The 530,379-nt window shown below is 59.6% G+C and overlaps 26 protein-coding genes and 4 long non-coding RNA genes across 54 annotated transcripts; 19 read left to right on the forward strand and 11 right to left on the reverse strand.

The window, feature by feature from the left end:
• Positions 1–3,305: 3,305 nt before the first annotated feature.
• On the forward strand, positions 3,306–5,272 carry LOC118352667 (uncharacterized). Its single transcript, XM_049103212.1, has 3 exons — positions 3,306–3,366; positions 4,133–4,206; positions 4,341–5,272. The coding sequence occupies exons 1-3, from the start codon at positions 3,306–3,308 to the stop codon at positions 5,052–5,054; spliced, it is 849 nt and encodes a 282-aa protein (XP_048959169.1). The 3' UTR covers positions 5,055–5,272.
• Positions 5,273–54,822: 49,550 nt separating this feature from the next.
• On the reverse strand, positions 54,823–64,872 carry LOC112672541 (uncharacterized). Of its 2 annotated transcripts, XR_007406735.1 has the most exons (5): positions 61,657–64,872; positions 59,769–60,853; positions 56,898–57,009; positions 55,275–56,534; positions 54,823–55,174 (listed from the first exon to the last, which is right to left on the reverse strand). It is a non-coding gene; the product is annotated as an uncharacterized LOC112672541 (long non-coding RNA). The 2 variants fall into 2 exon arrangements; XR_007406734.1 differs by having other exon boundaries at positions 55,275–57,009.
• On the forward strand, positions 57,234–78,539 carry ADGRA1 (adhesion G protein-coupled receptor A1). 5 transcript variants are annotated; one of them, XM_049103172.1, is made up of 8 exons: positions 57,234–57,554; positions 58,099–58,290; positions 60,530–64,145; positions 65,635–65,762; positions 67,721–67,844; positions 71,161–71,306; positions 75,726–75,824; positions 76,023–76,956. In XM_049103172.1, the coding sequence occupies exons 3-8, from the start codon at positions 63,251–63,253 to the stop codon at positions 76,818–76,820; spliced, it is 2,190 nt and encodes a 729-aa protein (XP_048959129.1). In that variant the 5' UTR covers positions 57,234–57,554; positions 58,099–58,290; positions 60,530–63,250; the 3' UTR covers positions 76,821–76,956. The 5 variants fall into 5 exon arrangements, with proteins under 5 accessions (XP_048959129.1, XP_025323512.1, XP_048959130.1 ...); XM_025467727.3 differs by lacking the exon at positions 60,530–64,145 and having other exon boundaries at positions 57,246–57,554; positions 76,023–78,539; XM_049103173.1 differs by lacking the exons at positions 57,234–57,554; positions 58,099–58,290 and adding an exon at positions 58,709–60,012.
• Positions 78,540–88,770: 10,231 nt separating this feature from the next.
• KNDC1 (kinase non-catalytic C-lobe domain containing 1) lies at positions 88,771–140,311 on the forward strand. Its single transcript, XM_025467724.3, has 31 exons — positions 88,771–88,938; positions 94,682–94,880; positions 95,295–95,353; positions 105,629–105,775; positions 106,107–106,224; positions 107,429–108,063; positions 109,769–109,883; positions 110,290–110,361; positions 110,450–110,511; positions 116,563–116,721; positions 117,624–117,701; positions 118,255–118,348; positions 118,690–118,852; positions 118,926–119,569; positions 119,847–119,991; positions 120,843–120,943; positions 121,722–122,098; positions 125,485–125,514; positions 128,658–128,751; positions 128,823–128,920; positions 129,011–129,231; positions 132,292–132,405; positions 133,053–133,200; positions 133,299–133,478; positions 133,972–134,175; positions 134,427–134,509; positions 134,675–134,825; positions 136,290–136,412; positions 136,485–136,544; positions 136,909–137,066; positions 138,295–140,311. Exons 1-31 carry the CDS (start codon positions 88,837–88,839, stop codon positions 138,524–138,526), a joined length of 5,166 nt encoding a protein of 1,721 aa, XP_025323509.1. The 5' UTR covers positions 88,771–88,836; the 3' UTR covers positions 138,527–140,311.
• Positions 140,312–143,617: 3,306 nt separating this feature from the next.
• Positions 143,618–146,679, forward strand: UTF1 (undifferentiated embryonic cell transcription factor 1). Its single transcript, XM_025467729.2, has 2 exons — positions 143,618–144,313; positions 144,857–146,679. The coding sequence occupies exons 1-2, from the start codon at positions 143,755–143,757 to the stop codon at positions 145,333–145,335; spliced, it is 1,038 nt and encodes a 345-aa protein (XP_025323514.1). The 5' UTR covers positions 143,618–143,754; the 3' UTR covers positions 145,336–146,679.
• A 4,222-nt stretch (positions 146,680–150,901) lies between these two features.
• On the forward strand, positions 150,902–154,445 carry VENTX (VENT homeobox). Its single transcript, XM_025467762.3, has 3 exons — positions 150,902–151,136; positions 152,907–153,067; positions 154,065–154,445. Exons 1-3 carry the CDS (start codon positions 150,902–150,904, stop codon positions 154,443–154,445), a joined length of 777 nt encoding a protein of 258 aa, XP_025323547.3.
• A 5,316-nt stretch (positions 154,446–159,761) lies between these two features.
• On the forward strand, positions 159,762–162,360 carry LOC125753912 (uncharacterized). The gene is made up of 3 exons (XR_007406738.1): positions 159,762–159,947; positions 161,306–161,366; positions 162,096–162,360. It is a non-coding gene; the product is annotated as an uncharacterized LOC125753912 (long non-coding RNA).
• Positions 162,361–168,128: 5,768 nt separating this feature from the next.
• On the reverse strand, positions 168,129–179,248 carry ADAM8 (ADAM metallopeptidase domain 8). Its single transcript, XM_049103171.1, has 24 exons — positions 177,889–179,248; positions 177,003–177,106; positions 176,232–176,308; positions 175,991–176,069; positions 175,822–175,898; positions 175,329–175,512; positions 174,938–175,000; positions 174,752–174,820; positions 174,486–174,655; positions 174,103–174,184; positions 173,801–173,952; positions 173,543–173,720; positions 173,322–173,411; positions 173,016–173,205; positions 172,845–172,926; positions 172,339–172,501; positions 171,839–171,916; positions 171,142–171,226; positions 170,855–170,963; positions 170,278–170,437; positions 169,804–169,869; positions 169,557–169,607; positions 168,754–168,831; positions 168,129–168,522 (listed from the first exon to the last, which is right to left on the reverse strand). The coding sequence occupies exons 1-24, from the start codon at positions 177,929–177,931 to the stop codon at positions 168,472–168,474; spliced, it is 2,481 nt and encodes an 826-aa protein (XP_048959128.1). The 5' UTR covers positions 177,932–179,248; the 3' UTR covers positions 168,129–168,471.
• Positions 179,249–179,868: 620 nt separating this feature from the next.
• Positions 179,869–195,371, reverse strand: TUBGCP2 (tubulin gamma complex associated protein 2). Of its 4 annotated transcripts, none has more exons than XM_035708141.2 (17): positions 195,094–195,371; positions 193,822–193,950; positions 192,895–193,068; positions 191,685–191,844; positions 189,429–189,636; positions 188,732–188,931; positions 188,219–188,408; positions 187,450–187,595; positions 185,892–186,072; positions 185,087–185,267; positions 184,183–184,355; positions 183,776–183,904; positions 183,216–183,336; positions 182,594–182,737; positions 182,016–182,132; positions 181,220–181,383; positions 179,869–180,249 (listed from the first exon to the last, which is right to left on the reverse strand). In XM_035708141.2, exons 1-17 carry the CDS (start codon positions 195,241–195,243, stop codon positions 180,114–180,116), a joined length of 2,703 nt encoding a protein of 900 aa, XP_035564034.2. In that variant the 5' UTR covers positions 195,244–195,371; the 3' UTR covers positions 179,869–180,113. The 4 variants fall into 4 exon arrangements, with proteins under 4 accessions (XP_035564034.2, XP_025323510.3, XP_048959110.1 ...); XM_025467725.3 differs by having other exon boundaries at positions 182,016–182,144; positions 195,094–195,370; XM_049103153.1 differs by having other exon boundaries at positions 182,016–182,144; positions 195,240–195,342.
• On the forward strand, positions 187,586–191,893 carry LOC125753913 (uncharacterized). Its single transcript, XR_007406739.1, has 2 exons — positions 187,586–187,723; positions 187,883–191,893. It is a non-coding gene; the product is annotated as an uncharacterized LOC125753913 (long non-coding RNA).
• A 129-nt stretch (positions 195,372–195,500) lies between the features above and the next one.
• Positions 195,501–200,028, forward strand: ZNF511 (zinc finger protein 511). The gene is made up of 6 exons (XM_025467730.3): positions 195,501–195,685; positions 195,953–196,026; positions 196,526–196,727; positions 196,910–197,034; positions 198,746–198,895; positions 199,654–200,028. The coding sequence occupies exons 1-6, from the start codon at positions 195,533–195,535 to the stop codon at positions 199,730–199,732; spliced, it is 783 nt and encodes a 260-aa protein (XP_025323515.1). The 5' UTR covers positions 195,501–195,532; the 3' UTR covers positions 199,733–200,028.
• Positions 200,029–200,141: 113 nt separating this feature from the next.
• On the forward strand, positions 200,142–206,438 carry LOC125753909 (uncharacterized). Of its 3 annotated transcripts, none has more exons than XM_049103184.1 (2): positions 200,142–200,280; positions 201,489–206,438. In XM_049103184.1, exon 2 carries the CDS (start codon positions 201,580–201,582, stop codon positions 202,504–202,506), a length of 927 nt encoding a protein of 308 aa, XP_048959141.1. In that variant the 5' UTR covers positions 200,142–200,280; positions 201,489–201,579; the 3' UTR covers positions 202,507–206,438. The 3 variants fall into 3 exon arrangements, 2 of the variants coding, with proteins under 2 accessions (XP_048959141.1, XP_048959140.1); XM_049103183.1 differs by having other exon boundaries at positions 200,143–200,280; positions 201,372–206,438; XR_007406733.1 differs by having other exon boundaries at positions 200,180–205,057; positions 205,219–206,438.
• Positions 206,439–216,627: 10,189 nt separating this feature from the next.
• Positions 216,628–220,251, forward strand: LOC112672569 (uncharacterized). Its single transcript, XM_025467763.3, has 2 exons — positions 216,628–216,769; positions 218,059–220,251. Exon 2 carries the CDS (start codon positions 218,214–218,216, stop codon positions 219,441–219,443), a length of 1,230 nt encoding a protein of 409 aa, XP_025323548.1. The 5' UTR covers positions 216,628–216,769; positions 218,059–218,213; the 3' UTR covers positions 219,444–220,251.
• Positions 220,252–231,886: 11,635 nt separating this feature from the next.
• CALY (calcyon neuron specific vesicular protein) lies at positions 231,887–382,166 on the reverse strand. Of its 3 annotated transcripts, none has more exons than XM_049103185.1 (6): positions 382,163–382,166; positions 234,344–234,498; positions 233,515–233,628; positions 232,885–232,998; positions 232,417–232,760; positions 231,887–232,029 (listed from the first exon to the last, which is right to left on the reverse strand). In XM_049103185.1, the coding sequence occupies exons 2-5, from the start codon at positions 234,476–234,478 to the stop codon at positions 232,440–232,442; spliced, it is 684 nt and encodes a 227-aa protein (XP_048959142.1). In that variant the 5' UTR covers positions 234,479–234,498; positions 382,163–382,166; the 3' UTR covers positions 231,887–232,029; positions 232,417–232,439. The 3 variants fall into 3 exon arrangements, with proteins under 3 accessions (XP_048959142.1, XP_025323517.2, XP_025323518.2); XM_025467732.3 differs by lacking the exon at positions 382,163–382,166 and adding an exon at positions 238,675–238,833; XM_025467733.2 differs by lacking the exon at positions 382,163–382,166 and adding an exon at positions 238,570–238,723.
• LOC125753910 (uncharacterized) lies at positions 238,896–240,771 on the forward strand. Its single transcript, XR_007406736.1, has 3 exons — positions 238,896–239,229; positions 239,621–239,912; positions 240,125–240,771. It is a non-coding gene; the product is annotated as an uncharacterized LOC125753910 (long non-coding RNA).
• On the forward strand, positions 241,292–244,977 carry PRAP1 (proline rich acidic protein 1). Of its 2 annotated transcripts, none has more exons than XM_025467740.3 (5): positions 241,292–241,524; positions 243,228–243,297; positions 243,839–243,891; positions 244,546–244,655; positions 244,734–244,977. In XM_025467740.3, the coding sequence occupies exons 1-5, from the start codon at positions 241,517–241,519 to the stop codon at positions 244,940–244,942; spliced, it is 450 nt and encodes a 149-aa protein (XP_025323525.3). In that variant the 5' UTR covers positions 241,292–241,516; the 3' UTR covers positions 244,943–244,977. The 2 variants fall into 2 exon arrangements, with proteins under 2 accessions (XP_025323525.3, XP_025323526.3); XM_025467741.3 differs by having other exon boundaries at positions 241,306–241,524; positions 244,546–244,649.
• Positions 246,795–250,356, reverse strand: FUOM (fucose mutarotase). Of its 6 annotated transcripts, none has more exons than XM_025467736.3 (6): positions 250,215–250,356; positions 249,759–249,827; positions 248,188–248,258; positions 247,875–247,973; positions 247,241–247,314; positions 246,795–247,023 (listed from the first exon to the last, which is right to left on the reverse strand). In XM_025467736.3, the coding sequence occupies exons 1-6, from the start codon at positions 250,297–250,299 to the stop codon at positions 246,960–246,962; spliced, it is 462 nt and encodes a 153-aa protein (XP_025323521.3). In that variant the 5' UTR covers positions 250,300–250,356; the 3' UTR covers positions 246,795–246,959. The 6 variants fall into 6 exon arrangements, with proteins under 6 accessions (XP_025323521.3, XP_048959146.1, XP_048959143.1 ...); XM_049103189.1 differs by having other exon boundaries at positions 248,118–248,258; XM_049103186.1 differs by lacking the exon at positions 247,241–247,314.
• On the reverse strand, positions 251,957–261,439 carry ECHS1 (enoyl-CoA hydratase, short chain 1). Its single transcript, XM_025467742.3, has 8 exons — positions 261,287–261,439; positions 259,252–259,449; positions 258,738–258,865; positions 257,986–258,085; positions 256,843–256,947; positions 256,280–256,399; positions 254,665–254,732; positions 251,957–253,788 (listed from the first exon to the last, which is right to left on the reverse strand). The coding sequence occupies exons 1-8, from the start codon at positions 261,372–261,374 to the stop codon at positions 253,723–253,725; spliced, it is 873 nt and encodes a 290-aa protein (XP_025323527.1). The 5' UTR covers positions 261,375–261,439; the 3' UTR covers positions 251,957–253,722.
• PAOX (polyamine oxidase) lies at positions 270,562–279,760 on the forward strand. Of its 3 annotated transcripts, XM_025467743.3 has the most exons (8): positions 270,570–270,792; positions 271,143–271,629; positions 272,795–272,994; positions 274,970–275,222; positions 276,594–276,706; positions 277,090–277,247; positions 278,021–278,092; positions 279,358–279,760. In XM_025467743.3, exons 1-8 carry the CDS (start codon positions 270,600–270,602, stop codon positions 279,499–279,501), a joined length of 1,620 nt encoding a protein of 539 aa, XP_025323528.3. In that variant the 5' UTR covers positions 270,570–270,599; the 3' UTR covers positions 279,502–279,760. The 3 variants fall into 3 exon arrangements, with proteins under 3 accessions (XP_048959137.1, XP_025323528.3, XP_025323529.3); XM_049103180.1 differs by lacking the exon at positions 276,594–276,706 and having other exon boundaries at positions 270,562–270,792; positions 279,358–279,499; XM_025467744.3 differs by lacking the exon at positions 278,021–278,092 and having other exon boundaries at positions 270,576–270,792.
• MTG1 (mitochondrial ribosome associated GTPase 1) lies at positions 282,539–297,124 on the forward strand. Of its 2 annotated transcripts, none has more exons than XR_003144354.3 (11): positions 282,539–282,762; positions 283,467–283,531; positions 286,017–286,121; positions 289,287–289,367; positions 289,776–289,832; positions 290,342–290,432; positions 292,030–292,091; positions 292,569–292,665; positions 292,943–293,050; positions 296,289–296,401; positions 296,686–296,722. XR_003144354.3 is itself a non-coding variant. In XM_025467745.3 (11 exons), the coding sequence occupies exons 1-11, from the start codon at positions 282,651–282,653 to the stop codon at positions 296,817–296,819; spliced, it is 999 nt and encodes a 332-aa protein (XP_025323530.1). In that variant the 5' UTR covers positions 282,556–282,650; the 3' UTR covers positions 296,820–297,124. The 2 variants fall into 2 exon arrangements, 1 of the variants encoding a protein (XP_025323530.1); XM_025467745.3 differs by having other exon boundaries at positions 282,556–282,762; positions 292,969–293,050; positions 296,686–297,124.
• On the reverse strand, positions 299,266–301,105 carry SPRN (shadow of prion protein). Its single transcript, XM_025467772.3, has 2 exons — positions 300,959–301,105; positions 299,266–299,752 (listed from the first exon to the last, which is right to left on the reverse strand). The coding sequence occupies exon 2, from the start codon at positions 299,735–299,737 to the stop codon at positions 299,294–299,296; it is 444 nt and encodes a 147-aa protein (XP_025323557.1). The 5' UTR covers positions 299,738–299,752; positions 300,959–301,105; the 3' UTR covers positions 299,266–299,293.
• On the reverse strand, positions 305,169–308,246 carry LOC112672551 (olfactory receptor 226-like). The gene is made up of 2 exons (XM_025467746.3): positions 308,019–308,246; positions 305,169–306,387 (listed from the first exon to the last, which is right to left on the reverse strand). The coding sequence occupies exon 2, from the start codon at positions 306,351–306,353 to the stop codon at positions 305,418–305,420; it is 936 nt and encodes a 311-aa protein (XP_025323531.3). The 5' UTR covers positions 306,354–306,387; positions 308,019–308,246; the 3' UTR covers positions 305,169–305,417.
• LOC112672615 (olfactory receptor 287-like) lies at positions 322,545–323,647 on the forward strand. Its single transcript, XM_025467773.3, has one exon. The coding sequence runs from the start codon at positions 322,545–322,547 to the stop codon at positions 323,478–323,480; it is 936 nt and encodes a 311-aa protein (XP_025323558.1). The 3' UTR covers positions 323,481–323,647.
• LOC112672570 (olfactory receptor 226-like) lies at positions 346,473–347,429 on the reverse strand. The gene has a single exon (XM_025467764.3). The coding sequence runs from the start codon at positions 347,427–347,429 to the stop codon at positions 346,473–346,475; it is 957 nt and encodes a 318-aa protein (XP_025323549.3).
• On the forward strand, positions 363,663–375,433 carry SCART1 (scavenger receptor family member expressed on T cells 1). Its single transcript, XM_049103191.1, is given in 15 exon segments — positions 363,663–363,910; positions 365,554–365,871; positions 366,594–366,890; positions 367,469–367,777; positions 368,101–368,406; positions 368,489–368,811; positions 369,047–369,160; positions 369,162–369,420; positions 372,815–372,952; positions 372,955–373,110; positions 373,281–373,349; positions 373,426–373,740; positions 373,922–373,969; positions 374,392–374,529; positions 374,932–375,433. Coding segments are annotated over 15 exon segments (3,168 nt in total). The 5' UTR covers positions 363,663–363,843; the 3' UTR covers positions 375,243–375,433.
• A 2,074-nt stretch (positions 382,167–384,240) lies between the features above and the next one.
• On the reverse strand, positions 384,241–386,019 carry LOC112672616 (olfactory receptor 13A1-like). Its single transcript, XM_035707927.2, has one exon. It carries the CDS (start codon positions 385,967–385,969, stop codon positions 385,037–385,039), a length of 933 nt encoding a protein of 310 aa, XP_035563820.1. The 5' UTR covers positions 385,970–386,019; the 3' UTR covers positions 384,241–385,036.
• Positions 386,020–429,129: 43,110 nt separating this feature from the next.
• Positions 429,130–439,192, forward strand: LOC112672552 (cytochrome P450 2E1). The gene is made up of 9 exons (XM_025467747.3): positions 429,130–429,349; positions 430,261–430,420; positions 432,877–433,026; positions 433,304–433,464; positions 433,790–433,966; positions 435,452–435,593; positions 437,590–437,777; positions 438,192–438,333; positions 438,772–439,192. The coding sequence occupies exons 1-9, from the start codon at positions 429,173–429,175 to the stop codon at positions 438,957–438,959; spliced, it is 1,485 nt and encodes a 494-aa protein (XP_025323532.1). The 5' UTR covers positions 429,130–429,172; the 3' UTR covers positions 438,960–439,192.
• A 1,405-nt stretch (positions 439,193–440,597) lies between these two features.
• LOC112672554 (cytochrome P450 2C23-like) lies at positions 440,598–474,776 on the forward strand. Of its 2 annotated transcripts, XM_025467748.3 has the most exons (11): positions 440,598–440,646; positions 451,014–451,105; positions 451,795–452,035; positions 453,782–453,944; positions 462,502–462,651; positions 462,824–462,984; positions 463,352–463,528; positions 464,257–464,398; positions 466,563–466,750; positions 471,991–472,132; positions 472,595–474,776. In XM_025467748.3, exons 3-11 carry the CDS (start codon positions 451,856–451,858, stop codon positions 472,780–472,782), a joined length of 1,491 nt encoding a protein of 496 aa, XP_025323533.1. In that variant the 5' UTR covers positions 440,598–440,646; positions 451,014–451,105; positions 451,795–451,855; the 3' UTR covers positions 472,783–474,776. The 2 variants fall into 2 exon arrangements, with proteins under 2 accessions (XP_025323533.1, XP_035563827.1); XM_035707934.2 differs by lacking the exons at positions 440,598–440,646; positions 451,014–451,105 and adding an exon at positions 451,121–451,231.
• A 10,972-nt stretch (positions 474,777–485,748) lies between these two features.
• On the forward strand, positions 485,749–494,980 carry LOC112672555 (zinc finger protein 717-like). The gene is made up of 5 exons (XM_025467749.3): positions 485,749–485,902; positions 488,168–488,333; positions 491,407–491,533; positions 491,766–491,858; positions 493,879–494,980. The coding sequence occupies exons 2-5, from the start codon at positions 488,319–488,321 to the stop codon at positions 494,832–494,834; spliced, it is 1,191 nt and encodes a 396-aa protein (XP_025323534.1). The 5' UTR covers positions 485,749–485,902; positions 488,168–488,318; the 3' UTR covers positions 494,835–494,980.
• Positions 494,981–499,155: 4,175 nt separating this feature from the next.
• SYCE1 (synaptonemal complex central element protein 1) lies at positions 499,156–507,348 on the reverse strand. 3 transcript variants are annotated; one of them, XM_025467751.2, is made up of 14 exons: positions 507,197–507,336; positions 506,187–506,284; positions 504,153–504,215; positions 503,495–503,554; positions 503,111–503,185; positions 502,450–502,497; positions 502,071–502,125; positions 501,319–501,408; positions 501,027–501,090; positions 500,182–500,248; positions 499,979–500,102; positions 499,793–499,903; positions 499,554–499,641; positions 499,156–499,307 (listed from the first exon to the last, which is right to left on the reverse strand). In XM_025467751.2, the coding sequence occupies exons 3-14, from the start codon at positions 504,172–504,174 to the stop codon at positions 499,230–499,232; spliced, it is 882 nt and encodes a 293-aa protein (XP_025323536.1). In that variant the 5' UTR covers positions 504,175–504,215; positions 506,187–506,284; positions 507,197–507,336; the 3' UTR covers positions 499,156–499,229. The 3 variants fall into 3 exon arrangements, with proteins under 3 accessions (XP_025323536.1, XP_025323535.1, XP_025323537.1); XM_025467750.3 differs by lacking the exon at positions 506,187–506,284 and having other exon boundaries at positions 499,490–499,641; positions 507,197–507,348; XM_025467752.3 differs by lacking the exons at positions 506,187–506,284; positions 507,197–507,336 and adding an exon at positions 506,511–506,707.
• Positions 507,349–530,379: the final 23,031 nt, after the last annotated feature.

A 530,379-nucleotide genomic window follows, 5' to 3' on the forward strand; every position in this document is an offset into this window, starting at 1 on the left:
GATACACGAAGGACGCAGAGTGGCCAAGACGACGCTGAGGAGCAGGGCGGCCTTGGAGGACGCACGCTGCTTCCTTTCGGGCCTGACGGTGAGGCCACGGCCGGACGCGACACGGTGTGGACCAGCGGAGCCGAGCGGCCGCAGAGCCAGCACCTGTGTCTGCAGCCCGCCGACCCTACACCCCATGGGGAATGGAGCGGTGTCTCCCCCTGGGCGCCGGGTGCCTCGGCCTCGCCGGGCAACCCCGTCACAGCCCCGTCTCAGGCTTGGGGGCCGATTTAAGGGTGTGGAAGAGGGAAACAACCACACCGTCTTGGAGCAGATGGAAGTTTCTTAGCAAGGGCACAAAAGGGAAACCATCAAGGAAAACATAAAGCCGTCCTCGTCGAAAGTGAGACCTCTGCTCTCCGAAAGGCTGCAAAGAAAATGAACAGACCAGAGGAAAGTATTCGCAGTAAATGTGCCTGACACGGGGATTGGGCCCAGGCTGTATTCCTAAAACCACTAAATCAATACGGAAAGACAAACAGCACACAAAAACTCGGCCACAAGAAACGCTGAAATTAAAGACACTGGCCACAGTGAGTATCGGTGGGAGGTGCCGCGCGACCCTCACACGCGGCCCGTGGGAATGAAAAGTGGTGCAATGTCCGAGACAGACAGGGTAACTTCCACCTACCCCGACCCCCCCATCCTCCTTTTAGGGGTTTACCCAACACACATGATGCCTCCACAGAAGCCCGTGCACAAGCATGTCCACAGCAGCTCTGTCCCCATCTCCCCAAAGTGGAAACCACCCAAGCATCCCGCAGCCACAGTGTGCTGAGCTCCCACGGCCACGTCTCCGCTGGGAGAAGAGGAGCCAGGCCACCGCCCCAACACCTGCGGACCTGCCGACCTGCCGACCTGCCGACCTGCCACCTGCCGAGGAGCAGCGCCCCAGAGTGGGGAGGGGGGGAGCCCTCCTGAGAGCTGCACCTGGAGGATGGACCAAGCCAACGCGGGCATAAACCCACAGAGCTGGGGGGGGACGGGGGAGGGGCTGGCCTGAGAGGGCAGCCAGGTGGGGGCCTGGTGGGTGGGAGGGTTGAGGGGGCCAGGTGGGGGCCAGGAGGGGGTCAGGCAGGGGTCAGGCAGGAGCTAGGAGGGAGGGGGGGCAGAAGAAGGGGGGATGGGAAGGCCAAGGGAGGCACGAGGGGGGCGGAGCCAGGCGGGTGGGGGCCGGGTGGGGGTCAAGCTGGGGACTGGGTGAGGGGGCCAGAAGCGGGGACCAGGAGCTAGGCAGGGGTGGGGGGCCAGGAGGGTGGTGGGGCCAGGCTGGGGGCTGGGCAAGAGGCCAAGCAGGATGGGGGGGACCGGGACTAGGCAGGGACGGGGGACCGGAAGGGGGCCTGGGAGGATGGGGGGGCTGGGTAGGGGCCAGGATGGGGTGGGGCCAGAAGGGGGGCAGGCAGGGGTCAGGCAGGAGCTACAAGGGGCAGGGGACCAGAAGGGGGTCCAAGGGGGATGGGGGGCCAAGCGGGGTCACGACGGGGCAGAGCCAGGAGGGGGGAGCTGGGCGGGGGGTCAAGCTGGGGGCTGGGTGAGGGGACCAATGGGGGGACCAAGAGCTAGGCAGGGGTGGGGGACAGGAGGGTGGTGGGCCAGGCTGGGGGCTGGGCAGGGAGGCCAGGCGGGATGGGGGGACCTGGGGCTAGGCAGGGGCGGGGGCCAGGGGGATGTGGGGGGTCCAAACGGGGGGGCAGGCAGGGGTCCAGCAGGACAGGCAGCAGGACTGGGTGGAGGATCAGCGCATGCCCCGGGAAACCCTGGACTCCGGGGGGCATGGGGGGGGGCTCCTGCTCCTGGGTAGTGCACAGGTGGGTGGTCTGCGGGGTGGGGGTGAGGTGCCCAGGGCTGGGTGTGGAGGAGGACGGTCCAGAGGCCCCAGGGGTGGGCAGAGCAAGGCCCCCCGAGGTTGGAGCCCCTTCCCCGTGACCTCTGCCCACCTGCAGGCCCCCAGGATGAGGGAAGGCCCCCCTGGGGTCCTCCTGGAGGGAGGGCTGGCCAGCCCCGCAGAGTCCCCACGGCTGGTGGGCGGGAGCTGTGGGCCACTCGGGCCTGCGATAGCGGGGTGAGGGGAGTGGGCGGGAGGGGGGAGGAGGGAGGGGGCGCGGAGGGGGCGGGCAGGGAGTCGGGGGCAGCCCCCCACAAGAGCTGCGGAGGAGGCCACCTGGAGCTGTTGGGGTGTCCGCTCCCTTGGGGGCCCCGCCCGCGGTGGGCGAGTCTGCGGGCCTTGTCTACACCGTCCCTCCCCTTCCTGTGTGAGGAAGAGACTCCGATTCCCGCAGGCACGAGGCTCCCTGACGTCGCACCTCCCTATCGCCAGGGTGGCCAGGTGTGCAAGCTCTGGGCACCTTAAAGCAGTTTGGGGGTGTATCGTCACGGGAGCGCAATCCCTTGGTGGGCCCTTCCTCTTGCCTGCCGCGGAGACACAGCCGTGAAGGCTGGAGCTGGAGCAGCCCCTTTGTGCCACGTGGGGGTAAACTGTGGGGCAGCTGCTGTCCCCCACGGCCTGTGGGAAAGAGAAGTAGGCACCTCCCCTGGTAAGCGTAAGCTGCCTCTTCCCTGTGCGCTCCCCGCCGATGTCCTCCCTCCGCCTCCACTTTGCCTTTGGAAGACGAGGATTCGGGAAGATTTCGGGTAAGTATCGTGTCTACGTTCTCTTAGATAAGATTTAAATTCAAAGCATGACAAGATGTACATACCTGCACGTACGTGTGCACACGTGAGAGATGCGGCGCGGTGGGCGAGAGTGAGCGTGTGCTGAAATGGCTTCTGCCCGGACACGATTCTGACCCCATTTCGCCCGGGATCTGCAGTCACGCGGGGACCGGAGGGAGAAGGCTCGGGTCTCGTCGGCCAGCTGTCAGCTCCACAGTGTCCTGAAACGTCTCCGTTTATTCAGGGGGACGCGGGGCACCAGCGCACACGGCGGTTATAAAACATTTATTCCCCCCAAGGAAGCATCTGCCAACGTTACGTAGTAAGAGATTTTCCAAATCCTGGAGCATGAAGTATTAAAACTCCTTTTCCTCGCGCTGCAGCGTCTCAGGTTGGAGAATGGAGCACAGCTTCTTTGTTCGACGGACGGGGGTTCATTTAGTCAAGACGATTCGGGTCAGGCCCAACCCGCTCTTCCCCTTCCTCCGCCTGAGACCCGAGTGTGGACCTTGCAGGGTGCCCCGTGTCCCCCAAGAGCATCTCCTTGTCCTTGCTGTGACCCAGGCCCCACGAGGACAGCACCGAGCACTGCGGCATCGCCCATGAGGGACACGCTGCACCCGCAGGACCGTCCCTCGTGCCCCCTGAGTGGCTTCCTTCCAGGTGCACCAGCGCCCACTGCAGCAGGACCTCCCTGATGTGCCCCCCACGGCACCCCCACAGCGTCTCGGTCCCGTGACGTGGCCACGCCCACGTGTACCTCCCTCAGCCCGGCTGCACCGACTCGGGCTCCTCAGTGGCCGCCCTGGGGCAGCGAGCGGGGCTGCTCCTCCCGGCCCACAGCGTCAGGCCTCCTGGCCCACAGCGTCAGGCCTCCTAACGCTGTGCCTCCGCACGGGGGCGGGAGGTGGCCTGGGTTTCTGTCCGTGAGAATTCAAAGGTTTGTTCCTCCAAGGCCACCAGCTCTTGTGAAACTGGATTGTTCTTTTGTTTGTTTTCAAGCAAGCGACCTTGAGAGTGTGTCTGCATGCGTGTGGGTGTGTGCAGGTGGGTGTGTGCACGGGGGTGGGTGTGTGTGGGTGGGTGGGTGTGTGTGTGACACACCCGCCCTGCACTTTTCTGGAACAGCATCGGCGTCACCCGGGCTTCAGGACGCGCAGCCGTGAACGTGGTTGTGTCTCGTCTCCGCGGTGCCTCGGGCTGTTTCCTTCCCACGGCTCCTTTATCCTGCGTCTCTTTAACGTCCTACTTTACTCTCTTCCTGTTTTTAAAGACTGAGCTTTCAGGCTTCTTCATTGATCGTAGAATTCATTTTCGACTAATTTCTTCTGTACTTGCCCGCTCGCCCCTTTTTGTCACTTAGCGCGACTTCTTGGGTGCTTGGCTCGCTTCCTTCCACCCCTCCTATGAGCCAACCGACCATGAGCAGAGGCACGGGCAGGTGCGCGGCGGGCGCACAGCGTCGGGGCGGAGACCGCGTGGCTCCTCGGCCACCTTCCACAGGTGACCTCTCTGTCCCCGGGTTGGACGGCTGTCGGGAGGCCCGGCGGGGGCCCTGCCCTCTGCGTGGCCAGACGGGCACGGTCACAGAGCCGTTACTTTGCTTTCTCCGAATCTGGCTACGTTTACCTGAACAGCGGGGATCTCCGCGGCGTTGTCTACGGGACGTCCTGGAACGAGAGCTCTCGGGTCTCCTCTGGAGCAACAGGCTCCGAAGAAGGTGCGTGTTCCGGCGGCGGCGGCGCTCCTGCCTCCTGTGCTGTGGGGAGCGCGGCGGCACCCCACTCGGCTCCCGCATCGTCCCGCAGACATGTGCCAGGCCTGCGCTGGGCATCAGCACATTTCCGTCCCACGGTTTGCCTGGCGTTCTCTGGCGTCCGGCTGCTATTCTCACTGAACACGATGCTCTCCACCCTCGTCCACGCTGCTGTGTGTGCGGCGTTTTCCTTCATTTGCTGACGCATAGAGCTGACCCCGAACACGGGGGGAAGGGGCGCCCACCCCGCGCAGCTGAAAATCCGCGTGTAACCAGATTCCCCCAGAACTTAGCTACCGATCGCCTGCCGCGGACCCGCGGACCTTGCCCACCACAGACGCGTGCTGAATCCGTATGTGGTTCGTGCGTGTGCGTGTCCTGCGCTGTGTTCTTACAAGGAAACACGCTGGCGTCACCACGGCGCTCGCAGAAACCACTCTGTGTGGGAACGGGCCCGCCCGAGCGCCCTGTCGCCGTGGGCTGCGCTCTGCTGGGTCACACGCACGTCCCTGTCCTCTGGGGCCTCGGGGAGCAAGGCTACCGTCAAGTCGGCGTGTTTGGGGCGCCGGCCCTGGCTTCCCGGGGTGGGCGGTAAGACGCAGGGTGGCTGAGGCCTTAGCCTCACGACGACTGCAAACTGCTTTCCAAGGGGCTCCTTTTGCCATTTGCGCCAGGACGCGGGACAGTTCCGGCCGCCCCGGATATCCGGCACGGTTTCCTGTCACCTTCATAGTGTCACCGATCCTGTGGACAGGATGCAGCGATCCAGCCTGGCTTCTGCTTGCGCGTCCTTACTGACTGCCCCGTGGGACTGCTGGAACTGCACGGCCGGCTCGGCGGAGGGTCCGGCCTGGCCTTTTGCCTGTTCACGGAGTCAAGCCATTTGTCCCTTGGCGATGGGGTCACGGCTCCTGGCACATCCCGCGGACAGGCCTTCCCCCACGGGCTGTGGGGCGGGAACATGACCTGCCCTCCACCGAGTCCCCTGGGTTTGCAAGCGGGTCAGCGTCACCTGCACAGGTGCAGGCTGCCCACCGGGCCGTGGGGTGGAGGCCTCCGCGTGGCTGGAGGGACGGGCCTTGTTCCGTGGCTGCTTTTGGGCTCCTCTGTGGCTCCTCCACACGGCTGTTTCTGGAACCTGCACTTTTTTGAGGTTTTCAGCCCCGTGGGTCATCTGCCAGTGAGCCCAGAGCTGCAGAGCCGGGGAGCAGCCTCAGCGGGCATGGCCAGAGCCCCCACGCCACCACCTCAGCCCCCCCCAGAACGGGGCCGCGCCCCTGTTTCTGGCGCCAGGACGAGGGAGACGGCAGCCCTGCCCCTGTGTCCTGCGCCCTCCCGCCCCGCAGAACCACTGACACTAGATTCAAGAGGCAGCGTCTTTCGGAACCGCTAAGAATTCATTTGACAAAGTAAATGTCAGGGGTCCGACTGGCTTTGTTCAATGATTCAAGAACCGGGTGCCCCCATCCTGCAGACAGGAGGGCGTCGGGGAGGGGGCCTGGGAATTACCGACAGAAGCGGAGGGTGGTGAGGGCCAGGGGACGGCGCCGTCAGGCCGATGGCCTCCAGGCTGCCCCGGCCGCTCCCACCTCACTGCCCTCAGGATCCGTTTCTGGGGAAGCCGAACCTGTAATTAGGGTTTGGGTGGGTGACCTGAGGCTTGGGGTGGCGAGTCCGCGTCGGGCCTGTTGTCTTGTTTGCACAGGACCCTGCAGGAAGGTGACTGGGGGGGTCCTCCTACCTCACCAGCCCCAGTGTGGACGGGACCCCAGCCCCCCAACGCCCCCTCCCACTGGGACCTGAGGACGTGCCCTCCCAGGACAGTGGTTGGCGGTGGTGCCCTGGCTAAGAAAGAGGCAGGGGTCAGAGAAAGGATTTCCAGGGGGGGTTTCACTGTGCGCAAAGCACAAGGCACGAGAACCTTCTAGAACTGTGCTTTCCTCTCACCCTCCCAAGCAGGATTTGGTGGAGGAAGCAGCCAGTCTGAAAAATGTCCTGCAAACGGGAGATCTGGGGGCACGCTTTGACATTGGGGGTTCAGAAGGCCCCGGGGGCTCAGCATGTCCCCAGCCCCTCAGGGAGAGAGGACTCTCGGGTCACGATCAGCTCTTTGGGCAGAAATGTCCGGCAAGAAGCGAGAGGCTTCCGGAAGGGGCAGGGTGGGAGCCTCGTCCTCGCAGGCGCAGAGTCGGTCCCCGGGGGAAGCCAGAGCCCTGGACCTGAGGGGTTTGGAGCCGACACTCGGGCACCTTCGCGTGGGCTGGGCCTCCCGCGGCAGCTGCACGGGCCCTGGGCACAGCCACAGACGCAGGCTCTGCGTGGGCACAGCGAGTGCAGGTCCTGAGCGCCCAAGGCTGAGCGAGGCCCAGGTGCCGTGACCTCTCCCTGCTGGTGGCCAGATGCTCGCCAGGACCCCCCCGCCCCAGGCTCAGGAGCCCCCAGCCTGGCCTCGAGCCGCACGCTTGGTGTCCTCCTGCCATTGCCTGTTTTAGGAGACGCCACGTCGTTACTCACGTGCTCAGGCCTCCCTGCCCGGGGCTCTGCTCTGCGCTGGCCACTGCCCCGTGCTCCTGGCCTCAGAGTCCAGCCGGGCCGGCAGGTAGCCCGGCACTCTCAGGGAAGGGGCCGCGTGGGACAGGCCGGTCCGGGGGTGGGCACGCGTGGGCTGTGACCCGGGGGTCCGGAGGTCAGTGCAGGGGCAGCCCAGGCCGTCGGGCGGCTCCGCAGCAGAGGGATGCGCAGTGACGCCCGGTGAAGCTGCAGGGGAGGGGGGCTCGTGGAGTAGAGGGGAGTGCGGACCTGCAGCAGGAGTCGGCATCGGTGCCTGTTCCCGCTGCCCGGGTGGTTGCTCGGGAGAACCTGCAGGATGAAGGCCCAGGAAGGAGGGGCCCAGGAGAGGGGATTGTAGATGCTCCGGAAAGTTCCGGGGGGCTGGGGAGCAGCCCCCACCTGTGTGGACTGGGGTAGTAGGGACGACAGGGCTGCTCACAGATGGGTCCCTCCTGCTGGGCAGGGAAGGGCAGGGACGGGCCGTGTGTCCCGGGGCGGGAGGGCCAGCAGCCCCACGGCCACAGTCCCAGGGCCCCGGGTACCCGCGTGCTTCCCCAGCGACTGGCTGGGAGAGTCCTCAGCTCTGGGCCTGCTCGACCGCTCCCCTGGTTCCTGTCAGCAGAACCTCAGAAATCCCACCCCAGAGATTCAAAGAATTTTATGGAAAAAATGCATTAAGAGGAAAAAGGAAAAAAGCCCAGGCAGGGGTAATGAAGCGGAGGCGCCCTGGGATGCCAGCGAGGCCATGGAGAAGCCTCAGCACCAGCCTGCCATGTCCACAGCGAGCCACACAAGCCCAAGCACAGGATTCACAGGTCATTTGGCGAAACAGAAAGATAAAAAAAAAAAAAATGATAAAGACAGAAAGCATCACATACAAATTTTAAAAATAGGAATAAACATGAAATATAAATAAAACAGATAAATGCATAAAATATAATAAGACCAAAGTCATATCCATGAATATCACAGGCTTAGAACACACCCGTGGAATGAAAAAGGCTCGAATTGGAACATAAAACAAACGAGTCACTTGCTGTCAAAAGAGACCCGAGGGCACCCGAGTGGCCCAGAGAGGTCAGACAGGCTGACAGGCCAGACGGAGCGTCCGCCGCCGGACGAGGTTAAAATCAAATTAAGAGAGCATCAGCAAAAATAAACAAAAAAAAAAGCGTCAGCAAACACAGTAGAAAAATATTCATAACAGGAAATTCCAGTTCCGTCTCGTCCACAACGGGGCCGAGGAGACAGACCGAGATCTGTACCGGAGGCTGAACGTAGAGAACAAAGCTTTGTTTCCCACAGAATGTTCCATCGCTCGTCCCAAAAACCCTCAAATGGTCCCCAAAGTAGAAACAGCGCAGAGGACGTTGTCTGATCATGACAACAAAATCAGACGTTACAACACAACAGCAAACAGCCCTAGAAGCACCCGCGTCCTCACGCTGAGATTCAAGGAGAAACGAAAACAAATCTGTGAACCGGAGCATCCCAGGAACGAGGGAGGGCGTACTCGGCGCCGCGGGGCAGGCGTTCCCCCAGGACTCGCGGGCGCTCAGGGGTGTGGGCCGGCAGGTGCCCACCGTCCAGCTCAGGCCCCAGAGGACGAGCATCCACGTACGAGCGCAAGACGGAAGCAAGGCGATCGTAGCAGGGGGACGACGGAGCGGAAGGACCGAGCTCCGCGGCCACGCCCGGCGCCAGGTCAGCTCCTCGCTAGTCCAGAAGATCCGAAAAGGCACAAATACGCAAAAGCATCCGGGGTAAAGGGGAATCGCGGAGATTTAGAATGAACCCCCGGGAGAGAGCCCCGTCGTGTGGAGGTTTTGCAGGAAGAGGTGAAGTAGGAGAGCTCCGGGGACAGAGCCTCTCGGTGGGCCCGTGGCCGCGGAGGACGCGGGGACGGTGGCTCGGCCGCGCACCCCGGGACGCAGACCCGGCCCACGGCGGACAGGCCGCGGGACCTCACGGCAGAGCCGACCCCACGCTGGGCCCTGCAGAGAGGAGCGGGGACTCGGGTGTCCTCGGAGGCGGGGACTCAGCGTGGCCGGGACACAGGTCTCTTTAATTAATAATTAAAAATGATTACTAACAATTAATTAATCATTGATTAATGACAATTAATAATTCATCTTCCGTGAAGAGTCGCGGAGCGCAGAAAAGGAGGCAAGCTCCCAGGTGGGGTCGATGAAGACAGGACGACCTCGGTGTCTCACTCCGACCAAGGCGGCACACGAGTGGATTCTTGTAGTTCGGGCTCCTCGTCGCTGGACCCCGAAGGGGGCGGTGAAGGGGCCGGTGAAGGCGGCAGCCGCGTGCGGGCCCCTCGGAGCTCAGTCCGCAGGAGGTAGGTGGACGCTGCTCCTCAGCAAGCCGTGTCCACGTCCACCTGGAACCTGTGACCGTGACGGCACCTGGAAATAAGGTCTTCGGGTGTGATTAAGGTGTCAGGACGACATCATCCTCGATAGGGGGTGGACCCTCCACGCAAGTCCCAGAGTCCCTCCCTGTGAGGGGACAGAGGAGGGGAGGGGCCCCGGGACGGCGAGGCCACAGGTGGGGGACACCCAGGCCCTGGGGCTGGAAGAGGCGGGAAGGGTCCTCCCCTGGAGCCTCTGGAGGGAGCCCCACGGGCTTCGGGCTCCTGCCGCCAGCACCCCAGCACGTCTCCCCGAGTGTGATTTGTCGCGTCAGCCCTGGGAAACCAATGCCCCGGGACAGCCAGCCCCGACCTCTGCCCTCGCCCAGCATGCAGTGGCTTCGGGGAGGGCGGCGGTGAGCACGCGGGGGTGGTGAGCACAGGGGGGGCTTCGGGGAGGAGGGGTGGGCGCCGGCGGCCACGTCCACCCAGAGCAGTCGAGCTCCCGGGGGGTGACCGCAGCGCCCCCGCCCCCTGACCCGAGGCCGCTGCCCCCGCAGACACCCCTCCTGTGGGCCGCCCGATGCTGCGGGGTGCGGGCGCCCCCTCAACCACAGCCGTGAGGCGCAGCGGGCGGGCCCGGAGTCGGCCGGGGCCTCAGTGGAACGAAGTCGGCCCTCGGGGAGCGGGTACCAGAAGCTCGGCCGCGTCTGGTGCTCAGCCGGGCTGCGCCCATCTGTACTCAGGTCTCGTCTGGCGGCAGGTCCCTTAAGTGTTCAGTTCAATGGTCTAAAAATATGGGCGCTGCCACCTTTGCCCACTTGCCTTCCTTTCTTGGAGGAGGAGGGAGGTCTTGCCCCGAGCGAGCCGCTGGCCTGGCGAGCAGTGAGCACAAGGGCAGCCACTGATGCTTGGGGTCTCGTTGCTCCGTGAATATTTCAGCGGAGAGTAGGAGGCTCCGTATAGGGCAGCAGCAAGGTGGCCGGGGGGCCGGGCGCTGGGGGCCGGGGTGTGGGGGGCCGGGAGCTGGGGGCCAGGGAGCCCGGGGGACTGGGAGCCGGGGGCTGGGGGGCTTGGGTGCGGGGGCCCTGGGTGCTGGGGGCTGGGGTGCTGGGGGCTGGGGTACTGGGAGCTGAGGGCTGGGGGCCAGAGAGCCCAGGGGTGCTGGGGGCCAGGGTGTGGGGGCCCTGGGTGCTGGGGGCTGGGAGCCAGGGAGCCCCGGGGGACTGGGGGCCGGGCACTGGGGCCGGGGTATTGGGGGCCAGAGAGCCCGGGGTGCTGGGGGCCAGGGTGCGGGGGGCCAGGGTGCGGGGGGCCGGGCCTCCTTCCTCCCCTGACTCTCCTGAAGTCATTTGTTTGAAATTCAGGCAGGCGTCAGGCTCCATTTTCCGTCACCGAAGAGGCCGTCTACACTGAGGAGGACGCCGGGCGCCCCCCACCCCCGGGGCCGGGCCTCCTTCCGCGCCCACTAGGTGTGTGGTGAGGCGGGTCCCGCTCCGGCTGCCGTGGGTGGTGCCACGCGGTATCGCAGGTGCCCGGCATCGTGCTGGCAGGTCCGTGACGCCGGCGTCACACGTGGGGCAGGGAGACGGCCGGGATGGACACACCTGCTGGGGACAAGACTCTCACAGATGCACGCGTGTGCTCACACTCACGTTTCACAAACACACACGTACGCACTCATGCCCATGCTCATATCCTCATACACCCCTGAACTCATAAATGTGCATGTACTCACACGCACGCTCACAGCCCCCACTCACACACGCACACTGAGCTCACGCTCACACCCCCACTCACACTCACGTTCACACTCACACACTCACCCCCCCACTCACACACTGTGCTCACGCTCACGCTGACACATGCTCACACCCCCACTCACAGACGCACACGTGTGCTCGCACACACACAGCCCACCATCCTCGGGAGCCAGCTGGCCTTCACCCGGGGGCTCCCAGGGCACAGGCTGGCGGCTGGAGGGTTCACTCTGCACGGAAATGTCACCATGTCCTTCGTGCGACCGCAGCCTCTCGTCCTTGCCCTGCGCCTCAGGAATGTCATTAGAGCCGACCTCGGTCAAACCGTTCCCAAATTTTCCAGGACACCCGCCGACAGCATTAACTAGCAACTCCTTTGCACGTCCCACCGCCTAAACGTGAGAGCCCTCCCTTGGCGTCAGGAGTGGCCTTGACCCTGGCGGGCGCTGGGCTGGGTGCCTGTCGGTCGGGGACACCCGGGAAGTGTCTCCCCGGCCCCATCACCCTCCCATGTACCTGAGGCCTGATATCAGGACAGTTTGGACTCACACCTGTTCTCTCTCCTCAGGGGACAAGCCGCGGCATCCCTGGGAGGGTGGCCAGGCCCCGCAACCTCCGCCCTGACCCACGGAGGGGGCCTCACCCCTGCAGGGGGCCTTTCTCCTCACAGTGTGAGGTGGGAGCAACGTCAGGGCCAGGCTGGGACACGAACCAGGCAGGCAGGTGGTGACCCCTCCTGGCTGTGGGTGTGGGCAGCTGAGTCCCTCTCGGTCCCCATGCACCCACCTGCTCAGGCCACACGGGTGGGATATGTGATCGTCCTGGGGGGTCCGACGTGGACGCTGGGGAGAGGTCGCTGAGCCGGGCCCAGGAGGGCGCTTGGCCGTGCCGTGGGCTGACCTGGCCACAGGCCTGATCTGGGGTCCAAGTGCATGTTTGCTGGGGGGGGCTGAGAAGCGGGTGGGGACGGAGGAGGAGGGAGAGGGAGGAGGGACCCCCTCCCTGGTCCCGACGTGGACTCCTGCTCCGGCCCCGGGGCTCAGTCCTGCTGGGGCCCAGGACACATGGAGGAGCCTGGGCAGGTGGGGGCGTGTCCGGGAGAGGCACGCGGGGAGACCAAGTGCACGTTTACGTGAACTACAAAACGCCACCCTCCCAGGGCGGGCACAGAAACCACCCCTGGGGTGACGGGCCCCGGAAGGTGCCGGCGCCTTTGTACCGGGGAGACAGTCCACCGACCCCCAGGGGCCAGGAAGAGTGGCCAGGGAGGAGGATGGGCCCTGCCTCCAACCTATGGGCTGGGGCCGCAGGAGGAGGGGCCGCGTCCCCCCTGCACGGCGACGCGGTGGGGTGCTGGAGGCCAGCCCTCCGGGAGCCGGGGACGTGGCTCGCACCCCGCCAGGACCCCCCGGGGCCGCCGTGACACGGAGGCTGGGTGGGGCAGGAGGCCTGTAGGGGCCACAGGCAGCGATCCAGGTGGGAGGGCGGCAGAGCGGGGGTCTCCACAGGGGGGCATTAGCCCCGTGTGGCAGCTAGAACCTGGGGGCTCACGGCCCCGCCGCGCCGACCACCCGGAGGGGCTGCATCTCCAGCACCCCCATGGGTCACCGGCTGCAGAGAGTGGGGTCGTCTGCCCTCCGGGGACCTGCAGGTCAGGCTTCCCAGCCGGAGCGGCAGCACCGCACGTCGTGGGTGGGATGCCCTGGAAGGAGGCCGAGGGCGGGCCCTCCGGTCACCCCTGCCGGTTCCCTGCCGTGGGTTGTTTAGCCGAGGGCTCCTGTTGGATGACGGGCCCCATGGGCGGACCGTGCACGCCACGTCCCCCATGCTCGGGGTGCGTCAGGGATGCCAGCCAGATGGCCGCACGGAGTGGGCAGGGCTGCTGGCCACGGGGGTTTGCGGCCACGTGTGGAAGTTCGGGCACAGGGAGCGGCCGCCGGCCTGGCCCACTTGCTTCCCAGAGCGCTGTGGGGTCGGACCGTCCCCATCCCTGTCCTTCCCACACGGATGGATGCAGGGGCTGCCCCGTCCGCGGATGGACACGTCCCTTCTTAGGAGGCGCTGGCCTTAAACGCGGCTGTGCCCCCACCCCGTCCCCGCGCTTTCCTGAGCGTGTGGCCACTTTCGGGCAGATTTGCAGACGTGGGTGCGGAAGCCAGGCCTTCGCCCGTACCACGTGCTGCCGCTGGTCCTCGCTTGTCTGTCTTTTTACCTCCTTACGGCGGGATTTTTATCATTTCGAAGTTCTGGGCTGCCTTTCACAGTCTCCGAGTCCCTGCACGCTCACACCGGACCGAGACTGTGTGACGTCTCCTGCTGCTTCTGGAGTCTCGGTCCCCGTTTCTCTGTGTCGCTTGTGGATTCCCTGGAAGGATCCCGGGGTTAGCGGGAAGTAGGACCGTCCACCCCCGCCCCCCGCTGCCGGGACCCCGGGAGGGCGCGCCCTCGCCCTCTCACAGTGGGGCCGCCCCTCAGCCCCCGCAGGGAGTGTCCACGCCCTTCGCCCCGCGCCCATGCCCGGGGACACGGTCCTCCCGTCCCCACCGCCCGAAGGACCGGCGTACCCTCGATTCCGCCACAGGAGTTTTGAATGTGTGTGGGCTTGTTTCTCAAAATAAAACTTGGCCCAGGGGACCCCTGGGTGGCGCAGCGGTTTAGCGCCTGCCTTTGGCCCAGGGCAGGATCTGGAGACCCGGGATCAAATCCCACGTCGGGCTCCCGGTGCATGGAGCCTGCTTCTCCCTCTGCCTGTGTCTCTGCCTCTCTCTCTCTCTCTCTCTTTCTATCATAAATTTAAAAAATTTTAAAAAAAGAAAAAATAAAACTTGGCCCCAACCTGACCAGTTCTGAGCACATACACGCACCTCCATGGATTTGGTGACATCGACTTTATAGGTTAATTGTGGGAGAATGAGTCTCTGTAATATCGAGCTTTTCTGTCCAAGAACACGGCCGCTCCTCCCAGTTGTTTCCCCGTCTTCAGGAGCATCGCGAATTTTCTTTGTGAACATCTAAGCTATTTCTTGTTAGGTTTACTCCTGGGCACTTGGTGCCGGAGTCGCCGTGGTGGTGGTAGACGGCGTCACCTTCCCGCGGTCCCTTTAACGGGTCACGGTCTTCGCAGGACGTGTGTGGACTATGACGCGTGGTCTTCCGCTGACCTGTTTGCGACGTGCCCACGGCCCTGCCTTCCCGAAATACAAGTCACTTTACTTCCGTTTCCCCCTCTTTATGCCTCTGATTTCTGCATTTTTACCAAATTGCATCAAGGTAACATTGAACATCTTTGTCTGTCTTCTGACTTAAGGAGGGTAATGATAATATTCCCTTAGGATGATGGAAAATGCTCGTTTCTTCCCAATTAATTGAGAGCTTTTAATCAAAAATGGATGTTTAGATTTTATCAAATTCCTTTCAGGCATTTATGGAAATAATCATGTTTTGTTTTTTTCTGTTTAAGATCATTACGTGCTGATTTATAAGAATAAATGCCCACGTGTTACGCTGCCTTTGAATTCCCAGGACGAGCCCACCTGGTCGTCCTTTTCTTTTTCTTTCTTTTTTTTTTCTTTCTTTATTTGTGCTGTTAAATTCTGCTCGCTAATAGTTTACTTATTGCAGGTTTTTACATTGATGTGCACAGCAAGGTTGGTCTGTAGCTTCCACTCGTGTGCCGCCTTGGTCGGAATGAGACACCGAGGTCGTCCTGTCTTCATCGACCCCACCTGGGAGCTTGCCTCCTTTTCTGCGCTCCGTGACTCTTCACGGAAGATGAATTATTAATTGTTATTTATTAACAATTAATTAATTGTTATTATTTTTAAATTATTAATTAAAGAGACCTGTGTCCCGGCCACGCTGAGTCCCCGCCTCCGAGGACACCCGAGTCCCCGCTCCTCTCTGCAGGGCCCAGCGTGGGGTCGGCTCTGCCGTGAGGTCCCGCGGCCTGTCCGCCATGGGCCGGGTCTGCGTCCCGGGGTGCGCGGCCGAGCCACCGTCCCTGCGTCCTCCGCGGCCATGGGCCCACCGAGAGGCTCTGTCCTCGGAGCTCTCCTACTTCACCTCTTCCTGCAAAACCTCCACACAATGGGGCTCTCTCCCTCTGCAGGGGCTGGGTCCTCCTCAGTCGGGCTTGGGCCTCAGGAGGTCACGGGCTGACCCTCCCTAGAGCAACGCTGGACAGGCAGCAGCCGCATGAGAGAGGACACCCCCCGGGGGAGAGGACTGGCTGTGGGCACAGGGGACGGGGTGGGTGCAGGGGGTGGGGGAGGGGGTGCGGGGGGCAGGGGCAGAGGCCCAGGGCAGTGAACTTCCCCGCTGCCTTGGAGGCACGGCCACTTGCGCTCTGAGTGACCTCCAGCCTCCCCAGGGAAGCTTCCAGGATCCTTCTCCATCTTTCCGTTGCCCCGTGACGTCTTTGGCAGCCCCCCCGCTTCCATCCCGCCTCTTGCCCCCCGCGGGGTCCCTACCCTGAGTCCTTGGCTGGCAGCTGGGAGTAGACACAGTGTCACCTGGGGGAAGCCGTGACCCCCTTCCTCGGAGGCCCCCTGACCCTGGGGCCCCAGCTAGAGCTGAGTGGGACTCCCCTACATCCCCCCGCTGCTGGGTCACGGCAAGGATGGAGGGGCTGCGTTCCTGTCCCCTGTCCCGGGACCCAGGGAGCTGGGTGAACACGGGGGGCACCTGACCACACTCCGTGTGAGGGGAGGCTCTGAAGGCAAAGGGAGGGAGGGAGGGGGAAGGGACAGAGAAGGAGAGACACTCAGGGGGCACGGGGAGGGAGGGAGGACCCCCAGGCTGCTTGGCAGGGCCAGCATCCACTAGGTCAGCTGGCTGGCCACCCAGAGGGACCCCAGAGGGACCCCAGGGGGACCCCAGAGGGACTCCAAAGGGACATGCAGAGGGACTCCAGAGGGATACTCAGAGGGACCCCAGAGGGACTCCAGGGGGACACGCAGAGTGACCCCAGGGAGACACCCAGAGGGACCCCCATAGGGCCCCCAGAGGGAACCCAGAGGGACCACAGAGGAACACACAGAGGGACCCCAGAGGGACCCCAGGGGGAGACACGGACCCTAGAGGGACCCCAGAGGGACATGCAGAGGGACACCCAGAGGGACCCCAGGGGTCGCCGGGCTGTGCGGGCCCACATGCCAACCCTCAGGCCACCCAGGATGTCTCTGTCCGTGGAGCTGGTGTCCCCTGGAGGGGGCTCTGTCCCAGCCCCAGGGCACAGCTCTGTGCACAGCCTGGGGGGAGCACAGCAGGGAGGACGGTGACTGGCAAGACAGGCTGTCCGTCCGAGACTGGGGGCCTTCGGGTGCTCATGGCCCTCAGGACACAGGCCCCACGTCTGGTGCTGGGCCCGCGGGTGGGGGACGCCCCTGGGACGCCCTGCAGGGAGGAGGGCCACCCGCCCTGACAGAGGAGCCTGGGGCCTGGGGGCCTGGGCTGACGAGGGGGTGGAGGCACCGCAGCCCGCGGACGCACGCGCCCTGGTCGCCACCCCGTCCATGCGGGAGGGAGCCTCAGGGATGGCACTCGGTGCTTTCGCTGTCCCGACCCCAAGTAGAGGCTGAGAGGGGCCCAAGTCTCACCCACGGATGGGGCCTCGTCACCACCGAGGCGGGGACCCCGGCTGCAGCCCAGCCCCCCAAGGCTCCCACTGGGGGCTCCCATCACAGGTCAGTGGAAATCGCCAACCCGAGGGACGCAGAGGCAAGGACAGAGCGCGGCCCGTCCCCCGGCCCGGGTGCGGCCCTCGCCCAAGTGGAGCAAGACGACGGCGGGAGACTCGCTCAGCTGAGGGCCGACATCCCCCCAAGTCTGCGGAAAAGCCGACGCGTCCAGGTGCCCGCAGCCCAGCGAGTCCAAACCAGAATAAGGCCGCGCAGAGCCGGGGGGACACGCGTGCAAGTGTGGAGTGGAGATGGACGCCCGCGTGGGGGACCCGCCGGCCGACGCAGGCTGCCGGGAGGAAATGAGGCGCAGACGCCGCGGGCCCCGGTGGAGGGCAGGTCCCGGGAGCAGGCGCGGGGTGTGGGGAAGCGGGGGGACAGGAAAGCCGCACCAACCTCAACCCAGCGCATCTGCAAACGAGTTGAATTGTCGTCACAAGAACCTCAAGGTGGAGAAGACAGTGCGGGGCCCACCCACCTGCTGGGGTCACGGAGAGGGGGTGCGGCCGCTGGGCTTCCAGGACGCCGTGCGGGGCACCCCCGAGCCACTGACCCGCGGGCCCGCCCTGGCGCCTCTGTGACACGAGCTCCTTCCGCTCATTCTCTCAGCGGAGCCGAGTCGTCCTTCCTCGGAGGGTCCCCAAGGGCCGGGTCTCCTCGGCGGGGTCGGCGGCCACCGGGCGGCACGAGGGGCCCGGGGTGGGGGGACAGGGCACGGGCGGGACGGCGAAGTCTGCCACCAGGAGGCGGAGCCCAGGCCGCGGTCGACCTGCCCCAGATAGAATAACCGATGGAATCAATCGATCGATTAATTAATTAAACCAATTGATGGAATTATCGTCAGGCCCAGGCTGGACTTTTTCAGGCCAACCTGCGTTTTCCTGCACATACGTGTAGGGCCAGCTGTCATTGTTTCTGAGCTGCTTACGAGGGCCGCTCGTGGGCACCCCGTCCAGCGCGGTGGAGCGACAGTCCCGCCGCCTGTCCCGCCGCGACGCCCCACGGGGCAGGCCCAGTCCAGTCCGGCTGCAGGGCACAGGGTGCCGTGAGCGCAGGCCCCTTCTCCAGACGGGTCCCCGCCAAGGAGGTGCGAGCGGCCGTTTGTCGCCGTCCTTCCCGGGAAGCTGAGTTCCCAGGACCTGACTGTGGGGCCCTCGCGCCTCCACCTGTGGCCGCGTCACGACTTCCCAGGCGGCCCGGACACACCGAGGCTGCGGCGCCGGCGGGCCTTCGTCCAACGCAGGCCTCCGTGTGGCACCAGCTCCGAGGCGGTTGGGGAGGCATTTCTATGGAAACAAAAGAAAAACAGAAGTTAATAGTTACTGTTATAAACTCAATTCCTGGGGATCCCCAGGGGGCATCACCCTGGGGTCCCGGGATCGAGTCCCGCGTCGGGCTCCCTGCATGGAGCCTGCTTCTCCCTCTGCCTGTGTCTCTGCCTCTCTCCGTGTCTCTCAGGAATAAATAAATAAAATCTTTAAAAACAAGCAAAACTCCTTTCCTCAGGTCGGAGAGCATCCAGTTGAGAAACTTTCTGCCTTTGAGCTTGGAGCATCTTTAGATGGTGGAACGAGGATGGTGGTTTATTTAATTTTTTAAAGAAAGATTTTATTTATTTATTTGAGAGAGAGACAGAGAGAGCATGGGGGGGGGGCAGTGGGAGGGAGACGCGGGGAGCCCGACGCAGGGCTTGAACCCAGGACCCCGGGGTCCTGACCTGAGCCGAGGGCGGAGCTCCAGGACCGAGCGCCCCAGCGCCCCGACGACGGGGTTTCAATCAGGTGGGTGCTGCTGGTTTGCGGCCGGAGCGTCCCTGGCGGTGTCACCAGACGTCCTGCTGGGTTCTCTGAGCCGTCCACGCGGTCGGCGGAGGCTTGTCCCCGCGGGCTCGGTCCGGGTGGCTTCTCTGGACTTGGCACCGAGGGGTCCAGCCGTCCATCAAGCTCTCGGGGCTTCAGGAAAACGGTAGCTTCAGTTCTTAGCCAGAACGTTCTTTCTTTAGTCAGGAAGGTGGAGGAGATGCCCAGAGAGCTGGGGGCACTGGGAGGATTTAGGACCGAGGCCAGTTCGCGGGGAGATGCCGAGGCCTCAGGAACCATGAACAGGACTGGAGTGTGGGGCGGGCAGCCTGCGTCCCCCCCGGAACGTGCTGCCCGACGCGTCACGGTCGGAGGGGGCCCGCCTCCCCGAACGCCGCCTGAGTGTCCTGTGGGGCGGCGGGAGCAGTGATTTCATGCATATTCTCCAGTGGGATGTTGAGGCCACGCCTGGGGGATCCCCGAGGGCGTCGTGGGCTCCAAAAGTCGGTCTCGGCTCCTCAAAACCGCGCGGGAATAAGGAACCTCCGATGAGATGTCTGGAGCGTCCCGGGTGGAAGCCAAGCCAAGGGCTCCCCCGCCGTGTCCCGTTCCAAGGACAACAGGCTGTTTTGAGTTTGGGTGAATCCCTACGTGGCCGTGAAAATAAGAACACTCGGCGGGAGGCCCTGCATTCCGGAGGGATCGGGGCGGCAGGGGAATAAATGTTTTCTGTTTATGCAGAAGCGCAGGTCACCGAATTGCTGTAAGTTAAGAGCTGGCACGAGAGGAGATCCTCAGATCTGGACGCGCGACGCGAAGGACGGCGCTGAGGGGAGGCGCAAGCGCTGTAACGGCCCCGTCGGTTCACGCGACCTGATTAGTTCTGGGTCTGCTGGTCGGAGCCGGCGGTTCGAGGGCCCGGGTCCCGGCCGACGGTGTAGGTCCTCCCCGGGCTCGGGGCCGCGCTCTGCCGGTCTGTCGGCGGCCGGCAGCGTCAGGGAGGAGCCCACGGGGACACGGGCGCTGCGAGGGACGCGGCCGCGGGGCAAGGGCAGGCGAGACACCCCGGGAAAGCACGGCCTCGCTGCCCGGGGGGCTCGGTCGCCTCCGTGACGTGCGGCATTTTGAGATCGTAGCAACCAGGAATGTGATCCTGCGCACAGCAGCGACGCGGAGAAATTTCTAGGCATTTTACGTGACTTCCCGGAACACGCAGCCAGGGAAATAAAGGCAAGAGAAGCAAGTTACGAGCGGCAGCCCCGCAGCCCCGCAGCCCCGCAGCCCTGCGCCAGACCTGCTGGGCCAGGGGTGGGGGTCCCGGGGCTCAGGACCACCCCCTGGCGCCCCCCGCGGCCGTGAGCCGGGAACGGCCGGGGCCATCCCTGGGTTTGACAGCTCCGTGCTTTCCTGCGTCCTCCCCTCGTCCCCCCACCCGCCCGCAAACACTTCATCCCCAAGGAGCGGGGGCTCGGAGTGCGGCTGGGCGGGGAGGGCTGACCGCTGACCCTGCGAGTGCTCCGGCCCCGGGGGGGGGGGTGACCCCAGGCCCCAGCGCTGGGGGCCGAAGCCCCGGCAGCTCCCGCCCCCCGCGTCCGTGAGAGCCTGGCCATGGGGCGCGCTGGAGCCTCCTCTCCTGCCAACATCCTTTGTAATAATTCCGGGGCCCCCTCTGTGACGATCGTGATTTACAATAAAAATAGGTACTTGGTCTTCGCCGGCTCCGGGCTCAGAGCTCCTCAAACTCTCGAATTTCCTAAGTGGTGACCGCAGCGGGTGCCATCCGCCCCCCCCAACCAAGGAAGGCGATAGAGCGCGGCCTCTGCAGGTGCCCGGGCCGGCGGGGCTCTGTCCCCGAGGCCGCAGCCTGATGCCCCCCCCGCCCCCGCTCCCCTCTGCTCCGAGGCCCGGACTCCTGCAGAGGCTGGAGGGAGGCCTCCTGCGGCCAATGGGCTCTTGCTGCCGCGCTCCTGCCTCTCCCAGAGTTGCACCTGCCCAGGGACCATCTCTGCGTGTGACGCGGGTCTCGGTGGGCCCCGGCCCCGGGAAGGGAGGGCGCGGACTTGCAGGTGGAGGAGGAGGGCGCGGTCGGGCTCCCGCAGGCGGCTCCTCACGGGGCAGGGGACACTGGGAGACGATGTTCCCCGGGACAAGCTCCGGGCTCCTGGGACGTCGGCTGTCGGGGCCGCAGGGTGGTGGCCGTGGGGAGCGCTCTGTCCTGGGCATTGACCCCGGCCTCGGGCGTGCAGGATGGAGACCCCCCCACAGAGGCCCTGCTGCCCCTCCCTCTGCACCAGGGCACGGGGCCCACCAACGGTCATCTGGGCGGACGGAGGGCCCCCCACCCCGGCCAGCGCTCTGGGGGGATGAGGAGGCTCATGGTGGGTCCATGGAAGCCGCCGGGAGGATGACCTGGGTCTGCGCGTCCTGGGACGGCCGTGGGGGTCTGCTGTGACCTCCAGGGGGCGGGAGCTGCTTCCCTGCAGATTTCAGGGGACCGCGGCGCTGGAACCCGGGGGGAGGGCCTGGGCCCCGTTTCTGGCAGGCACTGCCGGCCGCCCGTCCCCGAGGCTCCCCCAGGCCTGCTGTCCCCGCTTCCTCCTTCCGGAGCAGCCGCCCTCGGGCTGATGTTCGCGGCTCAACCCCGCTGGGCGAGACCTGATGAAGAGCTTCGCACACCTCACTCTGCGTACCCGGGGGTCCTACTCCCGCAGGAGGGAGCGGCTCCCAGGAGGGCGACCCTCGTCCATGGGCGTCGGTCCGGCACTTCCTTCGGGAGTGGGAGCGGCGCTGCCCTCGGAGACCGGACGTCGGGAACTGGAACTGGCCTCGCGGAGCAAACTGGCTCAGCTCTGGGCAGCGAGGGGGCCCCGGAATCACGGCTCCCACCTCTGGGGCGAGGAGCCGGGCAGGTGCCAGGCTGGGGGGCGTCGAGGGGCTCCTGCCGCCGCCTCTGCGGGGCCACCCCTACGTCCTCGTCACTGAACACCAAGGGGCGGGCCACCGGGGAGCAGGGCCGGGCCCCCCAGCTGCCCCATCAACCCCGGAGGGATGTGGAACCCGAGTCCTGGCCGGAAGCCCTCCTCGCCCGCGGGTCAGAAGGGGCCCCAAGGGACAAGCCCCGCTCAGTGGTGTGGGACCCATGGGACAAGCACCCAGAAGGCCAGACCCCGGGGTTTGACCTGACCCTCTCCACTCGGCAGCACGGCCGATGGGGCCAGCAGAGAGGGGCTGGGCTCGAGGGACCTGCCCCGGGGCTGCGAGCGAGCACATCCCGCATGCCCCGTGGCGACTGCTACCTGTGGGCACGTGGCGGGAAGCTCGGCCAGGCCCCTTCCCCGGCGTGTCCTTGCTCAGCCCCTTGGGGGTCCACCTGCCTCCGTCCTCCTGCCCCCGGACCGTGGGCCTGACACCCTCCAAGGAACCTGCCCCTCGTGGGGTTCAGGCTGTGCCAGGGACGCGGCACACACGTCCAGCATCCGTCCCGGCAGCCCCGAGGGCCCGGCCTGCGCCCACCGTCCTCTCCAGATGCTCCCCACCTGCCCACCCAGAGCCCGGGTCGCTCTGGCCCCGCCGCCTGGCCACCCTCCCGCCTGGGATGCGCCTGGGTGGGCCTCTGTCTCCGCTGGCCCCCAGCTCTGTTCTAACCTACGTCCAGTGAGGTCGGGGCCCCTGCCGCCCCCCGTGGGGCCCGGCCCAGGGCGTAGTTCTTCGGGGGCTACTTACTAACTGTCCACCCTGCTCTCGGGGTGGGGCCTTGGCTCGCCCAGTGTCCAAGCTGGGGGGACCCCACTGAGTCTGTGCAGGCCCAAGCGCCCCACAACACTCCTACTTGCTGGGGTGCAGGTGGCGGCCGTCCTTCCCCCCGGCGCCCCCACCTTCCGCACCTCACTGGCCGGTCCAGGCTCGGGGAGCCTCAGCAGCTGCAACCCCAGGCGCCAGGCACCGGCTTGAACTGGCCGAAGGGGAGAAGCCCCGGGAAGGCGTAGGGGGTGGGGTGGGGCTGGGGGAGCCTGTCTGCCCCTCGGGCGCGTCTCCGGGCCGGGAGCTCGCGGCTGCTCTGCCCCCTCGGAGGCCGGAGGGTCCCGGAGGGTCCGGCCTTTCCCCGGATGGCGACCGGTGACGTCGCAGAAAGGCTACTGTGAGAATAATAAACACCCAACCTGTCAGCATCAGAAAAGAACCCCACCTCGGCAAGGTAGGAACGCATCATCTGCCAGAGGTTGATTACCGAGTTTTGTTGAACCTTGTCTTGGATTTTTGAAGACAGATTTTACCATTAGCAGCAGAAACCGTGGAGCAGGGAAAAAATCAGCCTCTCTCTCTTCTATAAAAAGGACAGGTGATTTAGTTAAAAATAGCCGGGCTGCCCCTCCTCGCGACCCGGAAATCTCATCATGCCCTTTGCTCTGTCCACATGCAGGTTGTGAGGGCTCCTGACGGCCTGGCTGCCTGCTCCCCGCACCCCGGGCTGGCGGTCCTGCGGGCTGGTGCTCCCGGAGGGCCCACTGGGCTGTGGGGAGTGGAGGGAGGGGTGGGGGGAGGTGGAGGGAGGAGGGAGGGGTGGGAGGAGGGGAGAGGGGGAGGAGTAGCGGGAGGCAGGGGGTGGGGGGAGGCGGGGGAGAGGAAAGAGGAATGGGAGGAGGGGGAGGAGGGGGGGAGGGGGGAGGCAGGAGGGAGGGGGAGGGGTAGGGGAGGAGGGAAGGGTGGGAGGAGGGGGGAGGAGGCAGGGGTGGGGGGAGGTAGTGGGGAGGAGAGAGGGATGGGGGAGGTGGGGGGAGAGGAGAGGCAGGTGTGCCCTTCTGTATTATAGGGTGGCTTCCCGAAGGCCCCCAGTCTGGTGAGGCCTCCGTCTGTCGTGGGCTTGCACCTGCTTCTCCACCCTGCTTGAGGCCACCCTAGGACCCATCTTCTGATGGGGAATAACACGCTTCCACACTGCAGGGAGTGCTCTGGGCGGGGCCGCTGCAGGGAGTGCTCCCGGGGGACTGTCCCGCTGCAGGGAGTGCTCCGAGTGCTCCCGGGGGCCCGCCTAGAGCTGCCTGAACCCTGGAGGGCACCTTCCCGTTGCTTCCTTAGACATCAAACACTAACACCAACCCCAGAAAGTCGTCTGAAGGTCACCGACGATGATGGGAATCAACAAAATGAATGTCGTGTGAGGGGAGTTCGGGCCAGGAGGGTGAGCCGTGCACCTGTGCTCTCGGGGGACCCCCGCGTCCTCCAGCTGCAGGGTGTCTGCTCCAGGTGGGAGCACCAGGCAGCACCATCAGTGGCCCCTAACGGCGCCGGGCCTGCTCCTGGGGCCACTGCGGACTCCGCTGGACCCTCAGCGGCTGTGAGGCGAGGGCGGGGGACAGGGAGGCCACTGCCTTCCGGTTACGGAGGCGTCTGGTGTGGCCGCAGTCGGGTCTCCACTTCCCGCTCCCGACTGCCGGGTCGTCTCCGTGCGGAGACAGGCGGGCGAACACGCCACACGGCGGAGGCGCCCAAGGAGGAAACGGGGAAGCAGCGCGGGTTTGAAGCCAATTCCTGGAGCCTGCGACACGTGGCTGGCTCCCGCCAGCTGGGTCTCTTCCGAACGGTGTCCTGGCCTTGGCCCCGTGGAAAGGCCCAGAAGCTTCATGCTGGGCATGGAGACGTGAGGGACCGGGTGCGGTCGGGGTGCGGGCCAGGCCACAGCAGCCAACTCTGTAGGCCCTCGGCTTCCGGGGCGTCAGGAAGGATCCCCCACCCCAAGGACGGGGCCGCACTAGAGACGAGCTCGGCGGGCGGGTGGCACGTCTGGGGCCCTGGCGGCCCGGGGTCTGTCCGGGGAACCTCTCCTCCCTGACCTTGAGCCGCACGGGTGCCTCCAGAAAAGAAGCTGATGTTTTTGGTGCTGGACACTCCACGGACATAAAATGAAAAAACATAATTTTTACTGTCAAACCTTGACTTCACTCTGCAAGAGTCTGAGGACCACGGGTGCATGCAAGTGCACATTCACCTCAAAATCCCCGGTTCTTGGGCATCTGTCCCCGTCGGGGGGCCGGTGGCGTCCTTGGATGGGGCAGCCTCTCGTCTGGCAGCTGGGGGCTCCTTCCCGCAGAGCCAAGCCTGGTGTAGACACTGTTGAATTCCACTCGAGACAGTTTCCCTGCCGGCGAAGCTCCCTCTGGCCCCGTGGGTCCGCATTGGCTCTGGTGGGACATCTCCGAGGTGCCCAGAGGCTTGTCCCCTGATGGGCAAGGACCGAGGAGCTCTGGGGCGCAGGAGGGCGGGCTGCGCAGGAGCCTCTGGGCCTCCGGCACCCAGGGCGGCTCTGCTGCAGGTTTGCCTTCTGGATTCCATCTGAGGCTTTGTTCAGGAAAACCAAGGCTCTTCTGCTGAAAAGGAAAAAACAGAAAAAAATGTGGAAACTGTTTAACGTGTGCTTTGCTGTTTAGGCTTTGGGGCGATCCACGTGGGGGGCCCCCATCTATACCTACTGCAGGTCTCCCCTGGAAACACATGGCAGGTGTGCTGGGACAGGTGTGCAGGAGTGACATGAGTCCAAAAGCTGAGTTGAAAGAACGTCTTTTCATTCTCCCTTCACGAATGGATCACTGCGTTCCAACGAATTCCTGACCTCGGCGCTGTCCAGGTCCCAGAAGTATCCGGAGGTGGTGATGGTGGTGATGGTGGTGGAGGTGGTGGTGGTGGTGGTGATGGTGATGACGGTGGTGGTGGTGGTGGTGGTGACGGTGGTGGTGATGGTGGTGATGGTGGTGACGGTGGTGGTGGTGGTGGTGGTGACGGTGGTGACGGTGGTGGTGGTGGTGATGGTGGTGATGGTGGTGGAGGTGGTGGTGGTGGTGACGGTGGTGGTGGTGGTGGTGGTGGTGGTGATGGTGGTGACGGTGGTGGTGGTGGTGGTGATGGTGGTGATGGTGGTGGTGGTGACGGTGGTGGTGGTGACGGTGGTGGTGGTGATGGTGACGGTGGTGGTGGTGATGGTGGTGACGGTGGTGGTGGTGGTGGTGATGGTGGTGACGGTGGTGGTGGTGGTGATGGTGGTGACGGTGGTGGTGGTGGTGGTGATGGTGGTGGAGGTGGTGGTGGTGGTGATGGTGGTGACGGTGGTGGTGGTGGTGGTGATGGTGGTGATGGTGACGGTGGTGGTGGTGGTGATGGTGGTGACGGTGGTGGTGGTGACGGTGGTGGTGGTGACGGTGGTGGTGGTAATGGTGGTGACGGTGGTGGTGGTGGTGGTGATGGTGGTGACGGTGGTGGTGGTGGTGGTGGTGATGGTGGTGGAGGTGGTGGTGGTGGTGATGGTGGTGACGGTGGTGGTGGTGGTGGTGGTGATGGTGGTGATGGTGGTGGTGGTGACGGTGGTGGTGGTGGTGGTGGTGATGGTGATGGTGGTGATGGTGGTGGTGGTGACGGTGGTGGTGGTGGTGGTGATGGTGGTGACGGTGGTGGTGGTGATGGTGGTGGTGGTGACGGTGGTGGTGGTGATGGTGGTGACGGTGGTGGTGGTGGTGGTGGTGATGGTGGTGGAGGTGGTGGTGGTGGTGACGGTGGTGACGGTGGTGGTGGTGACGGTGGTGGTGGTGGTGGTGGTGGTGGTGATGGTGGTGACGGTGGTGGTGGTGGTGGTGGTGATGGTGGTGGAGGTGGTGGTGGTGGTGACGGTGGTGACGGTGGTGGTGGTGGTGGTGGTGACGGTGGTGGTGACGGTGGTGATGGTGGTGACGGTGGTGGTGGTGACGGTGGTGGTGGTGGTGGTGGTGGTGGTGATGGTGGTGACGGTGGTGGTGGTGGTGGTGGTGGTGGTGGTGACGGTGGTGACGGTGGTGATGGTGACGGTGGTGACGGTGGTGGTGGTGGTGGTGGTGGTGGTGCTGGTGGTGGTGGTGGTGGTGGTGGTGGTGGTGGTGATGGTGGTGGTGGTGATGGTGGTGGGGGTGATGGTGGTGGTGGTGGTGGTGGTGATGATGATGGTGATGATGGTGATGATGGTGATGATGGTGATGATGGTGGTGGTGATGGTGGTGGTGATGGTGACAGTGGTGATGGTGGTGGTGGTGGTGGTGATGGTGGTGACAGTGGTGGTGGTGGTGGTGGTGGTGATGGTGGTGATGGTGGTGGTGGTGACGGTGGTGGTGGTGGTGGTGGTGGTGACGATGGTGGAGGTGGTGGTGGTGGTGGTGGTGATGGTGGTGACGGTGGTGGTGGTGGTGATGGTGGTGGTGGTGGTGGTGACGGTGGTGGTGGTGGTGACAGTGGTGACGGTGGAGGTGGTGGTGGTGGTGGTGGTGGTGGTGGTGGTGGTGGTGGTTGTGGTGGTGATGATCATGGTGGTAGAGGTCATGGTGGGGATGATGACAATGCTGGGGGTGATCACGGTGGCGGGGACCATGCTGACAGTGGGACGGTGGCAGCAGGCCCGTCCTGAGGACTCCCACACACCCTGCGGTGTCAGTAAGGCCTGGAGCCCTCCCGGCTGGTTGGCAATGCCGCGTCGTCCCTTTGAAGGCTGACCGGGAGTGGGTCTGAAGTCCTGCTCCGGAGCCAACACAGCACCTCGCGGGTCAGCGCCTGAGCTCCTTTGACTCAGCAGCCGTGAGGCCCTGCTGAGTGACAGACTCTGAGCCTCGTGACAATGACAAGTGGCCCTAACAAGTGTCGGCCATCGAAGGTGCTGTTCCTGTGGACCGTGACTCTCAGGGGCCAGGACGCCTCATCGGAGGGATGAGGAGGACGTGCCGGCTGGAGATGGGGGCGGGCGGGGTGAGCCCGTGTGCAGACCACGGCCTGGAGCCCCGGGCACACAGGGAGCGTCTGGCGGGGCCTGGGCAGCCCCCGGGGATGCGGGGCAGGGCCGAGAGGGGAGGTGACAGCAGCATTCTCTGCGGGGGCCAGGCGGACAAGCTGTGTGCCCAGAGCAGATGGGACCCCGGGTGCGTGTCCGGGGCTCTCTTCCACTGGGCAGCGCCCCCCGCTCCCAGGCACGCGTGGACGGCCCTCGTCTCCACAGAGGGTTGGATTGTGCTGGAGTCGCACGCAGGGGACAGTCACAGGCTCCAGGTGGGGGGACCACCCACTGGTTTGCTGGGACCACTTGCCGTCTCGGCCCTGAAGGTCCCACGGGCACCGCAACACAGCGAGGTCGCAGGGAGACGAGGACGTGCCCCCGGGGCAAGGGGCCCAGGCAGCGGGCTGCGGGGACTGTACCTTGCGCTGAGCCTGGGACCCTGCGCTTGGTGGCGCCGCCTCCCGGAGCGTCTCCCCGCGTAGCTCCCCGGATTCTGCTGCACGAGCGTCGGGGGCCCACTCGCTAGCGGGTCGTGGACGAATCAGCCATATCTCCTCATTCCCAAGAGGCTGCGGTTCCGAGGTGCTTTATGGCCCCCGGTTGCTGGGACACGGGCGCCCCGTTTTCTGAGTTGACGGAGCCCGGAGGTGGGGGCCAGCGGGGCCGGGCGCTGAGCTGTGGACCTGGGAGGGGGCGTCCGTCCGCGGTCCTTTGTCGCCGCCCAGAACGACGCCCGTGAGCCGCCCCAGGTGCCCTCCCAGGGCCGGAGCAGGTGGGTGCGTTCAGGCCGCGGGGGCGGGGACCAGCGAGGGACACGGGCCAGACCTGTGAGGCGCGGGCGGCGCTGACGGCAGAGGCAGCCCGTGGCCCTGCTGTGCCCCCCGTGCCCCCCAAGCCAGGGCTGGCCGCGCTCCACGAGGGCTCCCACGGCCCTGCTTCAGGCTGCTCGGCCCGAGGTCTGCGCGGCCGCCAGGGGCGCCGTGAGGTGGGCGCCAGTCGCCTGCCTGCAGCGGCCTGGGGCTCGGGCTGCCCTGGGGCAGGGTCACTCACCCCGCGGCTCAGCCCAGCCCCCCAAGAGCCGGGACCGGACTCAGCCGACCCCTCGCTGGACTGAGGTCCAGAGCCAGGAGCCCCGGAAAGCAGCCTTCCCGGCCGCGGCCTGTGCCCTCGCCACCGACGCGCTCTACGTGAGGAGCCGTAGTCGGCGGGCCGGGGGGGCGCGTCCAGCCTGGGGGGCAAGGGGGCCGGGGGCCTGGTCCTGCCCTGACCCCCTCGGGCTCCCGTCCTGGCCCCCCCAACCTGAGCTCCGGCCCCACCAGGGCCTCGGGGCATCTCTGCCGTCCCTCCCCGCGCTCAGCCATCGGCGGTGCCCCTGGAGGGCATCGGGCTCCCCTTGGTCGGGGGGGGTGGGGACCCCAGGAGGAGAGGCCCCACCGAGGTCCTGTCTGCCGGGCGGCCTTCTCGGCGGCACAGGGACGAATGCTGCCGCTTGAAAGGACAGGCTGAGGGCAATGGTAGGAAGTGCCGTCTCCTCGGGACCTGGGTTAACTGGTTCTGACAGTCCCTGCGCGTCTGTCCCCGCCTTTCCAGCTGAGCTGCCGGGAGCCGGGTTAAATATTCCAGAAAATATGGTTTGTCAGGGCCGTCCTGACAGCGTCTCTTTAATATTTGAAAACCTCGCTTTCTGCCCGGGCAGCCGTGGGGCAGGCTGTGACCTGGGGTGTGGGGCAAAGGCCCATCAGGCGCCCCCGAAGCCACGGGGGTTCCCTCTGCGGCTCTCCCTGAAAGAGGCTCTGCCATCCGAGATGGTGGCCCAGGGCGGTGGGGCCCCAGGGGCCAGGGCGGTGGGGTCAGGGCAGGACCCAGGGCTGAGGTCTGGGGCAGGGGGCAGGGGGCAGGGGGCAGGGCCGGGGCTACGGCCGGGGGCAGAGGCGGGGCCGGGACTGGGTCCAGGCCTCAGCTAGGATGCACGTCAGGGCTCCGTGTGCCGTCACCGTGGAGAGGGCAGTCGCCGTGGTACGAGGGGACTGGGGCCACCAGGCTGGGGGTCTGTCTGCGGAGCGCCCGTTCCTGCCGAGCCCACAGCCCCTCCTTGGGGCACCCGGCTGCGCACGGATGGTGGGAGCCTGGGCCATGCACGTCCGGGGGTAGCACGCCTGCTGTGAGCTCCCGCCTCACACTCTGTCCCCTTGGGCCCGGTGGAGGCCTGGGGCGGGCGGGTGGGGGGCGCTTCCCTGGGACCCCCTGGAGCCCGGGCCTGTGCAGCCACGAGGGCCCAGCCGCGCGAGACCAGGAGCAGGACCTCCGAGCTGCAGCCTCCGGACCCCGCTGGGTCCTCCCCACAGCCCGGATGGGCTGCACGGCCAGCTGCGAGCCGCGGGCGCTGGGGAGGGGCTCCCAGGGGCCCTGATGGCCGGCGTGTCCTCGGCCTGCTTCCCGTGTCTCTGTCCCCCCACGTCCAGCCAGGGTCCTGGCCATGCTCCGGCCTCACCGCCCGCCTCTGCCCCGGTGACGCCCGGCACGTCCCTGGGCGGGAGCTCTGGTCCAGGACCACCAGCACCTCGGGGCGTCCCCCCACAGGACCTGCAGGTGGCGACTGGTCCACTGAACATCCCTGGGCTCCTGCGGGTGCCCGCCTGGGGTCGGGGGTCCTTGCGACGGGATCACGTGGGTGTGGGAGCCAGACCCTGACCTCAGACTGCCCGTCTCACCCCCGGCTTGCTGACCCGTCCCTATCTTACAAGTTCCAGAACGGTCCCTTCCTGGATCCGGCTCGGTCGGCACCAGGTTTTCCCGTGTACGACACCTCGGGTTTGCTGTTGCCGCGGAACCAGGTGGGACAGGCCCCCAGCCGGGCCCGGGGGCGGGAGAGGCGGCCCAAGGGACAGCTGCCCCACGCTCCATGCACCATGAGCCTCCATGGCCCTGGCCCCCCCCGGGACGCCCTGCCGCCCAAGCCCCGAGCCCCTGGGCGTGCGGCCAGCGTGCCATCAGCGGCAACACGGGGCGGCGGCGCGGTGGGCAGGGCGCCAGGGAGCCCGCCGTCCTCCCCATCCCGCGCTCCTCGCTCCAGAACTCAGGCGCCACTTTCACGTCTACGTAGCGTCATCTGTGCAACAAAACATCTGGGCTTCCCACGGCGCGGCCGACGGGATTGGATGTTCACGCCGGAAGCTCTGAGGAGCCACGGCGGCTCCCGCGAAGCCCTCGGCGCGGCCTCCACGAGCTCGGCCCACGGGGTCTGATGAAGGCCGGAGCCTCCTCCATGCACGTGGGAGATCGGAGGAGCCCGTGCCCAGTGGCACCTCCTCTGGGCGGACAGCGGGATCCTGGACAAGTGCTGTGGGCGACGCCTCAGGGTCAAGGCCCCCTCGCCGCGTGGCCTCACGGGACCCCCCCAGGCCAGGTGGGCGGCCAGCACACGGCAGCGTCCAAGGGGCCCCGGCCACGTCCCGGCCCCGCACTCCTGACCCACGCAGAGCCCAGCTTCTGGAAGCTCGGGAGGCTGCGGCGGGGACCCCGAAGACCCCTCCCTCTACGCCGACTCCGTGCTTTCCTGCTGTTGACCTGCCCCCCCACCCCCCCTCCCCGCCCCACCCCACCCGGCCTCGTCAACCCTGCTGCCCGGCTCCAGGGGCTCCAGCCATCGCCGTCGGTGAAGGTGACCGGACACCCTCGGCCGCCCCTCGTTGGCTGGCCGTCCCGTGGCCCGTGGCCCTGCGCAGCTGTGTCCGCTCGGTCTGCTCGGCCTCCGGGAGACCCCTGCTGACCCTCGGCTCCGCGGCGCCCGTTTCGGTGGCCGTGTCTGCCCCGGGATGCACCGTCTTCGCCGAATCGTCTTCACGGCTCCTTCGAACCCACTTACTTCCGCGAGGCGGCCGGCACCCGGAGTCCTCTCTTTTTAGCTAAAGATTTGTCAATATTGTTGACCTTCCCAGAGAACCTGGGTCTGGTTTGCTGACTGTCCCCGTGGCCCTTCTGCCCCCGCCTCGTTCCCTGCGCTCCCGTCTCCTACCGCCTGCCTCAGCCCGCTGCGTGCCGAGCCTGCCCTTCTTTTCCTAGTTTCTACAGGCGGGAGACTGAACTGCCGACGTGCGGGGTCCCCCTCCTTCAGACTCGCGTTCACAGCGTCTGTTCCCGCCGCACGGCTCGGCGGCCTCTGTGGGTTTCGTTACGACGTCCCTTCCTCCTGAACCCACAGGTTATCGGGAGCATCCTGTTCAACCTCCATAGATTCTGAATTTCTCAGATTTCCCTGTTACCAGTTTCCATTTTCCTTCCAGCCCCCCTGCCGAGGCAGAAACACGCTCCGAGTTCAGTCCTTTCCAACGTCCTGGAACTATTTCTGGCCTAACACACGACGGAATCTGCAGAGTTCTCAACGATGCCCCAGGACCACGTGGGAAGAACGTGGTGCTGCCGCCATCGGGTGGGGTTTCTGGGGCATCAGTTGCCCGGTGGCTCCTGTCTTTCTGCACCCTCCCATGACCCTCTGTCTGGCCACTCTTCAGTGTAGACGGCGGGGGGTCAAGCGCCCAGCTCTCAGACCGAGTGCTGACGCCCCCTTGAAGCTCCTGCATTTAAAGCTGAGTCGTCAGGTGTTTGCAGGTTTATAATGTTCTGTCTTCTTGAAGGATTGAGGCTCTTGTCATCTGAACGTGTCCTTTATCTCTAGTAACAAATTTGTCTCAAGACCTAGGTCATCTCTTGGGGACGCCTGGGCGGCTCAGTGGTTGAGCATCTGCCTTTGGCTCAGGGCCTGATCCTGGGGTCCCGGAATCGAGTCCCGCGTCGGGCTCCCTGCATGGAGCCTGTTTCTCCCTCTGCCCATGTCTCTGCCTCTCTCTCTCTCTGTCTCTGTGTCTCATGAATAAATAAATAAAATCTTTTTTAAAAATTTAAAGATCTCGTCTCACATTAGCGTAGCCACTCCAGGTCACCGTTTGCAGGTGTGTCCATTTCCATGCCTCCTACTCTCAATTTACTCCCGTCTTTGAATCTGAGCTTGTCTTTTGCAGAAAATGTTGGAGCACTTTTAAAAAGCCCATTTCTGGCAGCCCGGGTGGCTCAGCGGTTTAGCACCACCTTCAGCCCAGGGCGTGATCCTGGGGTCCCGGGATTGAGTCCTGCATCAGGCTCCCTGCATAGAGCCTGCTCCTCCCTCTGCCTGTGTCTCTGCCTCTGTCTCTCTCTTTCTCATGAATAAATAAATAAAAACTTTTTTAAAAATCCCATTTCATTGATCTCTGCCTTTTGAGTATGTGTTTAACCCATTTACATTTAATATAATTACTGAGAGGTAGGATTTGTGTGTGTCATTTGTTCTCTAACCATCTTTTTAAAAGAATGTGTATGTTATTTATGGAAAACCCATTTCAAGTGTCTTACTAGGTGTTTGGATTTTCCCCCACTGTTTTATTCTGTGCTATAATAACACACAGCATAAAATTACCATCTTAATGGTTTTTAAGTGTATGACTCAGTGATACTAAACACATGCGTGGTGTTGTGCAACCAGCACAGACCGTTCTTCTCCAAAACACCTTTTATCTTGTAAAAATGAGACTCTGCACCCAGCAAACCCTCAATTCTCCTGTCTCCAGCCCCCGGGCCCCCCCTTTCTCCATCGTGTCTGCATAATTCTAAGTACCTCCTAGAAGTGCAACCACATGATACTCGCCTTCCTGTGCTTGGATTATCTCACTAAGCAGTGTCCTCGAGGTGTGTCGGTGTTTTGCAGAAATAATGTCCTTTTTGAGACTGAATGATGGCGTGTATGATGCACCACATTTTGCTTGTCCGTTAATCTATGAGTGGACGTTTGTTTTGCTTCCATGGTGCAGCTCCTGTAGTCGGTGACGCGCGCCTAGGTACCTCTCCGAATCATGCTGTCGATTATTTCGGGTGCATGCCCAGAGGTGGGATTCCTGGACCACGTGGCAATTCTGCTTCCACGGTGACTGCCCCATGTTAACGTTCCCGCCATCTCTCCACATCCTCCCCACACTTGGTATTTTCTAGCTTTTTTGGAAGTGGCTGTCCCCATGGATGTGAGGTGGCATCTCATTGTGGTTTGGATCTGCATTTCCCTGGTGACTAGTGGTGCCACCTTATGGGACCATCTGTACCTCTTCTTTGGACAGATGTCTGTTCAAGTCCTTTGCTTGTATTTTCATTGTTTTTTTTTTTTAAGATTTTATTTATTTATTCATGAGAGACACACAGAGAGAGGCAGAGACACAGGCAGAGGGAGAAGCAGGCTCCATGCAGGGAGCCCGATGCGGGACTCGATCCCGGGACCCCGGGGTCATGCCCTGGGCCAAAGGCAGGTGCTAAACCACTGAGCCACCCGTGCTGCCCTCATCGGGTTTTTTATTGATGTTAAATTTTAGGGATTTGCTGTACATTCTGGATAGTAACCTCTCACCGGCTACATGGTTTGCAAATACGTCCTCCCATCCCGTGGGTTGCCTATTTACTCTGTGGATATTGTCTTTTGAGGCACAAGCTTAAATTATTTTTCATGATGTCAGATGTATCTATTACTCTCTTTTGCCGCCGGTGCCTTTTACATCATATCCAAGAAATCACTGTCACACCCAGTGTTGTGAAGCTTTTGTCCTGTGTTTTCTTCCAAGAGGTTGAGCTCTTGTATTTAGGGCCCTTGATCCGTTTTGAGTTAATGTTTGTGGCGTAAGAGCGCAGCTTCATTCTTTTGCAGGTGGCCAGCGCAGGCTGGTTTGCAAAGGACAGGGGGCACCTCTGAGGTGCAGGTCTGCGGTGGCGAGGGGCCCCCGTGGGTGTAGCAGCCATGGTCCGGTGGGCCCCCTCCCGTCCCTGCCGCTGGCCTGCCCACTGCGGGCTTCCTGTGCTGTGGGGCCAGGGGCCCGGTGGACTCGGGTGGGGGAGTGTGGACCGCCGTGTGGCCCCCTCCCACTGCCCGCAGGAGCAGGGCTCAGCGCTGAGCGGGCCCAGCCTCCCCCGGTGGCCGTGGGCTGAGCCGTAGCCACAGATTTCCTCTCATTCCTGTGCGCTGCTAACCAGCTCCTCGCTCCGGAGGTGTCTCCACAGCCCTGCAGTAAAGCAGCCTGGCTCCCGAGTTCGAATCCTCTGTCTGGCCAATTGCACTTCCGAGACTCCGCACCACGTTCCCTGCTGAGACCAGTCAAGCTCCCCCGGGGGGGGCTGTCACTTTGCTGGCCACGCTGCGTGAGGGACACCACGCCGGGCCTCCGCAGGGGCCTCACTCCACCCCGGGACCCACCGGCGGGCCTGTGCGCCCTGATGGCACCTGCTGTGTAGGCTCTGCGTCACGCGTGGGCGAGGCAGGAGGCCAGAGCTGGAAACCGGAGTCTTGCCGTGATGTCTCGCCAAGTCTGAGGTCTTCCTTGCTCCATCCCGGCGGATTATAGTTAAGGCGCTTTGTAGTGGGTTAAACGGCGTCTCCCAAAGAGACCCGCCTCGCCCTTAGCGGGTCCCCGTGAAGGTGACCTTGTTTGGCAAAAGTTCTGTGAAGTGTGATTGACTTAAGGAATTAGGTGAGCCCGAGTCCCCGACGAGCATCCCCGGCAGAGGCAGAGGGGGCTGGGGTTCGGGGCGGAGGAGCAGTGCTCAGGGCCCAGGTGGCGGCTGGAAGGGGGTCCTCGGGGCCCCTGGGGGAGCACAGGCCTCCGACACCTCGGCCTCACACCTCCGAGGTGACAAGTGTGCCGCCTAAGCCCCCGGCTTCTGGTGACCTGTTTTGTGGCCCGGCCGCTCCGACACGTGTCCCCGAGGCAGACGGAGCAGATGGCACCCTGCCCAGATTGCGTCGTCGGCCAAATACACACATTTTCAAAAGCATCTTTATCCAATTACACCCAATTCTCCACCACTGGTGTCAGAACTGATGGTGTTTCAACCCCTCGAAGCCCGTAGACGTCACCCAGAGGGCCAGAGGAGGTGGGCTCTCTCCCCCGGGCAGCGAGCACCCCTCTGGGGATGCCACCCTGGGTGCACGCTCTGGCCTTCCTGCCACCAGACCGCCCCCCATGGGAGTCTCCCCGCTGGACTGGGGGCCAGGCCGCCTCCCAGAGCAGGCCCAGCTCCGGGCTCACCGGGCCCCGCGTGCCTCCGCCTGGCTGCTCTCTGGCCTCCGTGGAGTCCTGAGCCGCAAGCAGCTTCTGGACGGGAGGAGGCGGGGGTGGGGGGGCGGCACACAGGCCCGAGGGCCACGCAAACCAGGGCAGCTGCTACCAAACCCAACCCCCCCGCGGGTCGGAGGCCGGCTGCATGCCCACGCAGGGGCCCCGTGGACACCGCCGCTTCCCCCAGGCCGGCCCACCAGCCCCGTCCCTGAGGCCAGCGCCTCCCGGGGCCCCTGCTCCGCTCTGGGAAGGCGTCCGAGCACCTTAGTGTGTGAGGCAAGCGGTGGGGGCGGCCCCCACGGACACCGCCAGCAGAGCCGGGCAGGGGCCGTGGACGCGCCGCGCAGCCCAGCCCAAGCCGCCCTGTGCCCGGACCACGGAGGACCCACTGCTCGAGACCTAAGCAGAGGCCACAGCAGGGGAGTCGCCCATCGGCGCAGACCCGGAGACCGCAGGACGGACGTCAGAGCCCTGACTCCCCGGGGTGCACAGGCTCCTGTTATCGGGGTTCGGGATGAAGATTCAGAGCACAGGCCTCGTTATCACACAGTGGGCAGGGCGAGGTGTGCCCTCGCGGGCACCCGCTGTAGGTGATGCTAATGGAGCTTGTGCCCCCCGCCGCCGGGTGGATTTTCACGTTATGACGATGCTGCAGGCCGGCTGGACCCCTCACGCTTCGTCTGTGCAGATGCTCAAAGCGTTTCCTCTCCTCTTCCAGCAGTTCCGTGGTTAACTTCTAAAAATAAACTCGGTGGTCACGCAGAAGCTCCTGGGGCTTCCTGAGATTGGGGGTCCCACCAGTGACACCCATGCCCGGGCGCTGGGCTACAGCGCTGGGGTGTGTGGGGCGAGGTGGGCCGCTCCTCCGCGCTCTGTGAGGACCCCGGGCAGCCGTCGCCGCCGTCACACGCCCCCAGGTGCACGGCCTCCAGTCCCCAGCCGAGGTTCCGAGAGCCCATCGGTGCCGACGGGGAGCTCGGTCCACAGAGACACCAACACCTACAGTTCTGAAGACGCATGTTGAGTGGCCTGTGTGACCTTTGTCTTCTCAGCGCGCGGGACGGACGTGGAGAGTGCGCAGGATTTTGAGAATTCCTCGCCGCGACCCCTCACAGGCGATCGCCGTGGCCCCGGGGAGGAAACGCGTTCTCGGCGCAGGGGCGAGTCGGCTGCTTCCGAAAGGAGCGACGAGGCCGTCGAGCGGGCGAGCGGCCGCCTTTCCCGGTCTGTGAGCGCCGCCGCCGCGAGTCCTGCTTCCGGCTTGTGCGCCACGGCCGGGGCTCCGGTGAGTCTGCGGGACGGGAGGGCCGGCCTCAGAGCCCCAGCGCCCTCGAGGTGAGGGGTGTTTCCAAGTGAGTGTTTGCCGCGAAGCACCCAGCAAACCCGTGCTGAGCGGCCACCGAGGACCAGTGGGGACACTCCTGGACCCGCCCGGGGGCCGAGGCCGGGTGGCGTCTTGCACTCACTGGCCATTCCTGCATCTCCTTTGGTGACGTCTCCGCTCAAGGGTTTGTCCACTTTATTGGGTTCTGTGCTGCGTCACGGGGCGGTAGGGGCTCTTTCTGTACGCCGCACACAAGTCCCTGACAGACGCGCGGCTGGCAAGGGCGCCTTCCAGGCTGCGGCTTGTCTTTGCCTCTTTAAATGATGCCTTTTTAGGTCCATTTGACTGGTTCTTCATTTGCTTGTCCTTTGCGTGTCCCTCTAAGGAATCCCTGCCTGAGCCGAGCTCAGGAAGTCCTACTCCTCTGCTTTGTTTTAAGTTTTTTTAAATTAATTAATTAATTAATTTATTTATTTATTTATTTATAATAATCACAGAGAGAGAGGCAGAGACACAGGCAGAGGGAGAAGCAGGCTCCATGCACCGGGAGCCCGACGTGGGATTCGATCCCGGGTCTCCAGGATCGCGCCCTCGGCCAAAGGCAGGCGCCAAACCGCTGCGCCACCCAGGGATCCCGTTTTAAGAGTTTTTAAATTTCCATTTGTTCATTTAGGTCTTTGACTCATTTTGATCCAGTTCTCGTTTCCATGCAAGTTCCTCTTCTTGCACGTGGACGTCCAGCAGTCGTGGCCTCAGGTCCTGTCCCCCCTTGGAGTGCTTCTGGGCCTCTGTCCGAGGTCTGAGGGCTGATGTCCGGCCCCTGCTCGCGGCCCCGATCCATGTGTCCGTCCTCACGCCAGAGCCACAGGCCGCGATGGCCAGTGTGTGGGACTAGCTCGAAGCGGCCGTGGGAGCCTCACACTCTTCTTTTTCCAGCCTGGCTGCTCTGGTCCGTTCGCTCCGTAAGGGGGTTCGGCTTTGCCGGTGTCTGAAGAGTCCTTGTTCTTTTACTTCTGGGGTCTGTGCTCTGCCCGGAGCAGACTCTCCACCCCAAACCTTGCTCTCGGGGTCTGCGCGTCCGCAGCTCTGACGCCCGCGGCCTGGCCCCGTGGGGGCGGAGTCGCCACCAGAAACGGGGTTTCCTCTGCTCGTGCCGGGGTCAGGCCTTCCTTGGCCGTCGAGGCCGTGAGGTCCTCTCGCAAAGGCGCTCGGCAGCTGCTGGCAGTGCAGCGTCTAGGTGAGTGCCCGCGCGACAGCGGGACGGCCCAGAGGGCACGGGGGGGTGGCCGAGTGTGCAGCTCACTCAACCAGGCGGGTCTTAATTTTCTTTTTTAAACAGCCTGATAACAAAATACGGGAGCTCGCAGCGCCCCTGCCTTTTGCCGTCCACCCTGGGGCGAGAATGGCCAGCAGCTCTGGTCTGGGGACAGACCCCGTGACCCCCCGGCTCCCCAGCCTCGGGCCAGGCGCAGTTTGTCCCGGGCGCAGAGCCGTCCGCAGTGGATGCTCACCGCCCTGGCCGCGGGCGGGGACCTGGGCCACCAGCCCCAATTCAGAGAAGCCCGTGAGCGAGGCCTCACCAAGCCGCGGAAGGAAGGGCAGCCCCGCGGACAGCGCGGCCGCCAACCCCGGAGCCCCCCGCCCACCCCAGGTCCGGGCTGGCCTCCCCGCGAATCCAGGCTGAGTCAGCAGGAGAATCGTCTCCCCCGAGATGCCCACGGCCCGGAGAGGCCCTCTCCGATCTGCTGGTTCAGAGGGTTCCACGCGGTGGGTGGTTCACCCGGGAGCCTCCCGCCTCGGGCCGCCGCGGAGCAGCTGAGCAGCACGTCGAGCCGGAGGCCGTTCCTCCTTCCAGAACCGACATGTCTGTGAGCATTGGTTCTGTTTCAATCTCCCGAGAAATTGTTTTCCTATTGACGTTTGTCCCCGGGGATGCTGACGTGTCACCAAGCACTCGAGAGCCCGGGGCCGCCTGGGTTTTAGATCCCGTGTTCCCCTTGCGCTCGTGGTTTTCTCCAGATGCTCGTTCCTCCCAAAGTACTTTTAAGGGAGGTTTTTAAAGAATCGTTTTTGCCTTCGAGCAAACACGAAGGAACCTCCCGTTAAAACGCGCCGATGCAACACACGTGTTGGGTCACGCTGACAATTCTCCGTGGCTAATGGAGTTGAACAGCCTAGACGTAGGGACCGTTTTTGACAATTGGGCCTGCGCGACTTGTGCGTGAAAGTAGCCGTGGCAACCGGACATCTTCCAGTGCGGGCGGCAGGGGTGAAGGTGAGGACACGCTCAGCCCTACAGAGGCCGGGCTGACACGCGTGCACCTGCTCCGACACACACGCGCCCGGAGTCCACGTCCCCGGACCTCGCAGCGGAGTCCCGAGGCCCCCACCTGACACACCGGGGCTTCCCCCGTCCCAGGGACGGCCCCATGAGGCCCTGACCACGCGGCGCCAGGACGCCAGCCCCCTCCCTCCCGGCGTTTGGACTGCGAGGGCATCCAGGGCGCGGGGTCACCCGCCCTCCCCGCTGACCCACGCAGGGGCTGCCCCAGGGGAGACAGGACCATGGCCCGGGTGCCTGGCAGGGTGGGAGGCTCCGAGCATCCTCACACCCACTGCGGCCCGCATTCCTCGGACAGTGACAGGGCTGGCAGGGCGGCCGGCCCCCAGGAGGAGCCCCATCGAGGACGCAGGACGCCTCCCGTGTGCCTTCACCGCCTGCCCTTCTGGCCAGAGGACAGGCCCCAAGGCCACATGTAGGGCTGGACACCTGGTTTTCAAGGTCCGGTGCAAGTTGGACACACAGGGTCCTTGTTGAAAAAGTGCCGAGAATTTCGGGACGGCAACAGCAGAGCGTGGGGTCCTTGTGGGCGGGGCAGCGTCAGCCCAGGTCGCAGCCCCACGACCCTGCCCCCCGGGGCCCCCAAGCAGGACAGGGCACCATCAGGCCTGTCTCTGCACAAACCTGTGTTCAGGGCCCCACAGCTGCGCCTCCAGGTGACGACCGCTCCTGTCCTTGGTGTCACAGAGGGGGTCAGACTAGGGTCAGTGGGGGTCACAGCAGGGGTCACAGCAGGGGTCAGAACAGGGTCACAGCAGGGGACAGAGTGGGGAATCAGAGCAGGGGTCACAGTGGGGTCACAGTGGGTCAGAGTGGGGTCACAGTAGGGTCACAGAGGGGGTCAGAGTGGGGTCAGCGGGGTCACAGCAGGTCAGAGTGGGGTCACAGCAGGGTCACAGAGGGGGTCAGAGTGGGGTCAGCAGGGCCACAGCAGGGGACAGAGTGGGGATCAGAGTGGGGTCACAGCGGGGTCACAGCAGATGTCAGAGGGGGGTCACAGCAGGGGTCACAGCAGGGTCACAGCGGGGGTCAGAGTGGGGTCAGACCAAGGTGCCAAGGCCTCAGCCTGGGAGGACGGCATCTGGTTTCGGCTCCTCCACCCCCCGCCCCCCCAAGACTGACGCAGGCAGACTCCACCCTCTGTGCTGCTCTGGCCAGGGGGTGGGGGGAGCCCCTTTCCTCCGTGAACAGAAGTGACCCGTGGCACCTGCCCCCCCTTCCCAGCGGCTGTGTTTTAGCCCAAAAGAGATGATGATTCTGTGAGACGCGACCGTCACGGCTGCCGGGCACTAGGGGCCCCCGCGCATCGAAACGAAGGCGTTGCCTCCACAAACCGTCGTGTTTGCAGGGAAAGCGCCAGGCTGAGCATCCCAGAAGGAAGTTTTAAGGATTATATAGGATACAAATGTTTAAAAGGCTACACACAGTTTTGTTTTGTAGAGAAAACACCATTTTAAGAAAAGCGTTAATGTTTAAAATACATGCGGATGAGGGAGGAGGACCCTTTACCCGAAGTGAGAGCTTCAGAACGCAAGCGTTTCAAATAAAACCTAATACATGTTTAATGAATCTAGTCCCAAGTAAATGCAGTTCTGGAGTATTTTTAGGGAAACCCTTCATGATGAACTTTCCATTTCGGTCAGCACGTAACGTTTAAAATCATAGTGAGTCGGGACACCCGGGGGGCTCAGCGGTTGAGCATCTGCCTTCAGCACGGGGTGTGATCCCGGGGTCTCGGGATCGAGTCCCGCATCAGGATCCCCGCAGGGAGCCTGCTTCTCCCTCTGCCTGTGTCCCTGTCTCTCTCTGTGTGTCTCTCATGAATAAATTTTTTAAAAAAATAAAAATTAAAAAAAATAAAATCATAGTGAGCCTAAACCCTGATGCTCCGTCGTACACTTCAATCTGCGTGGCCCGCTCCCAGGTTGGGACAGTGAGTAGAAAACACTTGGGAGCGTTTTCTTTCTCTCAAGGAAAATAAAATCTCAGGTCCAAAATAAACTCCAAATAAATAGTGAAGTCGTTGAAGGAGACAATTATGGCAGAAATACTGAACCCGAACCTCGGGAGGCAGGAGCGCCCCCAGGCGTCCTCGTGTTTCCGAGCTGAGGGAAGGCCTTCCTGGCTCCCTGGTTGTCGTGAGGACCTAGGACGTGGGTCCCCCCCCCCCCCCCGGGTCTGCACGAATGGGCTCAGCCAAGGCGCCCCTGACAGAGGGACCCCCGGGACTAGGCCTGGCGTGCCTCGGAGAGCCAGCGAGCGCCCTCGTGTGCCCGTGCCCGCGTCACCACCCTTCCCCGTCCACGGGCGGGTCACAGAAGCCCTGTGGGGCGGATGCCAAGGTCGTCTTGCTGTCTTGTCGGACGTCCTTCCTGTCCTCCAGGGTGACGGGCGCCGGAGCCGGGCCGCCTGACGAAGGGCCTCCCGGTGCGTCCCAGCTGATTTGGGCCCCGATTTGAGGCCTCCGTGTGCCGGGCGCTCCGTGACCCCCGCAGGCGGCCTTGGCCGGAGGGAGCGGGGAAAGGCCTTCCCGACACCGGTGCGCAAGGGGGCCCAGGAACCCTGCCCGGGGGCGGTGAGCCGAGCCCCAGCTCCGCGCACCTGCCAGCGGGGAATTGCGCCGGCCTCGGGTGCGAAAGTAAGGCCTGAAAGCCTGGATCTTGGGGTTCGGGCTCCAAGGACTCCGCCGCCCGCTCCAGGCCCCCCGGATCACCCGCTCTCCCGCGGCCCGGAGCCCAAGAGGAGGGTGACAAAGCTCGGTCCCTGCACCCCTGCGCCGCGGCTCAGCTCTCAGAGCCCAGGTAACGGCCCCTCGGCGGCAGGTGACGCTGGCCCCCAGCAGGGGTCCCCGGGGCCCTCGCCTGCCGCCGGCCCGCCTCACCCCTGTGCCCTGGGCTGCGGGTCCCCGGGCCGAAGGGTCTGCCCGCGTCTGAACGCCCGACACCTGTGCGTGTGGCCGCCTCCGGAAGACGGTCTTTCACAGACACAACAAGCTGAAGACCTCGACAGGTGACCGCCCCGCGTGGTCAAGATGGACCCACATACACTGGCAAGGGTCCTGACACGGGACGGGAGGGGAGAGGTGGGGTCACGCAGGGAGGTCGGGGAAAGCCGCTCCGAACCTCCCCAGAGCCTGTGGGGGGCACAGCCCTGCCGACACCTCGATTTCGGGCCGCGGGCCCCGTGTACGGCCATGTGCTAGGACCACCCCAGGGAGCCCACGCAAGAAGCTGTGACCTGTGGCCCCGGAGCCTGGAGACGAGCCAGGCCCGAAGCCCGCCCGCCGAGCCCCTCCGGGGTCAGCTCACCCTCCCGCCCAGGGAGGATGGGGTGCGGGGAGGGGCTGCTCCAGCCCCCCTGCCCTCCTGCCATCCTGCCGGGTCCAAGGAGAAGCTGTTGCCCTGCCCCCGCGCCCGCGCCCCTCTGACCCTAGGGCGGCCACCCCGCCTCCGGCCCATCAGGAGGCCCCAGCTGGCCCGGGAATGAAGCCAGGACGGCGCGGGGACCTGGGGACCCGGACGTGGCTCCTCTCACGGGGACGCGCAGCACCCCACGCTCTGGTCTCTGGGTGCGGCCGCGGACGGGAGCTTCCAAGTGTCCCGGGACGGAGCCCGGGGCAGGTCACAGGGGACTCGGTGCTCCCAGCCGGGATTGCGGGGAGGAGGAGCAGAGGCAGCCAGGGGCCCGGGGGTTGGTCCTGGGGGTGGGCTGGGGGGCAGCGCAGACGCCAGAACCCTGTCTCCTTCCTGGTCCCGCTGACCAGCCCCCCACCCCCCTGCTCAGGCCCTGGGTCCTGGTGATCTGGGGAGACGTGGGGGAGGGAGCCGGGCGGGGGCACAGCAGCGTCCCCCCACCCCGCAGGTCGGTTCGTCTCCACCGACCGCGCTGGGCCTTGGCTCGTGGGGTCATCAGGAATTCTGTGCACACCTCGGCCCTGAATAATGAATCTAACCGTCCCGGGTGATGGATTATTTTAATGAGCTATTTGCATATTGTGATTAATCAGTCGTCCCCGGGGCTGGAGCTGCAAGAGCCGCACGGTCGTGTCCTCGGCCCACCCCTGGGGTCAAGGAAGCAAAGACGACCGTGGCTGCTGGACTGAGGCCTGGGGGACGGGGTGGACACGCGTGGACGCCAGCCGGGCTTCCAGTGGGGCCTCCAGCCCTGCCTCTGGACGTCCCTGCCGTGGGGACCGACGTCCTCTGCAGACGCTGGGTCCTCTGAGGCCCTCACGGCCCCAGGCCTCCACTGGCCTCCAGACCCTCGGGCCGGCTGCCGCCCGGCACCTCCTGAGACGGGGGACCCCGAGACGGTCGGGGCTGCAGGTGCTGCGCTCAGCGGGCGTCCCTCCCTGGCCCACGGCAGCCCGGGGCCTCGTCCACCCTCAAGGCCGTGACACTGGACGGCTGCCCGTGGCCCTAGCCCCTGCCCCTGTCCCTGCCCCTGCCCCCTCCCCCTGCCTGTGCCCCCTGCTCCTGCCCCCAGCCCCCAGCCCCTGCCCGTGGCCCCAGCCCCTGTCCGTGCCCCGTCCCCCGTCCCCCTGCCCCCTACCCCTACCCCCTGTCCCTGCCCCTGCCCCCTGCCCCTGGCCCCAGTCCCTGCCCTCTGTCCGTGCCCCTTGCCCGTGTCCCCTGCCCCTGCCCCCTGCCCGTGCCGGCGGCCGGGCTGCTCCGAGGCTGGGGGCACACCGCCCCCCTGACCCAGCTCAGACGCGTAGGGATGACGGGCCTCGCCGGGACTCCTCAGCCCTTTGTAGTGAGCAACAGATTTTCCTGCCTTGGGATGTTCTCTGATTTATTTACTCACGAGACATTTCTGCCTCCGCGGGCACCTGGGGCGGCGGGTCCTGCCCTCACCCTGACACGGCCCGAGGTTGGGCCCCAGGACTCCTGGAGCGACCCCGCGCAGCCACCGCTCTGCTGGTCCTCGGTGCTGCCGTCGTGAGCACGTCACCCGGACGCCAGGGTGCAGGGCGCCCCCGTCACTGCCCGTCCCCGCCACAGCCGCCTCCCTGCGGCTCCAGGTCGCCTGCCTGTGACCTCGCCCTCCCAGCAGGGCGCCGGGCCCCGAGCAGCAGCCGCCCTCACCGCACGCGGGAGGGGCCACCGGGCGCCCACGACCCGGAGCGTCTGGGCCACTCTGAGGAACGCGTCCCGGGTAAAAACTCAGAGAAAGGGGATCCCCAGGGAGCTCAGCGGTTTGGCGCCTGCCTTTGGCTCAGGGCCTGATCCTGGGGTCCCGGAATCGAGTCCCGCGTCGGGCTCCCTGCATGGAGCCTGCTTCTCCCTCTGCCTGTGTCTCTGCCTCTCTCTCTCTCTCTCTCTCTCTCTCTCTATCATAAATAAATAAATAAATCTTTAAAAAATAAATAAAATAAATAAAAACTCAGAGAAAGAAAACCCCCAGGACAAAGCGGCCGTCAGCCAGCCTCGAGTGGGACGTATTTTCTGAAAAGATGCATCGCGGACCCACGGTCTGCCTGGCTCAGCTCCGGACGCGTCTGCCGTCCCCACCACATGCCGCCCGCAGCCCTGCCCCCCGCGGACCCATCGGAAGTGCTTCCAGGACCACGGCCTCGTCTCGGTGCTGCCCACGGCAGGGCATGGGTTGGGGACTCACCAGGGTGCCTCTGGCACAGCGTCCTCCGTTCGGGTAGGGTTTAGAGTTAGGGTTAGGGTTGGGGTTGGGGTTGGGGTTGGGGTTAGGGTTGGGGTTGGGGTTGGGGTTGGGGTTAGGTTTAGGGTTGGGGTTGGGGTTGGGGTTAGGGTTGGGGTTGGGGTTGGGGTTGGGGTTAGGTTTAGGGTTGGGGTTGGGGTTGGGGTTGGGGTTAGGTTTAGGGTTGGGGTTGGGGTTGGGGTTAGGGTTGGGGTTGGGGTTGGGGTTGGGGTTAGGTTTAGGGTTGGGGTTGGGGTTGGGGTTAGGGTTGGGGTTAGGGTTAGGGTTGGGGTTGGGGTTGGGGTTAGGGTTGGGGTTGGGGTTGGGGTTAGGGTTAGGGTTGGGGTTGGGGTTAGGTTTAGGGTTAGGGTTGGGTTTGGGGTTGGGGTTAGGGTTAGGGTTGGGGTTGGGGTTAGGGTTAGGGTTAGGGTTGGGGTTGGGGTTGGGGTTGGGGTTAGGGTTAGCCCCACCCTCGCTGCAGTGACGCCCTGGCTGAGCCAACCGCGGCCTTGAAGGAACCTCGGGGACAGATGCGCTCCCACACCCCACCCCGGCTGCCGTCTTCTGGGGCAGCTGACTGAGGGGGAGGTGACGCAGGGCTGGCGCTGCAGGCACAGGGCCCGGTCCCCTCCTGGCCCTGCAGAGCTGCCACTGAGCCCGAGCCCCCCTCCTCGTGCCCACTGGCTCCCTGGCTGGCCAGGCCACTTGCTAACGCAGGGGCACGTGGTGGTGGCGCTGGACCGGCACACAGGTGCACCTGGGGCAGCGCAATGGCTGCTGGCCTGGCACCTGGTGAGGCCCCCCGTGCTGCGCAGCCCGGGGCCCTGGCGGAGGAGATGCTGCCTCACCCGATCGCCCCTGCGCCTCGTGCGTGCCCACGGGAGGGGCCCTCAGACCCCTGAAAGCCGTCGGCGGAATCTGCTAGTGACTGTGCTGAGTACCGCAGCCGGGCTGGGCTGTGCGGTCCTGCAGGGCCGCAGCCGCCGTCCCCTCTGGCTGCCCGCCTGCCGCGCGTGCCCGCCCCGCCACAGATGTAGTCCCGTCACAGACACATGTAGCCCTTTCTCTTTTTTTTGGTTTTGTTCTTTTAATGAGAAGAGAGCATCTTCAAATGAAAACTGCTTTAGCAAATCAAGTACAAATCAAGGGAATAAACTTGAAATTAATTTCTTGAAGTCTTCGTATTGCAGCTCAGCACCAGGACTAATGGAATTTGCAGCAACGCAGTCGGATCACGGATGAGTGCGGCGCCCGAGAGCAGGCGGGAAGGAGCCACGGGGAGACACGGCTCGGGGATCAGGTCGGACGTGGCGCCCGAGGACACGGTCGCCCAGAGCCAGACAGTTCGTGTGTTGGCACAGGGCTCCCTCGTCCTTGGGAGGTCAGTCCAGAGGGGTGAGCAGAGCTCAGTGGGCAGCACGGAGCCGTCCTTGGGGAGACGCGGTTCATCCCCTGGGAGACCCCTGCAGGAGCTCCCAGGCTCTGCACCTGACCCCCAGGTATCCTCCTCCAGGTGACCCCCCAGATGACCCACAGGTGACCCCCAGGTATCCCCCTCCAGGTGACCCCCAGGTGACCCCCAGGTGACCCCTATGTATCCCCCCAGGTGACACCCAGGCGTCCCCTTCCAGGAGCACAGTTCTCTGCAGCCCGTCTGACTCCCGTTCTCCCGCCTGGGCTCCTGCGGGCCCCGAGCTTCCCGCCCTGCAGACGCCGCGCCCCCCCACCCCCGCAGCCCAGGCACCAGGCCCGACCCCAGCTGTTCGAGGCCCGCAGGGACCCAGTGTGTCCGGCTCTGCCGCGGCCGCTCGCCCCCCCACCGTCACCGGACGCCCGGGCCCCATGGGTCCTGGGCAGCTTCTCTGGGATTTGCGCCCCGACCTCTCCCACAAGCGTCAGTGTGTTGCTCACCTGTGTGTGTACAAATGCTGTAGAGAGACTGTGACGCGGATGCTGAGATTTGGGGCGCCCAGGGCCTCGGGGGGTGACACGTGTGCCCTCGGCTCAGGTCGCCATCCAGGACCCCGGGTTCGAGTCCCACGTCGGGCTCCCCGCATGGAGCCGGCTTCTCCCTCCGCCTGGGTCTCTGCCTCTCTCTGCGTCTCTCATGAGTAAGTAAATAAAATCTTTAGAAAAAAGAAAAATGAAGAACGTTGACACGTGCTGATGGAGCTGCTCCCCAGCGTGTTGTGACGTCGGGCCATGGGCCTCGAGCCCCCATGCCGGCCGCCGCCCGCTGCCCCGGCTCCCTGACTGGTCCGCGGGGCTCCCAGGTCCCCACACCCCCGGCTCTGTCCTCAGTTTTGTCATTTTGAGGAAATGACGAAGAGGCTGCTGGGTGAGGACAACACACTGCCGGTGGCTCGGAGCCGCGTTTCCTGCCCGACCCCATAGGTGACCCCACAGCCCCGGCCCCGGGCCCCTGCAGTGTCCTGACCCCGTACACCCCAACAGCGGGGCTCCAGGAGTGGAGGGTGGGGAGGCCGTCGGGCAGGCGGGCACCGGGCTGTCACAGCCGTGGGGTCGGCTCCCCCCCACAGACGCTGCCTGCCCCGACCGGCCTGCCCACAGCCGACTCCTTCCTCACCCACGCCTCGGAGGACCCGTGTCGGAGCCGCTGCAGCCCTGCCCTTGGGGCTCGCCGCACAGGACCCGACGGCACAGCCGGCAGCGTCCCCATGGAGAGCCAGCGCCCCGTCCCCGGGCCGGAGGGACCCCCGTCACCTGTGCCCAGGGCAGGGCCACCCTCAGGATCGGGCTCCATGCAGGGGGCCCGCCTCAGGCCGCGCCTCCCAGGGGACCTTCAAGCAACACCCGCTCAGCCTGTTGACCCCCAAGCCGCCAAGTGACCGGCTGCCTAGGAGCCTCCACCGTGACGGAGCCGGAGACCCGCACAAATTGGGTTTGTAAGGTCGGTGTCGGTCCCGAGAACCGGACCTGCTGAACCGGAACTTGTGGCCGAGGGCCCGCGCCACGGCATCCACACCAAGCGGCCACCCGGGTCTGACCCCGGGACTCAGCGCTGCTGGCCACCTGCCCCAGCCTGGCGGAGTCTGTCCCCTTCTCTGTCCCCGACACAGGTGCCCACGTCTGCACCCGCCATCTGTCCGTCCCCGCGGGCTGTCTGTGGGCACCGCTTCCCGCAGAACGAGGCCATCGCGGACACGCAGGGCTGCAGCCGGGATGGCTGTCACCCAAGAAACAGGCAAACGTGCAGGTGACACGGAGGCGAGGGCCACGGGCGCAGCCCCTGGGGGCACAGGGGCGGGGTCTGGGGTCACAGTCCCACGTTGGGGGAGCCGGCGGGGAGCACCCGGCACACCTGCTTCCGGGGTTCAGCGGGCTCAGCTCTGCCGGGCGCCAGGGTCACGGAGGGGAGGCCGGCCCTCCATGCGGGGCCCTCCAGGGCGTGGCGCCTTGAGGTGGGGGGGCCCCGCCCCAGGAAGCATCTCAGAACCGCGTCCAGCAGAGGCCTCAGGAGGACGACTGGGCCAGCTTCCCCAGGAAGCCACACGGGGCCCTTCCGGGGGTCACACCGGGCCCCGACCTCCCGGGACCTGAGGAGGAGACGTAGGCCGAGTCCACACGGGCTCCTCGCCGGCCGTCAGGAGTGGGGTCCCCACCCCACGTGATCCGGGTCACAGCAGAGACGGTCACCGCTGCCCACAGGCTGGGGCTCGCCGGGGCTGGACAGGGGCGGGGGCTGGAGTGACAAGGACGGGCGGGGGCGCAGGGGTGGAGGGACCAGCCCTGACGGAAGGGTATGGGGGGGAGCAGCCCTGACATGGGGGGAGCAGCCACTGGGACCCTCTAGGTCCAGGGTGCGACCTGCACACACGTGCCCACGGCCCCGTCTGGGATCACCTTGGTTCTGCTCACGGACTGTCCGGCGGCATGGGGGGGCACCCACGCCCCAATCATCACACGTGACCCCATGACACATGTGCCCACAGCAGCACCGCGGGCCTGACTCCGCCCCAGGTCGGGGTGACCAGCGCCTGCCCGACCTGCAGGTGAAGCGCTCATGTCTCCGGGTCGTTCCCAGGTCAGCGACCTGGGTCACAGGGCAACACGGCGGGGACTCAGCACAGGGACGCGACCCACGACCGCACCCCACTGCTCTGCCCTGTTTAACTGTGGGGGTGCAGGATGGGGGTGATGGGGGTCAGAGGAGACTGAGCCCAGGCCCCCAGGGTCCACGAGGCCGCTGTGACCCCGGGCAGCCGCCCAGGGGCGGGCGGTCAGCACGAGGGCGGCTTCTCCGACCGGCCTTCCAGCTGCTCCCGGGCGTCTCGGGCTCCAGGCTCTTCCCCCGGGTCAGCAGGTCCAGGGCAGCCTTCCCGCCCGCTACCCACCCCAGGCCTCTGTCGCCCCGTCTCCCTGTCCCTCTGTCCCTCTCTCTGTCTCGTGACCAGTGTGGCCTTTGCCTCTGAGTGTCCGGGGCAGTCGGGTCACCGCAGGAGAGGGGAGAGGATGCAGGCGCCATGGAGGCCCGAGGGGGGAGCGTGGGCGTCGTGCGGGGGAGCCGGGAAGGGGGCAGCGGGCGTGGAGCTGGGAGAGGCAGCCGGCAGGAACGTGGTCTCTGAGGGAATTCAAGTCACCCCCAAGCAGGCTTGTGCGGGTTTGGCCTGGGGGCTCGGGCTCTGACAAGGCCCCGTGGGAGGAGGGGCAGGACCCCAAGTGAGGAGGACGAGTGGAGGACGGCCCGGCCACCGCCCGAGGAGCCATTGTCCTGGAAGCAGGCCTCCCCCTCCCCGTGTCCAGGCCCGGGCCGGTTCCTGCCTGGGCGGCATCTGCCCCCCGCCAGGACGCCTCCCGAGGCGGGACGTCCAGGTGCGGAGGCTCGGGACCCGGCGGGAGGCCCTTCTGGAGAGGCCGCTGACCCGAGCGCTTGTGGGGGAGGGAGGAGCTCGCCGGGGCCCGGGGCTCCGACCCAGAGTCCGGGGGCGCCTGCGATCCTCTCCGGGAGCCGGTTCAGGGACAGCGGAGGCACCACTGGGCCGCCCCCGGCAGGAAGGCCGCAGGCAACGGGGCCCAGGCTGAGCGCCCGAGGCGGGGAGCAGCCGCCAGCACCCCAGACGCGGATGAGCCCCGCAGGAGTCGGGGGCCCTGGAGGCTCCTCGCGGCGTCGCGGCTGGTGTCACATCCACACACGCTCGTTATGCCTCATCAAGAGCTTGAGAGCCGTGGCCTCTCGTTCACAGAATTAGAACATCGAGCTTTCCAAATTCACCTCCCATTTAACATCCTCTTTCCAGACGGCATCTGGGTCGTCCCCGACTTTTCCAGGTGAGGAATAGCCAGGGGCCGGCCACCGGCCTGGGGGTGACTACGGGCACAGGGTGGTCTTGGCCTCTGGACCCTCCTCCCACCAGCACCCCAGCCTGGCTGCACACGGCTGGGGTCAGAGGAGGGGCCCCGCTCGCACCCATGCCCCGCAGGGCACAGCCAGCCACCCCGGGGGTCACCCGGGAGCCCCCGGTCAGGAGACATCGCATCCGGACTGGGGCCGGCCTCTCCCAGGCACCAGGCACCTCGTCCGGCCTTACAGAGGCCACCTGGGCGGTGACCTGGCGCTCCGGGCCGTGGGGAGGTGCCTGTGTGCCCGTCGGTGCCGCGGACCCTTCGGGGTAGACGCGGACGGAGGGCTCTGGAAGTCGTCCTGCAACCCCGGCCTCTGCCTGCTGGGAGCCCCAGGCCCCTCACGCTCCGCCCCTGCGGGAGGCGCCCCCCACCCCCAGCCCAGGGAGCCAGGCCTCCCACCTGGCGGCCGGGCCAACACCTGCCCACGCCGGCCCCACAGCCCATTCCCCAGCCCGCATGCACAGCCGGGCGTCTCACTCCCTGCGCTGGGCCGACCCCCGGAGCAGGGGTGAAGGCTGCGGGCCGCCCCACAGACAGCGTCCCCAGGTCGGCCCGCCCGGGAGCAGGGATGCCCCATGGGCCGCCCTCGGGGTCTCAGCTCTGCGGAGGCCGGGCAGGGGTGAGGTTCTGGCCCTCGGGATGCATGGGGCTGGGTGGGGCAGGTGCAGGGGTGAGGACGAAGAGGCCAGTGCGGCCGTGAGCCCTGCCTGGGGAGGGCAGGGGGGACACCCGGGTCTGCAGACAGAGGTGAGCGCAGGGCAGCGGGGAGCTGGGACCCGTGCTCCCCAGGCCTCCCGCCGGGGCCGCGCTCCCCCCACCTACCACTCCCCTGCGGTCTCCTTGGTCCCTCCGTCGCCTGCGCCTCTGCGGGGAGAAGCTGCGGGACCTGCGGGCCTCCTGGTCAAGTACTTGGAGTCTGTGAACTGTTTTGAAATTAATGAGGATCTTAGCTTGCATAGACGAGCACGCCGACCGGGAGAGAAGGACCCGAACTCGGGAGGGGGGTGCAGGGGGCAGCTCCACCTGCAGCAGGGCCAGCGCCCGCCCGGACAACAGGTGCACTGGGGGTGCGGGCGCGGGGCCGTGAGCGAGGCCTTGGCTCTATGGCCCGGGATCCCGCAACGTGCTTCCCTCCAAGGCCCAGTTCCAGGGGGGTCCGCCCGCGCCCCGTCCTCACGGCTGCCCTGCACACGGCCGTCGTCCCCGTGTCACCAGAGACCCCCGCGGGGCGCCCGCCGCAGCTTCTTTAGGACCCGGTTTGGGTAAACGCACGCTCGTGCTCACGAGTTCCTCCTCGGGATCCACCAGCTTTGCTCCCGACGTTTCTACTTATCACAATGTTTGCCTTTTCCTTTTCTCTTGATTTGGTTTTTTTTTTTTTTTTTTTTTACTTTGTCATAAATTCCAGCTACCTTTTCCTCTCCTGCTTTGTGACCTGGGCAAACAGCGGGACAAACCAAAGCACAAGCAAGGAGTTAACTGAAAAAACCTGGACGTCGCCACATAAAAACGTCATGTTGTTTTTTTATTGTTTAAGCCAATTTTATTGGGGTTTTTCTCTACATGGTCAAGAAAGTAATACTGGAAGTACGGATGCGAAAGAATAAGGTGACAACAGTCCCCATCCTGCGCGGCTGTGGGCACCCGTCCCGAGGCCACGGGGTCCGCGTGGACCACCCCTGGCACATGCACCGGTGCCCACGCCGTCGCCCACCCGGAGGTGACCCCAACCGGCCCCTGCTCTAAGGCGTCCAGAACGTTCCCAACCACTGCTGTTCCAGCAGCTCAAAATGGGACTAAATGGCTGAGAAACAGAAATTAAAGATGCTTTTATGCCCAAGGATATTTTCCAAGGAGAGGGAGAGCTGCTCCAGGACGTCGGGCGCCGTGGGACCATCCTGCGTGTGTGGAATGTGGAGGCCAGCCACTTGGGAATATTAATTTTCAGACAAATCAGGATTCTAAGAGAATCGCCAGGTGGAGACAGACTTGCTCCTGACCACTTCCAATCTGGTAACATTGCCTTGGCTCGCGTGCGGAAGCCTCGGCGGGCAGCTTCGGGGCAGCGGCCACGTTGGCCGGGCAGGTGGGCAGGACAGGCGGGCAGGGGCACCAAGAGCCTGGAGCTGGGCTGAGGGCTCCGGGCGGGTCACCAGGGGGAGATCACGGACTGTCTGGGCTGCAGCCTCACAGGTGCAGGGCAAGGAGGTGCCGCGTGAACCTCGGGGGCAGCAGGGCCGGTGAGCGTGTCCGGGGGGCGTGAGTGCCACCTGCCTCCCCACACGGAGCTCCTGGGAGCAGGACCCCGAGCTGGGGCGCGGGCAGGGAGCGTCCAGCCCCGACCCAGCCCCACGACGGCCGCCCCGTCCAGCAGGCCCAACACCTCCAGGGAACATCAGCTTTCGGTCCACTGTTGGCGCCTGGTCCTGGTGTAAAACCATCGGGCCGGTGGCGGGCGTAGCGGTTCCACCAAGAGACGGTCGCGCGGAGGCCCCGGTCACGAGAGTGGCGTGCTGACCGCGTCCGGGCGACTCACGCGACTTCCGGGTCTGGAGGGAACATGCGCCCCCCCCCCCACAAAGCCCGCGCCGGGGCTGCAGTCCCCCCCACCACCACCGCAGACACAGGCCGGGAGAGGAGCCGCGAGCACCGCGGGGGACGCCCCACCGGAGTCCACGGGCTGCTGCCTGTGACGGGGCCAGGCCTCCTCTCCGCCCGGGGTCGGGGCTCGGAGTCGCCGGGTCTCCAGCTCCGGGGTGCCGCCCGCGGCCTCTGCTGTGTGCTGCACCCTGGGCTCGGACGGCCTGTTGGGCCCGACTCCGTGTGGAGCGCCCGGCCTCCCCCTGCGTGCCCGGGACCGTCGTGTGCACGTCTGCACAGCCCGGGGGCCTGGGGGCCACAGTGGGCGGATGCGGTCACGGCCGCCCAGAACCTGCACCGAGCGGATCGCCGGCCGGTCTGTGCCTCGACAGGGTCGCCGGCCGCCGGCAAGCAGCGTGCTCAGTTCCCGAGGGAGCCCTGGCGTGTCCTCCGACGGGCCGGCCGACGGACGTGCGTTCCCACCGCGCGGTGCCCACTGTGGGGCAGGCTGCAGCGCGGCCGTGGGGCGCACGGGGGTCAGCAGAGCCAGGAGGAGGCCCCCCGAGGACGATGACCGGCCTCGGGCGGCAGCCCTGGCCCAGGAGCCGGAGCCGAGCCCTGGCACACCTACAGTCCGGCGCCGCGGAGGGCTGCTCTCTCCCCGACACCCACCATGACTCCCCAGTGCCTCGGAACCAGCGGCAATTCCTCACACACCCGCCCTCCCCACCTGGTCCCGAATAGCATCCCAGCTGTTCCTCCTCCGTAGGCGAACCTCCTCCGGGCGGAGCAGCGCCCACAGGCCCCCAGCAGTGCCAGAGCAACCCCCCTCGCCCGCTCCGCGAGTCCGGCCCACCTGGAGCCCTGTGGCCCGCAGACCCCTCGTCCCAGCACGTCGGCTCCAGGACGCACCCCTGAAGGACACTCCCAGGGGCCAGAAGACGAGGAAGAAGAAAAAATGTGATTTCAAGGAGAAAGGACTAATCATGCACCAGTGACCAGGGACCTCAGCACCCCGCCCGCCCCCCGTGCCTGCAGGGGGCCATCAGGATGCACCCGAGGAATGGCCAGCGGCCCCCAGGTGCTCAGTCGCCGAGGGCCACCCACCTGTGTCCCGGGGAGCCCGAGGTGGGCCTGCCCCCGACCCCCGACCCCCGACCCCGAGCCCAGACGCATGAGGGCGCAGACCCCGCAGGACACCTCCCACAGCAGAAACCGCCCAGGCCCGATCCGGCAGGGCCCGAACACTCTGCTCCCCGCCAACCACGGACGGTCACCGGGAAGTCGTGCAAAATGCCCGGTGACCTCCCCGTGGCCTCCCCGCCCCGCGGCTTGGACGCCGCCTGGGTGCTCCTGGGGCCCGACACGTGTGTTACTTTTACTGTTTGGTCTCAAACTGGGCTTCACTTCAGGGCAGAATGAATCTGTTGCTGCAAATCTTTGTTAGAAACGCTCGGCACAAACTCAAACTGACGCCTGGGGGTGGGGGCTGGTTGCCACGGCAACGGGAGAGCCGGTTTTAATTCCGCTCCGTGAGGCTTGGATGCTAAGTGCACGGTGAGAAAGGCTGCACGCGCGTCCTGCCCGCCCCCCCCCCGCCCCCCGCCCCCGGGCCCGGAGGCGCGTCCCCAGCGTCCCGGGGCTTCTGTTTCGGGCCCAGGGCCCGGGCCACGCAGGAAAGCGCACACCTGCCAGGGGCTCCAAGGCCATCTGGGCGCGGGTGGGGGCTGGGCACTCGCGGGAGATGGAGGGCAGCGGGCACGCACCCGAGCTCCCTGAGCCCCGTCGTGCCGCTCCGTCCTCATGACATCCCCAGGCCGCGTCACTCAGGCCAACCTCGAGGCCCACCAGCCTCCCCTGAACCGTTTCCTCTTCTCCCCGAACACCTGCGGGTCCCCAAGGCAGCAGGTGCAGAGAAACCCTGACCCCCGAGCACGTGGCCTGGGCATGGGGACCCAGGGCTCTAGGACCCTGGCCGTTCAGCAGGGAGGAGCAGCAGGGCAGGCCCGGCCCCCACCCTCCACCCCCCACCCCCCACCCCACCCCGGCAAGCAGGCCCCACGCAGGCGGAGCAGCCCGTCCAGCCGGCCCGCACGGAAACCACCAGCCGCCCACCTCCGCGTCACAAGCAAGCTCCCCCAGACGGAAAAAACCTCCCTCGGTTGAACGAGCGGCTCGGGCGTGAGATAGGAGGTCAGAGCTGGACGTGCCGAGGTCGGCGTGGCCTCCCCCGAGGACAGCGCGGCCCCACGTCGGCCGTGGGAGCTCTTCACGCGGAGGCCTGAGCCCGGACCGTGCGGGTGGCCGGCCTTCCCGGGAGACGGCGGGTGTGCCGGCCGAGTCCCCGGGGCTGCCCGCGTCCAGGGGTCACTCGCTCGTCGAGGAGATAAGGCTGCCGCCCTGGGAGGGACGACAGGTGCGTGACAACCGTCTCCCGCGCCAGCCCCACGCTCCCAAAACCAGGGCACCCGCAGCCCAGGGTGAAGGGCCCGGGGCTCACCGCCAGGGTCACCCTGAGGCTCTGGGTGCAACGCGGGGGGCCGGCGCCTGTGAAGTCCACAGTCACACCCAGTGGGGCCCCGGCTTCTCCACGCCCGGGACGCTGTTGCCTTGGAGGGAAGGTCTGAGGCTCTCGGCGGCGGACGGTCACACCGAGCACTGGACCCGCCATCCCCGGCCCCCCCGGGCAGCGTGGCAGCGGGAGGACCCACTGCTGGTGCCTCGGTTTCCCCATCTCACAGGCGCGTGACATGCAGACCCACTGGCCCTCGCCCCCACCTGCCGCAGACGCCCTTTGGGGGCAGCCCCCAGGCCGGGGCACCCGGCAGCCTGCAGGTGGGCTGGCAGGGCAGCCGTGGGGGGCAGGGCACCTGCCAGAGGCCTCCGTTGTGCCCCCCCACGCTGATGAGGTCCTGCCCAGCAATTCCAAAGGGACACCCCCACCTTCACCAGGTTAACACTGGGATTCTGGGCGCTCCCCCCACCCGCGTCTAGGCCACAAAGGTCCGGGTGCACGTGCCTCCCGGGGGCCCAAGGCACGCGGGTGGTGCTGCGCCCTGGCCGGGGCGGGGGCTTCTGCGGGGCCTCCAGGGCTGGCTGGCCCCACCCTCTGCCTCCCAATGCATCTTTGTAAGTTCTCCCAGAAGCCACCTCTTTGGGATGCAGGAGGCCCCGGTCCCGGCCCTACAACCCCTGCTCCGAGGCCAGGGCACAGCACAGGCCGTGTGGGGAAGCACATGGGGTTCCGCACGGAGCAGGGGGCCGTGGCCACCCGCAAACCCCCTCCTCTGTGGCCTTCCCACTCCCCCAGGCGTCTGTCCTCCCATCGTCTCTGGGCTGGGAGCCCCCAGAGGTGGTGAGGAGTTGACCTGTGTTCCTGTGGGCAGTCGGCGTGGAGGGGCCTGCGGGCGGTTGGGGGATGGGGGCGATCGGGGGCTACAGGGCAGTCAGGGGTTGGGGTGGTCAGGGGCTGGGGGTCGTCAGGGGCTGCGGGCCTTCCCGCCCTCCGCTTGCCCCCACTCACACAGAAGCACCAACCGGGGCCCTCGACCCCTCGAGCTCTGGGGGTGCAACCCCAGGGCAGCAGGGTGGTCGGGGCCCAAGGGGCGCCCACGCTGACACTCGCTCTCTGGGCGACCGGAAAATCCGTGCAGCCCTCGGGTTTCACGTCCCTGGTCGGGAGCCCGGGATCCTCACAGCGACCCGACCCCCAGGAGCCGAGGACGCAGCCCCTCAGGCAGGGCCCCCTGAAGGCTTCACCCTGAAGGATGTCACCCCCCGGCAGTCGGGGCCCAGGCGTCCTGAACCCAGCGACTCTCCAAGCAGGCCCCAGTGTCACGACCTTCCCGCCCAGAGGGGACAGCGGGGGTCTCCCCGGGGCCCCCACCACAGCTGCCTGGGGCTCGGGGCTGGAACCCCGGGTCCCCCCTCGCCCGTCCGGGTCCCCGTCCCCTGGGCTCACGCCTGCCCTCAGCCCCGTCGCCCTCCCGGCACCCGGCCTGTCTCGGGGCTGGGGGCCGGGACCCCGGGCTGGGGCAGGGGGTCCCCTCTGCGTGGGCACGGCCCACCCCCCGGCAGGGTCACCCCGCCGGCCCTCGGGGGGACAGACCCAAGGTGGGCTCACCTCCTGCGGACAGGGACTGGAGGCTACTCTAACACAAGGCCCGTGAGAATCCCTCTGAAATCAATTTTCTTGCTCACGTGTCCGTTCCTGAGCCTCAACAGACACGGATTTCCTGCAAAACATAAAATAAAATAAAACCACCCGGTCCCCCGCCTCCCTTCGGGGAGATGTCTAACGGAGTCTGGTTCTGTAGGGAGCCAAGGCGACAGCGGCTGGTTGTCCCTTTAAATCGGCTCCGCAGTGTGGCGGGCGGCGCGGGAAGAACCACTGCGGGCGCGGGGAGCGGGGAGCGGGAGCGGCCACCGCCCGGCGCCTCCCCCGTCCCCATGGTTACGGCGCCTGCTTCGCGGCCGGTCCCGTCCCCGGCTGGCGGCTGTCGCCCGCCCTCCAAGCAGGCGCAGAGGCGGCCGCGGTCCCGCCCGAGCCCCGGAGGCCGCCCGCGGAGCATCGCCTCGCATGTCTGCCGCCGCGGGCTCTGACTCATCCCCTGGGCTGCGGAGCCCGCGCCGGGCTGCGGTCCCGCAATCTGTTGATCGGCGGGCTCGCCGGCGGCCGCCCCCCGCCATGGCAGCCCGGCCCCGGGCCCCGAGCCCCCGCCGCAGCCGCTCGCCTCCCCGGGGCGCGCCGCGGCCGCTCCGGCTGCTTCTGCCAAAATAGGTGAGAAGTTGAGCTGCGGCTCGGGCCGCGCGGCGGGTGGGCCTGGGCGGGGGCGGGGGCGCGGGACGAGGGGGCGAGGGGGCCCCGGACCCCAGCACCTGCCCCCTGCGGCTCCCGGCCCTGGGCGCCCCCCTCCCCGGGCTGGGGCAGCTCCCCCACATCGGATCCGCCACGGAGCCCCATGCGGACGCTGACAACTTTCGGGCTCCCGGGGGCGAGTGGCTGGGCCCCGGGGGCGTCTGGGGGGCCACCCCGGCCCCCGCGTGTGCCGGCCCCACGCAGCTGCCCGTCAGGAGGCGGATCCCGGGTCTGCTCTGCTCCTGATGGAACCTGACGGACATGTCGCGGGGCTCTGAGCCCTGCCTTCCCCCGTTGGACAGGCTCCCGGGCGGGCGGCAGCGTCTGCTCTCATGTCCCGCCCCGGGTCCCCGGGCAGCCGCCGCCGCTGCGTGCCCCGAGCCAGGGTGGGACGGCCGCGTGGGGCCAGCGGGGGCTGAGGCCAGGGGACCCTCCGCCCTGCCCTGACCGTGCCCTGTCTTCACAGATGGGGACGGCCTCTTGACCCTCACCCGCCCCACGGTCGCCCCGAGGCACCTGGCCCGGGGCCCGACCCCACGGCCACTGTGTGGGACCTTGACCTTCGGGACGGCCATGGAGGCCGGCGGGGAAGAGGGTGCCACATAAGCGGCTCGGCGGCGACCCCCCTCCGTCCAGCACTCACTTCGCAGGGCTCATGGTGAGTACGTGCCCCACCGGGCAGCGGGGCCCAGCAGCGCCGAGGGCGGCCACCCCATCAGTGGGGCCACCGCACGGTCAGGTAGTGGCGTTGGGTCCCCGGTCCCGGGGGCTGCCTGCGGGCTGCTCTGAGGTCGGCTCGCTCGGCGTCGATCATACTAATTAGTGGCAGGCGTGCCGCAATGTGGAGCCGTGGAGCCAGGGGAGGACACGCGGGCCTGTGTCCCTCCCCCAGGGCTCAGGCCCACGACCCCCGGCTGGGCCCCCGCCCTCCGTCCCAGGCTGTCGTGCGGCCTTCCCACTGTGGCCCGCCGGACCCTTCCCCTCGGAAAGTTGGCCGAATGGCGGGGAGACGTGGGTGAGCTTCAGCAGCGCATACGGCAAACACGGGGAGGGGGGGGGACGCTTCTCTCGCCAGGAAAGGGGGCACGGCCGCTGTCAGCAGCGAGCAGGGCCACGGGGGATCGTCGTGAAGGCTTGTGCAGCCTCCGTGTGGTCGCTGCCAGCTTGGATCCTGGGAGGCTGGGGGCCGAGTAAATAATGCATTGTGTGTGTGTGTGTGTGTGTGTGTGTGTGTGTGTGTGTGTGTGCGCGTGTGAGGGACGGCGACCGCGGAGGGCCCAGAGCGCGTGCAGGGAATGCCAATGGCCACGGGACACGTGGCCGGCAGCGGCCGTGGCGCGGACGCCAGCAATGAGTCAAATGCACACCCGATTGTCTGCTTCCTAAGGGGGGGTCTGTCTGAGTCACTTGTTTCCTTCCTGTTCCGTTCGAGACGCGCAAACAAGGTCGGTGCTGGCTGCCAGGACTCAGCATCGCGCGTCCACACGGCCGCCCCAAGCCTCGCCGGCCAGGAGGACGCCAGACGCCCTAGAGGCTGTGCATCAGGCTCGGCGGCTCCTCGGGAGGCCCCCAGCCTGGCCGGGCTCCCTAAGGGACAGCCTGTTGCCCGCGGTGCCTCACCCGACGCACCTGGGGCCTCTAGGTCGGCCTGTTTCTTGGCTTTTCGTCCTCAGGTTAGAGCCTTATTTGCAAAGTGGAGCCCGTTGTCGGCACACGGAGCGTGAGCCAGGAGGCCTGCAGGGCCGGGGCAGGGGCGGGCCCGGCCGGAGTGGCTGCCCTGGCGCTTCTTCCTCTCTGACCCCGGCCCCCAAGCACGTCCACCCGGCGTCCCATCCCCGGTGACGGCGTCCATGCACAGTGCTGCCCTGGTCCAGCCTCTTGACACCGGCCAGTCCAGGACAGTGGAGACGGGCGGGTTACACTTGCCCAGAGGGTTTGGAGTCTTAGCAATTTGTTCGGTTTTTATTCTCAATAACATTTTCACTGGAGAGTCTCCAAAGACATGGGGAGGCAGCCCCGCGTGGGGCAGCTCCGGTGCAAGCTTCACCCCTGGGGCCCAGGCGACACGGGGAGGACGCCCAGAGGCTGCGGCCAGCAGGGCGGCCCAACCTGCCCGGCCCACGCTGCCACACTCACCTGCGAGGCACCTGCCTCGGGCTGGCGGTCGGCTTCCCTGACGCCTGCGGTTGGCAATCAGCCTTCTGGCTCCTGGGTGACGCCACGTGGTCCCCTGGAGGCACCTGGGGGGCCCCCGCAGACGCTTGTGCCTCCCTCCTGGACGTGCGCCCCAGCTGCCCTCGGTGCTCCGGCAGGACCATGCACGCACACACACCCGACACTCCCCAGCCGGGCCTGCAGGACCAAGGCCTCCATCACAGCTGTGAGCCAACAGAAGCGGACGTGCACTTGTGTGTGTGCCTGCACGTACATGTGTGCATGTGCATTTCTGTGTGCATGCGTGTACACTTGTGTGAGTGCACGTGAGCGTGTATTGCCCGTGTGCACGTGTGTCTATGTGTGTGCGTGTACGTGTGCACTTGTGTGTGTATGTCTGTGTGCACGTGTGCGTGTGTGCTTGTGCACGTGTGTGCATGTGTAGTGCATGTGCACGTGTGTGCGTGTGCACTTGCGGTGTGTGCTTGTGTGAGCGTGTGTGTGCATATGCACGTGTATGTGTGTGCGTGTGTGCACGGGCAGTTGTGTGTGTGCATGTGAGTGTGTGCATTCAGCGGCCCCGCTAGTGTCCAAATTCAAGCAGCGACCAAAATGCATGTTCCTTGGCACCTCGTGATCCTCCATGAGCTTCACACTTCCTCCCCCAAGGGAACACGTGACAGGCGCCAGAAGGGAGTAAGAAGTTGTCCAAAGTTGTGCACTTTCTCCCTGTTTCCTTTCAGCATGTGGGTCTGGTGGCCTGAGGAGCGTGTGGTCACCACGTTCACGCTGCACAAGCTCTGCCTTCCGGCCACATCTCCCGAGGCCACGAGGTGTGCCGGGGACTCCCCTGGTCGCTGGGGCGCCAAGCGGATCTCAGAGGACAAGATCCCCCACTTACCGATGCTGAGCCTCAGGGCCGAGACCTCCCTTGGGTGGCTTCTGTGTGACATGGCCCTGGCCCAGCAGGTGCCGGCAGCAGCCGAGGACCCCGCAGAGCCCCACCTGCCCTGAACTCGGGCTGGCCTCCGTGTCTCCAGACTGTCCTTTGCCACATCCAGCAGGGGCTGGAAGGATAGAAAGCAAGACCTGCCCTGGCTGTGCTCGGAGCACAGGATCCCAAGGACACAGCATGCTCAGGACACCCCTTTTCTGCACAAAAGCACCCCACATTTGAAAAGCCAACAGTGGAATTGAGATCCCTGAAAAGACCAGGGGTAGCTGCAGGGTGGAGACGCAGAAGCCTGCCTGGTGCCCACCACACTGCTGTGCAGGCAGAGCTGGGCAGGACCCAGCCTGGCCTGTGCACACGCCACAGCTCGTCGAGGCTGCACCCTCATAACCTCCAGCCGGCCACACAAGGCGCCTGTGGCACATGCAACCCTCTGCAAGCACCTACAAACACCTGCAGACACCTGCAAACACCTGAAACCACTTATAAGCACCTGCAGGCACCTGCAGGCACCTGCAAACACCTGCAACCACCTGCAAACACCTACAAACACCTGCAAACACCTGCAAACACCTGCAAACACCTGAAACCACCTGCAACCCCCTGCAAGCACCTATAAACACCTGCAATCACCTGAAACCACCTGCAAGCACCCGCAAGCACCTATATACACCTGCAGGCACGTACAAGCACCCACACCCCACCAGCTCTTCGGCCTCATATTTAATGTTCTAAAAACTTTTGAGCTTACCTTCGTCCCAGAAATGTCACCCCTACGCCCACCTGAGCATTAACCTGAGGCCAGCAGGCGAGCCTGTGCTATTTCCCACACTCCCCTCCCAGAGAAAAGTGTAACACACTGTACAAATGTGATGTCCAATTAGGGTAATTTGTGCTCCAAATGAATAAATTACTTACCTTTTGCCTCTGCCTTTCCCCCGGGACGCTGCCGCGGAAGGCTGACAGATCGATGAGCCGCGACGATCGTTAAAAACACAAAGGACGCCGGAGACCAGGAACGGGATCCGTCTCAGTCGGTCCGGAGCGGAGGCAGAGGGGACGCCGGCACCGTCCGCGCCCCCCGGGCCGAGGCAGCCCCTTCCCTGCCCCGCGGCCGGCACAGGCCCCGTCAGGATCGGACGACAGCACCTCCTTCCTCTCTCTTCTTGTCTCTCTCAACCCTCAAGTCGATTGTTTGCAGAACATGCCAAAAAGGATACATCCACTCAAATAATAATAACACGTGCAAGGAAGGCAAAGCCTAAGAGGAGGGAGAGCTCCAGCCAACCCGGCCGGGCTCTGAGCCTCCGGGCTCCGCGGGAGCACGGCCCGTCCGAGGGAACACGGAGCCCGGATTTGGCAGGAGGCGCGGCGTCTTCCCCAGGCCGGGCCGCGGCAGGAGGGGATCTGCGGCCGAGCCCGGCGTCTCCATGCGAGCTCCGTGCGGGCCCGTCCGCACCCCACGAGGACCCCGTCCGTGGGACGCTAGTGAAGCAGGTCCTCCAGGAGGAGCCGGGACACGCGTGACCTTTAACATATAAAATACCTCCCTTTCGCATTACCTACTTGGAGCTTTAAATGTCACCTCAAGAATGTAGAGAAGGCACAGTCGGTCGGGAACTCGGAGGAGAAACCCAGGAGCCCCGATGGTTGAAGCTCCGTTTCTCATAAAGCAGATGTTGCTGCTGCAGAGCTCGAGGCCAGGAAGCCCCCCCCCGCCCCCCGGCACCACCTCACTCAAAACCCGGCCCTGGGCTGAGGAGCCCCCGAGGCGGGTGCGTGGGGCCTGCGTGGGGCCAGGGCCGTTCCCGGGAAGCGCTGCGTCTGGAGCATCGCCCTGAAGCATCATCCGGTGGCACGACCGGGGCCTGGTTTCCTGGGCGGGTGGGACATGCTGAGCGTGACGTCTCCGATGCAGGCCTGGGCGCCGCAGGGGGCATGGGGCGCAGGGCGCGGGGCTGGGCATCGCTGCTCTGGGACGCGTGCTTGCTCCCTCGGCCCCCCACCCCCGCCAGGACTCGGGGCTGCCAACGCGGCAGGAGGGCATAGGCCTTGGACGAACAGTGGCAGCGCCCGGCAAAGCCCCCAGAGGGGCCGTGAGCCCCCGGAGGGCCGCGCCCACCCCTGGCCCCGACCCAAGGCACCGGCTCCGTGCTCAGGGAGCCCGTCCCAGCAGCCAGGGCGCCTCAGGTCAGGAGCGTCAGGGTGCTTAGACCTCAGGTGAGAAGCCACTGCTCTGTGACAGGGACTACGACGCAGGCGAGGGCCTGGGCGTATCTGGGGCGTGCTGAGGCCTGTCGACGGCCTGCCAGGCTCTCTCCCGGTGGACAGCGGGGAATTTCCAGAAGGAACGGCCACGAGAAGACGATTCCGTATCAGGATCAGACCAGGAAAGCGTGCCCTCCTCGACTTTTGCAGCGATTTACAATTGGCAGGAGGCTGAAGGTGACAAGCGTCTGAACCCTCGTCCCCCCAGGGCCACAGGGAGGGTCCCTCGCGCTCGGAAGTTGGGATGGAGTCGGGACGGGAGAGCGCTTCCAGCAGGCGGGGAGCCGAGGGGAGCAGCGAGCCCGGAAAGCCCACAAGCTGGCCGCGACCTCCCGGCCCCGCTCCGTGTCTTCACCGGCACAGCGGTGCCCCGGGGACGCACGTTCACACCGCGGGGTGGAGGCCGGCAGGTGTGTGCCCCGGGGAGCAGCCTGCGCAGTGGCCATGCGGCCCAGGCCGGCGGGCCCTCCACGTGGCCCTGCCACCGCGAGGCTGGCGTCCTTCGGCTGTCTTCCCTCCTGAGCTCATGACGCCCTGGCACTTGGGGTTTGGCGTCCTACGCCCTACGCGCAACCGCACCTGCCCTCAGGCTTCCTGGCGCGCCGCCATCGTGCCGTCCCCGGTCTACCCAGTGACACGCCCTCCCGCCTCGGCTGCAGCTGGCCATGTGCTGGGTCAGGGATCCCACTTCTGGCTTCGAGAGTCAGTCGGTCCTCCCGCGCGGCCAGCTGGAAGGAGTCCCTTGGTGTCCAGGTCGCTCGGCACCTTCTCCCTGGTGACGGGACTCCATCTGCTGTTGCCAAGACCGCTGGGAGCTCTCCTCGGAAACGTCCCCGGGCAGAGCCAGATCGGGGTGCAGAGGCCACGGCCGGACACTAGGGTGGCCCTCGCGCTCCCTGGAAATCCCGACAGCCCGGGGCCTCGTCTTCGCTGCCCCGGCAGGATGTGGTCCACCAGGAAAGCTCTGGGACGCGGCGCCGTCCCGGCCGTGGCGAGCCCAAGTCCTGCGAGGCCAGTTTCTCTCCTTTTCCCACGTGACCCAGGCCGGGTGCCCTCCTGGAGGAGCACCAGCCGCTTCCTGCCGCCCTCACTGCCCCGGGAGCGGCCCATCACGCACCCAGGGCCCGTGTCAGCCCGGGGTGGGTGCACCCGCCTCGGGCACAGCTGGCGAGGCTGCAGACCACCCCCTCCCCCGCCGGCCACCAGCCTGTTGTCACAGCTGGACGGCTCGGCACGCTCTCACGGGGCCCCGGGCGGCCCTCTAGGGGCACCAGCGCCCACCTGCCTCCCCCAGCGGGGCAGGTCCAGGGCCGTGGGAGCAGAGCGGGCGGCTCAGAGCAGGAGGCCAGAGGCCAAGAAAGGGTCTCACGCTCTGACCCTCTGACTTGCAAAGTGGGAGCAGGAGCAGACCCCGGTCGAGCGTGCGCATCTGCCGCGGGGGCTGTGACCGGCTCGGGCGGGGAGGGCACGGCCATAACCGGCCCCCAACCCCCAGCCCCCTGAGCCCGTTAAGACGCGACCCACCCCTCAGTCCTAGAGCCTGGAAGTCCAAGGTCCAGGAGTCGCAGGTCTCCCCCGAGGCCACCCCCCGGTCGTGTACACAGCCGCCTTCTCGCCTTGTCCTCCGACGGCCTTCCCTCCGGGCAGGTCCTGGGCGCGTCTCCCTCTGCTAAGGACGCGGGTCCTATGGAACCAGGCCTCGCCCTATGACCCCCCCGTGGCCTTAGTCGCCCCCCTGAAGGCCCGTGGGGTGACTACAGCCACGTGGGGCACGAGGACTCCAGCCCCTGAGCCGTAGGGCTCCGTTTCTGTCCACAGCCCGGCTTCCCTGTCCCGCGGCAGTTACAGCACACGACGGGCTGGAACACTGCTCCGCGCGGGTCAGAGGTCGGAGGTCAGAGGTGCACAAGGCCAGGCTCCCGACTCCCAGCCTCCCTGCCTCCTGTCTCTGCACCTCCGGAGCCCGCGGCAGAGGAGGCTCTGCACCCTTGGGGCCTGCTCAGCGCACAGAATCACCAGGTTGGGAGCGGGGTGCCCGGCGGGGTGTGCATGGCCGCCCGCACCCCCCTGAGCTTGGTTGGCGCCTCTTCTATCGGCGGCGTCTCAGGAACCCGGGCCCGGGGCCTGGAACCCCAGGGCGGCCTGTGCTGACCCCGCGAGAGCTCACCTCACCCCCTCGCGGACAAAGAGGCAAAATGCCCTCAGTTCACACGCCAGCGGGGCCCTCGCCCCTCAGCCTCCCGTCCCTGTCGGGAGACGTGCCCCCCGACCCTGGGTCGGCGCGCTCCGGAGGGCCCAGCCACACGGCCCCGTCACGGCCACCGCCCTTTCCCCACTGGCCCGAATCGGCTCCAGGGGCTGGCGTGATCCCAGGGAGCACAATCTCCCGGTGCCGGGGCGGGTGGGATCCGGGGCACCTGCCGTGTGCTGCTGCCTCTCTGCTGCCCGCGCCCTCACCCAGGTGGGCCCCGAGGGAGCGGGGCGCCTGTCACAGATCTCCAGCCAACTCAGCAGACACCTCTGACGGCCTGCAGGGGCGAGGCCAGACCTGGGGGCAGCCAGGCGGCTCTGCCGGGCGCCTCGTTCCCTGGCCACTTGGCCCACACGGCCTGTCTGTGTTCTTTCCAGGATTTGAAGACTGTCCTCTCCCTGCCCCAGTACCCAGGGGAGTTCCTGCACCCCGTGGTGTACGCCTGCACCGCTGTCATGCTGCTGTGCCTCCTCGCCTCTGTCATCACCTACATCGTGCACCAGAAGTAAGGCCCCGCTTTGCCTCGACATCGCGTGCGTTTACCCGCAGAGGCAAACCCACCCTCACATAACAGGAGGTCCCGGAAGGTGCTTCAGATTCGCCTGCCTAGCACCAGGGGTGGCCCGCTGCAGCCGAGGGTGGCCAAGCGCTCCAGGACAGCCATGCCCTTCAGGCTAGGCCTCCACCAGGGTCTTCTCACAGTGGCCTCCGTGTTCTTACCAAATCTGGTGACCTACGTCTTCCTCCGACGGCGCAGGGTCAGCTCAAGAGCCCACACCCTTGGGAAGTTACAGTAGCTGCCAGAACTCTCACCACCTTTGCATTGCGCCCTTTAGCCTGGGGGGAGGGGGTCTAGTTGCTTTCCTTCTGAGCTGGTTTCCTGCCACCTCTGCCTGCAGGGAGGATGACCTGGGAAATGTGAGGAGTCTCTGACAGGGGCAGGGCCAAGCTCATAATCAGTCAGGAGCAAAGCCCAGACTGTGGCCATAACCACAGTGATGAGAAGAGGCTTGGACGTCTCTGAGGTCAGGGTCATGGGAACAGGCTTGGGTGTGTCCAAGGTCAGGGTCATGGGAACAGGCTTGGGTGTGTCCAAGGTCAGGGTCATGGGAACAGGCTTGGGTGTGTCCGAGGTCAGGGTCATGGGGAGAGGCTTGGGCATGTCTGAGGTCAGGGTCATGGGGAGAGGCTTGGGTGTGTCTGAGGTCAGGGTCATGGGGAGAGGCTTGAGCATGTCCGAGGTCAGGGTCATGGGGAGAGGCTTGGGTGTGTCCAAGGTCATGGTCATGGGAACAGGCTTGGGCGTGTCCAAGGTCATGGTCATGGGAACAGGCTTGGGTGTGTCCGAGGTCAGGGTCATGGGAACAGGCTTGGGTGTGTCCGAGGTCAGGGTCATGGGGAGAGGCTTGGGTGTGTCCGAGGTCATGGTCATGGGAACAGGCTTGGGCGTGTCCGAGGTCAGGGTCATGGGAACAGGCTTTTGTGTGTCCAAGGTCATTCATGGTCATGGGAACAGGCTTGGGCGTGTCCAAGGTCATGGTCATGGGAACAGCCTTGGGTGTGTCCGAGGTCATGGTCATGGGAACAGGCTTGGGTGTGTCCAAGGTCATGGTCATGGGAACAGGCTTGGGCTTGTCTGAGGTCAGGGTCATGGGGAGAGGCTTGGGTGTGTCCAAGGTCATGGTCATGGGAACAGGCTTGGGCGTGTCCAAGGTCATGGTCATGGGAACAGGCTTGGGCGTGTCCAAGGTCATGGTCATGGGAACAGGCTTGGGTGTGTCCAAGGTCATGGTCATGGGAACAGGCTTGGGTGTGTCCGAGGTCAGGGTCATGGGAAGAGGCTTGGGCGTGTCTAAGGTCATGGTCATGGTCAGAGTCTTGGGCATGTCCAAGGTCAGGGTCATGGACATGTCAGGCTGGGACATGTCCCAGGCCATGGAGACACTGTGGCCATCGTCAGAGTTCTAGGCATCGGCTGAGCAATCTCTGTGGTGGCCACAGCCCAGGTGAGGCCTGGTCTCGGCGATGGCCAGGGGCAAGTGTGGCTGTCGGGGTCTTGCTAACATTCAGTCACAGTCATGTCCTCTTTTTGAGGACAGGCCTCTCCACAAGAGGGAAGACGTCCGTCTGGGGAGCCAGGAGGTGAGGCCGGGGGGTCCCTCCCACCGTCTGTCTCTGTGACCAGACAAGTCAGTCTCGGGGCTCAATGTCAGCATCTGGCCAATGAGTAGCTTGGAGACTTCTCAAACCCCTTCCCGTCAGAGCGCTCCAGACAGACGTAGCACAGAACGACCCACCGGCCACTCACTGTGTCCTCCCTCCGCCTGGCCCTTGGGGTTGCTCCCCCGACCCCCAGTCACCCCTGAGAGGCCTTCAGCTCCGCCCCGTGTGGACGGAGCACGGCATCTGGGAGGAGGGCTGACTTGCACGCCGGGTCCTGACGGGAAACCTCATTTCCCGCAGCGCCATCCGGATCAGCCGGAAAGGACGGCACACGCTCCTGAATTTCTGCTTCCACGCGGCGCTGACCTTCACGGTGTTTGCCGGCGGCGTGAACCGCACCAAGTACCCGATCCTGTGCCAGGCGGTGAGTGCTGTCCGCGTCCTCATTTCGCTACAGATTTGAAGCGTTTGTCCACCCTGCTACCAGGGGGGCATCTGTGCCAACGGTCTTGCTCATGTAAGGACCCTGCGGCGTTGTCCAGACGCGTCCCCGGGGAGGGCTCGGCACCCCCGCGCCTGAACCACAGCCTCTCCACACGAGGCCCCCGGCCTCGCTCACCTTTGGCTCACGTCGGATCGTTGGCTTCTCGCCTGAGCAGCTTGCGGAGGCCTATGGTGACACGTCCAGCCGTGTCGGTCCCAGGAACAGGGCCGGAGCTGTCCCCCCCGGAGGTGGGGGCGGCAGGGGCACGAGAAGGGCTCACCTGCTCCCGCAACCGCGGCCACGTAAGGCTCTGGTCAGGGCCGAGCCGCCCTCCCCCCACGCGGAACTTGGGAAGGTTCTGCTCCCCTCTTCAGCGCATCCGGCCTTGAGAACAAGCCACCAAGGGGTCTTCGTCCCCCTCTGTGGCCTCACCTGGCTTTTGTCTCCAAGGGGAGAAGACCCGTTGGTTCCGACACGGCGCAGGAGAGGCCCTTCCCCAGCGGGCAGCCGCTTCCCTGTGCTGCTCACCGCGGCCCCGGGCGCAGGACAAGTGACCCCAAACCCGGGGTGCTCTGTGCGCTCCCCCCTCCAGCTCCCGCCCCACCTCCTGCTCGGGCCCCAGCTCAGCCCAGGGGGGCAGAGACCTCTAGGTGGACAGCGGCCTGTAGGCGGGCAGTGGCCTCTACATGGACAGCGGCCTCCGGGGTGGACAGTGACCTCTAGGTGGACAGTGGCCTCGACACAGACAGTGACCTCCATGTGGACAGTGACCTCTAAATGGACAGTGACCTCTAGGATTGACAGTGACCTCTAGGTGGACAGTGACCTCCAGGGTGGACAGTGACCTCCATGTGGACAGTGACCTCTGCATGGACAGTGACCTCTAGGTGGACAGTGACCTCTAGATGGACAGTGACCTCCATGTGGACAGTGGCCTCCAGGGTGGACAGTGACCTCCGGGGTGGACAGTGACCTCTAGGTGGACAGTGGCCTCGACACAGACAGTGACCTCCATGTGGACAGTGACCTCTAGGTGGACAGTGACCTCTAGGTGGACAGTGACCTCCAGGGTGGACAGTGACCTCTAGATGGACAGTGACCTCCATGTGGACAGTGGCCTCCAGGGTGGACAATGACCTCCAGGGTGGACAGTGACCTCTAGGTGGACAGTGGCCTCGACACAGACAGTGACCTCCATGTGGACAGTGACCTCTAAATGGACAGTGACCTCTAGGATTGACAGTGACCTCTAGGTGGACAGTGACCTCTAGGTGGACAGTGACCTCCAGGGTGGACAGTGACCTCTAGATGGACAGTGACCTCCATGTGGACAGTGGCCTCCAGGGTGGACAGTGGCCTCCAGGGTGGACAGTGGCCTCTACAAGGACAGTGACCTCTAGGTGGACAGTGACCTCCATGTGGACAGTGACCTCTACATGGACAGCGGCATCTAGGTGGACAGTGGCCTCCAGGGTGGACAGTGACCTCTAGATGGACAGTGACCTCCATGTGGACAGTGACCTCCAGGGTGGACAGTGACCTCCACATGGACAGTGGCCTCTATCTAGGTGGACAGCAACCTCTATGTGGACAGTGACCCACGTGGACAGTGGCCTCCAGGGTGGACAGTGACCTCCACGTGGACAGTGGCCTCTACACGGACAGTGGCCTCTAGGAGGGCCGTCTCCTCCAGCGCCCAGGTGGGAGCCGGAGGGGGGCTGCCCCGGGGACCAAAGAGCATCTTAGCGAGGACCCGCGTCTTCGGTCTGTCAGCGGGTGCGCCTGCCTGGGCCGCAGCAGGGATGGCGAGCTGGTCCCCTCCAGCCGTCGTTCTGGGAGGTCGATACTGGCTGAGGGCTGCAGGGGCTGCTGGGACCTACTCACCCGACAGCCGGGGGCGCCGGTGCCGTCCTTGGTGGGGTCCGCACCAAGAGACAACCTGGCCCTGGCGCAGGTGGCAGGCGACGCCCCGGGGGACGCTGCTCCGCAGAGGTGCCTGGGAAAGAACGGGAGTGAGGGCCGGCTCCGAGTCCTGCCCGACACCCCCGGCCGGCCACCTCCCAGGGAGGCCCCGCGCTTGGGCCGCAGCGAGGAGCCGCCAGCGCGCACGTGGAAGCACGCCGAGGGGCGGCCGCACATCTGGGGCGCCTGGGCACGGGCGTGGGAACGGCCGGCCCATGAGCGCCTGCTGAGGGGCAAGCCGTGAGCTCCACCGCGTGTTCAGGTCACACTCGGCCACACGAGCGCGCCCCGAGCCAGGCCCCTGGCGGTGAGGAAGCGCTGCTCCGGGCCCCGCGGCTCTCGGCCCCTGGGGCCCACTCCCCCCGAACACCCGGGAGCCTTGCCCGCGCTCCAGCCTGGGTGGCGAGCCCCGGAGGCCAGGGGTCTTCTTCCACGTGGGGCCCGGCGCCTACGGGTCGACAGCCTGGGGTCGGCCCGGGCCCGGCCAGGTCCCGAGAGGCCAGGTCAGGAGAGTGAGGTTGGCGTGAGAAACGGTCGCTTCACGGTGGAGACAGTCCTCCCGCGGGAGGCCGCCGTGGCCTCCAGACCCCTGTCCACGAGGCAGCATGGCCCGGGCTCCCTCGCTCGCTCGTTTGCAAACGTGCATCGGGACCGGACCCGTCCTGGGGAGCAAAGCCCCTGGGGCTCTGCGGTGCCGCCCAGCTCTGCAGCGGGGACGAGGGACAGAGGGCCCCGTGGGCCCTGTGGGCCCCATGTGCAGGCGGGAGGACAGAGCTGGGGCCCGGCGAGCCAGTGGGAGGAGCCCGCAGAGCCGTCGGGGGGACCTTCTGCCCGGGACTCCTCTGCCATTTCTGGAACGTGGCCGCGTGCCCCGCAGACGCCAACAGTCGGTCGCTGCTCCGGAGGCGACGCCCGGCCCGCCCGGCCCCGAGCCCACAGGACGCCCTCCCTGGAGCCCTCCGGGCCCACATCTGGGCCACGCCGACCGCAGACACAGGGCACGCAGGCCTGAAGGGTGGGCGCTGAGTGCACGCTGCCGAGGGGCACACACGTGGCCAGCCTCACGCGGACCCCCCGGGGGATCGTGCGCACAGGCCCGTGTGTGCCCAGCCCCGGCTCCCCGCGGGACAGCAGAACCAGGCCGGGTGCCCGCGCGCCTCCCTGTGACGCGGGACCCCACGTGCCCTCCTCCCGGTCGCTGGTGACTGTCCTGAGGATGCAGGGGGAGCGGGAGGGTCAGACCCAGGGGACCGCACGGGCTCCCAGGCCGCAGCTGACCACCTCTCCCCTGCAGGTGGGCATCCTCCTGCACTACTCCACGCTGGCCACCATGCTGTGGATCGGGGTGACCGCCAGGAACATCTACAAGCAGGTGACCAAGAAGGCCCTGCCGTGCCCGGGCGCAGACCACCCGCCGTACCCCAAGCAGCCCCTGCTCAGGTAGCCAAGCGCACGTGCCCGGCCTCCCGCACCCCCCGGGCGCCCGCAGCCGCCAGCTCTGGGCTCCCCTCCGGGGCCTCAGCAAACGGGCTCCAGGGAAACGGGTCAAGGGCAGCCCAGTGTGCACAGGTGGCCAGGGTGGGGGTGGGTGCTGGGGCCGGGGGCCAGGGACGGGACGTGGGGGTGCTGGGCCGCAGCCGAGTCAGCGGGGCCGGGGGCCAGTGTGCCCACCAGGGGCTGTGGAGACAGCTCGGGGGACGCGTCACTGCTCCGGGCCTGCCCACAGCTCACGCGTGGACCTCAGCGAGCTCAGGCACCGGCTCCTCAGCGGGGAGAACTGAGGCGGCCCGGGTGCCAACCCCAGGGTGACCACGGGGCCTGGGCCTCCCGAGGCTGGGGGGCAGTTATTGGCCAAGCTGGGAGGGTGCCGGGAGGGCAGGTGGTCGCCGTGAGGGGCAGCTGACGCCGCTATCGGGTTGTGGCCTGGGCCCTGGGTCACGGACACCCAGCCCCCTGGACGGAGCTCGGTCCAGGTCCAAACTGCAAGGGGCATCTGGGAAAACAGCTCCGTGCACCTGCCGGCGGAGGACTCGCCGACCCCCGGGGCTTCCCGACGCTGCAGCCCGCGGGCCCGGCGCCTCACGTTCCCAGGGCCCCGGAGCCTCTGCTGCCCACTCAGCCCAGGGAGGCAGGGGTTCCCTGCTGGGGCGCCCCCATTCCTGGGTGTAAGAATCCGTCTCAAAATGATTGTCCTGGTCTCTGCTTGATGGAAGAACAAGATGGCAGCCTCAGAACATTCTGGCACCTTTCTGTCCGACGGCATCACATGCACAAAATGAACCAGACTCGCAGGCGCTTCTGGGAGCAGAGGCCCCAGGGCTCGGGGGACAAGTGCCCTGTGGGTCGGGGGCTCAGGGGGCCCTGGACCAGCAGGGGTGGGCTCGGGGACCGTGTAATACATCGGCCACGTTAGACCCTCACTGTGCCGTCTGGAAACCACTGTCACCTGTCCCCCGCCCCCCGTGTCCCCTTCTTAGTACAAACAGCCGGACCCTGGGGGCAGGGGGGACACGGGCTCTGGGCTGGGCTGCGGGCCTGCCCCCTTCACCGCCTTCTCTGCGCGGCTGCTGGTGGGGCCCCAACGCTGGGGCCAGCCTTCCTCCCTGAGCCCCGCCCCTCGTGTGCCCTCCCGCTGCCGGCCCCGTCCAGCTGGAGGCGTCCTTACCAGCGATGACCCCCCCGACGGCCCTGGGCACCCCGGCCCCCTTCCCAGCAGGGCCCATCAGCAGGAATGTCCCTCCCGAGCCTTCCGGGGAGGGGGGAGCCCCTGCTCGGGCTGCTGGGCCCCGGCCAAGGCCGAGAGAGCGGCCCGAGGCCCCGCAGAGCCTCGGGGGGCAGAGCGGGGGACACAGTCGGCGGCGGGCAGGGGCTCCGTCTCACTTCTGACGACAAATAAAAGGAAAGTGGTCGTGGGTCAGGACCCGGTGTGTGCCCCCGAGCACACGGCTTTTGGAGAGACGAGGGCCCAGTCGTCTAACCGCTGACCTTGGCCCCGCTGCCAGGTGGCCCCTGGGCTGTGCCCCAGGGGTCTGCCGAGGGCCCCGCTGTCCCCGTGGCCGTGCTGGGGTCTGCACACGCCCTCCGTGCAGCTTTGGGGGAACCAAACCCGTTTAGATGGTTCACGTGACCTGGAATGTGCAGCAACCGGGGGCCCTGCCCCCCCACCTGGGGCCTCCTTGCCGGGCGGACGGCCTGCCGGGGCTGGGAGCCCGCGTCCCCGTGTGGGGCCGGCCTTCGGGCGGGGCGGCTCAAGGGGCACAGGGGGCGCAGGGTCTCGCGTCGCCAGGCTGATCTGTCTATCCCGCGTCCCTTCCCTTCCGTGTGGATAGTAGGATCCTTCTTCCATTTCTGGGAAAACAGCCCCTGGAATTTCGGTGGCGCCGGCCTGGGCCCCACAGAGCCCGTAGGGGTCACGGACGCGCTCACGCCCACAGCATCCGACGCTCCCAGCCCCCAGCTCGCGTCCTGCGCCGCCCGGGCCGGGCTCCCTGCCCACGGATCGTTTTCACGCGACTTTACCGGGATCGTCTCCTTCATCGTCTCTTTGGGTCGAGCGTCGCTCACGGGTCGAAACACAACCGAGTCGCATGCACGGGCCTTGTGTCCGGAAGATCCGCTGCGCTTGCTCGCGAGCTCGGGGAGCTGCCCGTGGGTCCCTAGGATCTTGCGTCCGTGGTCCCGTCATCGGCCACGGGACACCTGTCCAGTGAGGACGGCGTGTCTTCCCGCCTGGTGGCTCAGGCCGGGACTTCGGACCGGTGCGGCCAGCGGCTGGCCACTTCTGCGGGCGGCTCTAAAGGACCCGCGTGGGGTTCATCCACGTCCCGGGTGGCTTTCCTGTCCTCTGACCTGACGACCTCTGCCCCCGTTGGCCCTGGTCCCCGCGGCCCGGCTGCCGTGCGCTCGCTCGTCCTCCCTCCCGTCCCTCCCGTGCGGCTCTGGCCCAGTCCCCTGAGGTCCCAGGGGCGATGCTCCCTCCCATGTGGGCTCCCTGGGCGCCGGGTCCCCGTGGGCTGTGCTGACGCGGACACGCAGGGGCCTTCCTCTCTCTTTCCCCTGAAGCCTGGGCGCGGGGGCCCCGGGCGTCTCCCGTGGACCCGAGCTGCCGCCTCTGCCTCCCGTCCAGGACGAGGGGGCCCTCGGGCTCCGCTTCGCCACCTGTTTTCTGGTTTTACCTCTTTTCTCCCTTCTCCTCTCCTTTCTTGTCCTGTTTCCTTCTTTTGAATTATTTTAATATTTTTCTACATTTCGTTTTATCTCTTAGCCCTTTGCCTATTAATCTTCCGTGTTGCCTTGGGGATCAAAGTCCACGGACTCTTCCCGTATCTTTGGAGTGAGAGTCACGCTGGTCCGTGCAAGTGTGCGCCGGAGCCCCCGCGGGGCCGGCCCCCGCCGTCCGCGCGCCCACACGCCCTGGCAGCTCCACTCGGCAGCGTTCGCTTCTTTACACAACCGTATACGTGTGTTTTAACGAAGAGAAAGCAAAGTGTTCCGTTTGTCCCGATGTCTGGCGTCCGGGTGCTCCCGTTCCCCCGGTTTCAGTCTGGTGCAGTAGCCCTTCAGCCTGAAGGTCGCAGCGCAGCGTTTCCCGAAGGCCAGCTGGTGACACATGCGCTCAGTTTTATTTTTGTCAGAAAGCGTCTGTATTTTTCCTGTTCTGAAGGACACGTTGTCTGCATATAGAATTCGGGGAGGCACAGAGTCCCCGGGGTCGCTGGGCTCCCACCTGCAGGCCTGGGACCCGTGTCATCCCCTCGCTGGGGACAAAGAGCCGCGGTGCCCGCCGGGAGCGTGGGGCATCGTCCGCCAGCTGCCCCTCGCCCACGACCCTCACCGTGGGGCCCGGAGCTCTGGTTCCTCCAGGACCCGGCCTGGGGGGGCCCTAGAATGGCCCCAGGGGGAGCTGCTGGCTCAGGCCCTGCTGCCAAGGTCGGCCAGGCCCGGAGTGGGGCCAACTCCCGTCCACACGGGTCACTGTCCTGGGGAGGGGTCATAGGTCAGATGCGCCCCAAGCAGCGGAGAGGCCGGGCTGCCAGGCAGGGCCCTGGGTGTGGGGGGGGGAGAACGGAGGGGGAGGGGAAGGGAGGGGAGGGCTGGGCAGAGGCCCCTCTGGGGAGTTACGGGGGAGGGGGTGTTCGGGGGCGTGCAGGGTGGGGGTTTGCAGGGTGCTGGGTTTGTGGGGGACGGAGTTACCTGGCCGACTGCAGGAGTTGCAGGGGGGGATTACATGGCAGGGCGGGGTTTGCCGGGTGTGGGGGGTGGGGAATGGGGGTTGCAGGGGGGGGCGGGGGGGGGGGCACGGTTATGTGGCAGGGCCAGCGGTTGCAGGGGGGATGCGGGGCGGGGGTTGGGGGTGGGACGGGGTGTGCAGGACGGGGGGGCGAGGAGGGGGGAAGTTGCGGGCAGGGTTTGCGGGGGTGGTTGCGGGGTCGGGGGAATGCGGGGTGCGGGTTGTGGAGCAGGCGAGGTGCGGGGTGAGGGGCTATGTGGGGGGCGGGGGGGGCAGGGCGGGTGGAGTTGCGGGGCTGAGGTTGCGGGGGATCTGGGGCAGGAGATGGTGATGCAGGGCCAGGGTTGCAGGGCCGGGGGGGTGCGGGGGCAGGGTGTTTACAGGGGTTTGCGGGGCGGGGGGGTGTGTGGGGGCCGGGGGTTGCAGCGGGGGGTGGCAGTGATGCAGGGCCGGGGCTGCAGGCCAGGGTTGCAGGGCTGGGGGGTGGAGGTTGCAGGGTGGGGTTGGTGGGGTGGGGGTGCAGGGCCGGGGGTGCGGGGTGGGGTCCAGCACAGGCCCCCGTTGCCCACAGAGGGCTGGGCGGGGGCCGGGGCAGCTCCGCAGGCACCCAGCGGCCCTCCACCCCCCAGGTTTTACCTCGTCAGCGGAGGGGTGCCCTTCATCATCTGCGGGGTCACGGCCGCCACGAACATCAGGAACTACGGGACGGAGAGCGAGGACGTGCCCTAGTGAGTCCCCCGGCGCCCGCGGCCCCTCCCCGCCCAGCGCCCAGCGCCCCTTGCCCTCAGTTGACCTCTGCTCCCCGGGCTCCAGCGCCGGGCACACGCCCGCGGCCCCTGAGGCGGGAGGGAGGGGTGAGGGCCCCGCAGGCAGCGGGAGGTGTGTCTGCCCCCCCCGCCCCCCCTCACACTCCCCCACCCCCGCAGCTGCTGGATGGCCTGGGAGCCCAGCCTGGGCGCCTTCTACGGGCCGGCGGCCTTCATCGCCCTGGTCACCTGCGTCTACTTCCTGGGCACCTACGTGCAGCTGCGGCGCCACCCGGAGCGCAGGTACGAGCTCCGGGCGCGCGCGGAGGAGCAGCAGCGGCTGGCAGTGCCCGAGGCCCGCCACAGCCCCGGCGCCCGGCCCGGCTCGCTGCCCGCCTGCGACGCCCTGGCCGCCTCCCTGCTGCAGAACGAGCACTCGCTGAAGGCCCAGCTGCGGGCCGCCGCCTTCACGCTGTTCCTGTTCGCGGCCACCTGGGCCTTCGGGGCGCTGGCCGTGTCCCAGGGCCACTTCCTGGACATGGTCTTCAGCTGCCTGTACGGCGCCTTCTGCGTGACGCTGGGGCTCTTCGTGCTCATCCACCACTGCGCCAAGCGGGACGACGTGTGGCACTGCTGGTGGTCCTGCTGCCCCTCCCGCGGGGACGCCCACGGCGCCAAGCTCGGGGCCTGCCCCGCGCTCGACACCAACGGGGACGCCCTGGGGCACGCGGCCTGCCTGCAGGACTCGCCGTGTCTGGGGAAGCCGCGGGGCTTCGGCCCCCCGCCCGCCGGCCCCTGCAAGGTGACCAACCTGCAGGCCGCCCAGAGCCACGTCAACTGCCTGTCGCCAGCCACGCCGTGCTGCGCCAAGATGCACTGCGAGCAGCTGATGGAGGACGCGGCCCACGTCCACGTGCACGAGGAGGACGCCTTCGGGCACGACCCGCACCTGCACAGGTGCCTCCAGGCCAGAACTAAGCCTCCCTACTTCGGCCGGCACCGGGCAGCCGCGGCGGAGGAGTACGCCTACCACATCCCGTCCAGCCCCGACGGCAGCCCCCGCAGCTCGCGCTCGGACAGCCCCCCCAGCTCGCTCGAGGGCCCCGTGGGGGCGCACGCGCTGGCCTGCTGTGCCCAGGCCGACCCCTTCCCCTTGGTCAGCCAGCCCGAGGGCAGCGACGCGGGCTCGGTGCTGTACGGCTGCGCCCTGCGGCCCGGCCGGGAGTCGGCCCACGGCCCGCCGCACTTCGAGATGCTCCGCAGAACACAGTCCCTGCCCTTCGGCGGCCCCGGCCAGAACGGGCTGCTCAAGGGCGACCTGTGTGAGGTCCTGTCCTTCAGCGCCAACGGCATGGGCAACATCCGGACGGGGCCGTGGAAGAACGAGACCACCGTGTAGCTGCCCCGTCCCCGCCCCACGCACGCGCCTGGTCAGAGCTGGGCCACCAGGGGAGGCCAGCGGGGCCCGCTTCTCGGAGCGGCTGGCGCCCCTGACCTGCGCTGCGACGGACCCAGCGGGAACGTGCTTTGGGCCGCGCCTGCTTCCGCTAACCCTGAGGCCAGACGGGCCGTCCGCGTCCCGGTCACTCCTGGCCCGCGGCACCCAGTCCCCGGGGCAGCCCAGGAACCGAGCAGGGAAACACCCGTGGCACCCTGCCCCGCCACCCCGGCCGCGACAGGAGGTGCCACCCGGTTTCTCCAGCATCTAGTGTGTGTGTCATTAGGTCTGGTTCCAAGGCACGGGCAGCCTGCTGGTCGGCACAGGTGCCCTGGACCTGGGCAGTCACCACTGGCCCCTCGCCGGCCCGCGTCAGAGTCGGGGGCCCACGTCGCCACCTCCGCCTGATGTGGCCGCCCTGGAAGCGTCACGGACACTGGGGCTTGTGACCGTGATGCAGGCGCACGTGTGACCGTGCTCCAGGGCGCTGGCTGGGGTCTTTGAGGGGCCACGTGCCTCCGGAAATGCCCAAAAGCCCTTCAGATTCGCCTGTCGCGCCAGCCTCTGTCGGGACCGTACTGCACCCCACGAGGTCACTAGGGCAGGGAAGAGGGGGGCTGGCATTTCCAGGAACACCTGGGCACGACGCCCCGACTCAGGACGGGTGTCAGGACAGTGAGTGAAGCGAGGCTCATCCCGCAGGCAGGGCCACGGATGGAGGCCCGACCTCCCGGGGAACACGTGTGCAGGACTGTGCACAGCCATCCCCCTCCCTCCCCCCAGGCCCACGCACACGTGCAGACACACATGCGTGCGCGCATACACGCACTCAGCACACCGTGCACACGCACAGCCCGCGTTCCCCAGGCATCGGAGCGCCCGCGTCATTGCCCCCATGGACGTCGTCTCTGGCGCCTCCGTGGCCGCGCTCTGGGCGGGGCTCCACCAGGCGCAGGCCCGTCCTACGCACGCCTGGGGGCCAGGGGTGTGTCGGGGTCCGAGGGCCACCGCTCAGCATCTGAGCACGAGGAGCCTCGCTTCCTGGGATTCCCGTAGACCTGACGACATCCCACGCGCCGCGAGCCCCGCGCGTCCTCACAGGCCACCCGGACGGGCCACCAGATGACCGCCCGGCAGTGTCCGCCTGTCCGGCCGGGCCGCCTGCTTCCGTAGCCGAGAGGACCCAGAGAGCCGACGCCGTGCTGTGTACACGCTGTAGATGCACAACTGTCAGACAAAATACAGTATTTTGCACTGTTTGTCCTTGTGAGGCTGGTTAATGGCATCACGTGCGTCTCTCGTCCTCGGTGGGGGCTCCTGCTTCCGCACGCGGGGACCGGGCGGGGCCGGCGCCAGGGAGGCCGCTCCACCCCGACCCTCCGGGCCCCTGGGAGGCGGCCGCGGTCCTCCCTGCCCCAGCGGCCCGGCCGAGCGGAGCGCACCTCCCCGACTCAAGCCAAAGAAATTCAACATTAAACATTAAATCTCGCGTTTCGATATCGGTTCAGCCTCCTGAGTCCACTTGGGGCGGTGTTGTGACCTGCTCCGTCTGCCTGCCACCTTGTCAGGGCACCCAGGCCTCAGCGCACGACACGGGGCGCGCTCCAGGAGGATGCGGGACGGAGGTCAGGGACGGGACCAGGGTCTCCGGTCTCACGGCGTGTCCCCTCCTTCCCTTGTCTACACGTGTGTGTGTGTGTGTGTGTGTGTGTGTACACGTGTGGGTGCTGAGAGCTGCGCGTCTGCCGCCCTCTGAGAGCGTGTGAGGTGCGTGTTGGGCCCGAGTAGCTGCCCGGGGGAGGGACGCCACGCACACCCCATCAGCCGAAGGCCCTGGAAGCCCAACGGGCCTGAACAGCATCCCTCCGGCGCTTGGAGCCAAGGACGCGGACGGTCAGTGCTGGGCGCCGCCTCGGTGTCAGTCCCGCTCCCCGTGCCGTCCGCAGCAGCCGCGCACCTGCCTGCGCCCCGGATGCTCACCTGGAGGCTCCACCCCCGCGGACATGGCCGACTGGATGAAGGCTACCCCGCGGCCCCTGACTCCGAGAAGCCTCCGGAGCCCCCTCCGAATGAGGGACCCCAGGGCCTTCGCGCCACGGGGAGCCCCTCCAGGTCCGTGGGGAAGGGGCAGGATCGGGACTCAGGGCCAGCAGCCTGCCCCCATCACCCCACGGCCCCCTGCCTGCCTGGGGCTCTACACGATGGTCACGGTAGCCCTGAGCCCCCAGGAGCCCCGTGAGCGCCAGCTGTCTGCGGGCCGGAGCCCAGGAGAGCCTCGGGGCGGGCGTCGTGGCACAGGTCACACCTCCAAAGGCAGCTGTGCGGGCGCTCCCACGAGGTGCCAGGCTGTGCTCGGGGCTGGGGTGGCAGCCTGCCCTCGCACTCAGGGCCCTGGGCGGACACGGAGCCGCACGCAGAGCCGGGGCTGTCGCCAGGCTGCCCCCCTTCCCTGTGACCCCCGGGGTCTCTAAGGGGGGGTACCGCCGGGCTCAGGCTGTGCGTGTCCTCGCTCGGAGCTCGGCCACAGCCTCCCGGGGACTGCCCACCCCCCCACCCGCTGGAGCCGGGGCCTCCCTCTCACCTTGTCCCCGGGGGTGTCTACGACCCCGGGGCTCCAGTAGAAGCTGGTATTACGTGATTTATTATCAAACAGGCACCTTCGGGTTATAACTTTCCTGTTGGATCCAAGATCAAAGAACGTTCTGGGCCCATAGGTCGGGAAGGAGGAGCGTCTGGCTGGGATGCAGGGCAGCTCTGCGTGTGCGGGGATGGGTGTGTCCGGAGGTGGGGACGGGACAGGGCAGGAGTCCCATGAGGACACGGGGCACGCTCACACGTGCACACTCGCACACCGAAGGCCTCATCTCCGCCCATCCTCCCCCAGCAGCTCCCTGAGGCCCCACCTCCCACCCCACAGGCCTGGGGGCCCTTGCCTCCCGTAACCCCCAGCTGGGGGCCCGGAGAAGGGAGCCAGTTCCCTGCGGGCCCCCAAGGCCCGGTCAGGCTCCTGCCCCCAGGGCCGCAGAGGCTGGATGGAAAGTGGGGGGCAGCTCCTCCTGCCAGATGGATGCAGCTGGACGCTGAGCACCCCCCTCTGTGGAGCCCCGGGTGCTGGATGCTGAGCACCCCCTCCATGGAGCCCCGGGTGCTGGACGCTGAGCACCCCCCTCCGTGGAGCCCCGGGTGCTGGACGCTGAGCACCGCCCTCTGTGGAGCCCCGGGTGCTGGACGCTGAGCACCCCCTCCATGGAGCCCCGGGTGCTGGACGCTGAGCACCCCCTCCATGGAGCCCCGGGTGCTGGACGCTGAGCACCGCCCTCCGTGGAGCCCCGGGTGCTGGACGCTGTGCACCCCCTCCATGGAGCCCCGGGTGCTGGACGCTGAGCACCCCCTCCATGGAGCCCCGGGTGCTGGACGCTGAGCACCCCCCTCCGTGGAGCCCCGGGTGCTGGACGCTGTGCACCCCCTCCATGGAGCCCCGGGTGCTGGACGCTGAGCACCCCCCTCCGTGGAGCCCCGGGTGCTAGACGCTGTGCACCCCCCTCCATGGAGCCCCAGCCCCAGTCCAGGTGGAGAGTGAGCAGACCGGCCGTGAGGGCTGAGCCCCCGCAGATGGTACCTGCGGGTGGCTGCGCCCACACGACCCCCCCAGGTTGTGCAGCCCCCGCCCTGGGCTGCGAGGTCGGTGGTCAGGAGCAGAGAACAGACGGAGAAAACCCACAGGGCCCTGTGTGCGGGAGGCCCAGGGAATGCGGCGCCCGGGGACAGTGGGGCCCGAGGACACAGACATCGCAGTGGGCACCGCAGGTCACCCCCATACCAAACACGTCCCTGCATCACGTCCCACGGCAGACGCCACCTCAGGCTGAGTGTCCAGGCCAGGTGTGAGCCCCCCGGGACCTGAGGTCCCCCCGGACCTGGCTCTGCCCCCGGGGGCTGGCGTTGCCGCAGCACGTGTCGCTGGGCCACACCGCACGCAGGGACGCTGGTTTTGGGGGAACGTGGTGAGGAGCTCGCGAACACGGGACCCACCACCGACAGCCGGTTCAGAAGCCAGCCGGACGGCACCCCACCAGGAGGACGCCTCAGCCCCGCAGCCCCCCTCATGGGTGGGGCCGCAGCCTGGCCCGGGGCTACTGGGGGCCTGACCCCCCCCCGCAGCTGGCCCGGGGTCACCCGTGACACAGGCTCTGCTACGGGGCCACTCGGGGACATCACGGCAGCCGAGGGTCACCCCCGCTGCAGGGCTGGCTCGGAAATTCACCTGCAAGGGTTTCTGTTTCATCCAGGTTAACGTCTCCACTTCTGCAACCTGCGCCCGCGATCAACGTGAAACAGCAAAGTACAACTTCTCCGGCCTTTACTGCCTTCCTTCCCAGGGAGCCCTCATCTGAGGGCTGGGCCCTGAGGTGTGTCCTCACTGCCCCCGCGCGGGCACACGGGGTGGCCCTGCCCACTGCCCTGCTGCTCCCCCCGCGGATCCCCGCGGTTCCAGCGAGTACAGCTCAGGGTGTGTCCTCATCCCTCCGTAAACCCTAGAAACTCATCCGTAGGCCGTGGGCAAGAAACGAGGGAAAGACGGGGGGGGGGGGGGCACACCCAGGCCCTGCTCGGCTGCTGCTCGGCTGCCCTTGCTCCTCGGCACCAGGGACCAAGGACAGACGAGGTGAGGCTCATGGTGGGCCGGAGGCGGGAGGTGCCCGGGGCCACCCTGAGCACATGTGCTGGCCGAGGGCAGAGTGGTCCCCAGTGGGAGGCGAACCAGGACAAGCGTGAGACCGTCTGTCTCCTGGGCCTCAGATGTGCTGGGTCTCCGCTGCTGGGGCCTGGGTCTCGTTGCAGGGGTCGGGCCTGTCGTGGGCGAGGTCCTGCGCTGGGTGCGCTGCCACCATCTTCCCGGCTCCCTCCTGTGTTCAGTCAGGGGCTGGCTCGGGTCTCACTGCTGGAGAAAGGTCCTCCCCGAGGGCCGCGCCCACGTCCACGCTGCGCTCAGCGCGGGGCCCACACCTGCCCCACAGCCGCCTGACACGGAGGAGCCTGCACTGCCGCGGCCGCCGCCCTGCGCTGCTCTCAGACACGGCGGGAGCGAGAGCCAGGAGCAGGGGCCCCTGGGATCCCCGCAGGAGGCATCGGGGTGGCCGGTCAGCTGCCAGGCCCTGGGCTCCTGCCTCGCGGGCCAGCAGGACGCTCGCTGAAACCGGACGGTTTGGAGGGAAGCTCCGAGCCCAGGAGCCAGGTCCCGGGAGTTGAGCAGTCGAGTGAGGACAGTCCGTCACCACGTGCACCTCGGGGCCTCGGGGCCGTGACAAGGACCCACGGGTCTGCCTGCCACACACCCTGCACGGAAGCCAGGGCCTGTGCTCCCGCCCTGCTCCCAGCTGTCCCCAGGTGTCCCCTCCCCAACCCCAGGACTCACGGACAACAGGCCTGAGGGTCACCTCGGGCAGGCCGAGCCTCCCCTCACCCACACACCCCGAAAAAGAAGCACCACCCGGAAAACCTGCTCCTTCCCCAGAACTTACCCAGAAGTCCGAGCGAGAAGGTGCAAGAAAGGGCCCCCCGCGCCCCACGATGACCTCACAGGCGGCCCAGCTCGGAGACCCCACCCCTGGGGAGCAGAGGGCGCCCCTGCAGCCGCGGCCCAGCCCGAGCTCGGTGGAAGGCACGTGACCCAGGAGGCCTGGGGGCGCCCGGGGATCGCGCTCAGCACACCCTGGCAGGGCACCAAAAGTTCCGTCATCGGACCGGGACGCCGCGTTAAAAAAATCTAAATTGATGTAAAACAGCCCCTACGAATGGCACCCGAATCTTCGGGAAAGACGGCTCTCCCCCACCGCAGGCTCCCGGCCGGCGCCCCCGCGCCCCCCCGGGTGACCCACTGGGTCCAGGACACAGGGTCGGCGAGAAGTGACCTCACCAGGTACCTGCGGGTGAAGCGCAGCAGGTGCCTCACCTCTTACCTGCACACGCTCCACAGCCCCGGGTTGGAAACTGGAAAACAGAAAAGCTTCTGCCCGGAGGAGGGACCTGCAGGTGTCCCCGTCACCCCCATCCCGTCCCGTCCCTGGGCCCGGGGCCTCGCTTGACCGTGTGCAGTGCCCCAGGGCTCAGGTCGAGTGACCTGCCCAGGGCCACACAGTCGGGACGAGACGGAGCCAGAACCTGCGTGAAGCACACGCCAGGGGCGTCTGAGTCCCCGTGGCCAGCGCTCCCCGGGCTGTACCGGCCTGACGCAGGCGCTCACCCGCCGCCCCCCTGCCCGCTCCCTGCTGCCCGGGCCTCCCTCCCTGTCCATGAGATGCGCATCCCCACGGCTCAGCGGCCGGGGCCCCAGCGACCACGGGTGCCGGCGACTCACGGGGGCGCCTGTCATGTTCTCAGAGCCCCAGGGCTGCAGACGGAGCTCACGAGGCAAAGACACAGAGTCTCTCGTTTCCTGCAGACGCACCCGAAACTCAGGCAGGTGAGTATGAATGTCCAGACTGTTGGTCAACGCGCGGAATCCCCTCTGGAGCCGTGGGACACCGTCCTGAGCCCAGACGTCAGCCTCAGGCCGGGGGAGGCCACGAGCCTCCAGAAGGGACGAATCAGCAGGTGAAGACAGCGCGTCACGGCGACCGTCCTCAGGCGGGGCCAGCGGGGAAGCCGGCCCGGGACTCGGGGCAGACGATGCGGTGAACCCCCGTGGAAAAGGAGAGGCCTGAGCCCGAGCCCAGCGTTGAAAGCCGCTGACTGCCGGCGGCCGCGCGGACCCCCGAGAATTCCGCGGGGCTCGGGTCCTGGGGCTCCGTGGGCAGGTCGCCAAAGCCCTGGCTGTAGAAGCTTCCGGAGAGCCGGAGGGGACACATCACGGGGCGTCCAGGAATGAAGACCCCTGCGTGGAGTTTGGAGCAAGGAGAGGGAGTCGCCGGGACACGGGGAATCCTGCTCCCGCCGCCCGCGGGGTCCAGGGTCCAGGGCTCCCCGCTGCCGCCCACGCCCATAGGATCTGAGCCCCAGACCTTCTTGTGTTTTTCTGCGAAACGTTTCCCACTGAAGCGGGTGAAATGGAGTATTCCGCTGGCTTTCAATAAACCTAAGCATCCATCCAGGAAAGGGGGCAGCATTTTAGCATTTTATTTATAGGGACCCGCGCGTAATATCAATTTCACGCTTCAGGCGTTAGGGAACCGCGGGAGCAATAAGCTCCTGGCAATTCCTCGTTTAAACTGGGCTCAGTTGGATTTATTCTGGAATCGTGTGTCTAAGACCAATGTTTGTTTATAACGGGTTAGTATTGGTCTCCTGGCCGAGGAATCTCGCGTGGAAAGACTGAGCGGGTTCACGTTGGGGAGTGAGAGCTGCCCCCTCCCCCGCCCCATAACCTATAAAAGCCCCGTTTGAAATCCGGCTCCATGAATAGGAACAAGGGAAGAAGCGCCAGTTCCCGCTGGTTCCCAGTCGGGGGCCGGCTCTGCTTACAAACCAGGACAGACGCTCTGGCCGCAGAGAAGGGCTGACGCTGGCGGGGACCCTCCGGACCCAGCGAGGCCCCCTCCGAGCCCCGATGGCTTCCTCATCTCCCACGGTCTCGAGCAGCGGCGAGGGGGAGGCGAGCCGACAGTCACCGTGGGGGCGGGGAGGCAGCTGGCGCCCCCACTCCCACCCCGGCCGCCACCGTCTGGCGTTGGCACGTCAGAGTCGGGCCCTGCGCCGCCCACGCCTGCTCTTGTCCTCGCGGATCATCGTGAGCGGCGCGCGGTGAAAACACAGGAAAACACCGCGGCGCGTCTCGATCTTTAAACCTGCAGTGGGCACAGCGGCCGCCTGGCTGGGGAGAGCCCTGCAGGGGCGGCGGGGCCGGGGCTGCACACGACACCCCATCACGGGCGCCGGCCCAGAGCGGGCCCGTCCTGCCGCTGCTCACCCCTCCCTGGCCGGGGTCCTCCTGCCCTCCGCGGAGAAGAGCCGGCTGTGGGGTGCGGGCGCCCCCCGGAGGGCCCTGGGCCTTGCTGAGCTCTCACAGGCTCCCAGCTCGGTGGGCTGGAGCGCGTCCCCAGGATGACACGTCAGGCCTGACTCCAGGCACCTGCAAGAGTCGTCATATTCGGACATAAGTGCTTGGTGGGTATAACCCAACATGAACGGTGTCTTTGTGAAAAAAAGGACAGGCAGGGTGAGAGCGACAGAGGGACAGGGCCACGGCCACCATCCTCGGGTGTGTGCTCCCAGCCCCAGGACAAATGCTCACTTCACCAAGAGACTTCAGGACTGTACGCGAGTCTTATGGTCACTGGAAACCAAAAAAAAAAAAAAAAAACTCTAATTTTTTTTAATTTATTGAATATACAATTTATTAAAATTCATATGTGTATTTGTTGCAACGACGTGGGACGGGGGAGGTATGTATAGAGGCTTCTGAGCACGAAAGGATATCCCAGTAGGATAGACTCTGGCCGGAATTTGATGTCTGTAGTAAGTTTAAGGGAAAATGCTTTTTTGTTGTTTTGGTTTTTTTATTTTATATAAATTTATTTTTTATCGGTGTTCAATTTGCCAACATACAGATTAACACCCAGTGCTCACCCCGTCAAGTGTCCCCCTCAGTGCCCGTCACCCCGTCACCCCCACCCCCCACCCACCTCCCTTTCCACCACCCCTAGTTCGTTTCCCAGAATTAGGAGTCTCTCATGTTCTGTTTTAAGGGAAAATGTTGTGATGAAGATTTTGGACGCTAAACAACGTGTTTATGTGATTTTTTTTTAAGTCGACGGTTGGCATCAAAACCTATTTTGGTATCGGGGCGGCCGGCTGGCGCCGTCAGTGGAGACATGACCACCAATCTCGGGGGGGGGGGTGGTGAGTTTCAGCCCCACGTTGGGCACGGAGCCTACTTAAAAAAAAAAAGTAAAACAACAACAAAAAAAAACATTTCGATATTTAGCTTCTCGGATACATTGACGAGAGCAACAGCTTCACTGCAAAACATCAATGTTTACCACGCCAGAAATTCCACCCTTCGCAATTATTTACATTTGAGATTTCTTACGAAATTTAAATGTTGACTTCAAACTCTGCAAGCAGTTTGACAAGTTTTCAAAATTCATTTAGGGAAAACGAGAGCCAGACTCCGAAGACGCCCCCCCAGCCCGCTGCACCGACGTCACCTCAGGCCTGTCGGGCCGAGTGCCGCCTGCGCCCCCGAGACGGGCTGGAGCCCCCATGTGCCAGGACGGGGGCGCGGGGGCAAGCAGGGCCTTTGCAGGATGCAGCCGGCCTCGGGGGCGTCCTGGCCCGGCCTGAGGAGGGCAGAGGCTGGGGGCGGGAGGGCCGTGGGGGCAGGGAGAGCAGTTGGAAGGTCGGGGCACCCCCACGTCTCGGCCTCACCCCCAGAGCAGGATCCCACGGGCCTGAGGCCTGAGGAGGGGCTGGGCGCGGGGTGCACACCAGGCAGGGCAGGAGGCGTGGGCACAGCCACAGCCGCGGGGATCCTGGGGGCCGTCGGGGCTGCCTGGACGTGCTCCCGGCTGCGTGCGTGGCCTCCTCGGCTCTGGGAGGTTCCCAGGGCCTCGTGGGGAGCTGCCCTGCCAGTTAGAGCCTCGCCCGCCCAACCGCGCCCGTTAGCGCTCGGGCAGCAGCACACGGGGCCAGCACCTCCCGCAGCGGAGCGACCGCCAAGTGTGCACCCCGGTACCAGCGGCGGGGACATCGCTGCCCTCAGCGGGGGAGCCAGCGGCAGGAGAACGACCCGGCGGCCGGGCCGGCCCACGCTCCTGGTGGCTGTCCACAGCAGCGCTCCGCCGGCCGAGGACATAGGGGCACACGGGCAGCCTGTCGGTTCTGTGTCTTACCCAAGCCGCAGGGGGAGGCACCTTCCCCTCAGGGACACACGTGTCCTCCGCCCGGGAGCACTCACCATACACTTGCTTTCACTCCTTGGAGAAGGATCATCCTTGCATCTCCCGCTCTCGGGTTGCATCCCCAGCCCTGACACTGGTGCCCGCGGCCAGGTGCAGTGACCGGACACTGGGGACAAGGCCCACATCCACCTCCGTGAGGTCCCTGAGGTGCTCTTCTGTGCCCCGCCCCGGGCACCTAGGCTGCGGGTGGGGGAGGCCTATGTGCCACAGCCGCCCCCCCGGACCCTGTGGCAGGGGGACCCAGGGCCCCCGACCCCCTGCCCGCCCTGAGGCCCCGTGCGGCGCTCGCAGACACAGCCCACAGACCGCTGGCCCCCGTCGCACCCCAGGAGCCGCTCTTCTCCAGCCCCGGCTGTCGCCCTGAGCCTTCCAGCGCCACACGAGGGGGGCCGCACCCAGGTTCTGCTGCGTTGACCTGGGTGAGCGCGAGGACCAGCATTTTGCACAAAGTGAGGCTGACCACCCCGTGACCATCTGGAGGCCTGTTTCTCTGGTCATCTGGGCACCCCCCCCCCCCCCCGTGTGCTTGGGTGTATCGTGCCAGGGCCCAGGGTCACAGTGACCTGAGCCTAGCACAGAACGCTGGAAATCCGCGTCTCAGCGAACACCTGGACTTTGCACCCCTGGCCACAAGCCCTGCCTCATTCCCAGGAGCAGCATTTATGGAGCGCCTGCTGTGTACCTGGCCAGGCCATGCTGTGAGGACGTGGAAGCTGACAGCCTGGCCGGGAGGATCTGCTCTCCGAGGGCCGTGACCCAGGGTGCTGCTGGGAGGGAAGGGACGTGGCTGCCATCCCCCTGCTGCGGACAAGGTGGTGGGGGTGCTGTGGGGCCCTTTGCCGGGGGTGGGGAGAGCATCCTGGCTCCAGCACCACCAGGGGCCCCAGCTTGGGGAAGGCGGGTTGGCCAGGACAGTAAGTGGGGCAGGGAAGGGGTTAACCAGGGCACGGCAGGTGCGGTTGTCTGGTCTTGGGGGGCCTTTGCCCCAAGGCTGGTGGGTTGAAAGCAGTGGTGGCTCCCAGGAGGCCTCTGGACCCTGGCTCAGGCTTAGGGGGCCACGGGTCTCCGGCGCCCCTCCCCCTCCCCACCCCCCCCCCAAGACTGCGGCAGCCCCGTCCTGGCGGCGGGGGAGGGAGCCCCCGTGGAGCCTCTGGGGAGTGGACCTAGGCCTCGGCCTCGGGGCGCAGGTGCCCCCCTGCAGCCTGCGGTGGCGCCGCCCGACACCGACACCGGCCCCCCGGGCCCCGCCCGCGGAGGGCGGCCGAGCCGAGGACGCAGGCCCCGCGCGTCCGAGCGCACCCCGAGCGCGCACCCCAGCCCCCGCGCGCACCCCGAGCGCACCCCGAGCGCACCCCGAGCGCGCACCCCCGCGCACCCGAGCCCCCGCGCACCCGAGCCCCCGCGCAGCCCCGGAGCGGGCCCTGGGGACCCTCCTCCCGGGCCGGCCGCTCGCTCGGGTGACACTGCGGCAGGCGCGCGGGCGGGGCGCGGGCGGGGCGCGGGGGGCGGGCGCGTTGCCATGGAGGCCGGGCGCGCGTAGCCGAGCCGGAGCCCGAGCCGAGCCGAGCCGAGCCCGCGGGGCAGGACCGAGCGGAGCCCGCGGCCCAGGCGACCCGACCCAGCGGCGCGCAGCCGGGCGCGGGGCGGGCGCAGCAGGATGCAGGCCATGGACGCGCCGGGCGCCGCTGTGCTCGCGGAGGAGGGCGCGGGGCTGGCGGGCTACGACTTCGAGCCGCTCCCCACTCTGCCCGAGGACGAGGTGAGCCCGGTCCCGCCGCCGCCGCCCACCCCTCCCCCGGGCCGCGGCCCCCAGCGCCCGAACGGAGCGCCAGGCCCCCGGAAGGCCGCGTGGGCCGCAGGGGTGGGTGGTCCCTGAGGAAGCGGGTGCCCTGGGGGGCTCCGGGCTAGAGTGCGCCTGGGGGAGGTGCTTGGGCATTGGGGGGCGCCGTGGGCCGCGGTTTTCCTCCTTGCGGGCACCTGGCAGGTCACCAGCCAGCAGAGCCCACTCCTGGCAACAGGCTCAGGAGCTGGGGTGGGGGTCGGGCAGGCCCCCCAGGGCTGCGGGCTGCTTCTAGGGCACGGAGGGCAGCAGGCGCCTCCACGCGGGGTCCTGGGTCCTGAGCCCTGAGCACCCCCTGCCCAAGGCTCAGAGGGCCCGGCAGGCTCCACCCCGTGGAGCTCCTGGTCATTAGCTGGACAGGTGCCCACAGAACCGGTGTGCCCGCAACTCCGGCTTCCCCGGCGCGCCCCGCAGGCGGTGGCTTGGGGTCAGAGGAGCTGGCCAGGTCCGTCCACGTGATAGGCGGCCACTCCCAGGAAGACCCAAGGCCACGGGGTCCGGGGGGTCGGCCCTCCAGGCCTCCAGCAGGCCAACGCCCCACCTCTGGGCTTCTGCGCCCGGGGTTCGGGAATGCTGGCATCACACAGTGTTCGTGGGACGGGCTGTGACCAGCGTGGTGCCGATGAGCACCCTCCAACACCAAGACTTACACGTGGCCACCACCCTCCCGGAGCACACAGGGGGGCTCACGGGGGCCACAGCGGCGGTCCCCAGGGTCTTCCTCCTCCGCTGCCCCCCTCCGCCCACTTTCTCAGAAGAGCTGCCTGAGAGGACGGAGCTCCTGCCCCGGGAGCACTGCCCTGGGAGGCACGTCTGCCACAGGGTGCCGGTGAGAGCCGCAGAGGCAGCAGCCGAGGGCTGGAGCTGCCTCCCCCACGACACACACCCCCCCACGGTGGCCTGGATTTGGTGACAGGGAAGGCTGCGGAGGGAGAAGCAAGGGAGTGAGAAACCTTTGGGCATCTCCGTGGCTTTGATGGAAAATGAAAGGTGCACCCCGCCCCCAGCCGCCAGAGGCTCCCCCACAGGACACATTTCAGAGCATCTCTCAGAAGACTCACCTCCGGAGTCACCATCGGAAGCAGATGGAGAACGTGGTTCTTCCTACAGAGCTGTGTCGTGCCAGCCGCCCCACACCTGGGGGCCTGTTCGTGCCCCACGGAGCCAGCGGCTGGTGCCCGGGAAACAGAACAGCAGGGCCCAGATTCAGCCCACGGCCTGGGCGCTGGGTGCCCTGGTCCGTCTCCGGGTCGGAGCACCCCCAGCTGTGCCCAGTGCACAGGGCTCCGCCCTCCCGCCTAGGCCCGGGGCCTCGAGGAGGTGGGATCGCCACCACCTTGCTGGCTTCCACTGGGGAGGCTCGTGGGCCCTCCCGCCTTTCCACACCTTCTCCGGGACGCAGAGGCACTGTCTGGGGCCCGCGCCCACAAAACAGGAAGCCTGCCCAGGCCGCAGCCATGGAGCCAGACCGATGTCCTGGAGCCGCAAACACCCCTGGTCCCGCCTCATGCTTCCCGCACACGCTCAGCTCCGTTGCTGTTGAAGGTCTTACGGCCCCGTCAGAGACACCTGACTCCTACTACGGCGTCACAGTCAGGTGGCGACTTCCCCCTCCCATGTAGGACGAGGGGGGGCCACTGCATCGTCCCCAGGCCAGGCCGTGCTGATGCGACCCCGGGGAGAAGCTCCGGGCAGCTCCCACAGAGGGACGTGCACCTGGGGAGTCACCCGGTTTGCAGCTGATTGGAGCAGACTGTTAGCAAGGCCCAGACATGGGGCCCTACGTGCGCCCCCAGGAGCCCCGTGGAATCTGGTGGTAACCCCAGAGAAAACCCGAGGGGCCCGGAGACACAGGAAAATGTCGAACTTCGTCGTCAGCAAGGAATGCAGAGGCCCCGCCGTGAGCGCCCCCGCAGCGCCAGCGGTAAACCCTGGGCGGTGGCCGAGCCGGCGGGGACTGGCAGGGCGGCGGACCCCAGCCCCGACGGTGGCAGCAGGTGTGGAAAGCAGCTTGGCTCTGAGAGGGACGTGGGAGGCGGCCACTGCCCAGCGCTTGCTCTGGGAGCGCGCCCCGACGGCCCAAAGTGGGACACCCCGGCCCGGGCGAGTCTCCGACCTCCCGCAGCAGCCCTGCTGCGCTGGGAGGGGGCATCGGGCCGAGCACCGGCCGAGGGAGGGCCGTCTGGGGTCCTGGGGGGCGGGGGGGGGGAGCCAGCCCTGCCCCCTGACCCCCGGGGCGGCCGTGAGTGCCGCCCCTCCTCCCGGCCTGGTCCCCGGGACAGTCTGTGCAAGGGAAGGACAGTCCTCCGTGCCCTGCAAGTAACGTGACCTCGGTGACCCTCCTCCACGGCCCACCCAGGCGGCGCCCTGCTGGGGAACGGTGCGGGGTGGGGTTCCAGGACCCACGGGCTCTGCTGGGTTCTGGAGAACCTTCTAGGCCCACCCAGGAGGGGGAGCCCCCAGAGGCTGCCCAGCAGGCACAAGGCCACACATTGTTGGCAGGGGACAGCTGCGGCGTGGAAGTCATGATGCGTCCGGCCTGCCACGGCCCTCGTGGGTGCTGGGCGTGTGGGTGCCCTGGGCTGGGGCTGCAGACGGGCATCAGGGGGCACCATGGCCGGCTTTGCCTCCTCCTGAAATGTCTGCCAGTGAGGCTCCCGCAGTGTCATCCGGGCAGAAGAGGGCCCACGGGTCCCGGAGCAGCTCCTGGACATGAGGGCAGACGTGCGGGATGTCCCCACGGCCCTTGTCGGTCAGGGTGGCCGGGGCCGGGGTGTCCCCTGGGATTGTGATGGGGACATGGCCGTCTTCCTACCTGGCCCATCGGCCAAGCCTCATCCTGTCCGCCCTCCTCGGGCCATGGATTCAGGCGAGGGAGGGTCATTCCTCCTGCCAGGGTGAACGGGGAAAGTGGGTGGCAGGTCCCAGAGGACAGGTGACCGTGGGGTCCATGGTGCAGCATCCCCAGCGCTTGGCGATCCCCGCCCCCCAGCCCTGGAGTATCAGGAGTGCCAGCGGCGTACCTGGGCTCTGTCCCCGGACCAGCTGTCAGCTGAATCATGCCTTCCCCTCGCAACAGCTGGGCTTCGGAGGGGCTGAGAGCGTCGTGTCCGTGAGCGGAGGCCTCAGCGCCGGAAGCGGTGACTCAGGACCCACAGGATTCACCCCATAAAGTCACGCCGAGAGTCCCCCCTTAGGTGCTTCCACCACGAACAGGCAGGGGGGCTACAGGGCGCCCCCACCGCGGGGGCGTGTCCCAGGGGACGGGACGGCGCCGTGGGCCGTGAGATGCGGGGGGCACAGCTGCCCTGGGCTCCCTTCTCTTGGCAGCACATCCAGTTGGCAGCTGCGGGAGCTGGCGCGTGAGGCCCGTGTGGGCAACCGCCCGCGGGGTGTCCACCAGCCCCTGCACTGGGAACTGGCTCACACTCACACCGTGGGCTGGCCTTGTTCTCCTAAATAGCACAAAACCACGGGCCCGTTGGGTTGTTTATTAGTGTGTGCCTCTGTATGTGGTTGCACGCATGCGCATGTGTGCACGTGTGTTATCTGCAGGCATGTGTGGGTGTCGTGTGTCATGTGCACGTGTGTCTGCACGTGTGTTATCTGCACATGTGTGCAGGTGTAGCATTGTGTGGTGTGTGCACACGTGTGTGCAGGTGTGCAGGTGTGTGTGCAGGTATAGCATGCATGCGTGTCAGGTATCTGCATTGTGTGTACATGTAGTGTGTGTGTTGTGTGCATGTGTGCACATGTGTGCAGGTGTGTGCATGTGTGCACGTGGGTGCAGGTGTAGCGTGTGGTGTGTGCGTGTGTGCAGGTGTGTGTAGGTGTGTGCATGTGTGCACGTGGGTGCAGGTGTAGCGTGTGGTGTGTGCATGTGTGCACGTGTGTGCAGGTGTGTGCACGTGTGCACGTGTGTGCAGGTGTAGCGTGTGGTGTGTGCGTATGTGTACACGTGTGTGCTGTAGTGTGTGCACGTGTATGCAGGTGCAGCGTTGTGGTGTGTGCGTATGTGTACACGTGTGTGCTGTAGTGTGTGCACGTGTATGCAGGTGCAGCGTTGTGGTGTGTGCGTGTGCACACAGCCAAGACCCTCTTGAACGAGGCCCCCAGGCGTCACGGGCTCTCCGCCATCTCGGGAGTCCCTGGGTGGGGCACACAGGCCTCGGGATTGAGCCAAAGCAGACCTTCCACGGGGCCCCGGGGCATAGCCGGGAGCTGGGAGTGAGGTTCGGGGCTCGGCAGCCCCCCTCCATGCCCGGTGTGACCTTGTCCTGCCCATGCTGCAGCCTCCTTTCAAACCCCCGACCTCCTTCCTCATGGCACGTCTGCGCTCAGTGTGCCCTGCAGCCAGTTCTGGAAGAAGCTTCCAGAACCGGCCCCCTCACCCATGGACCCGGCAGAGGGAGCCGGAAGGGGAGGCCCACACCCAACGCCGACCGGGAAGCCGGGTGGGGGGGCGCCCAGCACATGGGCACCGGGCGGCCCAGCTCCCGGGTCCCCACCCCCACACTGCTGACCCCCAGGCTTGGCCGAGGTACCCCCGGGGCACTTCCTGATTCACTTCCTCCCTTCCCCCTCCCCTCCCCTCCACTCCCTCCCCCCCCACTCCCCTTCTTTCCTGAAGCCTCTGCCCTTAGCCTGTGGTGCGGGTGGGGACATTCAGGGGCCGCAGCTAGGAGACTTCTGATGCCCCGAGGGCTCAGCCGCCTGGGAGGAGGGCCGGTGGGCTGGGAGGGGTGGGGCCCGGCCTCCTGCTCCATCGCCCCTGCTCCCCCCCCCCACCCCGCCCTGACCCACCCGAGCCCCCGGCCTGACTCCCTCGTGGAGCACAGAGGTGACCAGGGCACCGAGCCGCAGGCCAGCTTAGGGCCTGGAGATCCGAGGTGTGTGACGTGTGAGAGTGTGTATGAGTCAGTGTGCAGGCGTGTGAGGAGGGACGGCACCATCATGCACGTGAGTGAAAGTGTGGGTCCCTGAGTGTGTGCGTGAGGCTGGGTGGCCCGTGCACAACCACGGTGCATGAACTCATTGCATGAGTATGTGTCCGTGTGGGACGCCCCTGAAAACGTGGGCGTGTGTGAGTACACGTGGCGTGTGTGCACGCAGGAGGAGGCGTGTGCACACACACGTGAGTGCCTGCGCGCGTGCTGCTGACACACTGGCGCTGAGCTCAGGCCGGAGGGCAGGGCCCGCGCGGGGAGGCCTGGGGTCTGCGTCCCTGTGTGCACTGCCCGGAGCTGAAGTCTGGGCCGCTCCTCGGCCGCGCGTGTGCGCGATCCCGTACGTCACGGGCTTGTGTGGACCGATCGCAGCGCGTGTGCTCTTCCACGGGCTCCCCACACAAGCGTGTCTCTGCACGCACCGGCTCACGTCCACCGCTCCTCCGAGCTGCTCCTGAGCCCGAGGGCCGGCGCCACGGCGGTGGGGCCGCTGCTCGTGGGGCCGCGGGGCGCCGTGATTTCTGGGACAACCAGGTCCCGGCCCCAGGCGCAGGCCCCTCTGCCAAATGCTCCGGGCCCCGGCGGCCGGGGACAGTGCGGCGGGTGACCTCCTGGGCTGCCGCCCTTTGTCCTTGGAAAGCCTTGGCCCTGGGAGGAGGACCTGCCGCGCGGCCCCACGCCGCCTCACCGCGGCCCCTCTCGGCCCCTCTCGGCAGGAGAACGTGTCCCTGGCCGACATCCTGTCGCTGCGGGACAGCGGCCTCAGCGAGCAGGAGGCCTGGGCCGTGTGCCTGGAGTGCAGCCTGTCCATGAGGAGCGTCGCCCACGCGGCCATCTTCCAGACGCTGTGCATCACGCCCGACACGCTGGCCTTCAACACCAGCGGGAACGTGTGCTTCATGGAGCAGCTGAGCGGTGAGCGGGGGCCGGGGGGCTGGGGTCCAGCCCAGGCCCGCGAGGGGCAGACGGGGAGGGCCCCTGCCGGCTCGAGGACGCCCGCGTCCGTGTTCCCGCCGCCCCTGCCCCGCTGCCGGGGAGGCTGAGCGGGGCCCGACTCCCCCACGGAGCCCGCGGCCCCTACTCTGGGAGGCCAGCAAAACCCTCCCGCCTCCCGCCTCCCTTGGGGCGGCGTCCCCGGGCTCGCAGGGGAGGGAGGTTCCCTGCTGGAGCACTATTTCCGGAGCACTGTTTCCTCGACGCCCGGGGCCCAGGCCCCGACAGGCGGGGGTGGGAACGGGCCCCAGTGCCTGCCCTCCCGGCCTCCGGATTCCTGCTCCCGGGCCCCTGGGTGTGTGGCCCGTGACCCGAGCCCGTCTTCCGCTTCCGCAGACGACCCCGAGGGCGCGTTTGTTCCCCCGGAGTTCGACGTGACCGGGAACACCTTCCAGGTGAGCAGCGCCGGGGCCCCCGCAACCCTGACCCCACGGGCGGGAAAGGCCGCGACATTGGGGGCAGCTCCGTGCGGGACGCGGGCCGGGGCCGGGGGGCTGCTTGGGGGCACCCCCGCCCTGGTCAGACTCGGGCTCCCCGTGGTGCACTTGGCTCTGGGGGCAGCTTGCTGTTTGGACGCCTGCTCGTCCTCACCGTCGTCAAGTGTGTTTCTGGAGTGTGAACTCGCCGGATTTAACATGTTAAAGGTGCCGAGGTGGCCCTGGTGGGTGGCAGGCACCCCAGCTGCCGGGGGAGGAGCCGAGGAGTGGGCGCAGCGCCCGCCGGCCTCACCACCGAGGGCCACATGCCCCTGCGAGGCGCCTGCTCACAGGGTGGACCCCCGGACGCCCCCGTGTTTTCGGGGCAGCGAGGCTGGGCCGCCAAGGAAGGGGGATGCCCTGCCCGGCCCGCCTCCCCGCTGCGAGTGGCGCCGGGATCCCCCCGAGCAGCCTGCGTGGAGAACAATAAATCACGTGCGTGATCACAAACTCAAACATTTCAGGGAAAACCCGTTAGCTTAGTGACATCAGGTCAGATCTTTACCCCAAATCTGAGGGGTTGGCTCCTCGGTGCTGTTTACCTTGAGGTGAGCTCTTGCCCGGCCCCCTGGCCCCAGGGGCCCTCGTCCCCCCCCCCGGGCACCTGGCAGGACCAGGCCGGGTCTCTGCTGCCCTGGATGCCCCATGGGGACCAGGCCCCGCGTGCTCGTGGGCTGTGGCCGCCCCGTCCCGGGTCCGCACCGACCGCTCTCTCCCCCTCGCGTTTCATTCTGGAAGCGACGGCCCTGGAAATAGCCCCGCTGTCCGGGCCCCTCTCCCCCGAGCACCGGGCTGTCCCCAACGGCGACGCCGCTCGCCTGTGCTGGCCTCCGCGTTCTCAGGGCAGCGCCCGCCCCCCTAGCTCGCGTGTGCTCGGGACGCAGCGGCCGAGCCCCAGCAGGTGCTCCGGGTCACCGCACGCGTCGCCCTCTGGCCCCCGGGAGCGCCGGGCCCGCTCTGCACAGCTTCGGTGGACGCGGCCACGGGCGGCCCCACAGCGCGCGGGCAGGTGCCCCTCCGCCTCCCACCACGGCGGACGCCCAGCCCCGCGCCCTCCGCAAGGCCCGTCTCTCTCTGTGAATTTTCACTCTTTTTGTCATGATTGTAAATGTCCCGCGGACAGCGTGTCCCGAGGGCAGCCAGCGGCTCCGGGGGCGCCTCCCACTCCCGACGCCGCCGCGGGTCACCTGCAGGCCAGAGCTGGGACCGCCTGCAGGCCAGAGCCCGTGGCCGGTTAAAAATAGTAACAAGCCACTGCATGTACCATCCAGAATGTATTTTTATGAAAAATAGCAGTATTTTTCCCCCAAATCTGCAAAGAATAGGGCTTTTCCAGCCACCTGTCGTCCACCCTTTAATGTTGGGCTCCGTGGAAGCCAGCTGGGTTTTCGGTCCATGGCAGTGTCCCCAGGCCGTGTCCCCAGGGCAGCGTCCCCGGGCATAGCGTCTGGCAGGTCCAGGTGCGCTGGGCTGGAAGGGGTCGGGGGGCACGCAGCATGTCCCCAGCCGCCCCCAGGAACCCCAGCTGGGACGACAGCCTCAAGGCCTCCCGCGAGGGAAGAAGTGTCCCCCGCTTGGTGGAGTGAAACCGATTCACGTTTCTGACATGTTAGCATCCTAGTATTTCTTGTACCTTAAGGGACCGTCCCAAGCCCCAGGCTCCCGGAGGTTCCCTGAAATCTCCTACGAGGACTTTGCAGACCCTCTTGTTCTCCTGTGAGCGGCTTCAGGGACTTTGCAGTGTGAGCGGAGGACCCAGCGGCACAGCTCTCCGTGTAGACCCCGCCCGCCCGGCCCCCCGGGACCCCCGCTCACTGTTCCGGGCCCTTTGTCCTCCTCGTAAGGGTCAGAAGTGGGTATCGGGTCCCGTAAGAAGCTCCGCGGGCCTGGACGGAAGGGCGGCGCGTCCATCGGTCACGGGGGGAGGCTCAGCCTCTGTCACACGCGGTCTTCACACGCGGTTCACCGCTGGCCTAGCGAGAGCCTCCAACGTGCCAGCCACGCGGAGTCCCTTCCCTTTACTCGTTTGTTCTCGGGAACTTGGTGTTTTGCTTCCGTCCTAGCCCCACGTCATCCTCGCGATGGCATCCTTCTGCCCGTTTGATTCAAGTCCACGGAACGCGAGTCGCCGGAACCCCTGCGTGTCCTATCCCGCCGTCGGGCTGAGTTCCTTCCGTGTGTCCCGTGACCTACAGCTCCTCCCGGGCTTCCCTCTGCGCGGCCCCACCTGCAGCACGAGCGAGGGTGGGGGTCGCGGTTCGGGCCGTGGCAGGTGCGCGCCCCGGGGGACGGGGGACGGGGGCCCTGAGCGTGGGGCCCGCCCCTCCCGGCCAGGACGGCGCCTGCACCAGCTGTCGAGCCACCGGGGCTTTCACAAAAGTGCGTCTGCATCCTCTGAAGTGACCACGAGGACGTCCCGTGTTTGCACACGTGTTCTCCAGCGTCGAGCCCCCTTCCCGCCGAGGGAGGCCTAAGGGCCCAGCTTACTGCACGGTCGCGTCTGTTCCTTGGGGCGTTCGCGCGGCTTCGGCCCCCAGGGCGTGCGAGCACCCCTCCCTCTGTCCCTCCCCTGTCCCCGAGCCGGGCCCCGCGCCCCCTCGGCCGCCTGCGTCCCTGGAGGGAAGGGCCTTCGCGGCTGCCCAGCTTCTCGCGGCGACGGGCCTCACCTGTCGTGTACTCCTCTCCGAGGCTTCCCGGTAAACTAGATATTTCCGAGCATTACCCCGTTCCTACTTGGCTTTTAGGTTGTGGCGTCTCCTGTGAGTCACCGCACGGTCCGTGGGACGTGGGATGTGGGATGCTTGAAATCCTCCTTCCTCGCGCCCGTCAGCCGCACCAGGGGTATTCATTTTGCTAGTTCCCTGGCGTGTCTTTGTTTTCTTTTTCCACTGATTCTGCTGTTATTTTTCATCCTCTCCTCCTGGTTTGGAGTTTGGCAGGCGTCCCTCCCAACGCGCGTGGGGCCCCGGCTCGCCCGTCTCTGGCCCCCCTTCCTCTCCGGTACGAGCATCTCCAGCCCAGGCCGTGAGTTCCCCTCGAGATGCGGGTCTTGCTGCGTCCTGGGAGCCCTGCCAGGGAGCGTTCGCGGGTCCTCCACTTCTAGGCGCCTCTTTTATTCCCACGGGGGTTTCTTCTTTAGCCTGTGAGTCGTTCAGCAGCAGCAGTGGGCTGACCATTTCCTGACTTTCTACTGAGATGTAACACACCCAGAAGCACGCTCGTCTCCACGGGCTTTCACAGACCGAGGTCCCTAAGGCAGCACCCGGATCCAGAAGCAGAGATGACAGCACCCTGCGGGGCGCGGGGCCGGCGGGCCTGCCACGGGGTCCACACTCCAGCCTGTCCACCTGCCAAACTGGAGGCCCCCAAGTCTTTAATTGTCTTGTGATGAGGGCAATTCCCAGTGGGTCCCCCCTCCACGGGGCAAACAAGCCCTTCTTCCCGACACGTGCAAAGGGCCTGTGGGTGTGCACCGACGCTTCAATGTGCATGGCCCGTGTGTCCCCCAGGGTCTCCGTGCTGCTCTCGGATTGGCTTCTATCCCGTGCCTGTTCCTGGGGCTGTCAGGAGCCCCTTCCGTAGGTGCCACGTTCTGCACACGTCACATGGACGGACCACGTCTGCTCAGGTGCCCGTTGCCTGCGGCCTGGGGTGGCGGCCCCCTGCCCACAGGACCACAGTGGCAAATGTGGCCTATTGGTGCCGCTGCTGCTATTGACGCCTCCGGTCGCGACCTTTGGGTCCCAGGACTGTGGCCAGGGTGCAGCATGTCGGGTCGTGCTTGCTGGCCACGTCGGGACTGAGCCCACCCCTGGCCCACTGTGTGCCTTCCTGACCACCGGTCAGCACGGCCCCTGCTGGTCCGGTCTTGCCCCCACGTCCACCCCACACACAGGACAAAGATGGGGGGCAGCTCTTCTGAGCCCTCGAATCCTCGCACAGAACTCCCCCTTCTGACCCTGCCCGCTGCTGGGGTGACCCCTCAGGTCCCCAGATCCCCAGACACATGGAAGCTGGCCCTCCTGGGCCCATCCCCTGCACGTCTCACCCCCTGCCCAGGAGACCCCAGAGGTGGGCTAGTTCCCTAAAGATAAGCTATGACCCATCACCAGCATTCAAGGCCTGCGCCAGGCAAGCCCCTGACTCTCCTCTGGGCCCCGTCATCCTGAGCCTGTCGGGGGTCCAGGGCAGTGCAGCCAGGACAACCCCAACACCCACCACCCACCATTACCGCCCACTGTCGCTTGTCCACAGACGTGTGTCAGGCCTCACGGTGAACAGAGCAGACAGACGAGCTCCTGCCGCCTGGGGGGCCACGATCTTCACAGGAGACAGACTTGATGTGGGCAGTGGGCGGGGTCCTGAGAGAGGAGCACGGGGCCTTCCAAGGAGATAATAGGGTCCTCATCCGGGGACTTTTCATGTAGAGGCCACTTTATGAGAAATGATGTTCAGGTTGGAACCTAGAGTGAGTAGGATTCACCAGATCAAGACCAGGGAGGACCCAGACGGAAGGAGGGACATATGCAGAGGCCTTGGGTGGCAAAGATGCTGATATTGGCCAGCATGTCACAGGCAGTGTCACCCAACAACGAAGGAGAGGTTTATTTGTTGAATCATTGTCAAACTAAAAGATATGGAATGACGGACGGGTGGATGGATGCTGGATGGATGTGTGGGTGGGTGGGTGGGTGGACGGATGGGGATGGATTGTGAGTGGGTGGATGGGTGGGGAGTGGGTAGATGGACGGATGGCTAGATAGACAGGTGATTGGACAGGTGAGTACCAGTGTTCCTGGAGGGAAATAAAAGGTGGTAGAGGGCAGAAGCAGATGCCCTGACATTGGGGGTACGGAGCCAGGTTTTATTTTCAGACCTGTGATGGGTGGTGGGGGGTCTGCTCACTGCAGACTCACAGCTCACAACCCTGGCTGGAGCCCTACGGGTAGGGGCGCGTAGGGTTTGCTTTTCCTTCCACCCCAAGCAAGGGCACCAGCAGGGTCCCTACAACAAGGCATCTGCCCTGAGTCCATGCAGCAGCGTCACTCCCTTCGGGAGGCCCTGGACACTGGCTGTGTGGGGACCGGGGGGGGGGACCTGGGGTGCGATCGGCACGGTCGATGTGTGAGAAGGGGGATCAGGCTGCCCTCCACATGGGGACCAACTGGGGGTTCCCGTGTCTTCTGTGAGAGACGGGGTAGTGGCCCGGGGCCCAGCTTTGGGCACAGGGACAGTGGGTGGATTCAGGCGTCACCAGGGCTGCTCAACCACGTACGTGGGGGACCCAAGCCGGCCGCAGGACACCGACGCTGAGTGGTGCCAGGGGTGGGGGGTGGGGGTTGCAGGATTGCCTTGTCCGCGGATGGATGACAAGATCGTGGGCCTGAATTCTCAGAGGCCAGCTGAAGACAAGATCCAATCCCCCCAAAAATAAGTAGTTTCTCTTTGTGCCAGTAATTGCCAGTTAGAGACTTAGAGATGAAATGGAAAATATCTCATTAACAATAGCAACAACCATGGAAGGTCTGCAGTAAACCGAGCAGGAGGGCTAGAAATGTAAAGGGAACCACTTTTCCAAAGATGAGAAAACGAGATGCAAGAAAACGAGGAGTCGGTGGGTCCTCGCGGCCTCGGGGACGGAACCGACACGGAGCACTGAGTCTGTGCACAGATGATTTGACACGTTCGTGTTTTGCAAAATGCTTCCCACTCCTAGGGACGGTTACCACCGGCGTCACGCAGCTACCGCTGCTTCTGGCTGTGAGAACACCCGGATCTGCCGTGTCAGCCTCCAGGTTTGCAGCGCGGCGGGCGTCCCGTGTCGCCGAGCCGGGGGTCAGATGCGGAGCTTGCTCATCTTGGGACCGCAGCCCTGCGTCCTTTCTCCAGCGCCCCCCTGTCTCCTCCAGCCCCGGCCCGTGGCAACCCCCCCGGCACTGTTTCTGAGAGTTTGGCTTTCTTAGATCCCACGTACACGTCCGTCGTGTCACAGAGTCTTTGTCTTTCCCCGCCAGGCTCGCCTCCCGCAGCCCCGCGCCCTCGAGGGCCCTCCTCTCTGAACCCTACTCGCTGTCTCTAGACCACACTGCTTTGCCGGTTCAGCCGAAGACGGGCACCCAGGCGGCCTCCACATCTTGCCCTTTTGTAAATAATGCTGCCGTGAACGTGGCAGGGCACACACCTGCCTGAGATCGTGATTTTAGCTCCTCTGGACCCGTACCCAGGAGTGGAATGGCCGGTGACAAGGTGGCTCCCGCTTTGACCTTTGAGAACCTCCGCGCACCGTTTCGCGTTCCCACCAACGGCGCCAGAGGGTTCCCCCTTCTCCACATCCCCCCCAACACACGTTACCGCTTGTCTTTTCGACGTCAGCCGTTCTGACCGGCGCGAGGTGACGCCTCGGGGTGGTTTTGATTCGCACTCCCCTGATGACGAGGACGTGGAGCATCTTCTCATGTGTCCGTTGGCATCTGGACGTCTTCTCTGGGAAGGTGTCGGCTCAGTTCCTCCGCCCGTTTCTCGGTCAGATTGTTCCTTTGTTCTCGAGTTGTGCGAGTTCCTTATATATTTTTGGATATTAGATCCCTAGGAGACAGGCGGGTTGCAAATATTTCCTGCCATTCTGTGGGTCGTCTTTTGGCTCTGCGGACTGTTTCCCGTGCCGTCCAGAATCTTTAGTGTTGGATGTAATTCCACTGACCTGTTTCTTCTCTCGTTGCTTGTGCTTTTGCTGTCACATCCAAACAATCGTTGGCAAAGCCAACGTCCTAGAGCTTTTTCCCATGGTTCCTTCCAGTAGTGTTACGGTTTGGGATCTTACGTGGAGTCTCATCCATTTTGAGTTAATTTTTGTAAGTGGTGTAAGATGGTCCAGCGTCGTTCTCCTGCAGGGGCCTGTCCAGTGTTCCCAACACCACTTACCGAAGAGACCATCCCTTCCCCGTTGAGTATTATTGGCTCCCGTGTCAAATACAGGCTGACTGTATAGACGTGAGCTCAATGCCAGCTCTCGATTCGGTTCCGCTGGCTTGTGTGATGTTTTTATCCCAGGACCGCTCTGTTCGCATCACCATGGCTTTGAAGCAAAGTTTGAAATCAGGACGTGCGGCACCTCCAGTTTCGTTCTTTCTCAGGATTGCTTTGGCTCTTTAGGGGTCTTTTGTGGCTCCAGATGAGTTTTAGGATTGTTCTATTTCTGTGAAAAATGCCGTAGGAACTGACTTTGGGTGGTATGGATGGACATTGTAGCGACACTAATTCTTCCAGTCCATGAGCGTGGGGTATCTCCCCAAGTACTTGTGTCTTCCTTAATTTCTTTCACCAAAGTCTTAAACTTTTTCCATGTACAAAACTTTCGCTTTCTTGGGTATATTTATTCCTAATTATTGTTTTTAGTTTTTGATGCTATCGTGAATGGGATTGCATTCTTCCTTTATTTTTCCTATATATCGTTAGTATATAGAAAGCTGACGTCTGCATGTTGACCTGTGTCCTGCAACCTTACTGAGTTTGTTGATTGGTTCTTTTTTTTTTTTTAAGATTTATTTATTTATTTATTCATGATAGACACACACAGAGAGAGAGAGAGAGGCAGAGACACAGGCAGAGGGAGAAGCAGGCTCCACGCTGGGAGCCCGATGTGGGACTCGATCCCGGGACCCCAGGATCGCGCCCTGGGCCAAAGGCAGGCGCCAAACCGCTGCGCCACCCAGGGATCCCTGTTGATTGGTTCTAACAGTTTCGGTGGAGCCTTTTTGGTGGATTTTCTATATGTAAGACCATAGTGTCTGCAAATAGAGACAGTTGTACTTCTTCCTTTCTGATTCGGATGTATTTTATTTCTTTTTCTTGCCTGATTGCTCTGGCTGGGACTTCCAGTGCTGTGTTGGATGGGCGAGGGGACGGTGGGCACCCCTGTCTTGTTCTCATCTCAGAGGGAAAGCTCTCACCCTGTCACCATTGAGTGTCAAGTTGGCTGGAGGCCGTCACATGTGGCCTTTGTTATGTTGAGACGTGTTTCTCCTAAACCCAATCTCTTGAGAGTTTTTATCATAAGAGATGTTGGATTTTGTCAAATGCTTTTTTCGCGTCTATTGAGATGATTATACGATTTTTATTCCCCTTTCTACTAATGTAGTCGTTGCGTTGACTGATTTGCGGATGCTGAGTCACCTTTGCATCCCAGGGACAAATCCCACGTGACTGTGACGTATGAGCCTTCTGATGTGTCGTTAAATTCACTTTGCTAACGTTTTGTTGAGAACTTTTACATCTGTGTTCATCAGGGATATTACTCTGTGGTTTTACTTAGGTCCCTTATCTGACTTTGGTATCAGGTTAATGCTGGCCTCACAAAATGAGTTTGCAAGTATTCCCTCCTCTTCAGGTTTCTGGAGGAATTTAAGAAGGATTGGTATTAATTCTTCTTTAAATGTTTGGTAGAATTTGCTGGGGAAACCATCTGGTCTTGAGCTTTTCTTTGTTGGGAGGTCTTTGATTACTGATTCAATCTCCTTACTATTCACGGTCTGTTCAGAGTATCTATTTCTTCATGATTCAGTCTTGGTAGGTTGTAGGTTTCTAGGCATTCACCCATTTTTTTCCCTAGGTTATCCGATTTGTTGATGTGCAGTTGTTCATATTAGTCTCTTAAGATCAGGGCGTTTCTGTGGGGTTACTTGTAACGTCTCCTCTTGCACTTCTGATTCTACTAATTTGATTCCTCTCTGTTTTTCTGGCTGGTCCAGCAGTGGGGTCACAGCCAGGACCAAAGTCTACCCGTTAGCCGACACGCAGGTCCCTTGCGTGAGGCACTGGCTCCTGCGGCCCCCACGGAGGAGGTTGGATGGCTGTTGAGGGACAGGCTCTGGGGACGTCCTGTTGACCATCCTGGCGACATCCTAAACATTTTATTATTTTATTTTATTTTATTTTATTTTATTTAACATTTTATTTTATAAGAAGTTGGTCCTTCCCAAATTCTGCAATGGGAGTGCAATTACAATAAAATCGCAACCATTTTTGATTTGTTTTGTGAATGGGAATGGGAGAACCCCTATTTGTTTTTTAAAAGCTGACAAATGTGAAAATAATCCAACTTTTTGAGGAAAAAAGGGACAACTTGTCCTCACGATATGAAAATACACGTTGACGCTACTATAATCAAAACAGCACAGTCTGGACAGGACAGACTCAGGGACCAGCATTAGAGGAGGAGAGGCCAGTGGTACCAGGGCCCCAGCGGAGCAGCAGGTCGGGCAGCAGCTCCGTGCAGAGGCTGGAATCTTGTGTGAATGGTGCCGGGGCTGCTCTCCACGAGGAGGGAAGCAAACCCAGATCCCTACGGCACGCCAGCACGCTGACAGATTTCAGACGGATTAGAGCTGGATGTGTAAAAATTATAAAAATATTGGAGGAAACAAAAGAAAGCTGTTTTTATCATCTTGGGATAGAGAAGCTCCTCCTAAGAAGCAGCTAAAGAAATAAAACGTCTGTTTTCACAAATTAAACATTAGAATTTGTGAATGTCAAAAGATGTGTGAACCACGTCAAAAGCTAAGTGACAAATGGTAAGAACATATGTGTGGCACCCAGACCGGCAGTCAGATCCCCTGTGCGCCAGGGCTCCACCCCGAACGGGAAGCAACGGGGTCCGTGAGTGGGCAGAGAGAGGAAAGTTAGCCGCGAATAGTGACGAACAGATGCTCGGCCCCGTTCGAAATTAGAGAAACGCAGATTTAAAAAGAGACGATGGGGCATCCCGGGTGGCTCAGTGGTTAGCGCCGCCTTCAGCTCAGGGCCTGATTCTGGAGACCCGGGATCGAGTCCCAAGTCGGGCTCCCTGCACGGGGCCTGCTTCTCCCTCTGCCTGTGTCTCTGCCTCTCTGTGTGTGTGTCTCTCATGAATAAATAAATAAAATATTTTAAAAATAAATAAAAAGAGACGACAGCCCTTCGGAGGCACGACCGCCATCACAGTGGGATCCTAGCGTCTGGTGGGGTGAGCTGGGGTCTGGGGTGACCCCGAGGCCCGGGGGACACGGGCACTGCAGTGAGCCGTGGTGGGGGAGCCGCTGGGCCCTCCTTGCGCCCCCCGTGGCCGGCAGGTGCCCCCCAACACGTGTCCGGCCGGGGGGGCAGAGGCGCGCGGGGACCAGCCACGCTCCAGGCGCTGACAGGCTTTCGGCGCCGCAGGCTCACATCTACTCCCTGGGGGCCACGCTGAAGGCCGCCCTCGAGTATGTGACGGAGCCCGAGCCCGAGCCCCGGCTGAGCCGAGACCTGGAGGAGCTGCTGAGCCAGATGCAGGCGGAGGACCCCAGGGACCGGCCCGACCTCGAGGTAAACAGCGGGGGACCCTCCCCGCCTGCAACCCCGAGGCGGAGACCTGAGGGCCCCGCTCACACACGAGGCCCGCGCGTCTCTCCCCTGCGCGTCGCGGCTCTTCTGCGCCCAGGACTTGGTGCCACGTCGCCTTTCGCTTGAAGAAGAGCTTGACCCGTGGTTGCACACTCTTACTAGAAGAGGTTTGGCTCGTGATGCTCACGGGCTGGTTTTCTGTAATCGCAGGACACGATGCTTCCTTAGGCCGGAAAGCAGGCCGGGTGGGGGGCTGCGGGGGGCGGGCCTCCCAGGTGCGCCTCCCCGTCTGAGCCGCCCCCGCACCCTGCAGAGCATCATCGCGCTGTGTGAAGAGAAGATGCTCTTCACGTCTTCCTGCCGCCTCTGCCGGAGCCTGTCGGCCATCGGGAGGAGGGTGCTCTCCATCGAGTCCTTCGGAGCATTTCAAGGTAAGCAGGTGCACATGTGCTTGCACATGCACACAGAGATGGCCATGCACACACGTACCCGCTCACATACGTGCGTGTGCACAAACCGTAGCCCAGATCAGACACGCAGGTCCACACCGTTGCAAACGCCCACTCACGTGCACATGTATGCACACAGGTCGCAGGTGCCCCACAGGACCCCACATGTTCGCACCCACTTGCTCACAGTCACAGAAACATACATGGAGGTGCAAAGTCATGCACGCCCGCTCTTACACAAGCATGCACACTTGTGCACAGACACAGCACTCCCCCACGCGTACAGACCCCTGGGCAAACACGCTCGCAGATTGACACAGACGCTCACCATCACTCTCAATCACCGTGTGCACACTCTGCAGACACCTGTGCCCCTGGGGGTGCAAACCCAGGTCATGTTGAGGAGTGAGCGAATCAGACCTCTCACCTCCGTCCTAGTCTGTGAGTGGTCGGTGCCTGGACATGGGGACATTTCACACACCCCGCGGGGTCTCCACGCGGGGTCTCCACGCGGTGTCCAGCAGACCCGTAGTTCTCCACTGTGGAAGCTGTTCTGCAGCATCTGGGACTTGCCCGGCTCTCGTGGGACCCTGGCTCCGTCTCGAGTCACGTTTTGAACAAATGCCGGCGTCCGCTCTGCCCTGTGCCTGCAGCAGGGAGCCTAGAGGCCCTCGGGGGAGGTGCGCAGAGCCTCTGGGGGCGGCAGGGCCCTCCGCACGCCGCCCCGGGGACCACAGGCTTGAGGCTTGGCTGCAGCGGGGCGGCAGAGAGCAGTCACCACAGGAGGGGCTGCGGGCCACCAAGAGGGGCCGGTGTCTGCACGGAGACCCAGACAGTGTGGGGGAGATGGTGCGAGGGACGGGGCCGCAGCCAGACCCAGTGCCTTCCGTCGGGGGCATCGCCCGTGGACGTGTGGTGGAAGGGACACGCTGCTCGGGCGCCTGAGGAAGACCCGGGCGGCTGTGCAGGCGGGGAGGGCCCGGGAGCCTTTGGAGCCCCGGTAATTAGAATCCGCGGGGGTATGTGAGCAGGAGGCGGAAGGAGGCGGTCCTGGGCGGGTCCTGCGGGAGGCGTGGGGGACCCGGGGGGGGGGGGGGGGGGCCGGGAGCACAGAAGAGGCGCCCCCTCCCCCACTGGGAGGAGCCCCCGGGGAGGTCCCCGCAGCCACCACCTTGCTTCTGCCCAGATGTCAACGAGAGCGCCTGGCGCGGGAGACCTGCTGCGGGGAGCCTGGGGCCCAGGAAGCCGCCCGGGGGCCGTGCCGCCGACCCCGAGGGCCTGCCCCCGCGCCCTGCCCGCGAAGCCCACGGCCCCCCGGAGCCGCCCGCCAAGCCCCTCCTGTCAGCCCCGGTGAGGAACGGAGAGCGGCTGGCCAGCCTCATCCTGGACCCCCAGCGCCCTCTGGGGGACCTGGACAGGAGCCGCCTGAGGAAGGTGCAGACGTTTCCCAGGCTCCTGCCCGACGGCCCTGAGCCCAGCGCCCTCGGCCTGACCCTGGCCCCCTCCAGGCTCCAGCTGCCCGCCTCCGAGGTCTTCCCTCCAGACCCCAGGAGGGTCTTCCTCGACGGGAAGAGCGGCCTTTCCAGCTACACGACGCAGCCCCAGGCCAGGCTGTGGCCGGAGCGGGGCCCCGAGCCTCGACAGGGAGGAGCCACAGACGCCAGCACGGGGCACAGGGCAGCGGGGGCGCCGGGCCGCAGCCCTGCGGAGGAAAGCCCGCCGCCCCGATCCCGAGAGCCCGGAGACGCAGGCCGAGGGCCTTCCAGGGCCGGGGGGCCTCCGGACGGAGCGGGGGAGCCGGCGAGCGTCGCCGCGGAGCAGGTGGGTGACGGGCCGTGGGCAGCCCGGGGCCGCTGCCGTCCCGCGAGGAGCTCAGCCTCCCGCTCAGTCACCGACCAGCTTCGGGCGAGCTGCCGGGGCCCGCAGGGCGCCTGAGCACAGCCTGGTGCCCCGCGCTCGGAGCCCCTGCTGCAGCCTCCCTGAAGGTGGGGCGTCCCCGAGGCCCGCGGGCCCGAGGCCTCACCTGGCTCCGGCCGCAGGCAGCACCCCGTGCGTCCCTTGGAGGAGGCACTCCACCTCTTTGGGGTTCATGTTCTTGCCGGGAGCAGCTCCCCAGGAGGAGCCCCTGACCTCTGGGCCTGTCCCCCACCCCGGCCCTCAGGGGCTGCAGCGGCTTCCTCTGCGATTGTGTGAGGACTCGGGACCTGGGTGCCGCAGTCAGTTGAGCGTCTGACTTGATCCAAGCTCCAGCCCCGCACTGGGCTTCACCCTAGACGTGGGGCCTATGCCCCATGGAGCGGGGAGCCCGACCCGGCTGCACCCTACGCCCCGGGATCATGACCTGAGTCGAACCCAGAGTCAGATGCTTGACCGACTGAGCCACCCAAGCCCCCCAAAGACACAGTTACTTTAAAACAAATGTGTACCCTGAAGATCCCAGTGCACTGACAGGTCCCGCCGCACACACGTGTGTCCACACCTCAGCTCACGCGGTCTCCACTGCCCCCTGGATCCACCCACCCGACCTCCAGCCACCAAGGCCGGAAAACCTCACACACCCCAGCCCTGGACTGGGCCCACCTTCCCATGCCCAGCAGCCTCAGACAGCCACCTGCCAGGTGGTAAACTGAGGCATGGAGTGGGCATGCCCTCCGTTGGAGGGTGGGCGCCCATGAGGGGCAGCGTGGACTGGGAGCCCAGGCACGGTCTTAACCAGCAGGTTCCCCTGCCCAGAGGCCTCATGGGACCAGGGCCCATCCAGAGCCTGCTGCAAGCACCTCCCGCTTTCCAAGCAGGCTGCCCCGCATGTGGGAGGTCTGGGCAGGGCGCCCCCCAAACATGGGCCGCCGGCCATGCTGGCAGCAGCTAGGAGAGCAGGGCGGCTGCACCCCGGGGCATGGACGGGGCCCAGGGGGCAGACGCTGCCTCTGGAACCTTCCCTAAAGGGTGGTGGCTGCGGCCCTAGCCCCACCTTCCAGCTGAGCGCATCCTTCTGACCCGGGGACATTCCCGTGTGTGGCGGGGACAGTGGGGCTAGAGTACAACTCACGGCACAGAATCTGCTGTCCCCGCCGTCAGGCACCCGGCCCCGCGTCACCCAGCACGTTCCCTGCGGTGCAGCCCCCCACCCCCACCCCCACCCCAGGCTGAGGCTCTGTCCCGGCCCCCTGGCGCCCCCCGCGCCCCTGTCTCTGGGAAAGCGACCCCGCAGGGACCTCGTGCAGGTGGCATCATGCAGCGCGCATCCTTCCGCGTCTGGCTTCTCTCAGCCTCGTGCCCTCGGGGCGCGTCTACACCTCCTCTCGCGGCTGAGAGACGCTGCATTTGGCCGGAGCCGCTGTGCTCCTCCGTCTGTCCGTCTGTCCGTCTGTGCGGGACACGCAGGGGCCTTGCTGGTCAAGGCTGGGCTGCGTGGGAGGCACATCCCACCCTCACTTGAAGGGGTTCCCGCCTGTCACTGGCCCAGCGGCCTGGGCCCAGCCGAGCCCCCGGCCCCTTCTCCCTAAGATGCGACCTCCCCCCACAGGGCGTCTCCCTGCAGGACCTCCTGTGCCAGCTGGGCCGGCCCTTCAAGGAGTATGAGCTCTGGGCGCTGTCCCACGCGTGTCTCACTGCCCTGCGCACACACAGCGAGCACCCAGGTGACGCCCCGTCTGTGGTTCCGTTCAGCTGCCCCCAGCATGTGGCCCAGGCCCAGGACCTAGGGCAGCACATGGCCCCATGTGGGCCACGGGGACACCCAGGGGCCAGGTGGCTGTGTCCCCACTGGGGCCGGGGGTGCCCTAGAGATGTCGGGGGGCAGCAGAGGGGCGATGGCCCTGCTCTAAAGTGAGGGGGCGTGGACGGCCGCAGCCCCTCGGCAGGTGTGACGCTGTCCCCCAGGAGGCAAACTGGGCCAGGCTTGCGGCTCCCCGAAGCTCGACCCTCCTGGACAGTGTGACTGGCCGATGGCCCCTGGATACAAGCAGGACCTGGGGACGGACAATGCGGAGAAATGCTGGTTCCCCCAGTGATTCCAGCTGCCCTGACCCTCACCTTCTCTTGCAGCCTACCTGTGCCTGGACTCCGTGCTGGTGGCCGAGGACGGGGCCGTGCTCTTCAGCCCACCCCCTGCCAACGGTGCGTACACGGGAGCCCCCCGACCTGCACCCCGCCACCGCACCCAAGGCTGAAAGGTGAACTCAGAACCTGGGCTTTTCTCTTATAGGCACTTATGACACATTTTTTCTGGCTCCTGAGGTTGCAGAGAAGGAACTGGTGACTGAGAAGGTAACGGGGCCGTCCCTTCCCTTCCTGCAGCCTCTGGCCCTCACATCCTCGGGGAGCCCCCCTTCTGCCCAAGGAGTGGGGCTGGGGGAAGAGGCAGGGGCCCGGCCCGGGCACAGGGCAGCAGGTGCATCCAGAGTCCTGGCAGCGCCCACCCAGCAGGTGCCTCCCCAGGGGGGACGGGCAGTGGCTCTGGGGGCATCGGCCCCACATGGGCAGGATTGTGCATGGACACTCTGGGCAGTCCTGGCCTGAGAGCCCAGGACCAAACGTGCAGGAATATTTACCAGGCACCTGCCAAGCACAGGCTTTATTAAAGATTAAACGGTACGAACGTACGGGGCGCCTGGCTGCCCCAGTCAGTAGAGGGCGCGACTCCTCATCGCAGGGTGGTGGATTCAAGCCCCACACTGGGCATGGAGCTTACTTTAAAAAATAATAATAATAATAATAAATCAAATTGTACAAACTTGAAAATTAGGTAAACTATATTCAAAACTGAGGTGAACTCCACTTCCCCGCTCCTCCAACGTACATCTCAAAACCCCAGATCCCTCAAACAAGCACGAGAGGTCTGAAGGGTAGAGCGCAGAAGGCAGCCGGGCCGGGGCCTCAGGCCCGAGGAAGGCACAGGAGGGAAGGCCGTGCTCCCTCTCTCTACCTCATACACGGAGACACAGAGGCCGTGCTCTCAAGCCGGAGGACGTGGCAAGGGAAGGAGTGGGCCCCCAGGCACCTCTGTCCATTAGGCCAGTGGGGACCCAGGGGGAGCCTGGACCCCCACCGCACCCCCAGCCCTGGCAGTAGCAAATGCCCCTCCCAGCCAGGTGCTGTTGGAGGAGGCCTCGTGGAGAGCTGGGGCTCCCACCACCTCGCAGCAGCCACAAGGCCACCCCCACCTCATGCTGGGAATGGAGGCAGGTGAGGAGCAGAAAGGATGCATGCCTGCCTCCCCAGCCAGAGGAGTATCCCCCAACCCCGTTCACAGTGAAGAAGAGACCCAGGTGTCCGATGGAGCCAAATACAGAACCTGGACTCTGCCCCCACCTGGCGATAATGAGATGGTGCCCCTCTTCCTGACGGTGCTGTCAGAGAAAGCCAGGAAAAACAGGTTAAACAAGACTGAGAGTCTTACAACATGAAAATGGCCAGGTTTCAACCAAAAACCACTTGCCACGCCAAGAACCAGGAAGATCTCAAACCAAATGAGAGAAAGACAATCAACAGATGCCAACATCGACGCCGAGACACCAAAGCAGGCCTAAGAGGGAAATTCATAGCACTAAATGCCTATGTGAGAAAAGAGGTAAAAGCTCAACTTAGTGATCTGGTTCTTGGAAAAGATGAATAAAATTTTTAAACTTACCAGCAAAACTGACCAAGAAAGAAAAACAAGACACAAATTATCAATATCAGGATGGCAAACGGATCCCCACAGACCATTTAGACATCTAAAGAATAATGCAGTGAAGGCCACAGACAACTCTATGCACATAAATTTAACAACTTAGATGAAATGGACCAACTCTTCAGAAAACAAAGTACCAGTTTCTTTCTTTCTTTTCTTTCTTTTTTTTTTTTTTTTAAGTACCAGTTTCTACGGCTACTGCTGGAAGTTCCAGCCACTACCATAATGCCAAAAAAAAAAAAAAAAAAAAAAGCAAGTAAAAAACATAAAGGCCAAGAAGAAGAAATTATACTGTTTGCAGAAGACATAACTGTCTATGTAGAAAATTCCAAGGAAGACCATGGGATTAGCGAGTGAGTTCAGAAAGCTCACAGGATATAAGATAAACGTTCAAAAATCAATTGTATTTCTGTATGTTAGCGATGAACATGCAGACCCCAAAATTTAAAATACAGTACAAAAAATATACATATACAGTGCATTTGCTCTCAGCATTGGCACCATCTTGGAAACCTTTGGGCCACGAACCAAGTGGAGGAAAAAGCAAATGCAGAGACCAAAGTGAAAAAGAAGAAAGAGGAGGCTGAGGTCCAAGTAAAGTGCAAGCTTGTGCACCCACAAGGCCACAGGAAAGAAAGGCCAGAGGCCAGGGACAGTGGTGCAAATTGTTGGACAGCCACACTTACCTTCTAGAATTTGTCTCAATGGCTCTAGAACATCCATCGCCATCTGATCACAGCCATTTCTTTTTTTTTTTTTTTTAAGATTTTATCCATTTACTCATGAGAGACACAGAGAGAGAGAGAGAGAGAGAGAGAGAGAGAGGCAGAGACACAGGCAGAGGGAGAAGCAGGCTCCCTGCGGGACTCCATGTGGGACTCGATCCCGGGACTCCAGGATCACGCCCTGGGCTGAAGGCAGCGCTAAACCACTGAGCCACCCAGGGGTCCCTGATCACAGCCACTTCTGAGAGATCCACCTTGTTCATACAAAAACAATCCCTTTGGTCCTTTGCCCCGGAACTGTGACATTTAGGACTAATTCTGTTCTCAGTTGCTGCTGATTTGTAACATGTACAATAAATCTCTTCTGTTGTCTTAGCTGAAGGAAAATTCAAAAATAAACATAAATCTAATTAAAATATAAAATGTAGGCTCAATTTAATGTATAGTGACTCAAACAATGAAATACTTACATGTAAATCTAACCAAGCATGCGCAGGACTTATGTCTTGAAAACTACAAAACGCTGATGAAAGAAATCAAAGAAAAATCTCTGCGATAAAGCTCCAGGCAAAGAGTTTTTAAACTTGACACCACAAGCAGTGTCCATAAATGTTTCCACGAAAGGAAAAGTGGGAAAAATTAACTGCACCAAAGTCAGAAACTGACCAAGTGAGATTTTATTCCACGTATGGAAGGCTGACTCAACAATGGGAAAGCCATTAATTCAGGATATCACGTCAATGGCCAAAGAAGACAAATTGTGTTCATGTCAACAGATGCTAAGCTATCGACAAAATCTGACACACATCAGGGTACAAACTCTCAGCAACCTACGAATGGAGAGGAACCTCCTCAACTTGATAAAGAACATCTACTAAAACCTACAGCTCACACAATTAATGGTGAGGAACTAGATTGGGAAAAACTCAAGCGTGTCCCTCTAACCACTGCAGCTTGACCTCATACTGGAAGTCCTAGGTAATGGAATAAGACAAGAAAAGAAAATGGGTACAGATTGAGAAGGAAGAAATAAAACTGCCTTTGTTCACAGTGACGTGATTGTCTATGTAGAAAATCCCAAAGAATCAACAAAAACCTCCTGGAACTAATAAGCGAGATTTTAGGATGGCAGGTTAATATGCAAAAGTCAGTTGCTTCACTGTTCACCAGCGGTGCACAACTGGCACCTGGGATTTAAAATACAATTCCATTTACATTCACACGTAAAAATCTAACAAAATACATATAAGATCCATAAGGGAAACTACAAAACTCTCTGATTAAAAAATCTAAATAAATTGAGAGATAGTCCATGTTCATGGATAGGAGGATTCAATCCCGTTAAGATATCAGTTCTTCCGAAGTTGACCCATAGATTGAATGCAACTCCAGTCGGAATCCCGGCAAGTTACTCACAGATGTGAACGATCTGGTTTTCGAGTCTGTATGGAGACTAAAGGGCCAGTAAAGAAGAAGAAGGAGAAGGGGAAGGGGAAGGAGAAAGGGAAGAAAGTCAGGAGACTGACGCTGCTCAAGTTTAAAACTTACTATAAAGCCAGTTGTTATCATGACTGTGTTGCTGGCAAAAGACAAATAAATGGAACAGAACAGAGAACTCAGAATTAGACCCACACAAATATAGTCCATGGTCTCAGCCAAGTTGCCAAGGCCGTTCCGTGGAAAAACAACAGTCTCTTTAACAAATGGCGCTGGAACAACCGAGTGCCCGCGTGCAAAACACGAAAACAAGACGGATCTTTATTTTTTTTTTAATTTATTTATTTATTTATGATAGTCACACAGAGAGAGAGAGAGAGAGGCAGAGACATAGGCAGAGGGAGAAGCAGGCTCCATGCAGGGAGCCCGATGCGGGACTCGATCCCGGGACTCCAGGATCACGCCCTGGGCCAAAGGCAGGCGCCGAACCGCTGCGCCACCCATGGATCCCAATAAGACGGATCTTAACAAAGACCTTGCACTGTTCACAAACGTTAACTCAAGATGGATCCTAGACCTAAATGCAACATGCAAACCATAAAGCCCCCAGAAGATACCAGAGGAGGAATCTGGCAGTAGCTTCTGGGCACGACACAAAAGCAGTCTGTGAAAGAGAGTCCGATGTGTAGGCCTCATTATAACCTCAAACCTCCAGTCTGCGAAAGACACTCTAAGGGAGTGAAAAGACAAGCCACGGATGGGAGAAAATATTTGCAGAACACACATCTGATGAAGCCCCTATATCCTAAATATACAAAGAGCTCTTATAAGTCAACAATTAACAAAACCAACCCAATTAAAAAGTGGGCAAAAGATCTGCACAGACCCTCACTGAACAAGATGGCAAGCGAGCATATGAAAGCCGTGCGACGTCATGTGGCTCGTGGGAATTGCAAACCAAAACAGGGAGACACCACTCCTTGCGATGAGGATGGCTCGACCGCAAATGCTGACCAGAGCCGGTGCCGGGTAGGACACGGCACAGCGGGAGCTCCTGGTCGCTGCTGGGGGGGCACAGCCCTTTTGGCAGCTGGGTCAGAAACTCAACACGTAGGTTCCCTGCAGCCCAGAAGCGCATTCCCAGGCACCCGTCCTGGAGAAATGAGTCGTAAATCTGCACAAAATCCTGCCCCGGATGATCACCGCCACTGCCTCCAGAACAGCCCAGACGTCTGCCCCCGGGGGCAAATGGTGGTAAAGCGAGCGTGGTCCCTGCGCACAGGGAGCCGGGGGTCGATAAGGCAGCAGCCTGGCTGGATCTCCGCGTATGCTGATCCCCAGAGGTCACCCGCTGTGCCCATTCATGCGAACGGCACAAAATCACGGAAACGCACCACAGATCCTAGTCACCGGGGATTAAGTGCCTGCGGTGAGGGCAGCGGGGCGCATCCCAAGGAGGGACACATCCTGTGTCGTCATCGTGTCGAGGCCAGCGTCCTGGTCGGTGTTGCCCAACGGTTTTGCGAGATGTGACTATTGTGGGGAACTGGGTACGGGGTACGCGGGTCCGTTTGTATCCTTTCCTACAGCTGTACGGGAATCTGTAATTATCTCAAAATAAAGGGTTACGTTTTCTAAAAACGTCAGTAAATGTGCACAGCAAACGGGGTCTGCAGGATGAGAGTGTCGTGCACGGATCTGCGCTCCAGGAGGGGCGCCGTGGGCTGCCCCCCGTGCCCAGTGCGGGCGTGTGGACTGTTCACCCCGGAGACGGGCACACGCAGAAACCAGGGCTGCGCAGACCTCACGGCGTGAGGAGGAAGCGTTGGTGGTGAAGCGTGCCGTGTCCGGTGCCGACCCGCCACCTCCAGCAGCCGCCGCCCGTGGCGAGACAGCCGCCCCCCACCCCCGCCCCGCAGTGAACCGATCGCAGCCTTCCACTTGCGCTTCTGTCTTGGGTTAAACGGAAACACCCGGCGGCAGGCGTGGGGGCCGCGTGTCGGCCGCAGGTGGACTCAGGTCCAAGCGCCGAGTCAAATGCACAAGCATGTCGGGGACGATCCCCAGGCTCCGTGGAACGTACTAGGTATCCCGCCCCTCTCGTCCACGGTGTGCACCCGCCCTGCACACGGGGCACTTAGAACAAAGTCCCGTGTGGACGTAGAGGCGGGCACTTCTGCTCAGGAGCCCGGTCGACCACTTCACAGCACGCGCTGGCTCGGGGCCCCGGGACGCGGCCTCCACTACCCCCCCCAGGTCAGTGAAAGTGGGAGGGTCCTGCAGGGGCCCCGGGGTCGTGGCTGCGAGTGACCCCAGGGTGTTTGGCGACGAGTACATTCCCAGGCCACAGGCCCCTGGGGGACCTGCCTGCGGGTCCAGCTGGGTGTCTGCAATCCGAGGGGGGGTCCCCACGGAGCGGCTGCCCTGCTGGGGCCCTGGGGGCCCTGGGGGGGTGCTGAGCAGGGCTGGGCTCTTCCCCACCAGGCTTCCGTGTACTGCGTGGCCGCGGTGCTGTGGACGGCCGCCAAGTTCAGCGTCCCCCGAGACCACAAGCTGGCCCTGCCCCGCAGGCTCAAGACCCTCCTCTTGGACATGGCCAGACGCAGTGCCCAGGAGCGGCCGTGCCCAGCTGAGGCCATCAAGGTAACGTGCCACAGGCAGGACCCCAGCTCCCGGTCCAGGGCCCGGGCGGTGGCCGACGGGGTGCACAGGTGCCTGACTCCAGGACACGTGGGCATTGCGCGGGGAGGGCCGTGGGTTCGTTTGCGGACAGGTGGCCGACAGCATCTGACACCCGGTTGTCTCCGGGGAGTTCGGCCGGCCGGCGTGGGGACGGGGTGTTCTCCCCAACAGCCCAACCCCCCACGCCTCCTCCGGGTCCTCTGGGCCTCCCCTTCCCGCTGTGGTCTCTGCAGGCTGGGCAGGGGTCCGTGGGCCGGGTCCTGCCCCTCCCAGGAGAGCCCCCATCTGCCAGCAAGAGCTGCACCAGCCCAGGGGGTCCCGAGATTGTTCCCGAGATGAAGAGGCCGCAGGCGGCCACCTTCTGCAGGGGAGCCCTGTGCGGCCCCCTGTGCCCCCGGCCGCCCTGGCCGCTCCCCTGGCAGATGAAGGCAGCAGACGTCAGCCTCGATGCTGAAGCACTTTGCTCAGTGGCTACAGCAGGTGGACAGACGGGTGGACAGACCCCAGGGAAGGACCTTCCCTCCACTGCAGATCGGCATGGAGCCCGCTGGGAGTCTTCTGAGAATGAGGGTCTGGGGGGGTGCTGTGCCCACCGCCCCACAGATGCTGGGAGCCAGGGCCCCGTCCTTCTTGGCGATGGTGCTCCTGAGGCTGGGGGGTAGGACACAGATGCTCAAGGGCAGGGGACAGGTCACCCCCGTTACCGTAGACGCTCCCACATGGCGGGCTGGTGCCCCTCCACGTGCGGGTTATGGGGGTCACAGGGGGTGACCTAGGATCCCGGGGGGCCACGGGGGGCCCTGGGGGCTGGTGCCCGGCTGCGGCGTCGCAGAGCGCCTGCACACGAGGCCTGTCCCCCGCAGGTATGCAGCACCTACCTCCTGCAGCGAGGCATGGACAGCAGAAAGATCCTGGCCCACCTGCGGGCGTTGACCTGTAAGGTGAGATGGGGCCTCGCAGGTGGCGAACCCCCTTTACTCTGCCTTGGGGGCCCGGGGGGCAGGAGGATCTTCATTATATGCTGTTTTTTGCAAATACAGAGCGAGTTTAGGGGGGAGGTGGTCACTTCTTAGCCTCAGAGGGGCCCCCCCCCAGCCCGCGCCCCATCCTCTGCTGCTGGCCCGCGTGGGTGGGTGCCCTTCGGCCGCCACGGGGATGCGGACACATCCTGCCGGGCAACCCTTGGGGTGCTGGCGGGGTTCATAAATGCACCTGCCAGCCTCCTGGGCAAGCTGCCCCAGGCAGGGCCCTCGGACACTGGACTCGCACACACGCCCCCCTGCTCGGCTTGGGAGTCTGCGCCCCAGGTCACCCGGGGCCTCCACGGGGCCAGGAACCCAGAAAATCTTGCTGACTTGGGAAGCCGAGTGCCCCCGAGGGCACCCACGGGAAGGACGAGCCAGCCCGCCGTGTGAGCCGGTGCGGGCCGCAGCGTCCACCCTGCGCCTCGGGCCCTGCTGCCGCCCTGACCGGGCCGGCCCTGTCCCCTCCCAGGTTCCCCAGGAGGAAGAGACCATCGGCCTCCAGAACGCCGTCTCCCTGGTTGAGCTGCAGCCCAGCGCGGAGCCCACCCCAGGGCCCGGCTCAGGTGGGCCCCAGGTCCAGCCCCTCGCGCTCCGCTGCCCCCTCAGCCCTGGGGGTGCCCCAGGGCGTCCGGCGGCCTTGCCGTCCACTCCAGCCCTCGCCCCACCGCCGCCAGCCCCCGCGTCGCCAGCCACCACAGCAGGCCGGTGATCTCTCTCCGCTCTCGCCCCACCGCCACGTGCACATCCCGCCGACCGCCGCGTCCCCCCGGCCCCCCTCGGCTGCCGCCCCACCCCCGCTCAGGCCTCTGGAAGTCCCCTCAGAGACGCGCGGGGCCCGTGGGGGGCAGAGGCGGGGGCTCCACCAGGGCGTCGGCACCGGCGCTCACCCGCAGCTCGTCCCCAGGCTCTGTTGGGGTCAGCGGCCCCACCAGCCTGGAGGCCACGCAGGGGCCCGTGCCCGCTGCACCCCCCTGCCGCGAAGGGGCCGCGCTGCTGCCGGCCGCCCTCACCTCCGCAGCCTCACGCTTCAGGCCCATCGTGCTGGCATCCGACGCAGGTGGCGCCAGGTGAGCACCCCCACCCCGGAGCCTGCGGGGTCCCCGAGCCCCCCTCAGTGCCAATTGCTCTCTGTGCTCTCAGGGACGGGGCGGGCGACAGGAGGCAGGCCCCTGAGGCCCACGGAGCCGCCCCCAGCTGGACGACGCCTGAGCAGCCAGCACCGGGGCCTGGACCCCAGGGAGCAGCCCCAGAACCTCTCAGGGAGCCCGCGACGGACACGGCCCAGGGGAGCCCCTGCCCCGCACCCCCTGCCCTGGAGGGGGCCTCCCCGGCCAGGCCCGAGTCTGCCACGGCTGTCCCACCCCTGAAGCCACAGGCGCCTCCCACCGCAGAGCAGGGGCCGGACCGAGTCGCACCCGGAGCCCCAGGGTCCAATGCAGCCGGCCTCGACGCCCCCTGCCCGGCCCAGCCACCCAGGAGCAAGGCCACCGAGGGCCCAGGCCAGGAGCCTGCGGGTCCCCCGCCAGCCCCCCGGGACCCCTCCGCGGCCGAGGCCAGTCCAGACAGCCCCACACGCACCCGTGTCCCAGAGCAGGATGCGCAGGCCCCGGACGGTGGCCCCGAGCGGCCCCCGCCAGCAGACCGCAAGCCCGGCCCGCCCAGCCTGGACGCCTCGCCCCTCCCGAGGACAGCCTGCCCGTCGCTGCAGGAGGCCATGCGCCTCATCCAGGAGGAGTTTGCCTTCGACGGCTACCTGGACAACGGGCTGGAGGCTCTGATCATGGGTAGCGTGGGGGGCACGGGGTCCCCCAGAGAACCCCAGGGCCCGGGAGAGGCCACGAGGGGACCCAGTGCACTGGGGGAGGCTCGGCGCCAGCAGGGGCCCCGCTCGTCCATCTGCACCAGGAGCTCAGGGCAGAGCTGAGCCCCCGGGGGGGGGGGCAGGACAAGGGTCTCAGAGCCAGGACCCCCTTCCCCGCCCGCCCGTCAGCCGTGGGGAGCAGGGGACCCGAGGGGGGCTCGCCCACCGCGTAACTGGCCGCTACCGCCCCGCAAACCCAGGGGAATACATTTACGCCTTGAAAGACCTCACGTACGCCACGTTCTGCGGGGCCATCTCCGAGAAGTTCTGCGACCTCTACTGGGGGGAGAAGCTGCTGCAGAGCCTCTTCAGGGTGGTGAACGGGAGGACGTCCCCCTCCCACAAGTGAGTCCTGCTCAGGCCCCAGGCCTTCCGCACCCTGGGGTCCCTGCCGGGCGGGACGGCCCCGGGTCCACCCCCTCCCAGCCCCGCCGTGTCCCCACACACCCTCCTGTCGCCTGACGTCCAGCTCGTCCCCCTCCGCTCCCGGCACTGGCCGCCCTGGCCCCGGGGCCCTCTGGCTGGGCCTGAACCCACCCGAACCCCCGGGAGGACAGGGCAGGGGGCTCCCGGGGTGCGGGCAGCACACCTCCCCGCTCAGCTACCGGCTTGAAGAGGCCACGTGACAGGAGCCCCAGAGGAGGGTGACCCCAGGGAACTGCATCTGCCCCCTCACTGTCCAGGTCAGCGCGGGGGGACAGCTCCCGTCCTAACGGCAGAAGGTGGGGTGACAGTACAGTCGCAGGCCTCCCAGGGGGCTGTGGGGACCGAGGGAGGTGACCCGATGCCACAGCGACCACAGCAGGCGGGTGGGGCCCACGGTCACTTCACATGTGCTGTGAGAGCTGTGAGGGCGCCTGTGCACACACGTCGACGGAGCACTGGCAGGAGCACCCCACCCCGTCCCACGCTCCCCCCCGGACCCCCCTGCGCCCCACAAAGCAGCAAACGCCACAGTTCCCACAGCGTGAGCAGGGCCCTCCGGGGACCTCCAGAAACGGGTGCCCGGGAAGCCCCGTGCCAACACTGGGCCCCTTAACTCTGGAAGGAGGGTGTCGGGACAGCCTGGGGCCTGCGCTTGGGTGCCCTCGGAGGCCCCTAGCCCGGCGCCAAGTGTCCCCCCAGAAGGCAGTGCAGGGAAGCGGTGCGGTGGGGGGGCCGGGGGGCGCCTGCATTGTCCTCCCTTCTGATGCCAGAGCTCCCGAGGAGGAGGCCGGGTCACAGGCTGAGGCCGGCGAGGCCAGCGGGCCACTTGGCTGCTCGCTGTCCAGCAAAAGGCCGTCGCTGCGTGGAGCGGGTAAGACAGGAGCTGTGCGCGGCGGATCCACGCTGCCCCCTGCCTGTGACTGGGTCACTACGGCAGAGGCTTCCCTGCCCCTGCGGAGGCCCCAGCGCAGGCTCGTTCCCTGGGGGCTCCGTGCCGGGAGGGTCCCCACGTCAGCAGGTGGGCGGCAAGCCAGAGCGCAGGGCAGGGCTGGGCGGACACCTCGGCGTCCTGGGATCACGGGCGGCAGCGTGGTGACCGGGACGTCTTGGCACTTTTCCTGCAAACTTGTGCCATTTCAAGGCTCTGGGGCTGGTCGTCCTGCAACGTTAGCGCAGGACTCCGAGGTCACTGAAACCTTCGTAAGCTCACGGAATCCGGCCTGGGCGGTAGCGGCTTCGGGCACCAGGCCGCATGACCACGAGCACCCATGTGACGGCCACCGCAGCGGTGGCGAGGCAGGCGCCCTCCTCCCGCCCTCTCGCCCCGCACAGCCCCGGCAGGTGCAGAGCAGGGTGCCGGTGCCCAGTGAGCATCTCGGCCCCCCGGGCCCGCCTCCCCGTGCTCACCCTGCACAGGCCCTGGGGGCTCCTCTTGGGATGCCGGCCCCAGGGCAGCCTGCGTTGGGGAGGGGATCGGGGGCCTCCTGGGAAGCAGGACTGCACCCTGAACCCTCAGGACCCCGGGGGCCCCAGAGCAGCAGGCAGGGCCTCGCGTCTGCGGCTCAGCACGAGCAGCCTCTCCTGACGATCCGGGATGCGGTCGGCCCCGCGCGCTCGTGTTCCCAGTGGGGTCCTCCCGTCCTGTGCAGGGAAGGACAAACTGACCGCGGGGCGCCTGAGCCGAGCCCCCTGCCCGCCCCCATCGCTGTCCGACGTGGACGCCGACGAGCTCTCACGGGGTAACTTCGAGGTGGGATTCCGGCCTCAGAAGTCGGTCAAAGCCGAGCGGGAGCGGCAGCAGGAGGCGGGAGAGCACGGGCAGCCGGGCGGGGGACCGGGCCCCGAGGCGGTGACCCGGCTGGCCAGGCCCAAGGACGCCGGGCTGGCCGAGCTCCAGAGCTGCAGCCCCGGCTGGTGCAGCGCCTTCTACGAGGCCGACTGCTTCGGCGCCGACGTCTACAGCTACGTGAGGGAGCTGGCGAGGCAGAAGGCTGGCGGGGCCGGCGACGCGGACGCCCAGGGCCCGGTGAGTGTCGCCCGCGGCCCGCGGCTGGCGGTGCGGGGAGGGGCGTGGCGGCCGCAGGTCCCCCAGTGGTGAGCCCCGGCTGGCCTGGCCGCCACAGCTGGGTGCGGCCGTGTCCCCCACGGGGGCAGGTGGGCCGAGCCCCTCCTCCAGGCCGCCTCCGCAAACGGGGGGCAGCACGAGGTGTGAGAACAGCAGAGGTGCCAGGCCTGTGGGGTCTGTCCAGGTGGCACAAGGGGTCCTTTGGCCCGGCTGTCTGAGGCGGGCAGCATCCCCCCTGCGCCCCGCGGGTCAGCAGGGCCAGGTGGGCCTCACCCTTGAGAGCGGCCAGGCCGCCCCTGGGGAGGACACCCAGACCCCCAGCCCCGCGCCTGCGGAGCCAGCAGCTCGGACCCAGGCTGTAGCCCCTGCGCCCCCCAGCAGGGCCCACTCAGGCCTCGGGGCGCAGGCCTGGCCCCCGGGACAGCCACGGGCAGGGCCCCAGATGCTCGGGTTCCTGCCGCGCTCCGCCCACTCCCCCGGGTCCAGGGGCCTCCCCGGGTCACCTCCCGCCGCCGCGTGGCTGCCCACGCCCAAAGGACATCCGCGGCACGACCCGGGCCTGGCACGCGTGGGGATGGGGGCCGCACCGCCCCTTCCTCCTGGCCTCCTGCGCCCCCACGCGCCATGGCGGCCACGACACCCCGGGGCCTGGCGCGGAGGGCGACCCCGAAGCCCGGGGGCAGCCCCGAGTGGGCCCGTAGGGAAACTGAGGCTGCGAAGCGGACGGGGTTCGCACCGCGGGTGAGACGGGGCCGCAGCGCGTGGTGCGCCGGGGGCGGGACGGTCCTCCCCATGCTGGGCCGTCCGGGGGTCGCCGCGGGGCGCAGAGGGGGCGCCGGGGGGCGGGGCGGGGGCGGGCCGGGGGCGGGCCGGGGCGGGAGGGCCTTGGAGACCAGCGCATCCCGCTCAGAGTCGCGGACACGCACGCCCACGCCCAGGGCCGCGCGGGCGCCCACGGCGCTGTCCGGGGTGGGGGGGGGAGCCGACCCGACCTTACGGAGAAGCCCAGGGACCTCCGGGACCGCCACGGCCTGGGGACGCGGCCTTGAGTCCGGAAGGTGCGGGCGGGGGTCGTCGGCACCGCGGGCCCAGCGCCCGGCCTGCAGCGCCCGGAGGAGCCGAGGCGGCCCTGCACCCCCGGGTGTCCGGGCTCCGCAGGCCGCTCCGAGTAGGAGCGAGAACGTCCCGACCTGAGCGCTGCAGCCGCAGCCCTGGAAGAAATCACGCGTGGAAGCTCCGCGACACGGCACGCGGACACGGCTTCTCAGATGTGGCGCCCGGAGCGCAGGCACCGGAGGTACCAGCGGAGAAGGTGCGCGGCCAGGAGGCAGCTGTGCATCAGCGGCGGGAGCTCGCGCAGGCCCCAGGCCGCAGAGGGTCGGCCCCACGGCGCGGGGACCTCGGCCGTGCAGGGGCCACAGGGGCCGAACAGCCCCGCGCGCAATGAGGCTCCCAGCATCCCCGGTCCCCGCGGGAAAGCCCAGGACCACCTGGACGGCGCAGGCGGTGAGAGGGACTGCCAGCCCCCTCCAGCCCCCTCCAGCCTCCTCCAGCCCCCTCCAGCCCCCTCCAGCCTCCTCCAGCCCCCTCCAGCCCCCACCAGCCTCCTCCAGCCTCCCAGAGCCCCCTCAGGGGGGAAATGCGCGTGGCAGCATGCGGAGAAAGGAGGTGGCACCACCTCCCGGGAGCCTCCTCCAAGCCTACACCTGGATTTACCACGCAACTCAGCACATACCCCGGTCCCCCCAGTACCAGGCAGGGCTGCACCACACAGGCCCAGGTGCCCAGAGGGGGCGGGGACCCACGTGTCCCACACGGAGGGACAGACAGAGGAGCACAGCAGCTCCGGCCACACAGAGCAAATCTCAGCCACGAGAGGAAGTGCAGATGCGCCCCGAGGGCACAAGGCCGAGGGAGAGAAGCCGGACACGGAAGAACGCGCGCTGCACGATGCCACCTGCACGAGGTCCCCGCGAGGTCGCCTTCCCAGAAACAGGGGGCACCGGAGCACGGGGGCAGGAACAGAGCCTCAGCCTGGGGTGGGGGTGGGGGTGGGGGTGGGAGAGGCCTGGGGACCGGGCTGGGGTGGGGATTGGGGCTGCACCGCCGTGACCCAGGTGACCCAGCTGGGTGATGCCGCTGAACAGCACGATGAAAAACGGTAAATTGTACGTTCTATAGATTGTCACAAAAAACTTTTGAAAATGAAATGTAAAAGCCAGCTGAGAACGAGGTGCCTGGGTGGCCCAGTCCGTCAGGTATCCAACCCTTAGTTTCAGGTCAGGTCATGACCTCAGGGACCCAGCTTTGGCCCCTCCCCACTGTGCCACGTGCTCGCTCTTCCTCTCAAATAAATCAATTTTTTAAAAGATTTTATTTATTTATTCATGAGAGATACAGAGAGAGAGAAAGAGAGAGGCAGAGACACAGGCAGAGGGAGAAGCAGGCTCCATGCAGGGAGCTCGATGTGGGACTCGATCCTGGGTCTCCAGGATCACACCCTGGGCCAAAGGCAGGTACCAAACCACTGAGCAACCCTGGGATCCCGTAAATAAATCAATCTTTAAATAAAATAGTTGAGAACAAAATGGGGCAGACGACCAGCGGCCCTGGGGACGTGAAGCACAGGTCATCACAGTTGAGTCGAAGTGAACGCAGAAGACGCCGGGCGGCATCCCCGGGAGGTCCCTCTGCCGTCCCTTGGTCCGAGCCTGGGTGTTCGCACCGGCCTGTCACCTTGACCTCAGCTGGACCAGGACACGGGCCCCACTGACCCAGGAATGGGGATGATGGTGGCACCGGGGGCCATGCCCCAAGTCACAAAGAACGTGGCCTCTCGGAGGCCCCAACAGCTTCATCCTCGCAGTTGTGGGGAAGGGGGACACCCAGAGTCCAGGTGTGGCCTCCAGCGCCCCAGGTCGTCCTCATCATCCTCTGACATCACAGGTCACGCCCACCGACCTCGGTCACACCATGTGGGGACCGCAGAGGGTGGCTCTGGTGCGTGTGAGTGCCCATCAGCTGGTGGGCCCTGTCGCCCATCCCTGGCTCCCCCCGGCAGCCCCAGGCAGGGACACACACCCACCGGGGACCCCGGGCCCCGTCACCATGCTCCCACAGGTCTTGAAAGGGCCTCGCGGACCAGAGCAGGACAGGAGGTGCCGGCGGCCACGACCCCGAGGTGGACGAGCTTCCCTGGGCCTCGGGCTCCGAAACCAAGGCTCGGCCCCACGGGTGCTCTGGGGCGGCCCCCGAGGCACAGTCTGGGGGAGACAGGCCGTGCGAGAGGCGCTGCAGAGTGACCTCAGTGACCTTGTTTTCCTTTTCATTCCCGCTCACCTGGGAAGACGTCTCTCCTGGAACCGGAATGCAGACAGGTGAGCTTCCTGCGCCCCACGCGTCGTGGGCGGGCCGGACGGGGCGGCCGTCGTTGCGCGTTCCTCTCAGAACCCGCTGCATCTGCCTCGGAAGGGATGGACTGGACACGCGTTCACACTCGCTGCCCACACAGGGCGAGTGTGGGGCAGGCCCGGGCGTGGCGTGGGCAGCACGGCTGAGGGCATCGACAGGAGCGTGAGCGGCCGGGCCCGGGGCCCCTGCGTGAGTGTGGGCTGGGTGCCCGCGGCCCCTGCGGCCCCGGGCTGTCAGGCTTTGTTGTCGGCGTTCGGTGCTGATTCCCGTTCAGCCTTTCCTCTCCTTGTCTACGCGTTCCCACTTTCCGGCTTCCTTCCAATGGGTTGTCCTGGTCCGGGCCGCCCTCAGGTCCTGCACCAGGAGCCGCGTGTGCTCCGGGCCTCGAATCCACACTCACTCCTATGACCCCAGAGAACCCTTGGCTGGCTTAGGCCCGGAAGCCTGCCCGCCCGTGCCCCCGAGTGTACCTAGGCCTGGCCAGTCCGTGTCGGGCCTGCGGCCACTGTGCAGCCCCCAACATCTAGGAATTTTAGTTCACTAGACTTAGTTTTAAAATCAGTCAAAAAGGTCCTTTCCGAAAAACCAGTCTGTAGTTCTGTGGGGTGAGAAGTGTGGCCCACAAACTTCATACCTAACTTCATAAACGGAAGTTTCCAAGATGCCGGGACTTGGAGCCCCACTCGGGCAGGAAGCGGGTGCGTGCCATCGGTCCAGGCCCGTACCTGGACAGGTGCGAGGGGCCGACGGGGCTGGAGGGGGCTGTGTGCAGGCTGTCCCCCAAGGGCGCTCTCCGCATGGCGGTCCTGAGCCGCGCAAAAGGAGGGCTCCCCACCCAGGGCTCCAGGCCGTCCCCTGCTTTGGGCTTTAGGGGTCGTCAGCCGGGGTCCCCGTGTCTTCAGGAAGCCGGATCACAGAGAAGTGTGTGTGGACAGGACGGCAGAGACCCCGGGGGGTCAAGCCAGACCCTGGGGGTGGGGTGGGGCGGGGGGCGAGTCCCTGTGAGCACAGTGCTGCGGGGCCGCTGCGGGGACCGCTGTGTCAGGCCTCGTGCCACCCGGCAGCCTGTCGGCGGTGACCTCACAGGCCGGATCCGTGCCATCCACCGGCCACGTGCGGCTGAGCTCTCGAGGTGCAGCCCACAGACCCAGGAACTGACGTTTTTGTGTCCTTTCTGTACGAGAGACGCCACATGCGGCCAGTGGCTCCCCGCTGCAGGCGCGCAGGTCCTGCGCACCCGGTTCTGCCCACGTACCCCGGGGGTCAGTCCCGCGCCGACCCTGGCAGCTAGCCGCTGGGGCCTCCAGCCCACTCGGGACACCATGACCTCCTCGTCCCGCGGTTGGAAAACGACCCAGAGGCCTGGGACCTGATTTCACGTGGCAGAGGGAGGAGGTGGTCGGTCTGTGCCGTGTCCCCCCACAGCAGGCACGGCCCCGCCCCGCAGCACCCCAGTAGCACCTGCTCCCCGCTGTTCAAACAGCCGCACGAGGAACCACCTTTCGGGTAAAACCACCAGATATTCAAACATTTAAATACAACACCACCTGCATTTTCAATCTCACAAGCCGCACAGAAGTAGGTGTTACCAACAAAGCGAAGTCCCTCGCGGCAGTTGGACAGGTGAGGGGGAGCTCATTCGGGGTGCCGCTGATCCCCGGGCCCGGAGGAAGGCCACAGTGTATCCGGCTTTAGGTGGAGGCTCCGGGCGGTGTGGCCGCGTCAGGGCCCCGGGGCCGGCCGGGAGGAGAGGTGCCAGGCCACCCTGACCGCTCCGCAGCCCCGGGCCCCGGGGTGGGGACATGGAGCCAGGCTGCACCTGTCCCGAGAGGGTTCTGGTCGTTGCTACCACTGGCTGCCTGAGCCGGCCCTGCCCGGGGCTTTCCTGTGACACAAGAACCCTGACCCGTGCCTGTGGGGAGGACAGAGCAAGGGGCACCACGCGGCCAGGCCCGCTTGGGGGTCCCCTGGGAGGTGCCTGTTCTCCAGGAGGAGCTGGGACCCCCGCTCCTGGGCACCCCACAAACTGTGACCCCCAGGAAACCCCCTGAGGACATGACTCACTGGAAGGCCGGGGGGCAGCAATGACCCCACGTCCAGGCTGCTGTCCCCACGCAGGGCGGACAAGGGGCCGGGGTAACGAGGGTGAGTGGGAGGAGTCTGCGGCAGGGGCCCGGGGTGTGTGGGGGCCTACAGCGGCCTGGGGGGCAGGATGGCTGGAGGCGCTGGCAGCCATCCAGCCCACCACCACCACCACACCCCACCCCGCTGCCAGAAGCAGCGCTGGAGACCCCCTGAAGTGCAGCCCCCGGTGGGTGGGGCAGCATGGGGGGGCTGGGGGAGCCACTGCGGGGGCTGGGGGCCCAGCACTGCTGCTGGGGGTGGCGGGCAGGGTCCGGGTCGGGGACCAGGTCCGGGTCCAGGTCAGGTGCTCACCACCCCAGCCGTCTTCCGAGCTCACTGTCCTCAGTGGCTCAGTGGGATCTACCGACGTGCTCTGTCTACACCCCAGTTCTGTGGACTCTTAGGATAAAACTGCCAGTTATGTTACCAGAAAAACAGGTTTATTTGGGAATCGCACAGAATGGCAAATTAAGGCAAAACCACAGGGGAGCCCTGGGGATGGAGAGGAGGCTCTTTTATAGAGAAAGTTGGGGCGCCCGCTGTAAACTAAAACCCAATTGGAGTAAACTGGGGGCTGCAAGAGAAACGGCTTCTCATTGGCTGGGCCCTGGCCGTCTCTCATTGGCTGGGCTGTTGCCAGGGCAGGAGGAAACCTTCCCGGTCCCTCCAGGGTAGAGCAGTGTGTCCACCTGCAGGGTTCCTTGCTCCGCCACCTGTTCCCAGAGAGGGGTGCCGAGGGCTCCTCCTGTTAGCGTCCACACCGTCACGGTTTCCCCTCTCATTTCCTCGTCCCTCCATCGGATTCCTGTCCCCCGTGGCGCACAGATACTGTTTCTGCAGCTGGGTGACTGTGTCCCTGGGAGGTCCCCACGTGGCCGCAGAGGTGGGGGAGTCCACTTCTGGAGGCTGCGCTGGGACAGGTGCACTCGGAGACAGGCGGGCGGGTGGCGGGCACCTGCAACGCTCACCGGCTCTGTCCTGCCAGGAGCTGGAGCAGCAGCTCCTGATAGAGAAGAGGAATTACCGGAAGACTCTGAAGTTCTACCAGAAGCTCCTTCAGAAGGAGAAGCGCAGTAAAGGTAGCAGGGCACTGGGCAGGGCACCCGCGGGGGAGTGGGGGGCACTTTGTGCCCACTCTGCCCGCCCACAGGTTCCGAGGTGAAGACCATGTTGTCCAAACTGAGAGGCCAGCTGGAAGAAATGAAGTGCAAAGTGCAGTTCCTGGGACTGGTCAAGAAGTATCTGCAGGCAAGTCCGCCGCACCCGGCCCACCCCCTCCCTCAGCACCTGGTGGCAGAGGCCAGCCAGACCGAGGCGCCCACTTCCCCGCACACACAGGTCATGTATGCCGAGCGGTGGGGCCTGGAGCCCTGTGCACTGCCAGTGATCGTGAACATCTCCGCGGCCCACTGCGACACGCTGGACTTCAGCCCTCTGGACGAGTCCTCGTCCCTCATCTTCTACAACGTCAGCAAACACCCCCGCGGTGGCAAGCAGAGGAAGGCCCGTGTCCTGCAGGCCGGCACGCCGCTGGGGCTCATGGCATACCTCTACTCCAGGTGCGGCTGCCCAGCCCCAAGTGGGGAGGCGGGCCTGGGGGTTCCCTGGACCCTTTCATGCCTTTTGAAAGCAAAAGGGAGACCGAAAAAAACAAACAGGCCCCCAGAAGGGAAACAAGGTGAGGAAAGTCTCTGCCTTCCCTCATCTGACGTGGGTTTATACGTTTTTCAATTTAAATTTTTTTTCATCAGAACTTTAAGCCTCCTGTGTCAGCTCAGCTGCAATTTGCCTCCCTTGCCAAGCTCTTGGGTGGACGTGCACCTGCAGCCTCAGGTGTGCCAGGGCAGGTGCTTCAGGGAGGAGCCAGGAGCATGGCCGTGCAGAAGTAACAGCCCAGGGGGCCCCTAGAATTAAGCAGACACAGGAGCCTCCGGGACATGCCTGGATCCTAGCCACTTTGCCACGTCAGAACACCCCGTAATTGTCTAGCCCCCCGGACTGCCAGGGAGGCTGGTCTCAGCATGCTCACTGAATTCTTTCTGCAGCCACTGTTTCTGGGCAGGAGCACTATACCCATTCATCAGACACCGTAACTGATAAATGTGCATGCTCACCGTGCGCAGCAGGGAGGCCAATCCCCTCACACTCAGGGTCACAGAACCCCAGGACACCCTCACACCCCTCTACCCTTGTGCCCACCAGTCCGTCGGCACGGCCACATGTCCTATGTGGATGGGCCTCTCAGGTCCACCTGGTATGCAGGTGCAGGACCACTTGGCAAGTCCCCTTGACCCAGTGGCCTGGCCCACACCAGGCACGGGGCCAGCAGCTCAGGGTTGGGTACAGATTACCTTCCCAGACAGGGGTGGGAGGCCTTACCCAGTCTTGGCTTTGGGAGACCCATAACACTCTTGGGAGCTCCCAAGACCTTTGAGCTGGAGACTGTGGTGACGCTAGAACTGATGGTCAGGTGTCAGCAGGGTACACGGGGACACTATCAGAGAACAAGGGAAGTCCCTGAGAGCAGGGGCCTCCCAGGACAGAAGCCTCTTCCCGTGTACCCTGTTCTCCCAAGCTGGGCTCCACCTGGCTGCACTAGGAGCCTTCCACTGGCCCTGGGCCCTAGGCCGACCCTTGGACTCAGACCCTAGCTTCCATCTTCTTTGTGATGAGTATACCGCACGCCAAGGGCTGGCTGTGCGATGACAGGAGATGCGTGTGTGCCTGTGTGAGTGGAGTGTGTGTATGTGTGGTGTGTGAGGGGGGTGTGTGTGTGGGTGGGATGTGTGCATATGTGCATGAGTGTGTTTGGTGTGTGAGCAGTGGGTGTGTATATGTGCATTAGAGAATGTACATGTGTAAGTGGGGTGTCTGCAATGTGAGTGGGGTGTGTGCATAAGTACATGAGTGTGTGTATGGTGTGTGAATGGGGAGTGTATATATGTGCATGGGGGAGCGTGCATGTGTGAGTGGGGTGTGCATATTGCATGAGTATGTGTGTGGTGTATGAGGGGTGTATGTGTACCTGTGTGGGTTGTGTTCATGTGTGTATGTGTGTGAGTAGGGTGTGCGCATATGTGCATGTGGGGGTGTGAGTGGGATGTATGCATATGTGCATGGGTGTGTGTGTGTGCATGTTTGTGGGTGAGGAGTGTATGTGGTGTGTGAGTGGAATGTGCATATATGTGCATGAGGGGGTTATACATGTGTGTGTGGTGTGTGAGTGAGGTGTGTGTGTGGTGTGTGCATGGGGGAATGTGTGTGTTGAGAGGTTTTTCATGGTGTGCCTGTATCTGCCTGTGGGGGAATGGGGGGTATATATGTGCATGGGTGGGGGGGTGTGTGAGTGGGGTGTGCACGGGGGTGCGTGTGTTGAGGGGTCTCACATGGTGTGCGTGTGTCTGCATGTGTGTGTGGTGTGAGTGGTGTGTGTGCACAGGTGTGTATATGAGTGGGGTTTGTGTACACAGATGCCTGTGTGCACGGGTGCGTGTGTGGGTGGGGTATGTATGCATGAGTGTGTGCACAGGTGCGTGTGTGCACATAGGTGCGTTAAGTGGGGGGTGTGCATGGGTATGTCACGGGTGGGTGTGTGAGTGCAGTGTGTGTGCATGGGTGCATATGTGAGTGGGGTAGTGCATGGGTGCATGGGTGCATGTGTGGGTGGTGTGTGCATGGGCTGTGTGTGCACTAGTGTGTGTTTGGGGGTGTACACGGTTGCATGTGTGCACGGGGGCATGTGTGTGCACGGGTGTGTATGCACAGGTGCGTTGTGAGGGGGTGTGTGTTGCACGGGTGCGTGAGTGGGCTGTGCGTGGGGGCGTGTACGAGTGCGCACGGCAGCCCAGCGCGGGGGCCTTGGCTGCTGGAGGACGCGGCTCCCCCGCAGGTGGTCCCGGCGCCCACGGCAGCCGCAGCCCACGGAGGCCGGCCCGGGCGCCCACCTGGCTCCAGGCGCCGTGTCCGCTCTCGGAGGCCCGGCGTGGTGGCCGGGGAGGCGGCCTCGCACGACCCTCACGCCTTTCCTGTTTCTGGGACCCAGTCACTGAGCGGCGCGGTGTCGCCCGACCTGGGGCTCCCTGGGGCGCCCCGAGGCTGGGGACGCTCGTCCCCTCACCGCCTGGTTTGCCCGAGGAACCGAGAATGTGGGGGCACAAATTGCCAGCCTCGCCCCCGATGCAGCGAGTTCGGGCTAGGGGCAGGGTCCCGGGCCGCGCGGGGGTTCCGAACGGGTTCCAGAAGCCCATGGGGAGGGCGCCTCAAAAATGGTGGTAAAGAGGGTCCTCCGCCCGGAAATGGTTGGGAGCCCCTCGCGTTCCCAGCACCCCACACGCCCCTTTACCTCTCCCGCCGTCCTCCTGGCGAGGGCGAGCATGCACGCGCGCCCACACACGCAGCCCAGCCGCCTGCACGCTCACGCACGTTCACACGGCTCCCTTCCACACGCCTACCCCAGCACCGCTAACGAAGGCCGCGGGGAGCCGGGCCCCCCCACGTACCCGACGCACCGGCGGGCTCCGGCGGGAGGAGAGGCCCGCGGGCCCTGGACGGCAGCTGGGGGTCGGGGTGGGGAGCGGCCCGGGCCCCCGCCGTGCCCTGAGCGCGTCCTGTCGCCGCAGCGACGCCTTCCTGGAGGGCTACGTGCAGCAGTTCCTCTACACCTTCCGGTACTTCTGCACCCCCCACGACTTCCTGCACTTCCTGCTGGACCGCATCAACAGCACCCTGTCCAGGTACGGCCGCGACCCCCGGCGACCCCGGGCGCCTCGGTAGGGACTCCGCAGGGCCGGGGTCCCAGGGACCCCGACAAGGACGAGGCCGCGGCCTGGTCGGGGAAGGAAGGGCAAAGACGGAGGACAGAGGGTACACGGGAAGGGACCCGGGCGGCAAGGCCGCGGACGCTCCGGGAGGCGGTGGCCGCGGCGGGTGTGGGGCCCGTGGGAGGCGAGCGCGTGCCAAGCCCTCGGCCTTCCGCGGCCGCACACGGGGTGAGGGCCAGGGTCAGGGGAGGGGAGGCGCGACGGACGGGCTGTGGCCTGCTGTCCAAGCCGGCCCGTCGCCCCCGCCAGACCCCCATGCGCCCCTCGGCAGGCCTGCGCGCGGGGCCCAGGCTGGGAGCTCCGGAGCTGCGGCCCAACGGCCGTCACCTCCCGCCCTGGGGGCAGGGACTCACAGGAGACACCTCCACGCGCAGAGCCCGGCTGCGGGGGTGACGGCCGCCCCAGGAGCCCGGAGCCCAGCTGGCCGGCTGCCGCCTCTGCATCCCACCCCCCGAAGACGGCCTCGTCCAGACCCCACTCGGCCCTCCGCCCCAGCAGCGCACAGCCTCGCAGGGCTGGGGGGACCCACGCGGCTCAGCTGTCGTCCCCTCTGCCCGCAGGGCCCACCAGGACCCCAGCTCAACCTTCACCAAGATCTACAAGCGAAGCTTCTGCCTGCTGCAGGCCTGGCTGGAGGACTGCTACGCCGTGGACTTCACCCGCAACAGCGGGCTCCTGGGCAGCCTCGAGGACTTCATCTCCTCCAAGGTGACGCGGGCACAGCCCCTGGACCCCGTGGGCGGCGCCGGGGCCCTGACGGCCACCACCGTCAGGGTGGCAAGTGACCGCCTTGCGCTCCTGCCCAGATCCTGCCCCTGGACGGCTCCGCGGAGCACCTGCTGGGCCTCCTGGAGGTGGGCGCGGAGCGGCGGGCCGAGGGCCCCTCACGGGGCGCGGACCTGGAGCACCCCAAGGAAGCCGAGGAGGACGCCAGGCCTCTCAACGCGCTCTGTAAGAGGCTCTCGGAAGACGGCGTCTCCCGGAAGGTGGGGGCCTCTCCAGGGTGGGCCTCCCGGGGCGGGCGCCGTGGCTCCCCAGCCCAGCCCGGCGAACTCCGGGGGCTGCGCGCACGTGGACCCGTGGGCAGACACGCCCACACGTGCTCCCCACGCTGCCGGCCGGGGCGCCAGCCTGTGAGGCCTCGCCCCGCAGAGGACAGGACGGCCGGGGAGCCCCGGCCCGGAGGACCAGCGTTCCCCACCCTCGGGCCAGGGGCCTGGGTGGAAGGCACCACTCGGGACGTGGCCCGGGCCGGGGGCCTGGGGGGCCTGTCCACAGTATACGGGCACTTCAGTGGCTCTGTCCGCGAGGGACCCGCCCGGGGGACCGGGACAGGTGTCCTTGGGCCAACATGGCCACGGGCGGGAGGCGTTTGCGCGGGGGCTGTAGCCGGCCGCTCCTCCCCGACCCCGCAGCGGGCCACCCACGCGCGGGCCGGCTGTGCCCGCGCCCCTTCAGCACGTCGCGCCTGCCCCGCAGAGCTTCCCCTGGAGGCTGAGCCGGGGCAACGGGCTGGCGCTGCCGCACAAGGAGCGTCAGTACAGCATCGCGGCGGCGCTGCCCAAGCCCTGCTTCCTCGAGGACCTGTACGGGCCGTACGCCAGGGCCGGCGAGAAGGGGCCCTGCCTCCTGACCGAGTACAGCACCCAGCAGCTCTGCAGCCAGCTGACGCTCCTGCAGCAGGTGAGGGCGCCCCCGGCCCCCCCGTACCCCCCGCGGGCCTCCCCCCGCCCGTCCCCCTCCCCCACCCCCGCCCGCGGCCCCCGCCTCCCCGAGCCCGCCCCACGCGCCCCACGCCTGGGCCCCAGGTGGCAGCCGAGGCGGTGACCGAGCGATCCCACCTGCGGCCACGACGGCTGCGCGGCGGGTCCCCGACACGCGGCCCGGCCTCGAGGCCCGGAGACGCCCGACGTCCGCGCCCTTGTCTCCGGCAGGAGCTGTTCCAAAAGTGCCATCCCGTCCACTTCCTGAACTCCCGGGCCCTGGGCGTCATGGACAAGAGTGTGGCCATCCCCAAGTGAGTGTCGTCCGGGCCGCGGCCGGAGCCAGGGCTTGGGGCCTCCCCGAGGGGCCCGTCTACGGCCCGGGCCCGGCGCCCCCGCGTGCGCAGAGCCCCCTGCGGCCCCCGCGGACCTGGCAGCGCCCCGCGGCCCCGCCGTGACGGGCACCCGTGTCTCCCCAGGGCCAGCTCCTGCGAGTCCCTGTCAGCCAAAACCTGCAGCCTGTTTCTGCCCAATTACGTGCAGGACAAGTACCTCCTACAGCTCTTGCGGAGCGCGGACGACGTCAGCACCTGGGTGGCCGCCGAGATCGTGACCAGCCACACCTCCAAGGTGGGCGCCTCAGCTCCGTCCCACAGGGGCCTTCGCGGCCGAGCGCGGCCGCCGGCTGCCTCCCGGGGACCCGCGGGCGTGCCCCACGCGCGGGGAAGCCACGCTCAACCCCAGGCAACGGCTACAAGTAGCGTCACAGCTTCCGCGGACGGTGACGTCGGCCACAGGGTCGGCTCCCCGCGGCGCCGCCTGCAAGTGTGCGCTGGCTCTGCACGCCGGGGCGAGCCCCTCCTCCGTGGAACCTGCACACGTATCTGTGGGCACGCAGAGCCCCACGCGTGTGCACACGCCAGTACGCACAAATACACGCCTTCACGCACACCCCTCACACCTACCTCCTCACACTCCCTCACGCCCCACACGCTCCACACACTCCCTCACACACACACCCTCACACTCCCTCATGCCCTTACACACTATCCCTCACGTTCCCTCACTGCCCCTCACACACAATCCCTCACACTGTTACACACCCCCTTACACTCCCTCACACACTCCCTAATGCCTCCTCACACACCCTCACACCCCCTTCACACTCTCACACTCCCTCACACACACACCATCACACCCACTCACTATCCCTCACCCCTTTACATAGTCCGACACACTCCCCCCACACACACTCCCTCCTGTGTCCTCACACGGCCCCTCGCACCCCCTCACACATGCCCCCTAACACACACTCCCCTTCACACACACCTACCTCCTCACTCACAGTCCCTCACGCTCCCTCACACCGCCTCACACACTCCCTCATGCCTCCTCACACACTCCCCCACTCCCGCTCACACATGCCCCCTCACACGCCTCCTCACACTCTTCACACACACTCACACTCCCTCACACACACACCCTCACACACTCCCTTACGATCCCTCACACACATGCCCCCTCACACTCCCTCATGCTCCCTCACCCCCTCACACAATCCCTCGTGCCCCCTCACACAGCCCGACACGCCCCCTCACACACAGCTGCCTTCGCACACATAGTGCCTGACCCCCGAGCCTCTCCCGAATCGTCTGTTACCCACATAGTTCCTCTCACAGATTCCCCGACACGCACGCCCTCTCTGCCGCGCTCACACCTGCTCACACACTCACACTCACACTCACGCTGGGTTCAGTCAGAGGGCACCCCCGAGGGGCTCCCGGCGCCCCGTGCCTGAGCCGGCTCCCAGGGCGGGGACCGTGGCGCCCGGCTGTGCCCCGTCCTGCTCGCCCCGCGCCCCTGAGCCCGTCCCCGTGAGGCGGCACCGGCAGGCGGAGGACTGAGGGCCGCGCGTTGGGGCGGCCCCGTGCGACGCGGCCCCTTCCCGGGTGGACACCGCCGCTCCGCGGGCAGCGACCCCTCGACGCGGCTGCGGCCCGAGCCCCACGGGCCGCCCCTTCCCAGCAGCCCCCCCCGCGGCCCGCGCTCCCCACACCTGGCGCGGGTGGCCCTGACCGCGTCCCCGCCCCCCAGCTGCAGGTGACTCTGCTCTCCAAGTTCCTGCTGATCGCCAAGTCCTGCTACGAGCAAAGGAACTTCGCGACGGCCATGCAGATCCTGGGGGGCCTGGAGCACCTCGCCGTGAGGCAGTCCCCCGTGAGTGGCGGCCCGGCCGCGGGGGGCGCACGGGCACCGGCCGGGCCGCGCCTCACCGTGCGTTTCTTCCAGGCCTGGAGGGTTCTACCCGCGAAGATAGCGGAGGTCATGGAGGAGCTGAAAGCCGTGGAGGTACTGGCGCCCCGCGGCCCCGCCCCGCAGCCGCGAGCAGCCCAGGCAGCCCCCACTACCCGGCCGCGTCCCCCGGGCCTCACCGGGCGGGAGGGGGCGCCCAGAGGCGGGACCCGCACAGCGCCCACTGGAAGGCCGCGCACCCCGACGGCGGCAGCGACCCCCGGCCCGGACGGCTGGCGCGCGTGCCCTGGCGCTCGGCCTCCCTGTTGCTCCCGGGCCGCCCGCGCCCCTCCGCGGCCCGGCGACAGCGGGTCAGGACAGAGCTGCCGCGCCCGGGGGCTGCATGCGGCTCCCCGCCGCGGGCCCGTCCCTCCGGCCGCAGCGCTCACCCCCTCACCCCCTCACCCGTGCCCGCCCGCAGGTCTTCCTGAAGAGCGACAGCCTGTGTCTGATGGAAGGCCGCCGCTTCCGCGCCCAGCCCACGCTGCCCTCGGCCCGCCTCCTGGCCATGCACATCCAGCAGCTGGAGACCGGGGGCTTCACCATGACCAACGGCGCCCACAGGTGGAGCAAGCTCAGGTGAGGGGGCCGCGCCCTGGGGCTGCTGCACTGCGGCCAGTCCTCAGCCCCCCCCCGTGCTGCCGCGGGGCCCCTGCCCGGCACCCGGGGCCACCCGCCTGGGAGGGGCTGCTGGCGGTGACCCCCGTGGCGCCCCGGGCGAGGAGCCCCGCCTCCAGACGCCCTCCCCGTCAGGGTGCCCTTGCCCCCCTTGCCGCCCCCGCAGCACCCACGCGGGCGAGCGGGTCGGGGCAGGGCAGGCCTCGGCAGCCACGGCCCAGGGGGCCCGGAGCCCCGCGGCGCCCCCTCCCCGGTCACCAGCTTGACGGTTGTCTGACACGCAGCACAGCGCGCGGTCGGCGCCGGCGACACAGAACGCAGCGGCTGGAGGGAAGGCCACCGTCCAGAGGCGGCGGGGCGGGCTCTGACGACGCCCCTTGCCCTGCTTTACGTCCGATGTGCACGCATGTTTGTCTTCGACTTATGTTCTTTAGTTTTTAGAGACAGAGAGACATGGGCGGTGGGGTGGGGCAGAGGCACAGGGACACCCCCAAGCAGGCTCCACGCCCCGCACGGAGCCCCACGCGGGGCTCGATCTCAGGACCCGGGGACCGCGACTGGAGTCAGACTGAGCCCCCCGGGCGCCCCGCACGTTTGTGTTTTAACAACCAAAAGTGCACCCTTCGTGCTGGCCCCGCCGTCCCTCGTCCGCCACCGGGGTGGGAACCTCTGTAAGGCCCGCAGCCTCCCCGGGCATTAGTCCCGACTTCTGCTTCCTGCTCCCCGTGTCCTGGACGACACCCGGGGCGTGCGGGTCACAGCGCTCCGGGGAAGGGAGCCCTGGGACCCGGCGGTGGCCAGTTCCCAGGGCGTAGATGCTCCCACGGTGGCGGCTCCTGAGCCGCATCACGTCCCTGAGCACAGCCCTGGGGCGACCCGGCGTGCGTCTGCCCCGGGGACCTCCTCTGGGGACCCTCGGGGGCTGGCCCTGGGGGTGTCCTTCCTGGACCCCTGAGCACCGACCAGGCGCAACACAGACTTGCAGTGTTCATGCGCTAGAAGTGGCTGGATGGACCGACGGACCGAGGGACGGACGGCAGGGCAGGCGGGCAGGCGGGCCGAGGCTGGCGTGGGCTCCGGCCCTGAGCTGCCGCTGGACGCCGTCCGGTTCGCGTGCCTCCCAGGACACGCGGGGAGTTCACAGGCCCGGCTCGCACACACCGACGCGCACGTCTTGTCCCCGACGCAGGAACATCGCCAAGGTGGTGAGCCAGGTGCACGCGTTCCAGGAGAACCCCTACACGTTCGCCCCCGACCCCAAGCTGCAGTCCTACCTCAAGCAAAGGATCGCCCGCTTCAGCGGGGCCGACGTCTCCGTGTTAGCGGCCGACAGCAGGGCCTCCCTCCACCACGTGAGCAGCGAGAAGCACTCGCGGAAGATCCAGGACAAGCTGCGCAGAATGAAGGCCACGTTTCAGTAGCGGGGGGAGGGGGGCCCCCCGGGGCGAGAACTGCAGCGCGGGGGGCGGGGGCTGGGAGAGGAGCCCCGCGGCCCGGCCAGGCGAGCGGCCTTCGCCCGGGGCTCAGGCTGGGCCCCGGGGGGTGGAGGCCCAGGGCCCGGAGGGGACGGGCTCCCGCGGAGGCGGGCTCTTCCTGCTCGGGTAAAACTATATTTACAAATTAAAACAATAATAGAGTAAGTGAACTCCCCAGGAGCCGTATTCGCACCCACACTTCTAGAGATGAACCGCTCCCACCCAGCTCCGGGGATCCCCCAGACCCCACCCACCCCCCCGACTCAGAGCACTGTTTCCAGGAGTCTGGCTTCCGTCTGCCCAGCAACCAAGGACCAAAACGACCTCCGACCCCCATGCCAACCCAGGTTCCAGGGCTTTCCGAGCCGTCCACTGGCCCGAGGCTTCCCAGTGGCCCAAGCCCCTAACCGGGTCCAGACTCCCCTGCCCAGGCCTCCCGCTCCCTTCCACCCAGACCCACCCCCTGCTTCCACCCAAGTCTCCCCTGGCCCCCTCCCTCACCCCCGCCCTCCAGACCTCTCCACACACTCTCCCCTCCTACCCCCCCACCTCACCCCTTACTCCCCACCCTCCAGACCTCCCCCCAGACCCCAATCGCCCCCTCCCATCCATCTGGCCTCCCCCCAGGCCTCCCCCTCCCTTCCACTCAGGCCCCCCAGATCTCCTCCCACACTCTTCCAGACCTCCCCTCACACCCCACACTTCACCCCCACATGCCCCGCTTCCCCCGACCCTCCTTGCAGACCTCCTCCTAGGGGAGCAGCTCAGCTCACCCCTGTTCCAGCCTAAGCAGGGGTGCCCGAGTTTTGCAGCCGCTGCCCCAACAGGCCCGATGGGGTCTCGGTCCCAGCCCAGCCTCCTGCTGCTGGTGAGCACCTCACAGCTCCACGCTGGCGGCCAAGTGCCCGCGGCCCCTCGCGCCCTCCACCCTTGCCAACCCCACCACCTACGACAGCTCCCGGGGAGGCCTGTCAGGCTCTGCTTCCTCGCAAAGCACACGGACAGCAGCTCCAGGGCAGCCCCTCCGGCGGCCTGGGGCCCGTGCCCACCTGCCTTCTGCAGCCCTGCATGCGCTGCACACGCCTGTGCCCAGGCTCCTGCCGCTTGCCTTCACTAGAGCTTTGTCACAGCTGAGGACAGAGGACGGGTGCTGCCCGGATGGTGCCAGGCTCTTCCCGGGGCTCCGTTTCTGGCCGGTGCTGGGGGCCGCTCGGCAGCGAGAAGGCCCCCTGGGCCAGGCGTGCGGGCACGGAAGTGTGGTCCGAGCCCCGACACCATCGCAGGTGCCAACGTCCTTCGGTGGCAAATCGCCGGGAGACCCAGGGCTGTTCTCACCTCAGAATCACGGATTCTTACGACAACCAGCCAGTGGGATTCTGGGAAAGCGGCTACTTGCAATAAAATGCTGAGTTTGTAACGTCAAGATGTGTTTCCCACATAAATTCATCGGAGACTTACTTCCGGGACGCGGAGGACTCGGTACCCCGCCACGCGGAGGCGGGGCTTCTGGCCTTCACACGAGGACCCCGATCCACTAATCAACGCTGACGTTCAGATTCCGAGGTTGCAGCGGCGGAGTCCCCGAGCCTAGTTAGCGTCTGGCGCCGATACACATTCCAGTCGTAACGATTTCTTCGCGGGAAGTGACCGGGCTTTCGGCTTAAGCACGACTGTCTGCATGTCGCCCGAATGTCACTGGCACAGATTTCTAAATAAAACCATTTCTACGGACACGGCTTCAGACGCCTTATTTTGTCTGTCTCCCAAGTGACACTTGCCCTGGGGGGTCAGGGTGGGCTCCTCAGGGGTGCTCCTGACGGCACCAGGGGACGCGGAGTACCGGCCACAGTCGTGTCCTTGGGAGGCACAGAGACGGGCCAGGTCTGCCGATCCATTCAATTCAGGGCCCCCAGAAGTGAACCCCATCACTCCGGGGCAAACTGCCTGAAATCGCGGAGCCCCCGAGGCCCCCGTCCCGAGGCCCCAAGGCGACTCCACCACGGTCTGTGGGCGGCAGTGAGCTCAGCCCACCGGAGCCTAGGGCGGGACGACAGCTCTTCCGTCCTCCTCCTCCATCCTCTGTCCGGGGCAGGGCCGGCTTCCGGCTGCTGGGAAGGGTCCTGGGGGAAGAGCTTAGGGTTGGGGGAGGCCGTGGGCGCAGAGGATTCGGGGACATGATGTGGCACCTTTGGCAGGAGCCCCCGGGAAGCCCTCCACGTGGCAGGGGGCCCCGAAGAACAAGGGCACCGTGTGCAGCAGCTGCCACCGCTAGGTGGATCGCGCGTCCCAGCCGTGGGTGGAGGGGTGGGTCCGGTCCTCACCCACTTTAAAATCGCTGCAGCCCGGTATCTCTTGCTCCCGGAGACTCGAGCAAGGCCATGAGGACCATGAGGAGCTCCTCTGCACCGGGGCCAAGCAAATCACCGGGTTGTCCTCTAGGTGACCCCTGAGCGCCCCCTCAGCCAGGGTTCCAGGTACCCCCACCAGGGCAGTCCCCTCCCACACCAGCCAGACCACCCAGGACCACCAGGCTGGAGCAAGCGTCAGGTGGCCCCGAGTGGGCCAAGCGGACCTGCAGTGAGCGGCGCCGGCCGGCCAGCCCAGGAGCCGTGGGGACACCGGCACAGGCCCGCTGAAGGCCCGCGGAGCCCCACGCAGCCAGGCCCCGGGGCACGGCGCCCCGTCAGGAAGGAAGGCCCGGCTCCGGCCCCAGAATCGCCAGCTCCAGCCACTGCTCGGAGCACTGGGTTACGCTGCGCCGAACAGCTCGGTGTCCTGTGTGCTGTGGGGTGCATGGGCTCCCGGGTCCCGGTGGATGGGTCCAGGCCGGCCTTCCTGGACCGCCCTGCAGGCAGGGGCACTCTGGGGCTGTCCTCTGGCCGCCCTTGCCGTTTGGGGCTTGTTCTACGAGCGCCGGGGCTTCCCATGGGTCGCCCCGCGTGGGCCTGCCCGTCTCCTCACCCACCTCCCACCCCTTTGGGGGCTGATCTAAGGCACCGTGGGAAGCGGTGCTTAGAAGGGAAAGCGTGGGGCCAAAGACCACATAAGGCCTGCAGTCCAGTCTCACCAGCATCCCCATGCGCCATCCTACAGCTGCTTCCCTTACACACGAGGGCTCACGGATGGAGAAGGAAATCACAGATAAGGGAGCCAGGCCTCCTGCTGTCGGAGAAAGACGTGGCCGAGAAGCCAGTGGAGACGCAAGGTGTGTGTGGACCTGTGGGTCGGTGTCCTCACCCCCTCCCCCACGCCAGCACAGGGCTGTCATGGCCCCCATGGTGTTCTGGGTAGACCATCTCTGCCGTGGGCCATGCCGGGCACCGTGGGGCAGGGGTTCCCAGCACCTCTGGTCTGCACCCCCCAGATGCCAGCAGCACCCCCACGTGTGACAGCCAGCATCTCCAGATGCCACCAAACATACCCTGGGGGACAAACTACTCCCCCCGAGAACTGGTGGCCTGGAAGCAGTGACACCCCAGGAGCATCAGTACACCCTGTACCCAGATACCATCCTCTGGAAAAAAAAAGGAAGCACAGATTTTTGGAGAAATGGCCGAATGGCTGATTCTAGGGCTGGAATTGGTCAAGTACAAGATGAGCAGAAGTTTCTGGTCACACTGCATAACCAGGAAGTGTGGGGGGCGGGGGGTAGAGCACGTCAGAAGGACACAGGAGGAGAGGGAAAGGGGAAGGCTGGTATCCTCGACCTCTACACACCATGTGTGGACCTGCACCCTGCAACCAGAGAGCACCCCTGAGTCACCGAACAGGAACAATTCCGGGATAACCCCAAGCAGCACGTGTCGGTGCCCCGGTGCCCCGGGCGCGGCCTGGTTTACCCACAAGGGTGGGGTGCACGGATGCCTGGACCCCCGCAGGGCAGGGAGGGGATGCGGAAACCTGGCAGGCGCCGCGTTCACTCCTCGGTCTTCCTCCAAAAACCCGTAACCCCAGGCTGATCACGAGAAGGCGCCCGGCAGACCCAAGTACAGGGGCACCCACAGAACGCCCGAGAGGCTCCTCCACGCGTCAGGAACGTGGAAAACAAGAGCGAGAAGCTGCCAGGGTCCCGAGGGGTAGGGGAGGCAGGGCAGGACGCGGGACCGGGTCTGGGGACGGCAGAGGCGCATCTGCGGGAAACCTGGTAAGACCCAGACTGCGGCTCAGCCCACGGCGTTGGGCCACCGAGACTTTCTCAGCTGGGACGGAGGTGCCGGCCACTCACCCGAGGGGAAGCGTGGGGACGCCAGCGTCTTCCCTGCCATCTGGCTGTAAACCTAAAACTATCCCAAATAAAAAACTGCAAAAACCAGCAGAGCTGGTGCACAGAAACACGATGGATTTCTGTTGTTTCTCGTCGTATTCGACGACCTTGCTAAATCCGTTCAATTCCAATAACGTCCTCGCAGGTTATTTTGTACGTTCCCTATTTGTAATCGCGTCAGCTGCAAACGATCGTGGCTTTACTTGTTTCCTTCCGGCCTTCATGAGCCTCATTCCTTTTTCTTGTCTTATTGCTCTGGCTAAACCTCTAGAATAACGACTACAACGAGTCACTGGTGCTTGGTTGCAGCACCGTTGGCTCATTCCGAATCGCCCCCAGGGATGCTCAACATTCTTAGTCCTGACGCGCGCTGCAGACTCTTTAATAAAACGGTTTTCTGCGGAGCGTGAGCCCCGCCCGCGGGCCCTGGGCAGGCCCTGCCCTCGCGGCCGCAGGGGCGCAAGCGGCCCCACCCCGCGCACGCGCACCCCCGCAGGTGGGGGAGGTCGCAGCTAAGGCCGCGGGGCGGGGCGGGGCGGGGCGGGACGGGGCGGGGCGGGGGCGCCTCGTGGCGTGGAACGTTCCAGGGCTCGGGGTGCGGGGCGGTGGCGGGGCCCGCACATGCGTAAAAGCGAGTCGCCGCTGCGCCCCGGGGCTGGCGGCCGTGCGCGTTCGCTCCTGCGCGCGAGAGCCTGAGAAGCAGGTGGTTCCAGGTCGGGGCCCGCGCGGCCCGGGTGCGAGTCGGCGGGGGCGGGGCGGGGCGGGGCGGGGCGCGCGGGGGCGCGCGGGGGCGGGCGGCGTAGACCTGCGGCTCCCGCTGCGGCTCCAGCTCCGTCTCCCGCTCGCTCGCACCGTCCGAGCGCGTGTGCGCGGCCTCGCTCGGGCCCCCGACCCCGGCCCCGGCCCCGGGATGCTGCTCCGGCCGCGCCGGCCGCCCCCGCCCGCCCTCCCCGCGCCGGCCTCGCCGGACAGCCCGGACCCCGAGCCGCGGACCCCGCCCCGACGGCCCGCCTCGCCCGGCGCGCTGGCGGCGCCCGCGTCCCCCGCGCCCCCCGCGCCCCCCGCGCCCCCCGCGTCCCCCGGCCTCCGCGGCTCGCCCGTGTCCCCGGGCTCGGCGCAGCGCACGCCCTGGAGCGCCCGCGAGACGGAGCTGCTGCTGGGCACGCTCCTGCAGCCGGCCGTGTGGCGCGCGCTGCTGCTCGACCGCCGCCAGGCGCTGCCCACCTACCGCCGCGTGTCGGCCGCGCTGGCCCGCCAGCAGGTGCGCCGCACCCCCGCGCAGTGCCGCCGCCGCTACAAGTTCCTCAAGGACAAGCTCCGCGACGCGCACGGCCAGCCGCCCGGGCCCTTCGACGCGCAGATCCGCGAGCTCATGGGGCTGCTGGGCGAGAACGGGCACCCCCGCGGCCGCCGCCGCTCCCCGGGGCCCGGGCGCCCCCCGCGCGGACGTCGGCCGGCCCCCGAGCCAGGTAAGGGGGGCGGGGCCCGGGGGGGGACGGGGGGGCGGTAGGGGTGGGGGTCAGGGCCCGGGGAGCGGGGGCGCAGGGGCCGGGAGGGGACGGGGTGGAGGCGGAGTGGGGGTCAGGGCCCGGGGAGCTGGGGCGGGAGGGGACGGGTGGGGGGGCGGTAGGAGTGGGGGTCAGGGCCCGGGGAGCGGGGGCGCAGGGGCCGGGAGGGGACGGGTGGGGAACGGGAGGGGGTGGTCAGGGCCGGGGGGAGCGGGGGCGGGAGGGGACGGGGGGCGTAGGGGTGGGGGTCAGGGCCCGGGAAGCGGGGTTGGTCCTGGGGCGCAGGGGCCTGAACGCGACGGGATGGGGGGTAGAGGTTGGGGGTCAGGGCCCCGGGAGGGGACGGGTCGGGGGTAAGGGTGGGGATCAGGGCCGCGGGTCTGAAGCGGGGGCGGTCCTGGGGCGCAGGGGCCGGGAGGGGACAGGATGGGGGGTAGAGGTGGGGGCCGGGGCCCGGGGGCAGGGCCCTTCTGAGCCCGGCCCGCCGCCCCCGCCGCCCCGCAGACGTCCTGCCGCCGCCCTCCGCCCGCGACCCCGACGCAGAGTCCGCCTGGAGGCTCAGGTTCAGCCCGACCCCGCCCAAGTCTGCAGACGCGCCCCGCGCCCCGGGCTCCCCGCCGCTGCTCTCCGCCGCCTCCGCGCCCGGCCGCCACGAGGACAGCGCGCCGTTCCGCGCCCCGGGCTCCCCGCCGCCGCCGTCCCTGGACCGGGAGGACCCCGAGTCTCCGCCCCGGCGCCCCGAGCACCACGCGCCCCCGCAGGCCGCGGCCCCGTCGCTGAACACCGCCCTGCTGCAGACCCTGGGGCACCTGGGCGACATCGTGGCCATCCTGGGCCCCCTGCGCGACCAGCTGCTGACCCTGAACCAGCACGTGGAGCAGCTGCGCGGCTCCTTCGACCAGACGGTGTCCCTGGCCGTGGGCTTCATCTTGGGCAGCGCCGCGGCCTCGGAGCGAGGCGTCCTGGCCGACCTGCGGGAGTGAGGCCCGCCTGCCCGTCCGGTAGGGGCGCGTCTCCTGCGACCGGTCCCGCCGCCCACCCCTACTCCCAGTCTAGGTAGTTCAATAAAGAGATTGTTTATTCCCGACCTCGTTCTGCAAATGTGCTGGTGGGGCCTGCGGAGCCAGACCCCAGGGAGGACCCAGGGATGTGCGGGGCTGCTGGCCGGTAGGTTGGGGTCCTTGGACCCCCAGGTCTCCCACACCCTGGGCTCCAGGACGCAGCACAGCAGCACAGACCAGCCTCTGCCTTCACGGGAGCCCTACTGAGCGGGACGCTGGGAGGGGGTGGGAGTGGCAGTGACCTCCCAGCCCGACCCTGTGGGCGCGTCCCCTCCCCGTGCTGCCCCAGGCAGGCCTAAGGAGCGGCCGGAGAGCTAAGGCACCTCCGGGAAGGGGCTTCTTTAGTCCCGGGGAAGTGGTTGCTCTGGGTGGGCCCGGGCGGCCCTGGCAGGGGCTCTGAAACTTTGGACTTAGGTCAAGGACCAGGCCCCTGCTGTTCTGGGAAGACTTGGTCAGAACCGCCCTGGGAGCATTTTCCAAATAGTAGTTGTGACCCCACCCTCCACAGGTGGATCCGAAAGGGCCGTGGAGGGGCTCCCGCCCTGGGGAGATAAGGAAGTAGCCGGGGGCTCCTGCCCAACATAACAATAGTTTCCCAAGTAGGGGCTCATTCAGACGCTCAGGTGCCCCGGGCCACAAAGCTCAGTGAGGGGGTGGGCGTTCTGCAGGCCTGTGTTCCAAGGTTCCTGCAGTCCCTGGGGCTCTGCGATGGGTGGGGGGCCTAGGGTGGGTTACAAGCCCCTCCCCCAAGTCCTTTTCAGGAGTCTGTGGAAGACGCCCCCGGTGGGAGCAGGAGTGGTCTCCCCGAGCCCAAAAGCTGAGCCCACCTCTCCACGGTGTCGATGGCAGGTCCTGGGGGCCTGTGAGACCACGACCGTAGAGGTGACGATGTCCCCTGGTGCAAGACACGCTCGTCTCTGCTTCACGATCCTGGCCCTTTGCCATCCAGACCCTCTTAGGTCACAGCCAGGGTGGGCAAATCTGCCAGCCCCCCAGGGGTAGGGACAATAGAGCGCCCCAAATCCCCTCGCCAGCCCCTTCTGCGGAGGAGGGAACCCCAAGGTTCCTCGCCTGGTATCCTCAGTGCTTCAGGCCCGGGAGGGGAGGGGTCTTGGCTGTTCCCATCGCCCTGGCTCAGCCCAGCGGCTCGGCCGGATGCTCCGCTCTTTAAAAACGTGCGGTGGCCGAAGCCCTGAAGACTCCAAGCCCCTTCTTGCGGCCCTCCCGTCGGCCCGCGGCTCCCTTGCGGGTCAGCGGGGTGAGCGCGTCCTCACCCTGCTCTGTGGGCCTGTCGCGTGCGGGTGTCCCGGGTCGGCTCTGGCGGGGGGGCATGCACACGCTGCAGCAGGAAGGGCGTCCCCGCACGAGCGCATCTTTGCCCGGGCCTGGCTGCGAGCGCGGGGGCGGGGGGAGGTCCCCAGCAGGGTCTCCTAGGACTGCTCCTCAGAGTAGGGCTCCTCTCATCTCACTAAGGGTCCTTGGACAATAGATTCATACCTTTTAAAAATTTTTTTGCATTAAAATATACATTAAAAAATTTTGGGGACGCCTGGGAGGCTCAGTGGTTGAGCATCCACCTTCAGTCCAGGGCAGGATCCCAGGGTCCCAGGATCGAGTCCCGCGTCGGGCTGCCTAGGTGGAGCCTGCTTCTCCCTCGGCCTGTGTCTCTGCCTCTCTGTGTGTTTCTCATGAATAAATAAAATCTTAAAAAAAAAAATTGCCATCTCAGCCATCAAGCATCCAATCCAGCATCACCCAGCACGTTCCTTGCGGTGCGGCCCCCACCCCCAGGCTGAGGCTCTGTCCCCGCCCTCCGTGCCCCCTGCGCCCCCGTCTCTGGGAAGGCGACCCCGCGGGGACCTCATGCACGTGGCATCACGCGGCGCCCTTCCGTGTCTGGCTTCTCTCCCTCGGCCTCGTGCCCTCGGGGCGTGTCCGCACCTCTCGAGGCTGAGAGACGCTGCTGCGTGTGGCCAGAGCTGCCGTGCTCCTCCTTCAGGTCCGTCCGTGTGGGACACTCGGGTCCCCACCCCCTCTGGGCGCCTGTGAGCGTGTGATGCAGCCCTGCCCCCATCCTGGGGGGCACTCGGAGGGGAGACCGCCGGTAATTCCATTTTTAATATTTTGAGGAAGCTTGATGCTGTTGTCCACGGGGCTGCACCATTTCACGCTCCCAGCAGCAGCGCCTCCAGTTTCGGAGTCCTCCCCAGCACGTGGTATTTTCTTAGCTTTTTTTTTAAAGATTTATTTATTCATGAGAGACACAGAGAGAGAGAGAGAGGCAGAGACGCGGGCAGAGGGAGAAGCATCCGTGTAACGCTCCAGTGACAAACGCTTCCGTGGCGGGAACCTTCTCAAACCCCGGCTGCTCTGGGACTCGCTGGGGCAGGCTCCGAAATCCGCAGTCACAGCAGCAGGGCTCCGTGTCCCTGACCTGCCATTTGTGCAGAGAACACATCCCCAAGATCTGGGTGGACGTTCGTCCTCCGTATGACTAGGGAGGTAAGACAGGCGTGTCCCCCCGCCCCCCCCCCCCCCCCCCCCGGGATCCCGCAGTTCGGCCGAGGCCCGAGCCCTCCTTCCCGGTTGCACAGGGTCTGCGACTCCTTCCTCGTGTTTGCACCACCGACGCGCCCACTTTGCGTCCCTGGGTCCTCCTCGGCCTCCCTCACCGGCCCTGTGGCGAGGGCGCCCGGCCAGAAACCACGCTGCTCTGGATTATGCCCCGGATGTTTGTGTCCCCAAATTCCTGTGTTGAAATCCTACCCCCCACTACCCCCCGGTGTGATGGTGTTAGGACGTGGGGCCTCCGGGGTGAGCTTAGGCCTTGAGCTTCGCCACCGGGATTGGTGCTAAGTGGTGACCATCCGCTGGCCGGGAGGTGGCTCTGCCGGGAACCCCTGCACCCCGGTCCCGGATCTGGGCCCTCCCGCCTCCGGACCCGTGAGAAAGGAGCATCTGTGTGCCGCCCAGCTCCCCGGACGTGTCACTCGAGCGCATCTGGAATCCCACACCAGGTCCACGGGGGTGTTCCAGACGTCTGCGGGCCGGCCCCTCACTTTGTCCCCGTGACGTCCCCCAGGGCACATGCACGTGCTGCTGTCTCCCAGAACCATTATTTGTGATCTAGATCTAGAGAAACCCTAGCTTTTTTTTTTTTTTTTTTTTTTTTTTTTGTCCTTTCAGTGTAACAGTGGCTCTTCGCGGTGAGGCTCATGTCCTCCTGGCCCATGACTGGGCCACATGCAAGCCCCGCGGAATCCCCGGCTGCGTCCTGGTCCTCTTCCCGGCAATCCCGCATGGACGCACCCGACATGCAGGCCCTGGGGCTTTTCTGCCCATAGAGAGAGTCACACGTATGTCACACGTGGGACAGCAAGTGGGCGCCCCGCACCCTTGACTCTGATACAGCCCTTGTAGGACCCTTCCCGTCTCCCCAAAATGTGGGATCTCGGAAAGATGGGCAGTGGCCGCACTCCCTGCTGATTCGCGCCTCCCTCCCCGTGTCCCTGGACCCTGCCGCTGGACCCCCTGCTCCACGGAGTGCGCGGGCAGGCTGGGTGCCCCCATCACCCCGCAGCCTGGAAACCAGCCCCCCAGCTGCACACTCACACCAGGTTCTCTCCAGCAGGAGCAGCCGTGGGGGAGCCGGAAGGGCTGCGGCCCAGTCCCCTCCTGGGGTGGGTGTGGAGGAGGGGCCTGGCGCAGGGCGGGCCTCCCTGGGCCTTGTATCTGGGTTGGCCGGGGCGGCGGGATGGAGCCCAGGGGGCGGGCTGAGGCCCGGGAAGGTTTCGTCCAGGGAACGCGGGGGGCGGGGCGGCCGGGGCCTCCAAGTGACCCAGGGCATGCGCTTGGGGAGCCCCTCCCCGCTGCAAGCAGGTGCGGGATTCGGGGGCAGGTCAGCGGTCAGGGCCGAGGCCACCCCGCGTCGGGTCCTGAGCCTCGGAGGAAGGCGGAGGCCGCGCAGGGCCCACCCCAGGGGACACGAAGCCCAGCCCCACCCCTGGGGGACGAGGGGCCGCAGCCCGGGCGGTGCGGAGGCGCGTGGTCGGGCCGGGAGGGTGTGGGCAGCAGGACCCCTGGGGAGGACCCTGGCCCGCCGCGGGAGCACCGGGTGCGCGCTGCTCACAGGTGGGTGCAGGTGGGACCAGGACGCAGAGTCCCGGCACCTGTCGTGTCCACCGGGAGGGCGCCCCTGGAGCCGCGCACAGGGCGGGGGGGTCCGCAGTGCCGACCCCATTCCCGGTCCGAGAGCCGCGCAGCCCCCACCAGCTGGGCCTCGGTCCCCAGGGGCAGGACAGCGTCTGAGAGCAGGGGCCTCTCCGTCCAGGTCCAGGCCAGCACCGCCGCCCGGGACGCGGCCACCGGCGGACCACTGCGCTGACTCGGAGGCGTCGGGCCCCCTGACCCTTCCCGGCGGGGTCAGCGCCGCCGTTCCCGCTGTGCCCGCCGGAGGGCGGCCGGGGGTGTTAATCCGGGCCCAGCCGGAGGGGCCTTTGATCCCACGGTCCCGCCCAGGCTGGCGCCGGCGCCCCCAGGAGTCGGCCGGTGGGCTAGGGCCACCACACCCAGGGGGCGGGCGTGGGGGGGTGGGGGCTCCGGGCTGCCCCAGGTCACCCTGGACGCAGAGGGCGCTGGCCCTCGGTCCCGTCCTGCAGAAAGTGGTGGTGGCGAGCAGCGGAGGTGGGAGGGGGCTGGGTCCCCGGAGAGAGGACAGGCCTTGAACCCGGGCTGCCGCGTCCCTGGCGGCTCTGGGCCCCGCTGGGCAGTGGGGCGGCCCTTCTCGGCAGCACCGGGCTGCTCCATCCCTCCCGCTGGGTCGTCCGGGAGCAGCAGGGCGGGGCCGCACTCCTGAGGGCAGACACCCCTCCTTCCTGCCACTGCAGAGTGGAGGCGGGGGTGGGGGCGCCGAGTACCGTCTGAGAGGGAAGGGCCGGTGGGTGCTCCCCGGGCAGCAGCACCCACCCTGCCCTACGTTCCTCCCCCCGCCGGACAGCCTGAGGCAGCGGCACCTGCTCTGGGAGCCCCGCCCCCCGCTGGTGATGCTGCTCCCCCTCCGGGAAGCATGCCCTCCCTCAGGTGGGCACACCTGCCGCCTTCGGCACCGCAGACCCCGCGGGCTGGAGAGGAGGCGGCTCCTCACCCCAAAGGACAAGCCTCCAGCTTGGGTGCTCAGCTGGGAGGGGCCACTCGGTGGGGGTGGGGGATGAAAGGACGTGACCAGCCTCCGCCCAGGCTCAGCCCCGCCCCGCCGCAGACATCTCGGAGCCGGGGGAGGTGTGAATGGCCTCCTTTGTGCCTCTGAATCGAAGGCAATTAGGTGCTACTTATCTGGGGGTGGGCGAGGCTCTGAGCGGCTATGCAGGCCGGCCTCCCACCCGCCTCCTCCGGAGCTTATAAACGCTAAGGCGGCGGACGACCTGGTGCCTTAGCCGCCGTCGGTGCTGCGGGGACCCTGTGCGTCACCCCCTCTGTCCTGTGAGCAGCCATGTCTCCGTCCCCTCCCCTGCCCAGCGGCCGCGGGCCGTCCAGCTTCGGCTCGGTGGACTGGCTTTCCCAGAGCAGCCGCGGGGGGCCGTCACCGCCCTCCAGGCCCGCTGAAGCCCCTCGGGGGGGTCCCTCCGCTCCCGCCAGGGGGTGCAGCAGCGGGGAGCCCCTGCACGGTGCGGGCGTGGAGGAGGCCAAGTCTTCAGAAGCGTGTGCGCCCCGGACGCCCACGGCTGGTAAGGCTGGGGCGGGGGGTGCCTCCCTTCCCAGATGGGAGCCGGGAGGGTTGGGGGGAGGCCTGGACTACAAAGCCACGGGGGCGGGGTCTCCTGTCTTTAGGCCCCCTGGGGCTCCCCACCCCCACGTCCTGGAAGGGCTGGCGTGTGGCCCTGAGCCGTGACACGGTCATTTCGCACTGTGGGGGACCCGGGCTTCCGGCGTGCGGTCGGCCGTCGGGGCTGGACACGCACGTCCTGAAGCTCACAGAGCCCGCCCACTGGGCGCCCAGGCCTCGGGACTCCGGCCCGTTGGCGGTGCACCGGCGGCCCTGCGGGGTGGCTCGGGGCGCCCTGCTGTCTGCACCTGGGAGCTCCGGGCCTCGGTTGCAGGGCGTCCCCCTGACCCCTTGCCGTTCACTGCGGAGCGTTTCTCGGTCTTTGTGATGTAATCATTGCTTTTAGGTTTTTTTTTTTTTTTTTTTAATTTTTATTTATTTATGATAGTCACACAGAGAGAAAGAGAGAGGCAGAGACACAGGCAGAGGGAGAAGCAGGCTCCATGCACCAGGAGCCCGATGTGGGATTTGATCCCGGGTCTCCAGGATCGCGCCCTGGGCCAAAGGCAGGCGCCAAACCGCTGCGCCACCCAGGGATCCCTGCTTTTAGGTTTAAAGCCCTGCGTGGTCAGGGCAGCCCGGGTGGCTCAGGGGTTTGGCGCCGCCTTCGGCCCAGGGTGTGATCCTAAAGTCCCGGGATCGGGTCCCACGTCAGGCTCCCCTCATGGAGCCTGCTTCTCCCTCTGCCTGTGCCTCTGCCTCTGTCTCTCTCTCTGTGTCTCTCGTGAACAGATGGATAGGATCTTAAAAAAAAAAAAAAAAAAGCCCTATGTGATCAAAAGTGGGATTGATGTTATCTGTTAAATTCATTTTTTTTAAGATTTATTTATTTATTCATGAGAGACAGGCAGAGGGAGAAGCAGGCTCCATGCAGGGAGCCCGATGCAATCTCGATCCCAATCCCGGGATCGCGATCTGAGCCAAAGGCAGGCGCCCCTGTTAAGTTCATTTTTGAACGAGTTTGATCTTAGGGGAAAATGCTATACTTCAATGAAGTTAAATTCTACGTTTATTCTCTGCAACCAGTGCCCCCTCCCCAACAAAAGCCAGCCAGTCATCCCTGCGCCCCGACCCCTTACACCCTGCCCCCGCCCCCTCCGAAGCAAGGGTCGCTCCTCTGGTCCCCTGCCTGCTTCCAGGGAAGTGTTAAAGTCATTGGTAAGCTCTGCTCCCCCCACACCAGCACTAGAGCCCGTTGGCATTTGGGTGAGGCCCGACCAGGTAGCCGAGCTCCGCACACCAGCGCTCGCGCCTCCCGCCGCCTCCCGGCGGACACACGGGCGCCGGGGGACACTGCTTGAGTGTCTGACTCTTGGTTTCGGCCCAGATCCTGATCCCGGGGTCGGGCTCCAAGCTCAGCAGGGAGTCTGCCGGACGCCCCAAGGGAAGGAAATCTTAAATCAATAAAAAAGGACTAGACGCAGACTTGCCAGAGCTTCACGTTGGGGGCGGGCAGCCTGGGGGCACCGCCGTCCTGGGCGAAACTGCTGGGGGGCTGCAGAGCTGTTCGCCAGGCGCCCTCCTCGCCCTGACCCCAGCCCACACTCCAGCCGGCAGAGGAGGGGCCTGCGCCCTGACGCACTGGGTGCTGGGCACCCCTCTATCCCGCGTGGGCCGACGGCTGGGCTGATGGCGTTTGATGGCGTTTGATGGCGTTTCCGTCCTCCCTCAGGGTGGGGCAGGGACGGGGACGGCCTGCGGGTGCCCCGCGTGCGCACGGCCTTCACCGCAGAGCAGCTCAGCACCCTGGAGAGCGCCTTCCGGCGGCGCCGCTACCTGGGCCCCCTGGAGCGCCGGCGCCTGGCCCGCGACATGCGGCTCTCGGAGGTGCAGGTGAGCCTCTCAGGGGTGCAGGTGAGCCTCTCGGGGCGGCAGGTGAGGTTTGGGGGTGCAGGTGAGGCTCTCGGGGGTGCAGGTGAGCCTCTCGGGGCGGCAGGCGAGGCTCGGGGCTGCAGGCGAGGCTCTCGGAGCTGGAGGTGAGGCTCCGGGCGGCAGGTGATGCTCGGGGGTGCAGGTGAGGCTCGGGGTTGTAGGCGAGTCTCTCGGGCTGCAGGCGAGGCTCAGGGGTGCAGGTGAGGCTCAGGGGTGCAGGTGAGGCTCTCGGGGCTGCAGGTGAGGCTCTTGGGGGTGCAGGCGAGGTTCAGGGCTGCAGGTGAGGTTCGGGGCTGCAGGCGAGGCTCGGGGGTGCAGGCGAGGCTCAGGATGCAGGTGAGGCTCTCAGGGTTCAGGCAAGGCTTGGGGGTGCAGGCGAAGCTCTCCGAGGGTGCAGGTGAGTTTCTCGGGGGTGCAGGCGAGGCTCTCAGGGTGCAGGTGAGGGTCAGAGCTGCAGGTGAGGCTCTCGGGGCTGCAGGTGAGGTCTCGGGGGTGCAGGCGAGGCTCTTGGGGCTGCAGGTGAGGCTCTCAGGGCTGCAGACGAGGCTCTCTGGGGATGCAGGTGAGTTTCTTGGGGTGCAGGCAAGGTTCTTGGGGTGCAAGCAAGGCTTGGGGCTGCAGACGAGGCTCTTGGGGGTTACAGGTGAGGCTTGGGGGTGCAGGTGAGGCTCTCAGGGCTGCAGACGAGGCTCTCCAGGGGTGCAAGTGAGTTTCTTGGGGTGCAGGCAAGGTTCTTGGGGTGCAAGCAAGGCTTGGGGCTGCAGGCGAGGCTCTCGGGGGTTACAGGTGAGGCTCAGGGGTGCAGGCGAGGCTCTCGGGGCTGCAGGTGAGGTTCTCGGGGGTGCAGGTGAGGCTTTTGGGGGTGCAGGCCAGGCTCTCCGGGGGTGCAGGTGAGGGGGGCCGGGCCTGGTGGGGGGCAGCTGTTCCCGTCCCTGCTCTGATGGAGGTTTCCCCGCAGATAAAAACCTGGTTTCAGAATCGCCGGATGAAACACAAACGCCAACTGCAGGACTCGCAGCTGAGCAGCCCCTTCCCCGGGGGGCTCCACCCTCCAGTGACCTTCTGCCCTCCGCCCCCTGCCCTGCGCAGGCCACTGCGGCTGCTGTGTCCTTGGGCGCCCCCACTGGGGCCTCCAGCTCTGGGGCAGCCCCCTGGCCCCTTCTGGGATCTCTGCCGGGTGGATCGAGCCTCCGTGGCCTTGGCGTGGGCCTCGTGCAGCAGACAGCCTCCCACGTGCTGCCTCCCGGACCCGGGGGGCCAGGAGCTGGGCCCGGCCTTGGCCTTGTCCGGGGTGCCCCGGGGCCTGTGTGCCCTGCCCCAGACCGGGGATGCCTTCTGAGGACGCGTGACAGCCCAGCGGCCGCCGGGAGCGGGAGCAGAGCGGGGCCGACCTGCCGTCCACACGGCGCGGGTGCGCGCAGGGCCCCGCATCTCCCCGGGAGACGTCCACCCTGCGAGCCCTGCGCCCCCTCGGCAGCCGGGACCTGGAACCCCCACCCCACCCAGCTGCTCCTTCCCTGGATACTACAGGCTCGGTTTAAGGACTCGACGAGGGGTCGGGGGACAAAGCCCAAAGCCGAAAGTGGACTTTGAAACGTTGGGCTCGTAGCCTGTGATAGGAGAGTAATTTATTCAATATAAAGTGTTGGAAAAAATAAAGCTGCGGGGGCCTGGCCCGCTCTGATGGTGGAGGCTGAGACTGTTGATCTTGGGGCTGTGAGTTCGCGCCCCACGGCGGGCGGAGAGCTTACCTAAAAATAAAATCATAAAAAAGATTTGGATACTTCCTCGTGCTGCGTGCTAACAGCCTCGAGTGCAAACGTGGAAATGTCACCAGGTGCATCTGCGTGGTCCCTCTGCTCTCGGGATCCGCCCCCCCCCGCAGCTTGGGCATCCCGCGGCTGAAGCAGCAGCTCACTCCGGGCAGCGGACACCCCTGGGCCTCCTCTCTGTAACCCGAGCGGCCTTCATGACCAGCAGTCGCCCTCGGCTGTGACCAGCACAGGACAGCCGGCTGGGGCTCAGCACAGACCCAGGAGCCTGTGAGAGAAATAGTCTTTTTGCCAAAAACCTACATTCCAGTTTACAGAAAACGGGGGCTTTATAGTGGATGCCACCTGGTGCTCCTCGGAGGTCGCTTGTCCGAAGGGCCGGGCGCCACAGGCCTCCCCCACCTCCCTCCGCGGGGGGCCAAGCCTGGGCCAGGAGCAGCCCGGTTCCCTGCAGGTCTCACGTCTGAAACACCAGGTGGCCGTGGGGCCAGGTTGTGGGTCCCTGGGGTGGAGCCTGTGTCCAGGCCGCGGGGCTGCAGGGACGCTGGCTGGGGGTGCAGGCCCAGCCCACAGGCCGAGGGCCCCAGGCGGTGAGGGGGGGGCACCCCCAGCCCTGCCAGCAGAGCGGAGGTCACGGGCTTGCTGAACACACGCTGCCCCTGCCCCTGCCGGGCCTGGCTTCAGGGCACCCGACCGGTGAGAACACGCAGCTCCTGGCCTGTGGCACGATTCTCCGCACACGTTCCAGTCCGGGGCACCCGGGCGAGAGGGAGGACTGTCCCCGGGACCCCACCTTCGTCCAGCAGCCATGGCCTGAGGGGCAGCGTGAGGCCCCCATGCAGCGGCCCTGGCGCCCCCTGCAGCCCCCAGGACCCTCCCCCGCACTGGGCAGGTCGTGGATGACTGGGAACCCCCTCCCCAGGGAAGGCACAGTGTGGCTCGTGGGCGAGCCCCCCACCCCACTGCTCGCAGGACGGCGGGCGTCCCCACACTCCGAGGGTGTCCCCGCTGTGGCTGCGGCTGACACCAGCCTCAGGGACAGCTCTGCCCCTCCCCCTCCCCTTCCTCCTCCCCCTCCCCAGAGTGGCCTACGGGGTTGGGGGGGTCAGTCGGGAACCCAGAGGGCTCTCCTGGCCGCACTGACTGGTGCTGGGCCCCGGGCCAGCACCTGCACCCGAGGTCTCCTGGGGCCGCCCACCCCCCTCCCACCGCGGCCCTGGGGGGAGGAGCCATCAAAGGAGGGCAGGGGGCGCCGGGCGCGGGGCCGAGGGGCCGGTCTGCTGGGCGACTCGCCAACCAAGGCCCCACAGTCGCCATGGAAGCTCCTGTCCATTTGTCTACACGGGAACCTCAGGCCCCAGGCTCCAGGGACGCTGGCCCCCACCCCGGTCGGCGGATCCCAGCCCTTCCCCGGGGTCGCACCTGCTCCGCCCTAAGTTCCCCAGAGCCCGCCCCCCGCGCCCCCCACCCCCCCGGCAGCCAGGAGACAGCCCCGCACCAACCCAGGGGCTTCGGTTCAAACCAGTTATCAAAACAATCACATTTAGGTTCCCACGAAATTAGCTTTATTGACATTTCTGATCAGAACATGAACGACACTCGCGGTTACAGGCCTTGACCCAGCGCCCCCCGCCCCCCAAGCCTCTGCGGAGCCACCCCGGCCCCAGCCCCCCGGCCTGCCCCCCACCCACGTCCTGTCCCAGCAGCTTCCCCGGCTCTGGGCGCTCCCTGGCCCCTGGGGGCAAAGGTCAGCCAGGGCCCAGCGCCCGTCCAGAGCCCCCGGGGCCCGCACCAAAGCCTCGTCCTGCGATCGATCAGGACCCACCTCGCCCGGCGGCCCGGGCGGCTCCGTGGCGCGAGGAGGACCTCGTTACCCCCTTTTCCCATGCCTTACACCTCTTCAGGCCAGACCCTCAAAGAAGTATATGCATAGGAAAAAGGAACAGCGAGCAGCTTCGCCGTCGGGAGGGCCCGTGAGCGGGCGCGGGCGCGGGTCCGGGCGGCAGGTCCGGGCGGTGGGGGGTGCAGGCGGCAGCGGGTCCGGGCAGCAGGTCCCGGGCGGCAGCAGGTCCCAGGCGGCGGGTCCGGGCGGCGGCGGAGCGTGCGAGCTGGGAGGAGAGCCGGCTGCTGGCCGCGGGCTGCTGGCCCCGAGCTCTTCCTCCAGCCCGGCCCGTCGGGCCCCTTTATGCGAGGCAGCGACCTTGGGGCCGGGCAGGCGGAGCGACCGCTGTCACGTGGGTCCCGCGTCCAGCCGTGCCAAGGCCCCGTCCACCCCCACGCCTGCGAGATTGGGGCACAAAGAGGAGCTGTGAGCACAGCGCTGAGCGGGGCCCGGGCCGGGGGGCGGCCGCCCGGAGCTGGGAGCCCGCCAGCCTGGCCCGCACTTATCTGCCAACGCGCCACTGCTTGCGTCAGGGCCCGGAAAGTGCGCGTCTGTCCCTGTCCCCCCCTGCCCCGCCGGAGCCCCTGGCAGCGAGTCCCAGACCCCCCCGGGAACACCACCCGGGAGCCCAGAGGGTCAGGTGGACGGCTGTCCCTGGGCCCCCGCACACCCGGGGACAGCTGCCCAAGGACCAGGAGGCTCCCGTGCCGAGACCACGCACTGTGCGGGGGGCGGGGGGTGCTGGACGGGCAGGTGGGGACCCGAAGGCCTTCTGTTTCGGACTTGGGCCCCCGCCTGCCACCCGCAGCCAGGGAGCCCTGTGAACACAGTGCTGGACGCCCCCCATGGGGACCGACTTGTCTCCCAACGTGGGCAGGCACTGCCCGGGCACCTACTTCGGTGCGGGAGCCGAGCTGCCCCGCTGACACCTCCTCGGCCGGCACCTGCCCAGACTGTGCATGCACGCGTGTGCGTGTGTGTGTGCAAGTGCATGTGCGTGTACACACAGCAGCCCCTCGGCGCTGCCCGCCCGCAGCACGGGGTGGACGCCGCCAGCATCTAAACCTGACGGCGCCGGGGTAAGCCGCGAGAGCGCACAGCCCCTGGCCTCCCGTGGACACGCGTGGCCCCTGGACCCTGCCGCACCGAGGCCTGGGCCCTGGGGTGGCCTGAGCAGCTGGAGGCCTGCGGTCGCCATGGGGCCGGTCCTCGGGCTGACGGACACAGAGGCGCAGAGCCCAGCTGGCCAGCCGGGGACACAGGCTCCCTGAGCCCACGACGGGGAAGCAAAGGGGTGTCCCCCTGTCCGCTGCTGGAGGAGGCAGGGGCGCCCCAAACCCACTCACACTGGCTGGACGGGGAGCGGCTGCGGAGCCCGTACCCCAGCCTCCCCCCTGCGGTGGCCGCTGTGCCCTGATACCACAGGGGTCCTGCCCGGTGCCCCGGGTCGCAGGCCCCAGCAGACCTGCCCCAGGGCTTCTGGGAAACACACTGTCGCCCTTGACCTTGGGCTCCTTGAGGTGGGTCATTGGGAGGACGGACAGACAGACGGTGGGTGGGGCAGGCCCTGCTCCCGAGCATCGATCCCCACGTCGCCCCTTTGTTTCCTTAAACTTGTTTTCCTGATTATCAGGAGCCCAGAAGGGTATGGAGAGGCCTGTCAGGGCCGGACCCCCGAGTGGCCGGCAGCTGGGAGTCACTGGCCCCCGCCGTCACCTCATGGGCCCCCCGCAGCCCAAGGCGTCATCCGGGTGTGGGGTGGCCAGTCCCCTGCGGGGGGGGGGCAGGGCCCAGATCCACCGAGGGCCCCCGGTGACCAGGGAGGTCCTGTGCCCGGGATCCTCCCTCTGCTCCTGCCAGGCCGAGGCCGCCGAGGGGCCGGGCGCTCCGTGGGGTCCCCCCAGCCCCGACCCCCGTGGCCCAGCCTCCCGCACACGCGGCGTTTGCGGGTCCAGGTCAGCCTGGCGGAGCCGTCGGGAGAGTCGCCGGCAGCAGGACCCCACGGGGCTGCCCTGGCCGCCCGTCCCGCTCCCAGCCGCCGCCTGGTCGCCTCGCGCCGAGTGACCCTCAGACCTGGGGCCCTGCCTGCACCCTCAGCCGCCAGGCAGCTCCTGCCTGCAGGGGGCCCGGATCAGACCACTGTGTGCGGGCGGCCCCCCCGGGGGGAGACAAGGGACCGGGGGAGGCCAGCCGAGGGACCGGGTCTTCGCAGACCCCACCCCCAGGGAGCCGTCCCGTCCGCCAGCCCCCGGGGTCCACCAAGGCCTGGGCTCTGCGTCTTGGGCGCTGTCACCCGGCCAGAGCCCCCTGCAAAGGGGCTTTAAGTGTCACCCACTTAAACCCTGGGCACCCTGGACCCCAAGAGTGGCCCCCACCCCTGCACACACCCCGGACCCGGCCCTCCCTCTGCCTACAAGACAGAAAACGTCCTTGCTGGCCCTGGGAGGACGTGCTTGGCACCGGCCTGATGGGCGATAAGGGGTGTCCTTCAAGACGACTCGCTCCCTCCCTGTGCTGTTCCCGTGCGGAGGGGCTGTCCCGGCTGTCGCCTCAGCCCTGGCCCTGCAGTTAACCCCACTGATTCTCCTCTGTGCCCCTGAGAGCAGCCCACAGGTCTGCAGACCCCCAACCCGGCCTGTACCCCAGCCTGCACCAGCAGCCTGCACCCAGTGTGCCCTGCACCCCAGCCTGCCTAGCCCCCCAGCACCCCAGTCTGCCCAGGCCCCCCAGCCTGCCCTGCACCCCAGCCTGCACCCCAACCGGCCTGTACCCCAGTCTTCCCAGTCCCCCCAACCTGCCCTGTACCCCAGCCTGCACCCCAGCCTGCACCCAGCCTGCCCTGCACCCCAACCTGCCTAGCCCCCCCTGCACCCCAGTGTGCCCAGGCCTCCCAGCCTGCCTAGCCCCCCTGTACTCCAGTCTGCCCAGGCCCCCCAGCTTGCCCTGCACCCCAGCCTGCCTGGCCCCCCCTGTACCCCAGTCTGTCCAGGCCCCCCAGCCTGCCCTGCACCCCAGCCTGCCCCACACTTTCTTGGATGCCCTGCAGCTCCCCACTGCTCCCCACAGGCGCCCTGCAGCCTGGGCCAGGCGGGGTCAGCAGCCCCTCCCTCCACAGGGGCCCAGCTCCCCAGGGCGACACTCCTGGCCTCAGTTGCCCGAGAATGGCCAAGCCCCCTGGAGCATGAAGGTAAAGGCTGCGTCTGGGTGTGGAAATCTGGCCCGCAGGAGCCCACCCAGGGGAGCGAGCTCCCCACTAGAACAAGGGCGACCTTCCGCCGAGGGCTGGGGAGCAGCAACTGTTAATCCTTCATCTGCCTGGAGTGAGCTGGGGCCCTGGGTTCCGACTTGCTCCCCAAGGTGTCTGTGGCGGGGACTCCCCGGGAACCAGGCTGGGTCTGCATCCTCGGCCCTGGGCTGGGCGGGTGCTGCTGGGACCACCTGGGCCCGGGCGCCCTGGGCAGGGGGACGGAGCGGCCAGCCTGACCTCAGCGGAGGCTCCTGGGTCCCTGGGGCCACCTGCGGCCACCTGCGGCCACCTGCGGCCTGTGCCCAGAGGCTCTGAAGGAGGATGCCCGGGCCCACGGGAGGGGCGGCAAAGGGTTAAGGCTGGCTGGGGGGGCCCTGCCTCGGCCTCCCTGGGCCTCCCTGCGTCAGGGTTTCAAGGCTGTGACTCCCTCTGGGGGAGATAATCCGGCTTCTTGATATTTTCTTCCACTTCTCGGGCGGCCCGAGCACGGCGGCCGTGGGAACCCCCCTCTGCCGTCCAAGGCCACTGCGCACAGGCCCTTCCCAGGCACCCTTGGCCTTTCCGGGACCCGCACCCACGAGGAAGTGCTGACCGGGCAGCCCTGTGTGTGTGCCCCAGCACCCCTCGCGCTCCCGCCCGCCTGCCCCGGCTGGGCCCCCCGCACCCCGGCCTGGAGCCAGGCTGAGCCAGGTCCCCACTGCCCCGGGCTCGGGGGCTTTCACGCTGGGACGGGGCTCTGACGACGGCCACTGCCGTTCACTCGTGGTCCCTTCGTGTCCCTCGGGTCCTTGGCCAGCTCGCCCACGGAGACACGCCCTCGGCCCCCTGGCCCCCCAACCGCAGGCCCCTCGGCAGCTCTGGGAGCCCCGGTCCTGGGGCCCTGTGCTGAGGGGAACCGAGGCCCCGACAGCAAGCCGAGCCCAGCATCCAGGGCCCGGGCTCCGGGGACCCTCGGGGGCCCCCTCCCCACTCTGTCCACAGAGAAACTGGCTGGCTGGCTCGGGGAGGCTGCGGGCGCCGTGTCCCCAGGGCCCCCTGCCTGGGACCGAGCCGGGAAGGCCCAGAGGCCGCTGAATCTGGGGAAGGGGCTGCTCCCCGCGGCTCTGGGTCACGGGGAAGAGGACCAGTCCCGACGGCTGGTGGGAGCAAAGGAGGGCGCCCCGGGGAACTGAGTGTGCGCTCACGTGTGGGTGGGCGTGCACGGGGTCGGGGGTGCTCTGGGACCCTGATGGGGAGGGACGGCGAGGCCTCCGAGCCTGGGAATGCAAGTGAGCAGAGCCCCTGCCCTCTGTCCCCAGGCGCTGGAGGGGTGACCGGGCAGGTGCCCGCGGCTGGGCCCCCAGGGACACTGGGCAGCGGGTAAGGGAGGGTCGGCCGGGGCGGGGCCGGGGCGGCGGCCCTGCGAGAGGGGGGCAGACATGGTGCGCGTCTTCAGGAGGGACCAGCTGACCCTCCACCCTCAGCCCTGCTGGTCTCTCCTGGGGCCCAACCTGGAGGGTGGACGCTCCCCCGGGAGCCCCGAGGGGGCTCAGCACCCGCCAGTCGGCAGCTCGACACGGCTCCACGCGGGGCAGGGCGGGCAAGCTGGCCCTGTGCCAACCAGGGCCAGGAGCCTGGGGGGCGATCCCGATGCGGGTGACGGCCACCACGAGGACATCCAGGGTGCCGCGGCCTCTAGCCCGGCCCTGCAGCCCCTCCTCGGACCCGCGGTCCCCCGCCCGCCCCCTTGACCTCTGCCTGGACGGCAGCTGGGCCGGCCCGAGGGATGGGGGCAGTGGCAGGGGTGGGGGAGGTATCCGTTTATTTCACCGCGTGGGGGGAGGCCAAGCCCCTCTGAGAACAGGGGGAGGGCGTGGAGGGCCCGAAGGGTCTGGATGTGGGGTCCCCCCTCCCCAGGGACAGGGCCACCCTGAGGACGCCCATCAGCCGCCTCCTGGCCCGAGGCTGCTTCCCGGCGGGGGGGGCCGTGGGCCGGGGCCGTGGGTCCAGGCTTCGTCCAGTTTTGAGCTTTCCTGCGCCCCCTGGTCCCGGGGGGGGTCTCAGCTCCCGAGCACCAGGAAGAACCCTTAGTTGCTGTGGTTTCCCCAGTCACAGAACAACAGCTATGGAAACAGCAACACGGATGGGGACGGGCCCCAAGGAGCCGGGTCCTCACGCTGGCTCCCTGCGCCCGGGCCGCGCGGCCACGCAGTCCTCGCCTCTGCTCCGTGCGCTCCGACTTATTTCAAGCTTTGACCTAATTTCATACGTTGTTTCCGAAGTGAGTTCTGCAGAAACGGGCCTTCTCAGCAACGCGGTTCCGATCAGCAGGGCGTGTCTCCGCACCCACGCGCCGCGGGGCTCCCTTATAGACGCGGTGGGGGGGAGGCGGGTGCAGGGGGTCCAGGTGCAGGGGGGGCTGGTGCAGGGAGGGCCAGTGCAGGGGGTCCGGGTGCAGGGGGCATGGGTGCAGGGGGGCCTGGTGCAGGATGTGCAGGTGCAGGGGGTCCAGGTGCAGGGGATCCAGGTGCAGGGGGCGTGGGTGCAGGGGGTCCAGGTGCAGGGGGCGCGGGTGCAGGGGGTCTGGGTGCAGGGGGCACAGGTGCAGGGGACGCCGCAAAGACACGTGCTGAGCTCTGAACCAGCGGCCGCGCAACCACACTCCCCACCCAGAATCCCCCCCAGCCCAGGCACTACCCCGACCCCCAGGTGACCCCGGGCCCTGGGGTGGCGCGCCCCCTGGGATGCAGGCATCCTTCCCGTTTGCTGGCATTCTGGACACGTCTCATCAGCGACGCCGAGGACGCCTGTGCCATCCTGCTCCCTCCGCCTCCAAAGCACAGCCAGAGCCGCAGGCTCCTCAGGCGTCCACTGCCTCGTCCAGGCCTCGTCCACTGGGGGTCGGGGTCACGAGGATCGTGACACAACGGTGAGCCGCTCGCTTGCCCAGCACCCACCAGCAGCTCCCACCTTTCTCAGAGCAAAGGATCCCCAAGCCGTGACCCGCCAGCCCGCAGGCCTCGGACCCCGGGCTCTCTGCACCTGCTGCCCCAGGGCCGGGGCCACCAACCTCCTGTGTCCACCCCGCGGGGCTGCCCTGGCCACCGCTCTCCACCGCCCGTCACTCCCCTCCCCGGCCCCCCCACGCCGCCTGCGGTTCCCTCTGCCGCCGGAGGGCCTGTGTCACCAAGGTGGGGACGCTGCCCCCCCCCGCCCCCCGTCGTCCCGCTCGCCAGGACCAGGACCGGGACCAGCAGGGACAGGGCCCTGCCCCTTGCTTCCCCACCACTGCCCGGGGCACCGCAGGCCACCAGGAGCTGCTGCGTGTCCCAGCAGTCGGGCCGGGGCTCCCCAGCCTCCTGCACACGCGCACGCACACATGGGGCTGGAAACGGGGGTGCAAGGGGACGACAGTCGGATCCGTTGTTTCAAAATTCATGAAAACCAAAAAAAACAAACACAAAAAATTCATGAAAACCTATGCTCCTGAGGCAGCGGGCGGGCATGGGGGGGGCAGGCCCTGCGGTCGGGCGTCTGCCCACGGGGACACCCCCCCGCAGCAGCGCCCCCAGGCCCCGGCCCAGCTGGGCACCGCGTGTCGCAGCCCCACACACCTCGCTGGGTGTGGCCCATCTCCCGGGTCAGGAAGGGGAGTCAACGTGGTGGGGGTTGGGCCAGCCCCGGGGACGGGAGGGGCAGTGGGATCCTTAGTTCCCCATTTTACAAATGAGGAAGTGGGTAGACCCGGGCCGCCCCAGGAGTGGGGGGGTGGGGGGGAGCAGGTCTGCCCCTGCACAGAGGCCGGGGTGCTGGGCTCTCCTGGGCAGGGGGTGGGGTCACCGTGCAGGTCTGCAGCCCGCGCCACCTTCGCCTTCCCCTTAAAAGCTTAAAAACAAGACTGCAGGGCGCCGAGCTCTGCCCCCTGCCCCCCTCCCGCCCCCTCCCCCCCTCCTCTTGCAGCCCCGGGAACCTCGGGCAGCGGCTCTGGGGTCTGCTCCAGGGTCTGCGCTGGTGCAGGGGCTGGTTGCGGGCCCGCGGGCAGCATCGGGCTCTGGCGCTTGCCCTCCGTCCACCCACACACAGCTGATTCGAACTGGAGAGCAGCTGCGGGGGGCGGTGGCGGGGGTCCTTGGTCCTAAGGTCCCCTCCTCCCGACGCGGCCGGTCACTCACCCGGGAGGTGGCCACTCCGTGCACCTGGGGGGCTGTGACCCAGCCCAGCCCGCAGCCCCAAGCAGCCCCGCTGTCGAGCCCCAGCCCACCCCGCGCTGCGGAGGCCTGAGCGCCCAGGCCAGGTGGCCCCCCCCCCCCCCGCAGAACCTGCATGAGGCCCCCCAGAGGGAGTTTGTGGCACGGTGCTGGGGTCCCACCTCCCCAGGGGAGGGTCCAGAAGCCTCTTGGGCCTGACCTTGAGGTGGCCCTAGGTGCCCCTGGAAACAGGACTGGGTGGTGGGGCCCACAGCGCCCTGGTGCCCTGCTGTCATCAGCTTTGTCCAGGCCCTGAGGGAACCCTGGCTCCGCAACCTGGGGCACCCCGAGATGCAGGCACACCGGGGAGGCCCCCAGGGGCTGCAGACCCACACCTCCTACCTGGAGTCCCCTGTGAGGCACCCTAGACGGCACCAAGGTCGTGGGTGCTGTGGGGCCAGAGGGAGCCCCCGTTGGGGTCTCAGTTTGGAGGTGTTTGCTGGGGAAGGGCTTCTGCAGTGGCCCAGGACACAACACAGCCTGCAGGGGCTGCAGCTGCCCCCCCCCGTCCCGCGGAGTCACCGCCGAGGACCCAGAACCCAGTGCCCGGCCACCCGCCCACCAGGTCTGGGGTCCAGGGCTGGCTGGACGTGCCCCTCCCACCCGGCCCCAGATGCTCAGGACCGCTCCAGGCTGTGGGGCCAGCGCCGTCCTGCCTCTACCCCAGGACGCAGCCCCGAGGGCCACCTCTGCCAGTGAGCCCCGGGCAGGAGCAGGCAGGCGGGTCCCCAGCTGTACCGGCCCCTGCACATCCGGGCTCAGCCACTTCCCACCTGTCCCGCAGCCACCAAGAGGCCGCCGTGGGCTCTGGTGACCCGGTGTCCAGGCAGATTTTGTGGCTCTTGACGCTGATGTCCCGGAACAAGCAAGCGCCACCTGTAGCCCAGACGTTCAGGGCTAGTGGGGTGTGGACTCCGGAGCAGGAGCCGGGCCCCCCACCGCCTGGCAGCTCCCCGTCCTGCAGGGGCAGGCTGTGTAGACCTCTGAGCCCCCCTCCATCCACCGCGGTGCCCGGGTGCCGCCCAGATGCCACCGGACCCGAGTCTCCACGTGCCTCCCGGCTGGGGAGACCCAAACCTCGGGCCCTGCTGCACCCAGCTGCAAACCCCGACGGGGGCCTCGGTGGCTGCGGGGCCTGGACAGTCTGACTCAGAGCTGCTGAGGTGGCTTGTGGCTCTGACGCAGCTTCCTGAGCCCGCAGGGCCAGGCTCAGGCCGCAGGAGGTGGGGCGCGGGCAGTGGGAGCCGGGGGAGGGGGTGCTCCCAGCAGGAGGGTGCAGCCCCCTGCCATCCCGCAGGCCAGGGGACCCCAGAGCAGCACCAGGCCGTCTTGGGGGGTCGCCTGGAGCCACTCATCGAGGGCACTTCCCACTCTTCACATGCCCCCTCCCTGGGGAACCTGGGGCGAGCCCACAGGCGCACCCCAGAGCGCCTCTGCAGAACCCTCCACAGGAGGCCAGTGTGGCTGCCGCAGGATGTTGCGGCTCCGCCAACCACCTGCGTGATGCAACACCCCCCAGAGAGGAACTGCGCGGCCGCAATGACGGCAGCACAGCTCGGGGCTGGAGGGAACAAGGCCCACGTCTTCACTTGCCGATGGGGCGGGGGAGCTGGGGGGCAAGGGGCTGGGGGCCCTTGCGCCGCCCCTGAGCACCCCGTGCCGCAGAGGCCCACCCTGAGCCTGCTGGGTGCAGGGGCCCTGGGGGCGCTGGGGGCGCTGGGGGCGGTGGGCAGCGGGTCACAGGGCCCCCAGCTCTCCCAGGCGCTCCAGCCCGGCCACCTTCACGTGCAGAACCTGAGAGCACGCGGGTCTGAGGGGCGCCGGCACCCCGGGAGCGCCCCGACACCTGTGCGCAGCCTCAGCCCAGGCCGACAGCAGCGTGAGACCCACGGGTGACAGGTGACCGTGCAGCAGGGGGTTCTGGGCAGTGGGAAGGGAGTCGGGGCGCAGGACGCAGAGGAAGGGGTGGTCACGGGAGGGGCGGGCGCTCCCCCTCGCCCTGTGTTCCGGGCCGCGGCCGGGGGCTCGGGCAGGCTCTGCTTGGCTCTGCTCGGTTCATGGGTGCCGGACGCTGGACGGCAGGGGTGCGCGGGGGCCGCGGCACGTGCTCAGCCTGCTTCCAAGAGTCAGCAGCCCACGAGGACGGCTGCCCCGCGCCCCCCCGCCCCGCCTCAGCACAACGTCCCCTGCGGGAAGCACAGGCCCAGACAATGCCCCGGGCTGAGAGGGGGCAACGGTGCGTCTGCCCCAAACCCCCAAGAGAAGTGAGTGGTGCGAGGGCCTCACCCCTCGGACCCTGTCCCTCCAGGCACCTGGGTACTACCGGCAAGCGCGGAGGTGGTGAGGTCTGCCCACGGCCTGTCGGCACTGGCACCGTGGGGTCCCGGGCCCTGCGAGGATTTTAAAGGGTGCACAGTGAGGGGCGGCCAGCAAGGGGCGGGCACCGGCCCATCACTCCTGCTGCCAACACACCTGCCTGCGTTTCTAGTCACAGCCTCGGGTGGGGGGACAAACGGGACGGGAGACAGCCCGGCCCGGCCCAGCCTGGCAGTGGATGTTCGGCACAGAGTCTGCACGGCCCTGGGGCGGGCGGGTCAGGCCCGGGAAGGGCCAAGGGCTGGGGCTGCGCTGCCGTCTGCAGCCCAGGGCTTCAGCCCACCTCCCGTCGCGGCAGGGAGCCACATCCCAGCATGACCAACGCAGCAGGGTCAGAGGTCGTAGGCCCGCAGGCCCGTCCCCGCAGGCCCGGGCCCCAGAGCCCCCCGGGACAGCCTGAGGAACGCAGGGGCCCTGACCCTGCTCCCCACTGCAGCCCCGATGCAGTCCTGGGTCCCGCGCACGTCATCCTGCTGTCACTTCCTCAGGGTCCCCGTCCTTGCCCGCCAGGGCCGCTGCTTAGGCTCTTAGGCCGGTCCTCCCAGCGGAAGGGCCCGCTCACTGCCCGGCCTCTGTGCCCCAGAACGACGGCTGGGCCGGCGGGTGAGCGCCGTGGTCAGCTCGGGCTGGACTGGGACTGGCGCCCTGGCCCTGGCCGCTGCAGGGAGCCGGGAGGCTGCAGGGCCAGCGGGCCAGGGAGGGGGCGCCCTGCCTCGAGGACGCTCCAGGTCTGTGCTGCAGGCGGACGTGCTTGTGCAGGTCAACGGGCCGCGAGCATCACCGCAGCGGCAGGGGTGCGAGCTCAGCGCGGCGCGGAGCCTGGCATCCACCCCGCTTCCACCCGGGGCAGCGCCCGCGACCCCTGGGCAGAGGGGGCCGGAGACCCAGCGCGGCGTGGGCGCCCCGGGGGAGGAGCGGCTGCGGGGGAGCCCGGGCTGCGCCACCGCAGGGAGGCCGCGAGCCGGGCCGCCGGGTCTGACCGCCGGGCGCCCCCTGCGGCCGGGAGCGAGCGCCCTCGCCGCCGTCGCTGAGGTCCCGGGCCCGGTGGTGCTGCGGGCGGTGAGCGGGAGCCCGTCCAGCCGGGCGCGGAGGCCGCGGAGGGCGCGGAGGGCGCGGAGGGCGCCGGGCGGCGGCGGCGGCGGCGGGGACTGCGCGCTCTGCCTGGAGGAGCCCGGCATGGAACGCGCCGGGCTGTTGGGGCCGTTGCCGGGAGACGGCGCCCGCAGAGCCCTGGGAGCCGGAAGGGGCGGGGCGACGGGCCGGGCTGTTGGGGCCGTTGCCGGGAGACGGCGCCCGCAGAGCCCCGGGAGCCGGAAGGGGCGGGGCGACGGGCCGGGCTGTTGGGGCCGTTGCCGGGAGACGGCGCCCGGAAGGGGCGGGACCGCCAGCCGTTCCCTCGGGCCCCGGGGCCGCCGCCTCCGGGCGGGGGAGGGGCCCTGCTCGAGCCCGGGCGGGAAGGAGCGAGTTGACGAGCTCGAGCTCCGCGCCGCGTAGCACACTCTTCCATCACACTCTTCCATCACACTCTTCCATCGATTTAATGACAATCTCCCATTACTTAGAACTTGATCAATAACTTAATCAGAAAATATTTTTCAATGCAGTTTCAGCCTGGCCGCAGGTGCCCCTGGAGGGAGGGCCGGGTCCCGAGTAGGGGTGCAGCAGGGGCGCGGCCGGGGTCCCGGGTAGGGGTGCAGCAGGGGCGCGGCCGGGGTCCCGGGTAGGGGTGCAGCAGAGACGCGGCCGGTCCCGCCCCGGCTCTTCCGTTAGCACCTCTCCGGGCTGACCTGCCCAGGGACGGGGCGGGGGCCCAGGCCGGGCGAGGCCCCTTCAGCAGACGCAGCAGCTCCGGCTCAGGCCCATCACCTCCTCTGCACCCGGGGCTTCAGAGCAACCTTGGGAGGACCCCCGCCCTGGGAGGAGGAGAGAGCCGGTGATGCTAACATGCATGTGCTCCCAGGAGCCACTTTAAAGCCTCTGGAAATGTGGGTCACGGCTCAGCAACAGGTGTCACCCATGTCCCCAGCGAGGCCATGTTAAAGCTGGCGGACGGTGAGTGTCCCCCACTCACTGGTAAGACGACCTTACCACCCCCGGTACCCCCCAGTCAGCCCGGGAGACCCAGCGCCCTGGGAGAGCCTTACCTGCGAGGCACCAGGGTTGGCAGCTCCAGCCCCGGGCTTGACGGGGGGCACCGGGGGTGGTAAGGTCGTCTTCACAACCTGGAGGACAGACCACGACACTCAGACACCGTCTCAAGCCAACCTGCGTCTGGAACAGGCTCTGCTCCTGGCCACCCCGCAGGCTTCTCAACAAGGTGCCCCCAACACACTCCCCAGCCCCTGGCTGCGCCAGGGACAGAACCGAACCCCATTCAGGGGCCTATCCCCCGACCTACCTCACTGCCCCACTCCAGTGTTTCCCAAGAAAAGCTCTTAAATGGCCAGAATGTGGGTCTTTGGAAGTTCAAGAGCCAGGAATTAACTACTGAACTTTGCATGTTTGTATTTCAGGCTTGGGGGGGGGGGGCCAGGGAAGGCCCACTCCTGGGCACTGGCCACCCCACCCCTGCCCCAGGGAAGGCCCTCGGTGTGCACAGCTCCCTTGTAGCCTTGACTGCCACCACCACTCATTGGCCAGACCCCTTTCTGCCCCGTGGTCCCCATTTGTCCTGTCAAAGTCCCTCCTAACCCTATTTTTGCAGCTTTTCAGTACGTCTAAAATGAGTTTAGGGCCTCCAGACACAGGCAGACCCTGGAGGTCACAGAGGAAGGAGTCATCTGCTGAGCATCTCTCAAAGCATCTCTAGAAATCAGGCCCAAAGGGAAGCAGAGGACTTCATGATGGAGGAGCCGCACACACAGCAGGGTCTGGAGGGGCCCCACAGCCATAGAGGGGCCCAGGCGCAGGGGTGGGGGGAGTCTCCCAAGTGGCCGAGGCTTCTCACCTGCTTGGGCTTCAGCTCAGGGAGGGGTGCGGCAGGAGGAGCAGGCCTGGGCTAGTGGGAGGGAGGAGAGCAGTCAGGCCCCCTGGGCACCCGGGTTTCTTTAGCACCATCGACCAGCCCAGCCGATGGGGCAGCTGCTGCCCTGGGGTCCCCGGCTCAACACATCCAGCCCCCAGCCCCTGCACTCCCCACCTCAGACCCACTGGGAACCCCCGATGGCCTGGCTGCCGGGCCCCCTGCGGCTCACCTGCTGTGGGGGCGGCCGGGTGTACACAGGAACCGTGAAGGCAGGGCTGCCCAAGGTGGCTGAAGGCTGCGGGGAGCAGGGGAAAGAGCCTGGGTCTCACAGGGAGCAGCGCCCCCAGCTCGGGACTCAAGGTTCCCTCCCTCCCAGGAAGAATAAAGTGCGTGCAATGCACTGCCCCGCCCCACTGCCCAGCAGGGCCCAGCCCAGGTGCGACCCCCACACACCCTCCCTCAGCCTTGTGGAGGGGGCTCAGGTGCTGGGCAGCAACAGAGGGCGTCTGGGTCTTAACACCTCCCGACTGACCCCGCAGAGGCCGAGAGCCTCCGGACCAGGTTCAAGCTCCCGTCCTGTCCCTGGCTCCTGTGAGTTCTCAGACAGTCCACCCCAAAGCCTGCTTCTGCCTCCCTGGGGCAGCCCTAAGCTGCTGGCGGGATGGCCCAGGGATGGCCCAGGGAGCGGGGATGCTGTGCTTACAGCGAAGTGTGGCTGCTTAGGGGTCGCCGCGGAGGCCATGGGCCTGGCAGGCTGGCAGGGGTGGATGGTGGGGCCCGGAGCCCCACCCTTGGCCGGCACGCCTTGCCCCTCGTGGAACAGAGGGTTGGACAGCCCCTTGGCAGTTGTGGGCGCTGCACTCCTGGGGAGAAAGCACAGCTGGTCAGTGTGTCCTGGCCTGGGGCTCTGGGCCAGGGACTCAGGGGCTCCCATGTGTGTCCCTCAACCAGCAAGATGGGGCAAGGTCCCGAGGCAGCTCCGAGGCGGCGGCCCACCGTGCGCGGTGGAGAGCCGCTCCTGCAGAGCCCCCATCTTCTCAGGTGTTCTGGCACCGACTCGGGTGTGGACGGAGGAGCTCTGTCTGGGTTCACCACCTCTGCCTGTCACCAGCGCCTGTCACCAGCGCTTGTCACCTGCGCCCCGCCCCGCTCAGTGAGAGGCAGAGGCCCCGAGGCTGCCTCTCTTCATCCTCCCGCAGCAGCAGGGCATTTCCCAACTGTGTGGGCACGGGAAGTGCTCCTTGCACGTGATGGTATTTTGCAACCCGCAGCCGACTCACCTCCTACAGCTGGGGATCCAGCCCTTCCGGTAGAGGAGCATGGCCACCAGGAGCGCCAGAGCCAGCAGCAGCACGAACATCAGCACGCCCACCAGAAGGTCCCTGGACCCTGTGCGGCGTGGGAGGCCAGGTGTCAGAGAGCCCCGAGTCGAGGACTGCAAACCCAAATCCTTAGCAGTGCCCCGAGGGGCCTGGGGGCACAGGGTGTCCTCCACCCTGCCCGGTGCTCTGAGGGAGGACCCCATCAGGCTGTGTAGGCATGAAGGCCCCAGGGCGGCCGGGCCCACCTGTGTGCCTTTGCGGCAGCAGCTCTGTGCAGTAGGGTGGCGCCCAGCCCGGGTGGCAGTGGCACTCGTCCTTGTGGTTGCACACCTGGGGGTGAGTGGGGGTCAGGGCCCGGCCTGACCGGTGGGGCCCTGGGACAGGCCGTAGGGTCTGCTGAGGGGCACCCCTACCCCCTGGACCTCCACACCCCATCCGCTGCACCGCCCAGGGCCCAGCAGGCCAGGCCCCAGGCCAGAGAGGGGCTCTGCTGTGGCCCCGCCGATGGAGCACAGACCCGGCTCCCCCGTGGGGCTGCCATAACCAAGGGCTACGTCAAAGGTGCTGACGGCAAGGCGAGCACGTAAGGCCCGCAGGGCACACCCCAGCCCCTGCCGTTCCGAGCTCTCAGGGGCCGACTGTCCCCGCATCACCTCACGAGTTATTGGTTATCAAGAGCTGATCGCGCTAGTCCATGTTCCAGATTGTTTCAAGCCTGCGCAGCCTGTGCCCATGTGTCCACCGGCACCACTGCCCTGGGCCTCCGTGCTCACCGGGGACGCCCAGTCCCCCCAGTTCCAGCCAGCAGGCCCAGCTGGGCTTCTCGCACGCCCCCAGGGCGCTGGCTCTGCCCCTGCCAAGCCTGGGCTCGCCTCCAGCCCGGCCCACCAGTCTCCTTCAGCCCCAGGGGGCGGGGGGCGGGACCTCCCCCGGCTCACGTACCCCATGGTTGTTGCACTGGGCGGAGCAGTTCCTGGATCTGTAAACTTGCAGCTGCTGGCAGAGTCCTTTCCAGCAAATCTGGGGGGCAGCAGGGGGCTCCTTAGGCAGACGTTCCAGACCCACCTCCACCGGCAGCTGAAGCCGACCATGGCCACCGCCTCCAGGGCCGCCCGGTCCCCGCTCCGTCTGCTGGCCAGCCAGCCCACCGCCGTGCCCGGGGCCAGAGGCCTGGCCTCCGCCATGCCCAGGGGTGTGGAATGCAGGGCAGAAGGGTCTTCAAGCCCCGGGAACTAAGGGCGGGGTTTCCGGAGCCCCCCACCCCCCCGCCCCTACTGAGTCTCTACTGGGAACATAGAGGAATCTGTGTGCACGGCCCTTGGACCAGGGGCTCGCCCACGAGGAACGTGCATCTAGGACCTGGAGGTCCAGCAGCCTGACCGCCTCATAGGACACGTCCAGGCCCACGTCTGGGTCACAGCCAGCCGATGCCCTGTCCTCACCCTGTCCTCGCCGCACCGGGTGCCCTCAGGCACTGGCTCATACTGAGCACCTCCCTCCAGGACGAGAGCCTGGCAGGTGCCTGTGGGGAAGGTCATGGCGCAGGAACTCCGTTCCAGAGGCTTCTGTCCTCCCTCACAGTAAAGGATGCCACACTTGTTGACTCTGTGGAGAGAAGCATGCCATGCCACCAGCCCTGCTGGGTCTGCTGCCTGGGGCATGTGGACCCCCCCTTTGGAGGACCCGGAGGGCTACACAAAACGGGGCCCAGAGCCCTGGGACAGGCTATAGGGTCTGCTGAGGGGCATCCCTGCCCCAGGCCCAGCCCCAGGGATGCAACCCTCCCTCCCACGAGGGCAGATGCTCAGGCCTGGGGGTTCTGGGGGCAGGTGGACCTCCTGGAGAGCCCCTGCTCCCCCCGATTCAGGGCAGCCTCTTGGGCAGCCCCACACACAGGGACAGCCTGTGGCCCTGGACCCAGGGGAGCCAGCCACAGATGAGCACTTACCTGCTGAAGTCAGGAAGGGAACTGCCCTTGCAGCCTGGAGAGAGTCTGTAGGCGTAGCATGTCTCTATGGCAACCCGGGAGCCTGTGGGGGCCAGGAGGTCAGTCCCCCAGCTTGGGACGCGCAGCCCCCTGCAGGCCTGCGGGTCCACGGCCGGAGCGCACAGGCCTCACCTGTCCCCCACAAGTCCTGGCACCTCTGGGTCAGCGAGGGACAGACCCCGTTGTAGCAGTAGCCTCCTGGGCAGGGCGTGCCATTCTCCTGGAAGACGTCCTCCGGGCACGCTGGCTGCTGGCCATCACAGTACTCCTCAAGGTCACACGCATCCTTTGTGGGGCGGCACAGCTCACCGGCAGGGGTCACCTGCGCAGCGGAGCAAAGCTCACGTGGGGAACGCAGGCCCCCACAGACCCACGCTTGCCCTGCTGTGGGCCATGTCCTCGGCCCCCTCACCCCGTGGCCGGGGGCGCCGCACTCACCCTGCACTCACGGCAGCAGGCGCCCTGCGCACACTCGGCCCCCGCAGCCAGCCGGCAGGTGGTGGCGTTGCAGCAGGGGTTCTGACAGGCCTGGGGAGTGGGGCAGGGCCCCGCAGAGATGGGAGTGGGCTCCGGGCTGACCCGGGACCGCCCTCCAGAGGCCCCCGCGGCTGGTTACGGGGGTCAGAGCACGCGGATGGGCGGGCGCCCTCGTCCTGTACCTGGGGCGGGCCGCAGTCGCACTGCTCCCCACGCTCCAGAAACCGGTTCCCACACACGGGGTCGCCCACCAGCCGGTCGGGGTCCGGGGCGTTGGCCAGGCAGGCCGTCCGTGGCTTCTCCATGAAAACCTCCAGGTCCGTGCGGCTGCAGTGGCTGAACATCTTAGGGAACTCGGTGCTGGGGGTGCAGGGTGGTGCCTGTCAGGGGGTGGTGGGGGCGCCCAGGCAGCCCGCCCTGCGCACAGCCCCTGGCCTCACCCGATGCTGGCCGCCATGACACAGCCGCCGCCCTCCTGGGGCACCGGGCAGTAGCAGCCTTGAATGTTGTCATCGTGGTCCATGCCCAGGTTGTGGCCCATCTCGTGGGCCATGGTGGACGCCACGCCGACGGGGTTCCCTAGGCTGTGGTCCTAAGGGAGAGGCGGCGGGGGCTGATGCGTCCCGCCCGCCGCCCGCCCCCACCCGGGCTGGGCACTGCCCCCCAACACCTCCTAAAGCATCAGCGCGTCCTCCAGGGGAGGCAGGTGCGCTGACCCTCCTCGCCCAGACCCCCTCCGCACCTGGTTCACAGCCCCAGAGTCCCGGGAGCACATGGCCGACACCTTGGCCAGTCCCACGGTGGTCCCGGTGAAGTCGACCCCCCTGAAACAGCAGTGCCCCAATGTGGACGCCCCGAAAACTGCCTCCCTCCCTGGGTTAGGGTCTGGGCTCTGCGCCTGGCACCGAGCACCCAGCACGCCCCGCCCACTGCCGGCCTTGCCCCGCCCACGCCCCGCCCACGCCCGGCGCCCCGCCCACTGCCGACCTTGCCCCGCCCCCGCCCGGCGCCCCGCCCACTGCCGGCCACGCCCCGCCCCCGCCCCCCCACTGCCGAGCCGGGGATGGGGGCGCCCTCCGCTCTGCGCCCAGGCACCTCCCCGTGCCCCCCCCCCCGCCCACGTACGTGATGAGCTGTGCGTTGTCGTGCTGGTGCCGCCCCACCAGGTTCTCCACCCGCCACCGGAGGAAGTTCTCCAGGGTGGTGTCGGGGTTGGAGCTCACATGAATCTCGTCCCGATGGTTCCAGATCTGCAGGCCCACCAGGAAGACCCGGAAATCGAGCTCCTGGTAGAGCTGGGAGGGCAGGGAGAGCGCGCGGTCAGGCTCAGGGACAGCGGAGCCCCTGCCACACCCCCCTCCGCCCCGTCCCTCGGGGGAAGCAGCGCCCACCTTGTCCACGTGGTTCACGACCTCCAGCACCCGGCTGCGCACAGCGGCCCTGCTCCCCAGCTTCTGGAACTGCAGGGCGGGGGACCCTCAGGGGCCGGTGTCCCATGGCCTGCCCCCCCACCCTCCACGGCCTGCCCCCCACGGCCTGGCCCCCATGGCCTACCCCCCCCCCCCGCCCCCCACTACCTCTGTGCTGTCCACCACCACATACAGCTCCACGTAGCGGGTGTCTCGGGCCAGTGGCCAGTTCTGGGGACACAAGAAACTGGTCAGCGGCCCCAGCCACAGTCCCCCTGGCCCGGGCCGGGTTTTCACACAGTGACCTGTGCTCGGGTCCTGTGGCGGGCACCCTGCTCAGGACTGGGGGTGCCCACCCAGAGGCTCCAGCACGGGCTCACGAGCGACTTCTGTAGCCGCCGGCGAAGCCAGGCCCATCGGCCACAGGGACCACACGGAGACGCCCAGGCCGTGGGACTGGGGACGGCAGGTAGAAGCCCCCTGAGCCGGGCACAGGGGCAGTCGGGATGCGGGGTCCCAGTGCCCAGGGGTGGGGAAGCGGGCCCAGGCCTGCCCTCACCCGGGGCCGGAAGGCCGCTGACACCCGAGGCCCCAAGGCCTTCTCCAGGCTGCTGTTGCTGACCCCGCAGGTCCCGGCCTTCTGCAGCAGGTGCTCCGCTCGGTACAGCGCGTGCTGCACCTCTTCACCGCCCCCCTCCAGCGGCTCGATGAGGTGCACGGTGGAGCCAGCCCGGAAGAAGCCCCTGAGGGCAGAGGGGAGCCAGGGGCTGAGTCAGCATGTGTGCCCGCCCCAAGGGCAGGGGGCTCCTCTGGGGGCTCCCCCCACGCTGGGAGGGTCGGTGAGGGGCACACGGCAGGGTGGGGAGGGGCATCCGGCCCAGGGAGCCTGCAGCCTGGGACCTGTGACGCCAGCGACTGGTGCCAGGTGCCAGCAATGGTGACGCCAGCGGCAGGAAGGTCGCCACGCCCAGCCGGGCCCTCCTCCCTCCTGACCCCCCCAGCTTCTCTAGAGCGGTGGGGGCGCCAGGCCTCCCCCGGTGTGCGGCACCCACCTGAGGCCCGCACAGGTGCTGAGGCTGGCGGCAGAGTCCTCCTGGCCCTCCACGTGGCCCTGGTAGAAGCAGTGATCCTTGCGGGAGGGAGGGGGCGTGAGGGGGTGTGAGCGGGCACAGCTGGGTCCCCCTCTGCCCGCCTCCCGGAGGGCAGCCCCGGGGCTCATACCTGCCTTTGTACCTGCTCCACCACCTGGGAGCCGTTGGCAGCCCTGTAGGTCTCAGTGTAGCCCGAGCCCACCAGGTCCCTGGAAAAAAGAGCCACTGTGATGCCTTGGGCCCCCCTGTCTCCCCCAGAAGCTGCCGCGGTCATGGAGGAGAGGCCGGGCCAGGAGCCACATGCCTAGGACCTGAGGATGCTGGGGGGCAGGGGTGGGACCAGCCTGGGGTGCTGCGACCCCTCCACTCACCTGTTCTTCCGCAAGTGCAGGGTGAAGGTGTGCTCTTGGGCCCCAAGGACGTAGCTCACACTCTCTGGGTACAGGTCCTGAGCCAGGGCACAGAGAGGGGTCCAGCGTGAGGGGCCTGCCCCCTGAGATCTGAAAGCCCCTCATGGAACCCTGGGGGCGTTCAGCGTTGGGCTAGTATTAGGAAGCTGGGGCCAGGCAGGCTGGAGCTCTACCTCAGTCTCCCCATCTGGGCACACAAGTAACCACGAGGATCCCGTACCCCCGGGAGCAGGGGGAGGGGGAGACGGCGCCCCCTGGCAGCCCTGATCCAAGGTAGCAGAGGAGATGGGGGCAGGCGCCTGATGGAGCACCCCAGGGCAGTGACCTCTTGGGACAGGATGGGGCGAGGGCCCAGGGCAGTAGAAAGCTTTCCCCAGACGCTGAGGTCAGGACGGTGCTGTCCCTCACGCACCCACACCCACGTGGGTTTCAGGAATGCCCCAGGCCACCTGGCTTGGGGAATCCCAGCCCGAGGTGTGTCAGCACCCACAGGCAGGGTGAGCCATTCCCTCTGGCCCTACAGGAGGAATTTGACTAATCTAGCCAGAGAGTGAAACTGGGCCCAACCCCTCCCGAGGGCAGGGTGAGGCAGGATGCAGGGAGGGGAGGCCTGGGGGTGGAGGGAGAGGGGCAGAGGCGCCTCACCGCTGGCTGGGGCTGGGAGCTTAGCGGCACCACAGGCTCCGAGGACCCAGGACAGAGCCCCCAGGCCAGCATCCTGGGGAGACCTACCAGGTGGGAGGGCAGGGCTCGGCGGGCTCGGGGCGCTGGCAGACGTCGGGGCCACACCACCTCGTACTGCTCCACATGGGGCAGGGGGGGCCTGGGGGCGGCCACTGCAGGAGAGAAGGGGCTCAGCGGGCCTCCTGGGGCGTCCCGGGAGACCTGGCTCCCCTGCCCAGGTGGGGCCCAGCGGGCTGCCGCGGACGGCTCCTCCCCCAGGCCTCAGGCTGACCCTCCTGGGGCCCGGGGGTAGGTCTGGCCATCCTGCCCGTCCCAGCGTACCCCGTAACTGCACCCACCTGAGGAGCCCCTGGGCCTGCCTGGATCCAGGGCTCCTGGGGACCCCACCACAAACGGGCCTGGGAGTGGGGGGAGGACCGGAGCTGGAGCTTCCTCCACAAGTCACTCTGCGAGACTCAAGACTCTACTTGGTCTCTCTTAGGGTGTTAACCGGAGTGTCTCCCACCATCACCGCCCACCCCGGGAGAATGGGCCCCCTCCAGCCTGGAGCTGGGAGCCACGGAAGCCAGCCCAGAAAGCTCCCGGCAGCAGCGGCCGCGGGACCGAGGAGGGTCCCCACGTGGCTAGACCACCCCTCTCCCTCCCTCTCCTGCCTGCCCCCAGCTTCAGGTCACTGCTCCCCAGGCTGGGGGCTCTGGGCGGAGGGGGCAGTCACCCCAAGGTTCCGGGGGAGAGGAGTCGCCACCCGACCAGCGCTGGAGAAATGCCCCAGGCGGCTTCTCCCCAGTTCCCCTTTGAAGTTCCGTCTGCCACCTTGGGCCCTGCCGGTGACGGCTCCCTGCTGCGCGCCCCACCCGCCGCTGACCCAGAGCTGGGTGCCGGAGGCCAGGGGACCTGCCCGCGCCCAGGACGCCGGCCCCTCGCCCGCACTCACCTTGCAGACACAGCGCGAGCAGCTGGAGCCCCAGGCGGCGCATGGCCCGGGCCGGCCGCTCCGGGCGCACGGTGGGGATCCGGGGCCGAGACCGGGGGGAGCGCGTGGATCCGGGGCCGGGACGTGAGCGCTCCGGGCTCACGGTCGGGATCCACGGCCGGGACCGGGAGGAGCGTGGGGTTCCAGAGGCTGGGACGTGAGCGTGCTCCGGGCTCACGGTGGGGATCCGGGGCCGGGACCGGGGGGAGCGCGGGGATCCGGGGCCAGGACGGGGGCGTGCTCCGGGCACACGGCGGGGATCCGGGGCCGGGACAGGACCTGAGCGCCGTGTGTGGGATCCAGGTTCCAGGGACGCTGTGCTGGCGGGAGGCGGCTCTGTGCTGGGGACTAGGTCCCGCCTCGGTGCCCCGCCCCGAGACGAGCCCCCGGCCCAGAGCTTATCAGCTTACCGGCCCCTCCGACGCCGGGAGGGGCGGGGCTTGGGGCCCACGGGGTGGGGCTCGCTCTCAGGGTTCACTGCGTCCCTCCTGGGCCCCTGGGGACTCCTGATCGGCGCCTGGCGTCCAGCACGGGGTGGGGGGAGGATAGAATGAACTGACGGGGTGGCGGACAGACTAAGCCCGGCCCCTCCTTGCAAGCCTGCGCCCTGCCCCATGCAGGTGAGGAGGCACAGGGTCGCCCTCAGGCCTGCTGGCCCAGTGGCCGCCAGGGGCTTGGGCGCGGCTGTGGGTGGTCGCAGGGGGTGTTCAGGTGCGGATGCGCCCTCACTTCCAAGGGAACAGAAAGCTGCTCACACAGCACCCCGAGCCTCTTCCTGCCCTGCGGGAAGGCAGCTGCCGCGCACCCTGGCTTCTCTGGTGGGTCCCTGTCACCTGGGCTCCCTGACCTCCTAAAGCTGAATCTCCACGGTGCGAGGCGCCCAAGCCGTGCTCTGGACATGCTCCCTGGGGTGACGGCACATCAGGTGTGAGCGTGTGCTGGCCAGAGGTCAAAGTTTAGCAGACCGGCATTTCCCCCAAAGCAAATCGCATAAAAAAAAAGGCAGGAGGGGCTTGCAGACTTTGAGCAGCCCGAGCAAGGTGACAGGCTAGAGGCGGTCTGGACGCATGGGCCCTCCCGGCGCTGACACACCACTTCCCCTTTCCAACAAGGTATGGGAGCCCCCGCCTTCCCAGCGATCTTGATCTCATTTCCTTCCTTGTCTGTCGCAATTATCTAAGAAAAAGTCAAAGGCAAAGCCCTGTATCAGCAAAACCCAAAGCCGCTGTGGATGCACCAGCGCCCCAGGCAGCTGACCAGGCCGCCACGTGCAGCTGACGCCAACAGCCAGGAGCAGCACGGCCTCCTCCCAGGACGCAGGACCCCACACAGCCCACAGAACACGCCTCGTCCCCCTTCCCGCCCTCCCCACCTGCAGCTCCCAGGCACCAGGCTTGCCCCAAGCCGAGAGCCAGGGGCTGCTCTGCTCTCAGTGCGAGGTTTGCACGTCGGGCTCTGCGCCTTCAGCCCACAGGCCACCCCCGGGCACGCTGCAGATTGGAAGAGGAAGCAGTCTGGCTTGCAGGGGGAGCTGCGGCCAGGCTGCAGGTGCCCACACCCCTGCCGTGAGGGGGGACCCAGCCTCCAAGAACCTGCTTCTCATTCCTCCTTGCCTGCCAGGACTCCCCCACCCCCAAACAGGTGGTCAGAGCTGAACTGGGACAGTGACACAGGACCTCTGGCAGGTGGGCAGCATGGCGGGAGCACCAGAGCAGGGGGGTCCCAGCTGTGGGGCAGGATGGGGTCAGGTCCCAGCCACCACCTTGGGCGCTCCTCGGGACTCATGCGGCCGGGGCCTGCGACAGCTCGAGGACCGGGTTGCCCCCTAGTGCTGGAGCCCAGGAGCCCAGGACAGTGTACCCGGCCAGGTGCGGACACCTGGACACCTGAATCCTGTACCCTGTGCGGATCTTCGTATTGCTCCACGCCATGTGTTTTCACTTGTCTTTATTTGAGAACAAACACGTTATAAAAAGTCACCCTGCACAACTGAAGCAAGCTCACGGAAGCACGGCTGTGGACACACCCACTCTGGTCAGGGGTGGCTGCTGCAGAGTGGAACCCAGGACCCCAACAAACGAGGGCAGCGAGAGGGGCCACATCCAGACTTTAAACGGTAACAACACGTGGTTCGGCGACACTCGGGTAAAAGCTTCTGAGCTCCTGTCTCTGCAGCACCAGCAGCCTCACTGGGCAGGGACGGCGACCCTGGGCGCTGATGCTGGGGGGGCCCGTGGGATGGGCACCTGGGGGGCTGCCTTCTGGCTCCTCTCTGCAGACAGGCGCTCCAGCCGCTCCGTGTAGAAGCCATTGAAGTCCAGTCTGCGGGAGGAGAAGACCTGGCTCGTGCAGACGCCCCAGAGGCCCCGCCAGCCAACACGTCCACCCCCAGGCAAAGGGTCAGCTCTGCCTTGGGGGTGAGGGACGTCCCCCACACAACTGCCGCCCCTGGTTCAAGCGATCCTGACGTCGGAACTTGAACACAGTGCACGCTGAAGGCAAGACAACCCAAACCCGACTAGGGGTTCGGCAGCGGCATCCCCAGCAAAGAGCCTGTCCGCCCCCCCTCCCCTGGATGTGGGGCCGGCCCAGGCTGGGGGTACCTCCCAGGCCCTGTACTTAGGACATCAGACAGCCCCCAGCCCGGGTGCCCTGGGAACCAGCTGGCGACTGCTTCCCCCCCACAGAGCAGGGCGTCCAGGACCCTGCCAGGCCCACTGGTGGTGCGAACCTGCCCCAGAGCCACAGCCTGGCTGCCCAGCCTGACCCCCTGCGCCTGTCCTCCCCAATGAGCCCTCCTGAGTCCTCAGGAATGTGCGGTCACACCCCAAGAGTGTGCAAGGCACCTCCAGCCCCAAGAGCCCAAGCGCGGGGAAGGAGGGAGTGAGTAAGCGCTGCCATGACCCCGCTGCTTGCTCTGTGACTTCCTCGTTGAGCAGCACCGCGGGTCCCGTCCTCCCTTGCCCACACCCTGGCTGCTCATGTGAACGTGGGCGATGCTACTGCCGTGCACAGCCCAGGCCAGGCTGGGGGCCCTCCAGTGTTCAGGATCCCAGCTGGTGTGCAAAGCATCAGGGAGGCCGACGCAGCCCAGCTCACAGGGACCAATGCTGGGGGCATGGACGGGGCAGCCTGACGCACAGCGGGGCACGCACGAGGGGACACAAACTACCGCACACGCCCATCGGTCACTTCAGGGAGGGAGGAGTGACCAGCAGCACACGGGACGCGAAGGGCAGACGCCCGCACACCTGAGCAGACCCAGCGGGGGCAGCGCACGGGAGGCACCCACCTGGAGATGACGCTGGCCATGCTGTGCTCACAGTCGCTGGTGCTGTAGAGGCTCAGCCTGGCCAGGAGGTCAAGCAAGTGCGCCGAGAAATTCTTATCAAACTTGTTGATGGTCGCCTCGAAGCTGGATGCCAGCTGAGGGGCGTCCACGTGCTCCGCCAGGTACTGGAAGGCACGGTCGGGCACCATGAGCGCCCCTGGCCCGACCGCGGCTCTCTACCAGCTCGGCTCCCCTTTCCCCTCCCTTGTCACAGAAGGGGTCTGGGGGAGTTTTCATGTGACAGAAGGTAAGGGGGCCTCATAGACGTTCCTGAGACGGTGGGACACAGACATGCTCTGGCTGGGCAGCGGGCGCCCTGCCCTGCTCCCACCACCACATGGAAGCAGGTCCACGCACCTCAGCTGTTCTATACGTGGCCCAGATTTTCAAGTGAAAACGGCGATTCCTCCCAGTGCCCTCTCAGCAAGGGAGTGGTCTGGGAGCAGAGGCCCGGGCTCCATCCAGAGTGGGGCTGGTACCCAGAGATGCCTGCCCTCGCGGCGAAGGCTGGACCCTGACTGGTGACCGCAGGGCCCTCCGCAGGACACCCAGCCCTGCCCCAGGCACTGCAGCCTCGCCCTGGAGCACAGCAGGCCCGAGGACGGGACAGTCTGGGGAGGACACCACCTAGCGCATGTCTAGGTTCTAACGAGGATGAACTTGTTGAATCAAAGGGAAGACAGAGCAGAGGGCGGCAGCGGGACTGCTTCCCGGGCGGTGGCCCCAGCACGGCCGGACGCAGCTGCAGGCCACGTACCTTCCTGGCGAGCTCCTTGCGGGCGCGCTCCTCCGCCCGCTCAGCCTCCGTGGGCGGCCCCAGCATCGTGCCGCGCTCCAACGTCAGCCGGCCCAGCTCCCCGTCCAGCTTCATGCTCTGCGTGAATTTCTTGGGGTCAGGAAGAGACGCTGCTATCAGTTTCAAGGCGCCCGGCCCAGGTGAAGTAGGAGCCAGTGCACAGCTGGGGGGCCTCTGCGGATGCGGGGGGGCAGGGGCCCTCACGACTTCCAAGGGCGCCGTCAGACAGCTCGTCAATGCAATCTTGTCAAGACGGCGTCTCCCCAGGGCGAGCCCCATATGGACCTGGTTCCCAGGCTCCTGTTCCCCCGCACTGGCCCCGCCAACACAGACCCCCTAGGTCCCGAAGCCCTGGTGAACCCCCGTGTCACCCCCGCCTCCCAACACTTACTTCCTGTGCCAGCACTTTGGGGCCACTGCTTATAACTGAAACAAACACCTCCCGTGGGACAGAGACCGCCAGGCGCCCAGAAAAGGCTCAGGAAAGCAGCCCAGCCCAGGCTGGCAGGTGGGGGTAGGTGGCCTGCGTGGCGGCGCACCTGCATGCAGTTGGTAAACATGACGCACACGGACATGAGTCTGGAGAAGACTTTGAGCAGCTCGGGGTTGGTCAGCATGCAGTCCTTCAGACAGTTGTCCAGGAAGCTCGTGTGGTGGCCCAGCACGTCGTCGATGTTGGATGCCTGCGTGGAGAGAGGGCACCTGCCATGGCTCCTGGCACGACTCTGTGCAGGGACCAGACCCCACGCGGGCCAGGCTGCGGCTATAGCTTTGCATGTCCTTGCCCCAAAAGTCCACAGTTCTGGTTCTTAAGCACAGAAAGCAAGAAGGGAACGGTGCTGCTGGCCCTCACGCTTCTGGGACGCACCGACAGGCCCCAGGATGTGCCGCAGGGGCCGCCCCATTCCCGAGGCTCTCTGCATAAGCTCAAGAGCCAGGCACCCCCGCCCCCAACACTCGTGCACACCCTCGCCGCGCTCACCCAGAAAGCTCCCGTGTGTACAGAGGGCTCGCCTGCTCCTCAGCAGCCGGGGGGCCGGCGCAGCACTCAGCCCCTGGCACCTGGCCCACGCCGTTCCCACGAGACCCTACTTGGTGCCACACACCCTGGGTGCCGTAGAGCCTCTCAAGTGCTGGGACAGGGTGAAAGCTAAAACTCACAGATTTCAGGTTTTTCTCCAGGATGTGCCAAGTCGGTTCCATCACTTCAAACATCATGTAGTACTGAATGTTCTGAACGAAGTTGAGCATCCGCTGTCGCAGAGTGAAGGCGCCAGCAAACCTGACCGAGCACACGGCAGTTACAGCGCAGACGCCGATCCCACCTCACCGCAGCAGCCGCGAGCCCTCTGCCTTGTCAGGGGCCCACACAGGTGCACACACCGCCTGGTGTCACCCACCGGCGTCCAAAGCAGCCTGGCCGAAACAGGGTGCCCCGCCCGAAACAGGTGCCCCGCCCACACTGTGCAGCTCCACGTGCACCAGCAGGAGCAAACAAATACTCCCAGACCTCAAAGGGCTCACGTTCTGATAGACCCAGCCACCCGCACGCCAGGACCGACAGCAGAGGGACGGCCAGCGTCCACGTGGCGAGCCAGGGCCCGAGATATGTCGCGGACCTAAGAGCTGCATGAGTGTGGGACAAACTGCCTTTTTAAGGGTGTGAAGGGGGAAACAGTCCTGCCCTGAGGGGAGCATCTGAGTGTGTGGAATGAACGCACCACTTTGCGGAGTGCAGAGAGTACTGCTTGGCGGCTTTGTTGCTGATCCAAACGTTGCAGAGCTGCCGCTCCACGTGCTTGCAGTAGAACATGTGCCTGAAGAGCATCTGATAGCGGGTCAGGGCTTTCCTGCAAGGGAGGAAAAGGTGCACAGGACTCTGACACCTGGTGGGTGCAGGCGGCGTCAGACACCCTGAGGCTCACGGTCGTGAGTGGCCGAGGCTTTGACGTCACTGATGCAGCTCTGCACCCTGGCCCCCAGGCCACCCACGCTGGACCTGGGGAAGCGTGGGAACTGCTGGGAACAGTCCACACAACAAGGCAGCGGCTGAGCAGATACAATCCTGCCTTCCTGGCAAACCCGGAAGGGCATCTAGGGAACTAGTGCCAGAAGGATCAATGCTCACCTATTGATGATCAGCGACAGGGGCCACTTGACGACGTAGTCAAAAGAGAAGGCCTCCAGGCCACTCAGCGTGAGCTCAGTGGGGTCAGCATGGACCATCGCCTTCTCCTGCTTGGTCTCGATGGCCAAAACCCGCAGGAGCTGAGTGATGAGGTCATGAGGCATCAGATCGATCTTGAGAAAGACAAAGGAAAGTGCTGCGTCCTGACTGCTGCCCCAGCCCAGCCGCGCCACGAGCTGAGGAAGCAGGTCCGGATCCGAGGCAGGTCCCCCCGACAGACTGTGCATCGGGAAGGCTGGCTTACAAAACAAGGCTCTGCCAATAAAGCCTGAGCCGCTTTCCACCAGAGTGAAGGAAGAGTACAGAGATCATTTTAAAAATACCCGATGGCATAAACGGGAAACCACACAGCAAATCAGAAAAGCCTGAAGCCCTTCGGATCCATGATTTTACCACAGCGCCAGGCCCGTGTCGAAACAGGAAGCACGCCCAGTGACAGCAGTAGTCGACCTTCCACCGCGCTGGGTCGGGCGCCGACTGCTGGTTCAGCTGGAAAGCCCGTGCAACTGCTGACCTCCCCTAATACCAACAGCCTCCTGTTGACCCAAACCCGCACCGACGCAGCTCCCGAGCGCCTGTTCTGTACGTCTTAGCACATGGCGAGTCCTCATGGGGGAAGCTACAGGACACGTTAAGGAAACGCGCCTGCATCGTTGTCCTCCCCTGGTCGAGTGTGCGCGTGTGAATGGACCTGCCGGGTCACCCGTGTGCTGTCCGAGGGTGAGCTGCGGGATCACCGGCCGGAGCTGGCTCTCCTGGATTTTTACCTGCAGCCTCCTGCTCAGACTGCTGCTCCGCCTCCTCGGACGTGAGTAGCGGGTCTGAAGGGTGCTCCCCCACCCACCTTGAGGTCATCCTTGAAGGGATCGGTGTTGGCGGTGCTCATGCGCAGGGCCAGCTCCAGCAGCGCCTCCAGACGGGTGGGCGTGATGTCGTCCACTGGCTTCTTCAGCTCCTCCTCAGTGAGGTCCATGAAGTGCACGAAGAAATCGCCCTGATCCATCAGGAAGTAGCGCTTGATGGACCTACAGCGTGGGTGGAGGCAGGGGGTCAGCAGCGAGGCTGCGGGATGGGACGGGCGGCTGACAGAAGAGCTGGGCGCCGACGAAGGGCCCGCGGCAGAACAAGCAGTGTGCGTGGTGGGGGGGGCGGGGGGCCGCACAGCCCAGGGGTGGGGCCCGAGCCCAGCTCCTTGCCCGCTAGCACCCCACAGAGAAGTACGTTAGACCGTACTGGGCAGTCCGACCCCGCTTAGCTCTGACACCAGAGGAGGTCGGTGCAGGCAGGGTGGTATGGCCGGAGACCAGGAAGGGGGGACCAGCGGCCAGCTCCACATGGGCAGAAACGAACCGCTTTGGCACGGTGAAGGACCCGGTGTCCTGCTATGGCAGCAGACACTGCCCACAACCGGCTGCAGGCCCTTGGCCGAGGGCAAGACTGGGAAGCTGAGCCGCCTCCAACAGGCGACACAGGCAGACACGGCCCCGCTGGGCCCCTGGGAAGCAGGACCAACACGGCAGGGTTCTCAGGCTGGAGCCCACCTGCCAGCGTGCCCGCTTTTGTATCGACAGAGCCACTAAAAGTAAGTTTCTGGCCTCGGTCAGATGCCAGGAGGGTTCCAGATGCTGAGCTGAAGGCAGACAGCGCACCTCAGATGCGCCACGAGCTCCTTCTCTTCCATCAGGAAGGCCAGCAGGACCTTGCTGGCGTAGTTAAAAGCTTTCTCGATTTGCTCCACATACGCCCGCTCCTTCAGAGTGTAGACGATCTCCTTGGCCACCGGGCAGGTGACGTCGTGGCCGCACTCTCTGACGACATTCAGATACTTTCCTAGCAGACGAGGAACAAGCAGATGAAATCCCTCAATATCCCTACGCTAAACCACAGTCCGCTGGCTGGCGGACTGAACACCAGGTGGCAGGACGGTTCCGGAGCCCGGCACACAAGGCAGAGCAGCACAGCTGATGCCCACTCAGGACACAACCACTACGCGCTGTTAACGGGCCAGACTCACTTTGATCTGAATTTTTCTAACAAAGAGCATGGCAATAAGTTCAAAGCTTCCCAAAAAGATTCTCCATCATCTTCCCTCTCCTAGGTTGCTGAGTCCCTCTGGGTAGCTGGCAGGGTGGCCAGTACGCCCGCCCTTACGTGTTTCTACGTCCTGTCTCCTGTACACGTGAAGGTGGCCGCAACACCACTCGGCCACAGAGGCTGTGCTCGACTGCTTTCCTGTGGTGCTTTGTGTCATCGTGACCCCGTAGGACGTGCATCTCTGGCCCTTGTCCCTGGCTGCCGGCACGGAGCTCCTGAAGCCCCTGCCATCTCCTTACTCCCGAGCCCCTCCCACTCACACCTGAGTTCACGCCTGTGGGGTGACTGTGGGAGCCCCCAGACAGCTCGGGACCAGCCCTGTGACCGGAGGCCTGGAGCATCCGGTCCCACCCGGATGCCGGGGACGGGAGAGGCAGGAGGCGGGCAGATCGCCCACGGCCAAGGATTTCATCAGTGGGGCCTGCGCCACGGACGCTCCCTGACACTAAGTGAAGGGCTGTGGGGAGTTTCTGGGGGTGGTGGACACGTCCACGCGGGGGGCGCACCCGAGGCCATGCGCACAGAGCTCCTGCGCCTGACCCCCACCCAGGCCTCGCCCCCAGGACCTCTTCACCCGGCCACTCGTGTGTCTCCCTAACAGCCCGGCCACCCGGAGAGTGGTGTGTCCCTGCGTTCTGGGAGCCGTCCTAGCGAGTTCTCCAACCCCAGGGTCTCGTGGGAACCGCCGATCCGCAGCCACGTCACACAGGTGCGGGTGGCCCAGGGGCTCACAGGTGCGGGTGGCCCAGGGGCTCGGCACTTGCTGACCTGGGGCCGCCGCCCTGAACCTGCGGGGCCCCTGCCAACCACGCCTGGGGGGTGGGTGTTGGGCCTGTGGATCCCACAGACGACGGGCGGGAGCTGGACGCTGCGGGGAGAAGCCACACGCCTGGGTCACTGTCAGCGGGACCGGTTCTAGAGGTGAGCAGTGGAGGAGAGCATCCGTGGGACGGGCCCCGGGGTCAGGGAATGGAGGCCAGTGCCCACAGGCAGAGGGGCCGGCTGCCAGGCACAGAAGGCCAGGCTGAGGGGCAGGAGGGCACCCGCCCCGCAGCAGGAGCACGACGAGAGCCACGGGAGGACGGGCACAGTGGCCTGGGGCGCGAGGCTCACCTGTGCTGAGGACCTTGCCCGCCATCTTCTGCAGGAAGGAGGGGATCTGCCGCTGCACGACCGTGTACCTCTGGTCCCAGTACTTGTCGTTGTAGTCCTCCTGGATCTTCTCCTTCCGCAGCTCGTGCTCCTCCACCATGAACTCACTGGCAAGCACAGGACGCGCTCAGGTGGCGAGCCCCCCGACAGGTTCAACGGCCAGTCCCCAGCTGTGAGGTGGCCCGAACCCAGCAGCCCCTCGGGGACTCCAAGGACGTCCAGGCGCAGGCTGGGGGTCAGCTGTCTAGTGCCCCCCACTAGGGGACTGTGGTGGCCCTTCCCTCCCTGCAAACACGGGAACACGATGACCCTCACAGCAGGGCTGCGGCCCCTTCGTGCCTGTTTCAGACGCCGCTCACGCCAGGCATGGTTCTAAGACCACGTTCCTCCTTAGGACTATCCCTCAAACCACTGACGGAAACCCTACTCGGGGCCATGACTGCATCTTTGAAGTATGTCAGCCAACATACCTCAACCCGACAGCATTCTCGTGAGCCGTCCTCGTGAGCTCCCTCCATGGAGTGAACACGTCACGCCGGCAAGGAGCCCAGAAACCCCACTAACCATGGAGGAAGCCCACAGCAGGAGGCCAGGGAGCCGCCATCCGAGGGGTCTGGAACCCCGCCACGTGACAGAAGGCCCCCTGGGGCTGCGGGGCTGCATGCGGGCGTCTGCTCTCCCCGTGTCTCCCGTGTCTCCCCACGTCTCCCTCAGGCTCCGCGAGCCCTACCTGTAGGGGTCGTTGATTATCCCTCTGTAGATCCACTTTTCCAGAATCTCAAAGTAGGGCACGCTGGCAGCCTTGGTGAGGTACAGACACAGCTCCTGCGCCTGGCTGTCACCCGTGTAGTTGAAGCTGCGGTCGTGGAGAAGGCTCAGCGTGGATCCCCCCACACACTCGCCTTTATCCACCGAGGTGGCTGCCAGGAGGAGGAGGCGGCACTCAGGGCCGAGAAGGACTGCCCGGGGCTCTCCCAGCTACGTCACGACAGAGCGGGGCCTCCTGCAGGCAGATGCCTCTTTTGCAGGTTCGGCTCAGACCCTAAGCTCGATGAAAGCTTATCCGTAAGAGTTTCCAGAGTTTTCTTCCCGCAAACTAAAACATGAAGCCACACGGGCTTTGGCCTCACACTCTCGTGTCCAAGTGAGGAATGCCTCATGCCTGAGCTGGGAGTCTCCCCTTCACCCACCACGACACGTGCCACCCGCTGCCCCACGAGCCGGGTGGGAGGCAGGCACGTACCCAGGGAGGCCAGGATGTCTACGGTGCGCATGGCGGGCTGGATGTAGAACCAGAGCTTCTGAAGGGACAGGAGACCCTGCCTCTGCAGCTGCTCCAGCTGCGTGACCAGGATGAGGTACTCCTTCACCAGGGTTCTCATGGCGGCCGCCAAGGCATGGTTCACCTGTCCGTATTCGAAGGAAGACTTTTCTTCGATGAACCTGGGAGAAACGGAGCACCGGGGTCCTGTGAGCAAGGGAATCTACATTTTCAAATCAGAAATCAGATGTTCCTTTTGGTTTCTTTAAAGATTCTATTTATTTATCTGGGGGAGGAGAGAGCATGAGCTGGGGAGGGGGCGGGGCAGAGGGAGAGGCAGACGCCCCGCTGAGCAGGGAGCACGACCCGGGGCTCGATCTCAGGAGCCCGAGATCACGACCTGAGTGGAAATCAAGGGCTGGACAGTCGGCGCTCCGAGGTCAGATGTTCGGAGTCCCCTCCCCACTCAAGGTCTTCTCCCTGAAGGGAACCCGTAGACACCAGCCCCTGCACTGGTCCCAGGCCCTTCAAAACCATGTCGGGTGTGAAAGCAGGTCACAAGACACGGATGCTCTCCGGATGAGGACTCGAACGAGCTTACAGACACAAAGTGCAAGCTGCGGGGGTCAAGAGCACTGGGAAGGCCGGTGTCCAGCCGCAGGTCCCGTCGGGCACCCACCTGGTCACCGTGGAGTAACTGGCAGCCACCGGGAGGATCCTGTTCACCAGCTCCCTGATGGACAGGTCGAGGTTGGGATCCACGAGGAAGGTGCGGCTCTGCCTCCCGGTGAGGGGCTGGGCGGTGATGTACCTGCCGTCCACACCCACCAGCACGTAGAGCAGGTCCTCCACCACGGCCGACTCCTGGGAGGCCAGGGGCAGCGTGCCTGTGGGCCGCAGACATCAGCCGGGCCGTGGCCCCACCTGCAGGGCCCCCCACTCCCGCTGACCTAATCTACCCAGTCACGTCCCCGCTGGTTTCTCTCTGTTAGTCCCTCAAATAGTCACGGGCGCGAGCATCGGGCTGCTCCCTGGGATCTGAGTCCTCCCAGTGAGGTCCCCAAGGCTGGGATTCCAGAAGCACCACGAGCACAGGGCAGGCGGAGCCGGGGCTGCGCCACAGCCTAACGCACCAGGGACGTGAAACCCCCTAGACACAAACGAAGGCTTGGCTGTTAAAGGATGAAGTAGGGAACTGAAGGAGCGCTGCTGACACACGCTGTCCTTACGGCACCGGTTACGACTTCGGGTCTGGGCCGCTGAGGGACATGAAGACTTTCCTTAAAGTCTTCCAGCACGCCTGCACCGCAGGAGGCGCTTTCCTACAACCACCCAATCAAGGACAGTCACACGCCACCAACCAGGACCACCGCCAAATGCCTCCTGGCCCAGGCAGCTCCCTGTCCCTCTTGTTGCACGGCCCCAGGACAACGCTCGCCCTCCTCCCCAACGCCTGCTGGGACAGACCACCACACGGCCCCGCTTTGCGCAGCTGGCCCCACGGCACCCGAGAACCGGGGCTGGCAGCCCAGGATGGTGCTGCCCCGCACGTGCACGTGCCAGTTCACAGAAGCACTGCTGGCGTCACACACCTGCACACCGGCCTGCCGAGGTCACAGGCCCTGAGCACACCAGCCACCTGTCCGTGTGGCCGGATCACGTGGCATTCAGAGCCACACTGACTTCAAGCTCCATTTTCTCTCTGCAAGTGCGAAGGCCATCAGGACTGTCCTACTCACAGCTCCCACGGGGGCCCCAAGGATCGGCCTCCGGCTTCTCAAGCACAGGCGTGCCTTCCAGGACCCGCCGCCAACCCTCGCCACCACTCACTCGAAAGCCGAGCACCACCCCAGTCAGAGCCCCCAGAGCACTCGGTGGGGGGGTGGGGGGGGCAAGAGGTGCAGCACGGGGTCGGCTGCTCCTGGGTGGGAACCTTGGCTTCAGGGGCAGATGCCCCGCTGCCCCCCAGGGCCCCGCCCACCCACGGAAAAGGACGACACTGCAAGCTATGCCAGCAAGAGGCCGGCCGAGAGAAACCGCTGCGGTGGCACAGGCAGCCTGGAGCCTGAGCTCTGAAGGGACAGGGACAGCCAGGGGGAGGGGATATAGTACGGGACGTGTGGCCAGGAGGTCAATCCACCAGCGTCTCTGCGGCTCACCAGGGTCTGGGGAGTCCAGAGAGGCTACGCGGGGCACAGGCCTGAGGCTCAGGGCCGCTAGCTCTGGGATGATGGGCAGCCACAGGGCGGCAAGGCAGGATGTGAGGCTCCACAGCTCCGGCCGCCTGCACCAACGGAAAGAAAGCTAAACACCCAATCCTCAGCCACGCCAGTGGCATCTCAATGCCCGCTGCCAACATTCAGCTGCCGGCCCCATACGAGGTAGGGCAGATCCAGAACATTCTCTAACAGAGAGGTGGGAAGTGGTGAGCCGCAAGGCAGTGAGAGCAGGACAGTGTCTGGACAGGAGGGGCAGATGGAGGTGGGGGACCTGGGACCGGGCTGGTGCAGCGGGAAGGAAGCAAACGCAGGCGCCCACCCCAGCTCCAGGACCCGATGAACTGTGACAGGAGTCACCACACAAAAGGTGGAGACACTAGAGGGAAGGTCGGGAGCCCCACCAAAGACAACAGGCAGATGGCCACATGAGACCCAATTCAGGGAGGTGTCCCGAGGGCAGAGATCCAGGAATGGGGGGGGGGTATGATTCCTTAAAATAAACAAGACCTCCCTGAAGAGGGAAACTGGCAAGGAAGACCCGGGAGCCAGCCCCGAGAGTCCCTGTAGAAAAGAATGTGGGGGAGGGGAGGAGAGACAGGACTATCCAGGCGCAGCAAGGACATAAGAGCCGGCACCACCGAGACCCAGCACTCAGGGAGGACAGGGCCCGCGCTGCTCAAAGGCGCCCGGGTGGTAGAAACGAACACACCACATACCTATGGGCACAGCCGAGTCCGTGCTTACGCCCGAGCCAGTCAGGAAATCCCCAACCAGTGTGGGTCTCTCGTATACCCAGGGCGGGAAGACGGGGAGGCGCTGGCCTGAATTTTTTTTGTTCTGCTTATCTCGAAGCAACTTTCTTGTAAGTTCCAGAGACTGGTGAGGATGTTTTCAAAAATAAAGAGAAACGTACTGTTAGTACAAATACTTAGAGCTGACGTCTGTGACACTAGAAAAGTCAATCCCTGAATCACTCAGCAGGAGGGTTCAATAGACACGTGAAGAAATGAAGTGAGGGTCTCCATGCCCATCATGGCACAAGGCGCTGAGGACCAGACAGGGACCTGTCATCAGGGGCTCAGTCTGTGCGGAACCCACAGGCCAACCAGGAGCACCAGCAAAGGACTGCACCCTTCTGGGGAGCACCTACAGACTCAACTGCTTTCCCCTGGTGGCATGAAATCTAGACGTCACCTGAGCAGTGAAGATGAGGCCCCTGTGACAGCCAGCTAGAGAAGGGGGCCCCTACCTGGGTCCCCCAGGGCAGGGGAAGGCCAGCTCTGCACGTGCCCAGAGCAGAGGCCCTCCTGTGGGACCAGCCACCAGAAGCTGACCGGGGCAGTCATAGGGGCCAGACTTTTAGAAGCACCAGGGTCAAGGGTGGCCAGCAAGAGGGCAGGTGCCAACTATCTTGTCATCTGTCACAAGGGACAGCAGTGAGAGGACACATAAGGTGCCGATGTGTCAGAGCCACTGAACTCGAGCACAGGCTCCAGTGACACCCTCATGGGTGTCAGCTCGGAGGGGCCCACGAGGCCACAGAGGCACCACCACGGGAAGGCACAGACCAGGGCGGGACAAGAACCAAGAGCAGAATAAAGCAATACCCGTAACAGACAGAAAAAGGCACACACAAAATTATAAGCTATAGTTCTACAAAAAGAAACTGCCAAAAACTAATTAAGAGAAACAAAGCATCAGATTTACGGAGGCTGAGATCCATGTGAGTGCCCCCCACAGGCTGGCCCCACAGCCCAGCGGGTGGGAACCTGCCCATGCCATTCCACTGCTGGGGGGGGGGGGGGGTCATCCTTGCAGAGGAGGTCAGGAGCCAACCCTGCCACAACCAAGCTCCTCTCTAGGGGGCGACGAAGATGCACACGTGCTGCAGCAGGTGCAGAGCCTGGGGCAGTGGGGGCGCCCTACCTGCTGCAGCGAGGTGCCCGTGGCCACACTGCCAAGCTGCTTCCGCAGCTCCTCGAGCTCCTGCATGGACAGTTTGGAGGCCGCAGTGGGGGCACTGAAGTTGGTGCTGCTGCCCGAGGCATTGGCTGCGAGCTCGGCGCGTTCTTTCGCGTTTTGTTGTAGATACTGCAGAGTCTGCAAACACACAAGACCGTGCATCGCAAGGGCCAGCACGCCTGTGCACTCCGCAGAGCGCGACCAGCCCCCACTTTGTTCCCGAGTGCAACCAGCATGTGCACTTCTGTGTTCCCGTGAGTCCATGAGCTGCGGCCCGCTGTCAGTGTCCAGGAGAGGAGGACAATGCACTCTGCAGCCAATTCCCAAGCTCCGTTCCCAAGGGCACAGCCTCTTCCCTATGCTCGGCCAGTTTCCCAGGCTGCACACTTCCCTTTATCCGTCCCCGGTGCAGGGAGTCAAGGTGCCTGGCCGCAGCCTTCACCCCTGAATAGACCCCGGGCCTGTGTGGGGAGAAGACCAAGCATGTCCCTGGCCGCTCCCGGGTGTGGTGGCTCCTTCAGCCTCGACACTAAGTGCGTCCACAAGGAGCCCACGTGCAATTCAAAGCAGACAGAGACACGGCAAGGAGGAGCTGGCAGGTATCACCGTGACGCTTCTCAAGTCTATGCCAACATGAGCTGCTGTTCATTCAGAGGCACCACGAGTACGTTCCTACATTCCCTCGAGGTGCTACTAGCACAAGGCAGGGAAAGATGTGACATGTCAGGGGCCACATGTGGGCAGAGACCTGCGTTACGCAGCACACTCGGAGCACATCTGGTGCTTAGAACGTCCGTTAGAGCAACCCCAAACCCCACCACTTGAGCTCCCTCAGAAACCTGCGACACGCCCACCTTTCCCGACGCTCCCGAGGCGCCCACCGGCCCTTACCTCTCGGTCTTCCGTGAGTTTTGATAACAGGTACACCAGCGGATCAAGGTTCCTTGTGTTTTTAGATTTCAATTCATCGTATTTCTTTAGAAAGTCTTCTGGGGTACGAGAAAATTCTGCTATTTTAACCTCGAGAGCATAAACAGGAGAGATTTAGTAAAAACACACAACTTTAAAAAAATCTTCCAAAAAATTAAACACAGAAACCAAAATAAGTGCAATCAGGCAGGCTAAACGATCACACACCTCTGAGATAAAACCCGGGCCCAATAAAACATCGTTAAACCTATGTGCGGTCCCCCCGTAGCTTCCCTCCTGTTCTGCTTCCTCAGCCTGAGATCAGGGAACCACCACTTAGGCTTTTTCTACCCGTTTATGCATCACTTTACACAGCCACACTATCCCCTCTGGAGCCAGGCACAGGCTCAGGGCGGCCCCCTTATAAGACATCCGCTTCTGTGTTCCCGAAAGCCGTGTCTGCTCAGGGAATTTTTCTAATTACCCCCGTGCCGTTATTAATCTAGTTAAATAACAGAAGCCTCACGACTAACGTCTCTGAAAATAAACTTCAGAGCTCTCTTTTACCGGGAACCCATGATGCTGAATTACAAACTACTTGAATAGGTTAAGAAAAAAAAATCTGCTTTAAAGAAATTTCTAGGGCCCCCGGGGTGGCTCAGCGGTTTAGCGCCGCCTACAGCCCGGGGTGTGATCCTGGAGACCCGGAATCGAGTCCCACGTCGGGCTCCCTGCATGGAGCCTGCTTCTCCCTCTGCCTGTGCCTCTGTCCTCTCTCTGTGTCTCTCATGAATAAATAAGTAAAATCTTTAAGGGATCCCTGGGGGCTCAGCGGTTTAGTGTCGCCTTCGGCCCAGGTCGTGACCCCAGGGTCCTGGGATCGAGTCCCGCATCGGGCTCCCCGCAGGGAGCCTGCTTCTCCCTCCTCCTGTGTCTCTGCCTCTCTCTCTCTCTATCATAAATAAATAAATCTTAAAAAAAAAAAAAAAAACAGGAATTCCAACACAGTTAACTCAGGAGCGTCGTCCCCCCGGTCACTAGGTCATGCCTACACCCAGCGCGGGGCTCGGACCACGACCCGAGACCGAGTCACGGGCGCCACCGCGGAGCCTCCTGTCCATGCAGGGGATCCGAGCGCCCCCCGCCGCGGGCCCGAGGGCTGGGTCCAGCGCCGTCCCTGGGCCTCCGCTACCTCAACGGGGTGGGGACCCAGGGCGCCCCGGGGGGTCACCGGGGGCGGCGGGGGCGGCCCACCTTGGCGCTGTGCGCGGACACGGTGGTCGTCACGTACGGGGTCCGGTTCTTCTGCAGCAGCTCGATGTAGACCTCGGCCCCGTCCCCCCCGTGGACTCGCAGCAAACTGAGCAGCTCGTTGACGTCGTGGTGAATCCGAAACTCACTCATGGCTCCGGCTCCCAGGCATCCCGCGGCGTCCTCCTACAGGGGCAGGAACCCGGCCACGCCGCAGCCCCCGGCGGGCCCCCGAGGCGCACACGGAAGCCGCGCGGAGCCCGGGCGGCCGCCCCCGCCCCCGCCCCGCTCCCCGCAGACCCCGCGCGTCCTCCCCCGCGCCCGCCGAAGCCCCAGCGCCCCCCGCGCCGCCGGCGGAAGTGCCCCGACGTCACTTCCGGCCCCGCCCCGCCCGGCTCGCGGACGGCGGCCGCAGGCTCAGGGGCCGGCCGCTCGCGGGGCGATGCAGCTGCCGCCCGGGCTCCACGCCCGCCTACGGGGCCCGCCCGGGGCGGCCGAGCCGCTGCCTGTGGAGCGGGACCCCGCGGCCGGGGCCTCGCCCTTCCACTTCGCGGCGCGCCGGGTGCGCTTCCCGCGGGAGCACGAGTTCTTCGAGGTGCGTGAGCGAGGGAAGGAGACGGCAGTTGTCGGCGGGGGCGGGATTTCCGGGGCGCGGCGGGGCGGGGCTTCCGGGTGGGCGGGGCAAGGGCTGGCGGGGCGGGGCTGACGGGTGGAGGCTGGGCTTCCTGGGTGGGCGGTGCCGCGGGGCGGGGCTTCTTGGGTGGGGCGGGGCCAAGGGCAGGGCTGTCGCTGCGGGGGCGGGGCTCCCTGGGTGGGCGGGGCTGTCGCGCCCGGCCCCGCCCACAACATGCTTGCCCTGCAGGACGGGGACGTGCAGCGACACCTCTACCTGCAGGACGTGCTCACGCAGGTGGCAGAGGAGCCCGAGAGGCCCAGGTGAGCGGCTCTGCCCTGCCCGCCCCTCCTCGGGTCACCCGCGGCCCCGCTCTCTGCCCCACCACCGTCCCCACCCCTCCTGCCTGGCCTTCTAGCTGCTTTGTGTTAGGCGAACGTGATAACCACTACACTATGGAAACCCGCTTAGCTGCTTTGTGAAAATCTTTTTTTTATGTCTTTTTTTTTTATTTAAGGTTTTATTTATCTTTCATGAGAGACACAGAGGGAGATAGAGAGACTGACACAAGGCAGAGGGGGAAGCAGACTCCACGAAGGGAGCCTGACGTGGGACTCGATCCTGGGTCTCCAGGATCAGGCCCTGGGCTGAAGGTGGTGCTAAACCGCTGGGCCACCCGGGCTGCCCCTGAAAATCTGATTTTTAAGGAAGTAGGATTTGGGGTTGGGGAAGACACACAAAGGTTTGTGGGGCTCCTTTCCGGGCAGGTGTGGACCGGCAGCCCGAGGCCCCCTGTCAGCTGCAGGTGGTTTCCTTTGCCAGGGTGCCCGAGTTCACCTGCCAGGTGGCGGGGTGCTGCCAAGTGTTCGACAGCCTGGAGGACTATGAGCACCACTACCACACTCTGCACAGGAACGTCTGCTCCTTCTGCAGACGATCCTTCCCCTCGCTCCACCTGCTGGACGTCCACATCCTGGAGTGGCATGACTCCTTGTTCCAGATCCTGTCCGAAAGGCAGGACATGGTGGGTGAAGTGTCATAGGTGCTGGGGCGGGGGGGGGGTGGGGGTGGGGGGGGGTGGGGGGTTGTCCCCAAGCCGGCTGCCTCGCAGGCACCAGCGCCGTGGGGCAGGGGGGGCGGGGGGCACAGTGAGGGTTTGGGAGGCCCCAGGGGGTCAGGACACAGGTGACACTGCTTCTGTTTCAGTATCAGTGCCTGGTGGAAGGCTGTGCAGAGAAGTTCAAGACCAGCAAAGACAGGAAGGATCACCTGGTGCGGCGTCACCTCTACCCTGCCGACTTCCGATTCGATAAACCAAAGAAAAGCAAAGGGTACGCGGGGCGGTACATGAACCAGGCTGTGGGGTGTGGCCCTTGACTTTAGAAAAGCATTTTGAGCACAGACGCTTTTAAGGATATGGGAGTGGGGGCAGCCCAGGTGGCTCAGGGGTTTAGCGCCACCTTCGGTCGAGGTCATGATCCTGGAGACCTGGGATCAAGTCCCATGTTGGGCTCTCTGCGTGGAGCCTGCTTCTCCCTCTGCATGTGTCTCTGCTTCTCTCTCTATGTGTGTGTGAATGAATGAATAAATAAAATATTTTAAAAAGAAGGGTACAGGAGCAGTCGCTGAGCGTCTTTGTTACTTGGGTCACGTTCAGCTGCAGATGAGCGACAGGCTGACTCGTCAGGCCACCCTCTGCAGGGGCTGTCCTGAGGACTCGTCAGGCGGGGTTAAAGCAGTAGGGACAGTCTTGCTCTGCCGGGAAGGACTGGGGTCTCACCTCGCTGTCCATCCCGGTCTGGTGGGGCATCTAGGAACGTTGCCCCTTCCTCCGCGCTCCCCCGGGGCTGTACCTGCCCGCCTCCACCACTCTGGGGCGCCAGCCCCACCAGCAGGGCACTCACAAGCCGTGGGGCGTTTGTCCCAGGCTGTCAGGCCCTCCCCACACACGGACCCTCTGATTTTTTGCCTGGTCGGTAATTTGGCAGTAAAACCCTTTGTTACACGTCAGTGTTCAAAGTGCATCCTGGGGAAATGCCTCTGTGGTTCTTGAATTTGTCTTGTATTTTTTTTTTAAGATTTTATTTATTTATTCATGAGAGACAGAGAGAGGCAGAGACACAGGCAGAGGGAGAAACAGGCTCCATGCAGGGAGCCCGATGAGGGACCCAATCCCGGGTCTCCAGGATCGCGCCTTGGGCTGGAGGTGGCGCTAAACCGCTGAGCCACCCAGGCTGCCCTGTCTTGTATTTTTTTTTTTTTTTTTGGTCTCATTTGAGTGATTCTTTCAGTGATTCTTCAGAACCTCCTGAGAATTGTGGATTGAAGTTTTTTCAGGCCGGTATCCCTCGGCAGGACTGTGTTCTTTAAAGTAACTCCGAGAGCGCGCTGTGTCGTGGGAGAGTGAGAGGCTTCGGGTGGGAGCCAGCGCTCTCCTCTGGGAGGAATCATTTCGGGGAGAAGTGCCCTGCAGCGCTTTGTCCAGCAGGGTCAGGGAGGGGACTCCCACACTCCGTAGTTGGTGGTGGCAGGATTCTCACGAACGGTCGCAAAGACTTTGGGCTCCCTTGGAAGGCACGTACCCAGTGGCAAACCCAGAAATACTGTTTTAAAAGATAAAGCGTAGGTGTTGCCAAGTTTACAGATACAGCGCCTGTTAACGTTCTCCTAGGACTTTGTCGTAACCCTGGCTTCTGTCTGAATAGTCCTAGGGGTTATACTACGCTGGAATAGTTATAAAGGGATCCCTGGGTGGCGCAGCGGTTTAGCGCCTGCCTTTGGCCCAGGGCGCGATCCTGGAGACCCGGGATCGAATCCCACATCAGGCTCCCGGTGCATGGAGCCTGCTTCTTCCTCTGCCTGTGTCTCTGCCTCTCTCTCTCTCTCTGTGTGACTATCATAAATAAATAAATAATTTAAAAAAAAAAAAAAAAAAAGGAATAGTTATAAAGTATTTTTGCGAGAGGTATTGTTTTCTGGTGAGTTCATCCATGAGGAAAGACAGGGTCACAGGAGCCACCACTCACCCGTCTGTCTCCGCAGCCCAGCCACGCCCAGGGCCACCGTACAGGGGTCAGCAGAAGCTCTGGGGGATGACGGGGAGCAGTCGGGAGGGGACGCCATGGAAGTCAGCTCTGAACACGCGGCCCCCCTCCCAGAGCCCGTGGCCGAACGGCGGACCTACAGCCACAGGTTAGTACCTGGCACCTTGGTGCAGCAAGTTGTGAAGGTGAGCTTCCTGAGGATGCTGGGCTTGACCCTGGGCAGCATCCTGTCTGGGAGAAGCGGACACTGGGTCGGAGCGTCAGCTTCCGCGGGAGCTGAGAGCCTGACTGTGCTTCTCTGGAATGCCTCGCCTTCCCGTGCGCGCTCGCTCTGGGGCCCTGGAGGGCGAGGCACCAGCTCCCCTCTGTGTCATGGCCTAGGCCACGACAGGATCAACGCTGGCTGTGGTTGCTAAGGACCCACAAGCCTGTCTCTCTCGTACTGGTTCTGCCGTTAACAAGTTAAACTCGATTTCAAGTCTAATTTTAGGGAAAATGTCAGACGGGAGGAAAGAGATTGCCAACAAATCTCTTTGTTGCCCAGACTTTAGCCTGCACGGGGGTCCTGGATGCCCGTGGCGGTCGGGGTTTCTCCCGGATGGTAGGTCATAGGAAGCCTGGGCCTGCAAACTTGGCCGCGGCAGCCGTCTTGGCCAAGTGTCCCAGGCAGGGGTAGCTGCTGGCGGACTGTACCCTCGGGAGCAGGTCCAGGGCCGCTGGCCAGCTGGGAGCTGCCTCGGGGCCTCGGGCACGGAGCGTCTGGGGCAAGGGGAGCCCGTGTGCCAAACGTCCCACAAAGTGAAAGAGAAGGAGCAAGAACGCCCGCGTGACGCTGCTCTTACAAGTGGGGGTTTTTGTTGCCAGAAACCGTGACGGTTTAGTACGAAAGCTCGTTTTCCTTTTCAGAATACCTTCTACCATCTGCTTCGGTCAAGGGGCGTCGCGAGGATTTAAAAGCAGCAAGAAAAAAAAGAATCAGCAGTGACCATGTGGTCAGAAAGCCACAGGCCTCCAAGCAGACCCCAAGGGGGGCAGGTGACCTCCACAGGACACCGTGTCAGTAGTGCGATGTCTCCGCCTTCCGCATGGCTGCCCCGAGACCCTGGTCCCTGTCACCCTGGATGTCGGTCCTCGGCGAATGACCACGTGACCGCGGGAACAGTGACGGACCCACCGGCTGTGCTCTGGCGAGTGCAGCGGGGACCAACCGTGCGCCACCCTCTGCAGGGGCTGTCCTGAGGACGCGCTTTGTAAATACGTAAATATTTGTCACTCACGGTATCCGGTGGTCTCTTCTGCCTCATTGGACCAGGTAGAGAAAGGAGTAGCAGGTCCCTATGGCCAATCTGTTCTCTGCGCTCTGTTCTCAGGAAGATGTCCGAAGCCTCAAAGTCCCTGGGGGCTGAGGACGGGACGCAGGGCTGAGTCGCCGATGCTCAGGGCTCGCGGGGGGTTCCTGAGCCGCCCCTTCGCCCGTCGGCGATCAGAGCGGACGGGGTCCGGGAGGACCAGACCAGCTCGTGCGTGCCTCAGGTGGGCAGTTGGCAGCCAGGGGCGGCTCCTCCAAGGACGCCGGTGACAGGGCAGACGAGGGGTGTCGCAGCGAGGGATGGGGGAGCGCCGGTCCCCATGCGGCCAGGGCAGGGCGGTGCGCGACTCAGGCCCTGGAGGCAGCGCAGGAGCAGAGTCATTGGCCCAGCGCTGTCCTGGTAGGGCCAGGCTCTCGGGGCCGGGCCGACAGAGCGGGGACCCAGCGGCACGGCCTGTGCCCGGCCTGCTTCGGGGCTGACCGCGGGTGCGAGGGCTCCGGGTTCGAATGGAGGCAGCTGGTGCTGAGCCACACTGGAGCAGAGGGGCTGTCGGGGTGGCAGGTCACGGCAGCGCCTGCGCCACAGGAGCTCGGAAGGGGGTCACCACAGGTGTGGGTGCAGGCCCTGGAGCGTACACAGAGCCCTCATGTGGCACTCGGCGGGGGGCGGGGGGCCGGGGGCCCCAGGCCGCACTCCTGGGCTCTGGGGAAGGACCGCGTAGAGGAGGCTGCTCACGTGGAGACGCTGGCCCGACCTTGGCCACCTCCCCTGGGAGACCGGCCCTCCCCGTCCCCCCCCACGCCCTGCGGAGCATCCTTATCCCTCATCAGCCCCATAAGGCGGCCCGTCTACCTAGGGCTGGATGGCTGCTGCCTGCCCTGCCAGGCAAGCTGCTGCTTCAGCCTGTCCTTGTCCCCCGTGGAGGGTTTCTGCCGCCGAACCGCGTGTGCACCCGGGGACCCTCAGAACGGCAGGCGCTGCCAAGGAGGGGGGCTTGTTCGCAGGGTGCGTCGGGCTTGAGGGCAGGCCGGCGGCGCCGAGGGGTGCCCGGCTGGCCCGGGTCTGTTTCCTCTGGGAAACAGGGTTGTCCCCTTGGGTTTGCACCAGGCGTTTGACGTTCTGATCCTCGGGGGTCCAGAGCCCACCTGCCCTACCCTGGGTGCGGGGCTCAGCACATGGGGGGCACCAGCAGGGCAGCCCTGCTCTCTGGTGGGGGGGCATTCCTCGGCGTCCTAGAGCCCCAGTGAGTCTGCACGGTGCCCCTTGGTTCAACTTTTCTTTCTTTTTTCTTTTTGTGCCTTATGGACGGAGCAGGTCCCTTTTCTCATTCTGACAATTGGGATGTCAGGCACTCGCGTCCCATCGCAGAAACTTCGCCACGTGACCGCCTGTTCGGGTCCAGGTTGGCGAGCGCTGCCCCTTCCTCCGTAGGTACGAGGGCTGCACCCCGACTCCGCCCGCAGTGCCCTGGGCGTGACCACAGGTGTGCACGGCGGCTCATCCCTGGGGACGTCTGTGCCTCATGGTTGCACACCCCGTGTGGCTCCCCGCCGGCCTCCCTGCTCCGCGTGGAATCCGTCCTGCCCCGTGCGTCCGCAGCACTTCCCGTGGTGACCGTCAGGATGACAAGCGTTCTCAATTCTGTTTGCCGGGAAGCATTGTTCTGTTCTTGCGCTTGAAGGAGTCTGGTCAGGACTGGGCGCTTGGCCGCCAGCCCCCTCCCCGCGGCGTCCTTCCTCCGCGGCTGCTGCTCAGGGTTCAGCCGTCATCCCGTGGCCGGTCCTCCCGGGCGCTCGGTCTCCGTCCTTGGTGTCGGGCGGCTCCGCTGGACGGGAGGGGCCCCGTGCACCTGGGGTCCCCTCCCGCAGGGGCGCCCCGTCCTGTTCCTCCTTCCCAGACCCCAGCCTCGCGTGTCTCAGGCCTCCTCACTCCGTCATCTCTCCCACCAGCCCTGCCGTACTTTCCACTCCTTCGCGGTCTTTCCCTCATTCTGGACGAGTTCTTCCGATCTAGTTTCCAGTTCACTTGTTTTCTTATCAGTTATATCAGATGTGCTGTCAAACGCATTCAGGTTTTTTTTTTTTTTTTTTTTAATTTTTTTTTTTTATTTATTTATGATAGTCTCACAGAGAGAGAGAGAGAGAGAGAGGCAGAGACACAGGCAGAGGGAGAAGCAGGCTCCATGCACCGGGAGCCCGACGTGGGATTCGATCCCGGGTCTCCAGGATCGTGCCCTGGGCCAAAGGCAGGCGCCAAACCGCTGCACCACCCAGGGATCCCACGCATTCAGGTTTTAATTTCAATAATTATTTTCAATTCTGTTAGTTCTGTGTTTTTTAATTTATTTGTCTTTTATTGCTTTTATTTACCATGTTTTCAACCCATTCTTTTATTTTTTGAACATATTAAGCTAATTTTACGTTATTTGATCGATCATGTTAATGTCTGAAGGTTCTGTGGGTCTGAGTCTTTGTCCATTCCTCTGCTGACTCACAGTGCCTCGTTTCCTGGCCGACTTTGTCATTTGGGGCTGTGAGTTTATCTTTTTTGGAACTTTACCTCTGGAACTTCTCTGACGTGTCTGAATTCTTCCAGCAAAAATTAGTATCCGCTCTGCCTTGTGACCAGGGGCGCTCCCAGCCTTGGGTCGTTGGGTAGGGGTTCTCGGTCCAGTTCACTTTTCCTACAGATGCCTTTTCTGTGTCGCCTCTGCATGACCCTCAGCCAAAGCAGAACAGGACAGGGAGAGAAGCAGACTCCCTCATTTCACTCACAGCAAGACAGCTAGAAATAAAAATACCCCCGAGGCCTCTTACACATCCAATTTGGCTGCACTGTTTACGAGGGCTGTGTGGAGACGGGCTGGGGATGCTGAGCTGCAGCCCCGAGAACAGCGCTCGGCGGCATCTAACAGTTGCTTTTGCTTTTACCCTTTGACCTTTACTGCTGCCTTTTTTTTTTTTTTTTAAGATTTTTTTTAAATTCATGAGACAGAGAGAGGGAGAGACACAGGCAGAGGAAGAAGCAGGCTCCATGCAGGGAGCCCGACGCAGGACTTGATCCCGGGACCTAGGGTCATGCCCTGGGCTGAAGGCAGACGCTCAACCACTGAGCCACCCAGGCGTCCCCAGCAAGGTGCTTCTAAGGATAGATCCTGAACACACACTGGCAAGAATTTTATTCAGTAAAATGTTTAATGACCAAAGACTGAAAGCAGCCGAAATGTCCCAAGTCGTGTTGAGAAGTGACATATTCTGGTATGGTAACAAGAAGATTTGGATTTAGAATCAATGAAGTTACTAGAAACCTTGTCCTGAATTTGAATTAGAAGCATTCTAATTAACTCATAACGGATATTCCGTATATTCCAACACATACGTACGGTTAAATGAGTAGATTTCCTAAAGAGCCTGGATTCAGTTTTGGAAGTCAAGGAAGTTACAGAATTCTGAAGTTGGACTCAGGAGCCAACTTAACGGGGCCCCACTGTCAGAGACGTGACTTCTGAGCATCGTTGAGAGTCACAACTGGGATGCCTGAGTAGCTGAATGAAACATCAAAATATACTCAAACCTTTGAATTCGTAGTGACTTTAAAAAAAAAAAAAGATTTATTTATTTTGAGAGAGAGAGAGTGGCAGCAGGGGAAGAGCAGAGACAGAGTCTTAAGTAGACTCTGCACTGAGTGTGGAGGGACAGCTGGGGCTCAGCGGGTGAGCGCCTGCCTTCGGCCCAGGGCGTGACCCCAGAGTCCCGGGATCGACTCCCGCGTCGGGCTCCCCGCATGGAGCTGCTTCTCCCTGTGCCTGGGTCTCTGCCTCTCTCTCTCTCTCTGTCTCTCATGAATAAACAAATCTTTTTTTTTTAAGATCATACAGGACAGCAGAAGCAACACCTGTCTGTCTAAGCGGAGACACTTCTGTAAAAGTCAAAACCAAAGCACCAGAACCGCAGGCGCCCCGGATACGTCTGAATCACCACGCCGGAAGAACAGCGCAGCCGGTCTGCTCAGAGATACTGCCTGGGAGCTGCGGATTGGAGGCCGCGGAGGTCCCGGCACAGGGGAGCCCCGGGGAGCGCGCCTGGCCCTGGACGGCCGGCTGCCTGCTTTCCCGGTGGCGCAGACGGTGGTGGTATTCAGCAGTCATTGTCCCCGACGGAGAGCAGCGTTTTCTTGTCATGAAACATCTCATGGGTACAAAAGCACGTGTAGAGTCGCCTGTCCTGGCGGAACCAGTAGATGCCACCCCCTGCCCAGCTTAGGAAGGACCCAGAAGTCCCTCTGCCCCCTAGACAACGGCTTCTCTGTGATCGTCGGGATCTACGGTCAGATCGTGGGAGTCCCTCCCTGAGAAACACTAAAACGGAACTGACCGGTCCACCCTCTGAGGACCCACAGACTCGGGACCTGTGGCCGGGGGACCCGCCGGGGATGGGCCAGGAGGAGCCCCCACAGACCCCGAGCAGGCCGGGCTGTTGCAGGGGCGCCTGTGGCCGGTGCGGTGACCAGCAGGAGCCCTGAGCGCTGACCGTGCCCCGAGGCTGCCCAGGGACCAGAGTGAATGAGCCCGACTGGAACTGGGCCCCTGGGCCAGCAGGTCCACACGGCTTGGGGATCTGGCCAGGACACGCAGGAACCCGGGACCCCCAAGAGAAGGGGAACAGACAGCAGAAGTCTCCAGAGGGACAGCCCCCTGCCGGGGACAGCAGCCCTCTCCACAGCAGCGGAAAGGCTTGGTCTGGACGAGCAACAAGGGCACCGGGCTGGTGGGCCTTCCCAGCTCCTCGCTTTGCGGTGGGGGGCGCACCATGCCCCGGGTCAGATGAACAGGCCAGCGACCAGATCCGTGGGGGCACCAGGTAGGTGTCGGGTGGGGACGGTGGAGAAACACTGACCTTGACTCGGCACGTTCCTCCGCCAGCTCCAGGCTGCCCAGGACCGTAGGGACCGTGTGCGGGGCTCCGCATAGACCCCGGCTCCCTGTCTTGGAGACTGCGGAGGTGAGTGCAGACGCCAGGCAGTGGGCAGGGGATGGTGGTCTTCCTCCTGCCTCGGTTTCACTGTCCCCTATGCCTTGGATTACCCTAAGTGACCACGATGATCCTCAAACTATTTGCAAAGTGAGCCTTGTGCATCCATGAAATTTGGTCCTGACTTTCAGGGAGCTTGGGTTTGCCAGGAAGAGCAGTGCCGGCTGACCAGGAAGCTCAGGACTGGGGGTGTGGCCCCGCACGGTGGCTGCCAGCTGCCACCTCTGCCCTTGGAAATCCTGCAGGAGCTCCTGTGAGCACCAGGAAGGTCAAAGGGCAAGGGGCTTCCCTGCCCTCCCTGGTCACTGCACGGTCACTCTCTGCAGCTTGTACTTCAGGAGCTGGGGTGGGGTCCCTTTAAAATCCGTCGTCAAGTCTCCTCTTTCCAGAAACCTAGGGAGAACCAGTGGCTACTAAGAGCAAGTTCAGGCATCATCATGACTTGGGGGAGCCTCCTGCTGCTAAAAACGGGTCCGTCCCCTCCTCCGGGCCACCCCCGTGTGGTCCTGTAGGGAGGGAAGGGCTTGGAGACCTGCACCCTGTGGTCTGGGCCCTGCAAGCCTCAGCTGCCTGCGCCCAGGCCTCAGTGAGCCCGGAAAGCAGGCCCCGTGGGCTGTGCCGCCGCCGGACGCCTGCAGACAGAGAGCTGGGGACACCGGCAGTCGCTGCCCGTCCTGACTCCCGCCCCAGTTAATGCGGCCTGTGGCAAAGCCCCAGCCGCAGGAGCCACCAGGCCTGGCCGCACCCCCAGCTGGGCAGGCGGTTCACCCACGCGGGCCCTCGCAGTCTCAGCACTTTACCCACGCGCTCCACGAAGTCCACATGCAGGGAAATCCCCAATACAAGCCTGAACGTTTGCATTTGGTCCGGACGGTAACAAACCTAGTCAGTGAAAGTCACTAGTGAGTTCACGTAACAGTCCTGGCGCCAGACTGTTTCCCTTCCTGGTTCCCGCCTCAGTCTCCTACTGGGACCCCAAACCACAGCCGGTTCTGAGTGTCCTGCTTGCGGGAGGAAGGGACGCGGGAGTCACGCCCAGAGCGAGCCTCAGAACACCTGCCCGCCTGCTTTGCACAAGGTGGGAAGCTCTACGCTGGCCCCTTTCGAGGACACTGAAGGAAACTGCTCCCTGCTTTCCAGAGAAGTGTGGTAGGGACATGGTTTTAAAAACTCACTTTAAGGGGTGTCTGGGTGGCTCAGCGGTTTAGCGCCACCTTCAGCCCAGGGCGTGACCCTGGTCCAGGGATGGAGCCGCACATCGGGTCCCTGCATGGAGCCTGCTTCTCCCTCTGCCTGTGTCTCCACCTCTCTCTGTCTCTCATGAATGAACAAATAAAATCTTTAACAGTAACTTGTTTTATCTGTAAGACCCCGCAGGTAGGCTTGAGGCATCAGAACATGTACTAACAGCCGAAACATAGAGACTGAAACACAGAACAGGTGAGGCCGAGACCCACCTGGCGCCCACTGGGAAGCCAGCAGCCCGGCCACCCCCCCACCCCCAACCAGGTAATACACGCGGACACCGGCGTAGAGACCTGGCACCTGCAGGGACCGCCACCTCACTGTGCGCCGCCGGCCGCTGCTGCCCTGGGCCTGCGAGACGGGGACAGGGACAGGCCATGCGGCGCTTGCGCAGGGAGGACGAGCGGCCGCCGGGGAGCCCGGCCTCCCCTCCCTGAGCCCCGCGGCTCGGCCTCCAGCCCAGCAGGTCCCTGGAGCTGCGGCCGCTCGCAGCCTGGGGGCAGGTGGGGCGGTGCCATCCCTTCGCCGCGGGAGCCTGGGCGCCCATTAGCTTCGGGACCCAGAGCGGGGAGGGGATGGGGGTCCGCCGCCCCGGGCCCTGCTCCCCGCGCCCCTGTCCTCGCAGCCCGCCTCTCCCGGCGCCCTCGGCCAGGCCGCGCCTCCTGCCACAAGCTGCCTGGGGTGCCCAGGGTCCCGCGGAGTGGCCCAGCTTCCCTGCCCGGAGCCTGCCCCTCATGCCGCTCAGGCTCAGGCGCTCCCCCAACCCAGGGCCGTGGGTGACACCCATCGCCGGGCCTGGTGGCTCCGCTTCCGTCCTCCCGAGGTCGCCTCAGGCCCTGGTGGCCCTTCAGGCACCCGGTGCTGCCCACACCGGCCCTGGGAGCGGCCAGAGGGTGCAGCCAAGGCCCCTGGGCAGGTGGCAGGGGGGCAACCTCTTCGCCGCCCCCGGGGTGGCAGGGCTTGGCCCTCGGGCCCCTCGGCTGCTGGTGGCCAAGAGCGCTAGGCGAGGGGTGCTTGCCGTCAGCCCCTCCCACGCCGCACCGCTTGCCCCAGTGGGCCCAGGACTTGGACCCGGGACCAGGAACCAGAGACCAGGGACCAGGGACCAGGGACTCAGGAAGGGTCCAGGGGGGAGGGCCTGAGCCACCGCTGGCCGGGGCTGCTCCTGGGGAGCACACGGACCAGGTGCGGGCAGGAGGGGAGGCCCTGGGACACCTGCTCTTATTCACATTCTTTCCAAAACTGGACAGGCTCTGGATTAAAACCCTCGGCGGAAAAAAATAAAATAAAATAAAACAAAAATAAATAAATAAACAAACAAACCAACCTGGGCGGGTGCTGCAGGCTGCCGGCGGCCTCTGCCTGAAGTTTGAGAACAGATCCGGAGACCGGTCTGCGGGTGACAACAGACACGGGAAGCACAACCTGGATCAGTGCATGTTCATTTTTGAAAAACCAAAGTGGCTTTAACGAAATCCAGCTTGGGGGCCGGTTACCTGTCTGGCTCAGCCAGAGAAATTCAGTTAGAGAGCTCTTCCTCCGCAGATGCAGAAGGGGCCCCGGACCTTAGGGTGGGGGCTGGCGGCCACTGTGGGAGGGCAGCGCTCTCTCCCCCAGGGCGGGCTGCCCCTCCCTAAGGTAGTAAAGATGTTCCCAGTCAATGAAGATGGATCCTTAAAGCACTTTGATGGACCGTCTCCCGGTAGTTTACCTTCAGCCGGCCACTCACAGAAGCGTTTGAAGAAGAATTTTAATGAGGGCGACAGCGAGCTGCCCTAGCCTGCCCCGTGTCTGCTCAGGACACCCCGAAGGTGGCGTCTGGGTGGGTGGCGGGGGCGTGTGCTGTGGTCGGACAGGGTCTCGGAGCCAGACGCAGCAGCAGCCTGCACGACTCCCGTCTCGTGTGAAGAAAGACTAGACGGCGTCTCTGGCCGCCAGAAGAGAGAAAGCTGACTGTGGTCACCCGGCGCCCCCCACCCCGCGCAGGAGCAGGCCAGGCAGGCTGTGTGAACAGGAGACGGGCTGCAGCCCGAGGCTGCTGGATGCCGAGGCCACTGGCCCCCCATCCCAGGTGCACCCCGGGAAACACTGGCCCCATCACCCCACCTTCCCACGGCACCGTTTCCCACCACAACCCACCGCCTGCTCTGAGCTGTGCGGGGACACAAGGTCACGCAAAGGCCCACTTTTCCTTCCAGTGTCCGGTGCCTCCGTCTGGGCTGCCTCCGCAGGGAGTAAGCACATCCTTCGCTTTCAATTACAGAGCTGGGGGGTCTGGAAGCCCTGCTCGGGGCTCCCTTGGGGGAATCAGTGTAATGACTGATGCTAAGAACAGATTCATTTTGTAGGAATCCTACGGCCAAGTTTATGGACAGGACTAAGGTAGAAATGCCGGTCTCTCCTCAAAAATCTTGGTGTAGGGGAGTGTTTGGTGCCACGGATGTGGGGTCGTGTGAAGCCCAAGCTAGCCGGTGCCATGGGGTCCAAGGTGACATCTCTTTACTGAAGAAACCGACTGTTCCTCTTGGACATCAGGACGCATGTCCAGGTCCTCAATGGAAAGACTGGGGCAGACTTTCCCCTATACGTGGGGGCCAGTGGCAATCAGCAGTTCTCACCCAGTGGGACCACGGCTGGCAGCTGGCCCTGGGGTCTCACTATAGGACTCCTCCAAAGCCGCGCTTCCCAGACCCTAATGTCCCGGGAAGGTCCTGTTGGAAACCACTGGCAGCCGCCATTCACCCTGCAAGGCCGGGCCACTCCCCTCCCCAGGGGCATTCGGGCTGGAGCCTGACTTGTTCCTTCTCAACTTGGTGCAAAATTGCTGCAAACACAAGTGGCACTTTACCCAACCTCTGGCCAGAGGGGGCAGGAGGGACGGGACGTCCACCTGGAGGTGGACGGAGGGGTGGCCCCGGCCCGTCTGTCCTGTCTGCCGTCTGTCTGCCAGGCCAGCTCACTGCCACACCCGCCAAACCTCCAGAGCCCGAAAGCAGAGCAGGAGTCCCCCGGGGCTGAGCAACTCTCCATCCTTGCGGCCCCTGCCGTCTTGTCCAGGCCCGTACCCGCGCCCCAGCCCTCGGGGGCCTGGGAACACGCCCAGGTGCTCACCTGACTTAACACCTGCCCCAGAGGTGGGGACACCATGGTCCTCAGGCAGACAGACCCTGGGTGATCATGAGCCTCCCTGAAGGAGAGGGGATGCAGACACCTGCCGCAGGCCCTGCGGGAAGCGTCTAGAAACCAGGCCTGGGCTGTGCCAAACCACCGCCGTGACTGTAGCCCAAGGAAACCGCCTGCACATCTCGCCTCCAAAACCTCGCGGGGAGCGTGTGCTGTGTGGCATCGCCCCTTTTGTGCGAAGTCCTTACAGCCGCACAGGGGCCAGTCCACCCTGGGAGGCACCCGAGGCGCGGGGAGCCCGGTGACCGGGCGGGCGGCGTGGGGCCAGCCCTGGTGACTCCCGATGCGCGCTCTCACCCCTCAGGCTCCCTGAGCGCCAGCGGACCTGCCCCCTGGGCCCCGCACCACCTCTCCCAGGCGCCCAGCCCCAGCCCCATGGCCCGCAGGGGCCTGTGCTCTCACGGGAGCCCAGGAGGAGGAGGTAGGCGGCGGCGGCAGGCGGTTCCACCCTGTGAGGACCCGGCGCCCCAGCGACTGTCCACTCTGAGGCTGTGCGCCCGCCGCTGCGAGCCCTCCGAGACCTGACTGTCGCCCAAGACCCCGGCGCTCAGGGCTCCCTCCCGGATGCCGTCCGGATGCCGCCTGGGTGCCCCTCCTCTCCGGGTGGCTAGCTGGCTCACCGCCCTGGCCCCACGTCTGGCACTGGCCAGGCTGAGGAACGGGGGTGACCCATGCACACATGGGGCCTGGGCACAAGGTCTGGGCCTCAGGGACCCCTCCTGCTCCCGTCTCTCTGGAGGCCTTGCTGCCGTCCCTCTCAGGGCCCCAGGGGCCTGGCTCCGGCCCGAGGCTCCCTGGAGCCCCCTTAGTCCTTCCGGGAGTGGGAACAGCCCCCATCAGTGCTCAGCCAACGTCCCCACTTGCTGGGACGTTGCCCTCCCAGGCCAGGATGCCCTGATGGGTCAGATCCCCCCCGCCCCGGTGTGGGACAGGCTGAGGCTCAGCCAGGGGATGGCGGGGCCGGGCGGAGAGCTGAGCAGGGCAGCGGTTGCGCAGGCTCCAGCTTGGGAAGAGGGGAGCAGACGCGGGAACCCAGAGCAGCGTTGAGGGCAGAGGCCAGGCCCCTGGTGTCAGAGAGGAGGACGGCGCGGGGGGGGGGGGGGGGGGGGGGATGCACTGGGCGGGGCCCCGGGATGCACGGGGAGGGGCCCCGGGACTGATGCAGAGCCAGAGGCCCACAGGTGGAAACCTCAGGAGCCTGCGGGGGCTCTGGGTCAGGTCAGCGGGGTCCTGGGGTTAAAAGCCCCCCCCAGAGCCCAGAGGATATGGGAGCACGTGCTGTTGTGGCCATTTTTGAACAAAGCCAAACAGCCGGAAGCTGTCTCTGGGAGGAGCCCTGGGGCTGAGGGGGGCAGTGGGGGCGGCCCCTGCGGCGGGTGTGGGCCGCGAGGAAAGCGGGCGCAGGGGGCAGGGTGCGGGTGCCGCCGTCCTCTGGCCTCTGTGGTCCGGTGCACCGCGCACCGCCAGGTCCGGAGCTGCCGGGAACCTGCACGCCCCTCATCTCCGGGCTGGGGGCAGCTGCCGCTGCAGAGAGGCCAAGGGCAGGGGTGTGGGGGTGCTGTGGGCTCCCCGCCGGCTCGCGGCTGCAGGGACCTCTCCTGATGCGTGGGGACCACAGCGCAGTGGCTGCTGTCGGGGCCCCAACTCAGCAGCCCGGCCGAGGGACGGGAGTTGCAGAAGACAGGGGTCGTGCTCCCCGGGGAGGTGCTCCTGCCCAGCCCGGCGCCTGTGGTGGGGCCTGCGGGTCCACAAGCGCCAGGCCCCAAGGCTGCGTCCCCGGGCCCGCCAGCCTCTCTGGGCTGCGCACACTGTCCCCGCGCCCACACTACGCCCAAGGGGTGTTCCAAGGGCCCGAATAAACAGGCGGTACCTCTCGGGGAGGACGGTGTCCAGGCGGGGCAATTGCGCTTCCCTGGCTGTGAAAACTGCTTCAGGGGCCGCGGTGTCCGGTAGATGCTGGGAGAACCGGAATCCGGGCGCAGCGCATCCTTGCAGAGCCCCGGGCGGGGCGGGGGGCGGGCTGGGCCTCCTGCGGGGAAGACCCCTAGGCCACCAGGCTGCAGAGACTCAGACCTGGGCCAGGCCCCCAGGAAATGAGGAGGCTTTATTTTTATTTTTTATTACTTTTTTCATGAGGCTTTAAAAACAAAAGAAACAGCTGATCACCTCCTACGGCTCCCACCTTCCAGAGCCCCATGTCCTCTTTTGGACCAGAGTGACCGCCCGTTCCCTTGTTGGGGAGAGCTGTGGAGTGGCCACCGTCCCCGGAGGATGGCCCCGCTCCCGCTCTGGACACCGGGAGCGGCAGCAGGCAGGCCCTACCAGGAGGCCCCAGGACGCTGATGGTCACTTGAGACTTTACCCTTTGCTTGGCCAAACAGCATATTCACTGCGTAATACGTGTCGCAGGCCCATAGGACATGTTGTTTGGGGCAGATCGTGGATTTTTTTTTTTTTTAAGATTTTGTTTATTTACTCATGAGAAACACAGAGAGAGGCAGAGACCCAGGCAGAGGGAGAAGCAGGCTCCCTGCAGGGAGCCCGACGCGGGACTCGATCCCGGGGCTCCAGGATCACGCCCTGGGCCGAAGGCGGCGCTAAACCACTGCACCACCTGGGCTGCCCAAGTGGAAGAACGTTTCTCAATCATTTCCCAGGGACAGGGTCATGAACACTGAGACTTCGGGGCCACGCAGAGGGCCTGACACTCGTGTCCTCATCTCCCATCTTCAGGCTGACCCAACACTGGGCGTCCGTTGCGTGTGAAGCTCTTGGGGCTGGAAGCTGCGGCCTTGCTGCTGGCCAGCCTGAGCCCCAGGGGTGGCCTCCGCTCGGGGACCGTCCCCAGGGCTTCCCTGCCCTCTGCTGCGGGGAGGTCTGACGCTGGGAACTCCAGGGGGGACCTGCGAGCCGCTTTCTACTTGGACCTGGAATTCGGAGCTGAAACCCTGATTCCCAAATCTCACTCCTGTGGTGGCCAGAATACCCGAGAAGCCAGAAGTGGCTTGATTAGGCCTGTAAATCCCAGGGGAGGCGGCTCAGGACAGCGGGGGGTGTTGAGGGGCGCCGGCCTCAGTGGGGCGGTGCTGGACAAGACTCGGATGAGCGCAGCCCCTCCGAGCTGCCTCGCTCCGGGGACAGGGGAAAACGCCCCACGGCCTCACGGACTCACATTTCCCCTCCTGAATTCTCCCTGACGTCCATTGACGCTCAAAACAAATCAGCCTCCACTGATTTCCAGGAGCTGTCGGGCTCCAGACGCAGGCCCGCCCCGGGAGGTGGGAGTCCTGCCTGCAAAGCCGCAGCGGGGATGGGGCCTTCTGGGGCTTGGAGTCGCCCTAACCCTGTTGGGCCTCGGAGCGGGGAAGGGCCGGGAGCTCAGGGCCCCGGGGCTCCGGGTGCGGACGAGTTGACCGGTGGCCGCTCCGCCCTGCCCGCCTCTCTGTGGCCAGCCAAGCCGAGTGGGCCGGACCCAGCTGGGGACTTGGGGGCTCTGAGGGGTGCCCTGGGTTCTGGGTCACATGGCGTCCCGGTCGTGCCTCAGGGCGAATGCGAGGACAAGTGGTACCTCCAGGCTGACCTCCAGGTTCTGAAGATGCTGAGTGGGAGGCAGTACCTGGTACGAGAAGGTGGCAGCCCCCCGGCCCCCGCCGACGCCCCGGCCCAAGCCTGGCCAAGGGGAGGTGGGCCCGGCCTCTGGGCAAGCCTCGACCTGTCCAGGGTCAGCCAGTGAGGGGCACCGCCCACACTCCGGGCAGGGAACGCGCCCTCCGCGGCCCCGAGGGTGCCGTCAGGGAAACCCCAGCATGTCTGAGCAGCGACTCTAAGGGCAGGAGCGGGGGGGGGGGGGGGGGGGGGCCGAGGCGAGGCCAACGAGGCTGGCAGGGGGGAGGAGGCCTGGAAGGTGGTGCCATGTGGTCACCACCCCACCCCCGGCTGGCTCTTCCCAGGTGTTGGAGCCCACTGACCGTGATGGGGCGTCCTTCCATGTGGGGCCAGCCCCACTCCCCCTTCGCTCCCAGATCCTGAGCTGCTGTGCCTGGGGGCACGGAACTCCGGCCGTCACCCGAAGGTCCAGCTGCAGGCCCGGCTGGCCACAGCAGCTCACGGTCCCGAGGGCCCCAGTGTCTGGACGGATGGACCCGGCACGACGCAGGCGCGTCTGGAAGCGGCCTGGACACCTGTCCGTCCTGCACTGGGACAATCCGGGAAGGACACTCGGTCCCTGCCTGAGTCTGGGGCCTCCTTCAGCGGCATGTCGCCTCCAGGCCCGTGGGGACGGCTGCCAGCTGTGCCTGTTTCCAGACCCTTTTCTGGGAACAAGCGGAGAAGGGGCCTCCTGTGTGCGCCCTAAATTCTCAAATCACCCCCTGGGGGGTGCGAGCCACAGTGGCCTTCGGGAGCCGTCCTGGGCAGCAGTCACCATGGACACCGTGTGGTGCCACGACCCCGGTGGCTCCGACGCCCCGCACAGCTGCCCCACGGCGGCAGTTCTGTTTCCTGTGTCGGCCCTTGTTCTGGAAGGAAGTCAAAAGAAATGCTTTGTTGGGACGCCTGGGGGGGCTCAGTGGTTGGGCGTCTGCCCTCGGCCCAGGTCGTGATCCTGGGGTGTCGACAGACGGTGAGGGGACAGGGGCCGAGCGCAGACGGGGGCTGTTGGGGGCTGAGCAGCAGGCGCACCAAGTGAGGCCAGGCCCGGGGAGCCTCAAGCCTCCGGGCACCTTCCAGAGCGTCAGGGCAGGACCGGTCGGGAAGCAGGTGGGAAGGGAAGCAGCACCCTGCACGGAGCTCCTGAGCTCTGGGGGTCACCCCCTCCCAAGTCCCTGGTAGGTTTCTTAGGAGCAAAGTCTTTCCTGTGCCAGGGACAAGGCCCCAAGGACGACTGACCACTGCCCAGGGATCCCTGACCGGCGATGGGGGCGCCGGGGCTGTGCACGCCCCACCCCCCAGGGTCTGCTCTCTGTGGGCTGCCGAGGAGGGGACCCCCTGGAAGAGGAGGGGACTTGCAGGCGTGTCCCCCACGCCTCCCCAGGTGCCCCTCGCCAGTCCCGACCCCGTCCTTGGTGCTGGATGCCCAGTGACTCCCTCGGAGTCAGGGTCGGGGTGGAGGGGTGGGCCCAGGCCTGAGGAAGGACCAGGATTCCCCCCACCCGGCCCCCCGAGGAGCAGGGCCCCCCAGCCCTTGGTCAGAGGCAGCAGCTGCCCTCTCAGGCCCGCCTGGCACACACTGGACCCCTGGGGGCGGGGGCGGGGGTGTCACTGCTCTGAGACCCCAGGGACCCCCAGGACCCCTGCCCCTGGTGCTGAACCTAAGGAGCAAACTCCCTTGGTGAGGAGCAGAGTCTGCTGGGGAAGCAGAGGTAACAAGGAAGGTGGTGACGGTGGGGGGGGTCCCCACTTGAACCCCACCCCAGGCTACTGTGTGAGTGAGTGTGGGGCGCAGATCCTCCCGATGCCCCCAGTTCTTCCCCTTGGCTCTGGTAGGGAAACGAGGTCTGGGTCTGGGGCCCCCGGCCTTGCAGAGGGGAGGGGCATCCATGGCCGTGGGGGGCAGGGTCGTGTCCCCAGGTGCCCCCAGAGCCAGGAGGGCAGGGGTGTGCAGCTGGGAGGCCCTGCCCAGCAGACCTACCGCCCAGGGTGCCCCCAGTGGGGGGTCAGGGGCTCCCACACAGCCCTCCCGGGGGGACTGTCCTCGGCCTTTGCACCCCGCTGCCCGCCTGCCCCCTGTCTCTCCCTGCCTTCCTGGGTCCTGGCAGGTGGAGCCACCCCTGGCGCCGTCCCCTCTGCTGAGCAGAACTCCAGAGGCTCCTGCCCTGTCCTCGTGGGGGGGGGGTCACCCCAGGCCACCCCACTTCTGGGGGCGGGTGCTGGGGAGGGAGCGTGTCTGTGTGATTGGGGGGCAGGGTGTGCAGGGAGGGTGGCCCCTCAAAGGACTAGTTGTGGAAATCCTTACCGGGGCCGCCGGGCTGATGGCTCAGGTCACGCTCTCAGGGTCGGGGGGTCGAGCCCCGAGCCCCTGCGTGGACCCCAGGCTCAGCCAGGAGTCTGCTGCTCCCTTTCCCGCTGCCTCCGCCCCCCCCCCCCCGCACTGTGCGGCCAGCGTGTGTCTGCTCTCTCGCTCTCGCTCAAGTAAATAAAATATTTTGAAAAACTCTTATCCTCCAAACAGTGACAGTGCTGCAAGCGCACGTCCCTCGACGTCCCGTTGTTTCAGGCACAAGTCCATCAGCTGGACATACGGCCTTTTTCTAGGGGATTCGGTCCTCAAAGGGCAGGCCCGTGTCTCCAGGCCTCTTGGGGACGGTAGCAGGCTGTGCCCCAAATCGGTGGTGACACGTCCCAGGCCACCGCGGCAGTGTGCAGCCTCCCTGGCATCATGGCATCGAGCCTGCTTCGTCGATTCTGGGTTCTGCTGTTTGTAGGATTCACGCAGGAGCGTGCGGCTTGGAGTTTCTCCCTCAGGTGTGAGTCCGAGTAGCTGTTCCACTAAGTGACCACAGGAACCGGAACCGAGATGGCGCAGGTGGGAGACGGGCCTCTGGCTCAGGTGGGGGGGGCCGTGGGGGCGGGCACAGGCCCCGGGGGGCACAGACGCTACTCCCCTGGGTCACGGAGTAGGACTGGGGGAGGGGGGGCCGGGGGGGGGGGGGGGAGGCTGCGGCTCCAGGCCTGGGAGGGCGGGGGAGGCGAGCTCCACTGTTTGGGGAAGTCACCCAGCTGCCATCGGCTCTTGGAGGGCATCGCCAGCCCTGGGGACACAGAGGATGCCCCCTGCCCCCGCCAGACCTGCTCCAAGGAACCAACCGGGGGCGCCCAGCCCTCCCCGCCAGGCAGGCCCCGCTGCCGCGCAGCACCCAGCATCACCCCCGGGCCGATTTCGAGAGCGTCGTGGCCGTGTTACTCCCACCGTCCGGCCCTGCGAGGTCCCCAGCATCGTTCTCAGAAGGGGCCCTGTCCACCCACCCCCATCCCATGCCAGGGGCCTTCCTCAATTTGCTTCCCTTTTCAGTTTCCCACTGCTCGCGCTGGAGCAGAGATGCCTCTAGAAAGTGTTGGCTGCAGACTTCCTTCTGTCTGAGGACAGTGCTGGGGGGTGGGGTGGGGGGTTCCGGGTCGCCTCCCAGCCCGACCCCTCGCCCGAGGAGCAGTGAGGCCAGAGCCTGCACTATTCGGGCCCTCGGGGCCCGGAGCAGGAGCAGCATCGGAGTCCCGGCGCCTCTGGACCTGCGCACCCAGCCCGCCTGCAGGACGCCGGTGAGAGAGGGGGGTGGGCAGCCCTCCCTGGAGGGGGCCAAGGTGAAGCGTCCCCCACAGCCCCGCTCACGGGACATCTGGCTGCAGGGGGAAGGTGCCCGTGCACCGGGCCTGCCAGGCAGGAAGGGTGGACGCTACGGCCTCCTGCAGCAGCTCCATCCGTGCTGTGCTGGGTGGGCTGCGGGACGAGCCCCCTCCCGTCACCACCGTGGGCGCCCTGCCTCCAGCCACCGGGGAGAGCAGGGGCGAGGCCGCGGCGGGCAGGTGGGCTTCTCCTCCTCGGTCTCCCAGAGCTGCTCGTGGGCCCTCCTTTTGTGCCCCCTGCTCCTGCGCACCCGAGGGCAGGGGTCTCAGCGGGGGCTGCCTGGCACGGTGGCATCTCAGCCCACTCTGCCCATGAGGCCGGCCCGGGAACCAGCCGCCACGCGAGGTGTGCAGGGTGCCCAGGTGGTGGCGGGCACGAGGCGGGGCCTCAGCCGGGAGTCCTGGGGGGTTGGGCTGGGCGAGCCTCCTGGGAGAGCGGCGCACACCTCGCGGGGCCGGGTGTCCAGCTCGGCCTCTGGGCGCTCTGATCACCAAGTCTGAGCAGCGAAATCTTGCTGCGAGGCTATGGAGCGGCGTAGAGACCTGCTGGCATGTTCTGGAAGGGGCCCTGGGGAGGGCCCAGGTTCCCGCACACGACACGGAGCCTGGGCTCCTAAATGATAGTGATTTCTCAGAGTCTGGAGCCTGGTGGTCGGTTCAGGGCACCGGGCTACTGCCCCGGTGGGAGGGTGGGGACCCCCTGGCGGCAGTCGCCCCTCACGGGCCGCCCTTAGGCCCTGACCACCTCCCAACGGCATCCCCTGGGGTTAGGGCTTCGAGGAAGGGATTTCAGGGACGCGGCCAGCCAGTGCGGGGCAGCCCCCTGACCCGTAACCGCGGGAGAAGGGACAGGAAGCGGCCCCGCGGCTCCAGCCCTCAGAGCCGGTGTCTTGTGTCACCAAGGAGGACGCCCCAGGTGACGGCGCACGGCCCCGGGCGCTCGGTCACTGCGTGCGGCAGAGAACCGGAGGCAGGCCGGGCAGTGGGGGCGCCCCGGGGGCGGGGGCTCGGGCCTGGGGGGAGGCTGCGGGCCAGGGCCAGGCGATGGCCGAGGGGCGCGGATGGCCCTCCCGGTGGGTCCCGAGCTGGAAGGGGGCGCGGAGCAGGAGCTGGTGGTCACTGCCGGGGCAGGTGGTTCCTGGGGCTGCTGGCAGCTCCCCCGCGGCCCCTGGGGCCTCACTGCCGTTCTGGCCCATCCTCCGCAGCGGTCCTCCCGGCCTCCTCAGCGGTCCTCTCGTCCTCCAGTCCTCCGCAGCGTCCCCACCGAGGGAGTCTGTCTTCGGGTCTCACAGCCTGAGGGCGGCTTCCTTCTCCGGAGACCTGAGGCGGCTTCCCGGGGGTGGATTCCCAGGCGGTGCCCATGGATCCCGGCCCCGAGGAGGAAGGGGGGGCCCTGGCCATCCCCCCGCTGAGGCCCGGCGAGAAGTTCCACGTGTTCGTGAGCTACAGCAGCAGGGACGCGGCGTGGACCCACACGCTCATCGGCCGCCTGGAGGCGGACCTCCCGGGGCTGCGGGTGTGTCTGCACGAGCGGGACTTCGTCCCCGGCAGGAACATCCTGGAGAACATGGCCGAGTGCATCCAGCAGAGCCAGAAGGTGCTCCTGCTGCTGAGCCAGGACTTCGTGCAGAGCCGGTGGTGCCTCCTGGAGGCCGACCTGTCCCTGTTCGGCTACTGCCTGGAGAGGAAGGCCGTCATCCCCATCCTGCTGAAGCCCTGCCGGGTCCCGCTGCACCTCAGCCACCTGACCTACCTGGAGGCGACCGACAGCCGCTTCTACCCCAAGGTGCTGCGGCTCCTGTGCCAGGCCACCCTGTGCGGGGCGCGCTCCGTGCCGGCCCTGCGCCCGGCCGCCTCCCTCTACAGTGGGAAGGCCCTCCTCACCCTCAACTGCATCAACAAGGACAGCCTGTCGTCTTGGCAGGTGGGGACCTTCAGCACCCTGAGTGTCCCGGACCCCCTGAAGGAGGTGCTGGAGGAGCCCGAGGTGTACCGGCGCGCCCTGGGCGTCCTGAACGGGGCACAGTCCCCCAGGTCCTGCCTCCGCTACCTGGGCTGCAGGGTCCCGCTGGGCATCTTCCTGATTCTCATCTCCTTGGTGCTGCTGTCCTTCACCCTGATCCTGGGGCTCCAGCCGAGCCCGCCGGCTCAGCGCTTCCTGCTCCTCTTGGGCGGGGTGTTTTTCTGCTCCCTCGTCTTGGTCCTGGCGGTGAACACCTTCTGCTGGTTCCGGAGGTTCTCCAGGAGGAAGATGCGGGAGCTGGTCCTCAGAGCGGGCGAGGCCAACCTCCTGCTGGCGCCCCACTCCGTGCTGGTGGGCTGTGACACCATGAACAAGCTGCACTTCGTGTACGTGCTCCTGGAGGAGTGCAGGCAGGTCTTTCTGGAGTGCGCGGAGGGCGAGGCGCTGTTCCGGGAGGCCATGCTGCGGTTCTCCTCCAGCTACGCCTGCTGCGTGGCCCACGCGTACTTCCCCGCCTCTGAGGACGTCCAGGGGGCTCAGGGCCACCTCCAGCTGGGCCTGTGCTTCTGCCAGTTCGTGTCTCTGCAGCTGAAGAGACACCAGGGCCTCGGGGTTTACCCCGTGTGATGGCAGGACGGGCCGGGGACAGTGCCTCTTGCCTGACTGCCCGGCTGCCCCCTGGCTGGCCCCGCGGACACAGCCTCCCCGGGGCCTGGGGGGGTGCACACGGGACCCTCACCTCTGGCCAGGACGGCCACCCTCGGGCCCTCACACCGCCCCGGCGACCCCGCAGCCTGCTCGGAAGGCAGAGGTGGCATCAGCCCAGGTGGCCTCACAGTTTGGGGAGGCGGCATTTCGGACAGGCTCCCCGAGAGGGTGCTGGGGAGAGCAGCAGGCTTGCCTGTGACCCCCGGGCCCCTTGGGGTGCGCCTGCCTCTGCCTGACGGCCCGTCAGTGTCCAGGGTACCAGGGCGGACCATGCTGGCCCGCGGCGGCCCTCCCCTGAGCTGCTCTTCCAGGCACCGGCCCCTCATTCCCGGACACGGAGCGCGGGGCGGGCGGCGGTGGGGTCCAGGCCCGGCGAGGGGGACGCACCCACGGGGCTCACGCCGTGCACCCGAGAGCCCTGCGGGGCCAGCCACAGCCGCCCTGCGTCCGTCCCCACGCGGACACCCCGTCAGCCCCGCGTGTCCGCCGCCTCTCCCGCGGGGGCCTGGGGCTCTGGGGCGCGGCCCGGCCGGGACCTCCGACCTGCGCCGCCCGCCCCCGGGGCCCGCTCCCGGGCTCAGAGGGCAGCGCCCACCTCGGAGCTTCTGGGCTTCCGCAGACGCTCTTCCCCGGGAGACCTCAGGTACCTGCGGGGATGAAACCCGCGCGCCGGTTCTGGACGTGGGGGCGCAGCAGCGGCAGCGCTGGGGGAGCAGCAGCAGGGCCCCGCCGCCCCGCCCCGCCCCGCCGCCCCGCCCCCGCCGAGCCCCGCCCCCGCCCCCGCCGAGCCCCGCCCCCGCCGAGTCCCGCCCCTCCGCTCTGCGTCTGCCTGCGCCGCTCTGCCCCGCCCCTCCACTCTGAGCCCCGCCCCCTCCTCTGAGCCCCGCCCTCCGCTCTGCGTCTGCCCCCGCCGCTGTGCGCCCCGCCCCCTCCCCTGAGCCCCGCCCCTCCACTCTGAGCCCCGCCCCCTCCCCTGAGCCCCGCCCCCGCGCTGAGCCCCGCCCCCACCGAGCCCCGCCCCCCGCGCTGAGCCCCGCCCCTCCGCTCTGCGTCTGCCTCCGCCGCTCTGCCCCGCCCCTCCACTCTGAGCCCCGCCCCCTCCTCTGAGCCCCGCCCTCCGCTCTGCGTCTGCCCCCGCCGCTGTGTGCCCCGCCCCCTCCCCTGAGCCCCGCCCCTCCACTCTGAGCCCCGCCCCCTCCTCTGAGCCCCGCCCCCGCGCTGAGCCCCGCCCCCACCGAGCCCCGTCCCCCGCGCTGAGCCCCGCCCCTCCGCTCTGCGTCTGCCTGCGCCGCTCTGCCCCGCCCCTCCACGCTGAGCCCCGCCCCCTCCTCTGAGCCCCGCCCTCCGCTCTGCGTCTGCCCCCGCCGCTGTGCGCCCCGCCCCCTCCCCTGAGCCCCGCCCCTCCACTCTGAGCCCCGCCCCCTCCTCTGAGCCCCGCCCCCGCGCTGAGCCCCGCCCCTCCGCTCTGCGCCTGCCCCCGCCGCTCTGCGCCCCGCCCCCTCCCCTGAGCCCCGCCCCTCCGCTCTGGGCCCCGCCCCCTTCGCGCTGAGCTCCGCCCTGTTCTGAGCCCCGCCCCTGTGCGCCCTGCGGGACCGTCGAGACCCCCCAGGGCTCCAGACCCGGAGGGCAGGGCCTTGGGCAGCAGGGGTGGCCCCAGGTGCTGCCCTGAGCCTCAGCGCGTCCGTGAGCGAGCAGCTGGCAGGTGATGTCCGGGCGGATCTGCGGTTGGAGCTGCGCACCTCTCCCCGCACCCCGGGTGCCCGTGCGCGCCTGGGCAGGGGCCGCACCGCGAGTCTCCGGGTGGCTGCCTCGCATCCGTTTTGTGCGGCGTCGTGCTGACCCCGGCCGTCCGGGGAGCTCGGGCCCCAGACCCCAGCACAGAGCAGCTAGCAAACAGTCCGCGACCCGACTCCCCAGCAGCCCGTAAGGTCACCAGCGCGCCCGCCTCCCCGCCCCTCCGTCGGGCCCCTGCGCAGCCCCGCCCCGCCCCCCGCCCCGCGGACCTGCCCAAGCCCTGCTCCGGTGGTTTGGACCGACCACCTGGCCCTAGCTCGGAGCCCCTGGGAGCGCGGTGAGCCTCTGCGCCGCCGCTGTCTGCGCCCTGCCTTGACCCCGGGCTCCACGTGGCCTCTCCAGCCCTGCGGACCCGTCCTCAGGACACGCGAGCAACAAACTTCTCCATTTCAACTTCTCGTGTGAAAGAACAGCAGGGCCTGCGGTCTGTTGCTGAACCAAAGCCGGCCACCCGGCGGCCTGTGCCCACTTAACCTGGGGTGATTGAACACAGGCTGGCCCGCTCGCCTCCCTCCTGGGGCCAGGACTGCCCGGGGAGGCCCCCACAGGGGCAGGAGGGGGGCTCTGGGCAAGGGGACGGCGTGAGCACAGGCCCTGGGCAGGGCCAGGTCACAGGAGGAGCTGCCGAGTAGGGGACGTCCTGTGAACCCCAGGGCTCACTGAGCGGCTTTGGGTGCCAGAACTTTCCTGGGGGCAGTGCTTGGTACCAGGATCCTCCCCGAGGGGCCCCAGCACCCGGTCTCTGAGCTATCCAAAAAGCAGGGGCCATGGTCTGGGCCCCAGGCTGAGGAGCAGTAGGGACGCCGGCCCCCACAATTGTACCATGGGGTGAGGACTCAACAGGCTCACCCGTACCTGCCCCCTAGAGCCACGCTCCTGGGGGCACACAGGGCCCTGGAGAACCCTCGGGGCCTGGCAGGCTATACCCTGGCTGTGCCAGAGAGCCCGGGAGCCCGTGCTGAGCTGGGTGAGCAGCCAGGCCTTTTAGGCCCTGGACTCCTGGCTGCGGCCCGGGAACCCCGGGGGCAGTAATGGGGGCCCGTGGGCTGAGGCCTCTGGTGTGCAGGGGCGCCCACGTGCACACGCAGCCCCTCCACTCCCTGGCAAACCGCGGGCTGACTGTGGTGTTCCTGCCCTGAGCACCGTGCCACGTGGCCCAGAGGCAGCACACGGATGAAAGACAGATGACAGTCTTGTCACTTCAGAAGGCCGTGATTTTTCAGGTCACGGAAGAGCACAGCGGCGCACAATAAAGAGAAAACATCCAGGCGAACCATCTACAGGACCGTTGATGTACTCGGGCTGCGGGAGGCCCAGACGCCTCACAGGTCCTGCGGGCCCGGGGATGCCAAGGAGGCTGAGCCCGTGGGGCTGCCCCGAGTCCCTTCTCTGCTCCCCGCGCCGTGTCCTGTTAGCTCCCCAGTGCTTGCACGAAGCCCCCTACCGGGCCGGGCAGGGTGAGGCTGGGGGGATGCTAGGCCCCAGGGGGTGGTGCCCCCGGTGCCCTCGCGGAGCAGGGTCTGGAGCTGGCTGTACTCGGTGCCCGCACTCCCAGCCAGTGCTTCTCCCCAGGGCGGTGTGACCCCGGCTACCTCCCCACAGCCTGGACACAGGGGACACAGGGCTGCCCCAAGTCCCCCTGCCTGCCTTGACCCTGTCCTGACGCACACCCGGTCGGTGCTCCGGAGGTCTAATGGGGCCCGGTCCCCCCGCCCCCAGGCACGCCTGCTGCGCCCAGGAGCCTGGCCCCCCGCAGAGGGAGAAGCCGCTGCATGCCCGACCTCCACTGTCCACCTGCGGGGCACCCGAATGCACCCCCCTGGGCAGGTGAGGCAGGAGGCAGGGGGTTTCCTGGGACCTGCATCTCCTGCAGATGCCTCAGAAGTGCCTCAGTCAGTCCTGGCCTGGTTCTCGGGCGGGGTGGGGGCGGGAGGGGCTGAGGCTCTAAGCAGTCCTGGGGGCACCTCACTGGGCTGCCGGTCACTAGGGCCCCAGCTGCTGTCCTGGCCAGCGCTGAGTCTTGCTGTGCCAGCCACTGGGGTGCACCCCATGGGGCCACTGCACAGGCGGCCTGAGGCCTCCGCGGCAGCACCAGGGCTCGCTGTGAGACGGGAGATGAAGGCCTCCAAGACCAGCTGATCCCCCACTGCAGCTCGGGCCTGGCTGCTGCAGGTGACTGGGGCCCTCGGTGCCCTGTGAGGCCCTGCAGGTCCTTCCAGGACTCCCCAGGTTCCCTAGCCACCCCGCTGCCACTGCCGCTCCACCTGGCTGGCCTCTGCCCTGTGGGTTCTGGAGACCACTTCTGGGGGAAATCTATTCAAAACACGCATCAGGGGCAGCCCGAGTGGCTCAGTGGTTTGGCGCTGCCTTGGGCCCGGGGTGTGATCCTGGAGACCCGGGATCGAGTCCCATGTCGGACTCCCTGCGTGGAGCCTGCTCCTCCCTCTGCCTGTGTCTCTGCCTCTCTCTCTCTCTCTCTCTGTGTGTCTCATGAGTAAATAAATAAAATCTTAAAAAAAAAAAAACACGCATGAGGGGCAGCCTGAGTGGCTCAGCGGTTTAGGGCCACCTTCAGCCCAGGGCGTGATCCTGGAGACCCAGGATCGAGTCCCACGTCGGGCTCCCTGCATGGAGCCTGCTTCCCTCTCTGCCTGTGTCTCTGCCTCTCTCTCTGTGTCTCTCATGAATAAATGAATGGAATCTTAAACACACACACACACACACACACACACACACACACATCAGGTCAAACTCTGGCCTATTGAACCCCCAGGGGCGCTGCCACCTTCTGCTTGCCCCCACCCACCGCCCCAGCCTGGGGAATGGTGTCTGCCCAAGAGAACGTGCCCGTGCATCTGTGTGTGGGGACATCTGCGGAGAGGAGACAGTGAGAGGACACGTTTGCATGCATGTGTGAGTGTGCATGTTTGTGCACGTGCAGCTCGTGTGCGTACGTGTATATGAGTGTGGGCACGTGTGGCACGTGTGTGCAAAGTGGGCACATTGTAGGGCACCGAGGGAGGAAGAGTGTGTTCTGGCTGCTGTGTTGCACTGTCCTCCTCAAGCTGCAGCCCTCAGGTCACGCCGTGGGCCCCACATCAGGGTCACCCCCGGGGGTCACACCTCGGGTCAGAGCGGGGGTCCCACTACAAGCCACCCAGGCACCTGCAGTTGTAAGAGGTGCCAGGGTGCTGCAGCCCACCGCAGTGTGGAGCTACCCCCGCCCCCCGCTCCTGTGAGCTGGGCCTCCCTCCCAGCCGGCCCCTGCGCACGCTCCCGTATCCTCTCGGCAGCAGCTGGCAGGTGCGTGGCAGGCGGACGAGCTCTGTGCTCTGTGCTCAGGGCCCGGAGTGACAGGCTGCTGTGCCTCGTCTCGGGTGGGGACCAGCGGCGCTGCTGAAGGTAATGACGATGGAGCAGAGGCCTCTCACCTGCTGGGGCGGTGCTGGCCTGATGGGGAAGGCGGTGAGCCTTGAGATGACCTTGAGGACGGCCACGACCTAGGAGGAGGTGATAGGAAGCGGGGGTGGGGGGGGTGGGGGGGTGGGGGGGGGTGGTGACCGCTGTGTGCGTCCTCAGGAGGTGCCCTGTCAGTGGGCACTTCTCACTGTGGAAACCACGTCCAGCCAAACAAAATTCCCCTCCTCCTTAAGCTGCACCGAGTGTGCCCCCCACGGTGGGACGGGCCCCCAAGGACGAGGCTGAGCCTGTGTCTGACGGCTCGGGCGACTCGGGGTTGACTCGCAGAGGACACGTGAGGCGCACAGCGAGCCCCGCAGATGGCCGGCGGCGCCCTGTGCTGACCTGCAGCGGGGCGGGACCTCTGGCGGGGCCTAGGACTTCTTGTTCCGCATCCAGGAGCCCAAGAACTCGGGACACGTTCTGTGTTTGGGTAAGAATTGTTTTAACTGTTGGACAGTGTATCTGACGCTGTCGACACCGTGGGGCTCTGCTCCGGCACCCATAGCTCGTGAAAGACTTTTTGCAAGGTTTCCGTAAACTTTGGGTAAGAACAAGACCTCCAGGGCACCCAGAGGGTGTGTGGGACCCTGAGAAAGCAGGGCCTGGCGGGGGGCCTGCGGAGCCCTGGGCCTGGCCCCCGGGGGCTGTGGGTGCTCCGGGAGGTGGTCTGGAGCTGGCTCTGCAGCCGGGTTGGGATTGCCCAGAAGCCCCGGGCCATCGTAGAGACCTGTTGGTTCCCGTCTGATGGTGCCTTAGCAACTGGCTCTGTTTAGTTTGAAGGCTACGGGTTACCTCAGTGCCCCTGAGTTTTAGTTCTAAGATGTGTGAGAGAATTTCCATTAAGATCCGGTGACAGGGATCCCCGGGTGCCGCAGCGGTTTGGCGCCTGCCTTTGGCCCAGGGCGCGATCCTGGAGACCCGGGATCGAATCCCACATCGGGCTCCCGGTGCATGGAGCCTGCTTCTCCCTCTGCCTATGTCTCTGCCTCTCTCTTTCTCTCTCTGTGACTATCATAAATAAATTAAAAAAAAAGATCCGGTGACAAAAAAAAAAAAAGATCCGGTGACCGACGCCGTCGTGTCCAGTGGCGGGAGCATATAGGTGCTTGCAGCGCATCACAGGGGGGTCTGGAGGTCCACACGTGACCCGGATGCTTCGAATCAGCTGTATCAGCTTGGTTAGAGCTTGAAATACCTAGGGCATCTATAAACCGACTTCATCATGTCTGTGAAATGTCTTTTGAAAATGAGAGACTGAGGAATCCCTGGGTGGCACAGCGGTTTGGCGCCTGCCTTTGGCCCAGGGCGTGATCCTGGAGACCCGGGATCAAATCCCACATCGGGCTCCCGGGGCATGGAGCCTGCTTCTCCCTCTGCCTGTATCTCTGCCTCTCTCTCTCTCTCTCTCTGTGTGTGACTATCATAAATAAATAAAAATTAAAAATAAATAAATAAATAAAAACATTAAAAAAATAAAAAATGAGAGACTGAATATATATCAAATGTATAAGTTAATAGAATAATAAGTACAGAATAAGGGAAGACACACCAACACAAGAGTAACTAGATTCAGAAGTAAGGTACTTTTCCTTTATTTATTTATTATTTTTTAAGATTTTTATTTATTCATGAGAGACACACACACACAGAGAGGCAGACACAGGCAGAGGGAGAAGCAGGCTCCATGCGGGGAGCCGGACGTGGGGCTGGATCCCGGGACCCCAGGATCACGCCCATGGCCGAAGGCGGCGCTAAACCGCTGGGCCGCAGGGGCTGCCTGCTTTTTTCTTTAAAAAAAAAAAAAAAAATTTATTTGACAGAGAGAGAGAGCATAGGCAGGGGGGCTGCAGGCCGAGGGAGAGGGAGAAGCAGATTCCCTGCTGAGCAGGGAGCCCAAGGCAGGACTCGGTCCCAGGACCCCGAGATCATGACCTGAGCCAAAGGCCGTGCTTCACCCACTGAGCCCCCGAGGCGTCCCCGTTAGTAAGCTTTTAAATGGAGCTTTAAAGGCTGGGAAGCCAAGGAAGCCAGTGGAGAGACCTCCCCAGAATGTGCCACGTGGATCATTCTAAGCTGAACGCACTGGGACCCTGCAGACTCCAGAGAAACTTCCACCTCCCTCTTGACTATGCAGGAGAATCTAAATTGGGGGACCTTCCCAGAATAGGGGTGGTTAACAGATCAGTTCCCTCTGAGTGACCCCTCTGTGAGGCAGGACAGACATGTGTGCCTCATCACCCTCCCGGGAGCCCCAGGCCCCACCGCCTTCTCCTTAGTTCCCGACGACACACGGCCCGCACCTTGTCTGACTCGGAATTTCCACGCCTGCATGGGGTCCCTGTCCCGACCCCATTAAATTGGATTTTCTCCTGCTAATCTGTCTCATCTGATTCTTACCCAAGCTAGAAGGACCTTTGAGAGGACAAGACTTCCTGCTCTCTGACGCTGGTTTAAATTTATAATCGTAAATCATAACATTTTATAAGTCAAAAGCATTTTTTTTTTTTCAGATTTCATTTATTTATTCATGAGAGACACAGAGACACAGAGAGGCAGAGACACAGGCAGTGGGAGAAGCAGGCTCCATGTGGGGAGCCCGACACGGGACTGGATCCCAGGACCCCGGGGTCATGCCCTGAGCCCAAGGCAGACGCCCAACCGCTGAGCCGCCAAGAGTCCCCTCAAAGGCAGGTTTAACTCAGCAAGACCACTCCCCGGAGCTTGCCAGGCAGGTAAATCTCCAACAATACAAAGCACATATGCATAAATTATTCATCGAGCATTGTGTTGCAAAATGTTGTAAAGCACCTGGAAAGCCCCGGGTGGGGGGACGCCGCGGGAACGAGGGGGTCTTGGGTCCGATCACACCTTGTGCACTGGCTTCCCGTGGGTTAAGTCCATGTGCTGCAATAAAAAATGCATTTGCAAAAAAAAAAAAAAAAAAAAAATGCATTTGCTCCCGTCCTGGGGTCCCGGGGTCCCGGGGTCCCGGGGTCCCGGGGTCCCGGGGAGCAGCTCCCCAGCCCTGGGCACTTCCTGTGAGGCAGGGCCTCTGCTCTCAGGGCACACCTGGCTACGCTGCTGAAGAGGTCGGGCCGGGGTGCAGGCTGCTTGGGGCCGGGGCGGGAGCCAGGCTAGGCGGCGGGTGCCCGCGGGGCTGTGCCCGTGCACCCCCGGCCCCCCCCCCCGGCCCTGACTTGTAGTCAAGGTGGACAGAGAGGGTGGCCGGGGGGCCCCGATATGGTCTGAACCAGGAGGCAGGCTCCCCAGACCAGGCCCTTCCCTGGCGGGGTCTGTGTCTCTTCCGGGGAATAGGGTTGAATTGGGACATCCGGTGGTGCACAGAATTGGAGAATTGATTGTCACTTGTGTGGGGGAAAAAAAATCATTACAGAGAAAAAAGTCAAACGGGAGGGGAAAAAGGCAGATGTATGTGCTTGTTTGTGCAGAAAGACGCACAGACAGCTGAGCTAGAAACTCAGAAGACGGGGACGCCTGGGGGGCTCAGCGGTTTGGCGCCGCGGCCTGCATCCCAGGGCGTGACCCCCGGTCCCGGGATGGAGTCCCGCGTCGGGCTCCCGGCGTGGAGCCTGCCTCTCCCTCTGCCTGGGTCTCTGTCTCTCTGTGTCCCTCATGAATAAATAAATAACTAACCTTAAAAAAAGAAAGAAACTAAGAAGACTGATTTCCCTCAGGGGTGGGAGGGAGTCGGCTCCTTAGGAATCCTGTTAATGTTTTACTTATTACAAAATAATAGGATGTGAGGTGGCTGGGTGACGGCCCGTGATGGGATGAGCCCTGGGTGTGATCACTGACCTCTACTTCTGAAACCAATAGCACATTATGTCAATGAATAGAATTTAAATTTTTTAAAATGTGAATTAAGGGCACCCGGGTGGCTCAGCGGTTGAGTGCCTGTATTCAGCTCAGGGCGTGACCCTCGGGGTCCTGGGATCGAGTCCCACATTGACTCTCCGCATGGAGCCTGCTTCTCCCTCTGGCTGTGTCTCTGCCTCTCTGTGTCTCTTATGAATAAATAGATAACATCCTTAAAAATAAATTGTGATTTCAAAAAAAAGAAAAAAGGAAAAAACAAAACTAATGGATAATATCAATGAAAATGGGGGAAGGACCCAAAACCAGAGTGTGAGCAGTAATAAGTGACTCCACCATATATGAAAGGAATAGAGAGGGCAGCCCGGGCGGCTCAGCAGTTGAGCAGCTGCCTCTGGCTCAGAGCATGACCCCAGGGTCCTGGGATCGAGTCTTGCGTTGGGCTCCCTGCATGGAGCCTGCTTCTCCCTCTGCCTGTGTCTCTTCCTTTCTCTCTCTGTCTCTCATGAATAAATAAATAAAATCTTTAAAAAAAAAAAAAAGCAACGTGAACAACAAACGCAAATATCCTGCGCACAGCATTTTGACTATCGACCCGCACGTTCCAGACAGAACCCTGAATAAGCAGCAGGCGCTTGTTTGGGCCCTGGCGTGGGTTACCAATGCCGAAAAGGACTCCAGTGGATTCTAAGACGAAGCAAATAAATATATTGAGAGTCACAGGAACCAGCTTTCCGCTGTTGGAGGGCAGTTCTCACACCAAGGGCAGGGGAGCGAGAACCGCGGAGCCACTGGGACCTTGCGGAGATCCTGGGTACCCCGCATACACCCGCAGTCTAGACGCCGCGTGGATGTACCGCATAGATTACTGTGGGCTGTGTCTACACGTGTGTACATACTCGCACACACATGCACGTGTGTCTGTGCACACACAGGAGGGAGATACGGAGCGTGTGTGCACGAACGGGTGTGTTACAGATCACACGCGCAGTTCCATGCGCAGAGCGCCCAAAGCAACACCCGTAAGCAGCACCCAGATCCTGGTGGCACCTTTGTTGTTGTTGGTTTTTCTTTTTTTTAAGATCTAATTTATTCATGAGAGACACAAAGAGAGAGAGAGGCAGAGACACAGGCAGAGGGAGAAGCAGGCTCCATGCAGGGAGCCCGACGTGAGACTCGATCCCAGGACCCTGGGGTCATGCCCTGAGCCAGAGGCAGACGCTCAACCGCTGAGCCGCCCGGGCACCCCTGGTGGCACCTTTGTGCCAGGAAGTTAGGAAGTGCCCAGAGGCTGATGGAGACGTGTCCCCAGGACGACTTCTACTAGCCAGGTACAAAGCAACGTGACCATAAAAATAAATAACGAGAGCACGGATTCCAGCCTCTTGAACGACATGGGAATCGGCGGGTCCTGCTGACGCAAACAAATGAAAGGGGAGACGGGAGAGCTTTTCTTTCCAGTAAACTAGTGGAAGATCAACTAATAAGTGTAGAAAACGTGCCGAATTTAGGCAATTGTCACTTGGAAAATACAGTAGCTGGATTCAGACCAGACTGAGTGCTCTGAGCAGGGAGGGCTGAGGACCAAGGTGTTTCGTAGTCTCAGAGCAGCGTCCCCCGGAACGTGTATTAACTTACAGAGGCAAAGGGTAACGTCACGGGGTGCAACCCATTGGAAGCCACCCGAGCTGAGGATCTGTCCCCTTGGGGCGCACAGCCGGACCTTGGTGCCTTCCGGCGGAACACCAACACGGACTCAGCCTCTCCCCGGGATGCGTCCCGCGGCTCATCAGGACAACACGCCTCACACGTGCGAGCTGAGGCCCCTCTAAGGTGACCTGAGAACGGGGAAGGAGGTGGTGGCTGGGCTCCCGGACGGCCTCCCAGCCAGGCTTTTCTTTTTGCTAGGAAGGACGTTATTGAGACAGTTGGGGAAATATTAATAAGGTATATTGATTAAATAAGAGTATTAGTATCTAAGCTAAATTCCTGATTTTGGTCTGTAAAGAAAGTGCCCCTAGGAAATCCGCAGTGAGGTATTTAGGGGTAAAGAGGCAACTTCCTCTCCAAAGGCTCAGAAACACTTCAGCAGAGGACAGTCACGGGGATGGTGGCTGCTAGAGACAGCTGGCAGGTCACGCCTGGCAGATCCACAGACGGATGGACGGCTGGCTGGACAGACAGGAGCCCAGCGATGATGGAGACAGCCTCAGACCCAGCCCCCCCCCGCCCCCCCGCCCCCCCTCACCTGGCCTTGTGTGTCCACGGAACATCTCAAACACCTGCCTCACCCACTTCCTGCTATTCCAAAGCTGCTCAGACCCCTCACCTTGCCTCCCTGACCTGGAGGCCAGATGGTCCCACATTGTCTGAGCGCCCAGCCCTGTGCCCCCACGCAGGACCCCACTAGGGCCCAGGGACTCTGACCCACGGCATCGGTCGCTGGGCCACGCACTGAAAAGGCCTCTTTCCTGTCTGTTTCCTTGGCCTGAGCACCCAGCCCTTGGTGCTGGGGTCTGAGCTACCCCCTCACCAGGGTGGGCTGTCTGGGCCTGGGATCAAAGCCCTCAGGGGAAGACAGGAGCTGGAGTGGGGTCCTGGTCAGGCCTAGCCAGGTGGGAGCAGACTTGAGCCACCCAGCGCTGAAGCGGAGGGGGAGATGGGGGTGCTGTGGGCTGCGCGGAGACTCCTCAGACCTCCCACCGCCCCTGTACTTCCAAGGGAATGGGAGATGGGGTGCTCTGGACGCGGGGAGCCCCCTCGGGCCCCAGGAGTGGGCTCACATCCCCTCTCCAGAGGCCCAGGGCCGCTTGGAGCCACGCATTGGCTCACTTCTTCAGTGATGTGTGCCCGTGGGCCAGGCAGTGGAGGCGGGCACCACGTGTGGGTGCTGCCGGGAACAGGGGGCTCCAGATGCTCGGTCCATCGGGGTGGGGGGTGGGGGGTGGGGAGCACGCACAGCACAGCACGGGAGATGGACCAGCTCCGCTGGAGGTGGGGCTGGGGGAACTCAGGGACAGAGCCAAGGTCCCAAAGGCTCCCCTGAACATCGCAGTCAGCCTCCGAGGGCGAGGCCGCGTCCACGCTGCCCTCCCCCCCCCGCCGGCGTGCACAGGTGCACCCCACTTCCCAGGGCGGCTCGCTGCCCCCCCACCGCGGCTCTTCAGAATCCTGCAGGGCCCCTCCCGGCAGGAGGAGGAGGCACGCGGGGGTGGGGGGAGGCAGGAGCAAGGAGCGGGACCAGGATGCGCAGGAGAAACAGGAGACGCAGCTGGATGTGAATCTTTACTTAGAGAAAAGCAGCAGAGCTGGAAGCTCAGGGGGCAGGGGCATCAGCGAGGGGTCCCGGAGGCGGGGCACGACCACAGGAGGGGAGCGCGTCGGGCGAGGGCGGTCACGGGTGCCGCCGGGGGCGCTGCCGAGACAGAGGGGAGGCGGGGCGAGAGCGGGCGCTCGAGGCGGGCACACGACCCCCACCGCCCAGGTGCGCGGGAAGGACCGCGCGGCGGAGCCCCGCCCTCCCGCCCAGGCCCCGCCCACTCCCACCCAGGCCCCGTCCAGGCCCCGCCCCTCCCGTCCAGGCCCCGCCCACTCCCGTCCAGGCCCCGCCCACTCCCAACCAGGCCCCGCCCACGCCCCCGCCCCTCCCCGTCCAGGCCCCGCCCACTCCCGTCCAGGCCCCCGCCCCTCCCGTCCAGGCCCCCGCCCACTCCCGTCCAGGCCCCCGCCCCTCCCGTCCAGGCCCCGCCCACTCCCATCCAGGCCCCGCCCATCCACCCCACGCCCCGCCCCTCCCACCTACCCGGGCCGCAGGTGCGGGCGCCGTCACTGGGGGGCCGGGGCCGGGGGCGGGGCGCTGACCGCTGCCTTCCGCGGCGCCTCCTTCTCTCCCGGGGCCGAGGGCTTTCCCGGGGGCTCGGTGGCCGCCGCCCCCGCCGCGCCCGCCCCCGCCGCCGCGCCCGCCTGGGTGGGCGCCTTGGGCCCCTCCTTGACGGCGCGGTAGTTCTCCCCCCAGGCCGAGGGCGTCTCGGTGCCGTGCTTGCGGCTCAGCGGGTAGGCCCCGATGGCGGCCAGGATGCTTCGGTGGCGCTCGGGGTCCATCTCCGTGTAGTACATCTCCAGGGTCAGCGGGGTGCAGATCTTGTGCTGCGGGGGGCGGGGGGTCAGGGCGGCCCGAGGGGTCCTCCCTGGGGCGGGCAGCCCACCCGCCAGGCTTCCGCGGGGACATGGGGGCCCTGCCCACCCCGCCCCCCAGCGGGCCAGGGCTTACCCGGAGCAGGAAGCCGTCGGGGCAGGTGAACTGGTCATACCAGATGGCCTTGTACATGATGAGGACACAGCCCAGGAGCGCCATGGCAAAGGCGATCATCCGCGCGGTGGGCAGCTGGGGGGCCGGGGACAGAGAGGGGCGCCGGGGAGGGTCAGCGCGCTCGGGGCAGGGGCTGCGCTCACCGCCTCTGCTGGGGGGTCCCTTCCAGCTCCCAGACGCCCCCCAGAGAGGGCAGATTTCACAGGGCTTTAGACGCGGCATGCTAAAACTGGCAAAGCCATCATTTAGGGGACTTGAGGGCGAATAAACACGGTGGGAAAAAATATTAGGCACATACACAGCAGAAGTACATACAAAGCCCAGGTCACTCAGGAAGAGACACGTGACCCCGGGAGATGGGCGCAGCAAGGAGCCCTGGGCCAGAGGAGCCCCGCGGAGCCGCAGGGTGAGGGCCCCGAGGGGGGGATCCCTGCCCACCTGGCTCCCTGACCACAGGCGAGGGGGCGAGGGGCCCAGCCCACCTGGCTCAGAGCACGGGCTCCCCTGCCTCAGCTGCCTGCTCCCCATCTTCCCTGCCCCCAATCCCCTGGGATCAACTCCTGGGCAGCGTGGCACAGGGAGGGGGGTTACCCTGCGCCCTTCCTCTGGGTGGTTACAGGCCAGCTTCTGGGCCTCCAGGTCGGGGAACTTCTTTGGCTGGTCCGGGGAGGACAGCTGGTATTCCGTCTGTGTCTTGATAACCACCTGCAGGAAGAGGGGAGCCAGGAGCACACTGAAATGGGGGACTGGGAGGGGCCCCAGGTCGGTTGCCCTGGAGCTGGGTGCTGAGCAGCTGCCGCACCGTCTAGTGGCAAGGCTGCGCTGGCTACAAGGGCCAGCTGGGGGCAGGCAGGTGGTGCCCCCAGGTGCCACAGGGTCCCCTGAGCCCAGGGCTGCCTCTAACCCCGAGCCCCAGGGCCCGCCTAGGCCGACTGATGCAGGCCCGGAAGGTGGCCCCTCCGCTCCGCTGCAGCGCCTGCCGCAGGTCCTGCTCCAGGGCACACGGGGGGGGGGGGGGGGGGGGGGGGCGCAGCTGTGCCTCAGCAGATTCCTCCAGAAAGCTGCCCTCCATCAGACCTTGCCCAAGGACCCTGTCTCGCCCACAGGGAAGGTGGAAATTTTTGCTCGGAGCGCCTGCTGGGCACCCCTGCCAGGCACCGTCTGCCAGATGGCGTGGGACTCCCGACGGTCACCCTGCGGTCAGTTTACACAGTTCACAGATGAGGAAAGGGTGACTCCAGGTGACGGGACAGCTGATCAGGTCACAGACTGCCTGGCCAACTAGGGTTGTGGCCCAGACCAGCCCTTCCCCTGCTTGCTCTCCTGCCTGTTGGGGGAGGCCACATGGAAGCGACCCTTGCCCCTCCCCTCTGTTCCGGTCGGGCTGAGAAGAGCCCTCCTTGCTGGCCCAGGCGCTCACCTGGTCAGGGAACGGTGGCTGGAGCTGGCTGACATCCAGGGGGCTGATGAGAGGGACGCTGTCTGTGGTGGCCCCGTCCTGATCCCCTGGGTCTTTGCCCGGCTTCCCGGAGAAGCTGCAGCCCAGCTTCACCATGGTGAGCAGCGGTCCTCGGCCTGTCCGGAGGAGACACCGGTCACTGCCCACTCACCACCCGACCATGGCACCCCTGGGAGAGGGCGAGGGGGCCCCAGCCTGGACCCGGTTCCTCACACCGGAGCCAGGACAGCCAACATCCCAGGACAAACCAGGCATGTTCAGCCATAGGTCTCCTGGCCCCTGGGCCCCAGAGCCATGCGGGGTGTGCCCAGGCACACATGCGGGCCTGCCCCAGCGCACTTCGGAGGGCAGATGTTGTGCTCAACAGAAACCGATCCCGATCCCGCCTGGGGGGCTCGGTGGGTTCAGCATCCGACTCTTGATTTCCGCTCAGGTCGTGGTCTCAGGGTCCTGGGATCAAGCCCGCGTCAGGCTCCCTGCTCAGTGGGGAGCCGGCTTGAGATTCCCTCTCCCTCTGCCCCTCCCCCACCTGTCTCTCTAAAATAAACAAAATCTTTCTAAAAAATCATGATTAACTTCAATAATATCTGGAAAAGTATTTGAGACTATCCAACAATTGTTTATTACTTTAAATACCTATTAGCAGACTAAGGGTAGAGGAAAACATCCTTAACCTGATAAAGGCTACCCACAAAAATCCCCACAGCATCGGGTATGAACTAAACAGTGAAAGCTTTGCCTTTAAGATGAAGGAGCAAAAACGGCCTTTTACTATCAGTTCCATAAGTCATGGCGCTGCAGGTCTTACATCAATGACAAAAAATTATCCCTCAATGTGGGAAATAAGCACTGACCGTAAAAGGGCTACATTAGAATTAAGAACTTCCGCTTATCAAAACGTAGCCTTCAGAGAGCGGCAGCAAAGCGAGACCGGAGAAGGCATGTGCAACGCGCCGATGGCGAGGGACTCGGGCCCATCAGCGAGAGATGTTCAGGTCCCTCTGCCCGAGTGTAACCTTCCTAGGAAATCGGGTCTTTGCAGACGTGACTGCGCGGAGATGACGTCATGGTGGATCACAGGAGCCCTACCCCAGTGCTTGGGGTCCTACGTTTGGGGGCACACAGGGAGGCAGAGGTCGGAGGGATGCATTCACAAGCCACTGAACACTGGGGTCCCCAGAAGCAGGGAGAGGCCGGGAGGCTCCTTCCCTAGAGCCCCAAAGGCGCGCAGCCCTCCCTAATTCTGGATTCTTGTCTCCAAAGAATGCTGGATTCTCCCACACACATGCCTGTTGTTTTAAGCCACCCGCTGGGTGATTCGTTGGCCGCGAGGAAGCTAACGTTCGGGCAGAACAGCTCAGGTTGATGAAGAAAAATATTAGAAAAACCCCATAGAAAAATGCAGGAAGGAAGATTTCAAAAGGCCACGGATACTAAGCAGGCGCTCGCCTCATTAGCCCACGAGGGGGCCAATCAGAACCGGCTCGGGGAGATGCGCTGAAGCCCCCCCAAACCCAGGAGAGCTCGAGGAGCCTAGGAGCCAAAGCCCTGCAGGGGGTGTGGACTCACGTAAGCCACACACGCCGAACCCTGAGCGGCCCTCACTCCGGGGTGGACGCCCCGCAGGACGAGCGTCCGCTAACGTGGATGGCAGGGCCGGTCCCACGGACACACAACCGCACGCCAGAAAACAAGCCGTAAATGAGGCGTTCCTGCCACCGAGTCCTTATAGCAATGGGGTGAACGGTGTAGCCGCGGGCAGGACCGGCCCAACCCCACGGGAGGAGGCTGGCCCCGAAAGCAGCCGCCGGAGGAACCAGGCTGGCACTTAGGGACCCGCACTGCGCGGCTCCAGACCAATTAATGCTCCTGTGTCTGGGGAGTCTGGGGGGCCTCAGGGGAGGGGAGCAGCTTCAGGGCCCTGCGGGGATTTCTAGTCTTCACTGGCTGGTGGATGACTGGGGTGCACTTACCTTCAATCATCAGGTTGCACGTTTGTTTTACGTCATCTTCTGAATATTCGTTATATTTCACAACAAAGAGTTCAAAATAAATGAGACCAACAACCAAAGGACAGCAGGCTGGGGGCAGAGGCCCGGCCACCCCACCCCTCCCCAGGCTTTGGGCCCTGGCGTGCGCCTGCGCAGAGATGGGAGTCTCGTGGCACCTGTGCCGGGCTGTCTGCCTACCTCCTCCTTGTAGGACCGGGGTCAGACCCCGGGGGGCTGTGCTTCCGGCCCCGGCCACTGCCTGCACCCGTCCTATAGACTGCTGTCCCGGGCGACCTCACTATCCCCAGACGCCTCCCCTGCAGCAGCCCCACCAGGCCCATGGGGGACCCCCTCACACCCCAGAGGCCAGGCCCTGCTGTGGGTTCCTGGTGTGGGCAGGCAGGGTGGGAATACCGAGGAGCTCCGGCCCGGAGGCCCAGGGGTGCTGGGACGGAGAGTGTGCAGGTGCTGGGCAGGGAGGTCCTTGTAGGACAAAGGGGGGTGGCCAGGAGCCGCATCGTCGGGCAGCAAAGAGGCAGCCGGCTGGGCAGAGGGCACCCCCATGGGGGACTTCCTGGGCGCTCCAGGGAGGAAGGTCCCCTTAGGGCCCTGAGTGGGGGCTCATCCTTGGATCTACGCCCCGGGCGCCGGGCCCTTACGGGCCAGCAAAGCGCCCCCGACTGCACCCCTAGGCTGGAGAGCTTCTAGGGAGTGGGGCTGGCAGGGGGGCAGCCCGGGGAGGACGCAGGGCAGCCGCGGGAGGCCGAGGTGGACCAGCACCCGTGGGAACATCCCAGCGCTGGGGAGGACAGAGGGCCCGGAAGCCCCGGGAGGGGACCCCGGAGGGAGGGCCTGACGGGCTGCGGAGGAGGGGGAGGCCGGGGCAGCAAGTGCGCAGCGCTGCAGGGGGGCTTCGCAGGGGCGGGAGGGCGGCGGGGCCCTGCGGCTTGCAGAGGGGGGCGGGGGGCGGGGGGCGCGAGGTCGCCCTTAGCCCCAACCTCCGGGCCGCCGGCCCCGGGACAGGTAGCTCCGCCTCTGGGGTCCTCTAGGAGCCAAGCCTCCTCCGACAGAGCGTGACGTCCGTGTGACGTCATCACGGGTTTCCATGGCAACGGAGGCCGGGAATGACACATCTTCTCCAAGGGAAGGAGCCATTTGGGGCCTTCGGGCCTCTCCGCGTCGGGTTCCAGGCCTCACGCCCGAGGCGCAATGCTGGGGCAGGGGCGGGCTGCATGTGGGACCCCCCCCCCACATCCATTCCCTCGCTGAGTCGTGGGGCCCCCTGGGCAGGCGGGCTGGGCTCATTCCCAGGACAGGCTCGGAGGTCGCCCTGCGCCTCCCGCCCCCCCCCTTCTGCCGTCGTCCGCTCCCCACTGCGGGCTGCTGGGCGGCGTCTGCGGAGGCGGCGTCGGGATGAGCGGGGCGCGGGGAGGGGGGCGAGGGGCCCTGGCGGAACAGCCCGCAGGAGCCGGGCCGCGGGTGCTCGCCCCGCCCCGCCCCCCGCCCGGCTGCATCTGCGTCACGCGGAGGGCTGCGCACCTGCGCGGGCTCCTGCGGGCCGGGCGCGTGTCGGGCGCGCATGTGACTGCGGAGCGCGGGGCGGCGCGTGCCGAGCGGACACCCCGCAGGGCGCAAGCCCCCGCCCCCGCGCCCGCCGCCCCCGGCCTGGCTCTCGGCTCCCGCACAGCCCCGGAGGCCCAGGTGGGGGCGGCTCGTCTCTGCACCCGCCCCGGCTTCCCGCGCGCCCGCCACCTGTGGCCCGAGCCCGGGGTCTGCGGCAGGTGCTGCTGGAGCGATGGCGCGGGGCCCCGGCGCTCCTCGGTCCGGCCGTCCGCTCCCCCCGCGCCCCCCGCGCCCCCCGCCCTCGCACAGAGCCGGACCTTCTGGAACGGGCCGCCCCTCCGCAGCCCCCAGGGCTCTCCGGCCCCCGCGACGCCGCTGATGCTGGCCCCGACCCCCGCCCGCGCTGCGCCGCGCGGCCGAGACGGGGTCGGGGCGGCACGTCGGGTCTGCGCGCGGCTGGACACCGGCGGTTCCTCGGGGGTCCGGGCAGCGGCTCGCCCCGCGGAGGCCCCGGCCGTCGGGGGGGCCTGCGGACAGCACCCCGCTGCGGCCACCGGAGACCCCAAGGAGGGACCCCGGCTCCCCCCGGCCGCCATCGGGTCGGCCGCGGTGCCCCCGTCCCTGCACACGCACCTGCACGCGCACCTGCACGCGCACCTCGCGCGGCCGTGCACACGCCCCTGCACACTCGGCCCCCCTCGCCCCCGCTCCACAAGGAGAAATGTGGAAATGGCTCACAGGCGGCTCCGACGGGCAGCTGCTGCACGGCGCGGCCGCAGGACGAGGATGCGGAGGAAGGATGCGGTTCCAGACGCTTCGCAGCCGGGGCGGGGCGGGGGAGGGGCCGAGCCGAGACCGAGGCTGCTGTCGCCTGGGAGACGCGGGCGGAGGGAGGGAGCGCTTGCGTCTGCGGCCACCGCTCCACCCCGAGCCCCCCCTGTGGGAGCTGCGCAGGGGCAGGGGGTGCAGGGGGTGCAGGGGGCTCCCACCCGGACAGCACACCGCCTGCCTCACTGCGTGGGGGGCAGCTGAGCCCTGCCTGCCCCCCGGCCTGCCCCCCACGACCCTGTCCGGGGCTCAGACTGCCTTCTTGCCCCCCTTGGTGTGCCGACGCCTGAAGCCCCAGGCCAGCCCCTGCCCCTGGAGCAAGCCTGTCGCTCGTTCCCCATTGGGCCACCAGGGAGGGGTGCTGGGGTGCGAGCGCAGCTGAGGGGGCTCGGGCTGCTGCCAGCTGGTGGTGGACGGGCCCGGAACGTGTGTTTGTGCAGCCTGAGGCCTCCCTCCTCTGGGCAGGTGCGAGGACCAGTCGCTAGGGTCCGTGGTCATTCATGGGGCACTTACGGTCAGCTTTGTCAGCTAGACGTTTCCCAAAGGCCTGCACCGTCTGAGGCCAGAAACGAGCAGTGGCACGGTCCGTCCACCTGCCGCCGACGCTTGCTGTCATCTGTTTGGTCACCTGGGGCCACAGGCTGCGCAGTGCAGCCACCGGGATTTGGCTCCTTAGATGCTGGAGGTTCCAAGCCGGGGTCAAGGCGAGGGCAGACTTGGTTTCCACAGGCTCCTCTCCTTGGCTGGTGGCTCCTGACAGTCCCCCGTCTGCCTTGTCTTTTCTTAGAAGGACACTCAGCAGAACTGATTGGGCCCCCGAGACGACCTCTTTTTTTTTTTTTTTTTTTTTTTCCAGCACACACCCAGCTCCGGGATCAAGAGCTGCGTGCTCCAGGCCCGAGCCACCCAGGTGCCCCTAGAACGATGCGTTTTGAATTAACTTTGGTGTGCAGTGGGGTCCCGTCACGACTTGCGTGGAGTTGGCTTGCGGGTCTGGGAGACCCGAAAATTGAGAGTTTCTGCGCGCCCCAACAGCGGCTCCCCACGGCTCCGAGGCGGCACCAGACCACAAAACGAATACACTGAGTCACGCCAGAAGCACTACCGCTGTCGTTTGGATTTCCAGGAGAAAAAGATTAAGAAAGAAGGTCGAGGGATCCCTGGGTGGCGCAGCGGTTTGGCGCCTGCCTTTGGCCCAGGGCGCGATCCTGGAGACCCGGGGTCGAATCCCACGTCGGGCTCCCGGTGCATGGAGCCTGCTTCTCCCTCTGCCTGTCTCTCTTTCTCTCCCTCTCTCTGTGACTATCATAAATAAAAAAAAATTAAAAAAAAAAAAAAAAAAAAAAAAAAAAGAAAGAAGGTCGAGAGGCTCAGGAACGTTCAAAGAAAGCGAAAAAGATGATTGGTCTGAAAACCAAGCTGTACCTGGAACAGCGGCGTGCTGAAAAAATACCAAAAGGACTCTCCAGAGGCAGGAGACGAGAAAGGGCAAACCAAAGAGTGAGAAGACGCCCCCGGAGCAGGGCCTGCAGGTGTCCCGGCCCGAGGGGCAGCCCCCGCTTAAGTCCTTTCCAATGTGACTGAACAGAGGAACAGAGCAAGCCGGGAAGTGGGGAGTTCCTTTACCCGGATTCGCGCTCCGGGAGACACAGAAGCACTAAAAGTCATTCTCAGGGAAGAGAAAGAGGAAAGCGTGGAAGGGGACGGTCACTAGTCCGCTTTGCCGGAGTCGCTCTCCTCGGAAACCACCTGCGCGCAAAGGTTCATTGGCCAACGGGCTTACCTGTCACAAAGGCCCAGTAACAGCCTAAATTGAAAGCCACCTTCTGGGGACGCCCAGGGGCTCAGCGGGTGAGCGTCTGCCTTGGGCCCAGGGTGTGACCCCGGGGTCCCGGAATCGAGTCCCGTGTCGGGTTCCCCGCAGGGAGCCTGCTTCTCCCTCTGCCTGTGTCTCAGGTCTCTCTCTCTGTGTCTCGCATCAATAAATAAGTAAAATGTTTTTAAAAATTCTATTTATTGAAATTGCTTAAGACATTTCATCACCCTCCCCTTTATTTCTTTTTTAAAAAGATTATTTATTTATTCATAAATAAAGCTGGGAGCACGCAGGACCGTGGGGCCCCTGTAGCAGCACCCTGGAGTTGGGGCAGGGGGGCCCTGCGGGGAGGCCCCGTTCCCACCCAAGGCTCGGCCGCAGGTGCGCGCCCTTCTCTAGGCGCCTGTGCCAGGGTCCGTGTCCACGCCAGGGCCCCGACGTGGCTTCCCCCTAAGGATGCCCAGTCCGACTGGGGAGAGCCCCACCCCTTGCCCGTGGCTCCGGGCAAACCCGCTCCAGGAGGAGGCCTGTGCCAGGAGCACAAGGGGTGGGGTGGGAGGTCGGGACGGTTTTCCAGCTTCCGGACCACCTGTCAGCCCAGTTTCAGCTCCAATCCTCCAGATCGCAAAGCAACATCTGGACATTCTGCTGGTGGCGGCCAGGGGGTGTGGGCCCGGGCGTGCGGGTCCCCCGTGGGGGTCGAAGCACCTCGGGTGGGTCCTCAGGGGGAGGGGGGAGCCAGCTGGGGAGCACCAGCCGCCACTGCTGCTGGGATCCCTGGTCTCTGACCTCTGTCCAGATCCGCCCACGTTGGGGCCATAAAGCCCGAGGAACCGGCGGGAGGAGCAGAGCAGATCTGAGTCACTGGATCCAGTTACTTGGATCTGAACTATCGGTCCCCGAGAGCACCGTCTACACTGGGAAGAGGACCTCATCATGAGGAGGTAATGCCCAACGCCCCTAAGCCAGAACCCCCCACCCAAACCGGGCGGTCTGCTTGGGTCCGGGAGCCCCGGGCAACCACGTCCTGGCTCAGGCTGGCTCCGTGGAGGGAGCCGGCGGGGGAGGAAGGGGTGGCCTCTGTCCTCAGGCAGGGGTTTGGCTGCGGGCCCCAGGGCGGCTAGAACTGCCCATCCCGTGTCTACCTCGGGACCAGCTTGGAGGGCCTCGCCCAGGACCCCCTGACAGGGCACCCTGTCCCCCGGGGCCCCTTGGTGCCTGGAAGGGGAGGCAGGAGGCGCTGGGTCAGGAGGAGAGGTAGGGGGTCAGATGCTGCCAGAGGGGACAGTCCCCTGGAAGCTGGGCCGGGGGGTCAGAGGCTGTCCTCCCCCCCGGGGTGTCCCCTCCTTCCTTCATCTCCTGGGGACCCCCTCCCCTCCTCCCATGAGCCTGAGCGCTCCCCTCGCCCTCCTGGTCTGGGGGCTTCTCCTGGGGGCCCCCCGGGCTCAAGCCAGAGGCCGTGCCTCCCCTGCAGGGAGGCGGGTCGCAGCGGGGCTTGGGGTCCCTGGGCCCCCTTGGGAGTCCAAGCTGCCTTCCTGGGGAGAGGCCACGGGTTCCGGAGCCATGGCCACACCCCCACGCCGGGGACCCAGCCGCGACCTCACCCATGAGGTGCTTTCCTGGGCTTAGCTGGACAGCGAGGTGGGGGTGTGGAGTCCGGACACGTCGGCGCAGGGCACAGTTCAGCCTCTGTGGGTGGGTGCCCGAGGGGCAGGGGCCCTCCCGAGCAGCCCGCCCCCGGCACGCCCCCGCCCTTTGGCCCCAGCGTCTGGAGAGGGAGCCAAGGGTTCCTGCGAGGGCCCCGCGCTGGGCCCAGACCGAGGAGCAGGACGGAGGCCCATCGGGCATTTGAGTTTCTTTGAGCAAAACCAGTTAGGCCCGGGCGGCCGCATCCTGCAGACAGGAGGGTGTTGGAGGGCGGGGGGGAGCGGGAAGGGGGGGTGAGGGTCGTCGCCAATGGCCTCCAGGCTGCCCCGGCCGCTCCCGCCTCACTGCCCTCAGGATCTGTTTCTGGGGGAGCCGAACCCGTATTTAGGGTCCAGGTGGGTGACCTGGGGCTTGGGGTGGCGAGTCCGTCGGGTGCACACTGCGCCCCGGTCAGTCTCCCGTCCTGGCCTCCGGCCGCCCTGGGTGAGGCTCCCAGGACCTTCTAGCTGGGCCCACGCACGCCTGTCCGGCGTGCATGTGTCCCCTCCATTTGGCCGTCGCTCCCTGACTCCCTGCTCGGGGCCTGGAGCTTGACGCCTCTCCCCGTGCAGCCTCCTGGGCACCCTCAGGGCTTCCTGAGGGGACGCCCGCACCACCCCGCTGTCCACCCGCAGCTGCAACAGGCCAGGTGCCGACTGGCCGTGCGGGATCCGCCGTGCTGGGCTTTGGGGGGCAGGACGCGGTGCTCTGAGCACCACCAGCGCCACGTTCTGTGCCGGGAGGAGAGGGGAGGCCCGGCCAGCATCTCCCCCGGAGGCCGGCAGTGTGGGGCTGTTGCGGCTGCTGGGGGCAGCGGGGCAGAGGCCGTGGCCCGAGGGGCCTGGGCATCCTCGGGGAGAGAACACCGCGCTGACGAGGCCGGGCCACAGCAGGGGTGTCCCGGCGGGAGCTCCGTGGGCAGGGCGGCCCGGCCTCTCCCCATCCTCTCTGGTCCCCTCAGGCTCTTCCTGGTCGCCTGGCTGGTGGTTCTGCTGGTGCTGCAGGAGGTGGGCTCGGCTTCCTTGGCCCAGGTATGTGCAGGCCCTGAGCCCGGCCCCCAGGAAGGGAGGTGAAGAAGACAGGGCACGAGGTGGAGCCCCTACGGCAAGGGCCCGTGGGTGCTGGGGGGGCGGACTGAGCAGGGGCATCAGCTGGGCAAGGAGGCCCAGGTGGAGCAGGGCCCTGATGCCTTGCGCCCCGCCGGCCAGTGCAGGGCTCATCCTGTCCTCGTGCCCTGCGGCCGGGGGCCCTCTGTGCAGATGACCGTGTGCCCCCACCCGTCTCGCCCCACCCCACCCTGCACACCTGGGAGAGACCAGGTCAGGGGAAGCCCCCCCCTCCCGGCAGCAGACAGCAGGTCGCTCCCCGTGGCACCGCTTCGTCGCCCGCCCTGTGCTCAGCCTGCTGCATGGAGGCTCAAGAGCAGGGCCCTCCTCGGGCCACCGGGGTCCAGACTCAGCCCCAGGGGTTGCCCAGTCTCCCCGTGAGCCCCCAGCAGGTGGGGTGCCCTGGCCGGTGTGGTCCTCTGCCCTGTGCAGGCCACGGAGCACACACCTGCCAACTCGCTTCCAGGGCCTCGTCAGGACCGACGGCAAAGTCGGGGCCCCTGAGCAGGACCCAGAGGGGTGAGTGCCCCCAGCACCCCTTCCACGCCCCCTGCTCTGGCCCCGCCTGGGAGCTCCCTTAGCTAAGGGCATTGGTGGGTGAAGGGGGAGGGGGCAATGCTTCAGCCAGTAGGGCCCCCTGGGATCTGTCAGCGACCTACAGGGGCACAGGACGGGGTGGGGAGCCTTCCTGCAGCCCCCAGACCCCCACACCACAGCCACAGCTGAAGGCGCTGTAGGTCGCCCTCGCAGGAGGCATTTCTCCCCAGGGGGCCCCAGCCTGTGAGGGCCTGGCCTTGGAGCAGGGGCTCCTGCCCAGCTCTCGGGGTCTCCAGGGCCTGGAGGTTTGCTCAGGGGACGCCCTTGGGGACGCAGCTCAGGGATGCGGTGGGGACGCCTGGGCTGTGGGTCTGGGTCCCCTGGGGGTGGTCTGGCCGTAGCTCCCCGCGGGGGACGCGGGGGGGTGGGGAGCAGTGGTGCTTGTGCTGGGCCCTGGGGCAGCTGGCCAGCAACCGAACCGAGTCGCCGAGGACCCTGGAGCCGCCGAGGACCCCGGTGTGGAGCAACCGGCCTCGAGCCAGGGCCCCCGGCTGCTCACCGGGTGGTGGGCCCCCGGGTGGGGTGGCCCGGCTGCCTCCTGGGGTGCAAGCAGACCTGACCCAGCTGTGCTCCCAGGGCCCGGGGAGCCCACATGCTGGAGACGCTGAAACACGACAACCAGCCCACGGGTCTCCTCGTGGCCCCAAAGCTGGCAGCTGCCACGTGGGCGACATGGCAAGGTCAAGGTGGGCACCCCTGGGGGGCAGGGTCCCGGCAGGGGAGCCGCGTGGGGCCTACTTCCCTCACCCCCCTCTTGTCTGCAGGCTCCGAGGCCCAGGCGGGGGCGGAGGGCACCTGGGGCCGTGCCCCCAGCTGGGACCCTGAGCCGGACCGCGACAGCCTGTACCACCCCCTGCCCGAGGAGGCCCAGGGCCCGGCGCAGCTCTGGCCGTGGGTGCTTCCACCTCAGCAGGTGCTTCAAGGGCCGGAGGAGGACCGAGACCACATCTACCACCCCAGGGAGGCCTCCTAGGGGCCCTGACCCTCCCCAGCTAGAAAAATAAAGCTGCAGAGGCCACGAGTGTCTTTGGGAGGCGCGTCCGTGGTCAGAGCCCGCCGTCAGGGGAGGAAGGCCCTGGTCGTCGCAGCTCGGGAGCCCCGGAGGCCCCCAGCCCCGCAGCCCTGCTCCTTGAAGGGCCTGTGCCCTCGGCGCCCCCCGGGCCTGGTGGAGGTCAGCCCCCCACAGACGGGCTGCCGGTGCGGGCAGGACTCAGGCCCCGACTCCCGGTCCTCACTCTCTGGGTGCTTGTTGGGCGCCCTCTGAGGCCCGGGGCTCCGCACCCCGCCCTTGGGGCCGCGGGCTGGGGCTCGGGCGCAGGGACCGAGCGGGAGGGGCTGAGCCGCACGTGCCCGGGGCTCCGGCGTGGCGGTCATGGCCCCGCCGGAGGGAGGGAAGCACTTGGCGCCCCCGCTCCGCACGCAGGACACAGGGTGAAACATCAGGCAGAGGCCACCAAGCTCTCGCCGCTGCCCGGGGACGGTGAGCTCGTGAGGGTGACCTCACGCCCCAGGGCTGGGTGTCCGCCCGTGGGTCCCCTCTGAGGACTTGGACGGCAGCCCACACCCGAAGCTCTGCGTGAGGGCCCATGTGCCTCACCGCCCGGCGTCACCCCGTGTTCCTGATGGAGGGACCCCAGACGGACGGTGACCTCACAGGGCAGCCGGGCGGCGTGAGCACTGGGACCCCGCGCGGGCTCTGAGGCCCACACAGCCGAGGGCTCACGGTCTCTCCCGTCCCTCCCGTCCCTCCTGTCGGTCAAGGACGGCATCTCTGAGCCGTGTGGGTTCGGGCGGTGCCCGGCTCGGATGGAAGGGCAGGGGTGCCCCAGCCCTGGGCAGCCCAGGGAGTCTGTGGCCAGGTCACGCGGCCGGGAGCCCCTGCAGAGGCCGGGCCAGCTGGGGGCCCGGGAGTGTGCGAGCCGCGTGAGCAGGAGACAGCGCAGAGGCAAGAGGCTCCCACGTGTATAGTTTAGAACACGTCACTCAAGCCTCAGTAAGGCCGTTCAGAGGCGTCTGTGTGGCGGAAGTGGCCGTGGGCTCAGGGCGCCGAGGGTAGGCCCTGCAGGGACCAGGGCACGGTCCCCTCCCCAGGCTGAGCCCCGAGCTCAGCCCAGCGGGCCTGTCTGCCCCCCACGACCTCCGGGACACCAGGACACCAGCCCTGGTCCCAAACACGGGAGCCAGCGGCCCGGGAGCCCCGTTCACGCCCGCGCCAGCACCCACGAGGCCGGAGGAAGGCCTGGAGGGGAGGGGAGGCTTGGGGAAGACCCTGGGGTCCAGAGCAGGGGTGGCGGGTGCTCCCACCCAAGACCAGCCCGAGCCCCAGCCCACTGCCACCCTCGTGCCACCTTCAGGCGGGCTGGCCTGCGCCTATGGGGTCGGGGGGCCCCCCCGGGCCGGTACCACCCTCTCCCCCTGCCATTTCCCAGGACCCGGAGGCTCCTAGTGTTGAGGAGGCACGAGCCCCGCAGACGGAGCAGAGCCCGGCCCCCAGGGGAGCGGCCCCCTCGCCACCATCTGCCACCACCTGCCCTCCCGCCTGGTCTCCTCCAGGACAACCCGAGCGTCCCCAGCCTGGGGGCTCCACCCGCTGCCAGGGCTCCCGAGGGGGCAGTCACGCCCCCCCCCCGCCCCCCGGCCTCTGTGGGGGCTGCAGGCCCGTGAGCTCTCGCTCCAAACCCAGGGGCCTGCTCAGAGTCAGGCCACCCAAACCTGCAGGGCGGGGGTGAGGGGAGGCCTCCTTCCCCCCTGGTGATGGGGGGGGTCGTCGGAGGGGCCAACGGCTCCCCTGTGCGCAGCACCACACAGGCCTTTGTGAGGATGCAGGCTGTTGTTGAAACCTTCACCTCACTGCCGTAAATCGGGTGACCCGGGTCCCCGGCGGTCCCCCCAACCCCGCCCGGCCCCCTGGACCGTGCAGCTAGGCAGGGGCGGGGCCAGTGCTCTGTGGTCCGGCTCAGGCATCCAGCTGCGTCTCTGGGCCCGGTGGTCTAGGGCGCATCCAGGGCCAGCACCCCCTTCCTGAGGATGAGGTTTCCGTAGAGAGCCGTCTCCCTGCGGGAGGGGCGGAGCTGAGCACCACGGCCGGCCCCCCCACGACCACTCCTGCCCCCCGCCACGGGGGTAGTCCAGGAACTAGTCCTCAGGCAAATCCCTTGACAACCCCGTTCCCAGTGGGGCCTCTAGTGTCAGCTGGGGCAGGGGCCGAGGGGGGCAGGGGAGCGCCCCAATCCACCCTGACCCGCAGGACCCCGCAGGACCCCGCACTCACCCAGTTGCTACCACGGCAAAAGCCTTCTTGGCGCGCTCATAAAACGCAAACCTCTCTACCGTGGCCAGGGCGCCCTGGAGGCACAAGGGGTGCGAGGGCCTTGCTCAGAGGACCTCGGGGCCCAGCGGGCGCAGGGGCACGAGAGGCAGGGCCGCTCAGGGCCTCCCTTCTCGGTCTCCCGGCTGGGGTCCCAAGGGTGCTCAGCCTGTGAGCGGGGGGGACTGGACGGGCAGGGACACGGGGGGCGGTGGTGGCCAGTGGCCTGGGGCCCCGTGTCCCTCGGAGTTGGCGCGAGGGCCCCTCCTGCCCCCCTGCCCTTCAGGTGGGTCCTGCCCGAGATGTGCCAGTGGGAGGTCCCGGGAGGGCAAGTGCATCCCCTCGCACAGCCTCGGGCCAGGGATACCCCGCAGCCCCTGGCCCCGCTCGGTCACCTGGGCCGGGCGAGGGACCTCAGGCAAGGACCGGATTGCAACCCGAGAGGGCAGGAGGCTGGGGGCAGCCCCATCCCCAGGGTTACTCTTCCGGGAAGGCTGGGACAAGTGCAGGGGGGTGTGGGGCCCCGCCTTTGGCTCCTCCCAGCCTCCGAGGAGGGGCAGAGGGTCCCGAGGGCCTTCCCTGCGGGGCTGCACCTCACCCCGCAGCCAGCCCCCGACAGGATGGACTGGTAGGTCCCCCACACGGGAGTCTGAAGGCCCCTCTTCCTGTCGCTGGGCACCAGCTCCATGACGGCAGCCTAGGGAAGGAGGGGGCGGCTCTGGCCTATGCATCCGGCTGCCCTGGGCACTTCCAGCCCCCACCCCGCTGGGTGACAGCTCAGGGCTCCTCTGACCGGGACAGGGCCCTCTGGGGACACATGCCCCCCTTCAAGCAAGTGGACCTTCTGGGGCCTGAGGAAGCAGAGACCGAGGCCCAGACCGGGGAGGGACGGTGGGGTGACGGGCGCTCACTGGGCTCTCCACGTAGGTGTCCAGGGGCAGCAGCTGCAGCACGGCCTCCAGCAGCGGTGGGATGCCCAGGCCTGAGGGCGGAGTGTCACCTCAGGTCACGCAGCAGTCCCTGCCCGCCAGCAGTGCACCCGCCCTCCCGGGCGCGCATGCCCTTTGCCCCAGGCCCCAAGCCCCAAGCCAGCCAGCAGGGATGGACTTGGGCCGGGACAGAGCAGGGGCTGCCGGCCTGGCGACACTTGCCGGGGTCGCACTGGCACCACCCTGCCCTGGCCACAGCGCCTGAGGCCGCGCTGCCCGTGGGCTCGCCCTTCCACCCCCCTCACCGGGCAAACCTCAACACTCGCCAGCAAGGGCACCTGGGCCCCTTCCCTGACCCCAGGACTCCCCCCGTGACCCCTGAGCTGCCACCTGTACCCTGGGGCTCTGGGAAGAGGCTGTTCTTGCCCCAGTCTGCCCCCAGACCCGTCCCACTGGTCCCCAAGGTCCCTGCTCCCCGGTAAAGCGGGTTTCTGACTGTTAAAGGAACTTCCGCTGCTTGTGCAACGCTGACAACTGCTTGTGCAGGAGCTGGTGACAGCCCGTTGGGATCTCACGAGCCTGCCGCCCTGAGCGCGTTCTCTTCTGCCTTTTTCCCGGCTTTTCTCTGCGGTCAGGCTCGTACCTGGCTCCGACTCCTACCGGCTTGTTTCCTTCTAACACGCAGGGCGTGTGGGTCACGTGGCAGCTGGGCCGTCCCCTGTCCCCCAGCATTCCGGCCTTTCCCTTGTCCCCTCCTCCTTGGGGAGGAAAGCATGTTGGGGCACCTGGCCCCCAGCGTAAGCTGAGGCCTGGCTGGCTCTTCTTCCGCAGGGAGTGGAAGCCATGGCCACTGGGTCAGGGGGCCAGCAGCCGGCGAACGGGCCTCAGACCACTGGTCGGCTCTGCCCACAGGGGCTGCTTGACTCTACACCTCACATCTCCGTGCCTCAGTGGCCTCAGTTTTGCAGGGAGGGTCGTGTCGCCGCTCCTGGCACCGCTGAGGGCGGGGAGCCAGCCAGGCCCGGCCTTAGCCCACTGCAGCCAGGTAGGAAGGACAGGGCAGGACAGGTGCTCTCACGCCAGCCCCTACTCCTGGTACTCACTCTGCTACTGCCTTCTTGGTGGAGACCCGGCCCCAGGCCCCCCAGCCAAGCCTTCTGCGCCCCCCCTCCCCCGCCCCCCGTCCCCGCCGGGTCTCCCCAGGGCCAGAGGGTCTCAGACACAGAGCACGTGGGCACCTGGAGCCTGGGAGGTGAGGTCACCAGTACTGGGATTTCTACAGCAGAGCAAAAGCCGAACACGTGACCTGGGGCGTGGGGGCCAGGGGTGCACCTGTGCTCAGCCAGCCAACAGGCCTCTGGGCCTCAGTTTCCCCACTTGCAAGAAGTTACCAAGAGGTGTCTGAGCCGGAGCAGGAGGCCCAAGGTCACCCCTCCTCGGGGCCCGCACTGGGATGCCCTGCCCTGGGTCGCTGAGGGTGCGGGGCCGCGGCTGGGGTGGGGGCAGGGCGGGGCACCTGGGGAGCCGGGACCGCCGCGCCCCGGGGCGCTCACCGTCAGCGCGGAGCTCCTCGGGGCCGCACTTGCATATGGAGGACGTGGGGAAGTTCACATCTGCGAGCACTGAAGGGCCGGCCGGGCCGTGAGACGCCCCCCGGGCCCCCAGCCCCTCCCACCGCGGGCCGCAGACCACGCCGCCGCCCCTCCCCCTCCCTCAGGGCAGAGGGAGTCTCCAGGGCGGGAGGAGCTGCAGGTGTCCCCAGGGCGCGGGTGGAGAGAGCCCCCCCCAGGGATCCGCCCCCGGGGGCCGCCGTCCTGACCGCGGGGCTGACCTCGGCCTGGGCGGGGCTGGGGGTGGGGCAGCAGGGGGAGCCCGGGGCGGCCAGAGCAAGGCCTCCACCCCGGACCCGGCTCCTCCCGGACCCCAGCGGGGCGTGGGGCGGTGGGGGCCCGCGCGCGGCTCGCCGGGCCTGCCCGGGGGTGGGGTCCCGAGGCCCGGTCCCCGCTCACCGATCTCGTCTCCGTGCCCCATGCGCGCCAGGGCGTAGAGCAGCTCCGGGGAGAGCAGCGCGGGGACGCCCTTTAGCACCACCATGGTCCCGGGGCCTGGCGGGGCGGGGCCTCGGGAAGGGGGCGGGGCCTCGGGAAGGGGCGGGGCCTGGCTCGCCGGGAGGGGCGGGGCCTGTACTCGCGGGGCGGGGCCTCGGGAAGGGGCGGGGCCTGCGGCCGGGGGCGGGGCGGCGGAGTAGAGGGTCCCCCCGCCGCGCCCGGAGGACTGGACGCCCCGAGGACCGCGGCCGCGACTCACAGGCTGACCAGGGCTGGGGCGACCACCGGCCCGGCCTCTCCGGCATCTTCCTGGGCCCCGCGTCCCTCGCCGGGTCCAAGACCGCAGCGCCCCGAGCTCCCCGCTGCCGCCCCCGCCCCCCCTCACTGCCGCCCCAGCCCGCCGGGTCCCCGGTCGCTGGGTGAGGGTGGCCAGACCCCGACTTCTTCGGCCAGCACTGTTCGCAGGACACCCGTGGGCCTGCTCTGGACAGGCAGGAGCGTCCTCTGGGCCAGGCAGGTGTGCCAGGAGCACCTGGTGGGGGGTCTCCACCTGGTCTCCCAGGCGCCGGGACCCCTCGGTGCAGAGTGGGGTGCAGCTTCCCAGCGCGGGACAGCAGTGACCTGACTGCCCTTCCTCCTCAGGACCGGATCTTCCCATCCCCCGCCCACCAAGATGGGGTGTCTGGCGGGGAGGGGGGGGAGGGAGGGTGTGGTGGGCCTGGATCCACCCCACTTTCCCTTGAACAGGGGGAGCACCTTGCCTCCAGCTGCCAGGGTCTCTGCCGGCTTGGCCCTTGTCCCTGGAGACTGGACTCTGGGTGCCCGGCTCCCTCCTTAAGCTCTTCAGAGCCAGGCCCCGGGCACACGGGCACACTGCTCTCCTGGTCAGGTGCCACCACCATCCACTGCACTCCCTGCGGGAAGATGCCCACCCTGGGCTGCACGGCACAGCGCCCCTGTTCAGGCCCCGATCCTGGTTGAGTGTAGCAGATTCTCCGGAAGCCGTGGGCAGCCCTGTCGGGGCACCGGGCACTGAGATGGGGCCTGTTCCCTTCCCTTGAACCAGGTGGGCCTTCGCTGGGAATGGTGCTGCCTGGCTTCTGAGTTAGGTCATAAGGGCAGTACGGCTTCCTCCTCATCTTCTCCCTCCTCAGGACTTGTCCCGGGAACCCGGGCACGGCATTGGCAGGAAGCCCAGGGCACAGAGCCTCCCTGTGCACGTGGTGGCCTTGGCCCCAGGTAGGCCCCACTGGTGCAGCACCAAGCACCAGACGAGTGAGTGAGGTCCCGGACATAGCGCAGTGACGAGCTGACCCACTGTGGTGCGTCTGGGTTCCTGACCCACACAGCCTGCCCGATGCCAGAGGCTCCTGGGCCCTGCCGACACTGCCCTTGGCCTTCCGATCCCTCTCGCACACTCAGGCTGGAGGCAGACAGCAGTGCGGGTACCCACGCGTGTGCTCACCCGTGCAGGGGACACAGTCCCACCCAGAGCCGTGGCCGGGCTGTCTCCCTCTGGAGCCCGCCTTCCTCCGCTTCCTTCCCGAATGGACTCATGGCCGGTGGTCGGTGCTGTTGTTGTGACCCCCAGCCCTGCGCTGACATGAGATGCTGGGTGGCCTGGCCACTCCTGGGAAGGTTTTTTTTTTTCTTCCTGGTAAGGTTTTATACACCAAAGACAACAAAGCCACACCAAAACCTGATGAGAATCAAGATGCCCGTTTTACTGCTGGGCCTTGAGGAGCCCTGCTGGCCGAGGGAGCCAGCTGGGAGCCAGCCTGGGATCTAGCAGGGCCGGGAACACAGGGCCTTGGGCTGGCCCCGCTGGGCAAGATGGGACCAGGAGCTGTGCAGGGAACGGGGAGGGAAGGCCAGCAGGCCCTGCACCTGGGCCACCCAGGCAGCATAGGTGAGAAGGCGAGGTTTCGGCTCTAAAAACAAATCAGAATCCCAAACAACATGGAGCCAGCGGTCCATTAACTCTGAGGGGGTGGAGCTTCCATATGGGGCTGTGGCCCTCGGGACAGTCCTGCTCAGGGTTGTCAGCAATGCCATCTGTCTCCCGCAGCAAATGGCACTGAGCCTCTTGGCCGTCCTGCTGGGCACCAGGGCCCACCCAATGCCTTGGAGACTGTGCGTTCCAGGGTCTGCCCTGGTTCTGATCCAGGTCTCGGCATTTAAGCAAACACCCTGGGGGCCCCCTGGGTGGCTCAGCAGTTGAGTGTCGCCTTTGGTTCAGGACGTGACCCCAGAGTCCCAGGACCGAGTCTCACGACGGGCTCCCCGCATGGAGCCTGCTTTTCCCTCTGCCTGTGTCTCTGCCTCATTCTCTATCATAAATGAATACATCTTCAAATATAAAAAAAAAAAAAGGAAGGGGATCCCTGGGTGGCTCAGAGGTTCAGCGCCTGCCTTTGGCCTGGGGAGCGATCCCGGAGTCCTGGGATCGGGTCTCGCATCAGGCTCCCTGCATGGAGCCTGCAGACTGTGTCTGCCTGTGTCTCTGCCTCTCTCTCTATCATAAATTAATAAATCTTTAAAAAAAAAAAAAAAAAGGAAAAAGGTAAAAGAAATGCAGATGCGCAATTCTGTTTTCATAAAAAGAGCACTGAGCCATGTCGGTGTATGCAGGTGCGTGTGTGTGCATGTGTATACACAGAAGCACCTAGAAAGCTACGTTCCAGTTAACGGCGGTTACCCTAGGAGTGTGCCGGGTGACTTACTTTCTGGACTTCCCTTCCGTTTGACCGTTGTCACACAATGACAAAAGTCTGAAGAGCGACGTGGCGTCTGCTTACGAGGAGAGGCACAGCGTGATTTCCGTCCGCTGCATGCCGGTGGCGCCCTCCTCCGAGTTTCACATTCACGGGCTGCGAAGCTGCACAGCGACCGGGGGAACGCGCGTCCATCTCAACACGGCAGGCTGTACGGAGTGAGTCTGGCATCGAAATATCTCAGTCCCTAAAGTCAAGTGAAAACTTACACACACCACTGAGGGCTCACCAGCAGGATTTTTTTTTAGGGTTATTTATTTGACAGAGAGAGAGAGAGAGCGCTCAAGTGTGCACACGAGTGTGGGGAGGAGCAGACGGAGGGTCTGAAGCCGACTCCCCACCAAGCAGGGAGCCCGATGCAGGGCTCAGCCCCACGACCCTGAGATCATGACCTGGGCTCAGTGCCAGCCACGTAACCAACTGCGCCGCCCAAGCTCCCCTCGTAAGAATTTGTGTGTGTGTGTGTGAGAATTTTTGATTAAGAATCTGCTCAGTCAGAATGAGAACAGGCTCCAGACACGGAGTCTCAGGACCGCCGGGTGAAGACCGCCCCCACTCAGGAGAGCGAGAGCCCCGTGCGTCAGAGACTGCGTGCCGCCTACAGGGCCCTTTACTAGAGAATTTATTTGCTTCTAAGACCGTCAGACCGTAATTCCTGTCTTCGAGTCGAGGGTTCAAGGCAGAGGCGGAGGCGCTCACTGGTCTTTGAAGCTGGCCTTTCTCTTTTCCACAAACGCGGTCATCCCTTCCTTCCGGTCTTCCTGGTGGGAGAAGGAAAATAGGTAGAGATGGACGTTCCCGGTTTCCTACGGGCGGAGGCGCGGGCTCGGCCCGTTCTGGGTTTGCTCTCGGTCTGCTGGGCTCCTCTGACAGATTCCCAGGGTGGGGAGGGTCCTGCCCCGGGACTGCCTGCGCACCTGCGCATGGCCTGGAACCCCGGCCACCGGAGCCCCCAGGGGTGATCATCCAAGAACCACCGCTTCGTGTGTCAAACTCTCACCCAGGGAGCCTCAGACGCACCTGTTTGGGCCGTTCACTAATTCGCTCCCTGGGTTTAGTGGCGGTCCGCGTGGAGGACCATCCTGAGCGCCATGGAGCAGGACACAGGCGTGCAAGCCCTAGCCCTACACCTTCCCTGCGCGTACGCACGAGCGTGCACATGGTCACACGCACGCCTTCACTTCCTCGAGGGCCACGGCCGTTTCCGAGCTCCCATAAAACACACCTGTCTAGGACTCTAATCGCGGCAGGTGGGTTTCAACACCTGTTACTAGAAGGACTGCCTCTCGCTTACTGTCAAATCCTGCAGGACACTGTTCTGAAGCCTCAGAACACAGCATTAGATACATTCCAACTCCACGCCAAGTCGTTGGAACGATCTAGAAAATTACGGCAGATGGATTGCCTTTAAATACAGGAGGCTGCCGTTTAAGGGCGCGATTCCTGATTCCTGAGACCTTGGTCAAGGATGTAACGCTTCATACTTTGGGCAGTTATTTGCTAATTGTGCTCGTGGGCAGGACGCATCTGATCCAGCTGCAGGGCGGCAGACAACTCATTTACCGCAGCCCTACGGGGACCTCCCCGGCGCGCTCTCTGGCTGGGCCCCGCGTCCATCCACCCCGACGCTCACTCACAGTAGCGAAAGTCGCGTAGAAGAGCTTCTTCTCCAGCCTGTTTCCCTCCGTTAGCGTCATTTCAAAAGCTGAAAAGAAATCCCTTAGGTTATGACCCAGGGGCAGATGTGGGAACAGACAACTCTTCATGGGGACAGGAAACACTCCCCACTGACCCAATCAGCCTCGATTTTGTCGTGATATTGTGACCTACACGGTCGCCTACGAAGACCCCCCCCCCCCGCCCCCTGCCCCCGGCTTCCCGCCGGCGGCCCCACAGGAGAGGAACAAGGAATGGAGTCAAGAGTGCGACGGCCAACTCTGTGCAAGCACAAGAGGACTGGAGGGCCAAGAGAATCACATACTACTTATTAGTTTTTAAAATGTTATGTTGAGAGAAACTGTGAGCGTGTACAAGCAGGCGCAGGGGCAGCGCGAGGGGCACAGTCACAAGCAGACCCCCGCTGAGCACGGAGCTGGAGCTGGAGCTCGGCTCCCGACCTGACATCACGACCTGAGCCAGGAGTCAGATGCTCTGTGGGCTGAGCCACCCAGGTGCCCCCCCAGAATTACATATATTTTAAAAAGCATTAAAAAATGAGAATGAAGGGGCAGCCCGGGGGGCTCAGCAGTTTAGCGCTGCCTTCAGCCCAGGGCGTGATCCTGGAGACCTGAGATCGAGTCCTGCGTCAGGCTCCCTGCATGGAGCCTGCTTCTCCCTCTGCCTGTGTCTCTGCCTGTCTTTCTTCTCATGAATAAATAAATAAAATTAAAAAGAAAATGAGAATGAAGGATGAAAACCGTAAAAAACGTTGTGCCATAACAGAGTCCTGGGCGGGCAGGGCACTGTGGCCCCGGGAAGGCGAAGTGGTGTCCCTGGCTGAGCACCTGGACGGACAGCAGGCGCCTGGACAGCACAAGCAGCGGGGGCCGCCCCCGCGTGAGCTAACTGCTCATTCTGTGGGGACGCATCACCCACGGCGGTTCAGCCAAGGCCAGCAGCCCGGGGGGCCCGCCCGCCTCCCTGCAGAGGAGCCGCAGACCCGAGCGCCCGGCTCACAGCCCCCCAGCTCGCAGCCCCCCGGCAGGCAGTGGCGAGCAAGCCGGCAGCTGACCCCAGTGCCGAGGACAGCAGGCTCCGTGAAGACACAAGGATGCTCAGTGGGGCCAGAGCTGCCCTGCCGGTAGGGCGGATGGAGAGTCCGGGGCAACAAGGAGCAGCCTGCACTGTCCGCGGTCACCCGGGTGTCCCATGAGCCTGTGCCGCCCGCCAGGCTGCCCCACGGCAGGCACAACCATTGGCCGAGGACGGGGTATCGTCTGCCAGGTCCCGGGACGTGCACTGGGTTTCCCGGGAGCCCGGCTGGCTTTCCTTCAGGGACCGTCCTGGCCTCCCGGCCATTTCCCTGCACCCCTGCACCCCTGTCCCTCTGCCCCGCAGGCTGGCTCCTTCCCTGGGTCCTGATACCAAGGACGCTCGGAACATTTCAGGACAACGTGTGACGCAGCAAACAAAACCCAGGACTCCACCAAGAGCCAGAACCCCACCATCAAGAGTCCAGGGCCAGTTAGGACGCGAATCTGGACTCCCGGCTGTGGGGCTCCTGTGCTGTCGGGCCCTCGGAGCTTCTCCTACCTGCGTTCACGGACTCCTTGGCCATTGCTGTTACGATCTTAGAATTGCTGGCAATTTTCTCCGCACACCGGATGGCTTCTTCAACCAAGGTCTCCACGGGAAAAATTTTGCTCACGAGACCTAAAACACACACAGGCGGGCGCCAAGAGGAAGCAGCACTGGTGGTGCCCGAGTCACGGTGCGGCTCTAGAGCTGGGGCTGTGCGGTGCTAACAAGGGGCCGCAGAGTCCCCGAGTGGGGCCACCAGGCTCCTACAGACACGTCAACAGGGAGGAAGGGCGGTCAGCCAGGGGCTGGGAAAGGGTATGTGGGCGGAGGGTCTTGGGGATCCCCCACCACTGACCTGGGTGGGGAACCGGGATGGTTTTATCAGGACTCTAAGCACACGTCTACTTTAGCTGCTCTCGTGTCTGTGCGGTGTCCCAAGTAAAACACAGTCAGCCATCCCTGGGTTCTCAGGACACCTGAGATCACCGTGCTCGTTGCCCGTGGGTGTAGCCCCCCACCCCTGCCTCCACTCGGCTCCCCGTGAGGGTGGCTCGTGGGGTGGCCCTGGCCCGCACCTGCTTGCTTGGCATCCTGGGCAGAGATCCGGTCACCGGTGAGGACCATCTCCATGGCCAGCGACTTTCCAACAGCGCGGGTCAGTCTCTGGGTGCCCCCTGCACCTGCAGAGGTAGACGGCCACAGGTCACAGTCAGCTCCCGGCCAGCGCATGCCAAGATGACACGGACACACCTGCAGCCAGCTCCGAGGAGCAGGAGGGGCCCGCTGGGTGGGGCAGGCGGGCAGCAAGGAGGCAGCCCACGAAACCTCAGGGGGGCTCCTTTCCACAGGGAGGGCTGGCACATCGGGGCCCTGCAGCTCAGAGCCTGGCCCGGCCCAGCCTGGGGGGCAGCAAGGGCTCTGCCCCCCGGCCGCCCTGGGCGTGGCCTGTCCCCGAGCTCCCGTCCTTGCTGCCCCCGCCTCCTGCGGACCCGACGCCCTGTGGCAGGAACACCAGCAGTCTGCCCTGTCATCTGCCCCACGGTGAAGCCTGGGCCGCCCCGTGAGCTAAGGGACCACCTGAGGGGGACCCACAATCCAACAGACCCAGGTGCTGCCTCAAGGAGGAGGAGGCCGTGCGCACGGACGGGAAGAGCCCAGCACCCAGCAGAGCTCATGCAGGGCTTTGCTCACCCTCAGCCGACCCCAGACGCCCCTCCTGACCTCACCGCGCTCAGCAGATGTCCTGGGCCCCGGGCTCCACATGCAGGCCAGAGACCCAGGAGCCAGAAGCCTGGAGTCCTCATCAGTGGCCCCATTTGCCCACAGCTCCCCTCACCCGCCTCGTGGGGATGGGATTCCCTGCTCTGCGGAACCCCAGGTCACCAGCAGGAATCACTGCAGTTGTAATGCAGTGGGTGGCCCAGCCCTTCCCAACAGCGTCCGATAAGGGACCAGGCGGTCATCAGGGAGCCCGCACAGCCCCAAGGCCCCGGGGCCACTCTCGGAGCGTTGTGTCCCCTGGGGCTTAGTGTGCTGGTCAGCTCAAGGGGCAGAGGGCACAGCCAGGTGGCCGCCTGGCCGGCGCTCAGGGGACAGCCCAGGTCCCTCGCCAGGTGCAAGCTGCAGACTTCTGTCTATTACCGGAAACGCCCAAAAGCTCCCAAGGCTCTGGAGAATGGACCTGGAGACCTTACGCCAGAGACGTCGTCACTCTTTACCTGGGATGGTTCCTAGCAGGATCTCCGGCTGTGCAAACTGGGCTTTCTCTCCAGCATAAATAATGTCACACATCATAGCGAGTTCACAGCCGCCACCAAGCTGCAAAACACGAGGGCCCGCCAGGCGCCAGTCAGAAATTCAGTCCATTTGCTTACTTGAATTTGCAGTTAAGATGGACACGGCCCAGAGCGTAGCAGAGATTAGCACGGAGACGCGAGGTGAGTTAGCCACGAGGGCCGACGCTGACGCTTCCCTCTGTGAAGCGCCCGTGTCACATTCTTTGAGCTCTGGGGTCCCGCAGTCTCTGCGGGGCCGTGGGGCTCGACGGCAGCCAGAGTCTGTGAACCAGCAGGCACCACTGTGGTCCAGTGAACCTGACGGGCTGGCCTCGCCTCACCCCCACGGAGCTTCATTAAAGGATCAGGAGCTGAGCTGCCCTCTGCTTCACTACGATCGACCCAGGGCCTCTGAGGGTCCACGAGCCCAGAGACCCTGACGCCACACAGAGCACTCGATGGCAGCAGAAGAGGTGAGCCTGCGGGTGCGGCGGCCTACAGCCTAGCGGAGGGGAGACGTTCCCAGGAGTCATGGAGGCTGTGGGGAGGGGCTTTCCCAACAACGGAGTGGGAAGCCAGCAGCGGGACAGCCGCCACGAAAGCTGTGCCACAGCGCGTCCTCCCTGCACTTCCGGGGTTTGCAGTGACACTCGGCAGGAGCGGCGTGCGGAGAGGGGACTTGGTCTGACACTCACAGCGTAGCCGTTGACGGCAGCTATGACCGGCTTCTTGACCTGGGCAAGTTGGTCCCAGTGGCTCAAGAACTTGCTCGAGTAACAGTCCTGGAACGTTTGGTTCTGCATTTCCTTGATATCAGCTCCAGCTGGAGAGAGGAAAGGAGGTCCCGGTTGCCAGAGAGCAGAGACCCCGCTACAGCTGCACCCCCGGCCCGCAGGGAGCCATGAGTGTGCAGTGTGTAGGCTCCGGGGGCCGCTGGGAACGGCCACCTGCACGGAGCTCGACAGCCGGGACAGCAGGACAGGGCCTGGACTCGGACGGCGAGGCTTATTCACCAGGCACGGACCGAGCGTCAAGGACCCGAATCCTCTGGACGCACTGAGTTTGCTGGCACAGCACACGTTAGACGGGCAGAGCGGCTCTCCGAGCGGGACCTGGCTCCGTTTACACTTCAGGTTTAAACTCCAGGCTGCTCACGCCGCCGCCCGCCCCTCGCACGCCTGGGTGACCAGCGCCACGCCGCCCACGCACCTGCAAACGCCTTCTCCCCGCCCGTGAGGACGATGGCCCCCACGGCCGGGTCCTTCTCGAAGGCCTCCAGGGCCTGGTTGAGCTCCATCATCAGCCCATTGCAGAGCGCGTTGAGTGCTTTGGGGCGGTTCAGCTGGATCAACCCCACGTTGCTGTTCTTCCCCTTCTTCTCCGTGATGATGTACTGGAAGTCAGCACCTGGGGGAAGAAAGCATTTCCACCCGTGTAGGCATCGGAGCAGTGGAATTTACCCGTCAGCAGACAGAGTGACCCCGACCCCAGTCCTCGGGGAGCAGTGCACAGCTCTCAGCCTCGTGGGTGGCCTTTGCCCCAGCACCTACTTCCACACAAATGTGAGCAAGTCTACCCTGTGACTCAGCAGGAACGAGGGATGGGGACATAGGTTCCTTCCCCCTGGGAGGAATGGCAGCTGGGGGAGAGGACGGAGTGGGAGGCGCACACCGCTGAAGGGTGACTGCCTCGGCCCGGACAGGAGGGGTGACCTGCGAGGCCGCAGGTGGGTGTCTGCCCGGTGGCCTAAGGAGCACAGCGCCCCCCTGGGGGCCTGGTGGGGAGGGACTCAGCAGAAGGGCTAAGCAGGCGCGCTCCGCAGCCCAGGAAACGATTGCTGACCGCAGGTCAGGACCCACAAAGCAGCTCATCACAGGAACTGAGGGTAACGCCAACATGCCCTGGTAGCCGGGCAGCGAGTGGGTGCCTGGGTGAGGGAAGGAGCTGCAGGGACACCCCTACCCCAGCTCAGGGAGGGCCGAGTCCCCAAGGAGCACTGGGGCCCTGGCCTGAGGGCTGAGTGGACAGGTCCGGCCAGCTGGGGCAGGGAGAGTCTGAACAGACTCGGGAACAGCAGCAGGCGGGAGGGACGCGCTGCGCACAGAGCACAGGACCTCTGCCAGCTCCCAGGCCCCACCTGCACCGCCTCCGTCAGTCCCGTAAGTCCTGCAGGATTTTACCAACAACCAGACTGAAATGACCAGAGCACTTGGTCCTAGCACTTGGTTGTGAGTCCCCAGAGCTTGGCAGAGTGAGGCAGCAGGTGCTGGCAGGGGTGCCCAGCGGGACAGCAGAGGGGCGGGGCGGGCCCTGGGAGGAGCCTGGGCGCTGATGGGCTCGGGCTGGAGGAGGGCGAGGTGGGGGCGGGTGGAGGAGGAGTGAGGTCCAGGGGTGGGGGTGGAGGAGGGGCGAGGTCCCGGGGTCCGGCAGGAGGAGGGGCGATGTCCGGGGGGTCCGGGGGTCGGGGTGGAGAAAGGGGTGAGGTCCTGGGGGTCAGAGTGGAGGAGGGCGAGGTCCAGGGGTTGGGGTGGAGGAGGGGTGAGGTCGGGGGGTCTGGCCGGAGGAGGGGTGAGGTCGGGGGGTCGGAGGGGTGAGGTCGGGGGTCCGGCAGGAGGAGGGGTGAGGTCGGGGGGGTTGGGGTGGAGGAGGGGTGAGGTCGGGGGTCCGGCAGGAGGAGGGGTGAGGTCGGGGGGTCGGGGTGGAGGAGGGGTGAGGTCGGGGGGTCCGGCAGGAGGAGGGGTGAGGTCGGGGGGTCGGGGTGGAGGAGGGGTGAGGTCGGGGGTCCGGCAGGAGGAGGGGTGAGGTCGGGGGGTCGGGGTGGAGGAGGGGTGAGGTCGGGGGTCTGGCCGGAGGAGGGGTGAGGTCGGGGGTCGGGGTGGAGGAGGGGCGAGGTCGGGGGGTCGGGGTGGAGGAGGGGCGAGGTCGGGGGTCGCGGTGGAGGAGGGGCGAGGTCGGGGGTCCGGCAGGAGGAGGGATGAGGTCGGGGGGTCGCGGTGGAGGAGGGGCGAGGTCGGGGGTCGCGGTGGAGGAGGGGCGAGGTCGGGGGTCGCGGTGGAGGAGGGGCGAGGTCGGGGGGTCGCGGTGGAGGAGGGGCGAGGTCGGGGGTCGCGGTGGAGGAGGGATGAGGTCGGGGGGTCGCGGTGGAGGAGGGGCGAGGTCGGGGGTCCGGCCGGCGGAGGGGTGGGGTCCGGGGCGGGGGCGCGGCGGCGGCGTCAGCCCCCAGCGGCCTCAGCCCCCCGCTCACCGGAGGCGAAGCGGCGCAGGGCGGCGCAGCGGGGCTGGGGGCGCAGCGGGCCGCGGACGAGGGGCAGCAGGACGCGCAGGGCAGCCATGATCCGCGAGGACTGCTCGCCCGCCCCGCCCCGCGGAGCCGCCCCCGGCAGCGCCAGTCAGGGCCCGGCCCGCCTCCCGGCTGGCGTCGCGAGAAGGCGCAGGCATCGCGAGACCAGGGGGCGGCGGAGGGGGGCGTGGCGACGTGGGGGCGGGGCCGAGGCCCGGGAGCGGAAGGGGCGGGGCCGGGGCCGGAGCGGGGCGGGGCCTCTGGCTCCCGCTGCGACCCGCGGGCCTGCCGGCGCCTCCCCCTGACCTCGGGTCCCTGCCCCCAAGCCCCGGGCTCGTTCCCCCACTTCCCGGGCGGCCCTGCGGGCAGGAGGCGGGGCGGGGAGCCGGACGTCGGGGCGCTGCTCGGGAACGCGGAGCCCGCGACGCCCCGGGACGCGCTCCCCGCCGCGGAGGTGTGCGGAGGAATCCGGGGCTGGTGACCCAGGTCGCCCCTCCCCTGCGCCCTGCGCCTGTGGGCCTGGCCGTGCAGTGGCCGCGGACGCCCGTGATCCAGGCCGTGGGCAGTTTAATTAAAGGAAGATCAATTAAAAAAAAAAATAGGGAAGATCAATTTTAACGACGGTTTAGTCTTGGCGATGACACTGAAGCGTGGAGACCGTGTCCCCAGGCCCCCGTCCAGCTCGTGCAGCCGGTGCACGCGGGAGACTGCCCCTCTACTAATGAAAAGTAAATCCCACGCTTTTAAATAATAAAATTCAAGCCAGAATCGAATACTCAGCAACGTGTGTCTCCAGGTTGAGGGTCGAAGGAAGACATTCTCCTGCAACGAGAAACACCCCTGGCCTGTGCTAAAGGGTGTGGGTGAGGGCTGGGGGCTGGGGTCCGGGCGGCGGCGTCCTCCACTGAGGGACCGCGGCAGAGAAATGTATTTGCATTGACCTTCAAAATAAAATTGGCTTATTTTACCAGCAAAAGTAGTTTTTTTCAGGAAAAGCGGAGAATTGCAATTAAGGACATGCAAGCTCTAGGAGAACCGTGGCCAGTGCAGCGGAGCAGCCGGGCTTGGGAGGGGTTGCTCTGACCTCCACTGGACACCAGCAGGAGGTCAAGCTGGGTTGCAGGGGGGTCTGCGTCGTGTGGACCTGGCAATGTTCACCTTTCCTGTTGGGGCCTGCAGTTGGCTCCTGTTGAGGATTCTTCCCTTGGGGTCTGTCATTCACAGATCTGTAATCAGCAGGGAGTGCTGGCGCTCCCCTTTTGACCTCCCAACTCCATTTTGGTCAGGTTTCCCTTCCTTTTTTTTTTTTTTTTTTTTTTTTAATTTTTATTTATTTATGACAGTCACAGAGAGAGAGAGAGGCAGAGACACAGGCAGAGGGAGAAGCAGGCTCCATGCACCGGGAGCCCGACGTGGGATTCGATCCCGGGTCTCCAGGATCGCGCCCTGGGCCAAAGGCAGGCGCCAAACCGCTGCGCCACCCAGGGATCCCAAGTTTCCCTTTCTTAATTGTCATATCTATATATCTGTATTTAGGTAAATTGGGCTTCGGCAAAATTAAGAACTTTTGTGTTTCAAAGGATAGCATGAAGAAGGTGAAAAGACAACCCACAGAATGGAAGGAAAGTTTTACAAATCGTATCTGGTAAGGGTGTTCTATCTAGAATATATAAAGACACTTTATAACCCTGTAAAAAAAAGACAAACCATTAAGAAGTGGGCAAAAGAGGGGAGCCTGGCTGGCTCACTTGGAAGGACATGCTGCTCTTGATCTCGGGGTACTGAGCTTGAGCCCCATGTTGGGTATAGAGATTAAAAAAAAAAAAACAACTTAAAAAAATGGGCAAAGGACTGAACAGAAATTTCTCCAGTAAAGTTACACAAATGGGGGGCAGCCCGGGTGGCTCAGGGGTTAAGCATCTGCCTTTGGCCCAGGGCATGACCCTGGAGACCGGGGATCGGGCTCCCTGCATGGAGCCTGCTTCTGCCTCTGCCTCTCTCTCTCTCTCTCTCTTTCTCTAATGAGTAAATAAATAAAATCTTAAAAAAAAAAACTTAAAAAAAAAAAAGATACACAAATGGGGCAGCCTTGGTGGCACAGTGGTTTAGCGCCACCTTCAGCCCGGAGCGTGATCCTGGGGTCCTGGGATCAAGTCCCACATCGGGCTCCCTGCATGGAGCCTGCTTCTCCCTCTGCCTGTGTCTCCACCTCTCTCTGTGTCTCTCATGAATAAATAAAATCTTAAAAAAAAAAATATACACAAGTGGCCAACGCACACACACAAAGGTGCTCAATATCATCAGTCACTAGGGAAATGCAAATCAAAACCACAATGAGATACCGCTTGGTACATAGTAGAGTGGCTATAACCAAAAAGGCAGTAAGTATTGGCGAGAATGTGGAGAAATGGGAAGACTTATTTATCGCTGGTAGGAATGTAAAATGATGCAGTCACTTTGGAAGATGATCTGGCAGTTCTTCGAAAGGTTAAACAGCGTGACCACGTGACCCAGCAATGCCATCCCTAGGTATGTACCCAAGGGAAATGAAAACACGGCTCTACACGAAAACTTGTTCATGAGTGTTCATAGCATCATCCTTCACCATAGTCAAAACAGTGGGAAAAGCCCAGATGTCTATCAGCGTGAATGGATGAGCAAAATGTGGGGTGTCTGTACGATGGATGCGCTATAATGGATTCAAATACACAATGTTATTTGGCAATAAAAAGAAATGAGGTGTGCTGATTCATGCTACACGGGTGAACCATGAAACTGCTGAGCGCGAGAAGCCGCACTGAAGGCCGCATTCTACTGTTGAGCCCACTTCTGTAAATGTCCAGATGGACAAATCCACAGACACAGAAAATTGCCAGGGGCGGCAGAGGGGGCGTGGGGGTACTGCTAAAGAGCGAGAGGTCACTTTTCGGAGTGATGAAATATTCTAGCCTGGGTTGTGCTGATGGTTTCACAACATACTGTAAACCAGGAACCTGTGCACTTTAAGTCGGTGAAATGTACGGCATGTGAGATGTAATCAGTAAAGCTGTTTACAAAACCCAGAAAACCTGGTTTCCTTAAGCTACACGGGCAATGACACTGAGTAGTTGCAGCCTCGATGGCCTTGGGCGACCCTCCGGTATCACCGGAGAGCATCATCAAAACCAGGCATGTCCTGCCTGTGTTGGAGCCGCTGCCGGTGGCCTCAGACACCACAGAGGAGTCCAGTGCTGGTCGTGGCCGTGCCAGTTTTGTTTCCAAGAATGTGGGACAGCGATGATAGACCCAGCTACAGGCCAGTGTTGGTTGCAGCTATGGTTTGATTTAGGCAGTGGTGTCACAGTGAAGGGACACAAGCAGTATGAAATGTCCTCTCCTACACCCTGGGGTGCTAAGGTGCTCCCTCCCCCAGGTGTCAGACTCCCTGGTTGTTGTGTTTTTTTTTTTTTTTTTAAAGATTTTATTTATTCATGAGAGACACAAAGAGAGAGATAGAGAGGCAGAGACCCAAGCAGAGGGAGAAGCAGGCTCCCTGCAGGGAGCCCCGAGGTGGGACTCGATCCTGGGTCTCTAGGATCACAACCCAAGCCGAAGGCAGGCGCTCAACTGCTAAGCCTCCCTGGTGTCCTATCTCTGCAACCTCTTATGATCCTGATCCTACCAGTGTCGACCGATGAAACAGGTAGAGTTGAAATAAAACAAAAGCATTATCTGGGGTCTCAGAACTGCAATTTAGGGAGCAGAGATTTGGGTTGCAACAAAAGTCAAGTTTTTGTTGTTGTTGTTGTTGTTGTTGTTGTTTTAAAGACCAAAGGGAATGCTTGTATGCAGTGTTTACTAAGAATTTTGACTGGTGTTGCCGATAGGAAACTATTGTCCGCTCACTACAAGTGACCGCGAGGGCTGTCACTCTCACTAAGTTCAGGCAGTCCTGGTTTGGACCAGTTCAAAGTTCATGGTTTCGTCCAGTGAGGGTGTGAATAGGCCAGGCCCGTCTCCTTAATGGCCTCCCGGCTCCATTTGAAAACTCCTTGACATGCGTGACTCCATTCCATTTTATCTTTTGCACCAGGAAAAGGCTGGCTGGTGGAGAGAAGATGATGGACCAGGAGGAGAAAGGCAGAACTGGAAATCTTCCAGGCTGTCCCAACTCATGGGATACCAGACAGCATGCTAACCCTCTAGATGGCCTCGCGATCATTACCATATAATTATAATAACAAAAAACACCCACTGGTGCCCTGACAGATCCAACTGTGCCCAGTTAAGGGAAAAAAGAGGTGGCAGTCTGATTCCAGCAGAACCTCCCCCACTTCCCTAAAAAACCTCCCAGTCAGCTTGCTTACCAGCCTTTTTTTTACCCTAACCCCATATAACCCCGAAAGAAGGTGCCTCTGGAGCATGATCTCTTCTTCTCCATTCTCTGGTCATCGAATACGTTGCCGGCTTGCTATGATCCTGTTGGGCTATTTGGCGAGCAGTATTGAGTAGGAAGAGAAATGGCCACTTTGGGTGGCTCAGGCTCTGCCACCAGCTTGATATCAGGGGTCACCAGGGGCCTCACCATGGGTCTGCCTGTGAGAGACCCAGAGACCAGTGGCCACTTTACCAAGTTTGGGACCTCAGAGAACCTTTAATCTGTGGGCTGAAGTGTCCCCACTGATAGACCAGACGTCCGGGACATTGACTGCAGCCCAGTGACCCTGCTCAGTTGAGCCCTGGGGATCCAGATGGAGGAGGAAGCCCCCCAAACCAGCAGTGTTGCTTCAAGTGCCACAGTGGGGGAGGGTTGAGTTTCCCCCAAAGAGAGAGCTGTTCCTCACAGCAAACAGGTGACACTAGGGTCAGGGTGACTGCACCCCAAACAAATCGGACTCATCAGATCGCCCGGGATGTCAGGCTGAGTGACAAGACCCCGGGCCAGGTGGTCAGCTCTGTGAACTGGTCCTGGGCCCAGTGCTGCAGCCTGCTTCTGGTCCCCAGGACCTCTGGTTTCCTCCTGGGCTTTGTGTCACCCCCCTGCCCTCCCCGCCCCCCCCTCCCCCCCGCAGCCTTGCGCAGTCGGGTGTGCCTTCTGACCCAGGGTGCATCTTCCCAGCGTACTGCCATCTGTGCAGCTGTGACGCGCGCCGGGGTGTGGGGGGTGGTGTACCAGCTGTCAGCGACCCTGTCCAGGAGCAGGGATGGGGTACAGAGGAAGGAGAGCAGGGGCGGCCCAGGGCTGTCCACCCAGCAAGCGGCCGCACAAAAGCTGCTCTCCACCGATGCGGTCCCCAGGGCAGCAGGCTGCTCCTGCAGTGGCTCGTGGGTGCCTTGACCTGCTTGGTTGCCTATGTGACGGAAACTGCTGGGTGACAGGAGGGGTCACCCTGTGGTCTGGGTGCTCTGCTTCCGGCCTACGGCAGCGACTCTTCCAGCAGCATTCTTTTAAAGTGCCTGCGTCCTTCGTACCTACGTTTCATTGAGTCACATATGTACATATATTCCTTTTTTTTAAATTTTTTATTTATTTATGATAGTCACACAGAGAGAGAGAGAGAGAGAGGCAGAGACACAGGCAGAGGGAGGAGCAGGCTCCATGCACCGGGAGCCCGATGTGGGATTCGATCCCGGGTCTCCAGGATCGCGCCCTGGGCCAAAGACAGCGCTAAACCGCTGCGCCACCCAGGGATCCCTGTACATATATTCCTATGTCCACTTTCTGAATTCCGTGGCGGCTGGGATTTGTCTCTTATTCTGGGATGAGTCCTCAGCACCTCCAATTATCTGAATAGGTCTTCTCATGTTTAAGAAGCCGTTAGATTGGGGCCCCTGGGTGGCTCAGCGGTTGAGTGTCTACCTTTGGCTCAGGGCGTGACCCCGGGGTCCTGGGATCGAGTCCCACATCGGGCTCCCTGCCTGGAGCCTGCTTCTCCCTCTGCCTGGGTCTCTGTCTCTCTCTCTCTCTGTCTCTCATGAATAAATAAATAAATCTTTAAAAAAAAAAAGAGAGAGAGAGAGAGAGAAGCTGTTAGAATCCAGGCAGTGGCCCTGGGGCCATCCTGGCAGCGGGCTGGATGCCTGTTTTTGCACAGAGGGATTCCAGAAGGAGAGACAGTTGGGGGTGAGTCTCTGGTACCCAGAATGCTGACCACCCCCTCATCCTATCCACTCTTTGGTTTCAAAAATACTGGCAAGTAGACCTGTATGCTGCAGGAAGGACACTGGAAGACTCTTAATGGGGAGCCTGGGCAGCCCAGCAGGAGGACTCAGGGGATCTCAGGGGGGAGGTTGCCCAGTTAACAGCCCCCCCCCGCCCCCAAACTCCCCAGTGTCAAGCTCTCATTAGATGAGTCCCGCTTACAAACCTGGTATTTCCAAATACCCCTCTGGCCTGTTCCTCCTCATGAACAAACAAACAGTACCTGCCGGCACGAAAAGTTCCTGGAAGATGGAAACAGAAGAAACAGGGAAGAGACCATCTGGGGCAAACCCCCCAAGCAGGAGAACACTTCCGCATGCACATCCTCAGACACTGCTCCCTTGAAGCAGGAACAGAACGTTTCTCTTCTCTGAAAAGAGACGTGGGTGGACGAAGAGCTCTTGGAAATTCAGCACAGTGGCAGCGGAACAAGCTCCCTGGGGAGAAATCCTCCAGAAGGCAGAGCGAAAGGCCAGGATGGAAAACAGGAGACAAGCTGAACACACAAGCTTCAGTCTCAAACCTCGGCCATCTTTTTTTTTTTTTTTTTCTTTTTAAGATTTTATCTATTTATTCATGAGACACAGGGAGACACAGAGAGGCACAGAAGCACAGGCAGAGGGAGAAACAGGCTCCATGCAGGGAGCCTGATGTGGGACCCGATCCCCGGTCTCCAGGATCACGCCCCGGGCCGAAGGCGGCGCTAAACCACTGAGCCCCCCCTCCCGGCTGCCCAACCTCTGACATCTTAAAACAAGAATTTTAGACAGAGGCAACAGCGAAGGGGGGGACGAGTCATTGGTGGAAAGAAATGATTAGTGAAATAACCTATGAAGGAAGTTCCCAGGTCTGAAGCACAGGAGTTTCCAGACTGAGGGAGCTTTGAGTTCCCAAAATAATGAGAGAATGTCCAGGCACAAGGACGCAGCACATTGTGAAATTTCCACAGAGGATCCTAAATATTTGTAGGGAGGAGCAGCCTCCACTGTGGTAAAGGATCATACGTTCAAATGCCTGTGAATTTCTTACGGGCACTCCTGGGCCGGAGACAGGCCTGCACAGTCCGAAGGTCTCTAACCTAGAGTTCTTTTTAATTGTTTTTTTTTTTTAATTTTTATTTATTTTATGATAGTCACACAGAGAGAGAGAGAGGCAGAGACACAGGCAGAGGGAGAAGCAGGCTCCATGCACCAGGAGCCCGATGTGGGATTCGATCCCGGGTCTCCAGGATCGCGCCCTGGGCCAAAGGCAGGCGCCAAACCGCTGCGCCACCCAGGGATCCCTAATTGTTTTTTTAAAGACTTATTTACTCATGAGTGACAGAGAGAGAGACACAGAGAGAGGCAGAGACACAGGCAGAGGGAGAAGCAGGCTCCACGCCGGGAGCTGGACGCAGAACTCGATCCCAGGTCTCCAGGGGAAGGCAGGCGCTCAACTGCTGAGCCCCCCGCCCCCCCCCCCGCCCGCCCCAGGCCTCCCTAACCTGGAGTTCTATGCTTAGGCAAACTACAAATCAAGTGTGAAGGTGAAACCAAGACATTTTCCGGTTTCCATTATCATTAAATAAATGACCTCCCAGTGTGTATGCCCGGCTTCACCCAAACAGGCGAGGAACCAAGAAAAGACAAGAGCTGGGGGAGGAGGCCCAGCCCCGCCCCCGGGAAGGAGGGAGTCCTCTGGGCAACGGGGTGGGGGTGGGGGCAGACGGAAGGACCACCTGCCCAGGCTGCAGCTGACTTAGGGGTGGTCCTGAGGCCTGCAGACCACGGAAGCCTCCTGCTGGGCGAGAGTGGCCAGATCTGGACGTGGCCGGCAAGGAATGACACGCCCTGGGTGGTGTCCCAGGAAAGCCTTTGGCAGAAGCTCTGTAATCCCTGCAAGACAGTAGAGACCAGACCTTCCCGAATCAGGAGGATATGTGCTAAATGCTTCTGGACCAGGGGCGGGGCGTGTGTGAGAAAGTTCTCCCCTCACCTCTTCTCTTGAATTTTGTACTTTATGGGGATTACACGTGTGTACATGGAGAAGGGCGTCCCCACCGAGAGGTGTCCCTCAGCCCCACTTTGGACGGGCCAGGCTGTCCCCGTGCCACCCTGGGCCGCCCGAGGCCCCACGAGGCCCCAAGGTGCTGCTCTCCTGGGGCAGGAGCGAGGCCCGCCCTCCACCTTCTGGGCGCCTTTCCACGCCTGCTTCGTGGCCTACGTCCGCGGGGGCAGCTGCCCGGACTGCCCAGCAGCGGGGCTGCGGCTCGGGCCCCTTCCTGCGCGCAGGCCGACAGCCGGGACACCCCCGCCAAGCGCGCTGGCCTTCACCCTGTCCTGCAGCCCGCACCCCTGCGCCACTCACGGGGCCGCAACTCCAGGACAGGAGGTCACGTGGCACGGCCGCCACCCGGGCCTGGCCTCGCCCCGCGCTCCTCCGTCCTCCTACTGCCCTGCACCTGCCGCCTCGCGCCCCAGCCCCACTCCTGCGGCCGGTGGTCCCACCAGCACCCCCCATCACCCCGCCCCCTCCCTCCCCTCCCCTGCCCCTAGGCTTCCCGTGCCCCCACCCACCCCTCCCGTCCCCTATGCAGCCCCGCCCCCTCCCATCCCCCTCCTGTGCCTCCTGGCCCCGCGCCCCCATCCGGTTGCTGGCCGCTCCGTGCCCCCCCGCCCCTCCCCTCCCCTGCCCCTGGCCTTCCTGTGCCCCCACCCGCCCCTCCCGTATCCAGCCGCGACCCACTCCCATCCCCCTCTAGTCCCTCCCCGCGCGCCCATCCGGCTGCTGGCGGCCCCGTTCCAACCCCGTCCCTCCCGCCCCCCCTCCTTTCCCCTCCCTTATCACCCTACTTCCAGTCCCTCCCCGCGCCCGCCTCCGGCTGCTGGAGGCCCTGTGCCCACCCCTCCCCTCCCTCCCCTTCCTTCCCCTCCCCATCGCCCCGCCCCCAGCCTGCCCCCACTGCCTCCCACCTCCAGTCCCTCCCCGCGCCCCGCTCCGGCTGCCGGCGGCCCCGTGCCCCGTCGCTCCCCGCCCCTCCCCATCGCCCCGCCTCCCGCCCCGCCCCGGTCCCCTCGGGGCTCTCCGCACCTCGCGGCGGCGGGACGCACGGAGTGGATGGGCGCGATGGAGTGGAGCGGAGGCCTGGCGGAGCGGCCGGGCCGCGGGCGGCGGGTGCTGGTGGTGGGCGGCGGCATCGCGGGGCTGGGCGCCGCGCAGAGGCTCCGCGCGCACCCGGCCTTCTCGCAGCTGCGGGTCCTGGAGGCCACGGCCCGCGCCGGCGGCCGCATCCGCTCGGAGCGCGGCTTCGGTAACCGCCTCCCGCAGCCCCTCCCCGAGCCCAGCCCCGGAGCCCCACGGGCGCTGCCCGCCTGCGCCCGGGCTCAGCGACCCCGAGCCCCCCGAGGGCCCGTGCGCCCCACCCCGCGCCTCGGGTCAAGGTCGCGGTCCCCAATCCCCGCCGAGCCGGGCCCCGCGGCCGCCCCCTCGGGCACCCCTGCTGCCCCTGCCCGCTCCGCGGGGGCCCTCCGAGGGCGGGGGCGGGCCAGCGCCCCCTCAAGGCCTAAGGGGCCCCTTGAACGAGGCCTGGGGCTGGGGAAGGCGGCCCGGGCGGCCCGGGAGGAGCGCTCGGCGCAGGCCCGGCCGTCTGCTGCCCCGCAGGTGGCGTGCTGGAGCTGGGCGCGCACTGGATCCACGGGCCCTCCCGCGGCAACCCCGTCTTTGAGCTGGCGGCCGAGCACCGGCTGCTGCGGGAGAAGGACTTGTCGGAGGAGAACCAGCGGATGGAGACGGGCGGGCACGTGGGCCTGCCCTCGGTGACCTACGCCAGCTCCGGGGTCAGCGTGAGCCGCGAGCTGGTGGTGGAGACGGCGAGTCTGTTCCACAGCCTCATAGACCAGGCCCGCGAGTTCGTGCGTGGGGCCGCCGCGCCCGCGCCCAGCGTGGGGGAGTACGTGAGGGGCGCGCTCAGGGCGCTGGCGGCCGGCTGGACGGACCGCGAGGATGCCAGGAGGCTGCGGCTCGCCCTGATGCACAACTTCCTCAACGTGGAGTGCTGCGTGAGTGGAACCCACAGCATGGACCTCGTGGCCCTGGCGCCCTTCGGGGAGTACACCGTGCTGCCCGGGCTGGACTGCACCTTTCCTGGGTAGGTGCTCACCCCCCCATGCACCCAGGCCCCTCCTGTACCCTGGGCCCCCCATGCACCCGGGCCCCTCCTGTACCCTGGGACCCCCCCATGCACCTGGGCCCCTCCTGTACCCTGGGCCTCCCATGCACCCGGGCCCCTCCTGTAGCCTGGGCCCCCCAAGCACCCAGGCCCCTCCTGTACCCTGGGACCCCCATGCACCCAGGACCCTCCTGTACCCTGGGCCCCCCATGCACCCGGGCCCCTCCTGTACCCTGGGACCCCCCCATGCACCTGGGCCTCTCCTGTACCCTGGGCCTCCCATGCACCCGGGCCCCTCCTGTAGCCTGGGCCCCCCAAGCACCCGGGCCCCTCCTGTACCCTGGGACCCCCATGCACCCAGGACCCTCCTGTACCCTGGGCCCCCCCATGCACCCGGGCCCCTCCTGTACCCTGGGACCCCCATGCACCCGGGCCCCTCCTGTACCCTGGGCCCCCCATGCACCCGGGCCCCTCCTGTAGCCTGGGCCCCCCATGCACCCGGGCCCCTCCTGTACCCTGGGCCCCCCATGCACCCGGGCCCCTCCTGTACCCTGGGCCCCCCATGCACCCGGGCCCCTCCTGTACCCTGGGACCCCCATGCACCCGGGCCCCTCCTGTACCCTGGGCCCCCCATGCACCCGGGCCCCTCCTGTACCCTGGGACCCCCATGCACCCGGGCCCCTCCTGTACCCTGGGCCCCCCATGCACCCGGGCCCCTCCTGTACCCAGGGACCCCCATGCACCCGGGCCCCTCCTGTATCCTGGGACCCCCCATGCACCTGGGCCCCTCCTGTACCCTGGGCCCCCCATCCATGCACTCGGGCCCCTCCTGTACCCTGGGACCCCCCATCCATGCACTCGGGCCCCTTCTGTATCCTGGGACCCGCCACCCATGCACCCAGGCAGGGCGGTCCTGCTGGGCTTCCCAGCATCACCCCAAGGCTCCTTGATCATTTGTGATCAGAAGTAGGATTCCAGGCGGGGGAGAGGGGGGCTCCTTCTCTCACAGCTCCGTTGGCTCGTGCTCCCGTGAGCCTCTTTAGCTGGGGCAGTGGTACCGGTGTTCGAGGTGGCCTGGAGACCTGTGGGGGGCCCGTGCGTTCCTCCGACAACACCGCCCCCCCCCGCCCCCGGTCTCTTCTAGGGGTTATCAGGGCCTCACAAACCACATAATGGCCTCCTTGCCAGAGGATATGATCATTTTTAACAAGCCTGTGAAGACCATTCACTGGAACGGGTCCTTCCAGGAGGCCGCGTCTCCTGGGGAGACGTTTCCCGTGTTGGTGGAGTGTGAGGATGGAGGCTGCTTCCCTGCGCATCATGTCATCGTCACCGTGCCCTTAGGTAAAGCGCGTCCTCCCGGCGGGTTTCCCCATGGGTTTCCCCGGGGCCACCGTCCCCCGGCGGCCCCGGCCTCCGGCTCTGCCCCGGCCCGGCAGGCTCCGCAGTGTTGGTTCGGGGCCTGGCTCCTGTTTTCATCTAGTGTCACACGGATTGCTCTGCTGCGGTTTGTAGCGGTTGCTGCTTGGGAGTTGAGTTTCCCAGTAAGAGAACGTGCGTGTCTTGCTCCTCCCGAGGTCATTTCTGGAAAGGCTGGGACTGCCTGCAGGCGCTCACCAAGCCGTGCTTTCTGGGAGTCGCAGGCTGTGAGAGCCGGATCTCAGGTTCAGCCCTGCTGTAGCTGAGGAAGGGGCACGCGTGTGCTTCTGTTTAATCCGAGATCTGACGCCGGAGAGAGAGGCTTTTTGACAATTTGACAAAAGGTGGACGGGGTTGAGAGCCAGGCCGTGCTGTGCCATCTCATTTACCCTCAGGCAGCTGGGGACGTGTATGTCCCACCCTGTTTGACAGATGCAAACAGAAATAAGTCACTTAATCATGCAAGGTCACAAAGCCAGCAGGGGCCAGAGCCGATGTGAGGTGCAGAGCGAGGGTCCGCCCACCCCTGGTGGCTGCAGCCTGCGTTCTGGGGTCCCTTCAGGACGCGCTGGCTGGGGGCGAGCTTGCTCAGCACCCACGTCCTTTCTCCCACACGCGGAATCCTACCGGACGTGTTAACACAGTCCTCTGCTGTTCTGTTTGCCACTCCCTCTTTTTTTTTTTTTTTTCTCCACTCCCTCTTTTTTTTAGTGAATAAGACTTTTGTCAGTCCTTCCAGACGAGCACATAGAAATCTGTCGGTCTTTTTTTTTTTTTTTGGCACCCATATCGGTGTCATTTGCAGCTGGAGTGCGTGCTTGCTGAGGCCCTGCTGTGATCTGCAGGTGCATTGCCGCCTGTTGGTTTTGTTCACAAGGAGCCAGGACACCTGTCACATTTATTCCTTATAGGCACTCAGCGTTTTCTTCCATGTAGGAGTCATTGCTTAATATTACTTAAAGTTGATGGAAATTGAGGTTTTCACTCTTTCCTGTTTTATGTAGCATTTCCATGTGTATTTATTTTTTTTTTTGAGATTTTATTTATTCATGAGACACACACACAGACACACAGAGGCAGAAACTCAGGCAGAGGGAGAAGCAGGCTCCATGCAGGGAGCCCGACGTGGGACTCGATCCCGGGTCTCCAGGATCACGCCCTGGGCTGCAGGCGGCGCTAAGCCGCTGGGCCACCTGGGCTGCCCTCCATGTGCATTTAAATGCACTCGCGTGAATATATCTGAGGCACAAATCGCAGTAGCGGGAGCTGCCCGGTTGAGGGTCTCCGATGGGCCTGTGGAGGGCACGGAGACCCCTCCGTGGGTCTCTGCGGCCTCTGCGGGTCTGTTCCCTGTTGGGCTGTTTGTCCTTTACTCACTGACTTGCACACTATCTGTGTCCTAAGGACAGTGGCTTGTGCCATAAATATTCCATCTCCTGGCTTCACTCTGGCCCAGAACTGTTTCTGCCACGCAGATTATTTTTCACGTAGCTTCTGGAAAAAGCCCGTAGGTTGTGATGCTGCTCCCAACTAATCCAGAGCAGCACGGTTTGCAGACATTGAGAGGCAGATGGGTTTAGAAGTGAGAAATTGTCCTACAGGGTCATGGCGGGGGGGGGGGGGGGGGGGCGTGCCGACTGTCCCTGGCTGACCCGGTGGCCATGGGGCCTTCCGTGTCCCTCCACGGTGTGTTGCTCCTGAGGCTGAGTCCCGAGGGCCGGGGCCAGCCCGATTCCTGGGAGCCCAGTCGAGCTGGGGCTGGCGTGGGTCTCTGCGGACGTGGTCTTGGGCAGCCTCCCTGCCTGACCCCTCTGATGGGCCTCCGGGCGGGTTCCTGTGGCTGGCGATTCCAGCTTGAGAGATTTGTGGGGTGTAAGGTGAATGCACCTGTGAATTCCAGGTTTTCTTAAGGAACATGTGGACACCTTCTTTGAGCCACCACTGCCCACGGAGAAGGCCGACGCAATCAGGAAACTGGGCTTTGGGACGAACAATAAAATCTTCCTGGAGTTCGAGGAGCCCTTCTGGGAGCCAGGCTGCCAGCACATCCAGGTGGTGTGGGAGGACATGTCGCCCCTGGAGGATGTCGCCTCTCAGCTGCAGGACGTCTGGTTCAAGAAGCTCATTGGCTTTTGGGTCCTGCCTTCCTTTGAGTATGTACGCTCCTTGGGGTTGTCTGCGGAGGCTTCAGCTGTGGGCCCCGGGGGGCTGGCTCGTGGGTGGGGGCTCGGCTGAGGGTCCAGCAGTGTCGATCCCTGAGAGGCGTTTGTGGAGGATTTCCGGGTGGGATGTGGAGGGCCCCGGAGCGCCGAGGGGGCCCGGGGCTGCAGCCGCTGTGGGGCACCAGGAGCCTCCCGCGGGCAGCCGGTCGGGGCCTCGGCCTGGAGTGTGCCTGCGGCACGGAGGGAGCCCCCCAGCCGCCCCCAAATAACTGTATCTCTAAAACAAACTTTAGTGAGGAGAGTGGCGACGCTGCGCTTTTCTCCTGCTGTCTTTACGGCCTGGCTCAATAGCAGAGGCTCTGTTGTCCCGCTGCTGGCACGCGGTGGTGCTGAGCTTCGTTCCACGTGAAGTCGACGACAGTCTCCGCTCAGACACGTAGTTGGGAAGGGGAGCCGCGTCAAGAGCCCCAGACGACTGTGGGTATGGGCACCACAGCTCAGGCGGGGGGGGGGGAGCTCCCTGGGCGCCGTGCAGGGTCTGAACCCTCGGCCAGGCGTGCGCGGGACGCTAGGACCCACTGTCTGCCCTGCACCGCGCAGGGATCTCAGCCGAGCACCCCGTCTTCCGAATGTTGCAACATTTCACTGTACGATATCAAGCAATGGGATTTATTGACGTCACCGTGAATCTCAGAAACGTCTCTTGGTGTTGGAACCTTTCGAGCGGCTGGCGGCAGATAGACGTTTTCTAAAATGTGATGTTCGTGTGAGCGCTTCAGTTTCATCGTTGGCAGGAAACACTTGCAGTTGTTTTCCTCGTGACAGACACGCTGCTCGGTGTCAAGAAAACGTCGGCCAGACACCCGAGCTTGAATACTAACCACGTTCTTTCCGGTAAAGACGGAGCAGCGACTCAGCAGGCGGCTCAGCCCTCGGCGCAGGGCCGTCCCGACGGCTGCCCCGCGTCAGGTGCTGCCCAAGGGCCGCCCGCCCACATCTTGTTTGGTCATTAGAGACGGGCGCTCGAGAGCCGAGGTTTGATACGGTTCATCACTTCCACTGCTTCGTGGAGGACGTTCTCAGGTGCATCTGGCGTTGTTTCCACCGTGTGTGCGGTGGGAAAAGCTCCGGGCCTGCTAGTCCGGGTTGCACGGCGGCCCCGCGTCTGCAAAGGGTGGGCCCGTCACGGGCCGTGGCCCTTGCACGTCAGCGTGTGTGTGTGTGGACGGAGTAGAAGCAGCAAACAGCTCGGTGCTGGAACCCCGGGGACCTGCGGCCACACTTGCAGAGCTGCCCCGGGCACTGTGGGTGCCCCGTCCAGGGCCCGGCCGCAGGCCGTCTCAGGGCTGTCTCCCCACACAGGTCTGTCCACGTCCTCTGCGGGTTCATTGCCGGGCTGGAGTCTGAGTTCATGGAGACTCTGACCGACGAGGAGGTGCTTCTGTCTCTGACCCAAGTCCTCCGCAGGGTGACAGGTACTGAGCACGGGTGGCCGGGCCGCCGCCAGGGCCCTCGCGGGCTGATCTCTGGACGGGCACCCAGCTTCGAGAGCTGCCTGGAACTGAGCTTGGTGCTCTGGCCCTCCAGGGACAGGCCTTCCTGAGCTTAGCGGGTCCCTCGGAGGTCTCCTCTCAAGGGACTGAAACAGCTTTGTGAACGCTTTCCACTTCTTTTTTCTGTTGCTGGGAGTCCTGAGCTAGGCGCAGCCGTCAGACACGCAGAGCCTCTGGTGATACGCTCGGGGCTGGGTCTTCTTCCCGGGTGGTTTCCTTCGTTTTAAGCTGCTGAGTCCTGAAGGGAAGCGGCCCTGGGGCCAGGCGGGCGGCAGTGTGGCGCTGACACACGTCTCTGGGCGCAGGAAACGCCAGGCTCCCCGCGCCCAGGAGCGTGCTGCGCTCCCGCTGGCACAGCGCCCCGTACACCAGGGGCTCCTACAGCTACGTGGCCGTGGGCAGCACCGGGGAGGACATCGACCGGCTGGCACGGCCCCTGCCCGAGGATGGCACGGAGGCTCAGGTGAGGCGGGCAAGGGGGGGCCGGGACCCCTGGGGCTGGGTCCCTGTGCTGTTCGAAATTAGGAATCTTTTTTTTTTTTAATATTTTATTTATTTATTCATGAGAGACACAGAGAGAGGCAGAGACACGGGCAGAGGGGAAGCAGGCTCCCTGCAGGGAGCCCAGGGCAGGACTCGATCCCAGGACCCAGGATCACGACCTGAGCCGAAGGCATTGCTAAACTGCTGAGCCCCCCCCCCTTCCGAAATTAGGAATCTTGAAACATACTATTTTATCAGAGTTTTACATGCATGTAGCCTAAGCATGGGAGGATGCTGGTAACAAAGTAACCAAAGAGCTGGTAACAAAGTAACCAAACCCAGCAGGCTGGGGTGCCCAGCATCCCCCGCCCAGACTGTTCCCATATCTCCGGCATCTCCAACATGCTCCTGCTGCCACTTTTCACAAAACACTCGGCTGTGGGAAGCTTGCACGTGTGCACCAGCAGGCTGGCCCTGTGGGTCCCCGCCTGCGGCTCCAGGGCCGCGGTGCTGGCCGTGGCCTGCAGCCCACCTGATAAGGGTCCCGCAGATAAGGGACGCCCTCTGACATGTGCGACTACCGCGAAGTCATCACCGTTTCTTTACGGTGTGCTCGTTCGATAACGTTGCTCCTTGGATTGTCGGTTTTCGGCATCACAGGGTGACTGCCTGCGGCAGAGAAGGCGTTAGTCGCTTGCAGCCCCCCCCGCCCCCCCAGCACTTAGCGCTGCGCCCCCGTGTGCCCTGCCCCAGGCCCTGTGGACTCCTGTCCTGCGAGGACGCTGTGCTTCCTCCTCCTGTGTGCATCTACGTGAGAACTTACGGGTCCGTGAGTGGGCTGTGGAGGTGGAGCCTGTGCAAGTGAGCATGAGTGTGAGTGCACGAGTGAGAGAGTGCACGGGGCTTGGTTTCAGCCTCGTTTGCCTGGATTCTTCAGTGTCAGCTTCAGCCTAGCCTGTCCAGCGCCCCGTACCCCCCTTCCCTGTGCACTTACTTCATCGGAGCACTTATTCCAGAAGCTCCCTGAGGAGGGGGTACTCGGCAGGGGGAATTATTAGAGAAAGTGTGCATGTGCGAACTCGTCCTCTGTCTCCCCTTCTACTCCAGGCGTCTGGACCTGTCTATGTAACAAGCCCCTAAAGGCCCGTGGTGGAAGCCACCAATTTATAACGCCGACAGATCCCGTAGGCAGCTCGGGGGACCCTGTGTCTTCACCCGTGTTGTCTGGGGTCTCAGCCGGGGTCACTCAGGGCTGGGCTGGGGGTCTTCTGGGGCTGCTTCTCCTGCACAGTGGCCCTGGGCTGGGACCCTGACTTCAGTGTGGCCTGTGGCCTCTGCAGGGCTCAGGCTTACTCAGGGCCCCTGTGCTGCCCACGTGGCAGCCCACAGCCCGGCACAGATGTTCCAGTGGAGCAGGACGCAGCTCGCTTCCCGGGGCCATGCGCCCCTGGCCGAGTGGTCACGGCTGCCCAGATTCAAGAGGGCAGGACACAGACCCTGCCTTTCTATGGGAGGCGTCTCCCCAAGAGCTTGTAGCCCGAGAGCCGCACACGGGGTGTAAATCCCAGCTTGAGAGGCACTTCCCTCCGCGTGGAAGACGTTAGGGACCCACCGTCCCCAAGTGCTCCTGGGGCTCCGGGCTCACGGCACCGAGCCCCTCGCCTCCTCGCACCCTGCGCTTCCGTCCTGGGAGCGAGTGTGCGGCCAGCTGGGAGCGCCTCTGCAATTCTCTTCTCTTCCTCCTCCCGCCCTCCTCTTCCTCCCGCTTTTCTGGGATTTTTGTTGTTTGGGTGGTGGACTGGTCCTCAAATTTTCTTACTTCCTTTCCTCCTAATTCCTGTGCCTTTGTTTTTTTTCCCTCTGTGTTTTGGGTGAAGTTCTCAACGTTGCACCCCGTTTTGCAGTCACATTTGATTGCAGGAGTGCCTGCTGTCCGTGTGTCCCGCTTCTGATTCCTGACCATCTCAGGGCTCCGTGGGACTAGTGAGCAATGAAGCCACACACTTGCCGTCAACTCTGTAGCCAGTGAGAGGCTTGCGGCTGCGGCCTGATTCCTGGCACCCTGTGCTAACCCCGGCTTCTCCTTGCAGCTCCAGATACTGTTTGCAGGGGAAGCCACGCATCGGATGTTTTACTCCACCACACACGGGGCTCTGCTGTCTGGCTGGAGGGAGGCCGACCGGCTCATCGCTCTGCAGGATCCCCAGGCCCAGCTGCCTGGGCCCCAGCTCTGAGCCCTGCTCTGCCCCTCCTGTGCCAGGGGGAGGCTGACACCATCCTTTCCTCTGACAGCATCTGGCCGGGCTTGAGATTCGGGGATGTCAATGACAGCCTGCCTTTTGTGGTGACTGGGGGCAGCTCTCGTTTCTCACGTCTATCACTGAGTCTGGCCAGGGCCGAGCTTGAGCCGAGTGCAAGGTCTTCTTGGAGAAATGAGACCCAGGATGCCACTGCTGCTGCTGAGGGCATGCATATAAAGTGTGTTAAAGCCTCCGTGTCTCCTCGTCCTTAAACTTCAGGCCTGAGTCACCGCAGGGCTGGTGTCCCCTCCCCTGGGCTGTGGGTGCTGTGGGTGCTGTGGTTGCCCCTCATCATGGGCATCTTCAGGTGCTCCTGAGCTCTCACTGGTGGTGCTCAGGCCTGGCTGACTGTGTGGGCTGGGTGAGGGCCAGAGAGTGTGGAGACATGAGCACACAGGGGCACTCTGTCCTGACCTGGGGCAAGAGGTTTTCTAGAGGATGCGAATAAAAAATGAGGCCTCCAGAGTGCAGAGGGGGTGGGATAGCTCTGTGTGAGGGTGAACGGGCAGTGTTGGGTGTGTTGGATGCCATGGGTGCTGACCAGTGTGTTGGGTGCCCTGCTCAGCTGACCCCATCTTCCCTTGCTGCATCCTCAAAGTGTCCCAGCGAATGGACCAAGGTGCCACTGTTTCCCAGTTGAAGAAAGGACAAAATGCCTAGAGGTCAATGTAGGTCAAGGTCAATAACTGCCCAGTCTCTGAAGGAAGGTCCAGGAGCAACAGAGGCTGGGACCCTGTGCTGCAGGGGGTGGGGCTGTCAGTGTCTCCTGCCCCTCCTCACACCTCGGGTTCCAGCCTGTGACCTGCTCCAGGGGACTGGCGGGGGCGCTGGCTCCAGGGTGAGTGTACACGTGTGGGGAAGAGGGGTCTTGGGGCCAGGCCCGTATGGGCTCTTCTGCAGTCCCAGATGGTGCTGGACATGCCCTGGGCCCCAGCACGCTCCCTGTGGGCCCTTCTCTTCCTCCCCTCCAAGGGGGCAGATGGCCCCTGCCCCAGTGTTCTGGACGTGTGTCCACTGCTTTGTGTCACTCGAGTGGTGTTGCGTGGACACCTGTGTTTGTGGTCCCAGGGCTGTGAGAGATTGCTGCTTCCCTCAGGGACAGTCATCTGTCCTGCTGGCATCGAGCCTAGAGCCGAGTCTGGGTGACAAAGATGAGCAGGGTGGCCGCTGCCTCTCAGTGGTGGTGGTGGGGCTGCGTTGTCCTCCCCCTGGAGCGCTCACCTCCTGGTCCCTGCGATGTTCAGTGCTGACAACTGGCAGGTGTCAGACCATCACAGCAGAGTTGTTTCTGTGTTGAGAACCAGGAGTGGTTGGAATTCGAGGAGCTCGTTTCCCAAATTCCAGAACGTGATCCTGCCCTGTGTTCAAGCTGAAACCTGACCTTGTTTATGTCTGCAGGGGGCTCAGGAGGGAGCAGTCTAGGGAGCAGGACTGCTGTCAGCATCGGCAAAGACTTCGTTTAAGACCTAGAGCACTTGGCCCCCAGAGCCTGGAGGAACAGGGGTTTTAGATCTGCCAGTGTGTGTGTGTGTGTGTGCGCGCTGCGCACGTGTGTGGTGCTGATGGTGGTGGTGTTTGTGGTGTGGGTGAAGTTTTTTACAGGTGAATAAAGAAAATCCGAGAAACGTTAAAAAAAAAAAAAAAAAAAAGACCTAGAGCACTTGAGGGCCAGCCGCGGTGGCGCAGCAGTTTAGCGCCACCTGCAGCCCGGGTTTTGATCCTGGGGACCCTGGATGGAGTCCGACGAGTGGCTCCCTGCATGGAGCCTGCTTCTCCCTCTGCCTGTGCCTCTGCCCCCGCCCCCCCCCCCCGTGTCTCAATGAATAAATAAAATCTTAAAAAAAAAAAAGACCTAGAGCACTTGAAAAAGGGGGGGATATTAGATAATGTAGGCTACATGTAAAATATTTGAAAATTATAACCAAGTTTGTAAAAAGGGGTCAAACAGTGGCAGGGGACGACTGAGGCATGCTACACTTAGAATACACCTAGGGACAAACTGGAAGATTTTATTTATTTATTAAAGATTTTATTCCTTCATGAGAATACACAGGAGAGAGAGAGAGGCAGAAGCAGGCTCCATGCAGGGAGCCCGATGTGGGACTCGTTGTGGGACTCGACCCTGGGTCTCCATCCTGGGTCTGGATCCTGGGTCTCCCTGGCTGAAGGGGGCGCTAAACCGCGGAGCCACCCGGGCTGCCCGATTTTATTTATTTATTCATGAGAGACCCAGTGAGAAAGGCAGAGGGAGAAGCAGGGTTCCTGCAGGGAGCTGGATGCGGGACTAGATCCCGGGACCCCGGGGTCATGCCCAGGGCCTAAGGCAGATGCTCAACCACTGAGCCACCTGGGCATCCCGAATTAGAAGATTTATTTTATTTTATTTTAATTAATTGATTAATTTTGTAAAGATTTTATTTATTCATGAGAGACACACAGAGAAGAGGCAGAGACCCAGGCAGAGGGAGAAGCAGGCTCTATTCAGGGAGCCCGACATGGGACTTGATCCCGGGTCCCCAGTATCATGCCCTGGGCCGAAGGCAGGCAGCAAACCGCTAAGCCACCCAGGGATCCCCCCGAATTAGAAGATTTTAAATGGGGGCAGCCCTGGTGGCTCAGCGGTTTGGCGCCACCTTCAGCCCGGGCGTGACCCTGGACACCTGGATCGAGTCCCAGGTCGGGCTCCTGCGTGGAGCCTGCTTGTCCCTCTGCCTGTGTCTCTGCCTCTCTCTCTCTCTCTGTGTGTCTCTCATGAGGAAATAAAATCTTAAAAAAAAAAAAGAATTTAAATGTAAAGAGCGTTAATGTATCTGAATTCCTTAAAAGAACGCTTAAACCAAGACTCGGCAGCGCAGGCCGCAGGTCGGCTGGTAGCCCCGCCCCTCCCCAGGCCCCGCCCCTCCCTCCAGGCCCCGCCCCCGCCCCGCCCCGCGCGTCCCCAAGGCGCCGTAGTGCGCACGCGCGAGCCGCGCGGCGGTGTCTGGAGGCCCCGGAACCGCGGAGTCGGGTCGGGCCGGGCCGGGTCGGGGCCGCGGGGAGTCCGTCCGGGAGCGGTTCCGCCGCCGCGCTCGGCACACGGCGCCATGAGGCTGGCCTCTCGCGCGCTCTGCGGCGTCGCCGGGGCCGCCTGGCGGGAGAGCTTCCCCCTGGGCGGGCGGGACGTGGCGCGCTGGTTCCCGGGACACATGGCCAAGGGTGAGGCGGGGGGCGCCGGGCCGGGTCTGCGTCTGCTCCGTGCGCGCCCCGCCCCCGCCCCCGGCCCGGCCCGCTGCTCCCCGCTGCCCCCCCCCGCTGTCCCCCGCCCGGCGCCCCCGCTGCCCCAGGCCTGGCCCCCCCACCCCGCCGCGCTCCGACCCCGCGGCCCCTCCCCCTCTCCCAGCCCGGTACCCCCCAGCCCAGTCCCCTTCCCGCCCCCCGGCCTGGTTCTGCCCCCCCAGCTGCGCCCCCGCCCCCCCGGCTGTCCCAGGCCCCGCCCCCGGCCCTCTGCTCCCGGCTGCACCCCCCCCGCCCCCAGCCCGTCCCCCTCCCCCCGCTCCCTGCCTGGTTCCACCCCCCCCCCCGCTGCCCCCGCCTCTCCTCGTCCTTGTCCGCGCCCGGGGCGACCCGAGTCCCAGCAAGTCCCAGCAAGTCCCTTGTGCCCCTTCACTCCCCTCTGCGCGCGGCGACCCGAGGGCGCGGAGTGGGCGCCGTGGGCTGCGGGAGGTCGCGCTGCGCGCCGGGCGTGGCGGGTGAGGGGCGCCCCGTGGGTCGGGCCCTGGGTGCTGCCCCGTGGCCAGACCGCGAGCGGCTCCCGGGGCCCCGGGCTGGACTCGCGGAGGCCCTCGCAGGCCCCGGCACGCGCGGCGTGGCAGCGGCGTGGCATCCTGCACGCGGGGCTCACGCGCCCCCCTGTCGCCCAGGGCTGAAGAAGATGCAGGGCAGCCTGAGGCTGGTGGACTGCGTCATCGAGGTGCACGACGCCCGGATATCCTTCCGTGACTCGGGGCAGAGGGGGACCGGGTCTGCCTTGTCCCTGGTTGGGAAACCCGGGGCATTTCTTGGGTGTGAGAGTGTCGGCGGTGGGTGTGGCGCGGAGGCGACTTTGGGGAGGCCCTAAGTCTCCCAAGTTTGAGGGCTGCTTGCCAGGTGCAACCACCTGCCCGAGGTGGAACCGGTTGCCAGTGGCCAGTGATTTATTAGTCAGGCCTATATAATGAAGCCTCAATAAAAAGCTAAAAAGACAGGGTTTGGAGAGCTTCTGGGTTGGCAAAATGTGGATTTGGAGGGAGAGTGGCACTTTGTTTTTGATGATTTTGATTGATTGGAGTTGGGAGGGACACCCATGCAAGGGCTGGAGGAGGGTGGAGGAGTGAGGATCTCAAGCAGGGCTCCACCTCCTGACCCTGACATCGCCACCTGAACTGAAATCCAGAGTTGGATGCTTGGGACGCCTGCGGAGCTCAGGGGTGCAGCGTGTGCCTCCGTCTCAGGCCGTGACCCCCGGTGTCCTGGGATCGAGTCCTGCATGGGGCTCCTGCAGGGAGTGCTTCTCCCTCTGCCTGTGTCTCTGCCTCCCTCTGTGTGTCTCTCATGAATAAATCAATAAAATCTTTTTTTAAAAGATGCTGGGCTCCCTCGGCCCCAGCGCCATTGGGATTGGGTGCAGGGTTAGAGTCGTCCGGGGCCTTCTCCCTGACCGGGCTCGGGACGGCGGGAGGCGTCCCTGACCGCGGCCTGGTCTCCGTCCTCCTGGGTCTGCTGTCCGCTCTGGGTCCGCTACCCTGGGGGCCGAGACCCCTCTCAGTTACTGGCATTACACGCAGTGGTTCTCAGCCCTCATTACACGAGAGTTTCTCTGGAGGTTTAAAAACCCTCTGGCCTGGGCCCCTTTCCAGACCAGTTCATCGGAGTGTGTGGTATGGGGTCCAGGCCCTGTGTTTTCTGAAGTGCCCACTGCTACCAGGTGGCATCTTTGTCTCCAGCCCCTACCTGGCGGGCCCTGGCCATCTAGTCCAGTCCAGTCCAGTCCAGTCCAGTCCAGTGCAGTCCAGCAGCGGGTCCTCTAGGTGGGGTCTGCAGCCGCCCGAACGTGCCGGCCCGCAGCCCGCAGCCCGCGGCCTTCTTCCAGGCCTGAGGCCTGCTGCTCTTGTTCCTCGATGAGTTTCCTTCTCGGACTTGGTTTTCACCGTGCTTGAGCCATGCTTGCTCAGATTCTCTGATGACGGCGTTGGGCTGACGGTTGTTACGAGCTCAAGGGTCGCGGAAGAGGGGCCGGGTTCACAGCTTCAAGGCTCTGGAACTTTTGGACTAATGTACCAAGTTTACTTACCGTAGGCTCCGCACGTCAGTTTGCGGGCTAGCCCTGCTGGTCAGTGTTTGCTGGCGCTCGTGTGTTGGATGATCAAAAAGGATAAACCTGTGGTTAGTGCACAGTGAGCGGACATCTGTCCTTTGGTTTCTAGACCGCTGAGCTTCTCTCCAGGCTTGGGGAGCCCTAGGCTGGGCAGGGACCCTGGGAGGAGGTCTGAGGCTTTGCTCTTCTGAGCTACACAGGATTGGTTAACCCTTGAGGGGACGGTGAGATTTGTAGAAAGTCCTTTCGTGTGGGTGAGGGCACGGCCTGTAACTGGCGTCTGGACCTGGGGTGTGCCGGAGGCTCGGGAGCTGCACACCAGGCCTCCACGAGGTGCAGCACCAGGGGGGGCTGAGTGTTCAGGAGACTAAAGCAAGGGCCTCTCCTGCCTGTGTTAGGGTCCCATCCAGTGGGACCTGTCCTGACCCCAAGGGTCCCTGGCTGAGGGTGGAGGGGCCTCACGGTGCCGAAGGAGGCAGAGCCTCCGGGAAGCTTGCATGGGGGACTGGCCGCTCCTAGGCGTGACCAGCGGGTAGCAGTAGTTTGAGATACACTAGTCAGGGCTTTACCGGATGCGCTTTTTTTTTTTTTTTTTAAAGATTTTATTTATTCATGAGAGACACAGGCAGAGGGAGAAGTGGGCTCCATGCAGGGACTCGATCCTGGGTCTCCAGGGTCACGCCCGGGGCTGAAGGCGGCACTAAACCGCTGAGCCACCCAGGGATCCAGACGCGCTTTTTTGAGTGCTATCATTCATTTTGAACTTGATGTGCCTTGGCAAGTAAACAAAGAGCAGCTAGAAAACCTTCCACCGAGCTTTGTGTTTTGTTTTTGCACTGTCGTTCCTGTTTGAGAAGGCACATGGAGCCCTGCTCTGCGTGTCTGTGGGGGTCTGTGGCAGCGATGGGGTCCTGTCCGCCCCCCCCCCCCCCGGAGGGCAGGGCCAGGGCTGCTGTCCTAGCGCCTGGAGAGAGGCTGGCTGGGGGCATGCCCCTGCGTGGAGACCGGGCTTCCTTCGGCTTGGTCCCTCCCGAGGCCGTGGGCAGTCTGCGTAACGAGACAGACGAAGTTTGTGGGCTGGTGAAGCGCTGAAGGAGTTTTCCCTTAACTCTGCCACATCCCACTTTCAGGCCGCAACCCCCTGTTTCAGGAAGCTCTTGGGCTTAAGCCTCACGTGCTGGTCCTCAACAAAATGGACTTGGCGGATCTGAAGGAGCAGCAGGTGAGGGTCCCCGTCCCTGATGCTGGCAGCACTCGGGCTGCTGCGCCCGGACTGCAAGCCGTCTCGCTGGTGGCCCACCTGGGCAGGCTTGCTTTGGCAAACAGCCCGTTGTTTGCGGAGGTATTCTCACATGGCCCCTCAGGATGACAGGCTTGCCTCCAATGTTTAATTTATGGTCCCAGTCAAATGGGCATCTCCCATGGGAAGTGGCCAGGCTGTAAGGCGGAGCCCAGTGTCCCACAGTGTGGACTCTGTCCCCGTGTGGCCGTGAGCACTTGGAACGTGGAATGATGCAGGAATGATGTTTATATCATATTTCAGTTTAATGATTTGCATTTCAGAAGTTCTGTGGGGCTGGTGGCCGCGTGTGCCTCAGGTGCCCTCACTGGCCAGTCCTGCACATCCAGTGATTTGGACGCTAGAAGGGTGGGGAGGCCCGAAGTAACTCCACAGCTCAGGGCCTTCCCAGGTGTCACAGAGGTACAAGAAACCTGAAGGTCTGGACCCGCTGTTCCAGCACGCAGCTCTGCTCTTCCTGCTGTGGGGGTCAAAGCCCTCCCAGAGGGCAGGTCCCAGACCTCGAGGATTCCGGCCAGGCTGCGTTCAGGCTGTTGGTGCAGTTTTATTTTTTTTCCGAGAATGCAATTTGGGCTTCTTTTTCTTTTTAAAAAGCTTTATTTTATTCATTTTAGAGAGAGTGTGCTAGAGAGAACGCAGGGGACAGGGGGGTGGGGGGAGAGGCAGACTCCCTGCTGACCATGGAGAGAGAGACACACACACACACACACACACACACACACACGCATGCACACGCACACACAACACATGGATGCTGAACCGACTGAGCCACCAGCGCCCACAGCTCAGATTTCTTTTTTATTTTATTTTATTTATTTATGATAGTCACATAGAGAGAGAGAGAGAGAGAGGCAGAGACACAGGCAGAGGGAGAAGCAGGCTCCATGCACCGGGAGCCTGACGTGGGATTCGATCCCGGGTCTCCAGGATCGCGCCCTGGGCCAAAGGCAGGCGCCAAACCGCTGCGCCACCCAGGGATCTCAAGATTTCTTTTAAAAAATTTTTTTTTAATTTTTTTAATTTATTTATGATAGGCACACAGTGAGAGAGAGAGAGGCAGAGACACAGGCAGAGGGAGAAGCAGGCTCCATGCACCGGGAGCCCGATGTGGGATTCGATCCCGGGTCTCCAGGATCACGCCCTGGGCCAAAGGCAGGCGCCAAACCGCTGCGCCACCCAGGGATCCCGATCCCAAGATTTCTTAGTTGATTAGGTCTGAGCTACTTAAACCCCAGCCACGGGCAGCCCCGGTGGCACAGCGGTTTGGTGCCGCCTGCAGCCCAGGGCGTGATCCTGGAGACCCTGGATTGAGTTCCACATTGGGCTCCCTGCATGGAGCCTGCTTCTGACTCTGCCTCTCTCTCTCTCTCTCTCTGTGTCTCTATGAATAAATAAATAAAATCTTAAAAAAAAAATAACAAAAAAATAAACGCCAGCCACAAGCCTCTGTCTCAAGGTTTCCAGGGAAACATCAAATCCTGAAGCCACAGGAGTCCTTTGTTCATTGAGAGTCCACAGGCCGGCACCTGGGGTCATTTAAAGCCTTCCTGCTGTGCAGATTTGTCCCAACCTCTGCTTTTACTGGCTGAGTCATAATCAGTGATTGCTTCTGCCCTTAAATGCTAATTTTCATAGAATGCTGGGTACTGAGGTGACCTACCCTGGGGACCTAGTTCTGTCTCCCCACATTGGGAGGTGCTCTCAGGTGCTGCTGGGGCAGAAGTCCCGCAGAGGAGAGGCAAGGCCCCCCGCAGCGGCCCCATGTCTGTCTCTGGGTGCCGGCTCGGGACATCCATCGTGGATTGATGCACTTCAGAGTGAGGCTCCAAATGTCTTTGTTGTGTGGCCTGTACCTTGATCTGCATCATCTAACGAATAATTAAAATATATAAGCAGACATGGGTCATCTTTTTAGGTCGGTAGCTGATCAAACAATATCATACTGGTTTTATTTTTATTTGTTTATAGATTTTATTTATTCACTCATGAGAGACACAGAGAGCGGCGAAGACACTGGCACAGGGAGAAGCAGGCTCCATGCGGGGAGCCTGATGCAGGACTCGATCCCGGGACTCTGGAATCATGCCCTGGGCCGAAGGCAGACACTCAACCGCTGAGCCACCCAGGTGTCCCCATACTGGTTTTAAAAAGTAGGGTTCCGGATCCCTGGGTGGCGCAGCGGTTTGGCGCCTGCCTTTGGCTCAGGGCGCGATCCTGGAGACCCGGGATCGAATCCCACGTCGGGCTTCCGGTGCATGGAGCCTGCTTCTCCCTCTGCCTATGTCTCTGCCTCTCTCTCTCTCTCTCTGTACAACTATCATAAATAAATAAATAAATAAATAAATAAATAAATAAATAAATAAAAATTAAAAAAAAATAAAAAGTAGGGTTCCTGCACTGCATTTGCTTCATGTTAAGACCAGTGAATTCAGGGACGTGTGGGTGGCTCAGTGGTTGAGCATTTGCCTTCCGCCCAGGGCGTGATCCTGGCGTCCTGGGATCGAGGCCGCATTGGGCTCCACGCAGGGAGCCTGCTTCTCCCTTTGTCTGTCTCTGTGTCTTTCATGAATAAATAAAATCTTAAAAAAAAAAAAAAGACCAGTGAATTCATACTTGCCTTAGTTTACATTTGGGCTTTCAAAACACTACATATACTTTGTGACTGGATTAGGTTCAAGCCTCAGCGTGCAGGGGAGCTAGGGTGTAACAAGATCAGCAATGGAGACCAGAGCTGTAGCACTTCACATTGGAGGGGGCTCCTAGTACATGGGGGTAGCCTGAGCCTGGAGAGGCCCTCATCCCCGCTGGAGCCTGGAGTGCATGGGGCCGGGCCAGGGCACTTCCCTCCTGCCCTCACCGGGATGCCAGGGACTCCTGTGCTCTGTGCTGCACACCCGCCCGCCTACTCCCTGCCTGCACCCTCCCCTCCCCGCCCCCCCACAGCCTGGCTCTTCTCCATCCTGCTGCTGTGGCCCTGAGCGCGCCTGGCCCTGTGGGGGTGGGGACCTCCCTCTCAGATCCTTGATTTTAGCATATCACACCACCCGTATTTGCATTTGGTATTTAAAATGGAAATCTCTCTTTCAGAAAATTATACAACACCTAGAAGAAGAGGGCCTGAAAAATGTTGTTTTCACCAACTGTGTAAGGGATGAGAATATCCAGCAGGTAGGCGCCCCTCCGTTTCACACTCTAATGCTTTTGCTTAAATACAGGTCAGAAATCCCAGAGATTATCTCATGCTCTCACAAGAAGCAGAGTTTTGGAGAGGATCCGTGGGTTCGCTGGGGGTCCTGGGGCGCCGGGCCAGTGTGCACTCAGGGGCCCGAGCTTCCACGAGCTGCTGGACGCTCTGGGGCCGCATTTTCTGCAGTGATTCTGAGGACTATTTCACTGGCTGACCTGCCTCTTTGTGGAAGGTGGCTGTGGTCACAGCTGCCCCCTCTGGGGGATGGCCTGCTCTCTGATGATGGGTGTAGGTGCACCCCCCCCCGCCCCGCCCCAGCTGGACCTGGGAGGCCACCGCCTCCAGAAGCTCAGGAAATAGCCCGATTCCGTGTGGTTTGTCCCTTGCAGGTCATCCCGATGGTCAGAGGGCTGGTGGAGAGCAGCCACCGCTATCACCGCCAGGAGGTTGGTCGTGGGCCCCGTGCTGTGGGATGGCCCCTCGCGGTGGAGCAGGCCCCCTGCGGGGCGCGACTGGCCCAGAACTCCTCGCCTGGGCCTGGGGCTCCCTGTCTAGGCCCTGGGGGGGGCGGCCCTGCTTCCACCCGCCTGTGCTGGCGGCAAGAAGGGTCGGGGTGGCCCTGCCGAGGTGGGCGGGGCCTCCACGAGGGTGACCTTCCCCTGCGGGGCGGGGCACGGGCCGAGGAGGCTCTGGGAGAGGCCGTGTGGGCGGGGCCAGGGCCGTGTGGGCGGGGTTTTGGACGCTCTGGGCGGGGCGTGGGTGGAGTGGGCGGGGCTGTGGGCAGGGTCTGGGCGGGGTCACGGGCGGTGTGGGTGGGGCTGTGGCCGGGGTAGGGCCGGTCTGGGCGGGGCGTGGTCAGACTGGGCGGGGCCAAGGGTGCTGTGGGCGGGGCGTGGTCGGTGTGGGCGGGGCCGCGGGCGGACCGTGACCCTGCGCGGCCGCTGCGCCCCTGCAGAACCTGGAGTACTGCGCCCTGGTGATCGGGATCCCCAACGTGGGCAAGTCCTCCCTCATCAACGCGCTCAGGAGACAGCACCTCAGGAAAGGTACTGCGGCCGCGCAGCTGGTGCGTGGGCCCTTCGTGTCCCCGGCGAGCAGCCCCCTTCCTGCGGCCCCGGGCAGGACGCCCAGAGCCACGCCCCCCGGCCCGAAGGGACCACCTGACCGCCTGGCGCCAGGTTGAACGCTGAGGCCGGGCCATCCTGCGGCGCGCTTCGTCGCACCTGTCTTCTCTCCTGGATGTGAAGCGTTAAGGGGTTTCCCGCGCAGGTGACCTTCGTGCTCTTTGGCGGTTGCCTCCTCCATCACCGAGGCGCCTGACACCTGTCCTCAGGTGCCGCAGCGTAGACCGACCTGGTGTCAGGCGGGAGGTGCGGGATGACCTGGGGGGCAGGCAGCTCGGGTGGCCTCCTCCCAGGCCGCCCTGACTGCAGCCGCTCTACTCCCCCCGTGCCTTTCCCTCTTCCAATAAGCGCCACAGGTCAGCACCAAGCGCAGGTCGGCTCCGCTGCACACCAGCGACGCGCGGTCTGTTCACTCACCCGGACCCAGCGCACACCCGGACCATTTTTTTTTTTAAAATATTTATTTATTTATTTATTTACTTATTTATTTATTTATTTTTATTTATTTATTTATTTATTTATTTTTATTTATTTATTTATTTATTTATTTATGATAGTCACAGAGAGAGAGAGAGAGGCAGAGACACAGGCAGAGGGAGAAGCAGGCTCCATGCACCGGGAGCCCGATGTGGGATTCGATCCCGGGTCTCCAGGATCGCGCCCTGGGCCAAAGGCAGGCACCAAACCGCTGCGCCACCCGGGGATCCCGGACCATTGTTTTAGACGGTGTTTTGGTGCTCGTTGCCGACTTGTCAAATCGCTTATTTTTTTAAGTTTATTTTTCTTTAATCATGGCTTTAAAAAAGATTGTGGCTTTAAAAAAATTGTGGTATTAAGTATATTCGGGGCTGTGCATCCACCGCACTATTTCTAGACTTTCCCGCTGCGTCCAACTGGAAGTCTTTAAACAATGACTGACGCCCTCTCCCCGGCCCCAGCCCCTCCGAGTCTGCTTGTCGGCAGCCGTGACGATCTGGTGCCTCACATGAGTGCATCTCACAGTGTCTGTCCTTTGGTGTTGGATATTTTTCGCTGAGCGTAACGTTCTCAGGGCCCATCCACGCTGCGGGCAGTGCCAGGATTTCCTTCCTTTTCAAGGCTGAAGAATATTCCGTTGGGTTTATAAACCAGCTTTGGCTTCTTTGTGTGTCCACTGATGGACATGTGTATCTCTTTACTCTTGAGTTGCTCTGGGCCCTCGGGGGCAGGTTTACAGGGTGCAGGGTTGGCGTCAGGGCCACAGGGTCAAGGCCTGGGGGGAGGCGGCTGGTGTGCTGAAAGGAGCAGCTCCGTTGGGACCTCCACGGTCAGGCACTTGCCTGCCTGTCCCTCGGCAGGTCTCGGAGACGAGGTTTGGTTCCTGGCTTGAAGCGTCACTGCCGTGACCTACTTTGGAGCCAAATTGAATCAAGCTCACGTGGGCCTCTGTCGGTTTCCATGTGTCTCACTTCTCATTCTGCAGCTTGTCTGCCAGGCTTTGTGTGTTGACTGCATGTGACAGCCGCGTTTCATCCTGCAGGAAAAGCTACCAGGGTGGGCGGGGAGCCCGGGATCACCAGAGCTGTGATGTCCAGAATTCAGGTACAGTCCTTGGCTGCTGGGTGTAGAGCTCCGCGTGCACACGCCTGGCGCCTCCTGAGGGCTGTGGGTGGCCTGCCTGCCTCGTCCCGCTCCATTCCCCGAGTGCTTGCCACGTGCCGGGCACCGCAGCACCCTTACCACAAACCTGTGGGAGGGCGTGCTCTCACCCTGGTGAATGCATGGGGGAGCCTGAGGCCTGCCCACGGTCACACCGAGGCACACTGTCTCGGGCTCTGCTCAGCCTGTCCACGCTTGCTCTTTTCGCCCTGGGAGGGGAAGACGGGGGCTGTTGGCGCCTGTTGCTTTGATTTATTCTCCAAACTCAATGGGAACTGATCCTGTGGGGAAGCCGAGAGCTTCCTGTAAGGGAGGAACCCATCAGGACGGGGCCCCAGGGCCTCCTCGGAGCCTCAGTGCAGGGCCCGCCCTACAATGCCTGGGCGGAGTGGCTGCCCGACCTGCCCACTGTGTGCACAGGTCTGTGAGCGGCCCCTCATGTTCCTGCTGGACACTCCTGGGGTGCTGGCCCCTCGCATCCAAAGTGTGGAGATGGGCCTGAAGCTGGCCCTATGTGGTAAGTGGGGGGGTTTTGAGGGGGGCCGCCAGGCCTGGCGTGGGGGGCCTCCCTTTCTGGATGTGGCCGTTGCAGATGCTTCAGGGCTGTGCTGGGCGAGCAGGCCAAGCAGCCTGTGCGGCCCTAGCTCCCAGCTGTCGCTGGCCCGCCACCGCCCTGGCTCCCACTCCCCACGGCCTGGGGAGCACCTGCCTTCCTCGGTGTACTGCCGAGGCAGAGCCAAGGCAGAGCCGTCAGGCCCGGGGCCTTGGAGAGCCGATGCCGGGCTGGTTTTCAGAGCTCACACTGGCCTCCTGGTCCCAGGAACCGTGTTGGACCACCTTGTCGGGGAGGAGACCCTGGCCGACTACCTTCTCTACACCCTCAACAGGCACCAGCTCTTTGGGTGAGTGCAGGGTGTGGGGCGGCGGCCGGTCCTCTCTCTTTCCTCCCGTGCAAACATAATTAGGGGACGTAGCAGCCTAAGGCGTTTAGACGAACTTTGCACATCACGTACGGCCTGACACGTTTGAGTGTCACACAGTCAAGAAAACCCTGCAGTGTCCTGTGTGTGGGGCGATCGCTCCTTCTTGCCCCTTCCTTCCCCCATTTTGCAGAGGGGTCCCCAGACCCCGCACGCCACACCCTGGTGACCACCCGCCTTTGGTCTGTCGCTCGAGTTCTGTGAATGGAGTCACACGGCCTGGACGCTCTTGTTGGGTTCCCTGCGCTCAACGTGACTGCTTTGGGGTTCCTGCGCATTGTGACGCGGGTGGCTCCTGGTGGCTGGCACGTGCTGTCCGCGGTACAGACCGACACGTCCGTTTGTCGTCACTAGGATGAGCTGGATGTTTCCAGGACGTCTTGCTAGAGGTTCATCAGTTTTGCGGATTTCCACCAAGAACCAGCTCTCCCTTTCATTGATGATGACCGTTCGACCTTTATCATGCTCCTTTGCCGCCTTTCCTTCTGTTTCTGCCGTCAGTCGTTGACAGGGGGTACCGAGGTGTCCACTTGTGACTGGTCAGTCTGTCCCTGCGGCCACGTCCGTCCGCTTCGTGTATTCAAAGCTCCGTTGCAAGGCGCGCGGGTCATCGTGTCCCCGATTTGATGCCGTGGTCGTTCAGAACGGCCTTGACCCTCCCCGTGCTCTGTTCTGACGTCTGCCTCGGCTGGTAGGTGCCCAGTGACTCCGGCTTTGGATGGTGTCCAAGCGCTACATCTCTTTTAACCTTTTGCTTTAAGCATATTTGTGTCTTTCTATTGAAAGTGTCTTTCTCACGTACAGACGGCGAGGTCTTGTTTTTCATCTAATCTGACCATTTCTGTCTTTTATTTCAGGTCTTTGGGCCGTTTACACGTAACGGGATGATTGACGCTGGGGTTAAATTTGTCGTCTTTCGGGAAGGGCACCAGGTGGCTCCGTCAGTGGAGCGTGTGCCCTCAGCTCGGGTCGTGGTCCCGGGCCCTGGGGTCAAGCCCTGCGTCGGGCTCCCTGCCCCTCGCTCAGGCTCCCCGCTCCCTGCCCCGCCGTCCTGCTGTCTGGGCCTCCTGTCCCCGCTCCTTCCGTCTCCTCTGCATCTGCCTGCCAGTCTCCCTCCCCTGCCCCTCCGTGTCTCTCTTTGGCCTCTGGTGCACTGAGTGGACACTCACGATGTCCCCGCGTCCCGTCTCCCGGCTCGTCATCTGTGGCTTCTGGAGGCTGTTGCCTCAGCGTTTGAGGAACAGCCGTGAGCGCCAGCCCCTTACGGTGGGGCGTCTCCATTCTTCTCCGGGTCTTCGGGCTTTTATTGTTCAGTGTCTTTTTAGGTATTTTGTAAACCTGAGGGAGACGGAGACTTCAGGTCTAATAAACCTCTGCCCTTTCCCCATCACCTTAGCGTTGGTGGGCGCGCCCGTTCCGTGTGCGTCCCCTGGGATGTCCTGGGATGTTTGTCGTGGGGCGGGGATGCTGCTGCTGAATTCTTTCCGATTGGGGTGGTTTGCAGGAGCCTTTAGTTCACGTTTGTGTTGCAAAGCTGCCCCGCACCGGAGGTTCTAGATGGACCGCGGTTTTCTGGAAGGATGTCATGGCGTCGCGTTGTCACCCCGTGGTCTCTGACGGGTCATCAGTCATGTTTGTCTCTGTTCCTCCTGCTGCTTTAAGAGTTTCTCATCAGGCTTCTGAGCCTTTTATGACAACAGGCCCGCGATGGTTTCCTTGGTGTTTTCCTCGGGTTACGGTTTGTGGGGTTCTTAGGACTGTGGCGTTGTAGCTTTTATCAGATTTCCAGTCGTGATTTCTCTGTTTTCGGTTCCCGCCTCCTCCATCCTCCGGAGTGTTGGCCCCGGCTGCTGCCCCGCGTGGGCCCACCCCTGCGCCCCTGCGTGTCGACCTGCCCGTGTCTCCCGGCGTGGCTCCGCAGTCCGACTGGGACCGTGTTCCCATCGTCTCTCCACTTGGCCTCCTAACCACGTGGAACGTGGCCGCAAGAAGCGGTCTGGTGTCTCTTCCGCTAACCTCCCCCCCTCCCGCCTGCCGGGACTTTGAGCACCAGGTCTCGTCCTCACGACGGTCCTGCTGTGTGCTGGGTGGAGTTTGCCCGATGCCAGGCTCCTGGAGTTCTGTCTGGGGGCGGCGGGATCTCTAAGCTCCTGCACAAGCTCTCGGGCTTTGCTTGGGACGGTCGTCTGCCTGCGCCCCGTCCACCTGCTCGCGGCGCTGCGTGAGCACTGGCCGTGGCCCCTCCTGGCCTCTGGCTTCAGAGAATGGCCTCCCTGGCTGGCGAGGCTGGCAGACTTCTGGAACCCTTCCCTGGGGCCCGCAGCCTGATGAACCCGCGGGCTCCAGGGTCTCCAGGTGCCACGTGGGCAGTGGCAGGGGCCTGTCCACATTCTCCACGGCTTTGATGTGTGGGGCTGAGTCTGCTCAGGCCTCTGTGGCCCTGCAGCATTTCTGGAGTTTGCAGAGTCTCAGCTGTGTGTGAGTGCGGTGCTGACCCGGAGGCAGCCCCCCGCTCGCCAGGACAGAGCACCCTGGGGCCGCCGGCCACCCTTGGCCTTGGGGTTCCCACGCCCTGACACAGGCTCCCCGAGGCCCGCGGGGGGCTGGGCCAGGTCTTACTTTCTGCGTGGCTGCGCCTGCCCTCCCCGGTACACCCCGAGGTGGGTGACAGCACCTCCCCTGCCTGTCGGGAGGTCCAGGCTGCAGTGATCCGGCAGGGGTGTGGGTGCAGCTCCCGGGGCTTGGGGAGAGGCTTGGACAAGGCTGGTCTCCTTCAGCCCTGTGGGGTCGGACGCATCCGGCCGGGTGTTGGGCCTCTCCTATCCAGCCGAGGGCCCGTGACCCGTGGCACGGGGAGGGTGCGAGAGCCCCCGGCCGTCCTCAGCCGTGGGGGGTGCTGTCATCCTGTGCTGCTCTGGGGGCTGCAGATGTGCCAGGCCGACCTGTTCAGGCCCTGGAGGAGCGGGTGCTGCTGACGCTGGCGCTCACTCCTGACCGTGGGTGGCTGTCTGGAGGCCGTGGGCCTGCTCGGGACTGGGGTGGACGATGCAGCCTGAGGGCGGCTTGGGACAGGTGGTCATGGCCAAGTGGGAGGGTGCATGTCGGCGGCTCTGGGGGGCGTCCTGGCCTGGCTCCCTGCCCTGAGCCCTGGTCTCTGTAGGTACGTGCAGCATTACGGCCTGGACGGAGCCTGTGATGACATCACCCGTGTGCTGAAGCACGTGGCGGTGAGGCTGGGGAAGACCCACAAGGTGAAGGTGCTCACAGGCACAGGTGAGCCGCGGAGGCCCCCCGGGGCTGCAGCTGTGGGGACATGGTGGGCACAGCTGGCTGCTCTGGGAACGGGGTTTCTGCAGAGGAGGGGGCCGGGCGGCCCTACCTTGTACTGGGTACACCCTGCACCCCCTCCTCCGGGGAGGCCTCCCGAGGTCCAGGCACCTCTGCCCGGGCTCCGCAGTGCCCACCACCAGTCCTTGGGGCCGCGCCGGGAAGGGTGCATGTGAACCCTGGGCTTGCGCTGCAGGACGGCCCTCCTCACGACCCTCTCGTCTCCCCAGGAGACGTCAATGTCATCCAGCCCAACTACCCCGCGGCAGCCCGCGACTTCCTCCGGACCTTCCGCCACGGGCTGCTGGGCCCAGTGATGCTGGATAGGGACGTCCTGCGGAGCTCGTCCCGCGCAGACCCCTGAACTGGTCCCGCTGGCGGGGGCCTCGTGCCCGCCTGGCCCTTGGCACCCGAGATGTGGGACGTCCCAGAGCTTCACAGCCAAGGACTGGGCGCTGGGATCCCAGGAGCTCTGCGTGGTCGTTGTAGAGTCCACGCGGGGCCCCACCCAGGAGGGGGCCGGGCCAGCTGCCGCCCACAGGGCCTGCGCCCAGGGCGGCTGACCTCAGGGCTGTCCCTGCCTCGCACACGCCAGGGATCCCTTCAGGAGACGCTGACGCTTTCTTAGGAGGTCAAAGTACAATCTGTAATCTAAACATTTAAAAGGTCTCTGTGCTGGCGGCTCATTCGTGCGCCTCGCACCAAGAGGCACGGGAGGTGAACGGCTTAGTAAGTGGGGCTCCTGCATCAGGTCCTTGGGTGTTAGTGTCCTGGGCCCTCAGGAAACCAGAGTCTGTTTGCCAGCAGGGTGTTTATTTTACGACACGACTGACACATGGACACGAATGGACAGGAGGTCCCCAAGTGGCTGCGGCGCTGGTGCGGTTGGCGGGGACTCCCGAGCTGCTCCCCACCGCCTGTGAGCACCTTCCACCCGATAGGCTCGTGGGGCGCCTCCCCGGGAGCTGCACCTGCCGGCCTGCACCCAGGACGGCGCCCAGGCTGGGCCCAGTCAGGGCTCTGCCCCTTGTGTCCAGCCAGGCGTGGCCTCCTGGAAACCCCGGGGTCTCCGCCGAGCACCCCCCGATGCCGCCCACCCCGCGTGCACACACTAACCTCTCCTGAGGGTCCCCGGCCCAGGTGCCGCCTGCCTCCTGCTGGGGCCCTGGCCAGTAGAGTGCAAAGCGTCCACACTTGCGGCTTTGCCCAATGCCAGGCACTCCCTGACTCCGCGCATCTCCACGTGGTGCGTGCGGCCTGCCAGGGCGCCCGGAGGCTGGGCCCACGCTCCTGCCCTCAGGTGGAACCAAGTGCGCCCAGGGAGCAGCCCCGATGGGTGTCCTGCCCGCAGGTACGGTGGCTCAGTGGACACACTGCCCCCAGGCCCTGGGCAGGGCTTGGCCATGGCCTGCGGGTCTTTGGTAGCATCACGTTTGGTCTGGAGTGGATGGAGGCGTGTCTGGGCTTGCTGTCCCCCGGAATGCTGGCAGTGTGGACGTGGGCGGCTGCGGGGAACTGCGTCCTGGTCTTTGGAGAAAAATGCTTGGTCCGCGATTCTGCTGGTAGCTTGGAGACCCCCCCCCCAACCAGACCTGTGAGTCAGCTGTGGGGCCCCTGCAGGTGCTGGCGTCTGAGTCCCGAGGCCCCGGGTCTGGGGCGCAGCCCAGCAGCTGCTGAGGACTACAGTGAGCACCAGAGGAGGAGATTGGAGGACCTGGCGGGGACGCCGTCCTGCCGTGGGCTACGGGCTGGAGGGTGTGAAGAGCTGAGGGCCGCGGGGCTGAGCTCAGGGACGGTGACCCAGGCCCGAGGCTTGAGGGAAACGGGCCTCCTGGCGCCTGAGAAGCCGAGGGCTGGCCTCCTGCACAGGGCTGCTGGGGTGCCGGAGGCGCATCTTGCAGGGCCCGCCTGGCATCTCCTCAGAGGCTCCCCGGCTCTGTCCTGCCCTTGGAATGGCGGGGGCTCAGCCTCTGCGGGCTTTCTTGGCCTGAGCCGGAGTCCTCAGGCCCTCGGTGCCGCCTGCTGGTTCTGACCCGGGGTCTGGCCCGTGCCGGTCACACGTCCCCTTCCCGGGAGGTGCTGCGGGGAGGTGCTGCTGTGGGCTACAGGGCGGCCTCATGCACCTGGCTGCCCCGGGAGGGCCCAGCGCCAGGGCAGTTTGCGTCCCTGGGTGCCCACGGGCACTGATTCCAGAAGGTGAACCTGAAGCTCAAAGGAAACGGAGAGCTCTTGAAATTTAAACAGAACCTTTGTGTTTTTTTTTTTCCCTCCCAAAATAGGTCTCAAGAAAAGTGGAATGATTTGTTTCAAGTTGGGCCAGAGTGGCTCCAAGGGAACCCTGGTCTGAGTGTGGCCCAGGGAGGGACCGGCCGCTGCGCCCGGGGGTGAGCTGGCGAGGCTGTGGCCGGGTGCTCTGGGGGTTGTGCGGAGGCCCGTGCTGGGCGCGCCTGGGCTCCGGGACCCGCAGGCGGTGGCAGGCACACCGCAGCCCGGGAGTGGGGCCTCTGGTCGGTTGGGCGCTTCTGTGAGGGAGGCCGCGGGGTCCTCGGGTCCCGGCCGGGTCAGCACCGCCCGCAGCCCTCGCGTCCAGGGCGGGGTCGGGGGAGCTGCCGAGGCCTCAGCGGCCGCGTGGCCCCTCTGGGCGCCTGGCCAGGTCGGTGCAGGAGGCACAGGGCACCTGCCTCTCTGGGGAGCCGGCGACGCGCAGGCAGTGGGCCGGGCATCCCCCAGCGGGCGCGCCGGGCTCTGGGCGGCGGGGAGGGGGCCGGGCAGGGCGGGGGAGGGGGCCGGGGGCCGGGGCCGGGGCCGGGGGCCGGGGCCGGGAGCCCCGAGCCGGGCCTAGGGCGGCAGCAGCCCCCGCGCGCCCAGGGCGCCGCCCAGCAGCAGGCAGAGGCGCGGGCTGCCCGTGGGTCCGGCGCCCGAGGTCCACGCGCGGAAGCCGTACACGCCTCGGCCCGTCCCGTTGCCGCCCGGGGCCGCGTCCTCGCCGTCGTCGGGGTCGCGCTCCCCCAGGCCCGGGGCCCTCCGCCAGCTGGACCCCGCCGCCAGGCCCGCGGCCGCCCCCGCCCCCGCCGCCGCCCCCGCCGCCGCCACGCGCAGCGAGGAGCCCCCGTAGCGCGGCGCCGGCCTCACGCGCACCCGCGGGGCCCCCCGCGCGCCCCCGCGCAGCCCTCCCCGGGCGCTGCCGCGAGCCCCCCCACGGCCGCCCTTGGCCGCGCCGCCGTCGCAGAGGAAGGTGGCGGCCAGCAGCAGCGCCCAGCACGTCGCGGCCGTCCAGTTCATCGCTGCGGAGCAGACCTGCGGCGGAAGGGGAAAGGGCCTCAGCTTCCCGGGGCGGGGGGCCGCGGCTGGGGCCAGGGGGGCCAGGGGTCGGGGGGCCAGGGGTCAGGGGCTCAGGGGGTCAGGGCCTGGGGCCAGAGGGTCGGGGGCTCGGAGACCAGGGCCAGGGAGTCAGGGGGCCAGGGGCTGGGCACAGGGGGCTCGAGGGGCCAGGGGTCCAGGGCCTGGGTCCAGGGGTCAGGGGGCCGGGGCTGGGGACAGGGGTCAGGGCCTCAGGAACCAGGGGGGCCAGGGAGTCGGGGGGCCAGGGGCTGGGCACAGGGGGCTCGGGGGGCCAGGGTGTCAGGGTCTGGGGGCTCAGGGCCCAGGGGGGCCAGGCCTGGGGACAGGGGGCTCAGGATCTGGGGAGGCTCAGGGACCAGGAGCTCAGGGCCCAGGGGGCCAGGGCCTAGGGACAGGGGGCTCAGGAGCTCAGGGACTGGGGAGGCTCAGGGACAGGGGGCTCAGGGGCTCAAGATCTGGGGGCTCAGGGTCCAGGAGGCTCAGGGCCCTGGGGGGCCCAGGGCCTGGGACACGGGGCTTAGGGACCAGGGGGGCCAGGCCTGGGGACAGGGGGCTCAGGGTCTGGGGGCTCAGGGACCGGGGAGCCATGGCCGGGGCTCAGCGTTGGGCGCTCCGCGGCCACCAGCATCCTGAGCTCAGGGTGGGACGGCTGGGGCCCGCGGGTGGGGGAGGGTTAGGCGGTCAGGCCTGGGGAGAGGGTGGGGTCCCGTTCAGGAAGGAGGAAGGGGTGAGTTGGAGAATGACAGGGGTTATTCTGTGCCCGGGGGTGGAGCGGGAGCAAAGAATGGGGGGGGGGGTGAACACCTGCGCTGGGCCCCGCCGCCTGGGCCGCCCCGGGACCACCCACCCAGGCCCCGCAGGACCCGAGGCCACAGTGGCGGAGACCAGGTGTGCGTCTCCCCCGGACCCTCCGGGGCGGAGCAGGGCGTTCTGGCCTCGCAGGCGGCGCGGACACGCGCGCCGTGACCCGGTGCAGGCCCCGCCCCGCAGCCCGGGACCCGGGGGCCGTCCGCTCCCCCCACCGCCGCGGAGCCCGGGGCCGGGCCGGGCCGCTCGCTGGGCCCCATCGGGCCGCGGGGACCGGCGGCGGCGCGACCCTCCCCGACCCTCCGCCACCCTCCCCGGGCCCCGGGCCCTCGCGCCGCCTCCGCCCCGCCTTACCCGCCTCGGGCTTGCTGCGGACCGCGGGCCGGAGACGCCGCTGCAGGGGCGCGGGAGGGAGGGAGCGGCGGCGGCCGAGACCCCGCTGCGGGCGGGCGGAGCCGGCTGCCGAGGCCTCGGAGGGCGGGGGCGGGCGGGCCCGAGGCTCGTGCCCGGGAGGGGAGGCGGCGGCGGCGGCGGCGGCGGAGGAGAGCGGCCCGGCGGCGGGGAGCGCGCGGCCCCTCGGCACCCGCCCCCCCGCGCCCCCGCCCCTGCCCCGCCATCCCCGCTCCGCGCCCCCGCCCCGCCCCGCCGCCTGCTCCCCCTCCCCCTCCCCCCTCCCCCTGCTTCCCCCGCCCCCCTCCTCGCCATCCCCGCCACCTGCTTCCCCCCTGCCCCCGTCCCCGTCCCCCTGCCCCCATCCTCGCCATCCCCCCCACCGCCTGCTTCCCCCTCCCCTGCCCCCCATCCTCACCACCCCCCCGCGCCCGCTGCACCCTGCACCCCCGCCCCGCCATCCCCACCCCGCGCCCCTGCCCCGCGCCCCGCCGCCTGTTACCCCCACTCCTCCTCCTCCCCCCTCCTCGCCATCCCCACCACCTGCTTCCCCTCTGCCCCCGCCCCCCCCGTCCCCCTGCCCCCATCCTCACCATCCCGTCCCCCCCCCCCTCCCCCCCCGTCCCCCTGCCCCCATCCTCACCATCCCGGGACCCCCCCCCCCCCCCCCCGTCATCCCCGCCCCGCGCCCCGCCGCCTGTTCCCCCTCCCCCTGCTTCCTCTTCCTCCCTCTCCTGCCCCCCCCACCATCCCCGCCCGGCCCCCCCCCCCCCCCCCGCCATCCCCGCCCCTTGCCCCACTGCCTGTTCCCCCTCCCCCTGCCCCATCCCCCTCCCGTCCCCCTGCGCACCCCCATCCTCACCATCCCCGCCCCCCCCTGCGCCCCTGCCCCCGCTTCCCCCTCCCTCTTCCCCCCTCCTCCCCTCCTCCCCTGCCTCCCTCGAACCATGTGCCCCAGACGCCCTCAGAATGCCCCAGCGGCCCGGTTCTAGGTCCCGGCGGCGTCCAGGGCCCGCAGGAGGCCCCGGGAGGAGGGGGTGGCTCTTCCAAGGCCGCGGAGCAAAGGAGCCATGGCTGACCTTGGCTCCCGGCCTGTGCAGCCCCTGCCTGGAAGCCGAAGCCGCTGTCCCAGCCAACCGCTCCTCCCTGTCCCGCTGCATCCATCACACTTCCCTGCTACCCGGCTTTGAGGTCTCCTCCCCTGCGCCCTGGCCAGTCGGCCTGGGGACACCACGCTCCCCTGATGGCTTCAGGAGTGCACCCCACGGCCTCCTAACCTGTGACATGACTGACCCCTCTCGATGCCCAGAGGCTCAGAGCTGCTGCTCCACACACAATCCTGTGATGGCGCGACCCCTACAACCTCAGAATGGGTCTGTATTTGGAGATGGGGTCTTTACAGAGGTAATCAAGGTAAAATGAGGTCCGTAAGGCAGGCCCTGATCCAGTCCACCTGGTGTCCTTATAAGGAGAGATCAGGACACAGGCAGGCACAGGACCAGCAGGTGAGGACACGGAGAGGGGACGGCCATCTGTGAGCCCAGGAGAGCGGCCTCAGGAGGAACCAGCCCTACCGCACCCTGTGTCAGACTTCCAGCCCCCAGAACCGTGGGAAAACGTATGGAGGTTCCTCAAAGAGTTAGAAATAGAGCTGCCCTACACCCAGCAATTGCACTGCTGGGGATTGACCCCAAAGATACAGATGCAGTGAAACGCCAGGACACCTGCACCCCGATGTTCATAGCGGCAATGTCCACAATAGCCACACTGGGGAAGGAGCCTCGGTGTCCTGCGACAGATGATGGATAAAGAGGATGTGGTCTCTGTATACAGTGGGATATTCCTCAGCCATCAGAAAGGACAAATACCCACCATGTGCTTCGACGTGGATGGAACTGGAGGGTGTGATGCCGAGTGAAGTAAGTCAGTCGGAGAAGGACAAACATTATATAGTCTCATTCATTTGGGGAATATAAAAAGTAGTGAAAGGGAACAAAGGGCAAAGGAGAGAAAATGAGTGGGAAATATCAGAGAGGGAGACAGAACATGAGAGACTGACGTCTAACTCTGGGAAACGAACTAGGGGTGGTGGAAGGGGAGGTGGGGGGGTGACTGGGTGACGGGCACTGAGGGGGGCACTTGCCGGGATGAGCACCGGGTGATATGCTATATGTTGGCAAATAGAACTCCAATGAAAGAATATACAAAAAAAAAAAAAAAAGAAAGAAAAAGCTCAGGTGACAAGTGAAATTGAGGGAGAAGGATAGGATCTCAAGAGTTATGACAACAACAAAAAAGGAAAATGAACTTCTGGTGTTTAAGCCACCCCATGGGTGGTACTTGGTTGTGCCGTCCTGAGCAAGTAACAGAGAACCCAAGGGTTTCTAGTCCATATGGGAAAGTGAAAAAAGTACTAATGTAACTCATTTTGATAAACAAGATCAAGGAAGGACTCAGTGTGTCAGACATTGTTATAAAAGGTCACGGGGATAAAGCAACCTGGTCTTGGCGAGGATCACACAGAGCAGTGCAGGCAAAGTGAGTGTTGCTAAGGGACACACGGAGCAACTTCACACGCGCCTACACGAGTAGGACGGGGGCGAGAGCGTGACGCAGCCGGAACCTCAAAGAATCAAACGGAAATTCTAGAACTGAAAAGAATACACTTAAAAACGCGGATTAGATGTGGCCAGGGAGAATTAGTAGCCTGGAAGAGGAGAAGGAAATTTCCAGAAGAAAGCACAGAGAGGAAGCCAGCGTACACAGCAGGCTGCCGGGGCTGCGGGGCCACACGCAGAGCTGGGTGAAGGGGGGATGTGGCAGGTGCAGTGTCTAGGGGCACAAGCCGACCATTTCCAAAAGCCGATGAGACAAGGCACACATTCTAGAAGCATCACAAGCTCCAAGCATGGCAAGTACAGAGAAGAGCATGCCCTGGAAGCCAAACACCAAACTTCTTGTTAGAAGACCTTGAAAGCTTCTGGCAACGGGGGAAACCCAGTAACCTAAAGGGACTGAAGACAAGCTGATGTCTCCACAGACACGGGGGGCAGCTGAGACACAAGGTGCGGTTTGCAGAGCTGAGAGGCCCAGACAGAAGTCCTGTGTCACACAAGCTCCCACGAGTGACCCGGGGGCGCGCACGGCTCTGTGGACGTCAGACCCGAGCCTCAGGGTCGAGGCGGGAAGCCTTACGGGAGACAGAGGAGCGCTTCTTCAAGACCTAAGGTTAGATTCACCAAGGTGACAAAACAGTTCGGAATTTCGTGTGTGTAATGACATAACCTCAAAATAATAAAGCAAAACTGTAGGAAATCACGTCTGTGCATTTAACAGTCTCACATGCAAAGCAGTGGCACAGGTTTGTGGGTACGTGCCGCCGGCGGGGGGACACGAAACACCTCGCTGGGGCCGCGGCAGGGGAAGCAATGAGGTCACCCTGACCAGTGACGACAGCACACTAAGAAGGAGAGTGCTGGGCCAACCCAGTTTCTGCCCCTAAGTGCCAGGGAACAAAGAAAAGGCAGAAATATCACATATGGGCTTGCCGTCTATCTCTTAGACCCGCCAGGTTGTTTTTTTATTTTCAAGATTTTATGTATTTATTCATGAGAGACACAGAGAGAGGCAGAGACACAGGCAGAGGGAGAAGCGGGCTCCATGTGGGGAGCTTGACGTAGGACTCAATCCTGGGACCCCGGGGTCACGCCCCAAGCTGAAGGTGGGGCTTAACCACTGGGCCACCCAGAGATCCCCAAGACCCGCCAAGTTTTAGGTAAAGTGACATTCTTGTTTCTGAGGAAAGATGGCAAGTGTGTGGCCTATGACACTGTCTGGACGTGCCGGGACACTTGGCCCACCGTCCAGCCAGCTGAGGTTGGTGGCAAGGAGGTCTGCTCTAAGGCCTGGGGCCGTCGGGCCTGGAGGCCATCCAGGGGGGCTGAGGGACAGGGCAGCAGGGCCCAGGAGGGCCAGGAAGAGGGGCTGGCCACCCCCGGGGGTTGAGGGGAAAGGAGCCTTCCTGTGAGGGGTGGTGGGGAGGGAAGGGGGAGTGGGGGAGGGGAGGGGAAGGAGCGTGGGAGGGGATGGGGGATGGGAGGGGGCTGGGTAGGGGGAATGGCGGAGGGGAAGGGGCCTGGGAGAGGGAGGGGGGACGGGGGAGGGGATGGGGAAGGGGACAGGGAGGGGAGGGGGCCGCCCTCCTGGGCTGAGGCCCTGCCGGGAGCTGTCCACGCTCGGGTGCTGACGCTCTGGAGCGTGGGTGGCCGGGAGCTCTGGTCTCCCCGCTTGTTCGGTACCCCCCTGGCACCGGGTCCCTGGCAGCTGAGGCTCAGGGCGCCAGGCTGTGGCCTGTCCGGGCTGAGCTGGGGCTGTGAGCAGGGGGAGGAGGGCTTTGGGGAGTCCTTCCTCCTGCAGCTGGTGGTCAGCAGGGCCCAGGGGCGTGGAGGAGTTTGGCCAGAGCCGCCCTGATGTCCCGGTTGCGCAGGCAGTAGATGACGGGGTTGAGCAGCGGGGTCACGAGTGAGTAGACCACGGACACCCGCTTGTTGAGGTCGATGGAGCTGGCGGCGCGAGGCCGGGCGTACATGAAGATGGTGGTGCTGTAGAAGACGGCCACCACCAGCAGGTGGGAGGCGCAGGTGGAGAAGGCTCTCCGGCGTCTGGCCCACCCCGGGATCCTCAGCACGGTGGCCAGGATGTGCACGTAGGACACCGTGGTCACCAGCAGGGAGGTGGCGAGCACAGCCAGGGCTGCCACGAAGTCTAGAACTTCCACGGCAGTGGTGTCAGAGCACGAGAGCTGCAGCAGGGGTGAGACGTCGCAGAAGAAGTGGTTGAGGACGTTGGGGCCACAGAACCTGAGGCGCGAGATGAGAGCCACGGACACGAACGAGGCCAGGAAGCCGCCCAGCCAGGCGCCCAGGGCCAGCCACAGGCAGAGCCCCCGGTTCATGGTGGCCGGGTAGCGCAGCGGGCGACAGATGGCCAGGTACCGGTCACAGGCCATGGTGGTCAGGAGGAAGCACTCGGAGGAGCCGAGCGAGAGGAAGAGAAACAGCTGCGTGAGGCACCCTGCGAAGGAGATGGTCCTCGCCCGCGCCAGGAGGCCCGCCAGCAGCTTGGGAACGGTGACCGAGATGTAGAGGGTCTCCAGCACTGACAGGTTGGCCAGGAAGAAGTACATGGGCGTGTGCAGTTGGCGGCTGGCTCGGATGGTCACCACGATGACCAGGTTCTCCAGGATGGTCACCAGGTAGGTGGCGAGGAATAACCCGAAAAGCAGTCCCCGAAGGTGGCACAGCTCTGGGAAGCCCAGCAGGATGAACTCCGTTCGCAGGGCGTCGGTGGAGTTGCCCATGGCCCTGGCTGCCGGGGCGGGCCCTTCGGAGCACCTGGAACGGTGGGGGGACGTGGTGGTGAGTGGCCGCCGGGGCCGGTGGCTGTGCCGTCACCCCTCCCAAGAGGGGTCCCCACGGTGCTGCCCCCCTGGGTGTCACCCCCACCCCACCCCCAGCGCCGTTACCCGGGTGGCCCCTGCAAAGAGGCGTTGGGCCCCACAGGCCAGCGATCTACTGGGGAAGCCGCCAGGTGTGTGCCCTTCCTGCTCCAGTGCACCGGTGCCCGCCAGGGGTGTGTGCACACGAATGCACACCCACCCACCCACCCCGGGGCACCCTCCGCCTGTGTGCACCCCCCACATCTCCAGGTGTACACATGCCCCCCACACCTGGTGTGCACAGCACCCGGAGCAAGAGGAAGACCCCTTCTGTCTTTCGGGCGTGTCCCTGGGCATCATCCTGGCCTCGGCCAGAATGCTCAGGGGCCCTCAAGCCTGGGGACGGACACCACGTCCGTGGGACGGCCAGGGGGCTCTCGGGGCCCAGCAGCCACCAGCGTGTTTGCGGAAGGGGGGGCTCCTGTCCAGGTCGGTGGTGGCTGAGCCCCTGAGGCCTTTATCCTGAGCTTTCTGAGCAGCAAAGTGGCTGTTTGGGGACTGGGAGCCGCGAGGGGTAGGACACCCCTGCCCTAGGTGTCTCAGGGTGAGGGACCCCCCCCCCCGGCCCTGGGAGTCTGGGGAGCTGGCCAGGCTCGCGCTGCCCCGTGGACAGGGGTGCACCGGGCGTTCCCGCAGCACTACGGTCCCTGGGATACCACTGCCACTCACCCAGGGAAGGGACTGTGCTCCCGGCAACCCGCTTGGTCCTGGACGGGGGGAGGGGGGGCGGAGAGGGGGGCTGGCTGGGGGCTGGGGGGTGCGTGCATGGGCGGGTGCGGACGGATGAGGCCTGCCCCCCAGTTCTTGGCAGAGTGTCTGCAGACGGAGGGCGCACTCGGTCAGTGGGACCCGCTTGGACCCCAGGCCCAGGGCCCCTCGCCCTCCCCAGCCTATGCCTCAGGAACAGCCTCCCCCGAGGAGGTTCGGCCTCCCTGGGTCCTCGCGGGGCTCTGAGGGTCGGGGTCGGGGTCCGGGGTCCGGCCTGTTCGCCGCCTCTCCCTGGGTCCTGGCCACCAGCCCCACAGCAGACGCCGAGGCAGATCCTCACCTGGGCAGGGGTGCAGAGCCACTAGTGTGGGGCCCGGGGGAGGGGGCGGCCCGGCCCCTGACCTGAGTGACAGTGGGGTCACGCCCGCCGCCCTGGGGCGCCCAGGCTGGGGAGCCGGCCCGAGCCGTCTGGCCTTCCCCGGCAGCCCCCCGACACCCACTGTCGTCGGCCCTGCGGGAGCGCGGCCGCCAGCGAGCCTGTGCCCGGGGACCGTCGCTGCTCCCGGCGGCCTAATCAAGGGTGATGCATGGTGGCTCGATGCCAACTGTGCGGGAGGCTGTCCCACATGTTGTCCCTCGGGTCTTGCCTTTCCGCGTCACTGCCATTGCTGCTCCCTGTGGCGGCTGTGCTGGGTGTGTGATGTTCACCCCATCTCCGCCTGGGGCCTGTCTGGTGGCTTGAAGCCCCCGAGCCCTTAATAAGCCGGGTCGGCCGACGCCCCACCCCCTCGTCCCCGTCCCTCAGCGTCACTCTCTTGCCTTCATGTTCCGGGTCTTGAAAAACCACAATTTTCATGTGTTTGTTTCCTTTTAGGCGGGAGGTTCAGTCTTCGTCTGGCTTCCGTGCTGGTGGCAGGCGGGACCCCAAGTCCAGTCACCCCGTCCGCAACCTGCTGCGGCCCCTGAGCTCCTCCCTTTGCAGAGACCAGCAGTCCTGGCCTGGGCCCTGGTCGCGCAGCTGCCGTCCAGCCCGGCCCCACTGCTCCCGGGGTCACTGCCCCGCACTGCCCCTGCCCGGCATCCGGAAACAGCTATTAAAGACTAACGTGACAGCACCCAGATAATCATATTACGGGTCGTGTTTAACCCCGTCACTGCAGTGGAGGCGGCCCTGACACGAGCTCGCTCCGTGCAGCTGGAGGCCGCCTCACACGTATATCCTCAAAATGGATGTAGTCTATGTGTTGCAGTAGCTTCCCTCAGTTTTTAACGTATTTTTTTACTTTCTTTAAGGTGTCTTTTATTTTATTTTATTTTTTTAAAGATTTAATTTATTCATGAGAGACACACAGAGAGAGAGAGAGAGAGAGAGAGGGGCAGAGACCCAGGCAGAGGGAGAAGCAGGCTCCATGCGGGAGCCCAACGCAGGACTCGATCCCGGGACCCCAGGGTCAGGCCCTGGACTGAAGGCAGCGCTAAACCACTGAGCCACCCGGGCTGCCCTAAGGTGTCTTTTAATGAACGGATGTTCTTAGGTATTTTCATGTTCTCTTTATTAAGGTATCATACAGCAAAACCTACTCTCTCGGGTGTACAGTTCTGCAATTTTAGCAAATGCACATAGTCGTATAAGCACCACCGCAATAAAAATATACAAAGGTTCCATCTTCCAAGTTTCCCTCCCTGCTGCCCGCCCCTTGGTGAATAAACCTCCCCGTCCCCGGTGCCTGGCAAATCTGTTTTCTGTTCCTGTAATTTTGACTTTTCCAGAATGTTATATAAATAGGATCAAAAGAGCGTGTCCCATTTTGAGCCTGGCTCCCTTAGTGCGCTCCCTTCGTGGCTCAGCCAGGCTGCTGCGTGCGTCCCCTGCGTGGAAGACCAGCCGAGGTACCTGGGCCGTTTCCAGTTTTTGCTGATTACGAACTAAGTCACTATAAACAGTTGCTTACATTTTCCCGTGCGAATATAAGTGTGGGTTACATGAGAGTGTGTTCAGCTCTGTGAGGAGCTGCCAGGCTGGTCCAACGTGGCCACACCGCCTTGCACTGGGTACAGACTTTGAGAAACTGTTGCTCTAAAAAGTTTTTTCTGGTGTCTCCTTGTGTTGTTGGTTTTTTATTTATTTATCTATCTATTTATTTATTTAGATTTTATTTATTTATTCATGAGACACACAGAGAAAGGCAGAGACACACACAGAGGGAGAAGCAGGCTCCATGCAGGGAGCCCGACGTAGGACTCGATCCTGGGACCCCAGGGTCACGCCCTGAGCCAAAGGCAGACGCTCAACTGCTGAGCCCCCCAGACATCCCAAAAACATTTTATTTATTCATTCATTCATTCATGAAAATAGGGAGAGACAGAGAGAGAGAGAGAGAGAGAGAGGCAGAGACACAGGCAGAGGGAGAAGCAGGCTCCATGCAGGGAGCCCGACATGGGACTTGATCCCGGGACTCCAGGATCATGCCCTGGGCTGAAGGCGGCGCTAAACTACTGAGCCACCCGGGCTGCCCTGATTCTTAAAAAATTTACATACATCAAAATTCACTTCTTGTGTGGTAAAGTGTAATGGGTTTCAGCAAGCATCACGTACCCACCATTACACTAGGGTATGGAATAGTCTCCCTGCCCTGAAAGTCCTCCGAGCTTTACCTACTAAACACTCTCCTTCCCCTGAACTGATCATTACACCGTCCTCATAGTTTTGACTTTGGAAAAGTCATATAATCGGAATCGTACAGTATACAGACTTTCCAGACTATCCATTCACCTATTAAAGGACATGCTGGTTGCTTCTAGCTTTGAGTGATTATGGATAAAGCTGCTATCAACATCCATGTGCAGTTTTTTGTGTGGGCGTAAGTGTTCAAATCAGCTGGGTAAGTATCTGAGAATGTGATTGTTGGATCTTATGACAAGAGTATGTTTAGCTGCATAAGAAGCTGCCGAACCATCCCCCAAAGTGGCTTTAGGGTTTTGCCTTCCTACCAGCAATGTTGCTCTGTATCCTTACCAGCACTTTGCATTGTCAGGTTTTTGAATTTTAGCCATTCTTATAGGCATGTAGTCATATCTCGTTGTTTTAATTGTGCAATATTTTAGTTGTGCAATATTCTAGCAACATTTTTGTTGACCATCTTTTCATATGCTTTTCTTCCATCTGTGTATCTTCTTTGGTCAGGTTTTAAAGGTTTTTTGTTCTTTGAGGGAGGAGAGAGAGAGAGAGAGAGAGAGAGAGAGAGAGCCTTAAGCAGGCTCCAAGTCCAGCACGGAGCCTGACACTGGACTTGACCCCAAGACCTTGAGGTCATGACCCGAGCCAATATCAAGAGTTGGACGCTTAGCCAACTGAGCCACCCAGGTTCCCCGTAAATAAAGGCCTTAATTTTAACAAATTTTCAGAAATTAAAAAATTCCCTTTTACGATTTGTCTTCTTGCTCAATAATAATAGCTAACATTTGTCGAGGGCTGGACTATAAGCCAGGCATTGTAAACGGTATCTGTGATGCATTCTCATTTTATTTCTGCAACCATCTGGTGAGGTAAATAGGGTTATCATCCCTAATTTTAGAGATGGAACTGAGGCCATCCACCCATGGTGACACAGGGGCTAGGCAGTGAATGGGAATTAGAATCAGCTTTTCTGATTCCAGAGTCCGAGCTCTTACCCACTACATGAGACTGTCTCCTTTGTAGACCTGCTTTCATACAGATGCCTCATCAATCCACTTGCCAGTGGGTATGCCCTCTGGGCTATACCCGAGATGTTCTAAGAAATGGAAATTGATAAAGCATTCTCCCTGTGTCTTAAAGTGTAGAATGAAGTTAATAAATAATGATTGTTGTCAATTAAAAATGTTTTCTTTGGGGATCCCTGGGTGGCTCAGCAGTTTATTTATTTATTTATTTATTTTTTTTATTTTTTGGCTCAGCAGTTTAGCGCCGTCTTCGGCCCAGGGCGTGATCCTGGAGTCCCGGGATGGAGTCCTACGTCGGGCTCCCTGCGTGGAGCCTGCTTCTCCCTCTGCCTGTGTCCCTACCTCTCTCTCTATCTATCTCTCTCTGTGTCTCTCATGAATAAGGAAATAAAATCTTTTAAAAAAATAAAAGTTTTTTCTTTTTTGATTCACATTCTTTAAAAAAATTTTTTAAAAAATACACATTCTTTTTTAAGGACATTCTTGACTACTCTGGGGTTAGAATAGTTGCATCTATACCTTCATGGAAATGTTTTAAGATTTCCTTGTTTGTGGCATCTTTTTCTTTTTCATTTTTTTTTTCCTGAAGTGAAATTCACACAGCATAACATGAACTACTGAGAACGTGCGGTCCAGCAGGATTTGGTGATGTTGTGCCACTGTTGTCTCTGTCTGACTTCAGCATGTTCTCATCACCCCCAGAGGAAGCTCTGTGCCCCATTCCTCCTTCCTCCTGCTCCGGCCTGGCTGTCACCAATTTGCTTTGTATCCTAGATATTTCATATAAGTGGAATCATACAGTATGTAGCGTTTTGTGTCTGGCATCTTTCCTTTAGCTCTGTTTTCCAAGTTTGTTCGCGTTGTAGCATGGACCAGTACTTCACTCCTTTTTATGACTGGATAATATTCCATGGCAAGTATTTTTTTTTTTAAGATTTTATTTATTTATTCATAAGAGACACACAGAGAGAGGCAGAGACACAGGCAGAGGGAGAAGCAGGCTCCCTGCAGGGAGCCGGATGTGGGACTCGATCCCAGAACCCTGGGATCACGCCCTGGGCTGAAGGCGGCGCTAAACCACTGAGCCACCTGGGCTGCCCCCTTTGCCCATTTTTAAGTTAAATTGTTTGTCTTTTAGGTTTTGAGTTGTAAGAGGGTTTTTTTTTTAATGTATTCTGGATACTAGACCCTTATTGGACATAGATTTGTAAATATTTCACCCCGTTTTGTGAGTTATCATTTCAATTTCTTGAGAGTATTCTCTGATGCACAAAAGTTTTAAATTTTTATGAACTCCAGTTGCTCTTGGTGTCATATGTAAGAGTCCTTTTGCAAACTCAAGGTCATAAAGATTTACTCATATTTTCTTCAATGAGTTTTATAGTTTTAACTAATATATTTTCATCATTGATCCTTTTTGAGTTAATTTTGATATATGGTGTGAGGTAGGGTTCCAACCTCATTCTTCTGCAGGTAGATGTTCAGTTGTGCCAGCCCTTTTGTTGGCGAGGCTATTCTTTCCCTATGGAATGGTCTTGATACTTTTGTCAAAAATTGGTTGATCGTAGATGTGTGGGGTTATTTTTTATCTCTTGAATCTATTCCATTGGTCTGTGTGTCTATCCTTATGCCAGTACCACACTCTTGATTACTATAGCTTTGTAGTAAGTTTTGAAATTAAGAGTTGTAAGTCCTACAATTTTTTTTTTCAAGATTGCTGGGGCTATTCTGGACAATTGCTAATCCATTTGATTTGGGAATCAGTTTTCTCAATTTTGGAAAAAAAAAAAGAAAAAGGATATTGCTATTCTTTAAAAAATTATTTATTTAAATTCAATTTAGTTAACATATACTGTATTATTAGTTTCAGGAGTAGAATTTAGTGATTCATCAGTTGCATATAACACCCGGTGCTTATCCCATCAAGTGCCCTCTTAATGTCCATCACCCAGTTACCCCATCCCCCCACCTCCCCTCCAGCAACCCTCAGTTTGTTTCCTAGAGTTGAGTCTCCTCCAGTTTGTCTCCCTCTTTAATTTCATCTTATCTTATTTTTCCTTCCCTTCCCTATGTTCATCTGTTTTGTTTCTTAAATTCCATATATGAGTGAAATCAGATGGTATTTGTTTTTCTCTGATTGACTCATTTCACTTAGCATAATGCCTTCTAGTTCCATCCATGTCATTGAAAATGGCAAGATTTTTTCTTTTTGATAACTGGATAATATTTCATCGTATGTATGTATACCATGTCTTCTTTATCCATTCATCTGTCGATGGACATCTGGGCTCCTCCCAGTTTGGCTATTGTGGACATGGCTGCTGTGAACACGGGGGTGCAGGTGCCCCTGTGAATCATTGTATCCTTTGGGTAAATACCCAGTAGTGCAATTGCTGGGATGTAGGGTAGCTCTATTTTTAACTTCATAAGGAACCTTCATACTGTTTTCCAGAGTGGCTGCACCAAATTGCATTCCTACCAACAGCGTAAGACAGTGCCCCTCTCTCTGCATCCTCACCTGCCGTTTCTTGGGTTGTTAATTTTAGACATTCTGACAGGTGTGAGGTGGGATCTCATTGTGGTTTTGGTTCATATTTCCCTGATATTGAGCAATGTTGGACATTTTTTCATGTGTCTGTTGTCCACTTATATGTCTTCTTTGGAGAAATGCCTTGTCATATCTTCTGCCCATTTCTTGACTGGATTTTTTTTGGTGGGTGTTGAGTTTGATAAGTTCTTTATAGATTTTGGATACTAGCCCTTTATCCGATAAGACATTTGCATATATCTTCTCCCATTCCATAGGTTGCCATTAAGTTTTGTTGATTGTTTCCTTTGCTGTGCAAAAGCCTTTTATCTTGATGAAGTTCCAAAACCAGACCAAGACCCCACCAAAAAGGAGAATTACAGACCAATATCCCAGATGAACACGGATGCAAAAATTCTCAGCAAGATACTAGCCAATAGGATCCAATAGTACATTAAGAGGATTATTCACCATGACCAAGTGGGATTTATCCCCGGGATGCAAGGCTGGTTCAACACTCGTAAAACAATCAACGTGATAGATCACATCAATAAGAGAAAAAACAAGAACCATAGGATCCTCTCAATAGATACAGAGAAAGCATTTGACAAAATACAGCATCCATTCCTGATCAAAACTCTTCAGAGTGTCAGGATAGAGGGAACATTCCTCAGCATCTTAAAAGCCATCTATGAAAAGCCCACAGCAAATATCCTTCTCAATGGGGAAGCACTGGGAGCCTTTCCCCTAAGATCAGGGAGCAAGACAGGGATGTCCACTCTCACCACTGCTAGTCAACATAGTACTAGAAGTCCCAGCCTCAGCAATCAGGCAACTAAAAGAAATAAAAGGCATTCAAATGGGCAAAGAAGAAGTCAAACTTCCACTCTTCACAGATAACATGATACTCTATATTTAAAACCCAAAAGACTCCAGGATAAAATTGCTAGAGCTGATATGGGAATTCAACAAAGTGGCAGGATACAAAATCAATACACAGAAATCAGTTACATTTCTATACACTAATGAGACAGAAACAAGAGAGATGAAGGCATCTATCCCATTTACACCAAAAACCACAACATAGCTAGGAATAAACCTAACCAAAGAGGTAAAGGATCTGTACTCTGAAAATTACAGAACACTTATGAAGGAGATTGAAGAAGACACAAGGTGATGGAAAAACATTCCATGCTCATGGGTTGGAAGAACAAATATTGTGAAAATGTCTATGTTACAGGGCAATCTACACAGTCGATGCAACCCCTATCAAAATACCACCAACATTTTTCACAGAGCTGGGACAAACAATCCTAAAATTTATATGGAAGCAGACAAGACCCCAAATAGCCAAAGGAATGTTGAAAAAGAAAACCAATGCCAGGGGCATCACAATTGTGGACATCAAGCTGTGTTAGGAAGCTGTGATCATCAAGATTGTGTGGTCCTGGCACAAAAAACAGACACAGCGATCAATGGAACAGAATAGGGAACCCAGACGTGGACCCCCAACTCTGTGGTCAACTCATCTTTGACAAAGCAGAAAAGACTCTCCCCTGGAAGGACAGTCTCTTCAACAAATGGTGCTGGGAAGACTGGGCAGCCACATGCAGGAGAATGAAACTGGACCATTTCCTCACACCACACACAAAGATAGACTCAAAATGGGTAAAAGACCTAAACGTGATAAAAGAATCAGTCAAAATCCTAGAGGAGAACACAGGCAGCAACCTTTGGCTACAGACTTTGTCCTCAGCAGCTCCTTGCTAGACACGTCTCCAAGGGCGAGGGAAACAAAAGCGAAAATGAACTACTGGGACTTAACAATCTGTCATTGTTATTCTGATAGGGATTGCATTGAGTCTGTAGGTCACTTTGGGTGGCATTGGCAAGATCAACACTCTTGAGTCATCTGCTCCACGAATATGGGTTGTCTTTCTATGTATTCACATTTATTTATTTATTCTAGAGAAAGAGAGAGAGCATACAAGAGGAGGGGCAGAGGGAGAGGGAGAGAGAAACCCAAGCAGACTCTGTGCTGAGAGTGGAGCCCTGTGTGGGCCTTGATCCCACGACCCTGAGGTCACAACCTGAGCTGAAACCAAAACTCTGTTGCTTAACCAACTGCGCCGCCTGGGCACCCCCGTATTTGGGTCTTCATTAATTTCTTGTCACAATGGTGCAGCGGTTTAGCGCTGCCTTCAGCCCGGGGTGTGATCCTGGAGACCCGGGATCGAGTCCCCCGTCAGGCTCCCTGCATGGAGCCTGCTTCTCCCTCTGCCTGTGTCTCTGCCTCTCTCTCTCTCTCTATGTGTGTCTTTCATGAATAAATAAATAAAATCTTAAAAAAAAAAGTCTTCCATCTTTCCTAAAAAAATTTGCATCTGGAGTTGATTACTGTGCCTGGTTTGATGCTCGCAGGCATATTTGTCTCAGGTCACCTTCCAGCGCTGAGCGGGGTCTCTTCCCCGGGCATCTGCTGCGCCCACTGTCATGCGTCACAGTTGGCTGCTCCCCAGAGCCTGTTTCAGAGACCGTGCTCTGAGCGTGTCCTTCAGGAGTGGACGCCCCTGCACCAGGCAGACCTTTGTCACCAAGTGTGATCAGTTTTGTTTTTAACATATTGTGGTTGACGAAGAGGGGGACCTCCTCCTGCCGGCCGCAGGGCACTCCTGTCCCCACCTCTGCCCGGGTCTCCCAGCCATCGCTCTGCCAACCGCGCAGCGTCTCGGGATCTTGGTGCAGGCGGTGGGAGGTCTCAGGTGAGGTTCACGCTCTCTGAGGTTCTCGGGCAAGAGGTGCGGAGAAGGTGGGCTGGGCCTGAGGGGCTTTGGTCGGACCAGGCTCAGCAGCTGCGGGGGGAGCTTTGTTTGGGGCTCCCTGGTGTGAGGTCCCGGGAGGCCAGTGCGCTCTGGGCTTCCCCGGGCAGGGCCAGTGCTGTGTGGATCCTGAGGGTGGGGCCGGGAGGCGTCTGCGTGGTGCTGGTCAGAGGGCTGCCAGCACCCTGGACGGTGTCCCCCCCCCCGGCCCACGGGGCTCCCTGGCACGGGGCCGCTGGGTCTGGGAAGCTCCGACCCTCCGGGGTGTGCGCTCTGCAGCCTCCTGTCGCTCACCAGCACTCACGTGTCTGACGCCGAGACGCCCAAGTACAGACGTGGAAACCCAGACACACAGACACGTACACAAGCACGCACGGGCCGGACCCAGGCACGGTCATGGAAGGACGATGTCAGCAGCTCATGCAGACAGGCCTGCACCGGTTCATGATAAACCACTTCACTTAAAAAGAGTTTTCCCGTAGGACGCCTGCGTGGCCCAGGGGTCACGTGTCTGACTTGATTTGGGCTCAGGTCGTGATGTCAGGGCTGTGACATCCAGCCCTATGTCGGGTCCCGCGCGGAGCCTGCTTGGGAGTCTCTCCCTGTGCTCCTGCCGTGCTCGCTCTGTCTCCAGAAAAAACCCCCAAAAAGCAAAAAACCGCAAGGATTTCCTGTAACAAACTAACATGCTGAACCACACGCGCACACACACATACTCATCTAAGTCACGTTTGTCCAAACGGGATTAATGCCAGTCACGCTGGTGACCGACGTGCCCCCGAGCGGTGACCTCGGAACGGTGGGTCACAAGCAGCGCACAGAGCGTGAGCAGTGGGGGTGCGTGTTTTCCCTGTTTCGCCTCCTTCAGGGAATCTCAAGGATTATCCACTTAGAGCCGGCGGTGGCGTAGCAACCGTGGTGTTTCCGGCATCTTATTAGCAGCGATTCTCCTGTTTTGTCTACTCTTGGGCATTTTTTAAAAAAAAATCTTACTTATGTATTCATGAGATGCAGAGAGAGGAGAGACCCAGGCAGAGGGAGAAGCAGGCTCCCTGCAGGGACCCGACGGGGGCTCGATCCCGGGACCTGGGGTCACGCCATTCAGGCTGGTTCCTGTGGTCCCCGCACCTGCACTTGGCAGCTGCATGTTTGCACTTGGTGCACGTGACCGGTTGCCCGCGTCCCTGCTCTGTGGTGTCTGGGGGCCCTCTGGACGCGCACCCACCTTCCGGGAAGGGACTGCGGATTTGCCGGTGAGAGCAAAGGGGTGCGGGCTTCTGCTCAACTCTGAGGACGTCACAACTGGGAGGAGATACTGTGTGCAGAGCTTCCGAGGGCAGCAGGGGGTGTCATTGTTTTGTCCCCCAAATCCGTCTTCATGGCCTCCCCAGGGGACATTTACAACCACCCCAGAGCGGCCCTGTTGGTGGCCAGACAACCGGTGGCCCAGCACCCGTGGGATCCAGGAGCCGGTCGTGATGTGGCGGGTGGGGTGGAGGCAGGTCGGGGTGCAGGAGCTGGGGGGCTGCCCCTGGGCTGCAGGGGAGGGCTGGGTGCCGTGAGCACCTCCACGAGGAGAGGGGAGGCTCGCAGGGGTGACTCCAGGCTGGGCGGCTGCGGGGCTACAGGCCCACAAAGAGTGCGTTGATCACCTTAAACAATAAAACCAACAGTCGCGGAGGACCTGGGACCGTAAGCCGCCCACTGGGGTTTTTGCACGACTGCCGAAGGACAGGTCACTCTCATCACAACTCGGCCGTCGTTCAATCATGGCTGCTTTGTCTCCGACGGTTCCTTTCACGTGTCCGGACACGAAACTTCTTTCCGAGCTGTCAACGCCTCCGGCAACGGCCGGGGTCTCGGGCGCCCACGGGTCCCCAGGAGACCCGCCAGGCCGGCCTCCCCACAGGCCCGGTGGGGCTTTCTGTGCCCCGCGGGGAAGCACGGCCCTCCCCGCACACGGGCGTGTCACTCCCTGGGCCGGTGCGCTGTGTCCGCGGCATGGCTGCTGGGGCAGGGCCGTCAGCCGACCCAGGGGGTGCCGGTCCTGGGGGGTCCTCGGAGTGGGGCCCGGGGCAGGCGGTCAGTCGGAGGAGGTGTGGCCGTGGGGGGGGTCAGGGCCGCGGGGGGTGGGGGTGGGGACAGCCTAGCAGACAGACTGCCCGGGGCGAAGCTGCTCCTGCTCACACCCTGCCCAGCGCGCGGCATCGGGGCCAAGCTGCTAACCCGCCCTGAGGTCACAGGTGTGTGTTGCTCTCAGTCGCCCACGGAGTTTGTGGAACCGCCTCAGGGGCCCCAGCAAACTCCCCACTGGGCCCGGGGCCGCGGGTGGGGCCTGCTGCACTCGCAGTCGAGCTCACACTCGCACTCGCAGGGCCAGGGACGCTCAGCCACCCGCCTGCTGCAGGGCGTGAAGGAAGCTCGAGTGGGCGGCCCCTCCGTCTCGCCTGCAGGCCCCTCCTGACCCTGTGCCACCCCGGCGGGCGACCGGCGCCCTTGGAAGTCCGCGTCTGCTGTGCTGGTCACAGCCCCCGCCCTCCGGGCCTCCGGGTCTCGGTGTCAGGACGGGCCCGTTTCATGCCGCCGCCGGGTTCGCATCCTGTGAGGGCGTCCTCATGGCCCCCGATGGCTCGTCCTCGCCGCGACCCCCGCAGAGCAAACGGAGGAGAGTGTGGCCCCTCGTGGAGAAGGCAGTCAAGGGGGGCCGGGGAGGGGCTCTCCAGGCGTAGGCCCCTGGGCCTCGTCACCTCTCAGGGTCCTGTCGCGGGGGGTGGGGGGATCACAGATTTCCTCTCTGGTTGGGACCTTGTTGGAAATAGGAAAAAAGTCGCTGGTGACGGCAGGTCGGTAACAGCCCAGCTGTCCCCGCGGGCTCGCGCGTGGGGGAGGCTCAGCTGATGGCGACCTCACGGCCACTACGGGCTCTCCGGTCCGTCGACAGCACCGTAATAATGACACGAGACGCGGGCGCTGACAAGGGTCCGGATGCGGCGGGCGCTCCGCCCTCCCGGCCCCGCGCAGTCCCGGCCTTGGCGCCAGCTGATGAGGCAACGCGGCTGCCTCCAGGGAGCCCCTCCGCCAACTTTTAACGAGCTCCCAATTAGGGGAGCCCAGACACCTGTGTGGCAGTGCCCGCGGTGGCCCCGAGTCCCCGGGGCAGTGTGACACGCCATGCCAGGGCAGGTTGGCGGGGTCAGTGGGCCCATGTCCCTGGGGCCTCGTCAGGCCCCGCCCCGGCTGGTGCTGGTGAGGGCAGCAGGCTGAGGCTCGGGGGAGCACGCTCCCCCCACCGCCCGGGGTGCCCGCCCTGATCCCGGGCCCGAGTGACTGCAGGCAGCCGGATGCAGCCCCGAGCGCGCCCCCCGGGGTGCGGCCCAGCCACAGGCCTTTGCTCCAGGCCACCTTGCTGACAGCAGCCCTTCCCCCCGTGTCATAGTTTCCTCCCGGCCTCGCGGGGCAGCGGGTGTGGGGACACCGGGGAGGCTGCCTGGCAGCAAACAGCCCCAGCTTGGCTCTTGCTGAGGCAGCTCTTTCCAGAAGCTCCGTGGGGGCAGGGAGTGGGGCAGCCGCCCTTTGCTTATCAGCCTGCAGCCAACTCCCTGTTTACAGAGGGGGAAACTGAGGCACAGCTTACAGACGGGGAACCAGGCACAGAGCACCTGCCATGAGTACCCTGGTGTGTAGTGCACGGCTGGGTCATGCCCCGGGGCGCCGGGGGCCACCAGTGTTCCCGTAGCGTGGGCGCTCCGTGTAGACAGGCCAGGGTACGCCGCTGGGCCCAGGGGAGAGGCTTGAGCTGCGGGTGAGAAACGGGCGCCAGGCAAAGCCCAGGGACCTCGCCGGCCCCTAGGGCCCCGCGGCAGCTGCGTGATTATCGGGAGGGTCCTTACAGGCCTGAGCCCGGGGGAGGCCGGGGGAGGGCAGAAGTAATCCGGTGTTGGAGGGCTGCCCTCTGCTCTCCCCACTAGCGGGCAGGTGGGGGCTCCAGGGAGGGGGTCCCCTTGCCGCCCGCCTCAGATGCGTGTGCAGCCCGGACCTGTGCGCCTGAGCATGGTGGCAGGTGGGAGCTGACGGTCACCTGGGCCTTGGGGGGCGTCCCCGTCGGAGGAGAAGCCGGGAGGGGGACACTGCAGCCTCAGCTGGGGGTGAGGGCGGCTCGGCACGGGCACCTCGGGCCTCGTCCCGGAGGCAGGGGCGCTGGGGCTCTGGCCAGTGTGAATGAGCAGAGTCGGGGTCCCCGGGCAGCGCCATCCTGCAGGCTCGGGACCCACGATGGGCTGGGGGCCGCCCCCGGGGGTGCTGTTGGGGGACCAGGCCATTTCTTGGGCGGCCAGAGCTGCCTCCCGGCCCCGCCCTGGACTGAGCCGGGCTGCGTGGGGCCGCTCTCGAGTCCCCCGCTCTGTTCCTCCTCGCTGCGTGTCAGGAGGTCGGCGGTGGACAGCAAGGGGCCCCCACTGGCAAGTCAGAGGGTCTGTGGGCCCCAGGCAGCGCTCCCCGCCCGACAGTCCCTGGGCCTTCCCACGCTCACCCTCCTTCGGGGGCTCCTGGAACTGCTCAGACCTCGGGTGAGTGACCCCGACCGTGCTGAGCCCCCCAAGCTGACCTGGGCAGGTGGGTTCCCCAGCCCTGTCGTCCCTCACGAGGGGTGTCCCTGAGTCGGACTCGTGAGGGACCCCGTGTGAGATGCGCACGCTTCCGGGGCCTGGCGCTCCTCCACGGTGGCCTTGGCCTGCTGTCCTCGCTCGGGGACGTGGGAGGAACGGCCACTTGGGCCTGCAGAACCGGGGTGCCCTGGCTGGCAGGATGAGCCGACGCCTCCTGTCCACGCGGGCACCCTCAGCAGCGAAGACGGTTCCTAGCTGAGGCCCGACCTGGCGTCGAGGCAGAGGAAGCAGCCCCGGTTCCCGCGTCAGGACCCAGCGCCCCGGTCGAGCGCGAGGCTGGCCGGCCTGCCCTCCGGGGCCTGCGGTGCCCAGGGCTTGGGTCGCCCCTCTGAGTCCTGGGGGCGGCACTGAGAGGCACTCCAGCCCCCCGAAATGGAGTCATGGGGGCCCTGCCGGAAAGACGGCTTCTTCCAGGACAGGACCCGCCGGGCGCCCCGCTGGGCCTGGGGACAGGCGACCTGGGGTTTGGCCTTCGCGGGACCTCGCTGCCCGAGCTGCTGAGCGTGGGCTGCTGCTGGGGGGGCTTTGCTGATGCGCCGTGGGGGGATGCAGCGGGGGACCCCCGGCCCACCCGGAGCCAGGGGGAGTGTTCCAGGGCCGGTCGGTAGCGGGTGTGCACACATGTGTGAGCCCAGGCCCGTGGGTGTGCCTGCCCACCCTCTAGGTGCGTGGTATGTGCACCTGCTCCTGGGGGGGGAGTGACTGGGTGGGGAGGCAGGTGCTTGCACGGGGGAGGAGGGTGCCTGTGGGAGAGGGGGACGCCTGATGGGGGGGAGGGGGACGGGCGCCTGCGTGCCGGCTCCCAGAGTGCGCCCAGCCTCCGCCGCCTGGGAACCCTTGCCCGCCGCTCTCCTGCTCGCAGCCGGCTCTGCCCCCCTCGATGCTCACCAGGGCTGCCCGCGGGGTGGGGGCCCTGGCCCTTGTGCAGAGGCGTCGGGCACCCCGGGAGGCAGCTCAGCTCCCAAAGAGCCCCCCGACAGGTGCCACAGCCCCGCGCCCTCCCCTGCAGGCACCACCCTCAGGCACCCCCCCTTCCAGCAAGTGCCCCCCAAGTGCCCCCCCAGCATCCAGCCAGGAGGGGGCGCTCGTGAGGCAGCTGCAATTTCACACTTGGGGCCTCGGCCCGGTAGTGGGGGTGACAGCCCCAGGGGAGGGGAGCGGGGCCCCTGGGCGACCTCGGACGGTTGTGTTGGGTGTGGCCGGGGTGGGGGCTACTGGGCACAGGTAAGGATGTCTCACCAGGAATCAATCTGCTTTATTGGATGCAAATGCTAAAAATTGGGCCACACATAATTTCATTTGTGAAAACTTGACAATTCGTGTCCTTTCCCAGGCTTCTTGAGTCTAGAGTGAGGACCCCCAGGTGAGAAGGGTCTGGAACGAGGCGCTGTCCCCCCAGGTGGGAAGCCCTGATAACCTGGGTCCAGTGTCCTTGTGAGCAGTGTCCCTGCGGAGGGGAGGCCCGTGGCCCCGTCGCCCCCACGGGGACCCAGGTCTGGCCGCAGTCCTGGGACCATAGACGAGGTGAGTAGACCCCAAAGAGAAGGGACCGGCCCGGCCCCGGCTCTCACCTCTGGGCTCGGGGTGGGCGGTCCCTGGCCCCGGCGGGAGGGTCCCTGTCCCCACGGTGCCCATGGCCTGGGGCCGCAGCCAGAACCAGTCTGCGCAGGAGCCCTTCATCCTGCTGGGCTTCCCGGGGCCGCTGGGGCTGCACGTGGGGCTCTTCGTCCTCTTCCTGCTCATGTACGTGCTGGCGGTGGCAGGCAACCTGGCCATCATCGGCCTGGTCGGGGCGCACCCGCGCCTCCGGACGCCCATGTACTTCTTCCTCTGCCACCTGGCCTTCCTGGAGGTCTGGTTCACCACGGCCTGCGTGCCCAAGGCCCTGGCCACGCTCGCCTCCCGCCGCGGAGCCATCTCCCCGGCCGGCTGCGCGGCGCAGATGTACTTCGTGTTCTCGCTGGGCTGCACGGAGTACTTCCTGCTGGCCGCGATGGCCTACGACCGCTACCTGGCCATCTGCCGGCCGCTGCGCTATGGCAGCGTCATGACGCCCGGCCTGTGCGCCCGCCTGGCGCTCGGCTGCTGGCTGTGCGGCTTCTCAGCCATCGCCGTGCCCGCCGCCCTCATCGCCCGCCTCTCCTTCTGCGGCGCCCGCGTCATCAACCACTTCTTCTGCGACATCGCGCCCTGGATCGCGCTGTCCTGCAGCGACACGCGCGTGGTGGAGCTGGCGTCCTTCGGCATCGCCTTCTGCGTCATCCTGGGCTCCTGCTCCGTCACGCTGCTCTCCTACGCCTGCATCATCGCCACCGTCGTCAGGATCCCGGCCGGCGAGGGGCGGTGCAGGGCCTTCTCCACCTGCTCCTCCCACCTCACTGTGGTCCTCGTCTGGTATGGCTCCACCATCTTCCTGCACGTGAGGACGTCGGCGGAGAGCTCGCTGGACCTCACCAAGGCCGTCACCGTGCTCAACACCGCTGTGACCCCGGTGCTGAACCCCTTCATTTACACCCTGAGGAACAGGGAGGTCAGGGAGGCCCTGTGGGGCTGGGTGCAGGGCAAGTGAGCCCCCGGCCCTGGCCCACCGGCCCTTGGAGTGGGCCTCACCAAGTACCGCACCGTTCCCCTGCACCCCGATGTCACGGTGCCGCCAGGGGCTCCCGGGGGCGGGGGGCGGGGGCTGTGGGCTGGAGCTCCCACCCCATCTTGGCCTCACGGAGTTTCCACCACTCTCAGCCCCGGAGTCCCAAACGCAGGTTCTGGAACAGAAAGGGGGACACGGGCCCCCGACGAGCCCTCCACGCATGAGCACATACCCGCTGCCCCCCGCGGCCTGGGGCCGGGCGCTGATGGTTCGACACCTTGGTCTCCTGAGTCTTCCCTCCCAGGGGGGCCGTGACCACCAAGGAGGCGACCCAGAGAAATGCATGTGCAGAGCTTGCAAGGAGGCGTGCAGACGTTGAGGCCACAGGAGTCCGTGCGTGGTTTGCCCAGAGCTCGGCCCGCGGGGCTCACCTTGTCCTGGGCCCGCAGTGCGGGGTCCGCACGCTCCGGAACCCCCGTGAGAGGCCCCGACAGCCCTCACGGCGCCGGGTCCCTGGCGGGTGGCGTGGACCTGGGCCACAGGCTGACTGAGCGGCTGCGTCATGTTCGACGGAGACGGGCGCGTGCGCTCTCGGGGCCCAAGGTCGGCGGCAGCAAGGGCTCGGCACGTGCCGGTGTTGGCGCTGGCCCCACATGCGGCAGGGACGGTCGTCCCCCTTGTCCACCTCGCATGGGGCCGATGGTCGCCACCCGGGGGTGCTTCGGCCGCCTCCCGCTGGGCTTGGGGTCCCGGGGCCGCACCCAGAGCCTGCCCTCTGGCGTGGACTCCGGGTCGCCTGCGGCCCGCAGTGCTCGTGCCGTCTGTGCTTCTGTGAAGTCATTTTCCAGATGTCGAGTCAAACTGCGTCCTCGTGGGATCTGCTGGCGTCCTGGCCGGAGGAAGAGGACCCTGGGAGGTGCTCCCCGTCCTCCCGAGAGTCAGCGGAGCTCGCGGCAGGCCGGCTCTTGGTCATGCCTGGGGAGAGGCCGGCCTGGGCTCCCGTAAGGACGCCGCTGTGGCCCCGGCCCGGACAGGCTGGCTGACCCCCCGGGCCGCGCACAACGTCCCCACAGACGGGGACTCTCCAGCCCCGCGGCCTCGCCGGCTCCCCACACCTTCCGTGTCGACGCGTCTCCTCGGAGCCTGAGGCCTGAGCTGGGAGACCCCAAGGGGTACCCGTGGGGGATCCCAGGCAGCCTCCTCCCCTGCAGGCCCCCCACCCTGTGCCCGCCACCCGGAGGCTCCTCTGCTCCGGGAGGTGGAAGCTGGCCCTCGCTCATCTCCCGCGTCCCCGGGGCCCAGGTTAGGACCTCACAGTGCAGGTGCAGGGCCCTGGGTGTGGCCGCGGCCCGAGCTCATGGCTGCGTGGACCCCGCTGCCCCGGCCGCTGCCAGGTGCTCCTTGTCCCTGCTCCCGTCACAGGTCTCCGGGGTGAAGGGCCCCGAGCAGGGGGCGGCCTCTGCACAAACAACCCTTCCGCCCTGGGTGCATTTGCTTCTGCGAATCCAGCCGGTGGGGCGGGTCCCAGCGGACCCCGATCCCCTCTGCTGGGCATCCGGCCTCCAGGCCACGCGCACTGGGGCTCCCAGGTCCCCCTGCTGTTCCCAAGGCCACGCGGGGATGCCTCTCCTTACAGCTCGGAGCCGCTGGGGTTCTCAGCGTCCCGGACTTGCCTCCGTGAGAAAGCGGCGATTCCCCGGTGTTCCTCCTCAGGCTTAGGAATTGGGTAGTTTTTAAAGGCTCAGAAAGAGTGCTATCTTTTTTTTTTTAATTTTTAAAAAGTTCTAAAATTTTTATTCTATTTAAAATCAGTTAATTAACACGTAATGTCAGTCTCGGAGGCAGAGGTCAGGGACCCGTGGGTCTCCCGGGGCTCCCGGCACTCACCCCATCTCCCCGCCCCTCCCCAGGCCCCCCCCCCCCCCCCCGCCCCCTGCAGCCCCCAGCTTGTTTCCTGTGCTTAAGAGTCTCTCTGGTTGGTCTTGTTTCATCGCCCCCCTCCCCGCGCCCCTGTTTCTCATGTGCCCCGTGAGCGAGGCCCCGGGCTCACTCTGCAGCTTCCCTTCCAGCTCCGTGCATGTCGCTGCAAATGTCGAGACCCGTCCTTCCTGCTGGCGCGGGGCAGCCCACTGACTTGGGGACCCGTCTCCTCGCTCCACCATCCCGGGGGCACCGCTCCTCCTGCCGTCGGGCTCCTGCGGGCGCTGCTGCTGTGAGCATGGGGGGGGTGTCCCGGTGTTTGGCTGCACCTGTATCCTTGGGGTGAATCCCCCGCGGTGCCGTCGCTGGGTCGCAGGGCAGCTCTTGAGGACCCTCCACGCTGCTCTGCAGGTGGCTGCACCTGCTGGGGTTCCCACCAGCAGGAAATGCTGTCTTTCCCGTTTTTTGGGGTGATCTTTACTACTGCTCAGTGTGAGAGCAGGGCCTGGGGAACCGCAGCTGGTCCTGGGACGGGGCGGCGGGGGCGTCTTGTCTTCATCTGTCCCTGGAGGACGTGAAGCCCTTGCGGGTCCCCCGCGGGAACAGGGGCAGCCTGGGGACAGGGCGTGGGTGTCTTGGTCAATTCCCGACCCCTCAGCTTCTGTGTCCTCATGGCAGATGCGTCGCGCAGGGGACCGGCGGCCATCGGCGGGAGGTGGTCAAGGAGCTCCAGAGCGTTTATGGTCAACTGGTCTCTGTGTAGCTTCTGTGACTCGTGGAGGCCACTCAGTGACCATCGTGCTCTGCGAGTCACGGGGGAGGCTGTGGGGGCCGCCGTCGCGTCCCGCTCTCACCCCCCGGACACCGAACGTGGCGTCGGGTCCCTAAGGGGTGACCCGCGGGCCTTGGAGCCTGGCTGGTCTGGCTCTGAGGGCTTCTGGCTCCTCCGTGAGTCACTGAGGGGGAACCGGCTTCTAACAGCTCCCGCTGTTTCATCCTTTCCTCTCTCTCGAAGACTTTTTAATTTTTATTTTTTAATTTTTCGAATACTTTTTTTAAAGGGTTTTTAAGGTCTTAGAGTCTAAGAGCACTTTTAGGTTCATAGAAAAGTTGAGCAGAGCACAGGAGTTGCCACATTCCCGTCTCCCCCGGCTTATTAAGGCCCTGGTGAGGGTGCAGCGGGTCTGCCGCAAGGGATGGACCCACATTAACTCCGAGACCTCGGGGTCCACTCTGAGCGGCCTGCGTTCTGTGGGTCTCGGCAAACGCGCGTCACGGGGCTGCACAGACTTGTTTCACGGCCCCAGGAATCCCCCGTGTCCCATGTGATCATCTCCCCCTTCTCCTGCCTGGACCCCCGGCAACGCCTGATCTTTGTCGTTTGTAGTTTTGCATCGTGTCCTTGGAGTTGTCCCATTGGGAGCGTTTCCAGACTCACTTCTTTCCCTGAGCAACACGCACGGAAGCAACCTCCAGGTCCTTTGGTGACTTGATGACCCATGTCTTTCTTATTACCGGATGACATTCCACTGCCTGAGTGGAACACTGTTTACTTCCTCGCCTGTTGAAGGACATCGCGGCTGCTTCCCTATATATATATTTTTAAAGATTTTATTTATTTATTCATAGACACACACACACACACACAGAGGCAGAGACAAAGGCAGAGGGAGAAGCAGGCCCCCTGCGGGGAGCCCGACGTGGGACTTGATCCCAGGACCCCAGGATCGCACCCTGAGCTGGAAGCAGGTGCTAAACCGCTGAGCCACCCAAGCGTCCCTGCATTTAGTTCTAGGATCTATTTTTTGTTAATATTTTATTTATTTTAGGGCAGTCCAGGTGGCTCAGTGGTTTAGCACCGCCTTTAGCCCAGGGCGTGATCCTGGAGACCTGGGATCGAGTCCCGCGTTGGGCTCCCTGCATGGAGCCTGCTTCTCCCTCTGCCTGTGTCTCTGCCTCTCTCTCTCTCTGTGTCTCTCATGAATAAATAAATAAAATCTTAAAAAAATAGACTTTATTTATTTTAGAGAGAAAGAGAGAACAAGTGGGGGGAGAACAAGATGAAATCAGAGGGGGAGACAAACCATGCTAGACTCTTAAGCACAGGAAACAAACTGAGGGTCGCTGGGGAGGGGGTGGGGGCAGGGTCACTGGGGGGCGGGCAGGAAGGAGGGTGCGGGATGGGGTGAGCGCCGGGTGTCATGTAAGACCGATGGATCACTGACCTCTGCCTCGGAGGCGAATAATACACTATTTGTCATTTAAATTGAGTTTATTTTATTTATTTAATTTTTTTTTAATTGAGTTCAAATAAAAAAAAAAAAAGAGACTGTCCTTTCTCCATTGTGTTGTCTGTGCTCCTTCGCCGGTGATTCATTGACGGCGCTTATCTGGGTTCACTCGGTGTTAACTGACCGATTAGTCCGTCCTCTCACCGAGACTGTGCTGGTTTGGTTACTATAACGTGAGTAAGCCTTGAGGTCGGGTAGGGTCAGTCTCCTGACTCTGTCCCTCTTTAGTGCTGTGGTGGGTAAAATCTAGAATCTGTTTGTTGATATCTGCAAGTTAACTTGCTAGAATTTTGATCGGGATTACATTAAATCTATAAATAAAATCAGGATAAATTGACTTCCCATTTATTTAGATTTTCTTTGATTTCTTTCATTGGAGTTTTATAGTTTTTCTCATGTTGAACTCATACGTATTTTGTTAGATTTATACGTAGGTAATTTTTGCCAATGTAAATGCTATTATGTTTTAAATTTCAAATTCTAGGGACACCTGGGTGGCTCAGTCAGTCAAGTATCTGCCTTTGGCTCAGGTCATGATCCCAACGTCCTGGGTTCAAGCCCCACATCGGGCTCCTTACTCCACGGGGTGTTTGCTTCTCCCACTTCCTCTCCCCCCGCTGCTGCCTTGCTTGTGCTCTCTCTGTCAAATAAATAAAATCTTAAAAAAAATTTCAAATTCTACTTGTTTATTGCTGAGATATAGCTAATATATAAAAGCAACTGACTTGTGTGTTGAACTTGTATTTTGCAACCTTGTCATTACTGAGTTACAGGAGATTTTTGGTCATTTTTTGAGGTGGGGATTTTTTTTTAATAATAAATTTATTTTTTATTGGTGTTCAATTTGCCAACATACAGAATAACACCCAGTGCTCATCCCGTCAAGTGCCCCCCTCAGTGCCAATCACCCAGTCACCCCCACACCCCGCCCTCCTCCCCTTCCATCACCCCTAGTTCATTTCCCAGAGTTAGGAGTCTCTCATGTTCTGTCTCCCTTTCTGATATTTCCTACCCATTTCTTCTCCCTTCCCTTCTATTCCCTTTCACTATTATTTATATTAGAGGTGGGGATTTTCTACATAGACAATCATATCATTTGAGAACAGAAATTTCTTTCTTCCCTCTCAGTCTGTGTACTTTTATTTCCTTTTCTTGTCTTATTACATTAGCTCAGTCTTTCAGGATTGTTTTTTTTTTTCTTTTTTTTCTTTCAGGATTGTTAAATGTCAGTAGCAAGATGGGACATCCTTACCTTTTTTTCCAATCTCAGGAGGGAAAGCATTAAGCATGGCATTAGCTGTAGGTTTCTGGGTAGATGTTCTTAATCAACTTGAGGAAGTTCTCTTCCATCCCTAGTTTGCTGAGTTTTCATCATGAATGGGTATTGGATTTTCTCAAATGATTTTTCCTCACCTATTGATATGATCGTGATTTTTCTTCTTTAGCCCTGGACACGAATTGATTTTCAGAGGTCCCATCTTGCACACCTGGAATAAGTCCCAACTGATTGTGGTGTATAATTTTTTTAAAGAAATTTTTGGATTTGATTTGCTAATTTTTTTGAGGATTTTTATATCTATGTTCATGAGAGATTTTGATCTGTAGTTTTTCTTTCCTGTGATGTCTTTGGTTTTGGTATTAGGGTAATGCTGGCTTAATAGAATGAGTTAGGAAGTATTCCCTCTGCTTTTAGTTTCTGGAAGAACTTGTAGGGAACTGGTATCACTTCCTTCTTAAATGTTTGACAGACCTTATCAGTGAAACCATCTGGGTCTGGGGCTTTTTCTTCTTTTTAATTTTTTTTTTTTTTACTTTTTAAATTCCTGTGACTTATTTATTTTATTTTTTGTATATTTTTTATTGGAGTTCAATTTGCCAACATATAGTATAACACCCAGTGCTTATCCCGTTAAGTTGGGGCTTTTTCTTCTTGAAGATTGGTTCAATTTCTTTAATAGATATATGAACATTTTTTAAGGGGACAAATAACCTTACTTTTTTTCCTTTTTAGTGAATCATATATGCTCATCGTACGGGTGGTTAAAAAATAGCCATATTAATGGTTTAGTGTATATTTAGATTGTTTGAAATGATTTTCTTTTTTTTAAGATTTTATTTATTTATTCATGAGAGACACAGAGAGAGAGGGAGAGGCAGAGACACAGGCAGAGGGAGAAGCAGGCTCCATGCAGGGAGCCCGACGTGGGACTCGATTCAGGGTCTCCAGGATGAGGCCCTGGGCTAAAGGTGGTGCTAAACCACTGAGCCTGGCTGCCCCTGAAATGCTTTTCTAAGCATATCCTCACTCCTATAAAAATATGATCACAGGACATCAAAGTTTGCAACCTAAATTTCCATTTATAATATGGATATATATTTTCATCTCAACAAATAACAGTTCTGTTTCTTAAATTAATGGTTATCATTCTAGTAAATGGATATACTATAATTTATTTCGCCAACTTCCTATTAGTTAGCATTTGGTGGATCTTAATGCTTTCCCTTTATAGACAATACTGCAAAGAATGTGCCTGAATGAGGCTCTTTGAACCCCTGTTTGACTCTTTGACAAATTACTGCCAAGTTGCATCAAAAGGTTGTGCCAGTTTACACCCCACAGCATGAGAAGCTCTGTTTCCTATGCTGTGCTATGGACCTAGTGAATGTGAGCAGCGGGAACTCCTTACATGTGATCTGGTCATTACAATTTATTTTATTTTTAAAAAAGATTTTATTTATTTATTTGAGAGAGAGAGAGTACATGAGCAGGGGGGAGGGGTAGAGAGAGAAGCAGACTCCCCGCTGAGCCAGGGGCCTGATGTGGGGCTCTATCCCAGGACCCCGGGATCATGACCTGAGCTGAAGGCAGACGCTCCGCAGACTGAGCCCCCAGGCGCCCTGGCCATTACATTTTATAGATCATTTCATTTCATGCCCGTAGCTTCCCTGACAAATAGACCAGGTCAGATTTATCATCTTGTTTTACACGCCAAGTAAACCACGGCCAGCCAGTCTGTGAGCTGCACCCAGACCTTCCCCCTGAGGCTTCATCGCCGACTGTACTATCCCTCCTTCCTCTAGAAAACAAACTTAAAGTTCAAACAATCAAAAATACAGGGGAGAGTAGAATCTTTCCTTGGTTCTTCTCCTGGCCTCCAGCCTCTTTCCTGCTGCACCACAGTCTGTGGCTCTGCTGAGTTCAGGGGAGAACCTCCCCTCTCTGATCTGCCATTGCTGGATGCCCACTGAGCCTGCACAGGTAGCTGAGCCCTTCTCTGGTGATCTGTCATGTTGCCTGAAGCCTGGGGCCACTTTATTCTGTCTCTCACCTCTCCTCCCCCTAGGAGCCCCCAGATATGGACTAGCCTTGTGAGTAGGGAGGCCATCCAGGGCCTGTCTGGTGCATGAATCCCCGCATGCACCTTCACACACCTCAGCTGTTCTCACTATGCCTCTGAGGTCTAGTTGTATCACAGGGTCTATCTTTTGACCTGACTGTATCCTCAAGTGTTACCTAGTGGTTTTTCAGCTTCTTTCTGTTCACTGATGGTTCCCGACACCTCACTCTTTTTTTCTTCTTTTGGAATCACATATCCAACTACCTGATGGAATGTCCAGTTGGATTTCAGATTCAACAGGTCAAAAATGAAACTCACTCTTCTCTCAAATTGGCTTATTCTCCTGTATTTCCAATCCTCATAGCAGCAGCCATGAAGCAGTGTAATCTCCATTATCCCATAAAATGCTTTGGTCTTTTGCTGTGTTCCAGGTGCTGACTGGGCCCTGGGGGGACACCGGAAACACATTAGGCCAGGTTCCTGCCTTATGAAGAAACAGGTTTGCAGGCCATTAGGACAGACCGTGGAAGGTAACCAAGACTGACAAGGCCAAGGTGCCATGGGGACCCCAACCTCAGCTGGGGGCATTAAGGAGTGTGACACTCAAGCTGAGGCTGGAAGGAGGAGCACAGACGATCAGTAGGTGCTGAGAGCTGTCCTAATAAACTTCACATGTGGCTGTGCCCTCCTTTACCACAAATAGGGGGCAGGTGCCGTTTCAGTCCCACGTTACAGATGAGATCGCAGCACAGAGAGGCTGTGACATTGGAGACTGGCCAGCAGGATCTGAATCTGGGCAAAAGTCACAGCTCCACCTGGCAGCTTTCTGTGTCTGGAGGGAGAAGTGAGTGGGGTCCAAAGGAATCTGAACTTTAGAAATTGCTCTGGCCTTGGTCTGGGGGGCAGACTGGGGTTCCAGCATCATCGAGAAGACATGATGGGATGGTGGCAATGTGAGACTGGGGACAAGCATTTGGAGGGAGATCTGAGGGGTGGGGACATGCTGGATGTGGAGTGAGGAGTCTGGACAGCTCTCGGGTCACTGGCTGGGGGACTGGTGGGTGACTCTGGATATTCTGGAAACCTATCCTCCCTCATCACGTTGGCCATGCCAGTATGCACACACACTGTAGTGTGGCTGTTCCAAGACCTGGCTCTTCCCTGTGGCTTGTGTTTTCTCATCCATCTGTGTTCTTGACATGCTGCCCCACGCTCAGGAACATCTTTTCCTTTTGTGCTGATTCAATGCTTTTTCAGGCCTCCTTCATCCTGTGTTCCCGGGAGCCCCATGTCCATTATCTACACACCCGAGGCAGCCGCAAAGTGTCAGTGTCACCTGCCTCTCTGCCACTCATGCTCATGACATGCCACCTGCCTCTGAGCTACCCTAAAGTTTGAGCTATGGCTGCAGAACTCCACTGGCTTTTAAGGAACTCCCCACCAAGTGCAACTTGGTGACCCAGGTCGTCATTTTCTTTTCTTTTTTTTTTTTTTTTTAATTTTATTTATTTATTTTATTTTATTTTTTTAATTTTTTAAATTTATTTATGATAGTCACAGAGAGAGAGAGAGAGAGGCAGAGACACAGGCAGAGGAAGAAGCAGGCTCCATGCACCGGGAGCCCGACGTGGGATTCGATCCCGGGTCTCCAGGATCGCGCCCTGGGCCAAAGGCAGGCGCTAAACCGCTGCGCCACCCAGGGATCCCTCTTTTTTTTTTTTTTTTAAGATTTTATTTATTTATTCATGAGAGACACACAGGGAGAGGCAGAAATACAGGCAGAGGGAAAGGCAGGCTCCATGCAAGGAGCTTGATGCAGGACTCCATCCTGGGACTCCAGGATCATGACCTGGGCCGAAGGTAGGCGCTAAACTGCTGAACCACCCAGGGATCCCCTGGTGACCCAGGTCTTGAGCTGGGCTCCTTGCCTTGTGGACTTGGCTATGTCTGGACTTGGTTTCTGTTTGAACCATCTGGTCAGGATGGCCGTCTTCGAGCCTGTGCTTAAGGCCAATCTCCCCTAAGCTCTTTGGGTGACTCCTGACTCCATCTCAAGTCACCTTTTCCTGGCAAAAGGATGTCATAGTGTTAATCTGTCACTTGATTCTTCCTACACTGTGAGCTCTTTGAGGGCAGAGGCCAGTGGCTCTTATGTGTATCACTACCATCAGCACTGTCATCTGCTCACTCACCAGCCCAATTACCCACCTTCTATTCATCCATCCATCTATCTACCACCTATCCACCCACCTACCATCCATCCACCTACCCACTCATCCATACCCAGCTATCTATCTGCTATCCATTCACCCATTCATCCAACTGCCTGTCTATTCATCTACCTGTCCACACACCCATGCTTTCCCTTCTTCTAATTTTTTGGCTCCTTCCCCTCCCTCCTTTCCTCTTCCACAGGAGGAAGGCATGTTTCCAGGGGAGTTGAGAAATAGCTGTGGAGCCTATGTGTCTGGAGTGAGGTGATAGAAGGGTATAGTAGGAGAAGATGATGTTGGAGTGGAGGAGGGCCAGGGTATGTAGAATCTTGCAGGTTCTTACCTGAAGACCTTACCTGTGCTCTGGATGGGATGGGAACTGTTAGTGGTTACCAGTGGAGGACTGGTGAAATCTATCTTTTGTTGGAAGGACCCCTCAGCAGCTATGTTGAGGAGACACTGTAGTGTGGAAACAGGGAGCCCAGTTGGGAGGGCTTCGCTATAATCCAAGTGAGAGGTGGTGGTGATGGCAGCAGTGGAGGAAAAAGCCACTGGGGTCTAGTCTAGATATATTCTTTTTTAAAAAAGATTTTATTTATGCATGAGAGACATAGAGAGAGGCACAGCGACACAGGCAGAGGGAGAAGCAGGCTCCATGCAAGGAGCCCGATGTGGGACTCGATCCCGGGACTCCAGGATCAGCCCTGGGCCAAAGGCAGTGCTAAACCGCTAGGCCACTGGGGCTGCCCTAGTCTAGGTATATTCTTAAAGCAGATCCAATAGGACGGCTGATGGGATGTGAGGGAAAAAAGAAGGGCCGAGAATAACTCAGGGTTTTGTCCTGAGCAACTAGAAGGATGGACTCCATTAACAGAGATGGAAGAGCTGTGACTAGAGCAAGTTTTGGAGGGACCTTCAAGGGCTCTATGTCGGATGCATTGGGTCTGTGAGGCGAGGGGACATCTGAGTGGAGATGGTCAGTGAGCAGCCGGACACAGGCCTGGATGTTCGGGGAGACCCCGGGCAGTGGCACTGATTGGAGCGTCGCACTGGAAGTCCCAAGACCGGCCAAGACCCTGAAGGAAGAGCCAGGGAGAGAAGAGAGAAGTTGGGTGGTGAACCTGAGCCCTCTGAGGCTGGGAGGTGAGGAGACTGGGAGGTGAGGAGGCTGGGAGGTGAGGAGGCTGGGAGGTGAGGCAGCAGCCCAGGAGCCTGGGAGGCTGGGCACAGGGAGGCGGAGAGGCAGAGGGCAGCGCTGCTGAGGGCACCTGCTCATCCTCAGCTGGACCTGGCTTCGCCACGGGGGAGGCCACGTGACAGGACAGTGTGGTGAGGTGGGAGGGACAGGGGCTTGGAGGAGGTAAGAAGCTGGGGGGAGACCACAGCGGGGAGGGAGTGGGGTGCGCCTGTAGGATAGTGTCACCTCGAGGGCAGCGTTGGTAATGAGGGAAATCTCCGAGTCGTGGGACTAAGAGAAGGTAAGTGCTGCAGTGACCTTGGGTCAGGGGGCAGCGGCCATCCAGGTGCTCTGGGGCTTCCCGGATCTGCAGCCCAGGGTGGAGGTGAGGTGGTCGGGACTTCGGGACTCTTCCGGTGCCTTTGTGAAGGCAGGGGAGCTGCGGCGGCCTGTTGCCCTGGGTCTGCAGACGCGGGGCTTCTGTGCCCGCTCTCGAGGGGGACTGGAGTGGACGGCTTGGCTGGAGGTGGCCGCAGTGTCCTCCCGGGTGGCCGCTGCCAGGAGGCGCCTCTGGGCCGGAGGACGCACCCAGGCCTCTGCCGCTAACCGACCCTCGCGCCCGCAGCCTCAGCCGTCCTGGCGGGCCGGCGTTGCCAAGCATCCTGACGGGCGTCCCCGGGGCTTTTCGCCTGTGAGGAGCGGAGTTTGGTGACAGCCGAGCCCCTTGGGCCGCCCGCTGCCGCGCACCCGGGGGAGCGTGTCCCCCCTCGGCGCTGCGTCTCAGAAAAAGTTTCTGTTCTTCAAGCAGCTGGGGAATCGCTCAGAAGCCCCTTGGCGCCCAATCAAGTCTGCAGTTCACGGAGGTTGCAGCCAAGTTGGACGGGAGTCGGCTCAGGGCGGGGGGGAGAGGGTGCCCTCCTCCCGGGGCCCATCAGGCGGCGGCTCGTGCGCCCCACGACAGGCGGCCGAGGCCTCCGGGCGCCACGGGGACCGCGTCCCCCACTAACAACCACACGCGGCTCCTCACAACAGCTCGGCTCGCGGGAGTCAATTAGTCTCAACGAGCAATTACAGATCCTGCTTCGCACACCGGGCGCTGGCGCAGGAGGGGACCCGAGGCGGCTCGGGAGGAGGGGGTGTGCGCCTTATTTATTTTATTTATTAATAAATAAAAATCTTTTTTTTTTAAAGATCTACTCTCTTAGCAGCTTTCAAATAGAAACATACTATTATCAACTGTAGCCATCATGCTGTGTGTTGCCTCCAGAATGCAAACTTTTTATTTTATTTTATGATTTTTTATTTTTTTGCAAACTTTTTATTGAATTATAAAATACATATAGAAAAGTGCCAAATCTTAAGTGTATAGTTTTTTTTTTTTTTAAAGATTTATTTATTCACAAGAGACACAGAGAAAGAGAGAGGGAGGCAGAGACACAGGCAGAGGGAGAAGCAGGCTCCATGCGGGAGCCCGATGCGGGACTCGATCCCGGGTCTCCAGGATCACGCTCCGGGCTGAAGGCGGCCCTAAACCGCCGAGCCCCCCGGGCTGCCTTAAGTGTATAGTTTGATGAATTTTTATAAACTGCACAAACCCATGAGACCCACAGTCAGTCGAGAACCCGACGTGGCTAGAACCGCACAGCCCCAGCACTCCCTCCCCCCACGGCCCCCAAAGGGAACCACGGTCCTCACTACCCACTACCCTAGACTGGTTTTGCCTTTTTCCTCTATTTATTTCAGTGGAATCACACAGAACACGCTCTCGTGTGCTTCGTGTTTCACCCAAGATCGTCTCCTGATGCCGTGGGTGGCTGTCACTCATTAATTCTCCCGCCATGAGCACATCATGACTCCTCCACTCAGCTCTCGGTGCACACCTGTTTCTCCCTTTTGGCCACTACAAGTAGCGCCGCTCTGATAATTGTCATGCACGTCTTTGATGGAGAACGAGCATGCATTTCTGTCGGGTCCACGCCCCAGGGCGGGATTGCTGGGTCATAGGTCTGCGTCTATTTAGCTTTAGCAGGTAACAGTCTGTCTTCCTTTCCTCTTTTTTTTTACATTTTATTTTTGTATGTATTTAGTTATTTTAGAAAGAGCATGAGCGTGAATGGGGGGAGACTCAGAGGGAGAGAGAGAGAGACCCTCAAGCAGACTCCTAGTGGGGCGCAGAGCCTGACGTGGGGCTCGATCTCACGACCAGGAGGCCATGACTTGAGCCGAAATCAAGAGTTGGATCTCAAGTGGCTGAGCTGCCAGGTGGCTGACATCGGTCTTTCTGGACGGTCGCCGCAATGCCCAGTCCCCCCAGGAGCGTACGGGGGGTGCTCTCTGCTCTCCATCCCTGTGAGCACTCAGTGTTGTCATCTGTCTTCATTGCTGCCGTCCTGGAAGACGTCGCACATTGCGGTTTCAGTTTATGTCTCCCGATGACCACGATGCTGGGCTCTCCTTCGTGCCTGCTTGCCGTGGGGACGTGAGCCAGCGCTCTCTTGATCTTGGGTCTGGGAGAGCAGGACGGGGCTTCTGTGGGACCTGCACCCAGATGGCCCAGCTCAGCAGGGCGCCGCGCTCCGTTGCCGTGGAGACGGTGGACCAGGCCAACACCTCTGTCCCCAGCACCCCCGAAGCCTTTCTGTGTGGAATACACGCGGTTGGCGACAAGCTCCTCTTACATCCGAGGAAACGTTGGATGAGGCCACGAGCTGCGCGGCCTTTGCTGTGCCAGACGCGGGGCCTCGCTCCTCGCTCGGGGCAGCACACCCAGGCCGGGAGCTGGGGTGGGTCTTGCTCCTGCTCTCGGTGGCTCTGTCGTTGCGCCCCAGTCCGTGCAGTGAGAGTGACCGCCACACTTCCTGCAGCACTGGGGGGGCCTCGGTGCTACCTCATTTGCCCCACGGGCGGGACAAGGCAGGGAGAGAATCCCACTTTGTTGAAGAGACTCGTCATCCCGTGCTGAGCCACTGGAGACCCAGGACCTTGAACCTCCGTCCTCCTACGTCCCTACGTCCCCCTCTTGAAGGAAACGGCTCAGCCTGGCGGCGGCGAGGGGAGGGGGCCTCCAGGGCAGGTGGGCCAAGCGTGCTTCTGTGGGAGGCTCACGGGTGGGCCCAACTGTTACGTGACTGTGCTACTTGTTCCCGGGGATGCGGGCTGCGGTGACCTCTATTCCGAGGACTGCTGAGTTTGCTCTGAACACAATTCTCTAAGAAAATATTCCTTTTGGCATAAAGCATCCTTTAGGATGATGACGCGTCATTGTGGTCACTAGATCATTTACTTATTTCATTCCTGCAGACGTGACGGGAACGTCTTCGTGTGGCTGGGTGCAGAAGCCTGCGCTCGGTGAGCAGACGGGGACCCCAGGCACAGGCATGCAGCTGGCTGGGTCCCCACAGGCAATGGGGGACCTGCTTGGCCCCTATTGCTTTGGTGTCGTCTTCCCTACTGGCCATGCAGCACGGAGGCCACTTGGTCCTACGGTGGCCTGTGCACGAGCCACCTCAGATCTCAACTGCTTACTTTGGAAAACAGCCCAGCAGTGTTCCAGAAAGCTGAGCTGCGAACGCTCTGCACGTGACCCAGCCAATCTGCTGCTGGGCGTTTGCCCAGGAGAAGTGGAGCCGTGGGTCCACGCGGACACGTCCAGCAGCAGCCTTCTTCATAACGGTCCCAGGCTGACTGCGACCCAAGGTCTCGCCTGGATGGACACGTTGCGGGACGGTTCCCCGGGGGGGGGTGCGGAAACACAGGGACACGCACAGGAGGAACGCAAGACGCCCCGTGGAGGGAGGAGCACCCGGGACAATGCATGGCAGCCTCCACTTCTGGGATGCTCGAGGGGGACAAGGCTCCACAGTTTAGAATGAATGAATGAATGAATTTTATCACATGCCAATAACAGCTGAATAAAAGCGTGGCGGTCACTCCCACTCCTGCTGCTTGTGCTTTGGGCGTTGTCGTGTCCAAGAAATCCCTGCCGAGACCGATGTCATGGGGTTGTCCTCAGTGTTTATGGTTTCAAGTCCTGGGTTTCAATCTTTTTTTTTAAAAAGGTTTTATTTTTTTTAATTTTTATTATTTTTTAAAGATTTTATTTATTTATTCATGAGAGACACAGGCAGAGGGAGAAGCAGGCTCCGTGCAGGGAGCCCGATGTGAGACTTGATCCCAGGACCCCAGGATCACGCCCTGGGCCAAAGGCAGACGCTCACCCGTTTAGCCACCCAGGCGTCCCTAAATCTTTGATCCACTTTGAGCTTGTGTGTGTGTGTGTGTGTGTGTAAGATGGGAGTGCAATTTCAACCTTTTGCACGTGGATCTTGTTTTCCAAGACCGTGTGTTAAGGGGCTGTTCCCCCCCGGTGCGTCCCGGCGCCTTGCTGAGCGTTGGCGCGGTCGCCCGCTTCGGATGACCCAGCTTCCAGGGTCTGTCTCACTGTCCTGGTCTGCGTGTTGCCGCTCAGGCCGGGACCAGGCTGTTTTAATTACTGTCGGTTTGTCATTTAGTTTGAAATCACGATGCAGTGACGCCTCCAGCTTTACTCTTCTTTCTCAAGATTGCTTTAGCTACTCGGGGTCTTTCACGGGCCCACATGATTTTAGGATTTTCCTGAGACTTATGCCAGACAAAGACGCTCAGAAGAGAAAGCCGCAGGCCAAGCTCCCTAATGAGCACAGGTGGGAAAGTCGTTGGCAAAACACTCTCAAACCAAACCCAGGAGCACGTTCACCGCTTCATACACCACGCTGGGGGGATGGATCAGGATACGGACACCAGTGGATGTGAGGCAGCCCCGTAACAAGGGGACAGGGGTAAAAATCCTCGGCACAGCCACCTGCCATCATCCAGCCCCCGGGACTGTGTCACGAGTGTGCTGAGGACGGGACGAGCACGGCCAACACCAGGCCCGGCGAGAGCCCAGCCCGCCCACGGCTCCTGCACCGCCTCGGTGAGCTCGGCCGCGCCAGCACGAGGGGTGAGAGGCGGCTCTGCATCAACCGACTGCGATGCTCCCAGGCTTTTATTCACTGTTATTGGCATGTGACAAAATTCATTCATTCATTCATTCAAAACTGTGGAGCCTTGTCCCCCTTGAACATCCCAGAAGTGGAGGCTGTCGCGCATCGTCCCGGGTGCTCCTCTGCCTCCGCGGGCGTTTTGCGTTCCTCCGTGTGTGTGTCCCTGTGTGTTTCCGCTTCTTTCTGGGTGCCGTCCCACGTGTTCCTCCAGGTGAGTGGGACGATATCACACAGCAAGCTTTCTAAATTTTTTTTAAGAAATTGAATTCTAGGGCAGCCCGGGGGGCTCAGCGGTTTAGCACCGCCGCCTTCAGCCCAGGGCGTGATCCTGGGGTCCCGGGATCGAGTCCTGCATCGGGCTCTCTGCATGGAGCCTGCTTCTCCCTCTGCCTGTGTCTCTGCCTCTCTCTCTCTCTGTCTCTCATGAATAAATAAATAAAATCTTTAAACAAAAATACTAAAGACACAGACACAGCCAAATGTCATCAACAGAGGACTGGATAGAGGAGGTTGGTGAGTGTCCACACACGTCCAGTCCTGCCATAGGTGGCAGCGTGGGGGGACCTGGAGGACGTGCTGCTAGGGGACATGAGCCATGACCCCGAAGGCCGGATGCTGGACGACTGCGCTCACCCTGCGGGGCCCACCAGGGCCTGCACGACACGTCACGTGCACCGTGTTGTCACGTGCCCTTCGCGTCCCCCAGCTCCGAGGCTCCTGAACGTGGGGGGGACCCTTCCCCTTCCGCCGCAGCCAGTCCTGCTCGTCTGACCAGCCGTCTGGTGTCCACGGGCTGGGGCTGTGCTCCGTCCTCCACACGAGGCCATAAGCACGGAGGCTCAGGTGAGCGTGGTCAGCCGGAGGCCACGACCCAGACACCTCGGGAACCATACCGTGGTTAACGGCGAGACTGGGTTATATGCCAGGATTACAATGAGCGCTTTTAAAAGTCGACATTTTATTTTATTTTCATTTTTTGCCTTATCTTTTTTTTTAAAGATTTATTATTTATTTATTCATGATAGACACAGAGAGGGAGAGAGAGAGGCAGAGATCCAGGCAGAGGGAGAAGCAGGCTACACGCAGGGAGCCCGATGCGGGACCCGATTCCGGGACCCCAGGATCAGGCCCCGGGGTGAAGGTGGCGCTAAAGCCCTGAGCCCCCTGGGCTGCCCGGGAAAAGGAATTTTAAAAGGTTAAGCAGCAGGAGGAGCGTGGGCACGAATCTGGCTGACCCTCTCCTGGGGGAGGCCCGGCGAAGCGCGCTCTCCTCCGACTCACCTTGAGGACCACTGAGGGTGACATGAAGCGCCGGGGAGTGGAGGAAGCCGACCACCGTGCACAGGGGACAGGCTGGCCCTCCGGGGACACTTACACTAGCTGACACCCCACCCGAGCCCAGCTGCTGGCTGTGGGGGACGCCCGGCGAGAGGGCATCTGCGGGGGCCCCAGCACCCAGCCCACAGGGAGCTGCCCTCAGGCCCATGCGGCCACGACCCGGAGGGAGCCCGCAAGTGGGGCCTGGCGCACACGCAGCTGTGGGCACGAGTGTGCACGGTGGGTGAGGGCGGAGTGTGCACAGGCCCGGGCGGCGTCTCTGGAGAGTGGCCGGGATGGGGCAGGCCGGGCCGCGCTCAGGGTTGTGGGCAGGGGACCCGGGTGACAGGCTGGTCCTGGGGCCCGCGCGGCACCCTCTCCGGGCTCAGCCACAACGGTGCGGCCCACCCCGGCCCCGCTGACACCCGCTGACTCCCACGGCCACCACGCGGCCCCTGGTGGGAACACAGCTGTCCCTGTCCTGCTGCTTCCGGGACCCCCGCCTTTGACGTCCCGCAGGTCATTGGTTCTCTGTGTGCTCGGCGTTCGGTGACCATTGTTGACTCTCCAGGTTTCTTTTGTTCACTGGTTCTGGAATATTCTCAACCACAGTCCGATCAAATATGGCTCCACGGTGGGGCCGAGCCTTGTCTGCAAAGGGCCGGTGGTACATTGTCGCCTCGCGGAGCCCCCCGCGCAGCCCTCCCTGAGGCACCGCGGTCGGCTTCCTGTCGCTGGGCCTCTGTCTGCACGTTCTGGATTTTTATACATCATACTTTCCCCCTTTTAACCCGATTCCTTTGGAGCACCTGCACCGTTGCCTGTGGAACAGCCCGTTCCCCTTGCTGCTGACACCGCGGCCGTGCACAGCTTGTCCACCTCTGGTGGACCCCGGTGTTGCCCGCTCCCCCCGCCCCGGGGCTGCCACAGAGGAAGCCGCCGTGAACACACACTTACAGGGCCTGAAAGGACGTAAACCCTAAGAGCGAGGGTGTGTGTGGGGGGTGTAGCGTCTCAGGAGCTCCCACCCTGTTCTTGGAGTTCGCTAGGCCACATGCCCTCCCGCCGAGACGCGTGATTTGAAAACATCTTCTCTCAGACTTGTATCCACCCTGTTGTAACTGCACCTTCCGAAGAGCGGAAGATTTAAATTCTGTCGAAGGCCACTCGATGATTTTTTTTCTTTCATGGATTTTGGTTTTGCTTTTATATCTAAGAAATTTCTGCCCAACCCAAGGTAAGAAAGATTCCCTCGGATGTTCTCCTCTGGGAGGTACAGTCTTAGGCTGGTCGATGAGGGAATCGGTATATACGGTGTGAGGTAGGGATCAAGGCCTATTTTGGGGAATCGAGATGCCTAATTTTTCCAGCACTGTTTGCTGAAAAGACTAATCCTTTTCCACTAAATTTCTTTGGATTTTTGTCAAAACTCAGCTGTCTTTATATGGTGGCTCCATTCCTGTAGTCTCTCTTCCCTGATCCGCGGGTCTATTTGTCTATCTTGATGCCAATCCTACGCTGACTTATTACGGTGGGTTTGTAATAAAACCTGAAGTCAGGCAGTGTTCGTTTTCCAAATCCATGGCTCTTTTTCAAGTTGCTTTGAGAATTCCAATTCTTAGCATCAGATTGGTAAGATTTCTAAGAGAAACCTGCTTAGGTTCCGACTGAGATTGTGCAGAACCCACAGATCTGCTCGGGGCGGATTCACGTCTTAACAACCAGTGTTAAGTGAGTGTTTCAACCAGTGGTTTGCATCCCATTTCTTTAGGTCTTTAATGTTATCACCAAAGTTTTGTAGTTTTGAGTCTGCAGTTCTTGCACATTTTTGTAAGATTTACACTTAGCTATGTTATGTTTTCTGATAGTACTGGGAATGACATTTGAAAAAACATTTCAGTTTTTTTGTTACTGCTCTGTAGAAATACAACTTTTTTTTTAAGATTTTATTTATTTATTCATGATAGAGAGAGAGAGAGGCAGAGACACAGGCAGAGGGAGAAGCAGGCTCCCTGCAGGGAGCCCGACGTGGGACTCAATCTCAGAACCCTGGGATCACGCCCTGGGCCAAAGGCAGGCGCTAAACTGCTGAGCCACCCGGGGATCCCCCTACAACTGGTTTTGAATAGTAAGCTGTGCTGTAGGTGCTGTGAGTTTGCCCCTCGCTCATCATGCCAGCTACAAGTAAGGACAGCCACAGGGGCATCCGAGGGGCAAACCCCTGCCTTCTGGGCTAATGCTCAGCAGGGTCCAGTCCATCTGTCCAGTTTCTGGAGCTCTGTTGCTACTGTCCTCTCTGTCACTGTCCTGATCCTGTGGGTTCCTTTATCATCCTTCTGCTGGGATTTGAGGAGGGAGCATGTGGTGCTCAATCTGCTATCTTTAACCAAACACTGTTCTTACCAGGGAGGCAGGTGGGGGGACAGAGGAGGCCCTGGGTGGGCTGGGCTGGTCAGAGGGACTGATGGGGACAGGGGGGCACAGAGGGGGCCTGGGTGGGCTGGGCTGGTTCGAGGGCCGCTGGGGACAGGGCATCCCAGGCCACAGGAGCTCCAACTCCTCATCCACTGGTCAGTCATCCCCTGTCTGGGGCCCGGGCGAGGGGTGGCCGAGGGGTGGCCGTGGGGCAGGTGTGGCTCAGCACTCCGGCCTGGGCTCGGGCCCCCCACTGCCCCTCCACCAGCAGCAGGGCCTCTTCCTTCTGTGCCGTGGTGGCTCCCAGCCCCTCGGTGCGCCCACCGTCCTCCGAGGTCTGAGGAAGCAGAACCCAGGCAGCTGCCCTGAGGCGGACAGCGGAGGCCAGGCTGGCCTGGATGCCGGGGGGCTGGGCGGATGCTCCCCGTGGCTGCCGTGGACCCGCTCCCGCCCTCCTGGCTGGCTGCTCCATCCCTGCACCAGGCATGTGTGGACAGAGCACAGGTCACTGGGCTGCAGGCTGCCTCAGTCCCCGGGGGCAGGTGCAGGGAACCGTGTCCACAAGAGGTGGGGGCCCTGGCAGCTGGGGAGGGGGAGGGGGTGTCTGTCTGTGTGAGCCCCACAGAGAGTCAGGCTTGTGGGAGGGGTCGGGGCAGAGGGGACTGTCCCTTCCTATGTCCTTGAGTGGGGCTGGTGCTGGCCCGAGCCGGGGCCAGGCATCGGGGCATTGGGGGAGGGAGATGCCGGGCATCGGGGGAGGGGGATGCCATGGGGTCAGGACCCAGGAGGGTGCCGGTGAAGGCTGCGTCGGGGACCCGGGGAGGATTGGGCCGCATGGGCTTGACAGGGGTGGGGGGTGGGGAGACCCGGGGGTCCCCACAGGAGTCCTGCTCAGTGACAGTGTGGAGGGGACAGAGACACAGCTCCACGGGGCTGGTGATGTGTGGTGAGCAGGGTGATGCGGGCCGTGTGTCCCCCCGGGGCAGCGGTCATCACTCTGGGGTGCAGGACGGCCTCAGGGCCTGGAGCCGGGAGGGGGTCCTGCTGCCTCAGGGTGTGGGGGGATGACAATGTGCTCAGAGTCCAGCAGGGGGAGGGGGTGCGGGGTGGAGAGCGGCAGGGCTGCTCCTGCTCCTGCAGGTTGGAGCTGCAGGCAGGGGCTGGGGGTGCCTCGGGGCTGGGTCCACGGGTGCAGGGGGTGCCCCTCCCTGGCAGGGCCTGCTCTTGGCCTTCCTGCCCGGGGACTGTTCTCTCTGCTGCCACCCGCCCCCCCGCCCCCCCATGTCCTACCTGCTGACAGACCCAGCGGACCGTCCTGTCCTCACCCGGCGCCCTCCGGGGCCTCCCCTACCTGGCTGTGGGGTGGCCCGGGGCTTGCACCTTCCGTGCTCCCTTCGGGGGGCCCCTCGCGGCTCCCCTGGCTCTTCACCCCGCGGGCCGGGCAGCCTCTCCCTGGAGCTCCCCAGGAGCCGGGGCGGCCCTGGGCCCGGAGAGCTGCCTGCAGGCCTGCCCGTCGGGGTGGAGGCTGCCGAGCGCCAGCCCCTGCGCCTGCCCGGGCGCCCCCTCCCGCCCCCACCTGCGGAGGACAAGCCCAGTCAGAGCTCCCAGGGCTCCCTGAGGCTCCCCCCCAGGCCCCCCGCTGCCCCCTCCCCACTCTGGGGCTTCTTGGGGTCTTGGGTTTGGGGAGCCTGCCCAGTGGCCCCAGCTGCTCCATGGCCGTGCTCTCCCCGGTGGGCACTGGTTGCCCGACTGGCCCCCGACTTGTCCCTGGTGCTCGGGGGTCTCCCTGGCCGCTGGCAGCCGCCGTGTAAAGTCGCTTCCACCTCTGCGGGAGGACGCGGGTCACGCTCGTCTGGGCCTTGCATGCGGCGCCTTGTGGTCTGGGGGTGCCCCGTGTGCGGACGGTGCTGTCCTGGCCTTGGGGGCCCGGCAGTGCCCACCACTCGGCGCTTCATGGGCAAACCAGGGAGCCGGTAGTGTTTTCACCGTGTTTTTTAAAGCCACCACGTTACAGAGGTTTACTTGGAAGTGACATCCGTGTGGAAGGGGCAGTGCGGGGACACAGACTCATGGGCTCCCTGGGGGCGCTGGCTCTGTCCCACGGAGCCCTGAGGCCCCGGCCAGGAGCGGCGACAACGGGCCAGTAGGGCAGGAGCGTCCGCGGGGGAGGCTGTGCCACGGTCCCGGCCCCGGGCCTAGGCAGGTGTCCCTGCCCCCTGCAGCCTGGCCGTCCCGCCCGTCCTGCCCTCATCGGCTCCCGACCGTGGGGTCGCCCCCGCCCCCCAGGCTCCTGGCTGCCAGGTGCCTGGACACCGAGCTGGAGGCGGGCTGGTCGGACACGGGGTGTGCTCCAAGGATGAAGCATGGTGTCCCCAACTGCACAAGAGGAACACTCGGTCCCCAACCTCACCAGCGGGGTTGACCGTTATTACCGGACATCCTGCGTCGGCGCCTGGAGACTCCTGAGCCGCACCCCGGCTGCCTCTGCGGCACAGGCAGGGCTGGGTCACCCTAGGGGCCGCGGTGTCCCCGCCGTCCCCCGGCTGGGTTGGGGTGCGCCCTGAAGCCCTGGCGCCCATCATCTCAGGAGAGCAGGCGCAGGCCCCTCTGGGGAGCCCTTGCCCAGCCAGGTCCCCACTGGTGACAACGCGGGTGTGGGAGCCGGGTCCACGGAGCTCGAACAGACGGCTGGAGGGGGCGGGAGGGGCTGGGGGTGCGGGTCCCTGGCGGCAGCACCCCAGTGTCTGGGGCCGTGTGGAGCGGCGATGCTCCCCTGAAGAGCCGGGGTGCTGGTGGCAGGCGGGCAGTTCCATGGTCCACGTGGGAACATCCCCCACGCCCGGCGGGGGTCGTGGTGCTGCAGCCGACCAGGCCGTGGGGTCTGCTAGACGGGAGGCGGGGGTTGGCGCTGCCTGGGGCCTCAGCAAGGAGGTGGGGCCAGGCCTGCGTCCTGGCCACCCTGCGCCCACCAGGGGTCGGGGAGCGGGTGTTCCCTCCTGCAGCCACGGGGGTGTGGGCCCCCTGGAGGCGGCGGCAGCGAAGTGGCCCAGGATGAGACCCTGTGTGGTGCCCCGGAGGGCAGGGGGCGGGGGCTCCACACGGGGTGCCGCTCCAGGCCCCAGGGGCCGTGAGCCAGGTCGGAGTGGTCACCCTGCGTGCTGTCCCGGGCACGTCCCGCTCAGGTGTGCGCCAGGGACGGCGCCTCGGGCCCTCACCTCGGGGCCACTCAGGACGGAAGCTGGGTCCGGCGCGGCCCAGGGGCGGGGGTCGGGGAGGCCCCTAAGACCGGGCACCCAGGGCCCAGGCCGCCCTCCCGGCCGCCTTGCGCAGCGCGTCCTTCACCTCCCGGTTCCGCAGGCAGTAGATGATGGGGTTGAGCAGCGGCGTGAGCACCGTGTAGACCACGGACACCAGCTTGTTGAAGTCGAAGGAGTAGATGGCGCGGGGCCGGGCGTAGATGAAGAGCGAGGCCGAGTAGAAGACGAGCACCACGGCCAGGTGCGCGGCGCAGGTGGAGAAGGCCTTGCGGCGGCCGGCGGCGGAGCGGGCGCGCAGCACGGCGCTCACGATGGCGCCGTAGGACAGCACGGTGAGCAGCAGCGGGCCCAGCAGCACCAGCAGCGCCAGGAGGAAGTCCACGAGCTCGGCCCGCGACATGTCGGAGCACGCCAGGTTCAGCAGCGGGGACACGTCGCAGAAGAAGTGGTTCATGACGTTGGGGCCGCAGTAGCCCAGGCGCGAGATGAAGAAGACCTTCCCCAGCGACACGCTGAAGCCCGAGAGCCACGAGCCGGCGGCCAGCAGGCGGCAGAGGCGGCCGCTCATGACGACCGGGTAGCGCAGCGGGCGGCAGATGGCCACGTAGCGGTCGTAGGCCATGACGCCCAGGAGCGCGCACTCGGTGCAGGCCAGCGCCAGGAAGAAGTACAGCTGCGCCATGCAGCCCGCGAACGAGATGCGCCGGAAGCGCGGCGCCGCCAGGCCCAGCAGCATCTTGGGCTCCGTGACCGACACGTACCACAGCTCCAGGAAGGACAGGTGGCCCAGGAAGACGTACATGGGCTTGTGCAGCGCGGGGCTGACGCGGATCACCGCCACGATGAGCGCGTTCTCCGTGACCGTGAGCGCGTAGGCCAGCGAGAAGAGCGCCAGCAGGCCCGCGTGGAAGCCCGCCGGGCCCGGGAAGCCCACCAGGATGAACTCCGTCACCTCGGAGCCGTTGTCCGGGGTGCACATGGCGGCACCTGGGGGCGGAGGCAGCGGCTGGGGTGCCGGCCGGGGTGTGGGAGCCGCTGCCCCGTCCCCGTCCGCCTCCCCCAGCCTGGCCCCCGGGAGCGCCTGCGTCCTCTTGTTCCCCGGGTGCCGGGTGGGAGGTGGGGACGTGGAGGGGAGGGGGCCTTGCGGGGCACACGAGGATGCCTCACATGCCCAGCCCGGGCTGCACAGGGTCAGGGAGGCTGTGGCCACCGTCTCCCAGGTTGGGTTGGCGTCTCGTGGGTCTGGGGGTGAGGGAGCGGCCTGGGGGGACGGGGAAGGGCTGCGCCCTGAGCGGGGCTCCTGGTCTTGTCCTCGAGGTGACCGCCTGCAGGTGACCTGCTGACGTGCATGGCCCCAGGAGGGCAGGGGCCACGCGGGTCACGGCCACCCACGGGGCACCTGCTCCCTGGGAGGATTCGGGGTCCGGGAGGTGCAGGGACGCAGGAGGCCCACCCTGGTCACCCCAGCCAGGTCCTAGGGCTGAGGCCCCTCCACGGGCCCTGGGGGTCCAGCCTCCACCCCACCCCACACGCAGCTGCCATCTGGTTGTGCGCTGAGGCAGCCACAGGGTGCAGGGGGCCTCGGTGACCCCAGCCCCTGCAGCGCCGCCACGAGGACTGTGGTCAGAGGGCCCACAGGGCCGCTCCCCCAAACAGAAGTCGGCTCCTATCACCCCGCCTTGCGCACGGCCCTGGGTCCCCCCTGGGGCTCCCCACAATGTGGCTGAGCCCCGTCCCGGGGCCCCCGCAGGCCGCGGCTGTGTGCACGTCTCCTAAACCCGTTGTAAAGGCAGCGAAGTCCGTCCCGGGGTTGGGGTCACAGCTCCTTACCTGCACCCCGAGCCTCACGGCCTGAGCAGACCCGTGTGGACGTGGAGGGCACGGGCGGGGGCTCGCAGGAGGAACCCCCAGCCGGCTGCTCGGGCTCTTCTGCATCCCGCCCCACGGGCCTCGGGGGCTGAGCTCGGCCAAGCGGTGTGGGGGGGCCGCCTGCCCTGGTGCAGGAGGTGCCCGGGCCCAGCTGCCCCCCCCACCCTTTCTGGAGGCCCCTGAGCCCAGACCCCGGCAGGGTGGCTGCCCCGGCCCTGGGCCCGCTCCTGTCCCTTGTCGGCCTCCTGCCTCCTTGGGAGACTCGGGACTCCCCGGCCTCAGCCCTGCACGCCGCCCAGGGCCCGCCTCACGCAGGAACACGCGGTTTTCACCCTGCGAAGATTTCACGGGGCCGTGGAGCCCAGAGCCCGGGGGGGGGGGAGGCGGCTGCAGATGGACCCCCCCCTCCGCTGCCTGTGATGGGACGACGGGACGCCCGCCCTCTCAGTGCCTCACGCCCCTTGGCCACCCCGCGGCGACGTTGCCAACCCACTCGAGGGGCTGTGCAGCCCGGTGGGTGCTGCTGGCCGTGCGGCCGGAGGGGGCCCGGTCGGACCTCGCTGGGGTCAGCGCCCTGAAGCAGGGACCCGGTAACAGCACCTGTGGGGGTGACCGCGGGACTGTCCGCTCCAATGTGCCCCTGTGAGCCACGGGACACGGAACCAAGCTCCACCTGGTCCAAGGTTGTCTCCGGGCGGAGTGTGACCGCGCTGGGTGGCTGGGGGGACGGGATTTCCTCGGGAGCCCGCGCCCCACGGACACGAGCAGACAGATGGGACGGCCCCGGCTCCACGGTGACGCTCCCACACCTGTGTCCCGAGCTTTGCCGGGTGCAGAGTCACGTCCCCTGCCCCGCATGCGGATCCTGCCCACGCCGCCGGCCCTGGTGGTGCTCAGCAGCCATGGACCCTGACCCACCGGCCCCGATGCGGGTTCCCACGTGGACTCCAGGCACCTGCATGTCCGCGTGCCCCCAGCGCGCACACACACACACACACACACACACACACGCAGGCACCCTGCACTCTCTGCCGGCCCCGGGACAGTTGCCAACCCCCTGTCAAGCCTCAGGAGCTGCACGCTGTGTCGCAGAGACGCCTGCACTATCAGCTCCTGACGCGGAGCTGAGCCCCCAAACCACAGAACCCGGCCCCTCGCGGGACGGACACGTGCAGCAGCAGGTCCCAGACAAGCCTGCGGCCCTCGTCCCACGTGGTGCACGCAGGACACCCCCCACCAGGGGCTCACACGGGCCCAGGCGGACACGGGCGCAAGCACCCGTCGGCTCCCACCTGTGCAGACGCAGCCCCCCCCTGCCCCCCCCGGCTCTCAAGCCCCAGCCCTGGGCCCTCACCTGCGGAGGGCTCCGCCGCTGCTCCCTGGCCTCTCCGCAGAACCCGGGGCCACCAGGGCGGGGACTTAGCGGACGTGGTTCAGTTCCTGGCCCTCAGCGCCGACGGGGGTGACCGTGGGCTCCGAGGGCCATGTCCTGCCCTCGGCGGCGGCCCCCTGAATGCCCCTAGCCCCAGCGGCCGCATGACCGGGGCCCCCCAGGGCCAGGACAGAGCTTGGAAAATAGAAAACCAGAGGATCCTGTGTGCTAAGGTCCCGCCAGGGATGCCGAAGGCCACCGCTGCCTCCTCCCTGCCCACCTTGCCCAGGAGCAGGCGTCCGGCTTGGGGGAAACACGAGGGGCCCCGCCTGCTCGGGGGGCCCGGGTCAGCCCCGGAGCCCACACCCTGCCCGGCCGCCCGTGGGTTCTTAGGGGCAGCCGTGCGGCGAGCTCACCTCCGTGCCGGCAGCTCCTCTGTGGGCAGAGCTCAGGCGGGAGGGGAGGCAGGGCAGTAGCTGTGCGGTGGCCGGGGAGTGAGCTCCTGTCCCCACCGCCGTCCCAGGGGCTGTCCCACGGCACCCGCAGCTCTGCCCGGGGAGCCCCTCGGGCCCCTGCTCGGGGACGCACCGCCCCAGGGACCCGCCGCCTCGGCCAGCGTGGAAACATGTCCCTCTCCGCCGTCCTCGTGGGCACACGGCAGCTGTGACCCGGTGGGGGGACGTGGGTACAGGCGGCACCCCTACCCTGCCTCAGCTGCTTGGGGTCACAGAGGGGCCCCGGGAGCAATGTGCACCCCCACCCCCGAGCAGCGCTGCGGGCTAGACCCTGCTCTCCCGAGTGGGCTTCACGCTGCATCCCTCAGGCCTGGGCTGAGGCCCTGGTCCTGCCCGTGGCCACCCACCTCCCTATGTCCAGCGGGTCCCCGCGGGGCCACACGAGGTGGACAGAGAAGCCCCTTCGCCGGCCGTGAAGAGGCCCGGGAGGTGAGAGGAAGGTGTCCAGGACCCCACATGGGGTGACGGGCTCCCCTGCCTCGTGGGGTCCACTGTCTGCCCACTTGTGCTGTCGGTCCCTGTGCCGTCAGGGAAGGAGCCCTGTGGCCCTGGGCACAGCCCACCAGCCTCCCAGACGCGAGGTCCTGGCCCCCTGCACCCGGATGTCCGGGGCGCCCGGGTGGGCACAGGTCGCCCGTGTTCCTGGGCCCCAGGGTCATTCTGCGGCCGTCGTGGTGACTCGTTCACACTCAGCTGAGCTGGGCTCTGGCCTCTGGGTCCTGCCCCCAGCGGTCAGGGTCCTGGGGGGCTGCAGGGAACAGGCTGGGGTGGCGGGTGCTCGGGCCAGCAGGTGCCGGAACCAGGTAGACTTGGAGTAGGGACAGCATCCAGGGAGAGAGGGCCAGGGGCGGCCGGGGAAGGGGCGCGGGCCCCGGGTGCAATCGGCAGGCTTGGGGGGCAGGGTGGTCAGGGGCTGCTTCTGGATGAAGATTTAGGGACAGGGGCTGTCGGGGCATGGACGTGAGTCCGGCCCCCCCTCCCCGGGCCTCACTGTGGGGGGCATGTGGGCTCCGTGGGCCGCGAGGCTGGGCCTCACCCCTCCCCCACCTTCAGGAGCCTGGCACCACGGCCCCCCGCCGGCGGCTCCCGAAGGCCCTGTCCCCCCCCATGGACCGTGTCCCCCCCAGGCTATGGCCTCCTGCCCAGGGCTGCTGGGCTCCTGCTGGGTTGCTGATTGCCGCGGGGGGTTGGAGATTTTCTTCAGGGGAGCCTCACATCCAGGGTGGGGCCTCTGCCCTGACTGCAGGATGCGAAGATCTGGGTCTTTCCTGCCCAATCCTCGGGTCACCCGCGACCCCCGGCCCACCTCAGGGGTGCCCAGCACCTGCCCCGCCCCGCCCCCCAGAGTCAGCATCCACCCCGTCCCTGCAGGGTCCCCTGGCTGTCCCCGGCCTCCCCCAGGCAGGCTTCCTCTCGGACCAGAGCCGAGGGGCAGGGCCTCAGGGGCTCGCCCTCCTGCTCCCCCCGCACAGGCCTCACCTCTAGCCGCGGGCCTGGGGGCTCCCCTGCTGCCCCCCCTCCCTGCCGCTGGGGCTCCACCCCTTTCCTCCTTTCCTGGCTAAGCAGGGACACTGGCCGCAGCCTCCTGTCCCCGAGATGGAGGCGAGGAAGGTCCAGCCCCGGGGCCGCACCTGCACCCTCCCCCCGCCCCCCTCCCGTGGCAGCCCGGGGCGCCCTCACCCCACGACCCCCGCAGGCTCCTGCCGCCTGTGCCAGGCCTGCGGGGAGTGGAGTCCCCTCCTGGCCAAGCTCTTCTGTCCCCGCGGCTGGTGGCGCTGAGACCTGCACAGGCCCGACTTGCTGACCGCCGCCGCCCAGGCGGGTCCCCGTGAATTTTAGAGTCGCTTTGTTAGGTCAGGGCTCCCCTCTTCAGTGGTTAATTTGGGGAAATGTTATGTCTTTGCAAGACCGAGGCTGCTGACCCATGAACTCGGCGTATTTTTCTTCCTTCCTTAGACTTTGCTGAGGTCCCTGCGTGGAGCCTGCCTCTCCCTCTGCCTGGGTCTCTGCCTCTCTCTGTGTGTCTCGCGAATAAATAAATAAGATCTTAAAAACCGCGCAGCATTATTGAGGTACAAATGACGACAGTGAATGACACACGCTGGGGGTGTACGGCCCGGGGGGCTTCGGCCCCTGCATGCACCCCGACACCCTTACGGGGTGAGCAGGATGTGCGTTTCCGAGCCCCCGAGGCCTCCTCCTTCCTGCCCCTCCCACGCCCCCCTCTCCGCGGCCACTGACCTGCTTTCCGCCACCACAGGTTCGTGTGCATGTCCTAGAAACGTGTGCGTGCGGCGCGGTGAGGACGGCGCGGGCACGCGGGGAGCCCTCGGCGAGCTGCCCGAGCTCCTGCCTGGACCCTGTGCCCCTGCCTGCGCCAGCTCGGGGGTGGCCACCGGCTCGTCCAGGGATGCCCTTGGGGGGCACGGGGTGGTTTACGGCGGTTCCAGACCGTGGCCCGCAGCGCCGTTCAGATCCCACCGGTTGTGCACGTCCTCACTCGTGTGTCCGCGTGACTCTCGGTGTCATCATGTGTGCACCCTCAGGTGAGCACCGTGGGGATCTCAGGTCTCCCTGGTGCCGCCCTGCAGTCCCCCCTCTGGCCCACACCCCTACCCCAGGCTCTCTGCTCTTAACTCAGAAACATCGTACAAGTGGGCCCATGCAGCACGGGCCCTTTTGAGGTGCCTTTACGTCCAGCCGACTTTCCTTGGGGTTCACCCAACTTGGGGGCCAACAGCTATGCCATGTTTCGCGGCTCTGGGGTCGATGCCTGACACTGCAGTGGCCGCGTCAGGTGGCAAGTCTGCTTGGCAGGTCGGAGGGAAAGGCCGTGTGTCCTGCCACCGGCCACGCAGGAGTGACTTAGTTTCTTGACTTCTTGCCGGCACCCGAGGTGACCACTAATTTTTATTTTTATTTTTTTAAAGTTTCTTTTTTTTTTTTAAATTTATTTGTGATAGAGAGAGAGGTAGAGACACAGAAGGAGGGAGCAGCAGGCTCCATGCCGGGAGCCTGACGTGGGACTCGGTTCCGGGACTCCAGGATCGCGCCCTGGGCCGAAGGCAGGCGCCAAACCGCTGAGCCACCCAGGGATCCCCCTGACCACTAATTTTTAAAAGAGCTGTTCTGGTGGTTCCGTGGTGATACTTGTTTTGTTTTCAGTTTGCACGTACTTAACGGCTAACGAAGCGGAGCATCTTCTCATGTCCTCATATGACCCGTCTGTATGTGCTCTTTGGTGAAATGACTACACGTTCCTGTTTTCTAATTGAATATTTTTTCATGTTGAGTCTTTAGAGTTTAAAAAAAAATACTTGAATGCAAGTCTTGCGTCGAATATGTGATTTGGAAATATTTTCTCCTAGTGTATAAGTATTTTCACGATACTCTCGCAAAGCCACGATTTTAAATTTTTACAAGGTCCGCTTTAACTTTTTGTAGAATTTTGCTTTTGATGTCAAATTAAGAATGTCAAATTTTTTTCTAGAGGTTTTATAGTTAGGCCCATCATTTAAAAAAATATATTTTATTTATTCATGAGAGACAGAGAGAGAGGCAGAGACACAGGCAGAGGGAGAAGCAGGCTCTCGGGGAGGGAGCCCAACGTGGGACTCCATCCTGGACCCCCAAGATCACGCCCTGAGCAGAAGGGAGATGCTCAATCGCTGAGCTCCCCAGGGCCCCCCATTATTATTTTTGAATCAGTTTTTGTGTAAGAGCTGAGGGTTAGGTTGAGTTCATTTCTTTGAAGAAATTATAAATTATATTGATTTTTTTTTTTATTGAGGGCTCCATCTGTTCATTGTTAGTGTAGAAATGCATCTGATTTTTGTGTTTAATCTTCTGTCCTAAGATCTTATTGAATCCACTTTTTACTTCTTGGACTTTTCTTTTTGTAGACTTCTTGGAATTTTATGCATGAATAATTATGTCATCTGTAAATAGAGATATTTGTTATTTCTTTCTTTCTGATAACTATACTTTTAGTTCTTTCTCTTGCCTTGCTGGGCTGGCTGGAACTTCCCGGGCTATGTTGAGTGCAGGTGGTAGAAGTGGGCCTCCCCGCACTATTCCCGATCATAGGGGAGGACGCTCAGCCTTTCATCAGAAAGGATGATGTTAATTGCAGAGGATTTTGGTAGATTCCTAGTTTTCTGAGGGTTTTTTATTAATCCTGAAAGGGGTGTGAATTTTGTCAAATGCTTTTTCTGTGCATTTAATATGATCATAAGATTTGTTCTCTTTTGCCTATTGATGGGATGAATGACAAGGATCGATTTTTTTTAAGGTTTTATTTGTTTATTTATTCATGAGAGACACACACAGAGAGAGAGGCAAGACACAGGCGGAGGGAGAAGCAGGCTCCACGCAGGGAGCCCGATGTGGGACTCGATCCCGGGTCCCCAGGATCACACCCGGGGCTGAAGGCAGCGCTAAACCGCTGAGCCGCCCGGGCAGCCCAGGATGATCGATTTTCAATATTGAACCAGTCTTGCATGCCTGGAATAAATCCACTTAGTTATAGTGCATTAATTTTTTTATATATTGGTTTATGTTTGATGAAGTTTTGTTGAGGATCCTGCATCTGAAGTCATGAGAGATATTGGTCTGTGGTTTTCATTTGCAGTGCTCTCTTTGTCTGGTTATAGTTTCAGGATAATTCTTGTCTTATAAAGTGAGTTAGGAAGGATTCCATCTCCTTTTATTTTTAGAAGAGATTGTGTGAAATTGGTGTATTCTTTTTTAAATATCTGGTAAAAATTCTCTAGTGGAAACATCTTGGCCTAGAAATTTCTTTTTTTGGGGAATTTTTAGACCTTATTTTTTAGAACAGTTTTAGATTTGCACAAAAATAGAGAAGCTAGTACAGACACCCCACACACACTTTATTATCCTTAACATCTTACATTAATATGGTACATTTGCTACAATTAATGAACCAATATTGACATATTACTATAAACAAAAGTTCATAGTTTATTCGTATTTCCTTAGTTTTTATCTAATGTCCTTTCCCGGTCTTAGGATCCCATATAGGGCACCATGTTACATTAAGTTGGCGTGTCTCCTGAGGTTCCTCTTGGCCATGGTGGTTTCTCATCCTTTTCTTGGTTTTGGTGACCTTGACAGTTTTAAAGAGTATGCTCGGGGATTTTGTAAGATCCCCTTTTATCCCCACAGGAATTTCTATGATCTTCCCATTAGATCATAGTTACAGGTTTTTTGGAGGCAGATCACAGAGGTGAAGTACCATTTTCATCCCATATGATCAAGGGTACACATATCAAGATGGTGTAAAAAAAAAAAAAAGATGGTGTAGGATTGTTGGTGTTGACCTCGATCACGTGGCTGAATTGTGTTTGTCAAGTTTTTTTCCATTTATCTCTCCTTTCTATACTTCACTCTTTGAGGAAGACATTAGGCCCACACCTAAGGAGCGGGAGTTTATGCACTCCTTCCTTGAAAGCAGAGTATGTAAACAAATCACTTGGAATTCTTCTGCATGGGAAGTGTGTCCTTTCTCTCCCTTTATTCAGTCATTCCTATGTCAGGATGACTCATGGATCTGCATTTTACCCTTTGGGTTATAAGCCAATATTGACTGATGGATTGATCATTGTGCAAATTGTTCCAGCTTTGGTCTTTGGGACTCCTTCAGTCAGGCCCTATGCACCTTTTGCATACCTCATCATCAGTGTTCTCAATTTTCTCTTATGGTTTGTTTTTGATCACTTCTTTACTTTCTGACATTACAAGATGCTCCAGACCCACCTTACATGTTTCCAACCCCAGTCTTAGAATCAGCCACTTCTCCCAGGAGTCCTGGTTCCTTTTACTGAAGATGATGCTAGACACCAAGATCTGGGCACTGGGTGTGCTCATTGCTACTGGGGCACTACTGCTTCCAGGCCTTCTCAGTTGGCAGAACAAAGAAACACATGTGTGTACGTGCACATCTATGCACACATCTGTGTAGAAATATACACATATGTAACATTTCCGTATGCAGCCATTTGTACCCATGTTAAGCTGAATACAAGATCTTACTGACAGCACCACCTCTTATCCACCCTGCGTGTGTCCTTTAGCCTCCTGCCCTTGTTGGTCTGTAAATGTCAGTTGTAACCGTGAGAACTCTGGATTCAGAAGCATTTTGCTTGCGAAAACTTAGTTTCTTTTCTAGTTTTAGTTATCTCTTTCATCAGGCTGAGTTTCAGTAGTTTGTGGTTTTCAGGGAATTGGTCCATCTCTTTGAAGCCATCAATTTTATGAGTTTAGAGTTGTCTATACAAAATACAGCATCCATTTCTGATCAAAACTCTTCAGAGTGTAGGGATAGAGGGAACATTCCTCAGCATCTTCAAAGCCATCTACAAAAAGCCCACAGAAAATATCACTCTCAATGGGGAAACACTGGGAGCCTTTCCCCTCAGATCAGGAACAAGACAGGGATGTCCACTCTCACCACGGCTATTCAACATAGTACTAGAAGTCCTAGCCTCAGCAATCAGACAACAAAAAGAAATAAAAAGCATTCAAATTGGCAAAGAAGTCAAACTCTCCCTCTTCACAGATGACATGATACTGTACATAGAAAACCCAAAAGCCTCCACCCTAAGATTGCTAGAACTCATACAGCAATTCTGCAGTTATCTCTTTCATCAGGCTGAGTTTCAGTAGTTTGTGGTTTTCAGGGATACAAAAATCCCTGGCAGGATACAAAATCAATGCCCAGAAGCCAGTGGCATTTCTATACACTAACAATGAGACTGAAGAAAGAGAAATTAAGGAGTCAATCCCATTTACAATTGCACCCAAAAGCATAAGATACCTAGGAATGAACCTAACCAAAGAGGTAAAGATCTATACCCTAAAAACTACAGAACACTTCTAAAAGAAATTGAGGAAGACACAAAGAGATGGAAAAATATTCCATGCTCATGGATTAGAAGAATTTATTTATTTATTTATTTATTTATTTATTTATTTATTTATTATTTATTTGTGATAGGCACACAGTGAGAGAGAGAGGCAGAGACACAGGCAGAAGGAGAAGCAGGCTCCATGCACCGGGAGCCCGACGTGGGATTCGATCCCGGGTCTCCAGGATCGCGCCCTGGGCCAAAGGCAGGTGCTAAACCGCTGCGCCACCCAGGGATCCCCTAGAAGAATTTATATTGTGAAAATGTCATTGTTATCCAGGGCAATTTACACATTCAAAGCAATCCCTATCAAAATACTGTGGACTTTCTTCAGAGAGTTGGAACAAATCACCTTAAGATTTGTGTGGAATCAGAGAAGACCCCGAATAGCCAGGGGAATATTAAAAAAGAAAACCAGAGTCGGGGGCATCACAATGCCAGATTTCAGGTTGTACTACAAAGCTGTGGTCATCAAGACAGTGTGGTACTGGCACAAAAACAGACACTTAGATCAACGGAACAGAATAGAGAACCCAGAAGTGAACCCTGAACTTTATGGTCAACTAATATTCGACAAAGCAGGAAAGACTATCCACTGGAAGAAAGACAGTCTCTTCAATAAATGGTGCTGGGAAAATTGGACATCCACATGCAGAAGAATGAAACTAGATCACTCTCTTGCACCATACACAAAGATAAACTCAAAATGGATGAAAGATCTAAATGTGAGACAAGATTCCATCAAAATCCTAGAGGAGAACACAGGCAACACCCTTTTTGAACTCGGCCACAGTAACTTCTTGCAAGATACATCCATGAAGGCAAGAGAAACAAAAGCAAAAATGAACTATTGGGACTTCATCAAGATAAGAAGATTCTGCACAGCAAAGGAAACAGTCAACAGAACTCAAAGACAACCCACAGAATGGGAGAGGATATTTGCAAATGATGTATCAGATGAAGGGCTGGTATCCAAGATCTATAAAGAACTTATTAAACTCAACAGCAGAGAAACAAACAATCCCATCCTGAAATGGGCAAGAGACATGAACAATCATTTCTCCAGAGAAGACCCTCACATGGCCAACAAGCACATGGGAACATGCTCTGCATCACTGGCCATCAGGGAAATACAGATCAAACCCACACTGAGATCCCACCTCACACCAGTGAGAATGGGGAAAATTAACAAGACGGGAAACCACACATGTTGGAGAGGATGTGGGGAAAGGGGAGCCTCCTGCACTGCTGGTGGGAATGTGAACTGGTGCAGCCACTCTGGAAAACTGTGTGGAGGTTCTTCAAAGAGTTAGAAATAGACCTGCCCTACGACCCAGCAATTGCACTGCTGGGGATTTACCCCAAAGATACAGATGCAGTGAAATGCTGGGACACCTGTACCCCAATGTTTCTAGCAGCAATGTCCACAACAGCCAAACTGTGGAAGGAGCCTCAGTGTCCGACAGATGATGGATAAAGAAGCTGTGGTCTGTGTATACACTGGAATATTCCTCAGCCATTAGAAACGACAAAAACCCACCATTTGCTTTGACGTGGATGGAACTGGAGGGTGTGATGCTGAGTGAAGTAAGTCAATCAGAGAAGGACAAACATTATATGTTCTCATTCATTTGGGGAATATAAAAAATAGTGAAAGAGATGAAAGGCGAAAGGAGGGAAAATGAGTGGGAAATACCAGTGAGGGTGATGGAACATGAGAGACTCCTAACTCTGGGAAAAGAACAAGGGTTAGTGGAAGGAGAGGTGGGCAGGGGGTGGGGTGACTGGGTGGTGGGCAGTGAGGGGGGCACCGGACAGGATGAGCATTGGGTGTTATGCTATATGTTGGCAAATTGAACTCAATAAAAAAAATAAAAAAATAAAGTTGTCTATAGGATTTCCCTCTTATCCCTTTATTTTTTTTTTAAGATTTTATTTATTTATTAATGAGAGACCTGAGAGGCAGAAAGACATACAGAGGGAGAAGCAGGCTTCCACTGGGGAGCCTGATGTGGGACTCGATCCCAGGACCCCAGGATCATGCCCTGGGCCAAAGGCAGATGCTCGACCTTGGAGCCATCCAGGTGCCCCTCCCTGTTATCCTTCTAGTGGCTGTTGGGTGTTCAAGATAACACTTTTTCTATTCTAGGTATTGATTTGGGTCATTTTTAACTTTTGTCGTTCTTGCTAGAGTTTTGTTAATTTTATTTTTCTTTCCAAAAAAACCAGCTTTTTGTTTTATTAATTTTTAAAAATTGTTTTCCTGTTTTTGACTTCATCAATTTCTGATTTTATCTTTATTATTTCTTTCTTTATGCATACTTTGGCTTTATTTAGATTTTTGAGATGGCAGTTTAGCTTATAGGTTTGAGATCTTTCCTGTTATGTAAGTATTAAGCACTAAGAACTTCCCTCTTAGCATTACTTTAGCTGCATCCCACAAATATTGACATGTAGTTTTCATTTTCATTCACTTCTTTGTGTTTTTAAAATTTCCTTTGAGACTTCATCATTGGCCCATGGATTATTTTGAAGTACGTTTAATTTTCAAGTGTTTGCAGATTTTTCTGTTGTCTTCCTGTTAATGAATTCTTTTTTTTTTTTTTTTAAATAAAATCTTTTTTTTTTTTTAATTTTTATTTATTTATGATAGTCACAGAGAGAGAGAGAGAGAGAGGCAGAGACATAGGCAGAGGGAGAAGCAGGCTCCATGCACCAGGAGCCTGATGTGGGATTCGATCCCGGGTCTCCAGGATCGCGCCCTGGGCCAAAGGCAGGCGCCAAACCGCTGCGCCACCCAGGGATCCCCTGTTAATGAATTCTTGTTTGGTTCTATTATGGTCAGAAAACATATTCTGTATGATTTAAATTCTTTTAAGTTTGTTAAGGTTTGTTTTATGACCTAGGACATAGTCAATTTTGGTGAATGTCCGGTGGGTGTGAAACAAATGTGTATTCCTCTGCTGTTGTGTGAGTGTTCTGCAAATGTGGATTCGATCCTGTTGGTTGATGGTGTTCAGTTCTTCCAGACCTTGTGGATTTTCTCTCCAGTAATTCTGTCAATTGCTGTGAGTGGCATCTTGAAGTCTCTAATCAGAATTGTGGATTTGTCTATTTCTTTTTTCAGTTTTATCCATTTTTGCTTCATATATTTTGAACTTCTGTAGTTTGGTGCATACACATTTAGGATTGTTCTTTGTGGTGGGTTCATCCTTTTTATTATTATGTAACGTTCCCCACTCTTCCTAGTAATTTTCTTTTATCTGGAATCTTTCTCTGATAGCAATATAGCCACTCCCACTTTTATTGATTAATGCTCACATAAAATATCTTTTTTAAAAAAACAGCATATATTTGGATCATTTTTAAAAATTCACTTTGTCAACATCTGTCTTCTAATTTGTATATTTAGAAGATTTACATTTAAATTATTATTAGTGTGTTAGGGCTTATATCTGCCGTTTGCATTTTGGTTTCTGTTTGTTCCCCCTGTTTCTCATGTATCTGTTTCTTTTTTTCCTTCTCTCCCTCTGAGTTATGTTAACAGCTTTCTGTTTTGATGTATTTATAGTGTTTTTGAGTTTTGTATAATTTTCTTATTGGTTACCTTATATATAACATATACAAGATTATACTATATAATACTATATTATATATGTTATGTATATAACAGTTAACAATTTCATATATATAAACAATTATATGTATGTATATATACTTATATACTAAAGCCTTCTGGTGTTGCCATTATACCACTTCAAGTGAAATATAGAAACCTTACTTATATTTAGTTTTTTTTTTTTTTTTTACCCTTCCACCTTAAACACAGAACCATCTGGAATTATCCTCTGTACGCACTGAGCACCACTTCGGGTAGTGTTATAACATAAAATGTGATCAAAGAAATTCACAAAGTGAAGGATAGTCTATTATGGTCCCTCTACTTTTAACCATTTCACTGTTCCTCTTTCCTTTCTGAAAGTCCCAGGTTTTTATCATTTGCTTTCTGTTTGGAGGGTTTTCTTTAGCCATATGTAACAGTATGTCTGCTAGCAAGAAGTTCTCTTGTTTTCCTTCATTTGAGGATGTCTTTATTCCCCTAATTTCTGCAGGATGGTTTCACAGATGTAGAATGCAGGCTTAACACTCCTCTCTTTCAGCACTTAAAAACTGGTCTCCTGTTACCTGCTGGCCTCCATTTCAGATGAGAAATTTGCTGTTATTCAAATTGGTTTTCCTTTATAGATAATGTGTCATTTTTCTTTGGCTGCTTTTAGTTTTTTTTTTTAAATCTTTGGTTTTCAGAATTTTAATTATTATATGGTTTGGTGTGAATTTCTTTGGATTTTCCCTGTTTGGAATTTACTCAGATTCCTGTATCTGTAAGTTTATGTCTTGGTAAGTTTGCAGCCATTGTTTCTTCACATTTTTTTCTCTCCTTTCCTTTCCAGATCTTCAGTGATGGAAATATTAGCTCTTTTCTTATTGTCCCAGAGGCCTCTGAGGCAGTATTAATTTTTTGTCTATTTTTTCTCTGCTGTTTACATTATGTAAATTCTATATATTTGTCTTCAATTTGACTGATGCTAACCTCTGGCATTTCCATTCTACTCTTGAGTCCATTTAGTGAGGGTTTTTTTAAGGTTTTATTTATTTATTTGAAAGAGAGTAGGGGGAGGGACAGAGGGAGAAGCAGAAGCAGACTCCCTGCTGAGCAGGAAGCCGATGTGGGACTCAATCCCCGACCCTGAGATCATGACCTGAGCTGAAGGCAGATGCTTAACAGACTGAGCCACCCAGGTGTCCCTATTTAGTGAGTTTTAAAAAAACTTCAGCTATTATATTTTTAATTCTATAATTTCCATTTGGTTCTTTAAAAGAATAACAGCTTTGGGTAGCCCAGGTGGCTCAGTGGTTTAACACCGCCTTCAGCCCGGGGTGTGATCCTGGAGACCCGGGATCGAGTCCCACGTCAGGCTCCCTGCATGGAGCCTGCTTCTGCCTCTGCCTGTGCCTCTGCCTCTCTCTCTGTGTCTCTCATGAATAAATAAATAAAATCTTAAAAAAAAGAATAACAGCTTTATTGAGAATATAATTCATACACCAAATGTATCCTTTAAAAGTGTATCACCGAGTAGTTTTTAGTATACTCAGAATTATACAACAATCACCACTGGCTGATTTCAGAACATTTTCATCTCTCTCGAAGGAAACCCCATACCTATTAGCAGTCGCTTCCAATTTTCTCCTCCTTCCAGCTCCTGGCAACCCCTGATTCACTTTCTCTGTCTATGGATTTGCCCAATCAGGATATTTTATATAAGTGGAGTCACACAGGTGGTCTCTTGTGTCTGACAGCCCTCACTTAGCACAATGCTGTCACGGTTCATTCCACTGTTGCAGGTGTCAGAGCCTCTGTCCCTTCAGTGGCTGAATATCGTTCTGTGCTGTGGATAGACCAAATTTTGTTTATCCTTTCATCAACTGATGTACATCTAGTTTGTTTCTGTTTTTTTTTTATTATGAACATTGCTGCTATGAACGTTTATGTACTGGTTTTCGTGTGGACATAATAATTTCTCTTTGATACGTAACTAGGAGTGGAATTGCCGGGTCGCAGAGTACCTCTATGTCTAACACTGAATAACTGCCGAACTGTCTTCCAAAGTGACTGCACCATTTTCCAATGAATGTTCCAGTTTTTCCACATCCTCACCAGTAATTCATTTTTATAACTTCTATTTCTTTGCTGAGATTTTCTATTTTTTTCCATTTGTTTCAAAAGAGTTTGCAATATATTGTGGAAGCATTTTTATGACGGGTATTTAAAAATCCTTGCCAGATCAACTTCATCTTGTGTCAGTTCATTGCATTTGATCATCTGTTGTTTTCCTGATTTTTCAGATGATGCGTGATTTTCACTCGTATTCTGGACTGTGATGTTAGGACACTCTTGCAGTCACCCTGTTTAGGTTCAGCATGTAGGTTCTACCTTTTTGTGGCTTTAGTTCCAATGACAGTTTTTTTTTTTTTAAAGATTTTATTTATTTATTCATGATAGTCACACAGAGAGAGACAGAGAGGCAGAGACACAGGCAGAGGGAGAAGCAGGCTCCATGCAGGGAGCCCGACGTGGGATTCGATCCCGGGTCTCCAGGATCGCACCCGGGCCAAAGGCAGGCGCCAAACTGCTGTGCCACCCAGGGATCCCCCAATGACAGTTTTTAGGGGCCTTTCAAGGCTGCCCTGGCCTGTCTCATTTTTCTGGTGCTGTGGGGCTTCCACTCAGTCCCCGCTGGTCCCCAGAAGTCTGGTGTCACTGTGTCACTGTCTGTGGTGGGGAGCCAAAGCCTCTGGGGCTGGGTGGAGGGCTTTGTTGCTGCTGTGGCTGTGGGCAGACTGGCCCACCTGCCTGACTGTGGGGTCTGAGTCAAGCTACCCTGTCAGCAGTTACCAGTGTGGGAGGAAACCCACAGCCTGGGCCCCTCCCTGATATCTGGCAAAGCTCAGGGCTGCCAAGGCCATTGGTTGCTCTGCTTAGAGATAGAGAGACAGACCCTTGGTACATTCTGGAAAGGCCCTCACTGTCCCCATTGGCCCCTGGAGGCCATTGGTGGCTCCTACTTCTGTATATCTGATTTTGGACTGTATTGTCTGCCATTGCATCAGTTGGGCGGCAGGAGCTGGCTGGGCCCTGGGGATCACAGGGCCATGAAGGCAGTTCTCTGGCCCTTGGGACTGGGGACCCTTCTCCTCATTCTCGAGGCAGTCCCCATTGGTAAGTACTTCCTTCCTTCATCCACGGGAGCTTCTGAAGGCAGCAGGTGTGTAGAGCCTGGGACCCTGGGGTGTCTCTCTGGCTCTTGCTCAGCCCAGAGGTGGATGGGTCATCCTGGGACGGGAGAGCTGTGGCGTCCTAAGCGTGTACCTCTGGAGACGCTTGCTCTAATGACTGAGCAGCTCTAACTCCAGGGTGAACCTGGGGTGCTGGTCTGGGTCAGAGAGTGGATGGAATGAGGGGACATGGCTAGTGTCTGGTCCCAGTGACCCCCATGGACGGGAGATGCTGATGCGTCTGCTGAGCGGCTGCTCCATCTCCTGTCCCTGGGGCTGGGCTGGCGGGGAGCAGGAAAGCCGGCTGTACCTGGCAGTGAGGGTGACCTTCAGCTCAGGCTGGGGCAAGGAAGAGAGTCACAGTTCCGGGGAGCTACAATAGCAAGGTGGGGGGCACAGGGGCGTGGCGTGCTGCTGGGTCCAGAATCGTGGGCAGGAAGCTGTTCTCCCAGAGGGAACAGCACGGAAAGGCTGGTAGTGAAAGAGCAGCCCCTGGGGGGGACGGCACACAGTGGCACGCGGCCTTGGACTGGGTGTGGCAGAGTGAGAGCCCGGGTGTGCATGTGTGCATGTGTTGGGCAGGGTCACAGGAGAGGGTAGCAGTGTCCAGTGCCCTGGAAACTGCTGGTGATACAGGGCCCAGCCCAGGTGACCCCAGAGCTGAAGAGCAGGGGCGCCCCGGGCAGTGGTGGCAGGCATCTGTGGGCAGTGCGCAAGTGGAGGGCATCCCGTTTCGTCTTAAAGATGCAGACAACCATGCACGTCTATGTCCAGAGAAGCGTGGTGGGAAGGCGATGAGGAGGCTCTGGGGAGGGTGCCGGGGATCAGTGGAGACCTTCAGGTGTCAGCGAGAGGGGCGGGTCGAGGGCCATGCCTTCCTCTGGCCCTGTGTGGGGAGTCTGCCCCTGTCTCCTCCCTCTGTGGGTCCAGGATGGGCCCTGGAGGTGGCGTGGGGTGGCCCAGGCCGGGATGTAGACTCCTCCGTGGCTGCTGTTGTGTTTCTCCAGCACCAGCCCCGGAGGGGGGTTGTGAGGATGGAGGTGGGAGGGGCGGTGCAGGACAGACCAGGGGGCAGAGGCCTAGGAGGGGTTCAGGGACACCTCGGTGGTCCTGTGGACTGGGCCCGCTGGCTGGGGTCTAGGGAGCTGCTGAGACCCTGAGACCCGAGGAGGCCGGCTTGGAGAGCGGAAGTGGAAGGGAAGGTGCAGCCCAGGTGGGTGGGTAGGGGTGAGCAGGGCGCGGAGAGAGGGGAGGTGTGAGTCGGGGCCGCAGGGCTTCTTCAGGAAGCGGGGAGATGGTGATCGGGTGGTGGAGCAGGGTGGTGGGAAGGGCCAGCCCAGTTCCAGCCAGCGGGGGACCAGGGGACTTCCTCGCCTGGGGGGGTGACCCACATCAAGGGGCCCCAGAGGGTTGGCGGAGCAGGGGCTGTGGGGGATGGGGCTGTGCACGGGGGCGAGGGGCTGCAGGGCGGGGCTCTGTGTGACCCCACCCTTCACCTTTCTGGACTGCAAGCCCTGGGACAGGCCGGGCCTGCCTCTACCCCGGCGCGCGCCTCTGAGGCCGGCCTGTCCTTCCGTCCTGCTGCAGGTGGGCCGCCGCACCTGCGGCTGGGGTACAGACACAGCCCCTGCGATGGAGTGGTGCTGGTCGGACGTGACGGGGAGTGGGGACATGTGTGCAACCAGGAGTGGACATTGGCGGAGGCATCCGTGGTGTGCAGGCAGCTGGGCTGCGGGCCCGCCGTGGGCGCCCCCAAGTACGTCCCGCTGCTTGGGGAGACGCTGCGGCCCCGGCTGCACAACGTGTCCTGCAGGGGTGACGAGCCCTCCTTCTGGGACTGCAGCCTCGGGGCCTGGACGCAGACCGCCTGCCCTCACGAGTGGGTGGTGGTGGCCCTGTGCGCGAGTAAGTGGGCGCAGGAGGGCTCGTGCAGGGAACAGGCCCGCTGGGGGGGACCGTGGGGACCAGACCCCTTCCGCCCTTCGGTTAGCTCCTGTCCTTCCCAGCCACCAAATGCTGCTCGCGAGGCGCTCTTCATGCAGAGGGTGCGGCTGGGACGGAACCCGACAGAAATGCCGCTGCCTGAGCCTGTTCTCTCCCAGGGGGACGCAGAGTGAACAGACTCGGGAAACGGCAATTGCGGAACGTGGGGGGCAGGAACCAGACGGGCGGGGCGGGTGCCCCTCTGTGCCCCAGAACCGGCCGGGCGCCCTCCGCCTTCGGTGTCTCGGCCCGGCAGATGCTCTCCCTGGGAGGTCCCCTGCAGGGTCTCCCACTGCCTCCGGGCCTGTGCCCCAGCAGCCTGTGCCTGAAGCCGGCCCACTCCGGGGTTCAGGGGCCCCGTTGGCGGAACACGCAGGCTCCTGGGTCACCACACGGTCTCCAAGTCAGGCACAGGCCCCGGTGAGCGGGGACGCTCTGGGTGGGGGGCCCTGGGAGCGGAGGGACCCCTGTGACTGCTCAGGAAGGACCCCTGTCAGCGCTGCGCTGACCCCTGGAAGGAGCAGGGCTGGTCTCAGGCTCGGCCCCGGGGCAGGGACCGTCATGGCCCCGGGCAGGCTGGTCCTGGAGGCAGGCCACAGCGCCGGCAGCGTCCCCACCTCGGTCCCATGGCCTGTGCTCCCCAGACGGCACTTTTCGGGAGATCCGGCTGGTCAAGGGCCGCAGCCCCTGCGCCGGGCTCCCCGAGATCAGGAACGTGAACGGCGTGGACCGCCTGTGCGGCCTGCACGAGGAGGAGGCCACGGTGTTCTGCGGGGAGCTGGGCTGCGGGCGGGCGCTGCAGGCCCCCCGACGGGCCGCGGCTGGCAGCAGCCGGTACATGACGTGCCAGGGCACCGAGCCCACCATTCGAAACTGCAGACTCAACAACAATCTCCGCGGCGGCTGCGACTTCCAGCAGGACGCGGAGGTGGTGTGTTCAGGTGAGGCCGTCCCCCCGGGCACCTGGGAGAGGGGAGAGGCCGGAAAGCCGTGAAGCCCGAGCAGAGGTCGAGGCGGGAGCACAGGGGCCCGGGCGGTTCCTCACCCAGTGGGCGCCCGTGTGTGCCGGCCCTGGCTCAGGGGCCCCGGGCCGGGGCTGTTGCCCGTGCAGCGCGCGTCAGGGACTGTTGCCGGCCTCCTCGCAGTCCCGTCTCAGATGGCCAAGGGAGGTGGCCCTTCTGGGTCCTGCCCGAGCCCCGGGAAGCAGGAAGGCCGCCCTCCTGGGTGCCTGGGCCTGGCCTGCAGGGGCACACGGGGCCTGGAGGCCACCGCCTGGGTGGGCAGAGGCTATGACACCTCCAGGTGGGTGCCTGGAGGAGGTGACTCTGCCCTCTGCCCTCGGGAAGTGACGGGGACCCCTGCTCCGTTCTGGGTGCGGGGTGCACGGGCCCCCGCTGTACCCCCTCCCAGGCCTTGTGGCCCGCTGCCCTCACAGGGGGTCTGCCCCATGGTCCGTGGTCCGGGACGTGTCCGCGGTGTCCCCTGCGAACACTCATCCTGCGGCTGTGTGTCCTCCCAGGACATGTGGAAGCCCGCTTGGAGGGTGGCGAGCACCCCTGTGCTGGGCGTCTGGAGGTGAGGCGGGGCCTGACCTGGGGCACCGTCTGTGACGCTGACCTGGACCAGGCCACGGCCCACGTGGTGTGCCGGGAGCTGCGGTGCGGCTCGGCCGTGTGGGCTCCCAGCGGCGCGCACTTCGGCCTGGGCTCCGGGCCCGTGTGGACCGAGGCCTTCCGTTGTGCGGGCAACGAGTCTCTGCTGTTCCACTGCCCTCGGGGGCCTGGGCACCGGTGCGGGCACCGCCGCGATGCTGGGCTCAGGTGCTCAGGTGAGGCGGGCCGGGAGGGCCCTGACGCTCAGCCCTGCCCCTCCCCTGCCAGCCACGTGCTCACTCCCCCTGCGGGCTCTAAGCTGGTTTCCTAAGGGAGCCTCCTGCCCAGAGGGGGGTGTTCCTGCGGGTGGAGGGAAGGGGAGGGGAGGATGGTGCCCCCAGGCTGCCCCCCGACGGCAGGCACAGGTGCACAGAGGTGGGACCAGGCGCCGAGGCTGCGGGCAGGGAGCTGGTGAGGGAAAGGCACAGCTCTGGGGCCACCACCAAGACCCGGGGCCTGGAGGGGCAGCGGGGATGCTGACACCCCCTGCGCTCCTCAGAGTTCCGGCTGGTGAACGGCAGTGGCGGCTGTGAGGGGCGAGTGGAGCTGCAGGTGCAGGGGGCCTGGGCGCCCATCTGCGCCGCCCACTGGGATTTAGCGGATGCCACTGTCCTGTGCCACCAGCTCAACTGCGGCAGCGCAGAGGCCACGCCCCCGGGAGGCCACTTTGGGGCCGGGGACGTGGGCATCTGGCCTGACGCCTTCCACTGCGCGGGCACAGAGCCTTACCTGTGGCACTGCCCCGTGAGCACCCTGGGCAACCGGGCCTGCGCCCCGGGGAGCACGGCGGCCGCAGTGTGCTCAGGTGAGTGGGCGCGGGCGCCCTGGGGCTTCCGCGGGAGGCCGGTGCCCCCCCCCGCGACCCCGAGCGGCCTCCATGCCCCCAGGTCTCCCGCACGCTCTGCGCCTCAGGGGCGGACACAGCCGCTGTGACGGCCGCGCGGAGGTCTCCCTGGACGGCGCGTGGGGCCGCGTCCTGGACGCCGCGTGGGACCTGCGCGCCGCCGCCGTGGTGTGTGCGCAGCTGGGCTGTGGCCGGGCCCACCGGGCCTACGACGCGCCCCCCCCGAGCCGTGCGCTCCCCGTGGGGCTGAGCCGCGCGCGCTGTCGGGGCACCGAGACCCGCCTGACCCAGTGCAACGTGTCCAGGTCCGCGCTGGTGCCCGCGGGCACCTCCCGGGACGCGGGCGTGGTGTGCTCGGGTGAGTGGGTCCCGGCCCCGCCCCCCCGCCCGCCCGACCCAGGCCGCCCCGAACCCAGGGTGCCCCCGACCCCGACCCAGGGCACACCCCCCGTCCCAGGGCGCCCCCGCCCCCGCCCCAGGGCGCCCCTGACCCTGACCCAGGGCGCCCCCGACCCCGACCCAGGGCGCACCCCCTGACCCAGGGCGCCCCCGACCCCGACCCAAGGCGCACTCCCCGACCCAGGGTGCCCCCCTGACCCAGGGCGCCCCCGACCCCAACCCAGGGCGCCCCCGACCCCCCTCCCGCCCTGAATCGCTTCTCCGCAGGGAGCCGGCGCGTGCGGCTGGCGGGGGGGCCCCACCGCTGCGCGGGGCGTGTGGAGGTGCTGCTCGGGGGCGCGTGGGGCACCGTGTGTGACGACGGCTGGGACCTGCGGGACGCCCAGGTGGTCTGCGGGCAGCTGGGCTGCGGCCACGCCCTCCGCGCCCTGGGGGCCGCGCCCTTCGGGGCCGGCTCGGGCCGCATCTGGATGGGGGAGCTGCGCTGCGGCGGCCGCGAGTCCGCGCTGTGGCGGTGCCCGTCCGGGGGTGCGCAGGGCTGCGGGCACAAGGAGGACGCCGGCGTCGTCTGCTCAGGTCCGTCCCGTCGAGCGTGCCCGGGGCCGCGGTGGGGGGGGTTCGCGCTGTCCCTCCCCGGAGCTCCGCCTCGCCTGCAGGCCTGGGGGCTCCTGCTGCAGCGATGCTGCGGGCCCAGCACCTTTACACGGCCTGGGGGGGGTCCCGCGGGCTCCGGGTCCCCGGTGTGCTCGGAGGTGCGGGGGCCGCCAGCCCTGCCTGGGGTCTCTTACCTGGGGGGGACACCTTGAGGGGGGCAGGTCTGCTCAGAGGTGCTGGGGGCCTGGGTCAGCTCTTCCTAGGCTCTCTCACTTGCAGGGGGCGGGGGCCGGGGGCGGGCTGGATCAGCTCTGCCTGGGGTCTGTCACCCCTGCTCACAGGCTCACCTCACAGTGAGTGGGAGGGTCTCTGTCTCAAACTCTTGGGACCCCTATTTCAGTGTGGCTGGGCTTTCTCCAGGGCTTTGCAGGTGGTGTTTGAACGTCTTTGTGTCTTAGCTCATGCTGTGGAAGGCTCTCTGCATTGCCCGCGCGGGGGTGTGGCCTTCTTGGGTGACAGTGGTGCCTTACTGGGGGTGTGAGCCCCAGGGGTCTGCTGGGGCTGCTCCCCACGGCCGAGCCGAGCATTCACTGTGGCTTCTTTCATCCCTTCCAGTCCTGGTTTTGCTTTAGGAAAGTTTTCCTCTGCTTTGTCTCAGAGGATGGCTCTGTTGCAATCGCGTGTCTTCCAACGTGACCCGTGGCCTCATTATTTTAGCTCTTCCCTGTCGCTTTTATTTATTGTTTTCGCGGGAGGGGCTCCGGAGACCGTAGGTGTGCGCGTCACTGCTTTGCCGGGTGCAGCACCGCTCTTGCTGGACGTCCTTCTCAGCTTGGCCGGCTCGCCTTACGGGCTCCTGCGGCAGTGCTCCCTTGCTGACTGAGGGGCCTCGGCTGCGGGGGGCGGGGGGCCCTGTTGCTGCGGCCACTCCGCATGGCAGCAGTGCTCCGGAGTCGAGAGCAGAGGCCAGCGAGGTGCGGGGGCCCCCCAGGCCCAGAACGGCTGTGGTCATTCTTACACTGTTTGCTCAGTTGGCTGACGTCCCAGGGCCAACCTGGATTCCAGGGGTGTGGGTGCAGGCAGGAGATCTTGGTGGCCTCTCTGGTCACCTATCATGGATGCACTTCCTTCGAGTGTCTTTTTATTTTTTTATATTTTTATTTTTTATTTTTAAAAATTCATGATAGAGAGAGAGAGAGAGAGAGACAGGAGGAGGGAGAAACAGGCTCCATGCAGGGAGCCTGACATGGGACTCGATCACGGGACCCTGGGATCACGCCCTGGGCCAAAGGCAGGCGCTAAACCGCTGAGCCACCCAGGGATCCCCTTTTGAGTGTCTTTTATTTTTTTATTTTTATATTTTTTAAGATTTTATTTATTTATTCATAGATACAGAGAGAAAGAGGCAGAGACACAGGCAGAGGGAGAAGCAGGCTCCATGCAGGGAGCCCGACATGGGACTCGATCCCGGGTCCCCAGGATCACATCCCTGGCTGTGGGCGGCACCAAACCGCTGCGCCACCGGGGCTGCCCTCGAGTGTCTTTTAAAAGCTTATTTAAATTTTAATTTGTTATGACCCTGTCATATGCAATTCGTATCCTACTTTCTCCACTTATCCTGTAGACGTATTTTTGACGTATCATGGACTTGCATAATTTTGAAGAGTTTCCTGTGCTTTATTATGGGTGATATCGTAGTCTCCTTAATACGTCTCCCTGTGGTCGGAGTTGCCCCACTTGAGGGTAACGTGATGATGTTCGGGCCATGACCAGCCAGGGCTGATGTTGTCTCTGAATATGGAATGCTGCGCTCATTCCTGTTTTTTTTTTTTTAATTTTTAAATTTTTTATAGTCACCGCTAAGTTGATCATCTAGTACACAAGGATTGTTCTATATTTGGTTTTTCAATTAATTAGCATATAGGTAGAGTTCAGTGATTCATCAGTTGCCTATGACACCCGGCGCTCATGCCATCCCGCGCCCTCCTTCCTGCCTGCCCCCCAGGGACCCCCACCCTGACCTCAGCGACCCTCAGTTTGTTTCCTGTGATTAACGGTCTTGCCACAGTTGGGCTATTGTGGGCCTGGCTGCTGTGAACACTGGGGTGCAAGGGTCCCTTCAGGTCACTACACCTGAACTGTGGTTGGAGTTTCTTCTGTTTCTGTCCTTTGCAGTGAAAGTGGTGTTAACGTCCTCTATTTTATTATTATTTTATGTTATTTCATTATTATTGATGATCTTCTTCTTTCTTCTTCTTCTTCTTCTTCTTCTTCTTCTTCTTCTTCTTCTTTTTCTTCTATGTGCTTCTTTAATTTTGTTTTTGATAGGTTGATGTAATTGGCTGCTCCCATGTTAGGGGCATAAATATTTACAATTTTTAGACCTTCTTGTTGGATAGACCTTTTTATTATGAAATAGTGCCGTTCTTCATCTCTTATCACAGTCTTTGGTTTATAATCTAATTTGTCTGATACGAGGGTTGCTACCCCCACTTTCTTTTGAGGACCATTAGCACGACACATGGTTTTCCACTCCCTCACTTTGGACCTGGAGGTGTCTTTAGTCTAAAATGAGTCTCTTGGGAGGCCTGGATGGCTCAGAGGTTTAGCGCCAAGTGATCCTGGAGTCCTGGGATCGAGTCCCACATCAGGCTCCCTGCATGGAACCTGCTTCTCTCTCTGCCTCTCTCTCTCTCTCTGACTCATAAATAAATAAAATCTTAAAAAAAAAACATAAAATGAGTCTCTTGCTGACAGCATATCAATGAGTCTTTTTAAAAATCCAGTCTGACACCCCCGTGTCTTTTGATTGGGGCATTAGGCCTGTCGACGTTCAGAGTAACTATTGAAAGTTATGAATTTAGTGTCACTGTATTATTACCTGTAAAGTCTCTGTTCCTTCCTGGTCTGTCGTACTCTTGGGCTCTCTCTTAATTTAAAGGATCTCTTTTTAATATTCCTTGCAGGGCTGGTTTAGTGATCACAAATTCTTTTAGTTTCTGTCTGTCCTGGAAGCCCTTTATCTCTCCTTGTATTTTGGATGACTGCTTTGCTGGATAAAGAATTCTTGGTTGCGTAGTTTTTTCATTTAGCACTTGGATTATTTCTGTGTTTTAAATGGTTTCCAAGGATGGATTTCTGGACAATTACTGACACCTGCTAAGATGTTTCAGCTGGGGATTAACCCTGGTCACCTGAGGTTAAGCGCCCCCTGCATCTCTGGGGTGGGACATTGTCATGGGGATGCACGACTGATTTAAGGTTCATGCAGGGGCTCCCGGGTCGGATGCCCCTGAGTGGCATTGATCTTGGTGCTGGGACACTCTGACTTTGGCCTTCAGAGATGTCCCCTGGCCTGAGTGCTCTTGTCTTCCAGAGTCAGTGGCTCTGAGGCTGCGAGGTGGCACCCAGCGCTGTGCTGGGTGGCTGGACGTGTTCTACAACGGCACGTGGGGCGCCGTGTGCAGTAACGCCCTGCAGGACATCTCCATGTCCATCATCTGCAAGCAGCTGGGCTGTGGGGAGCAGGGCTGGCTGGAGAACAGGCCGGTCCCCACTGGCTCGGGCCCCTCCTGGGTGGACAACATCGAGTGCCGCAGGCTGAGAAACTCTACGCTGTGGCAGTGCCCCTCGGCGCCATGGCACCCGCAGTCCTGTGCCCCTGGAGAGGAGGCCTGGATCACCTGTGCAGGTGGGACCCTGCAGGTCCAGGAACAAGCCACCTGCAGGGACTGCCCTCGCTCCATGACTCAGGGCCCGGGGAGGGTCCCTTGGGCTCTACAAACTTCATTCGGAAGCCTCCCAGGGCATTTACATGGGATGGTGACTGTGTAATCCTACAGGAGTGTCAGAGAAGATGACGCAGGATTCCGGGGAGCCCCTCAACTGCTCGTCCACCCACAGCTGCCCAGGTACCCCTCTGCCCACCCCCCCGTCCGCTCCTCACCTTGGTCCCACCCTGCGGTGACCACATGCCCCCTTTCCCAGGGGAGGCCGTGCTGCGTGTGCGTGGGGGCGAGGACGGCTGCTCAGGCCGCGTGGAGCTCTGGCACGCTGGCTCCTGGGGCACCGTGTGTGACGATTCCTGGGACCTGGCAGACGCGGAGGTCGTGTGCCGCCAGCTGGGCTGCGGGCCGGCCATGGATGCGCCCATGGGGGCTGCCTTTGGGCCGGGCTCGGGGCCTGTGTGGCTGGACGAGGTGGGGTGCCGGGGCAGCGAGACATCCCTGTGGAGCTGCCCTGCGGAGCCCTGGGGACTCGGAGACTGCGGCCACAAGGAGGACGCGGGCGTGCGCTGCTCCCGTGAGTGGGTGGCGGCGGGACAGGTGGTGGCAGGTTGGCTGGGGGCTGGGGTGGCCGCCGGGAGGGGTGCCCACTGGGGGCTGCCCCGGTGGTTGTCCTGTGTACATTGGGCTCGGGCTGCGAGGTCCGGCTGGGGCCTGCGCTGCTCCCCTCGCCTCAGGCCACTCCCCTTCTCTTGCAGGTGACAGGGGACCCCCGGCCCTGCCGCCCGCTCTGGCGCACACACCAGGTAGGCTGCTCTCGCTCGGGCTTGGCTCACGCCCTCCTGTGTGGCCCCGCCTGGGGCCCTGCGTTGGCTCACAGGGGCGCCAGGGAGTCTCCCGTGGGCGCCGAGGCCCCCGTCAGCCCCTCGGGATGCCCGGGCCGTGGCTCAGGCCCTCCCAGCCCCTTCTCTGGGGTCACTCTTGTACCAGCTGAGGGTTCTGACCCGGGAACAGTGTGGCCTTCCTCCTGGCCCCCACCCTCCCCTGCCGCTCCCTCCTGACCTCTGCCCCGTGACCTCAGGGCCACCTCTGGGGGAGGAGCGCAAGGCCCGTCTGTCCTTTGGGGGCCTCACCCACCCTGAGCGCCTCTGGTGGTCCAGGCCCAAGGTCACAATACCCCAGGCACACGGGCGCACAGGGGAGACCCCGCCTGTCACTGTCCCCACAGGAGCCCCCCTGGCCCGTCCGCCTGCCCTCAAGGCTGGGAACCTGCCCATGATGCTTTGCTTTGTCCTTGGCACCCTCCTGCTGGCCGTCTCCCTGGTCCTGGGGGTACAGTGGTACCGCGGCAGGAGAGCCCGCAGGGGTAGGTGGCAGTAGCTGGGAGGTTGACACGGGGCTCTGGGGGGTGGCGGGGGAGGCGGGGGCGTGCTCTGAGACCCAACCCATCGCGGCCCTTCCTGTCCTGGGACCCGCTCAGCGAGCGGGCCCCACTGTGTGGTGACTTCTCGGTGCCGCTCTAGGGCCTATGAGTTACAGGGTGGGGGGACTCCGTCCCTGCTCAGCTGCTGAGGGGCCCCGTGGGCTCCTGATGCCTCGTGCGGTGCGTGGGCTGGAGCCGGGTGGCCCTGGTGCCCTGGTGCTGGCGTGTCGCCGTCGTGTGCGGCCGCAGCAGAGGGGCCAGGGTGCTGCAGGGCACCTGTGGGCCGGCGGGGGGGCGCGGCAGGGAGAGTGCGTCTGCTGGACGGCTGAGCTGTGGCCTTCGCAGGTTCCAGGATGTGGGGGAGTCTGCCCTCGGAAGGCGTTTATGAGGACATCGGCGCCGTCCCCATGGCGGACCAAGGCGAGGGACCCACAGTGTCCGGGACCCCGGCCCTGGAGGAGGAGTATGATGACGCTGGGGAGCTGGAGCTGGGCACCGAGGACGAGGACGAGGACGAGGAGGAGGAGGAGGAGGAGGAGGAGCCGGCGCCCCTGAGCCCTGCAGGTGTGCACCTCTGTGCCTGGGCGTCTGTCGCGCTGTTTCTGCTCTACTGCTCCTACGCCCGTGGCTCCACTCTGGCCAGCGCCTACATTTAAAGACTCTGAGAGCCACCTGTCCGTGTGTCCATGCCCCTCAGTCCAGCGTCACAGGCTTGGTCGTTAGGAGGCTCGGCCATCCCTTCAAAGTTGCCCCAGAGGCTGGAATCTTCCTACGGGTGGATGTGGAGTTAGGGAGGGTCCTGGGGTTTTCTTCGGGTTTCTTCTCCTGGTTGCTCCCAGGTTCTAGCACCTTGTCCTGCTGGCTGTGATGGGGGGTGCTGAGCAGGTGGGGGGGATGCGCTGTGACCCTGGGTCACTGTCCTGGGCAGGTGGGGGGACGCGCTGTGACCCTGGGCCACTGTCCTGGGCAGGTGGGGGGACGCGCTGTGACCCTGGGCCACTGTCCTGGGCAGGTGGGGGGACGCGCTGTGACCCTGGGCCACTGTCCTGGGCAGGTGGGGGGGACGCGCTGTGACCCTGGGCCACTGTCCTGAGCGGGGAGGCGGGGGGACGCGCTGTTACCCTGGCTCACCCTGTGCAGTGACCCACGAGGGCCCAGAAGGTGTGGGGCCCTGAGCCATGGGCTCGATGCGCGTGTCTCTAACGCAGGTGCGGCCCCTTCCGGCCGAGGCCCTGGAGCCCCGGCTGAGACGGACGACGCATCGCGCCCAAGGCGGTGAGGACAGGGAGCTGGCCGTGGGGACGTCAGTGGGACCACAGTGGGCAGCGAGCCCCCGCCCTGGTGGCTTTCACTGTCCTCATTTCAAAAGCAGATGTCATTAAAGTCCCTTTGGAGTCACTCCTTCGTGCATTAATTCAGCTCAGAGACATTCCTCAGAGCCCCGCAGCCCCGGGGCAGCTCCCGGCCTCCCTGCTCCCGGGCCGGGCTTTCCGCGCTCCGCACCCACCTGCTCCTGGACGCCCCCCCAAGCCGGTGGGGGATCACGGGGGAGCTAGCGGTGTATGGGCTCCCCCACCCCGGCCTCACCCCACCCTGACGGCACCCATCCCCAGTGCACCCCTCCCCGACCACACCTCCTCCCCGACCACAACCCTTCCCCGACCTCCCCCACCCCGACCACCCCCTCCCTGACCACCCTCTCCCCATCACCCCCACCCGACCACATCCCCTCCCGACCACACCCCCACCTTGATCACCCCCCCTACCCCGACCACCCCCTCCCCACCACCACACTGGACATCCCAGGGACTGGGGTGTGGGGAGGGTGTAGCCCAGGGGTGGGTCCCTGGGGTCCAGAGGAGACAAGTGAGTTTCGGGAGGTGGGGTGGGGATCTGAGCATGACAGGGGACCCGGGAGACCGTGGGGAGCAGAGCGGGCCGGTGGGGGGGTGCCCAGGGCCCAGGACTCGGAGGAGGCGCGGAGCTTTTCCCTCTGGCTGCCCGTCTGCACCCGCTGTGCCCAGACTGTGCCCCACGGCCGTGCGCCCCACCTGCTGGACCCCCCGGGCTGTCTGTGGGGTGCTGGTGGGGCGTCTCTGGCACCAGGCCGGGCTGTGGTTCACGGGGTGCCCGGGCTGCTGCCCCGCGGGCCCTCCTGGCCTCTCCCTCCAGACTCTTCGCGCCTCCCGCTCTGGAAACCTGGGCGGCCCCCAGGACACTGGTCGGCGGCAAATCTCCCAGAAAGAAACCCCTATTGACCTTATTCTGTTTATAAAATAATACACATTTATTATTGCAAGTTTAAAAACTCCTGGAACCAAGAAAGAGAATGGAAACACTCGTGTGCTCAGAAGTGAGCCCCTCAGCCTCCAGGTGTATGTCCGGGAGGACGTGTCGGTCTGGACGCCAAGGCGTGAGCGCCAAGCGCGGGGCCCGGGGTGCTTGGCCTGTGTCCCGCGTGTGTCCCACGGGGCGTGCACCTGCCTGTCGGCCTGGGTCCGCACGCGGGCCTGCCGGGGTGTTGGCTCCTGGCCGGTGGCATGTGTGGCTGCTTTTCCAAGAGCCCGCGCTCTCGGAGGACTGTGCGCTGCTTGCGGTCGCTGACCACGGCCCCGGAGGATTCTAGGCCGTCCCATCACCCTGCCACCTCGAGATCCAAGCTCAGGGTGTCAGTCGCTGGAAGGTGACGAGGCTGTGGCCCCGGAGCCCGCACCAGTCGGGTCGCTGCCCTTGGAAGAGACTCCAGAGAGCGCCCTACGCCTGCCTCCTGTGAGGACCCAGGTGGGCTCCCCCCTCCCCGGATCTGCCTCCAGGACTGCGGGCTGCGGGCCCCCCATCTGTGGTGTCCCACCCCGAACACATGGAGACAGCCCGGGGGCTGGGCAGGGCCCTCCTGCCTCTGCGGGGCCAAGCCGCCCGCACACCGTGCTGGACCAAACGTGTTTCCGGAGTGAGGACACCGCCAGGACCCAGCCCTGACGAGGCTGGAGGGGACAGCGTCCTTGCTCCTGCACCGCAGGGCGCACGGGACTCGTGAAGAGGCAGGGCGGTGCTGGGGTCACGGGCAGCCCCACCAGGGCCCCCCACCCCGGCTGTGCCCTTCTCCTTCCCTCGAGGTGGTATGAGGAGGGACGGAGCAGCCCCGGGGCCACCTGCCCCGGCCCACTCCTGCGGGGCGCCCGGGCTTTGTGTCCAAGAGGAAGCTTGGCCGGTGCAGGCCTGAGGGGTGCCAGGGCTCGCCCGTTGCTGCAGGGAGGCCTTCCCAGAGCTGCCCAGGGAGCAGAGGGGCCGTGGCCCTGACGACTTGGGCGACTCAGGGGCCGACTGTTGGGGGGGACAGGCCGGACCCTGGGCCACGAGCCCCTGGGGCCTGGGGACGAGCCTGTCACTTGCATAAACAGGGCGGGCGGCCTGGTCGGGCAGAGCGTCAGTGCGACCGCTGGCCGTGGGCAGGGGCCCCGCCGGCACCAGAGCTGTTTCCCACGCAGGCAAAGCGTCGGCCCACAGCCCACAGCTCGCTCCGGGGCCCCGGGGACCCAGACTCTGTGCTGCTGACCTGCCCGCCCACTGCCCCGAGCAGCAGCTCAGGACCCTTGGAGCCCCTTGGGGGTCGTGGGCTGCCGACCCCTTCCCTGTGGCCCCTGCTGACGTCCTTCCCCCGAGGCCGACGACTGCGGGCCCACAGCCACAGCTCCTGCGGGACGGGACCCACTCCCCACAGTGGCTGCCGTAGGGTCCGCACCCTGCTGGCTTAAAACCACAGACACCGGGCGCCATCCAGGGTTCGAGGCCCCACCCCTGAGCCCCGGCGCTGGTCGCCCTCCCTGTCTGAGCCTGTGGGAGGGTCCCCGTGGCGTCCCGTGTCTATGTTCATGGCGATCCAGACACGTTGCTCATGGACGCTCGGCTCCAGTGTCGTCTCCACCGGCCCCGGGCTTCCCCTGCATCCACGGCCGGGGTCTCTCATCAGGACCCCAGTCAGGGGGGTCAGAGCCCACCTCATTGTGGCAGGGCCTCGCCTCGGCTGCACGTCTGCGGTGACCCGTCTCCAAAGGCCACGTGCAAAGGCTCATGTGTTCAGACTTGAACATATGCTAGGGCACCTGGGGCTTGGTCACCGTCCCAGGGTCCTGGGGTCGCCCCCACGTCGGGCCCCTGCTCGGTGGGGGATCTGCTTCCCCCTCCCCCCCACTGCTCCCCTGCTCACAGGCGTTCTCATTCTCTCTGTCAAATAAATAAATAACATCTTAAAGAAAAAAAGACGTGAGCGCATCTTTTCAGGGCACACAGTTCAACCCACATGTGTGGATTAGGAACGGGTTAACTGGCTTCTTTCTTTTTTTTGTGTAATATTTGATTATTCATTCGTGACAGACACACACACACACACACACACACAGAGAGACACAGGCAGAGGGAGGAGCAGGCCCCATGCAGGAAGCCGGACGTGGGACTCGATCCCGGGACCCTGGGGTCACGCCCCGGGCTGAAGGTGGCGCTAAACCCCTGAGCCACCCAGGCTGCCCCTGTTAACTGGTTTCTGAGGAGTTCGGGGTACACCTGGAGCACAGGGGGGTCTTCATGCGTGGAGCTCAGGAGACCCGCTGGGCACTGGGCCGTGGGGCCGTGAGCGTGTCCCTGGATGGGCGAGTGGCTGGAGCCTGTTGTGGGACGGAGCAGGGCAGGATGTGTCAGTTCTTGGCCACAACGTTGGTGACAGAGAAGCACGGAGCGGGCGGGGTCGGGGGGACGCCCTGGAAGGCGGGGCAGGTACTACTGCGGGTCCCTGAACCGGCCCCGGCCCCGTCACCCCGACACGCTCGGAAGCGAGACCAGCAGGGAGGGCCCGGAGGAGCCCGAGGACCTCGTCAGGGCCGCCACCCGCTCTGCAGGGTCGAGGGCGGCACGGGCCCCAGGGATCTGTGACACTGGCATGAGGCGGAGCGGCCGGCCAGGTGCTGGGACGCCGTCAGAGGCAGGCGGCTGCCAGGATTTACGGCTCAGGGCAGAGGGAGGGTCGGGGGCGCACAGGGGGCGGGGGGGGCTGGTACCGGGGCAGGTGGGACCCGGGGATGGGGGCAGGCTGGGAGCACGGGGTGGACAGTGCCCCAAGGAAGGGGCTCCGGCCCTCCGGTTACGGGGGTGGGGACACTAGGACGTCACAGATCCAGCTGGTGGCCCGTCCCCAGAGCTCGGGGTCAGCAGGAGACTGTGACCGCAAAGGAAGAGCCGGTCAGCAGCGGCTTCGGGGCAGTTCCAGCGTCTGGTGCTGGATCCCCCGGGAGCCGTGACGCCCCCCTGGGGGGCAGGACGAGCATCCACGGGGACCTGGGCTGTGACTCTGCAGAGGCGGCGTGCCCCGTGTGTGCAGCACGGGCCTGTGAGGTGGGAAGAGCGTGGCCAGCACGCACGCCCAGCTGTCACCGGCCCGACAGGTGACAGCCGGGCACAACGTCCACAAGCCTGGTGTCCAGACAGGTGCAGGGGTCCCAGGCCGCCAGGAGGCCTTGACATCACCGTGACCTCCGGGAAGGGTGACGGGGCTCCCCGGGCGAGCTTGACCCACGGGCTCCTCGGGGACTGGATGGGGGGTCGCGCTGGGGGCGCTCAGGTCCGCAGAGCACACGGACTCGCTGTCGGTTTCAGGACTGTGGCTGGGGCGGCTCACGGGGCAGAGGACACAGCCGAGGAGGCCACGGTGACAGCGGGACGTGGGAGGAGCGGGTGGACGTGCCGCCGCCAGCCTGTGGCCCAGCAGGTGTGCAAGGTGTGGGCTATGGGGTGGCTGTGGGACCCCGGGAACAGCAGCACCCGGGGGACGTGTCCTGGGAGGAAGCCGGTGGCCTCCAGCCAGAGGTTGCTCAAAGACGATGACGATGGGTCCAAAGGAGACAGAGCCAGCTGGATGCGCTCCCGCCGGTGACATCTCGACCCATTCGAGAGCCAAATAGTGAACAGTCACGCGATTTTGCCTCGTGTGACCTTTGCGCCTCCCTTTCTCCGTCACCTTCAGGAAAAGGTGACGACGTGTTGGCTCGGAGCGCGGGCTGTGGGGGGTGAGCCTCCCTGGTCCCCGCCGCCCCCGGGCGCTCTGGAAGGAGGCTCCAGCCAAAGGGGGCCCCGCGGTGACCTCGGACGCCCCGCGGCCTCCGTGTCCCCGGGGCCGGGTCTGGGGTCCCACCAGCCTTACAGAGCCTCCGCTTCTCCTCGAGCAGCCGCTTGTCCGGGAAGCGGAGCCCCAGAGTGGCGGTGTGCAGGTCGCCCGTCAGGTGTTCTGGGCGCACGCTGAGTTTCGTCAGCTGGTTTTTCTGCATCTCAAGGATCATCGTAGGCTTCGGTAGCCGGTTGGACGGGAACTGTATTGGTTGAACCAGCCTTCCGCCCTCTGGCTGAGCCTCCGCTGCTGTTCATCGTTTGTGCGTTATCAGCCTGACCTTGTAATGTTTTGTGGAGGGTTTTGATCTGTTTTCTCCTCTTATAATATCTTTGCCGCGGGTCTCGGAACTCAGGGCCCTGGTGGACTTGTCGGGTAAGTCAGGATTGCTTTAGTCTTTCCCCTCCCTGGAAGATGTTTTGTAAAATCAGAATTCTTCCTTCCTTAAAAAAAAAAAGAAAGAATTCTTCCTTCCTTAAAAAAAAAAAGAATTCTTCCTTCCTTAAAAAATAAAAGAATTCTTCCTTCCCTAAGTCTTTGTTAGAGAACCACACACAAGACTTTCATCTCCTTCTGAATCGCCTGAGGCGTGACACACTCTGTGGCTCTTGCCCACAGATGCTTCCACGCACAGTGTTTTGCATTTTAGAGCTGTCGTCAGGGTGCAGGGGTCCCGGCGTTTCCCTGCATCTGTATCTTCGGGGTAAATCCCCAGCAGGGCAATTGCTGGGTCGTAGGGCAGATGGAACTAGGGGGGGTGGAAGGGGAGGAGGGCGGGGGGTGGGGGTGACTGGGTGGCGGGCACTGAGGGGGCACTTGACGGGATGAGCACTGGGTGTTATTCTGTGTGTTGGCAAATTGAACACCAATAAAAAATAAATTTATTATAAAAAAGAAAAAAAAGTAGAGCTGTCATTGCATGGCCTTCTGGCTCACACACCTTCCCTCCCTCCCTCCCTCCCTCCCTCCCTCCCTCCCTCCCTCCCTCCCTCTTCTCTCCCTCCCTCCTTCCTTCCTTCCTTCCTTGTAGGGGGAGGAGGGCAAAGGGGAAACCTCAGGGAGACCGGGCTCTGCGCTCAGAGCGGTGCAAGGCTCCATCCCACGACCCTGGGATCACGACCTGAGCCGATGCCGAGCCGGCCGCTCCCCCACCTGCGCCCCCCGGGCGCCCCGGCTCGCACAATTCCTGGTGACAAGCCAATATTTTATCTCTGTTCCCTCATATGTGAGTCTTCGTCTCCTTCAGCTCCTCTTGAGAGTCTCTGTTCCGGGTCAGACTGGGTGACGGTGGTCACGACGCAGAGTCAGCGCGTGTTTGTGCTGCTCGGGGCGACCCTTGAGATCCCTGGACCTAAGAAATCTTTTGTGACCCATTTCCATTGTTGTTTCCACCCCCTTTTGGGTGGTCCGCTTCCGGCTGACAGGCGGCTCGGTATCCCTCGTGGGTCAGCGGAGACGCTGGTTTCCCAGGTTTCTGCTTGGCCTCCGTCGCGAGGAGCGGCTGCTGCTGCGTCTGCAGAGCCACCAGCTCTGTGCCTCGAGAGCCTCCACTTGACGCACAGCACTTTCCATGTCGACACGTCCGATTTGGCTTTTAATTAAGCCTCTGCATTTTTGTCTTCACTTACACTCACTTTTTTAGCACGGACCACGGGCTGCTTGGATGCAGTTACGGATTCCGTGTCCCGCGCGTGTTCTGCTCTATCTGCTCACCGACCTGCACCCTGGTCTGTCACGCTTCGGTTCTGCCCCTTTCGTCTGTCATCTCGAACGGATGCCGGACGCATGATTTCGTGTTGTCATGCACTTCAATCAGTTTATTAATAATATCTATTTGTAATATTAAGCTATTGACTTTTTTCCAGAAAAATGCCTCCTGTCTCTGTCAGTGTTTCTGGCCGGAAACGAGCAGGGTCCCGATCTGTTTGCCTCTGGGAGGCTCCTTGTAGGCACTTCGGGCGGAGCGGGCGGCCTTCGCTCGGGCTGGCGGGGCCTGCGTGGGCCCCGGAGCCCCTCCGTGTCCCCTCCTGAGCACCTGCAGTCCACGCCCCGGGAGGGTGGCCGGCACACGGCTTAGCTGAGGAAGGACGAGCCGAGTCCCAAGAGAGACCTGGTATTGCCAGCATTGGGGGGAGGGGGATGTGCAAGTTACATCAACAGTGAAATAAAATTTCTCCTTTGGGTTGGAAATTGTGGTGAAGCTACGGGAAAATTAATACATTTGTACATTATTTGCATTTTTTGAACAAAGAAACAAAATTTGACAGTTTCCATAAATATCCCCTCCGTGATGAATTCCACCTCCCCCACACTGTGCTCTGCATAAATACTCAGTGCTCACGTACTTGTAAAAAGATCCAGTGTAGTATTTTTTTTAAAGATTTATTCATTTATTCGTGATAGACATAGAGAGAGAGAGAGAGAGAGATAGAGGCAGAGACACAGGAGGAGGGAGAAGCAGGCTCCATGCAGGGAGCCCGATGTGGGACTCGATCCCAGGACTCCAGGATCATGCCCTGGGCCTAAGGACAGGTGCTAAACCGCTGAGCCACCCAGGGATCCCCAAGTGTAGTATTTTAATAACAGAAAAATGAAATAATTCAAACCTCCATTAATAAATACCTGACTAAATAAAATTACTTTGTACAGTAAAAAATTACAGAAATCTACAAATGGCGTGACAGACAGCTATCCAGTATTTGTTTAGCGACGCTCAACAAAAATTTTCTGGAAGAATGCAAAAGAAGAAATTAACAGGGATTCCTCTGGAGGTCGAAACGGGGTGTGTGTAAGCGGGGAGCACAGATCCGGGGAGGACCAACCACCCGTGGAACTGTTTTCACTCTTCCTGGAACATTTTGCAGGGATGAGACCTAGGTATCTGCTCTTACAGAGGAGAAGTGGGGGAAATAATTCAAGGTTGGTTGCAATCACTTTCTCCGGTCACCTGTCCAAGCCGCTGAGGAGATGTGGGAAATGAGGGAACTTCACGGCTTTACGGGGCAAAATCAGTGACAGTTCGGAAATAGCACCGAGCACCTGCAGAGTTGGGAGATGAGCCCTGAGTGGTCTCCAGGGAATCCGGGGAATCATGCACGGGAAGGGAGGGGGCTTGGCGGGTTCTCCGGAGAAACAGAACCAGCAGGAGGTACTCACACGCTCTTGGACTCGTGAGGATTTGCATTCACATCTATACACACGCGCACACACGTTACATAACATGCACACACACGTATACAACACGCACACCCCTGTAGCACGCGTATAGACAATACACGTGTGATTGCCTGCCTGTGTGCCGACCGACCGTACGGTGAGTGCGTGCATATACACACTGAGGTACATTGGGAGGTGTATTTATTTTTTTTTAATAAATTTATTTTTTATTGGTGTTCAATTTGCCAACATATAGCATAACACCCAGTGCTCATCCCATCAAGTACCCCCCTCAGTGCCTGTCACCCCCACCCCCCGCCCACCTCCCCTTCCACCACCCCTAGCTCGTCTACATTGGGAGGTTTATTATTGGGATTGACTCGAGTGTTCGTGGAAGACGAGAAGCCCCAATGGCCACCGTCTGCCACCTGCAGACCTGGAGCAGCTGATGGCGTGATTCGGCCACATCCAGAGGCCTGCAAATCAGGGGCTGTTTGCAAGCATGATTCTGAGTCTGGAAGCTGAAGAAGCAAGTACACCTTCCTTCTCTTTTTTGTCCCGTCCTGGCCTCCAGGGTCCTGGTGATGTCCCCCCCGTGCGTCAGGATGGTCTGTGATCTTCACGCCCATTCAGAGGCTCATGTCTCTCAGAGACACGCTCACAGACACAGCCCAAGGTGATGTCTGGGCAGCTGTCCCGTGTCCCAGAACCCAGTCGGGTCGACACAACGAAATCAGCCGTCGTAGGAGTTGCGTCCTCTGCAATTTGAGGCCAAGATCCGGTGGCCTGAGCAGAACCTTGGGGAGCCTCCCGGGGGCATGGGTGACGGGGCTGAGTCAGCTCCCGAGTCATGATGGTCAATAAGACGCGGGCGGGACTCCGAGTCGGGGTGCAGCCCAGGGATCTGCGAAGGAGCCGCGCGCCCCATGTAGACTAACATGGGTCAAATTCCGGGAGCTGCAGCCCGTCAGTAACAAGCGGCCGAAGCCACCGCTCCCCGAGGTGCCGTAGGCAACTCACAGGGGAGTGTTTTCCCGGCAAAGCCGTCTCGAGGGGGTCCGAGTCAACTCGCGCAGAGAGAGGGTGTTTATAGCGGGTGGGGTGCATGTCTCGGGGTCGCTGGTCCGAGAGCCCGCCCGTTTACAGGCTTTTGACCACGAGCGTCAAGACTTTCCTGAGGGCTGCCTTGACCTCCTTGTTCTTGAGGGAGTAGATGAGAGGGTTCAGGGTGGGGCTCACAGTGGAGTACAGTACGGCCATGACCTTGCCCATCCCTGGGGAGTAGCTGGAGCCAGGGCTCAGGTAGGTGTAGATGATGGTGGAGTAGTACAAGGTGACGGCGGTGAGGTGGGAGGAGCAGGTGGAGAAGGCTCGCTGCTTCCCCTCGGCTGTGCGGATCTTCAGGATGGTGGAGATGATGAAGCCGTAGGACACCACGGTGAGCAGGAAGTTCAGCATGGCGAAGAAGATGTCGGCCATCACGGCCATGATGTCGTTCACGAGCGTGGAGGAGCAGGAGAGCACCAGCACGGGGGGGATCTCGCAGAAGAAGTGATCGATCACGTTGGGCCCGCAGAAGCTGAGCCGCGTCATCAGGCAGGTGTTGACCCCGGCGCCCAGCACGCTGATGCCCCACACGGCGCCGGCCAGCGCCGCGCACACCCTGGGGCTCATGAGGGAGCCGTAGCGCAGCGGCCGGCAGATGGCCACGTAGCGGTCGTAGGCCATGGCCGTGAAGAGCAGCACCTCCCCCGCCACCGACCACGACAGGAAGTACATCTGGGCCATGCAGCCCCCGTAGGAGATGCTCCTCCTCTCTGCCAGCAGGATGTCCAGCAGCTTGGGCACCACGGTGCACGCGCAGGTGACGTCCAGCACAGACAGGTTGACCAGGAAGAAGTACATGGGCGTGTGGAGCCGCGGGCTGGAGGCGATGGCCGCCACGATGAGGAGATTCCCGCCCAGCGCCGCCGCGAAGAGGCAGAGGAAGAGCGCGAAGAAGGGGCCGCGCAGCCGCGGCGCGTCGGAGAAGCCCTGCAGGATGAACTCCGTCAGCAGCGTCCGGTTGCTCATGGCGCAGACTGGCCTCGGCTCCCGGCTCTGAGGCTGCAAGACAGGGCGCAGCTCACGGTCCGCGGTCCGCGCCGGGGCCCCTCGGGGTACCCCCCCCCCCATGAACGACGGCCAGCGTCCGGTCTGCTTGGGCAGCACAGCCACCAAGCTCCTCTCAGGAAGGGGCAGGAGTGCTCCATCCCCCACCTCCTGCCTCCATCCCCCACCTCCTGCCTCCATCCCCCACCTCCTGCCTCATCCTCCACCTACTGCCTCTTCCTCCTCCTCCTCCCTCCATCCTCCACCTTCTCCCTCATCCTCTACCTCCTGCCTCCATCCTCCGCCTCCTCCCTCCATCCTCTACCTCCTCCCTCATCCTCCACCTCCTCCCTCATCCTCCATCTCCTCCCTCACCCTCTGCCTCCTCTCTCCAACATCCACCTCCTCCCTCCATCCTCCACCTCCTGCCTCATCCTCCACCTACTCCCTCTATTCTCCACCTCCACCCTCATCCTCCACCTCCTCCTTCCATCCTCCACCTCCTCCCTCATCCTCCACCACCTCCCTCCATCCTCTGCCTCTTCCCCACATCCTCCACCTCGTACCTCCATCCTCCACCTCCTCCCTCCATCCTCCACCACTTCTCTCCATCCTCCCACCACTACACTAAGGACAACCCTCTCACACCTCAACATGGCACACTGTCCTCCCACAGTGATGGTCTGACCTTGCCATGTCCCTGCTGGAGCCCTCAGAGATGATATCCAATGTCTCCAGGGGGCCTTCAAGTGTCACCATGTCCCATCAGGCCAGAGAGTGTCTGTATCGCGCCTACTTCTCTCCCCTGCACCTCTAAGTGTCCTGTCGCACTTCCTCTGCCTGACTCCCCCCCACATCCCTTCACATCCCTTGATGACCTGCCCCAGACATGAGATTCCTCCTCAGGAACATCGGAGCCTCACGGAGCCCTGGCTCTGGACAGGGGGACGGGGAATGATGCCAGGGGAAGGCAGGGGGCCACGGGGCAGGGCAGATACCTCTGCAGTCAGGTGGGACCTAAGTCACCAAGAGGGAGCGGCATGAGGTCCAGGCTGGGGGTACAGTCGGGGCCAGAAGAGCAGGGTCTGAAGCGATTCACGCAGTCCTGGGGGCCGCCAGGAGCTTCCCAGTCGAGGGCGGCCACACAAGAAGAGAGCAGAGCCAAAGGGTTTTCCAGAGACGCGTGTTGCTGGTTCTGGGGGTGATGTGTCCAGGCCTGGGCAGGGCAGGCTTCTGAGGCCTGGGTGGCAGCATCCAGCTCTCGGTGGGCGACCCTGCCCGGAGTCCCGGTCCCGGCTGGTTCTGTGACGACTTCAGAAATTGGCACAGTTGCAGGAAAGTTTATATTTCTTAGTCACATTGGTTGTGGGAAAATAGACGGAAAGAAACTTCCCCTGGATGAGCCTACAAATGACAAGTGGGTGAACGTCAGTCTCGTGGAGAAGGTGGGACATTTTGGAGACACCCTGTCACCTGGTGGAGAGGGACCCTCGGAGTCTTGGTCCCAGACCTGGGGTCAGGCTGCGGCGACCACGACACGCTGCGCGCATCTGCACGCCCCGGCCCCTGCGACAAGCAGCGAGGTACTTGTGCGGGAGCCCGCGGCCGCTGCCTGAGCAGGTGGTGGCCTCACTTGCTGGGGAGTGGGGGCAGCCGGTGACCCCAGCCCCGAGCCGCCGAGCGGACACCCCCGGGACCCAGGATCCCCCACCCCGCGTGGCCTGCCGCTGACTTCTGCACGGCAAGCACCTTCTAAGGTCTCCAACACAGAGTGGGGTGTATTGTCCCTGAATTCTGACCTCGTCCAGCAAAGGCACCGAGCTTGCTCGGGTTCACGGGGACACCCCGGTCTGTAGGGAAATATCCCTGCTTGAAACATGCGATGGGCCTGGTCCCCAGCGCTTCCCTGTTTACAGCCCTAGGAGGGCTCCGTGGGGGAAGGCCCAGCAGCCTGGGGGCACCCCCAGCTCCCGAAGTAGCCTGTGGACCGTTCCGTTCTGTGCAGTTCTGCAGCATTAATAGGACGTTCTTGGAGGCGCTCTTGAGGATGTGATCCTGGCAAGGGGACCCGAGGTCGTAGCCCCTCAGCCTTCCCCCCCAGGGAGGAGGACCCTGCACGGCCCAGCGGTTTCTGATCTGCTGCCGGCTTGGGCCGCTCCGTGGATGCGGGGCCGGGGGCCGAGGGGCTGCGGTGCGAGCAGTGGGGGCAGCCTCCCGGGAACCCCCGCCCCCACCCCCTGCTCCTTCCCCGACCCGTCTGAGCCTGGACACCGTGCTCGGCAGTTGGTTTAAAAACTCGACGATGGGGATCCCTGGGTGGCGCAGCGGTTTAGCGCCTGCCTTTGGCCCAGGGCGCGATCCTGGAGACCCGGGATCGAATCCCATGTCGGGCTCCCGGTGCACGGAGCCTGCTTCTCCCTCTGCCTGTGTCTCTGCCTCTCTCTCTCTCTCTCTCTCTGTGACTATCATAAATAAATAAAAATTAAAAAAAAAAAAGAAGCAAGAATGCTGAATTAAAAAAAAAAAAAAACTCGACGAAATGGCGAATTCTAACAACCACACATTCTCCGAAAGCAGAAGTCAGTGGTGTTCAGACACACCGAACCCGACCCTCCGTAGCGCCAGGTACCCGCACCCGCTGGGACCGCAGACTCAAGGACCTGGATCCCCGCGGCCACGGTCACCTCACAGAGAGACACACAGACGCCGTGTCATCCGCAGGGGAAGGCGCGGCCTCGGGCCCCCTGTGGTCTGGCTCCCTCCTGTGGGTCTGGAGGGGACAGGTGTCGGGCGGCCCGCAGCCCTGGAGGCCGTCAGGGGCCCGCGGCGCCTGGGGGACGGTGCACAGCACGGCACCTGCTGCAAGGACGTGCTCCCCGGCCTCCTCCCTCCCCGCCCTGCCCTCCCCGCAAACACGGAGGACGCCCAACACTTACCTCCTAAAATTCCAAACTGCTCAATAATAATAATCTATGACCTACAGATACAACGTTTCATGGCCTCAGTCATGGTAATTGTGCTAATTCTGTAAACGGTGTCTCCTTAACAGCAGGAGAGAGACGCGAGATGGAGAATGAACACACGGCGGGACGCCTGGGGGCTCTGCGGTTGGGCGTCTGCCTTCGGCTCAGGGCGTGACCCGGGGTCCCGGGATCGAGTCCCGCGTTGGGCTCCCTGCACGGAGCCTGCTTCTCCCTCTGCCTGGGTCTCTGCCTCTCTCTCTGTGTGTCTCATGAATAAATAAATAAAATCTTAAAAAAAAAAAAATCCCTGAGCAGCCTGGAGCTCCTCCGAGCCCTAGAGGCAGGGTAGGGGTCCTGAGGCAGCCAAGGGAGGCCCCGGGCAGGACTTGGCACTCGGTGGCAGGCGGGTCCCTGCTCAGGACGAGGCAGGCAGCCCGGGTGGAGTGACCGTGGTTTTGAGCAGAGCCGCCTGCTGTGCGCCCGGAGCCAAGCCGCCAGCCTCCCCCCGCTGCGCCCGCCCCCCCCCCCCCCCCCCCCCCCCGCCGGGATCCACTGCAGACCTGTCACCTGCAGGGCCTCAGAGGCCCTGGGCCTGGGGACCTGAGCACGGTGGCCTGGGCCGAGCGGCTGTGCAGGGAGGCGGAGGCCGGAAGCGCAGGCAGGGGCTGGCCCTGCTCCAGGCCACACAGGACGCCCAGTCCCCATGCACACTCAGCCCCGCTTCTCTGCAGGCACTGCCCAGGAGGCTTCTTGGAGGCGGTGGTGCTGACCTCCATGAGTGGGGAGGGAGCAGGTGCAGGGAGGGCCAGGTGTGGCCGTGCCAGGGCCCGGGGCTCTGGAGCAGGTGACGCAGCCGGGACGCCTGGTTCTCTCGTCCACGCATGTGGGTGAACTGAAGATTGGTTTGGGGGTGCAGGGCAGACCTGCCGCCGGGGCTGGGGCGTCGTCGGGGTCTAAGAAACGGCGGCACGCAGTCCGGCGGGGAGGACGCAGGGCGGCGGGGGCGCGGGCTCTGGGGAGACTGAGGGCCTGCCCCGTCCTCACGGCCCGCAGCCTCCGCTCCCCTGGACGTCCGCCCTGGGGCTTGGGCCTGCCACCCACGAGCGTGCACAGCCCCACACCCCTGACCCCCCGGGACACCACCCTGCTCTGCACTGGTGCCCTCCCCGAGACCTGCTCCCGGGTGCTGTCCCCTCGCCTGCGCCCTGGGGACCCCTCCGACCCCTCCTCACACTGTTCACGTATTTAAATCTAACAAAGGCCAAACCATGTCTCCTGGACGTCGTCTCCCCCAGAGCCCGAGGTGTTGACGGCCCCGCCCCCGTGCAGACCTTCCCTTCTGAGGGTGCCCCGCCTCGATCTCCCGTGCCTGCCTGTCTCCCTCACCTGCTCTTGCCGCCCCCCATCCCTGCGCCGTGGCTGGTGGGTCTCGAACCTGCAGGGTCAGGCGCCCGTCCTGCGACTCCTGTCCCCCACCCTGCTCTGAGGGGCGCCTCCCTCCAGCCCCCGCCCCCCGCTCCACCCGGACTGGGCCATCCTGGCCCATCGCCTTCTGACATCGCGCTCGCCCCACGGCCCCACGACGGGTTAGAGTCCCTCCCGTGCCCCTAGAATCCAGGTGTTTTCTCTCACACCCACGGGGCTGCAAGGCCGCACGTCTCTCATGCTCCTGGTTGTCGCTGCAGGAAGGCGCCCGCCTGCCCCCCCAGGGACGTGGGGGCGCTGCGGCCTGTCCACTCCCTCCTGGGACCACGAGGCTAAGCCCTTGCAGTTGTGCCGATTTCCTCCGGGGAACACGTTGAGCCGCAAGCTGCTCACACAGCCCTGGCTGCATTCTCAGGGGAGGCCCCGCGGGATCCGGCCCCGGGCTCCCTCACCGGGGTCCTGGCCCCCAGGGCGGCCGGCTCCCGTCTGGACACTCCGTGCCTGTGAGGGGTGGACACTGAAAGCTGCAATGCCCACACTTGGATCCAAGGACCCCAAACCCGGTAGGAGCCCGAGAGTCTCCGGGGCCCTACCCTGGGCACGGACTCCTGAAGGCCCGGGCCCTGGCAGGACGGCAGACGGCGTCCCCTCCTCCGTTTCACCAGCACAGCGCCAAGACCCGTTGTGGCCGTTCCCTTGACCGATCCGACGCAGCTGGTATGGAGAGGGCATCACGGGCACATCGAGGCATGAAGCGAAGGTGCAGAAGGAGCCTCAGAACCAGGCGCACAGGGAGGTCGGACGGATCAGACCAGGAGCATAAAACGACTCCAGTTAATAGGTCGGCGACTGAGCGGAGAGGTAGGAATCCCAAGGAGGAGCACGGGAATTCCGGACACAAACCACCAGGACGGGGACGCAGACTGCCTCCGAGAGGCCGTTGGTGGACGGGACACGGCTGAGAGCTAGAGGACTCAGGCTCTCCGGCATCGGGGCCGTCTCGGGGTGCGCCTCCGTGACCGTGTTCCTGTCTTCTGCTCACACCGTCCCCACCGCGTGTGTGACCTTGTGAGCCGGGCACACTGCTAGACCCCGTAACCGGGCCTCCCCAGGCCCTCTGAGCACATTTCCTTCCTGTGAAGAGGGCTGACTTCTCCACCAGAGTCAAATTACTGGTGGGAGCTTCTGGAAGCTTCACTTTGTTTGTTGGGAATCACTCTTTATTTTGTCAGGATGGGTCTGTTTTGTTTTTTTTTTAAAGAAATTATTCATTTTTATTTTTTTAAATACATTTATTTATTTATTTTTTGGTGTTCAATTTGCAAACATGTAGAATAACACCCAGAGCTTATCAGGATGGGTCTGTTTCGGTTTCAACGCTAGTTTTTTCCTCATTGTTTTATTAATTTTTAATTTAATTTCAATTTGCCGACAGCATAGTAGAGCATCACACCTGGTGCCCCCCAGGGCCCGTCACCCGGTTACCGCATCCAACCCCCCCCGCACCTCAGCGATCTTCAGTTTGTTTCCCAGGGTCAAGAGTTGCTCATGGTTTGTCTTCCTTTCTGACTTTTCCCCACTCGCTTTCCTTCCTTCCCTTTTTTTTTTTTTTTTTGTTTTTTGTTTCCCTCCTTCCCTTGTGGTCACTTTCACTATTTCTTTTTTTTTTTAATTTTTAATTTTTATTTATTTATTTATTATTTTTATTCAGAGGTGGAGAGAGAGAGCAGCAGAGACACAGGTAGAGGGAGAAGCAGGCTGCCTGCGGGGAGCCTGATGTGGGACTTGATCCTGGGTCTCCAGGATCACGCCCTGGGCTGAAGGCGGCACTAAACCGCTGCGCCACCCGGGCTGCCCACTTTCACTATTTCTTTATTCTGCGTGTGACTGGGAGCATATGGCACTCACCCTCCTCTGAGCATCACTCCCTCCAGTTCCATCCACGACGATGCAGGTGGCGAGACTTCCTCCCTTCTGACGGAATAGTCCGCTGCGTACACATGTGCGTGTACCACAGTCCTCGCTGTTGTACATTTATTTTTTTCCCCAGCTTTACTGAGATATAATCGACATATATAGCATTTGTACGTTGAGTCATACAACATGGATCTGACACATCTGCACGTTGAAAATTTTGTATTTTATGAAAATACAGCATCAGAGCGTTAGCCGACACCTCCCCGTGACACACGGGTACCACTTCTTTGTGGTCAGAACTTAGGATCCGCTCTTAGAGCATTCACGTGCGTGATGCAGGATCATTAGCTGTAACTAATGATCCCATTAGCTGTTAGGTCCCCCAACTCGTTAATCTTATCACGGGAAGCTGCTCCCCTTTGACCAGTATCTTCCCATTTCCCACCCACCTGCCCAGTGTCTGTTCATCATCACCTTGCTGTTTCTCTTAGTTTTCGGTCTTGTTGGTTTGGATCCCGTGTAAGAGCCTCACACTGCGTGTATCTTGCTCCGTCTAAGGGGGTCAGTCAGCACAACGCTCTCAAGCTGCATCCCAGTTCCATAAAGGTCAGGCCTCCTGCCTTAGGCTGAACGGTGTCCTGCCGCGTGTGAGAGCCGTGCTGCGGTGGACGTGGGGGTGCAGAGACCCTTACACGCTTCTGATTCAACCCCTTTGCATACGTGCAGAAGTGCAATGCTTGCGGCATAAGGTAATTCTCTTTTAATTTTGGATGGAATAGGAGCCTCCACGCTTTCCACAGGGGCTGCCTCCGTCCGCATTCCCACCCACAGGGCTGAGGCTTCCTCTCCCCACGTCCTCACCAACGCATATGATCACTTCGTGTCAGCCATTCTGACGGGAGTGAGGTGATGCCTCATCACGGCTTTGTTTTTTGTTTTTTTTTTAATTATAAAATACATACATTTTTTAAATACATACATTTTAAATACAGATAGTACAATGTGAAAAACAAAACAGAATATTCAAGACACAATGGTGAGCAAATGGATGTATGAATAGCTTGATCAATCTGTTAAAAATGTTCAAATTTGCGGTTTTAAAACCACTTGAATCTAAATATTAATCAAAGATATTATAGAAAGAAAAGATCAACATTAAAATAACCTTTAGGTTATTGTTTTTCTTGGGCTAGAAGAGAGCTCTTGATTAATTTTAGAGCTGAGTAACCAATTTGAATAAAAAAGGAGGGATCCCTGGGTGGCGCAGTGGTTTGGCGCCTGCCTTTGGCCCAGGGCGCGATCCTGGAGACCCAGGATCGAATCCCACATCGGGCTCCCGGTGCATGGAGCCTGCTTCTCCCTCTGCCTGTGTCTCTGCGCCTCTCTCTCTCTCTGTGACTATCATAAATAAATAAAAATTAAAAAAAAATTAAAATTGAATAAAAAAGGAAACGGATATGTGTAAATTCCAAACTAATACAGATGCAAAAGAAAGATGACTCCTAACTCTGCGAAAAGAACTAGGGGTGGTGGAAGGGGAGGTGGATGGGGGGGGGTGACTGGGTGATGGGCACTGAGGGGGGCACTTGATGGGATGAGCACTGTGTGTTATTCTATATGTTGGCAAATGGAACACCAACAAAAATAAATTTATAATAAAAAAGAAAGATGACAGAGAATTGCTCTTTTAAAAAGGAACAATTTCTCTTAGAAGGTAAATGATCTAGAGTAATCACACATTACAACAGAGCTCAGGACACCCAAGACAAACATCAATAGAATTATAAGGAGAAACAGACTGTTGATAGGAATGCAGTTCCCCTCTGGCCCCTCACTCATGCCCACATACCTACTCCCTTTTTTCGCTTGCTTTATTTTGATGCTTAGCATTTTCAGGGGTGACATACTAAATACTTACCTCTTTATTGTCTGATCCTCCTTGCCCCTACTAGAGTGTCAGCTGTTTGCGGGCAGGACATATGCCTCTTTTGTTCACTTCCAGAATAGTCCATGGCACATAGTAGGAGCTCAAGTAATAGTTGCTGAACTCATCGCGGCTTTGATCTGTAGTTGAGCCATCTTAGTCTTTCTAAAATTTAAATTGCATTAGCTCATGGATAGTACATAGTTTCAGATGTAGTGTTCAGCGATTCCTCAGGTGCCCATCACACCACGTGCCCTCCTCCATGCCCGTCACCCAGTTGCCCCATCTTAGTCTTAAGGGGACTCTTTGGTCCAGTGACACAGTCCTTATCCCGTAGGTACGACCTTTCTTGGGTTTTAATGGAAAACCAAGTCTCTTTAACGTGATGGACTCGAATTGCAAAGTCCATCTGTGCCCCGCATGATGAGAGCAGCTCACATGCAGCCCCCTGAGCCTTCCAGACACTGACAGTCCGTTGTCTCCGTCCAGGGCCCCGTCCAGGCACAATTCAGGTCGGCCCGTGGCTGGAAGGCCCTCGCATCCCCCGCCTCTATTTTTTTCCAAGACATTTACCATCCATTCCCATCTGCCCGGCAGCCACAATCTCTGTCCTCTGACCCCTCAGGCCAGCTGGCCTGTGGCCCTGTGATGCGTCGTAAGTGCCCCGAGGTCACCTCGCAGTCGAGCTTAGACACAGATCCTTACACTGACTCCATCCTTTCCAGGTCTATTCCTACCCAGTTTTGCCTGATTTAGGCCAGTCTCAGGTTCTAGAAAGAGCTGTGACACGCAAAGAATTTTGCTCTGAAGATTACGATTGTTCTTGTGTGAGGGCTATTGAGAAAACCTACTTAAGACTATAGAAGTGTCCTTAAAAAAAAAAAAGACTACAGAAGTGGAAACAGCCCGTCGTGTCCTTTTTAATTCAAAGTTTTCTAAAAATCCTTAAGTTTGCATATGTTTTATTCTGAAGCAGGAAAAGAACAAGAGACTTGCTGAGAATTTGTGCCTAGGGCTTGGGAGGAAGGCCGCCACTCCTGGGACAGGACGCCACCCACCTGAGGCGGTGGGCTCCTGACACCTGCGCACACGAGCCGGGAAAGAAACTGAGCCCTTGGAACATCGACTGATTTGGAAGATTCCGGAATGACATGGAAAGGCTTGCACGCGAGGCGGCTTATTAAGTGACGCGTGCACAGTCATTCTGCATTCCCCGCAGCCTGCGTGCTCATGGACGGGCTTCCTCGGATGGAATCACAAGAGTCTGCTTTTCAATTTTCTCCTTTTAAGTGTCCTCTCTTTTCCAATGTTACTAGCACAAAATACACTTTTATAATGAAAAGAAACCCCGTGGATGCTTCCCAGGGAATCCCCGAGGCGTGGAGCCCAGAAACCCAGGAGCGGATGTGGGCCGGGGGTACGAGGCGCTTGGGGCCCCCTGGGCTCCTGCGCGCAGCTCTGGACCCTCACCTGGGTGGGGAGTCTCCCCCAGGCGGCGGAGCGGAGGGCACTTCGCCTGTGAAGTCTGGCCCCAGAGCTCAGCCCTGGAAGCGCGGCCTGCAAGCCCCTCGCAGGTCGCAGGTCGGAGAGGCAAGCGCTCCGTGGCCTACCAGCCGCCTGCTGTGACGTCCCGTGGGGAGCTCAGGGCTCCAGCAGCACTGCCCTCGCTGCCCCTGGCCACCGCCTTGGTCCCCGGCTGACTTTCCGCAGGTTTTACCAACCTCACGAATGTGATCAGGGAGAGAAGAGGAATGGTCCTGTCTCCGGACTAACCATGTCACCAGAATGCCTGTGTGCGGCCTTTCCAACGTGAGCTCTAGTTGGTAGAGACCCTCTGCTTGCTCCCCCAGAGCCTCGCCTCGGGCGGAGGGAGCAGGGGCATGTGGGAGAGAAGCGCGCTGGCCAGGGCTGGGGCAGGGCTTTGCCCACACGGGCCCGCTGTCCTCCCCGCCGACCCTCAGGTGCGGGCTCCGGTGCTGGGCCAGGCCCGTGTGTCGGGGGCAGGACGGCCCACCACAGGCCCCAAATCAGAGCCAGCGCCCGAGCGCTTCGGCCCATCTGTCTGCAGGAGCGGGGCTCGGGCTTTCCGGCCGCCCTTGGTGGCCAGGCGGGTGCTGGTGGCCAGGTGGGCGCGGGTGGGTGCTCCGACACGGCGGCCTGAAGATGCGTCACTGCTTAGACCCCAGCCCTTCGGTTAAGTAAAGACGTTCACGCGTCTGCCTGGACGGGGCTCGGCCTCCATCGGGATCGGTCTCCCCACCCACCCGGCAGTCGGGGCGGTGCGACTGTCACTGGCGTTTGGGGACATGTCCGGCGAAGAGGCTCTGGGATGACCCACCGGATCGCCCACTGGGAAATGCTGAGATGTTTCAGCCAAATATTGTGATTCTTTAAATAAGAGACAGAGAGAGAGAGAGAGGGAGGGAGGGAGGGAGGTGGATTTTACATATTATCCTTGTTGCTCATTTTCCTTTAAAAAATATAATCAGAGAGTTTTCATCCTAAAACGTAACGGGCAATGGGATCTCAGACCCTCAGCCGCAGAGTGAAGCGGATCATACGGCGTCACCCAGCAGCGCTGCACATCTTCCCCTTTGCACAACGTGGGCCCCACATTCAATTGCAGAAACTGCTCACACACGCGTGAGAAGGTCTGGAATCCCGTGTCCTCTGGAGAAGGTTCCTGCTCGGTCCCAAGGAAAAAGCTCTAGGGAGTCGTCAGCAATGATTAGGAAACAGACTTTGTTTTAAACAGGACAAGCGCAGGGAGAGAGCGCACCAACCCTGCGTCTCCACCACGGGACACGCTGTCCTCCTTCCCCATCCACGTGTGCAGAAGATCAAGGCCACCGCCTGCCAGCGGGTCGTTGCCCGGGGCCATTGCTGGACATTCCCAAGTGTCAGCAGCTTGGAGGAGCTAACGGCTGCCTGCCAGCAGCCACTGGGATTGCCCTTCGCGTCCCGTGCTCCAGTGCCACTGCCTCACGCAGGGAGCGAGTGTAGACTTCGTGCCGCCGGGCACCGCCCCCCAGCACACCTGAGAGCATGCAGCCTCCCCCCACCGCCCAGGGCCAGCCGCCAGCCGCAGCCTGGTGCCTGCAGGTGCCTCTGCTCCTGGACGAGGCGGGGGGCTTCCAGCCGGTGGCTTTTCAGACCTCGGGGACCTTCGCGGAGGGAGCAGCGGCTGGCTGGCCACCAGCTCTTGTCAGGCCCGTCCACACTGCCCATCTGGGCTGGGCGTCTTCAGTTCCTGGTTGGACACTTGCCAGTTTGGGCCTAATCTGGGCTTCACTTGCCCGAACCCTCCACTGCCCGGTTTCAGAGAAGGGGTCAGCGCCCCCCCCATTGGTGCTCGTAAGGGCCGTGGGACGGGCCCGGCTTCCCCCTGGTTTTATGTAGGTAAGAATGACAAAGAAAAGGCGTCTGTACCGGGTCTTATCAACCTGAGTCCTTGACGGTACGTGACGTGACGGTCGGTGCCCGAGGACCCTGTGCAGTGACCGCCACAGTCAAGTCAGAGGACACAGCCATCATCTCGCAGCTGCCGTTTCTCGGGGAGAAAGCTTCATGTTTACTGTCTTGGCAAATGTCAAGTATGGAGGACAGTGCGTCGTCAGCGTGCAGTGTGGCCTCCGCCAGGCTCCCTCCGTGCCCCACACCCTGAGCTCCAGGCAGGCTCCTTTCTACCCCGTGTCCACGTGTTCAACTCTTTTTCAGATTCCACATGTTTTCCATTTTTCTGTGGCGGATTTCGCTGATCAGAATGTGCTCCAGGCTCATCCACGTTGTTGCAAAAGTGAGGATGCACCTTGTGGGGTTGTTTCAGGTCACCCATACGGTCATTCTCTTCCTATAAGATCCCGCCGTCTGCAAACAGGCACAACTTTCCTCCTCCTTTCCCAAGGGGATGCCTTTTACTTGTCTTGGTGGCCTGAGAGCTCCAGCCAGGCCTTCCGTGCGCTCGGGGCCACAGTGCTGGGCGTGGAGTCCTTGCCTCGTTCCCGGCCCCGGGAAGGCTGGTGGCTTCCAGCATGAGCGTGATGTCGGTGGCGGTGGAGGTGGCCCTGGCTCCTGTGCTGAGCGCCCTCCTTCTGCGGCTCATGGTGGACGGACTGTCGTGGTGGAAGGACACTGAATTCTGCGTCTCCCAGACGGTCGTATGGTTTCACCCTTGTCCTGCTCCCATGGGCTCGCGTAGATCGAGTCGAACCCGCGCGGGCATCCCCGTGCCAGGCGTCGTCCTGCCTCGCCTCGGCCTGTGCTCCTTTCCCAAACGTTCTCAGTGGTGCTCGTCGGGGCCACTTGCCTGCAGCGTCCGTGTCCAGCTTCGGGGACCGAGCTGTGCCGGCCGGGCCAGCGACCTCCTCTGCGGCTCTTGGGGAGGGCCTGAGAGGAGGGCGTCCATCTCCATGTCGGTAGGAGCCGCGCACCCCAGGCTGGTCTTTGTCGCCAGGTTTCTGATGACTGATTCCGTGTCCTTCCTCCCTACTTTTCCGTTCAGATTTTCTGTTTCTGGGTGATTCAGCCTTGGTCACTTGTGTGTCTCTGGGAATCTGCTCATTTCTTCCAGTTGTCCACTAGCTGGGTGGAATTGCTCGTCGTAGCCTCTTGGGGCCGTCGCTGTGTCTGTGGTGTCACCTGTAACGTCTCCTTCGTTGACTTGAGTCTTCTTTTTATTCTTTGTGAGTCTAGCTCGGGCTTTGTCCCGTTTCTTTATCATTTCAAAAAACCAGCTCTTATTTGCGTTGATATTTTCTATCGTGTTTCTAGCCCGTATTTCATTTTCTTCGGCTCAAAGGACTTCCTTCCTTCTGTAACTTAGGGCTTAGTTTGTTCTTTTCCTATTTCCCGAGATGCGCATTTTTCACGTAGGCCTTTATTGCTATAAAGGACTCTCTTGTTATTCTATATGTTGGCAAATTGAACACCAATACAAAATAAATTTATAAAAAAAATAAAAGGAGTCTCTTAGAATTGCTTCTGCTGCAAACCATATCTCTGGACGTTGTGTTTCCGCTTCATCTTGCCTCAATGTAGTTCTCTATTAGTGTTTCGGAGGTAGAGTTTGGTGATTCATCGGTTGCATTCGGCACCCAGTGCTCATCCCGCCCCGGCCCCAGGTGCCCCCTCGCCCGCACCTCCCCTCCAGCGACCCTTGGCTTGTGTCCTGTGACTCAGCCTCCTATGGTTTGTCTCCCTGTCTGATTCCGTCTTGTGTTATGTTTCCTTCCCTGCTGCTCAAGGTAGGTTTGATTTTGCCTCTGACCTGTGGGCTCTTCAGAAGCATGCTATTTAACCTCCGCACAGCTTCAGATTTTCCAACTTTCCTCCTGCTGCTGACTTCTAATTTCATGTAGTTATGCTCAGAAAACATATTTGGTATGATCTTAACCTTCTTAAATCTGCGAAAGCCCGTGTTGTGGCCCAATGTAGGACACTATATGATCCCTCCTGGAGATGCCCGCACGTACCGGAGAAGAACCTGCATCCTGCCGCCGGGGGATGGAACACACTGAGTATTTCAGGCCGTTATTTGCTGTGGTTTCCTAACGGATTATCTGTGTGGATGGTCTCCCCACTTATGAAAGTGCGGGTTGGAAGTCCTCGAGTGTCGTCCCGTGATGTTCCATTTCCCCTTTCACTTCTGTGAACGTTCACTTCCTGTACTTAGATGCTCCAACCTTGGGTGCATATACTTTAAATTGTTGTATTGTGTTACGAACCGACCCCTTTATCAGGACATACTGATGTCTTCGTCTCTTATGACTGATTTTGACCGGAAGACTATTTGGAATTTTGTCTAATGTACCTATAGCCGGTTCAGCTCTTTTGGTTACCACTTGCATAAAATATCTTTTCCCACGACTTTGCTTCTCAGCAGATGACTACCTTAAGTCAAAATGAGTCTCTTCTAGGCAGCATATTTTTGGATCCTGTTTTTTACCCACTCAACCCAGAGAATTTTTTTTTAAGATTTTATTTATTTATTCATAAGAGACACACAGAGAGAGAGAGAGAGACGCAGAGACACAGGCAGGGGGAGAAGCAGGCTCCATGGAGGGAGCCCTACGTAGGACTCGATCCCGGGTCTCCAGGATCACGCCCTGGGCTGAAGTTGGTGCCAAACCGTTGAGCCACCCTGGCTGCCTGAGAATTTAATCCATGTATATTTTTTTAATTTTTAAAAATTTAAAAAGGTTTTATTTATTTATTTATTTATTTATTTATTTATTATGACAGACACAGAGAGAGAGGCAAAGACCCAGGCAGAGAGAGAAGCAGGCTCCCTGTGGGGAGCCCGATGTGGGACTCAGTCCTGGGACCCCGGGGTCACTCCCTGAGAGGAAGGCAGACACTGAACCACTGGGCCGCCCAGGCATCTCTAATCCATGTATATTTAAAGTAATTCTTGAAAGGTAGGGAATTACTACTGCCATTCTGTTGTTTTCACAACAACAGAAGTTCTCTGTTATAATGTTCAAAGAAACCCTTAGCCATCCCCTCTCTCTACTATTCTTCTTGGACCCCAATTATTCTAATATTATTTCACTTTTGGCAGTTCCCGAGGCCCATTCTGCTCTCTTGCTGTCTTCTTTTGTGATGTGTTGAGTTTTTTGGTCATAGTTTGCCTCGATTCCTTTCTCTTTGTCTTTTGTGTACCTACTAGCAGTTCCTGCTTTTTGTTTACCAAGAGGTTGCCATCAAACATCCTATAGTTATAAAAATCTCCTTCGAGCTGATGGCAGCTTAGCTTAAGAGCCTACAAAACTCCCCCTTTCCTCATCTCTCTCCACATTTGTGCTTTGATGTTACACTTTACATCTTTTTATGTTGTGTGTTCATTAGAAATGACCGTAGCTATAGTTGTGTGTGATATTTTTGCCTTTTAACATTTACGCTACAGCTAAAAGTACTATGTGCACCACCGTTACGGCACGCATATTTTGAATCTGACTATGCATTTACCTTTAACAGTTTCATACTTTCATAAGATATCACAACTTTAATAAGTTCCTTTCAGCCAAATTTGTTAAAGTCCAGGTAGCATTTCTTGTAAGGGAGACGCAGTGGTGATGAACCCCCTCAGCTGTTATTTGTCTGGGAATGTCTTATTTCTCTTTTGCTTCTGAAGGACAGCGTTAGTGTTTGGTTGCAGGTTTTTCTTGAGCACTTTGTATCTGTCATCCTACTTCCTTCTAAGCCTGCAAGGTTTTTTCTGAAAAATCCAGTGATGGCCTCAGAGGAGGGCCGGGGAAGCCCTTGTATATGATGAGGCATTTTTCTCTCGCTGCTCTCAAAACTCTCTGTCTTTGGCTTTTGATGATTGTTGATGATGTACATGTCTGAGGGTAATCTTCAGGTTGACCTTGTTTGGCATCTTTTGAGTTTCATGTCTCTGCATGTTCATACCCCTCCAAGATTTGGGATGGTTTCAGCCATTATTTCTCCAAGTAGCTTTCTGCCCTTTTCTCTCTTCTCCAGTGATGGGACTCTGCCTTGATGATCACAGCTTTGTAATACAACTTGTAGTCTGGAGTTGTGATGCCTCCAGCTTTGGTTTTCTTTTTCAACATTCCTTTGGCTATTTGGGGTCTTTTCTGGTTCCATACAAACTTTAGGATTATTTGTTTCAACTCTGTGAAAAATGTGGATGTTATTTTGATAGGGATGGTATTGAATGTATAGGTTGTTCTCGGTGGTATAGACATCTTCACAATATTTGTTCTTCAGTTACGAGCAAGGAACATTTTTTTTTTCATTTCTTTGCGTCTTCCTCAGTTTCTTTCATGAGGGTTCTATGGTTTTCAGAGTACAGATCCTTTACCTCTTTAGTTAGGTTTATTCCTAGGTATCTTATGGTTTTTGGTGCAATTGTAAATGGGATCAATTCCTTGATTTCTCTTTCTTTGGCTTCATTGTTAATGTGTAGATATGCCACTGATTTCTGTGCATTGATTTTATATCCTGTGACTTTGCTGAATTCCTGTATCAGCTCTAGTAATTTTTGTGTGGAGTCTTTTGGGGTTCCAACATAAAGTATCATGTCATCTGTGAAGAGTGAAAGTTTGACTTCTTTTTTGCTAATCTGGATGCTTTTTATTTCCTTTTGTTGTCTGATTGCTGACGGTAGGACTTCCACTACCATAGTGAACAACAGTCATGAGAGTGGACATCCTTGTCGTGTTCCTGACCTTAAGGGAGAAGCTGTCAGTATTTCTCCATTGAGGATGATATTTATTGTGGGTTTTTTATAGATGGCTTTCATGATATTGAGGTATGTTCTCTCTATCTCTACACTGCAGGGAGTTTTTTTAATCAAGAAAAGATGCTGTATTTTGTCAAATACTTTTTCTGCAACTACTGAGAGGATCATCTCATTCTCATCTTTTATGAATGTGCTGTATCTCGTTGATGGATTTACAGATGTTGAACCTCCCTTGCAGCCCAGGAATAAATCCCACTTGATTGTGGGGAATAATCCTTTTAGTGTACTGTTGGATCCTATTGGCTAGTATCTTGCTGAGAATTTTTGCATCCGTGTTCATCAGGGATATTGGTCTGTAATTCTTTTTGGTGGGGTCTTTGTCTGGTTTTGGGATCAAGGCAATGCTGACCTCATAGGAAAGTTTGGAAGTTTTCAGTCCATTTCTGTTGTCCATTTCTGTTCTGTTTCAGTCCATTTCTATTTGCTTCTTCTGTTGTTGTTTCAGAAGAATAGGCATTAATTCTTTCTATGTTTGGTAGAATTCTGCTGGGAGGCCATCCAGTCCTGGATTCTTGTTTGTGGGGAGATTTTTGATTAGTGCTTTAATTTCTTTGCTGGTCATGGGTCTGTTCAGGTTTTTCTATTTCTTCCTCTTGAAGTTTTGGTAGTTTATATGTCTCTGGGAATGTATTCATTTCTTCTGAATTACCTAATTTGTTGGCATATAATTGCTCATAGTAGGCTCTTATAGTTGCTTGTATATCTTTGTTGTTGATTATGATCTCTCCTCTTTCATTTACGATCTCATTAATTTGCGTCCTTTCTCTTTTCCTTTACATAAGTCTGCCTAGGGGTTTATCAATATTTTTAATTCTTTCAAAGAACCATTTCTAGTTTTGTTCACCCATTCTCTGTTCTTTTGACTTCTATTTCATTGATTTCTGTTCTAATCGTTATTATTTCTCATCTCCTACTGGATTTATTCATTTGCTTGTTTGTTTTTGCTGTTCTTTCTCCAGCTCCTTTAGGAATAAGGTTAGGTTGTATATTTGAGACTTTCCTTTTTTTCTTGAGAAAGGCCTGTATTGATCTACACTTCCCTCTTAGGACCGCCTTTGCTGCATCCCAAAGGTTCTGGGATGTTGTGTTTTCATTTGTTTCCATGAATTTTAAAAATTCTTCTTTTATTTCCTGGTTGACCCATTCATTCTTTAGTAGGATGCTCTTTAACCTGCACATATTTGAGTTCCTTCCATATTTTCTCTTGTGATTTGGTTCAAGTTTCAGAGCATTGTGGTCTGAGAATATGTTGGGAATAACCCCAATCTTTTGGTACCGTTTGAGACCTGATTTGTGACCTATGCTGGAGAATGTTCCATGTGCACTCGAGGTGAATGTGTCTTCTGTTGCTCTAGGATGGAATGTCTGAATATGTCTGTGATGTCCATCTGGTCCAGTGTGTAATTCAAAGCCCTTGTTTCTCTGTTGTTCTTCTGCTTAGACCATCTGTCCATTGCTGTGAGCGGGGTGTTAAAGTCCCCTACTATTAATGTATTATTATCAATGTGTTTCTTAATTTTGTTATCAATTGGTTTACAAAATTGCCTTCTCCCATGTTAGGTGTGTAAATATTTACAATGGTTAGATCTTCTTGTTGGAAGGACCCTTTTAGTATGAAATAGTGCCCTTCTTCATCTCTTTGGTTTAAAATCTAATTTGTCTGATATAGAGATTCCTACCCCACCTTATTTTTGCTGTCCATTAGCATGATACATGGTCCCCCCAACCCGCTCACTTTCAATCTGTAGGTGTCTTTGGGTAAACAATGAGCTTCTTGGAGACAGCATGTCAATGGGTCTTGTTTTTTTAATCCAATCTGATTGGATTTGTGTTTTTTGTGTTTCTTGTTTTTTGATTGGAGCATTTATCCCACAAACATTCAGAGTAATTATTGAAAGATATGAATTTCGTGCCATTATATTACCTGTAAAGTCACTGTTTCTGTACATAGTCTCTTTCTCTCTGGCCTTTGTTACTTTTGGGATCTCTCTCTGCTTACAGGATTCCCTTTAATATTGCTTGCAGAGCTGTGTTGGTGGTCACATATTCTTTCAGTTTCTGTCTGTCCTGGAAGCTCTTTATCTCTCCTTCTATTCTGAACGACAGCCTTGCTGGATAAAGTATTCTTGGCTGCATGTTTTTCTCATTTAGTGCCCTGACTATATCATACCAGCCCTTTCTGGCTGGTATGCGGATAGGTCCACATACCAGGTCTGTGGTCTGTGGATAGGTCTGTGGATAGGTCTATTGCCAGCCTTATGCTTCTACCTCTGCAGGTTTAGGACCTTTCTCTTGATCTACTTTCAGGATTTTCTCTTTATTTCTGAAATTTACCAGCTTCACTAGTATATTGTGGTGATGATCTATTTTTTATTGGTTTTGAGGGGGGGGGGTTCTCTGTGCCTCCTGGACTTGGATGCCTGTTTCCTTCCCCAGATTAGGGAAGTTCTCTGTTATAATATTCAAAAAAATCCTTAGCCATCCCCTCTCTCTACTATTCTTCTTGGGCCCCAATTATTCTAATATTATTTCACTTTATAGTATTGCTGATCTCTCGAATCCTCCCCTGGTGATCCAGTAGCTGTTTATCTCCCTTTATCTCAGCTCCCTTATTCTCCATCTTTTTGTCCTCTGTATCACTACCTCTCTTCTGCTTTTTTTTAAATGAATTTATTTTTTATTGGTGTTCAATTTGCCAACATATAGAATAACACCCAGTGCTCATCCCTTCAAGTGCCCACCTCAGTGCCCCTCACCCACTCACCCCCACCCTCTGCCCACCTCCCGTTCCACCACCCCTAGATCGTTTCTCAGAGTTAGGAGTCTCTCATGTTCTGTCTCCCTTTCTGATATTTCCCACTCATTTTTCTCCTTTCCCCTTTATTCCCTTTCACTATTTCTATATTCCCCAAATGAATGAGACCATATAATGTTGGTCCTTCTCAGATTGATTTATTTCACTCAGCATAATACCCTCCAGTTCCATCCAGGTCGAAGCAAATGGTGGGTATTTGTTGTTTCTAATGGCTGAGGAATATTCCATTGTATACATAGACCACAGCTTCTGCTTCTTTTATTCTAGCAGTTAGAGCCTCCATGTTTGACTGCATCTCAGTAATAGGGTTTTTGCTTTTGGCCTGATTAGATTTTAATTATTTTATTTCTTCAGTAAGGGATTCTCTAGTGTCTTCTATGCTTTCTTTTCAAGCCCAGCTAGTATCTTTATAATCATTATTTTGAATTCTAGTTCTGACATCTTACTTATATCCATATGGATTAAATCCCTGGCAGTGAGTACTGCCTCCTGTTCTTTCTTTTGAGGCGAGTGTTTCCATCTCATCATTAAATACAGAAAAGAATAGATGAAAGAGAGAAAATTCAAAAATAGCAACAGCAGAAAAATACAAACAAAATAAATGAGAAAAAAATATGAGAGAGTGAGAAATCAAACAAGAAGTAATATACATCAAAACAATAAAATAGATGTTTGTTTGAAGAAACTAGATCCCATAATAGGAAAGAAAGAACAACTTATTTATATCTGAAAATAGAATTGAATGCAATGAAAAGAAACCAAGTGAAAAAAAATATAGATTAAATATAAAAATTAAGTTAAAAAAGGCTTAAAAACTGAATTGATCAAATAAGAAAATAGCTGAAAAGAAAAAAAAAAAAAACCCGGAAGACTAAAAAATAATAAAAACAGAGCAGCCCAGGTGGCTCAGCAGTTTAGCGCTGCCTTCAGCTCAGGGCGAGATCTTGGGTCTTAGGATCAAGTCCCACATTGGGCTCCCTACATGGAGCCTGCTTCTCCCTCTGCCTGTGTCTCTGCCTCTCTCTCTCTCTGCGTCTCTCATGAATAAATAAATAAAATATTTTAAAAAATGATAATAAAACCAGCCAGGAATGCCATATACTATTTCCCCCAGAGCTGGAGTTTTGCAGTTCTCTCGGTTGGGTTCCTGTGCTATTGGCCGGGTGTTCCTGCGGGCCTTCTGGGGGACGGGCCTGTTGGGCTGGTTCACACATGTCCTTGCCCAGGAGTAATTGCGCCGCCCTTGCCAGGGGGACGGGCTCAGTCTAAGCGACTCCTGAGCTGGGAGGGGGTGAAAATAGCAGCACCCCGTCTGCAGCCTCGGAGCTGGAAGTTAGCACCCCCCACTCCTCATGTGCCCTCACAGAAAAGCTGTCCGTCATTCTGTCTCCCTGGTGTCCGTCCACACTCTGTGTTCACCCAGCCTGTGACTCAGCATTTTTAACTCAGACAAGTGACCCCAATTCAAGTCTTCAGACTTCACAGACTCCTGTGGGGGACCCATGTCGCCCCTTCCAGGGGAGGGTGAGGGGTCCTGCCGTGCTTCTGCCTCTTGCGGGACCCCTGCTCCGGGAGCAGTTGCCCAACTGTGCAGACTTCCCAGGTTATGGCAGTGGGCAGCAGAAGGCTGGCACCTGGGCTCGCCCTGATGCTTGGGACCCCTGCCGCGCTCAGGTGCCCCCATCCTTTTTGTGACCCCGGGATCCTGAAAACGTGCTTCCCACTTGGGATCCCCTGCTCTGCTTCGTTACCTGAAGCCCTTTCAGAGAGACTTCCAAAAGTTCTGATTTAGTACTCTGCTGCTTCTAACACTTTCCAGGAGCAGGGTTAAGGAAGTTCCCTCTGCTCATGGTTGATCTTACACATATAGCCCCAGATTCACTTCTTGCACCTCCTGTCACAGCTGTTCTAGTTTGTAGAATTGCAACCGTTCTCAGATCTTCAGCTGATTTCACAGGTGTTCAGAATGATTTGATAAATATCTAGCTGAATTCCGGGGACCAGACAAATGCCGGGTCCTCCTTTCCTCCACATTCTTTTTTTTTTTTTTAAGTTTTTATTTATTTATGATAGTCACACACACAGAGAGAGAGAGAGAGAGAGGCAGAGACACAGGCAGAGGGAGAAGCAGGCTCCATGCACCAGGATCCCGACGTGGGATTCGATCCCGGGTCTCCAGGATCGCGCCCTGGGCCAAAGGCAGGCGCCAAACCGCTGCGCCACCCAGGGATCCCTTTCCTCCACATTCTTAACTCCCCCCCTCCATCCACACATTTATTAGGAATTTGTAGCTTACAGCCCAATGCCAGGCTCTGGTTTTGCCTCCGGGCTGGATGGTGGACTGACCATGCTGTGCCTTTCTTAAAGTATGGATACAGCACATGGATGGCGCCTGCAGTCGACTGGCCCTGACTAGACACCGCAGCAGCTGTGCTCCTTCCCTCTGAGCACCCCCTCCCCCCATCAGCGTCTCCCTGCATGCAAGGCCTATGCTGTAGCTTTAGTGCCACCTCCCGGGACATGAGGACCGGGCTGCCTTGCACAGGTACATCCCTGCCTGGGGCCCATGACATGGAGCAGCTGGTGTGGGCGGATGAAAGTCCACCCCTCTACCCATCGCCAATCTCCTGTTCCAGAGCCGCCCCCAGGGTCAGACCAATGTTGAGGCCTCAGCTAGAGTCAATCACACTCATGTTTGATCCCTGTCCTTACCTAGCCTGGCTTCTCTGGAGTAAGACTTTAATAAATCAGTTCTGGAGAGTGCCGTCCCAGGACCTACTCCTAGGAAGCCCGAGGCCTGTAATGCGGAGGTCCCCTTGAGGTTCTGCTCAACCCCCGAACATTCCACACGGCGATTTCCTTTTGTTTATCAGACGTAGGAACACGCTTTCTTGAGCCACTGTGACACGCTTGTTCCCTGGAGAGCAGGTGAGGGGGTTCAAGGTGGGCTCCGCTTGTGCGGCACAGAGCACGCCGCTGTCTCCGTGCAGGAGCAGAAGCCCGGGCGGACGGGGGCCTCCAGGACTCAGGGGAGCCCATGGGACTGTCACCTGTGCGCGCTGTGAGCGAGGCACTGGGCAGAGCAACGTCTTGGAGGGACATGAGTGGCTTGAGGCCCAGCCTGTCATGCCCAGGGCATCAGAGGGCTCAGGCGCTTGGGGATGGTCGTTCTCAGCCGTCAGAGTCAGTGTGGACTCCCCTGGCCACCGCCCTGCCATTGAAGCCTCAGCTGCCCAGCCCTGACTGGTTTGGTCCAGACCATTCCCCTGGGATAAGGTGTTGGAGGGAGTGGGGCCACCCAGGCTCCAGGTTCTAACCCCGTCTCCTGCTCCTGGGCTGGACAAGAAGCCTGTCCCTTCTTTGGCCCAGGGGCTGGGATACAGGTAAGAGGGGCACAGACCCAGCTCAGGCAAGCCCCACGACCTGGGCCAATGCATCCCCTCAGCTCCAGGCCTGCGCACCCACAGCCCTCAACCCTTCTGGGGCCACCCAGTCTCCCTGGGCAGGACAGGGCCCGGCTCAGTTGAGGGGAGCATCTCCTCATGCCCACAGTGCAGTTAGATGGTGCATGAGGAAAACGAGGCCAGCCCGATCTCCCTCCCTGGGCCAACCCCATGCAGCCCCCGGGGCATCAGGTAGGAGCACCCATGACCTGCTTTGGGGGCTTGCGTGGGCTGTGGGCTACCAGGCACAGGTGCTAACAACACGGCAGAGCTGCTTTATCTCAAGCAGAGAAAGTTTGTCTGTTCCCAGTGGACCCTGAACAAAGACACGCCAACTTACAGAAATACGTCATCAGCTACAATCAGCTACGGTAGAGCTCCAAGGCTGGAGAGCTCTGGGCTTCCTGACAGCCCGCCGGCTGCATGTCTAACCCTCTCCCCTCCTTGCTCCCACCTGTGCAGAGCCGAGATGCCACTGAGCCAGCCAACTGGGAGTCCCCACCTGCTGGTCACTGATGGCCCCGTCCCATGCCCCATGCCACACACAACCTTTCTGAGGAGTCGCCGGGGACCTGCTGTGTGCAAGTGGGAATTCCTACGTCCTCTTCTGGTTGCAGTATCTGAGCCACATGAGATCCCCTCTGGCACCCAGGTACCTGTCAGCAGGTGTGGCTGACCGCCCACCCAGATTAACAAAAACCCAGCTGCAGGCTCACTAGATCTTTCTCTTAAAGATCCTGACCTACTTAGGCTCCAAACCACACTGCTGGCTTTCTCCCTCCTGATGTGGTGCAGATAGGTCACAGATGAGCAGATGTGCTGGAGGTCTCTGAGGACTTTGCAACTTCAAACTGGAGCAGTGAAAACCACGAGCAAAGCAATTTTCTATAATTTTTTTCCACAATTAAAATAGGTCAGGGCAAAAACAAATCTCCATTTTGGAAACATCAAAAGGAAAATTAGGGAAGATGGTCCACAAAGCAAGATACTGGATGTAAGGGGCGCACCGCAGACCATCTCCTGTCTAAATGTAAGACATCCATGTTTTCATGCAAAGACACAGGAAACTCTTCCTCTGGTGGGAAAGAGGATGGGGCGTGAGGCTGACACCATCCCTTCCCGTTCTGTGACTCCCTTGCTTGCTGTCAGCCTGTAAGTGACGTCCAACCCACCAAGTGGATATTGGGGGTGCTGACGAGCTCAGAGTGCAGAGAGCACTTATCCTCCTGGCGGTAACCAGGGCCCCCTGTGGGCACTGAAAAGGGTCGGGGTGACTGGGGCCCCAGGAACAGGGCTCCCCCGGACATGGGTGTAAAGGCGGCGTGAAGCCTCTTTCTCGTGGGCAGTCTCGGATGAGAGCCGTCTAAGACCAATCCTGCAGCAATAAATCCCATAAATAGATGAGATTTATTTCAAATAGACTTTATTTCTCAGAACAGCCTTTGGACTTACATGAAAATTGAGAAGACGACTCAGGGAATTCCCAGAACCCAGATCCAGTTTCCCTTATTGGTAACAACGTCCATTACTGTGGGATATTTGTTATTAGTAGTGAATCAATCGACATATCGTTATTAACTAAAGTCCATAGTTGATTTGGATTGCCTTAGCTTCTGTCCCGAGTTTGTCCTTTCCCTGTCCCAGGATCCCACCCAGGATATCATGTGACATGTAGGGTCCTCTTGGCTGACGTTTTCTCAGACTTTCCTTGGTTTTGATGACAGCTTTGAGGGGTGCTAATCAGGCATCTTGTGGAGTCTTCCTCTATTGGGATTTCTCTGCTGTTTTTCTCGGGATCAGACTAGGGCGCTGTTTCAGGAGGAAGATCACAGGGTGAGGAGTCACCCTCACCTCATCACATCAGGAGACATCTGTCACTGACTTTCAGTGTTGATGTTGGTCTGCAGAAGATGTTTTTTTTCATAACCATTTTTAAGTGGCCAGCCCAATGCTGGGCGCCCCAGCATCAGGGGAGGAGAGTCGTGCTGGCAGGCTCGAACCCAGCCCGCACACCCCTTGGGGACCTGGCAGTGGGCGATGAGGCACAGTGAGGTCACTGCAGTGGCTCCTTCACCTGAATGGTCAAGAGGCTCACAACTGATTAGCAGTTTCTGGCCTGTAGGTGGTCTGTCTTCAACATGCCCAACATATAAAAAATAGTCCGTACAGAAAAAAATCTACTAATTTATCTTAGTGACCAAATTCAAAATAAGACAGAGATATTAGTCATTGCAGAAGGGCCATTGTTAATTTACAGTGGTTCTTAACTTCATAAAAGGAACAATTACTGGTCCCATGCCTCCGAATTCCTTCACCTCAGTCATCAGCACGTAGTTCTAGTCCCTGACCAATAATTATTTTTTCATGTGACTGTAAATGCAACAGAGTTTCAGCGACTCAAGATCTGAACAATTCCTCTACTTTATATTTTTTTTAATTTTTATTTTACTTATGATAGTCACAGAGAGAGAGAGAAGCAGAGACACAGGTAGAGAGAGAAGCAGGCTCCATGCACCGGGAGCCCGACGTGGGATTCGATCCCGGGTCTCCAGGATCGCGCCCTGGGCCAAAGGCAGACGCCAAACCACTGCGCCACCCAGGGATCCCCTCCTCTACTTTATTTATATGTGGGATAACTTTTGGCTATGTCTGATTTTCCTAATTGACATATTCTTTTAAAGGGATAATGTCAATTCATGAAAATAATCAGTGAGCTTTAACTTTTTCTCATAGCTCACAACATGTACCCGTCATTTGTAGCATATAAACCTCAATGTCTGTGCTAATTTAGTTAAACAATCTGGTCGGCACCTGCCAGATGGGTGGCACTGTCCCAGTGCTGTGAGGATTCTCAGAATAGTGCAAGAGTCTCTCTTCTCCAGAGGTTCCCAGGTCCACAGGGCAGCAAGCCTCAGCGGGATGCTGATGGACCCAACAATACTCTTCCTGACTTCAGTTTTTCTAAGAAGCTACAGTAATCAAGGCAGTGTGGCATTGGCATAAGGATCAACATGTTGATCAATGGACTATAACTCAACAGAAATAAGCCCATGTAACTATGGCCAATTGATTTTTGACAAACCTAGCAAGACTATTCAGTGGGGAAGGAAAAGTCCTTTCAACAAGTGGTGTTGGGACAACTGGACATCCACCTGCAAAGGAATGCATCTGGTTCCCTGCCTCACACCATATATAAGAATTACCCATAAAGGGTCAAAAACCCAAGAACAAAAACTATACAACGTTAAGAAGAAAACATAGAGGCATCTATATCGTCATGACCTTGAATTTGGCAATGTCTTCTTAGATATGACACCAAAAGGACTAGCAACCCAAGAAAATTAGATTAATTAGACTTCAAATTTTAAAAGTTTATATGTCAAAAGATACAATCAAGAAATTGATGCCACGTAGCAAATGGGAGGAAATATTTGCAAATTGTACATCTCATAAGGAATTTGTATCTAGAATTCTAAAAAAACTCTTTTGATTCAATAATATAAAGACCAATGACCTGATTAAAAAATAGGCAAAGGATCTGAATAGGACCTTCTCAAAAGAAGATACATGAATGGCCAACAGGTACGTGAAAAGATGCTCAACATCATAAGTCATGAAGGAGATGCAAATGAGAACCACATGGAGCGCTACTTCTCACCCACTAGAACAGTTACAAACAAAAAGGCAGACAATAACTGGCGTGGCCGAGGATGTGGAGAAATCAGACCGCTCACGCCCTGCTCTTGGAAACATAAATTGGTGCGGCCACTTTAGAAAACAGTTCTGTGGCTTTCCACCTATTGAACGTGGAGTCACTGTCTGACCCAGCAGTGCCACCTCCCAGGTGTATATGCACCCAAGAGAAACGAAAGCATATGTACACGAAAATATCATATACAAATGTCTGTAGGGGCAAAGCTCAGAAGCCAAAGGTGGAAACACAAATGCCCATCGACTAAATGAGTCGGTAAATGAAATATGGTGTCTTAAAAGCACAAGTCTTAAAAGCTCTCCTCCCAAGAAAACAACTTTGTACTCTGTGTGGTGCTAGGTGTTAGCTAGACTTGCTGTGGTCATTTCTCGATAGATGCAAATATCAAATCATGATTCACATCTGGAACTAATATAATGTTATATGTCGGTTTTGCTTCAATAAAAATTAATGTGCAATACTCACACATGAAAATGAAAGACTGTACATACTAACATAAGCCATGGATTTGGGGGATATGCTGCGTCAGTGTGAGTTCATCAGCGGCAGCCTGCAGCCGACGAACCTTTCTGGAGGGCTGTTGGAATGGGGAGAGGCAGGGGTGATATGGGAAATTTCTATATTTCCTGATCAATTTTGTTGTAAACCTAAAGGTGCTTTAAACAAGAAAGCTGATTTTTAAAGTAACAGGTCAGTACGTAAATTCAATAAACACTTAACTCAAGAAACAAGAAAATCTCAACAAAGGAAATCAGAAGGAAACAGGAGAGGGTAAAAAGCAAAGCAGCCACAGCAATCACCCGCAGGCCTGCCCCCCCTAAGGAGCTATCCCACTGCTCACTTCACCCTGAGACACAAATTAAACCCAGTGGGATACCAGTGCACATCCATTAAGACACTAGCATGGAAGAGACTGGCATACCAAGTGTCGGTAAGGGTACGGGACAACTGGGTCTCCCATTCATTCTTGGTGGGGATGAACATGGGTGCAGCTACTCTGGAACAAAGTTTAGCAGTTTCATACAAAACTAAATATACACCTGCCCTATGACCCAGCATCCTAAGATAAATTAAGGTCCGCACCCAAGATTAATTAAGATACATTTCCACAAAGACTCGTACCAGAATGTTTGGAGCAGCTTTATCCACAACACCCAAAAAGCCAACATATAACTCATGCATCCATAAGTAAGAAAATGGAAGAATAAACATGGCATTGACCTGTAATAGGATCCTTCCTGCAACGTAAATAGACTGTGGATTCACAGAGCAGCATGAGCAGGTCTCAAGGACACTGTGTTAAATGAAAGAAGCCTCATATGAAAGAGTACGTACCGTATGATTCTGTTTTACGTGGAATTATAGACCGTGCAAAACTATCTTCTGGTAGAAAAAATGAAAACTGGTTGCATCAGGGGAAGGAGTGGGTACTGTCAAGGAAGGAACAGGAAGGAGCCTTCTGGGTGGGATGGAAACGTTCTATAACTCGATAGACGTTTGGGTCACACAGCTTCATGCATTTGTCAAAACTCAGTGAATGTATGCTTAAGATTGTGCATTTTGGGGACGCCTCGGTGGCTCAGTGGTTGAGCGTCTGCCTTTGGCTCAGGGTGTGATCCCAGGATTCAGGATCAAGTCCCACATCCGGCTCCCCACGGGGAGCCTGCTTCTCCCTCTGCCTGTGTCTCTGCCTTTCTCTCTGTGTCTCTCATTAATAAATAAATAAATCTTTTAAAAAAAAGATTGTGCATTTTGTTATATATAAATCATATATCAAAAGAAAAACCTAAAAAAAAGAAAAACCTATACACAAATATTGAATTCTAGTTATTGCATGCTGGAGGATTTAGGAGAGATTGCACTGATATCTGTGTTGCATTTACTTCCCATCACATGCAGTGATATTAGCAGATACAATGCACAAACAGGCAATATTATGCAAGATCTAAGAACACAGAATGAGGAATATCTAATTAATCATGCAAAGGATGAAAGTGAAATGACATTATTAGATATTTATTGAAATGTTAAAAGACCAACACACACAATTTCATATTTTAAGATATTAAGTTGTGGGTTTATTTTATTTTATTTCATTGGCTGAAGAAAGCATCTTTAGGCCTCCTTCAGTCAGGTGGACGGTGCAAGCAGATGGGTAGGCAACGTTCCCAAATGTTGGCCTTTGACTCATCCATCCTCAAATTATATACCTTATCTTTAATTTGGTAACTTTGAACCAAAATTCCTTATTATTTTTAACTTAAATTTTGTTAGTTAACATTCAGTGCACTATTGGTTTCTGGAGTAGAATTCAATGGCTCCTCATTCACGTACAACACGCAGTGCTCATCATAACACATGTCCTCCTAATACCCCTCACCCATCTAGCCCATCCCCCCACCTCCTTCTAGCAACCCTCAGTTTGTCTCTATTGTTAAAAGTCACTTAAGGCTAGCTCCCTTCTCTCTTTTTTTTCTTTTCCCCCTTCCTTTTTGTTCATCTGTTTTGTTTCTTAATTCCACACATGACTGACATCATATAGTATTTATCTTTCTCTGACTGACTTAGCTCACTCAGCATCGTCCCCTGTAGCTCCATCCATGTTGTTCCAAATGATCGCATCCTTTCTGATGGCTCAGTGATAGCCCACTGTGTCCATAGACCATGGCTTCTCTATCCATCATCTGTTCCAGGACACCGAGGCTCCTTCCACAGTTTGGCTATTGTGGACATGGCTGCTGTGAACATTGGGGTGCAGGTATCCCGCTGTTTCACTGCATCTGTATCTTTGGGGTAAATCCCCAGTAGTGCGATTGCTGGGTCACAGGGCAGCCCTATTTCTGACTCTTTGAGGAACCTCCACGATGTTGTCCAGAGTGGCTGCACCAGTTCACATTCCCACCAACAGGGCAAGAGGGTCCTCTTTCTCCACATCCTCTCCAACACCTGTTGTTTCCTGTCTTATTAATTTTCCCCATTCTCACTGGTGTGAGGTGGGATCTCATTGTGGTTTTGATTTGGATTTCCCTGAGGACACGTGATGCAGAGCATGTTCTCATGTGCTTGGGGGCCATGTGTAGGTCTTCTCTGGAGAAATGTTTGTTCACGTCTTCTGCCCATTTCATGATTGGATTGTTTGTTTCTTGGATGTTGAGTTTGATAAGTTCTTTATAGATCTTGGATCCTAGCCTTTATCTGATAGGTCATTTGCAAATATCTTCTCCCATCTATAGGTTGCCTTTTAGTTTTGTCAACTCTTTGCTGTGCAGAAGCTTTTTATCTTGATGAAATCACAATAGTTCATTTTTGCCTTTGTTTCCCTTGCCTTTAGAGATGTGTCTTGCAAGAAGTTGCTGCATCCGAGGTCAAAAAGGTTGCTACCTATGTTTTTTAAGATTTTGATGGATTCTTGTCTCACATTTAGATATTTCAACCATTTTGAGTTTATCTTTGTGTCTGGGGTAAGAGAATGGTCCAGTTTCATTCTGCACATAGCTGTTCAAGTTTCCCAAAGCCATTTATTGAAGAGACTGTCTTTTTTTTCCCATTGGATATGTTTTCCCGCTTCGCTGAAGATGAGTTGACCATAGAGTTGAGGGCCGATTTTTGGGTTCTCTATTCTGTTCCATTGATCTATGTGTCTGTTTTTGTGCCAGGACCACACTGTCTTGATGACCACAGCTTTATAGTATAGCTTGAATTCCGGCATTGTGATGCCCCCAGCATTGGTTTTCTTTTTCAATATTCCCCTGGCTATTCGGGGTCTTTTCTGGTTCCATGCAAATCTTAGGATTATTTGTTCCAACTCTGTGAAGAAAGTCCATGGTATTTTGATAGGAGTTGCATTGACTGTGTAGATTGCTCTGGGTAACATAGACACTTTCACAATATTTGTTCTTCCAATCCATGAGCATGGAATATTTTTCCATCTCTTTATGTTTTCTTCAATTTTTTTCAGAAGTGTTCTGTAGTTTTTAGGGTATAGATCCTTTACCTCTTTGGTTAGGTTTATTCCTAGGTACTTTATGGTTTGGGGGGCAATTGTAAATAGGATTGACTCCTTAATTTCTCTTTCTTCAGTCTCATTGTCAGGGTAGAGAAATGCTACTGATTTCTGTGCATTGATTTTGTGTCCTGTGACACTGCCGAATTGCTGTATGAGTTCTAGCAATCTTGGGGTGGAGTCTTTTGGGGTTTCTGTGTACAGTATCATGTCATCTTTGAGGAGGAAGGGTTTGACGGATTCTTTGCCAGTTTGAATGCCTTTTATTTCGTTTTGTTGCCTGATTGTTGAGGCTAGGACTTCTAGAACTATATTGAATAGAAGTCATGAGAGTGGACATCCCTGTCGTGTTCCTGATCTTAGGGAAAAATCTGTTTCCCCCCTTGAGCATGATATTCCCTGTGGGGTTTTTGTAGATGGCTTTTATGATACTGAGGAGTGTTCCCTCTCTCCCGACACTCTGAAGAGTTTTAACCAGGAATGGATGCTGTATTTTGTCAAATGCTTTCTCTGTATCTATTGAGAGGATCATACGGTTCTTGTTTTTTTCTCTTATTTATATGACCTGTCACATTGACTGTTTTATGAGTGTTGAACCAGCCTTGCATCCCAGGGATAAATCCCACTTGGTCGTGGTGAATAATCCTCTTAATGTACTGTTGGATCCTATTGGCTAGTATCTTATTAAGAATTTTTCCATCCGTGTTCATCTGGGATATTGGTCTGTAATTCTCCTTGTCTTTGTCTGGTTTTGGAATTAAGGTGATGCTGGTCACATAAAATGAGTTTGGAAGTATTCCATCCATTTCTATCCTTTGGAACAGCTTTAGTAGAATAGGTATTGTTTCTTCTTTAAACGTTTGATAGAATTCCCCTGGGAAGCCATCTGGCCCTGGACTTTTGTGTCTTGGGAGGTTTTTGATGACTGCATCAATTTCCTCACTGGTTATTGGCCTGTTCAGGTTTTCTATTTCTTCCTGTTCCAGTTTTGGTAATTTGTGGTTTTCCAGAAATGTGTCCATTTCTTCTAGATTGCCTAATTTATTGGCATATAGCTGCTCATAATATGTTTTTAAAATTGCTTGTATTTCCTTGGTATTGGCTGTGATCTCTACTCTTTCATTCATGATTTTATCAATTTGAGTCTTTTCTCTTTTCTTTTCAATAAGGCTGGCTAGTGGTTTATCTATCTTATTAATTCTGTCAAAGAACCGGCTCTTGGTTTTGTTGATCTGTTCCACAGTTCTTCTGGTCTCTATTTCATTGAGTTCTGCTCAAATCTTTCTTATCTCTCTCTCCTTCTGCTTGGTGTAGGTTTTATTTTTTTTATTTTTTTTAATTTTTACTTATTTATGATAGTCACACAGAGAGAGAGAGAGAGGCAGAGACACAGGCAGAGGGAGAAGCAGGCTCCATGCACCGGGAGCCTGACATGGGATTCGATCCCGGGTCTCCAGGATTGTGCCCTGGGCCAAAGGCAGGCGCCAAACCGCTGCACCACCCAGGGATCCCCACTGCACCACCCAGGGATCCTTTGGTGTAGGTTTTATTTGCTGTTCTTTCTCCATTCCTTTAGGTACAAGGTTAGCTTGTGTATTTGAGTTTTTCCAATTTCTTGAGGGAGGCTTGTATTGTGATGTATTTCCCTCTTAGACTGCTTTTGCTGTATCCCAAAGATTATGAATGGTTGCATTTTCATGTTCATTAGTTTCCATGAATCTTTTTAATTTTTCTCTAATTTCCTGGTTGACCCTTTCATCTTTTAGCAGGATGCTCTTTAACCTTCATGTGTTTGACTTTCTTCCAAATTTCTTCTTGTGATTGAGTCCTAGTTTCAAAGCATTGTGGTCTCAAAATATGCAGGGGACAATCCCAATCTTTTGGTGTCAGTTGATGCCTGGATTTGCGATCCAGTATGTGGTCTATTCTGGAGAAAGTTCCAAGTGCACTTGAGAAGAATGTGTATTTAGTTGTGCTCAGATGGAATGTTCTCTATATATCTGTGACCTCTATTTGGTCCAGTGTATCATTTAAAGTCCTGTTTCTTTGGTGATGTTGTGCTTAGAAAATCTGTCATTGGTTGAGAGTGTTGTGTTGAAGTCTCCTACTATTAGTATATTATTATGTAAGTGTCTCTTTATTTTGGTTATTAATTGATTTATATACTTGGCAGCTCCCACATTAGGGGCATAAATAGTTATTATTTTTAGGTCCTCTCATTGGATAGACCCTTTAAGTACGATATAATGTCCCTCTTCATCTCTTACTACAGTCTTTGGGATAAACTTCAATTTATCTGACATGAAGATTGCTACTGCAGCTTTTTTTTGAGGACTATTTGAAGGGTAAATGGTTCTGCACCCCTCCATTTTCAGGCTGGAGGTGTCTTTAGGTCTAAAACAAGTCTCTTGGGTCTTGTTTTTTTATCCAGTCTGATACCTTGTGTCTTTTTATGGGATCATTTAGCCCATTCCTGTTCAGAGTAACTACTGAAAGATAGGAATTTAGTGTCATTGTATTAGCTATTCAGTCCCCATTTTTAAGGATTGTTTCTTTAGGCTCCCTCTTTCTTTTACAGAGTCCCATTTAATATTTCTTTCAAAAAAGATTTTATTTATTTGAGAGAGAGAGAGAGAGAGAGAGGCAGAGACACAGGCAGAGGGAGAAGCAGGCTCCATGCAGGGAACCTGATGTGGGACTCGATCCCGGGTCTCCAGGATCATGCCTTGGGCTGAAGGCAGGCACTAAACTGCTGAGCCACCGAGGGATCCCCCCTTTAATATTTCTTGCAGAGCGGTGGTCACATATTCTTTCAGTTTCTGTCTGTCCTGGAAGCTATTTATCTCTCTTCCTATTCTGAATGACAGCCTTGCTGGATAACATATTCTTGGCTGCATGTGCTTCTCATTTAGTACCCTGACTATATTATGCCAGCCCTTTCTGCCTTCCTGGTCTCTGTGGAGAGGTCTGCTGTTAATCTGATATTTCTGCCCATATAAGTTAAAAGTCTCTTGTCTCGGGCTGCTTTAAGAATTTTCTCTTTGGGCAGCCTGGGTATCTCAGCAGTTTAGCACTGCCTTCAGCCTGGGGCCTGATCCTAGAGTCCCGGGATTGAGTCCCACATTGGGCTCCCTGCATGGAGCCTGCTTCTCCCTCTGTGTCTCTGCCTCTCTCTCTCTCTCTCTCTGTCATGAATAAATAAATAAAATATTAAATAAGATTTTTCTCTCTATCTTTGAAATTTGCAAGTTTCATTATTAAATGTCGAGGTGTTGAATGGTTTTTATTGATTTGGGAGGTCATCTCTATCTCTTGGATCTGAATGCCTGTTTCCTTCCCTAGATCTGGGAAGTTCTCAGCTATGATTTGTTAAAATATACTTTGTGGTCCTCTCTCTCTCTCAGCCTCTTCTGGAATCCCAATTAGATGCATATTCTTCCTTCTCAAGCTATCATTTCCCTTAGCCTCTCCTCGTGGGTTCTTAATTGTTTTTCTCTTTTTTCCTCAGCTTCCTTCCTTACCATCACCTTGTCTTCTATGTCGCTCACTCTCTCTTCCACTTTGTTAACCCTAGCAGTTACAGCATCCAGTTTGGATTGAATCTCAGTTAATCTCTTTAATTTCAGCCTGATTAGATCTCAATTCTGCAGTAACAGTCTCTAGAGTTCTTTACACTTTTTTCCAGAGCCACTAGTAGATTTATAATTGTGCTTCTGAATTAAATTTCTGACATTGTATCAAAATCCAAATCCTGTAACTCTGTGGCAGAGTATTGCTTCTGATTCTTTTTTTTTGTGGTGAATTCTTCCTTCTAGTCATTTTGTCCAATGCAGAGTGGCTATATGAATGGGTTGAGTCAAAACTATCAGCCACGACCTAAGCAAATTTCACACTAGATGATTGTGATGAAGTCAGAGACCAGAAAATAAAAGAGAAAGAACAGAGCAACGTAAATCAAAAGGACCACTAGACTGATAAACAAATTTTAAAACAAATAGTAAAAATAAAAAACCCAAAACCAAAAACAAAGAAGAAGGAAAAAAAAGAGAGGGAAAAAAGGGCAGGGATGGGATGGTGAGGAAGTGGTAGTGGAGAGAGAATGTAGTCTCCCTGAGTGTCCTAGAGGGTGACCCTCTTGGTTCTGAGTGTATTTTGTTCTGTAGTTAGAAGATGCTCAATCCCAAATTTCTATAAACCAGCAATACTGGGCAGCTCGGGTGGCTCAGCAGTTTGGTGCCGCCTTCAGCCCAGGGTGTGATCCTGGAGACCTGGGATTGAGTCCCACGATCGGGCTCCCTGCATGGAGCCTGCTTCTCCCTATGCCTGTGTCTCTGCCTCTCTCTCTCTGTGTGTCTCTCATGAATAAACAAATAAAATCTTTAAAAAAAACCCCAGCAATACTTATATAAAGCCCCAACATTGACCACAAAAACATAAACAAGATAAAAGAGGGGCTCAGAATGGGAAGGAAGAGAGAGAATATAATCTCACAGAATGAACCAACACTGTGTTCCACTTGGTTCTGGGTGTATGTAGGTCATGCATTAGAAGGTACTAACTTCCACCATTGTAAAACAAAACAAGGGAGAAAAAAAAAAAACAAATACTCATATCTCGTATACCTATCAAAATTAAATTGAGTACGTTGAAGGGAATCCAGAAGTGAAAAATATGTCTAAGACATGTAATTGTAGAAATATGAAAGTCAAAAAGGAAAAAAAACTTAAAAATGAAGAGTTGGTAAATATTGTAGAGAAGGTGGGAAAAGAGAAAAAATATTGGAAATTTTTACCCTGCTATAAAAACGAGTCGTAATGGAAAAAAAAAAAGGACCTTCTAGTCCTATATTCTATTTTCCCTCAGTCCTGGAGCTTTACAGCACTGCTTGTTCAGTAAACTTGCTTTTCCTCTGTTCTTCCAGCTGGTCTTCAGGGGGAGGGGCCTGCTGTGCTGGTTCTCAGGTGTGTGCGCCTGGGTGGAGATGCCCGCTGCTCACCAGGTGCTGGGCTCAGTATGAGCTGTTTATCCTGGGAAGCCTTTGTTCCCTGGTGGCCTCGCCCCTCCCAGGCAGAGGTGAAACAAGGAGGAAAACCAACAATGGCGGCGGGCAGATTCGCAGCTCTGGAGTCAGCTCCCCATGAGTAACTAACCGCAGCTCCAAGTCCGCACTGGCCTGGATGCTCCTGGGTTGGGCTTGGGTGCGCTGATCTGTGCAGCTGCGTGGCTCCCAGTGCAGGAGAGTTCTCGCTGTCATGTGTCCTCCCTGTTTCCGCCTGTCCCAGGGCGAGCGCAGGATCCTAGGCTTTGTCCACTTGGGTGCCCGGGGATCCCGTGCCCTGTGCTGCTGGACCTGCACCTCCTGAAGGGACCGCCTCTCCTGAAGGGAACCAGGTACAGTCACTCCTTCTGTTGCCAGCCTCTAGGGTAAAGGACCTCTGGAGCCGCCTGCCTAACCACCTGGCTTCTCCCAAATGCCCTGCCCCGGAGGGCTGCGGTGCTCCAGCCCTTTACCATATCGGACTGCGCCTTGCAGTGAGCTTTCCCCCGGGCACCCCTCCTCTTATAGTGACTCTGGGAATCTGGAGGCTTCACTGCCCCTCCTGCAATTCTGCCTCATTTCCCAACTAAGCACTTTTCCATCAGCGCAAACTCTGGCATGGATTTTTTAAAAAAAATACTTTATTCATTTATTAATGAGAAACACATACACAGAGAGAGGCAGAGACACAGGAGAAGGAGAAGCAGGCTCCATGCAGGGAGCCCAACGTGGGATTCGATCCCGGGTTTCCAGGATCAGGCCCTGGGCTGAAGGCGGTGCCAAACTGCCGAGCCCCCCGGGCCACCCACTGGCACGGACTTTTAAAGTTCCCGCTTCCCCAGGGCTGGGCTTTCCTGCCCCGAGGCTCTCCTGCTCTGCTTTAGCCCTGCTAGTTGTGGTTCTCCTCCCCTACTTTAGTTCTTTTTTATTTTTTCCACCTTCCTACCTTGTTAGAAGTGAAACGTTTCTCTCTGGAGCATCCCAGCTGTTCTCTCTTTAAATCTTAGGTCGAATTCATAGGTGTTCAGGATGTTTTGAAAGTTATCTAGGAAAGTTTGTGGAGCCAGGTGAGTTGAGGACACCTATTCTGCCATCTTGCCTGGTCTCTGCCTCACACTTTCTTTTCAATGTGTCAACTACATTATTGAAGATAATGAAGGACCCAGTTGCTTCAGAGTCTTTGTTCTTGCTCTTCTCCTCTGCCGCCCCCCCACCCCCGCCAGTAGCTACCACAGCTGCTGGTCCTCCACAGGCATCAGGCCTTTTGGGGGACCCTTCTGTAGCCAAGCTCCCCAACTACTGGTGTGCTGGCATCTCCATTGGGGTTTTGGTGAGTTGAAGCTACACAAAAGGGCTGCTTCTTCCACCCAGAGGGGCTAATGCTTTTGCATGTCAGAAAACAGTGTTCCTTGCTCCCAGAATCTTAAACAGCAGCTCCCAGATAGAGTCAGAGCCAACTGACAGATAAGAGAACACACACGTATAGTCCCTAGTCCCCTTGATGTGGAAAGCAATCTTGGACCACGCTGGCTTGCTCTTTGGACATTGTGATGTTGTATGTTCTCTGCTTTTATTTAACTTGGAAAAGATTATTGGCTTTTGTCAAGGTCATTATTTTTAATCAAGAGTTCAAAGAGGGAGACAAACCATGAGAGACGCTTAACCATAGGAAACAAACAGGATTGCTGTAGGGGAGGGGGGTGGGGGGATAGGGTAAGTGCGTGATTGGCATGAAGGAGGATCGTGATGTGATGAGCACTGGGTGTTGTACGCAACTGATGAATTGTTAAAACTACATTTGAAACTAATGATGTACTATATGTTGGCAAGTTGAATTTAAATAAAAAAGGAATTCATTAAACATTAATTACTTATCTGCCCAAATTTCCATTTTGGTGTTCTCAATCCTTTCACCATACAAAATAAGAGGAAATTTCCAGGAGAGATTTCTTTCTGTCTCTCTCTCCCTCCCTCTCTCTTCTTAAAAGATTTTTAATTTTTATTTTTAAGTAATCTATCCACTCTGTGCAGGGCTTGAACTCATGACCCTGAGATCAAGAGTTGCATGCTCCACCAACTGAACCAGGCAGGCGCCCCTCCAGGAGACATTTCTGAAATTAACTGTCAAGCACATTTTCAACTCCATTCCTACTGCATTCCCTTCTTGCCTATCCAGAGCCTTTTGGGTGTCCTTTCTCCTCTATGGTCTAAGGATTTATGGCTACTGAGTTGCCTCTTAAAGAACTTCTGAGAGGGTGGGATCTGGGTGGCTCAGTCGGTTAAGTGACCAACTCTTGATTTTGGCTCAGGTCATAATCTCAAGGTCCTGAGATCAAGTCCTGCATTGGGCTCCATATTGAGCTCCATGTTCAGCGGGGAGTATGCTTGAAATTCTCCCTCTCTTCTCCCTCTGCCCCTCCCCTCTTGACACTGAGGCAGCCTGATAGAAGCTACTTTCCCCACAGAAATTGCCACTAAAGCAAGTGGTTTAATAGAAGGCAGTCAAGGAGCAGTACGACCTGACAAACATCTGAGAGGAGAGGCTCAGTGGGTAGTCAAAATACCTCCTCGTGGAGCCCACCCTCTCCCCATAATGCCTGGCTGAGCATAGGAGATTTTACATCACATGAACTAAAGTGGGGGTGAAGAACTGAGAGGCCTCAGGGGTACCCTGTGCAGAGGAAAGGCCATGTGAAGGGCAGCAAGAGGGCAGCGGTCTGCAAGCCAAGGAGAAACACCTCAAAAGGTGCCAGCCTGCAGGCATCATAGTCTTGGACTAGTAGCCTTTAGAACTGTGAGAAATAAATGTCTATTGTTACATCATTCAGTCTATGGTGCTTTGTTCCAGTGGCAAACTGGAAACTAATACAGATGGCATTCCTCCCCAAATCGATGTATGGATTTATTTTAAGTTCTACCAAAATATCAGTAACTGACAAAGTGAAAATTCGTATGGAAACCAAGGGACTCAGAATATCTAAAAAATATCTTCAAAAAGAACTATTTGGGGGAACTCATTTCTTGACCCAAAAACTTACTGCAAAGCTACAGTAATCCAGGCAGTGTGGCACTGGCATAAGGACAGACGTAGATTAATGGAATAGAATTTAAAATTCAGAAATAAATCCATACATCTACGGCCAATTGATTTTTGACAAGACAGTTGTCACTCTCAAGGCTTTCTCTGCTGCTGAATAGTCTTTTCAACAAGTGATGCTGGGGCAAAAGAATGAAATTGGAGACATATCTCATACCATGAAGAGCCTTACCTCAAAGTGGCTCATAGACTTTAAAGAAAACCTGACAGTAAGTCTGTGTGGCCTTAGTTTGGGAGTTGTTACTTGGATACAAACCAAAAGCACAAATGACGAAGAGAAATTAGATTAATCAGGCTTTATCAAAAGTTATACCTTCTGTGCTCAGAGAACATCACCAAGGAAGTAAAAAGCTCACAGAATGGGAAAGAATATTTGCAAATTGCATATCTGATGAGGGATTTGTATCCAGGATAAGTTACCAGGTACAACTCTTCCGAAGCACATCTTCCATCTGAGCTGTCAATGTTTGTGCTGGTTTTCCTGCGTAATATTTTCCTCTATGCCATTGGGAACATAGCAGGCAGCATTTATTTATTTATTATTTATTATTTGTTATTTATATTTGTATTTTATTTCAACTCCAATATTGTTGACATAGAGTGTAATATCAGTTTGAGGTGTACAGTGTCGTGATTTGATACGTGCACGCTTCACCCCAGCTCAAGTGCACACTTTCACCCCCCCACCTCCCCTCTGCTGACCGTCAGCGGCTTCTCTAGGGCTAACAGTCTATTTCTCGGTTTCTCTCTTTCTTTTTCCCTTTGCTCATTTTGCTTCTTAAATTCCACATATGAGTGAAACCGTATGGTGTTTGCCCTTCTCTGACTGACTTCACTTAGCATAATAGTCTCTGGCTGTATCCACATCATCGCAAATGGCAAGATCTCATTCTTCTTGATGAGTAATATCCCATTGTGTACACGGACCACATCTTCTTTGTCCATTCCTCACTTGATGGACACTTGGGCAGCTTCCAGACCTTGGCTATTATGTAATATCCACATCCTCGCCAACACTTGTTGTCTCCTGAGTTGTTGATTTTAGGCAGGCAGCCTCTTTAAAAAGAAGGCTCTGTTATTCTCCTATGACTTTATTTCAATTCCTACAGCTAATTGTGCAAGTGTTGAAGATGTGGCTCCCACCTGCAGTGAGAGGCCAGGCCAGCTTACAGGAAGTTGTTTTCAGTTAACTATAACCAAGGCACTTGTTTAATTTCCCTTTTAAGTATATTTATGAGGTTGATACACAGAATTAAGTAAGTGAAAAATAAATCTTTTTTTAAAGATTTTATTAATTTATTTGAAAGAGAGAGAGAGAGGACACGAGCAAGGGGGGCAGAAGCAGGTGGAGAAGCAGACTCCCCGCTGAGCAGAGATCCTGAGGTGGTGCTCCATCTCAGCACCCTGAGATCATGACCTGAGCCAAAGGGAGACACTCAACCACTGAGGCACCCAGTCGCCTTCAAAAGAAACATTTCACGAAATAAAGCAAAAATAAGAAATAAATAAAAGAATTGGCAACAGTTTTTCTTTCTTAATGGGGCTTAAAATAGGGAATCTACTTCTGTGGGGAGAGCCTGAGACTCTTTCTGCTTTATCCAGTTATGAATTGTTTGAATTTGTTACACAGAACATGTTTTACTTTCCTAATTAATCTTTATGAACAATTGTTTAACTTTAATAAAGCCTCTCCATATCATTTTACTAATGAGTTCTAACAACATTTCAAAGTCCAGATAATTTTATGACAGTTTAAAATATCTCAGACATGAAAAAAAGATGGAGAGCATTTCAATTGTTTCTTGAGTTAGCACAATTCTTATACAAGAACTTTTTTTTTCTTATACAAGAACTTAATAAAACATAAGAATCTGCAGCCCAATTTTATGTATGGATATAGATGCAAAACTATTAAAAATACTATTAATAGTTGAATCCATCAGCATGCGAAAAGAGAGTCAATCCACGAAAACACTGGCTGTGATGTAGGAATACGAGTGCTTTCACACGAGACCATGTCTTCATCCAGCACAATCCAACAGACCCAAGGAGAAAAGTCGTAAGATCCTCTCAGTTAAAAACCTATTTCATCATCTCAACACTCATTCTAGGTCCTCTTAGTTAACTAGAGAAACAGGAAAGCGGTTCTGGTGTGATGGAATCTTAGCCACAAACAACCAACAATAGATGTGATGGAAAGCCTGCAGAAGGACCTCACTGCTGCCAGACCAGCTCTGTCATCTCCATTTGTTAGCATTATCTTAGAAGGTCCAGGCAATTGAATAAGATGTAAGAGAAATAAAAAGGCTTTGCTTTGAAAAAGAAGTACTCAGAAATGTCGTGATATACCTATACAGGTATAAATATTATGCACATATACAGAGATGTATTCCTGTATTTAGAATCTGATGTTATTTGGGTGCCCACCAGCATTATGGGCGGAGGACCTAGAACGGTAGGGCCTGGCCCCACACCATAGTGGCACTCCTGTGAGCTCCAGGCTCACCTGCGCCTGCCCTCAGGCTCCCTCCTCAGCATGCACACCCTTGGGAAAGATGCACAGACACAGCCGTTCTTAGCCAATGGGAGCCATCAGGCCTGCTCTACCTCACACACATCCCGTCCTCAACCTCACTTGAATGAGAGCCCTTCCTCCGGCAGCAGCAACTGGGACAAGCAAAGAGGAGAAATGGTGCATAGACCCAATGTTGTCTCACCCCGGTGTGCCTGACAGGGCTGATTAAGAGGGTAAAGGATGCAGGGCAGCCCGGGGGGCTCAGCGGTTTAGCGCCGCCTTCAGCCCAGGGCCTGATCCTGGAGACCCTGGATCGAGTCCCACGTCGGGCTCCCTGCGTGAAGCCTGCTTCTCCCTCTGCCTGGGTCTCTGCCTCTCTCTCTCTGTGTCTCTATGAATAAATAAATAAAAAATCTTAAAAAAAAGACGGTAGAGGATCCAGACAGCTAAGTTTCCATCCTGAGGAGTGGACCCTGTCACCCCACACTAGCTCCTGGAAGGGAAGACAAGGTCAAGTGCAACTCATACATGGTCTACAACCCAACCAGCCTTGTGAGTTCCAGCTCAAGGGGTTCAGCACCAGATAGGAGCCAGGGCCTCCAAAACTTGTGCCAGAGAACCACATCCCTTCACAACACAGGACAGTTAACAAGTAAAACACAAGTAACATGGCAGCATTTCTAAATGTAGAACAATCAATAGATTGCCCATGTTGCTAATAATTTGAGAGAAAAAAAATGGGTTACAAATGGTATATGGGGTACAGCCTCATTTTCTTATAAATAAAAGTATAGAAGGTGGTTTTAACTTTTTCATCTTTCATTCTATTTTCCATGATACACAAAAATGTATTACTTACACGAAAGTACAAAATTACAACCTGAAATTAAGATCTTCCCTAATATCGGGCACCCGGGTAGCTCAGCGGTTTAGCGCTGCCTTCAGACCAGGGCCTGATCCTGGAGACCTGGGATCGAGTCCCATGTCGGGCTCCCTGCATGGAGCCTGCTTCTCCCTCTGCCTCTGCCTGTGTCTGTGTCTGTCTCTGTCTCTGTCTCTTCTCTGTCTCTCTCTCTCTCTGTCTTTCATGAATAAATAAATAAAATCTTAAAAAGATCTTCCCTAATATCACCAATTAGAAGACAGGATGAAAAACATTCTCTTCATTGTAAACACACAGAAAAAACTCTGTGAAATACCTAGAAACAACCCTAGCAGGTAGGTGGACGTTCCTGTGTGAAGGACTAACGTGAGGAGCCTGCGGAGCCTGCAGCATTTGTGGATAAATGAAGACAGGACATCACAAGAGGATAAGTCTGCTCAATTTAACTCATTGACTTAAAACAAATCCAGTAAATCCTAATGTAATTTTTAAAGAATTTGACAAAAATGATTCTAAAGAATAAGTATCCCCTAATTTTCTCCAACAAAATGTACCTCTTTGTCATAGTAGCATTTTCAGGGTTGGTTAACTTTTTTCTTTCTTTTCTTTCTTGCTCTGAATTTGCCAGTTGCTTTGACAAAGTGGAGTAGACTTCAGATGCCAGATCACCCTGTTCTGGCCCTATGGGTTTGGCTGCTGGTGATCAAGGCATCACCTGATCAGATGTCAAGAGACTTGCGCCACAAGATCCAGCACTGTGCCACGGAGATACTCATCAGCGCGTAATCGATGCTGCCGTATATAGATTCTGCCCCCAAACCACACCTGTAAACATAGCCTGAATCCTCCTGCCCAACCAATGTCTGTGTTCTGTGTTCTGACCTGTTGGTGATAGTCCCCTAGATGCTGTGTTTGCTGACTGGCATAGGTGCCAGCATCCAGTGTTGACAGACCCGGGCATCATAAAGTGTGCGATGGGATGGGGCTTCTCAGATGCAACCACTATAGGAACCAGCCTTTGAAATGAATGCCAACAGTGGCTAATAATAAACCAGTGTCTTGGGCCAGAGGAAAAGGAAGGCGGCATTGGTTGACTGGTCACCCTCCTTCCTGAAGGTGCATTATAAAAAGCTTTGCCTTTCTTTGGAGCATCCTCACAAGTCAGCAGTGACTCCAAAGACACCATGGCCGCCTTGGGCATCACAGTGGCCCTGCTGGTGTGGATGGCCACCTTAATGCTTATCTCTATCTGGAAGCAGATCTACAGCTGCTGGAAACTGCCCCCTGGCCCTTTTCCACTGCCCATCATTGGGAATATTCTGCAGGTGGATATCAAGAATGTTCCCAAATCTCTCGCCAAGGTAGGAGACATACTGTTGATTAGGGGAGGAGAATTCAGGGACTAGACATGGTTTGGGTGCATTTAATTCACTGTCAGACAAGTTGTTATTCAATATCGGCCTGTTATGAATGAACTGACTTAACAGTAGCATCCAAGAGTGATCTTAATGATATTTAGTAGTTGATACAGTGTGGGCATGGAGCCCCTGGCGGGGGGCGGGGGCATTGGCCATGGCTGACCTGGAAGCCTCTGCTTGAGCCACAGGTTAACTGCTCTGTCACTGGATGGCTTGGCGAGGCCACTGCAACGCAAGGAGGGCCATGCGTTCACAGCAGGCGCACACTGTAGATGCCAAAGGGCGGGATGAAAAGTGGTGTCAACCGACCTGTGTAGTCCCTCTGTCTACAATTGTTGTGAATAGCGAATGAACTACCAAATCTAAAAACTGAATGAATCACTAAATCTGTTACATGAGCAAAGAATGCCATCGGGCGCCCAGCAGGCATGGGAAGTGTTTGAGGTACAGGAGGTGCTGACAGTGCTTCACGCACCCTGGAGGATGGGCTCATGGAGGTCAGGACGGTGCTGGCTCAGTGTCCTCCTATAGCACCCTGGGGTCTGGGACTTTGCCTGCGGACGGCAGCAGGTGGGAGTGATGGGGCAGATATGGGCAGAGGGTTCTCAAGGGAGGGACAGGAGTCAGCCCACCAAGCTGTGTCCAGGAGCCCAGGTATGCTGGAGCCTCACTCCCTGCAGAAGGAAGTCTCTATGGGAAGGGTCTTCCCAAGTCGAGCTGGACAAAGATTATCTCTCCCCAGTTGCTTCTGAGTTCTCTCGGCCAACAACCGCTTTGGGGATCAGTGTAAAGCCTGGCCCACATCCTCCCTAAGTTCCCAGTGGTCTCACTTGTCTGCTTGCTGGTCTCTGCAGCTGGCAGAGCAGTACGGGCCAGTGTTCACCTTGTACCTGGGCTCCCAGCGCACAGTGGTCCTGCATGGCTACAAGGCGGTGAAGGAAGTTCTGCTTGACCACAAGAATGACCTTTCTGGCAGAGGAGAAGTCTTCGCATTCCAGTCGCACAAGGACAGAGGTGAGCCAGCTTTTCAGAGGACTCCTAGGATGGGGTCGGAGCCCAGGCCTGAAATACCAGGGGGTGGTAACCACTTAGTGCAACAAGACAGAAGGGTAGAGACACCCTCAACAATCCAGGTGCTCAGTACCCACTTTCCTGAAAGTTGCTATGGGTGTACCCGCACCCCCACTCTGACCAGCAGCACAGATGTGCGTGTAGAGAAATGCCACAGGGGCAGGTGAGCTGTGCTTTCTCCTGAAGACCTTCCAGCCTCCCGGGGCCTCCGTCTGGGGAGCTCTCCCCACCTCCAACCTCTCCTGCTCCTGGGTGTGGGTGCTCCGTGCTCTGAGGCCCCTCACCTAACATGCTGGGCCATCTGCTTGTCTGTGGGGCTTAGGTCAGCTGCACTTCTCATTCTACAACCAGGAGACCTCTATACTGGGATGGGTGGGGTGTTCAGACCAGGAAGGGGTGCCGGGCACAGCAGCCCCGCTCACAAGGGACTTCTACATGCTCTGGTCTGGCCAGTCTCGTCTCTCTCCTGCAGCCCATGCCTCCAGAGCCCTGGGTTCCCATATGGAGAGTATGCACTGTTACCTTATATTAGTGTTCACGTGGGTCTCTGAGCGTCGCCCAGACTCCCGACTCCAGCACCCACCTCCTGCATCTCCTGGGACATCCTGGAGCCCGTGGGGCACCTGCTCATAGCTCCTCCGGCTCAAAGCCCTGGGAGCTCACTGCTCACACTGCCTGCCCTCCGCCCTCATGTGCCTATTCTCCTCTACTGACTTACTATTGTTTTAGTGAGATTCCAAATCACGTTAGAAATAAAGCAGGGAAAAAAAAAAAGAAATAAAGCAGGGTCCCCCCTGCTCTAAAAAAAACCAGAAGCCTCTAGTTTTTTCTGAATTAACTTGGGTAAAAAAAATCTCTGGAAAATCTGTATCCAATGATGCAGAATTTTCAAATTGATGGGATTACAGCTGGGTCCACTGTTCTTACGGTGCTGTCCCCGTATTCCCGTCTACAGTCACAAGGTCATACCCCGTCATTATCAATGACATTGGATTTTCTTTCTTGGGCATTGTAAGTTTTTTTTACTTGTTTGGGGTTGCCAAGAGCAAAGTTAACTACCTCAGTCTTTGTCATTAACACAAGAGCAGGGGTTATGGGGTCAAGGAGCTCCAGCTGCTTCCAGGGAGCCCTTAACTGCCACGTCTGGTCCAAGCCACAGGCCCCTGAGGGCAGCTGGGCAGGGCCCACATTCACATTACATGCGTTGGACTCAAGGGGGCTTTATCCCCTCCTGCCTCTGGCTCCCAACTCCTATTTTCACACGTCCCACGTGGCCCAGATCCTGTCCGTGGGACACCTCCGGTTCCCCAGGCATAATGATGCCAGTGGCAATTAGCTCAACATCAAGCACAAGGGACTTGTGGGTGGATGGGGTGGATGGGGCGGATGGGGCGGATGGGGCTGATGGGGCACGGGTGCATGGTAAGTTCAATAAATTTCATTTCAGTGAATGTTTATGAGGCTCTGACCCAGAAGCGTTACTATCTCCATTTCAGCCTATTCTGGGTCCCAAAGTCTTGGCCCCTCTGGGATCGCCCTCTCTGAATCTCATTGTCTGCCTCTCTGTCTCCCTGTCTCTGTCTCTGTCTCTCAGTCTCTGTCTCCCTGTCTCTGTCTCCCGTCTCCCTGTCTCAATCTCTGTCTTAATGTCTATCTCTGTCTCAGATTCTGTGTCTCAGTCTCTCAGTCTCCGTGTCTCTGTCTCCCTGTCTCTCAGTCTCTGTCTCCCTGTCTCAGTCTCTCTGTCTCTCTGTCTTCTCACATTCTGTGGCATCTGCCACCTTCCCTTTGCTACACAACTCTTCCCTTTACCAACTTAAAGTTGTCGGCCTCCCTGTCGGCCCCGCAGTGGCCATGCCACAGCCATGCCAGGAGGTCCGGTGGGCACTCCCTTCTCTCGCGTCCCTGCCAGCCTCTCGGGTCCTCCGGCTGCGGCTCCCAGCCCACAGCTCCGGCCTCTGGCCTCTCGGGGGTCTGCACTCTGGTCCCCCTGCTTGTCTGGATCTGCGAGTCTGCGCAGCCCCGGGAGGTGGGACGTCAGTGGCCCCCACGGACACGAGGGGGTACGGTCACATGTGCCCTGGGTTCCCCCTTTGACAGCCAGGCCATGACCCGGCGTCCACCCGGCAGGCTCCGCGGGGCCCGTAGGAACCGGGGCTTGGCCTGCGCAGCCCTGCTCCCGGGACCCCGAGGCGTCCCCGTGGTGCAGCCTGGCCGTGGCCCGTCTGAGCAGGCCCGGGGCCGCGGTGCGCTCCCGCCCCATCAGGGCCGGGACCCGTCTACTCTCCGTCTCCTCGGCCTGCTTGGCTCCAGGGTGGGACCGACACCGAGTGTGTCCCGGCGGCCGCCCCGGGTCCCTGCCGCCCGCGGTAAGCCAGCCCCGCTGTCCCGTCCCCCAGGGATCACGTTCAACAATGGGCCCGGCTGGAAGGACACGCGGCGACTCTCCCTGAGCACCCTCCGGGACTACGGCATGGGGAAGCGCGGCAACGAGGAGCGGATCCAGAGGGAGATCCCCTTCCTGCTGGAGGCGCTCAGGGGCACCCGGGGTGCGTGTGGCCCAGGTCCCAGCTCTGCCAGGGGCAGCCCTGGAGTGCAAGGCCCCAGAGCCGTCATAGGTGGTGGCTCCCCGAGGGTGGCTCGACTCCACAGAGCCCGTCTGCAGCTCGGGGTCCTCTCCACAGCCCTCGTGTTCGCCCGGAGGAGCCGGGGAGTTGGGCACCCCCCGGGAGGCCCCACAAGCCTTTTAGGGTTGCGGCCGCGGGGAGGGCCCCAGGTGCGGGGCGGCCGGGCGGTGCGGGCCGCCCTGACCGCCCCGTCTTCCAGGCCAGCCCTTCGACCCCACCTTTCTCCTGGGCTTCGCCCCCTTCAACGTCATCGCTGACATCCTCTTCCACAAGCACTTTGACTACTCGGATCAGACTGGGCTGCGGATACAGAAGCTGTTCAACGAGAACTTCCACCTGCTCAGCACCGGCTGGCTCCAGGTGAGGCCCGAGGGCAGCAGGCCCGGCGGAGCCCGAGGTCAGCCAGGGCTGGCGCAAGGCCCGAGCCGGCTGCTGCTCCTGCAGACACCGGGGCCGCGGTGCCCCCTCGCCGGCCCCAGGAGGCCGCTTTGCCCTCTAAGCGGGGCCCTGCCAACGCGAGACCCCACACACGCGACCGCTGGTTTCCGAAAGATACCGTGAGCCAAAATGTTCCGTCGTGAAACCATATGACGCATCAGTTCACGCGGAGAAACAGTGGGCCCAGGACACCAACCCTGTTGCATCTGGAAACAAGTAGGGAAATTCCCCGTCTCTCTCTTTCTAGCTTTATAACATTTTCCCAAGCTATCTGCACTACCTGCCCGGAAGCCATAGAAAAGTCTTAAGAAATGTGGCTGAACTAAAGGATTACAGCTTAGAAAGGGTGAAGGAGCACCAGGAGTCGCTGGACCCCACCTGCTCCCGGGACTTCACTGACTGCTTGCTCCAGGAGCTGCAGAAGGTACGTGCATGCACTGCTCCCCGCAGCCGGGGAAACGTGGTGCCCTGCTGGCGGGGCGCGGGGTGCTTGTGTGCTCCGGGTCCCGGGGTGGCCCTGCTAACGCCCAGACGGTCCACATGGCCCGTGCCCACGCCCGGGACCTGCTCCACGCCGGCCTCACAGGTCCACAGCTGCTCCCAGAAGTGGGGACACACGGCTGGTCTCATTTGGGGAGAAGCCCTGCACACTCCTTGCCAGCATGTAGACCCCAAATTGTATGGGACTTGAGGGGTTTCCAGGCCTGTCCAGCATCATCTACCTGACAGCCCCCAGACCCCCACCCAGATGGTGAGGCTTCCCCTCTCTCTTTTGACATCTCTCGTGCCTCTAGAACAGGATGTGAATTCTCCACCTGGTTTCCCTGGATAACTCTGGGGGCTGAGAAGCTCTTCCGTTGGTGGGACTCCTCACTGCCCCTCCCGGGTGTCTGGCTTCCTGGTGACTCCCTGCCTGCTGGGACCCAGTGGTGCTGACTGGGGCATGGAGCTCACCTTGGGCTGCTGGAGGTCACGGTTCAGGGCCAGGGAGAGCCTCGCCCCCCAGGACTAACACCACCCCTAATCTTACAACTACCCCTAGCACTATGCCGACCCTTCCCCTACAATGTGCTACCCCTACCCCACCCTTAACTCTACTCCTAACCTACCTCTACCCATAACCATAACCTAACCCTGCCCTAACCTTACCCCAAACCCTGTGACTAACACTAACCCTGACCATACCCATAACCCAAGCCCTACCCCAACACCTACCCCACCCCTAAATCTACCCATACTCTAACCATTCCCCTAATCCTACCCCCACCCTAAACGTACCACTACACCAGGCCCTACTGCTAGCTCTACCCCACCCCTAAATATACCCCTACCCCTATCCTGCCCCTACCCCTAATCCTAGCCATATCCCTAACCCCACACATACCCTATGCCTACTCCTACCTATACCCTAACCCTAAGCCTACAATACCTACACCCCTACCCCTACACCTACTTCTTTTTTTTTTTTAAAGATTTTATTTATTTATTCATGAGAGACACAGAGAGAGAGACAGAGACAGAGACCCAGGCAGAGGGAGAAGCAGGCTTCCTGCAGGGAGCCCGACGCGGGACTCGATCCCAGGTCTCCAGGATCGCACCTGGGCTGAAGGTGGTGCTACACCGCTGAGCCACCCGGGCTGCCCCTACACCTACTTCTGTAGAAGGAGCACGGTTGCACAGCCTGGGGCAGCGCACAGTCCTGCCCGTGGCCAGCTCTCTGGGAGCCTTGCTTCCCCTAACAGTACTGCGGACATGGTCATGTCCCATGGGGTAGCCTCATGCACACCTGCCCCCTCCTCCCTGTGGAGCTGGCAGGGCTTCCAGTTCCTTTCTGCTGAGGGAGACGGTTCCCTCTCGTACACCTGAAGTCTCCTCTTACAGAGTCCCTGTCTGACTCTACTGCCTGCAGGAGAGATACGGTACGGAGCCTTGGTATACCTTGGACAACATTGCCGTGACCGTGGCTGACCTGTTCTTTGCGGGCACGGAGACCACCAGCACCACCCTGAGATACGGGCTCCTGATTCTCATGAAATACCCAGAGGTCGAAGGTAGGCCAGCTAACAAACAAGGGTCCTGGGGCCATGGCTGTCACACCCTGGCCGCTAGGCTGGAGCATCTGGGCTTTAACTTTCTGTCTGCAAAGTGGAAAGTGGCACGGGGACCACCGCAACCGCATGGATTCAGCGGACATGTTCTTGTGTAGGACGGGCACCGGCACTCTGGGACACCAGCCCCCCCCACGCCCCACTGACACACCTGATTGCAGAAAAGAAGAGCCAACAGCAGTGTGGAGACACGCACGGCGTCTGTGTTCTGCTCCATAATATAACCTATTTATGACAGTGACAGTAAGGGCTATCTCTTTTTTAAAAAGATTTTATTTATTTATTCCTGAGAGACACAAAGAGAGAAGCAGAGACACAGGCAGGCAGAGAAGCAGGCTCTATGCAGGGACCCTGGGGTCACGCCCTGGGCCACAGGCAGATGCTCAACCTTTGAGCCACCCAGCAGTCCCAATAATGTCTATCTCATCCCCAAACAAGACTTGGCCTCCTAGGCAGAACAGAGAGATGAGGCAGCATGGGGCTGAGGCCCTCGTGGCATAGTTTACCCTACTGGAAGAATAGGAACCAAGAGGGAACCCCGGGGACGAGTGCTCCAGGACTGCCCGCCAGCCTGGACGCCCTTCGTTCTTCCCCCGGGGCTCCTCCTCCCAGTGCCCTGGAGGAGGAGAAGGCCCTGGTGCCGCACGTGCAGGGGGTCACGGCCCGGAAGCACCTCCCGATGGCATGGGCCAAGGACAAGCAGTGTGAGGGCGTCGCTACTCGCAGGGGGATGAGCACCAACCTCCCAGGAAGGAGGAAAGAAAGGGAGCTGCTCCCGGGAATGAAGGCTCCTCCTGGCTGGTGTCCAGGCCCAGCCTCCCCGCTCCCCTGGGCTTGGCTCTGGGGGGCCCCATCACCCTGAGGTTCGCTTCCTGCCGCTGCTGCTGCTAATCTGGCTTCTGCTCTGTGCCAGGCTGGGGCTACACCCTTGAATATCCCGTGATCTTAAGGGCAGGTGTTCTAGGGCAGGAGGTAATTTCCCTGAGGGATGTGGAGTGTGACCTGCTCAGGAACAGGATCTGCTGCTTCTGACCCCAAAGCCACTGCTTTGTCTGTCTCACAGAATTGGGGGGAAGGAGCCAGAAGTCCCTGGAGATCTCTCACAGATCTGAGAGAACTTCTGACCAGTCTGTCGGGGGAATTGTACGCTGGACAAGTGTCTTACATGATTAATTAAGAGTAATTTCCAATATAGAGAAAAAGGTAGAAGATACATATGACTGACAGCCACACCACAGCCAAACTTAGCAAGCGTGAACGTTTGCAGTGCCTGCTCGGAGCTCGGGGCAGCAGGTTGCAGAGCCCGCCGACGCCCCTGTCGGGCCCCTGCCGCCCACCCCCAGACTTCTGCTGAGTGTCGTCTCGGTGCTCAACGTCACACGTTTCACATTTATTAAGTATCAGCACACCATGCACACGGGATGTGCTTACAGTTGTACACCTGGGAACCATGTGGCACATCATTTGCACGTCCCTCAACCTGCTATGAAGGCCCAGTGACTTGTCAAAGGCTGCTGGTGACCCCACCCAAAGAGAGGGATGTCCAGACCCCGCTCCCTCATTCCTCATGCAGAAGGCCACGTGCATCTGTTTCCGTCCTGCCGTCACCTCCACCTTCCCGGGCCTGCAGTGAAGCAGCCTGGGTATAACTCATACAGAGATTTCCCTCCAACTGAAATTCCTAAGACCCTTTCGTTCTTCTCTATTCCTGGCGTAATGACGAGAGTTGGATCAGCTAGAGGCTAACACGTGCTAGAGACTTGAGGCGTCTCGCGGCGACTGGCTCTCATTGGCATTTGTGGAGCAATGACCCCAGAATCCAATGTATCCAGGACCCCCCGCAGCACCGCTGGGAATGCTCTATAAGCTTGTGCTGGGTAGATGGGCGGGGGTGCTGAGCCACCCTGGAGTCCGTCCTCTGCATCTATTCTCTTGACAGAGAAACTTCATGAAGAAATCGACAGGGTGATCGGCCCAAGCCGAGTCCCTGCCATCAAGGACAGGCTGGAGATGCCCTACATGGATGCCGTGGTGCACGAGATTCAGCGATTCATCGACCTGCTGCCCTCCAACCTGCCCCATGTAGCAAACCAGGACACGATGTTCAGAGGATATGTCATCCCCAAGGTCAGCTGTGAGCTAGCGTGGACGCCCCACCCACCCACCCACTAGCCCACCAAAGGGCAGGATCCTTTGGTAGATGTGGCTGACTAGTGGGTCTAGTGGGTCCCAGGCCAGTGCTCCTGGCCCATGGAGCGGTACCTCCCTGGCACCTGGTGACCAAGATATGGGAAAAATCTGGAAGGGGGCCCCCGGGACAGCGCCTGGGGGTTATCATACTTCCCAACCCCAGAAACCAACAACAGTACCATCTAGCCTGTGAGCTTCTCTGATGAGATGAGAGCTCTCGTCACCGTTTTGACCTGACCCCTGACTGCCTTTCATGTAGCCCGTCAGCTAACTGCTTCCACCACCGGGTCCCAGGGGGAAGCCCGTGTTCTGTTACCTTGACTGGCTGACACGGGCCTCTGCTCCTCCTAGGGCACAGTGGTAATTCCCACACTGGACTCCGTCTTGTTTGACAAACAAGAATTCCCTGATCCAGAGAAGTTCAAGCCAGAGCACTTTCTGAATGAAAACGGAAAATTCAAATATAGTGACTACTTCAAGGCATTCTCCGCAGGTAAGAGGAGAGCAGGTGTAGGGAGCCGTCCCCAGGTCCTGCTCTCTGCCACGGTCAAGCACCTGCCCCGGGGACCCAAATTCTTCTCTGTTCACAGAGGTTAAATGACATCTTCCCACCAGCAGTCCTGGGGATGAGATGAATTATTCTTTCTGCGCAGCAGATACTTCTCCTCGTTCTAGTGCTAAAATGATCTAATAGGGCTTAGTGAAAATCTCTCAAAACCGTATTACCTGCTGGTCCTGGTGACGGAAGCCGTGGGCAGGCTCACGGGCGTTCTTATACTGAAGTGTGTTATGTGCTTCCCTTCAAGGGGCAGAGAGGGGTCAGTTCTGCTGTGGTTGGGCCCCCTCTGCTGCCACCACCACCCCCCCCCCCGTGACAGGGCTCTGTGTCTTGACCGCCTCAGAGCCTCAGCAGCACTGTTGTCGCTTCCAGGAAAGCGGGTGTGTGTTGGAGAAGGCCTGGCTCGCATGGAGCTCTTCCTGTTCTTGTCCGCCATTTTGCAGCACTTTAACCTGAAGTCTCTCGTCGACCCCAAGGATATTGACCTCAGTCCCTGCACAATCGGGTTTGCCAAGATCCCCCCCCATTACAAACTCTGTGTCGTTCCCCGCTCGGGCTGAAGACCCCCGGGCCCCAGGCTCTTTGGTGCAAACCTGGAGTCTTCCTGCTTCCGCATATCCCTTTAATGCCTCCAGGAAGACCCTCCCTGCACAGTCTGGTGGAGGCACTCAGGGTTTCACAGGGAATAAATTGGTCCTGAGATGCTGCTTTTCAGAGTCACACTCATCAGATGAAATTTGACAGCAACGTCCAAAAAAGATTGTGCAAAACTAATTAAACAAATTGAAACAAACTATGACCTAGTTGAGTCTGTGTTGGAGTCCCCGGAAACAAGGGCGACCACAGTAATGGAAACATGTCTCTTCCAGGAAGGTAGAACTGCCTGGTGCTTAGGGTTCACAAAAACGAATACAGATGCTATTTTGTTGGATTAGTTTGGAAAAGAGGAAAATAATATACCTTGAAGGCTTGTTAGCCACGTTGAAAACATATCCCGTGCCATCTGTGCCTCGGAAATGAGGTTGTTCCTTTGGGCTCACTTCTCAGTATCATTATGTGCTATATTTTAAGATTAAAATAGGTCTGAAAAGTCCACGTAGACATCCATTATTATCTCTTAATAAGATGCGACTTTTTACCTGGAACAAAAACTCTAGGCACATGGGGACCCCATGTGGGGTTAGGCAGAAATGAGGAAATGATTGGTCGCCTCCATGAACTACACAAAGTTGTGGAACAGAAGAGGCATTTGGAAAAAGAACTCGTTCCCCACCCCGCTGGCTCCCACCAAGGCCTCCTGTGTGCTCAGCCTGCGTGCTTGGACTGCCCATCGGTGAGATGGGCCTGATGGAGGCCCTGCTGCTGAAAAGAGTGTGAGGGCTGCACAGGTTAGGTATGCAGGGCCTCCGGAACACGTGTGGCACGCTCAGAGTCCTGCCTAAGTGTTCCTTAGTGAAGGGAGTAACGTTTCAAGGCCAGTCATGTAGCATCTTCCCATCTCTCTCTCTTACACACGTCTGGTGACAATGGCCCACCCAGATAGCACCAGATAATCTCCCGCTCTTAGGGTTCCTAACTAGTCACACATTCAAAGTCCCTTCCCCATGTAAGGTAGAGTCATCACGGGCTCCGGGGTGAGAGGATGTGCGTGCCGTCGTACCCGCAAGGCGGCACTAGCAAGAATCGACACTGACACCCCGGCTACCGCATTCTGAAAGCTGCCTGTCCTGCTCTTGCCCATGCCTACCCAGTGGTAATCCTGCTTCCAGCAGAAGAGTGTGAGAAAATGCCTTCTCATTTGCTTTGGGGATTTAAATTTGAGAGAATGTCCTAGGAAAATTCCAAAGTACTCAAATGTAATGAAGAACAGTTGGGAGGGACGCCTGGGTGGCTCCGTGGTTGAGGGTCTGCTTTGGCTCAGAGCATGACCCCGGGGTCCTGGGATCGGGTCCCACATCAGGCTCCCTGGGTGGAGCCTGCTTCTCCCTCTGCCTGTGTCTCTGCCTCTCTCTGTGTCTCTCATGAATAAATAAATAAAATCTTAAAAAAAAAAAAGGAACAGTTGGGAGGGAGGGTAGGGGCCACTTGAGTGTAAATGTTTAACTGATCCCAGGCAGCAGCCTTCGATTATCAACAGGCTTGAGTTGGCTTCTTGGTCAGCACATTCCAAAACTGCGTCCACGGGGTGGCTTCCTGGCCCAGCTCTTGAAGTCCTGCCGTGTGATCACGGGCAAGCATGGATACGAGGTAACACTACCTCAAGAGGTAGCCTGAGCTTAGAAAATCTTTGATCAATCTGAACCCCCTTTGGCAAAACAGGAAGAGAAAGGGCAGGGTGGACAGGCTCGGGAGGTGTCTCGGTCTCTTCTGTTGCTGTAGCGAAGTATCATTGGCTGGGAGTAACTGGCCACTGAAGGTGTGGGGGCTGGAAACCAGGATGCCAGCAGCGTGGGGTTCCGGTGAGGGCAGAGGGCTGCCCGGTTGCGGGTGGCTGACTTCTTACTGTGTCCTCACGTGGTAGAAAGAGAGCTAGCTGGTCTCTGGCCTCTTCTCCTAAGGACACTGGTCCCATTCGTGGCCTGATCACCTCCCAAAGGCCCCACCTCCTGGGATTAGGGCTTCAACATAGGAATCCTGGGGACACAGACATTCAGTCTAGAGCATTCCATTTCTCGCTTCCCAAGATTCGTGTCCTACCACCTGCAGGATACACTTAATCCATCCCAACAACCTCAAAGTCCTACTGCTTGCAGTTAGCATTTAAGTCCACAATCCCGTCTGGATTTGATTTGCTAATATTTTGTTGAGAATTTTTGCATCTATGTTAATAAGAGTAATTGGTCTGTAGTTTTCTCATAATGTGTTTGTCTGATTTGGGTATTTGAGTAATGAATATAATGTGTGAGGAAGCATTCCCTCTGCTTCTTCCTCTGAAAGAGATTATAGATAATCCATTCCTTAGAAGTTTGGTAGATTTCACCAGGGAGCCCATCTGGGCCTGGTGCTTTTGGATTTAGAACGTTATTAATTATTGATTTAATTTATTTAATAGCGATAAGTCTATTCCTATCATTTATTTCCTCTTGTTTTAATTGGGCAGGTAGGGATTTCAAGGAATTTGTCCATGATTATGGTCATCTAGGTTACCATGTTTGTGACATAGACTTGTTCAGTATTCCTTGATTAACCTTTTAACTTCTATGGCATCTGTAGTGATCACCCCTCTTTCATTTTTGATATTATTTGCATCCTCTTACTTCTTTTCTTAGTTAGCCTGGCTGAAGGCTTATTGATTTTATTGGTCTTTTCAAGGAACTGATTTTGGTTTTGTTGATTTTCTCTGTTAATTTCCTCTTTTGAATTTTTTTGCTTTCTGCTCTGATTCATATTATTTCTTTTCTTGGCTTACTTTGGATATAATAATTTTTTTAAGATTATTTATTTATTTATTCATGAGAGACACAGAGAGAGAGAGAGGCAGAGACACAGGCAGAGGGAGAAGCAGGCTCCATGCAGGGAGCCCGATGTGGGACCCGATCACACCCAGGGCTGAAGGTGGCGCTAAACTGCTGCATCACCCAGGCTGCCCTAGATATAATTTGGTCTTAGTTTTCTACTTTCTTAAGGTGGGAACTTAGATCACTCATTGTAGGTCTTCCTTCTTTTCTAATAGGTGCACTCAGTGCTGTCAATCACCCTCTATGTGGAGTTTTCACTACCTTTTGCAGATTTTGATGAATTGTGTCTTCAGTTTCATTTAGATTAAGATATTTCTAAATTTCTTTTGACTTCCTTTCAGACACCTGTATTATTTAGAAGTGTATTGTGTAATCTTCACGTATTTTGGGATTTTTCAGTTACTTTTCTGTTATTTATTTCTGCCTTAATTCTATTGTGATCTGAGAGCAGACATTGTATGAATTCTGTTCTTTGAAATATGTTAAGGTGTGGGGTGCTTGGGTGGGCTCAGTCAGTTGAGTGTCAGACTCTTGGTTTTGGCTCGGGTCATGGTCCTATGGGTTGTGAGATCCAGCTCACATCGGGCTCTGTACTCATCAGGAGTCTGCTTGAGATTCTCTCTCTCCTTCTCCCTCTGCCCCTCCCTCTGCTATCTCTCTCTCTCATAAATAAATAAATAAATAAATAAATAAATAAATAAATAAATTTTAAAAAATTAAAGTGGATTTCTTGTAGACAACATATAGTTGGGTCTTATTTTTTGATCATTGTGACAATCTGTCTTATTTGGTGTATTTTTACCACTGACATTCCAAGTGATACTTGATATACTTGGGTTAATATCTACCATATTTATTATGGTTTTCTATTCATTGCCCTTGTTCTTTGTTCCTATTTTTATATTCCACTCTTTTACTACCTTTTTTTTTGTTTTGATTGAGTATTTTTAAAAGATTGTATTTATTAATTTAACAGAGAGAGAGAGTGAGAGAGAGGGTGAGAGAGAGAGAGAGAGAGAGCGCACACACAAGCAGTGGGGAGTACAGAGGAAAAGGGAGAAGCAGACTCCCCACTGAGCAAGGAGCTCGATGTGGAACTCAGTCCCAGGACCCTGAGATTGTGAACTGAGCTGAAGGCAGATGCTTAACTGATTGAGCCACCTAGGCACACTGTTAATTGAGTATTTTATATGATTTCATTCTCTCTCCTTTCTTAGCTTATTACTTATACTTCTTTTTTCCAAGTTTTAAATTCCAGCTAGTTAACATACAGTGCAATGTTAATTTCAGGTATAGAATTTAGTGATTTATCACTCACATACAACACATACAACACCTGGTACTCATCATAACAGCACCTTTTTTAATGCCTATCACCTGTTTAACCCATTCCTCCCCACCTCATCTCTAGTAACCATCAGTTTGTTCTTTATAGTAAAGAATCTGTTTCTTGTATTGCCTCTCTTTTCTCCTCCTATTTTCATTTGTTTTTTTTTTCTGAAATCCCACATATGAATGAAATCATATGATATTTGGTTTTCTCTGACTTATTTTTCTTAGCTCCATCCATGGTGTTGCAAATGGCAAGATTTCATTCTTTTTTATGGCTGAGTAATATTCCATTGTATGTATATACCATATTCTCTTTACCCACTCATTATTTGATGGATATTTGGGCTCTTTCCATAATTTGAATATTGCTTATTGTGCTGCTATAAAAAGTATATCCATTCATGATAAACCTTCAACAAAGTAGGGTTAATGGGGACATATATCAACATAATAAAGTCCATATATCAAAAACCGATAGCTAATAACCTCAATGGGGGAAAAGTGACAGCCAGGAACAAGATAGGAATGTCCACTCTTATTATTACTATGTAACATAGTACTGAAAGTTCCAGCCTCAGCAGTCAGACAGCAAAAAGAAATAAAAGGCAAAGAAATCTAAATTGGCCAAGAAGTTAAACTTTCACTATTAGAGATCACATGATACTATATATAGAAAACCCAAAAGATTTCACCAAAAATTTGCTAGAACTGACACAGGAATTCAGTAAAGTCACTGGATACAAAATTAATGTACAGAAATCTGTCACATTTCTCTATACCAGTAATGAAGAAAGAGGAAGAGAAATCAAGGAATCCCATTTGCAATTGCACCAAGTTATAAAATACCTAGGAATGAACCTAATCAAAGAGATAAAAGATCTGTACTATGAAAATTAAGATATGATTTACAATGGTTGTCCAGGATTTTGCATCTACAACTAATCCAAATCCTCTTTAAAGTAGTAGTATAGCACTTCACAGATAGCGTAAGTATAATATAAGAAAGTCCTAATTCCTTGTATTATCATTGTTCATTTCATTTACATGTAAGCATATATATGTAATATATATACATATATATTCTTCCTTACATTATATATAATTATATAGAGCCAAGTTTCTGATCTGTATTATTTTCATTTTAACATTTTCAGCAAGGTAGGTCTACTGGAAACAAATTCCCTCAATTTTTGTTTATATGAGAAAGTCTTTATTTCTCCTTCACTTTTGGAGGTTGATTTTGCAGGATATAGTATTCTAGGTTGGTGGGTTTTTCTCTCAAGTTAAGTATTTCATTCCACTCTCTTGTTCCTCTCATAGTTTCTGGGGAGAAAGTGGTTGTGATTCTTATCTCTGTTCTGCTATAGATAATAGTTTTTTTCCTCTGACTTTCTTGCAGGATTTTTTTCTTTATTTTTGATTTACTGCAGTTTGAATATGATATTCCTAGGTGTGCTGTTTTTGGCACTTATCCTGGTTGGTGTTTTCATATTTCTTATTGGTGTTTAACATTAGTTTGGGGAAATTCTCAGTTATTATTGTTTCAATGTTTCTTGTGGTCCTTTATCTCTTTTCTCTCCTTCTGGTCTTCCTGTTACATATAGGTTACATTTTCTGTAGTTGTCCTACATCCTTGGATATTCTGATACTTTTTTTTCATTCTTCATTCTCTTTGCTTTTTGATGATTCTATTGATATATTTTCTAGCTCATAGATTCTTTCTGCATCTGTGTCCAGTCACTCACGAGTGCATCAAAGGCATTCTTCATTTCTGTTACAGTGATAAATATATGTAGCATTTCTCTTTTGGTTCTTAGGATTTCCACCTCCCTGCTTACATCGCTCATGCATTCTTGTATACTGTCTACCCTATCCCTTAAGACCCTTAGCATATTAATTATAGTTGTTTTAAATTCCTGGATTGACAATTCCAATATCTCTCCATCTGGTTCTGATGCTATTTTGCATTCTCAGATTGTGATCTTGGTCTTTTGGTATGCCTTGTAATTTTTCTTGATTGCTGAATATGACACTCGGGTAAAGGGAACTGCAGTAAATAGGCCATTGTGTGGCAGTGAAGTATGGGGCAGGGGACATGTCCTACAGCCTATGATCAGGTCTCAGTCATTAGTAGGCCTATGCCTCAGGACTGTGACCCTAACAAGGGGTTCTAAGCTTCCCCTTCTCCCCCAGGTGGGACAGGGTGGTTAGATGCGGTTGGAGGTGGGCTGTTTCCCTTCCCAGGTCAATTGAACTCTAGTTAAGTAAGTGCCCCTGAGGGCAGGCCCTGTTAAGAAAAGGTGTGCTCTGATGTGTTTCAAATTGTACATTTATTTGCCATTCATTTCCCCTCCACCTTCCCCCCCTCCTTTACTCTGATATTTACTGTGGGAATCTGGTCAAGGTCCTGGAAACAAATCTCACAATATTGTAGGGACCCCTGTGAGTGGGTCCTTCTGGAGTTCACTCTGTGTTCTCTGCACAGTTCAAGTTTCCTGCCCCACATGGTCCCATGGCAGCTTCAGCTCGTGGGTCCTCCTCCTGTAAGTTGTGGCTCTGTGTTAACCCATCTGTCTCTTGGTGTTGGGGGCAGCAGCTTTCCCCATGTCCTACCCTCTCTCAGGAATGCAAGAAGAATGGTGCAGAAGACTTCTGATTCGAGTTCCACATATAAGGAACTAAGATGCCCCCACTCCATCCCAACAGCAAAAGAAAGCTGAGCAGAGTGAAAAGCAACCTTACGGGACCCCTGGGTGACTCAGTGGTTGAGCATCAGCTTTCAGCTCAGGGCATGATCCCAGAGTCTGGAGATCAAGTTCCACATCAGGCTCTTTGTGTGGAGCCTGCTTCTCCCTCTGCTTGTCTGTCTGTCTGTCTGTCTGTCATGAATAAATAAATAAAATCTTTAAAAAAAGAAAAAGCAACCTTAAAGGTTTGTCAGTTGTTGGTCTTTCAAAGAAGCAACTCTTGGCTTTAAAGATCTTTCATATCGTTTTTCTATTCTCTCTGTAATTTATCTCTAATCCTTATTATTCCCTTCCTCTGTTAGTATTGAATCTAGTGTGTTCTTATTTTTCTAGTTTCTTACAGTATAAATATAGGTTGTTGATTTGAAATCTTTTTTTATTGGAAGTATTTACAGCTATATATTTCCTGGCAGCAGGGCTGCTAGGCTTTCTGGTGAGCTCAGGCATCTAGGATCACACAGGCTTGCATGAGGCAGGGCATCAACGTGGCTTGGAAGCTGCTGTCAATCAGCAAAGATACATATTTAATAACTAGAGAGTTCCATTATAAGAAGAATACAACTTGCTCTTAGGACAGGTTTAATTAAAACCAAATATATTGTTAAGTTGGAGAGGAGTTTTTTGAGGTTCTGTAGGGGTGAAATAAAAGGAGGCAGATGGCCTGTGTCCCCACTGGCCCAGAGCAAAGCTAACCCACTCAAGGTACAGCAACTCCACTAGGAAAGGAGTCCAATTGTCTCAAAGAAACTAGGGGAATGTGACTGGATAGGCCCAATTCAGAAATCACAAATGTTCCCACAGGGAGTGAGGCCATCGACCGGGGGTATTTCCTGCCTCACAGATGACCATAGCATGCTCCATCAGAGGAGCAGGGAGGAATCAGAGTGAGAAAGACCCTGTGTTCATGTATATGGACACACGCATGTGCATGTGTGTTTGTGTGTGTATAATGAGTACATACATGTGTGGGACATGAAAGTTGTATGTGTGTATATGATGAATGAAGTATGTGTTTGTGTATAAGCATGTGTGTGAGACATGAAACAGGCTCATGTACAGGTCATGATGAGAAGCAGGAGTGTGTGCAAGTGTGAGCGTGGGGTGAGAGTGATGGGCCAGATGGTGCATAAAGTTCCTGACAAGAACCCAGGGTACTTGCGAGCCTTCAGCCCTTGCCTGCATGGCCTTGGAGACCTGAGCTGGGATATGGTGGAAGTTGACTGGTGAGCCCGGAGGGCGCTGATGGTAATTGGTCACAGGAGACCCAACCCCCATGTCAGGCCACTGTGGCCCAAGGACACATGGGCTCACCTGCCCCTGAGCCCTGATGCAATCTCCAGCTTACCTGCAAACCTACTGAATGTGAATTTTCTGCCAAGACTTTCCCAAAGGAAGGACCGAGTGGACCGTCATACCTAGTAGTGATTTCTCTTGGCGAGGGTGGTCCAAAGTGAGAGCTGCTGTCCACACTGTTCTCTTGTAGGTGGGAACACCAGGCATTCTCAGGGACTGCTCACACTCTTCCCTGATTGGGGTCAGTTACAGCCCCGGTGTGAGTTCTCAGGAGTTGAGACATCCCAGTTCAGGACTCCCACGTGACGAAGCTCTCACCCTTGAAGCAAAACTGCCCAGTGCTCAAGCCCCTGTGGGAGCCAACACAAGGGTCTTGCTAATTTGGCAACGGGGCCTTCAGTGTTTGGGCAGCAGCAGTGGGAACGCCTGGCTCAGGAGGAAGCCCCTCGGGATCTTTGGGGTAGAGAACTGGGTACCTCCACAGTGCTGCGTGGTGCTGGAAGACAAGAAGGCCAGGAGCGGGTTGGGCGAGCACCTGTTCCCGTGGCCGAGGCTGAGGGTGGCCGAGTGCCTGTGGCTCAGCTCCGGCTGCACCAGAAGGCTGCAGGTGGGGCGCTTCCCTGCTGGGGAAGTTGGGGCCTGGTCTTGGACCAGCTCCCTGGCACAGAGCAGAGGCAGGTGCACGAAGGCGCTCCCCACCTCCCCTGGGGGTGTGTCAGGGTCCCGCGGCCCAGGGAAAGCTGACAGAGGTCACCTGCCGGCCTGGGAGCAGGTGCTCATCCAGCAGCGCACCTGCATCCCGGGAGGGCTCGGACCACGGCGGTGCAGGAAGAAGAGGGGCATTGACGCGGGGGGGTGCTGAGGGGGCTAGAGGGGCTGGGGGGCGGGGCCTGGGAGCCTCTTGCTCACACTTGCTGGAGTTGCCTCACCTGTTTCCCACACACAAGACGAGTTCACCCCCCAATTTCACAACCCCTCTCAAAGTCCATAACTGTTGTTTCTGCCAAACACAAATATTTGTTATAAAGTCCACTTTTATTTACAGAGAGCGCATTGGTCAGGGCAGAGGAAACCACCGCCACTGCCCCTGCGAGGGCCGCTGGGACCAAGCGCCCTGGTTCCAGACCCAGAAACACAGAACTCTCTTTAAGTTTCCTTGTGATGTCCATAAAATCATGCCAGTCATTCTTTTCTTAAGTGGGAGAAAGACTAAAAGCAGTGATTTTGTGTTGTGGGATGAAGAATAAACTTATTCCGGGGCACCTAGGGGGCCAGTTGCTGAGCACCCACTCTTGGTTTTGGCTCAGGTCCTGATCGCAGGATCTTCAGGTCCAGGCACATGAGGCCCCCCACCAGGGCTGAGTCTGCTGGAGACTCTCTCTCCCTTTCCCTCTGCGCCCCCCCAAATAAATAAATCTTTTTAAAAAGCTTGTTCCAAAAAAGATGTATTTGAGTTATTCTACAGAGCAAGGAATGTGATGACATCACATGAATGAACGTGGGGTGAAGAACTGAGGGCCAGAACCCCCGTGACCTCCACCCACTGGGCTGGACGCTTGGCCTGTGGCCAGAGTCCCCAAGGAGCCCCACCAGAGGTCAGCGACGCCAGGTTGGGAGTGTGTCTTGTGGAAATAATCCTCCTCCAAGGAACATGATACACACCCTTTGACCCCACTGTTCCTGTTTTGGGAACCACAGAAACAACAGAATATTAAAATTACATGAAAGAACCCTCAAGACAGCCTCCTTAATTGTGGGCAAAAAGCAAACAGGAAAACTGGAAAGGACGCAAATATACCTTCTCAGGGGAATGGTTTATTGTGTGTGGTGTATGTTGATGCAAAAATGAAGAAACCTAAAAAGAGGAGGAGTTTTACGGGAGCCCAAGTGAGGCCAGCTGCCTGGGGCACAGGATCTCCACGAGAAGAGGGTCTCAGGGAGGATATTGGTGCAGGGTTGTGCGTGTCGTTCCCGTACAACAGTTAGAAGTCATCAGACAAAGGATGCTTTAGAGAGTCGCAGACCTCACCTTGGGCTTCAGGTGTGAGCCAAACCACACAAGATGCAGGGCGCGTGGCTTTAATTTTATGGGAACAAAGAGCTTTCTCCCTTTTGTTTATCTTTGTGTTTGGAATGCCCCCTTTCAGTTATACTTTGAACAACACAGATGTACACAGTGTGCCGGCCAGAAATAGAGCCATGGTTTGAGACATTGCTGAGTCGCTTTGACCTTGGTTAATGTTCTAGTATAACTTCCTGAGGCCCATAAACATTAGAAGTTGAAAATTTCCTTTATCTTATCATGTATCCCACCATGGAATATTGTGCAGCATTAAAAGGAATGATCAGAAGCTACATCTATCGATCTCAAAGAGGATGCCCAAGGAATAGCTGCTGAGAGAATAAAAACCAAGTAGGCCAGGGGCACCTGGGTGACACAGTCAGTTAAGTGTTTGCTTTCGGCTCGGGTCATGATCTCAGGGTCCTGGGACTGAGCCTCAAGTCGGGCTCCTTGCTCAGTGGGAGCCTTCTTCTCCCTCTTCCTCTAAGTGAGCTTGTGCTTTCTCTGAAATAAATAAATAAATAAATAAATAAATAAATAAATAAATAAATAAAAATTGATTAGACTTTTATTTTAAAAGATTGTATTTATTTATTCATGAGACACACAGAGAGAGAGAGAGGCACAGACACAGGCAGCGGGAGAAGCAGGCTCCATGCAGGGAGCCCGATGTGGGACTCGATCCTGGGTCTCCAGGATCACACCCTGGGCCAAAGACAGGTGCTAAACCGCTGAGCCACCTAGGGATCCCCCCAAAAAATCTTTAAAACAAAAAACAAGTAGAAGAGCAGATGGCAGGACTCTTTTTTGTTCTGACAGAGAGAGAGAGAGAGAGAGAGAACAAACGGGGGGAGCAGCAGGCAGAGGGAGAAGCAGACTCCTCGCTGAGCAGGGAACCCCATGCAGGGCTCTATGAGGGACTCGATCTCAGGACCCTGAGATCATGACCTGAGCCGAAGGCAGATACTTAACCGAGTGAGCCCCCAGGATCCTGGCAAGGCCAGCAGCACTGGCTCCCCCACCCCACGTGCAGGCACCCAAACGTGCAGCCAAAAGGAGCAATGCGTGGCTGGCTGCCGACCCAGGGACTAGGCGGGAGTGAGTCTGGAGGAGAGGTGGCGGGGGGTAGTGACTTTCTTCACATACCTGTGTATTGTTTCCCCAGTGAAAATGAGGATTTGCTTAAAAAATGAACTTTAATTTGTAATGCCAGAAAAGGAATAGCTCATCATTACTTCTCATGTAAGACATTGTCTTGAATATCCTGACATGAAATTTGACAAACTGACACCTAACTTGGGGAACACGTTCACTAAGTTAATGTGCATATTATTTGGGCAGATGAAGATGCTACTGCCTTTTTGGAAAATTGACTATATCATAAAGATCTTGAAAAAGCAATAAGGCAAACATCTCATTAGAAAAATGGGCAAATAACAGTTCAAATATTACAAATAGCCCGTAAACCTAAAAAATACTAATTGTTTAATCTTGTGGATAACTAAGTAAGTGCCAGTGGAAATGAGGAGGCAGCCCACCGTGGGATGGAGAGAAGGAATAGTCAGGCAAGTGTGGAAGATGCCTGAGATGGAGGACGCCGGGACGGTTACAAAACGCACCTGCCTAGTGGAGGTGTGGGCAGCTGGACCCCATCCCAGGGGCCAAGGGTAAGTGGACAGTTCGCTCACTGTCCTCAATTCCATGGTTTCTGTCCAAATACAGCAAGTCATCGAAGTTAATGTACAATCACCACCTAAGACATGAGAGGAGGTCTGCCTGGTGAGCGTGAGGAGAGGCTTGGGCTGAAGGTGCAGGTGAGTCCCCAGAAGAGGCAGGAGGGGCATCATCGCAGGCCAAGGGAAGGGCAGGGGAGATGCCCGGAGGCCACACTGTGGGCTGTTCCTGGAGCTGGGCGCTCGGACTCCCCACAGGGCAGGAAGGCAAGGCCGCAAGCTAGGGGGTCTCAGAGGTCTTTCTAAGGCTTTTAGGCTTTACCCTTAGGTAAATTCCGGGGACCCATTGAGGGTTCAGCAGGTGAATGACCTGCCTGATCTATGTCTTTCAGGGAGATTCTGACGGCTTTGTCCTCAATGGACTGAACAGGGAAGGGGTGATGCAGGGGCTCAGTGGGAAGGGAGGAGGTGCCACATGTGGGGACACCACCAATGCCCAGGAGGGAGAAGATGGGATGAGAGGTGGTTGGGAAGAGGAGGGGGCTAGGGGATCCAGTTAAAGACCCTCTTCCACCGCCAGCTCTGTATATGCTGGAGCAAGAGACGCCCAAATTCTCCCTTCCTATCCTGGGAGAAGAGCCAAACTGACGACTAGGTTGGTGGTGGGGGCGGGAAACAAAGGGACAAGGGGAACCCTGCTGGGGACAGTATAGACTCTGAACTAAGTGACTTCAAAGATGCCAAACCTGTCACATTTCTAAACAGGCTCAAGGGAGTGTGTGGGGCTCCTGTATACTTGGTTTGCAATCACAACACACTGTCTTCAACAGCTGACACCACGAGTGGCTGACAGTCCGAGTGCCAGCCCCACGGCCCACACGGGGCAGTGACATGGCTCTGCTCGGTCTGCCCACCTTCCTGGTGGCTTGTGTGGCTTTCCTGCTGTTCATCTTTGTGTGGAGAAGAGGAGGCACTCGCGGGCGTTTGCTCCCACCGGGCCCGCCTCCTCTTCCCATCATTGGGAACATCCTGCAGGTGAACCTCTGGGACCTGCCCAACTCTCTCTCCAGGGTAAGGCCTCTCAGGTATGGCCAGCTAACACCGGGGCGGGTGTTGATTCCTTCCTACTTCCTGTTCGTTCCATCCTTTTGAGGAGAGCAAGAATGGTGACCCCTCAAGAATGGCTCCATTTTAACTAACGGCCTCTGAGGCCCCCCGACAGGTCTCTCCCTAGAGAAGGCCCTTCCAGCTGGACTCTGATATGTGACCATAACATACGGAGCGCCTGTTGAGTGAGGAGCGTGTCCGCGGCACAGTGCGGTCATTGCCCAATCTGTACCCCATCGTTGTGACTCGATGTGCCCCCATCCATCTGGCTTTCCAGCTGTACCTTGGGATCGCACCATCGTGACTTGCCAGCACGTTGGTCCCACTGCCCTGCCCTGTGTCAGCCCAGTGCCGTGTAGTCTCAGATGCCAGGATCACGGGCATCCACTCAGGAAAGGCTAGGAGGGCTGTTGGGGAATCAGGATCCTCAGACAGCAGTGGATTCTGACTTGAGTGAGGGACATAGAGGTGGGTGGGTGTGTCCTAGACTGCCTCTAGAAGCTTCTGCAGGGCCCTCATGGAGTCCTTCGTCTCCACTTTCCCCAATGCCCACGTGGGCACCTTCCCGGCTGGCATTCCATGCCTAGTCATGTGCTTCTCTCCCTGGCAATCAGCTGTGGTCCCCTCTCCCTGCCCCGAGTCTGTGCCTCTGCTGGGCCAGGCTTGGGAGGACTCAGGTGGCCCTACTCATGGGTCCCTAAGCTCTCGAAGCCCCCTCACACCACGGAATTCACGGGCACTGCCCTGACCGGCATGAAGCTGCACCTCTGCCCCTGCCGCCTCTCCTGCCTTCCATGTCTGGAAGGGGTGCTTGTATTCTCAGTTACCCTGACTCCCCCCCACCACCACATCCCAGCCACCAGCAAACCCCTCTCTCTACCTTGGGAAGACACAGGGAACCCAGCGTTCTCTTTCTACCTGGATCAATTCAACAGTGTCCTGCCCACAGATGGCCTCCTTCCGTTCCGTTCGCACTCCAGGCAGAGAGGCCCTGAAGGAGGTGGCCCACCCCCCTCAGCAGCTCGTGCCCCTCATAGGACCTGGCCCTTCCACTCCCCCCACCCTCTAACCCCCCGCCCCACCTTGCACACCCTCCTGCCCTCCGCTGCCCTCTGTGGCCACTGGCCTCCTCAATCCTTCCCACCCCAGGCACCCGTGATCCTCAGGGCTTCGCGGATCCCTCTGCAGGACATACTGTTCTTGCAGATCCCCACCTGGCTGCCATTCCCTTATTTCTTGGTGGTGACAGCGCTGCCTTCCAAGGAGACGTTCCCCAGTGGCCTCTCAAGGATGAGACCACGCCCCGGCCTTCCACCCCATCCTCACTGGTGTCTCCCTCTGCATGTCTGCACGCTAGCAGAGTCCAGACTTGAGCATCACGTCTCACCCACTAGAAAGCTTATCAAAGACAGTAATTTTCCCGCTGGGCCCTGTCTTTTCCCAGTCGAGACACCATGTAGTACTAGGATTTGTCCAACGCTTAGTAAGTGGTTTGTTCCCTCCAGTAAAGGAAGGGATTAGGGCAAAGGCACAAGAGCTCAAGAGGCTGGAGTATGACTCACCCCACCCCCAGGACTGCAGCCCCGAGTCTTGGCCGGGGTTCATTAAGGGAGGGTGCTGGCCACGCATCGGGGCTGCTTCTCTTCTACCTGGGCCTGCGCAGCTAGGAGCCGGGCCAGTTGCTCAGGTGTGCCTTGCCACTCTCCCCAGCTGGCTGAGCAGTACGGCTCTGTGTACTCACTGCGCCTGGGCGCCCATCCGGTCGTCGTGCTGCATGGATACCAGGCTCTGAAGGAAGCCCTGTGCGGCCAGGCAGTCAACTTTGAAGGCAGAGGGAAGTTCCCCATCATGGATAATGCCCTCAGAGGATATGGTATGTCTCCAACCAGAGCGTGGGCCAGCCCCCTTCCCTCTGGGCCTCAGATCTGCCTGATGCTGTGGTTCACAGCCCTTCCCGGGGTTGGGGTGCTGGGGGTGTGGCAGGTACCCCAGTTACTCCATCACAGCTCTGCCCAGCCCATGCCACCCACGTACCCTTCCCCCTTTTTCATTCCCCTCCATCTCTTGTTCCAGAATATGTGGCTTTTTGAAGGGGTGGGGGCCGTAGGAAGGTAGAGCATCACACAGTGATTTGTGCCAGTTACTGCAAGTGTGAGCGACAGGTCTTCATCTTCACAAGGACTGAAATGTCTAATTGCTTGCAGAGTTGCTGTGCCAGGGGATGGCAGGCACCGTGCTAGATTTTCTGTGGACTGGAGGGTTGGCCAGGAAGGGCTCTGCAGTGAGCAAGAGCACAGGGAGCAGAGGCCCATCTCGGTTCTCCCTTTGTGCTTTGTGAGGCACCACCCTAGAGGGAGCGAGGGGGCGTGGGGGTGTTTTCTGAGTCCTCGTACCCAGGGGTGTCCTCCTGCCTTCATGGCTGACTGGTGGCTGGTGAGCAGAAGATCTGGAATGGATACCGTCTTTTGTGTCCAAGGCTGGGGGTGCCAGTGACCCTCCCGCCCCCCTGCTGTCCCTATTTCTGTAGTAGGAAAGATTTCCTTGCCCTCCCTCGGGTCACCAGCTTAGTCTTAAGCCTTGTGTCTGTTACTTGGAGAGTGCTTGAACCATTTAATATAACAGTTGTTACCACCTTTCCTGGGGTTAGTACAAAGTCGCAATCGTATAGCTCAGAGGGCACCTGTGCGGCCCACCTGTGCGGCCACCACTCAGATGAAGGAGCGAACACCCCAGACCATGGAGTCCCCGCTTGCCTTCCCCCCAAACACATTACTCCGCCTTTCCCCAGTTAACACATACCCTGACACTGAACACCATATTTCAATTTTCCTACTTTAGAGCTGTATAGACATGGCATACACAGTAGTTACTCTGTAGGATCCGGCCTCTTCCCTTCGGAAGTGTGCTTCTGCGCTGCCTGCATGTTGTGGTTGCCGGGCTCAGGCCAGCTCTGTCGCTGTGCGGCGCTCTACCGTTTGGACATCATTTATCTTTTCCACTGTTAGTGGACATTGGGTTGGGGGTCATGGCCCATGCTGCTGCTGGGAACACACCTGAACACGTCTCCTGCTGTCGTGGGTCTGTATCTACTTAGGCAGAAACTACACCAGCTGTGGCGAGTCATTTTATTCCTGGATCTGTTTCCAAAAAACGAACAAGGGTCCTGTGAACTATTGGAATCAAGTTACTTCTGCCTAAAATACATCCTTTAATATTTATTTACTGCAGTCTTCCATGACAAATTCTTTCTGATTACATTTGCCTCAACCTGCCTTAATTTTATCTTCATTTTTGAAAGAGGTTTCAACTGAATCAGAATTTTGGTTAGTGGCGATTTCTTCTCATTCTTTTAAAGATGCCATTCCTTGTATCTGGTGTCTATTATTTTTGTGCAAAATTACAGTTCATAGTGTCATCCTTTAGAGCATGGTGTGTATTTATCCCCCTTGGATGGTTTTGTTTGTATGTATCCTGTTTCTGCATTTTTACAATTTAAATACAATTTCCTGACATATAGTACATCATTATTTTCAGATGTAGTGTTCAGTAATTCATCAGTTTCGTATAACACCCTGTTATCTAACATCATGTGCCCTCCTTGATGCCGGTCACCCAGGTACCCCATCCCCCCACCCCCGCCCCTCCAGCGAAACCTCAGTTTTTTCCCAAAGTCAAGAGTCTCTCATGGTATGCCTTCCTCTCTGATTTCCCCATTCAGTTTTCCCTCCTTTCCCCTATGATCCTGTTTTCTTTCTTAAATCCCACATATGAGTGAAACCGTATAATTGTCCTTCTCCGATTGACTTATTTCACTCAGCATAATACCCTCCAGTTCCATCCACGATGATGTAAATGGTTAGATTTCATCCTTCCTGATGGTTGAATAATATTCTATTGTGTATATAGACCGCATCATCTCTATCCATGGTCTCTGAAGGACACCGAGGCTCCTCCCGCAGTGTGGCTACTGTGGACACTGCTGCTGTGAACTCTGGGGTGCAGGTGTCCCAGCGTTTCATTACATCAGTATCTTTGGGGTAAATCCCCAGCAGTGCAATTGCCAGGTCGTAGGGCAGGTCTATTTTTACCTCTTTGAGGAACCTCCACACAGTTTTCCAGAAGGGCTGCACCAGGTCACGTTCCCACCAACAGTGCAGGAGGGTCCCCTTCCTCCACATCCTCTCCAACATGTGTGGTTTCCTGTCTTGTTAATTTTCCTCATTCTCGCTGGTGTGAGGTGGGATCTCAGTGTGGGTTTGATCTGTATTTCCCTGATGGCCAGGGATGCGGAGCATGTTTTCATGTGCTTGGGAGCCATGTGAGGGTCTTCTCTGGAGAAATGTCTGTTCACGTCTTCTGCCCATTACTGACTGGATTGTATGTGTCTTAGATGTTGAGTTTAAGAAGTTCTTTTATAGATCCTGGATACCAGCCCTTTATCTGATGTGTCATTTCCAAATATCTTCTTCCATTCTGTAGGTTGCCTTTTAGTTTTGTCAACCCTTTGCTGTGCAGAAGTTTCTTTTTATATCTTGATTAAGTCACAATAGTTCATTTTTGCCTTTGTTTCCCTTGCCTTTAGAGATGTGACTTGTAGAAGTTGCTGCAGCCGAGGTCAAAAAGGTTGCTGCCTATGTTATCCCCTAAGATTTTGATGGATTACTGTCTCACATTTAGATATTTCAACCATTTTGAGTTTATCTTTGTGTCTGGTATAAGAGAATGGTCCAGTTTCATTCTTCTGCATGTGACTCTCCAATTTTCCCAGCACCATTTCTTGAAGAGACTGTCTTTTTTCCAGTGGATGGTCTTTCCTGCTTTGTGGAATATTAGTTGACCATAGACGTGAAGGTCTATGTCTGGGTTCTCTATTCTGTTCAATTGATCTATGTGTCTGTTTTGTACCAGTGCCACGCTGTTTTGATGATCACAGCTTTGTAATATAGCTTGAAGTCAGGCATTGCGATGCTCCCAGCTTTGGCTGTTCCTCCCCCCAACATTCCCCTGGCTATTTGGGGTCTTTTCTGGTTCCATGCAAATCTTAGGATTATTTGTTCCAACTCTGTGAAGAAAGTCCATGGTATTTTGATAGGGGTTGCATTGATTGTGTAGATTGCTCTGGGTAGCATGACATTTTCACAATATTTGTTCTTCCAACCCATGAGCATGGAATGTTTTCCCATCTCTTTATGTCTTCCTTAATTTCTTTCAGTGTTCTGTAATTTTTAGAGTACAGATCCTTTACCTCTTTGGTTAGGTTTATTGCTAGGTATCTTATGCTTTTGGGGGCAATTGTAAATGGGATCAGTTCCTTAATTTCTCTTTCTTCAGCCTCATTGTTAGTGTGTAGATATGCCACTGATTTCCGTGCATTGACTTTGTATCCTGCCACATTGCTGAATTCCTTTATGTGTTCTAGCAATTTTAGGGTGGAGTATTTTGGATTTTCCATATACAATAACCTGTCATCCACAAAGAGTGAGAGTTTGACTTCTTCACCAATTTGAATGCCTTTTTTTCCTTTTTGCTGTCTGATTGCTGAGGCTAGGACTTCTAGTACTATGTTGAATAGCAGTGCTGAGAGTGGACATCCCTGTTGTGTTCCTGACCTTAGGGGAAAAGCTCTGTTTTTCCCTCATTGAGCATGATATTCCCTGTGGGGTTTTTGTAGATGGCTTTTATGATATTAAGGTATGTTCTGTCTATCCCTACTCTTTGAAGAGTTTTAATCAAGAAAGGATGGTGTCTATTGTCAAATGATTTTTCTGCATCAATCAAGAGGATCATATGGTACTTGGCTTTTCTTTTATTAATGTTCTATCATGTTATTGATTTGTGAATGTTGAACCAGCCTTGCATCCCAGGGATAAATCCCATTTGGTCATGGTGAATAATCTTCTTAGTGTACTGTTGGAAACTATTAATAGTATTTTGGTTAGTATTTTGACATTTATGTTCATCAGGGATATTGGTCTGTAATTCTTCTTTTTGATGGGGTCTTCATCTGTTTTGGGGATCAAGGTATTGCTGGCCTCATAGAACAAGTTTGGAAGTTTTCCTTCCATTTGTATTTTTTGAAACAGATTCAATAGAATAAGTATTATTAATTCTTGAAAGGTTTGGTAGAGTTCCTCTGGGAAGCCAACTAGCCCTGGACTCTTGGTTTTTGGGAAGTTTTTTTGGGGGGGGGAGGTTTTTGATGACTGCTTCAATTTCCTTGCTGGTTATTGGTCTGTTCAGGTTTTATATTATTTCCTGTTTCAGTTTTGATAATTTATAAGTTTCCAGGAATGTATCTATTTTTCCCATTTGCTTAATTTGTTGGCATGTAGTTGCTCATAATATGTTCTTTCTTCATAATATGTTCTTAAAATTGTTTGTATTTCCTTGGTGTTGATCATGAGCTCTCCTATTTCATTCATGATTTTATTAATTTAAGTCCTTTCTCTTTTATTTTTGATAAGTCTGGGCAGGGGTTTATTTATCTTATTAATTATTTTAAAGAACAAGCTCCTAATTTCTGTTTGATCTGTTTTACTGTTCTTCTGGTTGACCCATTCATTCACTAGGATGCTCTGTAACGTCCAAGTGTTTGAGTTTCTTCCAAATTTCTTATGATTGATTTCAAGTTTCAAAGTGTTGTGGCCTGAAAATATGCAAGGAATAATCCCAATCTTTTGGTACCAGTTGAGATCTGATATGTAACCCGGTAAATCTATTCTGGAGAAAGTTATATGTTCTGTTGAGAAGATTATGTATTCTGTTGCTTTAGTGTAGAATGTTCTGTATAGATCTGTGAAGTCCATCTGGCCCAGTGTGTCATTCAAAGCCCCTGTTTCTTCTTGCTCTTCTGCTGATGATCTGACCATTGCTGTGAGTGGGGTGATGAAGTCCCCTACTGTCAATGTATTATTATCTATATGTTTCTTTACTTTGGTTATTAATTGGTTGATATAATTGGCTGCTCCTATATTTATAATTGTTAGATATTATATTTTTATTGGATACACCCTTTAAAATGATATAGCGTTCTTCTTCATTTCTTACTATAGTCTTTGGTTTGAAATACAATTTATCTGAAGTGAGGATTGCTACCCTAGCTTTCTTTTGAGGTCCACTTGCATGGCAAATGGTTCTCCACCCCCTTATTTTCAGTCTGAAGGTCTCATTAGGTCTAAAATGCGTCTCTGTATACAGCATATGGATGGATCTTGCTTTTAAAATCCGATCTGATACCCTGTGTCTTTTAATTGGAGAATTAGCCATTTACATTCAGAGTAACTATTGAAAGATATGAATTTAGAGTCATTGTATTACTTGTAATGTCCCTGTTTATGCAGATTGTCTGTTTCTTTCTGGTCCATATCACTCTTAGGCTTTCGCTTCCCTTACAGGGTCCCCCTTAATATTTCTTGCAGAGTGGATTTGGTGGTCACATATTCTTTCGGTTTCTGTCTATCCTGGAAGCTCTTTATCTCTCCTTCTATTCTGAATGATAGTCTTGCTGGATGAAGTATTCTTGGCTGCATGTTTTTCTCATTTAGGACCCTGAATATATCACACCAGCCCTTTCTGGCCTGCCTGGTCTCTGTGGAGATGTCTGCTGCCAATCTAATATTTCTCTCTCTGTATGTTAGGAATCTCTTATCTTGAGCTGCTTTCAGGATTTTCTCTTTACCTCTGAAGTTTTCATTATTATATCCCAGGGTGCTGATCTGTTTTTGTTGATTTTGGGAGGGGTCCTCTCTATGTCTTGGATATGAATGCCTGTTTCCTTCCCCAGATTAGAGAAGTTCTCAGCTATGATTTGCTCAAATATGCCTTCTGGTTCTCTCTCTTTCTCTCTCTCTCTCTGCATTCCAATAATTTTGATGTTCTTTTTCTTTGGCACCACTTATCTCTCAGAGGCTCTCCTCATGAGCTATTTGGTTGTTTTTCTCTCTTTTCCTTGGTTTCTTTCTTTTCTATCAACTTGTCTTCTATGTTACTTTCTCTTCTTCCTCACTCTCCCTAACTGTTAGAGCATTCAGTTTAGATTGCATTACAGTTAGAGTATTTATAATTTTGGCTTGATTAGATCTCATTTCTGCACTAGGATATTCTCTAGAGTCTTTATGCTTTTTTCAAGCCCAACTAGTAACTTTCTAATTGTTATCCTGAATTCCATCTCTGACATTTTACTTAAATTCATATCCTTTAGATCTGTGACAGAGAGTATTACTTCTGGTTCTTCCTTTTGTGGCCCGGGCAGGGAAAGCTTTCAGCAGCTTGTGTGCGCACAACTCAGCCTCTCCTTGAGGAAGCAGAGGGTTGCCCCATTTCTGTCCGTCACTGGGCCCTGGCACAGACGGCGTTTGCCTGGTAGAGTGCATAGTTGTCTCTCCCAGAAGAAGGCCGAGGTTTGCTTCATTCCAGGCCTTTGCAGGGACCCAACATGAACAGTGGTCATCCAACCTGGCCTTAGTTCTTAGTTTATGGCAAAGTGAGTTGACCTCAACCCACTTCCTGCTCCAATGCTGGGGAACTCTGCTGACTCACGAACCTCTGTCCTTTCTGGGGTTCCCTCTTGAGACCCTACCATCTCTGTTGTGATTCTGCCCCACTTCACCACTGAGCACCTTTCAGGCAAGGAATTGTCTCACAGGAGCAGATGTCTAAAGGTCCTGATTTTGAGCTCCAGGTCTCTATCAGCTGCTCTATCCTGCAGCCAGCTTACACAGACTCCCTCCCCCAGCATTTATCTTCCCATATGTCCCCTCCGTCTCTCTTCTCCGCGCTCTACTTTGCAAAAAGTGATCACTTTTCCATTTGTAGAGTTACAGCCATTCTTCCTTTACATCTCAGGTTGAATCCATAGGTGTTCAGGATGGTTTGATAGTTTTCTAGCTAAACAGACCAGATGAAACAAGGACCCCTACTCTCTGCCATCTTGCCTCCTCCCGGTTTCTGCATTTTTAAAGTACGTGTGTTAGTTTGAGAAAGTTCTGTCATCATACAGACAAGCATTTCTCCCATAATATTCTTTCCCTGTTACTTACCAATAATACATGTTATCTGAAAACTTTCTTAAATTCTTTCAGGATTTTCAGTATCTTTAACTTCTGTTGTTTGACCTGTTTTCTTCTAAGTTTCCAGCTCACAAGTTCTCTCTTCGGTTGTGTGTAAATGTGAGTATTAACTTTAGTTATTCTATTTTTCAGTTTGAAAACTTGATGTTCTATGATTTGTTTTCAATCTCTAACAAATTCTTAATCATGTTTTTAACACTGACCTACTCAGAGTTAATAACGTCTCTGATTTTGCCACCAGATGGAGCTCCAGCCGGTCTCTGTGACCTGTACTTTCGTGGCTGTGCTCATCTATTGGGATGCCTACTAATTTTGTACTAGGTTCCAGACAACTTATCTTAAAAATTGCAGGGATAATTTCAGGCTTGAGTAATGGCATCTTCGTACAGAGAAGATTTACTGCTTCCTTGAAGCAGGTAGGGCAACAGCACCAGGGGCACCCTAGCCCTGCACCAGCAGGTGGCTTCAAGCTGGGCTGTGGACCTGTTGGGTTGATCTATCTCCAGGTCAGTCTCACTCCTGGGTGCAGCCCCAGATGGTTACCGAAGATGCTCTCCTTGGCAGGCTTGACTCTTGCTTCTAGGACCTTCCCAGTGTTCAACAGGTCTGCTTGGTTTTTGTCTCTCACTTGTGCTTCTATTGGAAAGCAACCCCCACAGTTCCTCATTCCCTTGTTGGCTCCGTACTGCTTTCCTACTGGTCCTTATGAACCATACATATGTTTATGTAGCACCTAGTCTATCTTATCTCAGCAGAAGGGATTGATTAGAATCACCTAGCCCATCACTGTCAGAAGAAGATAAGATGCTGTAAGTTTTTAATTCTTACAAACTCTCTTCTGTCCTGGCTGCCTCTTTTTACTACTTATTGTTTTGGTCATAGTGCCAAGATCCTATTGAATTGGTCTAAGACATTAATTAGAATTCCTGGAATTATCAGAAATATCTTTGTTGCCCCCATTGATGGATATGGGTAACTAGTGTGAGCTCACATCCTCTCATGCTGGTATTTCCTGACAATCCTGTGGCAGAACTGACTTCAGATTTGTACAGCTGGATGTGGCACTTTCCTATAGGACAAAGAGAGAGAAGCAGACAACTGGGTTTTTGACAAGAGCCAAACTGGGATGAGTCTGAGAGTAAAGCCCTTCAGATGAGCTGCCTCCAGGAAGAACTGACATTCTGTGGACTCTAAAAAATCTACTTTCTAGCATCAGCCTGGGGTAGAAAAGGAAAAGTTGATGATGCTCTGGTCCTCTGAAAGTTCTCAAGGAAGCCCCATAGTATCAAGTGTCCATCATGTGCCAGGGCCCCTCTGCCTGCCCTCTGGTGACCAGACTCCTGTCCTTGGTTCTTCCCTCAGGAATTGTGTTCAGCCATGGTGAGCGGTGGAAGCAAATGCGTCGGTTTACCCTCATGACCCTGCGGAACTTTGGGATGGGGAAGAGGAGCATTGAGGACCGCATCCAGGAGGAAGCCCAGCACCTGATGCAGGCCCTCTCACACACACAGGGTTGGTCGGCATGCACCGCCAGCCAGATATCTGGGGGGAGTTAGGGCCACCTCCCCTTGCTTCCCTGAGCCCAGCACTACACCGCTGGGACCACCTTCCCTGTTTTCTATTTGGAAAGTGTAGACCATTCATGAAAGTTTTCCTTGATGTTTGTAATCTTCCCTCTTATCAGCTCAGCCCGTAGACCCTACCTTCATCTTTGCTTGTGCTCCTTGCAACATGATCTTCTCCATCCTCTTTAATGAGCGCCTTGACTACCAAGACAAGGAATTGCAGCAGCTGATTATGTTGCTGAATGAAAACATTTCCATAGCAAGCTCTTTCTGGACACAGGTGAAGTCAATGGTCCCTGGTTGTGGGATTGCCTGCCGTTGGTCCCAGGGGTGAGCAGAGTGCAGAGTCCCAGCCTGGGCAGCAGGGAGGCAGCCGTGCGGAGTGTACATGGGGAGACAGAACACAGCTGAGGGCCCATGAGGGGCAGTCAGGCTTTCCTGTGCCAGTATGTCTCTTCTGAGATGCCCTCAAGCTTCCCTGGCTCTTGCTAATGCAGGCAGGAGCCCACCCTGAGATCCTGCACCCAGAAACAAGAAGGGGCTGCAGAGGGTAGGGTCCCGTGGAACAGAGATGCTTCAGGACCACACAACCCTCTCTTGGTGTTTGATTCCTGGTGATAGAATGGGGATGTGGCTTTTCCTTACAGCTCTACAATTTGTGGCCATCATTCATTCACTATCTTCCTGGGAGACACCAGAAATTTTTTAAAAACATTCAGAATATAAAAAATTTCATTTTGGAGAAAGTGGCACAGCATCAAGAGACTCTGAAGCCTGAGCAGCCCCGGGACTACACTGACTGCTTCCTCGACAGGATGGAGGAGGTATGTGTGACGGCTGTGTGGCCCTTGGAGCACAGATGTGTTCTTCTGGGTTCCAGGCACTCAGGTCCAGGCCTGTCAACCAATCCCTGTCTGGAAGCCCCTGGGCCTCTGCTGTGTGTTTCCCAACCTTCTTGTTCACATGTGGAGCACATACCCTTCCCTCATTAACTGATGGATGGCTGAGTATGTGCACCTGTTGGCAAAGTGGCCCAAGTGCCACTGTTTGCCCTGAGGAGCTCACTGGCTGATCCTACAACTGTGGGCAAACTGGCTGATATGCAGAGTGACAGTTGCTGCCATCACTACTTTGGGGGCTCAGGTCACCTTATTCTAATGCCTGGACAGAGCCCACCTGGACAGATGATAAGTGCCTTGGGGGATACTGCGAGTATGCTTGTCTGTGTGTGAGTCCATGCACACGAACAGGTGTGTCATGTGCATGTGTTTATACACAAGCAGGTCCTGTTGTTTTTACCTTCAAGGCTGTCAAAAGTGAAACATCCTAAGATATATTTTCCACTATGCAAAATTTTAGAAATAATTTCTTTGCCAATTACAAATTATGTATCAAATGAAAATCACTTGGCAAAAAAAGACATAAAAATAACCATTCGTATACACAGTAAATATTCAACTTCCTAAGGGCTTATTACCATTTCTAACCTGCATCTGTCTGTACCTAGTAGTGAACTTATGAAATCATGTACTGATCACTCCATTATCTACAGGAAAAACACAATCCATATTCTGAATTTAACTTGGAGAACCTAGTAGCTGTTGGCTTTAATCTGTTCAGTGCTGGCACTGAGACAGTCACAAACACCCTGCGGCTGGCGCTGCTGATCCTGCTGAAGCACCCTGAGGTGGAGGGTGAGTGAGCATTTGGGCTGGGGTGGGGGCAACACGGGGAAGAAGATGGCATCCCAACTCTTCAACAGTTATTTCTTCCAGGTAATTTTTTCATGTACTAGCTTTCCCTGATTTAAAAGTTAATTAACACGGGTCCATCCTATAAAAATTGGAAAATACAGAAAATTACGTAGACAAATTTTAAAAAATTCACTAAGCAGTTCTATCATTCAGATATAAGTGTATATTTGCATTGGACAGTCTCCTTCCTTCTTTTTTTAAAAAATATTTTATATTTATTTGTGAGAGACACAGAGAGGCAGAGACATAGGCAGAGGGAGAAGTAGGCTCCTCACAGGGATCCCGATGTGGGACTCCATCCCAGGACCCCCTGAGCCAAGGGCAAATGCTTAACCGCTGAGCCACCCAGGGGTCCCGACAGTCTCCTTCCTAACCCTCTTTCTGTGTGCACATACACATTTCACAAGCAATCAGAATTTTACTGTATTGAACCTTATTTTTTCACTTAGTAATACATCATGGGCTTGTTTACACATTATTAGGAATTCTTATAAAATATTATTTTAAATTAGCATGTAATTATTCATACTGAAGCATACTATAATTTAACTAATTCATTATTTGTGAGAATTTCAATTGTTTTACATTTTTTGCAATTATTTGTGAGAATTTCAATTGTTTTACATTTTTTTACATAATTTGAAAAAGATCATTGTACCAAAAATTTTATATGCCTTTGATCATGGCTTTAGGATAAATTTTTAGAAATTATTTAGAATAACTAAAATAACTTTTGATCATTTTTAAAAAGATTTTATTGAGACATGAGAGACACAGAGAGAGAGAGGCAGAGACACAGGCAGAGGGAAAAGCAGGCTCCGTGCAGGGAGCCCGACGTGGGACTCGATCCCGGGTCTCCAGGATCATGCTTGGGCTGAAGGTGGCGCTAAACCACTGAGTTAGGCTGCCCAACTTTTGATCATTATTCCCAAATTTTGATATGTCCTTGGAAACCCCTGTATATACTGCCTTATACAAGCAGGCAATAAATAAACTGAAATATTTAATCACAATGAAGATGATATCAAATGACATAAATAATTTTTTGATCAGTGAAAGAGGAAGGAATTAGTTTCTGAATCTCAAACTTCATTTCACACACGAGGGTCGGCATGTGACATGCCTGTTGCACATGTGCCGCACATTGGCTGTGTGGCTCAGGACAAACGTGCATTCTCAGTTCAGTCTCCCTCTTGGTACAAAGCAACACAAAGTGAGAGCTGAGGGCCCCTCTCTAGTGCTTCTGTGGTTCTCTGGAGCTATTTCATGAAATTAGAATAGCTGTCTCTTGAGAGCTTTAAGGAAATCAACACTTTCTTCACTTAGAAAGTTTTGTTCCAAAAGCATTGTGTGGTTACAGTAAAACAGCCTTGGTTTCCATCCTGGCTCCACAATAGGATAGCCTCCATGAGGTCACTTGATGTCTCTGAATTGTAGTTGTTGCCTCTTAAAAACAAGAATATTTGGGCACCTGGGTAGCTCAGTAGGTGAAGTGTCTGCTTTCAGCTCAGGTCATGATCCCAGGGGGGACCTGCTCATGACCCCTGCTCCACGGGGAGCCTGCTTCTCTCTCTGCCCATGCTCACTCTCTTTCTCTTTCAAATAAGTAAATAAAATGTTTTTTAAAAAACAAGATTAAAACCTACCCTAGAGTGTTGTTGAGAGGAACAGGTTTCTAGCTGATTGTCTAGTACACTTAGTAAGTATCTTTCCCACCACTTCTCATAAATGTTCAGAATACTGGTTGCTAGTGACATCTTAGATGGTCTTCCGGAGTCAGAATTGTCTGCAGTATAGCTTGCAAATATCTGTGTGGAACTGAATGGTTGTAACCCTGCCCTTTTAGTTCTCATAAAGAACAAGTGAAGGATTCAGGCTAACAGGATCATCTCATGGGGGGTCCTGGGCACATCCTGCATTATGGGCAATTTCAGGCAAATCAAACATGTTTCTACCACAGTTTCAAACAGCATGACTTATAGAAGTGAATGCTTTCCTTTGTGAATTTGTAGAATTGAGTTTCTGGACCCCTGTAGCCCAGTTTCAGATGACATTTCAGGATGTCATCTGGATGGCTTATGAGTGACACTGTTGTTTCATGCAGGTAAAATTCACGAGGAAATTGACAGAGTGGTGGGCCGGGACCGGGTCCCCTGCATGAACGACAGGGCCCAGATGCCTTACACAGATGCCGTGGTGCATGAGGTCCAGAGATACATCAATCTCATCCCCTCTAATCTGCCTCATGCTGTGACTCAGGACACCAAGTTCAGACAGTTCTACATTCCTAAGGTCAGTCATCTTTCTTTACATTCTTGTATTATGACAATTAAGTGCCTGATTTTTTATTTTATGGGAAGTGGGTTTCTATTAGCCCCATTTGCTGACTCTGTGTAAGTAAAAACTTTACCAAAAAATTACTTGTTTTCTTAAGAGGCATTTTAATAATCATGATCAAAAAATTTTTTATATCTTAAGAAAAGGTAGGAGAAAAAAATATTTTGGGCAGTTTTTATTCCAGAGATTTCACAATTTCCAATAGAGTTTGCACTTGAATAGTAGTTAAATAAAGCTCCACTAGAAATGCTTGTGCAATATACCTAAGGAAGACAAAAGGAATATTGAAAGAGAGAAAGGACAGATTCGAGTTTAATGAGTGAATATTACAATTAGAAGGTAGAGAAAGAATAACAGTGCAGACTCTAAGAGAGCACAAATGAGGTCATAATACCAAAAAGAAACTAATGATAGAAAAAAAATAAAATCTAGATTTGGGAGAAAAATGGTAAAATAGCAAACCTCTAGAGAGACTGATAAAGAACAAAAGAGTGTGAGGGAATAGATCAAATAATCAGTTAAGAACAGAAATTCTCATGGAAATTGGAATATATTTGGATTTAAACAATAGTAAGATATAAAGGGATAATTACATGGGCAGCAAGAAGAGAATTGGAAAGAAAATGTATGCTGCACAGCTCTCTTTTTTATTTAGGAACAAATATAATATTTTAGTGATAAAAATTTATGATCTTAAACTCATATGATAGAAAATATGGGTTACATACATCAGCAATAGTGAAACACAAATTATTTTATGTTTATTTAAAGAACGTCCACTTAAAATGGACTCAAAATTATAGGAAATGAAGTCATAGGAATTAATCTAACAAGATCTCTGCAAGACATTTGTGGAGAGAATTAACAAGCTATTGAAGGGCATAAAGAAGACCTAAATAAATAGAGTTATTCTTAATATATTAGTAGAGAAAAAATAACACCAAGGTGATATTTTTCCCATATTAATCTATAAAGTCATATAAAACTTTGAACTATGTTTTCTTTTTTTTTGATTTTTTTTTATTTTTTATTGGTGTTCAATTTACTAACATACAGAATAACCCCCAGTGCCCGTCACCCATTCACTCCCACCTCCCGCCCTCCTCCCCTTCTACCACCCCTAGTTCGTTTCCCAGAGTTAGCAGTCTTTACGTTCTGTCTCCCTTTCTGATATTTCCCACACATTTCTTCTCCCTTCCCTTATATTCCCTTTCACTATTATTTATATTCCCCAAATGAATGAGAACATAGAATGTTTGTCCTTCACCGACTGACTTACTTCACTCAGCATAATACCCTCCAGTTCCATCCACGTTGAAGCAAATGGTGGGTATTTGTCATTTCTAATAGCTGAGTAATATTCCATTGTATACATAAACCACATCTTCTTTCCATTCATCTTTCGTTGGACACCGAGGCTCCTTCCACAGGTTGGACATTGCTGTGGACATTGCTGCTAGAAACATCGGGGTGCAGGTGTCCCGGTGTTTCACTGCATCTGTATCTTTGGGGTAAATCCCCAGTAGTGCAATTGCTGGGTCGTAGGGCAGGTCTATTTTTAACTCTTTGAGGAACCTCCACACAGTTTTCCAGAGTGGCTGCACCAGTTCACATTCCCACCAACAGTGTAAGAGGGTTCCCTTTTCTCCGCATCCCCTCCAACATTTGTTGTTTCCTGCCTTGTTAATTTGCCCCATTCTCACCGGTGTGAGGTGGTATCTCATTGTGGTTTTGATTTGTATTTCCCTGATGGCAAGTGATGCAGAGCATTTTCTCATATGCATGTTGGCCATGTCTATGTCTTCCTCTGTGAGATTTCTCTTCATGTCTTTTGCCCATTTCATGATTGGATTGTTTGTTTCTTTGGTGTTGAGTTTAATAAGTTCTTTATAGATCTTGGAAACTAGCCCTTTATCTGATATGTCATTTGCAAATATCTTCTCCCATTCTGTAGGTTGTCTTTGAGTTTTGTTGACTGTATCCTTTGCTGTGCAAAAGCTTCTTATCTTGATGAAGTCCCAATAGTTCATTTTTGCTTTTGTTTCTTTTGCCTTCGTGGATGTATCTTGCAAGAAGTTACTGTGGCTGAGTTCAAAAAGGGTGTTGCCTGTGTTCTTCTCTAGGATTTTGATGGAATCTTGTCTCACATTTAGATCTTTCATCCATTTTGAGTTTATCTTTGTGTATGGTGCAAGAGAGTGGTCTAGTTAAATTCTTCTGCATGTGGATGTCCAATTTTCCCAGCACCATTTATTGAAGAGACTGTCTTTCTTCCAATGGATAGTCTTTCCTCCTTTATCGAATATTAGTTGACCTGAACTATGTTTTCTATGGAACACAACAAGAAGATCCTAGATTCATATAGAATGGAAACATGCCAAGAAAAGTCATATACATTTTTAAAAGGTGAGTGATAATATTAAATTAATGTCAGTGGATATTGTGATTGTTTCAAATAGTGGGGATTCCCCCCAGGGAACAGAGTAGGGAGCCTAGAAAGAGACCTAGACAGGTGTGTGTGATGAGGGGATATTGTAAATTAGGGACAGAAAAGACTGTTCAGTAAATGACGATAGAAAAAAATCCCTATGAAGTCCCTACCTCAAACCACAGAAAAGGTATTTCTGGAAATATTGAGCACTTTCATGCAAGAAGTAAATTAATTGGGGATCCCTAGGTGGCTCAGTGGTTTGGCGCCTGCCTTTGGCCCAGGGCCTGATCCTGGACTCCTGGGATCGAGTTCCACGTCGGGCTTCCTGCATGGAGCCTGCTTCTCCCTCTGCCTCTCTCTCCCTCTCTCTCTGTGTCTATCATGAATAAATAAATAAATAAAATCTAAAAAAAAAAGAAGTAAATTAATTCATTTATAATAACAGGAGAATATTTTTATGATATTGGGGCAGGAAAATTCTTCTCAAACGCAATGGAAATGGCACAATCTTGAAGAAAAGCATGGCCAAATGTGATTTCATTAAAAGGGAAAATGTTCTGTAGAACAAACACAACACAAGGCCAGAGCTAAGCTAAAGATCATGAACAAATACCTGTAGTGCATATAACTGATAAATAAATAACTGCTAAATTATGTAAAGAACTCCCCAAATCATAAGGAAATAAAACACAGAACAAAGAACAAATGAACAAAAGATAAAACTAAGAGAATCACAGACCAGAACACCTAGAAAGTCAATATGTGTATGGAAAGATATTCAAGCAAACTAGCAAGTGCAAATTAAAACTGTAATTATAGTCTATAATACTCTAGGTAACTTAAAAAAATTTTATTACCAAGTACTGGTAAAAACGTGGGTGACTCACATGGATAGAGGCTTTGAGAGATCCTAGCAGCTAGGGGCCAGAGATTTGAGCCCCATGGGCAAGAACGGTGTACTGGTCCATGTGGGGCAGCAGCTAGACCTGACCCCAGCATGAAGACCATGCGCTCTATGAGACCCAGAAAATTCCTCTCACAAGCCAACAAGCACAATGGAGAATCATCACTGCCAAGGATTCTGGGTAAGGACAAAGCCCAGTCCTATGCCATGCCTAGGTTTAGACACAAAAGTTTCACTGCTATTAGGGGGCAGAATTCACAAACCAAACAGTGAATACACACACACACACACACACACGTGCGCGCACGCACACACATCCTGTACACAAGTGTCTCCAGCAGCATTCTTTATGGCAGCCAAAAAAATGGCAACAACTCGAATGTCCAAAACTCACAAATAGATTAAAAAGAAGTCTATCTGTACAATGGAGTATTATTCAGTCATAAAAAGAAATGATGTACCAATTCATTTTACAACACATGTAAACCTTAAAAGTAATATGCTAAATGAGAAAAACAAGATCAAAGGATGTGTTTTGTATGATCCCATTTATATGAAATGTCCAGATTAGGAAATCCTTTGAGCCAGATATTAGACTAGTGTTTATCAGGTTTGGGAGTCAAAGGGAATGGGGAATGACTACTAATGCAGTATGGGGGTTTCTTTGGTGTGAATAAAATGTTTAAAAGTAGGCAATGGTTACACAACTGTGGATATGCTAAAACCACTGCACTGTATGCTTTAAAGGATTAAATTTTATGATATGTAACTTATATCCCAATAAAGCTGTTATTTAAATACATAAGCAGTTGTTTTAAATGTTAAAGGATAATAGTTGGACTAAACAGCATAATGGATCTATTATGCACAGCTGAAGTGAGAAATAAAGTGCTGACGGATCTGGGGAAGATTATCAAGGATCCACTGCAGGGAAATAAAGAGAAATAAGATAGGAGAGACAGAGTCTGAGACAGGGAGACGGGAAAGGCAAATTGCAACATGATGATGAGATTTACAAAATAAAGAATAAAGAGAAGGTAGAAAAGACAATACTTAAAAAGAAAGCATATTTTGTGACTTACATTTTTTTTCAAAAAACAGGCCTACACCTCATCCTCACTTGCATAGCCATCAAATTCACAGTCCTCATCACTTCATGTTTCTTCAAGCTCAGGCTCCTCCTAAAGTGTTGTGTTTTACAATTGCATGTTTACATACACAATCTGCACCATCATATGTTCACATCTTCCCTCAGCAAAATATAAGTATCATCTACTCAGCTGCGATGGTTTTCTTTATGAACCACAATGGTCTTCTCTTTCTGTTCTGTCCTCATTGTTTTGCTCCCGTTTGTAACCCCTTAATAAACAATTCTGCTTTTCATTAAAAAGTATCAGACAGAAAATTTCTTGGATTTACCACTGCTGTAGACAGGTTCACAAAATTTCCCTCTCTCAGTAGTTTTTTTCTGTTATCATTTTTCAAGCTTTGCGCTGGCTCTGGGAACCAGCTCCTGTGAGGGTGAAGGCAGATCCAAGGATGTGTGTCTTAGAGTCTGTGTTTACGTGGTGGCAAAGGCGGGAACCCCGAGGGTCTATTTCATATTCACGCCCTGGATCAGAGAGTCCTACCCATTTGCTTGGACACTTCAGCATCAACTGCCACCTGACTCCCCCAGTGTGTCATGTGTCCCTGAACTATTCCTCCTGCAGATGCAGGGAAAGCCGCAGATCCAGTGTCATGATGGAGCCATTCCCCACAGAGTCACCTGCGTCACTTGTCATCCCACCTTCCACCAACTGACACTGGGCTCTCTGGAAAGAAGTGCCTCAGTTAACCATCAGATTTTCTTGGTTTTAGGGCACAACTGTGTTCCCATTGCTCTCCTCTGTTTTGTACGACAGTAAAGAGTTTACGAACCCACAAAGGTTTGATCCGAACCATTTTCTGGATGAAAATGGCAGCTTTCAGAAGAGTGACTTCTTCGTGCCTTTCTCTATTGGTAAATAAAACTCCACATTTCCGGCCATCTATCAATTTAATTCATTAAAATGGAATCACAGATAAATCAATTCAGTATATTTTAAAATATAGTTTGTAATAAAATGATTGTGGAAATGATTGTGAAATGATTTTCACTTGCCCCTGAAATACATGGCCATCTACAATAAAAACAATGTAAAAATCGAATTTTTCTTGTGCGCATGTGAAAATAATCTCTAGATGATGAAAGAGGCCACCCTCCAGCTCAACATGAACTTTTCTGAAAATGGTATTTCTGTCACTTCCCTCTGGTACCTGGAGATGATCACTGGGAGGCTTCCCATCCTGTCATCCTGACAGGTGACCAGGTTCCAGCCATCTTTGGAGGGCAAAGAACAAAAAGAACTCTGGACGATAAAATTTCCATTTTCCTTTGTCAGTCTTCACAAAAGTCAATTAATGAAATGATTTTTGCTTCCAGGAAAACGGGCATGTCTTGGAGAAAGTCTTGCTCGAATGGAGGTATTTTTATTCCTGACCACCACTCTGCAGAATTTTACCTTAAAGCCTGCTGTTGATCAAAGGGAGCTGAACATTGACCCGATGTGTAATGGATTATTGAGCATACGTCAGTCTTTCAAGCTCTGCTTCTTACCCAGATTGAAATAAAAGACAAACCAGAGGAAAGCAGAACAGTCTCGGCCCACCTGTGGCCACCAGCATCTCTGGTTAAAATCCCCGCAAGATCTATTTCCTCAACGCGATCAGAACTCACATAGAGTAGATGCCCGCTGGATACTAAGTAAGTGCTGGCGCCAATGACTTCAGTCCTATGTATGACAGGTTTTAACTGGGTGTGACCGTCATCCACAGGCCTTTTTATAACATGGAAGATATTTGCTGGCATGAGTTCCCCTCACTGAACGAGAGCTGTTAGGAAAATATGAGTTCCACTTCCACCAAGCTGTAGAAAGCTCAAGAGTGTTGTCCTCCTGACAAGAAAGAGCCAGACAAAGCACCGGTCAAAGTGGCCTTACCTGAAATCCCAGGCGGGGCAGAACTCTGCAAGGGGGGAGGAGAGGAAGCCGTCACCTGGACAGGGAGAAGTCTGCCCCAATGTTAATGAATTGCCAGAGCCCAAGTCTGGGCAGGAAGAGCTGGGGGGCTTGGACAGGAAAGAGAAGGGGCCTTCATTCGCTCGCCATAAGCTCGCAGGACAGATGGGGTCGGCCGAAGCTGGTGGGGGGGGCGGGGGGCAGCGCTTTCCCTCTCAGCGATGCGGACAGGCCTGAGGGCCTGAGTGCGGGGGGGGGGGGGGGGGGGGGGGGGGCCTGGAGAAACCACCACCCACCTGACCTTTGTTCCTCACTGACAAGAAAGCCTTAAGCTGTTGGGGAAGGGCAGGCAAGGACCAGGGCTGCTGGGGACAAACAGGAAGCAAAGTCCTGAGCCCCTGAGGGCAGGTAGGAAGCTCTACCGCAGGCTGAGGGGGATGTGTGAGGCAGACATCCCGCCCCCCCCCCCCCCCCCCCCCGCCAGGCAGGCTGGGCAGCAGAGGAGGGCGGGACAGGAGCATCCTGCCCAGGTGCGAGAGCCTGCACAGGGCTGAGGGTCAGCAGGACAGACAGGAGCATCCTGCCCAGGTGCGAGAGCCTGCACAGGGCTGAGGGTCAGCAGGACACAGAGGGTCCCCTGCCCCTCACAGTGAGCCCAGAACCCGTCGGCAGCCATCTGCTGCGCGACAGAGGCAAGAACAATGGAGAAGTGGCTGAAAGCTGAGTGTGGACACCTGGGTTGAGAAAGGCATCCCGGCACCCCAGCCTCTGCCCTGTGCCCAAGGCAGTGAGATGACTCCCTTGGAGAAATGTGAAGTCTTGGCATAAAAGAAGTAATGATAACAACAAATCCCAAATTTAGCTCAACTCTTGTCTGGATTGTTTCAACTTTCCACATCAATGGCCTGACAGAATAACAGTCATGCCGGTTTCCAGGATAATTATGATTTACCTCAGTTTTTCCTGCACCCACATGGTGTTCAGCATTGAATTTTAAAAATTATACACACAAAATAGCAAGGAAAAAAACTACCACAATCAAGAAATGAAGAAATCAATAGGATCAGTTAACAGATGACAGAGATTTTGGATCTCCCAGACGAGGACCTTAAAATCTTCATGATTAGTGTGTTCAAGGAGCTAGTGGAAGGTGGAAAACATGCATGAGAAGATGGAAGAGCAGAGTGATGGGAAGTATAAAAACAGAATCGGGGAAATTGCTAGAAATAAACATCATGACATCAGCAATGAAAACCCTTACATCCAGGATCCCTGGGTGGCACAGAGGTTTGGCGCCTGCCTTTGGCCCAGGGCACGATCCTGGAGACCCGGGATCGAATCCCACATCGGGCTCCCGGTGCATGGAGCCTGCTTCTCCCTCTGCCTATGTCTCTGCCTCTCTCTCTTTCTCTCTCTGTGACTATCATAAATAAATAAAAAAATTAAAAAAAAAAGAAAAAAAGAAAACCCTTATATCCGCATCAGTTGACTCGGTGGAGGAGAGACCTGTGGTTAGTACCTGGTATGCTCTAAGAATACTGGATCCTTTTCACATCCCCATACTTAATGTCTTCATCCTATAACAAAGTCTGATAATGTTCAAGTTAATTTACTAGAATATGGTGTTTTTTTTTTAAATTGTTTTATGACTTTAAAAGCATATGGGGGGCGGTGCCTGGGTGGCTCAGTCGGTTAAGCTCCTGACTCTTGGTTTCAGCTCAGGTCATGATCTCAGGGTCGTGGGAGCGAGCCCCATGTCAGGCTCTGCACTCAGCGGGGAGTCTGCTTCTCCCACCCCCTCTGCCCTCCCCCCACTCGTGTACACACACACTCTCTCAAAATAAATAAAATCTTCAAAAAATAAAGTAAAAGCATACTGATGAAGAAACGGTTCAAGTGGGTCAAAGGTATAAACTTCCAGACATAAAATAAATACATGGTGGGACATAATGTACAGAATGGTGACTGCAGTTAGTAACACCATGTTGCAATAAGACAGATGTCAAAAGTTGTTGTCATTAAAAAAATGAAGTATATGCAGTGAAACTAGTAACTTGGAAGGCCAAAAAAAATGAAACCTAAATTTTGTAAACATGAGTGTATTCAGCCTTCAGAGGGAATCTGAGAACTTACGGTTTCTGCGTACCGTCCTGGATGTCCCCAGCACCACTGTGGCTTGTCTTCATCAGCTCTGTGATGCCGGATTCATACACAGAGCCAAGGCAGAGGCAGATGACAGGTAAAGATGGGATTTTTGAGCTCAGGGGCAGGGGCTAAAGTAGGGGTCAGAGATGAGGGTGAGAGTATAGGGCTGAGGGCAAGACTGAGGTCCGGCTTCAAGGATCCAGGGTTCACCCTAAGAGTTTGGGTTGTGTCCCAGGCTTGTTCTCGAGATGCTCTTTGAGGCCACGTTCCATCGCCCACGCTGCCTGACTCGCTGCACACCCGGTCCCCGCCCGTGATTCCCACACTCTCGGGAGCCAAGCTCACCGAGGACAGAGCAGCACGGAGAACCCCAGGGCTCGGCCACCATGCCTTCTTGTCATGCCCCAGGGAAGCTGCTGGGAATGTCCAACCCTAATCTGAGAAACGAGGGCAAACACCTGGTGAACAGCTGGCGAGCGTCTGCCCAAAGCTCAGGCCGGAGACCTCAAGGCCTCATGGAGAAGCCTGGCACCCCTGCCCCCCTGTGGACGTGCCCTCCGGGCCAGCTGTGCCCTGCCCTGCGGAGGTGGGGACACAGGCTGCCTGGGGTCTTGCTTCCCTGAGCCTCTGCTGTCCTCGGCCGCGGGCACCTGTCTGCCCGTCTGGGGTCTCCCGGGTCATGGCAGGTCTCGCTTCCCCGAGCCTCTGTCCTTGGCCGCGGGCACCTGCCTGCCTGTCTGGGGTCTCCCGGGTTGTGGCAGGTCTCGCTTCCCCGAGCCTCTGCTGTCCTCGGCCGCGGGCACCTGCCTGCCCATCTGGGCCCTTGCGCAGGGCCGCACAGGGGAGGGAGGTTCCCAGGGCGCTGCCAGGGCGGCGGGCACACCGAGGGCAGCCTGGGTCCAGCGCGGCCGCCCCGTGTCTCCCCAGAGCAGGCTCTGGGGAGCCGGGGGGTGACGTCCAGCCTAGGAGCCCGGGGACCCTGCCCAGTGCCCATGTGGAAACAGGCTGTGCGGCCCTTCCCTGGGCATCGGGAATAATGGGGAACACGCCCGCTTGTGGTTCAAGGGCTGAAGAGTGTGGCAGCCGGTGCCTGTCCGGGTCCCCAGCGGGAGCCAGGCCTCTCCGCCACCCTTGCAGAGGGTGGGCAAGCAGCCGAGCAGGGCGCTCGCAGGCACACGGTGTACCTGGCTTCACGCGGTCACACTCGCAGATGCTACACCTGTGCACTTGCTCTGTGGCAAGGCCCCACGGAGCCAGCCTTTGGTCCCATTTTTCCAATAGCAAATGTTCACTTTATGTCTCTGTGTCACATTTTGGTCATTTTCATAGTATTTCAAACTTCCTCATTCTTATATTTCCTTGGTGATCGGTGATCATGTGATCTTTGATGTTACTACTGACCCCCTCCCCTACTCCCCGACACAAGCAGGGGATGGAAAGTCGGCCAGGGGAAGCCCCTACTGTCCCCCTGGGTGTTCACGGAGGAGTCACACGTCTCTCACTTTGAGTCACAAGCTGGAAACGGTTCAGCCGCCCGAGGGAAGCCACCGAGACCGACGCCTCGTGAGCCCAACACCCGGCTTTGGAAGCAGAGGAACCGCCCCTGAAGGAGTGACCCCACGTCACAGGCCTGGAGCCTGGTCACTGGGCCCGAGCAGAGGTGCGAGTGAGGCTCCAGCTTCCGCAGCGCCTCCCTCCTGTCCCCCTTCCACCAGCAGCCTCCCAACTCCCCTCGCTCTACCCCCCCCCCGCCCCCTCCCGAAGACCCCAGACGCTCCGGGCTGTCATCGCTAATGCTGCACTGGCCTCCCTGGCTCCCTGCCTGTCTCTGCCTCCCCTGCGTCTCTCAACTCCTGCTGCGACTCTAATCCCCGCGGCGGGGCCTTCCGCCCCGCCCCTCCCCTCCCCTCCCCTCCCCTCCCCTCCCCTCCCCGCCTGGACTCGGCAGTCTCCGCCCCTCCCGGCCCCTCCCGGCCCCTCCCCCGCCCCGCCCTCGGCCCCCTCCCCTCCCCCTCCCCTCCCCCTCCCCCCGCCCCTCCCCTCCCCGCCTGAACTCGGCCGTCTCCGCCCCTCCCGGCCCCTCCTTGCCCATCCCCCGCCCCGCCCCTCCCGGCCCCTCCCCTTCCCGCCCCCGCCCCCCTCCCTGCTGGGACTGGGCAGTCTCTGCCCCTCCCGGCCCCGCCCCTTCCCGCCCCTCCCCGCCCTGCCCCGCCCCGTCCCGCCCCTCCCCTCCCCTCCCCTCCCGGAGCCGGCCGGCCCTCCCCACCCCTCCCCTCCCGGCCCCTCCCCACCCCTCCCCGCCCCGGACTCGGCCGTCTCCGTCCCGCCCCTCCCGGCCCCTCCCCCGCCCCGCCCCTCTTCTCCCGGCCCTTCCCCGCCCTGCCCCGCCCCGTCCCGCCCCTCCCGGCCCCTCCCCCGCCCCGCCCCTCCCCGCCCGGCCCGCCCGGCCCCTCCCCGCCCCTCCCCCCCTCCCGCCGGGACTCGGCCGCCTCCGCTGGGTTCTGCAGGAGCTCCGTTCTCTCTCTGGATCCCTTTGAGTTTAGGGTTCGGAAGGCGGTGCCCCGTCCTCCCCCCGCTCTGCCCCATGCTGCAGCCTGCAGCCGTGTAGCCCCTTACTGTCCCTCTTTCTCTGCTCGCAGAGGTTGCTCATGTTTCCGTGCGCGGAGCTGCCTTGTCCCAGATGCTGGCGAAGGGCACGGGGGCACGCCCCGCAGAGCTTGCGAGGTCACCTGGGTCTGAGCCCAGACCCTGGGAGGGCGAGGACGGCTCGCCGCTGGGGCCTGTCCGCCCGCTTACCTTCGGGGGCCCCACTAACGCGGAAATGCCGCGGGGTGGCCAGGGGCCAAGGACCCCGACGTCGGCGCGGGGACTCTGGTCTCCGACTGGGACCCCAGAAGGCTGAAGGGATACACCTGTGTTGCCTCCGCCATCCCGACCGTGGGGATTTCTTACAGCAGCCGCAGGAAACCAGAGCTCCTCGCACTTCACACCCCGGACTTGTGGCGCGGCTGTTCCCAACCGCGAGCGCTGGTTTCTGCGGAGCCGTCGGATCTTCGGACAAACACACCGTCCTGGTGATGATATTGATCCCGCTGGGTGATTGTGTTGGGGTTGCTGTTTGGGCCCCACTCCGGGGAGGAGAGAGGGTCAGTGCTTTGGCTAGAGTTACCACTTTCTTCTTGACTTGAGTAGGACTTGTTGTCTTGCTTGGGTTTCTTGCTTCCTTTGTTTTGTATTCCTCCCTCCCCCTCGAAAAGAGCTGAGATAGGAGTTTGTGTTCGCGGTTGATTTGGGAAGTGATGGCAAAAAGCAACAATGAAGAAGTGCAGAAAACACGACAGGGGAGGAGGAGAAGCAGGAAAGTATGTGTTGCTGAGCTGGTGACCACTGTGAACAAGCTGACATTCATCCTGTGGGGCATTTTGTAAAAAGCTAGTCCATGTATCTCAGCTGACCCACTGAGGCATGAGAAGCGAGACTCCTTGAACTCCTCATGCAGTGGATGAAGGAGCTCCCTTAGCTTTGGAAAAAACCTCGAGGTTGAATCATGTGGAGACAAGGTGGAGACTTGGGCTGAGGCTCTGTGTGAGAGGGATGATCTCCCCCTCTACAACCAGGCTGAGGGATGTAGCCAAGGGCACCAATGGATCATGCTTGGTGCTGTATAGACACTTCCATACCCCATACTGAGGCTCCTTTTGCTTGACTTTTCAAGGCAGTGGCTGGCAGCAAACTAAAATAAAACATAATAGGATGGTTGGTGTTAAAAGCCACAGTTCCGCTGATTCTAGGGGCCCCAAGACTGTAATTGGCATTTATTATGTCCTCTATGGCTCTTGTAAATTTTATTTTTTACTTTATATTTTTTAATTGAAGTTCGATTTGCCAACATATAGTATAACACCCAGTGCTCATCCTGTCAAGTGCCCCCTTCAATGCCTGTAACCTAGTCACCTCTCCCCTCACCAGCTTCCCTTTCCACTACCCCGTGTTCATTTCCTAGAGTTAGAGGAGTCTCTCATGTTCTGTTTTCCTCACTGATATTTCCCACTCATTTTCTCTCCTTTCCCCTAATATCTTTCACTATTTCTTATACTTAATATCTCTAAAAACTCATACTGTCCCAGAATGCATATATTTACAAATACTAGAACAAAAATTTGTTTAATGTTTCTTTATATTTTTTCTGTATTATCTACTAAATTGTATAGTGTATCATGGTGGCTTTTTCCCCCAATTGCTTGTTGAACTTTTATAATATAAACAGTTCTTCAGGTTATTATCAGGTGTAGTTTTCAGCATTTGCTAGAATTTTACCCACTTAATAAACATGTGGATGACTATTACAGAATTTAAAGTTTTTAAAATTATAGTAACCCAGAGCATGCTAGCACCTGCAAAACTTTAAAGCACATAAATATACTATGACTCATTCATATAACACTGACAATTGGTTGAGCTTAATCTTGTTTGTTAACCCGTGTGTCATTACTCTGTGGAAACTGCAGAGTTCACAAGTCACTGAGCGTCCAGGTTTGAAAATTATATGATTCCTGGAGGGGCTTTCAGCACAATAGTGTGAGGAACTCCACTGACCTGCTCCCTATCCAAACTGTAAAAGTTGTAAAACAAAACAAAACAACCATTTAAAGTCTGAGGAATGTCTATGTCTTCCTCTGTGAGATTTCTGTTCATGTCTTTTGCCCATTTCATGATTGGATTGTTTGTTTCTTTGCTGTTGAGTTTAATAAGTTCTTTATAGATCTTGGAAACTAGCCCTTTATCTGATACGTCATTTGCAAATATCTTCTCCCATTCTGTAGGTTGTCTTTTAGTATTTTTGACTGTATCCTCTGCTGTGAAAAAGCTTCTTATCTTGATGAAGTCCCAATAGTTCATTTTTGCTTTTGTTTCTTTTGCCATGGTAGATGTATCTTGCAAGAAGTTGCTGTGGCCGAGTTCAAAAAGGGTGTTGCCTGTGTTCTCCTCTAGAATTTTGATGGAATCTTGTCTCACGTTTAGATCTTTCATCCATTTTGAATTTATCTTTGTATAAACTCTCTGGTGAAAGAGAGTGGTCTAGTTTCATTCTTCTGCATGTGGATGTCCAATTTTCCCAGCACCATTTGTTGAAGAGACTGTCTTTCTTCCAGTGGATAGTCTTTCCTCCTTTATCGAATATTAGTTGACCGTAAAGTTGAGGGTCCACTTCTGGATTCTCTATTCTGTTCCATTGATCTATGGGCCAACAAGCACATGAGAAAATGCTCCGCATCACTGGCCATCAGGGAAATACAAATCAAAACCACAATGAGATACCACCACACAAGTGAGAATGGGGAAAATTAACAAGGCAGGAAACCACAAATGTTGGAGAGGATGCAGAGAAAAGGGAACCCTCTTACACTGTTGGTGGGAATGTGAAATGGTGCGGCCACTCTGGAAAACTGTGTGGAGATTCCTCAAAGAGTTAAAAGTAGACCTGCCCTATGACCCAGTGCAATTGCTGGGGATTTACCCCAAAGATACAGATGCAATGAAACGCCGGGACACCTGCACCCTGATGTTTATAGCAGCAATGTCCACAATAGCCAAACTGTGGAAGGAGCCTCAGTGTCCATCGAAAGATGAATGGATAAAGAAGATGTGGTTTATGTATACAATGGGATATTACTCAGCCATTAGAAATGACAAATACCCACCATTTGCTTTGACGTGGATGGACCTGGAGGATATTATGCTGAGTGAAATAAGTCAATCAGAGAAGGACAAACATTATATGGTCTCATTCATTTGGGGAATATAAATAATAGTGAAACGGAATAGAGGGGAAGGGAGAAGAAATGGGTAGGAAATAGCAGAAAGGGAGACAGAACATGAAAGACTCCTAACTCTGGGAAACAAACTAGGGGTGGTGGAAGGGGAGGATGGCGGGGGGGTGGGGATGACTGGGTGGTGGGCACTGGGGGACAATTGACGGGATGAGCACTGGGTGTTACTCTGTATGTTGGCAAATTGAACACCAATAAAAAATAAATTTATTATTAAAAAAATAAAAAAATAAAGTCTGAGGAATTAGTTCCAAGGATATATAGTCAGTGAAGACATTTTAACTGGCTAGGAACTCACTGAACTACAATTAAGATAAACACGAAGAAATCCACAGACACATCACTATAAAAATGCTGAATCTTAATGCCAAGGAAGAAATCTTAGGAGAAGGAAAATAGAAAAATGAAACCCTTTATACTTAAAAAGGAAACTTTTTACAATGTAAGGAAACTCCAAAAAGATTAACAATGAACTCAGCAGAAACAATAGAGGTCAGAGGAACTGATATAACATTCAAATTGCTCAAAGGAAAAAACTGTCAACCAAGAATCCTATATCTATCAAAACTATTTTTCAAAAATGAAGATGAAAGAAAGACATGCTCATATAAACAAAACTGAGAAAATTTGTTGCTAGCAGACCTGCTTTACAAGAAATATAAAGAGAAATTATTCAAGATGAAAGTAAATGACCCCAGAGAGTACTTTGAATATATGTCCCCCAAAAGTGGGGACAGGCACTAGGAAAGGTAATTGGAAAACTATAAAAGAAAGTATAAATGAACATTTTTTTCTATTTTCTTCGTTTAACTGATTTAAAAGCACTGTATAAAACAGTATGTATATAATGTATTTTTGGGCCTGTAATGCATGAAAATATATTTGCCTATAGCAGTATAATGGAGGTCAGTGGGAGAGAAGATGTATTGTGATAAGAAAATGCCTCCAGATGGAAAATTGAGTCTCTAAGAATAAATGAAGAGAACCATAAGTAATAAATAAGCGTAATACATAAATCTGTAAGTAAATACTTGCTCTTTTCTCAATGTCTTTAAAAATATAAAGTTATATTATGTAAGAATTATAACAAAACTTTGTTTAGTTTGTAGTATTTATAGATGTAATATGTATTACAATAGTACCTCAAAAAAAAGGGTGAGATGGATATAGAGATATATAGAAATAGTGTTTTTATATATAACTACAACTAAGTAAGTTGGTATGAATCTAAATCTGATCCTGATAAGTTAAGGTGTATACAGTAAACCAAAGATCACTAAGGAAACAGCTATAAAACATAGATAGTGAAAAAAATCAATGAAGTTATGTAAATGCTACATATAAAAACATTATTTTTTTTTTTTGCAAAAGAAAGCAGGAGAGATAGAGGAATGAAAAAAGATATGAGAGGGGATCCCTGGGTGGCTCAGTGTTTCAGTGCCTGCCTTTTTCCCAGGGCGTGATCCTGGAGTCCTGGGATCCAGTCCCGCATCAGGCTCCCGGCATGGAGACTGCTTCTCCCTCTGCCTGTGTCTCTGCATCTCTCTCTCTCTATCATGAGTAAATAAATAAAATCTTTAAAAAAAAGAAAAGAAAAAAGATATGAGAAGCATAGAAAAAAGTAAAATTGCAAGTAAAAACCCAAATATATCAATAAGAACATTAAGTATGAATGGATTAAAGAATCCAATCATAAAGTATAGATTGTCAGACTTGATAAATAACAAGATGTATGTCTATGTTGGATACAGGAGTCATATTTCAGATTCAAAGATAAAATGTATTAAAAAGGTTAGGAAAGTAAATATAACTCGAACAAAAATCCACAAGAATATCATACTAAAGTGGTCATACTAATCTTAGACAGAATAGACTTTAAAACAAAAAAAAATATTAAGAGATGAAGAGGGTCATTTTATAATGAAAAATTGTCGGGCCATGAGGAAGACGTAGCAATTATAAACATATAGGCACCTAATGACAGAGTACCAAAATACATGTAAGAAAAACGGACAGAAATAAAGGGAGAAATAGAAAATTCAGTGACAATTGTTGGAGACTTCCATACCTCATTAATAATGAATAGAATAACTAGGCAAAAGAATAACCAAAACATAGAGTCAAACAACATTATAAACAAACATGTCCAGAACAATCCATTCATTAAAAGCAGAATAAACATTCTTCTCAACTGCCCATAAACATTCCTCAAGAAAAACTATACACTAAGCCACAAAACAAACCAGAATGTATATAAAATCATAGAAATAATACAAAGCATATTCTCCAATCACAATTAAGTGGTATTCATAATTAAAAACAAAGTAGAAAGGGAAACTCACAAATATTTTGGAAATTAACAAACCTCAAAATTACTATTTGTCAAAGAAATCAAAAAGGAAATTAGAAGGCATACTGAAATATCTGAAAATTAGGATCCAACCTATTAAGATTCATGGGAGGCAACTACAACAGTACTTGGGTGCTAGTTTATTCCAATGAAAGTCTATATGACCAAAGAAAAGAGATTTTGAATTAATAATGGAATCTTCCACCTTAAGACACTTGAAAAAAGAAAAGATATCTGATCAAAAGCAAGTAGAGGATGGAAATAAAGTTTAGAACAAAAGGAAACAAAACAGAGAATAGAAAAACAAAAGAAAAAAAAATCAAAGAATCCAAAAGCAGGTTCTTTGAAAAGATCAACAAAACTGACAAACAATAGGTAAATTGACCAAAAAATAGAGAGAAGACTCAACTTGGTAAAATGAAAGATGAGACACTACTACAGGCCTTACAGAAATTAAACAGTTTTAAAGGAATTATATGAACAATTGACACCCCTAAATTAGATAATTTAGATGACATGGATAAGTTCATAAAATACCTAAAATACCAAAACTGACTTAAGAAAAAACACGTGAATGAATCTGTAACAACCAAAGAGATTGAATTAGTAACTTAAAAGTTCACACCAAGAAATGCCCAGGTCTAGAACTTCACTGATGAATTAGCAAACATTTGAATGTTTGGGAGGGACCTAAAGGATCTTCAAATATCTCACAAATAGGTGTTTAAAAGAGAACTGTGAGATCGAGGAGACTGAGGAAGGAGGGCTAGGGATTCCAGAGTCTGAGAAAAGAAAGGAATGGGAAAGTAAAGGCTGAGGTTCCTGGGTCTGCATACTATAGCCAACGGGCAATTGCAGGATCATAAAAGATACATGAATTGCACAGTGGAGGTCATCGTTTAGGAAAAGGGAAAACCAGAGATAAGTCACATAGGTCATGGGCCAGACCATCAACCACCATCCCTACCACTGAAGTCCACATCAACCCAATCACAAAAACCCATTGTATCCCTCTTTCTAGAATGCAGCAGTGACAGCAAAAAGCAGTGTGTTGAATTTGTTTACTGTGTCACAGAAACTAGGGAGTTCCGGGAAGCCCATGTTTAAATCCAACTCCCAGGAAAATAAAGACTCTGATAAAATTTATGAATGGAGAAATTATTGGAGTTTCTTGGCAAGTAATTACTAGACACTGGAAATGTAAATTTTCTCTGCTTGGAGGGCACTAAGTCTATGACCCAATTATTTTATTCCTGTATATACACTAGAGGAAGTTTTCCAACAGTGGAATAGCAACCTTCGATGGCTTAGAAGTTATTTCAGTGGGTGAGAATAGCATCTATTTATGAGGCTGCTTCATGCCGGCTAAGAAGGCACTTGAACGAGTATCTACTTAATGGGTTCATAGGGTATTGGTGTCCAGTGTTTAGACGAACTGCTCCATGAAGTTGCTGCCTCCGCATTCATTTTGTGTGGTCAGGGGGCATGCTGGGACCTCATACTAACACTAGCCCTGCCCTAGATAACAATCTGCAGAGGCTCAATGCCGATGTGCTGTTCTGCAGCAGGCCTTCCTGGTCCTGCCAGAACCTTCACCTCCTAATTCCCTTAGGTAAGGGACCCCATGGACCATACCAAAACTCCACTCTTTTAGGTTCGAAGCGACCCATGTGGACTTGGCTTTGGAACTCCAAACAAGTCAAGGGAGGATGATAAGGAAGGCCTGTGCTCCAGGTTCTACTGAACTTCTTCTGCCCGCACCCCGTCTTGTCCTCGCCTTGGGTCCCCTTGAAGCATGAGGTACAGTTCCTCCAACCTGTGAGTAATGAACTTCTCTATTTCACTTTCCAGTGTAGGCTTTTAATGAACATTGGTTCGCCAAACCAAACCTCACGATGTGTTTTAAAAATATTAGTCTAACAAAGTAACAAGAGCTGCCGTATCTGCTTTTAAAGTTCTTTAATAAAATGCAGACATGGTGCTATTTCACTATTCATGCTTTAGGAAGCAAGTGGAAAAAAATACCCCAGTGAATTCTAGAACTATATTATCATTGTACGACTAACAAAGCTGACATTTCATGTGATGGAATATTTCCGCTATATCAGAATTTTACCATTTTACCAGGACTTCACAACTAACCAGAACCCCGTTTCCGCCACGTGGGTAGAGACCCCGTCACACCCCCACGCGTCACTTCCCAAGCTGCTAAGGGACGCAGCGCAGAGGCTTGTGGGAAATGTAGTCCGCGAGGGGTTTCCCGCGCGGGACTCTGGGAGTCTTCCGGGGTCCTCCCGCGCACTGCGGCCCCGCGCCTCTTCCGCCCGGAAGTTCCGCTCCCCGCCGGGTCCCGGCGCCGTGGGTCCGCTGCCGCCGAGGGCTCTGGCTTGTGCTCCGCGTCCCCGAAGGTCGGTGCGAGCGCGGATGGCGACGGCGGGCCCTGGGCCTGGCGGCTCGGGACCTGGGCCCGCGTGGTGCGGCGGCCGGGCGCGTGGGCGGTGGAGCGGAGCGCGGGGGCCGCTGGCCGGGTCGGCCCGACTCGCAGGGGGCGTCGGGGGCGGCTGGCTGCGGGCTCCCAGCGCCGCTCGGCCCGGGACGGGAGCCCGACCTGGGCGCCGCCCGCCGCGGAGCAGAGGCGCAGGAGCCCCGGGGCACGAGCTGGGAGGTCGCACCCGCCGTCGGAGCCCCGGGCCGGGCGGAGCCGGGCGGGCCCAGGCCTGGGAGGTGCCCGGCGGCCCGAGCGGCAGAAGCCGCGTGCCCGGCTCCCGACGCCCCCTTCGCGTTTCCCTCCCCGAAGCCTCCGAGCCGGTGCCCGGAACGTCGGCCCCACGGGGCGGCCGGGCTCGTCGCTCCTGCCGCCCCGAGGCCAGGGCACGTGCTTGCTTCTGACGTCGTTTCCGATAATGCAGCCAACGTAGAGCAGCCGCTCCCGAGAAGGACTCGCCGGAAACGTGCGCATCCCGTTGCCGCGTGGCTTTGCCCGCCTCGTGTGCTCCGGGCCCCGTGTGCTCCGGGCCCCGTGTGCTCCGGGCCTCGTGTGCGCCGGGTCCCCTGTGCGTTGGGGCCCCGTGTGCTTCAGGCGTCTGTAATCCGGGCCCCATGTGCTCTAGGCCTTGTGTGCATTGGGCCTCGTGTGCCCCGGGCTCCGTGTGCTCCAGGCCTCGTGTGCCCCAGGCGTCCGTAATCCGGGGGCTTCACCCTGAGCGCCAGGGATCTGTGAAGGCCATAAATTCCTCGGCACAACGTCAGGACCCCGTTTTGCGTTTTCAAGTGTGTAAAATGGGAGAATGCGACTGCATTACCTTCCCGGCTAGACTGCTGTTTAGGGCACAGATACAGCGCAGCTCGTGCCTAATGGGGGTCAGCAGAGGCCCCTGGCGGAGCAAAGGACACAGTCGTCTGAGATGCGGCCGGGCTCCGGGTGACTCCGTGGCCTCTCACCTCCAGCAGCCTCACTGAAGTCCACCGAGTGCACCTTCCTTAGCTGTTCACAAGTTCTGGGTGTGGTTGTCAGCTTCTGGTGATGGTACATCTAATTCAACTTGGCCCTGTGTAATTTTACTAAGAACATACTGAGTTTGGGGGTTTAGATGTATCCCTCTAGCACGGGCTGGGTGACAGGCCAACCACATTTAGCGACTGTAAGCAGCAGTCCTCTTATTTTGTTGAAGTCCCGTGGCTCCGCACCTGGGGCTAGGGTCACATGATCAGGTCCTGTGCTAGTGTTTGCCTGGTTCACGATGGAGGCCGTAGTCCTCTGGTGCCATGACTAAGCTTGGTGGTTGGTGGTTGGTGGAAGAGGACTTTGTTTACTGTTTTTGGTGGTTCGTACTGGCTGTTGGCCAAGCCATGTGTCCCTACTAGGTGAGCCCCAGGTGTCTTCCAAGATGATAGTGGTCCAGGGAGGTAGGTAAGCTCTCGTGGAAAAGTGCCCTTCATCCTGTGTTGGGGTCACGTGTGCTGAGGTGCCCTAGATGAAAGCAAGTCAGAAGGTAAAGCCCAGGTCAGTGTTGGAGGTGATGAATACATGGGAACAAGTTGTTGAGAACCACAACAGACCGCACCGTGTACATTACATATATCTTTTCCTATAAAGTCATAAGCCAAAAGTGTTGTGTGACAGGATGGTAATTTCTGTGAAGATGAGGTATTTAAAACACAGGTGTCCTCACAGAGACACCACTGTGAAGCCCTGCGTGTAATGTCTGTATTAATAGGAGCATGGCTAAACAACCATTATTTTAATAAACATATTCAAAATCTTTTTTTTTAAAGAATTTATTTAGTTATTCATGAGACACACAGAGAGAGGCAAAGACACAGGCAGAGGGAGAAGCAGGCTCCCTGCAGCGAGCCCGATGTGGGACTTGATCCCAAGACCTAAGATCTCGCCCTGAGCCGAAGGCAGATGCTCAACCACTGAGCCACCCAGGAGTCCCATATCTTCAAAATCTTAAATTGATTCTTACTGTTACTGTCAATAAGTCAGTGGGAAATATGTGTTTTAATTAACTAAGGCTATACCGTATGTGTAAATTCATGGGTTTGTGGGTATTCCTCCAATAGGGTCTTTCCTGCCCTTTTTCCAGGTGTAAAATACTCTTGTCCCAGAGAAGGCTGGCGGGCTCTCTCAGTCCCCTCTCAAGCTCTCTCACTCTCTCTCTCTCTGTCAGTTGTCTTTTCTAGCTGCTGTGTAGAGAGCTTCCAACCAGTGAATCCAGGATCTGGGAGCAAGCCACAGCAGTCTTGTCATGACTCTAGTCCATTCGCCTTCTCTCCCAGCTATTTTTCCAGAGTCCTCTGCTTTTCCAAGAGCAACAGAAGATGAATACATCTCTGGTGAGTGGTTTGTGTGTTTATTTGTTTGGTGGTCCCTCAGTTTGTTTTACGTGGTGCTTGATGAGGAAGGGGTCATCCTTTAAATAGAAAAGTAAAAATAAGTGAAAATGCATCTTCAGGAAGATACACAAAAACACGATAAAGGTGCCACATGGATATGGGCAGGTTATGTGACCTTAGAGTCATCCAAGGTGAATACACATTGGTCTCTGGTCTTTCTGATGCTGTGGCATCAGACACACATTGGTTATGTCTTTTAGGAGAGAGCGTGCCATGTTGTCATGGGACATGAAAACTTGCGGGCACAGAAGTCTGAAGTGGTGTCTTTGTTGGTCACACGGATGAGGTAGTGGACAGTGTTGCACTACCAATCTGGAAATAAACACTCCAGGACTCTGCAGTGGTGATGGCTACTGGTGCAAAAACACAACTTGCCTAATAAGGTTTGCTAAAATAGCATCCCAGACAACTTTTGGAAGGCCCTTCTCGATCCACGGCTGGCCCTTGGGATGTCTGCAGGACTGAGTCAACTGCAGGTCCTTTAAATCACTCTCCACATGTATCTCTCAGCCAGTCCGTCTGTGTAGGTTATGCATCAGACTGTTCAGAGTTGTGTTTTCTGACAAAGAGTTCCACGCCCCGTTTGTACCTTAACCTCTGCGGTGCCATCTTAATTCATGTCTTCTAAATGAAGAGGTAACCTACAGCCTGCATATCAACCCAGATTATAGTTCATTTCAGTGACTGTGCTGTAGGCTTTGCCTTCCTTGCATCATCTGTGGCAGTGAAACTACTGTCTGGGATCTTCTCCTAGATATATTTTTTAAAGATTTTATTTATTTATTCATGAGAGACAGAGGGGGGGGGGCAGAGACACAGGCAGAGGGAAAAGTGGGCTCCTCGAGGGGAGCCCAATGTGGGACTCCATCCCAGGACTCCAGGACCACGCCCTGAGCCAAAGACAGATGCTCAACCACTGAGCCCCTCCAGGCATCCCTCTCCAGACATTCTTGTCTGTTAGCTTCTGTGGCAGCCTCCCTGATGATTTCTTCTGTTTGTGTCCGATCCTGAACATGGCTCATCCAAGTGTTCACATCTGCGCTGCATTCACACACTATGGTTTTCCTGGACTTGCATGGCCCTCTGTGCTGGGCAGTTTCTTTCTCCAGCCTGGGCCTCTTCCCTCGCCCTTAGACTATGGGTTCAGCTCCCTGGTGAGTGACTTTTTTGATGCCATCCAGAAGGCACCTCAAACTGAGCGAGTCCCACCTGAAAACCATATCTTCCTTTCTTCTTTCATGGATGATAGTTCTTCCATTCAGCCAGGGACTCAAAAGGCCAAAGTGGGGTTTCTGTACTCCTTTTTCTCTCCCACTAATCTCATCTGGCATCAGGATCTGGACAGATGTATAATATGATGTATCTGTTTTTTAGTCACACACCATTGTAGTCATTTAGAGTAGCATCATTGTCCTAAAAATCTTCCGTGCTCCTTCCACTCCTTCTTCCTACTCATAGCCCTTGGCAACTGGTGTTGTTTTTATTGTCTTCATAGTTTTGCCTTTTACAGAGTCTTATGTAGTTGGACTCACACTGTACATAGCCTTTCAAATGTGCTCATTTCACTTAACTAAGGTGCATTTATGTTTCTTCCTTTTTTTTTCATGGCTTGATAGCTCATTTATCTTTAGTGCTGTGTAATATTCCATTGTCTGAATGTACCACATTTTCATGCATCCATTGAAGGACATTTTGGTCGCGTCCCAAGTTTAGGCAATTGTGAATAAAGCTGCAATACATCCATGTGCTGGTTTTTATGTGGACATGTTTTCAGCTCCTTTAGGTAAATACCAGAAGTGCAGTTACTGGATTGTGTGTTGAAAGGTTGTGTTTACTTTTGAATCCAGTACCAAACTGTCTTCCAAATGACTAAACCATTTTTATATTTTTGATGTGGCAGCCATAGCAAATTTAAACACTGTGCTTCACTCCTTAACTTTTTTATTCATTACTGTATATAGTTTTATAATATGAATCTTTATCACAACATACTAGAGCAGTAGTGCCCTATTTCATACACCATAAAGGAACTTTAGAATAGTATAAATCTGTTTCCAACCCTATCATTTGTACTATCAATAGTGTACATACATAGGTACATCTTGAGTCTGTATGTTTTCTTTAAAGGACCATGTATTTTATAGACACCAAAAGAAGAAAAATGTTTAATTATTTATGTTTACTTATACATTTGCCATTTCTAGTAATCTTGATTCTGTCTTATGGATCCATATTGTTATTTGCTGTCATTTTCTTTCAACCATGGAGAATGTCCTTTATCACTATAGTGCCATCTTTTGATGGTGAATTATCTAGTTTCTGTTTATCTGAAAATGTTTTCATTTCACCTCAATTTTGTAGCATAAGTTTTCAGTGGATGTAGAATCATGGATTGAAGGATATTTCCTTTCACCACTTGAAAGATATTTTTTTCCATTGCTTCTGATAAGTTACTCATCATTCATATGTATTTTTATCTGAATGTGCTCTTCCTTCTATGGCTGCTTTCAAGGTCTTTTTTTTTTTATCCTTGGATATTGGCAGTTTGATTGTACTGTGCCTAGAGTAGTTTTTTATTAAGTTAATTATGGGTCATTGTAATTTTTAGGTTTGTAAATTACTATCATTCACAAAATTTGTGAAGGTTGTAGTAATTGTTTATGATAATACATAAATACTCAATTCTTTCTTCTTTACTTATGGAACTCCAATTACATGTTGTTAGACTGTTGTTAAACTTGTTTTTAAACCTCGTTCCATTTTTCTTCATTTTCTTTCTCTGTGTCTAAGATTAGAAAAATCTGTTCATCCATCTTCAAGTTCAGTGGCTTTCTTTTGCTGCTGTTTACAGCCTGAGGTAGGAAATTTCTACTGTGGTTTCTCTTTACCCCACAGTGCAGAGTACAGATCATGCTGTATTTTGTACAAGATAAAACACACAAAGAAGAGTGAACTCCCAGACTCCTGTTCTGATCCAGGCTAATGCCTTGAATTGAGGCATGTGTCATTACAGGAGTTGGTGTCGTTTGAGAATGTGGCTGTGAACTTCACTTGGGAGGAGTGGCAGGACCTGGATCATGCTCAGTGGACCCTGTACAGGTTCGTGATGCTGGAGACCTACAGTAGCCTGGCATCTTTGGGTGAGTGAAAGTGTCCACTTTTTTCTTCATTGGTATATGTGCAACTGTTTGTGAAATTAAATGTTTCTTAGGTTTAAGATTCAAGGCCCAGAAGAATGTGTGTTCACCCCTCTAGTCAGAGGTTCACATTGGCCCTTCATTGTACAGCTCTTGCAGCGGTGCTCCTTTCATTCCTCAAAGGCCGTGAACCAAAGCAGTTTGTTAAGAGTCCCTCTTTATTTCTGATCGACAGGGAACTGTATGACAAAGCCTGAGGTGATCATCAGGTTGGAGCTAGGAGCAGAGCCATGGATTGTAGAGGAACCCCCAGCCCAGAGCCTCCCAGGTCAGTGAGTGCATACTGGGCAGGCGTCTGGGAAGAGGAGAGCCCAGTAGATGCTGGCCATGGCCATGCTGGGCTGTTTTCCCCAGTGCTTTTCCCAGGTCCAGACCTTAGGATAGTGAGTCTGCATGTATCAGACTCATGAATTCTTTACTCTCATACACAGACATCCCCATTTTTTTTAAATTACCAAGTATATTTTCTTAGACTTACCAAAATGTGGTACCTAGCTGCATCTCTTGGAATATTTTCTTGGTTAGTTACAATCCCTAGATTCTTAATGTCTTCCTTTTGTCTATTTTCAAGGACTGTTTTCTTTCAGGCATTTATTCATACATTGGTTTAATCTTTTGGCATGTTAAGTGGAAAATTTTAAGCACTGGTCATTTTTGTTGTGTAAAGAACAGTAATCAAAGAAATGTCCTTTTCATGGAATGTGAAGTTTCTTGAGAGGGAAGATGAAACAAATATGCATGGTTAAGTAGTGAGGTAAGAACTGGAAAGGATATTTAATGAGGACAAGAGAAAGAAAAATGTGTATTATTGTTTGAAGGATTCTCAGAAGGCATTTTCATGGATATTAAGTGTTTACATTGGTAGAGCTTCAACTGAGATGACTATTTTCCATTTCCATATGTCATACATGGTGCACCTAAAATCTGGAGTAGGGTATGGATATCCATCACCATATTGGAGATGTAAATTAGGGAATTATTAACCCTAAACTGGGTAGGATTAGAGGAAGTTGCCTAGGGAGTTATTAAGAATTGAGAGAAGAGGTCCAGCTGGAACCTTGTGAATGACTGCATCAGAGATCATGAAACAAAGGAGGACCCAGTAAATTGTTGAGCATGGAAGGAGGTGGTCCATGACATGAGAGGAGAAACTAGAGATTATTGGTTGAAGTCTAGTAGAATGAGGTGTTTAGGTTAGGGTACTCAAACTTGGGGACTGGAATCTGAAGTTAGCATTTTTACCTTCTTTTGTGGAAATCATTGTTAAAAAAGAGAAAGGTGTGTGACTCCAGTTTCAGTAGAACTATAGGACAGCTGAAACTCTGAAATGCAAGATAGAAGTCTTTAGAAACTAAATTATCCAGTATGGACATTTGTAAACTGTGGGTGAGAATGCCAGGAGTTTGTTTGTTTTTTTGTTTTTTTTGTTTTTTTTTTTCCTACCTAAGTAGGATCCAGAAGAAGATTTTTCAGTTGGTGGGCACAGCAGAACCTAAATCTTTTAGACCAGAAGGGAGGAATTGCACAGTGATGACCAGAGTTTTCTGTACCTGTTATGGAGTCCGGGATCCAGTCCCACATCGGTCTCTCTGGGTGGTGCCTGCTTCTTCCTCTGCCTGTGTCTCTGCCTCTTTCTCTCTCTCTGTCATGAATAAGTAAAATCCTTAAAAAAAAAAAAAGAAAGCTGTCTTTGGCTAGCATGAAGAAGTAGAGATGATGCCTTTGAAAAACCCCACAGGTGCCCATAGCCATCCATAGAGGAGTAAAAAAATAAACCTTGTCCCTAAGCAATATACCTGTTTAGGTAACGACAGATGGCCCTCTCCTGCATCCTAGAGTAACCGATTCAGGAAGATCTTGCCATCTGCAAAGCTGAATGATGAGAAAAAGCCCAGCACAAGGAACTCACAGGTATTATGAGAGAAAGCAGGAAACAGAACAGGGACAGAAATGCAGTTGAAGGAACTCAGCTGAGAATCCTGGCTAGGGAATAGGTGAATATTGTGACCAGATATTTCCTAGTGGACCCAGAAAGGGGAAAAAAAAAACCTTAAATAGGCAAAATGAACAAATAAAACCATGCTTTGATGTTAGAGAATCTGTTAGTGTAATGTGTTACGTTAATTCATTAGAAAGAAAAATCATGTTTATCATAATCATACCCATTATTGAGTCTTTAAAAGTCGTATTCTACTGCAATGCAAAGAAACTTCTTTATTCTTACACAAACATTCCATAAGAAGTGCTTAGATGCGATTCACAGATATGGTTACTTTGTCTTATTTTAGATGTCCAGACTGCAAATGACCTGATGGAGACCCAACAGGAGCATCAGAGCAGACGTTTGTGCCAATTTGGATTCTCCAACCAGGAAACATCAACTGAGGAGAGAACCGACTTGGGAAAACCAGTTAATTTGAGTGCAATCCACATCTCAAACCTGATTATAAATGACGGAAACTATTCAGGAACGAAGCCAGAGGAGTTTAACGTGTGTCAGGACATGTTTCTCCCCAGTGAGCCTGATGAGATGCATGATAGAAAGAAGCCTGAGGACAGTTATATGACTGGGAAGCCCCTCAGGTGTTCTGGGCCTCTTAGTTGTCATCAGAAGGATCAGACTTTGCAGCCACTTGTTGAATTTGTTGGGCAAGGGAAAGGCTTCAACAAGGAGACAACATTCTTTACCTGTAGCAGGGCTTACACTGGAGAGACTGCCTATAAATATTGGAGAGCCTATGACAAATCTGCTCTCCTTGCCCAAGAGAGAACTTCCATGAGGGAGAATCCCTGTAGATATAACGAATGGGGGAACACCATTTGTGTGAAACCAACACAACTGAATCTTCCTAGAGCTGTTTCTGAGGAACATCACCATAAATGTAATCAAAGTGGGGATAATTCTGCAAGAAATTACACCTCCCTCAGTTTTCAAGGACTCAGGAGAGAAAACTTTGAATGTGATGTATGTGGTAAAACTTTCTACAAAAAGTCTAATCTCAGTAAACATCAGAAAATATACGCAGGAGAGAAACCCTATAAATGTAACGAGTGTGAAAAAACCTTCATCAGTAAGACAGTTCTTACAATCCATCAGAGAACTCATACCAGGGAGAAACCCTATGCATGTATCAAATGTGAGAAATCTTTCTGCCATAAGTCACACTTAACTGTTCATCAGAGAATCCACACAGGAGAAAAATCATATGAGTGTTATATGAATGTGGGAAATCCTTCTCTGTGAAGACAAAACTCATTGTACATCTGAGAACACACACAGGGCAGAAACGCTATGAATGTAATGTGTATAGGAAGTTCTTTTACCAGAAGTCAGCCCTCACTGTACATCAAAGGGTTCACAATAGGGAGACACATCATGAGTGCCTTGCTTGTGGTAAAACCTTCCATAAGTCAATTCTCACTGCACATCAGAGAACTCACACAGGAGAGAGACCATATGAATGTAAAGAATGTGTGAAGTCCTTTGGCCATCGCCCAGCTCTTACTGTCCATCAGAGAACTCACTCAAGAGACAAACCATATAAATGTAATGAATGTGGGAAATCCTTCTGTGTGAAGCCAAACTCACTGTGCATCTGAGACTTCACACTGGTGAGAAACCGTATGAATGTAAGGACTGTTGGAAAACCTTTTGTGAGAAATCAGCTCTGAATAGACATCAGAGAACTCACACAGGAGAGAAATCCTATGGGTGTAAAGAATGTAGGAAAACTTTCTACCAGAAGTCAGCCCTGACTGTGCACCAGAGAACTCATACAGGAGAGAAACCCTATGAATGTCATGAATGTGGAAAAACTTTCTCTCAGAAATCACACCTCAGCAAACATCAGAGAACTCACACTGGGGGAAAGTCATGTATTACAGAGACTGGCTATGTGTATGTCAAAACTCACTTTCTCTTTGTGTTGGGCACACAGCCTTCATTCCTCAGCCTCCCTTAACTGTGGATGGAACCATGTAATTGATTTCTGGCCAAGAGGATATGAATATAAATTACAAACATTACATCTATGACTTGCCACCAAAAAAACTTACTTGCATTTGCTGATTTTTTCATTCCCTGTGCTCCTGAAGCACAGGTTACACACAAGTTTGTTTTGGGGGCCACAGGGTGGAGATCACAGCCATGACTTAGGGCAGAAAGGCAGAGGTCTTCTCAACTCTACTTCAGAAATCTTTGCTTATATTTACTTGAGTGAGAAGTGTTCACTGTTGGACCCTTTTATTGCCCTATTGACACATCTACAACACTACCAGTCCACTGTAGCGAGTTCACTTTATGATTTTGAGATAGGAGAGGAGTTACCAATCCGTGTGTAGGAAATTCACACAGGAAAGAACCTGTGGGTCATCTTTTAAACCCAAGTCAATATATGGAAAAATTAAAGAAATATAGGAAGGAAGAATCCAATAAAGGCAGGAATGCCTTTATCAGAGATGACTCACTAAGATGAGCACTTAGAATAAAGTGAAACCTTATAAATATCTTTAATTTGTCCAAGTTTTCAAGAGAACGAATTTTGTGTTTGTTAGTGAATTTCTCATGAAGGGAAAATGATCAGTTTCAGCAAGGTTTATAAAAACTCAGCTAGAAATGATAATGTATTGAAAAAAAGTTTTCTAAACAGTATAGACCATTGGTTATTGGGAGTGATTTTAGCCTCCAAGGGGACATTTACCAGTACTACTGCTAAGTAGCCAGTGTCTGTTCTGCATTTCTTTAGTCTGTATTTACAGGGCCCATGAAGACTCTTAAGTAGTGGAGAAATAGATTCCAACTATTGACAGAAGGGCATCTTACAAAAGAGTATGTGGGATGGGACATAGTAATGTGGCCATATTTGGAAAATTGAGTGGATACAATCTGCTTTCTGGTGATAGAGTTCACATCACTTACATATAAAAACTATATTAAAACTCAAGGATTGGGCAGCCCTGGTGGCTTAGCAGTTTAGCACCGCTTGCAGCCTGGGGTGTGATCCTGGAAACCCGGGATCGAGTCCCATGTCGGGCTCCCTGCATGGGGCCTGCTTCTCCCTCTGCCTGTGTCTCTGCCTCTCTCTCTCTGTGTGTCTCTATGAATAAATAAAAACTTAAAACTCAAGGATGTCCGTTTATAAAGCTGCTTGGCTCAAAATCTAGGACATCATCTGTACTCGGTCTTGGGCGCAGTCCCTTCTGTGTGGTTGCTCTTAAGCTGAAGCCATGTGACCTGACATGACCAGTTAGGGCCCTGCACAACACGACACACGGTGGTGGCACGGAGATGGGAGTTTCAGCTGGTCCACTCAAAGGGGAGGGGAATCGGGAGGCACTTAGCCATCTGTGGTCCATAGAAACTTTGGGTTCTAGCAGGACACACCATCATTTCCTGGATTAGGGTGCAGTGGTTCTGGGGATGACTTCCAAGGTTCTGGATTCTGCACTCAGTCATTTTCTCTCTTCTACAAGACATACCTCCCCCCCTTTTTAAAACTAGTTTCTTCATTTGAGCTGTTTCTAAACCTTTCATTTGAAATTGGTTTGATTCCTTTAAAAAAGTTTTTGGATTTCTGATACAGGAAACTACTGTCCACTCTATTAGACGAAAGCCAGCCCCATACTTCTGGAACAGGATCCACTCTACCTCAACCTGAGAGTGATGTGGGGACAGAGCCTCTGAGATTTGTAAAAGCCTTATCATCTGTGAGAATATACAAGGTGCACTCTTAGGAGTCTCAAGGAAGGGTCATTTTTTAAAGATTTTATTTATTCATGCGACACATAGAGAGGCAGAGACATAGGCAGAGGGAAAAGCAGGCTCCTCACAGGGAGCCTGATATGGGACTCGACCCCCAAACTGGGAACAACACGTCCTGAGCCAAAGGCAGACGCTCAACTGTTGAGCCACCCAGGTGTCCCAAGAGTCTCAAGGAAGGGTCTTAAAGCAGCACCCTTGGTCTGAGATTTACTCTGTGGCTCCATTTTGCTGGTAGTGTCTTGAAAGTGATCTTTAGCCTGATATAACTGGAGAAGCTGGGAAGGAGGAACAGTTTTATTTTCAAACCTAGCGAGTCCTGGCTCCTTGGTATTTTGTCTAGGTTAATCTTTGAACAATCTCTTCTAGGTCATCTGCCTTTACCTTAACCTTGTAAGTGACTCCACCAGCTATGGATTTTAGTGTGTTTCTCAGCTAGGAACCCACTCTTGATTGCCCCACTGTGGTGATGGGGCTACAGTTCTCCTTTTCCAGCTGACACGATCTTTGGGTTTCCAAGTAAAGGGCCTGGAGGGAGATTGCAAGGCTTAGCAGGAAGGATTTTCTTTCTTCTTTGGCAGATAGTCATGTGGTTGTGAGCAGGGGTAGGGGAAGGTTCCAGTCCTTTTTCTCTGGTCCTATTTCACTGTCTAGAACTTCAATGTCATGAATAGTATTTAAATATGCCTGAAATGCTTCTAACACTTCACCACCAAGTATAAATGAAGTTACCTTCTATTCCTGTGTTTATAATTTTTCTTTATGTAAATAGGTGTTGGATTTTGCCAAAGCCTTTCATTCATCTGTTGAAGCAATTGTGTGTCCTGTTTTAAAGATCTAAACCTGATGCTACAATCATGGGCATCATGGGCTTGGCTGAGATGCAGTTCTTAAAGGTGATGTTTCCACCGGCATGCAGTGAAAAATATTAATTTCCAGGAGATGCAGGAGTTACTTTGAGATTACCTATTCATTTATGACACAGGTCTGATTAACCCCACCTCAGGTAGAAAACTGGGAGGCTGATGCTTACTGTCTGGCTGAATGAATAATTTCTCACCAGGTTAGGTTTTCCCATTGTTTCGTGGAAACAGTGCTCTCCACACTGGTGGCCTGCTTGGACCTCTCCTGTCATGTTACCTCCCTACTGGCATGTGGGAGCCTTCCAAGGGAAGGATCTCTACTTTAGTCACTGCATTTTGGCCTAGGATCCCAGACTTGGACTACCTTTGCTGCCCTTGATTTGGGGAGTACATTTTTTTTTTTTTTTGGGGAGTACATTTTTTGATTTGAGACCTGCCTCAAAAGCACACAATAGTCTCAGGTGACTGACTCCCAGGACATGGAAAATTCTAACATACTGTGTTGTATAGACAGGTATGTCAGTTATGTATTTTGTGCCCACAAGAGCAGAAACTACACTTGGCTTCCAATTATTTTTTTCTCAGCTAGTCGGTGGGGACTGTGGGTAAGGGACTGGCTGAGATCCCAAGCACCTTGTTCCTCATGTTTGGGATTTCCAGGTTCTGTAGGTTCTGTATAGTTCAGGCCTCAGTAACAAATTCAAATAATCACAGGGTGAGTTTGCAGAACGTGCACCTTTCTGCCTGGAGATCCAAAACAGGGTGTGTAGTCCTAGAAATGAGCAGAGACTATGAGGTTAGGGAAGCACATACTGGGCACCTCCCGTCGAACTCTGGCTGAGGCCAAATGGAGATGTGGCCAAGGTTTTACCCAGCCTCAGGGGTCAAGGGTCTTGGGCTGGACAAGCCCTACCACCCCTGCACAAACTCAGCTGAGACAGTGGTACTGAAATAGTAATTTTATTTCTTGAAGTTCATGGCACTGAATAGGCTCCAGGGTAGGGAGAGTCCTTCTTGCCTAAGAGGGCATAGGGCCTTCCTTGGTGGGCATCTCTGGGTCTTTCTCCTGAATGACTCCTAGGAGCTTAGGATTGGCCTGTGGGAGGTCAGGGTCTGAGAAGCGAAGTCTCTGTGCACCCCTGTGCCCACAGCCTTACTGGGATGTGCCCCTTCCCACCCCACCACTGCCAGCCTCTGTACTCCTGTCTTGGTTATGCCCTATGAGAACACCCTTCCCCAAAGAGCATCTTTGAGGACTCTGTGATTCCCCTTCCTTGCCTTCCTCTACCCAGCTCCTTTTATGAGCTATCTCTGCTCCTTGCCACCCAATTCCAGGTCTCACAGGTTCTCCTGGGCCAGCCCCTTCCTCTTGTTTGCTTTGGGCTTGAACAGGGATCTGCATCCCAAGCTTTTCCAGCTCCTCTTTAAGCCTGGACAGAAAGGGGTGGGGTCAGTATGGGGAGGGGGGAGGAGAAGGGACAAGAGGGTGTAAAGAAATGGGGAGATGAGCTGAAAGGGGAGCAGAGGTGCCCTCACAGCCACCTTCCTCTTGGGGACTGGGGGCAGGGCCTCCATGCCCACCTCTGCCTCTTCTGCTGCAATTGTTGGCACTTCTGCTGCAGCTGCTCATGGTGATGTGTAGCAGCATCCAGGAGCCCCTGGGCCTTCCTGTTCTCCTCTTCAAACAGATGCCTGAGGGTGGGGCCATCAGCACTGGAAACTCCGTCCCTCCACCCCATTCCCTGTCCCTGTCCTCTTTGGTCTTACACTGCAGCTGCAGCCTCCTGGCTGCGGAGAAAGAGCCCCTCAGCAATGGTTGAGCAGCCGTCAGCCCCAAACTGGGAACACAGACGATGCTTCACATCTTCCAGCTTTGCCTCCACAAGCTTCTCTGCAGCAAGAAGGGACAATGGGCAGGGTACGGCAGGGCAGTGCAGGGCAAATCAGGGCTTCCCCCTTCTCGCTCTCACCTTCTTTGAGCAGGTGCTCCTTGCTGCTGTCCAGGGTGTCAATCTCCCGGGCCATCTGCTCTGGCCCCTGAGTAGGTAGAGAGGAGGCCTGTCCATGTGTTCCAGCCTCTTCCCATGCCCTTCAGAGAAGTCTATCTGGATCTGGTCTCTACTCAGCCTGCCTCACTTCCTACTATTCTGGGCCTCTGGGCACACAAGGCATGTTCCAGCTTCAGGGCCTTTGTACTGGCTACTGTCTGCACCTGGAACTGTCTCGCCTGATACCTGTGATGCTGCATTTGAGGCTCATGAGGTGGTTAATGTTCAGGAACTTTGCCAGTTTTGAGATCAGGTCTGAGGCAACTATTTCTTACAGGACATCCCGAAAACATTACAAATCACAACTGTTCCCTGGAGAATCAGTTACCAGCCTGGCACTGCAGCTCCACCTGCCTTTGTGTGGCCTCCTCACTGAGCCCCTCCATCTTAACACTTATTCTCTCTGGACTCCTAGGTGGTCAGGATGGTCTGCCTGGATCCCCACTTGTGTGCCCTGTGTCAGTCATGGCTGCAGACACACCCTCCTATCCGCTCTATGGATTACCTCTCCTTGGTTCATCAGGGTTCCTCCTGGCCCCTGAAGGGATGAATGGGCAGGCCCAGTGAAGAGAAGGACACCGGGTGGCAGTGAGGATGATGACGAGGGATTGAGCTAAGGGCCATTTGGACATATGACCACCCATGCTAGCTCAGGAGCTGGGGGTGGCAGATGAGAGGAAGGAGGCCTGCAGCATGATCATGAGTTTTGGGCCTGGGACTGCCAGGGAAGATGTGAAAGGTGGGAGGAATGGCTTTGGGTGACTCACATGGAACTTCCAGAGGTCCTTGTGCTGGCCCATCAGATCCTCTAGCTGTTCCTCAAAATCCAACCTGCAGACCAACCACACAAGATGAGGAGCCATGTGCTGAGACATTCCTCCCCACCTTGGCCCAAGCCAGGGGTCTTCATGCATAGACCATATGAAAGTTGCCCACGTCCTCTGCTCTGTGGGAAGCACCTTCACCACCTTGAGGCTCCAGGCCTCACCTCAGCCAGCTCTTCTAAGCCCCATCCCTAATATTACCCACCACCACTCTGCCTGGCCTCGGGGACTTTACCTCAGTTGCCTCTGTTTATTCTTCTCTTCCTCAATCTGGGAGTTCAGGGCAGAAATTCGCTCCTTGCACTCCTGCAGCATGGTATGCTTCCTGGGAAGAGGCAAGGCAGCTCTCACAGTCTCTGAATACCTCCCCAGGAGAGGGCTGGGGTGGGGCTTCTGCTTCCTCTTGGGGTCTGTTCTGGCTTTCCAGGTTGAGGTCCTTCTTTGATCACTTTATGGGGGGGGCATGGGCACGTGTCCCCTGGAAATACTGTTGTGAAATCAGGGAGATCAACATGGACACAGGTGCACAAGCACACAGATAACTAATCTCCTCCAAATTTCCCACACCATTCCAATGTTGGTATACGAGGGCTTGGGGACTCTGGGTCATGAAATGAGCTAAATCAAGGTTATGTGGAGATATGGATTAACGAATATTGAAGTGGATGGAGACACTGGGTGGCTAGATGCCTAAATGAGGGAACACATGAGTGCACAGAGAACCAAGGAGCCTATTTTAGAAAGAGTACCAGGCATAGAATAAAACCACAGAAATAATTTGGTAGTTCTAGCAAATGAATGATTATCTGAGTGAGTCAGAGTACCCTTACTGTGTGCTGTTGGGACTGAGGTGGGAAGACCTGCATCTAGCTTCTCTTTTTTACAGAGGAAGATAATGCAACCGTGGGTCCAGAGCTGATTTTCCTGGTGTCTTTTCCACCCAGATCAAGGGGGTGGGCAGAACAAGGCCCAGGTGGAAGCTCTTACCTCTGTGCCTCACTCTCCTTCTCCTGGCAGTGCAGCCTGAGGATTCTTAGGGTCTCTGCAGGGAGAGGAGCCAAGGGCCACGTGAAAATCCTTCAAGACATCAGGATTGGATGTAGAAAATAGGGTCAGATCATGTGTGGGCTTGTGGACACCTGATGGGACTTTGTCATTTACTGCAAGTCTAGTGGAGGGATGCCTCGGTGGCTCAGTGGTTGAACATCTGTCTTTGGCTCAGGGCATGATCCCAGGGTTCCAGGATCAAGTCCTGCATCTGGCTGGTAGAAGCCACAGGAGGAATACAAGCTAATTCAGGTTTCAAAGGGCTTCAGCTACTATGGAGAGACTGGCTTCTGCAGGGGGATGGAGTCGCTGCAATTACCTTGCTTTTTGTTCAAGATCTCTTTCAGGCGTACTTTCTCTCCACTCACTGGAAAACACAGTAACACATTCAGGCATCGGAGACCTCCCACTGCACCCTCAGGGAGTGCACCTGCCCCTGGTTGCACAGGCACTTTGGGACAGCTCTACTCCAACCCCAAATGTGGACCCTTGGGAGTTGAGCCCACACTCCCTGTAAGCAGTCAAGGGCCCTAGGGTTGGTGATGGCTGACTGAGGAAACTGTGGAGGCCAGTGTGTTCACACGGAGAGGAGAGATGAACTGGGAATATGTGCTATGGAGAAACACATTAAGTTCTAAGGGGAATGTGATCCGGTGGGGACAGGGTGCTATCCTTAAATGGGATGGCTGGGGGAGTTCTACTGGAGATAGGAACATTCAAGGTAAGGGCTTAGGATGACGGGTGGCAAGAAGGACCTGTACTATCTGGGGCTGAACCGCCTCACAGGCCCTGAGGTGGAAGGATGCTTGGAGGGGACTCTGGGAATACTCCTATCCACCCTACTAGTAGGAGACTGGTAGGACCTGATGCTGCAGAGGGGGCAGGAGCCCTTGGCCACAGCAAGGATGCTACATGTCCAGAGTGTTGAGTTCAGGAAGGCTTGACACCAGAGACCTCTGGGTAACCCCTGGTATGCTTACGTGAGTCCATTTCCTTCTGCAGGGCCTCCCAAACAGTTCGGGCCTCTCCCAGCTCCTCACTGGCTTTCTTTTTTGCTGTGCCAAAAAGCAGAACTATGTATAAGTGCAGCCTCCAACTGCACGATTCCCTGCAAACAGTGACATTTCACATTTCTCTTCAAGGAAATCTGGGTGGGGGGCAGATTTTAAGGCAAGAAATGAGGCTTCCAGAGCCCATGCCTTTTTTGGGGGGCTCAGGTGACAGCAGCGCCAGGTTAATGGACAATATGACTATAGCAGTTGCATTTAAATGGACCCATCCTTGGTTTAATGATCTGCTATGAAATACTTAAGTCACTTTTCAACAAGGAACCTGCAAATCATGTAGCTAATCCCTGAGCTCACCTTGCTGAACCTCGTTAATCCGATTGATCAGGACTTCGACCCTGGGCTCTAGGCTTCCCGCTGCAGGAAGGAAAGGAAGCTGAGTGATGACAGGAAGGGGAAGTTGGGAGCCCTACAGGAACTTATTCTGGGCAGGGGAGGCAATGAAAAAATAGAGATACTGAGTCAGGTTGTAGAAATTGTAGCCAAGAAAAATAGACGGGCAAGGAATTAAAGAGTGAACGAGTAGGGCATGCTCTTTAGCCATGGGAAGACCTCTTGAAGGTCCCCAATCATGGGAAGCGAAGTTTCCAGGTGGGGGTGGGACACCGCCATGAGGTGGGAACATGGCTGGAACGAGTCTGGTAAGCTCTGGGCTGCAGAGAGCAGTAGAGCTAAGGTGGAGGTTTACACTGAAACCCTGGATTTAACTAAATGCAGTGGGGGCCAAATGGGTGTCTAGCAAGAGGGTTTTGGGAAAATTTTTTGCCTTCTATCCCCTCAGACTGTAATTTTGAATCATGGGGCTGTATCTTTACTTCAAAGAATTAATTTTTAAAAGTAAGAGAGAACAAATGAGTTAATTTCCCAAGGTTGTAAATTGTGGGGTCTGGAACTGAATCCATTTCTGCCTTATCCCAAAGCTCAGGCTGTGCTTCAGTTACAGGAGACATGTGACCTTTCTGCAACTTCTTCACCATTTCCAGCAAGTCTTCAATTTTCTGGGAGGACTTGGCCTGCCCTGTGGAGGCAAAACCAAACGCTTTAAAATCCCGAGTAAGGGTCCAACAACTTTGGTATGGGACTGAGGGAGCTCAGGTCCCCAGCCACAATGGCAGCCCCTGCTTCTTGTCCTGAGGTGGACACTGAATATGAGATGAGTCAGACTGTTTCACTGTCAACCTTCTACAATTGTGAAATCATACCACAGATTTCCCCTTAATAAAACTCAGGCCAAGGGGAGGGGTGAAGTTTCACTGCCTGTAATATTCAAGATTGGCTCAAAGCTCATGATGTAATAATGAAAGAAAAAAAAAGGAGGGGTATATATAAAAAGGCGTATATATATAGAAACAGGGATCAAAAATCACTCTAACTGCAGATGGCTAATTAACTAGAGAGTTCTAAAGAGTCTTGAGAACAGAAAATACAAGGCATCTCAAAGAATAGAAGAAAATTTAAGACATCTCATTTAAACATAAAAAATACAAAAAGCTATTCTATATACAATCACTTATTATGAAGCCTCTTAATAAAATATTTCATATTAACCTGTTTATAACCAATACAGGCACTTATTCTTTTTTATATTTGATTTATTTATTCATGAGAGACACACACACACAGAGGCAGAGACACAGGCAGAAGGAGAAGCAGGCCCCACGTAGGGAGCCCGATGTGGGATTCGATCCTGGGTCTCCAGTATCACACCCGGGGCTGAAGGCGACGCCAAACCGCTGAGCCACCGGGGCTGCCTCTTATTCTTAATATCTAAATGAACTGGTAGATCTAGGCAATTACTATTAATGGCATTAACATCACAATAAAGATAACTGGATACAATGAGCCACTTGATGTAAAAATATAATATACTATTTTTGCCAAAAAAAAAGTCAGACTAATATCTTTTAATCCACTAGTCTAAATACTAATTCAGAGGAAATACAGGCAATAGGACACATGGGGATGCAATCAGCAACATCCAGATTGGCAACTTTACAGGAAAACCAACTCAGTTCTTTTAACAGATTTTGAGGGATAATGAAGAAAGGAAGTCTTGCAGACTAAAAGGGATTAAAGGAACATAAATTAATCTGAAAAATGGACATTAATTTAGATCTTGATTCAAACCTGTGTACTTTAAAAAATATTGATGACACAATCAGGGAAATTAGAAAACTGACTGGATATTTGATATTTGAAACTAAGGAATTACTGTAGTTGTTATTCAGACATGAAAATACTATTGTGGTTATATTTTGGATATCTGTTAGAGATATGTATGGAAATATTTATAGATGACATGCTATCATGCCTGTCATCCTCCAATGAAATAGTGGAGTGAGTGGGTGAGGATAAAGGAGAAACAAGATTTGCTAAAAGCTGATAACTACTGAAGTGGAAAGATGGGGTCATGGGGTAATTATACTTTATTCTTACCTTTTGAATATGCTTAAATTTTTCCATGATACGTTTTTTAAAGAGCAACTAGTCAATATAAAGAAGGTAAACAATCATTTCTCTATAAGAATGGAGAAAAGGAGAGGACAGTCAAGCAAAAATTATATAAATGGTCACTAAATATTTTAAAAGAGATAACTATCATAATTAATGAGTTGAAAATAACATATTATACCTATCTGATCGGTAAAGATTAATAAATCTGACAATGGCCAGTGAGATGATGTGGGAAAGCTCATACATACTGGTAAGACTGTGGAAACTGATGGGGCCATAATTCTGTTATCTAGGGATTTATGTATGAGATATAGTCAGTTAAGGATGCACAAGGCCTGTAAAGACACTGAAGCAATACCTGTTACATCAAAAGTGAGAAACAACTTGAATGCCCGGCAGTCAAGAACTTATGCCTTATCCCCACAAGATGCCGCACAGCCACTGAACAGGTAGATTTGTGTGTACTAACAGGGAAAGAGACCCTAGTGGAAAAAATGGTGTGGAGCGAACCCCATAGGGCCAGAGTGAAACATACCGTCAGTCAGTCTACAGATTCGTGCACACCGTGTTTAGATAACCTCTGGCCAGAATAACAGAAGAAACTTCAACAGTCGTTGCCTCTGGAGGCTGGGACTGGAGGACAAGAGGGTGTTTCCTTTCATCAGACACAAGGTTGTATTTTTCTGAAGTTAATAAATTTGGGGGACTCCAAAATGGTTTTTACAGTTAGTCTGGGCAACCATTTTCGCAGGGACTATCAGTGGACCAGGCAGTGGGCTGCAGTGGTTTTTCCTCTACTGCATGGCCAGCGCCGTCACAGGGGAAGGCAGACTGCTGTGCCCACACGGGGTCGTCATACCTTGTTGTGCGACGCTTGATATCTTGTGAACAAAGCACCCAGGGCACAGGGTAGCCTGTGCAGTGTGACCCCCAGGTTTTACTTTTATCTCAAAATAATGTCAAACCGACTAAGAAGCGGCGGAAGGCGGACATGTGGCTCCCATCCCCCGCACTGACGTCGAGGCCACAGGGGAGCCGCAGCCAAGGCGGGCAGAGGCGCGAAGACGCCGCACACCTGCCCCACCTCAGGGACGCTCCCCGCGGCCCCCGGAGGCGCCCCCCGGAGGCGCCCCCCGCCCGCGCCCGAGGGCAGCCCCGCCCCACGCCCCGAAGGTTCCACTAGGGCCGCCAGGCTGCGCCCCCTGTGTGGGCCGGTCCTGGCCGGGTGGGGGCGCCCCGGGGTGGGGTGGGGGCGGGGCCGCCGCTTCCGTTGCCCCTCCCCCTCCGTTGCCCCTCCCCCCCTCCCCCCTCCCCCCGCAAGCTGCGAGCCGCGAGGGCGCCCGCGGGGCTGGTGCGGCGGCCGGCACCGGGAGCAGAGCCCCGCGCTGCCCCCGCGTCCCCGGCTGCCCGACGCCCGCGAGGAGAGCGGAGCGACTGCGGTCTCCTGAGGCGCGGCCGCCGGGCGAACGGCTGTGGACGGCCCGACCTTCCTTCAGCAGCGCCCCCGCCGGCCCGCCCCTCCCAGTGGCCGGGCCCCCGCATTACCTCCGGCCTTCTCGGCCGGCTCCATGGCTCCCGCCCGCTCAACGCCCGAGGGCCCCGGCCGCCCCGCCACGGCCTCGGCTCCCCGGCGCCCTGCGTGTGGCGCCTCGGCGGGGATTGGCTGAAACCCGCGCCGGGGGCGGGGCTTCCCGCGGCACGCCTGCGCACTGAGCTTCGGAGCGCGGCGGGCCGAGTCCCAACGGCTGCGGACGGGCGCTGGTGCGCATGCGTGCAGCCTCGTTGTGGTCCAGGCCGCTGATTGGCCAGCGGGGCTCCGTGACCGTGTCGGCTCTTGGGGACCCGCTGCGGCCGAGCTCCGCGCTCCCGGGGCTGGTGCCCGGGTCGTGACCCCGACGGGGCCGCCGGGAGCGGTTGCGGCTGCGGTTTGCCCAGAGCGCGCGGTGGGCGGTCCTCGAGCGCAGGGCGCGCGGTCAGCCCGGAGAAAGCCCGTTAGGTCGGAGGCCCGTTGGGACTGTTAATGCGTCCGTGTGACGAAGGGTGAAGCGGGGAGCAAGCAAGTCTAACACGGCGGACCTCCTCCCACAGATTCGGGGGCACCCAGGGCACCGGCGGCGTGGGCGGAGCAGTGGCCCCAGGCCACCCGGCCCGCGCGGCTCCTCCTAGTGCAAACGGACACTTTCCTTTTACGTGCACCTGTGCCAGCCAAGCACAGCTGCTGCGCAGTTTTCAGAGGCTGTTTTCTGTTTGCTCTTCCTTAAAATGAATCAGGCCTGTTAACCTTAACAAAACATGCCATTTATTTTATCAGCAAAAGACGGGTTTATCTGGAACAGTAGAGATTTACCACCAGGACAGGCCAACCACTGCCAAACCACGGGGGTCCTGAGAACCAGCAAGAGGAGGCGCGCTTGGAGGCCTGCTGCGCTGCTGGCTCCTGCGGGACCGTGAAGGGCGTCCCCTGCGAGGCTCCCCCCTGCCTGCTGCCAGGGCACAGGGCTGGCTCCTTCCCAGCCTTGGGCCTTCACTTGAGCCTGGCTTCCTGGTCTGTTCTAGCCGCTCAAACAGTGCTGATGCCAAAGATGGGTCGCACTCCTCCTGTGGCGTTGCTCTGCATCCTCATGGACGGGGCCACCGCCGAGGTGCCCCTAGTCCTGGGCTTCGAGGGGGCCTGGAGCTGCGGGAGGAGGAGGTGAGTAGCCTGGAGCAGCAGCTTCCTGAGTGCGGTGCACAGTAAAGGAAGAAGGGGTGGTCCTCGGCGAGTGGCAGAGGAAAGGCCTGATGTGAAAACGTGTGTTTTTAGCTATTTTTTGTGTGTGGCATAAGAGTTTGTGTATTGCATAACATACTATCTTGGGTTGCTTGTGGCTGATTTTCCCAGCAGTATTTATTGAGGAGGCGTCCTGTGCGTGGTGCGCTTGGCTCCCTTGTAGAGCAATGGAAAGTGGACGCTTGTGTTTATTTCATTCTGCTGTGATGATCCTCCTGCCTGTTTTAATCTCAACACTTTCAAGCCTTTTGTTTACTGTAGCTTTGTATAAAGGCTTATTCTTTCTCAAGATGGGTTTGGCTATGCAGGATCTCTTGTGTTTTTTTTTTTTTTTAAGATTTTATTTATTTATTCATGACAGACACACACAGAGAGGCAGAGACCCAGGCAGAGGGAGAAGCAGGCCCCATGCAGGGAGCCCGACGTGGGACTCGATCCTGGGCCTCTAGGATCACACCCTGGGCTGAAGGAGGCGCTAAACCACTGAGCCACCCGGGGATCCCTCCTTTGTGGTTTCATACATATTTCAGGATTGTTTTTGTTTTATGAAAAATGCCTTTGGAATTTTCATCGTAATTACACTGAATCTGTGGATCACTTTGGTTTGAATGCACAATTTACAATATTTTACAATCTGTGAGTACAAAACATCTTTCCATTTATTGGTCTCTTCATTTTTTAAATCTACATCCTATAGTTTTGATATTATATAATATTCACATCTTTCTTAAATTTTTCCTATTTTATTATTATTATTTTGTGACTTTTTCGTTTTTAAAAAGATTTTATTTATTCATGAGAGACACAGAGAGAGGCAGAGATGTAGGCAGAAGGAGGAGCAGGCTCCTCACAGGGAGCCCGATGTGGGACTTGATCCCAGGACCTTGGGATTATGCTCTGAACTGAAGGCAGATGCTCAACCGCTGAGCCACCCAGACATCCCACTATTTTATTATTTTTGATGAAATTGTTAATGATATCATTTCCTTAATTTTTCCTTGTGATGGATTGTTGCGAGTATGTAAGGATTCAAGAATGTCCTGTTTCCTCAAGGTCCTTCTAAGGTCACACTAAGAATCAAATTGACATGAGACAGATTAACAGGAGTTACTTTCTTTTGTTCCCTGGGTGCCTTCAAGATGCTTTCTTTATGATTGACTTTTGACAGTTTCTTTATAATATCAAATATGAGTGACTTTACTTGGAGAAGGTCTTTCTGCATTGAGATAATAGGTGCTTTATTGGACCTGTATAAAGAAACCAATAGTTTCTTGGACATGTACGCCCATTTCCTTTCAGCTCTCATAGGGTTTCTTTTTATAAATTTTGGTTCTTTCCTGAATCATTTATAAATTCCCATCCCCAAGTCCTTTATCATTCCTTCCATCTGATCTCCCCTGTTACCTAACCTCTGTAATGAGTCTTCATCTTATTCGTTGAATTCCCCAGCTCCAGAATTTTTGTTTGGTTATTTTTAAAAAAATATTTAAATCTCTTTGGTAGAGAACTCCTTCTGTTCTTTAATGTTATATCTAAGTTCCTTGAAATGCCCATCTGAGCTTCCTTGTAGATTGTTGAATATCTCCATAACAGCTATTTTAATGCTTTATCAGTCAGACTACAATATTCGATGCCTGAGAGATGGGTTACTGGAAGATTATCTCCAGATTATCTCCTTTTTGTGGTACTGTATTCCTGTTACTTTTTCATAGCATTTGATGAAGTGTGCCTCTGCCTAGCATTGGAGGTAGTGAACACCTTCCTTGATCAAGAAGCTTTGTTTCCACTGGATGGCAATTAGAAACCTCTCTTTTGTTTTATAGAAGGTGGCACTCAAGTTCTTGGTTTCTCTATGAGCTGGTTTCTCTCAGGGCTGCAGCAGAATAGGGTTAGATGAGTGGCTGTACCTAGGGCTTTGGGGGTGCCCATGCCCCAGTAGTGGGATCCTGCAGTGAGGGGACTCCCAGACATCCACAGGCACATATCCTGCTGAAATCTTGAAGCAGACAGTAGGGAACACATTCCTCCAATCCCTTTTGCTATCATTGTCTGCCTCTTTCCCTTTCCGTTACCTCCCCAAGTCACGGACCCACTCACCTCTTTTGCTTTCTACCTGCACTGAGGGGCAGGCTGTTGCCAGTGTTGCCTTGGGGAAGGACAGACTCGAGTTCTTCCTTCTCCTCTGCCTGCAAACCCATCTCTACCCTGCTTCAGTGGTGTGCTTGGTTTTCCCATCAGGCTGGCTGGGCTTCCACAATAAATTCTCTACTCCAGTGAGTGTCACCCTGTTTTGTACTTTCCAGTTGTGCTTTTCCCAATCATAGCAAGTCAGGGTAGGGCAGGCTCATCAGCTTCCTTGGATCTGAAAGCCTCTTCACGGGCCTGTCTGCCTACTTCCTTTTGCACAGGTGGGTATAAATCTGGGTGTCCTGGTGCGATGAGCAGAGGCATCTTTGCTTGGTCATGAATGTCAAAGCAGTTGTAAATAAAGAGGAGAGGAAAACAGGAAGATTCTTGCAGCCACCGTGCTGTGGTTATACTTGGCCCTGATCCTTACCCTACACTCACCCTATCCTTGATCCTGGAATGACCCTCACTTTGAAAATGATCTGACTTTGACCTTTACTCCAGTATTGTCCTTCAGCATATCCTTCACCTGATTCTGAATCCATCATTCACCATGATACTGACCCAGAAATGACTACTACCTTTACTCTGACTCTGATTGTGACTTTGCCTTGAACCTACTCTCACCCTGAACCTGAATGGATCCAACCCTCACAGTAATCAAGGCCCTAATGTTCAAATTGAGTCATAATTTGACATTCACTCTGACCATTTACCTAAAACTGACCCTGACATTCATCCTGAAGCACTGATTATGACTCTGACCCTACTCACCCTGATGCTTACTTTCACACTAACCTTGACCTTCAGGGTGTCCTTGACCCTCACCCACACTCTGACCTAACTTCAACATGATTCTGACCACCTCCACTCTGGATTTGTACCTGCATTTGAGACTCACCTTCACTCGTGGATTAGTTTTCTATGGCTGGCGTGATCAATTGCCACCAAGGTAGTGGCTTACAGTAGCACAGGTATGTTTGTCAGTTTTTTAGGCCAGAGGTCCAACCTAGGTCTTGCTGAGTTAAAATCAAGGTCTCAGCAGAGCTGCATTCCTTTCTAGAAGCTTTGAGGATGCAGGAAGGGACTGTGAGCCATGAAATGCAGGAATCCTCCACCAGGTGGAGGCTGGAAATGGAGGCCTCCCGAAGGAACACAGCCCTGCCCCCACACACATTAGACTTCTGAGCTGCACAGCTGGAGGAGAATACATTTCTATTGTTCTAGGCCATTAGGTTTGTGGAAATTTGTTCACACTTTGGTAGAAAACTAATGCAGTACTCAACCTCTAGGTTAGGGTTCAGGGCTTAAGGGTTAGGGGTTACTAGGATTAATTTATTTGCCTTTTAATAAAAGATGTTTAAATAAGACATTTGTTTTAGAGCGTTTTACACTGAGGAAAAGTAAACATGTATTCCAAAAAGTTAAGGAGAAGAACCAAAGGTCCCAAAGCAACACCTAAGTTAAAATGTCTTAACATTTATGTTTTATCTTTAAAGTTAATAAAAATCTGTTGCTCTTCTCACAGATGGATTTGCTCCCTCTTTCATTCTGATTTTGGCTCAAATGCCACCTTCTCACAGGGGCTTTCTAATGGGCCTCTCTGAATACGATGGCCCCCTCAGCCCACGCTGTTCTCTTTTTAGCCAGCATCCCTGCTTGATCCACTTATTATATCCCACACTGTTCACAAGCTCCCAGGTAGGACTAGATCTATACATTTGCACAAAGTAGCTGCTCAATAAATATTTGTTAACTGAAAGAGTTTTACTCTGTGATATGTATGGCTTTCTTTTTAATTAAAAATATCAATGTTGTATCCGTGTATTTGTTACCTTTTTCAGAATATATTTGGAGAAATCCATTGCTCCACGAATGCACATCTGTCAATGCTGTGGCTTTGTTATGTCTCATGTCATCCTCCCTGAGCTGCCACGAGTGCTCATGACCCATGTATGAAGCCCAGCTTCAGACCTTAGGGGTGAGTTCTGTGGAGGTTCTGGGGGCATTTTGGGGGGCTTGTCCTACTGAACACCACTGTGTTCTGGGGCTAGAAGTGAAGTGAGCACCCACGTCTTTTGCTCTGCCTTTTCCATCTTCCTCTACCCTCTGTCAGCATGGGGGTTTCCCACCAACCATATCTTTGCAGACAAACTCTGAGATGGCCTATGGCTTGGGACTCCATTGACATCACAGTCTCTGTTATAAACAGTGTAAGGGGCTTCTGTGACACTGACATGACCTTTGTACACGGAATATGCCACACGAAGAGTCACATGAAAGCCTGGGAGTCCAGAAAGGTTAAATGGGTGATTGTGGCTCCAGTGAAAGCCACTCTGGGGGATCATGCTGGAGGTCATCTTAGATCTCAGATTGACTCTCTCACTGATTTCCAATACGACTGAGGTGAGTCAATCTGAGCTTCAGGTTCACCATTTATCAAATTAGGAAATGTTTTTAGATTAATTTATTCATTCGAGAACTATGTGATGAACTCCTATTAAGTTCTAGGCAGTCTCCAGGATGGATTCTATCTCAGGGATTCTGATTTTCATCCTCCCCTCTCATAATGAGCTCCCTGTTTGACACAACAGCTGTTGCAAGGACTTCCCTTAGGGCAACATTGGACTAGCAAGTGTCTTCAAGGTGGACCCACATGCCATTTCATGTGGCTGAGGGGCCATGAGCAATTCTGAACCCAAACCCAAGATTTTGGCTAATTTGCCTTGTGCTATCTTACTTGCACAAAAATAGCAGTGCTTGGATCAGGCCTTCACTGCCACAGCTGCAGGATGAGCTGGTTTAGCGAGGACCTTGCCAGGACACTGCGAGGGTATTTCTAGTCCCCAGTTAGGTCGTGCATTGGAACAAGTGATTATAAATCAGGGTGGATGATATAAAGTATGATTTCACTGACAACATGACAAAACATTTAAATGACAGAATAAGGGGATCCCTGGGTGGCGCAGCGGTTTGGTGCCTGCCTTTGGCCCAGGGCGCAGTCCTGAAGACCTGGGATTGAGTCCCACGTCGGGCTCCCTGCATGGAGCCTACTTCTCCCTCTGCCTGTGTCTCTGCCTCTCTCTCTCTCTGTGACTATCATAAATAAATAACAATTTTAAAAAAAGAAAAAAAATAAATGACAGAATAATATGTAATTAAACATACACACAGAGTATGTAAATGAAGGGAAAAGTAAACAATGGGGCCGAACAGAGGAATGGGAGTCCGAGAAGCAGGCTGGAGGAGTCAGGGACTGGGGTGTCTCATGGAGGAAGTGACTGGGAGACTCGCTACTGGTTATGACAGTTCAACATCAGGGTGTGAGCTCTGGCCCACCCGACCCCCGGGGCCCCGGGGGCATTCTAGGTACAGAGGCCCTACAGAGGGCACACTGGCCTGAGCACAGCCTCTGGGGCATGTGCTCTTTGTTCCTGGGTGTGGCTCTTTCTCAACTTCTTGAGGCTGTTGATTCTTGTTTCGTTTTCCTCTGAACTGCACTATTTTTTGTTACTTAACATGAATTGTTTCTGAAAATAAGTGGAATATGAATCTTACTTGTTGCCTAAGTAGATCTGAATATATTCAATAACAACAGCCTTTTCCCCAGCCCCTGGGTCTTCCATCTGCTTGCCCTGAGACCAAATCTGAGAATTTTTTTGTTTGTTTGTGTTTTCAAATCTGAGAATTTAAAAAACATATTATACTTTTAACAGTTTCAAATAATTAGTTTGGATTTTAAAAAATTCAACAAAATCACACTTTTAATAATTTATAAAATGATCTGTAAACATTGAACGAGCAAAGTTTTACAGGATGAGGGAAGCCTCAGCTTTGGGGGCGCGGGGCTCACGCTGTGTACTCACTGTTGCCCTCGCGTGCCACTCTGTGGATGGCACGTGGCTGGAGGTGTTAGAACCCAGCCTGGTCAAGAGAATAAGGCTGGTCCTGGATCCCGTGGCTCCTAAAAGCCATCATATAATTTATGAGTCATATTCTAAATCAGAGTGTATCTTAACTAGACATTCAGCTGAGGGTCAGGGTCAAGTTGCATATGTTAATTACGGAGAACTTTTTGTATGTCAATCATACCTCCATAAGGTGTTTCAAAAATATAAAATCAGGGATCCCTGGGTAGTGCAGCGGTTTGGCGCCTGCCTTTGGCCCAGGGCGCGATCCTGGAGACCCTGGATCAAATCCCATGTCGGGCTCCCAGTGCATGGAGCCTGCTTCTCCCTCTGCCTGTGTCTCTGCCTCTCTCTCCGTGTGTGTGACTATCATAAATTAAAAATTATATATATATATAGCTCCTGTGAGAACCTGGGCTTGCAGAAGATTCCTGTTGACATTTCAAAGTGTGCGTATCTTTGTTGCCTTTGTTCTGTGTCCTTGGGTCTGGAGATAAAGGCGGGAAAAGTCATCACACTGTGAAAGCAACAAAAATATCAAGTGTGCTCTGCCCTCGGTACCTCAGACTTGAAAAAAATGACAGACTACACACCTCATGTGATACACAACAGCTTCAGGGACTCATCGAAGTACATAAAGTGAAATTGTACTGGAAGAAATCTCATTACTGAACTTCTACCTTGTAGAAGACAGTTTGGTGTAAAAGTCCCTAAGAAAATGTGGTTTTTAAAGAGTGTAAATGTAAAGCCCGTTTTGTGGGTGGAATCCTTTACTTCTCAGTGGAGGTGAGATGAGCAGATAGCATGGCTCAGCTTCAAGCTTTCTATTGGTTTGTGTCATCTTCAATTTCTTTCATCAGTGTTTTATAGGATTTACAGTGCAGGGCATTCACCTCTTTGGTTAGACTTAATCCTACCTTATTGTTTTTGGTGCTAGTATATACGGGATTGAGTTCTCCATTTCTCTTTCTGCTGCCTCATTATTGTTGCATAGAAAGGCAACAGATTTCTGCAAGTTCACTTTGTATCCTTTACTGAATTTATCAGTTTTAGCAGTTTTAAAAATATTTTTTCATTTGAGTTCAATTTGCCAACATATAGTATAACGCCCAGTGCTCATCCCATCAGGTGCCCCCCTCAGTGCCCGTCACCCAGTCACCCCAACCCCCGCCAACCTCCCCTTCCACTAACCCTTGTTCGTTTCCCAGAGTTAGGGGTCATGTTTTTGTAACATGTTTTGTCACCCTCTCTGATTTTTCCCACTCATTTTCTCTCCTTTCCCCTATAATCCCTTTCACTATTTTTTATATTCCCCGAATGAATGAGACCATATGTTTGTCCTTCTCCGATTGACTTACTTCACTCAGCATCATACCCTCCAGTTCCATCCACGTCGAAGCACATGGTGGGTATTTGTCGTTTCTGATGGCTGAGGGATATTCCACTGTCCACATAGACCACATTCTCTTTATCCATCATCTGTCCCAGGACACCGAGGCTCCTTCCAAGTTTGCTATTGTGCACATTGCTGCTATAAACACTGGGCTGCAGGTGTCTCACTGTTCACTGCAATTTTAGCAGTTTTTTGATGGAGATTTTTGGGTTTTCTATACAGAAAATCATTAATCATCAAATACTGAAAGCTTGACATCTTCCTAGCTCATTTGGATGCCTTTTATTTCTTTTTGTTGTCTGATTGCTGTGGCTCGGAATTCCGGGCTGTGTCAAATCAGAGTGATGAGGGCGACATCCCAGTCTTGGTCCTGGCTGTAGAGGAAAAGTTATTGGTGTTTCCCTGTTGAGGATGATATTCTGGGTTTTTCATCTAAGGTTTTATTTTTTTTTTAATTTTTTAAGGTATTTATTTATTTATTTATTTATTTATTTATTTATTTATTTATGATAGTCACAGAGAGAGAGAGAGAGGCAGAGACACAGGCAGAGGGAGAAGCAGGCTCCATGCACCGGGAGCCCGATGTGGGATTCGATCCCGGGTCTCCAGGATCGCGCCCTGGGCCAAAGGCAGGTGCCAAACTGCTGCGCCATCCAGGGATCTCTATCTAAGGTTTTATTATGTTGGGGTACATCCCTCTAAACTTAACCTGTTGAGGGTTTTCACCATGACTGGATGTTGTGTTTTGTCAGTGCTTTTCCTGCATCTGTTGAAATGATCACTTGGTTCTTATCCTTTCTTTTAATAATGTGTTGTATCTCAGTGATTGATTTGTTAATATTGAACCATCTTGGCAACCCAGGAATAACTCCCACTTGATCATGGTGAATAATTTATTTAATGTATTGTTGGATTCTTGTGCTAGCTTTTTACTGAGAGTTTTTTATTTCTGTTAATCAGGGATATTGGCCTTTAGTTCTCTCTCTCTCTCTCTCTGCCTCAGATTGTAGTGGGGTCTTTATCTGGTTTTGGTATCAGGGTAATGTTGGCCTCATATAATGAGTTTGAAGGTTTTCCTTCCTTTTCTTTTTTTTTGGGGGGGGGCATAATTTGAGAAGAATGGATATTAAGTCTTCTTTAGATGTCCGGTGGAATTGCCCCGGAAAGGCCATCTGGTCCTGGACTTTGTTGGCAGATTTTTGATTGCTGATTCAATTTCTTTGCTGGTTATGTGTCTGTTCCAGTTCCTTATTTCTTCCTTTTTTATTTTTGCTCGGTCCCGCCCAAGTGGGAGTGGGCTTCCTTCCCTATAAGACCTGTGTTTCCCCTCGTTCTGCAGGAGAGAAGAGCCGTGAAGGCATGAGCTCGGGGGATCAGCATAAACCTCGGCGATGATCCTTCCCGATCCCAGGAGCCAGAGCTCGGCCTCCTTTTGGGACCCGACGTCATAAAGAAGCCCGTGTGGTCAGTGGCTCAGATGCAGGGTGGAGGCCGAAGGAGAATCAGGAAGAACAAAGTAGGGGGAAAACCAGAAACTGAAGGAGAGGAGGACAGATGTCAGCATCCAGAGCCTTCGCAGGGACCCGGCGTCCTTTCCCAGGAGGGGCCCCCCTCTGTAGGGTCCTTCCCGCTGCCCTGCGCTCCCCGTCGGCACCCGCAGACACATCCCCAGGCCTCCAGCGCCTCTGCAGCCATGGTCTGTAGCGTCCTCTGTGTGTCCTACCGGGGACCCCAGCATCGTGTCTGTAACCGTCCGGCTGCTGTCTGAGAACAGTCGGGGGGTTCCGATGTTTGTTGGGTTTGGGGTGTGTGTGTGTCTGTCGCCGTGCCGCTATCTGATCCTTGGGCCGTGTCATCCTGATGCCGAAATGGTTGAAACACCATCATTTCTGGTGCTGGCGCTGGGCGGCTAGCTGGGTTCTCCTGGCCGACCCGGGCTCCCTCGTGCTGTGCCGTCCCGCCAGAGGGTCACCTGAGCTGGAAGGTCCGGCTCGGCCACATTCCCGTGGGTGGCAGTGGGTCCCTGCCGAGCGCCGGCTGCTTCTCTTCTCCCTGATGCCTCTCCAGTGGGGATCCAGACCTCGGGGCTGCCCTGGGGGGAGCTCCTGAGGAGCCAGCTGCCCATGGGGGGAGCCCTGGGGCTGCCTGTGTGTGGGAGTCGGGGTGGGGATGGGGTTGGGGTCCCTCGGTTCCCTGCGCTGCCTGCCCCCAGGTCGAGCCCCACGCTCACCCAGCCCCTACTCTCTAGGGCGTGCAATTTGGATTGCGAGAGATCCAGCAGCACCAGGTGTGCACGCTGAGCCCACCCGGTGAGGGTCGCCCAGGTGTGAGAGCTGCAAGGGCCTGCTGTCCTGACATCCCCTCCGGGGCCACGCTGACCGTCCCGCAGGCTCTCTGTGCCCCAGGCGCACAGGCCCGGGGCGAGGAGGGGAGGAAGCGCCCCGGAGCCCGGGCAGCCCAGGCCCCCTGGACAGAGGGAGCACAGACCTCCCAGGGTGCTTAGCACAGACCCTGGTGACCTGAGGCTCCCCGGCTGTCACTCTGTCCCAGGCCTGTCCTGGCCGCGGGCACAGGCTGAGTCGCAGTAGAGTCTGTGGGGTCCTGACCCTGGTGTCTGGCCGCCCCTGGAAGGCACGTGGGGATGTCAGCTGTGTGTGCCTGGCGGCGCCCCTGCAGGGGCTGGTCGGGGCCTGGGCGGTGCCCCCTCCTCCTCTCTGGGGGTGTCTCTGCACCCTGTGCACAGAGCTCCGGGGGACGCAGAAACAAGCCGGCCGTGCATTTTCACACAACAACACTTTATTGAACTTGCAACAGCAAACGGGCTCAGAGCTGAGGGTGCGTGCCTTTCCCTGGGAGACCTTCCTGTCCTTAGAGGAAAGCGGGAATCCCACAGGGGTGTGGGTGCTGGAGTCCCCCACCTGGGAGCCTGTGCGGACTCGACTCTGGGTGGGGGCGTGTGTCCTGAGGTTGGGGCGTTGAGAGGCGGTTCTGGGGACAGCAGGGCTGACCTGGACCTGCAGCCCATGGGCTCCTGTGCTGGGTCCCCGCAGGGCAGCTGGACCCTGGCCTTGGGCCCCCTGGGGCCGGGCAACTGACTGCTGGAGCCCCAACACGTGGAGGAGCCTGCCTCCTGGTGTGGGTGCGGGTGGGGCCCACGGGCCTGCCCCTGCTGCCCTGCCCTGGGGTGTCCCGGGATCCCCAGGGCTGCCCTAGGTCAGCGACCTGGATCTGTGGGGCATGCCCAGGGCCCAGGACCGGCCACATCCGGCTGCGAGAGGGCTCGCTCAGCCCTGGGCCAGAACGCAGGCCTGGCCAGGGCCCCAGGGCGCTGGATCCCATTAGTGCTGGGCCTGGGGGGGCTCGAGTCACCCTTGCCCCCACAGAGCCCGGGGCCAGGCCAGCCCAGGTCCCTCTGGGTCAGGGGCTGGTGTCCTGTGCAGGGGATGCCGCCCTCCGGGAGGGACAGCAAGACAAGGCAGGGCACGGTGACGGCGGGTCAGAGCCTCCGGGCCCCCGCCCTCACTGCCACGCTCTGCCCCCGAGGCCCACAAGCATCGAGCTGCCCCGTGGACGCGGAGGGCAGAGGGTCCTGGGCCTGTGCGGGGCCTCGGGGCAGCGGGCTCAGCGCAGCCCTGGCTCTGCCCTGGCTGTGCCTGTCACTGCCCAGCGAGGGGCACGAGCTGCAGTGGCCACGGGGCAGGAAGGGTGTCCTGGGCCCGACAGCGTTGTCCCTAGGAGGCTGGGGGGACCCTGTGATGGGAGTCCCGGGGGTGCTCCAGGGCCTGGTCCATTGCGGGGCCTCTGGGGTGGCCCAGGCAGGTGCCAAAGGGATGGGGACCCCGTTTTTTGTCTTGAAGCCCACCATGTCCGGGGGCCGCCTGCCTGCACCGTCTTGTTGCACTGGGAGGGTGGGGAGGGAGCTCCATCGCTGGGCGGGAAGTTGGGCTATGGCCTGGCCAGGAGGGGGTCCGGGCGGCTCAGGCTGGGTGGCTGGGCCCAGGGAGACACCCTGGGCAGTGTCTCAGAGGCCGGAGAAGGGAGGAGAGGCCCGGGTGCCGGGGACACTCGCTCCAGGCCCAGGGGCCCCGTGGGGAACTCTTCAGGTCCCGCTGGAAAGAGGCCGACGGGGTCAGCATCTCCAGCAGGCTGTATGTCCCCTGCTGGGGGCCCTGGGGGTCCTCACGGCTCCCGCGTGGCCCCCCGGCCTGACCCTGTGCTCAGCCCCCCACACTGGTGCCTGGGCCCTGCAGTGGGTGCCCGCCCGCCCAGCCCTGGCCTGAGGTCCCCAAGGCTGGACCAGAAGAGGAGAGCCCCAGAGATGAGGACGGGGGCCCCGGGGGCTCTGTCCCCTGTGGGCGGTCCCAGCAGGCCGAGTCGGGAGGGGCCGGGGCTCTGAGCCCACCTGGGAGGGGGCAGGTCGCACCGCATCCTCCGGAGCTGGGTCATGGAGGCCCGAAGGTGTCTGAGCACCGCCTTGTCCTCCAGGGCCCAGGGCTGGGCCAGAGAGTCCTGGAGGAACTCCCGGAGCCCTTCCAGGGGCAGCTTCAGGAGGCGCTCTGGGCGGTGGGCGAGAGTCAGACCCAGAGGGCCCCACCCTGGGGCCCCCGGTGCCCCCAGGCCAGTGGCTGGGGTCCCGCTGTGCCCAGGAGCGCCGTGGGCAGTGCGCTGGCCGGGGTGGGCCCTGCCCGCTGCTCCTCTCAGGGAGCCCCGCTGCACCCGCCTGCCCCGCCATCCCCCCGCCCCAGGTCTGGGTGCTGCTCAGAGCACAGGGTCACCGCCCCTGCCCCCACCCCCGGCACACCTGGGCTCCCAGGGGCTCACTTACTCCTGTGCACCTTGAGGATGGTGTAGGCCATGGCCGTGAGCACCCTCTCCCCATCGAGTACGTAGGCATCCCACAGCTTCAGGGTGAGCGAGAAGGGGGTCTAGGGGATAGTGGGGTGGGAGGAGCAGCCTGAGCAGGGCCCCTGGGGGGCTCGGCTGGGGCTAGGCTAGGCCTGCCATCTGCCCCCTGGCTGCCTCCGACGAGGCCCCACAGCGCCCCCTGCGTGCCCTCCTCCCAGGGAGATCAGGGCTCCTGGCCGCTCTGGGTTCCAACCCCGGCCAGCACCTCCCGCACCCCTGGGGGCACAGACTCTGCCCCCACTTGACACCACGCCTCGAGAGGACCCCAGGCTGGCCGCCCGATGGGCCGAGGGCCCGTCCACACCCCGGGCTGACCCGGCCTCCCCCGGGGGAGCTGAGGCAGAGACGGCCCGCCCCCCGGAACCTCGTCCAGGGACCCTCTGGGCTTCTCGAGGACGGGCTGGGCTGCGAGCCTCAGCCTCAGGGCCCCAGGGTCGGGCCTGGCTCGTCGGGGGGGTGGGGCTGAGCTGGGCCCTCCCCGGGGGCAGGGGGCAGGTCTGGGAGCGGGGGTCCCGGGGGTCCTCACCCGGCCGAGGAAGCACTGCAGGAACCATTTTGGGGTATAGATGCCGGTGGACATCTGCTCCTCGTCCTGGCGGGAGGGCAGGAGGTGCTCAGGCCCCACGCCGCGGCCCCTGGAGCCGGGTGGACGCGCTCCCCACGGCCTAGCCCAGCCCCGAGGGTGCCCCCGGGCCCCAGGGGGAGAAATGTGACCCCAACTCTGGGCAGCTTGGAGGGCCGTGCCCCCCACCCCCTGCCCCGGGCCCCGGGGACGGAGCCTCAGGAGCTCCCACTCGCCATGTGCTTCCTCAGGTTGGGGAGAGCTCTTTCGAGGATGAGCTCATGATGAGCCTGGAACCTGAGGAGCTTCTGGAAGCCCGGGACGAAGAAGCCTGAGAAGCCCCAGGCCCCCACGGTCAGGGCCTCCTCCTGCACCAGGCGGGGTGGGGGGTGTCAGGGTAGGGGCCCCCCCCACGCCCTGACCCCCGTGTGCCTACCGCCCTCGGAGCCCTGACTGGACCCGCTCTTCCCAGAGGGCAGGGCTGCCTCCCAGGCCGGGGTCGCAGGGCCCGGGGACCCTCGTCCTCACAGAGACCCTGCGGGGCGTGGGCTGGGGGCTGAGGACCAGGCCCGGCTGAGCCAGCACCCTCTCTCCTGCAGGGGCCGCCGCGGGGACAGGCGGGTCCCCAGCCCCGAGGGGCAGCGGGTACAGGCCACAGGGAGGGTGATGGGCGTGCACGGCCCTCTGTGGGGCTTGGGACTGAGGCTGGGGGCCCCCTGGAGGGGGAGACGCTGCCCCCTGGGCCCCGTGTGGCTGTGGGCTGGCAGGGGGGCCTGGGGGGCAAGCAGGCAGCCGGAAGGGAGGCTGGGGTAGCAGTGGGAGAGGCGGGTGGCCGTGGCTCCGGGACCACGAAGCCACCGGGGAGGCGGGGCCCTTGCCCGTGGGGGGGCGGGCTGGGGGGGGTCACCGCCAACCCCCGGTGCAGCAGCCTGAAGGGAGGCCCTCCTGACTCCCCTCCCGCCCGGTAGCCCGCTGGGCCCCTACCGTGCATGGCGTGCCTGTCGTCGGTCATCAGCTGGGCCAGCGCCCAAAAGGCGTCCTCCTCGGGCAGGAACATGAGGATGGCCGCGATCTCGCTCATGCCCTGGCAGTAGCCCACCTCCTGCAAGAGCCAGGGCCCCACGGAGGGCGTGCGCCCCGAGGCCCCCTCTGAGCCCTCCCCGTGGGCGTCGGGCTCCCCCGGCTCCCTCACAGCCCGGGCTCCCGGAGGGGGCTCCCAGAGGGTGGGGGCCACCCGGACCAGCTCGGGCGCCAGCACCCTGGGCCCCGCTTCCGAGCCCTGTGGCCGCTGTGCCAGGGCCCCCGTCCTCAGACCAGCAGGAGGGGCCTCTGGGAGCTGTGCCAGGCTGCAGGGGACCCGCCAGGTATGGAGACCCCCTGGAGGGCAGGTCGGGGGCCTGACTGAGGCCCCTGGCAGGTCCCACGAGGGGAGCTGGGCCAGGACACCCCACGGGGCCGGGGAGCGTGTGAGCTGGGGTCCTCGGGGACCCTTCTGGAATGCGCCGTGGAAGGGGGTGGCCTCCTGGGCGCCTCGGCCTCGTGCCCTTCAGGGGAGTGGGAGCCTTCCCTGCCCGGGTTCTCGTCAGTAGTGCCGTCTGTCAGGGTCCAGACCCGAGCTCTAGGACGGCCGCGGTGCACGCCGGGGCCCTGGGCAGCCCTGGCCCTCGGGCACGCAGGCCCTGCCTCCCCTGGGAGGTCTGCACCCCGCCCCCTGACCGTCCCGGAGGAGAGAGACCCTCCCCGGCGTCTCGGGGCCGTGGCGCTGGGGCCCTGACTGTGAGTCCCGCTGGTCACCAGCACTCAGGACAAGGCCGCCCGCGGGGCAGGGGGCGGGGGCAGGGACACTCACGGTGTCGTACACCGATTAGGCCGCCAGCACGTGGAACAGGGCTCGCTGCCTAGGAGGGGGGACAGCGGGGGGCTCTGCTCAGTCAGCCCCCACGCAGCGAGGCCGCCGAGGTGCCGACACCCGCCCCACAGGCCCCGCGGCCCACAGGGCCCCTCCGCGGGGGCCGATCTCTGGGGTCAAGTCTGCGCACGGGGACTGGCGGCTACCTCACACGTGCAGTGTGCCGGGGGTTAAGTGCACCCTGGGGTGTCTGACGCCTCCGAGTGGCTCCCGCCGTGGGGTGTGCAGCTCCGGGCTCCCCCAGCGCCACCAGCGCCCCCCCAGCCCTGGAGCGGCTCCCCCTGCATGCCCCCTGGGAGCCAGCGCTCCTCCTGCCCCGGTCCCCGCAGCCCCTGACGCCTCTCCTCCGCTGCCCTGGCCTGGCCTGGCCCCGTGTCCCGGGAACACCACCAGCCCCACGTGGCCCCTGCCCCGAGCCCACGCAGCCGGGGCGTCCATGGCCCTAAGTGCACCCCCAGGCCTTCCCAGGTGTCCCTGGGCTGGACTCTGGGGGGGGGGACCCCAGGCCCACCCATCCCAGAGCATCTCGGGGCTCCAGGTCTGAGCCGCCGTGAGGAGAGCAGGGAACATCGTGCAGGTGTGACCCTGATACAGGCTGCGAACCCCTGGGATCACTATCTGAGTACGGGGTGCGGCCCCCTCTGCTGCCAGGAGCTACCCGATGCCCCCCGCATGGTGGCCTGAGTCTGCACCCCGGCTCCGTGGCCCCTGGGCTCGGGCTGCTGGAAGCCGGCTCCCCCTGGGCCGGGGGTCACAGGTCAGCCTGACCCGGCCGCGCTCTGAGGGCCGCGGGGGCCCCGGGGGGCAGCTGGTTCCCTGCAGGGAGGAGCACCGAGTTCTCATGGGGAGACGGTCCAAGCGGCCCCCCGGGAAGCCCAGCCACCCTTGCCTGGTGGCTCCCCAGCCCTGCCCCTGGCACCCCTGCAGGTCACCCCTGGGGTCCCGGGCTCCCACACACCCCACCCGCTGCACACAGAGGTAGCTGCACCCTCTGCTCCACCCACCTGCACCCCCATGTCGGGGGCTCCCTGCCTTCCCCCCTCCCCACGGCCCCTGGGGACTCTAGGGGACACCCGGGCTTCTGATGGGAGCAGGCCATCCAGAGAACCCCAAGGTGGCCAGGGAGGCTGAGCATGTCCCACAGGGGGCAGCTGCACCGCGTCCTTGTGGGGGGGGGGGGCGGGACCGATAGTGTAGGGGTGGGGGGTGTGGGGGATGGTGTGGGAGGTGATGTAGGGGGATGGCGTGGGGGGCTGCGGACACAGGGCACCCCCTTCTCTAAGGTGCACACGGAGACGTCTACAGATAAAGGCGACCCCACTCTGGGGTTTGCTGTGACCCCTGCCCCTGCCCCTGGGGCCCCGTGTGCTCAGCACAGGGCCTGCCTGGACCGGGGCGGCATCTGGGGGTCGTCACGCTATGTGTGCTCATCAACTGCAAATTGTCTAAAATAAAATGCCCAGAATCCAGAAGTACATAAAGCACCGAGGATGGGTGTCACCCTGACCTGTCCGACCCTCGTCGGGTCCATGTGTCCCGGTCCAGCTGCGGCCATGCACCCTGGCCCCCAGGTCCCCTTCCTGCCCCCCACGCCCCCACCCCAGCCCCCTGCTCTTCACGGGGCCGCCCCTCACCCCCTTGGGGTTCAGCTCAGACGGTGACCCCTGGAGGCCCCGTCCTGGGGCCTCCCCATCCCCAAGACCCTGGGGGTGGGGGCACGGGGGTCATCCGCAGCACCCTACCATGTGGCAGTGTGTTGTTTGCTGCTGTCGCTCCCCCTGGCCTCAGAGACCCTGTGTCCCCCTGCACAGAAGCCCCCGGGCCTCTCCCGGGCCCCTGAACCCCGCTGGCCCAGCAGCCTCACCCGACCCCATAGCGGTCCCAGAACATGGTGTGACTGCAGAATGTGCGGTTGACGTCCAGGTCGATCTGCATGATGTCCCGGGAGGAGACCAGGGCCGCCTCCTTCATTTCCTGCAGGGAGACCCCGGGAGGAGGAGCCGGCATCAGGGACACAGACCCCGACCTGTCAGCAGCTGCCGTCCTGGGCAGGGAGGCCTGGGGCCACCATGGGAGTGTGTCCTGCAGGAACCTCCTTCCTTCCCCCGGGAGGCCGGGGATGGCGGGAGTGCCCACCGTGCCTGCGGGGCCTGTGTGAGGGCCTGTGCCCAGCTGTCGTGGGTGGGGAGGGGACTGAGGGTCAGCCCTGGACAGGGAGGGGACATGGAGAATCAACCCGGGTGGGGAGGAGACATGGGGGGTCAGCCCTGGACAGGGAGGGGACATGGAGGGTCAGCCCTGGGCAGGGAGGGGACTGAGGGTTAGCCTTGGGCGGGGAGGGAACATGGAGGATCAGCCCGGGTGGGGAGGGGACACGGGGGGGTCAGCCTGGAAGGGAGGGGACAGGGGGTCAGCCCTGGACAGGGGGGGAACGTGGAGGATCAGCCCAGGTGGGGAGGAGACATGGGGGGTCAGCCCTGGTGGGGAGGAGACAGGGGGTCAGCCCTGGGCAGGGAGTGGACTGAGGGTTAGCCTTGGGCGGGGAGGGGACAAGGGAGTTCAGCCCGGGCGGGGAGGGGACACGGAGGGTCAGCCCTGGGCAGGGAGGGGACTGAGGGTCCACGGGGAGTGGACGGGTCCCACCTGGTATTTCCCGGAATTCCTGGCCTTAACCTGGTCGATGTTCAGCAATCGCAGCCACACCTGTCCCCGCACCTGGGGCGGGACCCCCTTGTAGACCTGGCGTCACAGCTGCGGGGAGGAAGGCAGTGCTGGTGAGAGGGGCCCAGGGTGGCCCCTTGGAGCCTAGGGAGCGCGAGGAATCTAGAAGGTTCCGGCTTAGGCTCCAGGGTGTCTGCAGAGAGGCTGGGTCTCCCTGGAGCTGGGCCCCGTCCCCCACGAGGAGCAGGGACCGTGGCCCCGACCTGACGCACCCCCACCGCCGTCCCGGGGCCTGGGGAGGCTCGAGCTCCCAGCAGACTCTCCCCAGGCAGGGGGCTCCCCTGAGGATGGGGCAGGAGGACACTGGGGACACCCAGCCCCGTCAGGACGGAGAGCCCTCGGGGGCACCCAGCGCCCCACCTTCTTGCTGGGGGGTAGAAGTCCCATCGCTTGAGCATTTTTATCCATTTGTCCGCGCGCCAGGTCTCCTGGCGGAGTTTCTGGAAGAGGACAAGCGGGGGCCGCAGGTGAGGCTCCAGCCGCGGGAGGTGGGCGCTTGGGCCGCGTCCAGTCCCCCGCGGGACCCGGCGAGCCAGGAAGGCACAGGGCCCCCCGTGGACCGTGGCTCCGGGTCTGGGGTGCGTTCCCGGCAGCCTGTGCAGCGCTGGGACGGGTGACTGGGGAAACGCCCGGGGATTTCCTGGGGGACGGGGTGCAGACAGCTGGCCCCAGCCCCCCCCACGTCCTGCCCGGGGCCCAGGACAGGCTCTCACCTTGGCCTCGCGGGGGATGGGGCCGGGCAGCTCCTTGTCCCTGGAAGGCAAGAGACGCAGAGCCCTGAGGCCCCGGCCCCACAGCCACACACACACACCCCCACCCCTCGTCTGCACCCAGGGGCCTGGGGAGGGCAGGGATCCTCCAGGGAGGGCAAGGGCTGCCAGCGGCCTGAGGGCGGGCGGGGGTGGCGTCTGGGGGGTCTGAGAAGGGTGTTTGCAGGTGGTGGGCTGGGCGGGGACCCCTCGGTGCCCCCAGGGGGTGACCTGCCCCCCTGCTCGGTAGACCAGCCTGAGAGCTGTCAGCGTGGCCCGGGTGCCCCGTGACCATCCTGCTGAGGTCCCCCCACCTCCCCAGGGCCTGACTGCCCAGCATCCAGCCGGCCTCCCCCTGCCCCCTGGCCATCCCCCTGCTGTCCCCTGACTCCCCTCTCTGCTGTCCCCTCTGCCATCCTGGCCCATTTCACCTCCTGTCCTGTCGGAGCCCCTGAGCACGACCAACCCTGAGCCATCCCAGCAGCCACTGGGCCGTGAGGAGGGCTGAGGGGGCCCCACCTGGGGTCTCCAGCGTCCATCAGGTTCTCGTGGGGCTGTTGACCCATCAGCCTCGTCCCCTGCGACCTAGGCCACTGGGCTGTCCCCTCCCTCGTTCCCGCCCAGGGCAGCCCCCTCCTCCTCTTCCCTCTTCCTGCCTAGTCGGGCCCTCCCTCTGCGGCACCCCCCTCCCTGCCCTGGCCTGGTCCCCGGCATCTACCTGCAGCCCTGCAGAAGCCTTCGGGACTGTGGGGGCCCTGGCTGGGGGGTGTGGGTGAGAGCACCCCTGTGGACTTGCCCCAGACCAGGCCGTCCCCCTTCGGAGAGCACGCCCCGGCCCCAGAGCCCCTCACAGGCGGGATCCCCTGCTGATGGGACTGGACACCCCCCACCCCGGATGAAGGAGGCAGACACCTGGGCCTGCCCGAAGCAGGCGTGGAGCCCCTCCTCTGAGTGTCCAGGGGCCTCCCCCGGGCCCAGCTCCCTTCCTGCCCACGTCCTAGGTCGTCCTCCGGGGTGTCTCAGCTGCAGCCCAGCGCAGACATGGCCCTCAGAGGGCTCCAGGGGACGAGGTCCCGACCTGGGGGGGGGTCAGCGTCCAGAGAGGTGTTCCTGCAAATGCCACCCTCCCTGAGATGGATGAGGGGTGTCCAGGGGACTCACTGCCGAAAGCCCTGGTGGTCGGTGACCTTGCACAGTGACAGGTCCTGCAGAGACCCTGCTTGGTGCGCCTGCAACAGAGGGGGCTCCGTGGTGGGGACCGATCAGAGCAGGGAAATGGGGACAGACAGGAGGGAGCAGAAGGGCTCCTCCCTCCCCTGAATCCTGAGGAAGCGCCGACCCTCTGAGATTGGCCGGGCACCAGAGGAAGGGCCTGTCTGCCCGGTGGGTGCAGCCTGACAGCCTCACCTGCTTCTATCTATCAGTGACGATCCCCACTTGGGCCTGACCTGACCTGGTGACTCTGATCCCTACCTGGGCCTCACCCGGACCTGGTGACTGTGGTCCCCACCTGGGCCTCACCCAGACCTGGTGACTGTGGTCCCCATCTGGGCCTCAGCTGTACCTGGTGTCTCTGATCCCTACCTGGGTCTCACCTGACCTGGTGACTCTGATCCCTACCTGGCCCTCAACCAGACCTGGTGATGGTGGTCCCCACCTGGGCCTCACCCAGACCTGGTGACTCTAGTCCCCAACTGGGCCTCACCCGGGCCTGGTGACTCTGGTCCCCAACAGGGCCTCACCTGGGCCTAGTGACTCTGGTCCCCACCTGGGCCTCATGTGGATCTGAGACTCTGGTCCCCACCTTGGCCTCACCTGAACCTGGTGACTCTGGTCCCCACCTTGACCTCACCAGCACCTGGTGACTCTGGTCCCCACCTGGACCTCACCTGGAACTGGTGACTGTGATCCCCACCGTGGCCTCACCTGGACCCGGTGACTGTGGTGCCCCACTGGGCTTCACCTGGATCTGGTGACTGTGGTTCCTACCTGGGCCTCACCTGACCTGGTGACTGTGGTCCCCACCTGGGCCTCACTTGACCTGGTGACTCTGATCCCTACCTGGCCCTCACCCAGACCTGGTGACTCTGGTCCCCAATTGGGCCTCACCCAGACCTGGTGACTCTAGTCCCCAACTGGGCTTCACCTAGGTGACTCTGGTCTCCACCTGAGCCTCATGTGGATCTGCGACTGTGGTCCCCACCTTGGCCTCACGTGAACCTGGTGACTCTGGTCCCCACCCGGGCCTCACCTGGACCTCAGGTGACTGGGCTCCTCGGCTACCAATGACTAGGATCCAGGATGGACCCTTAGTTGCTACTGACACCGGGACCATCCCCAGGGTCTCACTTGTTCCTGGTGACTATGGTCCTTGTCTGGGCTGACCTGGCTCATCCTTGGCTCTGATCCCCTCTTGAGCCTCACCTGCTCTTGCAGGTATGGTCCCCCCTGTCGTGGGTGTGTAGTGTCTATGGTCCCTTCTGGGCCTCACCTGATGGTACTGGGCCACGATATTGGCCCTTTGCAAGGCCAGCAGGGTCTCCGGGTCCTCCTGCATCGTGCTGCAATCCAAACACATCCAAGAATGACGGCGTGTGAGAACCTTCCGAGGACACATCAGGCATCACACACGGGCCCTCGCTGCCTGTCTGTCCCTCGCCCACCTACAGTCCACCTTCCCAGGCACTGTCCCAGGACATGCCGTCACGCTGGGGTCACAGAGCGCTCCCACCCCGGTATCAGGAGCACACGGGTGGGAGACCCAGGGGCTCCGGGGAACTGCCCACCTGATGCTCGGGGCTGACGTCTCCCAGCCCGGGGCCGGCGCAGAAACGGTGGTGGGTGGGCCGGCCAGCGAGTGTCCTTGCGGGCTTGGGGGGGACGGGGATTGAAGGTTTCTCTTAGATTCCACAAGCACACGACCAAGGGGAGAAAGCGACGGACTGGACTTCATCAAAATTAAAACCTGATGCCAGCAAGAGTGCGACCAAACTCCCCACCCTGAGGGCAGCGATGTGTGAATAGCCTGAGGGGGGCCTGGGGGAGCACGAGGGACTCCACGTTCCAGTGAGTGAAGAGCAAGCCTGCTCACGGGCCAGGGGGACCCAGCGGGCACAGGGCGGGATGGGGGGGTGTCAGTCACCCCTGTCGGGGTCCATGCATCTGGGATAGGTTGGAAAGGTCATGGCTTGGGTGCCTGCCTGCACAGCACAGGGCTTACAGGGGAGCGGGGGTCCCGGGGGAGCTGCCTGAGTTCCGACTGCAGCCTCCTTCCCTGGACGGGGGCAGCAGGGTGGCCGCTCTCACCCCGTGGGGCTGTGGAAGGGTTGTAGGAGCTGCTCACGGTCATTGCATGGGGGGTCGGGGTGTTGTGGACCCCAGCCCGGGAGGCCTGAGCCCCCACCCGGACCCACAGGCCCCACTGTGGCCCACGGGGAGCAGGGATCAGCTGCCACTCACCTGTGACCTGTCGCTGTGTGAGCGCCTCCTCTTTATGCACTGGGGTACTGGGGAGAGTGGGAGGGTTGGGGTACTGGGGAGAGTGGGAGGGTGGGGGTACTGGGGAGAGTGGGAGTACCGGGATACTGGGGAGAGTGGGAGAGTTTGGGTACTGAGGAGAGATGAGTACTGGGCTACTGGGGAGAGCAGGAGAGTCGGGTCGCTGCGAGCCAGATCTGGATGCAG

Source organism: Canis lupus, chromosome 28 (genome assembly GCF_003254725.2).
Source record: "Canis lupus dingo isolate Sandy chromosome 28, ASM325472v2, whole genome shotgun sequence".
Lineage (NCBI taxonomy): Eukaryota > Metazoa > Chordata > Mammalia > Carnivora > Canidae > Canis > Canis lupus.

Excerpts from the sequence above, each read along its gene's own strand:
- ADGRA1 (XM_049103172.1), top strand. The coding sequence starts at position 63,251 with ATGGAGTCGGGACGGGAGAGCGCTTCCAGCAGGCGGGGAGCCGAGGGG. Across the intron at positions 64,146-65,634 it reads AGGGCCCGTGTCAGCCCGGG|GATTTGAAGACTGTCCTCTC; the intron begins GTGGGTGCACCC and ends TGTTCTTTCCAG. Across the intron at positions 67,845-71,160 it reads ACCCGATCCTGTGCCAGGCG|GTGGGCATCCTCCTGCACTA; the intron begins GTGAGTGCTGTC and ends TCTCCCCTGCAG.
- LOC112672616 (XM_035707927.2), bottom strand. The coding sequence starts at position 385,969 with ATGAGCAACCGGACGCTGCTGACGGAGTTCATCCTGCAGGGCTTCTCC.
- LOC112672554 (XM_025467748.3), top strand. The coding sequence starts at position 451,856 with ATGGCTCTGCTCGGTCTGCCCACCTTCCTGGTGGCTTGTGTGGCTTTC. Across the intron at positions 464,399-466,562 it reads GAAGCACCCTGAGGTGGAGG|GTAAAATTCACGAGGAAATT; the intron begins GTGAGTGAGCAT and ends TGTTTCATGCAG. Across the intron at positions 466,751-471,990 it reads GACAGTTCTACATTCCTAAG|GGCACAACTGTGTTCCCATT; the intron begins GTCAGTCATCTT and ends TCTTGGTTTTAG.
- ZNF511 (XM_025467730.3), top strand. The coding sequence starts at position 195,533 with ATGCAGCTGCCGCCCGGGCTCCACGCCCGCCTACGGGGCCCGCCCGGG. Across the intron at positions 196,027-196,525 it reads GAGGAGCCCGAGAGGCCCAG|GGTGCCCGAGTTCACCTGCC; the intron begins GTGAGCGGCTCT and ends TTCCTTTGCCAG. Across the intron at positions 196,728-196,909 it reads TGTCCGAAAGGCAGGACATG|TATCAGTGCCTGGTGGAAGG; the intron begins GTGGGTGAAGTG and ends CTTCTGTTTCAG.
- LOC112672551 (XM_025467746.3), bottom strand. The coding sequence starts at position 306,353 with ATGGGCAACTCCACCGACGCCCTGCGAACGGAGTTCATCCTGCTGGGC.
- VENTX (XM_025467762.3), top strand. The coding sequence starts at position 150,902 with ATGTCTCCGTCCCCTCCCCTGCCCAGCGGCCGCGGGCCGTCCAGCTTC. Across the intron at positions 151,137-152,906 it reads GCCCCGGACGCCCACGGCTG|GGTGGGGCAGGGACGGGGAC; the intron begins GTAAGGCTGGGG and ends GTCCTCCCTCAG. Across the intron at positions 153,068-154,064 it reads TGCGGCTCTCGGAGGTGCAG|ATAAAAACCTGGTTTCAGAA; the intron begins GTGAGCCTCTCA and ends GTTTCCCCGCAG.
- SPRN (XM_025467772.3), bottom strand. The coding sequence starts at position 299,737 with ATGAACTGGACGGCCGCGACGTGCTGGGCGCTGCTGCTGGCCGCCACC.
- KNDC1 (XM_025467724.3), top strand. The coding sequence starts at position 88,837 with ATGCAGGCCATGGACGCGCCGGGCGCCGCTGTGCTCGCGGAGGAGGGC. Across the intron at positions 88,939-94,681 it reads CCACTCTGCCCGAGGACGAG|GAGAACGTGTCCCTGGCCGA; the intron begins GTGAGCCCGGTC and ends CCCTCTCGGCAG. Across the intron at positions 106,225-107,428 it reads GTCCTTCGGAGCATTTCAAG|ATGTCAACGAGAGCGCCTGG; the intron begins GTAAGCAGGTGC and ends GCTTCTGCCCAG.
- PAOX (XM_025467743.3), top strand. The coding sequence starts at position 270,600 with ATGGGCGCGATGGAGTGGAGCGGAGGCCTGGCGGAGCGGCCGGGCCGC. Across the intron at positions 271,630-272,794 it reads CTGGACTGCACCTTTCCTGG|GGGTTATCAGGGCCTCACAA; the intron begins GTAGGTGCTCAC and ends GGTCTCTTCTAG. Across the intron at positions 275,223-276,593 it reads TGGGTCCTGCCTTCCTTTGA|GTCTGTCCACGTCCTCTGCG; the intron begins GTATGTACGCTC and ends CTCCCCACACAG.
- ECHS1 (XM_025467742.3), bottom strand. The coding sequence starts at position 261,374 with ATGGCTGCCCTGCGCGTCCTGCTGCCCCTCGTCCGCGGCCCGCTGCGC. Across the intron at positions 256,948-257,985 it reads CCTGCTAGGAACCATCCCAG|GTGCAGGGGGCACCCAGAGA; the intron begins GTAAAGAGTGAC and ends CTACCTCTGCAG. Across the intron at positions 253,789-254,664 it reads TCTACGCGACTTTCGCTACT|GAAGACCGGAAGGAAGGGAT; the intron begins GTGAGTGAGCGT and ends TTCTCCCACCAG.
- PRAP1 (XM_025467740.3), top strand. Across the intron at positions 243,298-243,838 it reads GCTCGGCTTCCTTGGCCCAG|GGCCTCGTCAGGACCGACGG; the intron begins GTATGTGCAGGC and ends ACTCGCTTCCAG. Across the intron at positions 243,892-244,545 it reads CCTGAGCAGGACCCAGAGGG|GGCCCGGGGAGCCCACATGC; the intron begins GTGAGTGCCCCC and ends CTGTGCTCCCAG.
- LOC112672555 (XM_025467749.3), top strand. Across the intron at positions 491,534-491,765 it reads CAGTAGCCTGGCATCTTTGG|GGAACTGTATGACAAAGCCT; the intron begins GTGAGTGAAAGT and ends TCTGATCGACAG. Across the intron at positions 491,859-493,878 it reads CCCAGCCCAGAGCCTCCCAG|ATGTCCAGACTGCAAATGAC; the intron begins GTCAGTGAGTGC and ends GTCTTATTTTAG.
- ADAM8 (XM_049103171.1), bottom strand. The coding sequence starts at position 177,931 with ATGCGCCGCCTGGGGCTCCAGCTGCTCGCGCTGTGTCTGCAAG. Across the intron at positions 175,513-175,821 it reads AGCACCTGTGCGGGCCTCAG|GGGCTTCTTCCGGGCTGGCT; the intron begins GTGGGTGCCGCA and ends CTCTGCCCTCAG. Across the intron at positions 173,953-174,102 it reads ACTCTGGGGCTGTGAACCAG|GACCACAGCCTAGGGAACCC; the intron begins GTGCGGAGGGGG and ends CCTCTCCCTTAG.
- MTG1 (XM_025467745.3), top strand. The coding sequence starts at position 282,651 with ATGAGGCTGGCCTCTCGCGCGCTCTGCGGCGTCGCCGGGGCCGCCTGG. Across the intron at positions 282,763-283,466 it reads CCCGGGACACATGGCCAAGG|GGCTGAAGAAGATGCAGGGC; the intron begins GTGAGGCGGGGG and ends CCTGTCGCCCAG. Across the intron at positions 289,833-290,341 it reads ACCGCTATCACCGCCAGGAG|AACCTGGAGTACTGCGCCCT; the intron begins GTTGGTCGTGGG and ends GCGCCCCTGCAG.
- LOC112672615 (XM_025467773.3), top strand. The coding sequence starts at position 322,545 with ATGGCCTGGGGCCGCAGCCAGAACCAGTCTGCGCAGGAGCCCTTCATC.
- LOC125753909 (XM_049103184.1), top strand. The coding sequence starts at position 201,580 with ATGGTTGCACACCCCGTGTGGCTCCCCGCCGGCCTCCCTGCTCCGCGT.
- TUBGCP2 (XM_025467725.3), bottom strand. The coding sequence starts at position 195,243 with ATGAGTGAGTTTCGGATTCACCACGACGTCAACGAGCTGCTCAGTTTG. Across the intron at positions 188,932-189,428 it reads AGTTACTCCACGGTGACCAG|GTTCATCGAAGAAAAGTCTT; the intron begins GTGGGTGCCCGA and ends CGTTTCTCCCAG. Across the intron at positions 186,073-187,449 it reads GGGCAAGGTCCTCAGCACAG|GAAAGTATCTGAATGTCGTC; the intron begins GTGAGCCTCGCG and ends CTCGTCTGCTAG.
- LOC112672570 (XM_025467764.3), bottom strand. The coding sequence starts at position 347,429 with ATGTGCACCCCGGACAACGGCTCCGAGGTGACGGAGTTCATCCTGGTG.
- LOC118352667 (XM_049103212.1), top strand. The coding sequence starts at position 3,306 with ATGAGGGACACGCTGCACCCGCAGGACCGTCCCTCGTGCCCCCTGAGT. Across the intron at positions 3,367-4,132 it reads CCTGAGTGGCTTCCTTCCAG|AGGCACGGGCAGGTGCGCGG; the intron begins GTGCACCAGCGC and ends GACCATGAGCAG. Across the intron at positions 4,207-4,340 it reads TCCTCGGCCACCTTCCACAG|CGGGGATCTCCGCGGCGTTG; the intron begins GTGACCTCTCTG and ends TTACCTGAACAG.
- LOC112672552 (XM_025467747.3), top strand. The coding sequence starts at position 429,173 with ATGGCCGCCTTGGGCATCACAGTGGCCCTGCTGGTGTGGATGGCCACC. Across the intron at positions 430,421-432,876 it reads CCAGTCGCACAAGGACAGAG|GGATCACGTTCAACAATGGG; the intron begins GTGAGCCAGCTT and ends CCCGTCCCCCAG. Across the intron at positions 438,334-438,771 it reads CTTCAAGGCATTCTCCGCAG|GAAAGCGGGTGTGTGTTGGA; the intron begins GTAAGAGGAGAG and ends TGTCGCTTCCAG.
- UTF1 (XM_025467729.2), top strand. The coding sequence starts at position 143,755 with ATGCTGCTCCGGCCGCGCCGGCCGCCCCCGCCCGCCCTCCCCGCGCCG. Across the intron at positions 144,314-144,856 it reads TCGGCCGGCCCCCGAGCCAG|ACGTCCTGCCGCCGCCCTCC; the intron begins GTAAGGGGGGCG and ends GCCGCCCCGCAG.
- CALY (XM_049103185.1), bottom strand. The coding sequence starts at position 234,478 with ATGGTGAAGCTGGGCTGCAGCTTCTCCGGGAAGCCGGGCAAAGACCCA. Across the intron at positions 232,999-233,514 it reads ACCCAGAGGAAGGGCGCAGG|CTGCCCACCGCGCGGATGAT; the intron begins GTAACCCCCCTC and ends CCGGCCCCCCAG. Across the intron at positions 232,761-232,884 it reads CCGACGGCTTCCTGCTCCGG|CACAAGATCTGCACCCCGCT; the intron begins GTAAGCCCTGGC and ends CGCCCCCCGCAG.
- SYCE1 (XM_025467750.3), bottom strand. The coding sequence starts at position 507,221 with ATGGAGCCGGCCGAGAAGGCCGGAG. Across the intron at positions 503,555-504,152 it reads GGTGAAGAAGTTGCAGAAAG|CGGGAAGCCTAGAGCCCAGG; the intron begins GTCACATGTCTC and ends TCCTTCCTGCAG. Across the intron at positions 500,249-501,026 it reads AGGACCTCTGGAAGTTCCAT|GGGCCAGAGCAGATGGCCCG; the intron begins GTGAGTCACCCA and ends CTACCTACTCAG.
- FUOM (XM_049103186.1), bottom strand. The coding sequence starts at position 250,299 with ATGGTGGTGCTAAAGGGCGTCCCCGCGCTGCTCTCCCCGGAGCTGCTC. Across the intron at positions 249,828-250,214 it reads GGGGCACGGAGACGAGATCG|TGCTCGCAGATGTGAACTTC; the intron begins GTGAGCGGGGAC and ends CCGGCCCTTCAG. Across the intron at positions 248,259-249,758 it reads CGAGGAGCTCCGCGCTGACG|GCCTGGGCATCCCACCGCTG; the intron begins GTGAGCGCCCCG and ends CTCCGCCCTCAG.
- LOC112672569 (XM_025467763.3), top strand. The coding sequence starts at position 218,214 with ATGGATCCCGGCCCCGAGGAGGAAGGGGGGGCCCTGGCCATCCCCCCG.